This window comes from Pagrus pagrus, assembly GCF_965226575.1.
Source record: "Pagrus pagrus genome assembly, chromosome: 7".
NCBI lineage: Eukaryota > Metazoa > Chordata > Actinopteri > Spariformes > Sparidae > Pagrus > Pagrus pagrus.
Window position 1 is genome coordinate 17,002,858 of NC_140191.1, and position 541,890 is coordinate 17,544,747.

Consider the following 541,890-nt stretch of genomic DNA (forward strand, 5'->3'; position numbering starts at 1 on the left):
CCAACTGGAATATATATAATTTACCGCAGTATACTGCACAGTTTAATAACGACAAAAATCAGTACAATAAACTTAAATAAGTAAATGTTCCTCAACATATGCGATTTTAGGCAATGTAATGAGATCAGCGCAGATATTTATGGGGGAAAAAGATGCAGAATGGCACATCAAAATTCATTTTTAATTAATTTGTGCAAGCTATTTTTAGCACATTTTTGACAAATTATGCTTTTAAAAAAGCGATTGAGACAAAATTTGTCATTTCAAAATGTGGCGGTAAACGACAATAATGATTATGCCCCAAAGAACATTTTCTGTATGTGGTAAGGTTACAGATCTATCATGAGTGTCTTACGTATTATTTCTACAGGAAAGTAGAAACACGTTTTCACATGATTCATAAGATTTAATTACACAGATTTATTTAACAAATGTGTTGCTTTTTTAAATTTGAAGGGCAAATCTGTGGAAACTAACTGATGGCAATGAATACATTTCCTGGTTGCTGGGTTAAATATATAATTATACTGATGGGAAGTACCTCTCTTAGGTAACAGTCATGCATAATATCTTCTTGGCTCTTCCAACTTGACAAATGAGGCGCCACTGACATGACAGTCAGTCAGCACACACAATATTTTTTGTTTAAGTACTGTATTATCTCATTTCTAATTTTCCCACTTAAAATCTACCCTAACCTAAAATCTAGTCGGGACTCATTTTAGATTGTACAAATGTTGACTTTAAACAAGTACGCTCACCCGAGAAACTATTTGCAAAACAATAATGCCTCGCCATTCTATTTCTACAGACACTTATGTAATATTATGCACATTTTTCAGCTCAAGTTTTGACAGAATACTCAGTGCAAGTCGGTACATGACATTTTAACGACAGCACTTCTCGTTGAAAATGTCGGTCTCTCCCCTTTTATAAATGTCTACAAATATGATCCCCTCTATGTCGCCATCGTTCCAGTAAAAGTCCATACTGACTTTCTCTATAGGCTAACTGCTGTCTTTGGCTAGGAACGATTTTGTACTCTTAAGCTGCATACAAGTCAGATCCTGTCAGTGGGTTAGTTTTGTTCAAAGGACCAATTAGTGGGTCCTACCTTAGCCTGCAGCTAAAAGGCCTAATGGTGGGGGCATCCACCTGAGAGGTGCAGAGCTCTCCCCACTGGGCTTTAATTTGAGAGAGGGGTGGGTGGCAGCTTCTGAGGCTTTTACCATTACACAGGACTTCATTGTGGCTGCTGACCGTTTGATCTTAAAATAATTTACTTAATGATCTCACCACGGGAGCAATTGGTGCTGCTCGATTAGTCTGCAAGGTCTAATGGACATGGGAAAGAAAGAGGAGCGGGAGGAGGAGGACGGGGAAGGAGGGAGAGGGGGAGGGGAGGGTGGCACAGTAAGGGCTAAATGAATCTGCTATGTAACCTTGGGGAGGTACATTTTTTAGCATAAAGTCAGTCGAGGCAGTGCCACAGAAATTCAGAGGCTGCAACAGTCTGAGGCAGTTTAATAAGCTCACATAACTGAGAAACAAATGCCAGTCATTTGTATAGTAACATTTTGGCATAGAAAAAAGACATTGTGACATACTAAGTCACAGCTTCCTTTTATGTTAACTTACATATATCTTATTTGGACCTTTGCATTGATCTGTCTGTCTATGTAAAATGAGCTGAAGTAATATTGTGAGTAACTCTTTCACCTACAAAATATTTATGCTATGAACAAGATTAACATTTTCATTTTATGTTTTTATCATATTCAGAGCATGCCCAGTTTGAATATAATTTAGATATATTAATTTATTTTTTTTTAAAAAGGAAAATTAAAGGTGAGATTTACCCTTAGATTACAGAGACAAATGCTAACTGGATTGTCACATTAACACTGATGTTTACTTCTGAAAAAGAGCTAAAAATGCTCACATTTAAATGCAATAACTCTCAATATAATTCAAGTCTGTAGCACTAATTTGAATATAGATTAAGCCTTTATATGTACAATCCATTCATGTTTCAATCATAGCATTATCCAACATACTGTATGAAGACCAACATGAGTGAAAGACCAAACCACAACAGCTTCAGGGATTCTCAGTAAACAGAGTTGAAAAGGTCACTCCACTTCCAGCACACACTCTGCTACACGACTGAAAGGCCTTGCTGAGCTCTGCGCCTAGATAACAAGTCAAAGAAAGGGTGGGGGTGGATGGAGTCTAATGCAGCCATTAGGAGAAGAGATAGTTGCAGTCAGGTAAGTTGGTGCAGTTTACAGCAATCCCTCTGGCAAAGTATGAAAAGCGGAAAAGGGAGGGTGGGTGATTAACACAGATCACTATTATTAAATCAAGCTGGAGGGTTGTTAGTGCACATGAAGTTGTCTGTGACATGTCATGACAAACTCTGGCTCGCTGGCAGGAAGAACCCAAATAAATCTCTGAATGGAAAAATTTTTTGATGGGAAGATACGGCGTAATTAGTGTCATTGCGTTTAATAACGAACTACATCTGTTTCCCTTGTCAGTGTTATAAACCTTACTCAGTCAGAAAAATGCTCGATTATAGTCGCCTGAGCCTATGGAGATTGGCACTGATTGTAAGTTTATTTTCATAACACACGCCAATAAAACTCAAAAGGCACACATGAATGAAATGTAGCATATCTGGTCCACTGCTGCGCAAATTGTCACACATTCATTCACACAATCATTAGTGTGATGGCAAATCTGTGGGGAGTGAGCCACTTTTTTCCTCTTTGTTTCTAAAACCTTACAACTAAAAGTTAAAAACCTTGTTTGCTGAGTCATTTTGCAAGATTAAAGGACGAAGCTTTGATTGAAAAATCAAGGACATGCTCAATCATGTGAGGACAAGCACTTGAGCGTCGAATGTTTGCACTCTTGATTTTATGCTGAGACCTTTACTGTGAGAGGAGCAAAGGTCGACCTCTTCACTTTAAAGTGGGTATTAACTACACAGTCAACATTGCAGTAATTAGCCAGTATAACCAGAGCCATTGCTTTTGCTGGTGTGGGCTCAATAAATTATTTCTTCTTCTCTATTTTATATTATCATTACTATAAGGGTGAATTTTATAGCGCCATTTTTAAATTTAATTCATCCAAATTGACATTGTTGCAATAAACCAGACGGCACTGCTTATAGTGCGATACTGTACCTCTGCAGGAAAAACATACATGCATGTTTGTATAATCGCCATCACACTGTAAGGCCTCAGATGAATTTTAAACATTTATTGACCCATCCCCCCCAACTGAATGGCAGTCATCCTTGTGCCGGGCCCTGCCAGAGACCACGAGGTGTGCATATTAAAAGTTTTTACTGAGGCTCCACCACACCTGTGATCCTCTCGGCACTGAGCCTTGCGCCACGAGAACATAAATCACGGCTTGTGAGCGGAATATCTCATGGAGAGAGCCAGCATTCCACAGCTCGTGCTGGGATTAGGAAATCAAAAGGGCACACGCTCTGCAAATGCTACACACAAGGCCCCAAGGAAGCCTGCGTGTTGAGAAACAGCCAAGGAGGCTCACTCAGCTCTGTCATTTATAATGGTGCCGGACTGACAGAAGCCCCTGGGACATTACCGCTACAACCCCAAACCACTGACTGTATGCGCCATCCAAACAAGTACAAATTATGGCCTAAACGAAGCGGAAGAGCTACTGCAAATTGCAGGAAGCATTTGCCTGTGTCTTCATTATCTTGTTAGCTTTTTAGATAAATGTATTTTCAACAGCATCTGGCTATGATGAGTAGCTTTAGGAGAGCTATTTTCCCTTTAAGGATGAGCAGAATTTGCCATTTTACATCTTTTTAGAGAATCTAAATATATCAATATTATGTCTTTATCGTGATATAAGTGTATATATTGTCTGATTCATTGTGACATGTCATAAGTTTTTTTTCACCCTAGTTTTAAAGGCTGCATTACAGTAAAGTAATGTAATTTTCTGAACTTACATTTCTAATACCTGCCTCGATCCACTCAATCATTACTGGCGAATATTTATTCGAAGTGTCATTGTGTTGATACCAATAATCATCCCTACAGTAATGTTGCAATATCGATATCAAGGTTTTTGGTAAAAAAACATTTGGATATTTGTTTTTTTTCCTTAACATTTATGAAGTGCTTCTAAGGTATATATCGTGCATCAGCAGTGATGGGATGTAACTGAGTACATTTACTCAGCTACTTAAGAACAATTCTGAGGTACTTGGACGTTACTCAAGTATTTACATTTCCACACATTTCAGAGGCAAATGTTGTACTTTTACTCCACTATATGTATTTCATACCTTTAGTTACTAGTTACTTTGCAGATACCATGTTGCATCAGAGAAAATGTGTTTATTGTATCAGTGATAAGATTAAACAAAAAAACAAAACAAAACAAAATTAAACCTGATTCGGATAATCGGAAAAAGCTGAATATCAGATCCGATTATCAGTCGATCCATAGTATACAGTGTATAAATACATGTAAATATACGTATAATTTACTTTTACTTTTGATACTTAAGTACATTTAATACCAGGTACTTCTGGAAGACTTCTACTCAAGTACTTTTTTTATGGGTGACTTTCACTTATACCAAAGTAATATTTCAACACCATATCTTTACTTTTACTCAAGTATGACTTTTGGGTACTTTTTATAACACTGTGTATCAGGATATATCCTTAAAATATCTTGATGTTATTGTAAAGCCACAACGCCTAGCACTACTGGATGTGTCTGCTTGTCATATAATAACAAGAGCTATATTCTCCTCCCAGCAGGTGTATGTGTGATTAACATTGCACGGGGGACATCCATGATTCGCCCTTCTGTATAGTCCATTATGCAGTCTCCAGGAAGGCTGACTGTACTGTGAGAAATCCACGTATTTGATATGCAAAAACACTCCCTATGTATCCTTGCCCTGTGTTAGTCAAAACATTGATGAGATCATTTGCATTTATGGAGTGAATGATTACACAAGTACACTATATGAGGAATAAAGGGCCCAGCTCAGGTTAAGGCTGATTGACAGCAGCATTGTCTGCTGAGGCTTCACTTCATTTTGAGGAGCCCACAGTGACCCCAGGCATTATGGCCATGGGGGCAGTGCCAGTCTCTCAGGGTGCTGATTAAGTGGGATAAACCAGCCCCTTTAGACACAAGTGGCCTGACCATCCTCAGGGGAGTCCTACCTATAACTGGCCTGGATCTGGCTTCCTCCACAACACTACACAACACACCCACATCCACACACAGGCATACACACATCAATGCTATTGTGTTTAATTTAATTCACTTTTAGATCAAAACTGCAACTGGTATTCCTTGACTTTATGCGCACAGCAGAAGCCTGTAGTTTGGATTCATTTTGGATTTTTATATTCTCACTTTCTTTCCTCCATGTAAGCCACTTAAACCAGTAGGCTTAAACCTAAGCCTAATGCATGGCATATGCTCTAATACGTATGTGTGTGAACGGACTAAACAATGGGGATTGTACAACAATTGTAAGGTAATGGGTGCCCTTAAAGCTTTTGTTTTCCAGCAGAGGAGCACTTAAAACACGCCTTTCAAGATAAGCGGCCCGGCTGTTGCGCTGCGGCTCCCCCGGTCCCCCAGGACAACATATCCATCACCAGATGCCCTCGGGTGTGGGGCTAACAAATTTGTTCATTCTTGTGGCTTACATAACACCCCAAGAGCTTTAGCACTATTTGGTCGGATCTTGAGTGATCAGCCAACAGAGATGCCACTGACAGGTTGTGCGCACTGCAGTCCTGTTTTTTCTTTCTGTTTTCTTAATTCACCATGGCGCAAAAATCTCCCCATGTAGACTATTATTTGGCACCAACACGGAGATGATCGTGTATGCATTTAGGGAGACAGGTGGAGCAATGGCTTATGACGGAATGACTGACGACATATTATTATTTAGTCACTGTGATCAATTATCGTATGAACGGGAGGTCACCAAACAACAGGCGCACGCAGCGTGCTCCCGTCCTGACGTGTCTGTGTTTTTTAAATATGGCTTGCACATTTATTTATGAACCTTTTTTCATCCAACTGCAAGCCATTTGTTCTCTAGGCCTATAATAATACGAAAAAGAACAAAAATCTATCTATCTATCTATCTATCTATCTATCTATCTGTCTGTCTGTCTAGTGTCCATGTAAGTAGATCTCTATCTGGAATAAACAGGTTTAACTTGACAAACTGTCTCAAAGCTGTCTCACCTCCCCCGCTGGACCTCCAAGTCCTCCATGAAGATCTGTGAAAAGAGAAAAGCCAGTGCCCTCTACAGGACGCCATTGATGGTGATGGTGATGGTGCGCACACTTTCCAAGCCCAGAATCTAAGAAATCTTCACAGAACTTCTCCAAATACATTGTCTGTATCTGTATCAGCCAAGAAATAAAGATTAAAACAATAATTCTGAAACAAATAACTTTGTCTTCCATAACAGCTCAAAGAGTATACTTATCTAAGGGTCTGAGGAGCTATATAAATAAAAACGGACTTGACTGTTAATACATTTTCTTCTCAGTGCTATTGCTTATTTATATTGAGGGAAGAGCCTCTAACTCGACCTAGTCCTGCAGAGGGCGACCTTGTGGTGTGTACCCTCTGACACCCTGGGGTCAGACTGTTATATGCACACAGCAGGTGGTTGTTGCTGTTGAGTATAATCCACAGAACGTCACTTTGCTTTATGTGTGCTGCAACAGGACTCACTCATATCTCAGTATAACCATGCACTGACAAAAAAACAACTACATTTGCTGAGATGAAAATATCGCTACTGTGGATAAATTTAGGTCAAAAATAGCTTGATGGAAATTGTTGTAGGAGACTGACTGGATTATTCTTTCTATAGCCTACCACATAGATCCTATCTGTTAACTGGTGTGACCAACATAGACATATCCAGGTATATGACCTATTAAAAAAGGGATTACAGAGGTAATAGTTTTGAGACTCTTGGTGAAAATTTTACTGTAATACAAATTACATTTTTGTCTGTATCCTTTTGTTATTGTCATTGCTTTACTTTTTAATGTTAAATACCTGATATTGTGGTTATTTTGCAGCTGTTTTGCAGCTGTAGGGTAATAAACAGTGAAAATATGTTACACCAACAGTAAATTTGTAATTCTTTATTGTCACTGTGCAGGACACACTTCCTTGTAGAGGGAGCGCTTGGGTTATCTCTGACACGATGTCCCTGCTCTGTCACCATATATCTACTGACTTCCACATTGATTCCCAAAACAAGTTAGTAAAATCAGTTAAAATGCTTGTCTTGCTCTTAGATGCTTAGATGGGTGAAACTTAATTGTTTGCCTGCTGATAAAATTAGACAAGACTTGCTATAATTTAACAAAAACCTTATCTTATCTCTCTTGTAATTAGGAACAACAAGGTCGACTAGGCGGGAAAAATCACTCAACATGCAACGCACTGATATTTATCTCCAGTGCACCTCTGTGGTTTGAGTGTACAGAGACGGCTCGGTTCAGAATTAGAAACTGTACACCATTAAATGAACATAACTGATTTTAGACTCTAGAGAAAAACACATTTGCTTGCTCGCCGCTGCTTGTTGGATTGACTGGGTCGTCATGATGGAGTGCTGACTTGTGATTCAGTTTGGGAATCAATACAGCATCATCAACAAAACTCTGTTGACACTGCCAGTCATTGATGGGCTGCTTCGTATTACAAATGTACCTATTTTGAAGGCCAAAAGACGAAGTGAAACACGAACAATAATAGTACAGACCATACGTACACTATTTCAACTTGTTCTAAACTCTGCTCTTAACAGATTAAGCCACATAAACAGATGCATAAAAAAAACTTAAAACATACTGATGACATGGACTGCAAGTTATAAATTAACTAAAATATTCCTACTCTGATTGCTGTGGCAGACTGCACAACAAGCAGTAGATGGAGATATTAGGAAGGCTAGCTCAGCAGTGCAACAAGCTTTGGCAGGAAAATGGTTGAGGTGGCAGGTATAGTGCCAGGTTTGCACAGCATTGTTTCCCAGGAAATAGTTTTGGGTTGCTTGGGAAGGCACGATTGATGCGTGCTTTTGTGATGTTACAGCTCCTGGATCAGAGGCAGCTGGCAGCAAGTGATACAAGAAAAAAATAATTCTTTATTTATTTGTTTCTTTGTTGAGAAGGCGGCCAAACTGTGACGAACAAATCGAAAGCTACATAACTATAATTGTGCATGAAGTGGATTGTGAGCCAGTTGACCTTTCTCCCACTTTCCATACTGTGATGATAGTCGTAATGATTCCATCCCATGATGAGAGGAGGCAAAGGTTTTCTGGTCTTTAGCAAAGTAAATGGCTCATGTTCTCAACCATGTTAACATCTGTGCAGATTTCCAGAGTAAAATGAGCGTGTGGATTACATCAGGAGCCATCTTCATCTTGACTGCTTGAATGCATCTCCTCCAACTTGTTATTAGCACCATAGCAACATGCAGCAATCTCTTCCCCGTCGGTGGTCTTGTCGTCAGTGAAGAGGTCCAAAATGGTAGTGCCACCTGCAAACGTGAGGAGATTGTCTCACCCTCCTCTTCTTTTTTCCTGAGGATCACTTTCATAATGTGGAAAAAGTGAAAAAAAAAAAGCAGAAAAAAGTGTAAAGAGTGCATTTCCACAAATGGTTATAGATCTAACAACAGCAAATCTTGCATATCTCCACTGTGCTTATATACTAAAGAAAAATACTTGAATAAGCGTTCACAAATAGATCGGGATACTGCTCAACTGTTCAAATCTTGAAGCTACTCCAAAGAATCATTTTGTTACTCATTTAAAACAAGCAGACCCCCAGCTTGCTCTGAAATGGGGTGTAGTAAAGTGCCTTGTAAATGGCAGTTGCTGGGTTCACTGACCACTGCTAAGACAACAGTCAAACTACCCACACACACGCGTATCATATACATTTTACTACAGTCTGTGGAACTCCAATACATTGGCTCCTCCACATTCAGTCCTGTCACAGAGGGGGGTTATGTGTCATAAAAGAGGCCACAATTTTGCACCTTTTCGGACCAGGAATGTCTGAATTACTATATATCCTTACAGACAGTATTTCCCTGGTCAACAGTCCAATGAACTGACAAAAGGTCACGGCATGCATATGTCAAAGAGTAGAACCTTGACTTAGACAGTCTCTCAAACTAAAGTGTGAACATTATGCCCAAGCTATGCATCATTTTGAGCTGAACAACTGAACTTTAATTAAAGAGCTGAACCTTTATCTAAGCCATATATATGAAACTTGTACACCCAAGTTAAAAAAGCCCTTTATCATACCCAAGTATTCAACATTCAATTGCAAAGCAAAATCATGTAATAGGCCTATGTGACAGATTAAAACACAAAGAACGGGACAGGACACAACTGACTGTTTTAACAGTGTTGTATTTGTCATTAATTTTGTACTTTAAATTTGTTTTTTTATATTTGTTTGTCAGTATTAGTTTGATTTTATTCTCTATTATGATGTTGGAGGTATTTCTAAGAGGGGAACATTTAATAAGTTCAGAGTAGGTACAAATTGTGAAGGCAATTGACTCAGTCTTGTTGACATCCCAGTTTTTATTTAATTTAGTTTTAGTTAATTACTGTAACTTTGTCAGAGATTACACTGTAAAACGTCTCATGGCTTGAGAAATACAAATAAGAGCATCCTCTGCAACTGTAGGCCTACTTTTTAATGTTTTTTTGATCTCTTAGGCTACTCTAGGCAACCTGCTTGATATCCTGGTCATCTACAATAATGTGAAATTGTACCAACAGTTGTATAGAAAGAAATGCAATTAAAATCTTCATGACTTACATTGTGAAAACTGTTCAGAGAATAAAGTTTCTGCTAGCTTACTCCACATGTAGCTGCTGCTGGTACCTGGCAGTGATTGAGGATAGGGGCCGTTGCTAAGTAACGGAATGCTGACCCGCCCCCAGGACTGTACAGCTCGCGCCAGTCTGCAGTCACACAGGCATACTGTTTATTAAAGTAACCTAAAACTACTCTTACACGAAGCTAGGAGCTGATTTAGGCTTCAGGAGGTCTCACAAATCAGTTTTCTCTTTTCCGTTTTGTTGGAGGAAGCGCTACTACAGCACGTCATGGTCGCAGGGCAACAATCATGTCCGACGACGAAAGTGTGCCTTCTTTTCTGGAGGACGTCAGAGTGAAGTTTGTCGAGGAAAAAGTTTGTGGGCTGCTGCGACTTCACCGCCAAACATGGGAGAGGAGTGCTGTCAACGAAGAGTTTCAAACACTTCTCAGAGACTTCTTCGAGAAGGAGTCTGTATTATTTTTCTCGTCTTTAAAAAAAGGTTGTCTGGTTGCTTCTAATGAGGTATGGTTATTGCAGAGTCTACAGTAACATTAAGCTGGTAGCTAGCTACATTCGTGTATAACTAGCTTAGCCTATGTGCACTTGATTTGCAGGATAGCTTGTTAGCCAAGCTTTGGACATTTACAGGATGTTAAAATTGATGGATTTAGCATGACAGATTTATTGAATTGCTTGGAAGTGTCAAATCTGTTTATTTAAAATTCAATTCAATTTTTCATATGTAGGTCACACCTGTTGCTCAGAACAAGCAAGTCTATATGCTTAAGAAGGCAGTTGTTTCCATCAATGTTGAAAACTACAGGGAGCTTCTGCTCTTTGGCCTGCTGTCTCCATCACCACTACTGCAGCTGTCAAACACCGTGGAGCAGGTGATTGTTATGTAATAGCTACCCTCCATCACACACCTGTCTCACCAAAAGAAACCCCATCCTATTGTATTTGCTGTTCTTTTGTTATCCAGATTTCTACCTCACTTTTATATGGTACAACCTGGGTGATTCATTATTCGTCTCTTTACAAGGTATGCGCTCCATTGCTGTCAAACAGCAAAAACCATCTAATGTGGCCAAATCTGATGTCTGAGGACGTCATTCGACATGTTGAGAGCATGTGCAGTAAGACGTCTGTTGTACAGGGACAGGTATTAGGGAAAACTGTCCTCCCCATTCCAGCTACAACAGAGTGGATAGAAAATTCATACAACGCCTTCAAAATGTGAGCAAACACACACATTTTGCTTTTGTTTTTAAGAGACTGGGATCTTTGTGTGTACAGGGTTATTATATTTATACATTCATACAGGTATTTACACTCAAAATATATTTTCATCCTCAGGTATAATAACTATGACAGGGCACTGGCCCATGCCATAGAGAGCCAGGTCATCAACTGGACCAATCTGATCCAGAAAATTTTAAAGGAGGATTCATCAGACCTACTTCTGCCAGGCTGTAATCCAGGGCCCAATGCAGAGCTGAAGTTTTGGGCTTCAAGGCAGAGCAATATCCTGAGCATTTATCATCAGGTATGCTCCCCCTTTCCTCCTCATCTTTAGTAAAATAATTATTTGACTTGTTTCCATCCACTCTCTGTTAAAGTGTGTGGTACTGTTCCTTGTAGCTCCAGAGCCCCATTGTTCAGAAGATGGCAAATGTGTTAGAGATGCTGGACAGCAGCTACTATCCAACAATCAAGACTCTAATTGAAAATGTGTTTGATGGTAAGATTAGCCAAATAACTGTACTGTGCTGTAGTTTGCACCAATCAATCAAATGTCAGATGCACAGCTTAATGTGATGACCAAAACATATTATAAATTATTATGTATATGTATATATGATTATTATGTTATGTTTAAGTTTGAAACTGATTTTTCAAAAGCACTTCAAGAAGCCAGGGACATTGACCTCCATCTACAGCCTCTACATGCACAACTGTCTCAATTGGAAAAGGGAGGATTTCCTCACTTTGAGACATTCATTCCTGCACTCTTTCACACTCTCTTCCTTACCTGGACCAACTGCCAATCTTATCAAAGACCAGCACGCATTGTGGTGTTGCTGCAGGAACTTTGCAATCTGCTCATTGAACAGGTAAGAATCCTGATGAAACACCTGTAATAGTGGTCTACATCAAGTGACACATACTTGTGAAATTGTTGCCAATATTATTAGTGACAGTACATGGAATTTTGTCAATTACACTTTGATGGTATGTTAGTCAGTCTGTATTAATCTGACTTCAGTTATTGGCTAACTGTGTGCACAAATTCACAGATTTAAAATCTTTCACCATTTAGGCTTCTACATACCTCTCTGGAGACCTGCTCCTCAGAGAGGATCCAGAGGAAAGTCTACAAATGGTAAATAAGGTGATAAAAGTCTTTAGATGTTTCAGAGACAGTTACCAGACACAGAGGGAGAGGTTGGCCAACCATGTGAAACACGCACCCTGGGATTTCCCATCTGCCATGATTTTTGCACGTTTCAACCATTTCCTTAATCGTATGGTACAGTTGGAGGTGAGATGAGATTTTTGTTTTTGTATTCAGGTGTCAACGGTGAGGTTGTGTTTCCTATTATAAAATGCTATTTTTGCAGGACTTGTTTGAGATTATGCTGGACTTTCAGAGGATGGAAAAACTGGAATTCGGTGGACTTAAAGGCAAACTCTACAGTGAGCATGCTGCTCAGATGTACAGAGAGTTCAGTAAACGCTGCCAAGCGTTGAAACAAAGTGAAAACAGCCCACTTGACCTAAACTCTCAGGTGAAATTATTTTTCATTGGCATTTTTATTACTAATTAATATTTCTGTAAATAGCTACTGCACTGATTCATAATGCACTATTTCACACTGGTGTCCATTATTAAATAATGTTGAATTGTTTACTTTGTCATAAGGATTTTGAAAATGAGTACAAGGATTTCAAAGTGTGGAATGTGGACTTTGAATGCCGCCTTGCCAGCCTTCTGTGCTTGGCCTTGAAGGATTGCTCAGGACTGGAATCAGCATTTAAAGTAAGCAAGACTGGATAATATGATGATGGTAATAAAAGTATTTATAAATAGTCAGTGACAGAGCTGTCAAGTTGTACACCAACATCTTTTTTTCCTTTAGCTGCTAATTATTGTTGGTCCCTTCTTGGAGAGAAAGCAAATTCGACAGATATTCAGTCCCAACTTCCACCTACTGCAGCAGCATTTCAGAGAAGAGCTGGAGAAATGTAAATGTCTGTTTAAAGCCCAGCTCAATCAGGTACTGTAGCAACATGGAATATTATCAAAATGCAGCCAAGGCAAAGTAGAATTTGTCCATGCAACAACTTTTTGTCCATTCTTTCTTTACAGATAGAGAGTGGGCTGAATAAGAACATGGCTCAAACTTCTGGAGCTTTGAAGTGTGCAAAAATGCTCAGAGAACGCATTCAAACACCATGGGAAAAAATCAGATTACTGGTTGACATGTCAGTAAAAACACTAGATGATTTCCAGTGAATACATGAACTACTTACAGACGGATTTAAAATGACAATAGTCTCACAGTTATTCTATATTTCCAGGCCTGCGGGAGGTGAAGAGATGGAGAAGGAGTCCTGCATGTACATGGAGATGATGTGTCTCCTGGACCAGTATGAGGAGGACATTTACTCTGACTGGCGTAATGGTTTGGAACAGGCCTGCCTGATCAACCTGAACCAGCCCCTACTCTCCAGAAATACCTCATCTGGCCTGATCTCAGTCAACTTCAACCCAAAGGTGATTGATGTATTCTTCCCGAAAAACTAGAAAGCACGCATTTTGCAAAGATCCTCCAATAAATATTAATCCAACTTACTGTGCTGTTAGACTGATGTAATAATGTATGACTCTTACTCATGATCTGGGTTTTATTTTCTTATGATAACAATATTTCCAATGGTGCATAACCCAGATGCAAGCCACCCCTTAAGTAGGGTAAATATTTCTTGGCTCATGCAGTGTCTCTCCTTTAAATTACAAGCAAATCTGTTCATATGTTTTTAACATACTGCTGACAGAGTTGGTAATATGTACAAAAACCTAATCATTCTGGCAGAGGGAAACACATTTAATTTGAGTTATTATATTCTCAAAGGATCTCTGTTAGTTGAGACAAAACATTTACCACCACCCCACTGTGAATATGTATATGAGTTAATCACCGTTTCCTTTCACTCCTCAGCTGACTGAAGTCTTGAAAGATGTGAAGTATATTCAGACTCTCAGTCAGATCGAGATCCCTGCAGCTGCAGTGACTGTTTTTGAGAAGCGTTTCATGTTCACAAAGGTAAGAAACAAGCATATTACACTTGAGTTAACCAATATGCAATATGTCTTTCTTATTATCCTTTACATAATGCGCTCTTAAAAATATTTATCCACACTTGTATTTTGTAGTATCTGAGCAGCCTGCAGCTGTTAGCACAATGGTACAACAGGCTAAAGCAGACAGTGCTAGAGGTCGAACTTCCTCTCACCAGAGCTGAGCTGGAGTCTATAGATGTGCAGTTGACAAGAGCAGAGTCTGACCTGACATGGCAGGATCAGGACTGCTGGAGCTTCATCAGCAACACCAAAGACCTGGTCCACGACCTTGTATGTCGAGTCAGCAGAGCGAAGGAAAACTGTGAAGCCATCCAATCAATGATGAAGGGATGGAGCAAACAGGCCATGTTTTGCAGAAAGGACAACAAGAAAGGCTCGCTCATACAGCTGGAAGACAGGGAGGACCGTGTCAACAAGAAGTACAGCTTGATGAAGAAGGATGGAGACTCTATCCACAAGTTGATACAGGTATGTATGGCTGGTTTTATAATACTGTTCCCTATTATTCATAATATATTTTCCATGAATACTGTGTTACTGTACTGTAAGTAAGTAAACACCCACAATTAAAACAAAAAATATTGGCATGGTTTGAAAACCTTTTATCTTATTGTAGAGATATTAATCTTCATAGCTTATAACAATCTTAAGGGACACTTTGATTGTTTAATTACATTTAAATTAATTTCATAATTTGCACTTGTGTTTAACTTTGGATTCAGTATCATAACAAGATAAACCTTTTGGATATAGTCAGTCCAGATTTTGTCTGGTTTCTAACCTACTTTTTTTCTGACATAAATATGATTTTACTTGATACACTGTGTATTGAAAAACGTGATATCTCGATATCTTCAAAACTCAGCAACTCACACCAAAACAATCTAGATGGATAAATAGCACTGCCGGAAAAATATGTATTTTGATCTTGGGGTTAAATGTCTCTTTATAATGTCCCAATACTTGGGGAACCATGTAAATATATATGCCCTAGTTATTCTGATATAGAAAAAACTCTTATCAATCAAACATCAGCATCATAGAAATCAAAAATGATACAAGTACAAGTAAAACATTGACAGTCTTCGTGCTTACCATCTCTCCAAAATCCTACCATTTTCTCAGGAGAATATTGTCCTTTTCCATGCTGACCCTGCCTCAGAAGCATGGCAGTCCTACTTGGAGTATGTGGATGAGATGGTTGTGGAGGGGCTCTTCAGTTACATCAGCCACTCTCTTCAGTTCTTTGTGGACAACATGGAATCATGGCCAAACCAGAAGCCTCTGTTTGAAGCTCAGTTGATGCTGAGTAGCTCCGGAATGGTCTTCCTCCCCTCGCTGGAGCAAGATGCAGGGGACGGCCTCTATGAGCTGATAGAGGGACTGGTCAGAGACGTATTCAAGACTACTGTGAATATCAACAGAGTGGCTGCTCATCTTGGCATGGATAGCTACCAGGTACTGCTGTAGATTTGTATGTTAAAACTGACTGTTGTTTCTCTGTAAATAGGGATGTTTTTCGAGCCTAAGACTTTACCCTACCACTGCAAAGACGTTGGCATCCTGGTGTAATAGATGCAAAATAGATGAATGTATATTGATGGAAGCCACGTGAAATGTTGTCTAAGAGGGGACAGATGAGATAAGAGTAGACTGGGTTGGGATGTTGTGGGGTGTTTTAACTAATTCATCTTATAAAATGCACAAGTATAATTACCTCCAACGAATAGTATTATGTACATTTTCTGTTCTCAGTTCTTAGGTTCAAAATAGCATATTTTTACGACAAAGTTTTGAAGTGTGCTCTCCTATGCTCATAATATCTCTAAAGTCACTACAGTACATTCCTCTACAAATCGTAGATCCTTCTCATGTTATATGTCATGTAATATAACTCTTACAGGATGTAATGGATGACATGCTAGATTTGTTGGACCTGAGACAGGAAATAATGGAGCGAGTGGAAAACGTCCTCAAGAAAGCAATAAATTACCAGAGAAAGTTTGACTGCTACACCCATCTCTGGCAAGATGACAGGGCAGAGTTTCTCAGCCAGTTTCTCCTTTATGGACGTGTACTCACAGCTGAAGAAATGGAGGCTTATGGAACAGACGTACTCCCTGAGAGCCCGCCTACAATCGATAACTTCAAAGAACAGGTAAAAGACTTTTTTAAAATAATGAGCCACATTTTCCCCCTTTATGGCAGGTGTCTCAATTGTGATGCCTGCTGTGGTCTTTATTTTACAGATAGATTATTATGAGGATCTGTATGCTGAAATATCCAAGGTTGAGGACTTCGGAGTCTTCAATGGATGGTTTCGGGTGGATATCAAGTTCTTTAAAGTGAGCCTCCTTAACACTTTAAAGAAGTGGAGCTGGCTTTTTAAAGAACACCTTTTGACACATGTCACTAACAGGTAAAGCTAATTTCTGCATGGCCGTTAGACTAAACTGTTACATCAGTTGTTCTCACTGCATTTTTTCCCTCCCAGTCTCGATGAGCTGCAGAGGTTTGTCCGAACAACAGTTGAAGGGCTTGGACAGCCTGTGTCGAAAGGAAACCACAGTGGCTTGGTGGAGGTGATGAGTCACCTGTTGGCTGTCAGAGACCGACAAGCAGCCACAGACAAGATGTTTGACCCACTTCGAGACACAGTAATCCTCCTGGAACAATATGGAGTGACCATACCCGACCAGGTCTTTTCTCAGCTGGTGGTAAGAAAACGAAAGGGTTAATTATTTTATTATTTTCCTTCCACTTTTAACTTCGAGCTAATAAATAATGTTAAAATGATAATTAATTCACATTCAACCTTTGAGAAGTCAAAATTCTCTCTGTATAGGAACTTCCTGAGAAATGGAGTGCAGCCAGAAAACTGGCCTTAAAAGTGAGACATGAGGTGGCACCCATGCAGAATGCAGAAGTGATGGTTTTACGAAGACGGTGCATGGCATTTGAGGTGACAAGTCACTTTCAGCTTTTATTTCCAGATAAATTATACACAGTGTTGACCAGCATTTAAGTGGTACTTTTAAATTTTCAGGTGAAACAAAGCCAATTCAGGGAGATGTTCAGGGCAACGGCACCCTTCAGTTACAATGCAGCGCATCCCTACATCAGTCTGGAGAAGGTAGGAGTCAAACCATTGCTTTATTATAGGATTAAAATAAAACTGTATCATATTGAACACTTTGGATAACACTTGCCATGCGTCGTTTTCTAGTCTGAAAAAGCAATCCGAGACATGGAGAAAGAGGTAGCGGAGCTGCAGGAGTCCACAAATCTGTTTGACGTTACTATTCCTGACTACAGAGACATCAAGCTCTGCAGACGAGAGATCATGGTCCTCAAAGAACTGTGGGACATTGTGGTATTTGTGCAGGTCAGTACCTTAAAGTATTTTGTATATTTGAATGTCACAATTCTTTAGGAAATAGAAATACAGCTGAAGGCCTCATCCTGCCAATACAATACCCCAATAACTCAATATCTTGACCAGCACTGTCCTCTTGGAGGCTGTCATTGATTCTTTGAATACCCTGTAGCCTCCAAATGTCCCCATTAAGCACCGTCAGCCCATTGACCCCTCTGCATTCGTCTTTATCTATACAGAGCAGTGTGGAAAACTGGACAATGACCAAATGGAGGCAGATAAACGTGGACCAGATGGATGCAGAATTGAGGAGGTTTGCCAAGGTGAGGTCACCAACAGTGCTACATCACACCAGCACATCTCTCCTGCTGTCTTGCTGTCATGCACCATTGCTGTTTGTAACAGATGCCCCTAATAACTAATTATGTTTACCTACCTTCTGTTTGTGTAGGACATACGGAAGCTTGACAAGGAGGCTCGCGTGTGGGATGTGTATTCTGGGTTAGACCTTTATGTAAAGAACCTGTTGACGTCACTGCGGGCCGTGAGTCAGCTACAGAACCTGGCAATACGAGAGCGCCACTGGGTGCAGCTAATTAGAACAACGCAGGTGCGTAAACGAACAAAGCAGGATCCTTCTTTAGAGCAAAGCCTTTTCTCTGGCATGATAGAAATCTTAGACTTTGTATCATGACAGTAATTCTTTTAAATTAAAATAGATGACCTTCACTGTGACTGACAACACCACCTTGGACGACCTCTTGGCTCTGCGGCTCCATTTGCTGGAGGATGAAGTTCGCAACATAGTGGATAAGGCGGTCAAGGAAATGGCCATAGAGAAGGTTCGTCTAAAGTTGTTAATAGATTATGTTCAAGCACATCGACATCAAGAGTATTTTGGTCATAATGACCAATAATATGATAAAATATGTTTTTAGCAAACTTATTATTAACATTCTTCTACCTATACTGTTGCATGTTTCGGCTAAAGATGAATAATGTGCACAATTAACAAACAGGACTACATCTAGAACATTTTACCTTAGGATGTATAGGGAAAAAGTAATGACCAGGAACCAGACAAATGTACATGGTCCATTATGTTGTTAAAACCATATATCTCCAAAGAATCAACTTTGCATGACTTGATTAAACACAGGTTTTATTTGCAAGTTTTTTAACCATGTATTTCTCAGATAATCCAATGGGTTTGAAATTGTTTATTCAGCCTAAGAGGAATGAGAATTGTCTCAGTCAATAATAAATAAAGCTAAAATCACCTCATTTGGTTTTCATTTGCCAGCTGCAGTTAATATATTTGGTTTAGGTGTTACTAAATACTGTTGGAAATACTGTTTGTAGAGACTGATTATCCAATATTATTTTTAATCTCAGGTTGTGACACAAATAAGTCAAACGTGGTCATCAATGGAGCTTTCATATGAAGATCATTACCAAACCTCTGTGCCACTGCTTAAGTGCGAAGAGGAACTTATTGAAACTCTTGAGGATCATCAGGTAAATATTTAAGCTGCTGTTATTGATGCTGGGACTTTATGTGTGACCCTATTGTGTTGAAAAATGCATAAAGGCCGTAAAGCACAAAAAAAAGTTCTCAAGATCAGTTGTCTGTGAGAAGCACTGATAGTAAAGTGCTGAATAGAGATGAGAGTGCAGAAAGGGGCCTCCCCGTCTGACTGTCTAACAGCACAACTGAGAGAAGAGAGGTCCCTATTGAGTCCTTAGATTTATAGCTACTCGAGGACATGGGGCATTGTTGCACTCTGGCGGTCTTTGTACATGTACACCAGATGCATTGGGGGGTTATAGCCAGCAATTAGAAGTCTTGCCACTTTAGTGCCCCCATCTTTGTGTAAACAGACCGTCTCTCTCCCCCACTTTTTTATGGCATGGCATGCTGATGAGGTTGAATATGCATTGAAATTAAACTGACATATGTTATGAAGATAAGGTCACGAAGATGTCTTTCTCTTGCCACAGATTGTGTGGTAGTTTGGTATGTTTAAGTTTTTCATTAGACCAAATCATTTAGGTAGGATGTACTCATGTCTCCTTGTCCTTATCCTCAAGGTTCAGCTCCAGGGCGTCTTTCAGAGCAAGCATGTAGATCACTTCCTGTTCCAGGTAGTGGAACTACAGAAACAGCTGACGGTGGCTGACTCTGTGCTGATGGTCTGGATGGAGGTCCAAAGGACATGGGCCTATCTGGAAAGCATCTTCAAAGGCTGTGATGATATCTGCCAGCAGCTGCCGGCAGATGCACACAGATTCCAAGCGATAGATGCAGAATTTCAGGTCTGCACTAATATGCCAGTCATGTAGTGAAGCAAATTCTGTTGCTGTCATCATTTTAAACATGGATATTTTGATCCTTTTAGGAGTTAATGTTGGACAGCGCCAAGACTAAAAATGTCATCGAGGCAACCAACAAACCTCTTCTGTTTGAGAAGTTAGAGGATCTACAAAAAAGGTTAATTTTTATCTCACTACATACTATTCATTATACTCTCCACAGTTTGATGTTTTGTACTCACTTTTCACATACTTTCTTTTAACAGGCTGGCATTGTGTGAAAAAGCTCTTGCTGAGTACCTGGAGACAAAGAGACTTGCCTTTCCGCGATTCTACTTTATTTCATCTGCAGACTTGTTGGACATTCTCTCTAAAGGGAGTCGTCCCAGAGAGGTACATACGTACAGTATATGTAGATTTTCCTTCATTTTTCTTTATGGTATTTATCCAGTGTCACTATTTCACGTGTCTGTCAAGACAAATTGAATGACTCAGTGTCTTTTGCAGGTAACTGTCCATCTCTCAAAACTATTTGCCAACATGTCAGACCTTGAGTTTACCAAAAGTGAACAGCTGGAAAATCCTAAACTTGCAGTGGGGATGTACAGTAAAGAGAGGGAATATGTCCCATTCCAGACTGAATGCCACTGTTATGGGCCGGTAAGATAAGATTCAGGATCAAAGAATCTGAATTTGCTGTCACATTTCATAAAATAACTGACCTAATAACAGCAATACTTGACAATAGGTGGAGGCGTGGCTTACCTGTCTGGAGGAGTCTATGAAGGAATGTGTCAGGGGTCACCTGTCTGAGGCTGTTTCTGTGTACGAGGACAGGCCCAGAGAACAGTGGATTCTTGACTTCCCCGCCCAAGTGGCTCTTACTGGATCTCAAATCTGGTGGAGTAATGATATGGAGCTTGTGTTTAAAAGACTGGAGGAAGGGTTTGAGTCTGCACTAAAGGACTACAACAAGAAACAGGTAGATTTTAGAGCAAGAGGTTTTTGTAAATATTTAACTAATGGAGACCTTTGTCAATGGACAGTATGTTTCTGAGATCTCTTCTAGTCCTAAATGTTGGGCCAAATATATTTTACAAATTTAGGTGATGAATAATTTGTACATATCTTGTTTATTGGAAGAGGTTTATTGATACAAGACTTATTTGTTGCTACCAAAATTTGTGGTGTGTTGAATTTGACTATTATTTTGCAAGGCATCTGCAATATTTTGAAATTAAAAATAGCCCCTTACGAAACTAGACTCCCATACAACACTACCACAAACTGTCACCACAACATCTCTCTGGATTACTATGAATTGTGTTACAACATCAAGTAAATTATGAATTGACAGATGTAAAGGTGCATTATTGGAATGAAATGTAATTTTAGGAAAAAGTTGCTGCCTTGATTTAATTTCATTTATACATGTATTATATGTACAGGTACACTGTATACATTTAAATGTAAAGATAGTATTACATTATACTGATTTGTGTATATTCTGTGACTGAAGTGGCAACTGATAAAGACGATGGACACGTTTTCCATAACGCCATCATAATGACATGAGAGTCATAACCTGAGCTGGATTTGTTGAGCCTTGTTGTGAGCTATGCTCACAGCTGTATTATCACTCTTGTCAGTTTCATCAGCACTATTTAAGGTTAGCATGTCCTTGGTTGCTGTTTGAATAATCTCTCACTCCCTTGACTGTGCTGCACTGATTGGATCTGCTGTCATACACGACCAGTGACAAATGCAAGACATTCAGTGATGTTTAGTCAAAACAAGACAAGACTTCTTTTGATTGTCTTTAAAGTCCAAGTCCTTGATTAGTGTTTGCTCAAATTCTCCACATTGTCCACATTCATACCGACTGTGTTGATCTGCATGGATTGAAGTTTTGACTTTGAATCATTAACAATACAACTGAGACAGGAAATTTGAACCAAACAATGTTAAATCAGATTGTGTAACCCCTCCTCCAGATTTCTCAACTCAACTTGTTGATTGCCATGCTACTGGGAGAGCTGAGCTCAGGCGACAGGCAGAAGATCATGACTATATGCACTATTGATGTCCATGCCAGAGACATTGTTGCCAGCCTCATCGCCCAAAAGGTAATGATAATTGAATCATCCCATAGTCAGCATTTCCTTTTTGTGCAGTTGAGCTAATTCATTATAACAGATTTTACTCAACATAAATGTATGTAAAGCACATGAAGAATTTATCAGCGTGATTGTTGTGTTGCTTCTCTCAGGTTAAAATGTAATTTATTGAAAAATCACAGTTTCAGTTCAATTCTCAACTTGCAACACATGCAGCAAGTAAAACATTGAAAACATCTCCTTTAGCATAGTTTAAAAGCAGCCACCTTTGTTCACAGGTCACCACCTCACAGTCCTTCCAGTGGCTTTCCCAGCTCCGACATTGCTGGTATGAGAAGCAGCATCACTGCTTCGTTAACATCTGCGATGCTCAGTTCCTTTACTCGTATGAGTACCTTGGAAATATGCCACGTCTAGTCATCACTCCCCTCACAGACCGGTAATTTAGCTGCTTATCAGTTTTCAGTCTATGTGCATAAAGTTTTGCTATACTTGCTACATTCAGCATTGCTAAACAGCAAATTTGTGTTTCTCTGTGTGCTATTGCCATGAGCGTATATAGGTGCTACATCACCTTAACTCAGTCACTCCACCTGACCATGAGTGGGGCCCCAGCAGGCCCCGCTGGAACAGGGAAGACTGAGACCACTAAGGATCTTGGCAGAGCCATGGGCGTCATGGTATACATCTTCAACTGTTCTGAACAGATGGACTACAAGGTGTGAAATTAAGCAGAAAATTCATTGTTATTCGCTTTAGTCAGTCTTTGTCTTCATTAAATGTTTAAATGCTAAATTATTTTTTGATTATGTTTAGTCAATTGGAAATATCTACAAGGGTCTAGCCCAGACTGGAGCATGGGGCTGCTTTGATGAGTTCAATCGTATCGCTGTGGACGTTCTGTCCATTGTAGCAGTGCAGGTCAAAACTATACAGGACGCCCTTCGCGCTAAGAAGAAAAGGTAAGCAATTGAAGTCGTGTACATGAATCCTTGAGAGTGAGAAATTAGTTAACTCCCTATACATTCCCACAGGTTCCTGTTCTTGGATAAAGACATTGTCTTAAAGCCCTCTGTGGGGATTTTCATCACTATGAACCCTGGCTATGCAGGCAGGACAGAGCTACCTGAGAACCTCAAGGCTCTTTTCAGGTGGGATACAGATTTGGCTTATAGTGTGCTTTTGCTCAGCATGAAGTTCATTATGCACTGTTGTGTCTTGCTGCAGACCCTGTGCCATGGTGGTGCCTGACACTGAGCTTATTTGCGAGATAATGTTGGTTGCAGAGGGCTTCCGTGGTGCTAAGCTTTTAGCCAAGAAGTTTATCACTCTGTACACTCTCTGCAAAGAACTGCTCTCCCACCAGGTAGGAGAAAAGCACTTAAACGCACTATTCTTATTGTTGGATTATATCAGAGAGCATTAATATTAAATCAGGAGAGATGTAACCATTTAATAAATCTTAGCACTTTTGTATGATACGATTTGTCTCTCATTTGCCTATTAGGACCACTATGATTGGGGTTTACGTGCTGTCAAGTCTGTTCTGGTTGTAGCTGGGGCACTGAAAAGAAGAGACAAGAGTAGACCAGAGGATCAGGTGACTTACATGTGCATGTCATCCCACAGCCACAAGTGGAAGATGCACTTTCTTTTTTTAATACCTTATTTTTATTGATTTTCTATTACAGAGAAATCACACACTCACAAAAAAAGAAAAAAACATGCATGAAAAGATCTGGATTGCCCTTTTTCCATAAAACCACAGGCCACAAGATCTATTCCTGTGGCAAATTCTGCTGTTCATTCTCTTGTCTTGACTGTGATTTATTATCATTATTATCTATTTCTCCCATTTCTCTTGACATAGTTCCTCTTGAATATTTATCCAATGAGTTAACAGTAGCATATCATATATTTTGTTCACAATTTTCAGCCATTCATCTTTCGTTAGTGGTTCTGCTGTGTACCATTTATTGAGTATCATATTCTGAAATCTTCTATTCATTATTTGTTGATATAATATAGATAGTATTATAGAAGTATACTTTCTCTCCAGGTGCTGATGCGTGCACTGAGGGACTTCAACATGCCTAAAATTGTGACAGAGGACGTGACTATCTTCTTGGGACTGCTAGGAGATCTGTTCCCATGCCTGGAGGTGGAGAGAGAACGAGACTGTGAATTTGAAAAGGCCGTCCGAAAGACCACGGTGCAGCTCCGACTCCAGCCTGAGGAGACATTCATCCTTAAGGTTTGAGATGAAATGGTGTATACCTGCTTGAAATAAGAATGAAAGAATCTCTTTCTAAACATTTATTTTGTCAGGTGGTACAGTTGGAGGAACTCATGGCTGTGCGTCATTCTGTCTTTGTTCTTGGAAATGCAGGGACTGGGAAAAGCCAGGTTGGATTTTAAAGCCTTAAAAATTGTGAAAATGAAAGCAAATATTTTTTGTAAGATACACCAAATGTCAGATATTTATTTTTCAATAGATTTTGAGAGTTCTCCATAAAACATATGTAAACTTGAAGAGGAAGCCTGTGTGGAATGACCTCAATCCCAAAGCAGTGGACAGAGATGAATTGTTCGGCTTTATCCATCCCGTGACTCGAGAGTGGAAAGATGGTAAACAGAGCTGGTTTTGAATGACAATAACAAAATTAGAGCACATGTACAAGTGCTAACACATAACAAGTGCAAACAGTGGTTATATCTGGTAATCTCAGTTGTTTGTGTTCTTCAATCTCTGCGCAAGGTTTGTTTTCATCACTGATGCGGGAGCAAGCAAACATCTCCCACACAGGACCTAAGTGGATTGTGTTGGATGGAGACATTGATCCGATGTGGATTGAATCACTCAACACAGTGATGGATGACAACAAGGTACCTCCCTCCTGTTCACTCATACACTATTGTACAACACATAGCAACCAAGGTGGTATAGATAGAAAAAGATGTTCCTTTTCCCCTCCTTCAGCAATCACTTCCTGGAGTGTGTGTACTTGGAGGTCTTTTTCCAGAGTGATGAATCATGTCACAGTGATCTTGAGCCTTTGAAATATTCTAAAGCAACTCTGTCAAACCTGATGAGATATGAAGGTGTTTTCCTTATCGTTTGGGTAGAGTCTTGTCCATCATGTTGACCATTCAAATGTTGTGATATTTGGTACCTTTAATCCTTAATAACATCTCTCAGGTCCTGACTCTGGCCAGTAATGAACGTGTGCCGCTCACCTCCTCCATGAGACTGGTGTTTGAAATCAGTCACCTAAGGACGGCTACTCCTGCTACTGTGTCCAGAGCAGGAATTCTCTATGTGAACCACCAGGACTTGGGCTGGAACCCGTGAGTCACACAGTTGATATTAAAGCGTTTTTAGGTTTTCAATGCAATGGTGTTTTTGTATTATCTTCTGTGTCATGTGTTGTGCCTCAGAGCTGCAACAATTAACTGATTAATCTAGTGTTTATCAAAGTTTTTACACTGTGTACCACATTAGCAGGTGCTGTGGGTGCTTCAGCAGGTGGTTAAGTAGCACCTAGCGTACCCAGTTCACTGTTTGGTTCAACATCAGTTTCAAGAGGGCAGCTCAAAGTATTCTCCCCATACTTTGCACTTCTCTATTATTATTTTAGTTTTAAATTCTGCAGTATTTGCTAGTATTATTTGTTTTTAAATTTACTTATTTCATTTTCAAAAAAAAATTGTTGGATTCCTACACATACCACGGTTTGAGAAAAGTGGGATTTATTGATTAGTTAAGAACTATTAAATTAATTGCATTTGCCCGGTTAGAATAATCATAAAAAATTTAAATTCAAATGTGATTATTTTTACTTCCTCTGACAGAAGTATACAGAATTTATTTGGATGGTGTATAAAATAAGACCTTTGAGGACATCAGCGTGGGTGTTGGTGAACACTGATATTTTTCTCAATTTTCTGACAGTTTATAGACCAAACAACTGACTGACATCCCCGTAATCCAAAACAGATAAAAAATATTTTTGCAACAATTCTTTTTCTCTGAAACACTGGTTCAGATCCTGATCAGGTGAGCACAGATTTAAACGATTCCCTGTGTTGTTGCTCAGGTACGTTGCCAGCTGGATTGACCAACGCGAACGGCAGACAGAAAGGGCCCACCTCACCATACTGTTTGAAAAATATGTTCCACGTTGTCTAGAGCAGATGAGGAAAACCTTCAAGCCCATCACTTCTGTCCCAGAAAACTCTATGGTGCAGGTACTCAACACAGAAGCATGCACAGTGGATTAAGTTCTCCTTTGGTATGCATGTAAAGTCAGCAATTATTTTCTTATTGTTCAGACGCTCTGCACTTTGCTCGCCTGCCTTCTGACACCAGAAAATATCCCATCTGACTCTCCGCGGGAGCTCTATGAGACTTACTTCACCTTCGCCTGCATCTGGGCTTTTGGTGGGGCCCTGTATCAAGACCAGGTATTACTTTGATTACTTGATTTAATTCAAGCAGATGAAATTGAATTCATGGTTGTAAATGATGTAGTATTGTATGTATGAAATATAATGTAGCTACTATAAGGACAGTTTGAGGTTAGGGTTAGGGTTAGGGTTGTGTCCTAATTAGGCTCGTAAATTCAGGCCTTGTTCCTTGACATAACAACTGTCCCTTGACAGAAATTTAGAAAGTATTTTCTATAGAAAATTGTGTAACTGGGCATTAATGTTACAGGCAACGTCAAGGACTGTTGCACATTGTTATCAATACTCCTGGTGATAGTCCACTTAGTTATCACTCCACTCACTCCAGGCTTTGTCTTTGTTCTTCTGTCATAAAGATATAAATATAGGCTAAGGCATGACATGGGGCCTTTTGTTGAGATGACCTGTCAAGAGTGTCAAGTGACCAAGAATAAGATGAGCTCAACTGTCAATCATTAGAACTAATTGTGGAGTTGTCTATTGAAATGATGTGAATTAATATATGATATTATATCTTCTGTGATTTTCCCAGCTCTATGATTACCGGGAAGAGTTCAGCCAGTGGTGGACCAAAGAAATGAAGACAGTGAAGCTACCAGCACAGGGGACTGTGTTTGACTACTACCTTGACCCTCAAACCAGACGGTTCCTGCCCTGGGCTGATACTGTGCCTCCGTTTGAAATGGAAACTTGTACGCCATTACAGGCAAGAACATAGAAGCTACTATAAATACAGAAAAGTAGGACCCTTCATGTAACTCTAGAGACACAGACTTTTCAAAGCACTTTGACAAATAATCACATACAGATATAATCACAAGAAGCAACCTTCTTAAAGAAAAATAACCAAAAATGAACAATACAGTCATATGAAAAATATATATCAGCCTCAGTGAACATAATAAGAGAGGGTGAAGTCACATCATGAGGTTATGGCAGGGGTGCTAGAATGGATGATAGGCTTTCCACTGTGTCTGATTACCATCTACTACACCCCATACCAGACTGTGTGGGGGTGAAGGCATGAGCAACAAGGCTTGAGCTATCACCCACGCTCTATTGTCTTTCTTTATGCTACTGCGTACAGCTGTGAATGCTCCAAAGGCTCTTGCTGAGCCGTAATTAGTAGGGTTTTGTTCTGAGCAAATGATGCTATTATGACAGAATAGTTGTGGTGCACTGGGGAAATACAAGAAATTATAAATCACATACAATTCACTGAACACATGTCTGTCAATAAATCACACTCAAAGAAAGCCGTAATAACTATGTATGTTTCTGTTCTCTGTCTTCCTGCTGTTTCTATGATTGCAGGCTGTTGTGGTACACACAGCAGAGACTGTGCGTCTTCGGTACTTCATGGACTTGTTGCTGGAGAGGAGACAGCCAGTGATGCTTGTGGGGAATGCTGGAGTGGGAAAGACTGCACTTGTCAGGAACAAGTTAGAGTGTCTGCCAGAGAGTTACATGACTACAAAAGTACCCTTCAACTACTACACTACCTCCCTCATGCTGCAGGGTGAGTGGGGTTTTTGATTGTTTTGTAGTAGAGACTAGCACAACAAGTAAACTGTAGCACCATCTGCTGGTAATTTTCAGATTCAGAAGGGATGGAAGGGGAGAAAACTTCACCCTTAGGTGTCTTTTGCAGGCATTGCCTTGGCCATATGACATCCTCACATTTCCAAGGCTTCTTTGATGAGAGAAATATTATTCTAGCTCTTTAAAAGGCTGTTGTTTGTCTTTTACATGTTAGGTAACGGTAGTTTGGTTGATGTTTTTTTCTTTCTCTTGTAGTGATTCTGGAGCGACCATTAGAGAAAAGAGCAGGCAGGAGCTATGCCCCTGTAAGCAGCAGAAGGATGATCTACTTTATAGATGACATGAACATGCCTGCTGTTGACAGTTATGGAACAGTGCAACCTCACACACTTATTCGGCAACATCTGGATTATGGGCATTGGTGAGTCTTACATTACTCATAAACATTTGGCCAAACTATATTTCTCTTTATTAAACCAGGTCTTGTTTTCTCTTTGTGTAGGTATGACAGACAGAAAATGACCCTAAAAGAAATACACAATACCCAGTATGTTGCCTGTATGAATCCAACTTCTGGGAGCTTCAGTATCAACCCCAGACTACAGGTATGTTTTCCCAGTTAAATTGCACTTAATCTTATTTTCTGATGCGGGATTAGAAGAAGCATTTTGTAACAGCACAATTTATTTTTCAATGCAAATTGCATCGCCTGTCTTGAGTTTTATAAACCTCAGTCTAGTTTTAAGTATATAAAGGCACTTTTAATCCATCCAAATTTTCATCTGCAGTAACTTTTCAAACTGCAGAAAAAAACTTGTTTGTGAAGTTTGGCAGCATGGTGAGGATATGTTATCAATGATGTAGCAACTATTTTAGAAAAACTAGTGTGTAGCATTCAGTTTAAACACATATCTCCAGAATTAGTTTTCATTTAAATGCCTACCAGTGTTACCAAAGGTCTGGGGTTAGACTGAAGTAATTGCTAATCATACAATATTATCTATTTTCTGAAATTTTGTCATACCTTTGCTTTCTACAGAGACATTTCTCAGTGTTTGCAGTGAACTTTCCTTCATCTGAGGCTCAGACGTCCATCTATAGTCAGATCCTGTGTGACCACCTTAAGCAGCAGCTCTTCAGTCCGCTGGTTCAGAGGAGCGCTGCAGCTGTGGTCCAAGCTGCCATAACTCTTCATCACAAGATGATTCACAGCTTTCTGCCCACAGCCATCAAATTTCACTACACATTTAATCTACGAGACTTGTCTAACGTCTTCCAGGTAGTGCTGATAGCAAACAATTTGTGCAATTTGTCTTTTGAATGAAAAGTGCAATATTCATATGATTTTCGGTTTTATTCAGGGCATCCTGTTTGCCGGACCTGAGAGTGTGAAAGACAGCACTGACCTGGCACTGTTGTGGCTCCACGAGTCCTGCAGAGTGTACTCAGACAGACTGGTAGATGTCATGGACCTGCAGCTCTTCCGGAAGCTCCAGATGGAGACTGTGCATGAATGCTTCGAGGTGCATTACAGATTCTGATAAACAGTTTACATTTCTGCTCTTCACCTCCATTTAACAACAGTGAATGAAAGATTCAAATGATTTATTATGCTTGTCCTCTTCCAGGGACTGGAAGACAAAAAGGTGACAAAGCAGCCCCTCCTCTATTGCCATTTTGCCCAAATAGGCGATGAAGCCTCCTATAGTCCTGTTACAGACTGGTCTGTGCTCAGGTCCATCCTCACAGATGCCCTGGAGAGCTACAATGAGCTCAATGCAGCCATGAATCTGGTGCTGTTTGAAGATGCAATGCAACATGTGTAAGTATAGCTGGACATCATATTATTGTAATAATTAGAATGGTCATAGTAAACTTATAAAAAAATTTCCTTTTATAATGTTGATGAAGTGTTTTGCATCCATGACACTAAACAAAGCAATAAAGAAAGAGTTCATAAACATAACATAACGAAAATAAGCAAATGTATTAAATGTAAAGTGGCAGTTTGATGTAGAAATGATGCGATATTAAAATCCTAGTCTCTTGGGAGACTACTCACTAAGACCTTTAAAGCTAGTCTGTCTAGATTTATAACATTTGGTTAGACAGAGATGTTTTGTGGCATAACAAAGATTGTGTTGTTACCAGCTGTCGCATCAGTCGTATCCTGGAGTCTCCAAGGGGTCACGGCTTACTGGTTGGGGTCGGGGGCAGTGGGAAGCAGAGCCTGACTCGTCTGGCTGCCTACATATCCTCTGTGGAAGTCTTCCAAATCACTCTGAGTAAGGGTTATAGCATCCAGGACCTCAAGGTAATGTTGTTAATAGGTTACAGCCAAACAGAACATCAAGCAGAGTATAACCTCATAAAATATGCTCTCACGAAAATGTATAACCTTTAAGTGAGTTACAATCCTTCACACGTCACAATTAATTTAAATCAAGGTTTGTTTGCATGCAGGATATTTATGCTATTCGTTTTTGTACCCCACTGACGCAGGAAGTACTTGTCAGATACTATTTAAAGCCACTTGGAAATGTTTCAATATCTTATTGATGAAGCAAGTTTGTCAATTTAATCCTTTAATAGCCTCTTAAAAAATCAAAGTGTCATCATGGGACTTGTGCTGACCCATTGATTGTTGTTGGACAATTTAAAATTCTTTAATGGACTCCATATCAGTGTGACCGTTTTACTGTAGAGTCTGCTTCCATTCATGTCATGTGTGATTTTGTTCAGATGGATCTGGCAGGCTTGTTCCTCAAGACTGGAGTGAAGAACCAGCGTGTGGCTCTGCTCCTGACCGATGCACAGATACCCGATGAGCGTTTTCTGGTCATTATTAATGACTTACTGGCATCAGGTCAGTACAAAAGTCCATAATAACCATACTGTTTTTCAGAGAACATGCCTGTTGTAATGGTAGCTGTAGAATTGTTTTTATTAATGTACATTATCAGCTATCAAACTTTGTCTTTGAAATCATTCTGACTGTGATCGCTAGAGCCTGTCAGTCAGTGATTATGACTGTGCCTCTCCCTACAGGAGAAATTCCTGAGCTTTTCAGCGAGGAGGAGATCGAAGGTATCGTGTCGGGTGTGAGAGCTGAGGTCCGAGCTCTTGGACTGCTGGACAGCAGGGAGAACGGCTGGAGATTCTTTACCGACAGAGTTCGGCGACAGCTCACGGTCTAGTCTTCCAAAATTTCCTTCTAAAAACATCATTATTCACCAGCACTTCTATCCTTATCAGGCTGAAAATGAAAAATGAATAAATGACTGATATGTAATTGCACTTTCACCTAAGCTGATTTTGTCTGGGTAATGTGTTCAATTCAATTCTGTGATGATGTCTAGGTGAGCTGCTTTCCACCAACATCTTATTTATTTTTAAGATTTTCTCACTTTTAGGATATAACCTTGTAACTGCAAAATACCTGAGTTTAAGTGACTAAAAATAATAGTTCTACTCAGTTCGACCATTATAATAATGAGTCTGTGCGCTTTGAAGGGTTTCCAAGGGTGGTAGAATTTTTTAAATATGCTTAATTTTTGTTAATCGCATACTTTAGCCTGTAGAAACCCCATTTTTACTGTGAAAAAAATGATGGACATAACATAATTCAAGACTTGGATGTGAAGATTATATATGTATTTTTTTAGCAACATCTTGCTGTCATCTATATACTTATGATGTGTTGGCTATAGTCCCTCTATAATTCAGATTCTGTTCACTATTGAAGTGAAAGACACTTAACATTTCCGACAAACTGAAAGCCGGGATTAATGCGGTACTCCATGAGCTTTGATAACACTTGAATGTGACTTCACAGCCAACATTCAGAGCAATTAATTAATTAATTAGTTAAACAAGACATTTGTAGAAATTAAAATCTTACACATATTCTAGTGTGTTCAAAATTAAAAGCACAGCTGCTGTGTAATGTTAGTAAATATGTTTGACAAGCTGAGTTCACAGAGCCAGACGAACTGGGGGGTTAAAAGGAAGGAAATTCTTGTCTCAGTATACATGTATGCCATCCAGCTAGTGTTTGCGCCAGGGCCTCTGGTAGTGTCACCGTCTGCTCCAACCAACTGGGAATGTGGCTGTCTGACCACATGCCAAGTAGATGAAAGTGGGGGCTCAGATGGCTGCCAGTTCTGGTTTCCCTTTTGGATGCATCTGTGATATCTATGACCTGTGTTGATTTTCCTATGTGCACTTGGCTACATATCTTGTATGGGGATATTTTCCAGACTTGTTTGTGTACAATATGTGTGCCTTTGTGACACTCACTGTCTCCCTGCTTCCTTCTTTGTAGGTGGTACTGTGTTTGTCTCCCGTGGGCAGTGCCCTTCGTGTTAGGGCCCGTCGATTCCCTGCTCTCATCCAGTGCACCACCATTGACTGGTTCCATCCTTGGACCTCAGAGGCTCTGCAGTCGGTCAGCTACAGGTTCATCCAAGAGATTGAAGGCATTGAGGTCAGACCTTTGAAACCAAGTACTTTATCTCACCATCTCTCATTCTAATCAATTTCTCAATAAGTTTGTCTCCTTGCTTTCCACCACGTGTGAATTGTTTTATATAATTGCAAATAACAGTATTGTCTGTCAGAGAAGCATCTATGGGTGTGTCATACAGTACAGTATCTCCCCTAGGTTTGCCATGTACCCCCTTATTCCAGACTGAGTTAGACTTTAATGAACACCTTCTAATTACTACAGTGCAGCTGGATTAACGTCTCCATAGATCCCTCATCATTAGTTCTCTGCTGAGGTGCTGACAAATTGCTGAACACATGCCTGGAGACTCACAGTGAGTGCAGGCATATCATTGTTTTCCATCATAGCAGTGGAACGATCACAACCCAGAATCATTTATGTTAATGAGAGAAGAGTGATTAAGCACATAACGACCCTCTAAGGAGGCACAGCTGTCACAACCAGGAAGTGTCATCACATATGTGAACATGTGCCAGACTATTACTTTTCACTGTTTGTGTGTGTGTGTGTGTGTGTGTGTGTGTGTACACAGATTTGTCCATGTGTGGATGTTCATTTCCTGCAAAAAAATGTGTCCTGATTGTAGCCGTAGTACTGAAGAAGCTGTGGTATTATTAGAGCATTACTGCTTAAGAAAAAGTAGTAGTGGCAACTTTTACTAATATTAAAGGATGGAGGTAGGTATTGATTAAAAAACTATTTTGATAATTGAGACTTTTTTTAGTCAATTTTTTTGCCAAAACATGCCAAACAGGTTCCAGTGTCAGATGTGAGTATGCAACATTTTCACATTTACACATTTTAAAACAGGCATTATTCACAATTTGTTGACATTTATTGATAAATTGATTAAGTAGGAAAATAATTTGGCAGATTAATCAATAATGAAAATAATTGTTAGTTTCAGTCCTAGTAGCTGTAAAGTTATATTAATAGAAATACACTTAGGGGAGGGAGATCATGAGGGAGAACTCGTGGAATAAATGTTTGTGTGGATGCAGACAGGACTATGTTTGTTTAAGTTAATGTTCATTAATAACAAAATATTCTAAAAAGTTGGAAAAAAAAACTAAATATGAGCCATTACTGTATTTATAAAGTCATTAATGATTGTTTATCTTTTTAAAGAGGCTGGGAAACAAGAAATGAAATGATCATTTATTTAAAGTTAGAAATGCACAACCCACTAATAGTTGCTACACAGGGCCAATCAATGAGAACTTCTCTCGCATCTCAACTGAACATCGCATGCTTTGTCAAAAAGCATTATGTCAGATCTTAATTAATAATGATTTTTTTCCTACCAGCTCCGTGATCATTAACAATGGCTTTTTGTGAGTTATGGTTAGGTTTGATCCTTGTATTCTCTGCTCATTTGTTTTTGCTTTAATTGATTGCTAACTGTTTGATTAATAGAGGCCCTGTGTCATTGAGCTCCATATGATGAATACCTAGTTGGACTGTGGTACAACAGACGCTGTAGACGGTATTTAGAAAGTTGGAGGACATCAGAGATAATGTAAACAGTGTGCATGTTTTACAAGCTGCACGTCACTGGTCTAAACACATTATTTTCACAGAGGTTTCAAAGCCTAATCATTCCTGCTAGCTGCACCTAAATTTCAGATTGAGTAAGTCAGGGCCAGCCAAGTAAGATGGCAAAACTTGTAGATGAATTCAAAATTTATGAAGATAATATTTCAGTCCCCATCAGGTCGGCGATGTTAAACTCTACTCAATCCAGCTCGCCCTATTCGCCCCTCTCCCCCCTTGTCTGCTTATTTTTACAGCCTGCCGTCCAGGAATCCATCAGTCTTTTCATGGCCTACGTTCACACCAGTGTCAACCAGGCAAGTGAAAAATACCAGCGCAATGAGAAGAGGTACAATTACACCACCCCCAAGAGCTTTCTCCAGCAAATCACCCTGTACAGGAACCTTCTGGAGAAGAGCCGGGCTCAGCTCCAACACAAGATGAACAGGCTTGACAGCGGCCTTCAAAAGCTCCAAACCACTGCCTCTCAGGTGCACATCTTTATTATACACTGTAGGGGGCTAATATAAGGGTTTAAAGTGCAAGCTTGAGGTAGGAAAATTAGGAATAGTTAATAATGTGCGATTTAAACTATGGGTTTTTCCCTGGCATTAAGTATATTACAAATTGAAGTATGTGTAATAATTTTCTCTCTGTTTCAGGTTGAGGATCTTCAAGCTAAATTGGCATCCCAAGAAGCTGAACTGACCTTTAAAAAACAGAATATTGAGGCTCTAATTACAAAGATTGGACTGCAGACTGAGAGGGTGAGCAGCAAGAGAGAGGCTGCCGATGTTGAGGCACAAAAGGTGAGATATCCTATCATACCACATCATATCACACCATTCGCTCCATGCACTTTTTGTGATTTAGTCCATTGTGCTGGATTTTTGCAGGTTGCTGTTATCCAGGCAGAAGTCTCGGCCAAACAGAAAGACTGTGAAAATGACCTAGCCAAGGCAGAGCCGTCACTGACAGCTGCCACAGCAGCACTGCACACCCTCAACAAGGTGCTGCATTTTATCAGCGTGGATGTGATTCTACTGAATCTTAAGTCGTTCTTGAGATTTTATTAGATTTTTTGTGACCGTTTTTTAGGTGAATCTTACGGAGCTGAAGGCCTTTCCAAACCCTCCAAATGCAGTGATCAATGTAGCAGCAGCTGTGATGGTTCTGCTAGCTCCCCGCGGTCGAGTGCCTAAGGATCGGAGCTGGAAGGCGGCGCGGGCCTTCATGGGCAAGGTTAAGCTGTCATCATGTCAATCACATCTGCCTGATTAATGCCAATCTAATTTGTGTGTGGGCCTTGACCCTGGCCCTGCCCAGCATCTATCCAATGCTCACATTACAGCCGGATGTCTCTATGAATATGCTCAGTCAGTCAGCGAGCAAGTGTGTCAATCTGACTCTGTGTGGCCATAAAGGAATGTATTTGTTTTTTTAAAAGCAAGAGAATTTAGCATAAAACAGGGATCATTTCTTTCTGTCCCAAAAGCATATTTTTTAGCATTTTAAACATAGTGATTTTTTAAATATATTGATTGGTTTATCAGATTTTATTCTGATGCATGCTTCTTATATACATGATTTTAGGAAAAAAACATCAAATCTACAACATAAGGCTAAAAAGCTCATTTTCACTTAGGAGTGTGTGGCTGTAGGTGGGCAACAGGTGTAAAAAGGAAAGGTTTGTGGCATTCAATGGGGAAAATTGCAATTATTTTAAAGATGCATATCTAAGGGCACACAGGGGGTCAGTGTTAGATTTGTTTCAGTCTCACAGTAGAGTCTGTGAGAGATCTTTCAGTATCATTAAACTTTAATTATTTGTCCATACCAATTCTTTGCATAAATGTAACAGAACAACAGAGGTAATATCACTTGTGTGGAGTTTACAGGGTTTGCGTGGGTGCTGGAAATCCTTGAAAATATTTGAATTTTAATGTAATGTTTTGGATTTAGGATAGTACAGACACTCCTTGAAAATGCAACTGCATTACTTTCATAATGAATTGTTTTACAGTATATTAGCTCAGATAGGTTATGTAGTATGCAGGGTGGTGAGACTGGTGACATGTTTGGAAACATGAAACCTTATTGTGTTTTCCTTTAATTTGTCACTCTCATGTAGAATGCTCTCACAAAATGTGATGAAGTGAAATAATCATTTTGAGTATTTAATTGTATATAAACACATTCTAATTTATTACAAATATAAGTCGCTGTAGCTTGAAAATACACCTTGAAAACGCTTGAAAAAAGTGCTTAAATTAGCCCAAAGAAAAGGTGTAGTATTAGTAGTGCAGGTATTAATATCTCACTGTTTTTGTGCTTATGTCTCTCAGGTGGATGATTTCCTGCAGGCCTTGGTATCATATGACAAGGAGCACATCCCTGAGTCCTGTTTGACTGTGGTGAAACAAGATTATTTGAGAAACCAAGAGTTCCACCCTGATCTAGTCCGGACCAAATCTACCGCTGCAGCCGGTCTCTGTGCTTGGACTATTAACATTGTCAGATACTATGAGGTCAGGCAATGCTTTCAGAACGGTTGTAATTAATTACAATAATACGTTTTCTTTTACTCTGCAAGAATGTTGGTTCTTCAATGTGAGGCCTTTTTTCACAAAGTACACCCCCTTTTTGTCTGCAGATTTATTGTGAAGTGACTCCAAAGAGGCATGCATTATCACAAGCTAATGCAGAACTAGAAGCAGCAACAGCCAGACTGTTAGCAGTTCAAAAGAAATTGGCAGTGAGTGGAAAGTTATTATTATACTTACGACACTAGTCTAAAAGCTAGATTTTCTTGATTGTTTTCTAACATCCGTGGCTTTCTTTGGTTTGTTTCTTCAGGATCTCGATGCCAGCCTCCAGAGCCTAACAGCTCATTTTGAAAAGGCTATAGCTGAGAAAATCAGTTGTCAGGAGGAGGTGACGCATACCAACCAGACCATAGAGCTGGCCAACCGACTAGTAAAAGGCTTAGAGGTAAACAAGGGGAGATAGAGGAGTTTGGTGGTGTCATTGGGGCCGACCTGGCATAAAGTAAACTGTCAATTTGCCGGACGCATGCATGGAGAGGTGCTGGTGATCGAATTGCATCAGTAATCTGGACTAGAAGTTGTTATGTCCTGGCAGGATAGCCTGACAGTTGTGTGAGTGGATCAGGCAGAGGGAGATTTTACAGCCTGGCCCAGCAGCATACTGGGGACTTGTGAGACAGGTAGAGAGGGCTGGACCACAGAGAACGCATGGCTGAACCGGGCAACTGGCTGCCTGAACAGTTTCCAAATGGAGAAAGGAAGAGAGATGACAGGAACGCTACACTATCACTGCTCTCAGTCAGTGCAGGAGACAGGTTGTGTGCGTACAGAATGTATGTGTATTTACTATATATACTATAGACACAGCATGTGTGTGTGTGTGTGTGTGTGTGTGTGTGTTTGTGTGCACATTTCTGTGCTATAATAATGAAATAATTAATCACTCAGGATTTTTTCAACAAATTGGAAAAGTATCAAGGGGAAGTATTGAATATAAATGTATAGAATATATAATGTTGAATGCTGCATAATTAATATGTTGATATTATATTCAACTCTTTCTCCTTCCTGTGCATTCCCTTTTCAAGCTACAGTATCTATTATCTTTATGGATGCTAATATGAAATAAAAGATGGCCATTTCAGTGGCCAAGTTCGACTTTCTTCTTCCAGAAAATAAATGTGGTTTGCATGGAACAGCTTGGCTTTTAAGCATATCAAGATAAATGTTTTGTCTTTATGGCATTGACCTGGAAGCAATAGTGTTCAGACTAATAAATCAGGCCGTCTATATTTAATCATTAACTTACCTCAAAGCCTCAACAGCTGTTGGAAATTAACAATGTCTCACCCCAGACTGAGTGATATTACAGGCAATCCATAATACATTAGAGTAAAATTATAGTGATTTTTAACTGTCTGAGAATTTATTATGTGACATATTCTACATCCACAGCCCCTTGTAAGAAAATGCCACGCATGATTTATCGCTGTAGTGCTGTCACAGTCATAGTATTGAAGGTTTAAATTAATGCTGAATTGATGCTGAGTGAACCTACAGCCAAACTTCCAAAGCTGTTTTAAGGGAATTGCATTTGTATGCTTTATTGCTCACATCTTCTCTGCGTGTACATTAAATGGAGTGGGAAGTGTGTACATTTCCCTGCAGTGTGGAGCTGTTTTTGTATTACCTATTAATTTTTAAAAAAGTATATTGAACCCTGGTCTTTGTGTCTTTTAGTCAGAGAAGGAGCGCTGGAGCCAGGCAATTGTTCAGTATCAAAAGCAACAGAAAACTCTGTGTGGTGACATCCTCATCACTTCAGCATTCGTTTCCTACGTGGGTTACTTTACCAGGCAGTATCGTGTGGAGCTCCTTAACAACGCCTGGATCCCTTTCCTTAAGTCTCAGAAGGTAAGATCACAATCATTTGTGTTGTTTACACTGCAGACGTTTAGAGAGTAAACAGTTAAGTCTGTGGACTGGAGCTCACCGTGCCGCCAGAAACGCTCCAACTAGAGTGACATCATTCCTCTGTTTCTGTTCCAGGTCTCTGTACCCCTGACAGACGGCCTGGATCCAATCCTCATGCTTACAGATGATGCCACTGTGGCTGCCTGGCATAACCAGGGCCTGCCAAATGATAGGATGTCCACAGAGAACGCTGCCATCCTGACCACCAGTGAGCGTTGGCCACTCATCATTGACCCACAGCAGCAGGGCATCAAGTGGATCCGAAACCGGCTAGGTCCTGAGCTGAGGGTGGTGCAGCTGGGACAGAGAGGGTGAGAGGAGCTGTCCATCGTCTGTTGGCAATCACAGTGTACTGCTTTAATATGTCAGGGAGTGCTAATATACCATAAAAATGTGTTTTATTATTATTATTATTCTGCAGGTATCTAGATGTGATTGAACAAGCCCTTGCCTGTGGTGAAACTGTGCTGATAGAAAATCTGCCAGAAAAGGTTGACCCAGTCCTGGAGTATCTTCTGGGCAGAAACACAATCAAAAGAGGAAGGTCGGTACCGAAACTACAACATCACATTTACATAATGGCTGCACAATTAATCCAAATCGCAGAAGCTTCGATTTTTTTTTGATGAAGGTCAAATGTGACAAAACAGCATTATACTGAAGTTCTGTAGTGCTGCAGAGATGTCCTGGAGTACAAATCTTGTTCTCCAGATGTAAGAAAACATGTTTCTTTGGTTCAGACCCAACAAATGTCACACCATCATGATTTAAATAGTTGATGTGAAAATGCAAGAATAATCATTCCCACTAATCCTGAATCATATGCCCTAATGTACATTGCTGTATAAGAATTAATATATGAAGAATCAAACCAGCTCAGTAGTAGTTATTTTTTTGTTTTGTAGAAGCGATTTAGCATTGGGGCTGTTGGACACCAACAGACCAACACCAACATGTTAAATCAATGTATGGTTTTTGTATCCCTGTTGCTCCACAACTCAATATGCCCACAACTCGTCCCAGTGCATCTGTGGTGTTAGACAATAGCAGCAGATTTACCAGATGGTTGAATCTCACTGAGCATCGAAACACCGGTAAGACATGACTGAATGCATTATTATTGCCCACTCTTTAGATTATAAATGAATTTGCAGCGCGTGTTCCGAATCCCTGAGGCCAGCGTATTGATCGGCCTCTCAAGATGGGTGATAGATGTATATTTGTGTGTTCATATTCTTTAGATGTAATGAATATTGAACAGCTGAGCCTCAGTGTAAAAGCTGAATCGAGGCCAGTCATGGTTATGTATAAGGACTCCTGTCACGGACAAAAAGATGGCAAGTTACACACTAAATTCAGTGGTCGTCCATCATTCAATTCAACTTCACTCATTTCATAACGCTGATGGGTGATTTTCTGCAATTTACCTGCTTTCATTTTTTCGTAAATAACATGATAAATCAGCTTTACACTCAATACGATGACTCGCTGCATCTGGATTATCTTAAATCATAACGTGATGTTAATTGTCAAGAAATTAGTTCACATTGGGGTATTTGTGTTGTTTAAAGGCACAGTATGTCATTTCTGCCAGGAGGAGTCTCTGAACAATAACAGCAAAAGATGTAGCTAGATGATGCTGTGAAGTAGCCTTGGATTATAGTGTTAAGTGTTATGAGTTTTTGTTATCATTGTTAAACAACCACCAATGCCAACGAAAGTCTATCTGATGCGACTCAGACAGAAATGTTAACAGAAAATTTAATTTATTAAAGTTGTATTCACTACATTTAGTCACATGTGCAGACTACAGTACCTTTCTCACTCTTTGACGTATCATCTGCTGTTTCCCTGGAAGTTACAGCAACAGGCAGTCAAATGCAACGCACCGTTACATTAAATAAAAATGATTTCTTAAGGTTTGAACATTGTTAGAAACATTTGGTCTAGACATTTCTCCAAACTGGCACTTGTTTGGCACACCCTGCATTTGGTAAATCTGTCTGACTTTAAAACATGACTTCTGCTGCCCACTTCACTCCACTTCAGAAATATAACAGCGGCACCAAAATAGCTGCTCTGTAATTACCTTCGTTCACTTACCAATTACACTCAACAGGCAAATTCCAGCAAATTTCCTAAACAGGACAACCAACAGCAGAATAAATAGAAAATACCACATATTGACATTATGCTTTGACTTCCCTCCTCAAAAATGTTTACATCTTCCTCGCTCTGATCTATACATGGCCATGAATATTGAATATCTTGGCGCATGTTCATTGAACGTCTTCTGGAGTCCTGTCTGTCCAGACGTAACAATTCATCATAGTAAATCTGATTATAAGTTTATCCCTTGTAGATGACCCACACACTTGTTTCTGTCGATGATTAATACAACGTGCTGGGGGCAGCCATGATGGATCTGGTAGGGATCCACAGCTGAAGTTCATTAATAATTGGAATGTTGTAGAGTGTGAAGTAATGAATACTAATTATTCCTTTCATGGCTGACGGAAGACTACAAGCCAATCCATCAGCACGGACTTTAATTTGGTGGAGTAATGGTTCTATCAATAGTACATTAATTCTGGCTTGTGAAGATATAGAGTTGAACCAGACCCAGGCCATGAGGAACCTGTGCCGTAAAATTGGGGCCTTGCCTGACATCCAAGGGGTAATTAGAGAAAAATGAAAAGCCACCAGGTTCGTCAAGCCAGTGCTAATTTAATTGAAACGCAGGAACAGATAAATATTGGCTGCTGCGGTGATAATCTTTCATATTTTTTCAGGATTATTTGTCTGCAGAGTAAGTGACATTTGGAGCTGCAGTGAAGTTCTTTCCTCTGCTAAAGTTGCATTGTGTGAAAGTGAGAGGTTTGATAGGTCATAAAAGCTTTGAAGATGCAGAGGGTTTTACACTGCTACATCTTCATTATTGTTAGTCTTTTTCTTCTTTTTTTATTGTCTGAATAATTTTGACATCAGCTTGTGATGCTTTTATTAGTCGTCACCTAATAATCATTACTATTTCACTTTCTCACTTTCAAAGTTAATGTATATATTAATGTAACTTGACAGTAAGACAAAACCAACTACAGTGGGTTTAACTCGCCGCCATTTTTGCGATTATATTCTGTGTTCTTGCCAAGCAGATAAAAGATAATTACAGTTATGTTTTCAGCAAAGTGGTGATTTGTAAATAATAAATCTAAATTAAAAAGCTCACTCTTGACCTTGGAAAAACAATTAATTCCAGATTCACATTCCACCAACTTGATTTTTCTAACGCTTTCAACCAAGTAGTTTGCCCAGTTTTCATGAAGAGGGATCTGTAAACGTACAAGCTCAGTTACTGTTCAGCTTTCAACTGTGGTACTTTTAGGATTTTCTCAAGTCCATGCTTGCCTAACACTTATGCGTGAAGTTTCAAGCTTATTTTTTTATCAAGATTAAAGCCATGTGATATGGTTTAAAGCATAGAAAAAAGCTAGTAAGTGGACCTTCGCGTTGTAACTGATTTGTCATATAGATCTACAGTAAAGTTTGAGTCAAATACTGTCTACGGCAGCTGCAAAACTGAGTTTTTGAAATGTACATGAAGTTAAATTTTAATTTGTTAAAATGTAACTCTCCTGTTATCCAGGTACATTCAAATTGGGGGCAAGGAGTGTGAATACAACAGCGACTTTCAACTTATTTTGCACACCAAGTTGGCCAATCCCCATTTCCCTCCTGAGCTCCAGGCCCAGACCACCCTCATCAACTTCACTGTGACTCCTGTGGGCCTTGAGGAACAGCTGCTGGGACAGGTAGTGTCCCGTGAAAGGCCCGACCTGGAGACGCTAAAGGTGAATTCTTATGCTTTTATAAAAGATATAGACTTACACCTACAGTAAAGTGATTCTTTCACAATTTAACATGCAAGACATCAGTCCATAATGCCGTGTAGAAAAGCCTGAACTGTTGTGTGCATGTTTCTGAAGATGGAGCTGACCACGCAGCAGAACCACTTCAAGATTGAGCTCAAGAGGCTGGAGGATGACCTGTTGAATCGCCTCTCTGCAGCCCATGGTAATTTTCTGGGTGATATTTCTCTGGTGGAGCAACTCGAAAACACCAAGAACACAGCCGCTCACATTCATTGCAAGGTGAGGTTATTACACCAACAGGGTCCTCGCAGTTGTCCCACTGTACTCAAGTGCATGTGATTTTCAGTCACTCAAGTATTTTTGAATGTCACACTGGAAGCGCCTCATTTTATTGAATTAGCTGCAAATGATTTGTAGTTAGGAATATGTGTAATGAGAGGGTTTTGGAGCATGACTGAGAGCCTAATAGCTCATTTTTGTGCAATTGGAACACACAGGTGGTGGAGGCCAGAGAGAATGAGACAAAGATCAACGAGGCTCGAGAACTATACCGCCCAGCAGCTGAGAGAGCGTCACTCCTCTTCTTCATCATCAATGACCTCAGCAAGATTAACCTCATGTACCAGTTTTCTCTCAAGGTGAAACCTTTAGCCCTGTAGTACTCTCAGGGGACGCACATTGTTTTTTGTAGGATTTTAGCAAAGCTCAGAGTCCACTTTCAGAAGTATTCAGCTGGATTTTTTTGAGTTTGTAATTTTAGTTTGTCTTGGTGACTAAATTATTTAAGCAAAGCCCTGGCTGTACAAATCAGCTCAAAGGGATCGTTCACCTGAAAATCAACAACATATATTTTGTCCTCTTTTCCTGTAATGCTATTCATTCATGTAGATTGTTTTAATGTGAGTTACTGAGTTTTCAGCTGTAGAGATGTCTGCCTTCTCTCAAACATAATGGAATTAGATGGCACTCGGCTTGTTGCGCTCACAGCACTAGAAATATACAAGTTAGAACTCAACAGAAAAGTCTCTTTCTAGAAAGAAATCTTACTCAAGACAAGTTTCATGGTGGAACATGCATCCACTCATGGACGAGAGGCAAGCTAACCATAGATTTATGCACAGGAACTATACAGTGAATGCAAAGATGGGGTCTATTCAGTTCAATGTGAATTGCTCACCTGACGCATACAGCAAAAAAGCTTTAAATCTTTCCGTGCTTACTTCTTGGTTATGTGGCCTACTGAATAGATTTTCTGTGATGACATTACAGACTTTTCTCGCTAAAGGATAGTGAAAGTTTTACAAATATATAAAACCTCCATGGATCAACAATTGACCTTTGCTTCGAGGTTTCCTGTTAACTGTTTTACAAGCTTTTCTTTTAGATGGCAGTCTATGGGGAAAATGCTTTTTGGGTTGCTGGGGACTTTTTAGCTGCAATACCAAGATTGGCCACTGGGAAAAATTCAAGCTCATTGGAAAGAAAATACTCCCTACATGAAATTGATCACAACAGTTGTGGATTATCTTGCGTAACTGAATCACAATTTCTTTAAAAAAGGGACATTGTTGTTGAGGTTTTTTTTTTAAATGTGTGTTTTTGGGAGCACCACAAGCCGAATGAATCTAATACCATTAAATTCAAGAGTAGCCAGACATCTCTCTTGCTGATATCACCCAAACTGGCCAACTCAAACCAAAACAATCTTGATCAATAAATAGCAGTACATTTAAGAAGAAAAATATGTATTTTAAATTTTGGAGTGAACTAGCCCTTTAAAAATGTGCTTCCATACCGAAACAAATGGTTGCTGTGTTCCTGGCTGCATGTATGTATTCTTTATCAAGAGCACTGTCCTCCTTTTGGTTGTCTTCCAGACCTTTAACTCAGTGTTTAACAAAGCAATGGAGCGTGCAGAATGGGACGAGGACGTGAAGACCCGAGTGCTCACCCTCACTGAGGCCATCACCTATTCTGTATTCCTGTACACCAGCCAGGGCCTGTTTGAGAGAGACAAGTTAACCTTCTTGTCACACACTGCCTTCCAGGTGAGGGACTCAGGGCCGCCTCAAAGGTGGGGCCTCCTGTCATCCTCATCAATCAAAGTACTTTTCTGCCCCCACATTAACTTCAATTAAAAGCAGTCAGCAGGACCATACGCTGCTATTGATTACCTCTCACACCTTCCCCCGTGGCTGCTGTTCAGACAGTTGGTTCTGACAAGGGGGTTGGTTCTGATGGCATAATGCAATTATCTGTCATTGCGCCAACTGTTTTCATCTTAGAAATTGTGCTGCTCTGAAGGCTGTCCTTCATGTGGCAGTTTCACATTCAGGGGCACTGATTCGGCCTTTGTGAGTTTGTGAGGTTTCTTGCAGTTTTCAGTTATTGTGGAAATGACTGGAAAGAGATCAATACGGCATAGATCATTACAAACTGCTCTTGGTTCTTCCCCTCAGATTTTGCTCAAGCAGGGCCTGATTGATGCTCAGGAGTTTGACTTCCTGCTGCGTTTCCCTGTGGAAGCTAGCAGAGTTAGTCCTGTGTCCTTCCTCTCTCCACATGCCTGGGGAGCCATCAAGGTACAGTCTAACATGTGTGAGGGTCACATTTTCATTCTTGTTAGCCCACAGGTTGTCACTACATGCCATTTTCCACTGCATAGAAAGGTCTAAAAATATCTGTTATTCGGATATAGACAATTTCTACAATGGAGGACTTCAGTGGACTCGACAGAGACGTGGAGAGCTCACCAAAGCGTTGGAGGAAGATCATAGAGTCCAGGTGTCCGGAAAAGGAGAGACTCCCCCAGGACTGGAAGAATAAAAGTTCCCTCCAGAAACTCATCATCCTTCGAGCACTTCGCCCTGACAGGATGACCTATACACTAAGGTGTGTAAAAAGGCCGATGCACATTCATATCTGTAAGTGCTGTAAATCACTAAGCTTCTCAACAATGTTTCCTGGCAGGAACTTTGTGGAGGAAAGCATGGGGGCAAAATATGTGGAGGCTGCCAGGCTGGAATTTGACAAGCTGTATGAGGATAGTGGCTCATCAACCCCTGTGTTCTTCATCCTGTCACCTGGAGTGGATCCACTTAAAGATGTAGAGAAACTAGGTATTTTGCCTATTGTTTGTTAATTGCACAGCCTGTATCACTTGGTCGGGATAAAAATTCTAAATGTCCCCTCTTTGCAGGACTGAAGCTTGGATTTTCCATAGAGCAGGGCACTTTGCACAATGTATCCCTGGGACAGGGGCAGGAGAAAGTTGCTGAGAGGGTTCTGAAGAATGCATCTAAACTGGGACACTGGGTCATTCTGCAGGTAGGAAGCATTTCTATTCAGTGACTAGGCTACTGTAGTGGCTTCAAGCTGCTCTTCCAGCCAGCCTGTAATGCACCTAATGATATCATCTCACCCCACGCGCAAGAGAAATAAACTCAATTTGGTTCAATAAAAACCATAATTGGCTAGATAAGCTCCATAAATGCCTCCTTTAAAGAGGAGAAGCCTGCAGGGAAGTGAGCCGCTCAAGGTTCTCTTACTAATTCAGAGCATAGAAAGACATTTGAATCTTTCACAAATGAACACAAATATACAACACATAAAAAACAAATTTATTTCATCAAGCATTAATATAATCTGCCTGTATTTGTTCAGAATGTACACCTGGTGGCTCGCTGGTTGCCTTCTCTGGACGCTCTTCTGGAGACGGCAGTGGTGGACAGTCACCCAGACTACAGGGTGTTCATCACCGGAGAACCAGCACCAACCCCAGAGCAGCACGTCATCCCCAGAGGCATACTGGAGAATGCCATCAAAATCACCAATGAACCCCCAACTGGCATGAGCGCGAGCCTGCATGCAGCCCTCAACAACTTCAGTCAAGTGTGTTGAAAACTTAAAATTATTTATTAAACTGCATTCATCTGCATTTACTTTCAAGTAATCACTCTCTCTCTCTCTTTTCCTTTTCAGGACACTCTGGATATGTGTTCCAGAGAGCAGGAGTTCAACTCCATGTTCTTCTCCCTCTGCTTCTTTCACGCCTGTGTCACGGAGCGCCGTAAATTTGGTCCCCAGGGGTGGAACCATAAGTACCCCTTCAGCACTGGAGACCTCACCATCTCAGCCAGCGTCTTGTACAACTACTTGGAGGCCAACACCAAAGTATTTTTTTTGCCACTTACAACATTTCTTTCTTTATATTTTATTAATATTCTTGTTGATATTCATAAAACTTTTAATTTGTTTTTTTACCACTACCCTCTTAAGCTTTGTAGATTTATAATGATAATGGTGTTTGCAGTGAAATTATTGTCAGACAGGGATGTTGAATTACAGTAGTGTATCCAATTACTTATTGAAATCTTTTGTTCCACTGTTATTTGTGAAAAATGCTCATTCTCGTCTCTTTTTTCCTCCACATTTCTTCTCTTATAACTATGAACACGCAACCTATAATTTAGCTTTATTTCATGAAGACAAAAAATCCATTCTTGGGGTGCTGCACCCCTCACAACTCCTAATGCATTTCTCTTAGAACTCCTATTACTCTGGTCACAACCAATTATGTCTCCTAGGTATTCTGCCCTCCAAAAACGAATGTCCTTCATTATGTTAACCAAACAGTAACCTGTATGTGCGTATACAGAGAATTCATTAGGAGGGCAATGAAGCGTAATCCTAAATGTAATTACATGCAGCCAATGTGACAGTTCACAACGCTACATAAGTGATCACTGCAATTAGAGCTGATGAAGGAAGCAATTTGCAAAACAATACAGGTACAAATGATTGTGAACCTCCAGCTTTTGTAATTTGTTATGAATCACAGGTTCTTTTCTTCCTCCTTCACCCTCACGGATCATAATCTCCCGCTGAGGAAAAGACTCTTCTGTCATACATTAGATCAGTGTGTGTAAAGAAACATAATTCTGTTACATTTCCCTACCTTTATCATTATTACGGAGCTCATTTGGAAAGAGATCATGCAGTTACTGCTTGAAGTTCCAAAGGGGGGTTTTAATAATGTAAAGCTGAAAACTATCTGTGAGCTGATCCTGAAGTACTTTTGATATCCTCAAAATTATTTTAACAAACTTTATCTTTAGTCTTTGCAGCTTAAGATACTCCTATTATTGAAATACAAATTGTTTTCTTATGTTTTAAATATCAGCCCACAGACTAAGTGTACTTATAATAGTCCATGCAGGTGCCCTGGGAGGACTTGTGTTATCTTTTCGGAGAGATCATGTATGGAGGACACATCACCGATGACTGGGACAGAAGACTGTGTAAGACCTATCTGCAAGAGTTCATGCACCCAAAAATGGTAAGTCAGTGTTGATGTTGCCATGTAAGGAGAATCTGTTCATCCTTTTTTGTTTTTTGTTTCAACAAAACAGTCACACCAAAAGTTAATTTAATTGCATGATCTTTTTTATTTAAAAAGTCACTATTTGTTAAGTTGGATACATTCAATCTGAATGTGCCAAACAGTCAAAGCTGTTTTTGAATTTCTTTGTGTTATTGTTAAGGTAAAGGGTGCCCTCTTGGGATGTAAACCTAAACTGCACTATTGCACTTTTTCCACCCTCACTTTGGTCGTGTTACCTCTCTGTATGTTGCCCAAAATGTGTCTGCCAGCTCCACTGCAAGCATTACTAGGTGATTATTTGGTAATTTACTCTTTAGCGTTGGTTTAGTTGCTTCAACTGGAATCCATCTGTTTCATCTCTGCCAGTTCACCTTCACCACCAAGCTAACAGCCACTGATTTGCAAGGGTAGTTTAAAGGTTGAATGCTCTTCAGCATCTTGCTGTATGTTAAATAGTGACCTGAACTAGATGTTTTCCTCTTTTCAAATTTCCAATCTATAGTTTGAAGGCGAGCTCTTTCTGTGCCCTGGATTTCTGGCCCCTCCATTCATGGATTACAGTGGTTACCACAGTTATATCGACGAACACCTCCCATCCGAGAACCCCACTCTGTATGGTCTACATCCAAATGCTGAGCTGGAGTGCCTCACCGTCACCTCAGACAACCTCTTAAGGACTCTGCTGGAACTGCAGCCCCAGGAGTCCTCCAGAGGAGAGGGTGCAGCTCAGAGCTCAGAGGAGAAGGTGTGGAGACAGAAGAGCCATTATTGAGAAAAAGCAGCAGATAATACAATAATCTAACCATGTATATATGTATTTGTCAGGTCAAGTCCGTCATTGAAGATATCCTTGAGAAGCTCCCTGAGGAGTATAACATGGCAGAGATAATCTCAAAAACAACAAAGCGAAGCCCCTACATTTTAGTCTGTTTCCAGGAGTGTGAGCGCATGAATCTTCTGCTTGCAGAAATAAGGAGGTCCCTTAATGAGCTGGATCTTGGCCTGAAGGTAGTCTACTGTGACATACATTATATAATAAGAAACACTGTTATCAGCAGTAAGATCCTGTAGTATTAATGAGGATTTCTATGTCCACAGGGAGAACTCACTATGTCCTACAATATGGAGACTCTGCAGTCAGCTCTGTTCATTGACTCTGTCCCAGATTCCTGGGCCAGACTGGCTTATCCCTCCACTAAATCACTGGCACAGTGGTAACCACTCCTTCCAAATAATACTTAATTTTTTACTAAAAATGCAATATCCTTGATTATTTGCTTTTTATTGTGCCCTTGACAGTATTGTGTTTCCTAGAGATGCACTGAATTGTTAATTGTAGTCAAAAATTCTGTCCATAAACGTGGAAGAAATGTCTTTAAACATGAAGGCAGTATCAGTTGCACATTGTGAAGGCTTCAAGCAACAATATGTCTTGTTAATTAATAGATTTTCTTTTATAGGTTTAGTGATCTAATGAGTAGCTGTCGAGAGCTGGACAGCTGGACTCAGGACTTGGTTCTTCCTGCAGTTGTTTGGCTCTCAGGACTCTTCAACCCACAGTCTTTCCTCACGGGTGAGATCACAATCTCAAAACCAACAAGTCACATGATTAAGATGACGCGCACCAGAAATATTAACATGCAGTGTGTTTTTTCTTTGGTCCAGCTGTGCTGCAGAGCATTGCTCGCAAGAATCAGTGGCCCCTGGACAAGATGACTCTGACTGTGGACATAACAAAGAAGACGAAAGACGACTTTGGGCATCCGCCTAGGGAGGGGGCCTACATCCATGGACTCTTCATGGAAGGTCAGAATTAATCTAACATTTATCCAAAGCACCATCTTGTACCTAATTAAATTACAGATTTGTTTATAATTCATGTTTTTTTGTTTGTTTGTTTTCCAATTTATGAACAGCATAATGCAATGTAAGCCAATCGCAATAAATAATTGAAGAACAATGGACAAAGAGAAAAAAAAAGACTGGGGCCTGTTCAGTCTAAAGAAATGGATAAAAAGGGTTACAGTCTAAACACAGTCTACAGTCTACAAGTCTAAATAAGCTAAAATACCAGTGTAACATATTAAGTAGCACATTTTCCCCAAAACATGAACAATATTTTCATTTATTTATGTTTCCTTTCTTAATGTACATTAAAAAAGTTAGACCAAACTTCAAAAAACTTTCCTTGGTAATTATTGGTCTTTGCAATTAACAGTTCAAAAGCAGCAATGTCTGTCATCAACTTTAACCCCTCACAAAAACAGGCTTTGTTGGACTCCTTTAATGGCAGAGAACAATCATTGAAGCACCAATAAAGCCTGCTAGTGCAAATATAAACTGTTGTTAAGATAAACCAGGTGGAAGAAGAGCCCAGTCTCCCGATAGTATAGACAGTATATGTCTCTGTGAGTATGACCAGTCAAACCTAGATTTCTGCATGACTTGTGTCCTCTCAGGAGCGCGCTGGGACACTCAGTCTGGACTCATCTCCGAGGCGGTTCTGAGGGATCTGACCCCCGCCATGCCGGTGCTGTACGTTAGAGCCGTTCCTGCAGAGGAGCAGGAGCTCAAGAGCACCTACGAGTGTCCGGTATACCGCACGAAGCAGCGCGGGCCCACGTATGTGTGGACCCTCCACCTCCGGACCAAACAGCCTCCTGCCAAGTGGATTGTAGCTGGAGTGGTGCTGCTGCTGTCTGTGTGAGACACATTTTATAGTGTCCACTGTTAGTATTATGCAATCAGTCTTAAAAATATATATTTTTAGAGCGGTATACTTCCTTTGAGACAGTATTGAATCATTAATTGCGATAATTTTGCTTTTTTTTTATCATGTTTACTTACTTTTAATCTTGCTGTCATTGTATCCGTTTTTGTTAATACGTGACAATGCTGACATTGTAGTGTATGAGCGTTTGTGTGTAGATTTAAAGATAATGGAAATAAAGAGGTGGAGAAACATGTTTAGCTTGAACCTGTTGTGTCTGTGTCCGACCCTGTTGAACACTGTCTCCCTTGAGATGGCTCAGTCTGGCCATGATTTGTTGGGAGCTTATGTCTCCATTTTAGACCATGTAATTCTGGATAGGGAGCATATTTTATTGGAAGGTCAAGATTAAAAAAGCTCTCCGGCTGCCCTCTACTAACTGAATGATACACAATGCCGTCTGGAGGGTTCCCGGACAGAATTCCCAGGAGATGATGTGCACGGTCGCTATTGACTTTTAAATGAGGTGCGTTTGACATTGACCTTTTGTATGGCGGCGGCAGAATACTAACAGACTAGTGTAATTCATTCACCCGGGGCCTGTTGGAGAAACCTATTCAAAGACGCTGATAGCTTTCTATGAGAAAGCAACACATTAGATTACCCATCCTTTATCTGTCTGCACTCTCTGTTAGCATCTGATTAACTTGATACCAACCAAATAAAACCTCTGAAGGAGTCTAAAGGAACACAGTCATCTTATCTAAAATGTTATCTTTTCAAAATGATTTAATTGAGGTTAATTGAAAACTGAGAAGATGCTCAGATTAAAGTGTGATTATGCTCCAAGAAAAGCGCGGTTTGAAGTCTCCTGTGTGTCAGAGATGCATTGAAATATTGGAGGAGCTCCAGAGTCAAGGTTGAGATCATACAGCACAGTGATATAGCGAGAAAAAATATTTTACACAAATTAAAGAGGGAAGTTTGTGCAGCCATGACAAGCGGTAGCTTCCAAACGAATAACAGGCTGCATTTATTATTCAAAACAAGCTCATTTGTCCGTCAGAGTAGGAGCCTTATGATATTAATATGTTCAGGAAGGAACATGACAGGTGCAATATTATCTGCTTAGATAAACAAGTGACATTAAGATGTACAAATTACAGCCACTGATTTTTTTCTTTTGGTTAGAAATCAGCACTCTTATCTTCTCAAATGAGATTTTCCCCATCTCTAATAACTGCTGTGCTGCTCTTAATTTCTCCCTGCAGCCACAGACAAGTGGAGGACGGAGGATTGATTCTGTGTATTGTATTGCGAGGGGGGGAAATGAAGAACCAGTCTTCCTGTACTTTCTCTTCATCTGCCCTCTCTTCCTCTCATTAGCACGCCACAGCAGCTAGCCAGTCATTTGGTGACAGGGAAATGATACAGTGCCTGGCAGTGTTTGGGAGGAAATGGCAGGGTACGGGGCCCCGGCGCAGCAGGGGTCGTGCCACAGATAGTCATGTTAAAAGGCCAAGCAGGACACCTGGTTAAAGTCAGCAAGGGCATCTGGGTCACACCTCCGCCTCATTAGAGAAACGCAATGTGTTCTCATGGTTTTGATGTGCAAAAATTTAACAAGGATCCCACATTTTTTATATTTTTAAATCATGTGAAGAAGCTGGTTGTCATCAAGTGAAATGTAAGACCTAGCCTAGTTCTTCTTAAAATGTGGTAGAAATTGATCAAACTACTGTATGACTTAAATCAGTGTTTTTAATTTAAATTCAATTTAAAAGAAACTGTTTTTACTTAATAACAATTTGAAATTGTTAGGACCTGATTAACCCACTAGAGGGCCCTATAGCATAAAAGAGGTATAGGCCTGTGATGACCATGCATCCCATCTCTATTCACTGTATATGTATCAGTAATTTGTTTATGGTAGCTTGAATAAGCACAACATTATTTAATATACCAAAAAAAATAAAGGCACGAAAACGACATTGCAGTGGTGCAAAGTATTAACAAATACACCTACAGCTAACTCAAGAACCACAAACTAATTGCCCTGCAGTGACCTGGAGCATTTGGGCCCCTCAAAGGTCTCAGCCGTGGGACAACTGTACAGTATATTCCTGCAGCCACACAGATATATAGATACATATATATCTTTTAAAATAATGAGTCATGATGATCAAAAATATTTTATTGCATGCACAGTTGCCAGAGGTGGTCAATCCATGGTTTGCCATATCATGCAGACCTACCAAAAACGGTGCGTACAAAAAAAAATCCAAACGTGAGCTCAAACTGGATATCTATTGATCAAATAAATAATTCTGAAATAAATAAATATCCTCATCCAGAATCTCAACACGTATATACAGTATAAACAAAGTCAACTGTACATTGTTGATGATACAAATGAAATTCAAAATAAGATATACTGCTGAAGCGTGTTCTCTCCGCGCTCACTGCGGTCTTTAAAATCTAAAATATACAAAAAAAATTCTCAAGAATAGAATGCAAACGTCCATCTACAACAGATCACGCCTACTTAAAGTAGCCTAACGTCAGGACAGAAGTTTTCAGTCGACCAGTTTAGAGAATAAATACTTCTATGACTACAGACTATACAGCTGTATACAGTAGTGTTACTACACACTGTACATAAGCAAATGGCTTCTATTTTTCTTCCTCTTTCTCAATTTGTTTTTGTCCAGAAGGTTCTGTGGTACTTGGTTTTGCTATTGCTCTTAACTTCCAGGGACCGTCATTGTTCTACATTATGTATTCATACATTAACTGTGGATCAAAGAGCTCAGCTGAGGCTCGGTATTGGAGCCGAGTAGCATTTGATTTAAAAATAAAGCAGTCCTCAGTGAAACGGTTCAGAAGAAAGGTTATTATTAGTCTTCATGTAGCTGTTTTATGTAATCACGTGTTTCTTAAATCCTTATTTCTGATACTCTGAGTACCATGAAGCTAATGGCAAAATCTCCAAGCCTCAACAAATCAAACTGAAACAATGGATGGCTGATCCTCTCACTAACACAGATGTATCAGTATGGGTCTGCTGCTGCTCCATTTTACTGATTGTCCACAGCTCAGCTGGATGGAGATCCTCACAGCAATGCGTTTTTAAAAAAAATTAGCAATTAGCATTCCTTTAAATGGGACATACAACATACATCATTATAGTTCATACACGTCAAAAAATACTGCGTATTCTTTTATTTCCTGCTCTCGTGCCATCTGAATTGTTTAAAGCCTCATCTTAATGGTTAAATAACAGAAAACTGAATTTTGTAAAAAAATAGATAATGAAAATAATATATGAAAATGTCGAAAACTTAATAATCATCTTCTCTATTTCAGTCATCTTGATTCAGCTTGTTGTGCATACACTGTACTGATCTTTCAGCGACTGCATGTCCCACATCTGACAAAGAAAACATCTGTATCATGGCGAGAAAACTGCAGTGTGTGTGCAGTTTGGGACTGAAATAGTCTTTGGTTAAATCTGATGAAAGAACCCTCTGCTGCCAGATCTATAAACACTGTCTGTAAAACACAAAAACATGTCTATCATGAGTTAATCTGCATCTTATAATCTCAATCACTTTATGTGATTCAAGGTCGAGAATGAACAACATATTCTAAACTTTTTTGTTCCCAATTTTGTTTTTCCTGTAGCTTTTTGTTAAGATGGGAAGCAATTCATCTGCAACACTCTTGTTCTCCACTGAGGGGGGCTGTTGGGTCATTTTCAGAACAGCTCTACACCCTTCAACATCTGCCATCTGTTGGGAAGTAATGTAATAGCAGCAGCAGCAGCAGCAGCAGGTTTAGACCTGCAGATCTACTCATACTGATGGATGTCTTCAGTTCGAACCTGCTGCTGGTTTTGATATCTCTTGCCAGCAGCCAGCCTAAGTTGAAGCGAATCTGTTGGCACTCAAGCTCAGATGTTGAATGATGTTGTTCTGCTTTCAGGTGTCGTGGATCTCTACATATATTTATGCATTTACCTAAATGTTTCTTTTGCTGCTTATTCCTGTCTCTTGTGAGAGTTTTCCTGATTGAACTGCTCCCTCCTGTGGTCGGCCAGGATCACGCAGCGTCCTCTGATTGCCGACCGAGTCCTGAGAGATAGATTGTTTCTTGGCAATCCGACTGTTTGGCTGACACGGTGGGGATCGTGCGGTACGAGCCGTCCTCTAAGCACGAGGCTCCAGTCTGTGTGACAGTTCAAACAGAGTCTGCTGATTGTCGATGATATGAAGGTAATCAATGTAGGCTCGTACTTCTGAGCTGCTCTTCTGGGCGATGCCATTTCCTGGAGGAAAAGAAAATGTTTTTACTTCCAAGGACAACGTCTCCGTCTGTACTAGGGTTGCAACGTAATGAGATTTTAATGGTATGATAACTGTCTCAGAAAATATCATGGCTATTATTCTTACTATAACCAGGTCCCCTTGAAACTGTTTGGATATTCTGCTATATAGAGTTTTTGTATTTCAAAGTCAACTGATTTAGTCCACAGATTAGGTTAAAGCTTTTAAAATGCCATTTCATCACTGATTTGATGAAATGTATAAAACTCTGCGCCATAAAATCTAATTCTCAATCAAATCTCAATACTGACCCATGTGATCTTTCTGACACTGCCGGATGAGCCGCACTGCGTCTGCTATCATTTGCTGTGAATAAAAATGGAAAGAGGCTCCATTGAACACGACATTTTTAAACTCATCACTGCTGTATGTTTTTACGGAAAAGGCTCATAAACTCACCAGCTTTTCAAAATTGACCAGGTTGTCATGAAACGTCTTGTTTCCTTCGTGAATGAACGTAACATCTAGAACAGATAGAGACTTTGTTAGCATTCACCAACAGGTATCTGACATCTGCTTGTTTCTACAGCTCAAAGCTGCCTGACAGAATATTTCACAGCGCTCTCCTCTTAGACTGTTCGTGGGGTACTGTAGTGACAGAATAATGAGCGTACCTTTCAGTAGCAGAGGAAGAAAGGGGATCTTTGGCGCCTTCATCTTCTTGAAGGAGTCCCTGTAGGCCTTATGGTTCAGCGACGGATCCTGTGAAGACGTTTTCAAAACGAATGAGTCTAATCCTCTTGGGGGTGACTGTGTGTGCCTGTGCATGCATTCTTTGTTAGAGCTGAGTTGTGGCGACATTAGGGACTGATGATAATCTAACACCTGATGTTCACCTGGTGTTTGGAAATTAAAAACATCTGTTTGCTTCACTTCAAGCACACAGAAGTACAGGTTTGTGTTGCCTGTTAGAGGTTATTAAATGCATTGTTTTCATTTCAAAACACACACACACACACACACACACACACACACACACACATATATATTTATACAGTGTTTTATGTACACTGAGCACCATTAACTATACTTACTGTAACTGTCTCCAGCTCCGAAAACAGCTTTTTGAATTTCCCAGGAATTTTCTGCAGGGATAATAACTGAGTTTATTTTTTTCAGACACCACGTACTTCAGCTATAACGGTAAGAAAAATAGGACATCCTTACCTCCCATGTCTGACTGAGGCGGCTAACAGCTGCAGTGTTCAGGCCCATGATAATGGCAAAGAAACAGTTGAGGTTCCTCTGAGCTTTACAGCTATAAAAGATCAATGGAGCACACACAGTTACTTCCAGGGGCACAGCTTGACGGTACAAAAGCAGACGCAGTTTATCAATGTGCCACTGGAGGGGGCAGCTCCCCATGCAAATCTAAACACTTCCACCCTAAACATCCAGAGCTGAGATGATGTAGTGTTGGCCAACAGTGTGTATATCTTTACAATCAATACATCTCTTATGTGGAGCTACTAACTGGGCAGCGATCTTGATGAACTTCTTGATTAGCTGGACCCTTTTGCAGAGCGTCGGGCACAGCAGCACCTCAGTCATCACCCACAGCTGGACTTCATTGCAGCGCTGCAGCAGCAGCTCCAACGCCACGGTGTGGCCGGCGCTACTGTGGCGGCTGAAGGTGAAATAGACGAGTTCTTGCTGTAAAAAGAACAACATGTACTCATGAGTTCAGACGAGCACGTTGGGGTGCATTGATGATAAGTGTAACATTTAAATATGAAATATTGATATTGTGTTAAGACTATACATATGATAATATTGTGTATATAATCACCTCTGGAATCATTTCCATTTCTTTCCGTTCTCGCTTTTTGTAAGTGTAACTGTTGCTTTTTATATGCTTTTGTATAGTTATGGTTACATAGACTCTTACTCCAACTCCCTACACTTGTTTTTGAGTGTAACTTAGCTTTTTTTTTTTAAGATTTCTGTAGAAATTTGTGATAGTATTGTTATCATCGGTTCTTTAGGCCATGATACCGTAACAGCCCTAGTCTGATGTCTTTTAAAGCTGTTAATACTTCAGGCTTTCATTTTTGAGGCAACAATTATGCACAAGCATCCAAGTTGTGGGACAAACCTCATGTATTGAGTCAAAGATGTTCCAGTCGAAGTTGGTGAGAGCCACAGCCACATCCCATGTGTTTAAACTGAGCATGCGAGCCGTCCTCTGTTGCAGCTCAGAATTGTCTGTGAACGGGTTCTGAAGAGGAGAAATAAACATAAAACATAGACTAGATCAGGGCTGATTGTTTTTCCAGTTTTTCTCTAGACATCCTACCACATGAAGATTGATACAAACACAACACAAAGATATTTCTTGCTAGCTAGTTTGGATAAATCTTACTGACAGAGCTTTGAAGCGTCTAACACAACCTCAAACATGCTGCATACTGTATGCATACTGAATTATAATTTAATTTCTCTCGAGCTGATGTGTGAATATACACTATTTTGACACTGCAGTATATGTCAAGGTTATTTAGGCTACAGTGACATTCTTACCAGGACTTCTCCCAGGTCCTTCCTGCAGACGTGCAGCCTCCCCACCGGCCGTAAGGAATCTGAGAAGACTCTGTCCTGAGGCTGCAGGAGAAGCCGACCTGCAGGGGGGAGAAAACATATGACAAACAGCAGAATACCATTAAAAATCTGTCACCTGTCAGCAGCGAGAGATAAGACTCGCTGTGTGAGGTTGCAAGTCACTTCAGATAACAGATACTGACTTTATATTACTGGACGAAAATGCTTCTCCCTTTTATCTGCTGGAACTGGGGAGATTTTTAGGTCAGTGCTGTTGGTTGAAATCTTACACATTCACATCTGGTATTAATATAAGAAGAAAACTTCAAAAAGGCAATATTGTGACAAATTTAAATGCTGTGTGACAAGTTTTCATGGTAAATATTTACTTTCAGTAGTTAACCCCAATGGGATAGCACTTCAGAATTCCCCCTTCTGATCTGTTATGTACTGAATCCCACACTGATGTTTAATTATAGTGCTGAACAATTATTTGTTTTTTGTTCATAATCTCTAAACGCCAGGAAATACACACTTTTACATCGTCAAAAGTGCATTAGACTTTGTTTTTATCATATAGAGCTTTAATGGCTGTAGCGGGGATGATATGCTCTGTATGACATGGTTTTGTTTTTTTGGCCTTTTTTGATTGCCCTATTAGTTTCAGCTGTCCCTTATTAGCATTCTGTCCTTTGTGTATTTTACTGTCTTTTTCCCCTCTCTCTCTTTGTCCGTTTTTCTGTCCTCGTGTTTTTTGCAATCCTGCTTGTGTTCCCAGAGCCTGGTCAATCCTGGTCTGTGCTTCATTTAGTTTTGTACTTCTCTTTAGTTTTTTGGATTTGCCCCTGCCTGCTTTTGCTGGTTTTGTTGCCTGCCTTGAATTTTTTTGGACTGTGGCTTACATTATTAAAGCTCGCTTTTGTTTTTTCAACCATCTGTCTTGGTATCTTGCATTTAGGTCCTTTTTGTAAAAAACCAACAATATGAACTGACGAAGAGAGAGGGAAAAAAGACAGACTTATATACACAAGGGAGGAAAGACCATTAAGGGACAGGTGAAATTGACAGGGCGATCAAAAAGATTGAGCAAAAAAAAAAAATTTGATTATGTAAATATTCTGTTTATATGTGCTGTGTATAATAGATTATCAGCTGATTTATAGGCAACTGAATTATTTACTCCCTAATATCGGTATTGGCATCCACCCCAAAAATTCATCATGGGTTGGGCTCAAGTTAAAAATAGTATTTACCTCCAGGGTATGTGACAGCCACGAGCACCAGTTCCCCCTGAGGAACGTCCATCCTGTCTGCCACTGCCTGCAGCAGCTCCTGGGCTACTATCCCAGCATGTGCCCTCATGCTCAGGTACGAGTCCATGGTTATATACATGTGACACAACACTGTAACAGAGACAATATTGTTTCAGTGAGAGCACACAGCGGACTACACATAGCTTTGTTGTATAACCAGAGACAAACCAGAAGTCAGGTGCTGGAGGGATACTGAATGGAATCAAGTTTTCTAAATGATAAAGCTTTTTCAAAAGGCCACAAGACTAGATAATAATGCAAGAATCATTAACATATGAAATTTTCAATAATCAAATTACTAAAAATTCCCTGGGGCTTTTAGGGCTTTTGGGTAGTTGCCTGCTTTCCTGTGAGAGCTGATTTAAATTGTTCTGGGTGTGTTTTAGAGGAGGGATAATCAACCGCTGTGTGCACTGGAGGGCAGAGATTAAGCAGGTTTTCTTTCCAGGTGCAGACAACGGCAGGTTAACCATCTATCTAACACACATTCAAACAGAAAGAAACCAATTAATTGAGTCGCCTGCTGCTGTCTGTGAAACAGCTGAAAGTAAAGGATATAACAGGGCTGCCCCATTATTGATAAGTGACCTTGAGCAAAGCAACTGACCCTAAACTGCTCCAGTGTAACCACTCAGTGATCCACTGCAGAGGACCAAGTAGTGTGGCATTACTGGGATAGACCAAGCATACTCAATAGATTTCTCCTGATGGAGGAAAAGGGTCAGTCGGGACAACTTCTTTGAAAGTAGTTCAAACGAAAGCTATTTAAAGTGACTGACTGACTGGATTATGCAGAAGCAGAAATCTCAAAACCTCTGCAGATAAAATCAAGACTATGTCAGCCGAATCCGGCCGGTCACCTCATCATGTTTAAAAGTCTAGCTGATAGATTTCAGTATATGCTAGATAGTGTCTCAATGTCATATAGCTGTTTCAAGCAGAGGCCCTCTAGCCAAGTTAATCCCAGCAGCCTGGCAAAATGTCTAAGAAATGAAAAGTTGACTAAATGACAGATGGGAACACAAATACATATATGTGCTTAACAGAGACAAGCCAGTATGTCTGTCAAAGGGAAATAATTTATAGTGATACTTTGACACCTAACACAGAGCCAAGTATGCTAACTTTGGTCATCAGCCTGTTTTCTCAACAGAATAAGTTCCCAAAAGTAACTGCAAAAAATTCCGCAGTAGTGAAAAAGTAGTGTGTGTGCCCTGGTCAGAAACAGGCTTTCAACAATGTCAGCCTGCCAAGAAACACTGTCGCAGAGCTTATTAATTATGTATTATGATAACAACTAGATAGATTTTTATAGTCTTACATTACAACTGGCCCTTTGAGGGCAAACATACTGCTGAAGTGGCCCTGGATGAAATCACACCCCTGATCTAGACTATCAAGAGACCTAGATGGAGCTGAAGGTAATCATGAACCTGCTGTTTAAAAGAAGCAGAAACTGATCCTCATAAGACAAAAGGAATTCTTAAGTCATAACTCAGGAATGTGCATTCCCAAACATTCTCAATCATTCCCTGGAAAGATTCCCATTGTTCTATTCTTCAGACTAAAGGTCTCCTTTCGACTGCTTTGGGAAGAACGTATGATGGGAGGAATGTGTGAAGAACGTCATGTTTTACGACTTACCTTCCTTGGTCTCCCTCTGTGTGCCTCTGGATTGGAGCCCGTTCTCTTTCAGGCTCAATTGGTGGAAAAGTGCTTTGCTCTAAAAGAAGGGAAACGCGTGGAGTTTGACACATTCATAATGCCTGAGAACAGCGGGCATTTTGGTAGAAATACAGAACAATGTCTTCAGCAGGAAATGTGCGGACAATAGCTCAAAAGTAGTACGTCGAAATGGGCAGCAAGCTCTGTATTACAAAATTCTTCCTCTCTTATGTGTCGTAAAGATCTTTTCACTCACCTTTCTTTGAGGGGAATATTCATCAGTCGTACTGGAAAAAGAAGAAGTAAATCAGTGTGTGTACCACCATGTGTACCATCATGTGCCTTCACATGCAAAAATCTAAAAAAGACCTGATCTGGTGATTTTCCCGAGGCTGCAACTAGGTCAAGTAGAGAAACAACTTCACAGTATCAACACAGTCTATAATCAAGGTAAAGTGAATGTACATATATACTCCTGTGCTGCATCCAGTCCATTATTTAAGATCAGTGTCAAGCTGAGATTGGAGTGCTTTGTAGATTTTTAGACCTTCCAATGTGATCCCTTCGTTTAATCACCCAATTCTCATCAGTTAGGCCCGGATAGCATGATGGATAGCCCAGTGTCCATTATCATCCCTCAGCTTTTACTGGGCTCTGCATCACAATAGGCATGTTGGCACAAAGCCTGCCCATAGGGATCTCCTCTCGCCGGCCAGCAGCAGTCCCTGTGCTAATGAAAAACCTGATTCCTGCTGTCACGTCAAAGCAGGGCCTGTGATCTAATTTACTCTCTTCCTCCTCAAAAAACACAGAGTCACCGTGGATGTCAACGAGATTGGTGAATTGTAATGACGAAAGAGTGCAAGAGAAAAAGTGGTGTTCACTTCCTGAGCTTTCTTTTCTACAAAAAGCCAGATGGAAGTTGATGGGAGCAAAGGACAAAATGAGTCTTCTTTCTCCAAAAAATGACACCTTTCAGCTTTTCACTCGGTAGTAGATTGCCACAAAGCAGTCAACCTTGTCCTCCCCCGGGGTGAGCCTGATTGTCAAACGCTCATAAATAGTAGAGCATGTCAGTTAGTTACACCCACGCAAAGTCCGCTGCTATAAAGGAGTGGGTGTTGTGGATATAAACAAGAATAAAGCAGGCCCAGACAGTGGCAGCAGATCAGGTTGAATTATCTGCAGTGGTTGCTAATGGGCGGCAGGTTGGGGCGTCCCCAGGGAGGGGATCTGATTGGAGGCTGTGGTTGAGGGAGGGGAAGGGGGACACGGGTGTGGCAACGTGTCTGACTGGGGGGTTGTTTACACTGTAATGTCATAGAGCAATGCAATGCTTATTTTTATTAAACCAGGAAATTGTAACCAAGCAACAGACCAATATACAAGTTTGATGGAACGTTTAATGTATATTAATTATGGACACATACAGGAATAAATGTAATGGAATCACTTGTCTATGAGATCAGGTAATTCCTTTCCTCTGTAGACTTAGAAAAGGTCATCCGTGCTTTTATCTCTACCAGACTCCAGACTCGACTATGACTACTAATGCACTTCATTCTGGAATTAGCAGGCGTAACATACATACAAAGTGTAGTGTAGTGTAAGAGAAATGACCACATTACACCGATCCTTGCTGCCCTTCACTGGTTACCTGTGAGTTTGAGAAGTGATTTTAAGATTTTACTGCTTGTTGTTAAAGCCTTGAATGGTCTGGCTTCTGCCTATGTCTGTGTTTTGCTAACTCCTCATTAGCTCGATCGATGCTTGAGATCCTCTGGCAGGGCCCTACTAATGGTTCCAAAATCTCAACTTGTGACCGGAGGGCTTTCACTGTCCAGGTGTCTGAGTTTTATTGCATTTACTATATGTTAAAGCAATTTGTAGCTTTGTATTAAAATAGTATTATGTCTGGATATACTGTATATATTCATGCTGTTCATATGTTGGGGTCGCATCAATCCAATTTTTTCTTCCCCTGATACAATTCCGCAACTCAGTATATCTTCTGATGCAGAACACCAATCACATGCAGATGGTTTCTTTTTCCCACTGGGGCCAGAGACTGAGACATCGTGACAGAACACATGTAACTGATGACGTTAATGTGGATGTCACATTATGGCTGATACACATTCTGTAGATCAATCTCAAGAGCAATCCTACTGTGTTTCTTTTCTATTTCCATATATAGTATGGTCTTACTTACATAACAACTTTATTTCTCAACAAGTCAGATGATTCGTTATCACCATTTTATTTAAATGAATGTGAAATTGTGAGTTTGACACTATTAATAGCCAGCAGGCTTGAAACTGTGCCCAGTAAACAAGTGCTGGAGCATTCCTTTCTCTCTAATGGCAAGTGACAAAAATTTCTGACAGCTTGTCATTAATTCTCAAAATTCCTGTATTTCCTCAATTTCGGTTCAAGATTAGAGCTCTGTGACCTTCAACTTTCATTGCATAACACCCCAAAACACTGCAATTACTTTTTAATCTCTGAATGGATTCATTGAGGAGAAGCAAGCACAGAAGAAGCTCTTTCTTTGTACAGAGAAACCAGCCTGTGTCTCTGCTTCTTTTCAGACCTCCAAAGGTCACAGTCATACTTGCTGCTATAAAGACCCAGGCTTGATATTAATAAATGCATACATTTTCCCATTTCATCGATCGATTTTGTATGTATGTACTGAATTAAGCTGTGTCTAATAAGTTATCATATGGTCACTCACTGTCTGCGATGCAGCTGGTACAGTCTCTGCAGCTCCCTCACATCCTTCTCCAGGGCGGGGTGCTCATAAAGATCATCCAACACGTAACGACACAAAGTCTGAAAGGAAAGGTCAATGTTCATATCTCCCATATTAAGTTCAGCTCATTTTCATTTTTCACAGAACATTACATTTCCTACCTTCATGAACAGTTTGACATGCTCGTCTTCCCTCAGGAACTCTCTGCAGAGAGCCACCCACTGTGACACTAGGTGCAGGACTTTTCGTTTCCTCTCCAGCGCCTCCTTCCTGTCCTCTTTGCCTCGGTATCGCTTGGTGCAATAGGTGGGACTCGGTTAAGGCTTCAGCACAGATGAAGAGGGAGATCTATTTGCTGTTATCAAATGCAGTATGAAATGAAACACAAATACAGCAAGTGTGTGTGTGATGTTGATTCAAGCATTGGCGGCAAGAGGAAGTGGAGCAGCTTTGAGTCAACAATGCAGTCGTGTTTTTGTATAAAACAGCTATGTCTGTCCTCCAAAAACATTGGGACTAATGCCAATCCTTTTTTGACAATTGAAAAGAGTACAAAGACAAAATATTGAATGTTTTACTTCATCAACTTCAAAGATTTTTGCACATACATGCTTATTCAGAACTTGATTTTTATTTATGCTTTACATAGCTTCCCAACCTTTTGGGAAGTGGGGTTGCACATGTGAAATAATGCTCATGTGTTCAAGGATATTGTCCCAACAGAGCCTGGCATAGATCACTGGTGGACATGAACACTGGGTAGGTCAACAGAAAGTCGTCCAGAAGTGTGTCTGCAAAGAAAAACACAGTATTGACAATGGAGAAAAGTTGACATTCTAGTATTCAATCTTTTGAACTTCTCCCACTAGCATGGATTTATAAAATATTCAAGATATCTGACTGACAGAGAGAAACAAGTTTAAATTCTGTGCAGGCCAACATATAAATCCTCATTAGGTTTACAGGATGCTGTAGAGCAGTAATGTTGACAACTGTGTGATTAATGTTTGCTGAGCTGCACATATAGTGGCAGTACTTGTATAACAGCTCGGAGGCTTGGCTTCCTCTTCCATCTTAATAATACCAGAAGGAGAGCTCATTCTTTGCTGTCATATATTGGTTAACAAGCACTAAGCGGAGACATTTCAAAAGCGAGCATAATGTGAGAGGCCTTCCAGTGGCACCTTATCCCTCATGGTCAGTCTCAGATAATCACTCCTGAGGATTCTCCAGTTGCATTTTGCTCCCACAAGTTCAAACAAGCCTTTACTGGCGTTATCTTCAATCTCACACATTGGCCACTGCAGGCTGTATCAGTAAAGATAAGCCAATAATGTGTCAGTTGACTCTCTCTGACCTCTGATGAAGTCTATGTTTTCACTGTGACTGTCCTGCAAACAGAAAAGCAATCTGATATTGCTTCGCTATCATCCTAATGTGTTTACAAGCAGCATTTTGTGCCACTGTACACTCTTATGATTTCTTCCCAAGGTTACACATGGGTAAATGGATTCAATCAAAGCTGATCAAATAATTCTCGTAACATGAAATGGTCTTACAGTCCACATCATCACAACACTTATTTTCTTATCTTGATAAACAAAGACAAACATTTGCTGGTTCCAGCTTCCAAAATGTGATTATTTTCTGTCTTTCTTTGTGAGTTATGATTGTAAAGAAGAGTCTTTGGATTTTAGACTGCTGGTCGGACCAAAGAAGCAATCTGAAAACATCCCTTCGCATGATTTATTGATTAATGGTGAAAACGAATAATTGATAATGAAACTAATTATTTTTATCTCTACTACAAAGTATAATTATCCCAGAATCTTTAATTAACTGTAAGATATTATTTGTGGGACACCATCTCAAGCTGTACAGTAAAAGTGCACTTCAGAAATTGACATTAAAACCATTCAAAATACTATTCGAAGGCATAAAAAGGAAGAGAAGGACAGTATCTCCCTGACATGATGCCCGGCCACAGGCGAAAAGCTTTACAAATCCTATTAGGGCCAACCTCGACTCAACCCCTCTGTAAGTGTGCCTCACACCCAGAATTGTAAATTCTCCCTTTTAATTTCACACTGGCTTCCCTGGGCCTTTGTGTGCGTTCTGGTCCACGGGACTCCCTGACATCATTATGTTAATCCGTGCAGAGCAGCTGTGGATGCATCGCCGCTGCTTATGAGAGGTTACACACTCGTACACATGTAGCTCCCATAAAAAAAATACAGCAGCACAAAGCCAAAAAACAACACACAGAATCTCAGCCACCCTCCCACATACTGTACCATACCTCCTCTCCTCCACACGCACACACAGTCACCCTGCATTGCTCACTCATACTGCTGCTGTGTGTTTTCTCCAAGCTATCTTAACTGAAACACTTTCTCATGAGTAACAGCTAACATACTACTCCCCAGGCTGTACACTGAAAGTTTTCTGAAGTTGGAAAACAGGATAAATATTTAATCTTACAACCTGAAGCCATATTCCCAAGTTTTTCTTGGTAACGCAGCAGAAAAAGCAGGGAATATCCTGCAGAGTTGATTTAATCCAAACAGTTTAGCTGGAGATATGTTGGTTTCACTGACCCAGAGACATTAATGCAGGGTTTGTGCTGTATAGACAAAGTTTACAGTCTTTTGGGCCGATTTACAACTCATTGACATCACACCAGTTTCATTTAAACGTCCAGTGTGTCGGATTTAGCGGCATCTTGCAGTGTTGTTTGGAGATTCTAACAACCCTCATCATACCCTCCCCCACAATAGCCCCAAGAAAAACATGAAAAACACAAAAGCCCAGTGTCTGGTTTGGTCATTCTGGGCTACTGTAGAAACATGGCAGATGCCATGGAAGAGGACCGGCTCCCTCTCTAGATATTAAAGGCTGATTCTAAAGTGACGAAACAGGATTCTTAGTTTCAGGTGAATTTACCCCTATGGATAACTTCTGTGTTCAACTTCTGCCCATAAATCCCATACACTGGACCTTTGAGTTTCAGCTTTCATCAGTCGTTGGCCTGGATCACAGACATGAATGTAGGACAGGGGTGTCTAAACTCTCTCTCTTTGAGGACTTGAAGGGAAACTGAAACTCAATGGTGGGTCACAGGCCAAAATCTAACACCCATTGTATTGTATTGTATTTTTATGATGCAAAATGGTAGGATCCCCGATTCCCAGGTCATTCTGCCTGCTGTGCTCAGATCTTGACAAAAATGTTAATAATCAGGGATCCTACATATTTTAAAAATGGAGTCATTTTACCTCATAACAATAAAACTGCATAAACAACAAATATATGATCATTTCATTTCCACTAAAAACATCTGGTCGGCCAAATCAAACCTTTTTCGACTCTGGGCTTTGGGAATCCCTGATGTAGGATGTAAAAACATTTTATGCAACACTCCTGCTTAGTACTCAAACCAAAACAAATTTAGGAGGACAGGCAGAATGGATACATTGATTGAGCTTGTCAGTTCTCTGGGAAATCAATCACCCTGTCAATTAACCTGCCAATCCCGTTTGCATTTCCATAAGTACTCGTAAAAAATAATCAATGCAGCCTTTGAAATAAAGATGTTAATGTGTCACTTATTGGCTCAGTAACCACCACAAGATGTCATTCTTGGTGTAAAGCCTTAAATTATCATGATAGTCTGCACTGAGAAATTTAAAATTCAGTATCCGCTCTCTTAATGTGATGTTTTTTTCATTATAAATAAGCATCCACATCTCCCCACATGGTGCGTCAGTTAAAGAGCTGGAACATCCTCTCAGCAAGAGAACACAAAATGTTCCATTACATGTTTTTCAGAGCTGGCAGTGTGTGTTGTGAATCTGTGCAGAGCTGGAATCAATAGCTGCACTCAGAGATTGGGCACAGGAAAGGAGGCAAAACTGAACACTTGTGAATGCTACCCACAATGCAAGCCCGCAGAAGGAAACACTAGCACATCACAGATCTCCACAGCACCGCCTGCTGCAGTGGTTCACGTTTGCTCCTCCTCAAACATGCCTGTGGTGCTTTCAGAAAAGTGCCATCTCTTGCAGAAAGCTCCTCTGAATTCTTTATGGTGGAGACTGGATGGAGGCAAGTGCAACCATGATGAGATAAAATTGGCTTTTCTAATGTGCTGTACTGCATCTAAGTCATAAACACAACATCAATAACCTGCTGCAGTCATCAGTCATGTTGCTGCAGAAGCTCTCCGAGACATGCTTGAGAGACAGACTGAACACGGCAGCTTGGTGGATGTTCAAATAAATCTCTTTTTGATGAAATCAAGAAGCTCACGCTGCCATGCTTCTGGGGAGCTCAGCTTCCAGAGGCACACTTAAACTGTAGCACTAGAGCATATAGAGCCTCAGTATTCACACAGAGAGAACCAAGGCCAACAGGAGACACACTATGAAACATGACTGAGTGCAGATCAATTGCTGTTCAGGACTCAGTTTATTCCTTCTCCTCTGCAGGTCTCTGGCTCTATGACCCTGAGATATCACTCAGCAGCTTCATGCTCTGGTCAACAGCTCCCTATGGAGGCTTCACCTCAATACACTTATTCTAAGGTGAGCTAGACTATATTCTTGTGCTTAAAATGCTCTGTTTTAAACATGTACATATCATCATACACTGTTACTGTCATTATAATTCATGCACGCTGCACACAATGCATATGTATAAAGTTTACATGAATGTAATGTACATAATCAATTTAAACATCCAGTATGTTTTTCTTTGCACTACTGCACTAGGACAGTTTACAACATATAGAACAGTAGACTTGTATAGACTTTTATCCGTTTTTGTTGTCTTTGTTCCTATCTGTATGAGCAATGTAAAACTGGTTTCAAATCCATTGTACAGCTTATTCTGATTCATCAACAACACAGCACACTGCATATTATCTAAAGGTAAAGAACAGATGGGTTTATTGTGAATACACAAAACTGATGGATTGGAGGGATGTCTTACCTGCCTGTCTGTCTTACCTTCAGGTTTAACTTTACTTATCAAGCAATAAAATATGCGATTCAACATGAATCATCTCTCTGCATGTAAAATGTACCATCCAGCAACTACAAGCAGGTCTCCTGAGAGGACATTTAGATCAATTGCCTTCACTTCCTCATCAGAATGAGTAATGATCTGGTAAGGGGTTAGCCTGCTTCTATTCTGATGAGAGATCATCTGTGATCACCCCCATCTCCAAGGACATAATCTGCATCTCCTTTTCTTCCCGTTTTCTCCCCATATAAAATGTTTCTCCTTTCTCTCTGGTATTCTTCTGGTATTGCGTGACTGTGCCACTGCTCTCAACTATCATCTCCTATCGAACCGTCTTTCCAGCGCAATCAACAGCGTCTCCTCTGCCTTGGCAACAGTGTCACATTATCATGTACCTGCTGGGATGAGAGGAAATGTGTTGATTTGTCGTCACTGTGATGCCGGACTGCATGTCACACAGCGTGTTACAGCATCGCTCAGAAGATATGAGCAACGTTTATCGCTTTCAGAGGCTTTTAAATGAACAGCCTCAAACTCTGTGCCATTCTGAGAATGATAGCACATGATTAGTGCAGTAATAATGCCCAGAGGGGGCTTCTGTCCCAGCTCCTCTGCGAGAGAGAGAGTGAGGGTGGGGAGGGAGTAAAATGGAAAGTAAAGGCAATTATTTCTCCCTTCTTTCTTCCCAAACATACAAATATCAGTGGACCTACAGTAGGTCATCACAATACTTTAACAAAGCTACAGTCATAAAGTTGTCTAGTTGTCCACCCACCAACTAACTAGTCTCCTATTTTTTTTTATTTTGCTATCTAAAATACAAAAAAATGCCTATTCTCACACTGACAAAACACAGTAAGGTCAAATGGGATGAGAAAGGAGTTTCAGGACATTAAAGTGTGAATGCTAACCTGAGTCCTTGCCCTGTGTTGTCCCCTGCTCATCTTCCAGCGTCAGGTCATTCAGCAAGTGCTCCAGGATTTTCTCCGGGGTCCCCGATACCACCACGTACCTGTCAGACACAACAGAGTCAGTGGACGAGTCCTCGTCTATAGAGGACAGAGAGCGGCTGCTGCTCCATTCCTCCTCTCCCTCCGTCCCCTCCTCGTCTATGTAGCGAAAGTAGGGGACGTCAAAGGTGGGCATTGTCACAGGCTCTGCCCGGCTGGTGCTGTCGCTGCTACTCTCCTCAGAGCCCTCCTCGTCATCCTCGTCCTCCTCCTGCTCCACCAGGGCAGCGTGCAGCAGCCTGCCCTCCTCCTGCCGCAGGTTCGGGGGCTGTGGCCGAGATCCCATCCTTGCAGAGTCCCTGTGCCCTCACACCGGCAATGTTGCCGTGGTTACTGCTGCATGCCCCCTTTACCCATCCATCCATCCATCCACCTGCAGCTGCTACAGCCCGGAGTCCACTGCTGTCTATCCCTCAAGCAAACTGAGGTATCCTGATATGTCACGGCTGAGAAAGCTCTTGAATGACTTGAATGGGAAGCCTGCCAGCTGCAGAGCTCTGCCTCACAGTCCCATGCTGCTCACTTCTATGTATTTAATGTAGTCATTTATGTGTAGGGAGTTGTGATGTAAGCATGCCTGAGTGAGAGTGTTATCCAGAGAGACAGAGAAGGGAGAATGATGAGAGGGAGAGTGTTGAGAGAAAGAAACAGATAGTGAGAGAGGGAGGGAGGGAGGGGAATCTAGGATGGAGGGGAGGGCAGAGGCTTACCTCCTGTTCCTCGCCTCCTCTCTCCCCCCTCCCCTCGCCGATGCAGAGGGGGCCGGCTGCTCTGACGACATTCTCTGGAGGACCAGCACATCGTGGCCCCTCTCCCTCAGGCACACGCGGACTGCCTCGTCACTCTGGGGCGGGAGAGAGAAAGCGAGAAGGAGGGAGGGAGGTATGTTATCACCAAGGAGATTCCCCTGAATTTTCTCCCACTCACACAAATCACTGCTGATTTCCATCATAATACTCTGTCAAAGCCTGCACTGTAAATGAAAAAGAATTTCCATATATCATTATTCAGTCCTTATCGGTGGAGCCCATTCAGGGATTAACATAAAAGACTTGCACAAATTTTAATTACCGATTCGTACTGAGAGCCTATTAAATTATGGGCAGTGTGTGTTCAAGCTGGCGTATGGTTAAACTCTGCACAGCAACAATGGTTCAATGGTTCGGAGTTAAGCTTAAACTCACATGGAAGGTTCTAGTCTTGTGACTACCATGAGGTTTATGAATGATAAATTCATCCTTGTGTTGCGTATTTTCTCCCAGTCTCTGTTTCACTCAGTCACTCTCTTAGTCAGGCAGTCACACAATGTTACTAGAGCTGCAATATGATTAGTTGAATAATCCATTAGTAAATAAAAAAAAGTGATAATTGACAACATTATTACAACATTATTAAGTGCCCCAGAGCGCAAGCTGACATCTTCTAATTGCTCGTTTTGTCCGACCAGCATTCAAAAAAGTTGGAAAAATGGAAAGAAGCCATAAAAGGCAAATGTTTGGCATTTTTACTTGATTAAAAAGTCAGTCGTTAATTGTGTCATTACTTACAGACCAACATGCATTCCAGTCTTAATGATTGATTATCAAAATTGTTGTCAAATCACTTTTCAACTAATTGGTTTATTGACTGGTTTTCTTGTCAGATATTAAAAAAACAAAAAGAGCAACTCAGCAAAGAGATAGCCTATGTAGATATGATTGGTGATGTTTGTTCCAGCATTGTAAAAAGACAATGTCAAGCAAATAAAATCAGGAATGAGAAGCTTGTACATTTGCTTTAAATGCCACAGGCAGCTGAAATCTAAAGTACCTTCATTCAGTTTTCAATCTTAATGCATACAATAGTTTGATGGATATGATGCTGTGCATCACTGCTCTGCCTGGAAATTCAATGATATTTTCAATAAAAATGATCTAAATTGAACTCTTTTAACGCTACATTTCAAAGAAAAATGGCTTGTTGCAGCATCTCTGAAGTATAAAGATGGCTGGTAGCCGCTTGACAATGGAGGGTCTGGATCAGAGATATTGGTCTTAATGAGGTATCCACTGTATAGTGCACGCATCCTGCATCAGTTAACCCCCCCTTCACCACCACCCCTTCTCCTCAGCCATCAGTCAATGCAACACAAGCCTCTGTGCATGCAATTAGCCGGGCAGACAGGCTGGAAGTGGTTGCAGTTTTCTGCCCTAATTGCCTTTTTACCGAGAAGCATCCAGAGCCCTTCAGTTAAGCATGACTTCCTGGCACATTAACACTCATGTGAGATCTGTGGCCATACATACATAAACAAACATTCTGTAAATATACAGTACAGCACATGAATGCATTAACACAACATGCAAACACAAACACATGAGCTACCTAATACAAAGACGCACAACTGTGTTCATCACTGGGTGGACCAGTCACATCTATAAACAGCAGAGATGTTTTCAAATCCTCAGAAAGGACCATTAATGGCAATCTAAGCTGGAAGTTCCTTCAGTGCTGTGATTCATGACTCAAAGTGTAGTTTAGACGTCTGTTAACTTGTGAATTTATTCCTTCTTTATCTTATACAAACACATACACACACATAAAGTACATGTATAAAAAATGGTTTAATGTATTTCAGGGTGAGTCCTGTTCAATAGCATTTTTTTATCCTGTCATGGGACCCGCAGTTTGACGGGGGTGTGACGAAAAGCATAGAAAATTTCCAGATAAGTAAGGCTGCGCTGATTAGCTTCCTGTTTCTTGTGAAAAAGACATTTATGGTTCAAACTTTATGTGACGTACACTGTGTTCTCTTAGCTTTGTCAAAGTATGCTGTTTTTTTGTCCCACTAAGCGTGACAGCAAAGCAGGTTGAATCCTTGACTATAATTAACAGAGTGTCTCAGTGTACTGCGAACAGGTCAAACAGCAAAACAAACCTTTCCTCACAATGAATTATTGATCCTGCTTTTGCCGCTTCAGGCAAGCAACTGGGCTTTGTGGTTACCAGTGTCCCAGTACAAAAACACAATCATCCCTCTAAGAGTGGATGCTTGTAATGAGACTGCACAGTTTCTACCCTTGCCTGGAGGTGACCTCAACTCACAGCAAGCCCTGAAGTCCTCCCAACATGGACACTGTCAGCAGAAGAGTAAACACTACTTATCAGGCCTCTGCACAAAGTCATGTCCCGCCAAATGGTTTACTGTGTCTTCAGGGTTACAGAAGCACTCCGCTGGCTGGAGGGACACTTTCTGTCCGCATGTCTTTGGACTGCTGCGGCAGGTCTGGCATGCACGGTATGGAACACTTAAAGGGAGCTGGAAGGTGTCAAGTCCTGACAAGAGCGCAGGTTTGGACTATATTGCTCTCAGAGAATAGTGTGGATATAAGAATAAGACCAAAGATTCATACATCAGTGTTGCTTTCAAATAACCCTTTGATGCAGATGCACTTCATTATCTCCAGCAGTAATTACCTCAAATTCCTGCTCTGATAAAAATATACCGTAAACAACAGTATGTGCATATGTTATGTAAAATATTTGTATATACAGTAAGCTTTCTTATGCTTGATGTCTGGCAGAGAACGGCAGCTCTATGTTCTGATCAGATGCCCAGACGATCATGCACAATTCTCTTGTACCCTCTGAATAACTGAAAACAGCGGTGAAGTAAAAAGACGAAAGAACAAGTGACTTTCAAAGTCAAAACTGAAAACTACAACATTTCAATCTGACTGTTTTTTACAGCTTAATTAATTATGAATGAACTAAACTACCAAAGGAAAAGACCTAGAAACATGCTTGGCTTCGTATATAAGGAGATTGCATAACATTCATGATCTTCCTGCGCCAGAATCTCAAAACACATTTTCACAGACATGAAACTACTGTATATTAAGCATCCCTGTTTCCACCAGATGGGATTTCTAAGCTCTTTGATGTCTAGGCTTAGACATTTATATGAGTCACATGTAATACAGTATGTGCATTGTAGCATCATTGGATTACTTTAAACCATCCTATAATCTAGAAACACTGCTAGGTAATCTCACATAATCTTAATATTTCTAGATAATGTCAAGTATTAAAGGTCAGCATATCCGCCCATTACTGTTGGGATTACATAACTGTCAGATATACAAACACGTGCCATTGGTATCCTCACATTATTTTAAATTCACAGTATGAGATATTTGGCACACTGCATGTTACTAAAACGACAAAGGTAAATCAGATTGCTGTACTGTGCGGTGCTAACATATGATCGTACATGGCCTACTGCAGTCGAAAAGGTCATTTTATTGAATAACACTGATAAGGAGATCTAGCCTTGTGTTCCAGAAAAGGTCAGAGACCTGACGCACTGGAATCCACCCGAAACCCATACAATGTCTTGGCATGGTGGTCCGGCCACTTGCGTCAACTTTTCCTGCCATTGTTCTTCAGTTCGGCGCACAGATACAGCTGGCAGGAAGCGAGACGCTGAGCCCACCACGAGGTCAGCCAATCAGGCGTCTCCCATGCAGCCAACTGGCAGGTGATGTAATGTTTTTTAAAAAAGTGTGCTGGTTGAGCTGAACATACAGTACGTGCAGTTAAGTTTTTAATAATGACAGATGGCAGTGCCTGAGGATGCTGCAATACTGACAAAGACCAATTATATTATTTAACTATAATACATGTATGTTTAGGTTCTGTAATGAACATTCATAAGAACAAAATGCAGTCTACACTATACTGTTGCAAAATCATCTAAACATTGATCTACACATATTCTAAAGAATGCTAGAGACTCTTTTGGCACATTTGACTAAAGAAAGCTTTCTGTTGTCTCAACAAAATCTAAATGACAACATCCATCTTCAGAGAAAGCCAACACGTTATCAAATGTATGGAGGCCAATAAAAACAGACAGCAAATTAACATCAGTTTGATGGATGAAACACCACAGGGAGTGTGAGAAATGATGCTTTGGTACAATGCTTGAAAAACAGCAGCATAAAACAGCACATTATAGCCCAGGGTAAAATGGACCATCTAACATTACTCTGTTCTATAATTGCATATAAAATATTGTGTTATAAAAATGCAGTAGTGACTGCAGCAGTGTTGTAGCTCACCTCGCTCGTCCTCTCCGGGCCCTTGCTGTGGTTCTGCAGGAAGCGGCAGCCATCCTTGGCCAGTTTCTGGACCATCTCCAGTCGGGACAGGTCCTCCTTGTCATGCAGGATGCACATGCTCCCCTGCTGCAGCGCAGGGGACACAGAGAACATGTACTTCAGGCCACAGTCCCACGACATCGCCGGCTCACAAACTACTGGCTGCAGCAGGAACAAAACAGCAGGATGCCTGCCTGTGAGCTCACACTACTCTCGATAAAAGTATAAGAGGAGGTGGGGAGCTCAAAAATGAGAGTTTGTAAAGTGTGTTTCTGTGCTGATCAGATGAGTTATAGAGTCTTCTGTCACTGCAGCAGAAGTAAATCCCAGATGCTGAAGCCTTGATCAGCTCTGTAGCAGAGAGGCACACGCAGACTAGATTTCATCAGTTGGACTCCAGGTATCTCTCTATGCTTGGCTTCACTGAGACTGAACGACAGATTCCCCCTCTCCGTCCTTCCCTTCGCCTTTCACCACTGGGGAGGGGAGTGAGTTAGGAACATGGTGGGTTCAGGAAACATCTGGTGAGCCAGACAGACCCAAAAAGGAAGTTTCAAAATCTCCCGAAAGCAGGAGCACATCTAGATTTAGGAGTGGGCAGGGAACCTAACACTGGAAGGTCAAACACTTGTTAGGGTGGAGACGTATTACGTATGCGTGTGTGAGAGAAGGTTTAAGGTCATTCAGGCACAAGCACTAAAATGAAACTTAACTGTTTTGTTTTCAGCCTAAATGAATGCAGTACAGTAAATGAATGTCACCTACATGTAAAAGCAGATCCTAGAAAGAAAGGATAGAAATGTCACAGAACAGTTACAAGTTAATTAACCACAAATTCATCACACAATGACCAGATGAACCAGTAAATGCGGATACATGTGCAAAAGTGCTACAGTATGTGGATCATTATGTGAAAGTCAATCTACAACCATTTTGGTAACCAACTACTGATGTAAATTGAATATCTATGACTTTTGGACTGTTGGTCGAAGATAAGATAATAAATCTGAAGACATCAGCTTATGGTGGGAAATTATGATGGGCATTTTAATTTTTTTCTTCTGACATTTTATAAACAATTTGAAGAATCAGGTCTATTAATTATTTTGTTATAAAAATTGAGGCAATGTCCATTCGATGTCCAAGGAAGTGACATCACACTGCTGTTTTTCCCACGACCAACTCTACAAAATGACTATCTCACACAAGATACAGAAAAGGAGTAAAATGTCACATTGGAAAAGCTGGGACAAAAGAGTTTCCGTTTTTATGTTTTAGCTTGAAACATGATTAATCAGTTGCTGATTTCTTTTTAGCCGACCAACTGTCTGATTAATGGACAAGTTGTATTGGGTCTGCATGAATTAATTGTAAAATTAATTGAATGAAAAATAACTGTAGGGCAATGGTTCTCAAAACGTTCAAGTACCCTCTACCCCATATTTTTTTAATCAATCATTAACAAGGACGGTGGTTGAATGGTGGTTGCATGATAGAATCAGCAAACTCTTGTTTATTTTCCCTTTGTAAATCATATTTATTTCACATATTTATTTGTTTCACTTCATATTTTTCCCATGGCCATCCGCACCACGCTGGAGTGGCTTTATGCCTCCCCCAAGTTTGAAAACCATTGCTGTAGTGGTCACATACTGTTGTATCTAAGTGTCTGTTTTTATTGAAGATCACCGACTTGTCAGACACTTTTTGATTAAATGGGACTTCTTGTCAGTTGCTTAGCACATTTACAGAGGGACCAGCGTGATCCTGGATGTATTGACCAAGGTAAAGCAAGGACATTAATTCTTCCTATGAACACTTAATCTATTAACGTTATATCTTTTTCCCTTCTGTCAGCAGTGTGATGCTTGACTGGGTCCTTGCATAGCCATTCAATTGCGCTGCTGTTGAAAACTGCTGATACAGCAAACTGCACAATAAGAAGAGGTTCCCATCTCTTGGTGTTTTATGTTTCATATGAGGTTGAGACTCGTCATTCCATAATCCTCTTTTGTTCTCTTGAAGTAACTCATTGGGAAGATGCCCACTGCCCCATATACATATCTTTAAAAGTGGTAATCAGCTCGTTTCAGCATAAGCTCAGTTAAATAATTTTATCCCTATCTAATTATTGGCACTTGTTTATTATAGCTGTGGTCTCAGAATGCACTGATAAAGCATTCCTCATTTACAACTTCAAGGACTTGTATAAGCAATTACTCAATTGACCACCTCCTTGATGTTTACATTTTTAGATAGTAAACCTAGCCACTGTGCTATATGTTATCGTCTTTTAGCTGTATGTTATTCTATCCCATTTCACTACAGGAAGGAAACTAAGGACATTATGGTTGAACTATCTAAAAACAGCCCTGTCTTCCTTCCTGCTCCTTCAGTGAACATTCCTGTGCGACAAAGCCAGGAGGACAACTCAAGCTTTAATGTGCCACTGACCTAGTTTCTCAAGTAAATGAGTTGCAAAGTGAGAATGCCTAAAGTCAGACTTGTTAGCGAGCTTGCTCCAACACTTCTGTCTTTAACCAGGGACTACCATGACAACCATGGGATGTACACTGTTACCAGAGGCCTGCGGCGCGGCAAAGGACTGAAGAAGTGATGAAACTCTACTGAGCTTGTTACAGTGCCCCCTTTACAAAACAACATCCAGTCAAGTACATAAATCCCAACAGCTGCACAACCTCATAAAAATTAGAGAAGCTACTGAGCAACAGAATCAATGACATCACCACATAGTGTATGAACAAAGGATGAATGTAGGCCTAACCTATATTTCCATTAATACCTTTCTTTAATTTTCAAGTACAAATGTACAGAAGCCCTAAAGGGTCATGCACTCATACATTTTATTTCCTCCGTTTTCCTGTGATAACGAGTTAATTTCATTTGTTTTTTCGAGATTTCGAGTTATTATCTTGAAATAACAACTGCCGTTTTCCCGAGATAACAAGATCATTTTCTCGAAATCTCGAGATAACGAAACTTTGTTTTCCCGAGATAACAATATAATTAATTTGAGATATTGAGAAAACAAAACGATAGTGTAGTATATTAAATCATTGCAGGAAACATCATTCAGTTTAGCAATGTCAGAGGAGCAGGAGCATATCGATCACTGCGTCACATATCTTTTCAATCAAGGCCTGACACAAGCTGAAATAGCATTATGCCTTGCTGTTACAGATAATATACACATTAGTGTGCGTAATCTAAAAAGGCTTCAGCTATATTGGCAGTGCAATCTAAGTGGGCCAATCCATGTCGTCGTTAACTACATAGCTGACCAGCTACGAGGTCCCGGGCATCTCCATAATCTCAGGCCTATCATATCACAGTCATTATACCGAGATCTCGAATTAATGATATTGTTATCTCGGGAAAACAAAGTTTCGTTATCTCGAGAAAATTATCCCATTATCTCGGGAAAATGGCAGTTGTTATTTCGAGATAATAACTTGAGATCTCAAGAAAACAAATGAAATTAACTCGTTATCACGGGAAAACGGAGGAAATAAAATGTATGAATGCATGGCCCTTTAGGGCTTCCGTACAAATGCATACAAGGGAATGAGTAGGAACCACACATCATTTCAAAGGAGCATTTAAGGACCACAGTCCTGAACCTCTGTGTAATAGAAAGATATGTTTTTCAGAGTAATGACTTTTCTCATACCACATACCTGTGCTTATGACAATTAGTGTGCTAACATGTTTACCTAACAACTTACTGGAGCTGTTAAAATGTGTGGTGCTTCTAATTTTGTCCTCTCCATTACAATGCTAGAAAAACATGAAACATAATTGAATGATATGGCAGGTTGTAGTAGAGAATAAATTAAAGATAAGAGTGTGTGTTCATATTAATGTAAAAGTTAAGTTAATGCACCTACATGTAAGTTTAGTTAACCACCATTAAAACACAAAGAACAGCTGTCACTTCCGGCTACCATCTTTGTCTCACTGAACGAGAGGATTGCGTTTTTGTTTTTTTAATACGTTAAATATCTTCTGTTCAAGTCACACACGGATAATATTTGAGAAACCGGCAAATGTATTCAAAAGATTGGTAAGTCATGTCAGACAACTTTTTTTTCAAAGTTTGGCTCTTGAGGACATTACTAGCTAGGTGACCTGAATGTATTTAGCTAGCTAGTTAGCTGTCAACGTTTATCAACGTTCGTGTCTCATAACGATGTTTAGCTAGCGTTACGTGAGAAGCTACTGTTAGCTGGATAACTACGCAGCAAAAAAACAACAATGATAAATGTCGCAGGTACACCACAGCTACAAACAGAAAACATGTCCAATTAATGTGAAGAAGCTGACTTACTTTTTGCTCGCTTTCAGTCCTTGAACTTGGATTTGTATTTATGTCGTGTTTTCCTGCTTCTACCATTGTCGCTTTTGGGTTGTTGTCTGACATGTGAGGCATTATGCTTTGCTGTGCAGAAGCATTGGGTTTTTGGCTGCCTCCTCACCACAGCTTGTCACCTGAGCTTCACACTGTTGGCACATTGCCTCATTAATTTCACGCTTAATATAATGTGTGAACTTTATTCATTAAAATGCTGTAGAGCTTCAACAGGTTAGGTTTATTTTCTGATGTATTCTGACGCCAGAGATAGCTTTTCAATACATTTTTTTATTCCTGCAATGCCAGGTACATTATTCAGTGGAATTTTCTTTCATTTTCACTGTGGCTTTGCACAAATTTCCTTTCTGTGACCTCCATAATTCATTAAAAAGGCAGACAAAGTCGCCACCAGCAGTACTTAATGTAACGTTCTGCAAGCTTTATATTCATTTTCAGCTCAATGTGGTTCTTAAGGGCTGTACGACACAAAACTTGCACTCATTTTAAGTGGCCCAGGGCAAAAAAAAGAGTTGACAGTTAGCCTGCAAATTCATTCATTTTCGAGCTCGATTTTTATCAGGTCCACAGCGTTGCTGTAAGTACAGCTTCCAGTAAAACAACCTCCCACTCCAACAACAGCTCTTCCTGGCTGGTTGCCTTTACCAGCCTGCTCAAGGCATTACCAAGGTAACTACACACCCTCTGCCCGTGATTGTGATGGAAACATTACAACCTTAATTTAGTTTATCGAGTTAGGGCTGCCTGCGTTGGGAAAAGGATTTCTATTGGTGGCAGACACTGATGGTCAGAATCATCATTGAATAGAAGCAACGTATACAAATCTGAGAGGCTTCCAATAGCTATTCACCCCATAGTGCAGTGTGGCTGCCACTGGTTTGTACTGGTGGCCCAAAGCAGTATATAAGAACTCCTTTTTGACTTTCAAAGTGGCCGCATTGCAGGCACCAGTCATTTATTGGCTTCCTGTACATGCTTGTGTTGTGTTACTACTGGTGTGTCTGGATACTGATAATATGATTTAAAATGAGCTTATATACCATGGTGATATCAGACGTCGCAGATGAGAATATCAGACTGGATTTCCACGTCCTTCATTTCTGAATGCTTTTTCCATTATTCTGTCACCCTCATATGTCCTCATATGTCTTCCTCTGGATGATAGTAGAGTATCATAATCACTCTTGGATGGTTCTGACAATTTATAGAAAGAGGATTAGGATGCAGTGTAAGGATGCTGTGTGTGTATTGCGTCTCATTTCTATGGTAATAATTCACAAAGGCCTGAAGCTTCTCTATACTGGCTTTGGTATGGCCATTTAGTATGACATTGACCTCTGCTGGCCACAGAAAGCTATTACATTTGCATGTGGCGACTGTATGTTCCCTGCCTTTGACATGTTTATGTCCTCAACACTGACAAAATGTGTAAATGTTTTATATCCTCTCCTGGCAGTTTTCCTCTTCTTGCAGGCGCCCCTTTACACTATGCGTATTTCTGCTTACAGCTTGATTCTGATGGCTAATGAATTAACGCCATCTCTGGTACAGTATCTCAGGTTGTACACACAATCTGGTAGCTAGACTGCACATTCAGGGGTTATTAAAGGAAGTTGTCAGCAAAATTTCTAATGGCACCTTGGGAGGTGAGCTTTCTGTAAATGTATAAACAGACTCTACAAGGGACAGACAGTATCAAACCACATGGCTGAACATTTTATTGGAATGATTCCAGTACTAACATTAAATTGTGAAGGTTGAATTGGTGACTTTATTTTGGTATCAGCCTTTTGGATGAGGCTAAAGGATTTACAATGTCATGACTGGTATTTCACAATGTACTTAGATGACATAGCCTAGCAGAAATTAATCTTGTTTGACATGTGTAGCACTTTATTTTACATTATTTATTTATTTATTATTCTGCTCAGAACACTTGAGGCCAGAGATCATCTTCAGTCATCTTTATTATCATAATTATCAGTCTGAAAAATAAGGACAACATGCAATACGGAAATTTCACAGGAAAATTATACAAATATATTGAGTGTTGCTGGTTGTATGACAGAAGGTTAAACTTTGATGTTTTTTCAACTGTACATGAAAGGAGATATGAAAACATACAGTAGCTGAGAGTAATTCCCAAGTCATATTCCCAACAGTGTTCATGTTCTTAGCTGAGGTAAGGTAATGTTTAGTTCATCAGAACCACAAGAGAATGAAGCAAAGTGTAATACAACACTGCCAATGGCAGTGATCGACATTTGCTATCAACATATAGCTATCACTGATTTCAAACATGTCACAAAATGAAGATTGCTTTCCTTTTGGATTTCTATAAAACTATTAATATCACTCTTTATATTGGAAGGAAAGAAAGTTTGGAAACTATTTTAATTTATCTAAGTACACAAGCAGTTAGAATAAAATAGTTTGTATAAAGTTTGACTAAAGTACATGGCGTGATGTGATAACGTTTTTGTTGTAATCCATAACCCAGTTTTACATGCATAAAAGAAAGGCAAATGTTTGCTTGATTCATCCACAGAGAAACAAACCAGGGGAAGGAAATACTTTCACTTCTGTCCATTAAAAGGGGGGCTGCCTTTCTGATTTTTTTTACTCAAACAATCTCACATCAAGTTCCCTTTATGTTCCTTTTTGGACATCCTGGAGTATTTCCAAGTGGACGGATCAGTAACATCGATGCCACTTGTAGAAGTACTGTCACGTCTTGTTTGTGTTTTCGTGTATCACTGTTAAGTTTTTCTCTCAACACCAGTTCTTTACTGAGTGAAGGTTAGAAAAATCTCCTCATCCATCCACCCTCCCATCCAAAAAAGCTATGTAAGTTAACAGGCTTGTTTGATGAAAGTCTTGCAGTAATCCTACAGGGTTTGCAAAGGCATGTGCTGGTGCCTTGTGTCCTGTTGTATGGTAGATTAGGACAATCCCCCTGGAGGTGCCATTGCTGCATTTATTGTAGCCACCTCAACTTATGTACACGACGGGAGAGCGTGTCTCCCACTCTATTTCACCTGAGTTCTTGTTTGCTGCTATGGCACATGGCCCTGCAGGAAGAAAGCAACCTAGGTGGGACAGGCACTCGCTGTGTTGTGCTGAAATGAATGGCTAAGTAGGGAGTGGAGTGTTGCAATACGATTGCTGGAGGAACAGGAGGGAGACATTCATTTCACAGGTGCAGAGTGGAATCAGTGCTGGTTAGCATCTCATGCCTGGATATGTGGGCAATGTCTGCTCCTTATGTGTCGAGGCTGCGTTTTCTCTTGGCTTTGTGTGCATACAGGAAGTACATGGTGTGCCCAGTGGTGATGAATAATACAGAAATGATAACTAGGATGCCAAAGTGCTGTGGCTGTGGAGCGGAGATCACCATGATGAAGTGAAGCAGATCCATCAGGTAATTCATAGAGCTCTGCACCCCGTTCACCACGCCCCGCTCTGACTCGCAGATGTTCTCCTGCAGGAGTTGGGTCACTGTCAGGTCGAAGGACCACAGACCTAAAACACAGATGTTACTGGGGTTTAAAAGTTGACCTGGCAATTAAATTAGCTTTTTTTCACAACAGCTTGATATTTATTGAGCTCTTCTCACAATAATTGTTTTAAAAGGATACTTAACTAGAGACTACCCTATACTTTTTAGGCTGATACTGACATCGACATTTTTCTAAGGACCGCCGATGTATAACTATTAAATACAGGCAATGTGTGGGGAAATTGTGGCTGATTGGTTATGCTGCATACTATAAATGCACATTGCAATTCTACTGTCGACTATCAAAAGGTAACAGTGCAAAAGTTAAAATAGTAATACTGCAGTGGTCAGCAATATATGCACTGAGTGAGACATTTGACTGTTTTTTGTGTACAGTGCTCTCTGTGCAATGGTGACATTTTCTTAATTACATTACATTTTTGTACTGCTATTTCCTATGACTCATTGCCCAACATAGGTAGCAATAAATTAATGATTATCTAATATTGGCTGATATATGTGCCATGACAATGTATAGGTCAGGCTCTACAGTTGACAATACTGTCACACATTGTATATGATTATAGTTTTTATCATTTAAGTTTTGGTGTCTTTTGAAACAAGTCCGCTTTGGATGTCCTTCTACTCACCAATACGTGCTGTGATAACACCCAAGAACAGCAGGATAATGGAGATGTAAGATTCTGGTGCTGTACCAGAGGGCACATTCTCAAAAAGCACAGTATTGTTGGTCCAGTGGATGGAGGAGCGATCGGGTAGCAGTGGCTGATTGCTGCCTCCCCTCAGAGGATAAGTGTGTTTTTGCCTTTGGCTTGCCATCCCTCCAAGCTCAGTGGAGGAGTTGGAGGTAACGTCAGGCATCAGCAAGCTAAGATCCATGGGGCTGCCAGGAGCGAAGACAGAACACACACACAGCAGCAAGCAGCCCAGGTGGAGGCAGCTTGAGATAATGCCTGTGTTAACCAGGCCATAGGTCTTCCTGAGTCTGGTGAACATCACAGTTCCCATCAGCCCTGTGATAGCTGATACACCCATCAGTAGACTAAGGAGAGATCCGCTTATGCCCTGAGTATAGGCATAGCCTGTTGTGATGCAGTCGAAGCCCAGGACTGTGGTATAGAGGAAAGCCAGACCCATTCCTGCCAGGAAGACAGGCTGGCGATAGTAGGCTCTCCAGCCATCCTTACAGGTGCTCACCAGCCAGCGAAACCTCCGGAAACACAGCGGCAGGTTGGTGATTTCTTTGAGGTTCAGGCTTGTGTTGCAGTTGCCTTCTGTCAGAGGCAGAGGCTGTGCAACGATACCTTCAGCTGATGAGAAAGAGGAATGTCATCCATCAATTTTTTACATCAGTTTTAAAGGCCCAGTCCTCACTTAGTGTTCTGCACCCTTTCTGCTCCATGTTTTTTTAAAATCTGTCAAATACAGACCCTCTACACTAATCTACATGGGCTGCATGTGGAATGCAGGCTGTTGCAGTTGGCTGCTCTGCACAAAGTGAGGATTGCGTCTTCAAGTAATGTACGCTTCAATTAATTTTTGTGCCCCATTGTATAATATAGAATTAAAGAACTCACAGCACTCATGAAGCCCACCTTAGAAGAACGCACAACGCTTATTTTCAACCAATCCAGTAAACATATGTACTATATAACCATTAGTAAAAAGGTAATGAGACCATTACTCGAATCGAGGGTCGAAGGACAGAGGGTGTCGTCTCTGTACAGATTGTAAAGCCCTCTGAGGCAAACTGTGATTTGTGAATTTGGGCTATACAAATAACATTTTTATTTGATTTGATTTGATTACTGTATAAGTCCTTATAAGATGAATATAAGCATTAATAAGACTACATAATGGTTAATACTAGCGTATAAACATGTTTATTGTTAGATTATAAACCAGTTATAAGCACTTATAAGAAACTTGTTAACAGTTTATATATTGCTTAAGACTGTTTATAAAAGCCATGTTCTCACTTTAAATCGGGTAGCTGCTGAAAGCATAGTTTACTGTTAAGAAATGCAAAGTTAACTGCTAATAATTCATAAAAAAAACTATGTGATATATGAGTTAGTTAAACCCAATAAATGATTGTAATGCCATTATAAACAGTTATAAGAAACTTATAAGAAAGGTTTTTATTAATGTTATTAAGCAGTCTGTTAACACATTTCTGCTTGTAAATGTCTTATAATCTAACATTAAACATGTTATTTAGTCTTAATTATATTGATAAGCATCGTATAAGGAATTAGGGCCTTACTACCTATTTACCAACATTTATTACAAATACCTTGATATAAAGTGTTACTGTCTCTACATTGTGAACTAAATGCTTAATGTACTAGAACTTATTGTAGAGCGTCCTTTTCATTTTTATATCTACATGTTCACTTGGTATGTGTAGAACTGCTGACCAGCTTTTATGCACATTTTTAGTAATTCTCAAAGCCTATGAATGTTAAAATCTAGGAATACAGCAGAGCTCAGAAATCTTTAAAACACTAATCAGTCCTTACCTTGTAACCTTCTCATCTCCAGATACTCTTCATCCTCTTCCTCCACTGGTGGTTTAATTGAAAGAGCAGGGACGATGCGATACACCCGTGACAGGAAGAAGAACTCCACAATGAGAGAGACAAGGTTCCAGCCCAGGATGAAGCCACAGCCAACTACATTGGAGGCCAGGGTCATGACCTGTCCCACTGCTAGTGGGGCCAGGATGTTAGTCACCTGATCTATCCGCCTCATGGTCGCATTCATTCCTTTTGTTAGGATCAAAGACACGGAGGTTAATGCGCTTCCACTAGAGGACTTTCAGCAAGAGCAGAAACGGCCAATACCTGATAGTGCCTGTAATTCAAATATCTATCATGCACACCCACATATACAATCCCATGATAGACATGTAATACCATCCAATTTGTGCATTAACAAAGAATGAATCCCCTCACCAGCTAGGTGACCTCGGTTGTAGCCTGTGATAACCACAATCCAGTCCCTCTGAATGGCAATGGTCAGTGCGGTGCTTGCAAGGTTTGCCACATCTGCCAGGATGATCACCACCGTATAACAAACCACCTTGTGTAAGTTTTGCGATGCAACATGTTACTATGACAGCACAGAGTAGCCACAAACTCAGAAGCAGAGACAACAGGGACACAAGACAGAGGGAACAACAGCAGCAATAACTCCTCTATGCAATAACAATGGTGAGTAATATCTTTGTATATCAACATCATAGCAAGTTATGAAATGTAATTATTAGTCAAATATGTAGTGTTTACTCACAGTAAGCCATCCATCCCAGATCTGTTCAATCCTTTGCTTATATAAGAACACCAACATGAGCACAATGCTACATACTGTCACTGAGATGTTCTGAATGAAAAGAGATGCATGTGCAACTAAAAACAGAGGGACAAAAAACAGTTTTAGACTCTCAGAACATAGATGATATATTCTGAAAAAAAAAAAAACATAAAAAACATAATGCTAGCCTTTACAGATATGAGTCAGTGGCTGCCAACCTTGTGCCTTGAGTCCTGCTGGCCCTGCTAGCTATCAAGTCAGTGAATGATTTGCAGTTTAGACACGAGGGAAATGCAATTTACCATCTGGTGGCACAGGAAACCAGCTGACGTCTGGGCCCAAGATTGAGATCCACTGATCTATATCACTGTTCTGTGGCATACTGCAGGCTAAAATTTTCAAATGGTTTTGAAATTGTTCTGCATACCTTTATTCCTGGGATTGCGATCTACCCAATCTCCAATCAAAGCCCCAAGTAGGAGCACTGACCCAGCCACTACCAATCCAAACACCGCAGTCAACAGCAGGTTACGGCCGTACAGCTCAATCAGGAACACAGAGATTGCAAAGTGCCACATGCGGTCACCCTGTTTAACACAACATAAGAGGACATCGTTATGTGTTGTTTTGCATGGTGCTGTCTGTATACTGTCACACAGTTTACAGTAAGTAGACTACCTTGCAGTTATTTAAGTTTCGATGTCTTATATATTTCTCCAGGAATCTGTTTCTTCAGGAAATGATTCTTACCCACATTGACAATGCTCCACTGACATAGATGAGAAACTTGGGACCCTTGAGGTAGATAAGAGCTGAACCTTACGAGGAAATGCATAAAAATAGGATAAGCTTACATTATATATGCTACAAACATATTCCACAAATTGTAGTTGGATTTAAAGTTGAGTTCACCTGGTATACTCCTAGCTTTTTTAGCTCTCGCATCCCTGACATCGTCAGACTCAAACTCGACCACAACCCCGCCACACTGGGAGGCATCTGCTCGCTGGGACATTGCCTAGAGTAGGACCACATAGGTCAAAAAACTGTTGAACTTGTCGCACCCTTGTCCCATTGTTTATAGTACAGTGTTTTATTACTGTAGGTCACAGCATCACTTAGACGTTTGGAAAGAAACTAAGGTTACTTTCTTGTTGATGATTACAAGAATGTTTAGACCACTTAGGCCTATAAGATTATTGGTTATTTACTTACTAATATAGAAGGAAGCAATTCTATATACAGTACCAATAATCAACATGTGGCAATATTGTAGTGATTAATTAAAAACACAAATTATTTTTCCGAGCCAGCCTCTTTATGCAACAAAACTTGGCCATGTCCTTTTGAACTCAGCAAACTGCCATACCTGCTTGTGCATGCAACACTGTATTATTATAAGTAGCCAACTTCACATCTAAGTAACAAAGTTTCAGTCAAAATCAATTTTGTGTTTTTCAAAGATACAAGAGGCTCAAACAATGACTATCTGATTGTGAAGCAGAAAAAAATGTCAAACAATAAGATTTCATAAATTATTCAGACACTGCGATACTGAAAATAGCATTAGCTTGACAGCTAGCATAGCTCTATAAATGCAGTCTTAAACTGACGATAATTAAAACACTCTTATTAAAGTCAATGTAAGGTCAATCACCTTTGTTCTGATGTTACACTCAATCCTCTCTGTTGTTCCTCGATGATGTATCTTGTGCCATGTATCCTACATTGGGATGCTAGTCTTTCCTAAGAGCTGGAATTCAAGCTGTAGTAGTTTGAAAGGCTTAATAACATCACAGTGTTCAAGTGCACCATTGTATGAAAGTGCCAGAAAAGCAGAACAGGCAGAGAGGCAACAAAGGCAGCCAGCATATTCCAAAGCACGTGACTCTGGGGGGACAATATCACTGTCCACCCACACCACAAAAAGGACAACCGTGTAACTCGTATGACTCAAAATACACACACATGCACACACGCATATGCGCATGGTCAGTGAGCACATGCATGCACCACCGAGTCCTGCTACTCGCATACACCCACATGCACTGTTGACATGCAAAAAAAGTTACATAAAGGGCTCATCATGCAACACTACATCACTCCTCACACTTGCAGGTAAAAGAGGGTAGCAATAATAATAATAATAATAATAATAATAATAATGATAATAGCTTGGATTAATAAAGCGTCTTTCACAAGACCCAGGGTAGAGAGCAGATCGTTTTATCACAGAAATGTGATTTTCAAGAAGATGCATTATTTTAACAAGTGATGGCAACAATAATGAGGCAACATATAAACATTGCTACAAATATCATTGTGTCATTGGCATTGCTTGTACACGGTTGTATTGTAAACCACTGTATTTTTTTTTAGAGTTAATAATGTGCTTATCACAAACCATTCAGAAAAGTTATTCATCATTCTGTTTGTCCCCATTCAAAACACCAACACAGGAAATTAACAGTTGTCTTCCTTTAATCAAATATTAACACAAAACTGATATTCAATTCTAGCCTCTAGGATTCTCCTGTTAATGTTCATCTCAGGGATATTGTCCTGAATTTATTTGATCTGGCTGATAGTTGAATTTCCTTAAACAACATGAATACATTAGTGTAAATTAGGACGAAATTAATGTGTTTTAATTTTAGCGAATATACAGAAATTACAGCTGCTACTGCCAATATGCTAAACAAGTGATAATGTCATTGGAGCTTTAGCGTAGCATACAGTACAAAAGATAGAAAACAAAATGACAATAATAATCAGTAAAAAAATTGGTTTGCCTTTTTTGTTAACACTGGTAGTCCTGACCACCAAGCAGATAAGATGTTGAAAGATTTCCATTTACAGGTCATCTGCATATGGGTTTTGGTTGTGCCTGTTCATGATGTACTTCTTCAGGAAGCCCGTGAATTTGTAGAGAGCCACAAGAGGAATGGAGACAACAGGAAGGACAGATAAAAGCACACATATGGCAAAAACCCAACCAGGATAGTTTTGAACATCAGCAAGGGGGAAATTCACCTGTAGGGGTAATGGAGTGGAAAGTCAGTGTTTTTTTTTAAATTTTGTGCCACATTTAACAGATACAACACTGTAATGTTGTAGAGCAACTGTAAAAAGTTTCTTACGTAATCTGGGTTCCAAGCGTTATATGTTGGTTGTGTTTCGGCCTCAACTATGACATATGCCACAAAAACCACCAGAAGCATTAAAGGACTGATGAAGCGCCATGTGACCTGCCAGTAGATGTTTGGGCGCCGACCTGTCATCCATTCAATGTCATCATTAAACCTGCGGGCAAATGGAAACACTTAAGATATGTTGTAATATTACAAGAATAATAATGACATGAATTACAGTGTTACCTGTTTATTCCATAGATGTATACCACACTGATGATCTCAAAGAATGCTATGATGAGCAGAGGCATGGATCCCACATAGCTGTTGAAAATCTCCAGCCAGTAGTTTCCAGAACCCAAAGTAAAGATGAGGGCAACACTGAAGGAGGTGAGGCAAATTAAACCTATGAGCAAAAAAGGAAAATGTAGGAAATAGAACATTTTTGATTGTTTGCACATGACTTTAGTGTAAGAGTTTCATAATAACTGCCAAGTACATAAAGTATTTTGCACTATATGTTGTCAGTTTTATAGTAATATTAAAATAGAAACTTGGTTTACCTGTGAAAATTTCTTTAGGCATCCAGGATGGAACCATGTGCAGGTCCAGCAGTGGAGTTAAGACCCCCTCTAGATTTCCAAACATGGACGACAGGCCCAGGCTGAAGAGCATGACAAAGAAGAGCACCGCCCACACCTGAGAGCCTGGCATGTTTATCACCGCCTCAGTAAACAAAATGAAGGCCAGTCCGGTTCCAGTGGCACTCTACGGGTAGAATGTAATGATTGAGGTCACACACAACCTCCTCACAAAACTTTGATAACCACTACTTTCAATAGTAACAGATGATACTACCTGGTCCAGGAAGGTCTGTAGATCACAGGTCTTAAGATCGAGGCTTTGGACCTCCGAGGGATCAGTTGTGTTGAGATAGTTTAGCCAGTCATTGTAGTTTTCAAGAGTTATGTTTTCATCCCCAATGTTAAATGCATTGGTCAATCTTAGTATATTCCTAAAATCAACAAGAAATCAAGCAGTTAACACTACTACTACAAGCTTTACTGATTATAATGATAACCATGGCTAAAATCTATTCAGTAATTGGGCTATAGAAAAGAATGTTCTGGCTTATGAATAAATCATGAATCTATTCAGGTAAAAACATGTGGTTTAAAATGTTTTTGCCTAATACTGAAGTGGCATATACAGTATAGTCACAGCAGTCGCATTGCTCAGAGGTCTGACAACTTGTAATTACATAATTGTTAGTTACACATCTAATAATAATACTGTATAATTATCAAACTGGATATACTGTAATATGGCACACCGTAATTACCTCAATGGTACATACCAATTTCTGCAGGCATCATAGTTTTCATTTGCTTTAAATCCAAGAATGGCAAAAATAGGAATCGATGCATATATTGACGTGAAACTGTTCACACATCCAACAATTAGGGCATCTCTCTCACAATTATTCCTGCAAAGATAAGGTACTGTCTCAGTTTTATTTTATTTTTTTTATACTTTCATACAAATGTGCACTCTTTCATTAATAGAAATAAGTTCAATAAGTTCTTACTTCTGAGCATTATAACTGGAAAAAGCGATGAGTCCCCCAAAGGCCAAAGACAAAGAGAAAAAAATCTGAGTAGCAGCATCCAACCAGACTGTAGGATTTTTGAGGGTTTCCCACTGTGAGGTGAACACATTAATTGTTGTTTTGAGATATCAGATTTCAGACAGAAGTAAATCTTGTCTTGAAATTATTTTGATAAGAAACAGATGACAAACTCACATTTGGCGTGAAGAGATATATTAAGCCATCAGTAGCCCCAGACAGAGTCAAGGATCTGACCAAGAAGATGGTCAGAACAAGATACGGAAAGGTGACTGTCACATAAATGGCCTGTTGAAAAAGTTTGGATGTTGATAAAATACTGCCTATTGACATCAAACATTTTAGAAATTTCTTTCTAATCTTTTGCATGCACTCCCATTTAATTTCATAACACCCAATATCTGAACTCATCAGCTATCATCTTACAATGGTTTAGCCTCTTGGGGCAATGGCCAATGTTTTCGGGCTTCCACTGTAACCAGTAAGAGACAATGGATAAATGAGCCAAGACTTCCTCTCCCATGCTCTGGTCATTGATAACAGTTGAATGAGCAACTTGAGACGTGAGAACAGAGTTGGAGGAAATATTTCAGTTAATCTGTATAAACAGATGTCTCCATGTGAATACAAATAAATTGGAAAAACAAAGCACATAAAAAGTTAAATTGTTATTTAATGATAACTAATGGGTACCAGTATTGCACGCCACTTTTGCTGACCACACAGACTATTTAGCTGCAGGCATCCAAAGCCCATGTGAATAAGATTGGTCAATACTGCACTGACTTTAAACTGAAACCAGAAAGTTTCCGACACCAAAATTTTGTCCCTTGCCTACAGATTCTGCATTTATTTGCAGATCTGTTTGTACAGTAGAAATTACATAACATCAATGAGATTGCCTTATCAATGTGCAGGTCATTTTGAGTGTGTGTTCAAGCCTCAAGGGTAGAGAGCCTTTTTACAACTCTACTAACTCTACAACTCTTGAATTACTTTCAGTTGTTTGGATAATAAACAACAATCTTCCATCCATCAACTTTATTATCTCTATTCAGCCTCTAACGGGGATGTGAAAAAACATGTCTCAAAACATTATAGACTAGTTGTGATTTTGCTGAACGTCAGTTTTACTAGCTGTTAAAGTTAGCTTTACAACATGTGCATGGTGAATTTCATATTCATGTGTCTTTTAGCTCATGTGAATCTGATAGGAAAGCAAGTGTCTCTCACACAGTTACTCTCATGGCACCAACATTTTACCATTAATTTCTGGTATCTGGGCTGTAAAATATAAGAGATAGATATACCAATAAAAAATATTTGTTGAATTACATCAAAAAGGTGATAAATTACCTTTCCAATAGTCTCAATTCCACGTATGAAGCAAATGTACACGATGCACCAAGCGGATGCAAGACACAGCACGAGCCACCACTGCAAGGATCCACTGGTCTCGATGTTCGGTGTTATGTTCAGTGTGTCGCGATACCAAAAATAGTTCACCGGTGTGCCTTTTTCACATTCACTTACATAGCCTGTATCAAAGACATTATTTATATCATGATTAATTAATGGGACTTTCTGTCTTTTACTATTCTAATTATTATTTAGCATGTATTGCTGATGTACAATTTTATGATGTAACAATTACCAGTATGATTCAAGTTCAGTGGGCAGTCACTCCAGGGAAGCGGACTTTGAAAGGAGTGGAAGAAGTACCAGAGGATCCAGGCCAAGATCATGTTGTAGAACAGACTAACTAGGAAGGACACGGCCATGGAAGCCACACCTGTGTATACACATTTTCATTAATTCACCAAGAAATGTATGTATGTTATGGATGGCAGTGACCTCAAGGTAATCATACAGAAGTTTTACACAGCTTTGTGTTGTACAGCACATTTCTTTTTTTTGGCATCTTGCTTTCTTGAGTGATATCCAAAATTGGTTCACTAGTGCCAAACATTCTCACCTAAACCTCCCATATATGGGGAGATCGAAATCCACACGCCAACACTTCCCATGCGGAGCCGTTGTCCGATGGCCAGTTCCATGTGCAGCAGAGGAAGTCCCTCAAACACCAAGGCAATGACATAAGGAATCAGGAACGCCCCTTGAAATAAAGCAAATTTATAAGTGACAATATTGACCAATTTTAATGGTAGAACAAAAAAATATGACTTCATGATTTCCTGTAAGAAACTGACTTCATCTTAGAAAAAATAAAGTAGCACTGCCTTAATGGTTGAAGGTCATTCAGTTTCCGTTTACTGGACACTTTATTATCAACAATCAGAGCTTTATCGCACTGACTCATACCGAGCAGTAGATCTGAACACCTGACATAGTGTACTTTGTCTAATCTACTGTATGTTTTGCACACCGCTGTATTGAGTAAATTCATTTTGTCCTATTTTTTTAATTAATAAAGTATCCATTGTGTAACAGTTAACTAACCAATCAGTCACAGCTATGAAGGAAATGTAAGGAATGACATTTTACAAAAAACATGCTTCAGATGCATTATTACTGCAGTATTATATGCCCCTGAATCATTGGTGAAATCCAAGTAACATATTAAAATCCCTCTGGTCAGACATGTGTCTAGATTGACCCTCACTGGAAACACACAGACTTAAATTATTCAAGTTGTTCTTTATTTTTGTTTTTGTTTTTTAAGATCAAAAAGCAAATATAGTTTGAGAGTCAATTTTATATTAAATTTTTAGTCAATTTTTTATTTTTCCAATTTCAAACTCTTTAAGTATTAATCAAGAAAATTGGCATGTTTATCTTGAATAGTTGTTGAATCAAAGTTGGAATTGTCAATTGTGTATATTTGAAAAATAAGATAATTATAGCATGAAACATCAAGTAATATTTGGATCTATGTCTCAGCCATAACACACGTGGTAAGATATACATAGTAAGAATAAAGGCTTAAGAGAAAAGAACTGGAAAACAAACAACACGGTATGACTATTGTTACGTTGAAGTAGAACTGTTGCCTGGGTGTGTGCATGTTGATGTGAGCATCTGTTTGTTGGCGTAGTACGAACATATTAGTAGTTAATAATGCAAATTATCTTTGAAATATGTATCTTGGTATTTTCATACCTTAAGGCAATATAAATAATTAAAAGAATCAATTATACATTTTTGAATAACAGCCACTAAGTGCAAGTTTATAGCCTTTTAGAGGGAGACTTTTGATAATTTATTGTAAAAACTTTTTTGTCAGGGAAAACAAAATGAAAATCCAGATTCTTGCTGGACTGTCCAACTTAACTTTTTGTATTAATAGTACACAGCACAATGTCAATGAACGGCTCTTACCTCCACCATAGACTTGACACAAATATGGAAATCTCCACACATTACCAAGTCCCACAGCAAAACCGATGCAGGTTAGCAAATATTGCACTTTATTGTCCCATTCTGGTCTTTCAGTGATCTCTTTAAGTCCATTATCCTGAGTATGCTCAGCACTTTCAGTTTCTCTATCCATCACTTTGTTTCTGTATATTTTATGAGGCCAGCACAAGTCTTGTTTTGTCCTACTTCTCTTTTACTTTGTCTGAAAAGAAGGGTCAGCCCTGGTGACTTTTACCTGTTTGTATCAGAGAACAAAGGGGGCGACATCAGTCACTTTATCAGCCATGATTTTCTTGTTAGCTCTTGAGGCTGTGGGAACACTGGTGTTTGTTTAATAAAAGCCCTTTTGTATAAAGCAGCATGATATGATGTTGAAAACAGAGGTGATAACAGTTGATTGTAATGCAACGCAATATAAATAAGAAACCTAAGAAGTAAAACTGTGATAGTACACACATGCCTTTTTATTTTGTCACATGAAACCGTTTACATTACTGTTATTTGCCCACAGTCTGAGATAGCAGTAATTACCAAACAGCACTTACACTGGAAAAAGCATGTACTTTTAATAGAATACCTAATCAGATTTAGTCACTGAAACATTATTTAAAATTCCTTCCTACCATTGAATGTGTACAGAATAATATAATTTCTTCTTAACTGGAAATCCGATAAAACAGAATGGAGTTGTGAAACACACATAGTTAATTTTACAAATTACAGACTAATGTAGAAATTTAGGAATTAAACATAACGATATGCAGCTGATTTAATTTATATTCAATTCACCTTTCATACACTCCAAGCTGTTAACACGTCACAATAGTGACCCCAGCTGGACAGATAGGTGTACCTTCATTACATGGCCCAAGTCAGCTTCCTTCTGGAGCAGCAACTCCTCCAAGTCTCAAAACATTAATTGTTTAATCAAATGTAAACTACATAGCAGTGCACAACAGGGCAATGGGACAGAAATCTACTATGGGCTTACACTAACATCATATGTTCGCTAGATTTCAACTTGTCGATTTATTTTTAGTAATTGGACACCAAATGCAAATTTGTTTGAAAATATACACTGCTGGCAAAGTCCCACCCAAAAGTGTGCCTCAGATTTAAGACCAGATACAGAACCATTAGAGCTTCAGGAATAATGCAGAGGACACTGCAAGGGCTTCACCCTCCATGATATTGTTTGATGCCATGGTAAATTATGTTTTTAGCCATACTAGCAGCAATCCCCCAAGCTCTTTTTATGACAGGTGTTGTTAAAGTGATCCCTTGCATTGTTATGCAACTGTTTTGCTGCTTTTCATATTGTCACAGTCTAATTTATCATCAATTCATTTGAATGTTTTGAAAACTGAAAAGAGAAAATTGGGAATTTCAGTAGAATACTAAGCTGAGGATTTTACGGTCTCAATGTTCATTTGAATTTCATCAGACTTAATATGAATGTCTGCCTTATTCTTCTTTGCCTTTAAACATTTCCAGACAGCAGCAAAAGGTACAGCAATACAGGGTATCCCTGCCAATACAAAAATGACCGCATAGATCCAGACTGGATATGTCTTCTCCACCAGTGTAGGGAATTTCTCCTGAAAGTACAAGAAAATAAATGCTATAGTTTGAATTTTGACGGTTATCCATCTAAAAATTCTAGTCTCAAAATATATTCATAGTTACCGATTCAGGATCCCAGGCTTTGTAAAGGAGCTTTTCAGAAACTTTAGTAATGAAGTAAAAGACCAAGATGAAAAGCATAATGAGTGGGCTGATGACTCTCCATGCTGCCTGCCAGAAGAAGTTCGGTTTGTGTCCAATCATGAACTTTATATCATCATTGAACCTAGGAGTGACACATACTGCAATGTCAAGAGTGTGTAGACAAAAAAAACTAAAAACTAAAAAACAACAGAAAAGCATACAAGCTCCACTAATTATTTGTTATTATTTTGATAGCATCAACAGACAAATTATTTTAAAAGACATTAACATAGTGATATTTAAATGATTTGTATTTTGATATCACCTGTCTATCCCATATATGTACACCACTGATACCATCTCACAGAATGCAACAACGAGCAGAGGGATGGATCCTCCATAGGTGTCAAAGAGTGAAAGCCAATAATTCCCAGAGCCTTGGAGAAATATCAGACCCACTATACAGCAGATCAAGCACGTTACACCTGAAAGAGAGTCAAGAATTGATTGAAATATTCTAGAGATCCTTAGACATGTAAAATGAGAGAATAGATGTGGAAATTACCAGTGGTCGCCTCCTTTGGCCATGTTTTTGGGAAAACTTTGAGGTCTTGCAGTGGCACTATAACTCCCTCAATGTTACCAAACATAGAAGACAGGCCGAGACAGAAGAGCATTATGAAGAAAAGGACGGACCACAACGGTGAGATGGGCATCTTGGTGATCGCCTCAGTGAACACAATGAAGGCTAAACCAGTCCCTTCAACTCCCTAGGCCCAAACACAACACAGTGTTATAACAAAGCACAGTAAGAATGGTTATATAATAAACATTTCTCATCAGGCACAAACTTGCTGAAATCTTACCTCACTGAGAAATGTATCTAAGTTACAAGTCTTTAGATCCAACCCTTGAATAACGTCAGGGTATGTTTGGTTAAGATGTTGAACAACGTGATCGTAGTTGCTGTCAGTGATGTCGCTCTCAGCAAGCTCAAATGCATTTAGTAACGCTACGATGTTTCTAAAACACAAGATTTGTTATGATAAAAATACTTTCACAATTGATGTTTTGCTGAATAAGAAAAATAATTTGACAAAAAAAGACACAATGTACCCAGAAAGACAGTTGTCAAATCTCTGTGTTGCTCTGAAGCCAATAATGGTGTAAATGACAGTTGCAGCATAGACAGAGGTGAAGCCATTGATGATTGAGATGATCACTGCATCTTGTTCACAGTTGTTACTAAAGGAAAAAGGCAATATTATGTCATTAAGTGCAATTGCCTGTAACATTAAATGACTTAGGTAAAACAAAAATAACCAAACTTACTGTACTGAGTTGTAGCTGGAGAATGAAATAAGACCACCAAAAGCCAGAGAAAAGGAATAGAAAACTTGAGCACCCGCATCGAGCCATGTTGTTGGCTTTGCCAGCTCTGATAACTGGAAGAATTAGTAGAAATGTATTGATCAGGTGATTATTAGTGAGCTCTGCACTGGCTATATAGTACCTCCAATGTTGTAAAAAATAAATATTTAATCCTCTGTAAAACAATAATTGTTTTCTCATGTGAAAATTCTGATCCTCATGTAAAACTAATTGTGCATGAACATGTGCAATTCACTGCGACATTTTCGTGAGGGTCAGTATAAAACGTTATCCCTACACTTGCCAGTTCACATTGAAACATATTTTAATAACTGGGTGTTCCCTACATTCAGATTTGTCGATAAGACAAGTGTGATTCGTGAAAGGAATTTAAAAAGTGCAACTTACATCTGGTGTGAAGAGAAACTTTACTCCATTAAAAGAGCCCTTTAGGGTCAGTCCTCTGATCAGAAATATTGTCAGCACCACGTAGGGAAGGGTTGAAGTCACATACACAGCCTCAGGAAAAAAAACAAAAAAAGTATTCACATATGTTTAGCAGAATTTAAAAATCCTTGTAATACGCAATGTGCTCTACCTTTCCAGTGGTCTCAATGCCGCGGATGATGCAGATATAGACCACAGACCACGCACAAACATGGCATAATAAAATCCACCACTGCAGACCACCATCCTCTTCAATTGTTGGAGTTGTGTTCAGGGTCTCCCTATACCAGAAATAATCCACAGGGGAGCTCCTCTCACACTCTGAGTTGATGCCTGACAAAATTTAACAACAGCATCTGTCACTGAATATAAATCAAGAGTTTATAACATTCCCACTCTGTAGAACTACAGCACCAGTAGAGCACTACCTGTTAAATTGGCGTTCATGGGACACTGACTCCAAGGCAGAGGCTCTTGAAAGGAGTTGAAGAAGTACCACATAATCCAGGCAATGATGGTGTTGTAGTAGAGACTGATTGTCAGCGATACACACATGGATGCAATACCTGCCAATGAATGTTTAAAAGGCTTTTTTAAAGGCACATTTCCTCTAGTTTTGGCAAACATCATGCAAAACGTTTCTTACCAATGCCTGTCAAATAAGGATGGATTGTAGCCCACGCTCCCAAACCGCCTCTTCTTAAACGCTGACCAATGGCAAACTCAAGATGCAGAAGTGGGATTCCTTCAAGAACCAGCAGGATCAGAAATGGTATCATAAATGCACCTGGAAGAAAACAAAGGAACTGTTAATGGTGACAATAAATCTGCCAATTTATTATATCATCGAATACGTCTGTTCTCGAAATCAAAGAAAAATCCAGGAGCGTTGCACAATTTTTTTTGAGGATGAGACAAAAATATATTCTATAGGAAGTATAAAAAAATTCCAACATCCTGAGGTTAATCATTCAGGATACATGTGAGCACATGTAGAGATAAAGTCAGTTAGGTTTATAATGCAACGTGCAATCCGTTCAAGCCTTTGCAGTTAGCATTTTACAAGGGTTTTCCATTGGAACATATAAAATTTCTTATCTCAACAGGTCAGTTACAGGCCATGTTTTTGAGTACACACTGCTGAAGTACACGCTGCTTCCTGTATAATGAATCACTTTAAAGGATATAGGCATTACTAGATCAGCAGTCTTGTGATTTTGGTCGCTAACTCATCGTCATACCCAGCGATCCAGAACTGCAATGCAATTCAATTGAGTTCAATTCAGAAAATCGAGGCAAGGAAACATAAAATCAAAGCAAACAGTTCATTCACACATATGCAGACAATGTAAAAATACAAAATATGGTTTAAAAAAACAAAACGAAATGGAAGCACAGAAAAAAAATATCATGCCTGACCAACAGTAAAATGGCTATCACTTTAACATTGGCACGTCTTCAGTGTCGTCACAACACTGTAATTTCTAACTTTAATACAATACCTTGAAAAATATTGATTTTCAGTACCATATTCGATACCATAGGGAAAAATTGGCACAACAATTGGCACAACAATTTCAGATTTCTATGAAAAGATAAATATAACAAGGCTTGTGCACTGTGTGTTAAGCACAACAGCATCTAAGTTAATGTACTTCTGGAAGAGGTACAACTAAGCAGGCACTGCAGCGGTGCATGTGTCAATTTACTGTCCGAGAGGAGAGCAAAAAAACACAGGTAGTACTGGAGCATCGACACTGCAGAGTACTTAAACCATTTCAAATACCCAGTATGGATATACTTCGATGTATTGATACTTTTGACAACACTACACGTCCTGTATTTGTTTTAACAAACATTCGGTATAAAATGCATCTCTGATGGTAGTGACAGGCGGACAAATGCTTTAAAGGGCTTATACATTTTTGATCCCTGTAAATGAAGACGTATGGGAGTATACCCAATACCCCTGTTCTCTTCCACTATCACTGATTAGGGTATAATAAAATCTGAATTATTTTTCTTTTGCTCAAAAAATACTTTTAAATAGTTAAATAGAAAATTAGGTTAGTAAACCAAGAAAGCATCACTTGCCTCCTCCGTGACTCTGACACAGATAGGGGAACCTCCAGACATTTCCAAGTCCCACACAGAATCCCACACAAGTCAGCATGTACTGGGCCTTGTTGTCCCATTTTGGTCTGTCTGCAGCCTCTTCTTCTTCCAGCTTGTCCAGCTGCTGATGGGACAATATCCTGTCCTCCAGGCCTGGATTGGGGAGTTTTAACTTCATTATCTGTCAAACACTATAGTACTGCAGTGATACAGTAATGCACTGTACAGTGTTGGAATCTATATTGTGGCTCACACCGTTGGTTCCTAGATTATGTAATGGCCCTCTGTAATAGATTGACTAGGTTGGGGCTGAGGTGTGCAGTGTTTGAAGCCCAAGCTTACCCTGAATACCCATGATGGTTAACTAGTGTCTTATCTGATGGGGAAGGGTCAATGCATTAGTTTTTCTGAGGTTTATTGGAGAAAAAGAACCGTTTTTATAGGATTTATTGAAGGATAACAACTTAACGAGCCTATGTGTCACTTAAGGGGAAGTGTTACAGTGTGTAGGTTAGGGCTGGGTGTCAAGTATAATTTTGGTATAATAGCTTTGAAGAGTGTGCAGCAATACTAGCCTTTATCTAGTCATGCAGATAGTTTGGTAATTGTTATTTGGGGATTCATTTGACTCAATAAATGATTGACATCAGTTTTTCCCTTCATGTGTAATAACTTATGTAATAACATATGCTTTCAATGTACACATTTTTTATGCATCAGTGTTTATGGGCTCAGTTTGAGCCGAGGCTGTTTTAGAAATATGGACTTTTAAGACTGTTGTTATGTTATGGCTGATATTGTGGTCACTATTATATATTATGTTTTATGTAAAGGGCTATCTAGGGAGTCAATAAAGAGACATGAAGCACCTGACACATACATTTGGTTTACAATCTTAATTACAATCATTTATATCAGTCATCAATCATTTTTCAGACAAAAGATGTTGAAAGAAATTGAAGTTAACAAGAGAGTTAGCAAACACATCAACAAATCCTTACAGTGGTTTACATAATAATTTTCAACTGTTCATTCACAGGTAGATTTACAAGAATAAATATAATGAAGACCTGCTTAAGGCTGACCTTAGAAATAGTCGTTTGACAAGAACATTTCTTAACTCACTGGGCTCATCTCATGGCCTTCATCAGCAGTGCGTATTTGTCATGCATCAGAAATACTTCACATTTCGGACTGTGTTTTATTGTTAATCATTCATTAGCTGGTTTATGCTGCTAAAAGGGGGTGCTATGCTTGAGTTTTAAACAACACTGACTGGTATTGCGCATTGAATGGCTGAGTCACTGCCGGCCTCGGTGCAGAGCTTTTTTGCGCACTTCTCATGTTCGCCACTGGAGGCCGCCATTGCGCCTGTAATATGAGCTGTGTCGGCCGGCTGAGGTCTGGCTGCTGCGTCCCCCTGGCAGAGTTTGCGCTTGAGGAGGGAGCCGCTTCCCATCGCTCACACAGACCAGGCGCCAAGTGTAGCAGTCCCGTCCGCAGTCTGCCTCAGCACCTCAAACGCCCGCGATGCCCTTGGATACCGCCGCCCCGCTCTGACGAACCCCATCTCTCAGCGAGGCACCCTGGATCTTTACTTCTGGACTGTTGTGCGCACTGTCCCGAGTCCTCTGCGCTGCGTGAAGCGAATGGAGAAGGTCCAAGGATAACAGAGGGTGCAGGATTGTGCTACTGCAGGAGACCTGCCGGTAGTTCGCTGCCCGGGGGGCTGCCTGTCTGTCAGAGGCTGTGCTGTCGCATCCACTATTTCCATTCTCTAAAATCGCCTTGCATGGATACATCATGGCTACGTTTGTATGCAGGGTACAGTTCTTAGATGATACTGATCCATTTAACAGCACCAATTTCCCCGAGCCCACCAGACCACCTCTGTACACTTTCAGGGAAGATATTCCTCTCATCAATCAGATTGCTGGAGTCCACAGGCTGCTGAAAGCCCCACAGAAGGTATGCAGTGGATTTTTTTTAATCTGGTGATTAGCTTTTTGTTTATTTATTTATTTATTTATTTATTTTACCACCAAACAAACCTAATGGTTCGTTGATTGTGCCAGTGACCTGAAGCAGTTTGCTGATCTGTGATGCTGATGAGGCATCAACATGCATCCAAGCAGTTGTAGCATGCACACTGTGTCAGTAAGATAGGCTTATAACATGACTTTATGGAGTTTTTGGTGGCTCTAGGTGATATTGGAGTGGATTAGACAACCATTATTTGGGTGAGGGGAGGCGGGCATCTGTTAATGTTTACCCCACAACAGTAATCCCCTTCAGTTTAACCTGCTTTTCTTACTAGTCATTATCTGGACTGGGGGGGATATTTCAGTTTTGGCCCAGTTATTTTGTGTGACAGAGAAAAGACACAAAGGTCAATGCAATGGTGGTCTACTCAAGATATTAATAATGATTGTTTGTCTGTGTTGAGCAATTTAATCTTCTCTCAACCTTCAGTGAGGGCTTGACTGTGAAGTAGCTGATGAAAATGTAAGGCTTTCATGGAAAAGGAGTCTACTTTGCATTTGTGGTATCATCCATTGGCAGGCTTGAAGTCCATGTAGGAAACCACTTTTGCTATTATCACTCCAAACCCTCAATTAGATTAGGTGGGGTCAAATGGCCAGTTGGTCAGTTGTTGAGGGATGGGAGAGGGTAATTCCCCACCCGGATTGTCCTAGATCTGGGGATTTGAATTTGCAACCATCTGATCTCAGCCCAACTTCTGGAGCCATTTGTATCTAGACATAACATATTTTTTCATCGTTTTGTAAATTGACATTTTACTCTTTTTTTTTTTTTCCCCTCTCTGCATATTCTGCATTTTATTGTACCTCTACATTGCTGTGTTTGGTCAGCTGCATCATGTTGGTTTTCATGTATTCCTAACTGTTTGAGGAGGTGAAACAGTACTCATTGTTTTGGTTGCCAAAGTTTGCCTTCCCAAAATCAACAACTTCACAGCTAGTTTTAAGCAGCACAAATCACTGAATGTTCAACTCTGGTATGGTGTAATTATCGCGTTTAAGTTTCCTTAAGAATTAAAGTGACAAGTAATGTAAACCTGAAGGCCATTTTTTTTCTTTTAGAGGGCTCTGAGAGCTACATCTCTTGATAAACGCCTGTTTTCTGCCTTCTGATTAGATTATGGCATCAAAACACATTTTCAAAAAGCCTCATCTACTGACCTTTAAATTTAAAGAATAGCATCTGAGGTTGAGTCTTTTATTGAGCGTTCATCTCAGTATGGTTGGGAAGCCGTGTAAATAGAAAGTTAATTAGGGTCTTTTTTCATTCTGTCAGATCAGTGGTGCTCCATCTTGTTTGCGTAGAGCTGGTAAGATAAGTCACGGAAGCCTCAGGATGCTGTGGATCACCACAAGCCTGGCTCTCATTTGGCAGCCCACTCAGTCTGACCAGCAGGATGGGATGGGAACGCTTTCCATCGTTTGAGAGTGGAGAGGGAAGCGGGCGGAATTAAAAACACAAACAAAGAGCTGATGTACTTTGCACAGTCGACTGGTCTCAGTTTAGCAGCAGGCCGGCTGGACCGCAAACTAGACAGAGAAGGGAGTACCAGCGGTAGGCTCTGCAGCGCCTGGTTTGTGAGATTTGGTCACATTGGCGGTTAGCAGTAACTTGTAGGAGTAGCCCTTGTGCTTTTCATAAAAAAAGAATAACAATCAGGTGGATGCCACCACATTTGAGCAGTGAGTTCTCAGATTCACACACTCAAATGTGAAGATGCGACTTTGGTGTGACCCTGTAAGTACCTTTGACAACAAACCTGTTGTCTTTGAGCTGTCCCTACGGTACATTGCAATCTGGTATAAATAGAACGCTGCTAACACATGGTGCCGAGGGAGTCAAAACAGCTTGCATATGCTGTCTCTGGGCTGTTCCTGTCAGTTTCAGTCCACAGTCTCAAGTGGGGAGATCTGTACATGTGTTTGTGTGGTTGTTGTTTGTTGGACTGGGTTGCACATGGGATGGCACCTTGGGCACGCTGCTGTACAGAGTCAAACCTCAATTAGGAGTAACTGTTTAGTGAGGTTCAAACATCAAAAGCCAATATGACCAGGATTTATGTCTTATAGCAACGAGGATTCAAACCACAAGTGCTTGTGTGGCAACAACAGCTTCATCAGGACAGCAGACACACTTAGAAGCTGGAAGCACTGAATATTCTGAAGGCTGAACTCTTATGTTTAAGACACCAATATTCATCCATACCATGTGTATAGCTGTAGCATCTCATCTGTAAACAAGCTTTTTTATGGATGTTAAAGCAACATTATGTAGAAATTGGTATTTTATGCGATTTGGCTCCCCTAACAGTGCAACACCACTGTCGTGAATGCCATTCCCAGGTCTGTAACAATTTGTCAGATGTAATGTAGGTGCTAACTACAAACAGAACTCATTACGTCATAACAATGTTATGTGTTGAAAACTTGTATCTTGCAGTAAACACGTACTGTAAGTAACGCTGTGATCCTACCCTCTCACTGAAGTTGAGAAACAAGTGATCAAGACAGACACACCATTCACCTGATTACAAGACACTGTACCATCAAAATGATTTTGAAGCTGTTATTTTAAGGGAAAAAAGTTACATTATGTTGCTTTTAGTACGACTGGTACATAGCCTGACTCAAGCTTTTGATTTTCATGAATAATAAATTGTCCTTGTCAGATGACAAAGCAAAACCTACTGGTAACGCAAATCAATAGATCAGTAGTCCTTCACATGCCTTCTTCTCTGTCAGTGTTTTGTAGTTTGTGGCCTGGTGGCCTCGAGGCCTGGCATCTGATTGCAAAGCAGAATTCAAGGGAGGGAAAATGTGGCTGAGTCTTGGAGAATGGACTCTCACTTTACCAAATTCATTTTTTGGGCCGGTTGTTTTCCTGCATTTTATTCCCCCAAAGAAATTACAGAGTCCCATAATGAGAAGTTATGTTAAATGCTGTAAAATACAGGTTCCTCCTCCATGCCTGTCAAAGCTCCTTTGAATTCTTTTACACATTGTTATGCAGAGTTGAGGTTTTGCCGCTCTCCGCATTTTGAAAAGTTGTCTTAGCTCCTTTCAGAAGAATGCAGCATCCGTGGACAGACTCATCCCCTGAATGTTTGACAGAAACTTGAGATTACTATTGTGGTTTCTCCTTCATCCATCAAGTGTGTTCTAATGCGTTTTAAATCACTTGCCTTTGGAGAGAGACCACAAATACCATCCTCACCTTTATCAAACAAACCTTAATTCTTTAAAGTGGCTTACTGTAAGTCCTCTTGTTTGATTTAGAGTACATGGAGTTTACAGACAGAAATGTGTCAGACATGCTAACACAAGGTTAGCCTTTGCACAAAACTATGTAAAAGACAACATTGTTTTTGTTAAGCTGTTGATTTTCAAATGTGCCCAGTATATGCTGTCTCATTCCAGATGTCTTTCCCCTGTGGAATACAAAGACATTTGGAGTGAGATAGCAGTTTTTAATTGGAAATTGCATGGTGTTTATTTTTAGTCCTTTCTGCCTGCCTTAACTGCCTGCCTGGTCAGTGGACCACAGAATGGTGGTTGAAGGGAGAGGCCAGACCTCAGTGTGTGAGCAGAGCACTTGTGGTTGCTTCTCTGGACTTGGCCATCGCAGGGCCACCGTGGGTTCAAGTCCTGGGCGGGGGACGGCTAAGGAAGCCTCTGCTGCTGATAATCTGAGAGCACTGTTCCTGGATTAAGGGCCATTTAAAGTGCATCAACCTAGCATGGTTATACACGGCAAGGCCTCTAAACAGTAATCCGGGTTGATTATATAATGAGAACCTAAAGTGACACTGGTTATGTGTGAACATATGGGTGAAGAGATGGATACAAATGAGGACTGATTAATAGGACTGCAGACTTGAGCAGTTCACTTTGACTTTTCTGCTTTTTCGCTTTTGGTCTGCGAGTCAAAACCTTGTGTGGGGAAATGCATTTCTCAGTCCCACAGTTGGCTAATTACTGGTTTCTGCTGCAAATTCAGCCCAATGTTTTGTCTATTTCAGGTTGTGATACAGAGCGTAAAGCTGAAAGAGAACAAACAGTTTTTCTTCTCTTTTATCCCATCCACAAACTTCAACAAGACTTAAAGTATAATTTAGGAACTGCAAAATCTAAAAAGAGCAAAACATACCAAAATAACACACTGACCTGTAAAAATAAATCTGATTTTCATTCATAAATTGACAGCATTTTCACCCAGTTCATGATGGGCTTTTACGTTTGCAAAATATCTTGAGGTATATTTACATTTTCTGCTCGTAGAAGCAGCAACAGTATTCAGAAAATTCAACAGTTCTTTGAATGAAGATGCTTCTAGATTATTTAATTGACAATTATCATTGGCAGGTGCAGTACATTACCACTATTACCGATGAACACCAAAGATACATGTATGAGCACATGAAAACAGATCAAAATCCATTATTTAGGATAACCACAAGTGCCACAGTGAATATTTTGTTGATTTTTGATTATGAAGGGCCCAGCCACTGGTCATCTTATATGATTTAGTGTCTTCTTCTTCATGCTGCGTTTCATATTATTGTCACACCCATTATTTTTAAAGGCACGTCAGTCCATAGGCATAAAAATAGCGGGCCTAACTTTGGCCCTTATTCCTGGATTTCCTGTCGGTCCAGAATCTGTCCTGTAATCTAGGGAAGCGCTTTCTTCCCTCCTCTGCATGTGTACAGTAACGCTTTGTTTGTCTTATCTTCTCTGTCTACCTGGCTCCCCCTCTCTCTATCTTTTTCTACCTCTCAGTCTACCTCCCTGTACATCAACAGCAAGCTCACCAAGACTTGTCACTGTCTCAAAACAATAGGATATTCTGATCGACTAAAGCCCTCGTTGTATGTTTTCGTCCTTGCGCTTTGCCTCATTTCTTTTGTCAAAGTGAAGATGTGCAGCCCTGTAATTTTTTACAACTATTATATTACCAATAATCTTTTGGTTTACCATGCATGGAAAGCAAACAAGGCAGCTCAGAGTCACAGAGAGAGAGCGAGAGAGATGGAGAAAGAGTGCCAGCTCCCCTAACCAACCACATTTTTTGTTTCAGTTCTCAAATATGACACAGTCCTTGAGTGCTGTAGTGCAGTAATACAAACAGAGTGGCCTGACAGATCAAAGCCATCAGACCCGTAATGTCTTTCCCAGCCTTTTTCCTTCACGTTCAATTAAGTTACTGTCATATGTCAGAGGAAATTGAACTGCATCGGACCTGGCAATAACCGGTCTTATATAAAAAACACATGGTTTTACATGTTATATACATGTTTACATGTGTTTCTCTTCTTTTAAGAGAAAAAAGTCTTGCTGGCTGCTTGCTTAGGATGTGTCAATAGTAAGGTATGCAAGTGTATCATAGCATTTTGTACTTTACAAAGTCCTCAATGTAGGCAAACAAGAGAAGAGAAATGTACTGAGCCCACTATATTTGTGGAGTGTGCAGTATGTTGTTGTTTTAGACACCCTGACTGTTGATGGAGCAGAGCAGTACCACTCTCTCCACTTAAGTCACATGTTTGCCCTCCTGTAATGGTATTTGTTTTCCTGTTGTCTTCTTCACTGTCGGAGCTGCTGCCCTGGGGAGCTGACAGGCTCTCAATATAAATAGGTTAATATCTCCAATTTGGAGGTCAACCAGCCAAGAGAACAGACACTCTCATTCTTCATCTCCGCGACCGCAGTCATCTGATGACAGCCATTCAAGACCAGACAAATCATACCTCCCCTGCAAAATTATCTTGAGATGATGATAGTTTATCAGACAGGGGCCTGCAGAGAGATAAGAGGCACCAGACTGCCAAACTGCTCCAAATCTGCAAAACTTCTCTCCAACCTTGCCATGTTTGTCATTGTAGAGCGCTGACAAAAGCTGATAAAATAACTTTCTGAGGTCCACTGTATAGGACCATAACTGATTTTTTTTCTCACACAGCAAACGTGAGCAATATTGTTGTTGCAAGTTGTAATTTAAATAATAAAAGTCATAGTAAATAATACACAGTCATACTTCTTTTTCACAGATGCAGCAAACCAACCTCTCAGGAACATTAAACTACCAGATGGTTTTCCCTGTTTGCGAAGGTTGACTTTGCTTAAATTTTATGTCATGCTTGCTGATACAGTAACTCTTCACAACACAACATAAAAGACAGCCCGAAACTTGATGAATAAGAAAAATAATTACATTTGCATGGGCCATGCATAACCACTTTGCATTACCAAACATATGACCTATCAGATGGAGCCATGGATCCATGTGCTATGCATTTACAGATGAAGCCCCAGCTAGCTGTCAGCTAGCCTCAGATTAATTGGTGTCAATTTGGTGGCGATTATGAGGTTAGCTAGCTAGGATTCATTTTTTTATTCAATGGGCATAGGCTGTTCAATATTTGGCGTCTATGTTAGCAGTGTATCTAAGACACACAAACTGTATATACACACTTCCATATTTGTTTATTTATTGCAAGTCATATTGTCATCACAATATTTCCCTCATATCCTGCAGATCTGTGTCGAAATCTCCAAATCAACCTGGTCTATACCTTTTTCAGACGATTTGTGTGTTCTGATCAGATCAGATTGGAGCCATATTTGGTACAGAAGGCCTTTGGTTCCCAGTCTCATTCTTTACACATGTAAAGTGTTAATGGCATGACCTTGAAATGATTGATGACGAATCAGTGCTTTACTGTGTCTTCTTCCTGTCTAGCCTGATGACTGTGCCCTTCAGCTGTCCCACAATGGAAGCTACCTGGACCTGGAGTCAACCCTGGCAGAACAGAAAGATGAACTGGAGGGATTTCAGGAGGAAGGAGGGTGAGATAACAAACACCTTTGTGCCCATCTTTTCTCTTAGCTTTTCCTTCACTATCACCAGACTTCAAAAGCAAACACTGGCACACACAGAACATGCTGAAATGAAAAACACTCTGTGTTACTGCACTTAAAAATGGAAATACATTTAGGTACCTCCATAAAACATTGGTCATATATTCTTTGCACTTCAAAAGGTGCAGCTGGGATTTGTGCCAGAGCAGATTGAAAACACAAGAGTGACTGGCACTGCCTAGCAGGTTGATAATGTATGTTACTTGCCAGGCTTTGATTGTCCAGGAATAGATTGTTGTGGTCAAATTAGCTGTTACGAACCAGAAATAAAAATGTCTCATTCAAGAGTAACTGACATTTTGATTACAACAATCTGTCTTTTAAAAGCCCTCAACATATTTCAGTCGGACATAATCAGTACAATGTGATTAGTGTGTTTCGAGAGAGAGACACATAAAAATTCAGCCAAGATAAGAGGGAAAAGATGCAGTTTTTAAATCCTTGGTCATGGTGAAACTTATTAATATCCTGCTTGCCTAATTTGATTCTATTATAGTGATTTGAATCATAATGATACCCATTTCGTTCCAGGATGAATTAGGGAAATAATCCCTTTTCCGGACCTCAGCTGATGGAGCTCTCCTGCTCAAAAGCTGCAGGAGGGGGTTGGGTCTGTCGAAGAGCTGAGGGGACGGGGCTTTACCCCACCGGAGGGACTCTCAGTTTCAGATGTCTTTAAGCACTTTGGGATTCTAGAGGAAAAATAAGTTTAAATTGAATATCAGCACTAATTCCTCCGTGAATAAGTTGCTAAATATCTCAACAATCTCATTGGTTCAGGATATGTAATTTTGTTCGCAGATAATTTTTGGTATAGTATGAAAGTTATATGTTTTATCAGTTCTGTGGTGGTATTACTGCCCTTCTGGGTGACAGACTAAATGCCTCAGAGTTTCCATGGCATACATCCATTCATGTCCCTTAAAATACCTGGCCTCCCTGGCCGAGTGGCGGCAGTGATGTCATCTAAACCACTTATGAGGTGTAGTAATGTGTAATCACCCTCATCTCTATTGAATGTTACCTCAGTGCTCTCATTAGAGGTGGCAAAACTACAATTGTACACCCACCATCGTACAACCCTCAGCTTCTAATTTAGTAGCTGAACTGTTAGTGAGGTTTGGTCTTGACACAACTCTGAGACCTGGATGAAGAAGGGGTTTAAAATTGTGTTAGTTTCATTTCTGTTTCAAACAAGTTCTTTGGCCAGTTACTTTATTGACTCCATATGGTTTTTCATGTACTGTGGAGTATGTTGATATACCATCAAATGCCGCCCACTTTAGATGATCACAAACCAAAGGTTGGCATGAGAGTTCCTGGTCGGCTGGACCACAAACATGTATGGATTTATTTGTCTAACTTGGAATTCATAAGCTGCTCTCTAGCTCTGTGTTTCTATTGGACGTCGAGCGGGCTGTCCTTTCCCAGTTTCATCTGAAATCGTTAGGAGCTTATGGGAGGCTATTGAGAGCTGTGAGGTTAAAGTGGTCCACTTCTTCTCTCGTCGAAGGCCGAGTCTGCCAGGGCCCGCGTAATGCCAGCTGGCAGGGGCTGGTATGGATGTGTGTCATTAAACCCACACAGTGTTGTCTGAGGAGGCTGGGGGTTGAAGGTGGTTAGCCAATTATTTCGTAAAAATAGGGCAGTTCTGCTTGCTGGCTCTTTATGGTGCTGATGTGCCCATGATTGCACCCCCCACTGCTCAGTGTTGTTGATTTGATGATTATTGAGCTTATAAAAGGTCTGATGAGGCATTTCACCTTTACCTGTTCCATTTTATTTTTGTTCACCCTTCTTTTTAATGCATAAGATCTGTTGACAGCAATCTCCAACTCAAAGAATCTGGGTATTTCCCAGGTTTTTTTTTTACTTTTACAAGTCGATGTCAAAGTAACACCACTAACTCCAGCTAACAAGCAAAATTGTGCTTTCATTATTTTTGCTTGAAGCCCAGCCACCTATCTTTGGAATGAGAAACTATATTCATACACTGCCTGAGTTCCTGAACTCCCCTGATCATCGGCCATTGGATCCATCTGTAATTGATATTAATGACAGGTTACATTCCTGAGGCGCCTGTGTCATACCTAGTGTCTTTACAAACAGATTAAAGTATGATCCTCTGACAGAGCGCTCCAGAGCCAGGAGATATCCATGTCATGGGAGCTTAAGGGCCATAATCACTTCCACACCGTGTTTGAAGCTCAGCTATAGGAGATTGTGACTCATAAATCCCCTGTCCCATCTCTAATACAGTCTCACTTCAAGTTATAAAGTGACCATATAGCCCAGACATGTGCTGAGACATATCTGCACAGTTTTAGGTAGTCATTTAGGTTTGTAGCTGTGATAGATTGATTGACCCCATACACACAATTTCCTGCATTTGTAGCTCCTGAGCTGAGGTGAGGATGGGGGACATAGTTCAGATCAGATGGCCTGACATGTGCTTACAGGCATTTATAGCCTTTGGATATTTTTGTGGATTACGTGGATTGAAGAGAGTGGGCTTGCTGTAGCATTTTAGTAGAAAACAATGTTTTGAATTCATGTGTGGACTTATGTATGGGGCTTGAATTTCTTTTTTTGCACAAATATTTAGGGTTGCTCCCGACTAAAGATTTTCCTGGTCGACTAGTAGTAGTTAGGTCAAGTTATTAGTTGACTAGTTGTCGTACTTTTTGATTCTGAATGTGTTGGCAACAGCCAGCAAAGGAGACTGGAGATTTTTCTTATGTATTTCAACACAGTATTGCATCATACAAGTCTAGTGTTCAAAATACGGGAATAACAACTTCCATCTTCACAAAAGCAAATACTCGCAGACTTTTGGAATTTGTATACTGCAAATTAACTTGCTACTAACTCGCTCCTCTGCCACTTCAGGCCTTTCCGCCTTAACCTGTCTCCTTCGTCCCCATTGTCAAAGTCCTTGTTGGAGCTGCTGCTACATTAAATCACCTTGGTAACAATTAATACTATATTCCCTGTCATAAAACTTCTGTTGAGCCCATTTCCGTTGGCTGCTTGCCTGGCTACGGTTCTAGAGCTCATTCCTCAAAACATCCTCTTCCTGGCTGTGCAAAGTGTAAACACCAAAACTCCCTCCAGTTAGCTGCACGGCAACCTGAGCTGACTAGCAGCTAAAGCTAGCAGTAGTTTGCGAAGTCCATGTTATAAGAGGTCCCCTTGATACTTTCGTCCAGGCCCTAACGACAAGGTGCAGCACCCTAATAGACTCTCAGGGTTTTTTTTTCTGGGACTAATGAAAACTTGGTCAAAGGTTTAGTCGACTTAGCGAGCAGTCCTACAAATATGTGACATTGATTGGCAGATGATGAGTTAAATTGAAGGTCTTCAAGGACATGTTCCCTGGCTTGTCTTTAGAAGATAACACGAAGTGCTGTTATTGACTGCATAACTGATTCAGCATGTGAACTGTGTAGCTGAGATACAGCACAGAAACTTCTTAGCATTTTACCGCCCTGTTGCATATAAAGCACATCTGAAAGCCAACAAGTTTGTGCTGAATGTGCCTTTCTTGGCTTTATTGAGTGATCTTGATGTGTTGGACATCCAGTTAGAAATCAGGCAACAAAATCCAACTGTTCTTGTTCTCCAGGCCTCAGCTTTTCAGAGTTTCTCATCATATCCTTTCATCTCTCTTAGGACAGCTCTGCTTTCATTATTTTCATTTTTTTCTCACCCACTTGGACATTGTTTCGCAGACGCTCACAAGCACACAGAAGATTTTCATTTGAGGAGAAAAAGCATATTTGAGAAGAACCAGAGGAATTGTCAAACACAGTGCGGCTTAAACTTCAAGGGGGGAAATAGAACACCGGTTGTCCCTTCTGTGTTTGCAGAGAAGTTTATTGGTATTATTAACAGAATAGAACAGCTTGGTGATTGTTCAGTGTGTGCATGTGGTTATGTGTGTGTATGAGACCTGGTCGATGCTCAGTGAAGCAGCCCCTCCGACAGAAATGAGCCTTGTAGATGGTCTCTTAGCTCGTTTCTTCAGCCTCCTCACCCCCCCGGTTCACTCAGGCACTGCGAGTCCCTCAGGAAATGCAGGGGGTGTTCACCAAGAAGTGCTGAGTCAGTAGAGCTCTGTGGGGCCTTCTTGTCTGGTATTAATTGGTCTTCGAGGAGAAGCGCTGGCTTTACTGTATCCCAAGTATGTGTGTTCACTTTCTGCGGGTACACATTTTGTGCTGTTTCATAAACAGTGCCAGTAATGCTCCCCTAGATAAAGCCAGAGAGCGTGGAGCTGGCAGGCATCCACTGGTCCAGTTGCTGCTGCTCTGGGTATTAGGATTAAGACCGCGCTTTATGAGGGTGCTCTACAACAGAGCGGTGATGAGAGAATGGGGCTGCAACTAAAGATTAATCTGCCTATTATTTTCATGATTAATCATTTAGTCTATAAAATGTCAAAAAGTTGTGAAAAATGCTTATCCCAATTTCCCAGAGCCCAAATTGACGTCTTTAAATTACATCTCTTGTCCAACCAACAGTCCAAAACCCCAAAGCTCCTCCTGTACTGCCAAAAATGACAAAGAAAAGCAGAAAATCCTACATTTGAGGAGCTGGAACCAGCAAATGTTGTCATTTTTGCTTAAAAATTGATCAATGGACTAATTGTAGCCGCTTTATAGGAGAATGAAGGAAAAGTGAGAAGAAAATAGTGTGGGGTATCAACTTGGAAGATTAAGTTGTCACGTTTCCGCAGCTGCATTCTGTTTTATAACATTTGATATTCAAAGTGATGATGATGAATATCAGATTTGTGCTATTAAGTGAAAGATTTACCGCGCGCTGCTTCTTTTCTTGTACAAAAAGAATGAAATAGACATATGTTTCCAGTTAATCTTTTTTAAAGTCATCTTGTTTTGACCAATGCCTTGGGTAATGGTCAGGAAGTAAAATGTTAGTAAAAATTTGTTTTGGGTAGTGGTCAAGTTTTTTCATTTCATGAGATTATTAGAAATAGTCATGGTTATTCAAATGGAAGCAACAAAGGTTTTTCGGAAGCATGATGTTGCACATGATGAATCAGATTTAATAGGAGCTTGGCTTCAGTTGATTATACAGTACCACCACTGGAAGAAACCAGAACATCCTGGCACAGTAAAACATTTGACCAAAGAGGACCAGGGAATTCAGAAGGTATTATATCCCAACTTGTAGCCAATTTGTTTTTTGGCTCACTGTCTTTATAGTTATGATTATTTCTGTAACTTTGGGCTCCACCCTTTACAGGCCTGCAGCACTGTCTGTGGGAGTGTCCACAATTTCCATGTTTAATTGGTGAGGGGGGGGGTCTGAAAACCTCACTTATATTCCATGCACGTTTGTTTAATTTGATAATGAGCACGTTGGCCTGTGTAGCCTCAGGTCTTGGTTAAGCACAGGGATACTGTTGCAGCCAGGCAGAGAGAAAGCAGACGTTCGTGACAAAACGGCTCTGGTTACCCGTTTTCCTCAACAGCATCGCAGAAGATTAAGTTCCTGTTTGCCGTCTCATCTCACCAGTTAAGGTCCATGTTGACAGATGTTGCTCCTGTGTCGCCTCTGCTTGTTGCTGGATATTATATTTGATAACAGTGAGCATATGTAGACGTCTGTTGCCATGTAATCTGGCTGTGTGCATGTCAGTGTCTGTCTGGATGTGTGGAACAGTATGATCTGTGTTGATGGACTTTTTCTCTCTCTGTCAGACCCACTGCTGCCTGATCGTCACAAACAGCAACAGTCTGCTGTTGGCGCTGCGCCAGTCCGAACAATCACACAGCCTTTGTGCAGGCGGCATAAAAGCCCATTTGTCAGAGAGCCGACTGAGGAGGGGGGGTTGTTGAGCAACTCTACCTGCTGTGCTCTTGTCTACAGTTGTGTCTAATGGGTTTGTTTGTATGCTTCTTCAGCCAGTCGGGAGGTTATCTGTGATCCAAAAAGGGTGGCCCCCACCACCACCAAAATTCAACACAGGAGATGTGCTGTCTCTGTCAACTACATCTGAGGCATTTTTTTTCTAATGTCGTTATAGGAAGATGTCTCCTACTTCACTGTAAAGTCCATTCTAAATATATGTGCACTGGAGCCTCACGTTTCCACATCCTACCTGTGCATGTTAAGTATTGGACAAGGATTGGCTTTCAGACTATTTATGATGTCATAAATCATGCCCGTAGGCCCGCCTCTAAAAATCAGATTTTTAATGAGCACAGAGATTTTTTTTTTTGTTTTTACACTTTTAGCAATTAATGTGAAAACAGCCTTCTAATGTCAAACTCTGTGCATAATGTACATCATTTCACACAGTGAACCTCAAACATTCAACTGTAGGAACACAAAGAAAAACATATTTTTGACTGGAGGGGGACTTGATGAAAAATTCTGTTGATAATATATTTTAAAAACACATCAAGTAGCCGCGAGTTGTTTCTTTATTGGCATGAACAAGAGAAATCAATCAATCAATAAATCAATCAATCTTTATTTGTATAGCGCCAACAAAAGTCAGCACGTGACACTTTCCAATTTGAGCAGGTCAAGACCATACCCTTTAATTAAATGAAAGGTAATTTACTTTGAGTCAATCCTGCATACCGGCATAAATACCCACTTATGAAGCAAGTTTGTATTATAATCCACAGCTGAAGTTCAGTGTCGGAGTAACATCGGTTAACCTACAGTCGACCGTTTACAGTTTGCAGGAAATTAGTTGATCCTTTAAGGGTTTAAAGTTGGGCAATACTGAATAGATAGATAGACTAACACTTTGTTAGTTTGGGTCTTTTCATGGGATGTGTTGAAGGAAGAAGGAAAACAGTGAATAACGCCAGCCTTATAGCTTTAAAAGGCACATTTTTGATCAAACTCTGTACAGAAGTTAGAGAGTGGGCCTCTAAGTAGTTAAATCATCCTTTGTGTGACAACAAACTACACCGCTCTCACATTCACTTTCACCATTGAATAGAAATGGGCGGCATTGTTGTCGCCTTTGTTTTGGATTGTCATTCAGACATTGTAATCAGTTGACAGGATAGTGATAGGGTCTTGGCATATCTCCATTAACACAGGGGGCGGAGTTGACCTCTGAGCTACTCCTATCCTTCATTTTTACCTTTGGAGACCATTCCCCTCTCCTGTTCTGCGACCTGTTCCCTGTTGTGTTCACACTGTAAATAATGAAAGATTTGGATAAGTCTGAACAGTATCATTTGTTGAGAAAGTATTTAGCTTGAAGATTTTGCACAGTGGCGCTTCAGCTATATTTTCTTGTCAGCACTTGCCTGCCCCTGGCATATTGATGGCTGCCGTAGATTCAGACAGACGTTCTGTTTCTTTATCTTGATACAGTTGTGTGTGTACTACCCCATATACACACACAGACAAAAGCACACACACACACACACACAGACACACATAATCATGCACGGCTTACTGTCCTACTAACATTTCTTTTTCTCTCTATTTGTCTTTTCGATTCACAGGAGAGGCAAGAAACACAGCATCATTCTTCGGACGCAGCTGTCCGTCAGAGTCCATGCCTGCATCGGTGAGTAATAAACAGTGCTGTAATCTAAATATCTACATTTGTCACCTCTCACTTTGTGTTGGTCAGTTTGTCTTCCTCGGTCTATATCACCAGTGAGGTATGAACTTTAATTACCTCCATTAGCGGTGGATTATTTTACCGAGGTCCTTGTTGAACTTGCACAGTGGCAGTTTTGGGAAACAGCCTAGAATCTTAATTTGTGCGAGAACTAATAGCATTTCAACGACACTGTGAAAAACAGAACACTGGCACGGAGCGAAGACTGAGAACATTTTATGTTTCTGGAGTTACTGTGTTCTGTCACTTTGTTTTATTGGGCCTCCTGGTGTCTTTGAGTAATGTGAGGGAAACTAGCACAAAGAGCTGAGTGAAAACATATGCAAACATGCATGCACGTGGCACGCGTGCAAACACACACTCGTACAGTGTGCTTATCAGAGGTTGGCTTTTGATTAAACTGAGGATGCTAACTACAATGTAGAGTTTGGCTGAAATTCCCATTTGAGGCTTACTTTTCCTGCATCTCTCTGACTGTTTTAATAGGTGTTAATTGTTTTGCTACCTCGTTTAATTCATGTATAATGCAAGAAATGAATACAAGAGCCAGCAGTTAAGTAATTTGCCAGTGACTTTGTGAGCAAAGATCACTGCGGTTGTCAGTAGCAGAATGTGGAGGAGCACACACACTCACAAAAAGACACACGGTGCCTCTTCTACAGGCTTCAAGTGTAAAAATAACCCAATGCCTGGAAAAGCTATTAGGCTGTAAATTGTCAGAATTTGGTCGTTCTGTTCTCTAATGCAGTAGAAGTAAACCACAGACCCAAAAATCTTTCATTTTAGTGAAGTCACTATGCTCTGAGAACTATCTCTGATAGTTGTTTCTGGTTATTTATTCTACCTGCTGATGCATGATGTGTTATGCTAAGGTAAGCTGTCATGACAGCTCACTAAACCATTGGGCGAAGACAGCATTTGCTTGTTACTAATGAGGTCTAGTTCGCACATGTTGATTACAAAGAGGATTTCTCTGTGATGCACTTGACTGTAACTCTACAGTAATCCTATTGTATCTTATATAAACTGGCTTTTCAAACACTGCTAAATTATTATCGTTGATAATATTATTAGGAGATGCTGCCAGACATCCTCCATCTTTCAGCCTGATGTCAGAGGTCACATGCTGAACATGGCTTTAGCTGTGAACATTTGGCCGAACCATGTCCACACACTACGCTGAACTGGCTTTACCTTATTCTCTCCTCCTCCTGCTGGTGCTTGGCTTAGCTTAGTGGAGCCTGGGGAGTGGCAGACAGACTTGCCGCTCCTCTCTAAGTGGATGATGACCCTCTTTCTCTCTAAGTTGACAGCCACCTGTTGCCCTTCTCTGGTCTCCCTTAGTGGCTGCCCGTGTGGCGAGCTGATTTATTTCCTCCAGGCGAGGTGGTCACTGTTACTGTAACTTGTCCAGACATTTGAGCCTAATTTTATCTGACTAGAGGGCTTACCTCGTAGCCCCACAAGTGCCGAATTACTGGGTGATTTTCCTGCTCCACACAGGAGATAATTCTTTAGTCTTCCAGAGACAAATGGCATGGTATTCTTTAGACTGTGCACTTGCTCTGTATTAAGGGATTGAGCATTTCCCTGCTGTCATTTCATAGAATGTCCCCAAAGAGGAGCCCCCTTATTGTATTGTCTTTCTGTAAAGAGGGATGTTATGCGATGAAAATAGAAAAGCTGCACTCCGTTACAATAAATTACCTTTGGAGAATAGCCAGCACAAAATGTACAGAGGCATCAGAGTGGCTTTAACACGGTGATTTTCTGAATCTCTGGAAATCCTTTAGAAATGCTCCTTTTGTGCAAGCCTGAACTAATGTCACCACTCTTGTGTTGGCTTTATATCAAAGGATACTGTACTTGCATCAAACGTTACCATTGCTGTTTAGATATGTGTAGTGTTAAATCAATTATTTTGAACGTATCCTCACTTAAGATTGGGTGCTAAATTAGCCCACATAGTTGAGACATTTTGTTTATCCCAGAGGCCCCCTCCATCAGCATGAGTGATGAGCTGGTTACAGTCACGTATGTACTCTGTGCCGTTAAGCACTATTTAGTGGAAAACCCATTGCATGTATTTTAAGTAAGTAGTAAATAACTGTCTTTATGTTTTCTGTTTTCTTGGTTTCTCCAAACTTACACATCACAGGGCTAGCTTTCAGTTTGTGTGTATGTGTGTTTATGTGTCATGAACCACAGCGAGACTTAATCCAGGCTTCTCTAATCACAGTCATTAGCTCACACATACACATATGGTTCTGCATGGACCAGGCGGAAATCCATGCATCCAAGTTAGTGCTCACCCCAAGAGGTAATGGTTTATTAAACAGCTTCTTACCGCTCCAACTCTGGCACAATGATTTGTTGTAGTCATGCAGTGAGGCGGTCCAGGCTCTTTGTTTACTAAAAGTGCCTATCAGGCAACACACAAAGTTTTATCTCTGGGAGTTTTGGGTGTAGCCTCTTTAGCTTGACCTGTTTTTTAACCACTTACCTTTATTTCAAATGAATGAAGCCCTAGCCACTCAGATTAGCATATAAAGTATTCAGGTGACACTTTTGTCAACAGTGGTTTCTATTGTAAGCCCTCCTGGAGCTTAAAGGCCAAATACATGCTGTTAGATGATAAATAGGATTGATAGCGATGTAATAGGTATTGCACTGTAATAGCCAATATAAGCTTGTTGGATATTTGTCTGTATGGTTGGTATACAGTAAGGGCCTGCAACTATCTATTATTTTCATTATCAATTAATTGGCCAATTATTTTCACAATTAATCGATTAATTGCTTAGTCTATTACAGCTTTTGCAATCCTGGTCCTGGTGGCCCCCTGCCCAGCATGGCTCAGACGCTTCCCTGCTCCAGCACACCTGATTCGAACGATGAGCTCAGACAACGACCCATTCCTTTGAATCAGGTGTGTCCCACAGGACAAAAAAAGAAAAATGCTCATCATAATCTCACCAAAGCCCAAAGTGACATCTTCAAATTGCTCCCTTTGTCCAACCAACAGTCTAAAACCCAAAATTCTTCATTGACTATAATTGATTACAAAGAATTGACTTAAACAATTAATCGATTATCCAAAGAGTTGGCAACTAATTTTCTTTTATCCAACTAATCATTGCAGCTGTGATACAGTATTACCCCTAATTCTGTCTTTGACAGAAAAGAAAAGGAGTTTTTGTCATTAGATAACCAGTAGTGGCGATGGTTTGATCTTTGTCCGTATTTGTTTGACCAGCACAGCAGCCTGGGATTTAGAAAATAAACTCAGCTTGTCCCTCTCTGCGTGTTAGCATTTGGCCACAAACTGTTTGAATTGTTGAGCTGTTATTGTTGTCGGTGGACTAGATGTGGTGGTGAGGGCCTGATTAAAGTAGTTGTGTGCTTATTTTAGTGTTGTCTACAAAGGCCTCTTCTTATGTGTCATTTAGTTTCTGAAACTCGTTGTCATGATGTGATGGTATGGAGAATTTGAAGACAGGGATAGAGACAGAGAGAGACTTGAGTGTGGGCAGCAGAATTTTTAAATGGGGATACAAAGTTAATAATTAACAAATGTCACATGTGTTTTGTGATCATCAGCAGCTCTTGCAAAGTAAAGGCCTCAAACAAGCTTTTCTTGAGTTCATACAGATGTAGAGTCAGAAGCTGCTCCTCTGGCAATTAATTACATTTATGCGATGCTGGGCTAAGATTTGATGTGGTAAATCTATCCAACTGCAATCCAGAAAATTCTCCTTGATCCCCAGAAAATCATCTTGAACTCCGTCACAGTCATGCTCTTGCAAATGATTTTATATGGAGCCAGCTGTACATCAATCATACTGTACACCACAGATGTGTGGGTGGTACAAACATTTTGTTTATAGCAACTAGTTATTATTCTCAAATGTAAAAATCATACATTTGAAGGCTGCAGTGTGTTGGTATTCCCCTTTAAGAGCAGGTTCATCTGTCAACACATTGATCTCAGCTGAGGAGTGACAGCTGTAATCAGAGGTGACACATTCTTAGTGGATTATCTGCCTTGTGTTTTACAACCTCTTATAATCCAGGCTCAGTGCATGATTCATCGTGACCGCTGTTGACTTGCGTTTCTTTTTTCACGCTGTAATTTTGTCAAATTGGTAGTTTTGATCATCAGGTTGACAACTGGAAACTCTGTGGTTTTTGAGATGGAAGATGAGCAGTAAATTCACTACGATTATGCCTCTGCGAACCATGTTGGAAGATGAGTTCCTGGCAGCTGACAATACAGTTGCATGGAAAATATACACTGTTATGTGTGGGCCTCTCTGTGTTTGTTTTTCTAATTAATGTATTGTCATGTGTGGATGTGTGTGTGTGTCAACTCCATGTGTGTGTGGGATGTCAACACATTGACTTAAGACGATAAGATCACCTGCGGGTTATGGAGGTGCTCCCAACCACAGTGCCTGTCTTTTCCACACGCTCTGCCAAATCTGCACTAAGCCATCTGCAGTTTTGTGAACACACATAAAAAACAATTCCAGTAGTTAACCTGCCAATTCAAAAGAAGAGCAACTACAAATGTCTGTTATCATTCTTGACAGAGCCAAGAGTTAATTATAACCAATGTTATGTCTTATATCCAGTTCTCTGCATCAGGTCAAATTCATTCTGGGAAAATCTGAACATCTCTTAATACATTTATCTGACATCTTATCTAGTTGCTCTGTCAAGATGATCCTTTTGAATGGGATTGCATGTAGTAATTTCTCACTGGATAAAAAATCCACTCACACCCACTAACATCTGGCTTTTGTCTTGGGAAAAGGGTACAATCAGTATTCAATCACAGCTCAAAGGACTCAACAGTAGTCACAGGTATTTATCGACTCCAGCTCCGATCGGCAGTGATGGAAACACGACACTCAGATGGACATGCTAATGTTCACACCTTTTCCAGAGCAAAGTTCCAGGTTGGCGCATAAATACTTTTAATAAAAATTATTGTAACACATCGGACTTATATAGTGCTTTTCTGAATACTCAAAGATGCTTAACAAAGAAAAACAACAACAAAAACAACAACAACAAAACAAAGAAAACAATCGTGTTTTCCATTCTCTACATTCAAGCAGTGCTTGAGCATCGTTCAGTCAGTGTTGAGTTTGAAAGAAAGACTGAAGTAAAAGATATAAAAACTAACCACCGTAACTTTGTCACAAGCCTCCATGCTGCTTTCCACTCGTCTCTGCTTTCCTGACAGCGTGCGTGACATCGAACGTGACACACCAGAAAATCTTGTGATGGGATCACACCAGCCTCGACACCCCTCGACATGTTCACGCTCTGACCCATAATACGTCAGTTGTCATCACTATATTATTACATGAGTACTCAGTGCTCATGGGTAGAACCACCCCTCCTCAAACTCTGCCCTCATTTTGACCACTACAGTCCTGTAAAGCTTCGTGACTGCATCTTGCACAATTGTGACGGCATCATGCTGATAAAATCTGTCCATAGACAGACAGACATATAAACACCTGGAAAAGTACTCAAAACTGCTTCTACGGTAGTTCCTTGCTACAATAGGTGTCTCCAGGACCACATTTTACCTTGATAACACACACACACACACACACACACACACACACACACACACACAGACTGGCTGTCACGGCTAATAAAAACCAAAAACAGCAAACTCTTCTACTGGCAATGGGAGAGGAGTTAGTTGCCAATTTTTTTGCGGGTTTACAGCCTCTTAAAAAACCTGTATGTACACACTAATTTGATGTAAAATGGTAATATTAAGGATCCTCAGTACAGCACAGCACTTCAGAGTCACTTTAAGCAATCAAGCCAATGTGACCGACTAGTGCCAAGCGAGCGAGGAATAATTAAAAACGTGCGTATCACGTGGCACCCATGAGAGACAGAGGAGGATCAAATGGCTTGGTCTCTCATCCCTTTGACTTCCTGCAAACAGACCCCAAAATGGGATCACGGACTTAAAGTCACCCCAGGAGGCCAACCAAAACAACACTATGCCAAAAGGAGAAATCTGAGGCTGCAAACATCTCAGGAAGAGAGGCGAGTGGAGTGGGTCTTTCTTTTCAAATCGCAGCTGATAACAAAACTCGATTGATGGAAGGTTTGATGGTATCACTCACCTCACGCTTTCTCTCACTCGGTTTTTATGTACTCTCTGTTTGGCCATGATCCCAAAAGCCCCAAACAGAGAGATAACAACATAGCTTAGGTTAATGCTTCATTTATGGCCAACTGTGCAGGACAATGTTTCCTCTCATTTTGTCCCGCACAACTAAAATACAACATTTTCCATTTTTTGGGAGGATTAGGGCTAATTGTTGGCTCTTTGGTAGATTCACTTTAAATACTGCACAAGGTTATAGACCACTATAAGCACACTCATATGCTCACGTTCACATGCACGCACTTAGCAAAGGCATGCACACATTGAGAAGCCATCTGGTTCCAGTTGTAAGGCCCCTCAGCGCTGCTTCTCACCCATCCAAAAAATAGGAGAGCTGTCTACGTTTTCATCCAAGAGGGGAGTATTTTTTTCCTCACTGTGTTTACAGGACGGTGGGAGAAGGGTGAGCGTGCAGCCTGACCAGGGGACAAAACTGTAGTCGTAAGGATAGCTACAGTCTTATTATTGACTTTCAATGTAGGACATGATGATATTCTCTCCCTTTTATTCTCCAACCCTCACTTCTGACAACCAGCCAAACTCCTGTCAGAAAATCAGATGTTTGCCTAAAAATTGTTATAACTTACATTTTAAAATTTTTCAAAGTGGCACATCACAACATATGAGTCGGACCACTAAGAATGAGTGCCATGTGAACCCGACCACTCTGGGGTTTACCACCGCTGTGAGACTGGAGCTGTCCTTGTTGAAGTGGACAGGTGTCTAACCTCAGTGGCCACAGACTTTAAACAGCTCACTGCTCGCAGGAAGGAGAATTTGGAAGGAATCTGAGTTTGTTTTTGCTCAAACCAACAGTTATTTGATGTCTGCAGAGAATTGTTTATTGTATATTTACACAAGGGTCTATGATGGTTTAGAACTGAGGTTTGAGGTGCCTCGGCACAGCCAGTGTTTGCCCTCTCTCTTTATCCAGAACAGAGAGAGGATGCGCAGACTGAGTAAACGCATACTTGACATTGTTTAAATGCCATCGTATTTAATTGAATCAGTTCAGGGCTGCAATGAACAAGTATTGTCATTTTTAATTCATCTGATAATTGTTTTGTTTATTAACCAATAAATTGTTTGCGCTTTAAAATGTCAGTAGATGGTGAAAAATTAGGGTTGGACTGGGGTCAGTGGTCGGCCCCAACAAGGATATCATCGTACATCACAATGTTTTACCATCTTATGTGCTGTATGCCAGTTCAGTAGACATCCTAACCCTAATACCATCACAGTTTCCAGAGCCCATGTCCATGTCTTCAAAAGCGTGTTTAATCTTCGGTTAGTATCACATAAAACAAAGAAGAGGAGCAAATTCTTATATTTTAGAAATAACTTAGAAATGACGTTAATGGTTGATGATTTCAAAATTGAATTTTGAGCAAACATTGTTTTCCTCTTGTTTTTACCCTAATTATGTTTAGGTTGGCAGACAATCACTCAAACAGTTCAACTGCTACTCTAGTAATTGTTTTCTTTTTTTTTTTTTTTTTTTGCCATGTTACTCTACTAAACGTCCCTGTGTACAATATGTCTAAATGTGCCACCTCCTCGGCTATCTCTAAACTTTTAGCAGAGTTTCAGACGTTGCTAAATTTATAATCTTTGTCATATTTGAGATTTGAGTTTGTAGTTGTGGTTATAGTATATGGGCAGAAAGAGTTTGAGTGCCAGCATTGACTATAAAAAACCTGACCTATAACTCAGTATCCCTCTGGCCTTCAGCCAAATCCCAGTGTGCCATGGAATTGATCTCACATCCTCCCTCACATGTCATGCTGGCTCCTTTTCTCTCCCTCAGCTTTGATGTCAATGTCTTTGTAAGGAAACGTCTCTTTCCCTCTCTGCATCTATCAGGAGAATATGAGAAATGCTTCAGAGAACCAAAACACTTCATATTTTCTCTGTTTGTCGTTACAGTAACTGTCACTCACCCAGCGTTCTGTGGAACAGCGATGTTATTTCTTCTCTCACCTTGGATCAAGTAGTGTTGCCACAGCTGGATAGCCTTGAATCATTTACCATTGCTGTTTTACTTTGAAGGAGGATTTATTGGATTTTTGTCACATTCATGTGCAGAGATTGATTTAGTCTTTAAGCTGACATCAGCTGGAAAAATAAAGATTGACATGACCTGTTTAGGCCTGATTTTAGAGGGACGTGACAGTCATTTTTGTTCCATTTTTGCACACTGTCCAAATTGGACACTGGACTCACGTACTCAAAAATGTCATGAAAGAAAAGACCTGTGTGGAAAGACTGGCACAATTGTGTTAACGTATCTAAAACCTGTTAAAATCTGAAATGTTCAAGTCTCGATGGCATTTTGTGTCTGTGATTGTGGATCATGATTGCCATTAAATAGATTTTGATATTATATTTTGGCCCCTTAATGAAAGACAGTAGTCTTCCACCTCATTCTGCCTTTGTCTCTTCCTCCTTCTGATTTTCCATCCTCTCAAGCCCTTTGCACATACAATGAGGAACCTTGCAGATTTAATTTCTATTTTATCTGGTAGACAGTAGCTGATTCTATTTATGGAGTTCGACATATTAACAATGTCCTCTTTTTATCTCTCTGTGACTCCACTCTGTGCTGTAGCACTGGAACACCTGTGGCTTCCCATGTTTCACATTGTGTTGTGGTTACTGGCTGGAGGCCAACAGACACGTCAGGCATGTTCATCGTGAGCCATTTGGCAAAGGTAGAAAGTATGTGGCGTTTTGTGGTGATGTGTTAATGATTTCAGAGCTGTCCACTCGTATTCAGGTTCACAAGAGTGTAACCTTTTAGAGTGGGAGGCATGATACACAGCTGTGGGATCATAATGGATATTGTGATCCACTGTAAATATTAGCCAGGCCATCTAGGGTATCTGTTTGTCTTTATCAGCTTCAAGTATGTCCAAGGCCAAGAAACAACACTACATTTGTTATTTTTAGAGCTGATGTAAGCTGAAGTCCACGGCAGAAGTGGGATAAGTAATATTTATATTGCAGGGCCGTTAATGAAACATAATATCCTTTTCACTGTTAACCTCACAAGTCATTTTCTAGTCGCTTTATCCTGAATATTGAGGCGAGGGAGGGATTCAGAAATAACAAGAGCATGTGATGATATTCACAACACAACTTGATACTGTTTAAACCGGAACAAGAAGTTAAGAAATACATATTTTACACATTATTATCTGTTATTTCTTCTTCTTATCATTATTATTATTATTATTATTATTATCTAAAGAGTCATAAATGAGCATGCTGTCTATAGTGTGGCAGTTAAATCACGTTCATCAAACTTAAAGTAACTTCAAGCAATCAGAATGACCAAAGTACCCATATTGTTCTCAATTGCCTTTTGATTGAGGCCCCAACTGAAGCTGAAATTACTCAATCCTCTCACCTCCATTCCAGACACTGTCGGGCGATTGTAGAGCCCAGTTGACATAAAAAGCTCAAGCACTAGGAGAATCTCCTCTTGCAGCCCACCCATGGCTTTGAAGGGGACCACTCAGAGTGGCCTTAGCAGGAGAAGATTGGGCAACCTTTGTTGCTTTCTTCAAAGCAGAGGAAAAGAGCCATACAGTAGATGGAGAAAAAAACAAAACAGAAGAGGCCCCTATGCCTTGTGTGAATGTCGGCCAAGAGCCTACTTAATCGGTTGAGGCATGTTGGGCAGTTTGGATGGCTCTATCTGGTTACAAGAGGATTCACTGTGTCCGCACAGTATGTCGCACATGGTACTGAAATGTCTTACAACTGCAGAACACACATGCAAATCATATGAGCTTGTGAATCAAAGGATCTTTCATCACTTATAGCACTGATGCAGCTGAGGAAGTGGGAATGTTCTTAAATTCAACAATAAATTGTCAGATACTGTGGGAAAAAATAATAAATTCAGCACTAATTACATTTGAGCAAACAGCTTACCCAATCTTATTCCCTGGTGAGAGTAAAAGAAACATTGTCTGTTTTTGCTTAGTCTGAGTTGTAAAGAGGAGTGAAAATCTCTATTGGTATAAACCATAAGTGATGTTTCCCAAAGTTGAGAGAAAAGCGAGCCATGTTTGCATCATTGTTGTGGTTAAAGCTGTGTAAAGTTAAGTCTCATCTTTCAGTGAATATGTCAGACTCTGTTGTGATCCATTCTGATCTATTCATATGTGTTGCATGGTGGTTTTCTCAGTGGTCACTTAAGGATCATTGAGCACACAAAGCGCTAAAATGTTTTGCTAAGGCCTCTTGTTTATAAGATAAAAGCCTGAATATAAAGCCTTTAATCTCTGTGTTTAGAAATGTGAAAAATGTTTGAATCTCTCCCAGTGTCTGTCTGGACCTCAAAATTCAATGACATCAGTGGCTGTTCTCTCTGCTTGTTCTCTGATGAATGCCTTTTGTATTAGTGAGGTTCAACACAAAGCTAAGAGAGGCTGTATAGGGTTTCATTCAGAATTTTTCTGTTCACACACACACACACACACACACACACACACACACACACACAGATACTAAATGCAGGGGGTGGACACAATATCCAAACATCTGTTCAATCAGATGGATTGCATTATCCTCTTTTGCATTATGTTAGCTCACTTTTTTGTTTTTATTTTCAGTGGTGGGTGTTGGGGTGTGAACGGGACTACCTTAAAATCTAATGCAATCCAATGCACCACCACAACACACTAAAGCCTCAATCAACAACTTCCTGATACTGTCAACAAAAAATACACCAAGGCTTTACAAAAGTAGCATCATATTGCACCAGTGAAATTTCTGTCATTCCCTGTACTTTTATGAAAACATGAACAGGACATTGCACATGAAAAATATATTTAACTTCAAAGTAAGTAACTGTCAATTAGCAGTTGGTAAACTTTTTTGTTCAACATACAGTATTTATTGCTTTGTTTATGTAATTAAACAGCTTGGACAGGACAGGACAAAATGAGAAGGTAAGAATAAGAAAATAATAGACTTTCAAAACATAAGAAGAATGGGCATTATATGCAACAATAAATACATACTTAACCAATTAGCAAGGTTACAGGAAAATTTGTTTTGTAGTAGAAAAAGTACAAAGACAGGCTAGGCCAGTGTAGGAAACTCATGTAGAATGGAAAAAGACATCATAGGTCCGATAATTTCTATGTAAGGGTCCAAAACTTGATATAGGGTGTCCACTGAGAAGTAAAAAATGTGCCACAAGTTGTTATTTGGAATAATGTCCTTCATCCAAAAGAGCAAAATATTCTTCCTTGCGGCAAATGTCAATAGGGTCTGCAATCTTTAAAAGATACTCTGATACAGATACTGTGCCTCTGACTCAATGCCAGGTTGCAAAAAAAAAATACTGCAAAATAATTGAAAAAGACACATTTTAGTTCCTGGTCTCAATGTTTACCCAACTGCATGAGTAAAGAGGAACAGTGGTCACAAGCTCAGTGATGATGATAGATGGGCAAGTAACAAGATTTAATGCCAATTCACAAAGTCAAACAAGCTAATCTAAAACATAAAAACTGGACCAGTGAAATAAAAGGAACGTAGGTATTCCAAGTATGGAGTTGGACAAAATACAGAGGACATTATAAAATCCAGAGTGTCTGCTGGCAACAATCAATCTTGATACTGGATCCATAATGATAAAGGCATCCGAGAAGAGTAATCACTTTTTTATTGATTTGAGGGCATACTAGCAGGCCCTGGCAGAGGTTTAACCACTGCACTACAGATCTTTTCCAATAAATTGAAACACAATCAATACTTACCAAAAAAAAATAATTAAAAAAGCAATACACCCTCTCATACTTAGAGGGTTTATAATATAGGCTGTAAGTCAGTTTTATCTGGAGAGGCAGGAAGTGCAGAATCCATTAATCGACTCACTCCAGTAGACTACTGATGGCCTTATGTGGCGCAATCATTTTTAGTACACTTCACGAACACAATCATTATAATTTAGTTTGGCTACTTCTTGCAAAGAATGCAATCTTATGTGTCATCATGAACCACATATTAGCCCCAGACGCCCTCCTAACTTTCCGCTCCTGCAGCTGAGCACAGCTTATTGTGGCAGGCAAGAGGAGCAGCTGTGTTGGAAGTGACTCATGGAGGAAGAAGAGTATGGTTTCTTCTGTTCGTCTGTGATTTCTGCTCTAGAAACATCGGACTGCTAGGTTCAGAGTTTACTCAAGAACTGAATTTGGGATCACGTCAGAGTGGATGATCAGAGTGAGGCGCTTATCTGTTGCAAGACATTGTTAGACAGCTAAACAGCTTTGGATTTACACATTTATGGCTCTTGTTACCATGGTCCCACACAGAAGGTTAACCTAAGTTATTCATCTTTACTGTCAATTATTATTTAGTCACAACACATTAAAACTGATTGATCATTAAAACATCATTATCACTTTTAGCTAGCTTACAGTGGATGATGTCCTGTCTCTAGCGGATAATTTGTTAAAACAATTTTTCAGCATTGCCAAAAGTCTACACATGCAAGTCTGTGCACACACCTGCTTCCTGACAACTGCTGTCTGCAACACTTTGTCCCTGTGAGACCAGGTCACAGGAGGGAGGTCAGACTGCTCTCACAAACACATTCATCAAATTTTGATCTGCTCGATTCCAGCCATATGAGTGATTAATGAAAATACTGATGATGCTGGGCAGATTTTAACTCCCAATCCCACAGTTTCTCCCAGTGGCCGAAATCCTGAGCGCTGACATTAAGTAAAGAAGACAAACTCTCATACAGCACTGACTATATGTGAACTATATATGCACTAAACCTTGTGCCACAAGTGATACTGCAGGATTGTAAACACTTACAGTACATCCATGTATCCGTTATAGTAATTGTTTTGTCAGGACAAGACTTCATGCTTCATGAGGTTGTATTTGTTGAGCTAATGTTATAGCTCAGGGCCCATTGAGGGAGAATATACAATATACTACAGGGGAGAAAAAAAGCTACAAGACAGTAACCGTGTTTTGGCCACAGTTGCACGATACCTGGTCCTCCCCGGAACAAATGTAACCTTGCAGCATCTTCGGACAACATCCACACTCCTCATTGTCAGAGACGTCTTTAGTCCTCACCTGTATGTCTGAGCACAACATAGTTTCAAGAAGTAAAATTAGCCTGTGACCCCACAGTCAGCTGTTGCAGGCTGCAGGAACTTCTAGACTACCTAATATGTTAATATGAGACCCCCATCCTGCCATGTGTGCTGCCATCCGAGACCTTTGTGTCTCAGCAGTTAGAGGAAGCGTTCAAGCTTAACCTGCCAGCCAGACATGTGATTCTGTCGTGGCTTGCCTCGAGACAGACGCTCACATTTCACTTTATTGGAACAAATGCAACTGGTATCTTCTTCAAACTTGACTGGAAAAAAATGGTTATGACATTAAATACTTGGAGAGTATGAACAAAAGGCTGTTGTTTAAACACGGTTTTGATCAAACAGTTCTTGATGCGTGGCCATTAGTTTTCATCAAAAGGAGTCCATGATTTTATGTTTTCCTGATGCTCGTTTGCAAAAGGATAAAACACATAAAAGGGACTTATCCCATTTCAGCTCTTTGGACTGTCTACATGAGGGACATGCCACATTGTTCTTGTTTCCTTGAGAAGCTAAGGGTAGATCTCCTACTCCTGACAGCAGAGAGCCAGGGTCAACTGGGGTTAACCCTGTCTAACCCTCTGGGCCACCTGGAGACCCCCACTGCACAGCTCACCAGGATTATCCCACACCCTCCTGTAGATGATGCACACATATTGAGGGCCGTAGAGGTCATTTCTGTTTCTCTCACACACATCCAGACTCTCTCACCCCGTCTCTCTGTCTTTGATGCCTGTGTTCAAGATGCTGATCCTGTAAATGCTATAGGATGAAAGAGCTGCCTTGGCACAGGCCTGTGTGACCTCTATAGCTGCGGCTGTGGGAGCTGGCTGCACCCCTTTTTGTTTGGGTTGACGCTCGAGGGAAGCTGTCACCCCTGAGGTCAGCCGGCGGGGGCGGGCTGAGTGACTAGAGGACCACCTCCTGTCACCATTAAATGATTTATGGAGAAGAGACACAATCCGAGCTCCTGTAAGCTGCATTGAATGCTGAAGCCATAACATCATTTCATCATTTCCTATGCGGCCTTTAAGAGGGTATAGTTGGAAATAAAATATTTTAAAGGGCCCGTTTGGCACGAGTTGTATGGACATTACCTTTCAGACATACTGTAGATACCTGCTCCCCTCAGAGAGATTCTGTTAGGTAATGGTAATGTTTGGCAACGGTGAAACTTTCAACCATTTTTTCTCTTTTTTTTTTTTTTTCATTGGCACACAGAAGAAAGAGGTTAAGTGGAATCCAGTCTCATGTATTTCTTCCTGTGGAAAGTTCCTGAATAGGGAGAAATGATATTTCATTCCCAGTCTGGGACATTTCACATATGTCAGGTTTTTTATGGCTTAATTTTGCATTAATCTGCTGCCCCATATTTTTTGCGCTAAACCGCTTTCTGTGCCCCCCGTTTCTAAATGGAGAAAGATGGTTTTAGAGGGAGAGAAAAAGACACGCAGGAATGTTCCCCTGCTAAGACGTCATGTGGTGTATGACTGTGCGCACCGCCAGGCCGGGCTTTCCAGGCCCTCTCAGAGGGACAAGCCTTTTCCTGGAAATCTCAATTTACCTCTGAATAATAGAAAAGGGACAATATATCACAGACATGTACGTCTACATGAAACGGGGAGCTCTTGGGGCAACAGGAGCTATTAGTGAAAAGTTATAGCAGGACGAGGAAATGACTTGATTTGTTTGCCTTGTTTGTATTTGATGACATCCTTATTATTTCTCACCTTTGTTATCATGTTATCAAGCTGGCTGAGCATCCCGTGTCTGCTTCTTTATCTTCTTCTCACATGGTTGGTCCCTGTTTCTCTCATCTATAGTAACTCACTATAGACCCTGAAGGCATATCACACAGCACAGTGCTATGGATCTCAGTAGATGTCTTGAGCCAGCTCTTTTTCGTCTGTTCCCCATCAGGCAGGCTGCCTCAGCAGGGCCTCAGCCTGCCCGTGAGTGGAAATCTTTGGCCCGTGTTATCTTTGGAAAGTGTCGAGTCCACAGAAACCCAGCAGCATGGAGTCCAGTGTCAGCTAGACATCCCAGGCTCACTATTACTAAGGAAAGATGCAGACATTGTGCTGCACCCGCATGCAGATGAGTTGTAGAAAGCAGTAGCAAATAGCACAACAGTAGTTGGTAAGTATCAAAGGACTATCTATGCTGTTGTAGCAGAGAGGAAACGTTTCCGGCCTTCCTGGTTATTTAACTGAGCCTGAAGAAAACTGATCAGCACTGCAGTTTATTGAACATTTTGTGGAACAACAAAGACCACAGAAGGGAAATGACCAGCACTCTTGACACTGAGAGCTCCACATGAGATGATCCAAGATTGGACATTTTAGCCAACACAGATCAGGCTTTTTTGTCATGAAAAAAATCGAGGGAATGTGGGACAGAGAGCTCCATATGTGTAGTAGGCTGTAATGTAACCCAAGTCCTGTAGTGAGCAGGGCCTCATCCACTTAATGCAGGAATCCATCTCATTCTGCCTGTCTATATTGCTGTGATTTTTCCCTTCATAATGACCCCCAAAAGGCAGCAGGAGATTGGATGGCCTCCTATACATTGTGCATGTTGTGGCCGGGCATGACAAATTAGCACCCTGCAGAAATGCTGAATTTCTATGGATGTTTGTCTCATCAAAACAGCATGGCCATTTCCTGAGTTGGCAAGCAGAAGGCTCTGGAATAATGGAACATTCACAAGGCTTTCAGGCAGGGACAGTTTCTCATCAGATCTACTGTTTTGTTTTACGATGCAAGAGTTTATTTGATTATTATTATACAATTTCATACTTTTTGAATATAGCTGGCATCCCATTTGGAACCACATGAAGGTCAACTGTAATCACATAAACCCAAGTACACTGTGTAATATGCTGTTTTCTATGTTTAACTCTCAAGTGTCTGGTATCAGTTTCAACCCCAGGCACTACATACCCGAATATTTTAATGTGGTCTTAACTTAATCTTATTATTTAACAGTACTATTATATATTGCCTTACGGTAAATTTAGGATGTTGCATAACTTCTCATGTGATAGGCACAGATCTGTATAGAAATCCATCTTTTACTGGCAACAAGATGTCAAAGAAGACATATTTGGCCACCAAGTATATCCCTTTGGCTCTCTGTTAACAAACGGCGAATAGATACGAATGTTTTTAAACTGATTTTGAAGAGTTTACAATTTTTCACATAGTCAATAAAAAATTAGGACAAATGCCAATTACAAATTAGCTGAGCCAAAATAGTGGGAAGAAAAAAAAGTCCTAGGCACACAAAATAGGATGTTATTTTTAAATAAACAACCTGCACATGGTGGTGGTTGTTCATATGAATGCTAGACGTAAGCAATTAAATGTGACTGTTTTTCTTGCCATCACCAGACCAAGCACTCTCTGTCACTTGATCCACTTGCGTGACTAAAATATCACATCAGCAGTGCTCATGATACACTAGATATTCTCTTTAAGATAAAGAGTGGTAATGAAAGAGTGACCTGAATATCAACAGAGGGGCTTTGTCACTTGTTTTTGCCTTTTTAGAGAAGCATCAGCAGGGGAGATTGTTGTTAAGAGACTTCACCACATGCCATGTGCCTCATATGTCTAATGAAATATTTTTATCTTGGGTTTTACATGTGCCTGTGTGTATATTTAAAATGACCCACCCTCTGTTTTCACTTCTCAGCTGGTGACTCATCAAGAGTGTTTGCAACGGTGCTAATTTATTTTTTGATCTAACCCACATATGTTATGGGTGTAGACAGGTCTCACTTTCCTCTCACATACATACAGCATACCCCAGCTGTATCAGCTACTCTCCAGCTGATTAATTTAGTAGCATGCTCTATGTTTAGTGAGTAATTCAACCAATAATAGTCTGGAGAGGTAAGCATCCCAATGTATTTAGGTAACACTTTATACTAAAGCTCTTGTAATATGCCTAGTGAATAGGTAATAAAGCCATTACTAGTCCTTTTAAATTACTTGTAAACATTAATAATATCAATATCATATTAGTGTTAATAATAGCAAAATAAACATGTTTATTGCCAGGTTGTAAGCTATTTATAAATACTTACAATCTTATAAAGGGCTTAAGAACGTAAATAAAACCCTAAAGTTTCGTATGATTGTTTATAATAACATTACAAGGTACAAGGTAATTTAATACTCATGATACGCAGGATTGCATAACAAAATGGAAGCTCATAAACTCCTTCATGCTACATAAATTACTGAACATATATACAGCTATTCATATACATAAATATATAGTGCATCTTTTTAAATTTTGTTGGGGTATTTGTAAACAGCAGCAAAATGATGACAATGATTATATGGTCGGCATCTTCACATAAAAAATTCAACATCAGGGAAACATTGTCAGTGAAACAAAATCCCACTTCTCTGTCATTTTCAGTATTATATAACATAGCATCTGCCCTCCACTGTCACAGTTGCCAAGGTGTACCAAAATGTTTGGTTACACTGCTGTTCATGGCTTGAGTGAGGTAGAGTTTTTTCAGTGCCTCGGTGTGCTAAGGTATTCCACCACTCATTAAATTGTGACATGAGGGGAAATCAGGTTGATGTCTTTACAGGATGTCCAAGGAATTTTGATAATTCTCAGTAAAGCTCAGCGAAAGATGAGAGCGGAGAAAAGCTGTTGAGACCTGTCTTTAATTTTGCATAATGTCTACACATGGCAGCTGTGTGCAAGTAATGTGTACATCTTTGATTGCTTGTCTTCCCAAAGAGTCTGTCCAGATGGCATTTGTGTGCTATACAATAAGACAGTGGAGGCAAACATGTTTCTTTCAACACTGGAATGTTTTAATTGTTCTCTACATTGGTACTATAGAGAGAGAACAAAAAACCCTGTACTGATATTGATTACCCACATGTGGGGCCATTTTCAGCCTTTCTCACATCTTCAATTCCCAAAGGAATGCTGTAATACAAGTACTGAGCCATGTGTTTGAGCAGATTTGACCGTAAAGGTGTTGGAACTCAACCTGGTGTTGGTAAAACCACTCTTGAATTTGTTTGGATGCGTGTATGGGGGCTTTGCCATCTCTTAGCATACTGAGGGAACAATGCATCAAAAGGTGCACCTGGTCCTGTAAAAATCGCTTCATATTTCTTGGCAGTTACACTACTAACTTAAGACCTAATGCCTGGCATGTGATGGCTACAGATCTACTACATGTAGGAAAAGGGTGAAAACGACTTATCACACCATATTACTTTTTCCAGTTGTGTGGGGTGCCAGAGTATATGTCATTGCATGTTAACCTTGGACTTTGGCCTATAGTGAGTGATTTCCAAATGGCAGAGCAGCTGTAAATGTCATCTTTGCAAAGTTTTTTGTTTGGAAACGCCAAATGTTAGACCATAGTTTGAGCAATTATCCTGTTAAATTTTCATCTATACTTCTCAGACTAAGGCTTAACATGTGCTTGTGAAAACTCGCGTTAAAGAGGAGATTGTCTCTTTGCTAACACACACCTGTAATTGCCATTCAACATGTGAATACCCTGTAGCTCCTTTTATAACTGTAATGTTGTTACTTCAAAGGTAACATCCTTTCTATGTCGTGATTTCATTCTTGTAAACCCCCATTATCAGTTTGTTACCTTGACTATGACAAAAACACAAAAGGTGAAAGTGAACATGTTGTCACCTAGGGCTGAGTTTGGCCACCTCCATTTGACCTTAATTCACCTTGTATTGTAGCAATACAGTGATGAGAAATCCACCCTTCAGAATGCAGTCTGTGGTGGAGGTTTTGCTTTTGATGGACAGATGTGGATGTGAACAAATGAACAGGCAGAGGGTAATTCCCCCACCCCTGCATTTCACTTTGGGGACAAAACAATGCAACAACACAAAAATATGGGTCAGCAGGATCAGATGATAATGTCCCATGGTTCACAGTATTATAAGAGACCTTTATCTTGCTTTAGTCATATGAACTTGAACAGCTGTTTGGAAAAGTAAATGGTGTCCAGGAGGGAGAACGATGGGAGACAAAGTCGGGCTCCACGCCCAGTGTTGCAGATTTCAAAAATATCTAACCCCTTAAATGCTAAAAATGTCTTGAATTGGAACAAAACAAGTGAATGATTATCTCCTCTCAGGAAATAGAAATCTGAAAAGCAAGCGAATAACTGCAAGCAAGTAAATGAGAGTGACAACTCCGCAGCTCTGCAGCAAAGCATTGTTTGGTACAAAGGCCGGTTTTGGCAACCAGCACCACTTTAACAATTGTATTCACACAAAGTGAATTCACATGTCTGTTTGCTCAGCTCCCTGGGACTTTATTGCTGTTGTTTGAGGTTTCGAGCATGTCAGTAAGATGTAATGAATATGATGTTAGTGTTTTTTTTAACCCATTTTAATGTTTGTTTGTTATTCTGTTGTGGTTATAAATTGCTGGGGTGGACATATTTGGTATTTTGCCATGCACTGAAGACTACAAGAGGCTGTCATCTTCTCTTGATCTTGGTTGGATATTCTTGTAAACTGTATAATCTTGTCAAACAAATATATATATTTGCCCTTTAATGATTATATTCATATTTTGCCTGTCATACCGTAATTTTCTGGTGTTTTGCCGTACTGGGCATTCACATCAATGTGACAGGACGGACAAATTGACTGGACTCTTCATATCCCTCCCATTTTAGTTTGTGTAATGGTGGCAGGATGTCTATTTGTTATTTTTGACTTTTTGGTGGGGCTGGCGCAGTGGACCAGTAGTTTAGCCACATTCAATGCATGTCACATGGATTTGTATGGTTGAAAAGATTCAAGTGGTTATGATATAAAAGTGTTCAAACAACCCAAGATGGTGACTTCCATCTGTATTATGTACAGCCAGACTGTTAAAGTTTGCAGTACTTAGCTTGTATATATAAGGAGAGGGGGTCATGTGAGGTTGGCAAAAAAAAATTGCAAAACAGGATTTGAGGTTTAGATCCATTAACAATGGTCTTTGACTGATGTTAGGTATTAATGTTCATGTTTGTCAGACCTGCCTTCCTTTGTTCCAATCCCATATACAGTATCAGAGCTTTCAAGATAACACAAAATTCCCAGGAGTTATCAACACTTGGATGTTGACATCGATAGTATTTATCAAATGTTGTTCTCCCTGCATTAGTGTGGGCTTCAGATGAATGGGAAGCTCAAACTACTCAGTGTAAATGTGGATCAAACTGTGTCTGTCACTGTATTGTTGTTTGTCATCATTAGTGATGGACTTCACTACCTGTCCAGTAGAAATGGGTATCCCAAAGTTACGATACCAGCAATAATCCCAGTACCCTCAAAGTGATCCCAGTACCAGTAGAGTGCTTCATTAGTTACCTTTTTTTCCCTACTTGAAGAGGTAGAACTACAGTAACGCTGATAAAGTTAGCTGGGAATCCATTATAGATTGTGAAACCTAGCATGCAAAACCTGCCTGCTATAACCTGCAACCTGCAATAAGTAACCACTTATCTTACCTGAGGTAATCAATAGTTTCTGCGTGTCCTCTTGATAAGAAGATGACACTGGTGTTGAAGAAGCCACTAACCTTGTGAATATGGTGTAGCTGTCCACCCTGAAGTTTTCTCCATGCTTGATGTGGTGCTTTTTCATTTTAATCACATTTCCTGAAATAATCCATTTATTTTTATCCATACAGCCATATTTGAACATATTTGGTGGCATCTCGGCATGCTGAACTGCCAAAATTGTTAAATATGCTCTCTGGGACATCACCACACCACAGACTATGGGTTGTAGCTGCTGCGCTCATGGGCCAATCACATGTCATATTAAATTGATGAATGTTTGTGGGGATAAATGCAAGCACAACAGTACAAATAGTCACATTTCTAGATCAGGGTATGGAAAGGATCAAAAGCAGATATCTTTTGACTTGGGAAGTTTCCATACTACTCCGTTCTGACTAGGTTACTTTGGTCAATATCTTAAAGGTATCTCGTGCCAATAGCCAGCCCAACTGTCCTGGGTATTTCACTGCTTCTCACCTAGTGCATTCTGGGATAGGCTTCAGCCCAATTCAACCCTGAACAAGATGAGGAGGTATAAAAAGAACTGGATGGATGACTTTAAAAACACATAACACACATAGAGAGTCAGTTATACATTGAATTGAAAGGCTTGCGGATTTACCCCCTAGTTTCAGTAAACAGAGCAGAAGGAAGCAGGCAGATGAAGAGTTAAGGGTCTGGAGATCAGACATCCACCTGTACCAGCTCTCTGCTCAGTAGTTAGGAAAACCAATGGAGAACTCAGTCTGAGCTCTCTGTCAAACACACCGACATGGATCACATCAAACTCCAGTGAGCATTTACAGTCTATTCTGTCACCACTAGACCAACTATACCTCATGTCCAATTCTCTCATTTTCTTCAGATTTTATAATTCAACAGTACCATACGTTTGCGTTTGTCCATATTTATGTTAGCTGAAAACATAGACAAGTCTAAGGAGCAAACACAGACCAGTTAAAGCAAAAATCTCACCATGGATCTACTAATTACAGTTGAGGGTTTGTTGGCTGGTGTGACGGAGCGGGCCGCAGCGGCCCTGTGAACCAGGCCTGCAGCTGTCACACACATCACACACATGCAGACTTCACTTTTCTCCTCCTCGCTCCCCACTGATGTGGCCCAGTCAGCCCAGAGACAAATGGCCCCAGACATGGAAGACATTAAGACTAGCTAAAAACAACATGCTAAGTACAGACTTGCTCTCCCGCAATGCAAACACAAAGTGTTCACTCTGCTGCAATTATACACGTTTTGACATGGACAGCAGGGGAGACAGTTTTCTTTATATTTATGTAAAAGCTTGTTTCAGGGAAAGTCTAAGAAGTAGAGACATTTTGTGGCTTCAAGTAACTGTGTTAACATCGGGATGAAAGGGTAAAATAACTAATTATCCAGGTCAAGGGTTAACCATGGCGATATGGTCGGGTTTTTAATGCACGATATGTTGGAAGTAAAGTTTTAATACAGTGCACGGTCTACAATCTTCTTGTTGGTTGCATTCGAACTAAGAGGGGACACATACGAGCAAGCCATCCAGAACGAGTCTCTCAGATTCAAACCCAGCAGTGTGAGGTATGCTCCAGACCCCTCTTCAGTTTCAGATCCGATTTTAAGTCTGTGACCTTTGTAAATACAGCTATTCTTAACACGTGAATTGTTTCTAAATCAGAGGTTGAAATGATCTTGCACTTTAGGCGGAAGCAGAACAGTTTGTGCCAGTATGAGATTAGATCATCTCACTAAAAGTAAAACTACAGAACTGCAATTCTGACAGACTCTGGATTAAACATTCGGTGAGATTTCTCCTGGGGAATTGCCTTGGCTCTCTCAATCAAAGCTATTTCAATCAATCCTTTAAAGTGTTGAGGATAAGATGTGGGGGGCCTAGAGCTCGCTGACATGATTGGTAACAAATGACTTACTGCTGCGGTGGGTTGGGGGTGAGGGGGGGGTTCCCCCTGTGGATCCTCAAACATAGTGTATTTTCTTAAAGGAGACAGTTAGCGCTTGATGAGGCAGCCTGGCTGTAGGAGCTGTTGATACGAGGCAGTCAAAGGTCACTTTTTGAAGCGGAAAAGCCAGTGGCATGGACCTGCTGCTCCAGTGGGAAAACATTACCAGCTCTTATCTATGTGCTGAGCTTATTTGAATCACTACCAGATGCCTATTATAATTACTCATGTTAATTGTTAATATATTGGTGTCACATTCAGTTCACAGTTAAAAGCGAGTAGATAATTCTGACTTGTTCATTCATAAATCATATTTTTTGAAATTGACAATGTTCGACACAGTATGTGTAAAACAGTAATGCAGTAAATGGTACTTAGCAGTTAAGTATATTGACTTTTGATGATGAAGATTTGACGATAATAAGTTGTTAATCAGTGGATGTTATTTATTCATAGTTTATTTTACCCTTCATCTCTTAAAAGTAAGTCCATAAGATTTTCAAAGTGTTCTTCTTTAGCCATGCTAGCAATGTGGCTGTAGGCATGGCAATGGATGACTTTGGCCGAGATCAAAATATCTGAACAGCTATTAACTAGATTCCCATGACATTTGGCACATCCCCATCAGGATGAATATACTCAGGTGATCTCGTAACCTTTCATCTAGCGTCTAATCTGATAGGTCGGATGGTTTGTCACACAGAACTATCCAGAAAGTCTCAATTAGAAACTATTTGGAAAAGGGCAGGCGCTTCAAAAGTACTTGGCCATCTGTCTATTACCGTCTATCACAGGCTTACTTCAACCAATCAGATCATGAACCATATGACTTAGCAGGAAAGTGCTACCAGCAGAGCCAGTTGGTAAATCAAATTCCTACAGGAGAAGAGTAAAAACACCTTTTCCATTGTGAAAAGCCTTCAGTGCCATTCTTTGCTCTTGATTCAACGAATCACAACATCTATGCACACCTCTTTAGGAGCCACCAGTCTCTCGCAGGGCATGAATGCATAGCTGGAAGTCTGGAATGATTAATTTGCAAAATCACATGATCAAGTTATATCGGAAGGTAATCTAGCGTCATCACCAGGCTAAGTTTTCATAAAGCTATTTGACCATCGGACAAGCACTTCTAATTGGGTATACTGATTCCTTTTGTCGTGACCAATTTCTTTAATATTCTCTATTTTTCAGTTGCATGTTTTACTGCAGCAGTCATTCCAGCATGAAACCTCACTCTGCGCTAAATTCTGTGCCCTACTCATGTTATATGACTGGTTTCAACCATTGTCTGATGAAGTTTACTAGTCGAAGCCAAAACACTTTGTGTTAGATAAAATGAAGAAAACACTGAGTAGATAACATGACCAACGAAGGACCAGGACCTTGCTGCAGAAATCACAACTGAGATGCTGCAACCCTGCATGGTTACACTGCATGATTACAAAATGATTTCTGGGAGGTGCAGCACAAGAAGTTTGTAAAATATTTGATGCTTTAATTTTTAAAATCAGCTTGTTTCCAACTTGTGTAAGCTGGTAGTAATGTGGTGTATTATAGTACAGTCATCAGACCGTCTTTCCATCCAATCACGGAAAATGTAGAAAATCTCTCCACCCCATGATCAAACATATCAACAACAAGTCCACTTGAAGGAGACCAAATGAAATAGCACAGCCATTACCCTGACTTCATAAACAAACACGTCTGTTTCCCCCTCTGGATGCCATTAGGAACATTTCAATATTTGTTTTTGTCATTGAGCAAAATGTGTTCTTTCTTCCTCTTCATACTTGAGTAGTATGCAAATCATAGCATTCATTTACAAGCCGCCATTGTTCTCAGTCCAAACACAGCTTGTGTTTGTAAGTCTGTAATTGTGTGGTATATTCTGCTCTGCTTATCTAACCTCCCCTCTTTCTAATCATGTAATATTTAGAATATATAGAGGTTACGGTTACGTTGTCCGCTGGTTAAATCCGATGGCTTTTACAGAGAGTGCAAAGGCCGCTTTGAAGCCTTTATGGAATCCAGCTGGCTTGGTCCCGCATTTCCAAAGTTCCACATTTATCTGAACCAGATCAGAGCCAAGCGCAGTCCATTCACACAGCCTTTAGAGCAGCAAGGAGTTTTAGAGAACATGAACACATTTGTACAGATTAAACACTGGGATCATAAAGTTGTTTTCATTCCAGTATCTATTGTACTGTACCTCCCGATACTAGTCTTACATGGTGAGGGAGGTTCCTGGATTTTGCAATGAAACTCTTTTTAAATCTCCTCAATGGTGAAATTTGATCAATATCTGTGAAATTACACCATCCATTAGGCCTTTGATGCAACAGCTGGTAAATGTGAAACTGCATCCCCAATGCTGCACACACACATACACACAATCCCATTTTGACTCCACCTAAAGTATTTAAGCCCTCAGCAGGTGTGGCAAAATTTCCCTTTCTCTATAATGACCCACTCCTGTTCATCGTTGGCACAAAATACTACCATCTGAATGTGGGTCAAACCTATTTTCAGGACTATTATTTCTAACAGACGTCCTGTGAAATAAAAAAGAATAGATCTGCATTCCTGCAGTACATGACACTCTCAGGCTTGGACACATCCAGGCTTATTAAACTTTACTGCAGTTTTTTTTTTGTTTTTTTCTGAACTGCACATGAACACACAAAGTAACCTCATAAAAAGAAAGCATATAATGTCTAGTGCATTCACTTCCACACATCTAGCTCCAGAATGAAATGCAATGAAATGCGTAGATGTGTCAATGAGAGCACCTTTGTTGTCAAGTTCTTCCCGTCTTCTGCGGCAGCGCTCAGGAGCTTTGTGCTGTGATTGAGCCTAACCACAACCAGGTGCACTTGAAAAGGTTTTGGTGAGACTGGCACAGGGTCAAGACAGGGTGGAAGTAGGAGGGGTGTGAAGAGGGGTGAAAACATCAAACGACATGAACCTGGTACCAGAGTGTTAGGCTAAGGTGTCTGAACTTGTTACAGTGTGATCATGCAGGGCTGTTGCCTGTTGAAATCTTGTCTCACGCAGACTCAGAAACCCCAAAACTCAGCATTATTGCCTTTTTGTTCTTTGCCTTTCAGGAGGGTGGAGGAACAGGCGTATATGTGGGTTGTGTGAAGTCATAAATATTATTTTCAAGATTTTGCTCTTAAAATCTGGCTGATTTTACGGGTAGGCCATGGTCAATCAAGATGAAAGACAAATGAGGTGAGATGTAAGATTTACAATCCATCATGGTTTCTGTACAACAAGCCCAGTGGGGCGAAGGAAAAAAAAGTCCTTTTTCGCAACTATGAAATCGTCTGTTTTGAAAGGCATCAGGGCTACACCCTGCAGTACACCCACAGCCTCATGCAAACCATACTGCAAAGTTATGTGTGGCCAGGTGGCTTTTGTTGGTTGTCTGAGCCAAGTTATTCTTTATTCAACAACCATTGCTCAGTGAATTTGTTTTGGGAATAATTGTCATTATAGTTACAACAGCACAACACAGCCAGTTTGGGAAAATTGGAGGTTATTACAATATCTCAAACAATGTCAAAATCCATCTCTTGCTGTTGGTTGTCCATGAGTTGTGACAATAAACTTTATTGTCAAATTAAACTTAACAGTAAGTTTCCAAAAAGTAAACATTACTGGAAATTATCATAATTTAAAGCTGTAAGATTCTGTATTAGGAAAAATAAGGCTCTATAAAACATTCATCATTTTTTATTTGCATACCTGCCAACATATTTGTGCAGATACTGATATGCTGCATCTTATTAGCCAATATAAGCCACTTAATAATTTGGGCTCTACGTTTTTTGGGGGGAAGGGGGTGAAATACCAACACCACAATGTCACCACTTTGACCAAAGTTATGCAAGTGCTTTTTTTCACATTTGTGTCTCCATTGATGTAGATGCAGTCATGCGTAAATCTCACCCCCTGCTGCGCACAGAGCAAGGACCCTTTCTCTTCTTTTTTTTTCTGCAGCTTTATTACACCGGCCTCCCGTCTTGTTGGGATAGTTAAACCTGTTAACTCTACTTCTCATGCAAACACAGCAAAGCATGGAATAGAATACCAGACAGAGACCTCTAGGGGTTAGGATGGTAAAGACATCCACTTAGCAAAGATCAGCCATGAACTATAACCAAGGTATAACAAAGTTGCTGATATTTTTAAAGATGGATTTAATTTACATTTCTGTTGAGGTTTTAATGAATATTTATCCTTGTGAAGACAGTCAGGAAGTTCTTACCTCTATCATCCCGGGAGACACATAAACTCCCAGCCCTTACATGAAAAGTACTCTCTCAGACATACACACACATTGAAATCCTGCAGAGAGACAAAAACACAGTAATACGATAATAAATAGTGTATATAGTGTGAATAGTGTATCAGAGCATGTCAGTAGTGTGAGCAAAGCTTTTTTTAGCCATTACTGTTGGAATCTAATCTAATGTACCATTAGTTGCCAAGCAAAACCACTCATCCTGTGTCTTGTCATGTTTGACAATGTCAGATTCATGCACTTAGTAGCAGATTACATTAATCTGGAATTAGTCTTTGAATAACTCTCCCACTCATTGGAATAACAAGAGGTGCCATATATCCACCCCAATCTCTCCCCTACAAAAAAATGTTGTTGTGGTTCCTCCCTAACTAATGTGAGTGTTGTGCTGGGCAAACCTCTTGTCATTCTCATACCACAAATATCTTCTCATTACTTTAAGGTATGTATTATTGACGTGGTTTTATATAGCTTTGGATCATAATCTTGGCTCTATCTCTTCCTTTTTTCCATTGCACACTCTGTGATATGACGGCTGGCTTTGGCTAAATAAGGTAAGAGAACACTTAACATTCTTTCTTGCCAAAAGACAGCTGATCCTCTGTAGTGCTAGAGCCAAAACGCCCTTTTATCCTATCAGAAATTGAGGGTGCCTTAGGTGTGCCAGCCAATCCCTCTCCACCTCGACACTGTCATGCTAAAGGGATGCATGACTGGCTCCTAATGGTGGTTTTCAAAAATCTCTTCGTTTGATTTATATTGCTAGGGCATGTTTGCTGAAAGTCAGGTATGTCTCTTCAAAGTGGGCAGCAGTTTCTGGTAAAGCAGACCGTCTCCCATCTCACTTTTCATTGAGGCAGTAATTTTCTCTGTTGTTTTGTATTGAAGATATGGGGCTTGTTTAATTTTCCAAGCATGCGTATTTTTGAAAATAGTCATTCCTGGAAGACATTAGTTAGGTTGTCAAAATAAGAAACTAATAAAGCACCATTACCCTGTCTCTTGTTTCAAATTGAAGCTGTCATCCGCAATAACAGATGGTTTTGCTGTTGTTTTTCAGTTCAGGTTTTCCTTTTATGACCAAAAGAAAGAGATTTGCTAGTTGTAGAAAATATGTCCAAATATAATATGACTCAAACATAAGTTAATTGAAGAAACTAGACATTTGCTCTAAACAGTTTTTATCAAAATAAGCCAAAAATGCAGGCAATGGTTAAATTTAGGGCTGCCACAAACAATTATTTTTACCACTGATTAGTATGGTGATTATTTTCTTGATTAATAGATTAGTTGTTTGGTCTATAAAATGTCAGAAAATGGCGGAAAATGTTGATAATTGTTTCAAAGCTTAAGCTGACGTCAGATGTCTTGTTTTGTTCACAACCTTCATATATTCAGTGTACTGTTATAGAGGGATAGGGTTACCTGACAATATTCACATTTACGAAACTGGAATCAGAGAAATGTGACTGAATCTGAAAATCTGACTTTTTAAAAAAGTTCATAAAACTATCCATCCATAATTGTTGAAAAATTAATCGATTAATTGTTGTAACTCAAGTTAAATTGGCCCATTTAGGAATATGCATGGAAGAAAGGCCTTGATTTCCTTCACTCACTAGGACAGCACTTTTTGGATTATGCAGTAGAATCATGTGACAGATGAATGATGAGGAAGAGGCCAAGCTTATTGCTGATAAATGTAGACAAGGAGCCAAGTTTAATATACTGGCCCATCTCTTGTTGATTTTTCCTGGTAACATAAGAACGCCTAGGGCACTCATATCTATCAAAGGGGCATTATGGCATTCTATCTCCAATTTGTGGGGTCGCACTGTATCTCCTTACCTCATGATATGGATTAATGTCTGCTGTGTGAGAGTGTGTTAGAGTTTGATGGATTTGAGCTGCAGTTGCCTTTCCTCTCCGAGACAGGCCCAGTGTGGTACAGTGATCCCGGGGTAATGTTTTACCGTATTTATTCAGACCTGTCCAAATATGTCAGGAGTGCTATGAGGTTACATGCCTCTGGAGAAAAATGGCAGTTCACCCTCCCCAACAAGGTTACAGGGAGAATGACATCCTTCATTGGCACCAACTTGGGTTAATCATTAGGGGGCACAAAACATTAGTAATGTTAGATGACGTCATGTCAGAGGAGAGTTTCTGCATGGCATGCTTCAACTAAGTTTGGGCACAGCAAAACAAAATCCGCAAAGAAAACAAAGCATTCCACGGTCAATCATCTGATCCACTTTGTGAATACATAAAAGTTGTTGCTGTTGCACAATGTGTTTATTACTTTAGCCACAGTGCCTGATTCTGTGTCTGCATGTTACCTTTCTAGCTCCACGGCTCTGAACCACAATCTCTGGTTTTAGGCTATTTTAATGTAGGCCTACTTTTGCCTCACTTGTAGCTGGTAACTAGCTTTTCACAGTCTGGACCAACTTTTTTGGGTGGCTGTGGCTCAGTAGGTTGGGCAGTCATCCCACAATCTGAAGGTTGGTGGTTTGATTCCCTGGCCTCTACAGTCTACGTGTCCCTGGGCAAGATACTAAATCCCAAATTGTTCCTGGTGGCTCTTCCATTGACGTATGAATATTTATTGATGAGCAGATGGTACCTTGCATGGTAGCTTCTGCCATCAGTGTATGAATGTGTGTGAATGGGTGAATGCTAACGTTTCAGGAACACACAGACTTTTTATTTCTCTTCCGTGGCAGTGAACACAATACACTACCTTTCAGTAACTATTATGCTGCATCCTTCGTTTATTCACACACTTTATGGCTGACTAAAGTAATTTAATTGCCTGTAACAGCACTTTTCTATGGCTGCGACAAAGTGCTGGTACCTTTCTCACACACTCAGTCTCTCACTTCCCACAACAAAGACACTAGACATCACCACACAGGTGACCCCAGCGGGAAGTTCAGCCAGTAACAGATAGGATCAGAGCAACAAAATCACTCAACATGCTTCATCATGTAATTCAAATCTAACTTTAAGAATAACATAGGCCATAGTAAGCCAAGTTTAGCCCTGGCCACTGCAGAAAAGCCATTTTTAACTTTGGGGGGGCATAAAACCCTGTGCCACCCCCATAGATGGTGCCTATGCATGCTTGAATATTTGAGATATTGCTAGATTCTTCCAAGCACTGTAAAATAAATAGAAACCAGCCTTGTGTTCTCTTTGATTTGGCAGCCTTTAGGTGCCTCCGATGGCATTAGTGCTTTGTATTAAGGTGTCAAAATGTAGCTATAAACTTCTGTATAAATCACTTCTTAATCCCAGGATTTGAATTGTATGTTGAGCAACAGTTCTCATCTAATATGCACCATAAGTCTGTACAAGGGTTCAGTTGAGGCCCACAAGAAAAAAAATGGAAAAAACATTTCATTATGCCAAAAGGCGGTCGTTGACTTTACTCAATTGACTTGCCAAGCAAATATTAAATCCTTATCAGCTAGCGCTAACATGAGTGAGAAACTTCTGTTACGATCCATCAGGAATAAAACAGCAAACACATCAGTCATTTGGCATTGTTGAGTAGGATTTTGAAGAGAAAAGCAGTCAGTCATGTTGATTGTGAATTTGTTCCAGTTGGGCAAATAGGTCGGCCCCAGAGGACAAAACAGGTCTTTCAGTCCTGTGCCAAGCATGGATTATATTCATTTCAATGACACCTCAGAATAAAGCAGTGTCTGTCCAAACAAAACACCTCCTCAACAACAGAGTTAATTAACAATTCAGGACGAAACTTTCTCCTCTGATCCATGAGAAATATTCTGTTGTTTATATTCTTGGATTAGATTGTAATTACATGATTAACTATAAGCACAAATATCATGAATCTCTTATCACAGCATGCTTTTCATATAAGTATTTTATCTTGCCTCTTTGGATGTCAATAATAGTGCTGACTTGACCCTTTCCCAGGCTCTGCCACCTGTCAACAGTCAGTTCAAACTTCACACCCAGCTTGGCATAACAAAGCCAGTGCCAAGGTGCAACAATTTCACATGACAGGGCAATCATGCAAGAGCAGGCAAGTCATGGTAACTGATGTTTATCTTCACATATCACTACAGAGAAAAATCATAGTCATAAAACTGGACAGCCTTTCGATAAGGTTTATTCCTCCTTGGTCATCCTCTGTCGATTCGTTAGCAATAATTTCACTACGGAGACTTTGAAGATTACACGTACTATAAACACAAAGTCATGCGCCTGCTTGTTTGGCAAATATGTTACCTACAGTACAATCTTCAGTCTGATTGTGGATCTGGCTCAAAGATAATGTCATAAACTTCCCATAGCCTTGTTGTTTTTCTATGTCCACACTTGTATGGGTTTTCTTCATACAAACTCAGAGCCTTGTTCTTACAGATTTTCAGTCCAGGCTTCAATTTGTCCAGAGACCAGTTAAGTATGCTTTCATGTGCTTTCAAATATAGCAAACACTGCACGTTCCCTTTGTAAGATTTTGGCTAAATGACTAGTGCAGCACATTTTATCTCCTGTCAGGCATTAACACATTGTACTGTAGGGTTGGGACCAATCCAATCCAATATCAGCTTGTCAGATACTGACTATACTCATCGGATATTGACATTTTGTACATCAATGTGGTAATAATAATGGTCAAAAGTTATTTAAGATAGAAAACAAATATTGAAAAACATTTTTTTTATTTTGGGTGGAAGGACCCCCAAAACCCGCTGCCAATAACTTCTACCTAAGTTTTCCAGAAACCTAGGGATAAACACTAATCTCTACTTTGTTTTTTGTCGCTGCTCTGTTGAAACCATGTGTCTCCAAAAGGTCAAATTTTCATGGGCTCTGAAAATCAGCCCTGCTTTTAGCTTTGTGGCAAAGTCCAATGGCTTTTTAGATGGTGAATTTAACTCATAAGAGGTAGAAGATGTTTATCAAATGGTAAAGGAACACATCAAATCTCCAAATTTAGATATAAATGGTTTTCATTGGACAGTGACCTATTGTTAATCCTAAAGATCGGATTTTTTACTCTTCCCTCTCAAATGTGTTTTTGAGTATCCATCTGTCTGTGACTGGTGGAAGTAATTACCTAGGGTCATTATGGGTTGTGAGCAACACTGATGACAGGGAGCTGCTCCTATTAGATGGGATGTCAGGTTAACTAGATTGTGTCCTTACCTAAGCCACTGACAGACAGGTGTCAAAGGTCTTCATCTTCCCCACTGCGAAGACAGGAGGAAACACATTTTCCCCTGGCAGAAATAGGAAGAAATTGGAGGGAGACCGCAATGGGTCCCACTTATGCACAAACCAGGTGTTTTGACAGAAAGACTGTGTGAGATGGGAGAATATTTTTCCATTTTGTTTCCATTAAGAGCACAGTCTCAGTGTGGCCAGTATGGAAATGAGACGGTGTGCTCGCTGTCACAGATGTGTGTGCTTCCACATCGGTCAGCTTCCTATTCCTAGAGCAGAGTCTGAAATAGATGTGGTCTCAGCACAACTGTGTTTATTGGACAGAGTTTGCACTGGTGCACTTCCCCACGTGTCAGGTTGTCAAAAGTAAGAGCAAGAGTAAGGAGAGTAATGCAGAGGCAGCGAGACAGCCAAGAGAAGTGAGAGAGGACGAGGGGAATGAAGTGGGTTAGGGGAGAGAGTCACTGAGGTCATTGTTGAGAATATTTTCCATCCCTACTTTCGGAAGAAAAAGAACACTTTTTAACATTCTCATTTAATTGCAAGTACATGAAATGAAACGTTTTTGATTTTAAGGATCATAAAGTCTAAATTGAGAAAAGCACTTGGCTCTGTGAACTGGTCTTTTATGGGGAAAAAGATAAAAATCCTAAAATATGAAAAAAGTACTACCCATATGTGGGCACATGATGTGATAGTAGGGGAATATACTGTATGAACTGAGATTTTAGATTCTACCCTTTAAGCATCTGGTCCGGCATCTTTATGCACATGGCTGGTTTTTACTGCAGTAAGAAAAGCTGCTTGGCCGAAGCAGCTGCCAAGCAACACATGGGGAAAAAGGCCTTGACCCAACCTCTTTCCAACTTTATATACAGAGATTATTAGAGGAGCATTCACCAACAGAGTCACAGAAATACTTCTAATGACCAGCTTCACCCCTGTCAACAGTCCCCATAACTTCATGGTGACTTGCTTTAACTGTGTTACAGCACGAACCCCCAAGCAGACCCACTTCAATTGTTGATCCCCCAGTTTATATCTGTGTCAGGCTTTTGTCTGGGCTGCTGAATGAGTTACATGCCTTTACTCTGCGCTCCGCTCCACTACCTATCTGTGTCAGTGGTGGCGAGTATAGGGAAACCCCGCGGAGGAGGTGAAAGGGGGCAGTGGGCTACAAGAAAGCAGAGAGAGAAGAAAAGGGGGGTATTAACTGGGAGGGGGGTGGTGTGTAGCGAGGGTCACCCCACCTGGTAGCTAAGGAATGACTCATTAGACAGACGGGCTCTAATGAAAGATTTGTCTGTCCTCACATTGGCCTTGCTGTCATGTCTGTCTCCTCGTCTGGAATTCTGCAGATTCCACCCTCGCTTTCCTCGACTGTTTCTCTTTGACAGTGTCAGATAGCATCTTGACGGCTGGTTAACGTACAGTTTATTGAAGGGACCAGAATATAATTAGCCTGCGATGCCCTTTAAGTGCTCTGCAGAACATGTTCGACCTCTCAAGAATAATGAAAAGATGTACAAGTCGACACAGTAGGATTTACTTGAAGCAACATTATGCAACGATATTACCTTAAAATAACTTAGAGCACCAAAATGGTTTGATGGTACACTGACTTATAATAGGGAGAATGGTGCCTCTTTCATTCCCACTCGGTGCCCTGAACAGCTGTTCTTGCACTGTATAACTTTGGTTCAGAGGGGCAGGATCTTCTGCGAGGAAGTGCATAACGCTTTTAGGGTCTTCAGCTTGCTATAGGAAGAAGCTAGCTGTGTGTACCCCATACACCATTTGCAAAACATGAATTATACTTTCTTTTTATACATAGGCTAAGAACATTAGCAGCATTTCATCAAAAACGTTCATTCTTTTCTTATTCTTTTTGAAATGTTAGTGTCCATCTCCGATGTCATAATATATAAAACTATGCATAGTATGTTAGCATTACACTACCCTGTCAGTTAAAATGGTTCTTTGGCTTCTGATGTCATCTTTGCCAGAACCAAAATGAACTTGTCAACAGATGGACGTGTACAGCTGTCCATGAGGGTTGGGTCAAGGTGCGAGTTGTATTTATTTATGATGTTGCTTTAACTGCTCCAGCCTACAAGACAAATGCCACTGCTGCCTTCCAGAAGAATTATTGCGACTGATGAAAGCATAAACTTTTACTGAAAGTCTATTGTAAACACATCAATAAATACAAAAATCCAATTTCCCCATCTCCATCCAGGGACAATGAGTGCCGTTGAGCTCTGTGGGCCGGGTTTTGTGTTTATTGGAACTAATCTGTGGTATGCCTTGGTATCAAATGTCTCTGCCAGGATAGAGTGTCACAGCCCAGAAACCTGATCTCCTCTCTGCTCCCGTGAGATTTTAGACACCGTGCTTTCCCGTACGATGTGAGGAGGAAGTCCAGGTACAACATCCGTGAAGGAAATCAAATCAAAATGAATTAGTGTGGTTTATTTGCATACTCCTAACACTGAAGGAACATGTGTCCAGACATATTTATTGTGAATCTTGCAAGATCTTTCTGTGGAAGCTCCTCATATAGGAACTTTTATATGAATGACAGAAAAAAACAGACAAAGGCAGCACACATTTGACTTATTACAGTCTTGCACTGTATGTTAACTCTTTTCCCATCACTAGATTAAGCCCAGATTTATTAGTTATTTGGTGATTTTGATCTCCCATGCCTCAGTTGTGTGTCTGGCCAGAGACTTTGTCGCCCCGTGGGTCCATCCAGGCCTCCCTGTGAGGCCCACTCCCAATGACAGAGGCTTCTTTAGTCTGTGTGGCCCGACTCAGTTTTCCCTAATCTAAACCATCATCTCCATATGTCTTCCATCACAACTTCCAAAGCATTTGAATAAACTCCAGGCAACAGGAACAAATTAATTAATATCATTATTCCTCTGTGCACTTTGTAAACCGCCTGTGTGAGTGTGTACATATTCTTGCATGTGTGCAGTGCATGTTCATGTTCATGTGCACTCGCACACACATACACTCACAGATTGCCCATATAATTGTCTTGATCCACTCTTCGGTTGCTCTCCAAACCCAAACACGGTGAAAGTGATCTCATTCTTACCTGCATTCCCGCTTAATGTTTTCCACCTGAGTGCTATAATCTTCTTTTATCGACCCATTATTCACCTTGTGTTTTTGTTCAGAGAAAAGGGGATAAAAAGAGCAGAAGAAACCCCAGTCCACAAAGTAGCATGTTACAAGCCCATGCACATGTTGGGAGGTCCTCTACCTTAATTACTTGTGTTTTCTCTTCATAAATGTTGGACCAGGAGGTTTCCCTCACAGAGTGGGAAGGAAGAAAAGGAAAAAATGAGAAGGAAGTAATGTTGATGTTGTTGTGCTGCTGTGTTTCGTGACTGCAGAGGGCCATTACACATACTGTAAACTCAAGGGTTTCTCATGAAAATACCAGGGGACAAAAATGAAAGATGGGTCGCTTTATCCTTACACATGGCAGGCAGTGATGTGGCGATGCTGGCTCATACAAGACTGTGGTCTCCCAGATGGCTACAGTTTTCCTGAGCACAGTCTGACCGCCGTCACCTCTCACAGAGTCTGTGGCCTTTACTGACCAGTGGAGACTGACTCCGGACCCTGTGAGACAGGGCTAAATGCAGACATGGGCAGGGCACTGGCTTGAGACTGAAGTCCACTCTGATGGTCCAGCTTTGACCAGCAAAAACTGACTGTTATTCCTGCAAGGCTGCACATAAATACAGAACGTTTCCTGGCGTTAGCTTAATGTAAAGGCGAACAACTAATAAGTTACAATCTACTAGAATTCACCCATGAGAACTGATTCTTTTCAGTTTTATCCAAATAAAATAAGTGATCTGCTTGACCGCTAATCACTAATCAAAGCAGTATGGAGCAATGCCTGCAAGGCAGTTCAGGCAACAACTTGAGCAGCCTGGTCTCAGCAAATGGCTTATGAACAACACACCAAATGTCTTTAGACATCTCAATTTTTGTTTTTTCACATGTCATATAGCACCTTCCCCCTTAAAGCATTTCGCTTGTCATTTTAGGCACAAATGTCGGGGGAAAATGTCAGGTGACATTGTACAAAGCAAGAAAGTCTGCATATGGAGGAGGCCAGTGTGGATGGATACATCAAACAAACACAGGACTTTCACCGAGGAGACTGGTGTTTGTGTACTGTTTGAAACCAAAAGTCAACGTGAACTTATTTTAACTCACGTCCATAAGTTAGCCTATGAAACATATTTAACATACGTAAGTTATTTTAATTCAAACTATGATTGTTTCCTGAACCTAAGTAGTTTTGTTATCTAAACCTAAACAAACAGCGACTGTCACAACATTAACCACATTAATTATTGTTACCATGATAACCGAAGGTCACCTGACTATTACGAATAAAGTAACCTGACTCTGAAAGTGGTGTGCTATTTATACGCCATCCAATGAGATAATGTCGACTTGAGTTGCACTGCTACACCGACACACGGCCGAGTACCCTTGGCCATAGGGCAGTCGATTTAAGCTGACAATGCTCACCCCACTAGTCCAATCCTTCTTTCTCCGTCACTCCCCATTCTACTCTGAGCTGTGCCTTCTCCTACTTGGGGTGTGACAAGGTGAGAGAAAAGGATGTTGGGATATTATACCAAAGGTTAGCTTTTCTCACCCTTACCTCAACCAAAAATACCTCTCAAATCTCTGTTTTCTTTTGTTTTTTTTACTCATGTTAGGGTGCTAGTTGTAACTATAATAGCAACACAGCACATACAGGGTTGGCTAAATGGGTGATGATAGACTTAATACAGTTGAAGACGCAACAATGAGTCAACTTTTCTTTTTTTTGTTGAATTCATTTCCTCTCAGCCAAGTAGCACATGTTCAGTGGTCTTACATGGTAATGTATTCTTTCTCCACATGCCACATGAAAGCTGTTGATTTGATTGCTAAGACATTTTTATATACAATCATGGATACAATGCTAAGGATCCCCTCCTAGGCTTCTTGTCTGACAGCTCAACTCCTGAAAGTGAGCACAGTTTAGTTTATGCAGGGTTGTCCTGCCCGGTGGGGTCCTTGTGGCTTTCCTGGCTGTGCTTTGGATGTGGTTTATGTGTTCCGCCTGTTTGGAAAAGCATGAGCAGTGGTGGTCACCCTGTTCATTTTATGTCAGTTTTTCTGGAAATAAAGGTGTGTTTATGTTTGCAGGTGGAAAATGAGCAAGGTTAATGGCTTTATTGGCAAACAAATTTTGATCATTTGTGAGCTGTCCAGTAGGGAGGAGGTGGGGACTGATCTTGGGTTGACATTGGCACGCGGAGATAAATAAAAAGTGACCCATGACTCACACATAATAGCATCGCTGGAATGTGCTGGCACTGACACAGAGAATCAGAAGGTGTCAAGAGCCGCACAAGACAGATTTGCTTCTGAAAGCTGCCCCCTCAGCAGTAGCACAACCATCCATGCAGTCCTGGCCTGTCTGAAGGTATCAGGCCCCACAGTTGGGCACATTCCTGATGATTATAGAAATTCCGCTACTACTTTTATGATTGTTATAATTACCAGACCATTACATCCCTGTAGCCATTCCAGCTGAGAAAACGGGACTGCGGATTGCATTTAAGAGGAGAAAACAGCTGCTTCCTTTGGTGCATCAATATGAGGCATCAAAAAACCCACTTTCACTCTGTTGAGTCATTCCATTGTCAGGTTTTGTCAGTAAAAGCCTGAGGGGAATGTAAAGATGACAGGAAAAAAGATGGGCTGCTTGTCCTCAGTTGCACTCCTGCATTGTTTTAATTTTAAGGGTTTCTTGTTTTGTGGTATGAAGAGTAATTGGCAACATGGTTAGATGGTTCTTTAACCATGGAAGTATATTATATCAGACTTGAGGATGTGGAGAAGTACTTGGCTGCTGCAATTTGTTTGTTCTTATTGTAGCTGTATTTTGGCTGAGCTTTAGTCAGAACTCAAAGATGCATCTGTCTTGAGGTGCCCAAACAGTGTGTTATTACCAATCATATCTTCCTTTGTTCTTGTAGCCCTAGGCACGCCTTAGCCCAATAACAAATCTGTGAAAAATGTAGAGAGCTATTGAGATAGAATTTTCAGGGTTTCAGGTGAGTGAGACTGTGAGAGTTGGGGTTCAAAAGCATTTCCTCTGAATACATGAGTGCCTGGGTTCTTTTCTAAATACGGGCATGCTGAAGGCCCAAACTTTTGGGTGCATATCTGTGCCAAATGGTATGGAACTAATCTCCACTGAGCTATTTCTCATTAGAGATGGGCCTCTTGAGGTGCATCGGTGTATGTGGACTGCAGACAGGGACAGGGAAGGAACTGTCTGCTTCTGCAGATGGGCTTCATTAGTGTCAGACTGGAGTAACTGGTCCAAACTTCAGGAGGTTAAGTAGAGTAGGGCTGCAACTAGCTATTATTTTCATTGTCAGTTAATCTGTCAACTAGTTTCTCAATTAATAGATTAGTTGTTTACTCTATGAAACATCAGAAATGGTGAAGTTGACAGCAGATTGATTAATCATTGCAGCTCCACAGTAAAGGAGCACAAACATTTGTGTGAATGGCAGTGACACTCTTCATATACAGCTCCGTCATTTTATATTTTATTGTCAGTTTCTCGGTTTTGTACTCTTGACTTGCAGGGCATGCTTTTCATTTTTCTTCAGATTTTCTTATACTTGTTTATTGTTCTGCACCAAAACACCAAGACAAATGCCCCATATGGGAACACACACACAAACACACACACACACACACACAAACATGCTCCTGGGATTTATTCTAACCCAGTGACGGCCCAGGTGCTGATGCATCACAGTCGTTGTGCTGTGCTGTGATCCGGGCAGAATCATCATCGGTTGCTCAGCAGCACTGGTGTAATTTATCTGTCGACTGATTAACACACAATCTGTGTGGCGGTGCAGTTAAGGCTTTGAGAAGAAAAAGAGCACGCCGGTTCAAGACTCGGGTTTAAGTAGGGCCACAAATCACGTTTGCTTTGTATGGTGAAGGTGTGATGAGTAACCCAGAGCATCTCCCTCTGTGTTTCCGCTCCAGTGATCAGAGAGCTTCTCTGTTTAGAGATCGCTAATCTTAACTCTGAGTCATCTTCCTGAGGTACAGGGCAATGGATGTGGCCCTACCTTGACCTGCAGTGGAGGGGGGTGCAGATGATAAAAAGCCTTAACCACAGACCTGAAACCTTAGGCTTCAGTTCATACCATCTAAAAAAAATTTATTTTAGATACATTGAAAATGATAGAACAGAGCAATCCCACTTGTGCATAAAAGCACCAGAAGCTTAGAATTATATAGTGTTGTTTAAGTAATATATACAATAAAAATACCAATAATTAATTATTATTATTCATGTATGTATCACTTTCGTCATTAGAGTTACAAATTACTTTACCACAATGGTAACGATGATGAAAATAGAACCAGAGGTTTATAAAAGTAATAAATAAAAGAAAAGAAGGCTTAAAGTACACAAAAACAGTGTCAGTTTTGAGAGGAGATTTAAAAGATGATGCCGACTTGGCAACCCTGATACGCTCTGGCTGGGAGTTCCACAGCTCGGGGGGCCTAAACCTAAAATGCCTTGTCACAACTCCTTCCTGTTGTTTATAAAGACACAAATCACCAACATCGCACAGCTTCCCGTCTTAATACCTCTGGACCAGCAGAGATTTATTCTTTGTGGATGTTGTTGCCAGTGTCTCTACCGTAAAAGACCAACACTCATCTGCTCATCATGCATCTGAGCCATGTACGGCACTGAATGTGCAAAACATCTAAAACACTGCTCCACTCATACCAAATACCACTGGAGTCATAAATTAGAAACAAGGCATCTTCTTAAGATAAGGAGCTCTGCTGGAACTGGATTGTGAGGTGTTTGATTTCAGCGTGCAGCCTCATCAAATGGGAGTATTTTAACCACATATGGCCCAATCCCAGGCTGTCTGCATTACACATGCATCTCCAGTGTCATGTCTGTCTGAACTAGCGTGGATTACACAAATAATATGAAGTGTGTGGTCAACCTTACCTTGCAATGGCATGCCCTGGAACAGAATGTTTTACAGGAATCCAAACCAAAGTTTGACTCATATATATAGACTGAAGGTAATTGTTATTTATTAAGGTTTAAATTAACTTGCTTGTTGACATGTTCTCCCTGAAATTGTTTTGTGCTTTTCGCAGATGTGTTGGATTTTCTGATGTTGCATGATAGCTGTCTCTGTAGGCCTCTGTATACTAGCTGTCACAGTGTGTGCGTGAAGTTTTTGAGGCACATGTACTTGAGTATATTGAATTTGTGCAACTTTATACTTCCCCGCTACTACATCTCAAATGTAAGTGTTGTACTTTGTAGTCCAGTACGTTAGTCTGGGTGTCGTAACTAGTTAACATAAACATCAATGCACCAGTAATGTAAATTCATAAACACCATATAAAACAGCTAGACATGTACTCGTAGTGGAGTATTCTCACAGTGTGGTTTTAGTACTTCTACTTAAGTAAACAATCTGAATACTTCTTCCACCACTGGGCAACACACACCCTTTCTCTCTCTCTGTCTCAATCCATCTGCTGAAGAGACAACAATGAACAGAGGCCTGTCACTCTGAAGCCTAAGCGTATGCACTCATCAGTGTGTGTTTCTCACACTTTTGAATAGGATTAGTGGCGATTGTTTGCAAAGATGAGGAGCTCATGGGCACAACTCATTTTTGTGTCTGTGTGTCCGTGTGTGTGTATGAGAAGGCTACACATGTTGTGCCTGCTTATTTGCTTCTCTCAATTGCATGTTTGGGTACTCAGGTTTTAACTAAAACACACTGGTGCACCAGCAGTGATAAATCATCCTCCTGCAACTGCACCAGCTGCAGTGGTGCAACAAACAGACAAGAGGCACAGTGCAAGTTGCTTTTTGTAGGGTGTGGATGTGTGTGTGTGTGTGGGTGTGTGTGAGAGAGAGAGTGAAACAACCTGCCTCACTGTGTTCATGCTTGTTTGTGTACATGCCAGTCTCTTGTCAGATCTTGCCGACTAAGACACATCATCAAGATTTAAAAGAAGAAAGTATCTTTCAAAGGCAGACAAAGGAGCTGTTTTTGTAAAACAATAAAGCAGCAAGGGGTGAACAGAAAAGAAAATGGTGGGAGAGAATCAGAACCAGTACTTGACTGTACTGCACCACACTGGACGGTGCTGTATATCTGCAGCAGTAAGAGGCAGGTTTTGCTGAGTCAGAGAGAGTTCACTCAGCACTGATGAGTGAGCTACAGGGACTGTGCTCAGTGCTGCCACTCCCTGGCAGACTTCATGCAGGATGAAGGATTGTCAGAGTAGTTGCAGGATATGTTCGCCTCCATCACAAGCATCTGTCATCCGTCATATCTCTCTTTTGGTACTGTGGTGTTCCCATAACTCATTAATGGCTGTATTGTTTCCTAGCTATTGTGGTGGCTATTGGCTCAAGTTTCTGCCTTGACTTTGTATTATGGTGAGCTACAGATATGGCTTTGTCAGCAGGAAACATCCACTGTTCACTAACTCTCCACAGATGTGCTCTGAGTTGCTCCTACTGTTCTTTTTCTCTCACTGTTCCTCTTGCAGGATATTTTTCACATTTTGCTGCTTGAGCTAATGGCTGCCAATGACATAGACACAAGGAAGTGATTTTGAATGTGTGCATTTCATCGTGGAGATGATAATGTGACGCCCAAAAAGCTTGTTGAAAGGCACTTTAGTTTTAAAGAGACGTCACAACGACTCTGACCCTCTCGTCTGTTTGTTTTATTAACTTTTTGTATGACAACATCATAGAAAGATGCCACATGTGTGAGTGTCAGCTGATGTTTTTCCATTCTCTCCTTTTCTCTCTCCACACAGAAAAACTCTACAACTCAACTGGACGGGAGCTACGGAGAGCCCTCTTTTCCCTCAAGCAGATTTTTCAGGTATTTATTTATCTTTTTTTTTACTTTTGCCGAGCAGAAACTCCAGCTCAAATGATATCAGGCATCTTCCAGAAATACAGCATTCTGTCAGCATGTGAAGTACCTTCTGTCCGTCTTTAAATGTTCCCGTGCATGTCCACACATTAACATGCAAGAACTGTATGCAGTGTGCACACATGCATCGGTGCCCACATGCACACTCTGACTCACTTGGACACAGCATTGTTTTGTTGAGGCAGAGTTGTGCTGCTAAGAGTCTGCCTTCGTGGCAGCTGTGTAGTGTTCAGGTCTGGTCATACTTCACACACTGGGGCTGGGCTGGGCTGGCCTGGTGGGCAGTCGGCCATAGAGGGGGAGGGTTAACCCAGAGTTAGACGGAAAAGAGAGCAACAGACGTTGATGCAGTCCCAGAATAGATCAGAATAGCTCACTTTTAACACTATGAGTGGCTTTGTGGGGTTTCAGTTGTATTGTTGTTATATTTTTGATTCTTGTTGTGTAATAAAATGCCCACTACAATGTGGAGTACAATGTACTACCGTTCTACACTGGATGAGTGTAGAGTGCATCTATGAGTCTTGAATTACAGAGTTATCGACAGGTGTGAGAGATGCAGGTGGTTTTGTCACCGAGGACAAAATGTGGAAAGTGTGGAGGCCAAAGCAACAAGAATCCATTTGAACAAGCTGCAAGCAGATTGTATTGCTTATTGCACTCACAGTAGCTATAAGTGAATGTAAAACAATAGATAATAGATACATTTATACAGATGAGGAGGCTAAATTCAGAGATGTGCTCATGCTTTCTGGCAAATGCATCACATAAATACTGTAGTACTGTCTGAGTACTGGTTTCTCCACGGCTAATTGTTGTTTTTGACTCCTTAAGAATACACTGAAAGGTGTTGTTTAGCAGTGTTTGTTAAAGCAATAGGAAGGTTTGTTGTGTTGCATCAAATTTGATTCATTAAGCATTACTAAGTCATTACTAAGTTCAAATTGTGAAGTCATTTGTCCACTCTGTGCATAAGATTCAAGTATAATTTGTGAACATTAAAGGTCTGAATAATTCATCCCAACAGTTCCTGCCAGATGTTTGTGGTTGACTTATTTCTATGTTACATTAAAACACTTTAAAGTGATTGGAAAGAGTCGTGTGAGCTATTAAACAACAGGTTCCAGATCATTATTTGTCTGCATGCTCTGTCATTCTTAGTTTACGATTGTTGATTAATGTTTGCTGTTAATGCAGTTGACTATATAAAATATGGACGGTGCTTCCGGGTCTGAAAAGAGAAGCAAATGCCGAAGTGCTTTCAACCTATATTCTTTCTAATGGCCACCAGGGGATGACTCCACATCCTCCAAGTCCTATTGTATGTAAGCCTATGAGAAAATGACCCTACTTCTTCCTTAATTTACCACCTCAGTAAACAGTTTCCTACTGAGTTTATGGTCTCAATCGCAGGTTTCAGGTCTTCTTCAGTACAGCATGATGTTCAGTTAGTAAATTATGGTCCACATTAAGAGTAAAATAGACCATAAAGATCTCAGTAAGATCCAATTAGGTTATCGTCCCCAGCTTTTTTTTTTAAATAACTTATTATAAATCAAATAGTCTATGATGACTCTTTCCCCTTGACCTCTTTCCAGGATGACAAGGACCTAGTGCACGAGTTTGTGGTGGAAGAAGGACTCACCTGTTTGATAAAAGTTGGAGCTGAAGCCGACCAGAACTACCAGAATTACATCCTCAGGGGTACGTCTACTCCAGAACTTTTCACCTCTAAGCTCACAGCATACTTTTCCTCTTCTCTGCTTTCTCACACCTCAATTTACAACATGGGCTAATCGAGGATGTTATTCATCAATCCTGTCACACTTTTTCTTTCCATAAACCTATCCAGGACCACATGTGTTTACATACGGCATGTAAATTAATGATTCTGCCTGCTGACCTTCTCACACTCACACACTTACGGCTTATAAACAAAGTCCAATGTGTGCCACAGATAATGTGGAAATCAGGCCAAGTTGAGCAGCTGGTTAATTTATCTGCCCCATGATGGTGAGGTGAAAGATCATCTGCGTTCAGGTCGGGGAGGGGCAGGGGGCAGCATGTTGGGGGATACTAGAAGGACCAAGGGGTTCATAACGTTCGCTACAAGGTCACTACCATTTAACAGCCTGCTGTGAGGGGGCAGGTCACACATGCTTAAGTGGCCAATAAAAGTCCTGGCAGGATATTGCAGATCATAAAACTAATTTCCCCTCCTCCTTTTTTTCTTTCTCTCATTTTTCTTTTTCCTCGTGTGTTTGCGAAAATGTGTTGCACTTGTGTTAATTATCCCGAGACAGTACGTCAGGGCTTTATTAGTTAGTTGTTTTATATGTACAGAACAAAAAGACGCATCAGCTTTTCCAACTTTTGTTGTAAAAAGTTTCACGTAAGACTGCAGTTGCATAGTCCAGACACCCCTTTTGTTATTTCTTCATTATCCTTGCTAAAAGGAGTCACAGTGTACTTGACCCTCTTAATTTGTCTGCACATTTCAATCAGATGTTCACCCCCTCATGTTTATTCAATTAGAGGTTGCGTGTTCCTAAAGGCTTGCTAGCTAATTTCCCAGCCTACTCATTGTTGACCTTTTCTGTTATTGAAAAAAATCAAAGAGCAAAGGGGCGGATGTCTGTGACAAAGTATTGATGTTAGCCCCCCTGGGTATGTTATAAACATGAACACGACCCCTGCCTGGACTAACTCTGTAGGCTCTGATCTTTAACGTTTAATTCTTCATGTGAACTTGGCCTGGTCTCTGACTCAGATGGATAAATCACAAGGCCAAAACAAGGCAGAGGATGAGAAGGACAGGCTTTTGGAAACTTCAGAGTTGACCACATGTAAGAGTTGTTAGTGTCATTGTGCTGTGAATGATGAGACCACTTCTCATATCTTTTCACTCCTACTTATTGTGCTGTCTGTATTTTTTTCCTTTCACCTCCCAGCGAATTCTGATAAAACATCTGTGTCAGTGCCTTTCTGCGGCACTATTTATTCTTTCATGTGCTAATTTATTGCTTCATCTCTGCGGACCCAGACCACTTTCCCCTCATGTATCCTGACATCACCAAACTAAACTACCACTCTCCCAAAAGCCCCTTTAACCTGTTTCAACTCCTGACCTAATTTCTCCTGACCAGCTGAGGAAATGTGGGTTGTAGCGGGATCGCCCTCCCTCGTGAGCCATGTGTTGGGGAACACAAGTTGAGCATGTGCTGGAGCGCAGATGCACAGGTCAGAAATGTATACATATCTGGCTGCTTTACTGTTGATCACTTCCAAGAGGAGCGATGTCATAAGGTTTCCCAGGAGAGGAGTAAATTAGCTGCTTGAAATTTTCACACATGCACAGAGGGAGAGAGGGAGAAAGAAAGAGAGAGAGAACCAGCAACAGTAATAGCTTTGGTATCAAACACTGATCACGTCTAATGTGGGTGTTTTTTTGCTGTAATGTCTTTAAAGTTGAGGCCAGTAAAAGAAAAAAAAAAGAAGAAGTAGGAATGCAGCCTTGAACCCATCTGTCTGGTGTGCATTAAAAACCTCCCTACAAAACAATCTTGCTCTCTTTCATGAATAAAAATCAATCTTATGGGTCTTTTGGAGATGAAAACGGCACACGTGCACACCAGTCTGCGTGCAGTTTACAAGAACAGGTTCCCAGCCTCAGCTATCTGGAACATTGCCGTCATTGTAAATGGTAGTTCCTGCAGCTCTCTCAGCAGTCTACACCATCTCACTTTTTTCCTTTTTCCTCACTTTTTCATTCCTTCTTCCCAAAGCCCTGGAGGTGTCTGTGGCCAGTTAGTGCTCCCTCAGTGATGTGGGGATTTTCTTGGTCTGCCTGGCTGGGGTCAGGCCCCACTCTGGGCCCCTCACACCTGGCTCAGAGGGCTTCCAGACCTGGACTTTGCTCCTTGGAGGCTTGCGTTTTTTGGCCCAGGGGAAAGCTTGTATGCCTTTATCAATCCATCAATGGGAAAGGGTGTGAGGTCATTTTTTTCAGAGGTGCTTATGCCATCTGGTACTCTTGTAAGCCTTACAGTCTGCCCTGGTGAAGGGCTGCAAACACACGGGAGCCAAAAAGTTCATGAAGGCCTCTTTAGGGATATTCATTCTTCACTGTTTGCTTCAGAAATTGGATGAAAACAGTTTATGATTCAGTCAACGCACAACATGATGCTCATATATTATCTTTCTAAAATAGTTCTTGGAAGCATAAGTCTTTGGTTGATGACGTGAAAAGCTGAGTAAAGGTTTCTTACTGTATGTTTTTGTAGTTAAGAATGTTGTTTGTCAAACTGCAGGGGTCCCCTGGGGTTGTGAAATGTTATTTCTCTGTCATCATCTATTTATTGCTATTTATTTCTACATTTTAATCTTCTCTCAGTCTTTCACCCTCAGTGTACAGCTCAGGTGTGGAAAACAGATGTAACCTTTTCTTTGAGTCAAAATATTTAATCAAAAATAAGGGAAAAATTGTCTTTGTAGCTTTGCTAGCAGCTTTAGAGATTAATCCCCCGGTAGGTCATTAACTTCTGCTATTCTTGGATGATATATCTCAACAACTATTACATGAATCGCCATGCAATTCTGCACCGACATTTATGGTCCCAAGAGGATTATTCCTACTGACTTAAACGATCCCCTGACTTTCCCTCTAGCACCTGCAGCAGGTTCACATTTGTGGTTCAGAGTTAAAAATCTCATCAACCATTGGATGGGTTTCCATGGAATTTGTTACTGATATTCAGAGTCCCTTGAGATCAAATTATAATGCCTTTAGTGATCCACTGAGATTTCCTCTTGTGCTACCAGCAGTCAAAGATTTCACTTATTCAGTGAAATATCTTAACATCTGCTTGATGAAGAGGCAAATTTTCTCCAGACATTCATGTTTCCCAGATGATGTTTTCTAATAACTTTTTTGTTCCACTGGCTTTTCCTCGAGTGCCACCTTGAGGTTCACATTTTTATTGAACTATCTCAATTGTATGGTTTGCCATGATATTGGCAAAGACATTCATGGCTCCCAAATTATGATTTTATGAAAACTTTGATCTTATGATCTTTTTATCTTAAACCGTCATCAGATCTGATTTCTTTATATCCAATACTTTTGTGTATGACCTCTATAAAGTAGGGACATTCCCATCATCCTCAGGTGTAATTTGTGTTTAGTGCTAGTAAGCAAATGTCAGCATGGTAACATGCTAAAATACTGAAGATTTGTAACATGTCAATATACCTGCTAAATATTGTCAATCTAGCATTTCAGTTTTGAGAATTTTGGCATGCTGATATTAGCATTTAGTTCAAAGCACTGCTGCTGCAACCTCACAGAGCTGCTAGCATGGCTGCAAACTCACAGACAGGTAATAGACAAAATGATGTAACTTGAGAACTATCTAGTTAATAAATCTGTAATAAACACCACATTCAATGTTTTGAGACCATGTCAGAAGGGTTTTCTGATGATATTGTTCATCACCATCGCTAATGCAGATTCACTGTGTTTAGAGCTATATCATCCTGGTTTTGAAGACTATTTACTAACACATCCCTGTTGACAGCACCGCCAGTTGGTCCAGCTTCCCCAAAATGAGAGCAGCTCGTGCAAAAGGTCAAAAAAGTTTCTGTACTAAGCTCAAACTTTCTCACTGTGGTAAGAAAAAGATCCCTACGGTACTTATTATCGTGAGCAAGAAAGGAGGTGGAGGAACAAATAACAAGGTTTTTCCAGGATCATCGTTCCACTTGTGGTATTTACAGAAAGAGCGCTAACAAAAGTAACAACTGTGTTTAATTGGTAACTGTGAACTGGGAGCGGCAGATTGAGGGCAGATTAAAGACGAACCAATTACTGCCAACTTGAAGCAATTATTCCCTGCTTTGAAATGTTCACTGTTGACATTCCTCACCATAAGCTATGTTTTTAGCAACACTTTCTCTGTTTGCACTTCTTAGAGGTCTGTGCCATTTCTGTCTGCACACTGTTGTTTACCAAACACTTGGAATCAAATTGGAAGTGAGGCTTACGTTTTTGATCTATAGGAATTTAAAGAAACACCTTTCAAAGCAGTCTTGGGTACATTTTTGGAAAACACATTCCTAAAACATTACATAAATTACCTTAATACCTGGAAAGTCATGTATCACTTCATGCTGTATTATATTGTATATACAGGGTAACACGCTATAACTTATATTTGTGAATTTGTAGCTACCACAGAAATGGGAGTGGTGCTGTGAATGATCTAAAAGTGTTACTGTCTCAAATAAATCATGGCCATATTTCATTTTGTGCTTTTATCTCATCCTGTCTTCCTCTCCCCTGCTATCAGAGAGATAGCAAGAGAGATCTGCTACCTTTTTCAAATCTTCTGTTTTTAATGACACGGCAGTTATGATGCCATAAGTTAAAGCACCTTGACTTCCTGGTTTCCAGAGGGAGCTGCGCAGAGGGCCTCGGTGGGAAAGGGAGATGTGCTCTAGTCAAGTGTTTCATTGCCTCTTAAACTGTCTGGGACCTGGAACACTGCTCCCAATACAGCGCTCAGTGCAGCCTTTAGTGTCACACACAGCAGTAACTTTAGTGGGCAGCAGTCTTTTTCACAAGGCTACAAGTGCACCTGAAACACAAGACCCTTTTGTTGAAGTTGTTGCTGGTCTCTATAGTGTTTCTGAGTGTGGTGGCATTACATGTTATATGCGGCAGGTCAGCAGGGCAGAACATACAGTGACACATCTGTGCCAGGAGTCTTTTCATTGTCAACAAACAACAGCTGCTAATTTAACTTATTCACTCTTCCTTTGTAGCACAAGGAGTTCAATCAGTGGTTGGATGGTAAACCTGCAAACCTTTAGACCTTCATTGCACACGGCAACACTATAGGGATAATTAAAGGGACGATTCATTCCAAAAACAAAAATATGTATTTTAGCCGACTGCCATCTAGTTCCATTATAGTCTGACTTATCGGACGTAGACTTTTGGTTAAGATTATGTCCTTTGGCGCGTGTTCACCGATTCCTTCTGCTATCTGCATGTACTGTTTTCAAAACCCTGCATGAAACAACAACGACAGCCTCAAAGCTGGCAACCTACACCCCGAAACTGGCAAGTTACTCTAACGCTACCCTGTTCGCTAACGGCACAAACATAAACAAGCCTTTTTTACCTTTTTTGTGGGGATTTAGCCATTTTAAAGCCAAGGCTCACCTCCCCACGTGCAAACCAAGTTTTCCGACACTATAAGATGATTGTGATTGGTCAAAGACATGCAAACAAGCCAGAGTGTTTTCTTCTCCCCGATACCAGAAGGATAATTGGTGCAGCCAGACCTTTCTCTGGTGCTGACACAGTGCTGTGGAGATAGGTCTGGCTATTCAAAAAACAAGAGAGAAGGCAGACATCTATAATGCCTATATCTCCGGCACTCAGCAACTCACACAAAAAACAATCTAAAATGGATAAACAGCACTAGGGGTAAGAGGAAAAATATGTATTCTTGATTCTTTAGAACCAGCGTTTATGTGAAAAAAATCGACAGATAATTTGTTAAATCAAAAACGTTTTTTCAGTACATCGCTATGTACTAGAGTGACATTTTATTTATCTGAATTTGGAATTGGTATTATTGTTTTTGTGTAATACTCCGACCTAAGCCCTTTAAATATTTAACAGAGCGTAACTGAATTCTCCCTTTGCTGGCTGGACCACTGTGCTGAGCACTAAGTGAAAACCCAGGCACAGTTGGGTTAACAGTGATGTTGGAAGCTCTCGTTGGAAACAGTGTGTATTGTGTTGTCTGGCTGTGTTATAGGTCGTCTGTTCTAGAGGGGGGAGACCTTTACTATAGCCCATCGTCTGGATAAACACTTCCATTCTGTCTGGTCTCAGTTGAGATGCTTTGTGTGAATGTATCGATGCAGGTCGGTACCATCACGTCCTTGTTGGTGTGATCAGGCAAGAATGATGCACAGGAGAGGCTGGGCAACTGCCCTGTTAAATCCTCCAGGATCAAGGAAATTTGAGAGGGAAAACACAGGAACCGCTGACACACATTGGTGGACAAGCGTTGTGTTTGGAGCGAGAAGGAGATCTCCAGGAATGCCCTTGTCGTACCAACAGAAACTTGAACTCCTGGTTTGTAATGAGATCTCATGGGAACGAAACGTGCATGTTTTCCACACAATCTCCCGCAGCTTTCAGAGCCAGCTACTGCTCGTGCTGCCCCATCGTGCAAACCTTTTCAATCTAAAATAACACTCACTAATTGTGCTTTAAAGGTTTATTCACCACACCTCTGTTTTAGTGAGCAGGTTATGACAAAAAGTCACTGGACGATAATTAATTGTAAAGGTACTAGTTAACCCCCGTACAAAACACCAACATCCCACCAAAATATCCCCCAAATTTATTTTTCATTGCTAATGTTTTCATACATAATTTAGTGTCTTTGCTTGTCTGAGAAGAAGGAAGTCAAAGTAGATTTAGGAAATGAGCATTACACATGGTTACAGCCTACAACCTCTCAACTCTCTGTGCTCCACTGGCAACATTTTCTTCTTTGCCTCCAGCGTGGCCTCTCGCTATTAAATTAAATCACCAGCTTTCAGTTTTGCCCGAAAACATACTGTACTGTAAACTCTAAAAAAAATAATAAAGGCACCTGTCATGTTAACACTGTTTACCTACAGGTTAACAATTAAAAGTTTAAAGCAAAAAAAATGACCAGAAAAACCTTAAACTTAATAGAAAAACATCACCCGTTGTCATGTTTTTGGTTAAACTTGCTCCTACCGGATACGTCCCACCCTGTCCTCCCCCTGTGTCAGACCCAGCAGACCCCCACAGACCCCTTCAGATCCCCCTCACATGAGCAGACCGCTTACATCTGAACCCAATTCAACCCCACCTGCCTGACCTATATTCTGCCTCCCCTTTTTTTTCTCCCCTCATCTGTAGAAGTTTTCAGCCTTAGCGAACCCGCTGGCAGTGGGATTACAACCCGGCACTGCAGCCTGTTTTACTGTAACAGAATTCAGTACACAAGCCAATTATATTATCCGAATGTTTGATTTGGTTCATTTCTCCAGCTCTTATTTTATCATCTCTGACCTTGCTGTCTAAGATACATAAACTATAATTTGGAAAATAAAATAAATCATTTGCAGTAATGTAGCACTCAGGCAGATAGACTGAAATCCTCGGCATTCGAGTTGGGTTTTACGGCTGATTCCTGCGAGCTGACTGTTTTTTGGGACTGAATTCAGCATATGGCTGGCCAGGACCAGAGCGAATCACACTACTACTCTCTCAAGAGCAGTAAGAATTTACCGCAGCTCATCTTTCAGTTCGCTTTACAAGTGTGTGGATGTCATGCAGTAGCTTTTCTCCCAAAGTCTTCCCCACTTGAATGGAGTGGGAAAAGCTCATCTGCTGGGCTTTCCCCAGTCGTTCATTGTCCTAAAATGATTTTCAAATTTTTTTTTAGCCTTTTTATGTTCTTTACAGTATTGTAGTCACTGTGCCCTGCTGCTCAGCACTGCAGCAGTTCATCAGGTCCGCAGTGCCTGTAGAGCTTGCTCAGCCAAATGCTGGAGAGGCTCCCCTGCCTTACTTCATGTTATTGTTCCATTAGGTTTGTTTGTTTGTCCTTTGGGAATTTGTTTTGGCTTAGGCTGAAGGTAAATTGTGTCAGATACTGGCAGACGTGTATTCACGACTGAAAATGGAAGCACCCCCCTGTTGTTTTACTGTATGGGGCTCAATGTACGTTTGGCAGTCAGTGCAGGGACTGAAATTGGTCTGGCAAAGGCACTTTGTCTGGCTCTAATGGTCTGGGTGATTAGCTGAATAACAAATAGAATGTAACCCGTGAACATGTCTCATCCAGTTCATATACAGTAAGAGCTGTATTACGGGCCTGTGTAATACACTTGAGATTTTATACTAGACTGCTAAATGTCAGTACCAAAGGGAAATCTTTCCACTTTTTATGGTTTCTCAATTCTGCAGAAAATGATCAGAACAGATAGAATCTTATGAAGCTGTGCTAATTAATATTTTGCTATTAGAAATGAATTACTTGAGTTATGTTGAAGCATTCCCCCTCATCTCTGCAGAGCTTTAAAGAGTCTTTTAGCTCTTTGTTTTGGTTGTATGCTCTGGTTTGGTTCAGTCTCATAGCTCTCAACAACCTTGTTTAAGTTCAGACAAATGCACTGTACACTAACTGCCCAGCACTAAACAGGGACATGCCTGATATTCACTCAGAAGTTGGTGGAGACTCAGAGCTACAAAGGACATTAAGTATTAATATTCATTTAGGTCAATCAGATGGTTGGAAACAACTCAGAGTGAATGCTAATGTTGCTCTGTGTCTGTCGGATGCATAAGTAGGCACTTGTTTGCTAACACGTCATCCTTAACATCTTGCACCAATTCTGTCTTTACGGCTTGTTCAGCTGCCCCCATGTGGCCAAAAAAGCTATTTATACTTAAAAGTCAGATAAGTGAGATTGACATGTCTTTTCTGATTATGAAGCAGGTCTTTGTGCTATGTAAATACTGAGAAGGTATCAAAATGCTCTAAACAGCCTTTATGCACAAACTGTGACTTTAAACACCATCAATAACACCAGCAGAACTGATGCGGATGCACTGTGGTTGGTGCCTGCTCAGGCCTGTGAGAGCTGACCAATCAAAAGAAATTTTGATTTTCGGTTTGCTGTCTGTGTCTCTGCTCATACGATCCCAGTATCCAGTTTGGACACTCCACTCCTAAAGTTCAAGTAATTTACGATAATTATTGTGACCTACTAGAACAAGAATCTACATAAAAAATACATTTCCGGGCATTGCAGTAAAGCACGTCCTGCTTATGTGGGTACAGGGAGGCACACTTCAGACCTGAGTGCAGCTCCCAGCTAATGCAGAGCATAACAAGATAAGAGGCTCTAAGTTGCTCGGTACGGGATGGAGATTTGGCCCCTCTCCCAAAGTCCTGGTAAAATAAATGCTGCACACTGACAGACAGTTTGGCTGACCCAGTTTTGATAAATTCCAAATTGTAAATGAAACCGAAGGGGGCAGAGTGGTGAGGAGAAGGGGAGTGAAATGTTTTGTTGAGGGGAAGCTATTGAGATGAGTTCTTGCATCTTCATAGATATGTTTTTTTTTTTTGTTTTACCTCTACTTATAAATCAGCTGGCTCGTGTTGGTGCTGCCACCCGGACCTCAGCGTGCTTCTCACCTCGGCAGTGGTCAGGGAGCAGCCCTTCCTGCACATTCCTGGGGCTGTGGAAGATAATTGCTGTGGTTTATGAGAGGGAGAGGCCCAGAAGAAACACTTCCAGCAAACCTCAGATGCTGAAGTTTTCTCTTCTCTCAGAGTTCTCTGTTCAGACACAGGAATAGGGCCCGTATCATCCGCATGGTGGGTCTGTGGTTCCCCTCTGCCGCTCAATACTATTCAAATGTTCTCTTTACTCTGAAGGCAAACGTATGTTAAGTATTGAAAGAAATGGAGTGTGAGAGTGCTGCACAGACGCCAGACTGCTCATTGAACACTTCCAAGTTTCTAAATCTTTCCTCCATGGCTATCCTCTACCATAATGGCTTACATTTATATTCTAATCACTGTGTTTTGGAGGAAGCTCATTGTCCGCCAGCATCTCATTACGTGACATACATGCAAAGAGACTTTGCAGTGTTATTGTTGTACTTTGTGTGAGGTACTGGAGAGCTGCTCATGATTACTCAAATAGAGGCCCACATTTTTGGCCCTGGATCAGTGCTTGAAGTGGAGGGTGTCTCGTACAGACTCAGCACTCACATGCTCTTTTTATTAACCCACTTCCAAAGTTATCGATGACTGCCTGTTGTGGAGTTTAAAAGCAAATCCCAGGTTGTGGACCCACAGTCTCAGCTACCCACAAAGGTGCAAGACTGGGAAAGGCCGCCGCAGTATAATGATTTGATCACACTTTTAAAGCCTGAACTGTAACTGCACAGGTTACTTTTCATTTTCCGGAGCAGTTTCATGACTAGTTTAATCAGAAGTGTGTGGAAATCAGTTCCATTTAAAGTTCACAAAGGTGATTGCTCTGAGAATAATTAGATGTTTCCTCTAAACAGTTTCTGACCAGACTCTGAAGGTTGCAGTTTACCATAATGAAAGGTAATTTTTTTTTTTTTTTTTTTGAAAAACAGTTACAGTATCGTTTTACCTAACTGCTCACAGGGTAACTGCAGTCCATGTGGTTTCTGGTACTCAAAGTTGAATTGTGCAAAAATGGCAGTTGGCATTGAATAATTCCATGAAGCAGCAGTTTTAATGAATGTGAGAGAAAAGGTAATGACTGTGTGGTTTCTGCTGTGTTTGAGTATTATATCATTTCTGTGTCTTAACTGCTCGCTGAATTAAATTCACATACGATATAGACATTCATTCTGATTTTATTTTAGTTGGCTACACGCTCAAATATAAAAAAAAAAAACAGATTTCCTCTGTGAATAATGATTATGATAACATGCCAAATTGATCTAAAAGTCATTCGTTTTCTCAGTTGACTTTTGGGAACAATCAGTAACATCTCATCTGTCAGCAGCTGGACCTTCACGTTGTGTAATGACACTTTTAAAAGCCTCATTAAGGCCACTTATCTTTTCTCACCCCCTGCTTTCAATGGACATTCCTTAAAGCCTTAACAGATACTTTGCACAGGTGCACGCAAGAGATAAAAGTCTGTGCAGTGATGATACTGCAGCTCAGACATTGGCTTCCAATTTGTGTATGCAGCCCAAACGTGTGCAGTCCATTACTTATCTCGCAAAAGTTATAGCTGTTTGTGTCTGTGTATAAAACAACATTCTGTAACTTTTTAACCTTAAAATAACAGCCTCAAACTCATTTTGATGGTACAGTGTCTTGTAATAGGGTGAATGGTGTCTCTGTCTCAGCCACTTCGCCCCCCCATCGCTTGTAACTTCAGTGAGAGGGTAGGATCACAGCGTTACATACATGTTTACATCAAGATTTTTCAACACATAACATTGTTATGACGTAATGAGTTTTGTTTGGAGTTAGCAGCTACATTACATCTGACAAATTGTTATAGACCTGGGACTTGTATTTACCACAGTGGTGAAATAGAATAATTGTATTTATTTTATGAACAAACTGCAGACAGTGCTGCTACAGTCTTTGGTTGAAAATGTGATGAAGCTTCAGTACTTTCAATGACAAATGACTAATTAATAGAGATTATATCAAAAAAGTAAAGTATTAATACTTTTGAGGACCTTGCCGCGTACGCAGAACTGCTGTGAAAACTAATTACAGCCACTTTTTACATGCTAGTGAGATATTTTTTTTTAAATGGTGTAGGAATCCATGCTGGACTCAGTCGACCAGCTGTACGTCATGTCATTACTGCTGTCACTCATCTGTCAGCAGTGATCTCCCATACAAAGTGGGGAGGGGGCTACAGGAGAGGGTGACACTCTGGCCTGCGCTGACTGAGAGGGTTAATCATGTTTTCATAAACACACTCTGATGTGGTCTGCTTTGATTCGCCATATTGTCCGCACCGCCGCCGACTGCTGTGACACGCTGCTCTGAGCTCGCAGCGGGAGAGGACTGTCAGGAATTCTCTGGCCTGACATGTTGTGAGTAATTAACCCTCATTGATAAAAGATGAACTGCCGCTGCTGCTGCTCCTGCAGACACACACACACACACGTGCACTCATGCACTCATGCGTCCGCCCACACACTCTCACGCACCATGCACACACAGCAGCTGCACCTGGGAATTTTGGCTTATCTACAGCGTATTCACAATTTTCATGCCCCTCTAGAGAAGAGGGGCGGAAAATATATGACAGAAGCTGCAGCCTCTCATCAAAACATGTTAGAGGAAGATGTTTTATGGAGCCCTCAATAAGTCTGTTTAAGGATTGTATCTAGTTGTTGGTCAGAGATTGAACTCTTGCCTCTTTTTATGTTATTTCTTACTAGATTTTTAACAGTTTAAACCAGCTGGTATATCAACTTTTGCAGCCCATGAAGGTTTCTCCAGCTGGTCATTCATCTCTGAACTCGATCAGTACAAGTGCACCTTTTGTCATGTTTAAAAAAAAGACAGGAATTTCATGACTTTTTCCCAAAAGTCTTGCAAGGTATTAACCCCCCCCCCCAACAACCGCAGCCTCTGCCAAGAAAAAGTCAAACAAGCCTTCCAAAAATGTTCCACTTTCGATGTGTTCACATGTTTATGCTTCATCTTTTTTTTCCTGTGTCAGCTAATGTATCACCTAAAGTTGCTGTGGGTTCAAGCTGAGCTCATCCTGTTGCTGCGGTCTTCTGTGTGAATGCATTGGATGATCACTGAGAAGTACATATTTAAAGGGTGCTTTTGTCTGTTCCACTGCTGTCCAGCGGCATTTGTCTCCCTCCCCCGTCTCCTTCTTTAACAGAAGCCCTACACTTTTACTGCCCCCCCCCCATTGAGATCCCTTGGCTCTTATTATGCTCTTATTTATGTATCCTGTTACAGATGGAAGTCATGTCAGCATCCACTGAGACACTCTGCTCAAGTATTTTCCCTCCAGTTGCGTCCACTGACTCGAGGAATGAGTGGACGAGTGCTGTTTTTCTTTTAAGGTCTTCACTTAATTGCTGTAATGTTTGAAACAGTTATCTCCACAGCAGCCCCAGTTTCTGTGTAGATTTAATCATGATGGGCGGCAGAATGTCATTAACACTGTTCACTAACAATAGAAATGATTCTGTGTGAATCTTTTTACACGCGTATGTAATTACCACAGGAGAAATTCTTTGAAAAATCTTGTAGATAAAGGGGCATTTTTAGGCCTTCAAAAGACAACTAGGTAAGACATTGTAAGTTTCACCTGCTTTGCAAAGAGGGTTTCAATGAGATTCATGATCAGTGTTCAAAACAGACATTTAGAGCCAAGACAAGGAGACGAAAACACAACTGAAATGGCCGATGATTAATCAAACCACATCTCTTCCTTTGTCTCTTTCTCTCTCTCTGTCTCTCCAGCCCTCGGTCAGATAATGCTGTATGTGGACGGGATGAACGGCCTCATATCTCACAATGAAACAGTCCAGTGGCTTTACACCCTGGTCGGATCCAAGGTAAAGATTATGGACGTTAATTTTCACCACAGCCTGCACTGTAGATGTACTGTAAAATCAACTCAGTAACCCCATCTGTGCTCTGTCAGAGGTGAAATAATCAGATGCTTGAAAACACCCCGTCACTGTGGTCACCTCGGCCCTCTAGTGGCCAGATTGTGTCATGTAAAAAAAATGATGCGGCAGATGGGGGAACTTTATTAAGATTAAGATTGTCTTAATTTATCCCACAACGGGGAAATTCACATGTTACAACAGCTCGAGGTGCAACAGTACAAGTAGAATAGAAAATGAATAGAAAAACACAAGATATTTACAAAATACAATAAGATATTTGCAAAAGCAAACAAGTGGGTGGAAAGTGACTGTTCATGTAGTGCTTGAGTTAAACAGTCTGATGGCTGTGGGGATAAATGATCTGCGGTAGCGCTCCTTCTTACACAGTGGGTGTAAGAGTCTGCTGCTGAAAGAGCTGCTCAAGGCTTCCACTGTCCGGTGCAGGGGTGAGAGGTGTTGTCATGATTGACGCCAGCGTTGCTAACATCCTCCTCTCACCCACCACCTCTATAGAGTCCAGTGGACAGTCCAGGACAGAGCTGGCCCTCCTGACCTTTGTTCAGCCTCTTTCTGTCCCTGCCCATGCTGCTACCTCCCCAGCAGACCACTGCATATATCATATATACATACACTCTCCTTTCTCTCCCCACTGTTTTCTCTTTTCACTAAATACTTGTCTGCCTTTGTGTGTAAATACTGAAATAACATTTGGCATTCATCTCATTTCTCTCACATTTTCATATTTTTGTGGGGTATAAATATGGACTCTTAGTCAGCTGCTTCAGTAGTTTAAGTCTCTGTTCACTGTTTGTTATAACCTAGTTTTATTTTATTCTGATTGTTGTCACACTGTTTGAGTTCAGAGCAGTATGTCCCCATGAGCTGTTTAGTTTCTATTTATTGCCACGACAACACGCAAGGTTCTTATCAAACCACTCAAGACGGCTCAGACAGGAAAAGCTTTTATACAACAACATGATGCCATTTGATAGTTGGAAGTTCAAGGGGCTGGCACATATAGTACTCTGTGTCATGTTGATCCATGTGTCTGAACAAAGACATGAAGTTTAAAGTTGAGATTAATGGATTGTGTATTATGTGCTTGGATTGAGGGGCTCATGCCACATTGCTTTGTCTGAGTCAACTGTGTTTTTCTTTTTGTTTAGTTCCGTCTGGTGGTGAAGACAGCCCTGAAGCTGCTGCTGGTGTTTGTGGAGTACACAGAGTCTAATGCCGCCCTGCTCATAAAGGCTGTGAATGTGGTGGATGCTAAAAGAGGTAAGAGCCCAAGCTAACCAGACAGCAGTTTAGATAGCTGGTTGAACAAATTGGTATGCACTGTCAAAACACTGACTGTTTTCAGTTGGTTGTCACCAAAAATTACTAAGAAGATATATTTTAGTCGATAAAATGTAAAAAGAAAAAAGTGTTAGAAATCCTCATCACCAAAGTTCACTGTCTTCAAATTGCTTCTTTTGTCCAACCAATAGTCCAAAACTCAAAGACACTTGGGAAGTAACTTTTTTTTTCAAGCTACTAATCAATAAATTGACCATTCATTGCAGCTTATATAGCATTTATGTTGCTATTGCAGTGTTTTTTGGATGTTCAAGTCAATATTTAAATTCCCATTTGGGGCAATTTTTCCTTCAGTTCCACTAATCAAGCCATCCACGGTGGCTGTAGTGCCGCTCAGCTGACCGCGGATCACAGCCTCCTGTTACACAGTAGTCGGATCAGTTGTCCCGAGCAGCTCCCTGGCCATGCATGCAACGAGGCTTATAGAGAAAGACTGTAACTCCTGTCTGCAGCGGGGTTCAGTTACCTGCTGCTCTAAAAGGCTCCACAGTGTACTGCAGCGTACAACAGCGTCAGCGTGCAGGGCTCAGGTATCCCTCTGTCTCAGTTATGTCTCATCCCATCACTCTTGCTGTTGCGTAAGAAGACTAAACCTGATCCTCAGTCTCCTGATGAGAAGGAGATGGACTTCACCCTTGTGGCTCAGACACAGGGCTGCTTCTGTCTCATATGTGATCAAGTCGTCCCTGCTCTGTTTTTCCACTGCTACGTTTCTAGAGGAAGACTGCTATGACTGCATTTCTCCTGCGGGAGCCATGAGATGACAAAGCAATTTGTTTTTGTATTCCTGCACCCTGGTGGAGCTGCAAGGTTGCATCAGCTTTTTTATGCCTTAAAATGAGCAGATGGAATAGTTAAGATTTAATTATTATTTGTACCTGTGTAAAAAATAGAGGTAGCTGTGTTTTGCTGTGTGTTTGCAGTTGTCTTATGATATGCAATGTATTGCATGTCTTTCGCTGCTGCAGGCACAAAGCTATGGTCGAACGTCATGGAGATCCTGGACGAGAAGGATGGCGTGGATACAGAACTGCTGGTGTATGCAATGACACTCATCAATAAGGTCAATATTATTAACCTCTTATATGGTCTGCCGCTTTACAGTATTTTCTTCTGTCTGTCTTTCAAACCTCTTTTAAACATTGTGTTAAAATGTAATCTACACCTATGTCTCTTATCTGGATAAGGAAAAAAGTGTGTTATGTGAGGACTGTCGAGCTCCCTAAAGGACTCCAATACAATCTGAGTCACTGTAGTAGTTTACAGCAGCTGCAACAAAAGAAAAAATACCTTGGTATGGACTGTACAGTATCATTTATATAATGAACTTGTCCTGTGTTTCACTGTGCACATGGAACATTTCATCTAATTACACTGCAGTCAAAATACAGACAAGGGCATTAAATAGTACAGATTTAAGTTTATTTAGATAGCATACAGATTACAGTTCAATACAAGGTTTAAACAAAACAACTTCAAAAGTAATTTTACTCCTTTTCTCTCTCTCTTTATTGGACTCATTTATTGTTTTTCGTCTCACAGTTAATCTAAAGTATTGCAGTGACGAGGATGAACTCTTATTGTGTTTTTTATTGAATGTGCTTGTGTTTCAGACTCTGGCAGGCCTCCCAGACCAGGACTCGTACTACGACATGGTAGACTGTCTGGAGGAGCAGAGCATTGAAGCCATGGCCCAGAGACACCTGAGCAGAAAGGGCACGGACCTCGACCTCGTAGAGCAGTTCAACATGTATGAGGTCAGGAAGCCGACCCCATGTTAATGGGTCGTTGCAGCCAAAAATGAACACATACAGGTTATTTACTCAGTTTTCTATGTGGTGCCTTCGATCTAGATGACTCTCCGCCACGAGGACGGAGATGATGAAACGCAGTTGCCTCCAAGTGCCCGCAAGGACCGCCGAAGGGCCAGTGTCGGCGGCACCAACGAGAGGCGTGGCTTGGAGAGAAGACGCAGCCGGAGACATTCGCTCCAGAACAGCAGAGGCCACGCTTCTGCCCCAGCATCACCCAGCAGCCCTCACACAAACAGCTTCCTGCCCTTCGGTGGCCAACGCATTGAAGACATCAGCGAAAGGTGAGGCGGAGGGGAGAGTAACGGAAAAGTGGAAGATAATCGAAAGAAGAAACTTTTTGCTCCGATTTTAGCTTTAACTTGGTCTGATCCTGGTTTTAAAAGGTTCAGTTAAGATGGTTTGTTTTGATCTCGTATATATTTTAAACCCTGAGAGATAGCTCCAACTGAAAAGCAATCACAAATTATTCTTGAGTCCATGGAGTGTTAGTCTGTTTCACGGGAAACAGCTTGACTGCAAGCGTTGTATTATATTTCAGTCTTGGAGAGATTTGTCCGTTCTGTCTCGAGCCAAAGCAGAGAATTTAATTATATAGTAATTTAAAGAAAGGCAAAGAGGAGACCGTTGCTGGAAAGTGACATTTAAATTAATTTTCCCACTGTCAAAGACATTCTCCTGCTGCTGATGGAAATAGGAAGCTTCTGTAAACACATGATAGGAGCTATCTGCGCTCTGTCTCATGCTTCTTTTACTGCTGAACTCCACAATGCCGTCTGTTTTATATACGACAGACCTTTGTGACAAACTCAAGAAGAGAAACTCAAGAGAAACTAAAACTGGTGATTCCAGCAAGAAGCAAATCTTTGCAATCTTTTTTAATTGCACAGTAGCCTGGACTGTTCCCTATAAAAGCACCAGAAAAACTCAGTCTGACAGTTATTCCATTTTTTATTATAGGTCATACGTCAGAAGACAAAAACTGGGCTCGATTTGATGCCTTAGTTTTTGTCTTTTAAATCACTACTGTTCACTGTCTCTCCTGGTTCCACATAATTCAATCTCCTCTCATTAATAACAAGCTTATTCTAAGTAGCACATGCACCCATACTCCTGGTAGCACTCCGGTCTTTAGGTGTACCTAAATTCAGTCCAGCAGGTCATTTGATACCAGACTAGCTTCTTCCAGTTCAGCACAGGAAATCCAAGCCGCCTTTGAAGTTCACCGTTTTCCATATTGTTTAATGAAATCCAGACAACCAGGAGGGATCCAAATAGCCCACTGCCACAGACTCATGTGGGACGATGTATTCCAGACCATCAGTTCAACATCTCCTAACTCTAACACTTGTTATTGAGGTTAATCTTTTTCTCATCAATTAAAATCACTGGGAGATGTTTTTTTTTTATTAATTATGTATTAATGTATTAATGCTACCATGGAATTATAGCTGTAACTGTTGCCTGTGCTTATCCATTTCTAACATTTTGTTGTCAAAACCTACTAACTCTTGTCTCTACACTAATTCTTCTTCTACCAGCTTGTTTTTAAGTGTTTGTCATTTCTCTATGTTGTCTCTCCAATGGCTTCATGTGCGCTGTCTTTTCATACCGTCTTTGTCCAATGTGTCTTCCCTCTCGCCTGCCTACATCCTCCCTTTCCTCCCTCAAACCCCTCGACCCCTCCTCTCGCCGCAGAGAAGAGGAAGAGGAAGAAGAGGAGGAGGAGGAGGGAGAGGAGGAGGAGCAGGAGGATGAGGATGAGGATGAGGAGGAGGATGAGGACGAGGACGAGGAAGAGGCAGATGATGAAAGTCATCCAGTCACTGAGTCCTCTAGTCAGGGCGCTCAAAGGTATTTTAAGGGCCTTTGGTGGCTTCCCGAGCAGTTTCCCCATTTTTCCTCATGTAGATTGATAATTTTCCTCATTCCCTTTGGACTCTCTTGTATTTTGTCATCCTAGTGTGGCTCCAGCTGTAGCAGACACTCCTAGCATGTGTCTGAACTTAAAGTGTATGGCCAACATCCTCCCTAAAGTCGGTGACCCTGAAGGGCAGAGAAAATATGTCGGCGTCAAGGCCAGGTCGTCTTCTCCTGTGTCCGTCGCACCTAAAAAGAGGACCCTTAGTCCTTGGTGCGTTCCTCCCTGGCCACCTAACTGTGTCTTCCCCCATTGTTCTGAGTCGAGTGCCAGGCATTGCACGCCCTCAGTGTCAGTCTACCCCAACCTCAACCCCCTTCCCTCCCCTCTGTCCCCATTTGAACCAGAGCCAGGTGGAGTAGAGTGAGAAGGGCCAGGGGAGAAAAAGGCCCCAAAGGTAGAAGGGCAGGAGCTTCAGTTCACCAACTCATGTTACGCCTCACATTGTGTAAACACAACGTCCTCCCCATCACTGGTGTCTGTGTCTTTGTGGCTCACTGTACACTCAGCAAAGACACCTACAAGCATCATAAGAGTGAAAGCAGATATAGTTTTTCTAAAATTACAAATATTTTCCATCTTTTCTTCAAAATGTTCTTCTTAATTGTGTCCCATGAGCTTATTTATAGTTTAGTTCCACTCTGCCTCCTTCATCTGTAAAAATATTTTCCTGATCATAGCTGCCTCTATTTCCCCATCAGTGATTTATGTTGCATCTGTCATCTCTAAAGATGCACCAGTGAAAGGAAAGTCATAATTACTTCCTTTTCTCGGTGGCTAGAAAACGTCATTTTGCAGAACATTGACTAGTCATCTGTCTTCCATTGTGGCTCTCCACCACAGTTAATCCAAGACAAGTCAGTAAATTAATTCAAAACTTTCAGGAATTCAAAGTATTAGCATGAGTCACAGTCACTGTCTCTTAGTTGTGAGATCTGTAGCAATGGAAACAAAGCTGGACTAGCACAGCAGTTCTCTTGATGCCATCTAAGCTTAATGATTCCCTGTTCTCAATGCAGTGGACAATAAAAAGAGAGAGCTTTTTAAAACAGTTTTATTTTGTAGAATTTACAGTGGTTTTATAGCTGAATCAGTAAGATATTGTCTCGTCCCTGTCGGCTCTGTTTTTGTGTGCTTGCAGCCCTCCTACCTCCGACTGCTGCCTCACTTTCTTGTTTGTGTGACTAACATTTCATGATTTAATCTTTGGAGTGACTGACCTGTCTCTTAATCTCTTTTTTTCTCACTTCCATCTTCAGTCTTCCGACAGACATAAACAGCTCTCCTACATCTTACTCAGCTAGAAAGCCCTGCTGGGCTGACAGGTAAGGCCAGGTCAAGTGTAACAAGAGTATGCAGGGACGAAATGTACAAACCCTATTCTGAAAAAGTTTGGACACTGTGTAAAACATTCATACAACAGAATGTGGTAATTCCCTTTTTTATACTCAGTTGAAAACAGTACAAAAACAATATATTTAATGTTTTACCTCATCAACTTTATTGATTTTTTGTAAAATATACAGTTATTTTGAATTCGATATAAGCATCACATTTGGACAGGTAAACAGGTTATTTGGGGGAACACTTGATAAAACCATTGTCGATCAACACAGTTCATTTGCAGCAGAGGTGGCGAAAGTACACTCAGTCTTTACTCAAGTAGAAGTTCAGATACTTGTGTAAAAAGGACTTCTACTGGTTAAAGTAGAAGTAATTATTCAACTTCTTTACTCAAGTAAAAGTAAGAAAGTGCTGGCTCTTAAATAAACTCAGTGTATAAAACTAAAAAGTATCCCTCTGAAGGACATTTCTACCGGCCATTTATGTGCAAAGCTAACTGAAAGCCATGTCATATTATTGTAATATTGACTATTGAAGTTGAAGGTAGAATCTGCAGGATTTGTCCAAGCTGTTTTGTAAACGCAACAGAAAAAGATAGTCGATTGTTGAGTCTCATTCCCAGGACTTCAAATACCAACATTTTGGGTTGGTAAATAATCGATATTTCCCTTCAAGTACAGATACCTGAAGAGGTACAGAAGGAGAAATCCTGTATTTCCCACCTCTGAATTGTAAATGAGTCCCAACTCTTTTGGAATCAGGGTTGTATAATCACTCAAAGGGTTTTTTTGCTACACATTAATAGTTTCAGGCAGGGAGAGTTTTGTAGTTGAACGCTAGCACAGCACTCATAGCTGAACACTACCATGTTCCCAGTGACTGATTACATCATCTTTGTTAACTAGTTTTATTTGCACATGATGTGTTGTGCAACTGTACTAGGACAAACTGTGCATGATTTGCTGTCAGATTTAACACAGCAGTTGCAAAGCCTCTAAGAAAAGAGCAGGCCTGGTGAAGAGATCAGTTTATGAAAGATTGTATCCGTGTTCAGACATGAGCAATGCACCTGCAGGCACCCTTCGGAGTTTGATGGCATGCCATGTTCAGATGCCTAATAAGAAGTGCTTAAGTGTACTGTTCTTTTACTCAGCACAGTCATATCTCAGTATCAACTGTCCAACAGTATGACATTGGAATTCACCTCGCATCACTTCACAGATTCTTGAAGTGATGTTCGGCCTTCTTTTCTGTCTTTCAGTGGAAAAATGTCTCCGGAGAGAACAAAGCAGTTATTTTCTCTTCTTTTCACAGAATCAGTGCCAATGGCACTCCGTACCCTGGCAGGCACCAGGCCCCTACATCACCCGTCCATCGCTTCACTAGTTCAGCAACCTCCGCACCAGACTCCAAACTGGTTGACAGGTCGGCATCGCAACATTTTCCACAGCTCATGCAGAACATTGTGTGGATATGGTTGATGAAATATAACTCATCCCCTCTGCAAAGCTCCTGTTTGAACAAATGTACAAATTCCTCCGTTCAATAAATTCTGATAATGTTATCACATTTGCTCTTCCTCTTTGGCTTGTAGACCTGCATTAGGAGGCCTGCTGACTTCATCCTACAGACAGCATCAGGAGTCTCTGGCTGCAGAGAGAGAGAGGAGGCGCCTGGAAAGAGAAGAGCGTCTGCAGAGAATCGAAAGAGAAGAGAGGAACCGCTTCAAGTGAGTCTCACCTTACCAATCAGACAAAACACTGCAAGACTTCATGTCAAAGAGAATATATTATTTCTTTGCTTTGTACAGTAGGCAGCTGTACAGCCAATTAAGAAATGTTTGCATGTGTCATTTTTAGAGGTTGCTCACAGGCTGCTCCAGTCATGAATCTCCCATGAGTCTGATAAAAGCTGAGCTGACTTCCTTTATGAGGATCATTAGATCTGCGAAAGTATATGATCAGTGCAAGTGTCTGGTTTTAGCTTTTAATGATGCTCTGTCTGCCTTCTTTGCACTTTTCATTTCATTTTCTGTGAAGCAACCATCAGATGAATCCATACATACTATGAATACAGGTCCTTCATCACTCTCACTCTGTTTCTGTCTTCTTATCTCAGTCGAGATTCTGTAGACAAGAGAGAAGAAGCACGACACGCCAGAGAGGAGAGGTGAGTTTACCTTTATTTGAGTTCACATGGATTCACAATAATGCTGCAGTTGTGAAGAAAGATCAAACAACTAACAAAAACCTGTGTTAAAATTGATAGCAGATGTAAAGTCAGATGCACACAGCCTCAGGCTGAATTATAGGTGTCAGAGCCCCTTTAGGCCTGCTCGCCATTAAGACGTCCCAAAGTTAACAGGACAAGTGTGTAATTGTGTTTCGGCACGGATGTGGTCTGGTTATCTCCCTCTGACCGTGTCTGTGTGAAAGTGTGTGTGCAACATAATTTATAGCTCTCTCTCTCTTATGCCCTCACTTTTTTCACCCATGTGAACTGGAACATGCATCTCATTGAATTTTAAAGAATATGTGAACTGAGATCAGTAACCACAGAAATGTTAAACCACACTTTATCAAAAGAAGGATGTCATTTGTCGTCATTTGAATTTCCCATAATCACCTAGGAATTAGACGAGCATGTTCACAGCATAAATATTGACAATATGGCTGTTAACTATAAATCAGTGATTTTTAAATGAATTTATTTTATTGGCAATCATATAAAAAATACAACACTAATTGAGATAACAAGAAAAATGCTAAATATTTGAGCTGATATTTGGCCATGCCCTAATATACAGTATATACTTTATATACATGTGATGTATATGTATAATTTATTTTTACTTGTACTTTTGATACCCAAGTACATTTAATATTATAACTGTAATATTTTGACATGTATGATTTTGGGGTAATCAATTTCTTCGAAGGCTTTTTTTCAAAAGAGGATGTTATAAATGTCTCTACCCCTAAAATTTGAGTAATTTTTACAACTGTCATTAAAGTGTAACTAAACCCAAACCACTTTTTTCTGCTGAAAACAAATGTATTTGGGTATGAAGTAGTGTTGTTGATGTATTCTGGTCCAACACTTGACATTTTAGTCAAAGTATTTCAATTTGGTGTATTTTGTTGTAAAAATGTTAGAGTGACTGCCCTCTATGGGTTGAAACCTGGCTATTACAATCAAATTTTGCTATTGGCTGAGATGGAGGCCGATGACGTTTTGGAGGCAGCTTACATCACGAGCCACCACTGTTCGCCCCGCCCCTCTGTGTGTGTTTTTGTGACTGGACGTGTCTTAACTGCTCCTGGATCCCCGCCCACAATCAAGGCATTTTTTTAATTTCCAGCCCAGATGCACCTCAGCCAAAACCTAGGGGTTTAGTTACACTTTAAGTGATTCACTTTGGAAAAAAAAAGCCTAAACAATGCCAGTTTGTTTCTTTGATTATACCACTACTTCAAATACCTGGAGCAAAAAGTTACGTACGTAGTACAGATCAGGATGCACCCGAACCACAGTACGCAGACGTCTAAAAGCTGCATTTTGTTTCTGCAGGTACAAGGCTGTGGAGAGGCTAGCTGCTGAGGAGTTTGAGCGAGAGCGTCCCAGAGTGCCAGCAAGAGGACGAACAGAGATCACTTTGTGTTTGAGTTCCAACCCTGCCAGCCGTACAGCATCCCGCTGCACCACACCTTCATCCATTATCTCACAGGAAGACACCGCCGCCACTGCACAGCAGACGTCGGGTAAACTGTGTTTGCCAACCATTTATTCATCATTAGTTTGAGAGTGATATAAGCATGAATGGAGTGTAATGTTGGCTTAGAGAGCTGGCAGAGACAATACCGGCTGACAGTCCACCTGTCACACACACTGGGCTTGCCGTTAACATTTCACGGGTGATTATTGGACGGAAATTAGATTTGGCTGTTATTTGGAGTTATTGAAAGTAACTGCTCCACTCATCAAGGAATAAATGTCAAAATCATTAAGTGAAACAGGGATATAAGTAGACATTTTGAGTGTGTCCAAAGAGGCGTACGCATAATCATCTAATTTTCCTACTTTTGAAATGGCTTGAATGAGATTCTGATTAATCTTATCTTATCTTATCATCTAAAATGTAACTCTCAGCCACTCACATTGTTTTTTACAGTTATGTTGTCTGGTCAGGGCCATGGTTACAGAATATTATCATTACTTTGTGAGTTACCTCTACAGTCTGGAAATGTACATTGAGTTTAGACAATCTCTCAGTGCAATTAGGGCATGTCAGGAAGCAATTTAAAGCTGTTTTAATTATAAACAAAGAATGTTTCTGAAGTCTATCAGATAATATATAGACACATAACTGAAGTACTTAAAGTAACATTTTTTTCTCCACAATGTTTTGATTTCATCTTCCAATGTTCCAGGAACAGTTAACATCCCTAACATCCCAGAGCCAAACCTTGACCCACAGACCAGGACCAAAAGTCCAGCGCCAGAATTAACAGTATCAGAACCTTCCCCCACGCCTCCCTCCGAGCCAGACGAGCAGCAGACTCAAACAGAGCCGCCTGCAGAGACAGAGGACGTTGTTGAGACTCAGTCTGACGAGAATGTGGCGGCAGAGCCGGCGTCAGACGAACAGTCGGATATGGAGAAAGAAGAGAAGAGAGAGCTTGAGGAGCAGAGACAGTGCACAGATGAGGCGGTGGCAGAAGAGCAAGTAGAAGAAGCAAAGGTAGGAGATGTGGCAGAGGTGGGAGAGCCAGATGCGGAGGTGAATGTCGAGTTAGAGGAGGAGCAGCCGATGGAAAGGGATGTAGAAGACAGTGTACTGCTGAGTGAGAAGGAGAGACAAAACGAGGAAGTGAATGAAAAGGACAACTGCTCCGCGTCCAGCATCTCCTCCACGAGTAGCACTCTGGAGAGGGAGGAGCGGGAGGAGAAAGTCACCAATGACATTGAAGCAGGTATGATTGATGCTAATTTTATACACTTATTTCGCTAATCACCTTACGTTCCTTATAATATCTAAATTGTTTGCATATCAACAGGCCAGTGGACCCAGTGCATTAAAGACACAGATGTGAATGACCAGTGCAACAAAATACTCAACAGCAAGCGCTTCATGCTGGACATGCTTTACTCTCAGAAGCCAACCAGCAGCGATGAAGGGAATGTAGCAGAAACGGAGAAAGAAACATGTAAATGTGAGAAGGACACAGAGGTCGCTGACTCCTCTGTGGCGAGCTTGGCCAGTAGGATCTCCACGTTGGAGGCCCACAGACAGGCCAGGGAAGAAAATGTGAAAAAAATGGAGGTGGGACATCTTGACAACCAGGGCAGTGTAAGAGCCGTGGCGGAGAAGTTTGGAGATTTGGTCAAAGGCCTGACGTCTCCAGCTGAGGTCGAGGCCTTAAAAGAGCAGCAGCAGCAGCAGCAGAGTGACAAATCATCAACCACTGCCACATCGTCGTTACCACCTAAGAAAGAGTCAGACCATATCTGGGATCAGCTGATGGCCGCACCCAGGGAGCTGCGGATTAAAGAGATGGACTTCACAGACCTGAAGGACGAGGATGACATGGACATTTTAGATATGGACAGTACGATGGGGTCAAGTGACCTGATTCCACCACCTCCTCCTCCGCTATGCAGCACTGCCCTGCCGCCACCTCCGCCCCTGTTCGGGTGCCCCCCTCCTCCGCCCCTGCTTGGCAAAATGATGCCCCCGCCTCCTCCGTTCATGCCCCCCATCCCTCCACCATCTCCTCAGCTGAGTCGTGGGGAGGCGCCTCTCTTCCAGAAGAAGAAGAAGACCATCCGTCTGTTCTGGAATGAGGTGCGTCCCATGGACTGGCAGTGTAAGAGCCATAAATTCTGTAAGGAGTCCCTCTGGTCCAAACTGGAGCCGATTAAACTGGACACGTCCAAGATGGAGCAGCTGTTTGAGTCCAAATCCAAGGAGCTGCCTGTCACAAAGGTAACTTGGTGTTTTATTGCTGTTACAGTAGAACCATGCAGTAATACTATTTACTTTTGGAGTTTGTTTTGCAGTCCTGATTTGCTTCAGTTTCTCTCCCATGGCTGAGGATTTCCTGCTATCTGGCACCATCTTAGAAAGGATCATTTTGTGTGTTTAGTATTAAATCTGATCCAACTACTGTCACTCTGAGTGTCTCACCTAAATGAATATACACAGGGTGGAGTACGCGTTTAAAAACCTGTTTCTTATTAGTGAGAGGGAAGAGACCGCCATTCCACACAGGCCCACTTTAAAGGAAAGAGCCATTCACCATTATCTCTGTCCATTCATTAATTTGCAGTTTTATTCATGCGCCCAGTTTTATTTGAATGACCCCTCCTGTTGCACCACCCTGAGGGGAGATTTTCTCAGATGATATCTCAGTGTTGCATGTTGATAATTGCAGCATTTTCCTCACAGAGTCAAGACAATATAATAGAAAATCCCACGAGTGTCTTACTGTGTAACAGCCTTTCAGGCCAGACAGTCTCTTTAAACTATTTCATACCAATAAGAAAATAAAGATTCATATACGGAATAATCTGGCTTTCCCTCAGAGACCCCTATTTATACCTTTTGCCCTGCTGGTAAGCAGATCTAACTGCACATTTGTCTCTTCGTCCATCTATTTCAGTTCTACATCAGTTTAATCACTGCCTATCGAGGGATCATTCATGCTCGTGATTATACCAACAACAAGACGTAAACCACAGGCCAAACTTATGGCAACCTGCTCAGGCTTGTGAGAGCTGACTAATCGCAGTGGACTTTTGTGTTCAGGAGATGGTCTTAAAGTGTCAGGAAACTAAAACAGAGCGTCCAGACAGAGGGTGAATAGAAGTCGCAGCAATGGACAGAATGAGAAAAATAGGGTTAGGGTTATTTTTTTGAACATCACAGCATGTCAACACATTTTGGTCAACATCTAAAGTTAAAGTATGAACCAGAAAATGAGTATGATATGGGACCTCCAGGTACTGCTTTCACTACTGAAGATGTAGGATCTAATATCAACGCTCAAACATCGATTTCTTGGTATCTCTCACAGAAAGCAGCTGTCGATGGCAAACGACAAGAAATCATAGTCCTGGATTCAAAACGCAGCAACGCTATAAACATCGGCTTGACTGTCTTACCTCCTCCCCGCACCATCAAGACCGCCATCCTCAACTTTGATGAGTACGCACTGAACAAGGAAGGCATTGAGGTAAGCACTTTTTGAGAGATTCTGTTCTTAAGACACATACTGAATCTGAACTTGTACTGTATATTATGAGTACTGTCCAGTCCATCAAATAAAACCCATTCAAACTCACTGCGTCCAAAATAAAGATGGTTTTCTTGAGTGATATTTACTCAGCACCCCAAAATACACCGATGGATTTCCACAAAAAAAGAGATTCAACTCGTCTAGATGGGATGACCCACAATGTTGACGTATCATGTGTTTTTCTGGCTGCTCGGCTGGCGTTTTAGCCGCTCTCATGTAATTAATCACGGCGATGATTAAAGGTTAGCTCCACGTGCATATTTTCAGCTCATTTTAAAAACCATACCTTGGACTTTTGAAGGACTTCACATCAGCAGATAATGATTAATGTTGCATCCCTTTGGTATTATATAACCTGCAGTTTTCAGAGCTTCTCCTCAACTTCACTCGCAGCAGCGAGGAGTATTCCTCTCCACCTTTTTGTCTCTGGAGATATTTTCAGCCAGACAACAAAAGCGAGGTTGAAAGTTCAGGTGTCCCACATGTCTGTGGGAAATTTTGGAAACATCTCCGATAAACAGAGCTAGAAACGTCAGAATCACTTTGTTTCCTCCCCTCACTTATGATTTACTCCCTGACATATTATGTAAAAAATTTCACTCAGGCACGACTCAGACAGACTTGATGGATGATCCAATAAGCCTCTTCCTTTCCCTTCCCTGCTCTTGTTTCCTCCTCCCTCTCCTAGAAAATCCTGACTATGATCCCCACAGAGGAGGAGAAGCAGAGGATCCAGGAGGCTCAGCTGGTCAACCCTGATATTCCCCTGGGCAGCGCTGAACAGTTCCTTCTCACCCTCTCGTCCATCACAGAGCTGTCTGCTCGCCTGCAGCTGTGGGCATTCAAGATGGACTATGAGCTTGTAGAGAAGGTCAGACACGTTTCCTGTTTTGTCCAATTTAATCACATGCAGATAGATCTTTACAGGTCTTTTTTTCAGTTTTGCAATACACATGCTTTTGTGAATTTAAGGAATAGTAATGCCACTATTATGTCTGTGTGAATGATTATTGAACTTACAGCCACTTAGCTTAGACTGGAATCAGAGGGAACAGCTAGCCTGGTAACAACAAGGTAACAAAATCCACTAACGGACACATCAAAATCTCACTAAAATGGGGGGTTGTGGGCTATTTACTGGCCAGCCGCCGTAACTGTAGATATTGGCAGACTAGCTGTCTCTCCGTTTCCTGTCTTTATGCTAAGCTACAATAACCGACTGCTGGCTTTAGCCTTATACTTACCAAAGATACATGAGAGTAGTATCCATCTTCTCATTTAACACTTGGCAAATAAACAATTTTCCCCCAAATTTGAACTATATTTGAACTATAAGCCGAAACAACTGTACTACAGATTCAACAGAACTGGTGATATCTCTTTTTTTATCTCACACATTCTTCTTCCTTGTCGAAACCTGGCGCTTACTTAACCACATTGCAACTCAAGCGACAGCAGTTTAGTCAGAGATTTCGGCACGTTATGCCAAAGACAGTTCAGAAACAAGACAGCACACTGAGGAACAATTTCCTGTGTCTGGGTCTTGTGGTGACAGGTCCTAAGTCTTTTCCTTCCAATGGGAGAAGTGAACATGAGCTGATATTGTGACCGATTATTTTGCCTCATAGTCACCAAAGTAAATATTTGACCGATTTGACACTAAAATGGCATTTTTCAGACAGACAGACAAATGTCTCTGTCTCAGCATCACACTCTTACAAGATCTGGAGCAAGTATTTTAAGCTAGCAGGTAAAAATGAATGGCAAAAATAAGGTGCAAACATTACATTTGCACTGTATTTCATGTTGTATTGTTTTGGAATGGAGAAGCATCAGCCCTCAGTAATGTGTTGTGACAAAAATGTCAAGGGGAAGAGATGACCACACTCGCATATGAGACAAGAAGTGTAAACTATTTCAAACCATGCCTGCAGCTCGTGATGCATCATCTTCTTTTATAGAGCATCTTTAGTTATGCTAGTAGCAGCTAATGTAGCTTCAAGCTGCTAGCTTCGAGGAGAGATGAAGAGCAGCTGGTAATCACACTTCTTTCTTTCTCCACATACCGTGATTCTTTTATTTTGCAAATTTGGAGTCTTCAGCCCCAACCGGTGCTGACTCGACTGACATCGCTTTAGGACATTTACCAAGCTTCACACAGCTCCCTCTGGAGCTACAAAAGGCTTTATACCACTTCTTCTTCCAAGACCCGTAAAAAGACTTTAATGTGTAGAATCTGTCAAGTTCTCCTTTAAAAATGTTTTGCATATCATTATCAAGGGATTGGAAGAGCAGAATGAATTGGATGAGAACGATGCTTCATTTTCATCGTCTTTTAGGAAGTGGCAGAGCCTCTGCAGGACCTAAAGGAAGGGATGGACCAGTTAGAGAAAAACAAGACACTCCGCTGCATCTTGACCACGTTGCTTGCAATAGGCAACTTTCTCAACAGCACTAATGTGAGTAAACTTCAAGACATATATGGCTTAGAGGCTCCTGCTTTTTCACTTTCTCTCCCCCTCTGTCTTTAACTCACTTCCTCCGTTTCCTCCCACGCTCCTCCTCCGACTCCCCCTGCCAACATATTTATTTGGCAAGGATAACAGTGGACTCTATGTGTAGAAGAATGTGCTGCCTGACTCTCTGCACCAGACACTGTCCTTCTACAGTAAAAAACGCTCGTCGAGGCCTCCGCTGAACCTGGCTCTGTCTGTCTGTCTGAGAGGAAGAAGGGAGGGCGTGTGTGCGATTGTGTGTTTTCTCGAAAAGTTTGACTTTGTCTGGCTGCTTGTAAGTGAACTTGCATCTGTGTCTCGGTTTGTGACTTTCTGTGGCCTTGCATCTGTGTGTATGTGTACCTCTGGGATATGAGGGCCAAAAATGCAGAAGGAAAACATAAGTCATCAACATCAAAACAAGTAGTTCCCGTAAATAATGGCTGCCTTTATTTTTTTGCAGTAAGCCATTTAAAACTGGCAGAAGAACAAGGTAGATCCTGTTGGGATTATGTCTTTCATGATACATTCTGGCTTTTTTTAGCTCTGCTGTGGTGAGCAGAACAATCGGTCGGGTCTGAAGTAGATTGTGGTTTCTGATAATCACCAGCGTAATGAATCTACATATCTACTCTGAGCACTCCATTGAGCTCCTTTTTCCGACTGTGCCAAAAAGGAAATTCAGTGCAATTTGGACCTCGAGCTCAGGCTTTTGATTTTTAATTTCAGACAGTTGTTTCCGTCCCACATTCTGACTCTGTGTGTGCATCCATCTCCAGGCTAAAGGCTTTGAGCTGAGCTACTTAGAGAAAGTCCCAGAGGTGAAGGACACGGTTCACAAGCAGTCGCTGCTGCACCACGTCTGCTCCATCGTGGTCGAGAAGTTTCCAGACAGCACTGACCTCTACTCTGAGATAGGAGCCGTCACCCGTCTGACCAAGGTTTACTTCTTTTAAAAACTCATGTTACACTTGATCAACAGTAAGACTTTGTTACTAGGATGGCTGCATCTGCCTATTAGTTTTTACAATTTATTAATTAATCATTTAGTCTATAGAATTGTTGAAAAAAACTTTCAAACTGCTTCTTTTGTTCAACCAACAGTACAAAACCCAAAGATTATTCATTTACTATCATAAATGACACAGAAAAGCAGCAAATCCTCTCATTTAAGAGGCAGGAACCAGCAATTGTTTGACATTTTTGCTTGAAAAATTACTGGAATGGTTTATCAATTATCAAATGTGTTGTTGATTGACTTTCTTTTGTTCAACTTATCAATTAATTGTTGCCATAAATAACATTTTTATATCTATTGAAAAGAGTCGTAAGCAGTCTGTGATGAGTTCTTTCTGTGATACTGTTGTCAGGTGGACTTTGATCAGCTTCAAGACAATCTGGCCCAGATGGAGCGACGGTGCAAAGCATCATGGGATCACCTGAAGGTCATTGCGAAACATGAGATGAAACCAGCGTTGAAACAAAAAATGTCCGACTTCCTCAAAGACTGTGCGGAGAGGATCATTATTCTGAAGATTGTACATCGAAGAATAATCAACAGGTATGTTTGGATCAAACGAGGTGATTAAATGAAACATCTCTACCTGTGTCAGTGGCATTATAAGTGTTTGTAACGTTTTGTTTTTGCACGTTTAAACCTTGTTTCTGCCAAAGGATTACTGTACAGTTATGTGCCGTTTCTTTACACATCTGCAGGTTTCATGCTTTTCTTCTGTTCCTTGGCCATCCGGTATACGCGGTACGTGAGGTCAGCATTCATCGCTTTAGCAAGATCCTGAGTGAATTTGCCCTGGAGTATCGCACAACGAGAGAGCGCGTGCTGCAACAGAAACAGAAGAGGGCCAACCACCGAGAGAGGAACAAGACCAGGGGAAAAATGATAACAGATGTAAGTGCTCTTCACCACGAGCAACGAGTCACACGGAACACTTTCTCCATTTCCTGATCCTCATCTTTGTTTGGTTTGTACTTATGAACAATATGAGCGATCCCCCGACTCTGGTTATATCTTTAATCTGGTTAAAGAGCCAAACGTGGACGTTTCTGACAGACACGGCATACATTTGTGATGACATCAGCACAGTTCCTCGGTATTCACATGTATAGGTTACTGTAACAACAATCAGTGAGTTGTTTTCAGTGTATCTCATTCTGTAGCTGCAGCAGGCTAAGAAAGGCCAGAGCAAACACCTCCCTGCATGATTAAAATCCCTTAAACCCTGAGGAGTCGACCGCTCAGAGCGGACTCCACAGCGAGCCTTGGCAGGGGCCCCTCTCTCTTCAAAGGGACCCTAATTCAATCACTGTGTGAAAATTCAAACCTTTGGATGTCCCTGAAGGAGAAATAACGAGGCCCACACCTTAACCACACTCTTACAAAGATGTTCAGTGCAGCATGCTCTTCTGCTCCATAGCTTGTACATATCTGCGATGTTTTTATGTTATAGAGGAGCAATTTTGATGTTTAAAGGAATAGTTTTACATTTGTGAAATACCCTTATTCACTTTCTTGTTGAGAGTTAGATGAGAAAATGCATAAAACTCTCATCTAGCAAACAGCTAGCCTTGCTCTGGTGTACAGTCAAACAAGATTTAACTTGCTTATTAGTGAGATTTAGGCCAGAGATATATTTGCTTTTTAACTAACGTTTGCATTAAAAACAAGCTGCATTGTGAACGTTATTGTTCACATACTTGCCTATGTAGTACGTGTGTTATTGGAGGTTTACAACACAAATCAAGGATCATGTATTCCTTTATCATTTTAGAAAACGCTACAACCTTTGTAAAACCAATTCGATAACTCAGTGGTGTGTTTTCCTGAAAAATGGTCACTTTGTAGACACCAGCAGTACACTGTATTTACAACACACGTTCTTTTCCCCTTCCACTTCCTTTATCTCTGTAGAGTGAGGATGACGATGAAAGTGAGGTAACTGTGTGTGAAAACAATCGCACGTGACCTTTACGTTGTGACTAACATTCAACCAGACTGTGTTGTTTTAAGTCTGAACAATAACTGGTGTGTTAACGATGATTAACAAAGGACAAGTCATTAGTAAGACTGACAGGTTCTGTGTGTGACCTCACACGAATGAGGAAGCTTGACAGTGATGACAAGGGGGAAAAAAAGAGGCGCTCGCATGATGTCAGCTGGAGTGTTGAGTGAATCTCACTAGGGGGAGTTGCTGCAGCTACTTCCTGGTAGAAATGAATGGACCTCAGAGGGACTCAGAGCTGAACCCCTGACACTGGCATGTCTGCATTGCTGCAAGAAACAGTCATGAGGACTTTTCTTTGTGTCACAGAATAAACAGCACTTTAAATGTGGAACTTCCAAGTTTCTGAAATGACTAATCGTTCTTACTTAGACTGGAAAGTGCTGTGTCACTGGTGAAGATTAACCTGTATGACAAGTTTGACATTTAAAGATTTTCCTTGTGGTTCTTCCCTTATTCTAAAAATACCAGAGCATGGAGCTGAGTTTCACTGTCTCCTGCTAATAAAATGTCAGATATCGTAATCCTGTGTCCTCCCCCTCCTCCAGAGCGGTAAATTTGGCGGTGCCCCGTCAGAAGCACAGGAGAGCCAGCCTCAGGGTATCCAGTATGCTGAAGATGCAGCTGAACATGAGAACATGAAGGCCGTACTGAAGAGCAGCCTGCAGGGCGGAGAGAGTGGGTCGTCCACGGTGCCCGGCCTCCGCACACGCACCAGAGCCAGCAGCACCCGAGGTCAGTCCCATAAACACGTTATACTGTTACAGCCCCTACATAGCTTTTATATTAATATCATCAGCCATCCGTCCACTACACCGAGATTTGTATTCCTCCTATGGCCGTAAATGCTCCAGGAGCACAGCAAGAACAATTTATTTTACCTGAAGCTTTTAAACTAAACTTTGACTGCCGGATAAGACTGACTGCTGTGAAATTTTGTACAGACATTTATGATTGCCAGATGATGAATCCTGCAAACTCTGGTGATCCCCTGACATTACCTCTAGTGGCACGAGAGGTTCACATTTGTGTTTTGTGAGGGAAATTTCTTGACAACTATTGGATGGACTGCCATGAAATTTTGTACACAGTCATGAATCGTTAGAACTGTGGGGATCCCAAACCTTTTCTTCTCACGCCATCACCAGATCAACACTTGAACACTTTACCCTGTACAGTACCAAGTTATTTTGTTTTTAGCGCTAGTTAGCAAATCTTAAATATGACATCATACCAGCTTAGACTGGTTATAGACAAGTTTTCTGCTCTCAATATACAATTTTGTCTGCCACCGGGCATGTGCTCACCAGCGAAAAGGAAGTTTAATTGGTGATCCATCTCTATTATAGACTAAAGGACATTTTGTCCTGTGTTGTCGTCATGTGTGAAAACATGCAAATGCATACTACAGACAATTGTAGTATGTACTGTAAGTAAAAAGAGAAATTATGTGATCAGCTTTAGTCTTGATCTCTTAAACCTGCCCTCCAACATCTCTGTTGTTTTCTTATCCATTCTGACCTTGTTGTTTTAGGGCGTGTTCCCCCGTGGTGTTCTGCCAATGATGACCCAGTGAACTGCACAGATGACACAGCTGATGAGATCATGGAGAGGATCGTTAGGTCAGCCACTCAGGGGCCCAGCCAGCGGACGCAACCACGGGAGAGGAGACGATCCCGAGCCAACCGAAAATCATGTGAGTCATGTCAACCGTCTCAAATTTATTATCATGCACAACGGAATGCTATCAGCAAACACTGTAATAGAATACTTATCAAAGCTCTCATCACAGTTTTTACTTCTCCACTCCACTTTTTTCTTTTCCTGTCTGCACAGTGAGGAGGACACTGAAGAACGGTTTGACAACAGAGGAGGCGAACGCTCTCGGCTTGTCCAGCGGCTCAGAGATGCAGGTGTGAGCTGGACACGAGGATGTCTGGAAGCCCTTTCACTGCCCCTCCAACCTGGCAACCCACTCCACTCTAGCTTGGCTCTAAAATCCCCCCCCCCCCCTCCAGCTTTGATGAGTTGACCTCATCTTCATGCTTGATCCGAGTGCTTCCCGAAGAGAGTGGACGAAAGGAAGAGGATTTTAATCTTGAACTTGAGCGCTGCGTTCAAACCACTAAGCTTTGCTGTTGCTGGATAACGTCGATGATCTGCACTCACAAGGCTTAATCACAATCATCCTTCGAACGTGACATTGCATAGAAACACCCGCGTAAAAGTGTGTTTTGTAAGGCCGAGGGTATGAGAAGAGTTGGCCGTGCGTATTCTCCAGCCTCCGTGGCCTTGACTGAATCCAAAGGGCTAGAAGTGTGGTACAGACACTAAACTCTCCGCGGGTTTAGTGTCAGCCCTGAAGCTTTAGTGATTAATTGAGTTGAAAGAAAATTTTATCTATTGAATAGATGGCTTTGTGCAGAAGGTTATTCTGTTATATACTACTGTGGTAGTTTTGTGTTTCTTTTCATTTTGCTCAAGAAGGTGCTCAAATAAGGAACAATTGCACTGGATGTAAAAGTTGGGTATCAATGGAATGTGAAATCCTTGACACTGATGAACCACTCATCTGAATCTGAATCTGAAAATATACTCGACAGATTAACCAGCAAATCAACAGTAGCACAGTTTTTAATGTCTAATCAAAGTGGACAGATTCAAGGCAGATGTGCATCTCAAGCTTCGTTAGTTGACTGGAATTTACGAGAAACATTTTTGTAGCAAAGATCGCAATCTAAAGTTCACGTACTGTGGGTAAGACCGATGACACCACTAGTTTCAGACACCATGCAGACATTTTCAGCTTCAACACACACGTAGGCAAGTTGCATCACGCGACCTACTCTCACAGTCGGTTAGAGGAAGGCAGGCGCGGCGTTGCAGGTGAGCAACCTTCGTAGAGTTACGTGGTTTTATTTTCTAGAAACTATGAGCTGCACATTTCAGAGTGCCTTTCAGAGACAGTTATTTATTAAGACGTTTTCAGGGACATATAATCAAGAAAATGTTACTACAGATGTGCAGCCTGTGAGGGGAGAGAGAGGATAATATTGCAATGTGCATCATTCACGAGCTGTGATTTATGTTTAACCAGTGTTTTTAAACTTGTCCTGGCAAAATTTCTGTTCTGTTTTTTGTTTTGTTTTTTCTTTTCCGTGCTACGTCTTGTTATGAAAATAGCTTTAAAGTATTTATGACAACTTAGGGATTGGTTATGCACATTAGCTGGATCCTGTTGCCTTACTGTAGAACACGGACACACATTGTTCCACTCAAGTCCAGATTTAGATATAAGGAGTTAAAAATAGATCAGGCCATATTAAATGTATAGGTCAGCTGGCATCACTGGAGATCTTGCTTTGTATTCCTTCACTCTCTAACTATGAATGTGAACATCAGGGGTTTCATGATAATTAGTAATAGGGACGCACATAAAATCTCCGTTATTTATCTATTTTAGAACATGTGAAAAGAAGGAGCACCGTGTTAAACTTTCATTATCTGTTTTTGAACTAACGATGAGCTCATTGTGCTATTAAATAATTTGGAAAGGCCTCGGCTAAATTCATGACACGCATAACTTCAGTTCATATCACGGAGAGGTAAAACTTGCAAATGTTCACTGTGATGGAAACATAGCCATTGAGAGAAACAAGAATCTAGTGCAACATCATGATAAAGCTACATAAAACCACACCAGCAGTACATGTTTTTTTGTTTGTTTAGACTTTACTGAAACCTATTCAGCACCTTAGACTCAATGTGTAGCATGCAACTTAGTAGTTATGGCGGGAGGAGGAGCTCATTGTGTTTCCCAGATTGTACTGATTTGTGTCAAAAACCAGACAGAGTAGTTGTGTAAAGTAGTAGAGGGGGAATGCTGTAAAATGATGTACATGTCATGACAATGTCTTTGTGTTCTTGTTTTGTTTTTTTTGGCTCCATGTGTAGAATAGTGTATTATAGACTAAAAGCAGTATTATTCTAAATATAATTTAAGCAAACCAAGCCATGCATGGTTTAAAAAGTTGTCACTTCTGCTTGAAACAAAGGGAGGTTCACTTTGGTTCTCAGAGCTGTAGGGTCTGTGTGCGTGTTATTAACCCTTTTTACTTCACAGCAAACAAATGTGGTGAAACACGCAGTGATGAAATTCACCAGCTAGTCCTGTGGAATCCCTTAGAAGCCTCTGATTTCATTGCACTCAACGTTTTTTTGTTTTTCTTCTTTTAATTTAACATTAGCCCACCACACACATTTGCTGCCTGTGCCATAACATCACTGTGGAACTTGGACACAAGTGCTATACAAACAAGGCTTCTATTGCGTCTTTGCCCACAGCAAAAAGTATGTAACAACTACAATAAAATGGCTCATTAAAACATCTTTTGACAGTTTTCTTTTTTAATCATCTTTCAATTGTGTTGTTGAGTTTCCCCCAGGGGGAAAAATACGTGTCACATGTAACACTTAGGCGAAGAAAAAGCAAACGAGAAAACTTAAGCCTCTTTATTTTCAGTCCACACAACCCATGCTTCAAGTCACTTTATGTTCAAGAGCATATAGAGGTCGATGACAAGCTTGCCAATACAGCTCATCCGGTGTTTTACGCATGGCCATCACTCAGACCTCATTTGGTCTTGTTCAAAATTCCTATGTGTCCACAGGTGTTATGGATCTAAATGTGATTATGGTTTGCTTTTAATAAATTGCAGACATTACGATGAACAACACAGCTACCTAAAAAAGAGAGGGGGAAAGGTAGGAAAATACAACTGAGCATCAAAGAAAGAAAAAAAAAAAAGCACAAGAAATAAAAGTCAGCTAAAACAGTCTCAGCAAATCCAGTGCAACCCAAGACATGTTCTGCTTTATACTAGCTGAAAACTAAAAACAAGGGCACATATTAAGAATTATATAATTTGTATCTCCTGATCATAATTCAAATTTATCAATGTACACTTTCCCTGAACAATTACTTTTGCACAGTACCTCAGAATTGTATAGATAAATTACAAAATGGAGTATTCCCTTTCCACCAGACATGATTTACTTTGTAAAACCCCTGAATGACTGACAGGCAGAAAGCTCTTATGCAGTTTACTTTTTTTTTAATATATTGCTACATTTTTAACAAAGATTAACAAAGGGATTTTCAGTTTTGCATATTCTTAGGTGTGTCGTTTGGTGTGCGTCTGCACCGATAATGTCAAATTATCTGAAATAGCACCAAAAGACAAACGTCTGACTGTTTACAGGCCAGGCGTTTATTGAAAGTTTGTTTTTTTAGAAATAGTACATAGCAAGTGTGCAGTGCAGTTTAATCGTTAACCACAAAGTGATTAGATTTATAAAATGGCAAAGAAGTAAACAACACTAGCTGTATATTACCAGACACATAAAGCTGATCCTCAATCAACACGGACAAGTCGGACTTGACTCGTCTCCTATCTCGGGGTTAAGATTTAATCTTCTGCGATGGATACAAGTAAACTCAGAGCTGTTTTTGGACACAGTTCCTGGTGGTGGTTTGGTACGATAATAAACTTTTAGATCTGGCTTGAATTTGAAATTATAAAAAGAAGTCCTTAATGAATACTCATGATTCAGGTTGACCTTCTTTTACAAACAGGATTTAGGGATAAGTTCAGTTGAAGAAACAACCGAAGCTTGATGTTTGAGGTGTCTAAAAAGCTTATATAAAAATGTATACCCAAATTATAGCTCCTGTGAGGGAAATATGTATATGTTTACATTTTTAAAAATACCTTTTTTTTTTTTTTAAAACCATAGTTACTCATGAAGTTAATTGAACATATAGCACCAGCTTTTAGATCATGCCAAGCCTTGGGTTTGGTCTAAAGAGCAAATCTGTGCTGCACTAAAATAGTGTAACGCAGACAGCAGTGAGACAAATTGACAAATCTTCAAAGAACTTAAAGTGCCACTCCAGTCCCACTCCAGCTTCCCAGACTTCAGCTATCTAAACCTAACCACAGTACGCATTTTCCTATCTAAGACAACTGATGGGGAGCTTCAAGCATTTCCATGAGGAAAGTGTCAATAGGTGTGTCACCAATCAACTTGAAGAAGAAGAGATGCTCCAAGCACTTCAAGCCGATGGATCGCAGTGCTGGCAGTCGGAGGAGAAGCTTAGCAAACCTGATGGAGAAAAGAAGATAAACAATGATGATTAACTTTGATATCTGAAGTCAACGCAGTTAAAAACAAAAGCGGAGTGGAGCTCGTTATAGCTGAGGTCCTTTACCTTCCCTGCTGCTCTGGGTATCTCTGTTTGCAGTAGGCTTCCAATGATGCATAGACCTTTTCTCTAAGCAGCTCCACCTCACTGGTGTTGGAGAGCCCTTTAGCATCTGCAAGAAAACATATTTTCATTAGGATTAAGACCCTTAAAGATACGTCGTACCTTGTAAAAAATAAATGAATGAATCTTTCTTATGTAGATATCAGCATTGTGCAGGCACCTGGGTTGAAGAGGACGATGGCTCGGAGGCAGCCCAGCTCTGTTTTGTCCATTTGCATATCTCTCATTTTATTGACGAGCTCAGTGAGGACCCTAAATGACGACAGATTTTTGAGTTTAAAATACAAAGAGTAGAACAAGAAGATTGCACAAATTTTATATATCAAAACAGTAAAATTACCTGTCAAATATGGCACCGACCTCTGCACTCTGCACACTTTCCCTGCGTTAAACAAAACCAGTTAATATGCAGACACTACAGATATTTAAAAACATTCTTCCAGGGCATTATGGGTGTCGGCTACTTTTTGTCTCCATACCTGTCAAAAATAGCTCCGACTCCGGCGCTGTGTGCACTGTCGCGCTGCAGCTCAGAGGCCAGGAGGACTCCATCCTTCAAAGCAATGGAGCGATGGGAGAATGAGGCAATGAGGAGCTCATTCCAGCCTGACAAATGACATACAATTAAACAAACGTTAGTAAAGATATCAGAGGAAAAACATTTTAGCAGTTCTGACAAGTGAAATGTGAAATTACAGACACAGTTAAGAGCGGTTTTAAAGAGGAATGAATCTCAATTGTGTCCAAAACCGCCTCCTGAGGTTGAAACCCTTTGAGACACCAAACACATAATAACAACAGGCACCAAACAACAGACAACACGTCTTCAACACCAGGTGACTCTGCTCACATGCCGTCCAAACTGAGTGAATCCACTGTATGAAGCTACTGTTATCTCAGTACCTTACACCCTTCTGCCCCCCTCCTATTATAGATGCATACATTTATGTTTCAAAATACAACTGAGAAAAAACATATTATAGACTTTCTGACTGCCATATTGAAGTATATTTTATGGTGCATTAATCTACAATAGTCTTCATCTTGCATTGACTCTTTCCATGAAAAAACACCAACATTCAGGTAATCTACTACATTAACATTGTTTGGAGTTTTCACAGATGTTATCATTCACGTTGTCTCGTCGGTATTTTCTATCCTGGTTTTGGTAGCGAAGGTAAAATTGCAACCTTTTTTGGGCTCTGCTGGCAAATATGTTGTAACTTAACATTTCCTTGTGTTTCAACTGTTAACTCTTCTAACTCTTGTTAATTTTGGAGTTCATCTATTCACATGTGCAAACAAAATCAGAAAGATAGCTGTGTCACTGTTTAAGACCAGTTTACACTGAAATATGAAAACAGAATAAGTAACTGACCTTGGCCTTGTTACTTTTTCAGAAATGTACACAACACTGCAACATATCATAACCTGCCTCTGATAAATCTGCAAAGACATAGTGTGGATCTGATCTTTGATTTTGAAGGTGCTTGATCATACCTGCACGAAGAAGGATGACCTGGTCATCAAGGGGCAGTTCAGAGAAATGAGGGATTCTCTTCGCCCACTCCACCAGTGCAAACAGCTGTTTGTCTGCAGTCTGACAGATGTTGGTGACGGCATCATGGGGCTGAAACCAAACAATACGTTTACTTAGTCATCCATCCAAAACAAATTATTCCAGCTACAATAAGCCTGGGGTAAAAAATTAAATAAGTTGTGGTAAATCCATCATGCTCCTGTGAAAACACAAAATCTATTGACATGTTGTAATGACTCACAGAGTTGCCGGCAGAACCGCCATCAGAGTGAAGCTCAGTCTTCTGCTCCACAGCAGTCTCTGCCTCTAAAATCTTCTCCACAGGCATCTCCTCGTTCACTCCGACACTGAACTCCAGCTCTCCTTCACGCTCTCGGTTCCTCTGGCGCTCCTCCTGGACCGCTGCGTCAGACAAAACACGAGGAGACAGTGGTGGGGGGAGAAAAGGAATGAGGTGATGGTAAATATTGAAGAATGAAAAGACTTTGGGGAAAAGAAAAAAAGACAACTGATGAATTTACGGGTTAGAGTGCTATTATGCAAAATGCTCTGCGTCTCTTCAGGGTTTATGTTGCATTGAGAAAGTCCTGTTTTAATTTGAGGCCATCTTAAAATAGGTAATCATGTCAGTGATGGCAAAAAGCGTAGCATTCAGTGGATTGCCTACACTGAAATGTTGGGCTGGCAATCTACAGAGCACGTTCCTCAAGATATGGTTTGATTCACGTTGCTTACAACTGATCATCACTGCTGATTATGTTTCTCAATGCATCTTCATACACAATGATTTTTGATTTCCATACTTTTCCTACTGTATAATATGATAATTCATATCCATCATGACACAAATCTGATGAATTTACTTCCATTATCAACAGAAGTACAGTAACTGTCAGGTTGAATTAACATGCATGAGCTTGTTATTAACATGCCCTCGAGTTAGCTCACATGCATTAGTTGAATGTTTAACAATTAAATACTAAATAGTTAAAAGACAAAATCACAATGCATCTTAGGCCCAGTTCACACGTACATGGGTATTTTTGGAAAAATGTTTTTTAGAAAATAACAGACTCTTCCTTGACAATGTTTCTTGGCCAGCAAAACATTGTAAGCACTCGTTTTTGCCTCTCTTGTCCATTCCTGTATATCAATGTCCGCTCGTGTCTTTGTAAAAATAAAGTTAAACGTTAATATAACATCCAATTCATCAATGTACAAACTCAAATACTCCAATATCATAACATATAGTCTGGGTTCACATTTGCCAATGATGCTACAAACACCAATAAAATGTGTTTGTCTGCGTCATCATTTCCAAAAATCTGTTTTCTGCCTATCCAGACGTTAACACTTAAAACGGAGCTTAGAAATACCCATATACGTGTGGACAGGGCCTTAAAATCTATTGTTTTTCCCGCCCCTACTGAAATGGCAGCCTGACTCCAGAGTGGTGCCGTCCTAAGTGGCACAAAGAACCCTAAGACAACTGAGGAGCCTGGAGACTAGCACGTGAAGGTTGTTAAAAGTTAACGGCAGTTATAAAGTGAGTTAATGTTGTCTACAACAACCTAAAAAGGAGACTGTGATCTCAGTCAGGTGAAAGAAAAGAAGCTGTTGTCTGGTCCAAAAAAATATCCCCATCTGACCACCTGAATCTGACTTCCTTCAATCAAATCAGGAAAATGACTGAGCTGTTTAAATCTCTTTGGAAATACACAGATAATCTACCCGTCTCACTGACACTAGTAAAGAGGCAACACCTCTCAGGATACATACTGTACGCTGGATGTATTTAGGATCCTTATAACTGACAGTGTGGCCGATGAACGCCACGACTTATTGTGCTCCGTTATACTCTGTGCTGCCTCAACACAAATCCACTCCATTAGGTCTAAAATAAAAGGTACACACATTCGACAAACTTACAGCTGCCAAACTGCTTACTTTATGAAGTCTATCATCACGATCCTCATCTCTGGGTACTTTTTCACACATAAATCCCGCAGTCAACAGTTTTGCACATCTAACACAACAAGCTAATTCTCTAGGTAACATCAAAATACAGTATCTTTAAGATTTCATTGACATACTCATCCATCCCTCATCCTTTCCATCTTCTTTATTCCACTTTACATGTTTGACCACTATTGAAAGATGGAGAAAGGGCAGAATAGGAGAAAATGAAGAGGAGAGATGGAGAGGGGTTAGTTATATAAACCAGCCCCAATACACCCATCTCTACCCTTTAGCTTATCTAATCTAGCAGCTGTCCTCGCCTACCCCCTAAATACTGAGCTAATCCAATATTACTTAATCATTTTAATTGGGGTTTCTTTGGTACAATGACTTATTTTAAGAAATCTAACTGACTGCCAATGTTTACATCATTCTACAATTAGACATGTAATGCTACCTTGCAAGAAAACTCCAATGTATGAGACATTTGTATAGTTGCATGTAAGACAACTCGCAACAAAAAAACGTGTTCGTAAACCTTCATTATCCAAAAAGGCTCTTAAAATGAACCTCTCATACAACCCCCGTTCCCTGCATACCTTCCCTCTTCATGCCCATGGCCAGGCACTTCTGGTAGCGGCAGTACTGGCAGCGATTGCGCTGGCGTTTGTCTACCAGGCATTCTTTGTTATCCCTGCAGGTGTAGCTCAGGTCTTTGCGCACAGTTCGTTTGAAGAAACCTTTACAACCCTCACAGCTGTACACTCCATAGTGCTTGCCTGTATATTATACAAGTTGGAAAAAAGACAAATTAGAGGAAAGTTAACAGATCAAAAAACAAACAGCAACGTGAAGACACACATTTTTATTTCAGCTAGCTACAATGATTGAGATTCATTTCCAGGCAGAAACGTCTGACAGACACTGATATTAACATGAAATTAAACAGTATCTGGCTGTTGTTTCACTCCTGCTAATCCTGCTCTTAGCGCACCCACTCACCAGAAGAGCGGTCTCCACAGATGACACACATGCGTTTCTGAGACAACATTAGTCCAGGGCTGTGAGCTTGCATGGGCCTCAGGCCAAACGGAGGCTTGACGTCTTCTGAGCTGCTGATTGAGTGCATCCCTGATATGGGTGCTGAAGAAGAGATCTGGATGCAGTACAGCCAAAACACAAAAAACAATGTGATTAATAATGTATAGAGTTAGATAACAACACCTCCTCACCCAATTCCTGATGACAATGACTAGTGTGCACACAAAAGCTTCTGGCAACAAGCATTAAACAAATGGGCTTTCTCCACTTCTGACCGTTCGCTGTACACATCAGGGCTGCACGATGTGGTAAAAAAATTCATATTGTGCTTATCCTTATACATACTGCAATTCCAATATGATTCGGGAGTAGTGGGAATGATCATTTTTGCATCACAACTTTCCTTTTCAATAAAAAAATGAAATCAAATCATGATGATGTAACATTAGTTGGGGTCTGTACTAAGTAAACACGTTCTCTTACAGCTGGAAATGTGTGAATGTAAGGACTGGGACGTCTCTGCAGCACTACAGTACCTCGTTATAATGCTGTTTTTTCACACATTTTACCCAAAAACTGCAGCATCTGGTGATCTGGATATTGCAAACTCAATAATATTGCAATTAAGTGTACAGCCCTTGTACACAAGTGCATTGCAGTGTACCAAAAACTAGCCTTTTTCAGCATCTCCCCCACGTAAACACCAGTAACCTACAACTACGGCGGACTAATCTCCTGCATACACAAACGAAGAGCACCAAAATCAGTTCATCAACTCTAAAGGTGGGTCAGTTACCTGACTGTTGCTGATGGGTCCAAATCCCAGAGAAGGTGAGACCACGGGGGAGTTAAGTGATGGACTGATAACAGAGAAAGGAGAACCCAAGATGTTGGTGGGGCTGTTAGAGGCTGAACTGTTGGGCTGCTGTGAGGACATGGCTAGGTAGCGACCCAGTGGAGAAGAAGACGTCCCGTCTGAAGGATATCAATCTGAGGGCAACACAAATGGATATTATTAGCTTAACAAAGCAATAACAGCTGAAGACCATGAATGACAGGCTGATCATCAGGGTTTTCATTATAGACTATTTTAATAAAAATCAGTCCTTAAAGTAGTTTTTGGTCTGGTTATAGGCACTTGGGCACCATGGTTTGCTGCTTTTCTCTATTTTCTGTAATTAAAATTAGGAATATCTTTGAGCTTGGGGTTGTTGGTCAGACGACACAGGACATTTGATAAACATGGACTCGTTTTACAGAAACATCGAGAACATAATGTAGCTTTAGTTGCAGGACACGTTAAAAAAAAAAAAGTTGCAGGACACATTGACGTTGCCTGTCTAATTTTCCAACAGCTAACCAGGTCAGCTACTAAACCAAACAGTACAAATGAACCTGACACGTATTAACTGTAAAACAGAGTGATCTGATGGACGGATGTGATTGAAACCACAGTGTTTGTAAGCTAAACTGGAGCTTAAGGTCCAAATTGTTGTACATGCACCGCCCTTATAAAACTGATCATATTAAAGGAAAAACACATTAAGACCAACAACGTTTTGTGTGTTTTGCGTGCTAATCTTTGTTCAAACTGATTAAACCTCTATGTACATGAACATTTGCTTACATTAGTCAGTGTTTGTTAACGATAGTTGGCCCCTGTTGGCATCGCAAAAACGTTACACGTTTGCTAAATGTTGCTAACGATACGCATTGACATTACCGTGGAGAACAGCATTAAATAAATGTAAAACACGGACCGTAAACAAAAGCGCTTGTGTCCATTAGTGTTTCATGAATAAATATTAACGCTAATAAAATGCACTTCTGAATGTGACATATAAATAATGCCCTCCGTCTGTTTTTACCGTTAGCTAGTTAGCTAGCTGTAAATCCATAAACGCTCGAAAGAGCTAAAGCTAACGTTAGCCTTCGTTGCCACACGTCTGGCTAATATTTCACTCTATTGCATTTCGTAAAACCACGATACAAACATACCCTGTTAGTCATGAAGAAAAGTAGGAGCTTAGCGACTCGACGATCATCGAACCACTTCAATAAATCCGCACGGCTAGCGCAATGTTGTCTAGCTAGCTATGATTAGCCTCTTAGCTGCAAATACGGCTAAGATAGCTAATACAGCTAGCATTAGCCTACTGCACGGCGCAGGGTGATAGTCTGGAGAAGCGGTTGTTGACAAAATAGCTCATGGTCGTTTGAAGGTTGGATTTACTCACCAGACACACCTTCGACGCATTGTTGAATACCACTTCACTATAGTAGGTGCAATGAGACAGGCGCTAGACAGCAGGCCGACTCTCAGATCCAGTTTACTTCAACTTGACGCTGTTGTTGTTTACAGGCCATGGTGGCTCAGTGCCAGTATCCCTTGAGCCAAAATGTCTCATGGGACCACCCATAACAGTACTGTCATATGACACTCCTGCAGCACGATTTATAATTTAATCAGGGTGAATCTGGTTTATTGTTCACTATTTTTCATTGCATTTGAACGAATGCATGAAAAAGATGACAAACTAAATGCTTTGTTTTAACCTTGCCTCTGTATATTATGCTGAAAATGAGTAAATGACCTTCCAAAAAAAAAATAAAAAATGTTCTCACACACCATCTGTTCACTGCACCAGACAATATTATAATAAGGTGCATCACTGGTGCATTCACTACCTGGATACATGGGAAAGGGAAGTGCTCACTGTTGTTATGATGAGGTATTGGTAATAAAAGCATAAGACGGTGAGCTGCAGTCCTCTCAGACAGAAGTGCTGTGTGGTTTCTGGGCAGACTAAATGTGGCACGAGAGACTAAAATCTGAGCAAACTGTTGGTCAGCCACACCTACAAGAAGTGGTGGAATGCTTCTGCCTTTGACAGGAGGGCCGGTGATTGCACAACGTCTTAATGCTCCAGTGATGTTGCACAGTATCATCTTTCACTATCTAAAATATAGAACACTGTGTTCTGGTTCTGTGATCCGCTGAGCTCATTTAAAAAAAAACTCCCTCGTTCTCAAGGGCGAGGAGTGAGTTGCACTTCTGGAGCAGAGTTGTTAATTAATTGCAGCAGTTTTTGTTTTTTTTTTAACTCGAGGATTCAGAAGTGAGCTGCAATTTCTATTGAGTCGCATTTTTTCTTCCCCTTAGACTGTTTGAATTATTCACTGTGTCACAAAAGTTAAAGCCAATTTCATTTAGATTCAGGGGACATGTTCAAGTACATAGGATCCAACAGATCCCAATATCACAACACTTTTCTTCAACATTTAAGTAGATTCATCTGTGTAAATCATACATGGGTGTGCTCATCATGGACACTCAGGAGGAGCCATTGATGAATACATGCTGTATCAGAGCCAAAGTACTGATTTTATTTGATTCATTTTAGCAATCAGATAAAAAGAAAAACACTGATCTGATTGAAATAATCAGAAAAAATGCTGAATATCGGAGCAGATAATTAGCCTGCTCCCAGTTTATACATACTGTACATGTAAATATACGTTTGATTTTACTTTTACTTGTATTTTTGATACTTAAGTGTGTTTAATATCAAATACTTTCAGACTTTTGCTCAAGTACTATTTGTATGCATGACTTTCACTTGTACCAAAGTAATACTTTTAAACAATTTCTTTACTTTTACTCAAATATGACATTTGAGCACTTTTAACGACACTGGTGAGATGCTCTCTCTCCTTGTCAGCATTCGTCTTCAATGTTGGACAGGAGGAAGCAGACGTGGGAGAGTGGTTTACATTTTTCACTGTTTACGCAATAACTTGCTCACCTTCATTCTCTTCTCTTTTGAATGAGTTTTTTGCGTTAAATGCCTAAAATAAGTGCTGTAGTGAACACAAGCTTAAGAGATTTTCACATTTTGTTCAATGACATAAATTATGTCAGTAAATACCCCATGTTTGAATGATTGATTGATTAATTTATAGTAAAGTGTGAATAGTGTAGTGAGATGCTCAGTGAAGTCAGGCGACTGCGGTGTAGTTCGTTTTTGCAGTTTTGAAGCCTAAAGTAAACTGCCAGAAGTAAAAGGTTAACGCTCGGCTATAAACAGTGTCCATCTGTGAAGATTATCTTCTGAGCAAAACGTGGAAGTATCATAACTCTGTTATCAGCCCATATTGGCCTATCACAGATGTATATCTGATGAGATTATATTGCAGAAAGAGATGCTTGGGTTAATTTATAATCACTTAATTCCCAGTGAAGTTTACTGTTTCAGCGCACTGATGTCATCGCCCTTCGATATCTTTGTCACAAGTGTTTGATAACCACATTAACAGGAATCATTGCAAAAAAAGCCTGTACATCAGCCAATCTATTGTTATCAGAATGTTTTACTTCCTCGTATTCATATCGACATCGACTTAAAAAATCGAGTATCAGTCGTGCTGTAGTTGACATGACATTTCGTCCCACGGACCACAAAGCCAGCCAGACACAAGAAACCTGAAAAACTGCTTTGACTGTTTCCTCCTGAAGAGCTTTCCGTTGACAGGCCGAGTGGCATTCTCGTTTCAGACACCGTGCTGTGCACAGCTGCTATCACCTCCTGTTAGGACCAGCAATTCATTTGTTGACTTGAATACAATATTTTTGCTTTTTGGGAACTAAAAACAGATTCATCAGGATGAAAAGGACTCAGACGTCGTTGCTGCTTCTCATCTCAGGTTTGGACCTTCCAAGCTTTTTGCTGCTGTTTTTCTCACATTAATCTTATAAATGTATAACATGAATGTGTAAATGTTTTTGGCTATTAGTGAAGACACAGAGGTGTTTATTCGTGAAGTAAGACAACATTCTGAAATATAAAATAATGGCATGAAAAAGTTGTAAGAAGTTTTTTGGCTCATTATTGGTCTTCTAACTGCTGCAACACCTTTCACTTCACAGGATTGTGCTCCTTCGCTCTGGGGTCTTCAGATTTTCACCTTAGTAAGACTACAAAGACCTACGAGGACGCAAAGACCTTCTGCAGAGAGATGTACACTGATTTGGCCACAGTTCACAACACAACAGACATGAATAATTTGATCACTTTAGTTGGAAATGCCACCCCCAGAGCCTGGATAGGACTGGAGACTGGAACTGTCCGGATGTGGCACTGGACACGGCCCGATCGAGGACTGGATTTTTTAAACTGGCAGGCAGGACAACCATCAAACAAGAATGAAGATGCGTGTGCAGCAATGGATGAAAACGGCAAGTGGTTTGAAAGCAGATGTGCAACGAAGAGAAGTTTTGTTTGTCAGGGTAAGTGAAATGGCAATATGGCAGTCAGTTTTTTTGGATTGCACAAATTATGTTTAAAGGTGCAACGTGTAAGAAAGTTGAAAGCATAAACAATCAAGTACCTTTCTCCAGAATCGCCCATGGCACCTTTGAATGCAGATCCTCACTATGTTCCTTGTGTTTGATTTATGAAACCTTTGAACTTGCAGGCGATGGTGAAACCGGTCGTCACATTTTTGTTGCTGGGACCAGATCATGGAGGGACGCTCAGAATCACTGCCGGGGCTTATCGACTGATCTCGTCAGCATACTCTCATCGGAGCAGAATGAGGCGGTACATAACCTGTCTGGGTCACAAGAGGTGTGGATTGGCCTCTTCAAAGATCCCTGGAAGTGGTCTGACGGGAGCAACTCGTCATTTCGTTTTTGGAAACCCAATCAGCCAAACTACCTGGAGGGACAGAATTGTACTACTGCCATATTCAGAGATGAGGGGAAGTGGAACGACCTGAGGTGTACCGGCAAGCGCAAGTTTGTTTGTCGTGGGGGTGAGTCGTTGATCTTTTAGAATTTCTTATATTATATCTTATAATTCTTATATTTCCTTACAAACTACAGTCAGCGCTGATTCATTCATCACTTACTCTCACAGCAATGAAATCAATCCCAACAACCACCAGTCAGTCAAGCACACAGCCTACGACGGATCAACTGACGACAAATATGACGACGCCTCCGAGCACTTCATCTCCTTTCAATTCTACTAACGTCACCACCATCGGGGCAACAACTGGCAGTGAGCTGACAACACTCAACACCACAGTTTCCAGCTCCTCAAGCACCGAGCTCAACAATGCAACTACAGAAATGTCAACTGTGACAACAACGACACAGCTAACTCCAACAACTACTGTACAAGTAACTACAGATGGTGCCTCTGCATTAACGACCCTGAACACCACACAGAACACAACCCTGCAGCCGACAGACAGCAGTCCCAGTTTGACTCCAGGTATGTTTAAAATGTGTTCAGTTTGCATAAATCTGCATTATGAAATCAAGTAATATATCTCTGTTTTTGTCCTTAAAGGAAACCTGATACTAATCAAGAAAAACATGACCTGGACTGAAGCTATGAGTTACTGCAGGAAGCACCACGTTGACCTCGTCCACATTACCAGCAGAGACGATCAGGAGAAGGTGGCTGAAAAGGCAAAGAACGCCACCTCTCCCCATGTTTGGCTCGGTCTACGCCACACTTGTAGCTTTAACTTTTGGTTCTGGATCAGTTCAGGTACTAACTGTTACCTGAACTGGGCACCAGGACAAGGACCTGATGGGAAATATGACTGTGGTGTTACAGGTGCCATTGAGGCCACTGGGAGGCAGCAGTGGGTCGGCTTGCCCGAGACAGAAAAACTGAATTTCATCTGTTCTTCGTGTGCTGGATGAGAGCTGAGGGCCTGAGACACTTCAGATGACAGAGAGTTTTGAAATGTGTGCTGGTTGTACAAGCTTTTACTGTTGCATGATGATATTTTTGCAGAAATTGATCACTTTTGATCATCGTAACGTTGAGCTTCAACAGAGATATCACGGCTGAATTTAACGCTCACTTATGACGTCATACTTCTACCTTTGTTGAAATACAGCTGCCTTCTCTATTGTTGAGCGTGAATTTCATTATATGAAAACCTCATGTGGTGCGTGTAGGCGTGCACATTCACAGTCATGGGCAGCAAGAGTAATGTGAGAACATTGATCCGCTCTATGCCTTTCACTCAGGGGTTACTATTTGCATGTTGACCCCATGGGTTGGGCCCCAAGATTGTCTTTTTTAGACCACCAGAGTACGGCCCCCGATCCAGACTGCCTGCTGCCCTCACTGACCTGACCTTCACTAGCAGTGACATGGAAGTCAGAGCACACAGACGCTCACCTTCCTGTCTGCACCCTTGAGGTACACGGTATCTTTAACCATGGGAACTGGAAATGATACATATTCACTGAAAACTGTCATAAATGCAACTGTGGCTGTTTCACTGTTATCGGACAGATATATCTCTGGACAAACACCACGTGTTGCCTGTGTGTTTTTACTTTTAATTGTTCATTTTTCACGACACAGTAAAAACTTGCTTCTTTTTTTGAAACCAGTGACTGCAGACTGAAATATGATCAGAATAACAATAGCTGCATGTGTTTTTGTGTTTCAAAATACAAATCAAACAAAAAAACAAACTGGAAAATGACATTTTATTGAAATGGCATTATGGTCAAGTGCAATATCCAAATTGCATGAGCTGCAAATTTTTGATAGAGGTAGAATTTGTAACAAAACAGCATTATAATGAAGCAGTGACAGTGTTGTAAATGAGTAAAAGCCTTAAAGTGTCTGATATTAAATGTACTTAAGCATCAAAAGTACAGATAAAAGTAATTTGTACTTATATGTACATGTATGTATATACAGTAGTGTATACTATGGGTTAACTGCTTATACTTATACTATATGGTTCGGCTTCTCAGTGGATCAAATATTCAGCATTTGTATGATTATCAGTATTTTTTTTTTTTAATCTGATATGTGATCAAATCAAATAATTTAACAATACGTCACTTCGGCTCTGATGCCGCATTCAGTCTAAATCTAAAGTAACTAAAATGATCAAATAAATGTAGTGGAGTGGAAGTATGAAGTTGCAGGAAATGGAAATACTCATGTAAAGCACCTCAACATGGTACTTAAGTATAGTACTTGAGTAAATGTACTTAGTTATATTCCATCACTGAGGACTGTAGAGCTGCAGAGATCAGCTGGCTGACACATCTTGTTCTCCAGATGAAGGAAAACATGTTGTTTTTGTACATACTCCAACAAATATCACCGTGAGGATTTTAATGTTTTATTTTAGTAAAATGAAAAAAACGATTCCCACTAATCATGAGTGGATCATATCACAATAGTCATATCTGAAGGAATAATGGGAATCTGATTGTTTAGACATATAGCAGCCCGGCTCCAGATATGTCTGAACAGGCTTCATTTGTCAGGTGGTTGATTTTAAAGTCTTTAATGTTACTTGAGGAAGAAAAAAGAAGTTGTGTGGAGAATGGGGAAAATAATCTGCATTTAATACTGTAAGTCATTTTAACTGCTGTTAGTGATATTGTGATATTGTGTACATACAGAAGTGAGTCCTTGCACCACAAACTGATAATAAAATTATATTTATGTATGCCCTGATATATTCCTATGGTTCTCTTTTTGGAAAGAAATTACCTTAATATGTTTTTAGTATCCAGTTTCAATGATACTACTACTACTACTACTAATAATAATAATAATAATAATAACAATTTCATCTATATACATGTATGTTTGAATCATTGAGTTAAATAAACCCATATAACAACTGAATACCAGCACGTATATCTTGTAATCCACCGCTGCATTCTGATAACCGCTTTTGCATCCACAATGAGGGTCTTGTCACTTGTCAATTACCACGGACCATTACACATGAGTGTGTCATAGCTTAGTTTCTCTCTGAATAGGCATTGGTCAGTGAGCCTTCCATCAGTTCAATGTTAATGTCCCATTGGGCCCAGTCAGTCAGTCTCTGGACGGGCCCCCCCACCTCCTTTTCTCACCCTCATCTCCTCTTGTGTGCTGTCCAGCTGGCTCTGACCTCTGACCCTTTCACCCTCACTCCTGACCCCCGAGGACATTCCCACGCCACACCCTTTTGTGTACATCTCTCTATGGAAACCCAGTGGTCACTCCCTCTGCATTTTTAGAGATTATGGTGATGGGCATAATTCACTTTCACTGGGATCAGTGTAATGCAACCTAATTTGGCCTAATCCCAATTCAAGTATGAGGTGCTACAAAAACTGAAATGTGTTTATATTAAGAGTGGATGTCAAAAATCTTCCTACCATAGGACATAAAATATATCAATTATTTCACATGTTAGTTTGTCATATAACTTAGTAGCCTCAGTAAATATAATACAGAATATATTTACTAAATGGAAAAGTTAAATGCAGCAAGCACCTGCTGCTTACTGAGGCTCCAGACAATCAACCAAATATTGTTTCTATAAATGTGAATACTTTTAATGATTAATTATTCATTAATATTAATTATTATTCTGAAATTCCTGATGTTGAACTTTAAAAATGAGTGCAAATATTAGTTTTTAACTTCACATCTCTCCACCTGTCATGCGCACTTGTGTCCTTGCCTCTCTCCCTTTCTTCTCAGAGTCTGCACCCCTCTCCAGATCCCTCCCTCCTTTTCCTTCTGTCACTTTCACAGTTAATTGTAGAAAAAGAGATTTTCTCCATTGAGGCCGTGTCTCTTAGGTAACCCCACTCCTGCATGAAATGAGATGGATAGAGGGGAAGAGATAGAGAGGGGGACACGGACAGGCAAACCGATCAAGCAGCGGTCGAGGACGGACGCAGAGGAGAGTGAACTTTACAATATTTGAAGAAAAGTAAGAAGGAAAGGGTTTTAATATTTCATAGGCTTAGGGACACATGATTAATAGCTGATTTTCTGGGACTATTATCACTTTATTATTGATGGTGCATGATGTAAGTATGGAAATAGTTTACTTTTTCACTTTTCAGTACAAGTTGACTCGCTCACAAGTAGTTTGTAGATTTACAGAGTTGTTAGATGAACAATATTCACTTAAAAAAAAAAAAAAAAAGCATTTAGTGGTAGAAACCTTTTGAATATGGATTAAATGTAATATTTTACTTTTAGATGACATTTTTGTCACTTTGTCACTTTCTCCTGACAGTTCTTTAATTGTTCAGTCTTCTGACAAACAGTAACTGCTTGTACAAATAGATTTGTAAAAATGTCAGTACATTTCATGAGTCTGCACTTGTTTTAATTCACCTGCTCTGATATTTTTTTTCAAATCATCCATCTTCTGCAGGATTTGCTCCCTGGGCTGTTCATCCCAAGTTTGACAGGGAGTCTGGTGCTGATTGTCCAAACGCAATTCTTGTGTTTCTTCTCCATTTCCAGGAGTTGTGGATGGACATCATGCCCCCGACTTTCTTTTACTTCCTCGTACGTCTTACTGTGATAATACAGAGATCAGCATGGGAATTAATCAAATATCACATTGCTGTGTGCAGCAAGGGAATTTTACTTTTTGCAACAACAAAAAACAAATACTTTGCAGGACCCATACTGGATTTAAAACTTTTTGTTGAAGTTGATTAAAAATGATGTCTGACTTTTTTTTTTAAATGGGGCTCTAACTAAAATTTAGGTTTCTCAATTCATTCATTATCAGTCTTTCTAATTCACATTAAGCTTCCAGACTCTGGACTTTGACTTTTAACTCAGTTCTCTCTTGTAGGCTTCCTACTGTCTCTAAGGCTGCAGGCAGCAGTGGACTGACAATATTTTTAAACTTCTGTATAGTTCTGAAGAGCTGAAATTGTTTAATTTGTTTTAGGTGTGTGTGAATATAATATTATCTTGAAAGAAACGAGTGGATCAGTTGTTTGTCTAGTTTGCCGGATAGATGTTCAAATACAATTAGTATCTCTCACTATGTGGGGAGAATCAGATTATTAATGGATGAGGAGTTGATATGGCACAGGGCCACACGGCTTGTGGTTGGCAAAGTGAAATAGAGGCTGACAAGAGATGTTTCTTCTATGAGCCACATGTGTATTTGGTTTATACTGTAAGGGGCTAGGACGTACCAATTGTTATTATGTGTGTAAGTTATGTGTCTATGTTAGCTTGATTGTAACTTTAAGGAGGCAACATTTTCAGTTCTTTGACGCTTTGATGTTGCAGCAATGTTGCAGTGATGAAACTTTGATATACTTCAAAAATGCTATTCAAAACTGTTTTTTTTTTAATAAGTTGAAAAAGATTGGTACTATTGATTGTGTATTGACAAAAAATAAGCTTAATTTCCTGATACAAACATACTGGACTCCACTATTAGACAAGTTCACAGTAAGCTTGAAATTTAGACAAAATTTCTTTTGGGATCAGTTCCCTTCAGTCTAGAGCACTTTGCTTTACAAAAAAAAAAAATTCATCCATCTGCCTAAATTGACCCAAGAGCTATGAGTATAAAATTAGATAAGTTGTAATTCTGTCTAATTGGTGTATTTAATGTTGAAATGAAATCCTACACTGGAAAGAAAGTTGTGTTTTTGTAGCTCTGTTTATTGCAACACCAAGCTGTTCATGCAGAAACTAATAAAGTTCATGACCTTGTCTCTGTATGTCTTTGTTATCTGCTTTCTAGCTCTGTTTTTTATTTTACAACTGTTCCATTCTTCCAGATCATAGCACAATGTGGCAGCTTATAAAATGTCATTCTGCATAAAATCAGTTCAGCTGTAAATATGGTAAGGACTGTAAAGTTACAAGTTAACTGCACAGAACATTTATCATGTGTTAATGAAGAAGCTTTAATAACTATTAATAAGATATATTAAAAATCTATTTCACTAAACTGAAGGGATTGTTGTGATTAGGAAGTTTGCAGATCTCTATTGTGTAAATCAATCCTGGACTATGTGTTGTAGAGTCAACAGCACTTACTCTAAAGCCCAAACCTGATTTCTTGTAAATCACATGATTTGGGGGAAATCTGGCTGACTGCACCGACCAATGAGGGACTGGTTACACATTGTGAAACTGAACAAACACGTCCCATGCTGCAAGCCAAGAAGTGATATAAAATAGACTTTTATTAAAAGTCAAACATGTTGCAGTCTGAAATGTATGTCAGATCCCTGTGATCTGATCTGTATTCATGTGATTAGATTTTAAAACAAATCTGTTGAGATCTCAGTCTTTTATTTTTTTGTAGAAATGTACACACTAATTAACCAAACAGTATGCCACACATCTGTACACATCAGTACATACATGTTATATCTGACAGTATGATGATTTTCTCAGTTTATGCATGCACCACTCTGATACTTCTTTTAAAGTTGTCTTAGAAGAAGAAAAACAGAGGGAGGGCACTGAGATCCAAGGATTGAGAAATACGGGGGTGGATGACTTATAAAACCTCACATAATCAAAAGCCTGTGTCAGTGCAGGCGAAGACATTCGAGCTGCACAATGAGGTGCCACATCTTTTCCACACTGTTCCTGATCTTGACCGTGGAGTTTTCATCAGGCAGTGAAGGGTAAATACAAAAAAAGCTGCATGAATCTAAATTATGAAATAATGCAATGTAATGCCGACGTTTATTGTGTTTCATGCAAGAGGGTTAAAATATTCTCTCTGTCTTCTCAGAATTGTTATCATTACATATGAAATCATTTACGTATGTTCTCAGCAGAATGTATATTTAATTATTATTGTGTCATTTTGTCATGATGTAACACATAGGACAGAATATGCAGCATTGCAGGTGTTTATCTTTTGGTATATACTAGTTAATAAATGCAAAATATAGCAATGAAGCGTATAGTCAGAGCCATTTTTCACCTATGTGTGCAGATTCTTCATCTCAGCACCCGGAGTGTTTCATGTGGGTGTTAATGAGAAAGTGCTTGTCCAAATGGGAAACTCCTGTCCTGTGACTCTCCACCTGGAGCATGAGATTTCGGGTGTTCTTCTGTCTGCAAAGAAAACTGTGGAGTGTACAGTAGCAGGGGGGATCCAAACAGTTGGGCTGATGGTATGAGAACCGTCCTCACTCATACAAAAGCAAACAGTTTAGACAAGCCTGAGATGTCATTAACCCAAACTGCTCATTTGCATTTTTACAGATAGATAGGGACTTGATGTCAAGATTGCCTCCACGCTCATATGAACGTATTTCCTACCTTAACCTGGTGGCAGAGAGCCCCCGCTTCAGTCCCAGAAAGATAACAAGGGTTCTGGTATCAAAACGCAGGGGCAATATCTTCATTCAGACTCATCAGCCAATCTACAACCCAGCACAGCTAGGTAAGAAGACCATTAATAAATGTGAAGACATGTAAAACAATGTGCCGTAATTCTCCACTCTACAGATATTAACATTGTTTGTTTTCAAAGCCATTTTTATGTTGACTATCTCGCTTCCAGTAATGTACAGGATATTCACCCTCGACCACACATACCGGCCTCAAGAGGGAGTGTTCCAGATATCAGTGTGGGTAAGAGGATCCATTTTTTCTTCAGGAATAAAATGTGACTTTAAAAGATATGCATAATTATTTTTCATGTTTTTTTTATTTTTACGATTCATGCTTTTATCATTTTATGATAGAATGCTGCTGGAAACAGGATAATGAAGTCGCTGAAGACTGCAAAGGGAGGAATACTCCAAGATTCATTCCCCATACCCGATGTCTCTAAGTATGTTAAAACAGATGTGCAATAGACATAGCAGCACAAGCAACTTTGACACAATAACACCTGTGTGTTTTGTTTACAAAGAATGGGCACATGGAAGATTACAGCTCACTATCAAGGTGATGAAGCATATGCTGCTTCCCGAGAGTTCAAAGTCCAAAAGTTTGGTAAGCAAAGTATTTTACTCCTTTTCAAAAAAAATATCAGATTATATTTCTTCCCTCTGAAAACCGTCTTTTTTTTTATCATTACACACTCTAGTTTTACCCAGTTTTGAGGTGAACATCGAAACGAGGCAGAACTTTATTTTGCTAAGCGATGGACAGCTTGACTTCACCATCTCAGCCAAGTAAGTGTTGACTAATTTCCATTTAAACTTACTTTACTGCCAAGTTTTTCAGTTAAAGCGGCATAAATTTGACTTTGGCCATGTGCCAGGAGGACTCAACAACAAGTTGAAATACACAAGGACAAATCATTACCTTGTGAAGCTGCCAATGTTGCCGCCAAGGTTGAGGCTAAAGAGTTAGCTTAGTGTTAGCTTGGAGCCCTTTCGGCTGCGTAACGGTGAACGTTAGCCTACATAGCTTTCAAATCCAAAATTAACTAATTTTTCCGGATGCCTGATGAATGCACGCCCATTTTTCACGGATCTTTTAGCACTGGTGTAAGCTAACAGTTATAGTTTGTCCACCAGCTCCTAAAAAGTATGTGTTTAACTGATGCTTTAACTGTAAGCTGATGCTAATGTTTACTTTGTTTAGGCTAACAGCTAGCTAGATGCTAACATTAAACAACAGGCTTGTCATAAAAACCAAAAATAAGATAAAAATGGATTAAAAGCTTTGTGGAGCTGCAGATTCGGGCAATTGTGTGTCATTAGTGACCCATTTCAAAGTATCCTTATAATTTGATATAATAATATCAAATATGTTGATTAATGCAGTTCTGATGAGAAGGAAAGCTTACCAGTGCACATATTTTGAAATATAGGCTGATGTGTCTTCCTGTCTTGATTTTTCTTTTTCCAGATATTCACATGGTGAGAATGTTAAAGGGGCTTACCACTGCCGATTTGGTGTGCTTGACAAAGGAGCCACTGGCCAAGAAACGAAGCCTGTTTATATCAGGGGACTGGAGTTGACTGGTTCAGTGAGGAAACAGACATTTATCCAAAATTTATAATGCAGCTCATTTCAACTTTGAAATCAGATAATCTGGCAGCATACAAGTGTTAAAGTAGGCAACTTGAAAGTCAACAAGTTATACCATTTCTTGCAGGTCCAGGATGGAACTGCAGCAGCTTCTCTCCAGACAGCTGACCTAAATCTGCAACTCCAAGCCCAGAGGAACCAAACCCTCTCCGACTTCGAGCAAAGTGGATCACAAATCTACCTGGGTGTATTTGTCACCAACATACGAAGTAAAGCACATTCTGTCACACTACATACCACTGTTCACCAACTTCCCAAAAGAGCTAACAATTAAAACACTATTATAGTGTAATGGGAGAATGTACTGCATGCCATCTGTAAAAGATCTGGTGTTTTGTATCCTGCATGTGTTGTGTGCAGTAAATAACATGTTCGGCCAGACAGCTAGTCTCTGTTTACGCAGCAGGGCACTGCAATGACTCTGGATGTTGTGAAATAGAAAATGGTGTGTAATGAGAGATGTGTTGAAACACAGCACTTTGGTGAAGAAGAATTATCAATTTAAATTGAATTACCAGTGATATTTTACATATTTTGCGCAAAAACAATTACTGCCAAACTATTGAATGTAACCCTGATGAAATAGGAATATGCTAGTAACACTGTAACGCTTTGATATGGGGGAATAATATTATGATTTTTTCTCCTTCATTTTTAGGTGGTGAAATGCAAGAGGCAGAAGTTTACCTTCCTATCTTCTCCCACAAACACACCATAGATCTCTCTCGAACTCGCTCCCATTTCCTTCCTGGTTATCCACTAGATGTGGTGGTAAGCATGAAACGGACAAACGGATGCACAGCTATGCACATGAAGGAGATGATTTTGTTTTTTAAACATTTATTTTTTGTTATTGTAGGCGCTTGTGCGTCACCCAGATGGCTCCCCAGCAGCTGGTGTGCTGGTAAAGATAAGTGTATTATCTGCAGGGGGATCTTGGCAAGGCACCACTGACCAGGAGGGGGCAGTGTCCACCGTGTTTAACGTTCCCACTGCGGCTCAGATTACTGTTGAGGTTTGTATTCAAGTTGATAAACCACTGCATTTACCTTTTAGTTGAGTTTAACTGTTAACACTCTGACTTCATTAGGTGTCGGCAGGTGACCTTGTACACAGGAAAGTACTTCAACGTGCATCATCTCCAAGTGGCAGCTACCTTTACCTGAGTTTTACCAACAAGATCTACTCTGTGGGCGACATACTAACTGTAGATTACAACACCGTCAGTAACCAGAAAACTGGGTATATATACTACATGGTGAGGCATTACTAAATGATTGCAACTTGGTTTGATTTGATAAAGAAACACTGTTTTTTTTTTATACTGTATCTAACGGTTTTAAATTGTTGTAGGTCTTAAGCCGTGGGGTCCTAATAACTACAGGTTCTCACAGCCTTGGTACCTCAGTCAGAGACAACCTGCGGATAACATCTGATATGGTGCCATCCTTCCGTCTGATTGGCTACTACTATGACCAGGGCGGTAACATCATTGCTGACTCGGTGTGGGTCGATGTCAGGGATGAATGTGAGATAAACGTCAAGGTGAGTAAACAGAAGTGATAAGAGGGCAGCCTTAGCAGAGGGAGGCAGATAACAAACAGAGCTCTGTTTCTGTGTTTGAATAAGTTAATTCTGTACAAGCAGGACAATTCTTGTGTTATTTTGCAAAATAATGTTTAGACTTGAAGTAACTCAGTCACAGTGGTGGTCAATGTAATTAGGTTGCATGCCAATTATTATTTTCAGCACAAATTATATCAGGTCAGTTTCCACTACTGTGTTGACGTGGATATTTAGATGTTTTGTTTTGTTTTAATGTACTGATTGACTTAAACTTGACCATGAGATTTAAAATGATCTGTAATATCTTTAACTTTAATTTAGGTACAACAAAAAGGATCGTCGGCACCTAGAAAAAAGTCTGTGCTACATTTTGATTTACATGGTCAGAAAGCCAGAGTGGCTCTGCTGGCTGTGGATAAGGCCATCTACGCTCTCCATGCTGATAATAAACTTACCGCCAAACAGGTAACATACTGACACATACTGTCTCTTACAACTCACGGATGTTATTTAATACAACACATGTATTAAAACAGTAAATCCAATTTATTGTTCCCACTTTTCAGGTGTTTTCCTCTATGCAGTCATATGACCTTGGTTGCTCATACAGTGGAGGATCCGACCCCGCATCTGTATTAACAAATGCCGGCCTGTCTTTTGTAACTCAGTCCAAGTCCGACTGGAAAAAGAGTATGACAAAAACACATTTTTTCTCTAATTAAATTCTTGATCATTCATCTAGTTTAGATTGTTATACTGGCAGGCTGGAAAAAGTGCCATCAACATTTAAAATGACCAGTATTTTGTTTTGTTCTTATTTTTATTTTGTCGGTTCAAACAGTGAATGAATGATGTGTCAATGTATGTAATTAGATAGCGATATTGTAGCGATGTTGACAAAACATATAATGCCAACATTTCTGGTGACTGGGCTGGAGAACAGATTACATTTGAAGATAGTGTTAGGTCAGTCCAGGAGAATATGGCAGAGATGAGAATTTAGCTGCAATGACGAGCTAATGCAGAAATAACCTTTTTAGCAAATGGTTATCATAATACCAGCAACAATCTAAGCTATCCACATGCTCAACCCATGCTAAATACAGTATGACTACTTTTCCAGGTCTTGGCTGTGACTCACAATCTACACGACAGAGACGCTCTGTAGACCTTCAACAGGAGATGATGACTTTAAGTAAGACAACATTCAGGCATTACAACTCTGGCTGGAGATAATGTAAATCACTTGTGTTTAATATGCTTTTTCTGTTTCTTTATAATGCTACTTTCAGAATCGAACTTCTCCGACGAAAAGTTGCAAGAATGTTGTGCACACGGGTTTTCTCTCATCCCCATGACACGAACTTGTGAGGAGAGAGTGCGCAGAGTCTCTCAGGTGGAACCAAATCCTCTCTGTGCAGATGTCTTTTTAAAATGCTGCCTCGAAGGAGAGCGCCTGAGACAGGAAAAGATGCAAGAAGATGCCCAGAAAGGACTTGCAAGGAGTGAGATGAAAGTGTCCTGTGGACATAAAATCCTTCACACATTCACTTAAATATCATTAAGTAATTTTTGCCTTATCACAAAGTTTAATTACAAAACTTTCGTTTTATCTTTTTTAGCTGCAAGCGCAGCTGACATTGAACAGTTCTTCATGGATACAGCTGCTCAGTACATTCGACGGTTTTTCCCCCCAAGCTTTGCCTTCACAGAATTTGAAGTAAATGGTGAAAAAAAGTAAGAGATGGACAAAAACTTCATAGACTGCTTTTATTTTATTTTCCAGTGAAAAATAGTGGCTAGTCACTGCCTTTAAAATCTTTGATACCCCATAGTGTTGTTTGTATCTTTTGCATTTGTTACTGATACTGTCACTGTGAGAATTTCTGCTATTTCTACTGTTGAGTGTAAGTGTATAAATAAATTATTTCACGTCTACAGTATAAGCTATAAGTAGACAAAGCATTTGTCAGATGTATTTTGCAATGATTTATTCTTTTAAACTTCCTAGTTTTGATTTGACTCTACCTGATTCCATCACCACGTGGGAGATTCAGGTCGTCACTTTATCTCCAGCCACTGGTAATAACAACTTCCCGCTTCACAAATGCATCTCATGAGTTTGACAGAAGAGATTCTCATCAATGAATATTCACTTAATCTATGTTTCATTCAGGTTTCTGTGTAGTAGAGCCGTCTGAGATCAGAGCATTTCAGAATGTATTTGTGTCCCTGACGCTGCCGTACTCAGTGAGGAAATACGAGCAACTATCCATTTCACCTGTTATATACAACTACGGCGATGAAGAACTGAAGGTACGATATGACCTAATGTTGACATAAAACAACAACCACCTACTGTACAAGTTTAAATTCAATACTTAATGTTATCTTTCTGTGTGGAATCCTGTATTTTTATAGGTGGCGGTTCATATGGAACAAACTGATGGACTTTGCTCCCCTGGCTCAGCCACGATTACATCTTTTGTTAACATTACAGTTGGACCACAGTCTTCCCAGTTTGTCTCCTTCTCTGCTGTCCCCATGAAGATCGGCTCAATACCCATCAAAATACGTCTTTATGATATGGAGAGCGAATTCGGATTAGATGCAGTTGAGAAGCCTTTGAACGTGTTGGTGAGTGAAAAGGATATTATCTCTGTAAGAAAACTTAATAATAGAGGCTTTCTGATGAAATAAATATGGCAACATACAATATATGACACGTACAAATATGGATCTTAGAGATGACTCGCCTTCGTTGATCCTCCATATGTGACATACAGGCACTTCCTCTTAACTCCTGACACTTTAATTTCAATATTTTTACTCAGAGACAAGCTGGTGACAGCTATTTGTGTTTGCAGTTAGTTGAGTACGCATTCAAAAAGTAACTTATGTCCTTACTTGTGTACTACTAATGTTTACTTAAATCAACATGCTTCTTCCACTTGCATATTTCCACGTGTAAGGCAAAGGACACACAATAAATTGGCACTATTTTCTCATGTTGTAGACAGAAGGACTTGAAAAGACAACAGAGGAAACCCAGGTGATTAAATTAGATGGTGAGTTGTTTCAGTATTTCCTAATGGTTCTTGCCTGACAATTACTATTCTTATTCGTCAGTACATTTTAAATCCACTTTGCTTTAATAAGTTTACTTACCTCTATCTTGATAGGGAGGAGCAGTAAGTCTTTCACTATTGATGGATCTTTACCAGATGACACAGTCCCAGGCTCCGGCTCCAATATTTTCGTTTCAGCAGAAGGTATGTGCTGTTAGACGCAGACATACGTTTCACAGACAATGGTAAATGACACTGTCTTACCCTTTTAGTGTTCTCACCTGACAGGGGACGGATTTAGCCCTTCACGTGCAAAGAACCTTCTTTCTCCTGAGAAGATCGTGCGCCTGATCAGTTTGCCTACAGGATGTGTAGAACAGACAATGACATCACTGGCCCCTACAGCTTCAGCCGTCCGTTACCTTGACCTGAGTGAGCAGTGGTTCGACCTGCCTGCTGGTGCCAGAGATGCGGCTCTTCATAATGTTGAGCATGGTAGGAACACATCGAGCAGTCAATTGCATGTCTAATGAACCCTTTTCTTGCGTGACTAAGCACACAAATTTAGAATAAAAAAGAGCCGCACTTAAATCCCGAGAAAATTTCTGATCTTAGAAACACTAAATTCTAATAAGCTGCAAATGAGAAATTTTAAAACAGCTGTAAAAAGGAATAAATACAGATAAAGCTCCAACAAGGACATTTGAAGAATAGATCAAAGATGCCTGTCAATATTTGTTTGCTGACCAATCGCACAAAATGGTGGATGAGTTAATCTGCTGTGCTAGACAAGATCAAATGAAATGAAACCAAAGAATGGATGATTTGTTCTAGCAAAGCTTTGCAATGTTTCCTAACAGGAAGTAACAGTTGAGAAACATTGCAATGAATAACTTACCACATGTTTTAAATGGGGGAAAATTCAACTGGGAATCAAAAGTGTGTTGTGTGGTGTCACGAATGTTGCACCCTCTACAGGTCACAAACAAGTCTATAGACATTTTGTTTTAAACAAAGTAAATACTTTCTTTTCCAGGTGCTATGAGGATTTTAACATTCAAGATAAAACGCAATGGATCTTATCCACCATATGCTTCAGTGACACCCAGTAATTGGTGAGTTTTTGTTTTGTGTTGCCTTACTGATTTTTCATGTGAGGTAGGTACTTCCAATATATCGCAAACTAAATCATCTTTCCTTATTTCCAGCACCTCAAATTGTAAATAATTTTTTTCCACCCACTCTCTAATTCGTCTTTGTCTTATCTTTAGGTTGACTGCCCTCGTAGTGAAAGTGCTGTCAATGGTAGCGGAGCGTCAGGCAGTGGCTTTTGGACAGCAGGGCAGGAAGGCTATGGTTGTGCCTGAAGAAGAGATCAGGCACTCTGTCGATTACTTGCTTTCAGTGCAGGAGCATGATGGGACATACAGAGAAACACAACGAATGTTACACAGAGGAGTTCTGGTAACCTTTACTGCCATCATGTCAAAACATCCCTATATTTACTGTATATAAGAACACTATCAGTTGTGGTAGAGAACTCAAAAGCAGTGATTTGAATGTAATAATGTCTCTGTGTCTTTATTATAGAAAGACATAGACCAAACAGCATCCATGGCAGCTTTCGTAGCTCTTGCACTTCACCGCTCCCGTCAATTCTTGCAAACCCAAGAGAGAAGCAAAGTGGTGAGATAATATAAAACATTTTGAGTGGATTGTCATGAAACATTTTACAAACCTACATGTTGCCCAGGGGATGGGTTTTATAAGATCAATCAATGCATACAGTAATTTGCAAAGAAGATGAAGCACTAAAAGGGAAATAACTGCCATCGTACTACTTTTTTTTTTCACCAGGAAGAAAGCATTGCATTAACAACAACATACCTCCTGTCGAACCTTGAGCAACTTCAGCATCCTTATGCTGTGGCCCTTACAGCCTATTGCCTGTCAGTTTGCCTGCCAAAGGGAACAGATCATTCATCAACCTGGAGGCGGCTTCAAGCACTGGCTGCTGAAGGTATGTCCAATCAAAGCAAATAAGTGTGGGCAATATTAGTAAAATAAGTGATTTCATTTTTTTGTATCCATTTATATAACGAAAGTGTCAGTTGAGCATGACAAACTGAGTATCTGATCATGGATAAAATTATGCGACAGAAACGGGTCTTTAGCAAATCCTGTGAAATAACACAGCAAGGGGGTGAATTACAGTGTAGCAAAAATCATATAAAAATCAAATATTGACATGAGGCAGTCCTTCTAGCTTTTTACATATATATTAAAGTTATATCACGATGTGAGTGTGTGGGAGAATGTTTGGTTGTAATTTAGAGTTCAATAAAAGCTTGTATCACAGTATGCTATTGTCTGAAATTGAACTATTTCTTTTACTTTTTGTCTATTTCTTAATTATCAGGGAAGAACGGCTGTTATCTGTGGACAACTAATCCTAACCCACAGAATATAAAGGTCTCTGATGCCATCACTCTTGAGACCACATCCTATGCCCTCCTCGCTGCAGTGGAACTGGGGCATACCGACTGGGCTGACAAAACAGCCTGCTGGATAACCACCCAGGAAAACTATTTTGGAGGCTACCGATCATCCCATGTGAGTGAGATGCTGATTTGAGAATGGTTTGAACTTGACGAATCCCTGTTTTTAGCCATAGCAGTGCACCAATGTTAAACATGTTGTTAATGTTATATTACCATGCCCAGGATACCATTTTGGCATTGGAAGCCCTTGCAGAGTATGAGATTAAGAGGTCCACCAGCTCAGAAGCAAATCTAATAGCAGAGTTTACAGTCCCGGGAAAGAGAGACCTTGTAAAGCTCGCCCTGGAAACAAAGAAGGAAAGAGTGGAAACAGACCTTAAGGTACAATTTGAGTATTATCAGCATTGCACTTAAATGCACACATAAATATTTAACCTCAGTCTTAGATTACTTATTTTTCCTTTCTTATTTTGTCCCAGAGACTTGCAGGGAACAACATTCTTGTGCATTTGACTGGAAAAGGAGATATCAAGCTAAAAGTAAGTTTGATCAATGTCTGTATATGCTGAGAGAAAGTCACAATTTACTGTAAATCATCATCTGTTTGGCAGGTTTTAAAATCTTACCAACTACTGGAACCCAAGGACGCTTGTAACCAAGTGTCTATCAGCGTTACATTGGAGGGGAAGGTGAAGTACACTGGTGAGCTTTTGTCACTGATAACACATCACAACCACATGTATCGCTCGTAAAAGCTACACAGTTACAATAACCTCTGTCTCCCTAGCTAAGGTCGTTGAAAATTATGAGTACTATGATGACTATAGTACCAACCAGGAACCTGAGGCACGAGTGCCACGATCAACGATTGAATGGTTGGATGCTCGCACCCGTAACAGGAGGGATGTTGATTACAACTTAGATTCAGAAGAGGCTGTTACCTACAACGTCTGTGTCAGGTTAGTTTATAAGATATGACATATGCTCATGAGACATTGAAACAGTGTCTTTCTCTGTCTCTATTTTTAATTCTTTCCTTGTGTGTAGTCATAGCCTAAACAGAAATCTCACGGGAATGGCAATTGCTGACATCACACTTCTGAGTGGATTTAATGCTGTAACTCAACACCTGGACATAGTAAGATGCTCTCTCTTCCTCATCTTTCTCATTGTCATCCTCTGCACAAAGTGGGAGGGTGCATCGTGTCATGTCTCAAGAATTAGAGAGTCCAAAGTACAAGCCTTTGTACATGAAAACATGAGGTGAAAAGTTTACTAGGACTTGTTACCTGTAGACAACAGACTCCAGGAAGTTACTGGTCCTGACCAAGAAATTGTCCAACACATAACCCCCTGGAAAATGGCAGTCTGTTGTGTTTACAATTAATTTTTTGTTCAGATTAAACAAGACATTATTATTACTAATATTATTATACAAGACATGTGTTAAGTAATGGCACATTATCTTTAATCCTCACCTTTGAAGGTGATAAAAGGCGTATAGCAGATTTAGTTACCTATTGACGGAGCCAGGCTAGCTGATTCTTCCTGTTTCCAGTGTTTATTCTAAGATAAGTTAGCCTTCTTATTCAGACTATAGACATGAGAGTGATATCAATCTTCTCATCCAACTCTTGGCAAGAAAGGAAATAGACGTCCCATAGCATCTAAATTTTCCTCTAAAGATGAGTTTTGAGAAATGGCCACATGTGTTTATCCCAACTGCAACAATGAAATATTCTAAATCCACTATTGTTCTGATTTCTTGTTCTCTATAGCAACAATGACAGAAGCTCCTGGGTGTTGTAATATTTGGAGTCATCACCATACAAGGATCGTAAAATAGATCTAGATCATAACATTATCCCTCGAGAATCACATGTTTCTATTTTAACTAGCATTGAGGAAACCATGAAAAGATATAATTTGACATGAAAATACAGAATGGACAAAAACATACCCAGACCCAGTGCCCCCTCCCACATTTCATCTCTGCTCCATTATACCAAAACTCTGACAAAGCAATGAATTTGAGGAATGGTCTTAAGAACTGTCTTTTCTTCTGCTATAGTATCAAAAATCTCAATTCTTGTCTCCTTGTAGCTAAAAGCAGAGCCTGAACGATACATTTCCCATTATGAGGCGTCCTATGGAAGAGTGGTGTTGTACTTCAATGAGGTCAGGTGGAAATGAACTTACATACACCAAAATTTCAAAATTTCAAGTGTCCATGTCAATACTAAAAGATTTATTCTCTCCCTCTAGCTCATTGACACAGAGGAATGCGTTACTTTTGATGCCATACAGAGCGTACCAATAGGCCTCCTACAGCCTGCTACAGCTGTGTTCTATGATTATTATGAACCAAGTAAACTTTTTATTAGATATTTTTTGCATTTTTTTCCCAGATGGAGTGTACATTTGTTTCATTAACCAGGAATTTATCAATTATTTGTGCTTTCTCGGTAGGCGTTAAGTGCACTGTGTTCTACTCTGCCCCCCAAAGAAGCAAGATGATCTCCAAACTGTGTTCAGAGGATGTGTGCCAATGTGCAGAAAGTAGGCCATTACTCTTAAGACCTATACTGATAACCAACCGAAATAAGGCTGAATCCAAATGTCCAAACTTCATGCTCCTGCAGACATCTTTGTGTGTGTTTTTCCAGGAAGTCTGTGTGTGCTGATTGCTGTCGCAACCCACAATTCATCCAGTTCTAGGGTCTTTAAGCAGACTTTCTGCAGACTTCCAGAAAGTCCACTTGCAGTTGCAGACTTCACTGGACTTCATTGATTTACTTACTCACAATCCATTGCAATATGTATGTGACACTTGTTTTTCCAATTGATGCCAAAAAAACAAAAAGATCTTATGAGTCAATCAGTCTTCAGTCCAGAGGGTGGACATGTGGATTCGGCCTAATTATGCTTTAGCCTTCAGGTTTGTGTTTTATAAATAAAATTGCATTATTTTAATGTTTTCTTTAGGACCCTGTCATAAAATACAAAATACTTTCGAATTATCTCAAAGAGATCACCGCCTACAACATGCTTGCTTCTCTCCTACAGTAGATTACGGTCAGTATTGCACATAAGACATTAAGGTGTAAAGTTTCTAATATTCACCTAAATACAAAGAATCCATTTGTTCATATTCTCATGCTATACCAAATTGAATTGTTGATAAATGGCTCTTGTTTTATTTCAGCATACATTGTTGAAGTCGCTGATGTCTCTACCAAGAGTAACTTTGAGCTGTACAAAATGAATGTAAAAGAGGTCCTCAAATCCGGTAAGTTAACTGTTACCACAAGCAGGTGCTGTAACAACAACCTTTAAATTGTTGTGTACCATTATGTTTGCGCTTTGAAGGCTTTTCTTATATACTATTGACAATCCTCTTGTCTACCAGGTGGAGACATCAGTGTGAGCGAGAATTCTGTTCGAGTGTTTGCCAAGAGGCTTCACTGTAAAGGACAGTTGAACTTGGGAGTACAGTACCTTGTCATGGGCAAAGATGGCTCCACAACCGATTCAAATGGAATGTAAGTATAGTTATAATACTAATGGAAGCAAGTAACAGAGGAGGCTATAGAGCAAAAACTTTCCATTAACTTCAGGACTGTTTTGTCAGTATTTAGCTTGAGAGAAGAATGGAGTAAGTTAAGTAGAACAGACAGTTTTGAAACATTATTATGCTTAAACATAATGTATAATAGAATATCATCTGCCTAACTAGGAGATACCTTTTGAAATTGGTTATTATTTGCCCAAGCAAGTGCAAAGCGATCACATAGAGTATAAAAATGACACTGAGGGAATCTCATTCTGTTCACTCTCCCTCTTTAGGATGCAGTATCTGTTGGAATCAAACACTTGGGTTGAAAGAAAGCCTTTGGAAGAACAATGTAAAAGATCTACACGTAGAGCTGCCTGCAGAAGTTTTACGAAGTTTACAGATGAGTACAAGGTTGATGGCTGCAAACAGTGAAACAGACTGCTGGACAAATCTATTTCATCAAACCTTTCCATCTTTAATTTTAAGTGTAGCTCATTTATTGTCATCTTACAGTGTAAAAACCTCTTTTTGTTTTTGCTGTTTATAAGCAGAGTCATGAAAGCGTAGCATAAGAGACATTATTATTTGTTGGTCAGAAGGTGGGTGACTGACTCCACCATGGTATCATTTGAAATGTTACTACTTACAATGTACCCATTAATCATTTTTATGTCTGATACAGCTATCAGTGTATAACTAAAAAACACCTTAGCTATCAGTGTATGAATAAAAAACAACTTAAATTTTGTTGGTATGTGTATATATTTGTTTAGTGCACTGACCACATGCATACATTTTGAGATAATTACTGTATTACCTCTGCCAAGAAGGTTATGTTTCCACCTGTGTGGATTGTTGGTTGGTTGGTTGGTTGGTTGGTTGGTTGGATGGTTGGTTGGTTGGTTGGTAGGTTAGTTGGTTAGTTAGTTGGTTGGTTGGTTGACAATTGGTTTGTTGGTTGATAATTGGTTGGTTGGTGGATAATTGGTTGATGGTTGAATATTTGATAATTGGTTGGTTAGTTGGTTGACGGTTGGTTGGTTGGTTAGTTGGTTGATAATTGGTTGGTTGGTTGATAGTTGGTTGATAATTGGTTGGTTGACTGATGGTTGAGTACAAGTCGATGCGAATCCTAATGAAAATCTTGATCTAACAGATTTAAATATATTTTATTTGATATTGAATTAGACTTGATTGAATTTAAGGGGACTGTTGGGCCTTGCCCGAGGTATGCGCTCTACTGAGTGCCATTCTAGTTTAAGATGAAACTCATCATAGCAACAGAGCAAGTGTGAGTGCATCCACAAACAAACATTTGCTCTTTCATGTTTGTCCAAATAGTGTGATTCACTTTGGTGTACTGGTTTGATTTAGCTTTCCTGTTGAATATATTTATTTTTTGTCTGTTTTTTTTCTTTTACTGGCAGTAAAGGATTTGAGAGGGGTCTCTGTACTCAACCCCCCTCAAAGTTACCCCCTCCTTACTTAACATCTGCAAGGTGAGGGTTCGCACAGTGCGTACACATAAAGTCTGTGCATGAGACTGGCTCACTTGCCCCTGGTGGAGTTACACAGTGACAGGATTCGGATCAATCATCACCTCAAAAAGATGCTAGCTCTTTATTAGCGTGAGAGAGCTAATAGTCCTCTTCTCAAATGTGCTCCACTTAGATCCATGCTGCAGAAGATACTCAGTGTAATTATATAATTCAAGAATGTGTTGAGTTGTAAGTGATGCAGAGAGAGTTAATGGGAGAAAACGAGGGGCAGTGGGAGGGAGCAGTGCAGCAGGAGTAGGAGGCGGGGGGGGGCATGGGTGGAGAGGCGAGGAACAAGCAAGGGCTTATGTGCTTATATTATTCTAATCTCTGAGGCCAGGTCCAATATAAGCAACATGGGAGTACTGACCATCACTTCAATCACAGCAGGATCAATGCCTTCTCTGTTTCAGCCTTTGCCATTAGACATTTCATTAAATCTGAATCAATAAAAGGTAAATAAATACGCAGACTTCAGCATCACACATTTTCATCTTGGGATTACTTGAGTGCACCGTCAGCAGCCAACAGCAACAGCACATTTGAAAAAGTGGTCTTCTTTTTACTGAAGCCATCTCGATGTAATCAATGGCTTGTCATGACCAAGCAGTGTCGACTTACAGTATGATTTCAATCAATCAGGAGTCACAGAATGAGAATTAGTTATTGCTCAGGCTGTGCAACACAATAAAATGCAAATATTCTCTTTACAAAGACAGATTGACAGTGGCGAGTGAATGATAGATCTATATTTTCTTACAGATCTGCGGATTGCCACAAGAGATTTACTGTAAATATTCCACAAGTACACGCTCACCTCCTCAGCATCAACTGTGAAAGCGGCTGGGGAATTGTGAAATGTGCTTGTACGACCAGGTGTATTTTGTTAGGTGTGCAGTAGCCCTAGTTGCTGAAGGTGTGTCTCTCAAGCCATTTTTCCAAAGGCCAACACAAGGTCAGCGGTTTGAGGGTGGTCTAAGGTGCAGAAAGGAGTGTAATGAAGGCGGAGCTGTTCTTGGAGGCCGCCAGCAGATGGAGGCACTGATGGACTGGGACCACCCACCCAGGAGTCCACGCTACAGTGACAATTACTCTTTGTTTTTCATGTCAATATCAAGGCCTGTTTTAAGGTTAGGCCACTCTTACAAAAGACATTTTGACATGTCACAGTAGGAAAATAACAGATGTAAATAATGTGATTGATTGCTTCATGGAGTTAGGTTTCTGAAAGCATTGAGCACTCAGAGAACAAAGTGACACAAAACAGAGTTTAGTTCAGCAATGGTCCCAAGTGTAATCATGCACATAAATGGGTACAATAAGGAACAAAAACTTACACAAAGCTTGATAAGGAGGAAGCACATGGAAACAAGGAGGTAGTTATAAAATGTTGGTTACAAAACAAATGGGATGAGCAGACAATGGAAACAGCCTCAAAATGAGTCAAGGTCAGATAAAACTGCTATGTTCAGGGTACAGGGTGATACCAGAATGGAACTAGAGGAGAAAAACATTTCACAACAATAAATTGATTTCAAGGTCCTATTATGTTTGCTGGCTCATTGTCAGACCATCATAGCTTCCAGGAACACTCGAAATGAAGAACGAGGGCATCGTTCGCCATCGCCGGGGTTGAGACCAAGTAGAGACCAAGACCAAGGTAGGACAAAGCTGAGTCAAGATCAATGACGTGCGAGTCCCTCACTGCGGGACACACTTTCAATAAAATGGGGAACATACAAACCATTGGCACTCCTAAAATGTATATGAAGGATCCACATTCATTTGAAAACACCCACAGAAGACAAATGAAGATTCCTCTTCATTCACCTGTTTTATTGTTATATACGTATGTATGTGTAACATGAGTAATGTCTGGGTAAAATAATCAGGATTGCAGAGGTGAGACGAAGACCTTCGAAAAGTGGTCTTAAGACTGGTCTTGAGGCCGAGGTCTTGGTGTTGACAGATGTACATCACTTTATGCTTCCAGTATGTCTCTCTCTGCCATCTTTGTCCTCCAGTTGTGTCCACAAACTGATTAATCCACCTCTGACCCAGCTTTGACATAAATCCAGGTATAAATCAGACATAATGAGAGAGAATGTACACAACCCCTCTCACCGTTCACCTGTAAAGCAAGCAGCTTCTTTGCTGTTCAGTCTCAGACTGGCTCAGTGCAGCATTAGCTGTTCATCTAACATTTCTACAGACCGAAAAAAGAAAAGAAAAACAGAAAAACTACAATATTTACCTATTTATTGTGTAATACATTGCAACACAGCTGGTATGTACTGTATACTGGCTGTTTTTCAGTATCAGAACATGTTGTACTTGCCAAGAAAAACATGTTAGCTAAATGCATTTGCAACTAAAATATCTTCAGGTATATGTATGTTTTTACTGTGTGGGCTCTTACATACACATACAGTAACATAAATAGAATGAATGTATGTAACTGTAATAGAATATGAGGGAGCTGTTTCTTCAGCATTGGTCAGTTTTTCACAACTGTCATGCAAAATGGTTTTACGTGCTTTAGTAACTACATTAATTAGCTATTTATTGGATGTTACATTTAAACAGTTTCTCCTCATCTGTTGTTGTGGTGTGCGTTGAGAATTTCTTAGAACCGCATTCAAGATTAACATAAATATATATTAACTACGGCTTTTAGGCCTATTGGGTGAATAAACTGAAATCTAGGTCTGCAACTAATGATATTTTCATCACAAATTATCTGCCAAATATTTTCAGGATTACTAACTTAATCCTGTAATGTAAATATGAAAAAAACCCACTGTGAAATATACTTATACAATTTCCCAGAGACCAAAGTGACATCTGCAAATTGCTTCTTTTGTCCAACCAACAGTCCAAAACCCAAAGACTCTTCATTTACCATCATAAATGTCAAAGAAAAGCAGCAAATCCTGGCATTTCATAAACTGGAACCAGCAAATGTTTGACATTTTTGCTTGAAAAATGACTGAAACTGACTGAAAGATTATTAAAATGGTTGGTGATTAATTTTCCTTTGAACAACTGATCGAATAATTGACTGATTGTTGCAGCTGTACTGAAATCACAGCTTGTTGCAGTTCACAGGAACAGCTCATACTCACTCATACAATTTCTAAATCAACAAAAAAGTTTTCATAAAATAACCCACTCTTAACTAATGTCAGTGTTTCTTACATTATCTTTACATAAACAAAGCTCCAATGATTTGAAATTTTGCTTTTGCTCTCATGTAAAATTAGGAAAATGTCACTTACGCCCTGTTTGCTCTCGACTCTTGATATACTTGTCTTCATGTGGTTTACAAAAGGTGGGATGGTGGGTGGTCATTTGGTCAGAGATTCAGAGCCTTCACAGAGCATTCCTTAAATCTGGTGGATATTTGGTCACTTACATAACTCCCACGTAGTTACATCTCATTACTTCCAACAAACAGCCAATTCATATAGCGAGAGGTTCCTGTCCCCCAGAGTCAGCACTGAATACCTGCAGTGTTATGCTATGTATTCCAGCTGAATCATGATTCTCAGACCGGGGCTTTATTCAATCAGAGCTGTGTCTAGGTGTTTGCAAAGTCTGGTATAAGTCCAGTTACATACAGCAGACGCTGAAATTACTGCCGTCAGTCATGCAAAGCTGAATCATGCAGCCTATATTTGTGTTACTGTACATGAAGAACACAAAAAAATGCCAAATGCATGTACTGTTTTATACAGTTTCAAAGCAAAACTGCTATTTCACTGTCATATTAGATTGCACACAAAAAGTCAATATATCTTTCATGTGTTAACCAAAAATTACTGACTTAATGAATTGACCATGGATATGTTGAGTTGTTAAACCAACCAGCAAAATGTATAGAAAGATATTTTTTTTTAGAAACATTACAAAACATGAATAAAACAGAAAAGAAACGAAGATCATATATGATACACACATCTGTGTAAAAATGCCACTCTTTTTGTAAGTCCAATACAAATATTTTCCATAGTGGTTGAGAGAGTGGGACCACTAGGCGGGGAGAAAAAGTGGGGGGGTCCTTAAGTAGGAGCGGACTTTATCACTCTCCTCCTTTCTAGTGGTGGTCCTTTCTCTCACCTCTTTCCTCCCAGATAACATCCAGCAAGTCCGTGTGAGCTTTTCAGATGGAGGGAGCGACACAAAGACAGAGATAAAGCCAAGAACTCAATCATTATTCAGGTAAGTTAATTTTTCATATGTAACTATCCAAGTGGTAACTGCAGTCATCTGAATGAATACACTCCACTTAGATGTCTGTTCATTTTCCTTCATATCATAATGCCGTCATGGTGCATAGCTGAACATATTCTCAGAGTTTGAATAAGTACATTTATGAGAAAAAGGTCATATTGTTGTATAATATATATATTTTTATTGCTAATAAGATCTTAGAGAGTGACACTGCTCTATGCAATGAGAGCAGAACATTATATGTATTTTATTTGGTTTGTACACATATTGTAGCCTGGTTATACCTACCATAACAATCCTTGTCTAAGCTTTAATTATGTTTCCTGCTATCCCAGCATGACAATTCATATTTTCACAAACTTTATTTTACCTCAAAAGAAGTCAAAAGTGGTGATTAAATCAGTTAATTCTGCAGCCAATTAGTCAATTAATCTATGCACCCCAGCGCAACATTGGAAAATTGGCTTACTGTGTAGCAAAGCAGCTTAATGTGTTTACATGCTGCACAGTTTATTTGATTTTCTACAGATTTAAAGCCAAGGCTGGACGTATTTCTTTTAGTGGTTTTATGAGCTGTGGGTGCAGGAGGATTATGTAACCTTCTGTATAGTGAAAGACGTACAGTGTCCCTCAGTTCTATACAGTGACGCTCTGTTACCTCTGGTCTCTCCAGCAGACTCTCTTCCCGCTCAGGTCACTTTCTTCCTTCCTGTTTAAAATCAACTAATTTAGATTAGACTTGGTTTGGCAAGCCATTGAATAAACTATTATGGCTGATTGGAACACTGCTGCAATTCTTCAACGCATGATTGTTTTTATACCAGTATGCCCATTAAAATAAAGGTTTATAATATCATTTTCCATGAACATTTTGTTCAGTTCTCAGGTGAAGGATATTATTTTTTACACATGATGCTTAATCTGTTTCCAATGTTTTTTCCCTGGCACAAAATTGGTCAAAGAAAGTTCACAAAACATTGCCACATAAAAGATACAGGCATCTGTTGTAAGATGCAAAATCTAAAGAGTATCTTAGAAATGTTTTGACATGCTCTCATGCTTCCATCCACTGGGAAAGATTCACTCACTGAATCTTCTCCAATATCAGATCACAGCATAAACTGTTTAGAGAACCTGTAGCTTTAGAAATTGACCAGCGCTACGACTGAATGGTCACCCAAATTAAGAAAAAAGTAAGTAATGTGGTCCCTTGCTGTAGCTGTTTATCACAGGAAACTTTTGAGCAAGGCACGAAACCTGAAATTGCTTCAAGAAAAGCTTCTTTTTAGCCAGTATGTTTTACAAGGGAGCATCAAAGAGTGAATGGGAACTCTGTGAATATGAAGCTGGCTGAAAAAGAGCATGTATGCCCAGCAAAGAGATTAAAAAAAGGTTCTAAAATGACTTGGCATAAGATTTCATGCAATAAACTCAGTCATAACTCAGCTCTTTCATTTTTTTCACTTCTAGGAGAGAGCTGGCACAATCCTCTTTGCAAGTGGTCAGAGAAATATAGAGGAAGGAGTTCATAATTTTTACAGTAACATACATAAAGATCCACCAAAGGCAATCCCATCACCGGCTACTGCTCCTGGCTCAAAATGCTGTTTACTCTAGGACTTCTCCTCCTTCTCACCCCATTTCCCTCCTTTCAATCCCCGACCAATGAGAGGAGAGACTCATCAGGAAGCGACGTGACCAAACCCAATGCCGTTTTCACCCTGTCAAAACCAAAAACCACTGTTGCTCTCGCCAAACAGACCGCTCGCCCAACCCTAAAGCCAAACACAGTCAATCAGACAGTTTTATCCACTACAGCAACCGCCAAAAAAAAGCCTGGCCCAGCAGTAATTCAAACCAACCCGCCAGCAGCCAGTGGCACCATCACCAACAAAGACAAGCACACAGCCTCATCCAATCAAACTGTTTTGGTTAGACCCCCTTCTACCAAAGACAAGCCTGCCCCCACAGGAACTCCAAATGTTCAGTCAGCATCCACAAAGTCTGCTTCAGCAAGTGGTGCTAAAACCACCAAAGACAAACTCCAACCTGCAGCCAATCAGACAGTCTCAATTAAATCTCCTTCAACCAGCAACAAAGACAAGCCTGCAGTTAAAAATGTTCAGTCAACATCCAAGTCTGCTCCTGCCAGTGGCACTAAAACCACCAAAAACAAGCCCACAGCCTCTGTCAATCAGACTGTTGTAGCTAAATCTCCCTCCACCACTGATGTGAAGAACTCCAAAGGCAATCAGACCGCCACCAGCAAAGAAAAGCTCGCCCCAACACAACCCATCAAGGTGGTCATCAGCGAAGGCTGCGACTCCAGCAACACTAAGGAGCAGGAGCTGAAGCTGAAGCCTGGCACTCCTCTGGTGATGACGCACAAGATCAGCTTGTTGCCTGGTAGCTGCACGGGGGGATGTGAGTCTGAGATGACGGCGCTGAAAGAACGTGTGGCCCGGCTGGAGAGAGAGATGACCTCCCTGAAGGACAAATGTATGATTCTGTTGTGTTCACCAGATCATTACATTTGACACAAGTCATTAGAGATGTGGATTTAATCATGTTGGTTATTTATGTTGCTGCCCAGGTCCATGTTCTCCAAGCTGTCCAAATGAATGTAGTGGCAATGGGGAATGTCAGAAGGGGAAATGTGTCTGCCAACAGGGATTCATGGGTCCAGACTGCAGTAAGTGCGCACAAGGAGCTGACTGTCATAAAAGTGAGTCTACACTGTTATGTTGTAGCATTAGAGCAGTGGCGGACTCGGGATGTTTGAGGGGCAGGGGTGATAAAAATAAAAGGGCACCAAATGTATGCGGGGTGGGCACCAGCGTAGGGGCGATCAAACCCCCTGAGTCCACCAGTGCATTACAGACACATTTTAAAGCGAGAGAAAGTCAGTTTTTACTCAGACTATGACTAGTTGTAACCTTTGCTCTGCCATTTCAGAAGCTGCCAAAGGAAAGGTCAAGGTAACAGTTGAAACAGTGACCCTGCAGGTGAACAAAGACAAGGAAAACATGCAGGAGAAAACCATCAAAGCTGAGCACACACTCTTCCAGAAGAAGGAGCAAAAAAAGGGGTCTGAAGTCAAAGAGGCCGACACTAAATCCAAAGTGGCCACTAATGCTAAAGCAGGTCCTGTTAAAACTCAATCAAAACAAGAAACTTCTGTTAAAAAAACAACTATTAAAGAGTCTTCAATTGTCACAAAGACCAGTCGCCCAACAGTTGCTCAGGTTCTGTTGAAACACGATGGAAGAAAGCCGGAAGAGGCAGGCAAAGGAAAAACAATGGTCCTGACCTCTAAAAAAGTCGTCCAAAAAACCGACCTCAAACTGGTGAAGGAAGGAACTGCCAGTAAAACATATCCTAAATCTGATCATCTTAAAGACCAACCTCACACCAATGTAACCCAGAGTAACGTTAAGAATGGCACGGCTAAAATTGTGACCGTTCTGACCAAAATCGTGGGAACGAACAAAACCAGAGCAGGGAAGGAGAGCTTGGAGCAGTCCACCCTGGCTGAGAAGAATAGTACTCAATCATCTGGACACAAACGAGGCAAGAAGGTCAAAGCAGAGACTACGACCCTGCAATCTGTTGACAACAGAATCGCTGAAGCTGGCAACACTGGAAGAGAGAAAGTTACACAGAAGAGTCAGTATTTAGTGAACGCAACCTTTGCAGGAACTTCAGGCGAGGCTCGAGTTCTGCAGGACAAAACAACTACCCATGGCTCTGTGAGTGCGAAGAAGATGGGAGGATCAGGATTAGGTTCGGTAAAGGTTGTGAACATCTCCTCCTACAGCTTCACTGTCACATGGTCAGTGCCACAAGGGATGTTCAAGAACTTCACTGTGATCAGAAGAGAGCCAAAGACAGAGGGTGACGATGACGACCACGAGGAGTTTGAAGAGGAAGCTCTAGAAGGAGACAAGACCTCCACAGCTAAGAACGTGACTGAAGTCCAGGTACAGAGTGAGAGCACCAACACAACTTCTGCCGCCGGTAAAGCTGGATCTAGAAGCAAAGCTGAAACCAAGAGGATCTCCATGGTGGTCCCTGGCAGTGTACGTTCTGTCGAGTTCAGTAACCTTCGGGCAAACACTGGCTATGTCCTGCATGTATATGGTACTGCAGCTGACAGAAGATCGAAGATTCACAGAGTAACAGCAGTTACAGGTAATCAAAGCTGTAATAGATTTGTAATTTTTGCAAAATTTCTCTACTTCTACCATGGAAATGATCAGAACAATTTGTGTTTCTGAATAAAAACTTCCTTGTTTTGTCTCACCAGGTCCCGAGCCAGCCACAGAGATGGTTTTCAGCAATGTAACAGAATCTTCTCTCACCGTTTCCTGGTCCAAACCTAAGACAACATTCTCCGGCTTCAGGGTCATGTACACCAACATTGTCACAGGTCAGGGCAGGTCACAGTTTCCTTGCTTGACGGTCCCATATTATAAAAGTGAGATGTCTTTGCCTGTATTCAGAAACTGTGCCTTTAAACAAACAGCTAGACTTCTGTAAGGTTGTGATGTCACAGCTTAACATTAAATTACATGGGACCTTTAATATCAGTCATGGTGGATCTTGTATTCAGAATTGCTCATTGTTGTTTGTTATTTGTGATGTGTCATCCTTCTAGGGGAGAACCGCTTTGTGACTGTGGACTGGCAGCAATCTTATGTGGTCCTGTCCAAGTTGTCTGCTGGAGCCTCCTACATCATCAGCGTGACTGCTACACAAGGCAGAGCCCAGAGCGACGCCCTCACATCTCTTATCACCACAGGTACACAGTCAGAGAAGCTTCATTTTTGTGTACAGCAACTTTATTTGTCTTTACATGCGAAAACAGCAACAAACACATGATGTATTGTCTCTTGACTGCAGTGCCCGCCCCTCCAACACACCTGCAAGTTGTCAATGTGACAGATACCAGAGCTGTGCTGCAATGGACTCCCAGTCTGGGGAAAGTTGACCGCTTCATCATCAGCTATGAGTCCTCAAAGAGTGAGTGTGGCGACAACGGCTAATGACAAAGTGCTAATGACTGAGCTAAGGGTTGTTAACTCTCCTCCACAGCTCCTAATGTGACAGTGACAGTGATGCTGTCTGGAAACTCAGTGGAGCACCAGCTGAGAGGCCTGCAGAGAGGCACCTTGTACACAGTCAAAGTGCTGAGTCAGAAGGACAGTCTCCAGAGTATGGCCATCTCAACTACATTTACTACCGCTAATGGTGAGTAGCGAGGCGGATAAAGGAAACAAGATCAGGTTTGTTTGCGTGACTCGAGTCTACAGGGTGGTGTGAACTAAATGCTCATGAATTTTTGTGTCCCTTAGTTGTTAAAGCCGGTGAGGTGGGTGCTCGCTCTGCAGTGATAGCATGGAGATCTTCAACTGTTGTTTATCACAGCTACAGACTGATCTACCAGGTGGCAGGAGAGGAGACAAAGGTGATAATATTCTCTCATTAGTAGCACATACAGTATCAAGAAAGAGAGCTTCTGCATCAGAGATTAACTTTCTGTGCATTCCTGTGTTCACATTAGGAGGTGATCCTGGATGGATCCATCTCAGAGTATAAGCTGACAGACCTGTTCCCAATGTCACGTTACATTGTTCTGGTACAAGGCGAGAGAGATGGACACTACACATCTGTTATCACCACAGAATTCATCACAGGTATTGAATAAATAATGCAATCCCTGCTGATTTATCTCCTCTATCAATACTTTATCATAATTAAGTAATTAATTTTTTTTCATCCCTCAGGCAAACTGCGTTTCCCCTTCCCTACTGAGTGCTCTCAGGAGCTGCTGAATGGAGCTCTGCAGTCAGGAGAGGTGGACATCTACCCGCAAGGAAAAGAGGGACGAGCAGCCAGAGTCTACTGTGACATGGAGACCGATGGCGGTGGCTGGACGGTGAGATAAAAAACTGCTGTTATTTCAACCAAACTTTGGACTGAAGAAATGGTATTTAGATTATAAATAACAATCTAATGTGTGTTTTTAGGTGTTCCAGAGGAGGATGAATGGAAAGACAGATTTCCACAGAACCTGGAGTGAATACAGCGCTGGCTTTGGAAACCTCAGCGAGGAGTTCTGGCTCGGTACAGTTGAAGCAACTTCTTCTTATCACATGTGCAACAAAATGTTTTGTAATGAATCAGCCTAAACCACTCACTCTTCCTTTCTGCCACTATTAGGAAATGAGCTTCTTCACAACCTGACCAGCGTTGGCCCTGTGAGTCTGAGAGTGGATATGCAAGCTGGAAATGAAACTGCTTATTCCCACTATGCCAACTTCTCCATTGCCTCAGCGGAGAGTCACTACACTCTCACAGTGTCTGGTTACACTGGAACTGCAGGTAAAACTGTATAAAGGTTGAATTTTCCTGAATGTGTGCATTACATACGTTGAGTGGGATTACTGGGATGACATCCCCTTTGTTAGCAAAGTGACGAAAATGCATCCCCCTAGCTAACATACCATCCCCTAATACAGAGTCCAGGGGCAAAGGCGTCTTTTAGTGGAATATGTAACCCTAGTCTTAGATTTTGAACTTTCTATGGCTCCTACTTTACTTTCTGTGCAGCCGTGAGCTGTCACTCTGCCAGCCGTACTCTTATAATGAAAATTAATTAATAATTACATAACCTTATTTAAAGAGCATGTTTGCCTCACAAAAAAAACAGCATTAACAGCCAGTTATATTATAATAATTTGCAAAAAAGGTATCTTTTTTCATTTTACTTGAAATATCTGGGGGGTCAAATTTGGGTCATGGGCCCCACGTTGGGCACCCCTGCTCTAAATTATAAACTAAAGATACTAAATTCTGTACTGTTGTAGCCTATATACTCTATAGAGGAGTGTCACCTTCATAATCAAAGTGACGAGTGTTACAGCTTGCAAAAAGAAGCAGATGCAGACACAACAATAGTCAGGTTAGGAAACATAAAAGCAAGCTGTAATAATCTGAGCTGTAGTCCAAAAGTAAAAATACAGGCAAGAAAAAGGGCAGGTAACAACAGTGACAAAACAGACTGGGGAAAATTCAAAAGACTAAACAAAGAAAAACTTAATAAAGTAAAAACCAGGATGAAACTCAGGTGTACACAGAAGAAGGGCTGGAAAGGAAAGAGACAAAGACAGGAAGTGGAAAGTCACAACAAGATACATGAGGATATAACTACAAAATAAAAAAGGGAATAACTCAACGAAAAAACCCAAACCATGACAACGTGTTAGTAGTAGCATGTAACAAGTAGCATCATGTAGTCGAGGAGGAGCGAGAGGATCATAGAGACACGCTGTTGTCTGACCGCTTGAGCCTAACACTAACCATCCCACTTATATCAACACATCACACACTGACTGTATTATACAGTAAAAACATGAAAATTCATACCTCAGTGTCACTGTATTTCTCTGTCAGGTGACTCTATGAGGTACCACAATGGGCGTCCATTCTCGGCCAAGGACAAGGACCCTGACCCTCTGGGGATCCACTGTGCCAGGGCCTACATGGGAGGCTGGTGGTACAAGAACTGCTACAAGACCAACCTCAATGGTCTTTACGGCATCAACAGTAATAATCAGGTACAATTCACACTAATGAACTTTAAACACCTTTCATCTTCTACGATGCAACGCACTGACCAAATATCATCCCCTTTCTGTTTCTGTTGTGATACAGGGAATAGTCTGGATAGACTGGAAAGGAAAAGACGCCTCCGTCCCCTTCACTGAGATGAAGTTCAGACCGTCCAGGTTCTCTCCTGCAACTCATGGTTAAATATACATCAGTCTTCATGGGTTCTCCAACCTGAAAACCTTACATCTGACAGAGAATCACAGCAGATATCCACAAGACACTGGATCTCACAGTTGCTGCATGTCACTATACAGTGGTTTTGATAGCTGTAATCACCGCTATCAGTGCATTTGATTCAATGTGCAAGAGTTTATACATGTTTTGTTTTCTGGAAATATACCAAAGGAGTGGAGAAATGTTTTATTGCATCTTTTTTTGTATACTGTTCTACTGTTCTGCCTGACCCGTCCATTTCAACACAGTTTTTGTTTTGACTCTAATACCTTCCTGTGCACCACCATGGTATGCCATCCCACTACTACTGTAATTAAATATGCACTGTCTCACTCCATTGGAATAAATGTGGCTGATGTGGGTCTGAAGTGTCATTTTTGTGTTTGTTTGTTTTGTACACATGAATTAAAACACCCAAATCCATCGATGGGAAAACAGTTTCTTCATTTCCTGCTCTACAAGGTAAACAAGTGCCAGTGTGACCGACTGTAATGTCAACTGTGGCGTGTTGGTTTGCCCTTCAGCAGGTCCTGACAATGTTTATCAGGCAGTCTCTTGTTAGTGTTGCATTCATCTTAGTATCAGATGCACTGAGCAAAATTGACACTTAGACGTCCTTGATTTTAGTCAAAACACCAACAGGCTTAGAGACTGCTAAGCGGACTAGCGGTATAAATGTGGCCAGCAGTGCGCTGACCAGCTTTCTGAAGTGGGACGCCAGTGAGAGGAGACAGGATGGCAATAGAGATATCATTGATCAGTGTTGGAGCTCTGTTCCTGGTTTTGCTGCTGTTGATTATACTGATTTGCAGTTCTGGTCAGAGAGGAACATCTGTAAATGGAGTCCACAAGGGAAGTGAGTCTACAGGTGGTTATCATCTATTTTGTTGTCTTTATGTTTGTTCCTGATCACACTGATTGTACAGTAATTATTTTGATGATTTCTCATGATTTGTAATCGTCCCTGTTTCACTTTTGTCTTTCTTTACTCCTTCACCCCAGTAGCTGATTCTGGACTGCTGCAGGATCTCTATCAGTTCCTTCCCGGCTCTTCCTCTCCGTCCCTCCCAGGTCCTCCCAGCTTCACCCCCATAGGCAATATGATGGAGCTGACACACGATCACCTGCCAATTCACCTGACCAGTCTGGCACAGCGGTACGGACACATCTACCGCCTTAAATGTGGAAACATAAGTAATCATGCATGATTTTATTATTTCATATTCTGCAATAAAAACAAGCTTTTTAAAGAACATTTTTGGTTGATAGTTGTCTTCAGATGGCCACCGCACCAACATCCCTGTGTTTTTTCAGCCATGGTTGTACTTAACAGTAGTGACGTCATCAGAGAAGCACTGGTGAAAAAATGGTCAGACTTTGCCGGGAGACCAGTTTCATATACAGGTAAACAACTCAAACTTCTTTTTTCTATGATAGTATTCATGACTATTGTATTATTGTTTGTCCTTATGATATCTCATGGCTTGTATCAGCTGATATTGTATCTGGAGGAGGGCACACCATCTCTCTGGGAGACTACAATGAGGAGTGGAGGGCTCATCGTCGCCTCGTCCACGGCGCTCTGCAGCGTTGCTGCCAGCAGTCACTGCATGATGTGATCGAGAGACAAGCCCTGCATCTGAGGAAGGTACGGAAGACACGAGAGGAACAAATTGTGCACCAGTGGACAACATGGTGACTCATCTAAAAAACAAAATACCAAAGCAAAATGTTGGGGTGTTTCCAAAAAGCAATGTTTGTTGGGTGTTTAGGTTTTGATGGAGTATGAAGGCAGTGCCGTAGATCTCTCGGAGGATTTCACAGTGGCAGCCAGTAATGTCATCACCACTTTGGCTTTCGGAAAAGAAGTGAGTGTCTGTCCTCTCATCGCTCAGTTTGTCCCTCTTACAAAATCTGTTTCTCATCAATGAATAGTTGTGTATGTGGCAGGCCTGTGTTTGGTTGCCTGTTTGTTTTGCGCTCTGCATTAGAGAAATCTATTCATAATGTTACTAAACAGTGTATTTCATTGGAAGGTTGTGTTCAAATGTAAATCTCTGTGTTTTCTAGTATGATAAGAGTTCCTTGGAGCTGCAGCAGCTGCACAGCTGTCTGAATGAGATTGTCGCTCTGTGGGGCTCCTCCTGGATTTCTGCCCTGGACTCCTTCCCCGTGCTCAGAGTCAGTAAATATTCATTATCCTGGCTGTAGATCACAGGAAAGACTTGCAAATCTTCTGAATGGGATGTCACACATTATGTAATTTGTTCTCTCAAAGAAATTACCCAATCCTGTGTTTTCCCGTCTCCTGAAAGAGGTGGCCAGGAGAGATGAAATTATAAGAAAACATCTCAACGATTACAAGGTTGGTAAGAAAAATTGATGAAAAGGGCAAAAATGAGAAAACATTTCAACTATTTTGAAAAACAAACATCAGAGAGGTTTTATTAGGCTAAATAACACAGATGAGGGATTGCTTGGTGTGGCAAGTCTGTGGAAATCTGAGTTGGTGATCTCCTTTAAGTCTCCTCTTAAGACATACCTTTGTCAGAGAGCCTTTCCTGATTTTGCTTGAATTTTATTTACCTTAAAACTATCTTTATTTCCTTTAAAAATGTTTTCCTTTTCCCATTTTTTTCTTTTAAAAACTGATGTTTTTATGACTTGTCTGTTTTATGTTGCTGACTTTGTTACCCAGATTTTGAAAAGTGTTCTACAAATTCAGATTATAATTGTTATCATAGCAGTCAGGATAATAACTGAGACACGTTATCCTCTAAAGTCTGTGTCCATTTTTATCAGCTGTTGTTTTGTTTTCTGTGTAGTCACAAGACAAAAAAAATGAGGATGCCATAACAGGATCCCTCCTTCAGGGCCTTGAAAAACAACCCAACACAGAGCAGGGAGTGGTGAGTGCATCGAACAGTGAATTTTGAGGAGGATTATAGGAAGCATCCACCTCTTTATTTTAACAGATGTTTTCCTAAAACTTCACGAAATAATCTGAGAAATCTACTTTTATTTCAGATTAGAGAAGGAATTTGGAATGTAGTATACTGTAAATAATACTTGTAGTAAATGACATCTGTCTTCATGTCTCCAGCTCCTCACAGATGTTCATGTTCACATGGCCACCGTGGACCTCCTCATCGGGGGAACAGAGACCACAGCAGCCTGGCTCAGCTGGACTGTGGCCTTCCTCCTGCACAGACCAGAGGCAGGGCAGAGGCACCTTTTTACATATAACACCATCTTTACACACCCTGAAGTCTATCTCAGTGTCTCCCCTCTCTACTTTAATCTACAGGTGCAGACCATGGTGTATGAGGAGATGTGTACAGTGCTGGAGGGACGATACCCCAAGTACAGTGACAGACACAGACTTCCTGTCTTGTGCGCTCTCGTCCATGAGGTGCTCAGACTGAGGCCGGTCGCCCCGCTGGCAGTGCCGCACAGAGCCATCAGAGACAGCAGGTCTAGCAACATTAGAGACAACTCAACAGAGATGAGATCTATAAGATCAGATATTGTTAAGCCGCCACAGACTCATGTTTCTACAAAGTTTCAGTCATGATATTCAGTCCTTAACCTAATGACAAGGCTGGAAGCACGATGAGTTGTGAACTTTTTCCACACTGTATTACCTGCTGTATACACTCTTTTAACTTGACATTGTCACATGTTTAGTATTGCAGGTTATTTCATCCCGAAGAACACGGTCATCATTCCTAATCTGTTTGGAGCTCACCATGATCCTGCAGTGTGGCCCGACTCGTACAGCTTCAAACCAGGTACTGCTCTCTAACTGTGACGTGGAGAGCATTCCTTTCACTCGGCTCAGCACTTTCTCAAAAAAAATAACTTCTCTCTCTCTCTCTCTGCCTTTCAGAGCGCTTTCTGGAGGGAGGAGGAGGCTCCACACGTGCCCTGATGCCTTTCGGAGGGGGGGCTCGTCTCTGCCTGGGGGAGTCTGTTGCCAGAATGGAGCTCTTTCTGTTCACAGGCTACTTGCTGAGAGATTTCCAGTTCATCCCTCCTGAGGGGGAGGCCTCTCTGCCCGACTTGAGAGGAGTTGCTAGTGTTGTGCTCAAGGTCAAGTCCTACTCAGTTATAGCACGACCAAGAGCGGTGACTAATCCCTGAACTAGAGGATGTGCTGCCTGTTAAAACATTGGGCAATTGTGTAAAAAGATAAATGTTTTTTGTTTTTTTTACCTGCTGAAGTAAATCCAGATCCTTCACATGTATGTTACTCATCAATGCTTCTGTCTAATTGTCTCTAATGTTGGATATACTGATTAAAATGTATTTGATCATGAGTAAATAACACGTCAGACAGAGACAGAGGCCAGGCAGACCAGTTGAAGAATGATCAATCAGATTTCTCGAGAATGGAAAAGGAAACTGAGGAGCCGTCAGATAGAAAGCTTGAAGGAATGGATACTGTTCAGGTGGAGCTGCATACAATTCAAAACCTGGGGAATGTGCTGCTTACTGTAAAACTGAAGCTGATTATATACCAGTAGCTGTACAAGGGCAAGCATGTCTGTGATAGTCTGGTAGCACCACCCAGAGGACAAATGCTGCCGAAAGTTTAAATACCTTCCCTCCTGTGGAAAATGTTCAGCAGGCCTCCTCCTCATCACTGGGTCAGAGGCACATCTTGTAGAAGAGTTTGTACTTACAACATTTATAGGCACCTGACTGATAAATAACAGTGATAACAGGTATTACAATATGGTTTTATTATTCACACATGTGACAGACAGACAAAATGTTACATGAACAACACAGAAAGATGATGGATATGACCCCCTCTCATGGGCTGGTCTTAAACAAAACAATGAGTCCACTTCCTGAAAATGTGTTTTGAAATAAGCTTCTGCTATCAGAGGATTTAGTAATAAGCAAGAAAAACTGAGAGGAGGATGGATTCATTTCCCCTGTTAAGACTTTTTCTTCTTTCTTTGACTCACGCAGCAGCTGGACTTCAGTCATTTGGTAATTATGGAAAAAAAGAAAATGTTTTAATGTTAATCTGTTGTATAGTTGATCCAGGATATGATTTAATAACTGTTAACTTCTCTGTGTTGATGTGTTACATAGGGTCTTGTAAAATTGACATTTTCACAATTAAAATGGAGCTGCAACCAATGATTAATCTCTTATTCTTATTACTATTCTTATTATCATTCTATTATTCTCATTATTAACCGCTTAGTCGTTTACTCTATAAAATGTCAAATAACTTTGAAAAATGCTTGTTACAATTTCCAAAACCCAAAGACTTGTTTACTATCATAAAACAGCAGATCATCACATTTAAGAAACTGGCACCAGCAAATGTTAGTTGTTGTTAGATAGTACAAATAATACTTTTAAAAAACATATTCATCAAACTCCTGAGCTTTCACTTGAATAATACATGCACATCAGCTGTGGTTACAAATAGATTCAGTCCATGATGGAGGGTTGAGACCTTCCCACACCTTTAGTTTTCAGTTCTATCAGTGGACATTGTTGTGACACAGGTACATTTGAAAATTTAATTCTTCTTTGTCTCCTCCAACAGATCATTTAATGTTTTCTACACTAGGAGATCGTGTTACTTTGCCATGTGGCATACCCTCTCTTGAATCCTGCTCCTCTATTAACTGGAACATGTATGGAGACTTTAAATCAAATCCTCAGGTGGTGAAGGCCGGAAAGGTGACGGCTCCGAACGACCTCCGGCTTCGTCTCCTAAAGGACTGCTCTCTGGAGATCAATCAGCTGGTGCTCAATGACGCACGACATTACTCTTGTGACAATGGAGCACTCAACTCTAGTGTTTGGCTTCAGATTCTTAACGGTGAGTTGTCTTGGTACTTCAGTTTATATCTTAAATAAGTTGATGACAGTATGAGATGATTTGATTTTTCTTCTTATTCACCAGTTACTGAGATCCAGAATCAAAAAGACATTGAGCTTCAGTGTTACCCCAATACATATGTAGGACAGGGACGTTGTAGTACAGGAGTACATTTCAAGTGGACTACTGAAGATGATACACCATTAAATGGAAGTAGATTCGACCCAAAAAATCGCAGTCCTTGCCTCTCTCAACTGAACATCGCTAAAAAACCGACAGACCATCACAGAAAATGGAAATGTCAGCTGTTTCAGAATGACACGCTCAAAGCCACCGCCAGCTACACAACAACGGTCAAAGGTACCAAACTCAACTTCACTCCAGATGAAAGATGTGGTTTAAGATGTGCAAAGTGTAACCCGTTGTTCCCTTTCCCCTAGATGGCATAGAGGAAGTGTTCACTGCAGTGGGTGAGTCAGTGTCACTCTCTTGTAGCAACGCTTCCTCTCTCGGGGTGAGTGGCAGCGTGGCTTGGGCTATGGGTGGAAGGCCGCTGACAGATGACATCTCACCTTGTAAAGGCCAGTGTCATGTGAATACAGACTCATCACTGGTCATCAGCAAAGTGAGTGCTCTGCATGCCGGGGACTACGATTGTTCAGAGTCCGCGGATCAGCATAAAGTGTTAAACAGAATCAGGCTGCATACCCTCGACGGTGAGTGTGAAAGAGTGTGCCGAAAACAGACCATAAACTCTGACCCACTTTTTGCACCATTACTAGTAAAACATCTCTTCTCATGTTTGTCCTTACAGTCGCTTCAGAGCGTGGTCCAGGAGGAGATAACCTCACTCTGACTTGTGTGCTCACCTGCTCTGTGAAATGTGAAAAAGACTTCAATTTAACTTGGTCTGAAGGTGGCCAAAATAGCTGGCAGAGTGAGTTAATGCATGAGAATAACACTCTCATAAAAAGGATATTTGTCCCAGTTAGGTCAATGACATCAGATGAATTAACCTGCATGGCGCGCAGAGAGGGCGCCGTGGTGGCATTAAAGAAGTGGCACACCGTCAACTGTAAGTACGCATCATGCTATTGTTGCCTTTTCTCCTAAAGACAACCCAAACATAAACTTATTTCTGATTTAAAATGACAATCGTTCATGTCTACAGCTCTGCAAACACTTGCGTGGTTAGCCCTTCCACTGGGGCTCCTGATATGCATAGCTGCTGGAGGACTCTACATGTACATGAAGAGAAAACACAACAAGGATGCAGGTACTGACTCTGGCAACCCAGTGGACCAGAGTAAATGTTGGCAATGTATGTTTCTGCAAACCACGGATATGTTGACACTTTACGTTTTATATGTTCAACTTTATGTTTCTTTTTGTGCAGTTGTCCATTTTATGTTGTGACAGTGCTGTTGCTTGTGGTCCGGTTAGGTTGAGGCACAAAATCACTGGGTTAGGGGTAGGAGAAGATCTTGTTTTGGCTTACCTGCTTCTGTCGCCACAAACAGAGCGGTTGTTAAAAATACCCGGATTTCGACTGCAAATTGTCCCACCATCTTGTGAAAAATCTCCTGTTTTGTGGCCACAAACATGGACGGAAAATGACCAGACGTCTCATCAAAATATCCAGTGGTCTCACGTTTACAAATGTTGAAATGCCCCCTGAAGAGTCAATATTGATCAATGATAGACAATGAAATGTCACGCCACCACTACCCCTCCTCCTCCTGACATGAAAGTCAGCTCATATTAATGTAAAATGACATGTAATGTGGAAATGTTGATATGATGTGAAAGAAAAGTACAAATCTAACGTATGTGTGGTTTGCAGAAGCTTACAAGTCAACTTTTTATTCTTCTCGTATAAGAACGTTTTTGAGAATTGTAATGAAGATGTCATAATACCTGACTGATTAATGCTGTCCTAACTTTCTGTTGCAGGAAATGAACAGTCAAGTATTGGAATGGTAAGAGGAGATGCTAAAGAAACAATAACTGTGCAAGAAATAGCTGTTAAAATCTTTGCTTTTGGTTTTGTTGTCAAGCTGACATGTCCTAATACAAAACCTCCCCTTCACAGACTCACGTTTATGACGTGATTGAGGATGAAAATAATGAGGAACCGCACCAGCAAGGAGGAGTCAAACGAGAAGCTTTCACCACCACTGACAGTTTCTATGATTTATTACAGGCTGTTTACTAGAACTAAATAAAGGAGTTTTTTTTCCCCCCTCTCCGTTTAAATCTTGTTCATCCCTCTACAGATATGTACATTCAAATCGGATGAAATGAAATGATTTCATGTCACTATGTCCTTGATAAAATGAAATAATACAGATGATTACATGTATTAACACAAACAGGGCAATAAGGGAAAGTCTTTTCAACAGTCTTAGACAAAGCAGTGGGTATAATTTCCACGTTACACTTTTTCCACAATGCTCAATATAGGTCACAGTTGCTTATCCTTGCTTCAAAAACCCAAGCACTTCACAGTTTAATAGATGTTACTTGTCTTTTAAATACTGCATAAATGTGAGCCGGCGATCCAGGAAGGAAAATCTTCTTCCTCTTCTAGACTGTAAATGACTAATAATTGACTGCAATGAAGAAGAGAGAATTGTTATTTGGCTGTTTTAATATGATGAGAACTTTGTAACAGTAGTGATGATTTCAGAATTGTAAAACTGCTTACAAGTACACAGGTTTTCATCCTCGAATTCATCGCTCAGACTGTCGGCTTGTTGGCTTGCAGTATCTGTCAGATAGAAGTATAAAGTTGTGGATTTTGAGAAGTGATAAAGAGAGTCACAGAGGCTGGAGTAAAGGAGGTAGTGAAAGAAAAACACGGTGCTCACCTTCAAAATCTACAGTCTCATAACAATCAAAAGACTCCATGCGAGTACCTGATGAACAACAGGAGAATATGAAGCCATGCTAACACTTCATTGCTATCAAAATAATAATAAAATGAAAGCTTTTAGTCAAATCGAACCTGCTGAATGCCTCAGGGTTGGCTGTGCGCCTGTCTGGGTGTTGCGTCTGCGGTAAATGAGTAGTCCTGTCAGTGCTGCAGTTATGGCGACCACAACAATGACTGAAGGCACAACTGCAGAAAAAAATGTACTTCTCCCCTCCATCCTGACTTTAAACATAGTCTCGTTGGCTGTCATCGCTGAGGGAGACAGGAAGGAAATCTGAGCAATCACAACACAATATTTAACAGAAGATCACTGACGCAACTGAAGTTTTTGTGGCAGTACCTGGAACTGTTGTGGCCACAACTGCATTTTCCACCTCTTAAAGGGAATAGAAACATTTCACAGGAGTCAGGTATGAAGTCATTTGTTGTCGGTGATGATATGTTAAAATCTGCTATAAATCTTACCTTTGACCGGTAGATTAATGTCAAAGCAGCGCTGAGTTTGTCCAGACATATATGTACATCTGTACCAACCACCGTCACTGTAATCCACAGACTGGAAAGCTAATGATGTCCCATTAATTTCAGCCCTTTCAGACTTGATGGATTCTGTGCTGGCTCCTTTCAGCATCGCCCAGGAGACATTTTGGGGTCCTTGTTGTCCTGATGTCATGTCCACTGGGCAGTTTAGGTTGACGGGTGTCCCAGGTGCTGCTTTCACTGCTGGAAGGGCTTTGCATTCTGAATGAAGGGAGATTCATGTGATGATAATAGAAAAAATAAGGCAAATAATAAGGAGAGTAAAATGTGTAATCTTACTTTTAACTTTCAAAGATATGTTTTGGACAAGGACACGGTCCCAGGCGAGCCAGATCTCACAGCTGTACAGTCCGTCATCAGATCTTTGAACTTTTGTCAGCAAAAGAGACATCTGTCCGTTTCCATCAGCTTCCCATCTTACACGTTCAGCATCTGGGGTCTTGCGTGTTTTAGGCCTGGAAAGGATAACCTTCATCTGACTGTTGTGTGTGGCATACTTTATCCATCTGACTCTGTAGCAGCTCTTTGGATCCATTGCAGTAGAATTAAAACAAGGTAGAGCTACGTCTTCTTCTTGAGAAGCAACCACTGGGAAGGCATCTTTAAAATGATGAGAAACAAAGTTTAAGAATAAAAAGCAGAGTACATATTGTGTATAGGATTTTTTAGATCATGCACACTAAAGTACTCGCTGCCAGAGCTGCAAGGCAGATCATTTTAACAATAAATCGCAGACTTTTGAAAAATATCATTAAATAGGAAGTGTATGTACGCCATCTTTTAAGGTCAGACGCAGTCACATTTCTTTTGTCTGGCTACAAAAAAAGAAAATGCATCGTGAAGAAATGATTGAGTGACCTACTCACCTCTGCACTCTGATATGACCATTAACTGAACTAATAACAGGAGACCCTGTGGATAGAAAGCTGCCATCTTCAGTGTAATGCAACCAAGTGGTGAGACAGAAGTTTAATGACTACATGACTTTTTCTCTGTCTCCTCCTATTCTCAGTTCTCTTTAAGTCACACACAATGCTCAACATGAAACTACCTGTGGGACAGTCAAACATTAGTTAGTCCTTTCTGCTTTTTATTTGCCACTTCATTATGTGTCCAACAGAGCCACCGTGTGGCAGAAACATGACATTACATCAAACAGACAAATGGCCATAAGAGCACAAAGTTATTTATCACAGGGGTTTTCCAAGTCTGACCCTGTGGGCCTCCCCTCACACAAAGCTTGGAAAAACTCTTCCTCTACCCCCTTATTTACTTACATTCCCCATGCCTTTGGGTCATGATCATGTTTTTTTATTCTATAGACACTCAACAATTGAGCCAAAATAGCCTGATGTTGTGTGACGTAACTTTAGACGACACCAAATACATAAAAAATCTGTCCTAAGGTATCTTTTAGTTTCTGACTCTAGGAAAGTGGGAGAAATGGTAAAACTCCCCAAACCTGCTCGCTTGACTCCTTTAAACAAATCACACACAATAAGGCTGTATGTAATCTCCTTTTGAAAACTAATGTAATAACTAATGCAGGAAATGTTCCCTTTCATTCACTGAACTTCCCCTGAAACTGTCCCACCTCCCACTTCAAGCACAAGCAACATTATGTAACTTCTTTTTACCTTAAAGTAACAGCTTCAGAGTCATTTTGATGGTACAGTGTCTTGTAATAGGGTGAATGGTGGCTCTGTCTCAGCCACTCTGCTGTGTCCCCCCCTTGTTTCTGCACTATGTAACTTCAGTGAGAGGGTAGGATCACAAAGCATTTTACACTTATACATCACACGTAGCAGTAACTGGCACAAAACTATTATCTGGCTTTCCCCCTGATGTCCTCGGCCTGCTCTGCCTCAACCTTGTGATTTTTAGGGAGTTTCCTGAAAGCAACCTGTAACTGCAGCATAGTGTAGCTGTGAGTTAGCTGTTCGCTGACTCTGTTAATGTTTTGAGGTTTTCAAGTCCAGCAGCCTCTACGGACTCCATGACTGAGGTGAAAAGAGAGGACGTTGACGGAGGAAGCTAAGAGGAGAAACACATTGTCACAGAAATGTGGGACTCAGAAACAATAGGGGACACCAAATTGCACAAAATACAAATCGTTACATAATGTTGCTTTAAATGTGAGTGGGGGAGAGCAGCACTTGCTCCTCCCTCATTACCACCAGTGACGTGCCCTTGAGCCAGGCATTTAACCACCAGCTGCTTTGCACTGTGGCTGGCAGCCCTCGCTGTGGCTGTGCTCGGCAGCTTCTCAGTGTTATTGTCTGTAACTGTGCTAGTTTGAGGATTTCCTGACTAAAGAGGACACATCACTCTCAGTGAAAGTTTGCTGAATAATAAGTTTCCAAAAATATATGGGACTTTCTTCCAAACACGCCTTATAAGCAGATTGTTTCTGCAGAGTAATGTGCCTTGCCTTCTAAAGTCACACTTCTTCATTGCTGCACCGCTCTTCCTTCCTTAAATAAAATGTCAAATTATTTTTAAACTCATGGATTTACTTCACTCTTTTAATCGACTGTATTAAAACCAACACATTTAAATAAGCTCATCGCGGCCACTACGTGTGTGAAGTTCTATTATTAAGTAATACAACATGCTTTTTTCCCACTGTGGTGTAAGTCAGACTGTGTGCAATGTTATGATGTGCATCCCCCACTTGACCTCTCTTTGCAGCTGCCTTAAATACGACAGGAACCTCACTAATGTTAACCGAAGCTTCACTTCCTCTTGTGGTTCGATTAAGAGAAACGCCATCGTTGCTGTTCACACTCACAGTGTTGGTTTCGCAGGCAGCTCTCAGCACTGTGCTCAGAAATGGACAGCACAGCTCAAGGTTAGTTTGCTTTATTTTCTGCTTTGTTAATAAAAGATTGTATTTGTATTTATGATTTGTACAACCTCTGTGTGTTGGCTGTTTGTCACAGGAGGTAAAGCATTTGGTCTTCTCAAGTCTCACCAGGAAGAAAAATTGAATTCTATCAATGAGGTGAGTTCATATCAGGTTACAATCGATGTAAATGTTTTGATTAATCATTTCTTCTCCACACACACGGGCTGGACACAACAGCCCGACACCTGTTTGATACCAGTAATCATTCTTTATTCTTTAATTATTTCTGAATCATCACCTCCCTGCAGGCTTTTCTCTCAGATCCCCAATATGCAGAAGAGGAAGACCTCAGCTCAAAGCTTGAATCATTTAAAAGTGAGTGTTTTTTGGCTTTAGGATGTTGTTTTATCATTTAGTGTACAGTCATAAGATTTGAAATGAAATTATATTTGCTTGTATTACAGAGAAATACATGGAGTTTGATCTTAACGACAAAGGAGAAATAGGTAAAATTGCACTGCCCCTAAAATATCTTCAGCTACAAATTATTCACAGCAGTGCTTTTTTCACAAAGTATGGAGAACCACTGCTTACTTATTTACTTTCTTTGTACTTTCACTTCTCTAGATATTATGGGTTTGAAACGGATGCTGGAAAAACTTGGATTGGCCAAGACTCACTTGGAGCTGAAAAAGATGATGTCAGAGGTCTGTGGAGGAACATCGAAAGAAACTTTCGGCTACCACGACTTCCTGAATATGATGCTGGGAAAAAGAAATGCAATTCTAAAACTGTGAGTGAATACTGGGTAATTCAGGGAAATGGCTGGAGAGTTGTTCTGTGGCCCAAAGACCACAGGAGAATTGGGGTTCAAGGAAAATTAAATAACTAAGTGCCTATATTATCGATGAATACATGTGTGCTGGATGCATACATTTGTATGAAGCAACTAGTGATGTTGATGTACTTCTCTTAAATCTAACTGATAACACTACTAGTTTAATACCAAAAATCAACTTGTGTCTCAATTTTAATTAATAAATCATAACCGAAAAACAAAAAATGTAAATGGTGTCAGGTACCTGGTGACAAAAGAAAAGTGAAAAATGTAAGTTTAAGTAGTCTCTACTGTCTAAATGTTTACAAGTTTATGGTACTGTCGTGTACAGCAGCTTACATGTAATTTTCATCATTTAAGGATCTTGATGTTTGAAGGCATGGGAAAGGAGCAGGAGTCCAAAGATGCGGCACCACCTCCTCGCAAAACCTTTTCAGACCTGCCCTGAGGAAGACGCACTCCATCCCAGCAGGAAATGACTGTCATGGACACATGCTTTGCTAAAAAAGATTCATGTCAATACGAAACTACAATTTTTAGGAAGTAATGTTATCTACATGAAATGTTGATGCATTCTGTCCTGTGTGATTGTGACTACAGTACAAATTTCACACATGATAGGCAACTCGATACTTTGTAAGTCAGCCTACTTCCTCTGTATGATGATGATGCATTAGTTCAACAACAAAACAACCTAGTGATGTTTGAATCTACATAGGAGTGGTCATTAGACAAAACTGTTGCAATATCACTTGGTTTTTATGTAAGATTACCAACATTTTCATTCATTAAAAAGTAAATAGAAAAACATTTAATTTTGTTCCCGTTCTGTCTAAAAGGGTTAAATAAAACACACTTTATACTCATTTGTTAACTTTCACTGTGGCAGCCTCTGAGAACATGCGTCATGAGGAACTTTATTTTGAAAACTGTGAGTGACCGGAAGAGGGATTCGTCATCCATCCCGGAAGCGACGACAAACTAGCTAAGCTTGCAAATTGATGTGTCCACTAATATAGAAAAAGGTGAGAAAAAATGACTTTCTGTAAACAGTCGTGTGCTTTCAGGAGACAGCTGGATTGCCTCTAAATACATATTGCAGTTACAATGTTTAATTTCCACGCTATCTGCATTATACGTGCTAATGCTAACGAATGATAGCAAGCGAGCTAACGTGTACTCAAGAGCTAACGTGGCTAGGTAGCACGTCAGAGACGCAAACTCGTGCAAATCGAACATTATTTGCAATAAAATCACATTTTTGTTCAAGGCCCCCGAGGTAGTAGCTCCAGTTTGTTGCACCTATGTTACAATAAAATGTTAAATCTATGTTTGTAAAGTTTACATCGCCAGAATTTGCCGGCTTTTACCTGTTAGCCAACCAGCGAGGATGTAAAATGAAGCCACTGCAGCTGTGTTTTGGTTTGACAGGAGGATGAGCAGCTCAGAGGAGGTGTCCTGGATATCCTGGTTTTGTGGACTGAGAGGGAATGAGTTCTTCTGTGAGGTTAGTATCCAGTATTATTCTTAAACTTGGATTGTAGATTAGGACCCAGATTTAAATGTGCAGCTCACAAAATAAAAAGGTAATCAGAATTCACAGGTATCCAAAGGAAAATCCACTAAAATGTATTTCTTTATTTTTATTTTTTTTAGATGGGCAATGCTTGCATTTAATCGAGGCGTGTGGCTTTCACTGACTTTTTACATCATACCAAAGCATAAACATCACATCAGATTGTTAGACTGCTGAACACGTTACAGACACCTCAGTCAACTCAAACCTAATCATACATTTAAAGCTTTCACTGTATGAAAAAGGGCTGCATGACATAGTATAGTAGCAGAAAATATATTGCAATTATTTTTGACAGATTGCACTATGATTCACTTTTATTGAGAATTATAATTTTTGTATCACAATTTTCATTTTCACTGGCAAAAAATGAATAAAACCATGATGATGTAACATTTGTTGTATGAAATTAACATGTTTTCTTACATCTGGCGAGAAGATGTGTAGACCAGGGCGTCTCTGCAGCTCTACAGTGCCTCACTATAAAGCTGCTTTGTCGCACATTAAACCTCTATCGACAAAATGCAGCTCCTGTGATTTGGATATTGCACATGGCCATATTGCTTTTTCAATATTTTGATTGTTTGTGCGGCCCTAATATATGCATGTTTATCATTGCACACTGCCATATGTGCTTCATTTGAATTCAAATTCGGATATTGCAAGACTTGGAGGGATCTATCGGCAGATATTAAATATCATATTCATAATCATGTTTTCACTGGTGTGTAATCACCTAAAACTAAGAACCTGTTGATTAGTTTAACACAAGTGATCTTCTTTCCAGTTTGTAATGATGTGTGCCATTTGGTGGTCTCACATGAAGACTTAAGTTTTTAGTAAAGAGCTGCCTGTTTTCTTCCCTCTGCTTTTTTGCTGCTAATCTTTTCCACTGGAGCACATGAGGCCTTCTCACTCTTAAAGCACCTTCGTGAGACATGTGAAAAGAAAAAACACTTCAAATTAAAAAATGGTTTGTCTGACAGGTTAGCACCCACGCAATCCAATTCTAATTTTAACTCCTTGCTTTCTCCATTGGCAGCGTCTGAGTAATCCCGTTAAGCTCTTGCGTAATGCTTCCACATTGGTGCGCTGAAGCAATCTGCTGTAACTGTAATTAATGCCATTAAAAGCTATTCATCGTCTTCAACCGTGTGTAACAGGTTGATGAAGACTACATTCAGGACAAGTTCAACCTGACGGGTTTGAATGAGCAGGTGCCTCACTATCGCCAGGCTTTGGACATGATTCTTGACCTGGAGCCAGGTGAGAATATCAGTAGCAGTTCCCATGTGAAATGAAATAAAGCAGAGTCAATACTTGGCCTAAATCCCTTTATTTTGGCAGATGAGGAACTTGAAGATAACCCCAATCAGAGTGACCTGATAGAGCAGGCAGCAGAGATGCTCTACGGGCTCATACATGCACGTTACATCCTCACAAACAGAGGCATTGCACAGATGGTAAGATGTGACTTAATAACTGCTTCATAAATTCTGACACACTCTGTGACACTGATTTCAAAATGTGTTGCTCTCCGTAGTTGGAAAAGTATCAACAGGGGGATTTTGGTTATTGCCCCAGAGTCTATTGTGAGAATCAGCCAATGCTTCCTATTGGTAAGTCTGACTTTTCTTTACCTACACAAGACCTGCGCTGCACCTTTGACCTCTGTTAGTGGCCATGAAGACACACTCAACAATCACCGATCTCTTGTCTGATGTAGGTCTGTCAGACATCCCTGGAGAAGCAATGGTGAAGCTTTATTGCCCAAAGTGCATGGATGTTTACACCCCCAAGTCCTCCAGACACCACCACACAGATGGAGCCTATTTTGGGACGGGGTTCCCCCACATGCTGTTCATGGTGCACCCAGAGTATCGTCCGAAGCGACCAGCCAACCAGTTTGTGCCAAGGTGTGTTTCAACTGAACTGTCTGAACTTTTTTTGGTGTGTTTTAAACAATTGCCAACCAAAAAGAAAATTTTGCCTTAGACCTCAGTAAGGCTGGATATTGAAGTCTGTCTAGTTCAAATTAACATTGAGTACCTGGTCAGATTTGTCATCTTGACATCCGAATTAAAATGTATTTTTCATTTTTGACTGTTCGTTTTGGTATCAGTCCTGAAACTCAGGTATGATATTGGCACTAGTATGAAATCATTTTCTATACAAAAGCAGCAGCGGCACTTGAACTTAGAGGACTAAAAAGGCAATTCTTTTTGTTCAGGAAGTGATTGTATTTCTTTCTTTTTTTCTTCAGGCTATATGGTTTCAAAATTCACCCAATGGCTTATCAACTCCAACTTCAGGCTGCATCAAGTTTCAAGAGCCCGGTCAAGACAATTCGCTAGAACTCCGCTTTGATGAACCCAGTGGACTCAAAGACTTTTGTTTACTACTTGTTTGAAGAAATGGATTATATAATCCCAGTGAATGCCTGTACAGTTCCCCAACCTCACCTGTGTTGATAGATTCAGACAATTCATGTCTTTAGTGAAACAGTTACAGATGACCAGGTTAGTTTTACCATATCAAACATGTCATTATTCCAGAGGGTCAGACTCCTGATACTTAATAACTGATGTAAATTCATCTTTCACATTTCTGAGACTGAAAAGTGGCTTTAACTCTGATAATGAAGGCTACAGTGTGCTTTGTGGCTCAGTTGCAGAGGATTGAATGTAACAGGAAATCTTGCCACCAGCCCACGACAGGTTTGCCTTATCTGCGATACAGTCAGTCATTTAATTGCATCAAATATGAATTTTTTCAGATTTTGGAAATCTGCATAAGATTTAATTCTGTTAACATGAAGGATTTTATTTGAAAATAGCAATACGTGTAAATGAGGTCAGGTGCTATTTCCAAGAACCAATGAATACCAAATTAAAGGTAGAAAGTAAGATCTTGTGCTAAAAATGGACCTATGTTTGATTTCATTTTCTTTTTTTTCTGTGACAGTATTTTCCTGATAATCCTGTATTTGTAGTTTCATCATGTTTACATTATTACAATCCGGACAGACGTGACATTGTTGATTGAACAAGCAGCAACATCTACTGTGGAACAAGTGAATGACATTAAATATTTATTTCTTACCAGGATCTCATCCTTTTAAAGTTGTATGCTTCACACATAAACAGCCCAACAAAGTGCGAAATAATGCATGTTTTATTTTTTCATAAAAAGACAGGGATAATACACAAAGCAACATTATTTTCCATTGTCTCTAAAAACTATTTTCTTCATGTGAAAGTCTACATTTTTCTTCCAGGAGAGGTTTCTGTTGTTTTTCCATGTAGCTACAATACCAATGGCTTCTTTCTGGGTTAAAAAAGTTTGCTAACAAACATGCTATCTAAAAGGGATTTGTATATTTTAAGCATTTTCTCCTCTATGGAAAAGTACAGAGAGCAATCTACGTAGACTATGTGGTAAAAAGGCTTTACAAACTTGGTTGATAACGATTGCAATATTTAACATTGTGACATCTCTAGTGGAAGCCTGGAAACCAGCTTGTGTTGAAACATCACAGTACATCAACTCACACGAGACGGTTCCTACTTTACAAATAAATTACTGTATAGTAGTAGAACATGTATAAAAAGACAACTTGTGCTCCTATGAGAGAAAAGCCACATATACTGGGACAGCTGCCTTCACACATGTGGTTACTGTGACAGACAAACTTTGTATTTATTGACCTCACTTGGCTGAACATAAATGTACATTTAAAGTAGGGATGGATATACATATATGGACATTCCTCATACAATCATGGAGGTCTGTAGTCTTACAAAGAATATCAAAACCTGAGATAAACAGACCAAAGCTTGTAAAACTTTTCTTATCAACCAAATATATTCAAAGCAATCATGACTACTATGCTACTGAACAAAAACTGAGGGAAGCACTCTATTGTCACGTGTAAATGTGAAAGGTTTGATAAACTTGGTGGCCTACAAGAGGAAACGAATAAGAATGATTCAGGGTGTCAGGCAAGACAGGTAAGCAGGTCTAAAATAGAGACCTCCAAATTCAGTAAACAGCACAATGGCAACCTACAATTTGATGAGCAGATGGATGTGAATAACTTAAAAACCTCAAATTTGTACAAATACTATAAAAGCATTAATTCTATAAAATAGAGAAATATTTCAAAATAGATCAATTTTTAATTCAAACTTTACAATAATGTGTAGGCTACTGGTTCTTGGCTGGTTAGGGAAGAAAAGATTTGACGTGTTTTTGTTTTTTTGTACCTGAGCAGTGAACAAAGCCAAACAACTGTCCAAATTTGAGCACAGAATATCTTTGTTCACATATCAATGCGAGGTATGTCATTTCATTAAAAAAACAAAACATGTAGCTCCTGAATTAAATAGACAAGTAAACAACAACAACAAAAAAAGAGTTCCCTTGAATGTAGTCTTAACGTTCCCCTAGCAGCACCAAAGGAATAAATGCTGATCATGGTGTCTAAACTAGGATGGAAACAGTGCATTTGTATAAAATCAACAATGTAAAAACCACTAGGAAAATAAAAGCATTTAAAAGCAAACATAACTGAGACCACTCAACTGAAACTGCTGTTTTTTAACCAACAAAAGTGTATTACTAAGCTTTTTTAACACCTGGATGACAAGCAATGAACAGCTCAACTGAAAAAAGAAAGAAAACAAAGAGGATCTACTAAAATTCATCTACTCAGTAATGCTTCATTTATGAGATATTTCTTTTCGGATGTGTGTGTGCGCATATACAGCTGGTCACTGCGTGCTGAGTGCTGCACTCGGACGAAGGGATGAAAGGTGGAGAGTCAAACGATTAAAAGCAGGTGGTGATTCAGTTACAATGCCGATGCTCCGCCATCTTTCCCCTGAAATACAGACATTATGTGCACTTGTGTTAGTTTTCATATGAATTGACCTAACCAAAGATGGTATTTAATGGAATAGTTAGACATTATGGGAAACACCACATTTGGGATCGATACCACTCTCATGTCTGTCCTTTAACTATGAAACCTTTAAATGAAAACAAAAAGATGTAGTTTGATGTTGTGGTGAAATAGCATGGGATTGTGGGAGTTGTTGCCTTCATTATCAATCTACTTCTGCCGATGAAAATCTATGTGACATAACTGGTGTACAGTAAATGTTCATGGACGTGCTAATGGTTTAAATTTGTATTTTTCCCTGAAAGTCCCTGGAAGTGGATACAATTACAGATGTCTCTGGGTTGGAACATTGCTGGAAACATTTGGGATAATGTACAACTCAATAAAATACAGGAAGTCACTGCTCCCGGCAAAGAAACAGTATGGCATACAACCTCCCGCAAAACAACAACTTGTCATTTTTACAAATCGTTTTTTGATTAAAAAAACAAAAGAGTTATTGACTTGCTGGTAGGTAAATCTCTTTTAAAACTTTGGATACAACCAGGCAGCTGTTCCTCCCTGTTTCCAGTCTTTATGCTGAGCTACGCTAAGCTAACCTGTCCTAGCTGTAGCATCATATCTACAGGACATGTATGAGAGTGTTATCGATCTTCTCATCTTACTGTCAGCAAGACGGCAAACAAGGCCATTTCCCAAAATGTCAAACAATAACAATGTCCATTATTGTTTTGTGTCATGGGCAGAGGATTTGTACCTTATCTTGGTCAACATCAGAGTCTGCAGTTATGACGATTCTCTTCTCCACACGAGTCTCCGAAGATCCGCTTTTCACTACCTGGCAGAGGGAAGAAGAAATAAAACTGAGAAGCAAATAAAATAAAATAAAATGGCATATACAGAGAGCAGGATAGTACTGCTGACCTTTGAGATGTGAGTAGTAGTGGTGGTGACTGTGGTGCCACTGCTCGTCTCCGAGGTAACAGTCTGGGACACAGCTGTCATATCTTTGTCATCTGGCACATCGTCTGTCACCTGAGAAAAAGACCAAAAAAAAAAGGTAGAGTGAATAATTATATTTTTTAAATATCAGGATTCTGAGCTCAGTGCTGCCTCATGCTGATTGTGGAGCCCCTGGCCTGGTCACCCCAGACCTGCTTCCTCTATAGAGCTGATATCTCCCTGCATGCAAACTGACTGCCTATAGCTGAGACAGATCTGGGCTGAGCAGGTCCTGGAGCTCCATACCTTTGAAGACTCATAGATGAAGGTCTTGGTTGGGACGACAGGGACCTCTGTGGTGGAGATGCCACTGGATAAGGAGTTGGAGACAGCTGTGATGGTGACTGTCTGGGTCTGCACCAGAGGGGGCTGTGGATGGGAGTATAGCCCCATGAGCGGCTGTTTAACCAGACACCTTGCACCTCAAGCAACCAGTTTGTTCCACACCATGCATTCCCTTTAAGCCGCAGCCTGTGTGGTCTGATTTTCACTGCAACAGCCCTTTCTTCTCACCAAATTTGCTTCAATTAGGATTTTTGCAAAGAATACAATCACCTTGTTACTTCCATTCCCACCACCAGCGGCTACAAAACAAACAGAAACTGAAAATATCAAGCCATAAGTGGGTTTGAAAGAATGAAAGTCAATGTGTAAAACACAACGGTTTGTGGCAGAGAAGAATGTGCTAGTGTCACAACTACCCATCACCATAGTTGAGAACTCAGCACACCAATCTGCAACACCTCTGCAGCAACTGCAGTTACAATTAAATATGAGCAAAAATTACACTGCGCTTGATAGGCTACCTTTGCAGATTCACACGTTTTGATTTGCAATTGTGCTGCAAAGGAGTGAGCAAGTGTGGCAGCCTTGAAATCACAAAGAGGCCAAGCAGAGACAGAATGAGCGTCACCCTGAGGGGGTCAGGAGGCTACCTGGAAGCAGCGTATGACCTGTGGACCATCGCTCCTGAAATAGGAAGCTGGGGAAGATCCAACGATCATCCCAGAGCGCTCGGACACTTCAGGACACGACTCTTCTTCCTCCGGGATCTCATCTAAAGTTCGACAGCAGGGGTCCAGGGAGGGAGGCAGCTGCGCCATCTCCACCTCTACGATGGGCACCAGGGAGGTCTCAAAAACTACAACCTCGTCCTGATCACATGACTCTTCCTCAACTGGAGCACCGTGGGCTTCGACACTATCAGGCTCACACTTGTGGCTCACAGTGGGACTCGGTACGCCTGAAAAGCCCAAACTGCTGCTGGTTTCCTGAAGTGCAGTCTTTGTCTCTGAACCATTGCAAAGGGGACTAATGCACACACGCTAAAAAAGACACAACATATACACTACATGATCATGGGTAGATGAAGTATTTCCTGAGATTGTAATGAATGCATGTTAATATATTGAGTACAGTATCCATTTTATGAGGTACTACAGCTCTGTAGGAAGACGACGACAAACCTTTGGCTTATTTTAGACTTCATGTGACATCACAGATTAACAAAACAATTTACCCTCCTGACACATGCTACAGCAGGTTACCAAATAAGATGGATACTGAATACAGGTGTTGCTCCATATTGTTTATTTCATCGAGAAATAAAGTGTTTTTTTGTGTGCCACTCACACTACTTTTGTTAGTCATCAACTCAAAAAATAATGAATAAACTGAAACTTAAATGATAAAATTCTTGAAAGGAACAAACAGTCGTATGAACTGTATATGGAATGCCTTTTATTCTTTGGTCAAAATTGATTGTCAAAAAGTCATGCAACAAGGAATCTATTGCAGTTGCTACATACCGCCTTGCAAAATACTGGTGAGGGACAAAGAGTTTAAGAAGAATTACATTTAAGCTGCCTCGAGGTCTCTCATCACAGGAAATACTATTGTGGCAAAGATTATTGATGTTTCCCGGTAACAAGACTGTCATTTTCTAGTGCTTACTCATGTGGCTTCAGGAAAAAAGGTTTCTATCTTTGAAAATCGCATCACAGTGATCAAGCTTATCCGAAGACAATATCCTTAGACAACCGACGATATAAATGTACCTCAAATTGTGTATAAAATCAGGCTCAAAGTGACAAGGTCAGACATTAAAAACCTCCAGACAAAAGTCAGTTGCTTGTTAATAATTGTTGATTGGTTGATTTAAAGTCCAAAAGACACCAGATAAAATGCAAAAGAGCAGTGGGTTGATTGTCATTTCCAGTCCTAATCAGTCTTTGGAGAACAGGTCTGTTTCTGGCTTGAGAAACCAGGTCAAATGTGCTGCAGTGGAAAACAGAAGGAACGAAAGTCTTGTTTCCACAGAGGCCAGAAAAAAAGGGCAGCTTCTCAAGTGGAGCAGAGGATGATGAGAGATGAAGAATGCTACAGTGATGTTGAAGAGGAGGCGAAGGAAGGAGAGGAGGAGAAGAGAAAAGCTAGAGGTTGATGGCTACAGTAGATGGACTAGGTGCGGTCTCCACGGGGTCACACTCACACCTGTGTGGGGTTTCCGCAGGGTCGAGACGGCCCCTCAGCTGCGTTTGGAGTAGAAGTTCAGCAGGGGGCCGCGTGGGAGGCGGATGACAAACTGAGGGTGGGGGAAGGAGGAGGAGGGGAAGAGAGATGAGAGGGAGGAATTTTGAAATGTTTGCAATGGCCGAAAATGAACTGAACTTGTTATAACTTATTGAAAATACACACCAATCAGCCATAACATTGAAACAATGACCACTGACAGGAGAAGTAAATACCATTATTCATCTCATCACAATGCAATGTCCTGCTGCAAATCCTTCAGTCCTGCATCATGTGGATGCCACTTGACAGGCACCACCCACCTTGGAGACCAAGTACAAGTACACCCCCTTGCGTTTCTCAGCAAAACATTGCATTGTAACGAGATGATCAATGCTCTTCACTTCACTGTTCATTCACCTTTTAATGCTGTGGCTTATCGGTGTAAAGAAATGTGATTCTGGTAGCATTTCCTGTTGTCCAGAGCATGGAAATGTTACTGGCACATGCATTTTAACATGCATTTTTCCATGTACAACAATCCACGTTTTTTGAAAAACAGAAAGTCATCCACACTTGTAACATCTTATTTAAAAAAAGAGATTAATTTTCTGAATTTCTGAGGCAGAACTATCTCAGTAAGCTAAGAATGATCTTGGGCCTTTAGCTTGATGCTCTGTTTACTACCCACTACAGTGATGTGTTTGAGTGGTAAATGGAATTTGATATAGCTGGAGGCTGCTGGACAAACAAAGCCATAAACTCAAAACTAATCTGAAGTAACAGTTAGATGTGATAGTAGGTCATAATATCAGTAGATCAGAGCCAATATTTGGTATTCCGACAACCAACTGCTGCTCATTTTTAATTAGTTGCGCCATTTTAGTATCAAGGAAAAATTATACTTTTCTCACAGGAGAGGCTTGAATCCTCTGTCACTACATAACTGAAGGTTAAAGGTCCAGTGTGTAGGATTTAGTGGCATCTAAATCCAAACCTAAATTGCAACGTTTTAGTTTCAGGTGATTATACACTAATGAAAATATATTTATAAATATTATATTCCACTTCTGACAACAGACTCACAGAAGTCCCCCTTAAGTCCTACGCACTGGACCTTAAGGGTTGAATGACAAGCTGGCTTGTAAAACTGGGCCTAAACAGTATCTTCTCACGGCTAGGCAGACAACATTTGACCGGTGTTGTATTGTTGACATCAGGCATTTTTTTTTTTTTTACGTATGCGATCTGATTCATCTCCTCACTACAGACTTGGAGCTGTCACTTTTGCTTCGCTTTGATTTCAGAGCAACTCTAATGCATCCTGACAACATGATGTACCGGCCGCATATATCTCTCTTATGCTGCACTTGAGTTAATGACTCATCAAAAGGCATCAGAACGAACCTCCGTTGTTTACACTATTTATGTGACAGCAGCTCAGATAGAGTGGGGGCATGTTTCTATGGCTATGAATAGCTTTCAAGTAATGTTTTTATATTAATACCAATGAGATACAAGTATTCTAGTTTCATACTGTAACCAAGTGATTGGCACATTATCATCTACTACAGTGAGAACTGGGCTGCTCATACAACTGTGAATGAAGTGTCTTCATGAAAACAAGCAACCAAAAAGGTAAAAGCAGTGTGAAAAAGAGTGTATTAAAAGAAGAAAGAAAGCTCATTAATGAGGGGTGGGGAAGAGGAGAGAGCGAAAAGGTAAATTCAGCTCAGTGTCATGACGTGCAAAAATTCATAAAAGGGTCATCTCTCAGTCATGCAGTAAACTTTCAACGTCAGGTCCGTCAGTCATGCAACACGAACATGTCAGGGTTCAGAGGCATCCAATGCAGATCAGATAAACCATAGTGAGTTCTCAGAGAGTGGACGACCTGTCTCAAAGATGCCTCGCCTCACATCAGAGAGCAAATGTACTGACCCTGTTCAACAAGTCCAGCTGCATTCTTCATACGCATGCATGTGTTGCACAGCACATGCCATTGCCTTGAATAGACCAGTACATGCACACACAATCCATTAAACTGTAAGAGAACCAGCGAAGAGCCTGATCCCCGCTTCGGTCAGCTTCTGTCATTTTAACGTACTCATCATGTAAAAATAGTATACAATCAAATGCAAAGATTCAATGTTCAAAGTTACACAAAGTTACACAAGATGTTAGCAAGAATTTCAGGTTCTTCTGTTCCATTACAAATCCATGCACACTGCCCACACGAGTGCAGTCATTTTTTTCAATCAAGTACAGTAATCTCAGAGCAGAGCCATGGAAAACAAATATGATGATATACATATACCTATGTATAAATAAAACTTTAATAAAGTTAATTCAGGAATTAAGTCTTCATGACAGATTTTCTAATTCAGTTTTAATGAGAAATATTGATTTGTTGCTCCAATTCCTGAACTGACGGACTTAAAATCGACTAAAAAAGGATTTGGATGAAGGGTATGTTCAGTGGGAGACTTACCCCATCTGCACTGGGAAGAGGCTGACCATTGATCCCCAGGGTGCGGAACGGAGAGTGCGTGGACAGGCGCTTGTCCCACTCACTGGGCCTCTGCTCCGGGAGGGCTTCCATGAAGTTCCTCTTCAGCTCGCTGATGCTGGCATGATGCTTGAGCACATCCTCGTTAGGCTTGTCGAAATCCTACAAGTCGAGTCGAGTGGGAAAAAGATGGATTGGAGAGGAGGAAGGGTGCAGGGAAGGGAGGGCCCAGGAAATTTGACAGAAGCAAGTGGATCAGGAAAACAATCCGGGGAGGAAAAATAAGAAGTGGGGATGGTGAAAGTTGGATGGGGAGGGAAAGGGAAGGTGAAGGATATGTTCATAGTTGGGAGAGATTAACAAATGGGAGAGAATAAAGAAAACAATGTCAGATTATGTTTTTTTAAGCAATTTGTTTTGATCAATTGCAGATTAAACAAGCAGAAGCATGGTTAATTGTTGATTCTACAGGAATATAAATTAGAGGGGGGCATTGATCTAAATGATCATACTATGTGGATTTTGATAGATTATCAGCGACTCCTTTTCAGAATCAACAGCTGATTCATGAGACCAGACTTTGGTTCATCAGGGAAAAGATTCAGGAGATTCAGAGGAGTCGGTGCCATGATTTATCAAAAGTTGATTATCATTTGGACAGGTGAACAGGTAGGAGCTATAAGCTAAACAGCACAGCATTAAGGGTCTATTTCATAGCTTTAGGCTTGCAGTGACACACGTCGTGAACACAGGCTGCAAATCAAAGAGCAGGAGAGGTGATGACAGCAGATATGACATCAAGTTGTCAGATGAAGCCTCTGCATAAATGGAAACCTGTTCATTTAATACAAATGAACATAAGCAACAGTAGCAGCAGAGATTTGGGAACATTTAGCACCAAGTTGATCTTTTTTGAGAGCTGACACCCGTTTCACCAAACATACTGAAGATGATGATCAAAGAACAGAGGTGTTTTTTTAAATGATGTGGTGCTAAAGAGCAACTTAATGGTAAGTGTTTCTCCAAACGCCATTCCTTTCACAAACAACACAAATTATTTCTGATTTTCATTTAAAAGGTCAAAAGCTTTAATTCACATAACTTCTGAGGAAGTGCAATGCATTACTGGCATGTTAGAAAATGAGATGGCAGTAGAAAGAGCAGAAGCATGAACAGGAGAATACTGATGATCTGGAAAAAATATATTTCTGATAAAAATGGAGCTGCTTGTGAATCCTGGCTTGAAGAATATCTCTTTCTGTCCCTGCTTAGCTCAAACGCTAGGTCATCAGCCACAGGGATGATTGACAGGGACCAGTATTCTGACCATAACCCAATACCTATTTGTTGTAAGTTCAACAGCACTCTCCTGAAAAAACTGCATTAGAGTTACATTGCCACACAAACACATACTTATCATGTAATCTAAAGCCAATCACTGGTGCTGATTAAAAAAAGAAGTGTGAATCATGCCACATGCAAGCGTGATATTAAAGAGCAGCTTCTTTGTGCCAAAGAGCAAGAAAATACACACAGAGACTGACATCTCCGGAAGGGATACAAACCTCCAACATTAAAAGGCTATGTCTGATATAAATTGAGTCACCCTCAATTTTCTTAGCTCTTTTCTGTGAAAAATGAAAAGAACAAAAAAAGAGTGTGGGTTTGTTTCAGTTTCCCTGTGAGCTGGCATTTAAACTGCCACACTTTGGACATGCATACTACAAAATTCACTTCAGTGTTAATACAACAGACGAGGAAAACTGTGAGGAGTCGGCATGCAATATAGAACTAATAAAAAACTGCAATGTACTAAAAAAGCAAAGAATGTCAGGCTCGAGAGAACTGACTTAATTTTTCTATTTTCATAATGAGAAAATAAAGAATGCTGGAGTGACAGAAATGTGATAAACAGCAGTTATCATGCCACTTTTTAGTAAACTTTAATCTATACATCTATATCATGCATGAGTGCATTCCAGGGTTTACAACAACAGCAAGCAATGAGAAGAAATTAATGCCTTGTTAACTTTTATGTACTCTGAGGCAAGCATAGTCTCTTCCATATGTTGTTCTTTAATCTGCTGACATATTCCATCTATTCTTACATTTCTCTACCTCTTACAATACGCTGTATGTGCATCGAACCTGATGTGGATTTCATCTAAGACCTAGCCGTATGGAAGCACAACATGAGAAGAGGGTGAGATTAGTCTTTTGGATGAGAGAGCTCGATATCAGCAGAATGGAGGTGGAGAAATGGCTACGGTGACGTGGCTAAGAATCTGACCTTTCGCATTCGCACCACCTCCACGCTCATCGCCTCAGACACGTGCTACCCCGGGGAGGAGAGAGGAACACATGTTAGCATCCTCTGCCTGACGGCTGTAACACTCACATCTCAGGCATAAAGTCTTCTGAGGGGCCGACATGCAAGAGGCCCGTGCCTGACACTAACCTGAATGTCCCCATTGATGGTGGTTATCAGTGAAGAGTGTACTTCTCTCTGGTCCCTCCACACTGCTGGCTACAGCAGCAAGGGAGACACAGTTCACACTCAGACACAGAGAACAATCTCTGCTCGCTACTTTAGCATCTTTTATCATTACTAATTGACTAAAAAGCAATTATATATATATATATAAAAAAAAAAAAAAGAGTTCTTTATATTTTCTAGTTAACGTTATCTACAATCACCCAGGCAATAACTTTGCGGACACATTATAAATATTTTGTTGATCTTTAACTGGCATCGGCTATCCTGTAAGGGACAAGCACGTATGTAAAACAGAGAATAGAGACATTTAATACCTTGGTCTCGGTCACAGCCTCGATTTTTGAGGGCTCCACAGCTTCTACAGTCACCTCCAGCCTTCTTTCCTCCTTGCGGCTGGTCTTGATTGGAGTAGAGGTCTGGGGCTGATCCAGAGGAGCCATGGGGATCCCTGCCTCTGCCAGAGCAGCCTGGGAGAAGACTGGAGCACTGACAGGACGGGTGCCTCTCGCACCCTGTGTGATCACCACTAGACAAAACAGAGACAAAATGGATGTGTCAATAAAAAAGAAATATATTTTATGCAAGGATAAGATCGTATATGTACATGCTGAAACAGACACAAACAAGAATACAGTAATACACTTAGGTGCGTCTATGCAAGCGGTTACATCGTACTTACATTCTCAAGCCTTGTTGTGACCACATAAGCACACACTCTGCAGGGGTATACTGTACCTGATCCGTTCAGGCTCTCTAAAAAGGACATGAATCTGATGCGGGCAAGAAGCGAATATCCACAAAGTGGAATGAGAGCAAAAGCATGGATTAGCTGTCGTTAAAATCCGATGTTAGATGCAAAGGCAGATGACGTGAGGCTGCAAGGAGCTGGTTGAACTGGTGAGAAGCTGAGATGAAGAAAGCGTTATTTCTTCGATCTGTGTAACGTAGCACGGTCAAAGCTCGTTGAATGATGGTGAATGTGCATTGGCATCTGTGGACACGTTCCCTTGCGAAGAGAAGTCGCTGTATCCTGTAAATGTTAATAAGCGTTTCATGGAGCGAAGGAAGCGACCAGGTTTGAGCTGTTCATCGGCAAAACAATAAAACCAAATGGGCAAAAAAAAATACCTGACTCTTTTGCGCCAACATCTAGTAGAACAAACCAATCATCATTGACATGTGTGTGTGTGAGCGGACGTCTTTCCTCCAGGATCCGTTTCTCAAACTGTGCTCTCGTCTCGGAAATTGTGATCCTTGTTTTGGCCACAGCAGTTGGAGCTCTCCTCTCTGCTGGGAACTGGATACGCTCAGGCGCGGCGACTAATACAAATAAACAACCAGGTGTTATTGTGGAAATTAAGTACAAAATATTAGGACACTTGCATTTGCAGTGAAATAGCACAGTATGTCAAAGAGTAACTGTGCTCTATAAATCAAATAGAATTGTACTGTATAGCTGGACTAAATCATTTTGGTTATACCTGATTTCTTAGTGGCCAAATCCAGAAGAATAAACCAATCATCCTCCACCTCTCTCACTGCTGGATGTGGTTTCTGCTGTACCACCTCCTCCTGCCGCCACCTCTCCTCTACTATAGTAATGCTCTGCGGTGCTCTCTGCTCTACGGCTGCAATCTCTTTAGCTGGTCTTACTTCAGGGCGCACGCGGACACGTTCGTCCACAGCAACTAATGCAAGAAATACACAAACCCTTCTCAGTCAGAATTCCACCTAAGCATATACTGAACAAAGTGAAATATGTAACTGACACCATGTTATTAAAACAGCTGAATACCTGGTGCTTTTGTTGCAACATCTAGCAGCACAAACCAGTCATCATCCACCTGTCTTTGTTGTAGTGGTTGTGGTGGATTAATCTCCACCAACCTCACAGGTGGCCTCGGGTCTTCCATGATGAATGCTGGTTTTGGTACAGGTAAGGTTTTGGCTGCCACCACATCCACAACACGCTCAAGCACAGCAACTAACATACAAAATAAATGTAAATAAAAATGATACAAACTCATTTAATATTTTATATTTGCTAGAGCTTTTTGAGGTTTGACGCAAATGAAAACGCATCAGGTGCAGCCCAGTTAATTGTCTGATTTTTATAGCATAGCATATGCAGACCCTTTGGTAATGAAAGGTACCTGGTGGCACGACAACGGGCTTTTCACGGATGATGTCAAACAGGATGAACCAATCATCTCCTCCTTCTCTCCCTGACGGAGGTGCAATTTGGCTTGGTCTAATTTCAGACAGACGTGTCTCATCTTGCCTGCTGTCCACAATAATTATGGTCTTCTTCAATGTTGTCGTCTCTGTGGTTTTCACCTCAATCTCAAACGACTTCCTCATTTCCGGAATAATCTTAACAGGAGTAACTGGCACAAACAGACAGAGTCAAAGAAGCTGAGTGACACTAATATATCCAAACAAATGTTTCATCCTTAACGCCAATTTAAAAGATGCTGAAATGAAGCAGGAAAATAAAGTAAATATTTCAGATTGAATTCTGACAGGGTGCAGATATATATCTGGCAGTGGCTGGGAAGGCTGCAGTCTAATCTGGTCAAGATCAACCTGCTGCAACCTCTGCTCTATGCTTATCACCAGAATCTTAGGTTGAACACTTGGATAAATGTGTCTTTGCACTGCTGGAGAAGCAGAAAACAAACAGAACTTGTACTCAAGCTTCAGCCAGAAGTGAAGAATCTGACTTTAACGGAAATAATCTTTGTATAATTTCCTTGACACCTAGACTTTTTTGGTGTGATAAAACGCTTAAAAATAAAGACGTTTGAAGGCTGTGGTTACCTGGAGGGACGTAGGCAGCTTCTCTGGAAACAACATCCAGCAGGATAAACCAGTCATCATCTATTTGTCTGACTGGCTGGGATATTGTCTGTTGAATAATTTGCTTGGGAAGCTTCGTGTCCTCCATCTGCACCACAATCTTTTCAACTACAACCTCTTTCCTGGACTCTACTGTTGTTGTTTTCACCACAGTAGAAATTCTTTCTTCAGGATAGACCTGTGCAACCATGGCTGCTAATGACAAACAAAATAAACAAGCATTGTAAGAAAGCCATTTCAGCCAAAAAAAAAAAAAAAGGTTTGTAAGACTGGAGGGAATGCCGACAATACCTGGTGGCACATATGATGGCTCTCTAGTGGCAACATCCAACAGCACAAACCAGTCATCTTCTCTTTCTCTGATTGGCTGGGATATTTTCTGCTCTGGAACAATTTGCTTGGGAAACTTCTGCTCCACAGTCTCTTCAGCTACAACCTCCTTCCTGGACTCAACAGTTATAGTTTCCACGACAGTAGAAATTCTTTCTTCAGGATAAACCTGAGTGTACTGGGCCACGGTAACTAATAACAAACAGAGTGAATAAGTATTGTAAGAAAGACACTTCAACCAAAAAGTACAAAACAAGCTTGTAAGGAGCGCAATTGGCAGTTGTCAATACCTGGTGGCACAAATGATGGTTTTCTAGTGACAACATCCAGCAGCACAAACCAGTCATCATCTCTTTCTCTGACTAGCAGACTCTGCTCTGAAATAATAAGTGTGGGAATCTTCTTGTCCACCTTCCGCACCACAATCTCCTCTATTACAACCTCCTTCCTGGACTCTACTGTTGTTGCTTCCGTTGCAGTAGAAATTCTTTCTTCAGGATAAACCTGAGTGTACTCGGCCACGGTAACTAATGACAAACAGAATAAAGTATTGTGAGACATCAAAAATCGCAAAATAAGCTTTCTAAGGACTGTAGGGAAAGTCGACAATACCTGGTGGTACAAATGATGGTTCTCTAGTGGCAACGTCCAGCAGCACAAACCAGTCATCTTCTATCTCTCTCACAGCCTGTGGCAGAACAACTTCTTGCTTTTCACTCAAAAAATTTTTTATTTCAGTGGTTTCTACCACAACTTCCACTCTTTTATCTATCCTCTCAATGGTTGTCGTTTCAACCAAGGAGACACGTTCTTCTGGAGACACTTCAACACGCTGTGCAACAGCAACTAAGACAAAAGGGATGAAAAATAATCCTCAGACACTATAGACAGTACGGAGGATTTAAGGATAAGAGCATCTGCAAAGCTCAGGATAATTGCTTGCTTTGATAAAGCTGTGAAGCAGTGGAGGGATTTTAGGAATACCTGGTGGTACATATGATGTTTCTCTAGGAACAACATCCAGCAACACAAACCAATCATCGTCCCTGTCCATCACCGGCTGCTGTGGGATTTCTTGTAGACGTCTTGGTGCCTCCTCTATGATCTTTCTTTCTTCAGTTACCACTTCTCTAATCTCCTCATCAGGTGCGGTTTGAACCATAGAGACAAAACTTTTTGTATCCACTGTGTCTCTTTCCTCCAGTGTAACTGATGTGAGCAAAGTCAGGAGAAAGTCTTTTAACACAAGCAGTAACATACACTTACTACATATAGCGGGAAAGCACAGAGTAAAGCACGAGAGCGCCAAAGTTGTTCTGAAAAATAGTACGGGGGGTTTAAGGAGTACCTGGTGGTACATAAGGCGTTTGTCTGGGAATACCATCCAGCAGCACAAACCAGTCATCATCTCTTCTTGTGACGGTCTGTGGTGGTGAGATCTCTGGTGTACGCCATACCTCCTCCTCTGTTATTTTTCTCTCTTCCACTATCACCTCTGTTTCCTCCTCAACTGTTGTAATCTCAGTCGCTGAGGTGAAATACTCGCCTTCAATCACCTGAGCACTTTCCATGGGGGTAACTAATGATGACAGTAAATGGGTTATTCTCACTTGCAAGAGACAGATTCCAAGACTGCAAATCCACAATCAAGCATTCCACACATCATTGTAGCCGCTGACAAGTACAATTTCAGGGAAAGCACAGAAACATATTGGTTAATATGTTAATATTAATGTTTTGTACCCACAAGCACAGTATTTTGAGAGGAATGTACTGTGTAGGTCGGTCTGTTTGAAGCTTATTCAACTCTATGGATGACATTTCTATATATGATTACAAAAGGTCCTCTTTTATGCTCATTCTCAGGTCCATACTATTATTTTTAATTTTTATTTTAATTTAACATAATAATCATTGCTTCAAATGCTCCATTTTAGCTCCTGTCTCTTTAAGACCCCCCTCTCGAAAAGCCCAGTCTGCTCTGATTGGTCGGGTCTCATCCGCCTGAGCGGGCACCGCCCACCATGTTTCATCATCAGGCCTGCCGGTGTTTTTTCAACCACGGCCATGCTAAGAGCATTACTGAGTGCATGTCTTTATGGATTGAGCGTTTTGATACTTTCATACTATTCATTTTGCACACAAACCTACTTTTTAATGGAAATCTTACTTTCTACAATATGGGATCTTTAATTTTCATTCTGGTTACTGATATACCACCCTTTAAATTTACCCAATTCTCCTGGATTCTCTCGCCAGAAAATGAAGGCTGAGGTTGTTTCTAATCTTGTGATATTCATTTTCTTACCCCTTTTGCACCATTAGGACATCTACATTGAACGCATTCTTTATATATGCGATACGGTCCTTACTTTCACTACAGTGCGTCCACATGAATATAACCTAGAACTATCTAGCACAGACAGCCATTCCATAAATGTCAAATTATATTTCTAAGAGAAAGGAAAAAGCCATCAAAACGAGTTAGGAGCCAGCCTGTTAACATCTTTTTTATCTTTCTACTGAATTTAAAGAGGGTTTTGCTTTGACACTTTAAGTGTCACTGTTAATTTAATGTAAACTGTGCAAAAAAAAGAGAGGGCAATTGTAGTGATATGACAATATTAGAGGTATTAGTAGAGGACTTAAACTGAAATACTGTACCTGGTGGTATGAAAACAGCTTTGTATGGAAGTCGATCAAAGACTATGAACCAGACGTCCTTATCTGCCACCTGAGTTGCAACCTCAGGCTGAAGCCTCTCTGAGACTTTTCTCTCAGTTATCTCCTCCAGTATTTCTGTCTTACGCCATTTCTCTTCTTTTTCTAAGCTTTCCTCTGATATGACACCAGCCTGTACCCGCACTTCTTCAGTTTCCTCCCACCTTGGCCCCCTCTCATCTACAATAGTCACCCTCTTCTTAGTCCTACGCTCCACCTTCTGGTATGCCACTACAGACGTGGTAGTGGTGCCATCTGAAGAGCCAGACTTCTCTACCACCTGGCTTTGCCACTCTTTATCAATCTGTCGTAGCTTCTCCGTCAAACTATCATCAAACAGGCTCTCATCTTTCACCTCTTCTTCACTCTCCTGCTTCACCTCGGCCTCTTCCTCTTCAGGTATCAAGCCTTTTAAAAACACTCGCTTTATCTCATCTTCTAGTTCATCCACTTCATCCTCCTCTATTCTTTTCACTGATTTCTTCACCACTGTTTCAGCTACACGTCTAGCTTGTATTTGTTCTTCCAGCTCCAAACCTCCCTCTTCGTCTCTCAACTTATCTACCTCCTTCTTACCCAATTCCTCTTCTATTACTTCCTCAAGTATCTCTGCCATCTCATCCATTTCTTGGAGCCTTTCCTCTAAATCCCTCACTTCTTTCAACCTCCTTTCCAAAATATGCATCTCTGTCAATTGATCTACCAAGTTCACATTTTCCTGCAGCCTCTCAATGATCTGCTCAGTGGTCAGTTCCTGCTCTGCCACATACATGTCCTGCTCATCCTCATGCTGGAGCTGGAACTGAGCTACAGAAGAGACTGGGAGGAGTAAAAGGGAAAGTAAAACAATAAACCATTAAATTGGCTTTTTGTACAACAGTATTCAAACCGCAGGTCATATTTTGACACGGAGAAACTCACATGGTTTGTCAGTACGCTCAAGCGAGGATGGGCTGAAGATTCGGTCAAAGTAAAGGTACCAATCATCTTGCTGTGTCAATGCTGGTTGCAATAGTCTGTCCATAGAGCTCATTTTTGCCAACCTGAGCTTAGCTGATAACATCAGAGAAACAAAAGTGAACAATTTCATACCAGATGAGCAATCACACAAGAGCCTCAAACCGCACATGCTTGAAAACATGCGGCAGAATAGCACCACATGCTTGGTTTCTATAGAAGCCTTTGAGGATAATGCAGTGTATATGTACTGATATAATTAATAAAGTGTAAGTATGCTGGAATGAATTAAAATTTAGATGCATTTTCTTCAAAATCCAAGTCAAAGTAGAAGATTTACACATTCTGGGTTCAGATTTCAACCAAAAAAATACCTGTCTGTTTCACAAAATCAGATGGTGGGACAAACGGAAAAGGAGGATAACGAAGGAACATTGCAGACCACTCGTCTTCCTTTGTCCTCTGCTGCTGCTGCTGCTGCTCATCAGAGGCCAGCTCCTGCCACGGCTGACTGGCTGTCTGGGTGATGGTTTGAGAGCTAGTCTGCACAGTCTCGGTGTCCTGCCAGGTCACTGTTACTGTGTGAACAGACTGCCCTGCCTCCCAGGACTGAACGGAAGTCTGCTCAGACTCTACCCTGGCTGTAAAGAGATGACGAGGCGATGGTGGTTATGCAATGGTTGTGCTGGAGAGATGACAGCCACTGTGAATGCTTCACAGTGCTTCAAGCGTGTTTTTGAACAAAGCCAGATGCCAGGCATTTGTAGCAGACTATTGGGAGTCCAGTAAGCCGAGGTTAGTACAAAGCTGAATGAAACATGGCTCTCATCCTTCACACAAACATGAATGGATAAAAAGAAACTGGCTATTATTTTTGTGATGCTCAAGTACCAGCTTTATCCTGGTTTAATGACAGCCACTGGAGCAGCAATAAGTAACTCAGTCTGATACAATTTTGGACATAAAGGTGCAAGCGAGAAGCAAATGAAAGCCAATGTGCAGCATACATCAAGCATCAACTTCTGAAAATGCCAAGAAATGAGGAACAGCAGCCTCAAGACTGGAAATGCCTGTGTGTGGTTAACTTTGTGAGGAAACTCCTTACTTTCAGTGACCAACGATACCCTGGGATCATTCCAGGGAAAGCGGAAGGTGGGTGACATTACCCACATGTCAAAGTAGGTCAGTGTTCTGACAAGTTAACCATCTGTGCCACAGCTGACAAGCAACCTTTTTAAAGGTTTACCGCCATTAAAGCAAATGTGCCACAATGAATGAGCATGTTAAATAATGTGAAAAGGCTGATTGCGAGCGAGAATAAAACAAATGCTGCAAATATGCCAAAAAGTGCCGGTGCAGCTCCACACAGCTCCTGGTACCTGGGAATTCAGGAGATGCTTGGGGTTTGTCCGATGTCAGCATCAATGACCAATCATCAACCTCAGACCTGGTTGATGTGGAGAGTCGTTGTAGGAACTGGAGAGTTTCATCTCCAGCTACAAGAGCGAAACAAGTCAGAGAGTATCTTATCGAACCTGTGTTTCTAAAGCGAGATTCATGCGCGATTCCAACACGTATCACACACTTGAACATACCTCCGTCTAGGTTACGGGACAGCCTCTTGCTTGCAGAGCGTGTGAAACGAGGGGCTGGGCGATCAATCATGGAGCTGGCCTGGCGGGTCTGGGCCTGAGTGCGCCCGCTGTACCGGAACTTGGAGCCCAAGACGAGGAAGCGACGTGATGCGGGGGGCTCTACTGTTGGAACCCTGAGGGAGAAAAAAACATTTTCTTAATTTTCATCTTCCCAAAATGTAATTTATCAAAGTGGCAGAGCCCGTAGTAGGAGTTCAAACATGTTCGATACGTGTTGTATCACATCGAAGGATTTTGCATTCCTTCAGAGTGTCACTGTTATGCAACAAGGTTAGCAACAACTTTGACCTTCATCTTATTAAGTAGACAAAATCTTTGAGGTTTAATTTAAGGTCAGGACCATGGGTGGCAAGGGTAGCTTTTCCTCTGTGGTTTAACTGCCAGCGAGCCAATATAGGGATTAAGCTGCAGAGAACAGTTAGCCAATTATCCAGGGGATAGACAGAACCTAAGGATGACCTCTGTTGCCAGGCAGGGAAGTGTTGCACAGAATAAGGCAAGAATGACCTGGTCTTACCTGAAGAAGGTATGGTGTTCAACGCAAACTTTCCACAGCTTCTTCGAGGCTTTGTAGTGGGGCAGTTTAAAGCCAATTGTGCTTTCATACTGCTCTTGCTGTAAGTGAAGAAAGAAAGTCAGAAGTCAAAAAATGTCAAAGTTGAACATAACTTTATGTTGATGACTTTAATCTGCCATGCTGCACAAAACATCACATACATCCCTGAGCTGGGTTGAATGAACAAACTCTGAACCCTGTCACTTCTAAAAATAATATCTTAATTTAAATATTAAAAATGTATTTATGAAGTGTATTTGAATGCCACATATAAAGATGAAAGTTACAGAATTGTCTCGAACCAAAACCTGAATTGCGGTCAGTATTTTGTTTAAATAGTACATATGTATAGAAAAAAGTAATATGAAGTGTCTCCAGGGGGTTTGGACATCCACAACAGCAACAATCACACCAGTTATAAATAACATGAAATACAACAATGGGATTATGATAATCCCACAGTGATATTATAAGTATCATAATGCTGTGTTAAATTCAGTACAAGAACATAAAACAAATTCAAGGAATGGCTCTAGTGATATGAGTCCATGTGTAAATGTAGCAATCATCTATAGGTAATATATAGAAGTTCATACGATTTAAAAACGTAACAGATAAGTGAGGTATGATTTGAAGTCCAAATTAAAAAACAACAACAAAAAACATGATGTAAAAATGTAAATTCCGATTTACCTCTGATGCCCTGATTTTGATGAAGAAGCTGCTGCGTTTGTAGGAGATCTTGAGCACTTTGGGCCAAGGGAAACGGTTGATCCTCAGCTTGTCCTTGTAAACCATCAGACCACTGGAGCAAACCCCCAGTGTGATGTCGACACCATCGAGATCCTGCACGCACAAGAACAGGGTGAACAACAGTTATGATATTGTGTCATTGCAGTTACAATAAACAGTCACTGGGAGGCAGACTTTCTCACACTATGAGGACTTCGGTTTTGAGGTCATGGAGTTTGAAATGTTATTAATCTCTCCTTTTTTTCTGGGGGGGGGGGGGGCTGACATCAATTTTGTAATTAAAATCTGGATGCTACTGATGTAATACACGCAGGCCATTGCAAAACAATGACAGGCATTTTAAAAATTAAAGGAAGTCAGTGCATACTTAAACTATTGACTTTGGGATTTTAGAATTTTCATTAAAAACCTGCACTACCAGTTAAGCCACACAACACTCATCTAAACAGGCAACATAATTAAAACAAATCCCTACCTTGGCTTGGTGCAGGTCAACTCCATACATGGCAAGTTTCTTGGCGTTTTCCAGAAACAACATGTCTGCTTGGGCTGGACTCATTGACCTGGAAAACACAGAAAAGAAGGGTCTTTTTGAAGATGCATTTTATTCTCAGGATTATTTGAAGGACTCTTAAAATCATCTACTTAAATAGTTATAAAAATACTAAAGATTCGTGTCTGCTGACTTGTGATTACACAAATTTCTGTTACATGTTACACCATTGTTGACTAACTAAAGAAAACCTTCACTATGTTGCCCAGTCAATGCCCATCCCCTTTGATTACCTGTATGTGCGATGCAGCTCCATCACTTTTTCTTCCAGCTCTTTGCTCTGTCCGGGGGCCAGGGTCAGATCCTTAACATATTCGGTTCCATGGACCTCTGGGTCATACTCTCCAAGCTCTGACTGGGCTACGTAGGAGCCCAGCAGGGACAGTGTGACAAAGGAACAGGGAAGAACACCACGCATAATGTCCTTCCTCAGCTGGAGACACAGGTAGTACCTGAAGAAGATGCGAGAGGGAAAAATAAGCTCACTTAAGGAGACAAAAACTTGATTCTGTTTTTTAAGAGATTTTACTGTAGCGGCATTTTTGGAAATACATGCTGTCCTGCGAGTTAGATGAGAACATTGAGATCCTACTGCTTAGCTCAGCAGGAAGACTGGAAGTTGGGGGAATTTGCCTACCAGCACCTCTAAAGCTCACTAAATAACATGCTATATCTCTGGGAATCAGCTGATTCAAAACATCAAAACTATTTCTTTACAACTAGAGATTGTCACCTGGTGAGGTCTTCAGTGAGCTGTGCTGGATCAGGTGGGTAGAACTTCACACTGAATGCAAACTCGTACACAGCACCTGGAACCTGTTTCCGGATCTCTTTGGTGGCTTCCAACCATATCTGCGGAAAATAAGGGAAAGAAATGACCAACTGCTTACAACCAATTTCTGGCCAGTGTCATGTAAAATATTTATAATGCTTTTGCAGAGAGTCTGAAATAAAAGGAGTAGAAAAAACAACCTACCTTGTTGGTCGGTGTTTCCCAGTGAGCAAGGCCAAAGTAATCTTTCTCCATCAGGTTGACATGGTCACACACCTTTGTTATAAGTTCTTGGCCTTTAGCATGTTTCTACATGAGAAAGAGGAAAAGAGGAATATTCATTTATCTGTCTTTAACAGGGATGGTAGTCATTACTATAATTTGGGTGGTCTCTTACATCGAGTTCACACTCAAACTGAGTGTCGTCCAGTAAGGTGACTTTGCATTGCATGGTTTTCTGACGTTTGGAGCCTTTAGCCTCCTCTGCCTTCTTCTCTGTCTTCTTCTCTGTCTTCTTCTCTTTTGCAGGCTTCTCCTTCTTTGCCTCCTCCTTTCCTTTCTCCTCTCCTTTGCCTTCTTTCTCCGGTTTTGCTGGTTCTTCCTCTTTTTTCTCTGTGTCCTCCTCCTTTGCTTCTTCCTCTACTTCAGGCTCCTTTTTTATCTCAGCTTCTTCCTTGTGTTCTTCTTGAGGTGGCTGGCAGAGTCAAGACATTTGGAAAGGATGTCAGATACAGATAAAAGAAGAATGGGGAAGACACAATGTACTTTGTTTTGACGACAGCGCTACATGATGACAGCTCTATTATTAATGCAACCCAGTAAACAGCAAATATACTGCTGTTGATGCTAGCTGTAGTAAATACCAGCACGGATCATTTCTGTTTCAGACCAAGCTTTCAGCTCCAAGCAGCATAGTTACTTTCGCTGAGCAAGCTGTCCACATCATAAAATATTCATTAGAAGAAAAAAAACATGTGTTCCTCTACTACAGTCAAATCTGCAGCATGAATTTCTATACAGAAGGGCTCTGTTTTTGACCTTTCTCTGCAGATTTTTGTCAAGACTTTTGTCCTGCTTTGAACCCTTATGATTAAAAGAAAAGCCTGACTTTTTGTGAAATGCACTTATTATTTTTCTTGCCTAGAGTTAGATGAGAAGATAGAAGAGAAGACATCACTCTCAGTCCATTGAATATGAAGCCGGTTAGCTTAGCTTAGCATAAAAACTGAAAGCAGGTGGAAAGAGCTAGTGTGGCTCTGTCCAAAGATAAACTAAGTGAGATTTCAGTTATGTACAGATTTAACAAAGGAGATACAACTTGTTTGTCAGGGAGCTTTCAAGATGCTAGTGGGTGGATGTTCCTCCCATTGCCAAGCTGTTTTCCAGTCTTTATGCTAAGCTAAGCTAACTGACTGCTGTCAGTGTCACACTCACCTGCGTCTCTGCGCTGCTTATTGAGTGCTGATCAGGAGCCTGTTCAACGTCTGGTTCAGTTTTAAGCTCCGGCTCTGGAGCAGCAATAGGCGCTTTCACCTGCTCCTCACTTGAGCCTTTCACCTCCTTCTTTCCTTTGTTCTTTCCCTTCTCTTTTTTCTTCCCCTTTTCCTCTTCCTTTTTTTGCTTGTCCTCTATCTTTTCCTCCTCCTTTTCCTTCTCTTTCTTCTTTACCTCTTCCTTTGCCTTCTCCTCTTCCTTCGGTTTTGACTCCTTTGGTTTCTCCTCTTCTTTCTTTTTTGACTCCTTTGATTTATCCTCTTCCTTCTTTTTTGTCTTATCCTCTTTTGCTTTGTCCTCCTCCTTCCTTTTGGCCTTTTCCTCTTCTTTCTTCTTTGCTTTTTCGGCCTCTCTCGCCTTTTCTTCCTCTCTCTTTTTTGCTTTCTCTTCCTCCCTCTTCTTTACTCTTTCTTCTTCCTCAGCTTTCCTCTTTGCTTTTTCTTCTTCCTTCTTCTTTACCTTTTCCTCCTTTTCTTTTTTCTTTGCAACCCTCTTGTCAATGTTTTCCTCGTCTTTACTCTCTTTCTTTCCGGCTTCTGCCCCCTTCTCTTTGACTTCGGCAGTCTCCTTCTTTTCTTCTTCTTTTGTCTCCAATTTTTCCTCTGCCTTTTCTACAGTCTGCCCTGCTTTCTCTTCCTCCTTTTGCTCCTCTTTCTTTTTCAAGTTTTCCTCTTCCTTTTTCTCCTCGTCCTGTTTCACCTTCTCCTCATCCTTTTTCTCTCCTTTCTTCTTGGCTTCTTTCTTTTTCTTTTTACTTCCCCTCTTCTCAACCTTTTCTTCCTCTTTCTTTTTCTCCTCTTTCTGTTCTTCTTTTTCCTCTTTCTTTTTAACCTCTTTTGCCTCAGATGTTGCCTCCTCTACTTTAGCCTCCTTCTCTTCACTTTTCACCTCTTCCACCTTTTCCTCTTCTGACTTGTCAGCTTTTTCCTCTTTGTCTGCCTTTTCCTCCTTGTCTGCCTTTTCCTCCCTGGCTTTCTCTACCTCAAACCCCTCTCCCTCAGAGCACTGTGAGCGCCGTTTAAGGAAAGAGGAGAAGAGGCGAGACAGGCCTTTGCCAGCAGAGGTCCGGGTGCGAGGCTTCAGCTGATCCTCCTCAGGGGAGGTAGCTACGTCAGCAGGCCCAGGCTCAGAGGCCTGCTCCTGGGCCTTCTTGCTCGACTGCTCCCCCTCTGGCTCGGACGCAGCCGCCTCTGGCTTCTGCTTGTTCTCTGGCTCGGGTTCGGGCTTGGCGCCACTGGCCTTCTGCTTGCCCTCAGTGTCCGCCTCACTCACTGCACTTGCCTCTGTTGTCATGGTAGCCACTGGGAAGGAGAACAGAAGGGAGTCAGAGATGGAGAAAGGTCACGGTGCTGTACAGAGTGTGACATTGCACTGCACGGCTATACTTGGAACACAACAAACAAGATTAGGAGCAGTGGACTATTAGCCTGTGTGTAGGAAACAATGGCAAGCAAATGTAACACATGGACTGTACTATGCTGATCCAATAAGTAACTTGTACTATGGTTTTCAGATTCTAGATTCCTGAATTTGCATATTTTTGTTTTATGTGCAAGTGAATATCTCTAAGCTTTTAACAGATGACCAGAGAAAACCAGCATTTTCAGGACCCTGGCCTCTGAGAAATTGTGATGTTTGTGTCTTTTACAATTTTCTGACATTTGAAAGTTCAAACAATTAATCCATTCATGGTAAAAAAAAAAATTGGCAAATTAATCAATATTAAGAATTATTAGATGCATCGCTACAAACAACAACAAAAAAGGATTTTGTTGTGTTAAATCTTCAATAACAATAGGCCCACTTGTTTAGATTTTTCTCAATGATGATGAGAATAATAGACATTATTATCTTTTATCATGCAAATAGGTTAATCTGTATGCATTCTTCATTATTCTCACTCGATAATGAATCGTTTAAGCTGATGATCTAAGCAAGATCAATTTACCACAGGCGTTTTCTACAATAAGTCATTTAAATTGCTGCTTTACGTTTTTGTAAGTTGCCCACTCTGAGTGGCATCAATGAAACGTATTCCATAAAACACGAAGCCAACTGCCACCCACACATTATACTCCAACTCAAACACACATACTTACACACACATACACAAACATCACTTCATCACACAATAGGCTTCCTTGTTGAAGAGTGTGTCTGTGTCTACATGGAGTTTCTGATGTTGAGCTCGCAACGCGGCCTATCGCAGACTCATTAAATCCCACTGACACAAAGGAGGCATTCTGCACTGAAGCTTCATATTAGCACCGCCTGGATCATCGCCAAACATGCGCGGCTCTTCCTCACATAGACCCATTCTGCACAGGTCATGTAAGGTACCAGCTTTAGGTAACATGATGACAAATACCATGAAATGACATAAAATGGTCAATAAATTGATGGTATTGATTAGTGGATTAGGTCACTGTGGGCGGTACTGCAAACCAATGAGAAAGACTGCTTCATGGAAAATATAGGAATTTTTAGGATTTTTGCATTGATGTAATTCAGAATCTTAATTTGTCATATTCAAATTGCTTAATTGGCAAAAAAATCCACATTTATGTCTGGTTATTTTTTGTTAAAAACAGTTTCTAAAAGCAAATTACATATTAGGAAAGGCCAATATATCAGCTGATATTAACTTAACACAGATATGACGTGCAGACATTACATAGCAAGAATTTGGAGAGCAGTTTTTTTGAATGTGGTCACAATGTTTTAAAAACCAAATTTTAGAGATTCTTAATGAAAAATCAATATCAGCAAAATACTGTTATTGAATCTTAAACCTTTTACGTGATGATGAGTATGATGATTGGGCTTTAGTACATATACAGTGAAGTTTTTATCCGTATGGTCTATTTCAAAATATATTGCTGCTGTCAATATCCAACAGGGTAAACATCCTTGCTTAACTTACTTATTGTACAATGATGTGTTTCAAAGTCACAACAAGGGCCTTGCAATTTAACCCACACAACTTTGATTCACTGGTGTGGCAGCACGAGGACAGATCTGGTATATTTAGAAACCTCTAACCAGCTGATCGAATCACACAACTGACTGAAATACACCGCAGGTATTATGCAATCACCCTACACCTCTCCTAAGTGAGATTTATCAGACTAACATCACAATCAATTTTTGTCTTTGATGAGACTGGCTCGCATCCTGTCTGGAGTATGCGCTGTCTAATTGGTGACTTAATGTGGCTGTGTTTGTCTCCATATGTAGTTCAAGTCCCACCCTGCCTTGTATGGCGTGGGGGAGGGGAGATGCTAGACAAGCAGACAGGCCAATCTTCCAGATGTACAGGGCCGCCCCAAAGGGTGCAGCCTGGCTCTCTATACCATGCACTTCCCACTGGCACTACAGGACAGCAGGAGAAGGAGGAGGAGGGGGTACGCACACAGACCAAATCCTCTTTAGCCCTCCCATTGTTTGTGTCCAGTGACCAATAACTGCACTGCACACTATAACTAATCCTGCCTACCCTTCCCCCCGCAGGACCCCCCATAGGCCTATTCCCTAGGTCACCACACACACACACATACACACACACACCGGTATGCATCAATGCTCACGGGCTCCTCTGGGTCTTTTAATGCTCCGTCATCTCAATTGTGATTGTCAGGAAACAGACATGCTCCTAATGGACCAGCTGAGCTTGTGTCTGCTGCCTCCTCCATTTTGTGCTGCCTATCTAACATCTCTGCTATCAGCCAGCTGAGCAGGACTAACCTGCATCATGACTGATTGAGATAGCGACAGCCACACCATAGGATCTCTCAATACAGCATCAATCTCACATAATACGTTTTTTGGGGATGGAGGTAATTAGATGAAATATTGCTGTACTGTTAAAAGAAACCCTGCCCTAAATCCTACATAATTAGTGTCTCTAATGAGCTAAATTATAGATGAAGTAGGCCACCCTCTAGCAAGACTGAGCTCAAACAGAGCTGCTGGATCAGGTGCAAACGCCAAGGCTGGAGTTGAATAATCATTTGATTTAGATTTTCAGTGACTCTTAATTGCATTTGCTGCTCCTGCAGGAAGACCATTTGAAATTTGATTTGAATCAGCGTATTTCACGTAAAAGAAATGTCACATTTTACCTGACTTTAGGAGTTCAAATATTATGGAGGCTTCTGTGCCCTAATAGGGCGATGAAGACCACTCAATTACATTGGTGTTATTGGGAGAGACAGAGAACATGAAATTGAGAACCCCAAAAGTCAATGAGGGACAAAGATTTCTTGGCATGGCATGGTGAATCACATATTGGTTACTGCCACAAGATGATGATGATGAGTTCAAATGACTTGTGTTTTGTGGAAATCTATGAATGCAAGAATTGATATTTTTTTAAGCTTGGCCTCCCTCCATTGTCTTACTGAGGTGACTGAAACTGCTGGTACCTGTAGCTCCCGTTAGCTTGTTAGCTCAGTTTGCCATGCAGTTAGTGGTTCTATTAGCCGATTCTCTCCCGTGGGTCATCCCAACCTGGAACTGAGGACTTTCTCCTCCCTGCGTTCCGAAGGTCCTGTGCTAGCAGTGTAAACACAGGTTCCAGGCTGGGCAGAGTCAGCTAAAAGGACATAGCTGCTGAGCTAACTAGTAAGCAGCAGCTACAGTTAGTAGCAGTAAAGCTATCTGTCCATCAGAGAACTTTATTAATCACGAGATATTTTCTCCATAAAATATACAGTTTCACTAAAATCAGTGACTAAAGTTATGAAAGTGTGTTTTTGTGCTGTAATCAGTGAGGCCTGGCCCCCAGAAACACTCCGCTCCTGTGTCAATCATTTTCCCTGCCAAAATTCTGGTTGCATTTGTGGTCTGATAAACAGTAAGATCATTAATTTCAGTGCCGCTTTAATGTCGCTTTAAATATAAGGATCACCAACAGTGTGAGCTCCAGTTTATTAACCGTTCTCATTTTGAATTGATGCTGACACGATGACTTAACTGCTGTTTCAATAAATTCAGGAATTTGTCCAGATACCAAAGCTTTCATATTATTTGCGAGTGATGGTGTAGCGCTGCTGCTTTGCGTGTGTTCGTGGGCGCATATCTGTGTGACAAGATGAGACAAGAGAAGTGAATGGGGAAGAGCTTGCAGAGAAGAAGGAGGAGGAGGTATAGTATATAAATAGCTACATGTACTCAGGATGCAGGGACTCATTAGTTAGCCTTTACAGACAAGCTCATATCTATTTCTGTTCACAGCGTACTGCACACAACACCCAAATGCACATGAGCATACATGTGTGCACATCCGCAAATGCTCAGACTAGTTTATAAGACATCAGAGAGAGATTTAATTTGCTTTGAGTGAATACACTAACCCTTCCTTATCATCACTGGTCACTGACTGACAAGTAACATGAATTCCACAATAATGTTACCCTGCAGGAACGAACGGTAGGACAAAAAGAAAGCATGTTTCCTGGGTACTGAGAGTAGGCTTAAGGAATTAGAAGGAGTTTAGAGTTAATCAGCCCCCAAGTGACCAAGTGAGATTATCTCCATCTATCTACCTGCCTACAGTATCTATCTCACTGTCTCCCTCCACTCTGATTCTTTGTCCCTCTCTTGGTCTGCCTCTCTGCGTGTGTGTGCATCTGTGTGTGTCTCGGCGTGTGGGAGAGAGAGAAAAGCTGGCTGAAGTTGCAATCAGCTGTGCTGATTCATGGTTTTATGTTGAGCCCCGCCTACCTGGCAGACAATCAACAGAAATGAACTGAAAGCCAAGATATCAGTCCTATAGCCACATGGTGGCTCCTATTAAACTCTCTACGTAAACACAGATACACACATGCCAACATACACGCTAACACGTGCCTAGCTAAACTCTTTGTATGATCAGTTAATGGACACAAGCCTGCCCAGCAACATCGTGCATACACACAAAATGGGCCAGCACTGAATATCTTAAGTCTTTATAGTGTACACATGATCTTTTTTATTAAACGATCATATGGTGCAACATAATACTGAATGCATGCAAGATTATGGAGCAACGTGTAGACCCTTGCAACAAATAAAAAAAGGGATCAAACTATAAATAAAGCTCTGCAATCATGGACACTGTGACAACATGTATCCTTTGAGTACTGGGTGATGCTCAACAAAAAGGTGTTGGTCTACAAAGGGTTACTTTAGTCTAGTCCTCTGTGTAAACCTACCCCAAACCCAGTTCTAAACTAATCAATACACACAGATGGTCTGCGAGCCAGATGCTGTAACATGAACCGACATGGGAAAAGAATGAAGTAGCGTGATTGATTTACTGTGGTTGCCCTGAAAGCAATTCTGAATCCATCTCCAACATCACCTTAGCCAAAGCCCGTTGCCAGAAGAGTACATATGTACATTAGTGCACATTATGAAAGAAGTGTTCTTTTTTTTTATGTGAGACACACAAAATCCATAATTTCTTAAAGGTTTTAAAATGAGTACTGTATTGTGAACTCTATTTACTATATTTAAATAATGTAATTCTACTGTTTCATATTTTGTGTGAAGATTGTGTAACGTTTGATGATTTTAATAGGTTTTTAAACTAGTCTCACCCGCAGACTGCCTCATTCATGAAGACAAGCTTGAACGACTCTATAGCATGTGGAGTCGCTTCCCTCTTTAGTAATGCTCACACAACAGAGTAGTAGTCTAACTGCACGAATGCATCATAACTCCCAAAAGAGGATTAACACCAGCAAGCTCTTTTGGGACCTCGGTGACCTCACTCTCATTCAGCGGAGCCAAAAACATCCTTCAGCATCACTTCAGCAGCTCGGTGTTCACAACACTGCTGATTCAGCATTACAGGAGACCCCAGGCACCCGGGTCTTATCTCTGTCATTTTTTAACCTCTGTGTTTACATATGTTTGCCATGCAAGCCACACCAGTACTACTCCACTAATGCTGCCTCTCCCTCATCCTCCCTACGTCATATCTGCAGCGCTTCATAAAAGATTATCTGACTATATATATCCAGTGGTATCATCAATGGAGATGAGGCTTATTGGATGAGTTTCTTCTCTTAAGTGCGTTATGGGTAGTGCAGGCGTGTGCACACACACACACAGGAACAGACACATATGCACATATGCCGCCCTCCAGCGAAGATGGATATTTTTAACCCATTTACTCATATTGGGGGTAAAAGCAAGTCATCTCAAGCAGAAAATTTAATCCGAGAGCAATGCCATCTCTGAAGCGGCATGAAAAAACAACAACATCTGACAGATTCTTGGAAATAGCTGTAACACACACCTCACAGAGAAGTATTCAAGAACAAGAACACCCATTCCTGACATGAAGACACAGAAGTGCATTATCTGGAATGATAACTGTTTATAAATGTGAATTATTTAGGGGACAAAATAGGGCGACCGTGTCGCCTTTCAGTCAGTTCTTAATCTTAATTTAGGATTACTGTATCCACTGACACTGATCATCAGACCTCTATAGTCTACTTAATGTGAAGATGAGCCGTTGTTAAATAGAAAGAATTAACAGAAAATGTATTCAGTGTTTTCCCCCATATAGTCATCATTCATCCTTATATACCAGATATTAATCAACCATTACATAACTTTATAATATGCCTAATTATGAAAACAAACATTTTTCAAAACTGTACGTTTCTTAAAATGTTCAAACAGTGCGCCCTCTGTAAGCACAGTGATCACTTGCATGCCCATTCATTTTTACCAAAACAACACACGGATGTGTGAAAACGCATCGCTGCCTCCGCTGATACGGAGCGCTCCTGATTTATGGGGATGTTGTAAGACTGCTACTAGGCTATTTAAATCGGGCAACATTTATGCAGTACAACTTTAATTTGCTTTCAGAAATAATCGCCGAAAATTCGCATGATAATATAGCCCAAACGGGTTAAATTTGCAACTTTTTTCCCCGCTAAAGAGCACAAAAGTCAGAGGCTGTATCGGGCCAGCGTGCCGGGGTATTTAAACAAATCTGTGTATGAAAATGGCGCCGAATGTACAACAAAACAAATAAACACCAACTCATCCCCACCGCCCGGCCAACACGCATATCAAACTTGGCTTACCTACTCTGGGATTAGCATCAATGGGAGAGCAAACGGAGCAAAATCCGACAAAATCCTATATTCCGCACGTTCAGAGGAGAAACAATGCTGCGGAGCGACACATGCTTTGTTGTGCTGCTGAAGGTGTCCGATGCTCGTAAAGGGGTGGAGTCTCACTGCGAGGCTGGGACTGGAGATGACCAACTGAGCACCGAGCCGCACGCCTCGAGGCGCAACCGCATGCAAAGGTGGAGGAGATGGATGCAACTTTCATCAAATGCTGAATTAATTTGCTCCATACCTCTAAATATGAGGATATTTAAACACAGGTGGATATTTCGCTATGCTATAAATATGAGCTGCAGCAATCAAACCCAAGAAAACACTATTATAAGTAATCTTATGTGCTGATAAACCACAGATTTGTGCATATGTATGCTTGTACAAGATGGTATGTGCATTGTTTTAATTCACAACTCATCCCTATGTTGGTACAATATTACATTAAGCCTCCTTAGAACAATCCCCAACAGGCATGGAGTAAGGCGGGCCAAAGAGTGCAATCATTAACACAGTGCAATGTCCAGGAACAGGAGGGAGGCACAGAGGCCACAGCAATGCTCCACAGAGGCTTGCCCAGTCTATTCAAGCACTGCATGGTGCATTCATCTGCACCGCATGACAACCTTGAGCCAATTGGTCAGATATTAAGAAAGGCAGGGTTTCAAATTCAGAAGAGGAAAAAAGTATCGACTGGGAATGTGATGTTCAGCACCAGACCCACCCTCAAATATTTTATCTAAACATTCACAAACAAACCAGAACACACATGTGCGTCCGATCAAGCTGTCTTAATGGACCCCGGCATGGTCCCCACCCATCTGCCTGACCCCATTAGGGCCATACGGCTCATAGGCAGAAAGAAGGGAGGGAGGGGGGGTAAAGGGGTTCATTATTCTGACAGCCACATGGGGTAAAGAGACCCTCACCTTTGTCTCACACTGACAAGTTCATGCAGCATGTACAGCAGTGACACATGTCATTTCTGGGCAATTAATTCTGCTATGCATGGAATAAAAATTCTTACCAGTACGAAGGCGAGCTGTAAATCTCGTCATTAAGTCCATAATAGTTATCGAGAAGCAACACCAAATATCAGAAGCTAAAAAAGAAGATTCTCTCAGTAACAGTCGATAATCGTGCTTTCTTATTTAGACTTTGATCACTGAGCAAAGTGATGACGCATAAGCAGCACAACAGCACGCCCACTGGTGGTGTTTAACAATTACTGTAACATTAAGCATTAACAAGAAAAATCTGATGAATCCCAGCCGGGTACATGCAGAAAGTACTTTTGGATATAGTTCATTTCTGTTTGGGACGAAAAGCCGGGGAGATAACTAGAGAAAGGTTGAGGGAGGGAAACAAAGAGGAACATGAACTCATCGTGTTGCCTTCAGTTGCTTAGGAACCCCTGCACTGCTGTGTGCCTACTGCATGGAGCAGGTGTTGAGCTGGACCCAGGAGAGGGAGGAGAGACAGAAAAGAGAGGGGAGGAGAAGAGGAGCAGCACTCACAGACCCACAGTCCCTTGAGACAGTGACAGACTGGAACCACAGACTCTTGACTGAGACGAGCCACTCGCACAGAAGACACACCCAAAACACTGACGCACACTTTCTGTTTTCCTCCATCACTCTTCCTCGCTTGTTCAAAAGCATGGACAAAAACACGCACATGCGATGGCGCAGTGCATTACTCCAGCTGAGTGCATGGGGGTTATGTTTGTTTGGAACATCTTTATCCCTCTCTGGCTCCATCACTCAGTGATTACATAACGTCCCATACCACTTCCACCCAATTCATCTCTCTCTGACTTTCAATACCGCATCTGGGTACACATCACACGCCACGGCGCATTCCCTCTTATGTAAAACAACTTGTGCAGCTTTGAAAATGCTTTAAATATGAATTTTGTGTGCATGTGATGGAGGCATGGTTTGCAGGGGTTTTATTTGTGCTCAGGATCTGAGCTCTCAAGAGCACTAACGGGATAGATGGTAACAGCGCATCAATATTCATAGCACACCATTAAGTTATGAAGAATTAATGAACCAGGAATGTTCCATGTTTCTGCCCCCTTTTCTGCCAGCAGACATGTTGCCCATCCTTCCTGTTTTAGGCCAAGTTTGAATCCTTACTTTCATACACACCTCAGAGAATTTAAATCACACTGTGTGATGTCTCTTAGAGAGGAAGATTCAGGATATTACGTTGTACATTAAGTGCCTTAATCTAAAAGGGGACAATAGGAAAGGACAAGTTTCCAAACAAAACGGTTGTGGATTTCCTGCAGCTAGAAAAAACTGCCACAAACATTTGCATCCAGAGACAATGCAAAGCGATGAGTCACACTGAAAATGAAATGCCATATTAATATGCATGCGCTTGGATGTCAGCTGAGATCTCCTTAAAAAAACTGTACCAGGCCCCGGAGCTCACAGTACTTTGAAGAGATTGTGGTGGACATTCTAGGCCACCTAAGTACATGCTACTTTGGTTTGATCATCTAATGCTACTGTACATGGCCATGTTTTCTTAAATTACACTGCCACCTGGTGGATACATGGCAAATGAATCAACTCTGCACATGCATCTTGTTGACATGACTGAACAATCAGTGTTATAGGTCCGCAGTAAGAACAGACCAATTGTTATTTTCACTTAAATTCTCAACATATACTAAAATAGCGTTATCAGATTTTCACTACATGATAATCAAGGCCTAAAAAATTCCCAATAACGATATTATCTTTGTATCTATAGAAAATTTGCATAAAAAAAACCAACAAAAAAAACCCAACACAATCATCTTTAACTTTGTTTACCGTGTCTTTTTTCTCTTCTTTGGTAAATAGATTTAACTCAAAATACAAGTGTAGGGCAGAGGAGAGAGTGTCTGTAACCATAACTGCACAAAGGTGTAGAAAAAGAACAATTTGGCTTTGACCGAATGTATATTTCTCAGCTTTATGGTAGGAGGCAACCAATGTTAAGGTGTATAACCGCCACCTACTATGACAAAGCAAGAGAAATGAAACAGACATGATTTAAGAGGCAATGTATTATTTACACAGTATTATTATATGTGTTTTGTTAAAACAATATCAATATTTTGTTTTTATGTATCACGGTTATCATCAATATCGTTATGTACGCCCATATATTAAACAATGCAATAACCTCTTTTACACTCACATTTCCCCAAGACACAGGGCAATCTGGGTAAAAATAAGTGCACTTTACGCGTTATATTAAAAAACACTCCATGGTGAAAGATCAAATCACTGGTTTAACATTAATTATGTGTTGTGAGAGAGAGGGAATCCCTACCAACACTAATCCACCTTAACATAGAGCTGTAAGGCATGCTGGGAGCATGTGTTCATTAGAGATAAAGATGTGTTTGCGTCCAGATGCGTCAGGGTGACACGGTCAGACTACCCCTCCCAAAACTAGACCGATGTGGACACCAGCAGGACAACATAAAGCTGTAATTCCAGCTACTAAAGCTCTCACTGGGATTACTTCTAAACGTTTATCTCAATTCTTACATCTGTTTGATGCTCAATGTTAGAAAGGATGTCATACATTTTTTTTTTTTTTTTTTATAACTTAATCATAAAATAAAGTACAACAACCTTTTTGTCCTGTGACATAAGGAAATGGTCACTTTTAACACAAATGCGGAAAGGATCGTGATAGAAAAGCAGTCTAACCAGCGAATACATGCAAGCAGAGGATACAAACAATGTCTACAATCCCAGTGAGAATGGCATGTCAAACAGAAGTAATAGAGAATTAATATTTAATAGTCTCTGTAAAGACTGATGAGTGATGACTTAATAGAATGGTTGCATAAATATAAATGAAATCCTTCTCTGCAGAGCTTAATCACACCCTGAATAACCTTGAAGTCATATTGTGCTGCATTAAAGGGGCCATATTTCTACATGTATATTTGTTAAGGTGGGATATTCTCTCTGTATGTGCTGCATGAAAACATCAATGCAATATACAAATATGCAATGCATCAATCAGATCATAATGCATTTTTCATACACTTTTTTTTATATAACTCAAATGGTAATTGATACTCACATCACATCCATGGAGAAGATTAAATGGATAATCCCAGACAGGGTGACCAGGTCAGAGACAGGGAGAGAGAGAGGGGGGGGACAGAGTGTCAGGTCAGTAAAATACTTATTTTATCTAAGTGACAAGACACATAATAGAGAGTTTATATTCATTTAATTAAAAAGATGACATCACACATAGTCAAGTAAGAAGATAAACTCTGCTTTACATCATAAATGACTGCTGACTATTACTCCACAGCACATAAATAACTACTAATCTGTTACACGACTGTTGTGCCTGAATTATGTCATGAACAGCTCTGTGGAGGAACGACTTAGCATTTAGTTAGCATCTTCTGAGAAGAGAAAAAAGAGAGGGAAACAATATCACAAGGCTATATTTGACCCAAATAAGTTGTTTAGGGGGAAAACAATAACACGTTTTACATTTGCATCATAATAAACAGACCCAGCAATAAAATGTACATACTTCAAGTGGTATTAGCTCATCTGACTTGTTCTTGTTTGTCATATTTAAGCTAGGTATCTGTGGTATACAAAGTATTTGGGGCCTTGACTCTCCAGGCAGGTGAAAGCAGCCCCGCTGCAAACCTCTGGCAGACATTTCTTACCACCTTCACCGTGTACTCCAGACGCCACAGTGGGTTTTTCATGAGTCCTGCTTCTTGTTTTCTATGCCGGCTAACAGCACAAACATGCCTGACCTCGTCGTATTTGCCGTAATCCATCTAAATACGGTGCAGTGAACTCCAGACGAACTGCCGCCGCCGAGAGGAGACGGGAAATGAAGGAGGAGAAGAGGAGGAAGAAGGAGAAAAAGGTGTGCGATGTCAACACGATGACAGTGTCAGTGGGCGAGACCTACCTGAGCAGACGGATGTGTCCTCTGCGCGTTTTCCTCCACCTTTATTTTGATGCCATGATTCCGGTGTTTCCCTTCAGAGCAAGTTGGAGACTTTCCCGGTCAGGTCTCCGCGGAGAGGCGGTGTCGCAGCAATGACGAAGCACTAAGTAGTGATGGGTGGAGATCAGAGGTGGGAGCGTTAACCTCGCAGATGACTCCTAACTTGTTATTAGTAAAAGTTAGTCTCCGAGGAAGCGAGATGCGAGCATTACATATCTGTACACATAGCGAGCCACTTCTGTTTAGTCACACAGGTGAGTCAGGTGCAGTCTATTTCCTGCAGCACAGTGCTTGTCAGTGGGTGAGGTAATTCAAACTGCCTCAGCACACTTAAAGGGGCACTATGTTGTTTTGGAGAAGAAAATTAAACTCAGAATTTTAATGTTTACAATATTGATGAGATAATGATATTTATTTTTTCCATAACTGAATAAACAAGCTGTTCTCAGAGGACAATAAGGTCCCCAGGACACTGTTTGAAGCTAGAAAGGTGGCAGGGTCCGCCACATATAAACAAAGTAAAACAGTATGTCATGCACCTCATGAACATTTAAATAGAAAAGAAGCCGTGAAAGTTGAACACACTCTTCACTAGAGCATACGTACAAGTTACTGCTAACAGTGATGACGTATGTAGCTGCTACTACAGCGGCCCGCAGGCACTCATATAACGACAAGGCATAAAAAATCAGTCAATGAAGATCTTTCTTTACTGATTAATATTTTATCCAACAAACTACATTGTGCACCTTTAAAGGATAAGTTCAACCCTAACCCCAAATGAAAATTCAGTAATTATCTACTCACCCTCATGGGTCGATGGAAAGTTTCCTAGTCACTAAAAAAGTTTCTGGAGTTTAACGGCAAAACAGCGTCGCAGCATTCCTCTCAACTACTGAAGTAGATGGGGATTTGTTTTGAAGCCAAAAAACAAATTAAAAAAACATAAATGGCTCCGTACAGCTTGTCCGGCGTAATCCAAGTCTCCTGGAGCCCCAGGAATCCCAAGTGAAAAGACATTTACACCTGCGAGGTGCGGTTGAGCTTGTGCACCCACTTCTAATGGGTGCACACTAGCGTTTTTAGCTTAACAGCTACAGTGAAGATTTCGGCTTGAAAAAGGGTCTAAATAACAATTTGGGAGCTTGCGCTTCAGTAGACTTGGATGACACAGGACGAGCCTATGGAGCCATTTAATGTTTTTTTTAATTGTTTTTTAAACAAGTCCCTATCTACTTCAGTTTTTTAAGAAAATGCTGCAGCTCTGTTTTGCTGTAAAGCTCCAGAAATGTTTTGCAGAAACTTTCCATCTGCATGGGGGTGGGTAGATAATGACTGATTTTTCATTTTGGGGCAAATTTATCCTTTAAGACAATTATTTCCTTTGAAGACAAAAGTGTTTATGTCGGCACTAAGGGGTTACGAAAATGTCAGCTCAGTGCAAAGCAGGTGCAGCTCCCCTGCTATGTGGTCATGTGTTTGCTTCAGTGGTTTCACTTGCAGGGCCTTGATATCAGAGAGGAATGTGTGGTAAAAGATTAAGCTTTTGTCCAACTACTGCCGACTACTGCTTCTGTGCAAGTCTTACTGTGACTGGTCACAAGCAGTCTGATATCAGCGTAGTTACAGAGCCTCCTCTGTTATGTGAAGCAATTACTGCATATACACATGACTGGTTCCTCCACACGAGGGCGCTGTTGTGTGTGTGCATGTGTGGAGATAGGAAACAGTTTGCAACACATAATATTTCTACAACAAAACAGGAGCAGGAGATACTGTGTAACTGATTGATGATCACCTTCACCATGTTCCTGGTTAATGTCATGTAAGTAAGGAGTGAGTTACTAATCATTTCTTATTAAATACTTAAGTGACTGTTTTTGTGGGTCCCTGAAATAAAGGGGTGTATCCTTAAAGTCCCCCTGCACTCAGAAATGTGTTTTACTTTTTGTTACTTCACTTTTTGACTTTCACTGTGCAAAACAGTTATGTATGTGTAGTTTGACATTAGAGGTCTGCTGTCACATTCATCTAGTAAAACAGGGCCTCACCATAAATGTGAGTTTGAGATGCGAATGTACCAAGTGTAAACCTTTTAGACATCACCCACTGGTTTTGAAGGCTCGACTTTGGTATTACAGACGTTGCCATCTTAGTTTTTTGGACACAGAAGCGTGAACCTGAAGATATGCTGTGTTCAAACTAGCGATTGAGACCATAAACTTATAAAGAAACTGTTCAACTGAGTTCATAAATAAAGGAACTTCTGCATTGGCTTCAGTTTCAGACCTGAAAGCTTCATCTATATTTAATACAATCAATGGTACGATAATGTTCTGAAACTACTGACTATAAACGCATCACAACTTTCTGTGCACTGGTGCCCCACCATATACTACTGGTGCCCCCTTTATTTTTTTGCCCCTGCCCCTCAAACATACTTAGTCTGCCACTGCCAACGCATAAATCCTAGCTATGGCTCCATCTGAGGACCTCCGATATCTCCTTAAAAAGCGTGTTCCCAGGAGATGCAGTACACTTCAGTCTAGCAGCTGCTACAGCTGGAACATCTGTCTCGGTGTTACCTAAAACCCAGGGGTAAATTTGGTGGAGTCCCCCTCTTAACCCAGGAAATACTGATGCGTTTATTCATTTACTTTTTTAAATTTTAAATTATTTTTCCATAGATAGATAGATAGATAGATAGACTGCAGTACCAGTATACTTCCATTCACATTTCTCGTGCAGTATATTGTCACACCTCTCACCCATTATCATGCTGAGCAGCCAGGATCCACCCAGTTTACACACTTAGCTGCAGCCTTCTGGATGCTCGCACTTGGAGATAAGAGCAACTGTCACCACCAGCGCACACACGCGCGCGCGCGCGCACACACACACACACACACACCATTTTATTCACATGCATGCTTCACAACAGTGTGTGAAACCATATTCGCCCTATGTTGCCCCCTGTTGAATGTTTTTCTTATTGCATCTTGCAGTGTTCTGCAGTCAGGAGAGAAAGGATAGATGGATTTACATAAAAGTGGAAGTTTTTCATTTTAATAAGTCAAGAATGTGTCAATTTGGCACAAATTAAGACAATTAAATGTATTTTTTGAGAGCAAAAAAGTGAAACCATAACAGTAATTTACTATAGTTTTATGAAATACGGGTGTTTCTGTTATTTTCCATTTGTTAATATCAATAAGATAATAAGAGGATTATTTATGCATGCTGTTAATAAATTTTACAGCACCTGAGGAGTGTAGAGTGTGTGCCATTCACTTGGAGCAGCGTAACACAACCCATTATGTTTGACCAGGAAGAAAGCAGAGCGGGTAGGATGACGACAGACCTGTGGAGGAATAATGAGAGCCTGCTCGGTGCCGCAACACTGAAGTTATGACTTTAGTATGGCTGACAAGGGTCCGTTTTTAACTTCGTGTATTATTTTCTACCTGTCCATCGGGGCCGCCATATTCCAGATCCTCGAGGAGCCCAACTGGAAATCAGCCACAGAGAAATACAAGCGTGATAAGGAGTACATTTTGAAGACGTATCCCTGCTTGAACAAGACAAGTCTGGATGAGATCCTGAAGGTATGGATCCGGCAGTTTTTTAATAGTTTGAAAGGTTTAATTTGTCCATTTATCCTGACCAGATACCTGAAGAGCTCTCATCAGCTCTCATAAAGTTATTAGATCAAAGTAATAAAGTCAGACAGTTCACAGATGTTGGCCTGCTGGGTGATGTTAGATCGTATTTCTCTGGTAAATGTAAGCCCACACATAAAAGAGAAGTTGGCTGTGTTTGCGTGTCAGGACACTTCAGTCAGTCAGAACCAGTTTTTCCTGCTCAGGAGCAGACTAAAGAAAACACCAACCTGCAGCGAAACGTGAAAATAAACACGACTGAAAGTTTTGTTTCTGGTTATATTTCCATGCTGCAGATGAAAATGATAAGCAGTCACGATTTACGCAACGCGCTGCGCTGGACCTGAAGGTGCGCGTCCCCCGAAGCCACAAATATTTGAATGTTTGCCCAAGGTGTGTCCCGCTTTAGTCAGATGAGGCTCCGCTCGTTTTAAGACATCATAAAGAAATAAAGGACAATCAGTGTAGTTAATGAGTAGGCCTAGTAGTTGCAGCGGTAGTAGGAGTTTGTGAATGGGATTTTGTTGAGACAGATTCCCTGTTGTTACTCACGCAGATAGTGTCAGAGGCTGCGGGCCAAGGTGTGACCATCACCGGGGAGAAACCCCGAGAGTCCTGGGACTGGCCCAACTCCGTCATCTTTGCCTCCACCATCGTCACCACTATAGGTTTGTATGAAGTCTACAGTCACTGACTCACATGCTTATTTCTTTTTTATTACTTAGATCACAAAATAAGTAATTGAATCTTGTGGAAGGCCCACATTATTTATTTACTTACTTTTTTATGTGTGAGAGTAAATGTTTCATAAATGCATTTTGCAAAGACATAAAGACAGAAAAAAGCTCAATACTACTTTGTAGAAGATTAATAAATGCTTTATACATTAGTCATAAAGAACAAAAACAACAGTTTCAGCGCTTATAATAACCTTAAAGACTCATTTTAACCCACAACCCTGATTAAATATACATTTAATACATTCAAAACGTTTAAAACTGCAGAGAATTGAATATTTTACCACTACAAGGCACCAAGTGTGCAGTTAATTCTTCAATAGACGTGAAGGCCTTCAAATGACTGAACACTGGAGAGGTCTTCCTGTAAAATGAATAACTAGCAAGTTAATAAAGACAAAGCATTTAAAACACCAGAGGATGATACCCAGTGGCAGGGCCAGATTAAATGGACAGATTACTCTGGGCAGACTGCAGGGCCCCCTATGTACACATTTTGATATTTAGTTTAAGTTCCTTAAATGCAACATGATTATTAGTACACTCGCTAATTTAGTTAGGTATATATTTTAGCTTATCTATTTATATTTTGGTATTCATACGCAATTGGTTTGTCGTGTACTTGTACTAAGAAAAGTATAACTAACGTGTGTGTTTAAAAATGAATAATTAAATATATAAACATTTAAATAACGTTTTAGACTGAAGATTCTTTTAGGTGTTTCTATTTTTAAAAATATTTTTTTTAAATGTATGTTAAACACTTACTCTCCTCCGTCTGAACAGTAAGGTCCTTGATCTCTGCCTAGATCCTGCCCAGCCCAGCTGTTTGTTCAACCTGGCAACCCAAATTTTATCCTTCCTGCTTCATAAAGAATTCATAAATGACTTATTAACCATGAAGCCAATGGTTACTTTATATAAACCTATTCAAAAATGTGTTATATCTCTCACTTTTTTTGTGTTAATGTTTTCTACTTCTGATTCACAGGTTTTGGTAATGTTGCTCCTAAGACTAAAGGTGGTCGTGTGTTCTGCATCCTGTACGGTCTGTTTGGGATCCCCCTGTGTCTGGTATGGCTAAGCACGCTGGGTTCATTCTTTGGAGACCGGGCCAAACGTCTGTCCCAGGTTCTGATCCGCAAAGGTGTTTCAGTGGTAAGAATCTGAATGAAAGCTGAAGTTAGTCTGTTGTTGTGTGAATACTGTGTTAAAAAGCAGCTCCATCGCGTAATTATGATAAATATGTTTTTCTTTTCTCCGTTCTTGTCAGAAAAAGGTCCAGTTAATCTGTACAGCCTGTTTCCTGCTATGGGGGCTGTTTGTGCACCTGTTGATCCCTCCAATTGTTTTCATGTCCCTGGAGGACTGGAGCTACCTGGAAGGCCTCTACTACTCTTTCATCACACTCACAACAGTTGGTTTTGGAGATTATGTGGCAGGTAAGTCTAATTCATTGCTGAATGTAAGTCATTTAATGATTCATTGAGGTTATTTGTGGGTCTAAACTTTTTGTTTCGCTCAGTCCTTTGTTATAAAAGTCACGTCTTTGCATCGACTCTCGTTTCAGGGGTGAATCCAGAGATTGTCTACCCAACACTGTACAAAGTGTTTGCTGAGTTATGGATCTACATGGGCCTGGCCTGGCTGTCTCTCTTCTTCAGCTGGAACGTACACATGGTGGTAGAAGCTCACAAGGTGCTAAAGAAAAGACGACACAAGCACAGGCACCATGATGATGAGGAGCTGCAGCCTGAAGAGGACAAGCACAACCAAGATGCAAAGCCGACCGTTATCGACATCTTCGACTTCCCGGAGGACGAAGACTACAGCACCGTCATCAAGGCGATAGGATCCACGGCGCGTAAAATAAAGCCTGAAGAGAACATAAATCGCTCGAAAAGCTGCAGCGACATCTTGGCCACCAACATCCTGACCCTACAACAGTCGCCCAAGCACAGACGCTTATTCAGTATCAGTGAAGTGTTCGCGAATGATAAGTCTGTCGTGGGCAAAGGTGAACAAAAAGAGGGACATTCTCTAATACAAGATAGCAACAAAGACCCTGAGCTTAAAGATGGATTGGGGACGGATAATGAGGAGAATAAGGACAGCTGTACACCTGCTTCAGAAATTGGTGGTATAGTCTTCACTGTACCTGCCAAAGATCCTACAGAGGAGGAAAGTGTACAGCATCCTAAAGGTGGGGGGACTAGGTTTACAATATCCAAGGTAGTAGAAGATAAAGGTGAAAAAGGCTAAAAGATCTTCTCTAAAAATCGGTGGAAAAGTATCAAGAAAACAAACAGAATTTTATGAAAATGTCACTAAATTACTCTATACAAACTAAGGCTGCACTGTCAGACAGTTTCCTGCTTTACAATGACATTATTTCAGTCAGATTTCATTTATAATCTGCACACAATGAGCCAGTGTACAGCATGCAGCAGGTAAAATATCACCACATATCATCATCACTTTGCAAACGGTGGATCAAAATTTTATTTTTTCATCCCACATCCATCCAAATATATTAGTACATCATTTCCATTCTTAATCAGTAGTGATCACAGGCACATAAAACGCAGATTATCTCAAATCACAGCGCAGGGCTCTGTGGAAAACAGTGCCAATGAGCAACTTTCCTTCGTAGGGAGCTGCTACACTGGAACCCATGATTTCGTGGCCATTATCGGTGTACTCCTGGCTCACCACCGGCTGCTCTGAGTGAATGTTCTTGATCAGGATGACCTGGAGGAAACATGAATAAAAATATCAGGCAAATTCAAGTAACAGCGTTGATGTATCATTTCATTAAAAACACTGACCTCGGAGCCAGGTGGATCTTCAGGGTTATACTTGAACAACTTCATAGCATTTGGATGACAACCCAGCCATACGTCCCCTGTCCTCTGGTCCACCTCGATGTTGTCACAGAGTGACCCAACAGCTACCGACTGGTTGGAAACATTACATACAGTAAATGAGAGTCGAGCATGTTTAAATGTCAAATTACCTTCAGTTCTTTTTGCTGAGTGTAGAAAATGAGAAAACACTGCATTACCTTAACATACACTAATCGTTCCCCTTCTCGTCTCTCAAAAACATCTATCTCATGGTCGAGGATGTCTGCAACATAGATATACCTGCAAAAAAGAGCATTCATGTGCGATTATTTTAGCATTATATGGGAGAGATCGCTGTGGAATTACATTCAATAAAAAAAGGATGCACATGAAGCGAAATGAACTGAGAATAACCGTTTGTCAGGCGATATGTTGATGCCATTTGAGGACACAAAGCCATCGGCTGCCACCCTCACTTCAGCTGGACTGTAGTACACCACCTCACACCAGGCGTAGCCCAGGATGATGGCCAGGGAGTTAAGTACGTCAATGGGAGTGGAGCGATCATTTGTGGCGTAGAAGCTCTCTACCCCGACTGCGACAATGTCATTTACACTGAAAGACATGATGGATAAGATATGAAGCACGCAGAGATCATCAGATATCAAATGTGTGAAACTATGAGAGGTGTATTATACAGTACGTACCTGTGGAGTAGGGGGTGGGTAATAGTTTTAAGGTGCACAAGTGTGTCGTCCTGAACAAAATGAAAGATCTCTACTTGGCTTTTGTAGTCCGGGTGATTGACAACAAACAGGTACACAGAGTCATCTGCAAACAAACAGCAGTGTGTTGTGTGTTGTGTGTCTGCTCTTTCACCTCTAGAATATAAATTTTTTCATGTTTTCATTCATACTTTGACCCATGTTCAGCTCATACCATTGCAATCGTGTGTTTTACTTTACTGTAATCCTTAAAATCTTAATCCTGGCTGATTTGGTGACACTCCTGGTTACTGTGATAAGTGTGGTATAAGGGCCCTGACACAACAGGCAGACAGTCAGCCATTGGCCGATGTTGGAGGTGTCGATGAATTGCCGGCTGAGCAAGTAGAGTCAGCAGCCGAGACCATCGGTGAGAGAAATCACTCTGATGCTAAGCGCATCTGTTTTTTTCGCCTCTTCACCAGTGCCATATTATCAGACATATTCTCAATTAGAAGTGGCTATATTAGCGAGAGTGGTGTGACAATGGTAGGCATATGCTGCTTTATCATAACAAAGGTTTATACATCAGCAGTACCGAGTCTTTGATTACAGACTACTGCCATTGGGTGGTATTATTGAGAATTCTGGCCTAACTAAGATGACCATCACACTTGATAAGAACACACACACATAGCCGCATGGAGATAAACACACACACACATGCACGAGCATACACGCACTCCCTCACACAAGACTCAGGAGTTATTGGAAAGTACATGAAATACTAGGAACAATGAGACAAGGGTCATCGTGACAATTTGATAATGGTCTAAGTCATCACTACGCAAGTGTGATTGCGCATGCAGATTTCGAAGTGCATAAATGTCTCGTCAGTCCAGAAATAAACAGAACCCACTTTCTACAAACCTTGCCTCTGTGTCGTCTTTCTGAGAGTTTCGGCTTCAACAGATATTATTGTTGTACTTTCTCCACAACATAATTGCCGTCACGAAATCAGGTCTTGGCAGAAAAGGACAGCTCTACAAACCTGCATCTTGGGCTGGGCGACATTGCAAAGTGCGCACAGAAAAGGTGAGCTATTTCTCGTATATTTTCAAAAATTGCAATCTCACCCACGTCTAAGAGCAGTGAGTAAGCTTCCACAAATTTCTCCAAAAACGGAGCTGTATATTGTTATTAAAGTATAAATCAGAGAGGGTTTGTTGAGTTGGGCTCACTCACACAAACGGCTCTCTCCCCCTCACGGGGAGACGCGAGCTCCTGAACAAAAGAAAACAAACAGAGAACAAAAACAGAGAAAAACAATAAAAAATAAAAAACTCTTACTAAGGAATCTCCTATAGCTCCAAGAGGGAGCAGACTCCAAGAAGGAGTAGAGAAGTGAGTATCTTGTGAAAACTTTGAGCCGACGGGCCATAAATTAGTAACAAGAGAAGAAAAAAGACTTAAATTCCAAGAGGGAATAGGTCCTTAAGTCTTAAAGACTCTAAGAGAGAGCAGTTTGGAAAATAATTAAAGTAAATTTAAAACTCTAAGACAGGGAGATGCAGATTAGAGTAGGAATTTGAGTCCATTGGCTTCCAAAATAGAGGAGGGTTTTTACAGAGGTAAAGACAATCCAGATAAAGGATAAGTACAAATCAGGTTAAAAGAAAGAGGGTATTTTAAAAGACAAGGAGATGCAGATGGATGCAGATTAAAATACAGCTTTCAGTCCATGGATGACAAAGGTTGAGTCCATAGACTTCAAAATATAGTCAAGTCAGGTAAAAGAAAGAGGGTATTTTAAAAGACAAGGAGATGCAGATGGATGCAACAATAAGAGTTAGTTGTTAACAAAATAAAATACCAGCCAAAACAAATGTCAGCAAAAAAACAATAATAAACGTTTGAACATTTTTATGGGGGCTTAATAAAGTAAAGAAATAGTGCAAGTGCTTGTGTCATGACTGTGTGTTGAAAAAGCTGCTGGAAAGATGTGTGTGTTCTCAAACAAATTGTGCTATTGGCAATGTTGTGTGGTTTTGTGCTGATATGCGAACAGCCTGGACACACACGCAAAGACTGCCCATCAAACCCATGGTCAAATAACAATGGGGGGGACAAAGGGTTACTAAGGGTACCAAATTTGTCAAAACAATAGGATTCTCGGGACAAATGCAAATAATTCCAATCACGGTTCTAGTTCAACTATCAACCAAAAGTAGTACAACCACACTGCCAGTGTTGGTGTCTGATCAAATCCCGATAAATTTGCTCGGGAGGGACGCGCGGTGTAAATTAAAATTGAAAATTTGGTGCTCTCCACAAGGGGTGTTCATTGACGATTCGGGAATAAATTTTCACTTACAATTAACTTACAAACAGAGACAGCAAAATGTGTATTGGTTAGGGGATATTTCAGAACCAGTGCTCCAAGATATTAGAAGACTGGCCAGCAGAGGTGCCAAACCCACACACATTGCTTACCAACATACCAGCTAAATGCAAAATTTTTCACAGTAATTGATTTGTGCTCAGCATTTTTCAGCATTCCGCTAGCTGAGGAATCCAGGCATCTATTTGCATTCATGTAAAGGGGACAACAATACTCCTACACAAGAGTTCCCCAGGGACTCAAACATAGATGTAATCAATCAGATATTGAGACAAGACCTGGACGGCATAACTCAATGAACAGTACACTGCTACAATATGTTGATGCCTTGTTGATCTGCGCACCAACATTAGACGACTGCCATCGAGACTCAGTGAAACTACTTCAAAAGTTAGCTGAGGGGGGACACAAAGCTTCACAAGCTAAATTGCAGTATTGTCAACCCCAGGTTAATTACTTGGGAAAAGAAATCTTTGACGGAGCTATATATGTAGCACCAGCACAACTAGAGGGGGTGGGGAAAGCACCAAAACCACAGACAGTAGGATGACATTTTTAGGGATGACTGGGTTCAGTTCAGACTGGATAGAAGACTGCAGTAAAAACAGCAGCACTGAGAGAATTCATAAAAGAGACAGGGACAAGGACTTTAAATGCTCAATTGCGATGGACAAATGAAGCAGTAGTAGCATTTGAAACTATCAAACAGGAAATGCAAACAGCGCCCGCATTAGCAGTACCTGATTATGACAAACCATTTTTTCTGTATGTATCCAATCGACATAACATGTTTGCATCTGCAGTTTTGATGCAGAACACAATGCAGCAGACGAGGCAGCAAAACTTGTCACAAAGAGCCAAGTGGCCATTCTAACACCTGTTGTGTCACTAGAGCCAGTTGCCACCACAGAGGACATTATTATGATACAGCAGTAAGCAGGATCTAGCGAACACACTATTTGGCAGCGGAGAGGGGCATCTCAGGTTGAGAAGGGACTAAGGCGGTCTCATGAAGGTTTGTTGGTTGTTGGTTGCACCGGTGTCATTGTTGATTTTGTTGATATCTGACTCATTTTCTTTATCACTTCCCCCCTCGCACAGTGATCCACACTGTGCGAGGGGGGAAGTGATAAAGAAAATGAAGCAACAAGGTTATTGGTCGCCATACCTGCAGTCAATGGTTGATGAGGTATTGGGACAGTGTGAAATTTGTGCTCAAAGCAATGTAAAAAAAGGAATAACTACACCAGTAGGTCATATTCCAGTAGGACCAGAAGGACCCTTTAAACATCTTGTGATGGATTATGTTGACATGATTAAAACTGTGCAAGGGAAAAGATACATATTGGTAATAATCGACCGATAAAAGAACGTTGAAAGCAAAGCTTAACAAAAACTGTGGGAGCACAAAACTAAACTGGGTAGATGCTGTACCACATGTACTAATGAGCTATCGCACGCAAACTAACAGAATCACGCATCTAACACCGTATGAAATGCTCACGGGTCGACCCATGCCAGTGCCTTATTTGAGGGGGCCCCACAAGGGACCCCCACTTGAACAACTGCAAATAGAGTTAAAAGAGTATATGAAACAACTAACTACCATACATGAAGCTATCTACCTACAGGAAAAAAACAGAGTTCCCGAGTCCAGTCTGGTGACAGAGGGCACAGTGGTGCCGGGGGACAAGGTCTACGTCAAGGTCTTCCAACGAAAGTGGCATCAACCAAGGCGAGAGGGTCCCTACACAGTGGTACGGGCAACGCCAACAGCCGTGCAGGTGGAGGGAAGCACAACGTGGCACCACCTGAACCATTGCACTAAGGCACAACCCGTGACAAAGAAGGAATCCGACCAAAATGCGAGTGTACCAGAGACTACTGGTGCACCTGCTGATGGCAACAAGCTGCCTGGCATGGGCGATACAAATATAAAAACAACATTAACACCCAATGACACAATTACTTCTATTTGTATTGAATACAAATATAAAAACAACATTAACACCCAATGACACAATTACTTCTGCATTGAAACCCAAGAATATGACAGTTCCTCAAGTTTTTGATATCATGCTAATGCCAAGAATGCCAAACACCAAAGTAGATAAGAGAGTCGAGAAGGTGAGAAAATACATACCTGCCCAAAACATATGGTGCTATTCGTAATGTCAAACCAACGCGTGGGACACTGGAGGGAACATTACTTACATGGAGTTTTTACAACTTGGGGTACTGATATTTGTGAGGTAAAAGTGTATGTAAGGGAGCAGGAGATTGAATCTTTGAGGTAAACCACACAGTTATAGACCCAAGTAAGGAATATACACTGGAGTTTATTCACACAAGCAAAACATGGGGAAGCAGAACAACTGCAATGAATTGGAATTCTTTAGACAATGTGACTGATATTGACTTTGAACTTGCATTAAATACAACTCATTATCTAATTGGCAACATGGAACAGACTACAACGATTGAACCACTTGTAACCACTGAAACAACTGTAACAACGACACCAATTATAATTACGACAACAGTGACGACCCCAAAACCGACTCTAACCAGAAAGTCAACTTTGACAACTAAATTGACACTAACAACTAGACCAATACAGGTGAGAAGACCAATCCCTGAGGTAAATCAGAGGGGCTTCAGACCACTAGCAAACAGAAAATGGGAACAAGCAGTGCATAACGGGTGGTATAAGTGGGCTTGGTATACAGTGAAAGATATGACTCCAAATGAATGTTTGGTTTGTGCCGAAGCTCTGACAACATTTCCAACAGTTATCCCTGAAAAATATACTTTCGAAGGATGTGCCAGAATGCAACAGAAAGCATGTAGAGAGGGAAGGTTTGTACCACCACAAGGGACTGTCCGCCCTCTCTCCTTACCAATGTGTGGCATACAATGTAGGTTAATTTATGGTTCAGGGAAAATACATAATTTGCTCAGTGTATTACCTGCCAGAGCCAGTAATTTGTGCAGTGAATTTAAACTTACAACGAATCAAAAAGAACCTCCCACCAATTATAAAATTGATCGAACTGCAGTATGCAGTATAAGTGTGAATGTTTTGTGAGTGGAGGATTTACAGAGACCAGTAGAAATCAGCATGGAGTTGACGTAGGTAATACCACTGTTAAGTGCAATGTAACTTGGGTATTGTCCTGGTTTCCACATGCTAAAATAAAAACAATTTTCCCTATAAAACCTATATGGTTTGAAAATCCTGGTCCAATAGATCAAACTTGCAACTCTATAACCATGACCGTGCCAAGCAATCAATTTGTAGGTGTACAATCAACTGCCGTGGGAGACAGTTACTGGATGTGTGGTAATGACACACTGTTAAACACTCTCCCAGATCGCTGGATTGGTCTCTGTACATTGGTAAGAATGAAAATACAAGTTGTGTTTAAAGGTGTGAGAGAGTTACTTAACATCATTGATGATGACGAGCTAAGTAGGGTTAAAAGAGATTATTCAACAGATCCACACATTTATTTAGATGCAATCGGTCAACCCAGAGGAATCCCAAAAGAATTTAAGGCAAGAAATGAAATACAAACAGGCTTAGAATCTATATTCCTTTGGGTCACACCAAACAAAAACGCTGACTGGATTAACTATGTCTATTACAATCAACAGCAGTACATAAACTACACGAATGAGGCTGTCAAGGATCTTGGAGAGCAGTTGCATGAAACCAGTAGGGTTGCTTGGCAGAACCGACAGGCTTTAGACTGGATATTGGCTGAAAAAGGTGGAGTCTGTCACATGTTTGGAGAACAATGCTGCATGTACATACCTGAAAACACAGCTGCAGGTGGAACATTCACTACAGTAATGTCGAAACTTAAGAAATTAAGACAGGAGGTAACAGAAAATGCAGGAGGGAGTGGAGAATCAGAGGATTGATTAGCTTCAAGGTTTGGGCAGTGGGGTGCAGTGTTTGCTAAAATAGGAACAACGGCTCTAATAGTCTTGGTTATAATCAGTTTATTGGTTTGTTGCATCATACCCATTCTGAGAAATGTACTAACAAAAGCTTTGGCCCGACAGATGTCCATGATGGCAACTACGAAGGTGGCAGAGGCTCAGCTGGCACAAATGGTGATCGAACATCCAGAATTGTTCCCAATACCTGATTACTGCATTGACTTGGACAATGAATCAAAGGTATAATAGTTCTATGAATGTGAACAAAGACTGAACTTTGAAACAAAGACTTAAAGGATTTGTGCCTGTACTGTGACCTCTGGACACCGGTGACAAAGACATTGTAGTAGTTGCCATCGAATGGACTGAGCGAATTTTTGAAGTCTATATCAAATCAAGAAGTGTTTAATTAATCAGTCCTATAATATGTGAATGGAAGGAATGAGAAGGTCAAAAGCTCTGAATTTGGGAGATTGAAATGTTACTTTCGAACAAATGTTGTTGTTTTCATGCTATAGCTGTCATTTAAGTTTTAATATTACGCTCTGAATTATTCCATTTTCAGTTACACATAACTGCACACCGCAGGCAGACGCTAAGGATAATGTTTGGTCATGCTTACATAACATTTATAACGAAGAAAATGTGTATATGCAATATGTTTAACCAGTGTATGATCAACTCATGTAAACAATGTGAGCCGGAAGGTGGTCGTCCAGATCATTTAAAGTAAAAACAAATCTGGGGGCCATGGGGGAATTTTTAAAATCCTTATAAGAATATAGGTTTTTTTCGCCCTCACGCACATTGTTCAGTTTTGTGTGGGATCTGTAAAGACACAGAGGGGGGATCATATTGAGAATTCTGGCCTAACTAAGATGACCATCACACTTGATAAGAACACACACACATAGCCGCATGGAGATAAACACACACACACATGCACCAGCATACACGCACTCCCTCACACAAGACTCAGGAGTTATTGGAAAGTACATGAAATACTAGGAACAATGAGACAAGGGTCATCGTGACAATTTGATAATGGTCTAAGTCATCACTACGCAAGTGTGATTGTGCATGCAGATTTCGAAGTGCATAAATGTCTGGTCAGTCCAGGAATAAACAGAACCCACTTTCTAAAAACCTTGCCTCTGTGTCGTCTTTCTGAGAGTTTCGGCTTCAACAGATATTATTGTTGTACTTTCTCCACAACACCACACATTATTATTGCTACATACAACTATACAACAAGTAGGCCTAAAGAATGAGTTTTTTAATTTACTGTATCAGTGCTTGACATGCAGCCATTTCCAAATACAGAGGCAAATTCTATATTAAAAAAAACTTCTCATTTTTTGACCCGTCTGGTGTGTGTTGCTGCTTTTATGTAATTTTACAAACTTTCAATTAAACTGTTGATGAATCATTTATGAGTGATATAGTTCTTTGTCAATCTGGCATTAAACAAATATGTACGGAGTCATTAGATAAGAAGTTCTACAGAGGCGAGGCTGTTTCGCACGGCGTTTGTACACAGGTGTGCCTTGAGATTTTGTCGTTCCCTCTGGTGTGCCGTGGGCACAGAAAGTTTGAAAACTGATCTAATTCATAAAGTGGTAAACATTTTATGCACAGGACATTTCTCTCTTTTCGTCTTCTATAGTGGTGAGGTTCCACTTGATTAGTACTTCACCTGCTTCATCAGTGTATACACTAATGCCATGAGGGTTGAAGGTACTGAGGTCCAGGTCTCCCTTGATTTGCAGCTCCACAGGAGTTGGCCTCGGGTGCAGGAGGTCCAAAATGTAGATCTTCCCTGGTGCATCACAGAATGAATGTAGTCCGGGATACTTCAACCCCTGAGTGAAAAACACTGCATGTTACAGATCAGATCACACAAACACTTCCTCGCTGTTAATACAGCATAGTGCAATGATGCAGTAGCTATGATTAATGCAACTATCCTAAGATTTTAATAACATACTGTGCTTATAAAGGCCAGTCCATCTCTTAGTATTGTGATATCCTCTGCCCCACAATCTGTAAAAAAACAAAATGCAATTTGTTGTACTTTTCAGTTCTTAATCCTTGACCACCCTAACATTATCACACCACAGACACTTGACCTACTGCTGGTAAACTGGACTTCAGACTCTTCATGTACGATAACATTTTACAAAGTCCAGAAACATGTTTAGATTACAGAACATTTTGACAATGTAAACAACAAACTTAACACACTGACATGAAAATAAAGCCAAGAACGTCTTACCAACTTACCAATATTCTTTAAATATTGACAGTTGAGGTGTTTCACAGGCACTTCTCTGGAAGCAAGGCTTAATTCCCTGCAGAAGAAATTAAATATAAAAAAGTCTTTCATAGGAAAACAAATGCACAGCCAGTCTACTGTGCCATATTTTTGAACCATGCCATTAGCAGAGCTTGGATCATGATAAGCTGGTCCCTCCTTGTATTTCCAGTGCTAGATCTTTTACTAACTGTGGTAACAAACAGCTGTCAACACTGAGAAGCAGTTTCTGAATTTCTACAACACCACCGTATGTTGTTCCTAATTCACTTCTACAAATTATAAACACTTACTTCAGTTTAAGAAATCTGTGTCCAATGAAAGCTGCGAGAGCAGCAACAGCAGCAGCAACCAGTAGTTTCTTCATGGCAGCCAAGTCAAAGGTTAAGAGTGTTTTTACAAAACTGCACCAGAGATGGAGCTAGTGTGTGGACAAGAAACCCTACTGGTAAAACTTTTAAGGGAGGGAACAAGTCATATACTTAACTAATGATTAACTCATTTTAATTCAATGCCCTAAATGCATGAAGTAACTGTGAGTAAACATTCCTTAACTGATGATCTATTAAATGTGAACTAATGACATAAAGTCATAGTGACCTTGTTAATGGTGAACAACAGGATCTCTACATACATCCAACGTCAGCATGACTCATGCATTTGTAAAGGATTATCTAAGTATTTGTACCCTGAAGTGTTACCCTGGGATGGAATGTAACTAAGTACATTAACTGAAGTACTGTACTTGAGTACCATTTTGAGGTACTTGTTCTTTAGTTGAGTGTATTTACATTTTCTGCTACTTTATATTTCCACTTCATTACATCTAAGAGGCAAATATTGTACTCACTCCACGACATTTATTTGATAGTTTTAATTACTAGTTACTTTGCAGATTGCAGGCTGCATCAGAGCCAAAGTATTGCATTTTTAAATTCATTTATTTTATCAGCAATCAGATAAAATAAATCAGATCATCACAAACATGCTGAATATCAGATCTAATAAATAATATGCAGTGTATTCTACTTTTACTTGTACTTTTGATACTTAAGTACATTTAATATCAGTTACTCTAAGACTTTTACTCAAGTACTAGTCGTATGTGTGACATTCACATATACCAATGTACATAATATTTGAACACAATATCTTTACTCAAGTATGACTTTAGGGTACTTTAAACAACACCACCTGTATCTACTTCATGATTACATCTTGAAAAACTTGATGGTGTAATCCAAATTGGAATCAGTTATTCCAAAGAAAAACTTGTCGACCAGATATGGACCATCTACCTTTTTTCTTTTTCTTTTTTTTTTATACAGTTTGATAAATCAGTATTTAATCACGGATCTGAATCACACTCAAAGTGTGTCGGCACATCTTAGATTAAAATATTCAGGACTTTAGAAAACATGAAAAGCAACTGACAAATATATCAAAACAACAAAAAGTCATATGTGCAATATTAATACTGTCTGTATACAGTGGTGAAGCTACTGTATAAAGTAAGAGGGAGGAGGCTGGACAGACCCGAGTTTCTTGTGGAATGGGAAAACAAGATATGACTTTTGTAACTTAAGATACGCAACACAGTTGCATCAACAGTTGATGAAACGCTGTTTTTAAAGCATCCTTTTAACTGCCTACATTCACATATTTTGTGCCGTCATCCGTCTGTGGAAACACTGCCAACTTCTTTTGTGCACTTCTGTTGAACCACAAGACAAACCACAGCTGCAGCACGACTCTCTTAAATTGTTTTATTTACAATTCAATACATAAAACAAGATGTGAGAACTTTAAATCAACAATTAAACACGTGAAAACATCCAGGAACATACACCACATATGTAAAGGTTTCGCATTTTTAGGTAACCAGATAAAAATATTCTTTTCACCACACACACACACACACACACACACAGTAGAGCAATTATATGACCTTTTTTTTTTTTTTACATGTTTAATGTAAAATGTTGTTTCACAACTACTTCTTTCATAGTAGTTCAAGTATCTTTAGTTCAATAACTTCCACGTTTGACAACATTTTCAAACATCCTCCACCTATCTTCCTCCAGCTCCTCCTGGGGGATCTTCAGGCACTCTCACACCAGCTGGGTCTATTATCAGATCCTGTCTACTACAACAAGGTAAAGCATTTTTCTTAATAGCCGTCATATCCATGCTATCACCAACCAATTCATCATTGCACTGTCTGGTTTAAAGCCTTGCAAAGAGGTGAGTCTTGATTTCCTTCGCTTTAACTGAAGTTTTGATTTATTTGTTTTCAAGTCTTCTCCTTTAAACCATATGCCAAATAGGCACTGCCTACTTCAAATCACAGCACAAGGCTTTGTGGTATATAGTGCCAATGAGCAACTTTCCTTCGTATGTTGTTGCTACAGAGGAGCCGACGATCACTTGGCCGTCATCAGCGTACACTTGAGTCACCACTGGCTGATCAGAATGAATGTTCTGGATGCGGATGACCTGAAGGAAACACAATCATGACAGTGCATAATCTGTACAGTGAACGCAGCAAAAAAGACTTTATGTTCAGTGTTTTTTGTAATGTTGTCGGACAAAAGCAAAAGGACAAACCTCCGAACCAGGTGGGTCGTTGGGGTCTAACATGAAAACTTTCCATGCATTAGGGTGACAGCCCAACCACAGGTCGCCAGTTTCAGGGTCAACTTCAATGTTGTCACAGAGCGAACCCACAGCCACAGACTGGGGAGGTTCCATACACAAGGTTAGAATTCATCAACATTCATCACGTCTTAATTGCCTTACACAATCGTTTTGGCAATTCTGCTTTATTGACAGTGACAGCTGGCCAGACAGGAAAGGCAGGGCCTCTGGTGTTAGTCATTTTAAATGACAATTCTAGCACGATCAGATTTGTATCAGCGTATTCTGCTTTTGCAGCGCTTTAATCACATAACATGAAGAATATTTGCCATCAGTGCCTGATCTTATTTGTCTTTATAAGTAAACATTTTGAAATAAAATCCATGCAACTTGTGAGTTTATAGGAATAACCTTCAGGTAACTTTTTTTTAATTAAAATTCAGCGTTTAGCAATGTAAACTAGACCCACTGAGCAAAAATGTATCCAAAAGACGTCAATGGTGAGCCAGGATGAACGTTTTTGTGACGTCATTTCAACGTTCACCATTTAAGTTATTTTAGACATCTTTTCAACTTCAGAACTTCTTATGGTTCAAAATGAAATATTTTATGATGAGCCAATTTTTACTCCATGCAGCAAAAGTTACAGGATGGTCATAAAAACTTTAATTATGAGACACAAGAAGTTCTTTAGATGTCTGTAACTGAGCTTGAAAACATGTCTAAAATTACATTGTAAAAATCTTCATTCTGGCTCTCCATTGGACGTCAGTCAACGCCATTAAACACGCTGAATTTACGTCTTTTGGATGTTGTTGCTCAGTGGGGAGCTGGGTAATTATTTCAGGTTATGATCATGTAGTGTTATTGTTTAACAGGATTGTGATGTCTGAGTTAATTGCTCCCATGCGTTTGTAATTGAAAACTAACACACAAGTTATTGGTGTTTTTGTATAAGTAAAGAATTTTGTCAAATAAAGTCGAACAAAGTTAACTGTGACTGAAACAAATTTATCTGATATTTTATTTTGTATACATCGGCCATGCTGTCGTGTCAATATCTGATCAATTGACTTCAGCCATACTGGCCCAATGAGTGTCAAAAGATTAGGACGTTTATAAATAACTTTAATACTCCACATACAGTTTAATATCAGTATAATAAAAGTATAAAATGTTTAATTATTAAAGCTGATAAAACAAATTAATTCATTAGATTAAAAAACGATTCTGATAATGTGCTGTAAGAAATGACTGCACGCTCATATAGCCGAACATTTTTAATTATTTACCTTCACAGAGACCAATCCATTGTCTTCTTTCCGCTCCAGCACGTGCACATTGTGGTCAAGCAGATCTGCCATGTATACATGCCTGCAAATGAGACAGAACATCAAAATGAAGACAGTCAGACAGAATCTGAAGCATACTGATCATATGCATAACCCTGCATGTCATTCTGTCTTACTTTTTGTCTGGTGAGAGGTTGATGCCATTTGGGAAGTAATATCCCTCAGAGACCACTTTCACTTCCTCAGGACTGTAGTACACAACGTTAGACCACGGCTGCGCCAGAAACATCTCCACAAAAGCTTTAACGAGGGGATGGGTAAAGTAGTGGTCGTTGGTTGCGTAGAAGGCTTCTGCTCCCACTGCAACAATATCGTTCACACTGGAGAGATTAATCAGATTGAAAAAAGACTCTTATCATTAATCACAATATAGATTTGTTTTAGTATGAACATGTCATAGCATGGTACTATCGTTCATGGTAGGTACGGTTTAAATGCGTCTCCACACTGTACCTATGGAGGAGTTCATGTTTGATGGTTTTCAGATGCACCAGGGAGAAGTCCTCCTCAGCAAATTTGAACAGCTCCACTTGGCTTTTGTGTTCAGGGTGATTGACAACAAAGAGGTATATCGCATCGTCTGGTGAAGAAACATCAAAAGCATTGTCAAAAAATACTGTCAGACACATTCAAAAGGGTGTGTGTGACAGACACGCATGACTACAAATAAAAATAAAAAAGGATTATCAAAGCTTTTATAGTAACAGCGTCTACAATGAGAGAACAAGGGCCGACACTTGTTGGAGGTCTGAAGTGCCAGTCCCCACACACAGTTACTGATTGTGTGTGTTATTTTATCAACATATAATATGAAATATACTGTCACACCCAAGATACCGTCACAAGCTTTGCTGCTCCCCTGGAGCTCACATTGTACCCACTGAGATTATCAGAGCAGGTGATGACAACAGGTTTGTCCACATTCTCGACACGCACACACAAGCCCAGATTAACAAAGACATAAATAGTAACGGTCTTTGGTGACAGTCAGCTGAACTGAAAATTGCAATATTATGCAATTGTGCTATTCACGTACAATGCAAAATTGCTGATGCATAAAAAAAGCAGTAGAAAGCCGCAGGCAGAAAGGATTTTAGCCCTTTACGCTCCATCTTGTCAAGACTTGTGTGTGACATGTGTGCAACCACAAGAAAGTGAGTTAAAGTTCTTGTTACCACTTGGGTCAGTGAACAAGCTGATGCCATGAGGGTTAAAGGACTCCAGATCAAAGTTTCTTGGCATGCGCAGCTCCACCGGTTTCATCCGTGAATCTTTCAGATCAATGATGAAGAGCTTTGCCGTCACATCTTGGGATGGGAGTCCAGGATACTTCAGACCCTTTAGATATTAAAAATATATTATTACATTACTGAAGGAAATGATCAGGCATTAGCTCACATTCAGTCGCAACAATGATGAGAGTTTTGTTTTTCTTCAGTTGAGGAGATGTTGGCCAAGTACGTGCAGTTTTAACAGGGGTCATGAAGGAATTTTTTGATATTTGGAGATCAGCAGAAGGGTTGAACCAACACTGACTCGATGCCATGTTGAGTACATTAATAACAGAGGTGCAAGGTCAGTCGATTATTGATCAACAGGAAAAAATGTACCATTTAGATAATCGATTAATCATTCTTCTGTAAAAAATATACCACAAATGATCTTTTTAGCCTCTCACATACGACAATTTCCGGCTCTGCTCTGTCTTAACTCATTGTAAAGTTAGTATCTTTGAGGACATTTAAAGATGTGACCGGAATGATTGATTATAACTGTCAGAACAATCAGTTGTGAAAAATAATCATTAGTTGCAGCCCTGTTAAAGAAAATAATAAGTTTTCCTTTTTGCAACTAGTTTAGTTGAGGCCTTGACTTTTCACACATTAAACAGTTGGAAGAGAGCCTGGTCCCAAGTTTACCTTCAGCCACATTTGGCTGCACTTCAGTACTTACAGCGCTGATAAAGGCGAGCCCGTTTCCAAGGATCGTTATATCCTCTGAACCATAATCTGAAAGCAGTTGTACGGTTCATGTTAGTGCTCGTGTCATGTTTTTCTGCAGCAGTTTTCTCTGACGTTAATTTTGCTTTACCCAGATTTTTGAGCTCGACACAGTTGGGGAGGTGATTCTGGACCAGCTCTCTTGTAGCGAGGGTCCTTTTCCTGCAATGTTTGGATCACAGAAGTCATATGAGGGCAGGCGACCACAACAACCAACTTAGTTTCCCTGCAGAAAAAAACACCCAACAACGCAGCGAGACAACAGCCCTGCTGTCTGAACGTGGACGGATGTGTGCTTTACCTCAAGTTGACGAGCCTCTCCCCGAACAGCGCCGCCAAGGCAGCGATTACAATCGAGACGCAGACCAACTTTCCCATTTTTTGGAGTCAGGATGAGCAAAGTTTGCAGACAGCTTTTATAGTGTCAGAGTCCTCCTGCAGCTGCGCGAGGCGTGCCTCTGCAGGCGCGAGTAATGCTGCATTCCAGACGCTCGGAAATATGAAAACGAGTCCGCACTTAAAGGGGAAGTTCATCCAAAACACAGCAAAGCAGCGCTGCAGCGTTCTCCTAAACAACTGAAGCAGATGGGGACTTGTTTTAAAACGTAAAAAAAAAAAAAAAAAAAACACAACGAAAAGAAAATTAAACTCAGCTCACCCAGTGTAATCCAAATCTCAGGAAATTTAAGATCCAAAATTGATTTGAAAAGACAATTTACACCCTTTTTGCCGTTGACATCTTCATTGAGTGTGAGGGTGTATATAACACCTTTTCAAATTAATCTCAAAGGTATGTTTTACAAGTTCCCATCCACTTCAGTTAGCCTGTTTGTTTGTTTTGAAGCTACAGAAACGTTTTGTGGACTAACCTGAGATACCTTGATACTGACTGAATTTAAATGTTTGGGTTAATCTGAGGACCTCAGGCAGGCAAAAGGAGGTATGCTCCTTTAAATATCTTCTTAAAACTTTATGGCTTTTCCTTAATCTGATGCTATTATATTTATCTATTTTTTTTTCTATCATTCAATTCTAGGTTTTATTTTGTTTACTTTATGTTTTTGTGACTTTATTTTTGAAAAGTGTGATATAAATAAAGTTTATAATTATTATGAACTTATCTTTTTAATTTTTTTCATCTCTTGCATTTTGTGCATTGCAACGTTTACATCTTAAATTACTTACATCTTACATTACTTTACAATCCTACCATGTCTTGAATCATAAGATAAAATACAGGACATTTATGTTTGTTGTCAACAGCAGGCTCACCAAACTCACTTTAGCTCGATACGTTTGTTTAATTGTGTGTAATTTCCCACATAAGAGAAGCACCTGAATGCAGCATGATTTGAAAACACGTCTAAAACCCGCTTTAATGATGCAGTTTGCATAAAAGCTGTGCAGCCAGTTCAGTGTGTTGGATCAGTTTAGGTGTGAATAAGTGTGGTGAGGGTTAATTACAGCCTCAATCCTTGTGGGACAGTAGTAGCAATACTTGTTCTCGTCAGTCAGATGCTGTGAATGTAAAATGGGCTTCAACTGCAGAGTTGAACTATAAGTGACCTGTTGACCATAGGTCTGAGTCATATGTAATGGCAGGAGTCATCCAAGTGTGTAAGTGTAATGGGAAGAGCCGGTTTGGTTTTGTCACTGCCTGGTCTGCAGCAGCCTTCATTGTTCTCTCAGCAGGGAACATGCATGAGTCACGCAGACATATCTTCCACTTTATTGTTAACTAGTTGGAGTCTAACGTGGTCTGAGGTGTTCATGTACTCCCCCTTTTTTGGCGAGGACAGACAGCTGTGCTCTAAATGTGGTTCACTGCTTTGCACTTTCAGATTTTATCATTTGCCTCTGCAAATTAAAATACTTTGTAGAGAGAGAGATTAAAGATATAAGCACTGCACACTCACTTTGTTCAAAGCAGAATAAGAGATGTGAATTTATGAACACAGCGCTAAAAAAAACCTGGGGATTCCACTTTGTTACATAACTTATTTGGTGCTAAAATTAATTATCAAAGGATGACTGTCTTGTGGGATACACGGACTATGCTGCTCTGCTTTGAATTCACTCACGTAGTGCCAATGCAACCAGTCAACGGACGGTATACTCAAGAACATGTAGTCCCTGCAAAACCCTGTTTAAATTGTTTATTTTTGAAGTTGTTTTTGTAGGTGATGACTCCTCCCAACATAAAACAAAAAAGTTACAAAATTGTCTATGTAATCAAAATCATGTGTAAGAGACTTCATAAAAAACAAACATGAACACATACATACACATATAGAAGTGAAAGTAACATAAGATTGGCAAACTATTGACCCTGTGATACTCAGCATTGGGTGCATGCAACCTGACAGTAACTGTAGAATATCTACAAAAAGTCCAATTAAAGAATTATAGCATCTAACAACTTCAAAACACCAACAACTCCTGCACATTACATGTCGTGTGCAACCAGCGAGCACTGTTAGGTGGGGCACACCGGGTTCCTGACTCTGTTTTGTGAAGTCGTGTAAAGGTTCACAGTGTAATACAGCAGGATCCCCATCAAACAGTTTCAAGCAAGACTGTATATTTGGAACATACAAAATAAATTTTATTATCCATTCTCTTCATGTCTACATCTTATTAGAATTTCTAGACAATGGCATTGTCAAATAACACACCCAAATTAATTCTAATAAGCCTGACAGGTGCAACAATACATTTCTGTCAAGTCCAGGTGTCAAGATATAACTGAATGTGAAAAGCAATTTTTTAAATCTTCTTTGTTATTTTCCAACATAAAAAGGGGAGCCATGGCCCTGGCTAGGAGAGCTAGGCAGGACATGGCCATGAGCACACATAAACACAGGTGAGGAAGTGGCTTCAGGGTTGAGCCCCGGTGGCTGCAGGGACTTGTGTGGCCAGAGTGTTGGGAGCAGAGATGACGGGTGATCCAGCAATGTTAGCCAGTGGCTGCGAGGAGGACATTGAGGTGATGCCTAGGAGACAGAAGGAGGCTCATTAATCATATTCATACGTCATCACAATCTCAAACTGGAGTTTTAACTTCAATGGCAACCAAAGAAACAGTCGTATTGTGAGATAAGTTTCTTTGAAGTCATTTTCAGATGATTCTTATTGTAAAAGGATCATCTGAAAATGGCTGCAAAGAAAGTTTTATGTCTCATTTGAGGCCCCGCAAAAATAGTAAGATTATGCAGCTTTATTCAATGAAACTAACCAAAACTTTTACTCCCAGGAACTACTGTTTGAGCAACAATAAAGTTGCTTCAGCCGGTTGTCACCATGGTCTAAAGACCCGTGAAGATTAGGCAAATTAGTTCACTGATGTATGAAAAGCCAATGGCTGTTTTTAAACTCATTTTTACATGCGACTAGACAACGATGAACGTCAGCCATCTGTCATGAGCTTTTTTCGGTAACTCCATGTTGATGCGTCGGAGTATGATGAATAATAATTTTTTTAAAAACGTTTGCGACTGCAGATTGTTACAAATGATGGCTGAAGTAACTTGCTGCGAGTACTCAACCAATCACAAATGTTCAGTGCTGCAGGCTCCACCCCCCAAATTTGGGAAAGTACTACCCCCCAGAGTAGAGACTATTTGGAGGGTAAAATAATGACCCTGGACCTAATTTAGACTCTGGTCCCTTTCTTGGAAATGCAGCTTTATAGATGTAACTTCCTATGCAGCCTTTCACAATCTGACTTTTACTTAGGCTGCAAATTAGAGATCTAACTTTCTTAAATAGATTATGACATTTAACATAAACCGTTTCTTTAATTGGGGCTGTCCATTCTGAGCAGGATTACTTACCGGCCATCATACTTGAGGAGCTGACTGGCGTGGAGCTGGCAGCCATCCCTCCAGGAGTGGCCCCTCTTCCCTGATCTTTAACGATGGGATCTGAGAACAAAAGTGGGTTTGAGCAATAAACCAAAATACATGTTTTAACACAATCAAGCTACTGCACATAGTACACAAAACAATTGATTTGAAGCCATTAGAGATGCCAGCAGGGAAATAAACAGAATGTGCAAAAAAAGAAACTTACAGAAGTAGGGATGATCCATGGCCTCTCTGGCCGTGAGGCGAGCTTGATGGTCGTAGCGCAACAGTTTGTCCAGGAAGTCTAGCGCCTCTGTGCTGACCAGGTGCTGGTTCTCGCTGTGCACAAACCTCTCCCACCTTTTGCGGGAGTGTCTGGAGAACAAATGGTGAATCGGGTGTTAATGTGAGGTATTCATCAGCCAAAATCTAGGTCCAAACATTCAAACGGCTACAATGCTTTACCTTCCGAGAATGTCATTGAACCGTGGATCCAACTCAATGTTGTACTTGTCAATGTAGTCGTACAGGTCCTCGGTGCCCAGTACTTTTGCAATTCGCACAAGCTGCAAGACAGAAGAAACATAATTATACACTTGAAAGAGTAAAGCTGTAACTTAAATTCATTAAATCATGTGAAAGATATTGAGGGGCCTGGATTCTATTGCAGCCTACAGTGTTTTTGTTAGATAGGTAGTGCATTTGTATGGAGGGTACACACCGTCAATAAAATAGGTAATTGTGGGAACCTAATAATATGTGAATTAGTGCCATTAAATTAACAATGTGCATGTTTCATGAAAATATCTGTACAGTTTTATAAGATTTTTAATCATCAAACCTGACTGAACCATTGGACATCCCTCTGATTGTTACATTGCCTACAGTCATCTGCAGCGTTAACATTATGATTAATTTATGACATTTTAATGACCGCAAACTTCCGTTCTTTTAACAGGCAAGACTTAGTGTCATGTTGAGGGTAAAACTAATTAATCTTTAAGAAATTACACATGGTTTGTCTGGTGACTAGAAAAATATTTGGCGCTCAATCTCTGTGCTACAGCGCACCAACAGAACTGAAACACCATTTTAAACAAAGTGTCACAGGCATAAAGAAAAACTAAGCCAGGAGTGCCATGGAATAAAGTGGAAATGCTGCGTTTAATGCTTAAGCATAGGTAGGGAAAACCTACAACACAAATAACACCATCCAAGGAGGTAAAATGTGCTATGACCAGTATTTGCAGGTACACACCTACATTTGTTTTTTACCCCCTTTTGTTTTACATTCAGAATACAAAATAGGGAAAAGTTACTAATTCATATGTCCACCCTCACTCATAACTGCTGAGATAACTTTGAGAAAGACTTAAAATCCTGGTGCTCAAGCAGAGCTGTGATGTAGCCAACTATTCAGTGTAAGAAGAGAGTGGTTTGACTGCGTAAATATGCATTACGCAAGGTTGAACAAAAATACAATACCGCACACTGCTCTCTTTAGGCCACAGTTTTATGACCACAGACATCAAAAAATGCATTAAAGAGGCCTGATTTTTCCTACCTGATCGTAGTTGTCATGACCGTGAAAGAACGGTTCCTTTCTGAAGATCATGCTGGCGAGCATGCAACCCAAACTCCACATGTCCAAGCTGTAGTCATACATCTGCAAATCAGAGAGGGATGAAAAGGCTTGAACAATACAAACTAATTCTCTCTTCCTTTAATAATAGAAATCCAAAGCACCATTTTGACGAAGTTGTGTACAGGAGCTTTACCTGGTAGTCTACCAGCAGTTCAGGTCCTTTGAAGTACCTGGATGCCACTCTCACGTTGTATTCCTGGTTTGGGTGGTAGAATTCTGCCAAACCCCAATCGATTAGGCGGAGCTGGAAGTAGAAAAAAAGTGAGTCTATTTTCAAAAACAATAATGAGCTAGTGTTACATGAGCAAAAATGTCAGCATGTGAGACAATACCTTTCTGTGTTCATGATCGATCATTACGTTGTGTGGCTTGACATCTCTGTGCATAATGCCCATACTGTGGCAATAATCCAGAGCCTATCATGTTTAAAAGGAAAAAAAGATGTTAATAGATTTTTAAGCTTTGTATGTTTCTGGCAACTAATAAACAACTAATGCAGACCATAAAATGGAGGGTAACAAATCGAGCGAGCCAAGAGCTGTTTCTTACCTTTAAGATTTCGTACATGTAGAACCGTATGTCAAAGTCAGATAGGGTTTGATACAATTGCTGGAAGAAAATAAATATGAATGTATGAGCCATGTGTAAGAAATTATTCAGTATTAGCAAATGTAATACAACTTGCATTACAAGTCAAAAAGCAGCAATATTTACCTTGAAGTCTGTGTTGTTCACATGTTCGAAGACCAGAGCAGGGGTTCGTGACTAATAATAAAAGAACAGGAACAAATGTGTGATTATGATTGAAACCTTGCACATACTTAAGTGCTACATTTTTACAATGCAAAAGAAGAGGATTATAATTACCACAGGATCCTTGACGATATCTAACAGTGAGATGATATTTGGGCCACCCCTCAGATTTTCCAGGATCTTTATTTCTCTCTTGATTTTCTTTTTCTTGACAGGCTGGGAACAGAAGCGGTCTTGTGAAGTACATTTGCAAATCAAATCAAATAATCAGGACAATCAACTGATTATCCACATACCTTCAGTATTTTGACGACCACTTTTTCATTGTTTGTGATGTTTATGGCTTCAAACACTTCACTATATTTGCCTCTGCCTAGTTTTCTGACTAGCTGATAGTCATCCTGGTTCCTGAAAAAATGAGAAAAACACATTGAACAATGCTGAGATAGTATCAACAAAAGAAAAATAAGACAAATACAACTGATGCAATCACTTACCCCCATTCAACAACATGGGACTCATAGTCCCAATATTCCCGAGGTCTCTGTGTGTTTACATCGGGGTAAACTCGAGAGCGGCTTGGGACAGGGCCAGACATATTCTACACAGGATCTTCTCTAAATCTCCTACAACAAAACAAACATTTGAAAAAACTGAGTTACCTAAAATGACAGCAAAGATAACAACTGAGACAACAGTCAATTCACAAGAACTGCGTACTAATGTACAACGGTCTGCACTCAAGGATAACAGAAAACTTAAACTGAGGTGATATAACGTAATCTAATTACCATACAGCACATTACCTGGGAGGTTCCCTCCAGGATGATGTGATCGATGAATCGGAACAGGAGCAGTTGAGATGCCTTTATGGTAAGAAAGCTACATGGGCATAAAGATATAAAACACACAGGTGGCTTACTACAGTCTACACATGGGACGATATGATCATTTAATGTCACGATGACCCCGTCCAACATAAATGTGATTCATATTATCCCGATAATCATCAAAATATTTTTAAAACTACTGCAATCACTTAAACCTAACATTTTTTGTTTGGAAACAAATGTTTTAATTGCGTCACTGATAGGATGCGGATCTTTTTTTTGAAAAACAATTTTAAAAAAATCTTAAGCAACCATAAATCATAAGGTCCCCCTTCACAAATTAAAGACAAATTAATAGCGGTACCCTCATCTCCCTGTCATTTACAAACATTGGATTTAACTTGTTTTTTGGGGGGGTGGGGGATGCAATGTACAAGGCATGCCCTCAGCCGGGGTGACACGCGTAGGCAATTCAAAATAAATCAGGAAATCAATACAGGACTGTACACCAGTGAGCCAGACAGTCTTTTCAAGTCAGTCATGTGAGGACATTCATGATTATCTCAATAATGAAAATTCACCGCAACCAATCCATGTTTTTATCACCATCTGCAATTAAATCTTTTATCATCCCATCCCTACTACAGTCCAAACAGTAGTAGGGATTCAACAACATATGTAGGACTGAGAAACGTTCAAAGATTAAGATTTTCACCTAAACTTTTTGTTCCCACTGTTTCACAGGATGTTGATCTAAATAAGAGAAACTCATTTGAAAGTACACGTTTTTAACGTACTACAGGAAGGTAAAAAAAAAAACTCTTACAAACTAAAATGGTAGCATGTTATTTAACAGAGAGATAACACAAATCAAAATTAAATTATCGCCGTTTAATGTGTCTAAATGTAGTGGCATGTAAAATATACAAACCTGAGTGTTAAATGGGGGCATCCAACCAGTCTAATCAGGAGGTACAGGGTTCAATACAGTCATCACTGGGGGCTACACCAAGGCAGTATCTCCTGTTGGAAAAAAAAAAAGGACAGAAAGTAGGTTGATTAAAATCAATGCTGTCAATTAAGCAAACACGAGCAAACTATGTGAGCTAGCGTATGCAAGCCAGTACAGCTACGAGGCAACGATAAATTAATGGGTTTATGAGAAGCATCCAATCGACAAAAGGTCTCTGCGGTACAGACCACTCGTTTAGTTACAGCCGGTTTGCCCGCTTAGTACTTTAATGAAAAGGTGAGTGTACGCACAAACCCTCTGTGGCCCAAGGCCTGCACAAGTGCAGTCAAGCTAACAGCTAGCTACCAAGCGAACCGGGCAGCTGGCTAGTTAGCATTAGCTCGTCAACAGCAGAGGGAAAAGCCGGTTGGAAAGTCACAACTAGCTCTCGGCTACATTATGAGATTTTCACGGCGAGAAATAAACAGCCCGCGTCAAAACAGCCAGAAAAACACTCTGGCGGTCGTTTTTAGTGGAAAGGCGAACAACTAGCATCGAAAAAGATATTTCCTAAAGCTAAAAAGTGCTAAGCTAGCAGGCTAGGGGAGTGAATAGCCTGCTGGCTAGGCTGGCGAGGCATACTGACTGACAACGCCTTGAAAAAACACCCTACAAACACTGTGATCGAACAGTAGGACGGCACCGCGGCTGTGTGACTTGTTCCCAGCTTCCCCCCACATATAAAACACTGAACAGTGGCTCCAAACCTGCGACGATTTGCGGTTAAATAACACGATTACCTCTCAGCGTTGTTGGGACGTCAATATGGCGTTGCTTGGGATCAAGAGCTTAGTGCGAATAGCCTCTCCCACAGAGGGCGCTCTCCTTTTTTCTTTTTCATGGGGGGACTGTAGCTCCCTCTGCCACCAACAGGTCTGATACAAGCACAAACTTTTATCTGCAGTCAGTCTGCGTGTGTATTCAGTCATTTTGTGATAGTTACTTCAAATATTTGTTAGTCACAGTCGGTGTAAATTCACCAGAATACTGTTAGCAACATGTTTGACCACCACAGGCCCTGATTTAACACTGTTAAGGCCATATTTTCTTCTATTGTTTCATTTTTTAAAAATATATAATGTTGAAAGTACATGCGATTGCAAATCAAACAGTTTCATAACTATATCTATATATCATCTCTTAATTCCCACAACCTCCTGCTCTCCACTTTTCAGGATGTCTCTACAGAGACTTTTCCAGACTGTGCTCAGTAGGGCCTGTTTTTAAAAGGTCTTTGTTTGGACAAAATACAGGTGACAGGGTAAATGGACAATGGTGAAACAGTGACAGATAACAATACAAGGTCTGTGGCATCATTTCAAAGGGTAGAACAAGCCAGGGGGCATTTTCCTGAAGTGGCCGACCACCTGTAATCAATACATACCAGAGAGAAAGGCTAATCCTTTATGTGAGTTTGAGTGGTGAGATCTTCTGTTTTCATCTTGAATTGATATAATGAATGGGCCCTTGTAAATGTTTCCCGTAGCCTGATTGTTGCCAGTCTTGCACTGTTAAACACACAGGAATAGTCATTGACTGCAACTCAATCTGATACATCTGGTCAGAATCTATAATTAACTGGAGCTATTAAAGGTGGAAAATCAGGATAAAGCAGCAGTACATAAAAAGCCTGACAGCACTGATGAACAGTGGACACAGCTGGGGACCAAAGTCAGCAATGAAGCTGTAAGTCTTTCTATTTTGTCACTGCCATAAAATTCTGTATAAGCAATTTGACATTTGAATTAACTGTTTTATTTGTTTCAGCTTCGCGTGTTGTCTACTTCTTTTGATTGCAACTGTGGTGGTAACGACCCCCATCAGAGGTACATTGATCTGAAGAGCTTAAGAAAAAATAATCACATTTTATTTTGACTGTTTGTAATGCATGTTTAAGATGTATTTAATATGGCAGGAGGGATGATGCTTTTTTCTTCCTTTCTATCTTCTCAAGCCCGAAGAGAAAATGTGTTAAGCTTTCTAAATGGTGAGATTACCAAGGTCATTTTTAAAAGTCACTTTATGTTTTATTAATGCAAAATAGCCATCTGAAACTTTTTAAATCACTATGAATTTTGTCATGTAACCTTTTCACTATGTTGTTATAGATGCACTGAGCACAACGACTGCAAAGAACATACCTGCACCTGTGACGGGTCTGTAACACAAATATACTGTAACCATGTGTTCGGTTTTAAAACAGGAAGGCAGCTCACCTGGCCAGATCCTCAAAGTAGTTTTTGTTCCCCATGAAGATAAAATGAGATTCAGACAGAGACTACAACAGACCAGATGTACATTTTGTTTCTTTATCATTTAGTTTGCACGTCAGGGTGTACCAAGCAAATATATATGACCACGCCAGTGATTATCACCATATATTTACTCATATCTGCAGCATACAAAAAGCCTCTGAGTAAACCTGTGAAAGAGCCAGAGTCTGAAGGTACATTTTTGTGATTTTTTTTTTTCCCATTAAAAGACTTTGATTTCCAAATAGTCATATTACACATGCCACACATCAAAATACAAACAGCTTTGCATTTATAGTTCTTGTCATCAGTAGTATTTTGTCTCATTTACAGATGTGTCAGAGGCAAAATCTACAGAGAGCTTTGACACCAACGGATTTAAAGGTATGTGGGCTTTATTTCATGTAAAATGTGGAAACAAATATCTAATTTCATACATATAAAAGTAAATATTTCAAGGCCTGATATAACTGATAAAAGCAGAAGTTAATAACATCCCAATGTCTGTAAAAATGCAGATAATATATTGATGAAGATGTTGTAAAATACTACAATAACTTTTATTTAAAGACCCCGACAGCCATGAGATCATGATTCCTCAAGCTGTGGAGAAAGTAAAGGTACCATCACGGAGGAAAACAGGAGGAGACAAAGGAAACGTGGGGCCAATGGACATGAGCAGCAGGGTGGTTCAGGACCGGGGGAGCAGAGAGCACGATGGGCCACCCGGGGAACACCGAGCGAGCAGAGAGCTGACTGATCTGAACAGCGGAGAGGGAGTGACGGTGGACGGTCAACTCGTCCGTTTAAGCAGAGATCAAGTGACTGACAATGCCAATCTGAGCTCCTATCTCAAGAGAAAGGCAACACCAGGAGGAGCTAATGGATTAAAGGGCATGTTGGCTCCAGGCCGAAACAGAGAACTGGCGGATCAGGATAGTGTGGAGGACAACAACCAAAGACCTACTCCAGTGGACAACAGAGGAGACGCAGACTATGATGGTAAGATTACATAAAACAAAATTCTTCTCAGGATTATGTTGTGAGCAATCAAAGGCTGAAAAATTGATTTTAATATTCCCACAGAAACCAGAGAATTTATCAGCTCTGAAACTGATCCAGTCGGTAAGAACTGCTTCTCCCAAGATAACTGAATATTGTGACGACATTGCTCACTTGTAATTACTCTTTCTGCCATCAGCACCTGCAGAGCACAGGCCCAGTAGCTTGTCTGTTCCAGGCAGGAACAGAGCCTCCTGATGATCATACAGAGGTCTGTTTCCTCTGCATTTGAATCAGACACGTGTTTTCTGCTTATATCCCCGTCCACCAACAACTCATGACATGTTGTTATGTTTACCACATAATGTAAATTTAATTTAGTTACGGTCCATCTTCATCTAATTAGAGGATGAGACGTTTCCCTGATCCGTCTTTATTAATCACCCGGTATGAATGTAATGTTGAATAAGGATTGTTTTTCCGATCTTTTTTCAGATTCTATTCCTTCCTCATAATGAATCAGAGGCCGCCATCTGTTGAGTCATATGATGCACGCAGGCTGCTTCCAAATACAGTCGCTCCTGGGACTTTTTCATCCAAATTTAGACTTTTATATGGATTTATTTTTGTTTTGTTGTGTGACCATGTGAAAACATTTAAGAAATAAAGAGGCCTGGACGATATTGGGTCAGATAGTTGTGGTAGTAGTTTCAGCTGGTTGATGTGTGAGAGTGGCGAGTTCAATACATTCAACAAGCCCTTTTAGCCTTTTTAGTCTAACAAGAAACAAAATAGCCTCACAAAAATGTCAACAAGGAATCATTCTTAGCCCATCTTTCCTTGTTATACACTGCACAGTGTCTGAAATCAAGTTTTTTCCTCTTTAACTTTAATTAAGACGAGCCTACTTGACTTGTTTAATCATCGAAAAACACATTTTATTCATATTCAACAGAAACAAGAGCAGTTACATACTTACATATTGCACCTTTAAACAGAGTACAGTTTAATATTTGGTAAGGAGATTGTGGCGTCACAAATCTCAGAAAAACAATAAAAAAAAATGTATTTGCATTTGTTTATTATTATATATATTATTGTATTATTATTATGATTTTGAGCAGAATTTATTTGAGGTCTATCTGAAGGCTGAAATGTGTCACGTTTTATCTCAGCATCTGAAGGCTTTGTATACTGAACGCTGAAAAATGGAAAGTTTGTATAATGTGTGTGTATAATGTCTAAATTCTCTCCTGAAATATAAACACAAAAACGGAGAGACTGTAAAGAATGCATCCTTTCATTTCCTTGGTTTTAATTTACAATTAGTTCAATATAAATACATATTTTAAGACAGCTTAAGATTCGTGAAAAACAATGTAACACAGCGAACATCACGTTCAGCACAACACAAAATACAAATCAGTTACATGCAAAATACACAGCACATATACTGTACGTAATTACCTAAAACGCTAACTAGATGTGTGTAGAAGAGTTTGTGCAGCTTGAGAAAATAATTACAGACATTGTTGTGATTTTTACATCGTTTCATTTCCTATAGTGCCGAAGCTCACTGTACACATCTGACTGGACTCCGTGTAACTCCTACAAAAAAAGTCAAAGCAATTCAAGCAAAAACAGATGATCCATAAATACAACCTGGCAAATTTCCATATTTTTTTTGTCATTAAGGGCTTAAATGATGCTTACCTGATAGGGGGATTCTGTGACCTCTGTTGCCATTTTCTTTGATACTGATGGTGGTAGATTTCTACTAGGCCTACCTGTAAAAAAAAAAAGAAAAAGTGTCAGTGCCAACCTGATACACGAGCAAGAACATCCTCACACATAAGCTGTACACATAAAGTTAGTGCTCACCATCATGGGAGTCCCTCCGTCTCTTGTGGTGAGTTGCAAAGCAGAACACAGAAATAGCGATGAAGATGGTCAAGGCAATATCAGAAGCGATAATGCCTATTACTGATCCAATGTTTATTACGTAACAGGAACCACAATCTGTGAAACAGAGACGAGGTTGTAACACAAAACCAAAACTCACATCATCATATTCCAGCATCCCAGAGCAGCCACATGTTAAGGAGAGTTAATTACCTTGCTGTCCTTCTGCAGATCCTGAAAGACAAAGAGTTTGGAAAACATCAGATGAAAACATCACAGCTACAGTCGTTCACTGTCAAAACACACACAAGAGACACCACTCACCAAACAACGAACCCACAATACAAAGAGCGTCAGACATCTTCTTCTTGATGTTGTTTTTTTTTCGGTACAGGAGGAAATCAGAAGGAGAGGTCGAGGGCCACCTGTCCTTCTGTTCTCTTTCAAATGGCTGTGTTGTCGCACCCATAAACAAAGTGCTGGATGTCTGCGATGGGAGGGTTCACAGAGGAAGTAGTGTCCGAGGCAGCTGTGTGGCGGCTGTCAGCATGTGACTGTGTTAAGAGGAAGAGGAGGGAGTCCGCTGAAAGAAGAGGAAGCTGGTCTTTCTGTCTCTTCTCCGTAACATCACATTCATGTGAGCGTTGCTAGTCATAAACAAAAATCCTGTCACATGTGACCATAAGGATTCAGGCCTTCTGGCTTGTATATTGATTTTCAACATTAGAAACTGTAATAAGGTCAGTTCCTTTACACCTGCAGTTTCTGCTGAAATACATGCGATTGTATCTTCAAATAGAGCGCTTCCTTATGACCTGTGGTTTAGTGTAGGTGGCAGGCCACAGTCCCTGCTATAGCCTGAGAGCCTCCGTTAAACCACAGGTTTATCTGTAATGAAGCTGTACTGTCAGCGAAACGAAAGCACGCCTTCATTATTTTTTTCAAGGAAACCTCATTGTTTCATATCTAAATACAAATGACACAATATTTCCAATGGTGAATATATAAAAATACAACATCCATGTGAAAAGTACTCATACACAGGCAACAACAACAAAAAGTATAAAAATGTTTATTAATAAAGGAGCACATGTATAAAGTCCCATAATATTAAGAACACTTCTCAAACAAGTTGCTTCAGAAGCTAATGTAGACACCTCAATTGAAAAAGCATCATCATGTACTAATACTGTGTATGTCAGGTGTAAACAATTAATGAGAACAACCTTTTGTTTGCTAGGTTTTGAAAAATCCCTCCCCTGGCAGGACATTTTATCCAAGGAGGTCATGTTTTTAATTGTGTCCGTTTGTTGGTTGGTTGGTTTGTCAGCAGCATCACACAAAAACTACTGAACGGATTTCCACCAAACTTGGATGGAGGATGTGTCTCAGCCCAGAATAGACCCCATTAACTTTTGGTGCAGATCCAGGAATTTCTTCTCACTTTCTTTAACATTGTGAGATAGGGTGTTTTTCAACATTTTAATGAATTTCTTAGGGAACAATGCATTGAAAAATCAAATGTATAAATGGGACTGGTGGGCCTTGGCAGAGGTATGTGCTCTACCGAGTGCCAGTCTAGTTTCATTTTAAGCTTGTTGGTTCATCAGGACTTTTCCTCTGGTAATTTGCTTGACCTCTGACCTTTTAGAAAATCCACTTATTTACCAACTTATTAATGCTTATAATTAAAAACATGATGTAATATTGTACAAAATCTTTATTAATGACTTAAAGGTATAAGGAATTTCTGGAGAAAGATAACTGATTGTTGAATCTCATTCCCAGGTCATCAATTACTGACGCTTTGGGTCAGAATTTCTGTCCGGACACCAGCCCAAAGTGTAGGTGTTTGACGACCTGGGAATGAGACTCAACAATCAATTATCTTTCTCCAGAATTGCCTTCACTACCTTAAACTATTCGGTGAGAAACTCATGACCTGTTATAAATGACTTGACAATCAACTCAACATCCTGATTTTTCAAACATCATTCTAATTGATATCTGATGAAAATGTGTTTACTATCATTTAAAAAACAAAAACAGGTGAGATGCAATTGCGGGTTTTCACAGGAAGATAAAATTAAAGGTTTTGGTGTCATCCACAAAACAGTGAAAGAAACTGATAAACAATGTAGGCATTCCCAGAACTCAACCTTGAGACACTCAACAGATTATATTGGCTTATGACAGGACAAAAAGAAAATATATCATTTTAGCAAATGGAGACTCAAGGGGAAATTCCTCATACACAACTCCTAGCAACGAGTAACAAGAGACAGTTTTGTTATAAACCTTTTAATCTAATCTCCTTGCTGGCCTCTCACAAAAATCAGTCAGTGTCTCTTCAAGAGTGTTGTCACTGCATAGACAGCCTACCTTCAGTTAGTGATAAAATAACTCTGCACGTATAGAGTAGGTAGATCAGACAGATATCACCGAGATGTTGAGCCGGCTTGGTCAACATGTTGTGCGTTTGACTAAAATGGCAGACAGCCTTTTTAACCACAGTCACCTCAACACAGGGTGAGACATAACCTGCCCCGAGTCTAATCAGGTCTGCTTTGTTCGTCACAGTTCTCAGATGTCTCTGTCTACAGGATGATAACATGGATGAGAAGAACATCTGAAGCTAACCAACAAGCATGTGAAGCGACCAACCGACCACGCACCAAAACACAAAAAACACTGAAAAACTGATTTCATTAATGTGCTGAAAATTAAATTTGATCAACATTTCTCTTTGTAATTGCAAAGTAAGTGGTTTGTCAGACAGACGCTGAAACAAATATACAAAATCACTGAGTCAGTCTCTAATTTATTTATTTATTTATTTTGAAAAAAGGACACTTACATAAAATCTTCAGGGCTTGTGAAAAAATACAGTATTTCCACCGGAAGTCAACTGCAGGGGGCGCTGTGTGGTGTTGTCACAGTGAAACTGGTGAATTTGATTTACACAGTTTTTGAACAGTCTGACACACCTCTTATGTATTGAAAAGCACAAGCACACTTTGTGACTAATTGTAAAAGGCTTTTCCATAAATTGTCCTTCTGCTTTTAAACAGTTGTAGATCCAATGCTTTGTATACAATCAGTAATAGTCAATGGTCATATTCTATGAATAAAGAGTTATGACTGTGTTTATTGTAGGGGAGATGAGGGATGGTTGTAACAACAGAATGGTTATAACATCGCCACTTTCACAAAGAAGGGATGGCCTGTGAGTATGCCATTGATTTCATATATAACCACATCCTTCCTGGCCTTGATTGTGAAATTCAATAGCTGTGTGATTAAATATGCAGATTTTACCGCCAAAACACAGATTTCCAGTGAGAAAGTACGTTTTTGGACCAACTCCTTAATTGGAATACAAGTGAAACTCTTTAAATTAGAATTGTGTCACTTGTAATAGATTAGAGAATGATCCCTTGTATAAAATATCAGGCATTTCTATGTTGATTTCAACCACCATGCTGCATATGCTGCTACAGCTAGCTAAACATGGGTGGGGGTGGTGTAACACATTTTAAAAAAGTGTTCCAACTAACAGCGTAAAGACAACTAAACCTATTTTCTCTATCATATTCCTTTTTTCAGCACACCTAGCCAGAGGCTGGAAAACATTGATGGGAGCGTGCATGTATGGGTACTACAATCTACATCAGATGAGGTAAGGCAAGAAAAGACGGTGGTCTGTCACTAAATAATACTCCATGTGACATTGAGCATACATGGCAAGAGCTTACAAATCATTTGACAGATACCTTAGCCGCAGTTAGTTACTATTTTTTTTTATGTGTATGTATGTCAAAGTACTGTCTTTACATTTTTAAATCAGAAAATCAACTTATAATTGAGTTCAACATCAAAAAACCCCAGTCGTGAGGTGAGAACAACATGGCAGGTGTGATCTCAATTTTACTCACATTGCTACAACTTGTCCAAGTAGTGAGGCAGGTTGTAACGGTGAAACTCCTTGTATTTGATTGCATTGATTAATGAGTTCTGTGATATAGTTGGAGAAATTTGGAAAATTGCTATTTGTAGTAGACAAATAAGGGTACTTTGTGTCAAAAGTTTAGAGCTCTAACACAAAAAAATCAGCCAGTATCCCCAGTAAGCAGAAATGTAATATATGCCAGACTCTACTTGTACACTTGAGTTAACATTTTGGGATATACATTTAAAAAGACAGGAGCTGAATTTAATATAATTTCATCATGTACCACACCATCTTTAGATTAGGTCTTGCAGTTGGCCCGGACATTCATATACACTTTGTTAGCTGTGAAGAGATGAGAAGAGAGGAAAATAGAAAAGTTACCAAATGCACAAAAAAAAAAACAGATAAAGCAGGGAGAATATTGTGATAGTAGGTATGATAGTTTTATGAGTTTAAACAAAAATGTCCTATCAACAAGAAAGATAAGTAAACAATAATATGAAAAGCCATGAGCTGTTCTGAAAGACCTATAGGGAAACCCCTGATACATTCTTCAACCACGATACATTTATTGTAACTCACATTACAGACATAAACAGCACAGAAATATGACTTCATTTCAGCTTCATTGCCTCACCATTGTCTATCTTCTGACGTCGAACCCTGGCACATCGGTAGGTGACAATGACAATGATGAGGGTCAGCAGCACATCTGCACAGACGATGCCTGCCATCGTCCCCGGCTCAATCCTGTAGCAAGACACAGTGCTGTCTGGAGGACACAAGCAGACAAACGGAAAAGACGAGTGGGATGGAGGATGTCAGTTTAGACCGACTGGAAAAAAACAATCATCGGTGGTTGTTGTCTAGCTCAGCATAATGATGTTCTAAAACATATATATTCAGTTTATATGAATTATTATTGTATTTAATGTTTAATTCCAATGTTGTGTGTGTCTTGATTTTGTTGAACATACCTGTGAGCGCTGTAGCCCGGTCTTAGAGGAAGAAAAGAAAGGAAACATCAGCTTTTTTGCACTTCTTGCCATGCAGCGGCAACACATTTGTCAGTTAAGTTTCCGTCGAGCAAAATGTTTGTGGTTTCATGTTCCTGTGTAAGACCACCTTCATGTACGAGTTTGTGTGCAGGAAGGAGAGTAAAGCTGTAAAAATGAACTTACTGCAAAGAAACAACAGGGCGATGATAAAAACATTGTTGTGTGCCATTGCCAAGTTTGGTACTTCAGTTATGTTCTTTCTGAAAGACAAAAATGGGCGGACTTTGAAAATAAAATGTATAGATGCATTCAATAAACATTCACACACTGTGTTATAATTCAATATCCTTCAAATCTTCATTGTAATTGATTCCAATATCAAAGTAAATTACCTAAACTGTTTGGAGGTTTGACCTTTTTTATCTGCACGACTGAACACATTTTATCACATTGTATCACACATGTTGTAAATGCCGTGACATTTGATGAAAAGACAAAGATGATCATGAGCAACTTGACAAAGAATCTCTCTAGAATCATTAAATTAGGTCAAGATCAAACTCTGTCAACTGATTTTACGTGACAAACTGTGATCACAGTTACTTCCTTTCACGCTCATGCTGCTTGTTTATCTTCAATCTCAAACTGCATATAAAACCATTTAGATGTGACTCGACAGATGATAAATAAATGGTTAAAAACTGGGATGAGGAAGAGAAAGTCAGTGTGAGTCAAGATCCTCATACCTGCTGTACCCGGGCTGATCTGCCGTTCAGAATCCAAAAGATGATGTGACCCTAGTTTCCCATCAGTTTTCACTTTTGAGAGCCGACGTCACCTTTGAGAGGGACGTCTTCCTTCCCCCGCTGGGCCGAAACTCTGCCTGCAAACTCAATGCAGACTGGCAATTTAATAACAGCAGATGTTATTGGCCTAATAACTGATGGTTTAACCTAACAGAAGATACAGATTATTAGAGCAGAATACACTTGAAGAAGTTTGTCTTCGACAGTTAAAAAAAAAAAAGCTATACAAGGACAGCTGCATCTTTTATAGTTTAGAATACCAACAAATGTATGTACACTATCTACATCAGGTAACTGAATCACTCCAGCCAGAAGATTTTAAAGTTGGAACGCACAGTGGAGAACATGAGCTGGATCATCCTCAGGGCCTGTTTACTGAGACACTGACTGCTCAGAGATCATCTGCCTAGAGATCATGTCGACAGCAAGGAGTGAAGTGTGTGGGTTGTTTCAATGCCACCCCAGTGTTCATACTTTCACAGTTTACTCTTCTGACTCTACTCAGTGCACAATGAACGTTAACCTCTCGATTCGCCAGCTTGAACATCATCAAGGGTGTTCACTTTGAGACAACACAACTGACTTCTGTCAGTGTGGTTAGTCGCCAGTTTCACTTTTGCCTTTGAATTAGATTGATTTTGACTTTTTCTAACAGCAGATGGAGCTGTGAGGCTGCTATTGACGGCCTGCATCACAAAAGATTGATGCCTTGGAAACTGACAATGTAACCTACAGGTTTCACACACTTCTGTTCATTATTATATCCCTGTCTTTTTATTTATTCATGTTTTTTTTGTTTTGTTTTCTTTTTGCTACCGCTCTTTTGTTTGGACTAAAATTGCCTAAAGCGGCACTATTTTTTGATTTGATTTGACTATGTAATTTTGGAAAAGAAATTCAAACTTAGAATTTTAATATTTTCAGTGTTGATTCGGTAATAATACAAACTATTTTTTCATAACTGAATAAACAAGCTGTTCCCAGAGGAAAAAAAGGCCCTCAGAACAGTGTTTGAAGCTAGAAAGGTGGCAGGGTCCGCCAAATATAAACAAAGTATAACAGTCTGAAACTGTGTTGTCCGTTAAGGTCAGTTTGTTTATTCACTTTATTCTGTCATGAAAACAAAGTGAGTTTGTTTATTTAGGTTGTTTAGGCATAAAAATAAATAAATCAGGCAATGAAGAAATGTCTTCCCCAAAACTACATAGTGCACCTTTAACAAAAAGGCATTATCATCGAGAATTGTCTAAAGTAATGCTGACCAAATTGCCGATGTACATTACAAGCCACGTAATACAAACAAGTACTTTAGATTAATGAATAGTTCACACAGTATTAAACATTGTCCAAAACTTCATATACAGCACAGAGTAGAGACACAAACATCCATAGTACATACTGTACATAAATATATGAACAATACAGCAATTTTGTCCTATTTACCTGGCCTGATCACCACACTGTGGCGCCTTTTATTATCTTATATCCTTATGTGTCTTTGTTGCTTCTTGTGTTTTTCTGTTTTTAAAAACAAATGTACAAAATTTCAAATAATTAGATGATCACAAAGGGAAAGGAGACCAGCTTAACTAGAGCTAGAAAGGCTCCAGCTTGTTGACCAGTTGGCTAAGGAGCCAACCAGTCCCCTGCCTACCGAAGTCGTCCTTAGATCATCTTTTTTTCCCATAATTTTTACTTTTTGAATGACAGTTTTGTTCAAATGCTTTTTTTTGTAATTGGAGCCAAACAGTCTCTCCAGTTGATGACACTGAATCATTTTTAGTATTCCTGGTTGTCATCATCCAGTTCTAGCATGGCACCTACAGTACAGATTTCAGCTGTGTTGTCTGATGGGGAGAAAAGGAACATTAGTTAATCAGAGAGCTCCATAAGACCTTTCTACCCAAAGATTCATGCATTACAAACATCTGGTGAAAAGTGGGGAGGCTATTTCAAATAGCAAAAAATTCAAACTAGATTCACTCTAAAAGCAATTCATTGGACATACTTTACTGATCTGGTTACTTCTTAAATTGGTTGAATGACTTCATTTGTAGACAACTATTTGAGCTGCATATTTTCCCCTGAGAGAATTTAATTTTTCACCAAGCAAAATCTACAAATCCATGTTTTGAAAAAATACAATTGAATAAAAAACAAAAACAAACAAAACAAAAACCTCAAACATTGTGAAAGTTACAGACTGCAGCCTCTGTCCCTAATTTGAGATAATCCCTTTTAGATGACTGAACCTCACATGACCCCCAAAGTTTCACTGGAACCCATGTGTTTACTTCCATCAAGTAGCCTAAAAATATAATACAATGTATGTCTTTGAAAACCTGTACTTGTAAAACTGTGCGTACATTTAGCCCATAATACGAGTTACACCTGATTCAAATGATCAGCTCGTCGAGCTCTGCTGGAGCCTGATAGTGACCCATTCATTTGAATCAGGTGTGTTGGGGCAGGGACAGAGCACGGGTCCCTGAGGAAAGAAAACGGCTAACTCTTAACTCTTCTGACTTTTTACTCGATACACAGATACACTCACAAACCACATTCATGGACTCATGCTTTTGTGAAACACATTCTAATACAAGCATTTTGAGTCAGCTTGAAAAATCCTCAAGGATTCGACTGAGCTACAGTATGTGGCTAGTCGTCGGTTTCATTTTACGCCAGCACTCTGGGTTCTTCCTCTGCCTCTGAATTAAATCAGCAGATGGAGCTGTGAGGCTTCTCCTGACAACATACATCACTACTGATGCCTAGCAAATTGAAAATGTAACTTACATGTTTCACACACTTTTGTTATTCATTAATTCCCTGTTTTTTCCCCATGACCACTTCTTTCTTTTGACTAAAACTGCCTTCCAGTCAACAAAAAGGTCCAGTCTCATCAAATATAATGCAATCCAAAGCTTGTAACAGTCTCTAATAGAGTCAACATTATATACATTATCCATACCTTAAAGCAGATTTGTCCTGTATATATTAACATGTCACCATTCTATTGCACCATTTTCTCTTTTATTATTCCTTTGTTTTGTTCCTACTTCTTGTTTTTTATTGTTCCCACAGTGGAAATTCTAAGCCACGTGTAAAAAAAGAGCCAATCACATGTGTGAAAGTGTAACTTTCACATTTGGAAATGCTTTATTCATATGTGAAAACAGCAAATCAGGAGAGAGGCAACTTTCACATGTGACATTTCCATCTTATCTTTTTAAACTACAATGATAACGTGAATAATAATTAAGAATAAGATGACTGGAAGAAGAGGTAGGATTTTAAGATTTAGTTGTTGATTTAGACGTTACAAACATAACCCATGAATCATATGTCAGACATGCTTTAAAGGTCTGTTTCCTTTAGAGCCCTCTGGTCCCAGGGCCATTTGTCTCTTCTTAGGAAATCAGCTTTAACTGCCTTTGCTTTCACCTTTGAAAGAGAATCTGACAAGATTTTCATGATCAAAAAGACCCTACCCTGACCCTTAGACCACACAATTTCACCTTTCATGTACTATTTTATCTAATTTCTTATTTGATTATCCAATTTTCTTCATTTACCTTTTCAATCCTTTAGTCTGCCTTTTATTTCAAATTTGTCTCACTTGTTATGTCACTCAGATCATTTATCGCTATGTTTTATACCGTTATATTTGTTCACATTTTACATCTCTTTATTCTGTTATGTTGCTTGGCCTTAGTTTGTATTTGTGGAGCAACTAAAAGCAGAAAAATGTTTAGTCATTTGGTAAAGAGAGAGTCATCACTTTGTTCCAATATGATGTTTTGGTGTTGGTGATTTTCAGGTGACACAGACGTTCCTGTAAGGTCGTGTCTAGACAAGGTTACTATAAAAGAAAAGACTGGTACAAATGATCAACACAAACACAATCTGTGAGCCAAATAAACACAACAGTAAGACAAATATGAAAATTTGAAGCACAAGAGCGGAACCTGCTTTCCATCGTGGGAGACAGATACATTGATGCGTGGACTAACAGAAATATTTGGTTGAAATATGTTAACATTTTAACATTGGTGTAACTATATGTTTTTAACTCATGATCAGTTTGTTGGCATAAAATTGAGCTTTTAAACAGATTAAGATTAAGAAGATTAAGTTTTACTGTATCATTTTCATTTATTTAGGCATTGTTGAGTATTCTGTTATTTAATTATGTTGTTTGAGATTGAGACACAGAACAATATTGAGGAAAGAGATTCGTCTGTTTTTTGTCATTGAGATGGCAACGTTGCACTAAAGGGAAATCATTTTTGGTTGAGTGGTAACTTATTACTTTACTAACAAGATTGAAGAACATTTATTCAAGTACAATTTTGAGGTACTCTACCTGATCACTTCTATTATGTAACTTACGTCATCAGGTTTTAGAGGTAAATAGTGTACTTTTGATATCACGACATTGATATTACAACTGGTCTTTTTTTACTTACAGATTAATATTCTTCACATAAACACGATCAAAACATGATTGATTATTGTAGATAATCACCAAAACAATTGATTCGTTAAAATCAGTTGGAATGACTTCATCTGTACCAGCTACGACATTAAATATTAAACAACAACATTGAAATGTCACCTACAAGTTAATACATTAGTGAAATATCCAATTTTATAGGAATAACTGAGGTAAAAGTAACAGTATCACGGTGTAAAAGTAGTCTGTTACAAGTAACAGACCTATATTTGTATCATAAGCGTTGCCAGGAAAATGTACTTAAAGTATCAAAAGTAAAAGTACCCTTACTCACTACAAAGTGACTCCTCTCAGAGTGTTAATGTCCTGAAATATATCTGTTTTTAGAATCTTATAATGATCTAGATAATAATCTGTAAACACAAGTTATTGTTTGCAGCAAGATATAAGATATTTTTATCTGGAATTTACAGGCTCTCTGTTAGTTTAAGTACCTCAAAATTGTACTTAAGTACAGTGCTTTGCCTAGTTCTACTTCAAAGTCTACTTCAAGTACTTTTACATTTAATACTTTTTGCTGATAATACTGTGCTTTTACTTAATCAACACTTTGAATTGGATTTTTCACAACATAGTATTTCTACTTTTATTATATGATTAAATACTTCATCAACCATTGGCCTTCATTATAGTGTGTCCTTGTGTTCATTTGCGTTCTGGTAATAGTTGTTGTTCACATACCTAATAACTGTTTGTCCCACTTTCTCACATTCTTTTCAAGTCCAATGACTTATGAGTATCTGACATAACGGTGAACGTCTGGCTTCCCCTGCTGCTGCTGGAGGGCGGGGACACAGCTGGGGGCGGTGTTGGGGAACAACGTGCTCTGTGTGTACAAGCAGCAGCGATAAGACAACAAGCCAGTCACACTTGAGGCAACAGCACGTCACAGATCTGCTCTCACAGCTCTTTAAATCACTTTATCACGTTTTAGGTCAGAGCGGAGACCAAGAGGACGACCTGTTGAAGATTTCAAGGCAACACCGCTTCTGACATGCACTTTGATAGATGTGAGTATTTGTGCTTTTCATTTGTTTGTGAGGGCAGATTACATGGGTCACTGCCTGTGTGTTATATTTATAGCCTCGCAGCCTAATGTGGAGTGGTTTTGACAGTGATGATGACAACTTAAACTTAACATTTTGAAGTAAAACTTAACTTTAGTTACTGACAACATACAGTACTTGCTTTAAACATTCATTCATGAGTTAAAAATGGCAGTTTTGACAACTCATTACATACCAATCCCTCCATCTTAAACACATTTGAAAGATTTTGTTGTGACTTTATTTGGGACTTTAGAAGATAAATCAGACTGAAATGAGCCTCTGTAAACTCCAAGTGTGTTTTCTAGTTATACTGTGTTTTCTAGCCCATAGTTCATTAGGTATTTTAGATGAAATACCTATCAACTACAGTTAAGTGAGGCTTTCTTTCACTTTTCGCTGAATTAGATCAGAATTCAGGCGAATCCAAGAGTCAAGACGCTTGGGGAAACCCTAATGCACCTCCACCCCTGTTAGGTTGTTTTCATTTCCCCTTTTCACGGGTGCCAGACAAGCAAACTGTGTGACGTGACAGCCCAACTCTCTGTTGTTCATGCCTTATTTTTACGCTGGGCTGAATGATTACACATTTTGTCATGTCGTGTTGTTTGAACCACAAAATGAGGAAATTGGCTCTGCACTGCTTCTCTCTTTCTCTCAACCAAAAGAGAAAGGTCGTCGGAATCCCCAACTTCCCACGCACATGACTCAATGTCCAGGGGTTTCCACAACTCCTATTTGAATGTAGCACAGTAGCCCAAAGAGATGGGGGCGATTGGTGTAAATCTCAAATGTGTGTGTGTGTGTGTGTGTGTGTGTGTCCAAAGATGTCCTCTCACTCTTGACAAGCTCACTTCTAGTTTCTCTTAGCTGATGTTGCAGAGGAGAGTGTTGCGCAAATCCTCTCATCTGGTAATTTCGACTGCTTAATGTCCATTGTGAAGTTACATGTTGTGGCATTACATCATAGCAACGAGGCCAAAGGTGGCCTTTTGTTGTAAAGATCAAATGAGTCAGGATTGAGTAACCTGTAGTAACACCTTCTGAACTTGAAAATGAAACTTGGTGTCATCAAAATGTACTGACAGACTGATGTCATTTGTTCTGATAAAAGTGACCTTTACCATGTGGTGGGGGCATGTCACACACAGCAGCACAGGAGCTCATTGTTTAGGACAGGTTTTCACCTGGAAGTGAGATTGTTGAGAGAAGCTACGACTAACCAACAAAAGTCTCAACTGGCAGGTCCATGAACTCACATTTCTCTCTCACAGCCCGATTTGCATATATAGCCCTATTTTTTTTTTTTTTTGCAACCCGTATTTACTCTGTTGAACAGAGCTGTCTCGTCCCTGTGCAGCTCAGTCACCACAGCAGTCAACGTTCACAGGCTCAAAAGACCAAAATGACAAGAGAAACATGTCACTTCTTCTTCTGTGCCTCCCAGACATGTAGGTACAACAGAAAGCACAAGGCAGCTACACGTGTTGTGGTGACGTGCCTCTGACACACCAAAGGCAGGAAGATGCGGTTTGCGTTTCTGTTCAGCGTAATGGAGCGAGACAGGAAGATGTCATAGAAAATGAGCAGTGGTAATCCCATGCTTAGATTTTCTGATGAATCTGTCTGCTTTTTGCACGGCCACACAATCTGTGTTCCTAATGGAGGAGGTTTATCTTTGCACCCCGGTTCCACAGACACGGTGGAAATATCACTTTATCTTTCGCGTACGGGCTGAAGTTTTTGAGGAAACAACCTGTGTGGTCACATCATTTTAGCTGGAAACATCAGAATTCTGTTTTGTAATGTTTTTTCCTATTTTTTTATTGCCTTACCTGTTTAATGGAAATGATAGTGGTTGGGGGGAAACACACTCATTAGATAATGGATTTGATATTGATGTCTAAAGGTGAGCAGAAAGTTGTCACCATGGAGAAACTGAGCAGGCAGTACCATCCAAGTCATAACTTTCTAATGTTATTATTCAGACCTGAATTACTTCAAATCAATAATCTAAGCTTGCAACATGATTTCTATCTTATTTCTATGGTCTCACATTTGTCAACCTACATTTGTAGTATTTGGTTTATTGACAATTTACAGCTTTAATAAAGTCTGTCTTAATGAGAGTAAGTAAATATTAAGATATGCTCACCAGTGAGAGTAAACAAGACACAAAGGAGCTATCCATACTCGAGAAAGCTCACTTGACAGTTAAAACCATCTACATGTAATTACCAGAAATGAATCTGAAAGAACAAGAAACGAATAATTCTGATGAATCCTTTTGGTAATTTTTCAATCAAAAACACCAAACACTGTTTTGGTGCAGCTTCTCCAATGTGACAACTTTTTTTGAGGGGGTTTCGACTATTGCTCAAAAACAACACATTCGAGGACATCACTTTGGGCTCTGGGAAATTGTGATTTCTTTTTTTCTCTGAGATTGTATATAGACCAAAGAATTAATAAGTACTTAAAAAAAGATGAAATGAAAAAAAGTTTTTTCTGTTTCACATCCAAACTTGAACATCCATCAATTGTGAACACAATTTATGACCAAGTGGTCACTCCTCTTGACATTCCTTTTGTTTTCCAGCGCCGAAAGAGAAGCCGTGTTGCACTCTGCCCACAGTGAAGAAACTCTTGGAGGAGAAGAGAAGGCGTGAGACGTCCTCTGCAACCCCCTCCTGCACTACGGCCAGCACAAGTCCTGTTCCTACAACTACTGTGACAGTAAGGCAGCACACAGAGGGACTCAGCGCCTCACTAAATATTATATCTATATTTTCATAAAGACATGGTTGTTTATGATTTCTCCTTTTTTCCCCTTTCTCCCAGCAGTTGTCTGCATCGGAACCATTTACCTGTACAGGTAAGAGTAGGACAACTTCCACACAGCACTTAAAGGTGCAATGTGCAAGATATGGCCATCACTTTAGTATAAAGCATTCAAAAAAAGGAACTAACATTATAAACTGAATTAGAAGAAATAACATTGTTGACACTATGTCAAAGACTTCTATGTATTATGTTGCAAAGATATCTACTGAAGTTAGCATGCTAACGAGCTAAAATGTCAAAAAAGGAACTATTTTACACCTATTTTTCTCATTAAACAAAAAAATACAACAAATGATAATACAAAAATACAATAGGACCACTACCTGCAAGGCTTACTAAGCTTACTAGCTAACAACAGCGAGTAGCAACAGCCAAAGATATCTTTAGCAAAGAGCATAGTAAGCAGTTGGTGATATGCTACCGCTTATAATTTCTGGAGGTGGCCAAATCTTTATACATTGCACCTTTAAAAGGATAAGTCCAGTGATATACTTTGTTTTACTTACTGTAAACAAATCAAATAAAAAGATCAAAGCTAACAATGAGGTGATGCTAACGAGTATTGTGTATGCAGCTAAAGAGTGATTTACTGACATAGCTCTGGGCTACAAGTTTCTTCATGATGATGAACATGGGCACTGTATTATATTTTTGATCCTCCTTCCTGCTAATGTAAATACTCACTAGAGCACAAAATCCATGGCAGGAGATGGTCCCCAACAGATACACGTTTTCTCTGTTGAAGTAAAGTAACTAAAAGCTCTAGTGCCCAACTGATTTAGGAAAGTATAGTCAGAAGGTACTGAGAAACAGATTGACACATTGCTGGTTTTGGTCTTTTCATGAGATATATTGAAGCTAACTATGAGCAGCCTTTTTCTTGTAATCATCCGATCTTGAGCATAATGTCAAAAAAATATTATCGACTGAGTCATCGATGATGAATAACAGTTCACCCTCTCCATTCTAGGTGCATCAAGCAGCTACTCAGACATGGCAGTGAGCTATGAACAGTGGCCTCCAGCACCAGAGACTACACTCAGTTACTACAACAGCCATCCAGGATCCAGCTACATGCCGGCCTACAGCCTCCCGATGACATCTGAATACGGCACACAGCAGCAGCAGGTCTTTGGAGATACAATGCCTCAGACTTATGTAAGAGAAATCCAGTGTATTAACATGTTGTGTCTGTAAGTGCGCAATCAGTCAAGTCTTAAATTACACCCTGCATTCCTTTTAGCAGGAGTGCCCTATGCCAGTCGCAGATCCCAGTATGGCTTCTTCTTGGTCACTTCTGGGTCCCAGTCAGACCACACAGCTGAGTTTTGGTTCATCGATGGATGCCACCAAGCTGGAAGAGGCCAGGATGCTGCTGAGCGGGATGGACTACAGCAGAGCCACCAGGCAGGATGAAGACGGAGACACGTGAGTGGTTCAAACAATTGCACATTTTCTTTCCTGATTCACCTAAAACCTCTGCTGCTGACTACAGTATACTGTGTTGTTTAAATGTGCATATATGAGTGCACAATTATAATCCTCTATAGGAGTTTTGTTTTCGGCTGCAAGCTAAAAGCGAGAGCCTCATGTGCAGTTTGACAATCTTAGAAAGATGTAGTGCACCAAAATATGTCAGTGAGTCAGCCACTAATGCTCAATGATTAGAAACTCAGATAAAATGGAAAGACAAATGCAACTGTGAAAAGGAATAGTGAGAAGTTGGTTGTGGCGATTACAACGATTTTCCAGCCTCGCTTGAAACTAATTTATCATGTGCTGTTGTTCTGTTAGCATCCTGCACATCTACGTTGCCAAGGGGCTCAGGGAGTGTGCCTTTGTTGCTGCAGAGAGGCTGCGGGATGTAGGCAGGCTTGATGCCAAAGAACACAAGGGAAAGGTATGACAAAGTGTGCAAAGTTCTGTTTCTTTATATCACAAACATTACACAGGATCATCATTTCTAACTTTAAATCGTGTGTGCTCGTGCAGACTGCTTTACTGGTGGCGGTGACGGCAAACCAGCCAGAGATTGTGCAAGATCTGCTGTCACTGGGAGCAGACATCAACGCCTGTGATGTTAAAGGGCAAACTGCTCTGCATCTGGCTGCTCACTATGGCTTACCTGTCGTTCTGCAGGTAAATAATCACTCAAATACTATAGCATGACTATCACAGCAGGGCAGAAAAGTTATACAGAGCAGACCCTAACAGGGATTTTTTTTTTTTGCAGGCAATACTGTCTAGCAGGCCGGCTGTCAACCTGGAGGCACGCAATTTTGAAGGTAATTTCATGTTTTACCAGTTGTTAGTACAATGTAAATGATGCACTAAATGCTTGGGGTGGTAATCACAGAGTAACTCAGAATTCACCGTGATAACGATAATCTCAAGATACAGAACTTAGGCAATAATCGATACATTGCAAGACAATCATCTGTTGATACATCACAATATCTGTCAACTGAAGAATGCAAAATACCACTGAAAAGGCCAAGTGCAGGAATTATGTATTTATTCACTGCAGTTTCAAAGAAGAAAGATGAAACAATGTGTCTTAGTGCCTCTTTATCACACACACCGACTGCATCATTCCAGTGTGCCGCCTGTTTTAATTAAAATATCGATATCTGATATATTATCGATATCCATATCTCAGGAGGAAGTATTACGATATATTGCTGTATCAATATTTTGTACCTCTGCTAAATAGCTGAAATCGTGATAGTACAACGACAGGCTCAAGGGGCTCTGGTTTCTCTTCTCATGCATTGATTTGCTCAGGACGGACTCTGCCGCAGATGCTCTGTCAGTCACAGATGCTCACTGACACTGCCTGATGTGTCAGTTCCCTTTAAGATATAATATACACATATATATAGAGAAAAACATAATTTTACACAAGATAATAGTACGTTTAATTTGGTCGCCTGTCGCAATGTTAGTTGTTCAACAATGAAGACTCCCATGATCATGTGGTACTCATGCCTTTTGTTTTCTTTTGACTGCGACACCCCAAGCGGCAGAAATTACCTACTGTGCCTTGAATTCGAATTCTACATGTGTCTCCTTTTTCACTTCAGGTATGACTCCCCTCCACTGTGCGGCCATTTCTCACAGTCTCACCATGAAGGCTTTCTCCAGCAGTGGGCTGGTTGATGTTAATCTTCAGAACAAGGCTGCAGAGAAGCTCAACTGTGTGCAGACGCTTCTCAATTACGGGGCGTCCCTGCTCAGCCAGGTACAGGATAGTTTTCCCCATTTTCTGAATGTCATATGAGCCATTAAAACACAAATGAATGGACAGATTAGTAACCGGTGGGTCAGCAATTAGCTACAGCAACATCAAAGTCTAGCATTCTAAACGCTGACCTTTCAGTCATAATTATAGTTCATAGGGGAAGTGCCCAGGGTTTATCTAACAATGATGATGTCATAGATCGACTTAGTTTCCCCCTCCCTACTCTCTCTTTTGTGTTTGACGCTTAACGTCTCAGTCTGACTTGTGGTTTTGTCTTGTGGTTACATTCTGTTCTTTCCATCACATCCAATTCTCCAATTCCAGGAAATCAAAAGTAACAAGACCGTGCTGCACTTGGCTGTAAAGGAGGGGAATGTTGATCTGGTGCGATATCTGTTCAGGATTCCCCTCCAAAACATGAAAGACTTTGTCAACTTGAAAGTGAGTCCCACACTGACGTGACACTCAGAACTGGATTTTAAATTATGCTTGTGTTTGCGGGTTTATGTGAATGTACAAACATCTGCGGTACTGTACAAACACCTGACTGTAAACCCTCTGAGTCATGCTGCATTTTCTCTATAGGCTCACGGCCACACAGCTTTACACATGGCAGCTGGTCTCCATGGCAACCCCCACCAGGCGGAAATCCTGCGGCTGCTGCTGAGCCGGGGAGCTGATCCCAGCATCCGCAACCTGGAGAACGACCAGCCAGCTCACCTGCTGCAGAGCGGCCTCCAGGGAGAGCAGGTGAGCTGCCCCATCATTTTAACAGCCAGCCAGAGACATACAGTCTCATCTCAGTTGTTATCGAGGGTAATTCATTTATCATCCTAATTTATCTTTTCATTTCCAGCTCAAGCTCATGCTGAAGAAACGGAGCGCTTCCTCTCGTCGACGTAACGTGTCCTTACAGGACCAGGAATGATTTGAACCACTTGTAATCCCCATTTAGAGGGAATGAGTCTTTAACATGTTGCCTCTGTTGACAAGGGGATTTATTGTTATGTTGTTTTGGGAGTCTCTGGCCTATATTTTGTTAACAAACTTGTTTATCATATTAATCTCTAGATACAGTTTGCATTGGATTATGGATCATGAATCTTAAATTACCTCTGATTTAGTGTCTGTAAAAATGTAGTGCTTTATTTATTTTTCCATGCACAGGGTGAAACATTTTACTCCTCCATCGAGCCGTTTTAACAAACTGCTCCTGCTGTTGTTTTATTTAAATTCTGACTGTTGGAGACACAATTTATGTATTTATTCTGGCCAAAAAATTGATATTTAACATTTTGAAATGAAAACCTTTAAATGAACAGAAATGAAAAACATTCCTCTACGCACAGAGTGAAGTATTATCTTCAAGAAGTAGATGCAACACTCAAAAAGCAATTTGCCTACAACAGTGACTTTAAATACTTTAATTACGTACAAATTTCTCATCTTGTTTTATTGCATAAGTTTAATATCAATCGTTTCTATAATGTTGAGCCAATGTGAAAAAAATAATATTAATTAATTACTAATTAATATAAATGAATGCTGTCTTATACATAAACTTTGGGTGTTTATTCAAGTTAAGGGGAACTTCTAAATAAACTAAATGTGTTTATTATTCAAGTATTATACAGAAAAGTCTTAGTTTCTGTCTCCTGTAATAATCTCAAATCTCGTAGTCAGATAATCCAGTTATTTAAATGTATTCACATTGACTCAACATGATAGAAACAACTTGAACTTGTGTAATAGAATTTAAAGGAACATTTATACTTAAAGGTGCATTATTTAAGAATTGGAGGACTGTCGAATTCCTACTCAAAACCAACGGGGGGCAACATATTACCAGAATAACCGCTAACTGCTGCTAAGTGTAGCTACCGTAAGCTAGTCAGCTCAGTTAGCTGTGCAGCTAGCGGTCCAAACTGGGAGCTCAGAGCACCGGGGAAGCACAGGAGCTTTGGACCAGGACAAGCTGGGGTCTATTACATAGACACCATTATGTCAAAACTGCTATTTCTTCACATCCTCTCGATGATTCTTACATAATGCACCTTTAAATTCACTGAAAGTCAATGTTTTAGGCTAATTGTTTTTGGCTAGTTATTTGTTTTGAGTGTATAGACTGTGCTGTGGAAGGTGGAGTAATATTCATTTTCCTCAGAGGCTACACTCCCAGGTTAATGTTGATTTCTATGAAATCGTTTAGTATCACCTCCAGGACAATGTCCCTGAAACCCCTCTGACCCTCTCGTCGAAAGCCCCCATCATGATAAGTTATCATATTGATACACTGAGTGATGGTTATGATTTCAGTCAGCATGTGTGCTTATGTTAAGAATGTGTGTGTTCAAAGTGAGAATAATCAATCCTGTAATTTAACTTTCTTTCTGTATGCATCATACTTTTGTGTGTAACATCAGGTATTTTCTATTGAGGAAAGAGAAACTTTACTGTGTAAAACTGTTATGTATTTGAAACCGATCGCGACAAAGAATGTTCTTATCACAGAGACATTACATGAGTAAGTGCGGTGACAAATTGTCTGACTAACTGTACATTTTAGTCATGAGTCATGAATAAAAGTACAACAACACTGTGTTTAAAAAGTTCCATCAGATTTTTTGAAGAGTCCCACTTAGATCTGGCTTCAGATATTACCCGGATGGAAAATACAACATCCCACTAGAAAGCTGTGTCAGTCACTTTTAACTTTTTATTTTTCAACCCCGACTTTCACCGACATTTACTGCCGTGACAGTGACCCTTAGTCACAGGTGAAATGAGGTCTGGGTTTGACTATACATTGGGTGATAAGTAAGCCTTTCACACGTGTCATCTTTTACATTAGACATTGTAAATTCCTGTCACAGGCACAAAGGAAAGATCAATGTTTTCATAAACAGCACGATGGTAATATGTTCTCATTTTTACATGTACGTCACTTTAGATCATTTAAAGTCACGTCATTATTAAACCAGACTTTTATAAGATTACTAAAGACACTGATAAAACCATGTTGTGTACAAGACCTTTATTTGAAACAGTGGTCTCATTGTTTTACAGACAACTATTTCATCTTTTTTTAAAGCTTTGCCGTCAGTAAAACAGAAGAAAAGACTGCTAATAATCCCCCCACAGCAACGCTTTAATACACATTACATCCATTTTATATTGCTAAAAGAATTTTCAAAATAAAATACTTAACTGGACATTGTGTGTCAATTTTCATTGAGATATTTTGTTTTGTTATATGTATCTGTTCTTATTGGTGTCTTCATTTTGCTGTCATGCTATTTCTTTCTTTAACGTCCCAGTGAGCTAAATATGAACAGAAATCAAGAGAAATAAAGGTAAATTGTTACAACTGATCAATGCATGCTGTTCTTTGTTTCAACTGGAGAGTTTGTTGTTCTATAAATATTATTCATGCCCTTAATTTAGAGTAAAATGTATGGAAGAGAGACAACAGTTGTTGCAGTTTATTTGATTGAACAACCTTATCATGTCTCATGGTTGGGAGTATTTTTCTTCTTTTGTTGTCTTAGACGAGCTTTTAGTCCCAACACTCTACTATACTGAGCAATCTAGAGATAGATATGTTGCTCACTAAAGACTTTTTACAGAAATCAATAGGAGACTCATTGAAACCAGGTTAGTTTCTTGATCATCCAGCTGGCAGAGGTATATCAGCCATAAGAGGAATGGCCATGGTGTGTGTTCGCTGGCGTGGCTCCTGTGACGACCTCCTCTTTGTCGAGTATATTCGCTGTTTCCTATACAGTTTGAGGAGGCACTGCAGAAGAAAAGGTGAAGAAATCAGAGAGAATTGCAGAGAAAAAAATGATCATTATCGATCGACTGATTGATTGACTTACCCTCTGTCTTTGGAATTTGGGTAACAGAGGAGCTGGAACTGCAAACAGAAATGAGGCAGGAAATGATTGTCATTATTTGTTTTAATTCATCGCATTTACTCATTATGAAATAAAGCTTGAAAACTGTGGCCACAACTTCAACTTGGAGTTGGATTTGATCAAGTGTATCCATTATCAGGGTCCAAAAGCAGTTGAAGCCACAGAGTTCTGAGGTTTAACTTTAGACCAAAATGCAGCTTTTTGTCCCGTTCAAACAGCAGCTCTCGTCTTTCTTCTTGTCTTGCCATACAAGCGGCATGCGATCAACTGAGAGTACACACTGCCCACTCACTACCAACACATGAGGAGTGTGACACATTTGTCAGAGCAAGCATTGAGATAAGGAGAACATGAAAGCACCGCCCACATGTGATTTGTCACACAAGGTTCGGCGTAAACTCTTTAATGTGTTGGAAGTGTGTTTTTTGGGGTTTGTGTATGCAGAACAGGGAGGGGGGGTATTTTAGAGAAGAGGCATCCAAGGCAGGGAGAGGAAAAAGATGTGGGAAACTCAGTTTTAGTCAAGAACAATACTGGAAAACATATTTTTTTTTCCACACTGGTCGGGTATCCCCTTCAAGTCAAAGTCATACAGCATGCACAGGCGGATCATCCACTGCTAAGCCTTGCACAGCAACTCTTACTTGGATGAGGATTTTACACATTTTGTGAATTTTTTACCTGTTTGAGGAATGATAGATTAGTTACATGGTAAAGGTGTTTATGTAAATGTGACAAAGCCGCTGTATTGAAGTGTTGTGTAAAAGAAACTTACTCAAGGCTATTAAAATGCCAGAGACAAACATTATAACAGCGAGGATAACCCCTGTGGTGCGCAGTGTCTCATAATCTACAAAGAACAAAACCGTACGGGACAAGCCCACTTGAGTGATGATGATCAACTTATACTGTAGTGAAAAAGTTGATATGTTAAACATATTGGTTTTTGTAATGAGTAGCTGGTGTAAATCTTACCATAATCAAAGTCACTTCGGTCTGGAAACATGTTTTCTGCAAAGAGAGAGGCTGGTCAGTTAGAAAGCTGAATGAATATGTACTTTAAACTGTGTGCAGCAAAGCGAGGTTTGCGGCTCTTCAGCTCTGCAGGCTTGGCTCCACAACTCCTCAGGAGGTTTTTTTTTTTTTTTTTTTTTACCACTGAGAGGAGCTCAATGCAGCATCTTTACTCAGCAAAATAAGATGCACCAGTGAAAAAGTGGGTTACAAGCCAGCAGCGGGATACAGGGGTGTCATCGAAACAGAGCTCGAGTAATAAAAAGTGTTTGAAAGATGATTTAGAGATCAAAAGACAGCATTTTTTAATGCAACACTGTTCATTAAGATTCCTGCAGTGATTTATTTGGAAAATAAGTGTGTTTCAGGCTACAGCCTTTGCCAGGTCGTTAGGATAACGGAGAGTCAATAATGCGGCTTGCATGCTGCTGAACCCTCACTCCCAAGTGGCTGAGCTGGCAGCTTGTATTTCTTGATGTTTTCTCTCTGCCATACAAGCCGGTCAAATTGAGAAAATGGAAAAACATCCTTAATGTTGTTTATTTGTTAACCCCAGTGGAGAGTTTGCTAAAGAACTTCCTTTGTTATGCATCAGGAGTAAATTGGCACTGTAGCAACAATGCAGCAGGCAAATTACCGACATAAAGATAGGGTATGAAGATAAATAACTCAAGCCATTGGTCAAAATTAATCACACATATAGGAACCAAACAAAAGAATAACTCAGACAATCACTAGGTAATTGTTACAAATGTATGTTACACCTTTAATTATCCTATGAAAGAAGAAAGAACAATCAAACCTGTGGTGGCCATGGCTGCACTGCAGAGATGTAGAAGCGCTCCGTCTCCCAGTTACTTAGCAGGTTGCTGGGTTGCAGTTTAAGGTTGGATCCAGCTGAACAGGACAGAAGGCAGAACTGCTTCAGAAGCCTCTCTGTGAACTCAGTAGGGACCCTCTGCTGGCAACAGTGAAACACTGCAATCACAGCAGTGGGGTGCTCCCTGTACAACGACAAAGCAACTGCCAGGGTGTGGACTACAGGAGCATAGTGGGTCACCAACAGTAGTGTAAGCAGCTAAACAAAGCAATCTACTGAGTGTCATACAGGCTTTTGTGTGCAAGTGAGGGTTGGAGGGTTTATTAGGAAAATTAAGATTTTTTTTATATATATATCTATAACGATTGTGTCTTTTGCTCCCAGATTTCTTAATGTGTCTTAATTATTATGCTGAACACGTTCTATCTATAAAAATATAAAAGTGAGCCTGCGAGCTCAAAATGCACCATTTTCTGTCTCCTCTCTTTTGTGCAGTGCAGTCAGCCCGCTCCTGCAACTCCAGGGAGAAAATACAGCCTACATATGCAGCTTTTCCATTAGCAGAGGCTGCCAGATTACTATGGTAGAGAATCAGCTAATGAACAGCACTGAACAGAGATAGGTTAAATTAACTATATTTCTTTAAAGACAGCCTTCTCCATGAGCTGCACGATGCAGCACATAAATCATTTACACGCTCGCTGCTGGTAGTTACTACTGCATGTGTAACTGAACTGACTGCAGCGTCAGCACAAGCGGGAGTGCAGCATAATAGAGGGGGGGTTCATTGGTCTGCTTCCAATGGTAGAGAACATTAAAAGAAAGATGCATGGAAACCAAGAGAGACATTTGGTTCAAACATTTGTTTTATTATTTTGCATCAATCTGAGAGTCACAAAAATACAAACGCTAATCACCACCATATAAAGTCGGCACATTATCTAGTAACAGATGATAAAAACATTTAAAAAACAAGAAAGAAAAAAGGAGCACAGTAACATTATGAAATCGAAGAAAGCTTCATGTGTTCATGGAAAGATAGCCCTCAGCTGTGATCAAAAGTATTTGCTGCCACCTAATGGCAAAAGTCAGGAACACTGTGAAGAAAAGGGAGAAGGTGAGTTTCATCTCATTCAGCTTCGTTTTACAGAAGAAAGAATCACAAGTTTGTGGGACACTTACCAGATCTCCACTGCACTTTGCCTCTGTCTCTATCAAGCTGTGGAAAGAGTTTTAGATTACTGTTACATGGAAGAAACAATAAAATGGCAGTGCATCAACTTGTGGGGCATTTAACAATCCTAGTTATTATTACAGAAGTCAGAAAAATACTTACCCCGTGGAACAGATTCCACATCAGGACCCCTGGTCCTAAAAGGAAAATTAACAGTTATTTAATGAAAGAACTGGTTTGTGCAACAAAATGTGAAGGCTTTAATCATTTTCCAGAAAACTTGAAGGTGTAGTGTGTAGGATTTAGGGGGGGGTCTATTGGCAGAAATCGAATATGATAATCTTGATAATGTAATTTACATAATCATGCTCTCATTAGTGTATAATCACCATAAACTAATGATTGTTGTGTTTTTGATACCTTAGAACGAGCTTTTTATATCTACAGTTTTCCATAGAGTCCGCCATATTGTACCGTCATGCTTCTACAGTAGCCCAGAATGGACAAACCCAATACTGGCTCACGTTTTTTGTGTGTTTGTAACTGTAAAGATGGAGGGGTATTCAGCTGGTTGAAATCGCCAACCTTACTGCTAGATGCTACTTAATCCTACTCATGGACCTTTACTTCTTTACTTTTTTTCAAAACAGATAATGGTCTGGTTTGTTTAATCTGATTTTTTCCTTAACTTACCTTGACTGCTCACTCTTCGAACAGGAACATTTCCGGGCTGTTTTGGGAGAAAAACACATGAAGAAAAAATTACACACGTCTAAAAATGTGACAAAAAGGGGCATGCAAAATTATATATATATATATATATATATTTATTTATTTATTTTTAAAAAAGTATGAAACTTTAACAGTCAGCTGTAAACCCCTAAGCACCCTCCCCCACCCAATGCATGAGAAGAGGAGGAGGTTCCTCCAGGCCTTGATAGGTGCACGAATACTCTTGAGCTTGTGCCAATGAGCCCATCTGGGCTACACGCCTTGGGAGGCCTTATAAGCTTGCAGCTTACTGGCCTGAGCTCAAGACTACATCAATGAACCTAAATCACAGCAAAAATCCTGTTGCCAAACTATACAGGAGCCAGCATGGTGAAGAACTTCCAACTAGTAGCATTAATATTATGTGCAAGTCTAAGATAGAGTTATGTGATTAAGATCCACTTCAGTTTGCCTCTCGACATTATAGACAGATGATGCAGTGTTTACATGATTAATGGTTTAGTTGTTGTCTTTACAAATACTCGTGGTTTGCATTCGCCTTTCACTAAAGGATGTAACTTATAGTAAAGCAGCCAGTTTGGCCCGCAGACAAGCTCTTTACATGACATGTGTGAGCAGTTATAGTATACTCGCTAAACTATTTGGTGTGCTCAACAAAATAGTTGGGCCAATGACCTACATACCCTCCAGACTAAGAATAAAGCTGTGAGCATCTTGAAAGCTAACACTCATCCATTATTTGCTCACTTTGACACTAGGAGGCGCCAAAGGGTGTCTGTTGTGATCAATAATGTTCTGTTTTGTTTTCAAAATCCAAACGCCTAAAAATAACATTTCCGAAGTTTCTGTTCTGTTTCATGCTCTGCCTGTAAGGCTTGCCGCTGGCCCCTGGGAGCATCTGACTTTTCACAAGTGGTTATCAAAACAAGCTCTTTCCTTGGTCAAACAGATGTTCCACTTTATGTACCATTTAAGGTCATATTACGTTGAAGTCTAATCACACATGTAACTTCGGAGTAATTTGTGAGTTCAAAATAGAAAATGTTAATTGAAATTTTGAGAATTGATTTTTTGTTAAATGCTTATGAATATACAAGTGTGTAAACAGACATTTAACAGCAAGAAAACATGAATAACTCTTATTTTATACTGTTAAATCTTTGTATTTAAAGTGGACATATTACACTTATTTTCAGTTTTATAATCTTATTTTGGGTTACTACTGGAATGTAGTCTGAGACGCTCTGTTTACACACAGTCTGCTCTCATTGGTCAGCTCAGACATGCCTGAGCCAGCACCGCTCAGCATGTCTCTGGTCGGCTCTGTCATTTTTTTCAGCTTCCACTTAGCTTAATTTCTCTCATGAGTATGGGGAAAATTATGCAAATGTGTGACGTGGCGACATAGTGTGATGTCATGAAGTCACGGAATTATAGACGAAACTGCTGACGAGGCGTTTCAGGAGCAGTGTTTTCTGTGGGAGAGAGGAGTTCCCAATGGCATAGACTTTGAGCTTTTTAACTTTGAAGACCATTTACATGTACAAGAACGTATACAACACACTGAAGGAAAGGACAGAACTGAAAACGCAAAGTAGATCTCCTTTAATGACCTGTCAATCAATCTAGTGGCGACAGCAGCTCGATTCTTTTCAGCTTTGTCAGTGTGGCGATCTGCTTACATTCGGATATCAGATTGTGCCTTTCAGAGACAATTTAAAAATTCAATACATTTATCAGCTGGTTTTTAGTTTAATGTCACCATTCGTATAGCGTGTTTCCTTCGAAAACGAAGCCTTACACTCATTTCTTCATCGAGAGCAGTTAGGAATCTTGACGAACAGAAGCTGAGAGACAGTGTGGAAGAGTGTGTGGGTCCAAATGAATAATTTATTGCTTGGTTTTGGTTTCAGGGCTTCCACCAGCAGTAACAGCATGTGCTGGCAGGTAGGAGGAGGAACCTTGGAAGGACACTGAGCGAGGAAAGGGGTGAAGTATAAAGGGCAAATAGCTGTGATACGTTGATACTGAGAGAGCTGAGTGCTGAGATTGTGCAAGAAGCGTCTGTGTGCCTCCCTTCCAGACGTCTGAGAGAGGGACAGTAGCCTACTTGTTTTACAGCAAAGTATGAGGTTAACTCACTCACAGTGTGGCGACACTGACCAGGCAGTAGTTGAAGGCAGTCAAACACTTACTGACAATGAGGGCGATACCCATGAGGAACAGTACCACTGCGAAGACCAGGCCACCGATTCTCAGAGATTCATAATCTGAAATGAAGAAAAAAAAAAAAAAAAACCTTTTTAGTTCTTGCAGAGATGAACAGTCACATGTGAACGTTTTGAGTTACAAAACACCACAAATTCAAAGGCCTTTTGTGAGGCGTTTTACCACATTTTAATTGAGGAGCAACATTGCAGAAAAGCCTTGCAGACTCTTAATGGTCATGTTGGGACACCACAGATTCCTGTGAGCTGCAATCACCAAAACTATGGTGAACTTAAACTCTGATGTTGTCTGTTCCAATGAGACTGGATACAACTCTGCAGGAGGAACCTTGTAATGTTGCATAACAGGCTCTGGGTCAGTCAGGGTCGGTATGTTTTCACCTGTGTCTGTTTGTTGGTTGGGGTAATTTCTATGTATCAAATTCCCAGCGACGTTTACCGTTTCAGTGCACTGATGTCATTTTAGAGATTGAAGTTCATTGTTAAACTGTAAAGTATCCTGCCTCTGTTACATATCTGTATACAGGGTCGGCATCGGCCCCAAAAATCCAGTATCAGTCGGACTCTAGTTTAAAATTTAAAGTGATACAGGGCTATTGAGTTTATACTGGATTAGGCTTGTTGAAGCTTATTAGCTAACAAGATGGCAAATGACTGTAGGTATACCAAATCAACAGTAGGAAAATCATAATCATATTAAAACAATGTTTTTTTAAGTGAAAAACATGCAAAAATGGTATACCGTCTCAAAGTTGCTTCATCAAAGAGGGCTTCATCAATTCTTTAGTGCAGTGTTATTCAACCTTTTTGACTTGTGGCACTTTAAAATAAAGTACTTTGACTAATGAGTAATTTTCCCCTCTCAGGTTGTTTGAGGATTTTAGAGGCTCGAGGAGATGAAAGTACCCAGAACTTAACACGAACGAAACCAAAAAAGATAAAAGTCAAAGAAAAACGAACATGAAATTTACATTTTGTCTTACTTAACCCTGTTAATATCTTGGGAACCCCTGAGGAATCCTGACCCACGTGTTGGGAGCCACTGCTTTAGCAATCTTCCCATAGACTGGGAAGGAACATGACCAAAAATGATCTACTGCCCAAATAAAGTGAAAAACAAAAAGTACTGAATTGATGGTAGGTATTCATAAAATATCAGCTTTTGAGCAGTTCTTTGCACTTTTATTTTAAAATATCAGCTTTTGAGTGTTTCTTTGCACGTTGTTGGATAAACTTAAAATCTGCTCTACAACACAGGGGACAGGATTAGAAATATCTGGGACTAATCCAGAAGCTTGGCCTTTGAGGTGAAACTTTTCCATCACTTCTGGAAAAGCAAGTGGAAAATGCCAACTCGTCTCGACCTCCCAGATGTTTCCTGTGTCAGTGTCATTTAAAAGACCACGTTCATCTGCTCAACACTCACCATACTGAAAAGCGCTGTCATAGTCCGCTGGAAGAGAACAGAGAGAGGAAATAAATGAGAAGCAGATTTACCCACTGACACACTTCAGAGAGTACTCATGATGTGACAGCTATTCAGCAGTTTTAAGGCTTCAGTCATTCATCTAGTCATTAGCCAGTTTGAGGCCAGTGCCAATTTACATGCCAGCTGAAAGCGAGTGTGCAGCTTATCTTAATTTGACTTTTCTAAGCTTCTGTTCAAATAATACCCACCTTTGTCGTTATCTGCCGCTGAAGCTGTGAAAAAGGAAGCAAAATCATTAGTCTTCATGAGGCATTTACATGGTGGTGCAAGTGCTTGTCAGCAAATGGAAAATATGGTGGTACTGGCAAATTCACTCTCGAGATAGACCAACAAGGCAAGTATCAAACTATCAAACCCAAACTTGTTTTTATTATTGATAAATCTGCCAATTATGTTCACGATTATTTAGTCCATAAATTGAAAAAAAGGCCAAAGTGACATTTTCAAATTACTCATTTTGTCCAACCAACAGTCCAAAACCCAAAGACTCTACGTTTACTCTCATAAATGACAAAGAAAAGCAGTCAAATCTTATGTTTCAGAAGCTGTTTGACATTAACTGATGACTGATGTTGACTGAAAAACTCTTTTTTTCGATAGACTAATTGATTAATTGACAAATTGATCCTTATATGTAAACCCATGAGTTTATGCGTTATATTATCCTTTAAGAAAGTAATAGTTAATAATATATTCTGCAAAAAGATCCCAACTTTCATGATAAAAGAATCACTTGCTATTTTTTAAAGCAGACCTGTTCCTAAAGTGTTTTATAACGGTTCTTATTCATGTAAAAAATCTTGGAAGTTAAAAGGTCAAAGTCAGCACCAACAGAAGCTCCACTCTCCCACAGAAAACACTGCGTCACACTTGTGTCATCATATTACATCTCCGTATCACACATTTGCATAATTTTTGCCTAGCAGCTAGTTTGGCACAAAGAGAATTGATTGAGTATTTGATTGGTGATTGGTATTTGGAAAGGGAGCCCGAAAGGGACAGGATCTAAAACACAGCCTTTCAGAAAGAAGGGGGATACCATGCTGAAGCTCTTGACAGTATGAGGATACTGACGTGTCCTTTGAGCATTAAAGCATCTAAACCTATTCTAGTGCTAACCCAAAATAAAATTATGAACCTGAAAATGAGCATAATGTCTCCTTTTAGACCAAATCTTCCAGAATAGTCACATTCTCCACAAAAGAGAAATGATGCTTCTCTCCATACCTTTGCTTAATTTCTGTGTATTCATTGTTTTGCTCTATGTTATCTTGTGCGTGTTTGGGATGTGGGAAAGTGCAGCCCCCTCTGCTCTATCACATCTCTTCTCCCATGTGGAAAAACAAATTGGCCGGGTTCATGCTCCAGTCTTTTAAATCTTGCTAGAAAGCATACTGTACTCAAGCTGAATCGCAATTTCTGCCTTGTGTTCAGTGATATCAAGAAATGATTAAGAAATAATGAGAATAATTAGAGAGACAACTTCACTTGGTCTGATGATGAAAACACATTGTTTATATGAGAAGCCATGTTAGGACTGAGCGACCTTGGAGTGGCACACTGGAGGTTTCACAAATACTTTTCTACTCGTGCCAGACAACATTCCACATCATTAATGTGTTATTTCTTACAGCTCTCATTAAAATATTCAACAGACTGTGAAGAGCGTTTTAAATGTCAGACAGTCCTGGTTGTTGTGTTATTATGTATACACTTTTACGACTGATGTTGAATACAGATATATGATAAATCTGTTCAATCAAGTAAAAAAAAGTGTAAGTTTGACTACTCCAACAGCTCATCAAAACAAGCTTGATGCTAAATTTGACAGATTTTTCTGGCAAACAGTGAAAGAATCATGCCGCTGATGTATGTGATTCAATACAATCTGACATTAACTGTTACAAATGAGTACGATGCAGCTGAAACCCTGAGCCGAATTGTTTTTTTTTTCCACTCCAAATCCCATTTACTGCGGAGCACGAGTTAACTTTGACCTCATTATCAAGCATTAAATACCAATGTTAGTCTCGAAAACACATTTTTCCAGATTGGTGTTGACAAGTCTTTGAAAATAAGGTCTGACTCCGACAGACCGAAGCGTCAGAGGAGATAACAAACCCCCCCGTGTAGGCAAATCAGCTTCACATCAAGCTCAGCTGATGACATGCAGGGCACACAGAGGAACGAACCGAAGGCCAGACCCTGCATTAACACCGGAAAACTTGGCAGTGGTCTGAATAAATGATTACTCAAACTGCAGTATAAAGAAACATTTACACTACTCCGACATGGCCTTTTGTCACAGCAAAACACTGCCATGAAATGATTTAAAATGGAAAATACATAAAGTAAATCACACTGAAAACAGTATCACTTTTAATGCTAACAATAAGACAAGGCACTTTAAACACATTTGACCAGCACATGGCAAGCAGCCATACCACATGAGTAAGCAACGGAAGCCAGAAATCAGATGGCCATGCACTGTCAGCGACCATGCAGGAAAACTTACCAAACACTTCCCTGCCAAACGCTGATCCTGTTATACAGACAGGAGGAACTTAAAACATAACCAAAGCTACAGAAAAAGGGGAAGCAACTGAAGCACGCACAGGTCGGTTTCAAAGAGGATATGATGTGAAGCCGCTTAGTGAAAAGGGATGCTCACCGAGTGCAGGAGCCAGCCACGAGCTGAATGCCACCAACACCACAAGATCCATTGTACCTGTTGATGAGAAACAGCGATGAAGATTTATGAAGAGGTACATAACAATTAAGAGCAGTAATAAATGTCTTAATGCGATGTAGAGGCTCGGTTCTGTCCTCACATTTTGGGGTCCTTGCTGTTTTATGAGGGTAATGACCTACAGTGACAGGAAGTTGAGGCTCTTCTCACGTGATTTATAAACTCACTGACTCCCTTCAGACTGAAATAACCAAACTAGAATATAGAGATGTTCTGATACCATGTTTCCTTCCCAACGATCTGATTACAGTGCTTTCAAATATACTGTATACACATAGTTTTATTATTACTTAACAGCTCTATACTAACCTTATATGGATGTGAAATGAATGCAATCATTGTTGAATGGCCTAGCTCAGGTTGCATGCATCAACATACAACTTTCTTTCATTATTATCTAGTTTGACAGTTAAATGTTAGTTTGCAGACTTGTGTTTGAACTTTCACAGGTCACTTGCCGTTTATAGATATTGGCTACTTGTGAAGTAAAAAATCTATTCTGGGGCTAGTAAATCACATGATGTTGGATCAGTGCAGTGATTTGCATAATCACAGATACCCAGTCCAGCACTTAAGGCAGCATCAGACACATTTCTGGTATTCTAACCTCCCTACTAGGATAACGAGTGAAACTGCCTTGCGAACAGAGAAAAGCCTGTGTTCAAAAATCCTCAGCAGCCCACCTCTAATACCTCTCAGAGCCTACCAAACAGCCAGTTCAGGTTACTTAGGGCGAGTTGTTGTTTCCCAGAGCAGTCGTGGATCAGAAATGGGAGAACATGCTTTACTCAATATGATATTATTAAACGGGCAAAAGGAGTAGTCCAAAGCGAAGCAGCAGAGGCTGAGATACCCTGGTTTTTAGCCCTGTGTGCAGGCCAAGCTCCAAAAAACACTAAACCCCATAATGCAACAGAATAAAGTGTTTCATTACTTTTCAGTCGTCAGTAAGCCCCCTCAGGAGCCACAGAGGATAAAATACTGTTCTCACAACACGCTAGTAACGAGCACACTGAACTTCAGCGGAGTGTCCCTTTAATGAGACCACACCACACAAAGCTCCTTCTTGACTAGACACTTCGTAAATGGATCATTCACGCTATCTGAATACGTGTCTTAATACTATGGCCTCCTGACTCTTGGTAAGTGAAGAGGGTCTATTTCAGGCTCAGCAAATGGCGCTTGGCAGTCGAGGGGTGCAAGGCAAGGCTGGTGTTAAGTTGCATGTGATATTTGGTCAGTGGGTTTGGATTTGTTTTGCTGGGTTGTCTAATCTGGAGCACGAACCTCCTTGGGGCTGTTTTTCAGTCCAAATGTAATCTGGGACATTCTCTGAGGTTCTCTTACACGCACATGTTTACAGGCTGAGGTTCCACTACCAGACTCGTGACTGGGCTCAAGAGCTGCAGGAGGACCAAGGGGCACGGTGCATGGTTGCAGTGTTGTTCACTTCACAGCCGCGTGATAGAAATGAAAATCCAAAGACGTGACAAAAGAAATGTAATGCAGGTAGGCACAGCTCCACACTGAAAATCTAAGCCATGGAATAAAAAATGTTTTGCATTGCAAAGATCAAAGCCTACGTTAGCTGGTTCCCCTCCTTGGCCCTGAGCACTGCTGGGGATTCATGCATGACTAAAGTGGGGGGTGTGAACATGGAGCTGGAGTGGAGAGAAATGAACAGTTCAACCCCCAAGCAGGATTAACAACAAAGGCCTGCCAATCAGCTTTAATCAAACAAATACATGGGGAGTTATTCCAACAAGAACCAATCCAATAATCTTGTTTGTTAGCCTTCTGAGTGATGCAGGGGAACATAATGGGGAGGCAGGAAAGACACCCATATAACAACACACAACAACAACAAAAACATTAATTGCCGTGGATTATAATAAAGTGGGAGGAACAGGAACAGTTTGTGATCTAAAATAAAATGAGGATCGCTTACATGAACCCTTACAGGTAAGCCCATGTGACAGTGCATTCACACATCAGCACTCAGGTGCAAAAAGCTCCTTCAAATTAAGGGTTTTGTTCCTCCAAAACAAAAGATGAGACACACACAGGCCTGTGATCAGTCATACTTGGGCGCATGTGACTCATTTTAACGAGGGTGATAAGTGCGGGAGAGAGTCGTGTTTGCGAGCTTTTAAATACATTTTATAAACAGACAAACAAACAAAACAAACAAAGTGTCAGGCAGGGCCCAGCGCGCCACGGAAAAATGAAAATGGAAAACGTAAACAACAGACAAAATACGCAACAAAAATGCAAAACCAAAACCAAGGCTGTGTGGGCAGAAAAGCGTTGGATTCTTGTAGGTAATTAGGCTGAATGACCACATGTTCACTCAGACACTGTTGGAAGTTGGGGGTTGGAGGAAGTCTTGTGAATGCGCTGGTTTATGAACAAGAAACGGAGAAAACCTGCAGACACAAACTGTGTTCTGCAGCTCTGACCTGCACATTTCAGCTGTGCGAGTCTAACGTGTCCAGCCGCAGCGTTGTGGCAAATGTATTTAAGCAAATGCATTCACTTCATCAACAAAATGTGGACGTTTAAATGAACTTACCGTGCATCAGCCTCCTGTTAACTCTAATCTAAGCTGGGATCTGTCTCTGCCCTGTGAGCCGAACTTTGCCTCAACTTGAAGAAAGTTTCCTACTTGTTACTGCAGCCAAGGCGAGAAAATATGTAACGCTAAACTTTCTGTTTTATAAGAAGCCAAAAAAGTCAAAACACACGTTGCATTCACAGGAGACCCTTCAGCACTCAGCTGTAGCGAGTAAAGATCTGTTCTTCCTTGGTCTCTGCTCAGGAATGAGAGACGCACAGAGAGGGGGGCGGGGTGCAAGTCCCAAAATGATCCTGTGCTGCCCTGCTCAGAGGTAAACAACAGAGAGGCAGCCACAGAACAGGACGCCTGTTCCCCTCTGGTTTGGTGCCTGCATTGATAATAAAACATGATTTCCTAATGACCTGTAACTCAGGCTCATTTCCCCACCACAGCCAAATATAAGAGTCACAGGCAGACAAACAGAGGGCTTGTTGTGCTGTGATGTGATTTACAGGCTTCTGGAGAGTGAGTGCAGTGAAGTGAAAGTATAAACACTGGTGCACTTTCACGGCCAGTGCAGTCTGTCAGTGAGACAAGTTTTCTCTCAGCTACATGAAAACTGTCTTCCCGAGGTCTCCTCCTCACCAGACTGCCAGATCTCCCTCTTCGCTTAAAGCAGATACAGAGCTGAGCGTGCTAGGCTTCGATGGCACCAGGTTTCGTCTCAATACAGTTGTGTCACACTGATATCCAGGGTGTTATCTGTCTACTGTTGTGGTTAGTTAGCAGTAGATATTCATGGCATTTTGTTATTGCACTACTCCTGCACCAAGGACCTGTGGCACCTGTGTGTAAACTTAATACATTAAGTTTACACAGGATTTCTTCTTCATTCACCAGCTGTGTTGCATGCAGAAGACTTAAGAGTCAGCTACAAGAAACTTTCATTTAGTGTTGATTCCTTTTGAAGTAAATATTGATTGCAAGTGTAATGGTGGTAGAAAAATGACATCAGTGTGTAGATTGGTTCCCTGTAAGCCTTGCTTTCACTATATTATACAGCCTGTCACTGGGCTCGATTTTTCCTGCAAAATTAATGTGGCATTATGGCACAAAGGAAGTGACTGTGCCACTGCGCTACTGAAACAGGAAGAGGCATTGTTTTCCCTGTTCGCTATCCCTAAATAACAATGCAACAACTGGAATAACTGGAAAGCGAAGAGGGAGAGTTATAGAAACCGAGGTAAAACAAGAGTTAATGCACAGCGGTGTTGTGTCAAAGTCTGTTCCTTCACTAATATGTGTTTCCTCTTACCACTGGGACTTAAGATGTTTCAAAACCGGCATTCTTTCCACTAGATCATTAAGAAACAAAACCTGCCCACAATTTGATCCTGTTCACATGGTGGCCATTTTCCTCTAAAGTTGTAAGAAGCAATAAATCTGGGCTACTTTTTGGGAAAACATCACATTTGAAAACCCATTAGCTAATGTTAGCATTCAACGGTTAGTGTTTCACTTCCAGGCTGAAAGAAATGTGTCCAAGGTATGTGTTGATATTTTTGAACTAATTTATGCCTTTCCTAACTTGTTACACTATCAAACAGTCAAGTTAACTAGTGGTTGAATGCTAATGTTAGCTGTTGTCTGACAGAAGCTAATGAGTCATCAAATATGTGGGTTTACCTTGCAAAATGGCCCAATGCCCCTCCAGATTTTCACTTTCCATTGTATTTTCAGTCAATGACATGTCAGATTCTCTGTTTATGCAGCTTAATCCAGAACACAGCAGTACCAGTTGAACTTTCTACCCTGAGCGTGATGTTAGAGGAAAATGGCCGCTGTGTGACTATGGTCAATTTATTTTTTACTTTGGACAGTAGCCAGGCTGCTAGTGGTAGTTAACACTGTGTTTATGACAGAGGTGCCAACAGGTATTTCACAGGGAAACGTTAGGAGGGGGGGCGGAGTTCAAAAGTTGTCTTTTACTGGCTTAACAAAGGTGTTATCTGTTTGTATCTATTAGTGTATCCATTTGCAGCTATGTATTAACTGTAATATGAAGATGGTGAAACAAAAGTTAACTTTGTTTTAGTGTCATACCACCAGACTACGGAGCAGCTTCTTTTTTCAGGCTGTGAGACCCTTCAATTCATCTTCAGCTGCAAAAATAGTTATTTAATAGTAATTTTATGACTTATCGAGCCCAGATAAGTCGGAATCTGACCCGGTGATAGGAATTAAGAATAAATATAATAGAGCCAATATATAATAGCCAATATTCTCACTGATTGTCTTGTTTGCCAATAAAGGTCATATAGAGGTATCAGTGTTCAATTGAGACTGTTTCATAACCAGTTAAAAACTCCGTGTAGTATGTTTAGTTTAGACTGGCCGACAGCAAGTACTCTAGAGATTCTTGTGGAAGTACAAATGACAATCACTTGGTATGATGAACACGTATTTATTAGTCAGAACAGCAAAGACAAGTTTTGTAAAACACACATTTTTAAAACAAGGCAAGTATAATAGGACAGATACAGTGTAAAAGACAAGTTGCTTGAGGCTGTTCTGAGGAAAAAAGATGCTATAGTTTACTCCTCCACTAGGTGGAGATGTTGGTCAAGAAAGGGCTACATTTTTTCTACCACTCCAAGGCAAACAATAGAGGACCAGACTGTCTGTAAACAACCACAACCACAACCATTTCACGAATCAAGAGAAAGTACTGAAGTGTGATGAGCAAGACTGGCTGTAAACAAGAATAACTTCACATTCATCTTCATCCTGTTTAATGGGGTTAAAAAACACAGATGTAAGTGCATTGTACAGCTGTTTAATTCATGAGGAAATGTCAGTTCATAGTTTTTTTAGTTTTTTTTTTAGAGGAAACAACTTCAGTTTTTACCTTTGCACCAGATGCTTTCTATTGCCGCAGGACCAACATCTCTACAGGCCACTGAAATGGAAAGGAAAATTGCAGTCAAAGGGCACTGGAGCAAAGTAAAGTCATGTTCGCTCAGGCACAACAGAGATTACAAGCAACACTTCTGAAAATTGTATTTTTAAAGGCATATGCAAACACTCAGCGGGGGCAGGTCTGATTCTTGGGGGTATTTTCTTGTTTTTTTTTAGAGTGATGAGAAAATGCCTGTGAAAAGACAACGACGTTGAATGAAGAGAGGAAGGGGGATTCACAAACTCAATTCTCAAAGGGACTGACTTAAGGCTGAACACAGAACTAAAGATGAGGGCTCAAATTAATATTGCACCCAGATGAGTCTTAAGTGTCCTTGGATGACAAGCAGTGATTGGATTGCAAGCTTGGTAGCTTTTGATGGCCATGCCTGTCAGCCTCACCTGCTTTTTAATCAGTAATTACCATAGGGGATTCTCTGGCATTTCTTAATTAAATTGGACCAAATGCAATTAAAAACCACACTCTCATTCCTTTAAAAGGGCTCTGTGGAGTCCTTGTTTAGTTCTTGCTGTTAAGAGAATAAGCGGTTGAATGGTTGTAACACCGTCCCATCTCTCGCTGATCTGTACTTGATTATTTCAGTGGTCAAATTAAGTTTGCTGTTTGCATAATAAAGGGCGAGGGAGAGTTCAAGCTTAAAACTTCCACTCTGGTTGGAATTGAAGGTTAAAAGCTTGGATGAGGAGTCAAAGTTGTTATGTTATTAAAACAATTAAAGTTAACATCGGGAGTTGGGGAACAATGTGATGAGAGCATGTGGTGAGGAAGATTATCATTACCGTAGACCTAAATATATATCTGCGTCTGTTGTATTTACACAGAGGGAATGTTGCGCTGTGCCTTTCAAACACTCACCAACTAGAAAAGTCCCCAGCGCTCCAGGAGCCGACAATCACAGACACATCAGTGGTGATTTTCCCATCGGCAGTCTTCATGTCATCTTTGGAGTTGTTATTGTAGTTGCCACAGGCACCACACATTTTACCAGACAGGCTACTGTCAATAATGACGGTGACCTCCTGTGAAATTGAGTAGGTGACCCGCACAGCAGACGCCCTCTCGATGATCACAGACCTCTCAGAGATTTGGACTGATACATCACTCGTCACTTTGCTGGGAAGAGACACTTTCCTGCCATTCACCTGGAGGACGTGAAGACAGGGAAAGAAGAGAAAAAAAAAATCAATTGAGTTAAAAAAAGAAATTCATCAAAATGATTACTTTCATGGTGAGAGATTGCTTCCAGCTTGTCTCACCCAGGTTGCGTGTTGGCTGTTCACCGCGATGCTGGTTTCCTTGAAGTACACATACACAGTGGCAACAGCAGGAGATGCACCTTTATTGCAGATCCTGACATCCACAACCACACGGAACCACAGCTTAGCCGTCTCGTCGCACAGAGACGCCACTTCAAATGCCCCTTTAGCCCCTATCGCTCCAGACATGCCATCAAAGGAGGTGAGATGGCCGACGTGACTGACACTGCATTGGCCCTGTTTGACGTGGCAGCCTCTGACCCCGTCTCTTACACCACAAACCTCTCCACTGGCACAGGACAGCTTTTCACACTTCACCAGCCCAGAAGCCTGGCACTCACACTTGGACTTGCAGTCTTTGTCCACCATTATTTGGCCCACCTGGAAACATTACATTTTGTAAATTGTTAAAGCGACCCCCAAAATCAAAAATACACATTTTTCTTTTATACTGTTGGGCTAAAGATCGTTTTGGTGTGAGTTGTAGAGTTTTGGAAATATTGGCAGGTGAGATGTCTGCCCTCTCTCCATTATAATGAAACTAGATGGCACTCAAAGCGACAGAAACTAAACAAAACAAATACATTTTAAATAAACTCAACAGCAATGTCTCTTTCCTAGGAATCATGTTGCAGTTACTTAAGATAACCCACAGACCTTTTTGGGAGCAGTTTCATAAAGGGACTATTTTCTTTCCGTATCACCGCGCAGAAGGAAGTGTGCATCCGCTCATGGACGAGCGGCTAGCTAACTAAGCTAGCTCACGTTACATCTCAGCTAAGCAGTACCCCATTAACGTTTACATCCTGTGCTGTCACCAGAAAGAAGGAGAAGAAACTGCTCACAACAAGGTCTGTGGATTATTTTGAGTAAATGGGTCATGATTTCTGGAAAGAGACACTTCAAATGTAGTTTTTTAGTGCGTTGAACACAACAAGCTGAGTGCTTATAATTTCTTTATTCAGGTTAGTAAATATAATCTTTAACATCTGTATTCACCTGAACATTCTATAACAAGAACAGCAAATAACATTTTTCACATGCTAACTATTTTCTCATGACTCCCTTTCAGTTGTAGCGCAGCTACTATGAATGAGAACAAAGTAAACAATCTGAGAACAGTTTTACCGTTAGATATCTGCCAGCGTGCACACACCCACAGTTTTCCAAGGGAACACATTGGATGCCGTCAGAAACAAAGCCGGCGTCACATTGGCATCCTTCAAAACAGCTTTCGGAACATGTAATCGGGGAAATGAAGCTTGCGCATGTCCCATCACAAGTTTGGGCACACACCTCATAGTGGCTGTTTTGAGGGCAGGAAGCAGCTACAAGAGAGAGAGACATTTGCTAGACTTTTTATCTGCACCTGAAATGTAAAAAAAATAAATACAAATAAATGAAAAGTTCTTAGCTAAAATACTGTTGTGTGGAACTTACGGCAGAAGGAGTTGCTCCTCCATGGCTGCAGCTGCACTCCTGCGTTCTGGCAAGCCAAAGCGTAGGCCTGGACACTGTCGCACAGAGTGTCTTTCTGGCCGCCCACCGCACAAACATCAAACACACAATCAGACACATATGCTGCTGGGTCAATTTTTTTATGGCAGGCTTTGAATGGCCCGTTTGGTGCACTCATGATGCCACAGGAGTCAGGTTTTCCGTACAAGGTAGCCTTGGCTTTGTCGCATACCGGACACTGGCCTCCACAGCCCCCACACACATGCCCTGGCAAGTCCACCACCCATGCCTTACCGAAGTCATCGACATTATTTGTTATTCTGCCATTGGGAAGTCTGAAGTCATCCCTGCTCTTCTTGTCATAGTCGCCGCAAAGACCACACATTTTACCCTGGTATGTTGAAGGCACGATCACCTCGACATAATAGACAGTGTCATATAGGACTATCAGTCCAAAGTCTGTCCGGACCATTATGTTGCGACCTTCCTGGGTGACTCTCAGGCGGCCATTGTCCATGGAGAGAGGAAGGTTTAGAAGTTCATCATCCACCTACAAAGAGGAGGAAGGAGAACAGAATCATTGTGAGGAAATACATAAACATGCACAAATGAAACCACACATGTGCTTTGAATGTTGTTAAACTCACAATAACTTTCCATGGCACTCTCTGCTGGATGTAAATGACATATCCATAGACTTCCACTGCAACCGACTTGGTAACAGCCACTTTTCCGTTTCCATACTTCTCATTCCCCTGAGTTACAGTGAATGGAGTCAGATAGCCTTTGTCATCATCGCAAACCTTGGCCAATACATAGACACAGGTACCCTGGAAATCAAACCTCCGTCCATCAAAGGAAGTGTAATGAGGGTCACCCGAAGCCACACACTTGGCCTGCCCCTCAGGGTGGCAGCCTTTCACTCCATTTACAAGCTTACAGGTCTCTCCTTTACGGCACTTGGCCTTTTGGCAAGACACCGCACCATTCTCTCCGCAGATGCATTCCTCCTGACACTCGGTTTCAGGGTAGAAGACTTCTCCTCTCCTGTAGTAGTGACCATCGTAGGAGCAGCCACAGTCTCTCACAGGCACGCAGGTATCCCCGCTCAGCAGGAAGCCCTCGTCACACTCGCAGCCTTCTGTACACACCCTGTGGCAGGTGGCAAGGGAGGTTAAGCTGGCACAGGTGTCTGGGCAACCCGTAGCACACAGGGTATAATGACTGTTAGCTGGACACTCCATTGCTGTAGGAAATGATGAGAAGAGGGAGAGAAAAAAAAGGTGAAAGCTGAGAGAGATGTTTTGAAATAAGATTTGAAGAGAACAAAAATTAGTCAGAACACAATCCCCAACTCACGACAGAAGTCAGCTCTTCTCCAGGAGTAGATGGCGACTCCTGCGCTCTGACAGGCAGAGGCGTAGACTCCCACAGCATCACAGACTGATCCGTGGTGGCCATGGTAATGACAGGCATCAAACACACAGTTCTCCAGGTAGGGAGCAGGGTCCACATGCTTGAAACAATCTCTGAAAGGCCCTGCCTTGTCAGCGATAATACCACAGTGCTTCTGGGCTTCGTACTCTTTCCTCTGGGAGTCTGAACAGGCCTGGCACCATGCCCCCTGGCAGACTGATGAACAGCCTGGTACGAGAGCCACCTGCCAGCTCTCGCCGAGCTTGGCTCCATTATTGGTGGTCTGGCCGTTCCGCATGGTCAGGTCATCCTGCGCTTTTCCATTGTAGTTGCCACACAGGCCGCAGACCGCTTCCTGGTAGTTGCTGGGCAGAGTAACACTCACTGTGCTCCGCCAGTCAAAGGTCACGGTGATACCAGCAACTGTCTCCACTACAGCCGTCCAGCCACTGAGAGACACTACCAGCTCATTATTGTAATCCAGCGGTAACGAAGCAAGCTGCCCATTGAGCTGAAGAGTAGAAAATGAGGGAGGGAGGAATATTTTTAGGAGATTATAGATTTAATAATTCTGCCGTCCTTGCTAATCCGTTCTAATGTGCAGTTAAATCTTAGTTTAATTAAGTCTGCATGGATCAAAATTTGAATATGCAATTAAATATATATGCAGAAGAGCATGAGGGATGTCAGAATTAGCACAATGACAGAAGGCATTATGATCTACTCATTTGAACGAGGCCCAGAGTATTTGTCTTGTTTTTATTTTTAATACTGTAACTACATGCTGTGTCCCATTTCTAGTATATCCAAAAATACACATGAAAAGTGCCAGATTACTTATTGAATCTTTCATCAAATCACCCCATATGATTCACATTATCCATACCTCCGCATCCATACTTACCAGGACCCTGTAGGGGTATTCTCTGCTGATGGTGAGGGTGATGTCATATATGGAGAACTTGACAGTCCTTGTGTAGGACACGGCCTTGCTTCCCCGGTGGTCGTTCTGCACAGTCACCTTGAAAGGCACAAGCCCAGGCTGCTTAGAGCACAATCCCACCAGCTGATATACACACGTGCCCTGGAAGTCAAACCTGCGGCCATCAAAAGTCCGGTAGTGCGGGTCACCTGAGGCTGAGCACGTAGCGTGACTAATGGGTCGACAGGCACGCTCTCCATCCACTACGGTGCACCTCTCCTTGGCAGAGCAGGATGCCTCGCGGCAGGTCACCATGCCCAGGGTCGTATCACACACACATAGGCGACCACAAGCCTCATCAGCCCAAAAGTGCTGGCCTGGCTTGTAGTAGCGGCCCTCATAGGAGCAGCCGCATGTTTTAGCAGGAACGCAGACACCAGCGCTGAGGACGTAACCCTTGTCACACACACAGGTCTCCACACAGGCACCCTTACAGGTCTGCTTCTCTTCAGGGAATGGGCAGGATGTCTGGCATGGGCTGGCACAGTCTTCATAGTGGCTGTGACGCTGACAATTCATCGCTGGATAGAAATTGGATTTAAAGGAATTAACCAAAAAAGAACATCAATATTTGATTGAAAACTTTGATTAAAATGAGCAAATGAGCTTTTCGTAAATACTCACGGCAGCCAAACTTCTTCCTCCAGCCCAAGATTATTACTCCCTTATCACGACATTGCTCACTGTAGGAGGCCAAAGCCTGGCACAGCATCTTTTTGTCTCCCTTATTCATACACACATCAAACACACAGCTGTTCATGAAGGCCTCGGGATCCAATTTTGCATGACATTTCCGGAACACACTATTGGTCTTGGCTGTGAGGGCACCGCAGAAAGCCTCAGTCTTATAGAGCTTCATCTGGCTATCGTCACAGTTTGGACAGTTTTTCTTACACGTGTCCCAGCATGGATGGTTCTTATCCTGCTCAGGTGTTTGCCAGCTCTTGCCCCATTCGATCACTGAGGAGACAGCTTTGCCGTCTGGATTCTGGAGCTCATCGCGGTGGTTACCGTTGAAGTTGCCACACAGACCGCAGACGCTGCCGTAGTAACTACTAGGCAGCCTGATGTCCAGCCTCCAGTTCCAATCGTAGGAGACGACCAGGCCAAAGTTTGTCTCCACCACTGCAGAGTGACCACGCTGAATCACTGACACCTCACCCTCACCCAGGTACACAGGAAGATTCAACTGCTCCCCGTCCACCTTAAGGGAATAGATCAGAACAATGTATATAATGCACTCACTGAAGCACTACAAGTCAAACACATCAGAAAAGAAACTCTTACCGTGACCCGACCGACTTGGTTCTTGCGGACGATGATGTTGTACCCGTACACAGACACATCTACCTCCCTGACGTAAGAAACCGCTGTGTTTCCACGGTTATCGTTCCTCTCAGTGACTGAGAACGGCACTAGACCATCCATATTCCCGCAGGTCTTGGAGATAACATACTTGCAGGTGCCCTGGAAGTCGTAGTTGAAACCATCAAACGTGTGGTAGTGGGGGTCACCCCAGGCCCAGCAGACACCTGTGTACTCAGGGATGCACACAGCTTCACCCTTCTCGACACGGCACTTCTCCTTGACCCGACAGTTGGCATCTTTGCAGGGATCTACACAAGATAAACAAAGTAGGGAAATCAATAGGAAGAATGTTACATAAATAAGAATAAGAATTGTTAATATTTGTTTAGACAATTATGCAGTATTTGTGACTTGCCTGTGTTGTAGCATGCCCTGATTCCTTTCTTGACCATGCATTTGGTGCTTTGAGGGCAGGAATACGTTTCACACACAAGGCCTTTTTCTGGATTACAGGTGCACTTTGTGTCACAGTCTTTCTCATATGTTACTTCACCAGGCTGGGGAGTGCAGGCAGGTTCATTATACAGGGGCAAATAATACACAGAGGACATGCAAGTTAAAGAGGAGTCAACACTATTTAATTCTTATTCCATCTTATCAAAATAAATAAATAATGTAGACAATCTGCCAAGTCTCAGGAGAAATCTTCAGTGCACAGAGCTAAGATTAGACTGGCTAATGTCCACCACTGTGGAAAAAGTTCAACTTTATTGCCCTGTCAGTTTGAATGTTGCTATGGGTATTTGCTAAAGTTGCTGTGATACTAACAAGCTATCATTTGTACATTACTGTGCATGGAATGGCTTTGTACCGACAGAAGTGTTGAATAGTACCTTGTAAGTTCTTCCATTGTCGTAGCAGCCACACTGAGCCTCTGGAACGCATGTCTGACCATTGAAGAAGAAGCCAGCATTACACTCACAGCCCTCTGTGCAGCTCTCGGAGCACTGGACGATCTCTGTGAGGCCCTCGCAGGATGCAGAGCAGGCGTCTGCACACACCTCATAGTGACTGTTGGCTGGGCATTTCATGGCTGAAATAAATTAGGCAAAACAGGGAAAACATGTATCAAACCTGGTTCTTATTTTTAATAAATAAGATATTAACAGTCCCATATTGTACAAAGTAAGATTTCTATGTGTTTTTGTGATTATAAAGCAGGTCTAGGTGCTATATAAGTCCTGGATGTATTCAAATCCAAGGAGAAATGCACACAGCCTGTATTCAGAAACTATTCTTTGAAAAGAGTCGTCAGGACTTCTGTAAGGTTGTGATGTCACAACTATACAGTCACCGTCCTCAGCGGCACCCTGGCTGGCAGAGCTGATACAGAAACACTGGGTGGTGCCTGCTCAGGCCTAGGAAATTTGACCAATCAGAGCAGAATACATTTAGGGAGGGGGACCTAACAAAAACAGTTCACCCAAAAGTGAAAATTCATTATCTGGTCACTCCCCTGCCAATGGGGGTCAGGTGAAATTTCGTAGTCCACAAAACATTTTTAGAGCTTCACAGCAAACAGTGTTGCAGCATTCTCTGAAATTACTTAATCAATTTGCTGGGATATGTTTTAAAACATAAAACAACAACCGCAAAGCCATGAAACTATTTGGGATCTTAGGGCTTTCGAAGAGTTGGATTATGCTGGATGAGCTGTATGGAGCTGTTTTATGTTTTTTTATCATGTATTTCCTTTAAAAGTCATCTCCTTTTCTTGCCATCTACTTAAATTGTTTAAGGGAATGTTACAGTGCTGTTGTGCCGGATGAACTGTTCCTTTAAAGAGACAAAAATGGAGCGTTAAGTCAGAGGGTGAATAGAGGTGCTGCAGCAATGGACCGTATGAGAAAAATAATGTGTTTTTCGAACATCAAAGCATGTGAACATTTTCTAGTGCACACCCAAAATAAAGTATGAACTTGAAACTGAGCATGATATGGGACCTTCAATACAGTATGACAGACGAGAATAAGAGGTTGATTTGAAGGAAAAAACAATTGGTGAATTTCTCTCTGTCACTTACGACAGAATGAAGGCGTCCTCCAGTTTTTGATGTCCACTCCTGCCATGTGACAGTTGAAGGCATAGGCCGCTACGCTGCTACACAGCACCTTTCCATCACCGTTGGAAGCACATACATCAAACACGCAGTCATCAAAGTATGGTTGTGGGTTCAGTTTACTGTGGCAGGCTGCAAAAGGTCCTTTGGGTGCTGTAAGAATACCACAGTAACTGGAGCTTGAAAAGATAGCCTTGCGAACTGGGTCACAGTTAGGACAGTTTTTCCCATTGCAGCCATTTCCACACACCACATTGGGGATGGTGACCTTCCATGATGTTCCAAATGCATTGACGTTTTTGGTGAGCCGACGGTTGGGCAATTGGAAGTCATCTTTTTGGTCTCCGTTGAAGTTGCCACACAGGCCACAGACCTTATCGCGGTAATTACCAGGTACTGTGACTGTCACATGATAGACCAGGTCATACGTGACAATCAGGCCAAAATCTGTTGCAATAACATAACGCCTGCCTTCTTGATAGACCTGCACTGCTCCATCATTGAGATTCAGAGGAAGGTAGTTAAACACTCCATTTACCTAAAAGGAACAGAGTTACTGATTAGAATGTTAAAAAATATATCTGTCAAGCTAGTCTTTACATCTGTCAGCCATTTCCACCATCGACCACCATGATGCACACAATAGATTTCACTGTATTGTTTCAAATTAGGACCAAATGTCATTGCTCACCAGGACTCCTTGCATATTGTTCCTCATGATGAGGGTGAAGCCGTAGACGTCCACAGCAACCAGCTTGGTAACAGACACCACTTTGTTCCTCATCCGTTTCCACTGCACATTCTCCACCTGAACAGCAAAGGCCACCAAGTGGGTGCCTTCTAGCCCGCAGCTCTTGGAGAGTGTGTAGGTGCAGGTGCCCTGGAAATCAAATCTTCGGCCATCAAAAGAGCTGTAATGGGGGTCACCTGAGGCATGGCACACACCCTTACCAACAGGGTGGCATTTTTGGACGCCGTTTTCTATTTTACACTTCTCATTCGGGCCGCATGTGAACTTCTTGCACTCGACCTGAGAGAGACAGTTGAAGAACAAGACAAGTATTATAAAAATACAAAAGAAAATTCCATCAGTATAAAATTATTATTCATTTAAATGGTCTCCTTTAGCATCCATTACCTCTCCATCATTTGTGCACTTGCATTCCTCCTGACACTGTCCATTGGGATAAAACACTTGGCCGATGCGGTAGTAGCGGTCTTTGTAGACGCAGCCGCATTGTGAGAAGGGAACACAGCTATCTCCACTGAGGATGTACCCCTCGTCGCAAGCACAGGACTCCTCGCATAAAGTATTGCAATTGGTAGGAGAGGATAGACTCTTGCATGTGGCAGGACACCCAGTTTCACATATCTCATAGTGACTATGCACTCCGCATTTCTTCGCTGTACACAAGGGACGTCAAAGACAATGTGAATGTTTTGTTTTTTTCACATACTACAGCAAATAAAGATTAATTTAGCTTTTTATGTAAATTATTCTGTGAAAATAATAACATTTCTCACCACAGAACTGACTGGTCCTCCAGTTGTACACTTTGGCCCCAGCTTCCTGGCAGGCAGATGTGTATGATGTAATAGCCTCACAAAGCACATCCTTTCTGCCCTTATATAGACATACATCATACACACAGTCATCAAAGTAGCTAGCTGGGTCCACCTTAGCGTGGCAGTCACGGAACGGCCCTTTGGGGTCTTTCATCATACCGCAGAAATCTCCTTTTTCATATTGAACCTTCTCTGTGATGTCACAATCAGGACACACCCCTTTACATCCTTCCACACAGCCTGGGATTTCAGCCACTCGCCAGCTGGTACCAAAATGTGCTGGTGAGACTGGATTGCCTCCGTTCTTTGGAATCAGGTCATCCTGGGGATTGCCGTTGTAGTTGCCACAAAGGCCGCAAACGGCTCCCTTGTAGTTGCTTGGCAGTGTTACAAACACAGCATACTTCCAGTTAAAGGAGACTCTGAGGCCGAAGGTTGTGGTGACCACCGCGAACCAGCCATTTTTAAACACAGATACCTCTCCTGCCTTCCCTCCATTCAGGGTGGCAGGCAGGTTGACCAGCTCATTGTTCACCTGGAGAGGAGCACACAATTATATTTATATGCAGAGACTGAATATTAAAGTGACTCACAGGGAGAATTAAACCTTTCAGATACTAAACATGATGTACATAGTCCTTACCATAATCATGCCCTTGTGGGTCCTTGTAATAACAATGCTGAGAGAGTCGATCTTGATCTCCACTAACTTGGTGTATGACACCACCCTGCTGCCCCTGCGATCATTCTGCACCAGCACTTCAAATGGAACCAATTCCGGGTTTTTGGAGCAGAGTGCAGCCAGTTGGTACACACATGTGCCCTGGAAGTCAAACTTCTTCTTGTCAAAGGTCATGTAATGTGGGTCACCTGTGGCCTGGCAGGTGCTGCGTGAGTATGCTTCACATTTTGTTTTGCCGTCAACCACCTTGCACGCCTGCCCTGCCCCGCAGCTTTTATCCTTGCACCGCACTTGTCTGCTCCCACCAACACATTCACACCGTCGTCGACAGTTCTGGTCGGCCCAGAATGACTCCCAAGCAGGGATGTATCGACCCTCATAGGTACAACCACACCGAGCTTCGGGCACACACTCACTTCCGCTCAAAACAAAGCCTGCGTTACAGGTGCAGGTCTCCACACAGGGGCGTTTGCATTTGGAGGGAGCTTTGGGGTCAGAACAAGTGGCAGGACAGGCATTTCCACAGAGCTCATAATGGCTGTTGGCTGGACATTTAGCAGCTTTAGGGAGATGAAAGAGAATAGAGTGAGAATGTATATTCATTACAATTTTAAATATGCATTGTGCTATATACGTATCATACATCTATAAATCCTGCACACTGTATATAGAAATGCAGACATGCATATACTGTACTTTACCTCCCACTTCATGTATGTATTTAATTCTTTGACAGTGGTGGAAACAATATTTAGATATTTCACTTTAAGCAGCTACAAGAAACTTTTGTCCTTTGTCGATTCTGGCAGCCCCTTGGACAAAACATGACGATGATGAAACAAAGCAAACTTATGTTCCAGTGCCACATTGCACAAAATGCCAATTTCCAAATAATGTTGCTTTTATATTAATAATCTGATTCTGCAAAGTAACTCATACATAAAGTATCAAATAAATGTCATGCAGTAAAAATACAATATAAAAGTACAATATAATATAATAAAATGAAAGTACCTCAAAATTGTATTAAAGTACAGCACTTGAGTATATGTACTTAGTTATATTCCACCACTGTGTTGTTGGTCATTGTTGGTTTATATATATATATATATATATATATATATATATACATACACAGTATACACCTATATCTTATTTTTACAATAGCATATAGTTTTTTACAATATTCGTTCAGTTAAGCTGTATGTCTATTTCTGTCTTCCTATTAATTGTTCTGTGTGTAAGTACATTGAAAGCAGTGAAAAACCAAGTCAAATCTGTTGTATTTGTACACGTACTTGATGAGTATGATTCTGATTTAGTTAACATTACTTACAGCAGTGTGCCATCTTCCTCCAATCTTGGACCTGGATCCCAGCTTCCTGGCAGGCTTCAGTGTAAGTCTCCAGTGCCCTGCAGAGGAATTGTCGAAGGCCGCCTCCCATGCACACATCATATTTACAGTTCTCCAGGTATGGTTGTGGGTCAATGATGGCATGACATTTGCTGAATGGCCCATTTTCTATGAGTGTGATGAGCCCACAAAACGCAACACCCTCCCACTTTTTCATTAAGTTGTTTTCACAGCGATCACACCCACCCACACAGTCATCTCTGCACCGGGCATCTTTCACCAGCCCCGGCACCTTCCAGCTGCTCCCAAAGGCCAATGCTCCACCTGCCTGGGTGCCGGAGGGTGTGATGAAATCATCAGCGGGGTTGCCATTGAAGTTGCCACAGAGACCACAAGTCTTACCAGCGTAACTGTCAGACAGTTTGACCACAAGTTTGTGTTCCCAGTCATACTGGACAGTCAGACCAAAATCAGTCTCAATGACCACAGAGCGACCGCTCTGGAACATAACCAGTTTGTCGTTCTTCAAGGTTATTGGCAAACTCCACAGAATATTGTCAACCTGGACAAAAGAAAATAGACAATATATATTTTATTGATTTAAATTAGGGAAGCACATAATGGATTTTTCTTCAGCCATTGCAATAATCGAAAATTACCTGTCTTTCAAGGCAAATACCAATAAGTTAGCTTCACCTTTTTGTTTTTTTAAAAACCTGCAGTTTATGATAATTAATCATCCCCATATATATACACACACACACATATATATATATATATATATCTTGAATCCCTAATTTGAATATATACATTTTAATGTATCACACCAAGAAAAAAATAAAACTTGAAGTCAGGATTAAATTTAAAATATGGATATTTGATATTTTACCAGTGTTGTTAAAGTAACTCAAAAGTCATACTTAAGTAAAAGTAAAGATATTGTGTTAAAATATTACTTAGGCTAAAGTAAAAGTGAGTAAAAGTATCTGATAATAGATGTACTTAAGTTTCAATAGGAATTTCTAGAAATCAGTAAACTTAAGTTTCAGAAGATTAGGTAAAAGTTAATTATACATGTATTTGCATGTCAGCAATCAGTTTAAAAAAAATTAAAAATCCCACTGACAATAAAACAAATTAATTCAAGAATGTGTTTCTTCGGCTCTGATGCATGCAATCTGCAAAGTAACTAGTAACTACAGTTAACCAAAAAAATGTAGTGGAGTAGAAAGTACAATATTTGCCTCCAAAATGTAGCAGAGTGCAAGTAGCAGAAAATGGAAATACTTAAGTACTTTTTATTAATAGATATATGAAGGCTTACCCTCACACGACCTGTCTCAGACCGAACTACAACGATGGTGACGCCATACACCTTCACTGTGACCAGTGCGACATAGGACACCCTGAGGCTTCCCCTGTTCTCATTCTGAGCGAGGACCTCGAAGGCTGGGAGACGATCATCCTTCCCACAGTTTTTAGCAATGACGTATGTGCAGGTACCCATGAAGTCATAGCGTTTCCCGTCGAAGGTGCGGTAGTGGGGATCTCCCATGGCCCAGCATGTACCAGGTTTACTTGTCACCGGCTTGGGGACACAGGAGGGATACCCACCCTTCATCTCACACACCTCGGTGGCACTGCAGGTGATACTGCTGCAGGACAATGATCCACCTCCTGGAAAACCATAAAGGGAATACATTAATGCCCCCATCATCATAGTTAATTTATGGGTAATGTAAAATATTCTCTCTCTAGTCTTAAAGAGCTATAATATGTGCACCTCACCTGGCTGTATACATTGTCCTGGGGAACCATAACCATTCATCAGGCTGACTCCTACAGCATAGAGAGCAAAGGGGGAACCAGAGCTGGACAGTGTGTGTCTATTTTTTCCAGGGGTTCTCTTGTAGGACATCTGCGCGTAAGAGAAATCTGTGTCTTGGACCTTTTTCCACTGGACGTCCCTGGGCAGGTTTGCACCATCGAAACGCAGCTCTGCCTTCGCACTGGTTTGTGCTACAATCAGGGCTTGGTTATTAAAGCCATCCAGAGCCTCTAGTGAGTAGGAGGAGCAGAAACGCTGTGTGGGCAGGATGGTGGTTAAGAAAGGGTCCTGGTAGTTATGCCAGCTTAGTGTGACACCATTGAAAAGCATGAGGACCTGGATTCCATGGTTAGCCTGAATGGTTAATGTTTGAGTTTTGTAGTATTGGCACTCCAGCACCTTTCCTCTCTTCAAACTCAAGACATCTTTACGGTTTCCATTACTGAGAGTGACTTGGGTGGGCTGTGAGGCCAGGAGGTAGACACTGTCAAATTTGGTCTGGAAGCTAATGGGAGGCACGATGAAGTTGGATCCCCAACTCTTCACGGGCAGTAGCTGCTCATAAACATGATTACATTTGGAGAAGCGCCAGGTGCAAGTGTGACCGGTGACAACAGCAACAGGGTGCTGGGAGGCAACTCTGGTGCCAGAAAGTTCATAACTGCTCTGGAGCTGGACACTCTCATATGGCTTGAGATCTATTACCATTCGGCTGCCGCGACTATAGCTACGGCGCTGGAACCAGATTTTGCCTTCAGGGAAAATCTCCACCTTGTTGCTCTCTTTTCCATTTGTCACAGAGAACTCTTTATAGGTACGATATGGGGTTCCATGCGGTGTAAAGATGAAATATTCTGTGCCCCATTCAGTGGTGGGATACACCACAGAGGTGTCTGCTGTGTACCGTTTGCTGTTGAAGGAGGTTACAGTCACATCTGCTGAGGCTTCAATGCGCACCGTGTTGGGAGACTTCTGGCAGCCATTCATCTCGACACTCATGGGGAGACTGATGGTGACCGTTTCTCCGGCATTTAGAGTTTTCTCTTGCTTGAACTTCAAGGGAGGCACTTGCACTGTCACTTTAGCATTGGCCTGAACAGCAGTGATGTATAGCTGAAACTTAGGACTGCCGTAGTTTTTAACATAGTTCTGCATGAATGACAGGGCGAACTCCCTCCCTGCCCATAAAGCACTAGATGGACCTGACAGAGGGGGGAAGGAGGCAAGTAAACGACAGGAAAAACACATGTCAAAAGAAGACTGCTAAAATGAAGTAGTCAGGTACAAAACTGCACTTCACAAATCTCGTGTAGGAAGAAAACATGTCAAGAAAAGCATTGGGAAATGAATTAGGCTGTTTGTGCCAAGGCAATCAAAGGATTCACAGACTGGTAACACAGAATTTGGCTTGAGACGTCTTGGATCGCATACACGCTACAAAGAAACAATATGACACCAAAGAGAGAGTGACTGAAAAATACCTTCATTTCAAAGTTAAAAAGCAGGGATAAATACGGGTCTATAATGGATGGATTGCTTTTTTCCTTGATAACCATTGTGAGAGATTTAGACTGAGGAATAGTCACTTGACTGCTTCTCGGCAGCACTCAATAAGTCACTTGCGCAGACAATATAATTGCATAATGGAAATATTATCAATATCTGTGCCTTTGCTGTGAAAAGAACATTTTCTGGGCTCAGTCAGGGCCTGGGGGATTTAGATTACACTCCTGTTTCACCCATTCAGTATAATAGCTCCAACTCAATAGCAGCTGAAGGTAAATGCTATTCCCAACAAAAGCAAATTTCAATTTAGATGGCTATCCTTTATGTGCTGCACTCTCAAATTCTTCACCTGTTTAACAGTCTGCTTCATTCAAACCAGCACCTGGGCTACGGCCGCACAACAATGCTCTCTACTGATGGGGTTGACAACCTGGATAAATTGCTTGAAATTGAGCGATCGCTTGGCTTCATGTCCTGCTGCGGAATTCTGAGCCAAGGTTTGAGGAATGCTGCTGTGATTGATTAATTGAGCACATCTACATTAAGTCAGGTTTAATGTTTGTAAATTGTAGGCAGGAGATTTAAAGAAAAGGATTTCTCAATGTATTTGTCTAGTTTAACACAGCTTAAAATTGTGACAAACTGTAAAAAACAAAAACACAGATGTATCACATTGACATGAAAATGGCTAATATTCAAGTGGGTCCTACCACAGCTGAAAAAAGAGAAGAAAAAAATACACTTACAGCTCAATAAGGCCCCCAAAGCACAAAGAAGTAACAGAGTCCCCATGACTGAAAGACAAAAATCCTTGTTTTAGTACCGAGCATTTGAAATTAATATAAATGCATTAATTTGACCAAACAGCTAATATAAGTAATCCCAGAATGAAAAGTGCTTACCTTCTCAGAGGCTGAAGTGTGATGAATGTTTTACAGTCCCATCTTTTTATATTCTCTGCCGGACAGAAATACAACCAATCAAAAATCATACAGCCTAGCAGGCACCACTTTAAAAAAACAATACCCTTCCTCTAAAACAAATTAAGGCAGAACTTGGCAATGACTTGTAGGTCCTGCTGTATGTTGACATAGGTGTGAGGTCCAATACCAACTACATGTGTTTGATGAATCATTCATCTTTTTCTTGGGAGACACCACACCCAGTGACATCCACATCCTGGACTCTGATGAGAATCCCTGCATGAATGTCAAAACAACTTGTACTGATGCAGAGGATAAAAATTCAGTGTTGTTACTTAATCTTTAGAGGGAAAATGTAAATTAATGAACCCGAACAACTATTCTTCAGGAACTCCTTTTTTGTGTGGAAAATCTCACAAATACTGAAAAGGGCATTTAGATGTATAATTAATACATTAATCATGCTATTATTAGAGTTTTATTTCATGTCTATTCAACATGACCCAGTTTTGTACTTTTATCTGCAGAAATTCCAATGCCACTTGATGTGTAACACTAGACAGATATAGGTCAATTTGATTATTGTACAGCACTATATTGTATATTCTGGTGTAACCAAATAAAATAATCTGTAGACTGGGCAAGGCAAGAATGTGATAAGACCACTATCAAAATTTATCTTCAAAGTTACCCAAGAGTCTTTAAGTAGAGTCTAGTTAGATAATCAAGCTGGGTTTTGAGAAATAAAAAAAAAGAAAACGAGACAGAATATTTATCATATTCATATCTCACAGCACAGACCATACGTTATTAATGAATGTGTTTGTTTTAAGCATGAATATTTAATCAAATCAAACAAAAAACAATCAAAATAAAGCAAGACAAAAAAAATCACCATCATCACACCCTGAACTACTCTTTTTATCTGACCTCGACTCATTTTGACAGCAGCTGGGCAGCCAAATATTGTTTTTTCTACCGTTTGCTTTCTGTAATTGTAATTAAATTTTCTTTTTGTTTCAACACAACAAATAAATAGTTAATTTAGTCAACTAAAATGCAGCAAGGAAAACATTCAATGGAAAAGAAGAGAATGAGAAAATATACAAATTGTTTTCCAATGCATAACCAGCTGACTGGTTGCCCAACCTATTTTTTTCTCTCTTCAGAAATCGACCTTACCTACGCTACAACAGTAATAAATCTTTATTTACCTTGATGTGCTGTGACATTGACACCAGCTTATTTACATTACTGCTGAGTGACAGGTTGTTTAAACATGATGATAGTAAGCAAACATCGCCAGACAGATAAAATATATTCAAGCTTACTGTAGTATTTTCTCCTAATGTGCAGGATTCAGGTGAATAATCCTCAAAAAGAAAGTCCAGAGTTGGCTTCGCGACTTCATGTTCAGTGTGTCTCCTCCTGAAATAGAGTATGGTTCTGTGTTTTCCGGGCCTGATTCAAACATCAAACCCAGAATGCAACACTATTCACAGTATAATGCAATATTTTATGCGAAATGACAAGCTGCCCCCAAATATTGCCCAGAATGCATTGTTTCTAACAGTATGTTAATGTTTTAAAAGGAAACAGTATGTTACTGTGAGAATTTGGCCGATTTTGTAAAGTTGTTCCATCAAGTACTGTAACACCTTTGACTGCAACACAATAACATTAGTCCTCTGTAGGTTACACATTGAATAATAAAGGAACAGTATACGGCGTGTAAGGTTGACTTTATGTGGTATTGCATTTGACTTTGACATTTTAGTGTTAATGTAATTTATGTGGCTTCCATCATAATTTATTATCCATTACTATGGCAATACATTTCAAACATACTTTGAATTTAAGCGTCGTTTATGATTCATTTCTTGTTGGAACGACTGGAATATTCTAAATTCTGTTTCTTAAATTCTGTTAATTCATCAGAATGATTGTCAATTCTTTCTCCACCGTGTCCAAAAGTTTGTCCAAATTCTTAACATTACAAAATTAACAATTACCATTACAAATAATATAGTTATTAGTATTTTGGAAACCTCACTTGTTATTTATGTAAAAAAGAAACAATGGTCCCAACACAGAGGCCTGGGAGCCCACTAGTGTAAACCCACTGACGTCACAAACTGGTTTGTGGACTACAGTTTTGAACCCTCTAGTTTGGCATTGTGGCCATCGCCATCTGAAGTGACCATATTTGGTCAAGAAGGTGGAGCTTGGGTGGAGACTAACTGGATCTGACAGAGACTATGCTTTGAATGTACTGTATAGGGCAGGATGTAGCCAATCAGAGGTAAAGTCACTTTGCAGACCTGTTACATAACAAAAATGCTACCTAACACAATAAAGGAAAGGCAAAAACCCAAAAAGCATAATATGACCTCTTTATTCTTATTCGATCAAGACATATTTCAATAATAAGTCATGATCTACGGCGCAAAATGCTTTTTAAGCTTAAGTTTAGAAGCTGCCAAAATAAAAATGTTAGACATTTTTAAAAAATGTGACCATGTACCATGAATTCTTCTGATTTACTTTCAAAATGCTTTTCTGCCACTTGTATTTTTAAAAAAAATGAATAAATGAAAAAAAAGTCACACCACCCATTGTGCATCAGTGTTAGCAAGTAAGCCCTACTCAATGCACACATAATACTGCCAAAATGAACACAGGTCATTCTGTAAACAAAATGTGTCAGATGTACAAACTTGTCACGCTTCCAAAATGGCTGGATAATCCCATGGAACAGACCAATAAAATGTTATTACACCAACATTTCTGTAGAAGTAGTTGTTGGGTTAAATGGGTGGTTTCTGTTGGTTTTGGGTGTCAACCAAGAATAACCACATGCAGTGTGACAGAAAGTAAATACAACTTGGCCCTCAAGTTTGCATTAGAATCTTCCTAAACTAATGAACAAAAACTCAATATTTATTTGGAGATCATTGGGTCATAAGCTCTTGGGCAGGGCAACAGTACGCCTTATTTAGTTTCTGTACACACATTGTGGATTTAGATTGAGGTGTGCCCTCATTATTTTTTTTGTTGAAACCTTATCAACACTAACCAGAGATGACCTTATTTAAAAAAGGTGTATGGACTCAACTGATAAGAGCACCTCCAGCGTTATGTAAAATCTAAGACAAGGTCATGCCATCCATCAGAGTTTAAATGACACACTATGCACAAAGTTGTTTAAATTGTTTTTATATTTAAAACAACACTCTACCAGGACATTAAAACCATCAGTCATCATCCAGTGAAGCCACTGTGAAAAGAGAATATATTCATTATTTAATTCATTTTTAAACATACGCTCATTAGCCAAAGCACAGACTATTACTTACCAGCCAGGAAAGTCAGGGAGAACCCATGACCTGAGTGAACTGTGAGAGTGGAGGTCATTCAGGTCTCCACAAAGGCCACACAATTTCCCCGAGTACCAGGAAGTGACCTTGACTGTTAACATGGTAACACCAATCTCTATCTCCAGCTCTGACTCCATCCCAGCGTCTCTCCTCAGGATCACTGTGACCTCTGACTTGTCCTGGTTCACTCCAGATGTCAGGGACACCCCTGATGGTAAAGTGTGAGGGAGGGACACAAATTTTCCATTTACCTGTGGGGGGGAAACAGTGAGTTAGTTGTGACAATCTTTGGAAAATTTCTGTGTGCGTTTTCGGTCATCAAAATCCTTAGTGGAGTTATACCTTCACTGTGCCATCCCTTATGGCAAATGATGATCCATGCAGGAGGATATGAAACACAGTAACAAGCCTGGAAGAGCTGCCCTCACAAGGTCCATGGTAAGAGATCACGCTGAACCAATGCACACTTGCCTCATCACAGAGCAACATCAGACTGTAGGATAACTGAGGTTCCAAGACCAGCTGCTGGCCACTGAGTGAGGAAACTTGGAGGCTGGCCCTGAGCTCACAAGCTTCGGCTTCGTCATGACAGCCCCAGAAACCATTTCTCAGAGCACACTGCTGCCCGGGACTGCAGCCTGCCTCCTCACATATCACCCCACTCAGAGGGTGGCACCAGCACCTCTGGGTGCAGTCATCAATGTACAGTTGCTCATCCATCTGAGGAGAGAAAACACATTCTGCAGCCGTTTTGAGATACTCTATGTGAGCTTAATCACAGATAGTTTGGGGGGCTCCAAATCGCACAAAATGCCAATTTCTACATAATTGCTTTAAAATTCAAGTTCAGTTTGAGGTATTGCACTTGGCTTTTGCTTTCATTCCACTTTCTACTCCACTATATTTTAAAAAGGGAAATACTTTACTTTCTGCTTCACTACAATAATTTGACAGCTTTGTTACACTTAAACTGAACATTTTGTACACAGATGGAGATGATGTGTCATTAATTAAACTATCCAGCAGTATATACACACACGCACACAAGCTGACATGATTAGTGAATAAACCAGTTAGTCGACTGACAAAAATAAAACAATAATTTAACAAAAAAACACTTGACGATTCTTTCCAAAGTGTGAGGATTTGCCGCTTTTCCTTTAAGTATTTTTTAAGGTAAGTAAGGTTTGGACTATTGGTTGGTTAAGACAAATGTTTTTTTTTGTTGGTTTTTTTTCCAATGCAGGACTTACAGTAACAGTAACAGTATCTTTACAGGGTGGAATCATTTTCTCTGCAAGGATCTGGTTACGTCCTCCACCATGACAGATCAAATATTCCCCAGACAATGTAAATAGCATTTGCGGATTGTATTTTGCTTGTATATTTACCTTGATATATGTACCTTGAAGAACACACCCACACTGACTGTAAGATACACACTCGCCCCCATCAAACACATTTTCATAGTGGCACTTGCAGCCTTCTGAACAGCCGGTTTCTGAGAAACCAGGCTGGAGCAGAGCAGGGCATGAGTTGGAGCTGGAGTCAACACAATCCTCCAGGCTGCTGCGGTCAGGACACTGGAAAGCTGGTGGCAGTAAATACAAACCATTTAGAGTGGATAATATAGTCTTTATTTAAAAAGATCATAATTATTCACTTACCACAAGGAGTGTTCTCTCTCCATAGTCCGACTGGTATTCCTTTAGCCTGGCAGGCTGCAGAATATGCTTCTAGTGCGAGACATGCTGCCACGTCCCCTGCCCCAGAACAAACTGCCCTGATGCACATACGGTGGTAAATATCGCGATCCACATCACTATTCCAGCAATGGTTGAATTCAATACTACTCATTAGCAGGATATCACAGACCATGCTGTCGTGTGCCGACAGGTTGCACTCATCACACTCTCTCCCACAAGTGTCAGTGCAGAGCTGTCCGGGAGCTTCTGCCCAGCTGTGCAGGAGCTCTGCAAAGCTTTTGGTAAGATGACCAGTTCTCAGCTTCAAGTCATCATACCTGTCCCCATTGAAGTTCCCACAGAGGCCTGAAGCTGTGCCGTCATACACCTGCGGTACAGTTAGCCTGAGGTATTGGGTCGAGGACAAGTCAATTCCCACCCCAGATAGTGTGACGATAACCAGACGGTTTCCAACTTGGTATGCTTTCAGTTCTCCATTGTCGAAAGGTACGCTGTGTTCTTCTCTATTTACCTGAAAACACAGAGACAAGTTAAGGCTGCAAAGACTTTATGAAACTCATCTTTAACAAGTTAATACACAACTTACTTGTATTTTCCACAGAGTTTCGGGGTTAATGGACACTTCAAGTGAGTGCAAACGAAACACCAATCTGCTGATTCTGAAAATGCCTTTTCTCTCCTTTGTGAAGCTAAGTAGCAGAGTGTAGTCATGTATAGCTTTAGAGGAGAGGGCTGACACTACATAAGTGCAAGCTCCATGGTGAGGCAGAACAGTACCATCAAAAGTGATGTAGCCAAAGCCAGCAAACACTTGGCACACCCCATACTTCAAGGAAAGGCCGTCTTTGAGAGAACAGTTTTCTACATGGCTGCAGGTCACTTCTCCTCCTTCACAGCTACAGTTTTGGCAGCTTTTCTCAGAGTAGAAGTGGCCAGCAGGGCGATAGTGTCCCTCATGCATGCAGCCACAGTCAGAAACCAGCACACACTGGCCATCGCTCAGGATGTAGCCAGGGTCACACTGGCAGCCCTCCTCACAGCCGCCGCTACAGTTTTCTGGAGAGGACAGTCCAAGGCACACAACAGGACATCGAGGGCCACACAGCTCGTAGTGGCTATTCTTAGGGCATGACATACCTGGGGAAGGGAGGGGGGGTAAATAAGTCTTCCTTCAACTTAACAGAATAACAAGACAATTGTGAATGAGATGTAAATCAAGTTAAGCCTCGCAATATACTTTCATCCTTCAGAATTTTCTTCTATCATATTTCCACAAAAAAGCCCATCCAAATGTCCCCCCCATGGGCTTCACAGTGTAAATGTCTGAGTGTGTAAAAAACACTACAAAAGGCTTAAAATGTTATATGTGGTTGAACAAAACCTTGTGAGAACCGAGTCATTTCTGAGGCTGTTTAAAGAGGTAATTATATTTTTTACCTTCCATTTATAGACAAAGTAGTATTGCTGTCAAACCAGATCTAACAATATAACATGAAAAACTTTATTCACTTTTGGCTTGTATGTGATTCATATTCTTATTGTTAAAGTCTTATGGATTGGTGACAATTGTGGGCCTTGAATAAAATGGTCACAAAAGCCTGAATGTAAACAAGTGAGCCCTCAGTTATTTGCCAATTTCACAGTGGGACAGCCCTGAACCTAGACAGACAGTATCGCAAATTGGCTTCGAGTCTGAAGCTGAACACCATAATCAGCCATGTCGTTTTATAATAAGGCAGTTCTAGGTACATAGGCAAGTAAAATTTAACGGAAAGAATCAGACACAGATACTCACCACAGAAAGTGTCACTCCTCCACTGCCTGACGCGCAGCCCAGCAGCTTGGCAGGCAGCTGCATAAGATGCAACGGAGCTGCAGAGGGCTGAGTAGTGTCCGTTATAAGTGCAGGAATCTGCTACACAGCTGTGGAAGTGATGCTTGGGACTCAACACTGAAGCGCAGTCTGCAAAGGGTCCTAGTTCATTCAGCAACACCCCGCAAAAATCACTGCCTTCAAAAAGCTTCTGTACCACAGCGGGACAATGCTTCAGTCTGGAAGAACAGTTAGACCTACAGGCCTCTGCTCTCTGAGACCTCCAGCTGTGGGCAAACTCTAGTCTATTTTGGGCGAGCTCTCCATCGGGCATCATTTGGTCATCAGCAGGGTCAGAGTTTGCATTCCCACAAAGACCAGAGACAGAAGAGCCGTAACTGCTGGGGAGGACGACCATTAGAGTGCCGATGTTGTAGATGATCAGCTGTAATCCCACATCAGTGTGAATGATGAGCGATGAAGGTGTACGGTAGGCATTTACATGGCCTGTCTGGTGCGAGTAAGGCAAGGGCTTATACAGTCCATCAAACTGAGAATGAAAAGAAGCAGAACTCATTAGAAATGCATACAGTGGATCATTTAAAAAGACCGTCTCTGTAAAATACTCACCAAGACCTTTCCTGGGTCGTCTTTTCTCACCGTCACCTCCAAACCATAGATTGAGAGTGTCAAGTTGAGGCTATGAAATAGCCTTTTGTGGCAACTTGCATCAGAGATAGTGACACTGAATGGTGTTAGCCCAGTGAGGGTGGACTTTGTTTGAACCAATGAATATGCACAACTGTCTCTAAAGTCAAAATGATGACCATCAAAGGTTGTAAAATGCAGCCCAGTAACAATGGTACAGTTCAGGGGGTTTTCTAGCTGGCACACCCTCCTGTGAAGTAGCTGCTTGCAGACCATTCCTCTGGGGCACTGTGCTGGGCGGCAGTCGACCTCTCCAGTAGCTGGTCCACACACACAGAGCTGACCACAGTCTTCTGGCTCCCAGAAAGTGGCGTTGAGGCTGTGATATTTGCCTCTGGAGTCTCTGCAGCCACACTGATGTGGACGCACACAGCCAGTGGGACTCCTAACGAATCCAGGGTTACAGAAGCAGCCCCGCACACAGATCTTATTACAGAAGGTGACATTAAATTCACAGGATGGAGGACAGGCTGAGCCACAGGTCTTGTAGTGGCTGTTTGGTGGACAGTGTGCATCTGAAATGGTTTATTGGAGAGTTATTTAACATAATCTATCACAATAGTTGCCAGAAAATTCAACTTCAACATACTTACCAAATATCACTTCACCATGGTAACCATCAGATTCTTCACAAACTACAGAATATGAATGTATGGCTTCGTGAAGAGCAACTTTGGACCTTCCATCATGCATGTGGTTGACTACGCAATTTTTATAGAAGGAATCGGGGTCGACTCGACTGTGACAGTGGGCCACCGGACCTTTCTGATCACTGAGCACTGCACACTGCTTCCAGTGACCGGAGGCAACCCCAGAAACCTGATCGGCAGATAAGGTCTCTTCTTCCAGTTTCTCCTCAGTGAAACAGTTATCAGCATCGAAGAGCTGGTAAGCCTGAGCGAACGCCGCACTTGTGTTAATGGGAGGAAAACCAGGCGTAGCTTCAGGATACTCATCTTTAAATTCACCGTTGAAATTGCCACACAGCCCATAGACTTTGGCCTTGTACTGTGGGTCCAGTTTAACAAGAACAGTGGAGTTCCCATCAAAGACTACATGTAAACCAAACTCAGTTTTCAGTAGAGTTTTGCCTTCCTTGTGAGAGACCTGGATTTTACCCCTCAAAAGATTAACGGGAATATAAGCCACTTGACCATTAACCTGAAAACAAAAAAGGGACACTCATTAGTTTCTGAATGACAAATCTGCTCAGGTTTTACTTTTCCTACTAACATTTACTCACATGTATGCTGCCCTTTTCACTCCCGAGCCTGATGATGAACCCATAAGCTTGCACAGTGAACGCCTTTGTGCAGGATGTAGCACTGCTGTCGTTGCAGCCATTCTTCATGGAGAGACTAAAGGGTGTCAGACCACATGCTGCCCCTTTGCTGGCTGCCATTAGATAGGTACAGTTACCCTCAAAGTTAAAGTTGAGCCCATCGAATGTGTGGTAATGCTGGCCTCCCCAGGCCCAACACAGACCCTGACGGCTTTCGCAGACAGGCACACCATTTTTCAGGTAACATTCCTCCGTTTCATCACACTTTCCTTCACAGGGATCTGGGTTTTGGCAAATAAGGAAAATACATTATTTTCAAATACAGTTATTTTAGTTAGACAATATCAAAAGTAATGCATGCACCAGCAAGGAAATCAACATTTCATTTTTTTTGCTCACCATCCTTGTGGCAACCCATGATTCCATCTGAAACTTTACAACTGTGCAGTGCAGGACATGAGTGCTGCTCACAGACAAGAGGCGGCCCACAGGTGCAGTTAACAGTACAGTTTTGCAGCAATTTGCTCTCAGAGGCCTGCAAATAGAAACATGAAAGAAACCAATACAAACAAAACTGAAATGTGTTTACTGAGGAGGTAAAATATAAGTACATGTCTTAATTTACCTGCACTTTAACTTGAATTACACCATTTCTGTTTGCAATATTTTAATAAACACTTTTCTAATTAGGCTGCACACAAAAAAACTGTTTAATTCTGACCTTAAACCTCCTCCCGTCCTGTTCGCAGCCACACTGCTCTGCTGCTACACAGGCATGGCCATCATAAAGGTGTCCAGCATTACACTGGCAACCGTCCTCACAGTCCCTGGGGCACTGCACTGTCTGGCTTATCTCAGGACACAGTGAAGAGCAAGCATTGGCACACTGGCTGTAGTGGCTGAATTGAGGACACTGATAAGCTGTAAAATAAATACAATAGTCTGTCATCAAAAGGATAATAATTTACAGCATTTAATCATTTTAAATGTTACTGAAATTTAACTCAAATAATATACTAAGCTGTTAGACTTACCACAGCCTGTGATGTTACTCCAGGGGTCAACTATCCCTACTGCCTCCTTACATGCTGCCTCATAGGCCCACAATGCATCACACAGGGCCCAGTGCTTTCCATCTGCAATACAAAGGTCTTTCATGCAGAGGGAGTGGTATTTCTGTGGGGACACTAAAAGGTGACAAGAGGAAAAGGGTCCCCTGGGATGGGTGAGAAGGCCACAGTACAGCTCAGCGGTGTACTGTGGCAGAGGGGACTGGCAGAGGTCACAGGGGCTGCCACATGTGTCATTACAGGACGATTCAGTAGCAGACAACTTCCATGATGGCCCAAAGATGTCAGGATCAGAGATGACCGTCCCACTGGGCAGCTGCAGGTCATCTGAAGGATTGTCATTGTAGTTCCCACAAAGGCCACAAGTTGTCTGGCGGTAGAGGTCAGGGATGTTGACCCGAATATGGTTTTGTAGGTCTGATATAAGTTCAACTGACTGTGGGGTCTTGATAGTGATCCATCCATTTTTCTGACGAACAGTGACGTTGTTCTGTGAGAATGGCAGGTTCTCATAAACTCCATTTACCTGGGTGGAATAATTCACTTTAAGGATAATATACAATACAGTTTGTGTATGCTGTGAAAACTACTCCACAGCTAAAGTAATTGCTAAGAGATGAACAATAAATCATGTTGAAGGGATGTGAAATCATTACATGAAGTACCTGAATTTTTTCAGGAAAAGCTGCTGATGTTTTTAAATGCATTTTATTGACTTGCATGTAGATCTGCCGGCCCTCAGCACGGTTGCCCTGTGCAGCTACGAAAACAGGCTCCAGTTTCTTTAGAGAGCACATCTGCACCAAGGTGTAGTTACATGAACCGTGAAATTCAAATGCCTGTCCATCAAACGTGGTGTAGTGGGATCCATCAACAGAGCAGTGTGCAACTTTGGATTTGGGGTGGCAACCTTGAACACCTCTAATAAGCTTACACTCCTCACCCTCTCTGCAGGAGACATTACGGCAAGTCATGTGCCCCCCAGCATTGCATAAACAGCTTTTTTTGCATGTAGACACCTCCTGTCCTGCCCCGAGGTATTCTCCATGGTGAAAGCAGCCACAGTTTTCTGGAGAGACACAGAGGCTGCCACTGTGAACTAAACCTGCTTCACAGAGGCAGTTCTCTCCGGTGTTTTGAGGTACCTCTAGGGTGTTATTCTGCCAGCCGAGGCAGAGGTGAACAGGAGCAGAACTCATGTTGTAACTGGTACTGGAGGGACATGACAGGGCTGTAGAGATACAGAGAGACATCAGTCACTTAGGGAGGGAAGACAGGAAATGTTGTAAAGGTTAGGGTTGACCAGTGATGCATTAGTACCATCTAGTGGTCCGATGGCACCTAAAAGGTTGTGGCCTCAATACCAATGAGTCACAGCACACTATCCAATCTACACTAAATTTTCTAACTTGCAATGAATGCACAATTCACTTTACAAATCAGATATATGCCTGTAGGTACTTAAAGAATGTATTCTCCATTCTCGTTTCCTTATGTTATGTGATCAATAACAATAAACAATCTAAACATGAAATGGCATCTGCAAACTCGCCATATTTCATTTGGTGTGCAATGATGCTGAACTCCAAACAGCACAGTAACAATTGTAAAAGGATATTAATTCAATTCACTGAGCGCACATTAACACTCACAGCAGAATCCAGGGCTCCTCCAGGCATAAACTAGAGCCTTGTGGGAAAGGCAGACGGCCGTATACACTGCCAGGGAGTGACACAGTGCAGGCTGGAGCCCTCCGTGAAGACACAGGTCACTGACGCAGCCCTTGTAAAAGCTGGAGGGGTCCACTTTGCCATGACAGTGTCTGAATGGTCCATTAACTTCCAGAATCTTCCCGCAAGCCTCCGGGTCAGAGAATCGGGCCAGACGCTCAGATGAACATTTTGGACAACTTCCTCCTAGACAGCCCTCCACACACCAGGGATCCTGCCCACTTCTCCAAGCGTTTCCAAACTGCTCAGGGCTCAGACACTCCTGTGTGCCGTTTGCTGTGAGGTCATCAGCAGGATCAGAGTTGAAGTTGCCACACAAGCCACAAGTAGCATTAGCATATTTACTGGAGAGATTAATGCCAACGATGCCCTCTCTATTGAGACTAAATCCAAAGCCCCAGTCTGTGTAGATGTAGGTGTGCAGCCCCAGAGAGAAAGCCAGTGCAGCAGGGCTGAAGTGATAGGGCATGCTCCTCTTGACACCATCAACCTGTAGGGGGTGCCAAAATTGCATTTTAAAATTCAGCAAAGGGCAACATGTTTTCAAAAAGGTAATCTTAATGAAGTCCAGTTAAATCATTTAATAACTTATTTAAAAAAATAAAAGATAAGAAATCACAGCAACAATAGGATACTCACCTCTATATTCTCAGTGTTCTTGCCGTTTAACTTTACAAGCACACCACTCACATTGACCAGGGCATGAAGTGCTGACTCCAGGTGTCCATCTGTTTGTATATAAACCTCGATGCCATCAAGGCCTTGCTTCTGTCCACACATGCCCACTAACTGGTACTGACAGGTGCCATGCAAATCATAGTCATGGTGGTCAAAGGTGACTATGTGATGACCCGTGTACATGCATGTCTGCCAGCGGTGCAGTACACAGCTTCTGACACCATCCTGAAGACCACAGTGTTCATCTGGGCCACAAGAATCTGAATGGCACAGCGTCTGGTGGGTGTTGGGGTCACAAATGCACCATTCGGTGCATCCCTCATCAGCCCAGAAGGTCTGGTTGCTGTGGTAACGGTAACCATTGTGAGTGCAGCCACACTGGGACGAGGGGACACAGGTGTCACCATCCAGGATGAACCCTGGGTCACACTGGCAGGTCTCCACACAAGCCAGCGTGCAGGGCCTTGAACCGAATGGGTCCTGACAGGTGGCGGGGCAGGCTGTGCCACAGAACTTATAATGGCTATTCAGTGGGCAGGACATGGCTTATAGGAGAGAGGGAGAGAAGGAGAATGATCAACAATATGGAGGAAGACTGCACACATCCTGACACTGTTTGTGTTTAATAGAAGCAGCTGTTGGGCTCTTTAAAGGGTAAATCCACCAATTTTACACATCAAAGTGTGTTTACAGGTCTTGAGTACTACTGCATATTTGAAAAAAGTAGTATAAAAAGCCTTTTGTTGTTTCAGAGGAGGCTGCATGTAATCTGATAAACTGCCCCCAGTGAAGTCACTCAGAGGTCAAGTTGCATTGTGGGTAATAAAAGGCACAAGGTTTTGGGAGGTAGGAGAATTTGTGAGATAAAGTTGATATCTCTGGTTCTGCTGTATCAGATCATTTGTTTTAAAACCGTTGCGAGTCTAACAGTGTTACAGGAGTTCAATGTAAGATCAGTTGACTGCTTTCCACAATGCAGTAGTACTCCAAGACCTGTAAACACTTTTATGTGTGAAATTGGTGAAGTTACCCTTTAAGAGTAAGTGGAAATGGGGCTTATTAAAAAAAAAAAAGGTACATTTAGGATCTTTTTATGAATGTTTTAGTGTAGTTATGTGTAAAAGCACCAAAAAATGTAAAGCAAGACAAATTTACACTAATAATAAATGTTAATTATAATAATACAAGTAATTTTCATTTGTAAGAGATGTGTTAATTCATAAGTATTCAATTGATACCCAAATTAGCTTACGGCAGAAGGTGATGTTCCTCCACTCTCCTATTAGAATCTGAGCATTTTCGCAGGCGGCAGCGTAGGCCTCCAAGATCAGGCAGATGGCCTTCTGAGTGTCATTACTGGAGCACAGGTCAAATATGCTCACTGCTGTGGAGATTTTAGTGTAGCTAACAACCTCACGGCACAAGTAGAATGGATTTTGTGGCGACCAAATGTACTCATGCAGGGAGATCCACTGACTGGCCACATTTTTCTCCTGTAGCTGTTCAGTGGAGCAGCGTGGGCATGCATCCCCACAATCTGCTGTGCACAGAGCATCTGAACCAGGAACTCTCCAGCTCCAGCCAAAGGTGGTAGCATCGACAGCCTCGCCCTGTGGGGTCCTGAGGTCATCTTCTTCAATGCCATTATTATTCCCACACAAACCATGGACTTCTGTTGTATTAGAGAGACTGATCATGGCAATATGAGAGTGGTCATACTTGATTTGGATGCCTAGACTTGTATCCACAACGACAAACATGCCAGCCTGATGAATCTTCACAAGTCCAAACTGTAGAGTCACTGGTAGTGACCTTTTCTCGCCATTTACCTGTCGAGAGAGCACAAAGTCATTTCGTATGTGTGTTTATAAATCAATTAAGGTTGCTTGGCATTGTGTAATAGAAAAAAATACATCACAGACTGACAGTAAAGCTATAATGGTGATGTGACTATTGACATCCCCAAATTTAAGCTTACCTGAACGTAGCCTTTCCCCCCTCTGTAGATAGTAATACTGTCGTAAGCCACTCTGACATGAATAGCTTGGAGAGAGGAAGCCTCGTTGGCGGTCCTGTCTCTCTGTGCCCCGACCCAAAATGTCACATTCTTACTGCTCTCATTCAATATTTGGATCAGAGTGTAGGTACAGTTTCCCTGGAATTCAAACACCTTTCCATCAAATGTGTAGAAGTGGGCTCCTCCCAGTATCAAACACTGGGTTTGCTGAGGTTGGCTCTGGAGACCACAAGTCTCTCCATTTTCACAGATTTTAGAATCATTAGAAGCTGAAATATAAAAAGGAAAAGTATCAGATTAATGGCAGTTTAGAGAAAGATAGAGATCAGTCCTCAAAATAAAAACAACTGCTGTGAGTAATTAATGGATAAAGTTAATGAACAAATCGGCTCCTTTTGAGTTTTAAGTGCAAGTGCTCAGTAATCAAATAAAAAAAACTGCACCGTTTTGATGGCATCAAACATTAATACACATTGAATTATTTGTGTATTATTTGTGTGCCTCCACGAGGACAAGAAAAATCATAAGTGGTGCATTATTACTGATGATTGACAAGCAGTGCAATCACGCTCAAACCCACAGGCAAACAGGAGACCTAATGGACTATTCAAAAGGGAGAGGCTTTCACCTAATTTTGGGTCAAATAGGACTGAGAAAAACAGCTTTGTTTTTCTGTCTGGGCTGTTTTGCAACCTCATACATACCACAAAGTAACAACATTTGACCAGTAAGTGTTGCATGGTGTTGCTGAGTGAATGACAGTTAGCCTGTTTGGAAATGTCACCCAACCCAGCAGAACCAGCTGGGCTTACCTTTCCTTGCACAGCCCCAGGTATCGTTAAGGGTGCAGCTCTCTCCCTCGGGGCAAGAGGCTGGCTCACAGCACATGGTGGCAGTGGCAGAGCAGTTACAGCGCTCAGAGCATCCCTCAGCCCACGATATCTCCCCGATCTACAGAGAGAACAGTGAGTCACTGTTTGTGTGCGTTACCTAACTGTTCAGACCAAGCAAACAAACAGCAAAACACAAAAGGCCTAGGATTTTGTGATTACTCATGCAACATGTACAGGTGAGGCATATGCACGTTTGGTAAAGACATTTATGAGTCATGAAATTAACAGCGCTTGGAACAACTAGGGTACGTCACTTGTTGAGCGAGACTGTGGCAACATGTTTATAACTGAACCTTCAGCGGGATCACATGTTAATTTGTCATAGCAGCACACGCCCTTATTGAACCAAACAGGTCAATCAGAAGTCAGACTAGAGTGCTTTTTCAGAGCAGATCCAATGCTAAATATACAGTGTCAGTGGATTAAGAAAAATCTTACATTAAATGGCGTGATAAAGGGAAAACGTTAATGCTAGTTGGTATTGATGCACAACAAGAGGCCTTAAAATAAAATATTGGCACCAGATGGAACGTTTAAGCCGTTATGAAAAGGCCGATAAGATGACAAACTGCCAAAACTGCAAAAGAAGTTGTTTTCTTATTTTGCCCCGTAAATGTGTATATTTTGAAAAGCAGTGAATGTCTATCAGCAAGTTGGCCATCACATGGTCTTTGCAATTAGGTGGTAAAAAAAAGGTGCATATATCAGACTAAATTAGCTGGAAAATGTTGGATATTGGCAAAAATCTAATATCTTGCTAGTTGGTATAAGCTAAATAATGTGTAGCTACTCACCTCATGGTAGTGCCCATTGTAGAAGCAGCCACATTTCTCAGCTTTGACACAGCCATTTCCACTCTGCATGTAACCAGAGTCACATTGACATCCTTCATAACAGGCCCATGGGCAGGGGATATCGGATAAAACACCACAGGACTCGGGGCACGCACTGACGCATATATTGTAGTGAGAGTTTTCAGGGCATGAGAGCGCTGTGGGAGGGAGAAAAAGAAAGGGTTCATGTGCTGTACAGAGTCCAAGTAGCCTTACATCAATCTGGCGAGTTCACTGTAGAGAGCTTGCCAGAGTATTACGAGTACAACAGGGGCACGTGTGCAGACCTGTATGAATTACATGCACTGGCATACCACAAAAGACTAATGAAGCAACACATGTATATGTAAGAATCAAGATTTATGATACTCACAGCACTTCTCACCCCTCCATGGTCTGACTTGAGCTCCTGCCTCCTGACATGCAAAAGTGTACTCCATTAAACTACTGCACAACAAGTCTTCGTTCCCATTAGACGTGCACAAGTCATTCACGCAGTTCTGAAAGAAGGGCTCTGGGTCCACAGTGGAGTGGCATCCACTAAAGGATCCTGCAGGAGCAGGCAGTTTGCCACAGAGGTTATCTGATGCAAATTCAGCTGCCATGGTAGAGTTACATGCTGAACAGCGATTGCATTCTTCAGAGCAGTTTGTTCCAGGTGGTGAAAGTGACCAGGAAGATGCAGAGATGGAAATATTATTTGGGAGACTGCCATTTGTGTGGTCATCTGTATGAACAGTGCTGATGTTTGCACACAAGCCACACATTTTTCTATGTGAGGCAGGAATCGCTATTTGGATCAGGTGAGGCCCTCCGTACGTGACAACAACCTCAGTGTCAACAACCACACGAGTCAGCGAGCCTGAATGAAGTATTGCTATGTGATCCAGCTGGACAGGAAGACTCCACAAAACACCATCAATCTAGGAAAATAAAAATGTTAAGGTAAAATCAAGTCACACTAAATAGTTTGTGTTTGTAAATGTGCAAGTGCTTACCTTTACTTTCCCCAAATGCTCCATCTCCAGTGACATGTTCACTCCATGGACCCTGAAGTGCAGCTGTCCTTGCTGGATAACAACAGTGAGGTCAGTCTCTTCCTCGTCACAACTCTGAGATAGAACATAACGGCAGTTTCCCATATTAAAGTCAAAGCTGTGTCCGTCATAGCTCCTGAAGTGTCTGCCACCCATGACTGTGCATCTAGCAGGTTGTGGTGCATGACATGCCCTCTGGCCATCCTGGATGGCACATTTTGTTCCAGTTGGACACGTGTGGTTTGTACACTGTACTCTGTTGTGGCCTACACAAGCACAGTGCAGCTGACAGTGCTCGTCAGGGTAAAAGTTCTCATGGATTTTGTGGTAAACGCCATTGTAAATGCAGCCACACTCAGAGTTTGGTACACACTCCCCATCACTGTGAAAAAACCCAGGTTTGCAGAAACAGCCTTCTATGCATTTCACTGCCAGAGGACTTGTTTTTTCTACACAGTCAGACATGTGACTGGAGCACAGGTGGTATTCGCTGTTCGGTGGACAGGAGAGCTCTACAGAGAGAAAAATAAAAAATCAATTAAATATTCCTATTCTGTACACATTTAACATAAAACAACAATGACATTTCTCTGTGATTACTTACCACAAAAGTCAGAAGCTCTCCATGCATCCACTATAACTCCCATTTCTTGACATACAGCAACATAGCTGGACAGAATCAGACACAGGGTTGTCTGGTTACTGTAACAGAGGTCATGAACACAGTCATCATAGAAATCTTGTGGATCAACCGTTTTGTGGCAGCTCTGGAGCACTCCCTCTGTATCCAGTAGCCTTCCACAGAAATCCTTCCCCTGATAAAGAGCAATATCTTGAGAATAGCAACCTGAGGTGTTCAAAGGCACATCCACACATTCATGTTCACTGCCGATTTGCCAGTGTCTAACGGCCTTGGAGAGATCAGATTCGTCGTCGGTTGTCAAATCATCTTCTGGATCAGCATTGAAGTTCCCGCACAGGCCACAGAGATTACCAGAGAAGATCCTTGGCATTTGAACAGTCAGAAGATCAGAGCGTTGCGTCACAACAACGCCAAAGTCGGTCTCTACACACTTTGAGAGTCCAGTCATGTAGAGCTTTACTTTGCCTCTGCTCAACACAGATGGAAGATGCATTAGTAGGCCATTTACCTGAAACAAGAGGAGAGATGTCAACACTGCAAGTGAAGCACACATTAGCATCTCTAGATGGACTTCTGGAAATAAATTAACCTACCATAATCTTGTTACTCCAATCATTTGAGATCTCAATGTAATAACCAGAAACCACAATTTTAACATGCCGAAAGGAAACATTTGTAGCATCTCTAATCTGGTTCTGAACCTCCACACTGAAGTCTTCTAGGTCCCCCCAGCTGGGACAGTGAGAAGTGAGTAGGTAGGTACAGTTGCCATAGACATCAAAGTTACGCCCATCAAAGGTGGTATAATGAGGATCTCCTTTGGCTATGCACAGCCCAGGCCCATCCAAGTGGCAGCCGAGGACTCCATTCAGCAGCTTGCACACTTTACCATCCTGGCAATGAGACGGCGCACACATGACCGTCTTGGAGTTAGGCTGGCAGACACATTTTCTCTGGCACTGTTCGTCGACCCAGAAATTCTCCTTGGGGAGATAGTAGGAACCTTGGTGGAGGCAACCACATTTGCTATGTGGGACACACTTGCCACCACTCAGCAGATACCCTCTGTTGCATTGGCATGATTCCACACAGGGCTTGGAGCAATTATGATGGGCCTCCGGGTTACTGCAGGTGGCAGGGCAGGCAGAACCACAGATCTCATAGCGGCTGTTCGTTGGACATGCCATAGCTGTGAAAGGAGCAACAAAAATCTTCATCACAGTACAGGTGAACATTTTTTCATGCATTGGCCAATGAGATTTTGGGCTATTTCTCTTCAATAAACACGTCTTCTTTCAGACTAGTGGAAATCAAATGTCAAAAATACACATTTAGGTTGTTTATTTTAGTTCAGTTTTCTGTCCTAAAAGTGTATGCACATATTTAATTAGATGACATCATTTGCATTTTAAAAAACAAACAAATCTTGTGTGTGTGACGTTCCTCATCACCAATGCACCACAAAAAACGGGAACAGTAGATCATATACCTCAGACTACATTCAGAAGTCTAAACATCCTAAATTAGACAGTTTTATTAAAAGCAGCTGATGATGGAATTAGCTAAAGACGAGAGACAGTTTTTTTCCCCTCATCTCAAAGCCATGTGTTAGTGTTGGTTTCCCCAGAGTGAAAGTTGTATTTAAAGGAGACATTATGCTCATTTTCAGGTTCATACTTTTATTTTGGGTTGCTACTAGAATAGGTCTAAAACAAATAAAAAAATAAACACATCAGTTTCCTCACACTGTCAAGTGCTGTTGCACTGTATTCCCCCATCTGTATGAAATGCTCTTTGGGAAAGAGGGGCCCCTGGTCAGCTCACACATGCCTGACCCAGCACCGCTAACAACAACAGAGAAGCGGTGCCAAATCAAATCTTTATGTGCCAAACTAGCTGCTAGGCATAACTTATGCAAATGTCTGGCGTGGTGATGTAATGTGATGTCACAAAGTCACAGAATTAAAGGAAAAAATGACTAGGAGTTTCAGGAGCAGTGTGGGAGAGTGAAGCTTCTGTTGGTGCAGACTGTGACCTTTGAAGATCTTTCACATGCACAAGAACGTTTATTAAAATACAGAAGGAAAAAAAAAAAAAAAAAAAAAAAAAAAGCATTATAGGCCTCCTTTAAAGGCCATTTTTTCAAAATGAGTTTTCCCCCCTCTTCACTTCTCCACTTCACTAACCTTACATACAAACTTTGCAGTTATGTTCCTGTCTATTTTCCTTTGACTTTAATATGTCAACATAATGAAATAAAATGAATACCCGATTCACCTGTAGTGTCTCCCCTTAAAAAAAATAGATAAATAAATGTTAAACTCACAGCACTTGGCGATGGTTCTCCAGTTTTGCACTCTAGCCCCGACCCTCTGGCACATGTTGGCATAGGCCGTCATTATCTTGCACACAGAAGATGCAGCATCGTTAACACATAGGTTGTTTTCACAACTACGAACAAATGGCTCAGGATCAATGTATGTGTGACAATCTGCAAACGGTCCAGTACTCCTCTGCAGTAGAGTGCACCCATTCATGAAAGAGCTGCCTTTAATGCCAGGAAAAGATTTGATTTGGCTTTGAGTGCACACTGGGCACGAGACACCATCACCGCCGCAATCCTCAATACAGGAGCTTGCGTCAGTGTTCACTACCCATGGGAGGGTAAAATCCACAGTCTGGGTCTCATCAGTGCCATTAGAGGTAATTACACCATTTGAAGAGCTGTGATTAGCATTTCCACACAAACCGCACAGGACTCCAAGCAGCTCTGGGCCCGCATCAACCTGGAGATGGTGCTTCCAGTCGTACTTCAGAGCAAGGCCGATGTCTGTGTCTAAGACGACGCTGGAGCCACTTGGATAGAAGTTCAGGGACCCATTTCCCAGGGTGAGGGGCAGGTTCCTCTTCTGTCCATTAATCTATGAGTTTAAATGCAAGAACAGACATGAGTGCTTAACGGCAACAAAAAGTGTCTATTTACTGCAAGTAAGTTCAGTACACTCACCCTAACATGATTTTTGTCTCCTTTAACTATGGAGATATTGAAGCCCTGGATGCTTATCTGCACCATGTGGATGGTGGAGACGCTGGGACTGTTCAAATATGCTCTTGCTATATTAATCTGCAGTGGAACAGAAGCATTTAAGCCTGGACAGGTAGTTTGAACTAAAGTGTAGTTACAGTTTCCCTGTAGGACAAAATCTCTTCCATCAAATGTGCGGTAATAAGAGTCGCCCCATGCAGAGCACATTTTAGTTTTCAAAGAACAGAGTGGTTTCCCATCTTTGATGGAGCACTTCCGTTTGTGACCACACTGCAAGTCTTCACAAGAAGCTGAAACCGAAAGGGAAGTTAATTATTCATCCGAATGTAAATGTTACACAAATTAACAGTCAAAATGTCATTCAGGAAGCCACAGTACACACTTTTCTCACACAGTGCTGGATATATTTGTCTGTTCATGGTGCTCAGATAGTATCCCACATCTGTGTCTGTGTGAGGAGAACTGGGCTCTGCATTATCAGGCAGCTGAGTAAAGTTCTGGGAGAATTCAACACCAGACACTGTCTGAGTGCTGTCATCCTGCTGCTCACTCATATCACCTGAATCAAACATAGGTACAGTCTGACAGATGTCATCAACAGATAGCAGTACTGTTAGTGCTGAAGGACGCGTTGCATTGTCATGTCCAAAATAAACAAGCTGAAGAGGACTGTCACTGGTAATGTGGATTTTATCTGAGGTCTCAAGTGGGATGACCTTCATTATGCCACCAAGAAGAGATGCATTCTTGCTCCCGGTGCTGGTTGTGATGTCCACTTCAGATTTAATAGCAGTCGTTGCCAACAGGAAACTGGAACTCATACTTGTGTTTACCAAGGGAGGGATAATGTAATCAAAACTCCAGTGAGAGGCTGGTTTCAGCTGAGCAAATCCATACAAGCAGTGCCCAGGTGTGTGTTTGGAGCAGGTAAAACCCACCACGACACAAACAGCTTCTTGTGAGGTTAACTCCAAGTCAGAGAGGCTGGAGTTGCTTTGGAGGTAAACACTCTGCAGCACCCCTATATGCAACTTCAGGACACTACCTCTGAGGTACATATTGCCTTTAAAGAGCACGTCACCTGAGAGGAAGATATCCACTGATGTGTTGTGGTCTGAGCTCGTGATCACCATCTGGCTGACAACAGTTTGGTTAGGGAAGTGAGGAGTAACAGGGTAGTAGTGGGTCCCCCAGGAGGACACATCATGAAGGAGGCTGTGGTCACAACCTGTATGGGTACAGAATGAGGCGAGGGCCGTAACGGGCCGTAGAGACGTCACACTGAGGAGGAAGGAGGAGTTACCGCTGGTCATTCTCACAGACATAGGCAGGTGAATCGTCTTTAACTGGTTAGCAGCGAGGAAAAAGTGTTGCATAAAGCTGCTTTCCAGAACCTGCACAGTGACTGAGGTCCAAACATCAGTAGCTGTGACGGTTACTTGATGGCTAACATTCGCTGTTGGGTCATTATGAGGGGGAAACATCATCAGAAACTTCCTACCAGGCCTGGCCCCAGACAGGCCTGCAGAGGAGAGAGAATACAAAATTGAGTTACACTTATTATTCAATAGAAAACATTTCAATACTCTCCCACAGGAAATGTGCATCCAGAGCGAACAATAACACGATTTACAAACAAAGATGGACTACTCTGACAGCAGTTGATGATTTTATGACAGCAAACACCACCCTGGCACGGAGGCGATTACATCTATTCACTGAGCATTGAGCAAGTTTCCCAGTGTGCACAGCAGGCCTGCTTGTGTAACATATGAGTGGCGGTGTCAGATTTCAAGCAAGCTCAGCAGCCAATGAAGCACATAGTTCCTGGTTCTTGTGTGAGTACACCTGAGTTAGCGTGCACCCTCGCTCCATGATAACAAGGATCTTGACGTTGGAGCAACAACATACCAGCAGTGTGGTGAGGCAACTCTGAACGACACCTTTTTTAAAACGTGAGTTCACCTTTCAGACAATATCTTAAACTTTAAATTAGTATGTGGTTACTTAGAACTACTGCATTATTTCCTTCATGTTTGCTAACTTTTAGCACAAGCTTATATTGTGTGTGGAGTGTCATTGCAAATAGTAGAAGTAAATAGAAAACAAAAGCAAAGGGGTTGATATTCTTTAAAGTATAGCAAAAGAGCTGGGACATAAAAAAAATCTAAAATGAAAGTTGGTGTGGTGTGATTTATTGACTTCTATTCACCTCCCAAAGCGGAGAAAAGACAGCTAAAGATTTCTCAACAAAGCAATTACCTGACCGTAATTCCCTCCAACTGTGCAGAGATTAGTATCTTTTGTTGTTACGCGGGCTGGGACATAACCACACCCCATTCATCACTCAAAACTAGACAAATACAACTTCTCAGGGTACACAGCAGAACTGTTGAGACTTGAGTGTTGCAGGTGAAAGAGGAATAACCCAATGCCAATGCAAGACTGCAGCAAATATTGAGTGTAAGGGTGATACTGGTAAAAATGGATGTAGCTGAGTGAAGGAACTGGAAAACTAGTTGGCTTACACTGATGTTGTGCACATGACCTTTGGAACTTGTTAAATTGCAGCACACCACCTACAAACAGAAATCTGTCACATATTAGTGATGGAATGAAATCAAGTTCGATTTGGAGGCACTTGTACTTACGGACCATTTCCATTTGCTGCTACTTTACACTTCCACTTCACTACATCTGAGGAAAACACAGTACTTTTTACTCCCTACATTAATTTTATAACTTAAGTTACTTTGCAGATGCTGCATTTTTTTATTTATTTATTTACCTTTACTGACAATCGGATAAAAATACTTACTATGAGTAGACCAATTAGTCGACTCATGATATACTCTGTATACATAGATGTTAATATAGCCTACTGTATGTATCATTTACTGTTACCTGTACTTTTCATACAATATGCATCAGATAGGCCTACTTTAAGACTTTTATTCAAGGTGCCACTATTTGTAAGATTGACTTCACTTTTACCAGAGTAACATATGAATAAGATTGGGGATCACGGCCGACATTCAGCATTTGCTGATTATCGTGTGTGATTTTTTGTGTCACATTACTGATAAAATAAACTCATTTAAAAATGTGCTACTTTGGCTCTGACGCAACATCCTCTCACACGGTATCCCACCAGACTATGAACAGGGAATAATCTGAATCTGCAAAGTAACTAGTAACTAAATGTAGTGGAGAGGAAGTATAAAGTAGCAGAAAATAGAAATAGTCAAAAGCACCTGCAGATTGTATTTGAGCACAGTTCTTAAGTCAATTTTACTTTGGTTTAATCCATCACTGGTTGTTTGAAATTTCAGCACAAAGGTTTTCATATATACTGCAAATAAGTATCGGTCCCAAATATCAAATGTCATCGGTATCGACCCTGAAAAAAGCAATATCGGTCAACCCTCAAGTATGACTTTTGGGTACTTGGGACAATGCAGCCACTTACCAACTCCCAAGAGAAACAACTGGAGCAGCAGGACAAACTGCATTTCGGCGCAGAGACAAGAAAACTGACATGAATGGAACAATTATAGCAAAAACTGACTGTTTTTAAGCTTTAACTTGCACTAAACTTAGTGACGTGCTGGCAACACGCTGCCAGAGAAACGTGTTGAGATGGTCTGTTGGCACACCTGTTCTTGATGACATGTCAATCAGCACCTGTGGACGTCATCACTCGTCGACTAATTACTCTGCACCTGCCAGCTGTTCTACATTATCAGATTTGAGCGCTCACTTTTATTTTTATGGCAACTTATGGTCCATCTCATCTGAAATAAATACATAAATATATAAATAAAACGAAAGAAAGAAAAGAAAACAAACACCATCATCACCCAGTTTTACCGGAAATCGAGGCGAGTTACCTAATTTTCCACCCCACTGCTTGACATTCTTGTTTTTATTGATGAGCTAAGCTTGACTGCGACTGCAGCATCTTCCCCTCGCAGCTCTCAGGAAACTGTTTGTGACAGCAGTCGTGAGTAGACCCGGCCGGGTGTTTCCCGAAGTAGCAAAAACCTGACCGAGAGGAGGAGGCGAGGGGCAGTGCAGCTTCAAAAATGAGGTGGCTGTGAATCCCCCTTTTGTACGCGAGAATAAAGTTTTGCCCAGAAGTTGGCAGGCGGCAGCTCTTCCTGTCAACACGTCGGCTCCAGTGCTGAGTGTGTGTACGTGTGTGTGAGACCGGCACTGTAACGTTAGAGCTGCGGTGAGTACGTCAACTTTCAGTCCAGAGACGAAGGCAGAGGCACGAGGATATGATTTTAAAACTTTAATTCACACAAACGGAATACACACTTTTGCTACAGAGCTGTCTTTCTGCTGTGTTGGTAGGTTATGTGTCGTTTTAAATGCTGTCAGTGCTTGTAATGTGATGATACACAGGTGCAATGCCTTCTAATGGACGTTGTTTTAATGAAAGCATGTAGCCTTCACTGTGCTGTCTTCATACTTTGTCCTTCATATTTTATTTTCTCTGCTCTTCAGAGCTCTCCTAAGTTCATTCTTGTGAGTTGTCTGTCAGGCTATCTATGGAGAGAGGTTCCAGCTCAAAACATTCAGTACATGTGACAATAATTTGATTTCAACCACTTAAAAGTGAAGTCCTCTCCTTGAGGAAGCAGGTACTGTAACAAAAAGGTGAGGGGGGGGTTCATTTTAAAAAAAAAGTGTATCTTGCAGCAGCCCTTATCTCACTTCCTGTCTGTGTGATTCCATTCAGTCTGCTCGTAAGCGCCTTTCTGACCCGAGTATCAGCCTGCAGACGAATAACAAGGTGTCTGTCTGTTGTTAATCGCAAGAGCGTGCTCAGGGAGTGTCAGGGGTGAAGTGTGGGGCACCAGATCTTTGCTGAACCCTTTTACATCACCTCGTCTTTGCTTGTTCCTCAGAGGGAGCGTTTCAGTGTGACTCGGATGGGTCTTGTGATAGTGTTGTTAACAAAACAAAGAACAACAGCTTTGTCTCCATCTGATTAAAAAACCTGAGGTGTATGTGCCAAGAGTCCTGTATGTCCTGAAATCTGTTTGTTGTTGTTTAAGTCATGGTAGAGGTTGAATCAGCCAACATGTGCTCAAGACTAATATCTGGTTGTATCCGTGTGTGCGTGCGTGTGTGTGTGTGTGTGTCGCTTGCAGGTTTTATAGTTTATAGTAGAGAGAAGGGCAAGCAAATACAGGATGTGTGTCTCCAAGATGGCTGTCATAAAAACACACGCTCATATCCTCAAAGTCATTTAACTGTTGGCCTGATGCTCAACGTGCCATCGATAAAACCACTTGTATTGGGAACGGCTGCTCAGTGTGCATCAATAGGATCAATGGATCGCTCACTGGTTTGCATGGCACCAAATACTGTGAGTTTTGGATTATTTTATTTTTATTTTCAATCAATAGTTTTCCTTGTTTCTCTGTTTGCGGTCCACTGGCAAAGCACGGTATGTTATGTTAAGGCGGGAAAAAAAAGGAATTTGCATCGACCTGACTTAGATAAACAGCTCCCGTAGAGATGGCAGAGCTGAGCAAACATTTCAATAAGAATATTTTCTCTCCTCACTGAAGCAGAGTAAGAGCCCACTTTTTACAAAATTGAATGGCAATGAATAACACATGATCTGGGTGCTTCTTTCCCTTTTTTGCTCGCTCTTCTTCCTCGTTGTAGGGCTCATTCTTTTTCAGAGCAAGGCTGTTTTAGCTTTGACACATCTTCACAATAATCAAGAAGTTTTTCTTCGCTATCTCCTCTCAATTTTTCTTTTCATTTGTTCCCCTGTGAACTGTCTCGGCCACAGTAACTCATATCTTTGCACGTTAGTGATCGTTATCGCCGGTGTCAAAGTCGTGTCAGCGATGCACAGTGGTTAAGCAGAGGGCTGTTATCAGTGCCAGCAGATAAGAAAGAGATGGGCTGAGTCTCTGCATGTAGTTCTGTTTATGTACATGAAGTAAACCTTCTGCTTGTGTATGTTTCTTGTTGATATAGATTGTACTGGGTGGGTTGGGAGGAGTTGAAAGTGTTCATCATTCAAAATTAAAACCTGGTAAACAAGATTTAGGTGTACTATGGGCCGGCCTGGCCAGACAGGTCTGAGATTCAGGGTTGATCCTGTCAGTGGAAAACTACATTGGGGAAAATGGAACACAAACAAGACATATTCACCCTCCAGCAACAGCACAGTGTATGCTTTTCTTGCAGAACTACACTGCTTTTTTTATGATTTTTAGATTTCTACATTTACCTTCTATGATCTTTGCATCTCTAGCCAGAAGGCAGCTCTGGCATGTCTACTTTATGAGCAAGCCACTGGTTATTATATGTTGCAAATTGGGTCTGGTATTAAAGAGCAAATTCAATCGGCATTCAAATGTACAAGAATATATTACCCAATTTGAAAAATAATACAGGCGTCAGGAGCCATTTTGATACAGAGGCAGTGGACTGGGTTGATAAATATTTCCAAATTGGATCAGCTTATTATTTCACCCAAAGCGACTCTGAAAAGCAAATTGGATACAGAAGGGGATTTTATTTGCAGCTTCTTAGGTTGTTTGCGTTTGGAGATTTACTGCAGCTATTCAAGAGGCCAGAACAGCCCACACTACACTCTCTCTGCAATCAGCCTCAGTTGTGTGATTAACATCTTTTTCCAATATAGTCAACCAAAATAGTTCTTAATGCTGTTCTGCTAATTTGGCATAACGATAATCTTGTTGTGGACTGGGCTGCGCTCGTTCCTTTGCAGCCCTACAGGGTGGACATTTGTCTCACATGAAGGTTTCAAGACATCAACAACTACCATGGCAACATTTATAGATGAGATTAGAGATTTTAGCCAGATTCTTAATGTCCGGGTCTTTCATAAAGGTGTCGGAAACATTGAAAGAATTAACTCATGTTTACTGGGCTTCCATCTCCAGTCTGCCTCCTTTCTCTTTTACTTCCATTCACCACATGTGGTCATTTAAATCCACACACATTACAGTGAGTATAAATCACTTCCTTAAATTGTATTAATGAGAGGGTTACAGTTAGTCGGTAACTGCTGTGTGGGTGTAAGGTGGGTGTGTAGAGGTCTGAGTCTTGTTTGTTTATCATCACCTTTAAGGGTAACATCCTTATTTTTCCCCATGTTTTTGCATCTTGGTGAATAATGGGGGCAACAGTATTTGAAGTTAGGTCAGTATTGAGCGAGACTGTAGTGATGTCTGGGTTTTGGTAAATTAATATAGAACAGAATAATAGGATATTCCTATCACATAATAGTTAAATACAATCAAGACATGTCTTTCTCTGGTAATAACATTAAGAGTCAAGCATGGAGAGACTTTTGGACCTTGGAGCAGGTACACACTTCAATCAAACTAGACAGACACAAAAAATAATTTAGGTTCAACTTTCTACTGTTCCAACAATCACCAACTCTGGTTTGATTGAAATAAACCTTTAATTCATAGGGATAGAATCAGCAGAAAAAACAAGAATATTTTTACATGACCGGGGTGAGTTAAAGTTTTATTTCAGCCTAACCAGAGGTAGTAATTGTGGGAAGACAAACCTAGATAGTTTGGGTGAGGTTCGAATGAAATGTGATTTACAATGATAAAATTGTTTGGGTTTTGTTAACGGAGTCTGGTGACTTTGGTGAAAGCGATAGCTGCTGTTTCTGGTTGAACAAAAAGCATCTTAATCTTTGACTAAAAGGGTATCTCTCTGCAGGGATCCTTTCTATAATTTTGTGAGACAACAATCTGAGTTTTCATTAAGACCGGTTATCAGCCCTGTCCAGTTATTTGGCCAATATTCAGTTTTTTATCTGTGAATTTTCTGTCAGATTGCCGATAAAATAAACAAATTCTAAGATGTGCTACTTTAGCTCTGTACCACAGAGGCCACTGCATCAATGTCCCACCCCCTACAATATCTGATTGGTAACATGCCGCAATTAATAGCCTCTAAACAATAAAATAACCAGAGTCTGCACAGGAACTAGTAACAAAATGTATAAAATTAATTTTGTCGAGAGGAAGTATAAAGTAGCAAAATGGAAATACTCAAAGTACCTCAAAGCTGTACTAAAGAAGAGTACTTGAGTAAATTGTACAAAGAGAGTTTAATTTTTACTACTAATGAAGTCTCCTTGATTTCTAATAATCTGTGTCAGTATCGGTCGACCCCATATCTACAGTAATGGTATTTAATCACAGTGTTCTATCATTCATGTTTGTTCATAATCAAATTCTTGTCACCACAAACACATGGGAAAATGGGGTCCAGGTTGAAAAATACTGAAGTTACCCTTTAACAATGCAGGTCACCTCAGTTCTTTCCACATCGTCATTAACTATGGAGGAAACAGGGACACAATGGGCATGGCTAACAATGAAAGGGAGCTACAGTGTAACACTGGCACAAAGGTCAGTGGGAGAGTTCCTTCTGTGTACAGTATCAAAAATTGCATGAGTGACTATTAGTTCCTGATCCAAAGCCAGCATCAATGGCTAAATGTGGCCAATGAGGCTTCATCCGGGACGTTGACCGGAAGAGAGTTCACTCAATGTTTTCCCACTTAAAAATATCCCCATTCATATTGTGTTGGATACAGCTGGGGCTTTGTTTGGCGGGCTAAGGCCATCTGCGTTTCACATCTACGTGGTGGTGATGGGGAACAGAGGTAGGGTTTGTTTTTAAGGCCCTGTGCCATGAGGAAGTTGAGATTTCTCCTTAAGATCAACACACAACAATAAATCCAAGCCATTGTAAATGTGTCACTGATGAGGTAAAGTTTAGTTAAAGTGAAATCGAGCTCTTACTTTTCTCTTAACATGAAATGAATATTGCCCAGCAGGATACAATAAACACGGAAACATTTATTTGATTCCTTTTGTTTTGCCAGTTGAAGTCATTGGGCACTTTTTTTTGTGTTGCTCAACACCTGGCACAGCACCTGGCCTTTGTATAGGGATGGGAAAATGTTGAATAGACACTTGTTGCCAGCTCTCAGAACAGTTTTCCGCTGAACACTATGGGAAATAACGTTGTCTCTCACTGACCCTTTCACTCCCTCCCACCTCAGATTACAATCTCGATATGCATGCATACTTTTAAACCAGTTAAAACAGCACAAGGACTTGTTGGCCTGGAATTTGGAGTTTTCCACTGACTAGCAGTTTGTGATCCTGAAACTGAAAGTGCCAGCCAAGCCCCAATAATAGACAGCACCGCAGCTTTCCATCACACCCTATCTCTAAACCAAAACACCAAGATTTCACACACATCAATGACTGAATATTAATAGCAGATATTTTTAACTTTTCTTTTTTCCCCCCGCAGCATTTGAAGATGATGCGATTGCTGTTCCTGTGTCTGCTGCTGCTGCTGCCAGCCGCTACTGGTATGTTCTCATCTCTGTGACGCTTTCAGGTGATAAACATCTAATCAGAGTCTGTGCATCCCAGCACCGGCATGTTTTGCTCACCTACCTATGTATGTGCACCGTCTATGGAGATTAATGTATGCACACGCTTTTGAATTATACAACCACCTCAAAAAGAAGATGCTAGTATGAAGCTCATGGTGTTTGTATATAGAAGAATAACACTGAAGAAAAAGGCAGTTAAATTAGCAGCAATGATGTTCTTTTGCAGTATAAAAGATGCCAGAATATAACAGACTTCACCACCTTTTATATGATACAGGTATAACGTTAAGCTTACTGTAGCAAATACTTTTGTGCTGTGCAGTCCATGTATCTGAATGTAACAGCACCCTGGAGCAGACTAACCTGTAAAAACTGTATCACGGGTGCTGTGAATGTATTCTAATGCTGTGCCTGCTTTTTTTTTTTCTTTGCAGCTGTTTCAGAAGAAAGTGAAGGATCAGCTGATGGAGGTAAATACAGAAATACTTCATGAAACTTTATAATCAGCGGGGCACAGTTGTAACTGTAGTATACTGTAACTGGTTCTCATATGGAGTCAATTAAGGGACACAAATACATATGATTTAGATGATGAAGTATTTAAATCAAAGATCACAACAATAGGAAACAACAAAGAACGTTTTTTGTTAATATGTTTTTAGAGGAATAATCACACTTATTTCACTCTCTGGTCTTTTTCTTGTTCCCACATGTGTCTTGTCCTGTTGTCAGTCACGATATTTCATCCTTGTTTTGACTTTAGGTGAGGGTAGTGGGTCATTTAGGCCATACATAAAGTAATTACATGGACGTCAAGGATCAAACAGACATGTTTGTTGACTTGAACTAAAGAATTTCATGTCAAATAGAGCCCAACAGTTTATTGTCTGCTAGACAAGAAAAAACATACATTTCCTACGTGGTCTTGACTCCTGAAGGTAAAGGAAAGAGTTGCAATTTATTATTGAATGATATATGTATGTTATTTCTAATTATTTCATTATTTCATTATTTCTCAACATGTCCATGGGCTTTACACAGGTGCACAGCAGAGCTAAATACTTTGGTGTGATGGCTCTCACATGAAACTCTCATTTCTTACTAAATGATTTAACTTCCTGATTTTTGAGTTTTGTTATCTACTCACAGTTTTGGTCACATGTTTACGGTTCTGGTTTCTTGTTTGGAGTTACGTAATTCCCTTCAATTTTAGATTGTTTTATTTTTCTGTGTACAATATTGACTCTTGTTCATAGTTCATTTTTTTGCTCTCAGACATTTGGTCCTAAACTGACTCTATAAAACCATCAATCAATCGCGTTGCTGAAAGATTAGAGGCGTTGAAGATACTTTGACTATTGTACAGTAGAAGTACACTGTTATTATTTGAAAGTGCTCACACATGTCTTCACAAGCATCTGATTTCTTCTTATTTCACAGATCTGGACGATGAAGATTTAAATGAAGCATCATGTGAGTTATTGATCAGTTGTTATTATCATTATTAAAATTAGATCAGTTTCGAAGTGTGGATTGGAGAGCAGTAGGATTTTCTAGTTTCTCCATGCATCACACCCACAAACACTGTAATGGCAGCTGTCCAGAGGAGAGTATGTGAAGGTTATGGCCTCTGTAATTATTGCCAGTAAGTCAGCATAGTGTGTATGGTGCTCCAGGCCAGTGAGATGTGTGAAGGGCTCTGGCCCCTCTTGGCTTTCCCTCCTCCCGACCATTAAGCCCTGAATGGAATCAATTAGCTCCCTGGAGGGGCCCTGCAGATTCTGCCGAAAGGCCAATGAACACGTCGTCTTCTCCACCATCCTGCCGGCCAGCTAATCAACATTGGCATTCTCATTCTCTCTCTACACTTCTCTCCGTCACTCCTCATCTTCCCTTTGATGGACATTTGATAGAATTACAGATCTGTTTAGAGAAGGGCTGCAGCCAGTCCACTCTTGGTGAAGCAGTGTTTCTGCAAAGAGATACGATTGCTGTGAGGCCTCAACACTCTCTCCTCTGTAGACACAAACACACAATACTTAATTTCACATGTTTCTTTTTTTTCATTCTTCTCAAGTAAAGTGTAAACAACACGCAAGTCAAAATGATTAGCTGCGTGACCTAAATAAGTAGTCCAACACTAAATATTCTTGTTAACTTTCTTGCTGTGAAGATTGATACTACACTCATACTTGTGTGGTTAAATATTGCTTCATTCAGATGGAACACGTGAGCTTGTGGTTATAACGAGAGTTGTGTACATGATGTGCTTGGTATTCAAGTGGTTAAGTTGCTAGGACACCACTGCTAATGGTGCATAGAAGCCACCAAGGCTAACAATTTAGCAAGCTAGAGAACGGGTAAGATAAAGGCAGTAAATGCAAAGGCATTAAATAGATGAGGCCGTTGGGAGCACATCAACATATTTCCCGGATATATCATAAAATCCCAAAGAAAACTTGCAAATGACCAACCTTATTTGAAATTCAAAAATCTTCTTCAAACTTTTTAATCACAACTCTGATCAACACACAAGACTAAGATTTTCACAAACAAAACAATTCTATGTGAGCGTGAGCCTAAGGCAATAATGCAGTGCAATTTTAATTATTAATATAAATAACCAATGTACACATATCAGTTTGTAAACTTGCATATTTTTTATCACATGCAAACACATGCAGTTACATGATACGTTCCGATGTTGTTGTGTTGAAGTCTGTTCCCCAGTCAAATCATGTTACCCTGTTAGGATTGTGTTTCCTTAATTTCAGCAGATGGCACACACATCAATGGGACACAGACTTTAACACAACCCCAGATAAAAATGGATCAGACAAATAATGAATAACATGTAATTTAACTCAATTGTGTTATCAGTTCTGATTTACTTTTTTAAATGAAAATACGAAATCATGAATATTTTATAGTCATTTCAAACATAACCACCTTCGGTACCATTACCTAACTTCGCCCACACTTTGGGAATCAAACGACTAAATTACAATAAATGAACTTGCCATCCATTGAACTAGGTGCTTTCAGACTATTTCCACCAACAAAGTTGTGAATCCTACAAGAGATTGGCGTTCATAAGGACTGTTATCGTGAACACTGTAAACCCAACTTCATTTACAGGCAGCATATAAAGCTACAGCCAGTAGCCAGTCTGCTTAGTTTAGCATCTTTGTTCAGTGAGAAAGCACAAGCTGTGGATTGTGTGCTGGACTGGTCTTGGCCAGGCTAACTTCCTTTTTTGTACAGATTAAACAAACAGGCCTGTGTTGATTAATGAGCTGAGGTGTTGGTTGGTGACATTTGTTACCTTTTGACAGAACCAGTGTGTAGCTGTCACCCTCTGTTCCCAGTCTTTATGCTAAGCTAAGCTGGGCTGCTGGTTGTAGCTTCTAATTTACCGTTCAGACATGAGAGTAGTATCAATCTTTTCATCTAAATCTAGGAAAGACGGCAGATGACCATATTTCACAGCTTGTAGCATTATTTTTCCGATCCTCTATTGAAACCATCAAAGATTTGTTTCGGCATCAGTAGCGATGCTATTTCAATAACTTGATGAGACTTTTTTTGTATGCAGTAGAAGTACTGTAGTACAGAAGTTATAAGGGGGGCTTGAATAGAGAATACAGTGCACCTGAAAACAGAATAATAGTCGTCTTTTTCTCTTTGCCTTTTAAAGTGATTCCAAACCTTCGTAGCGGACCAGCAACTGTCTCAGATACAGATACAGCTAAAGCTACAAGTGATGGTGAAGGCTCAGGTGAGAGAAGTGAAAAACAAATCTCAAAAATGATAAAGGATTCATAACCTCGTACACTGCTTGCTTCACTGCTTCTTTAATACACTTACAGCTAAACTTTTTATGTTTTCTCCTCTAGATCAATTCACCATGATTGTCATCATTGTAGCCGTGACCGCGGTGACTCTTTCTGTTGCAGCAATAGTCAGTAAGTACTGTATTTTGTTGAGACATAATGTAGTGAATTTTGATATAGTGCCCATTTCATTCCCACAATTGACAAATGTTCGGCTGTAAAGCCTCTCAGTGCTTACAGGCCAGAATCACTGTAGTCCCTGTGTGCCTTGTAAAGCTGTTAATACCTAAGAAAATATGAACTTTTCTCTTGTATAGTTATGACCTTTTCCATTTTTTCCCCCTGCAGCCATAATGTTAGTAAGACGCCACATGCACAAGCAACAGCAAGGGTAAGGTCAAATTCCTCCACTGTTCAAGTTGATATTTGATTGTAAACATTTTTAATCAATATATTTATATCCTTTTGTTCTAGACAGATTTGAAGTCTTCTTTTTTGTGTCCTTTATTATCACACACAACAATTCTTCCATTCTTCCATATGGCCTCTCTACATAGTTTATCAGCGTGTTACTGAGAGATACATGTTCCACTTTACGCTAAGTCAGCCTACAGGTGACAGAACCAGTCTGGCGAGTAACAGCCTTTCTGCTGCCTTGCCAATTTCCCTGAATTCATCCAACTCGTCAGCATCACAAAACCAGAGAAAAACATGCAGGTGGCAAAAAGCACCCGCATCCACCCATCTGAGCCCGTCTGGACTTGTACAGCAATTAGTATCACGGCCTGAGGCCACCACTGAACACTCCCTACCTCTAACCCTTTCCATCATAGTCATCAAACAATAGCCTTAAGACAGTGCCACCGGGTCTGTATGACTGAACGGGACAGGACCTAACCTGTTCAGAAGATTACCACATGAGCTGAGGTCTGAGTCGACTACTCAGAAATAAAACAATACTGTAAACATGATCCTGGCGTCATGACAACAATCTGCCAACAGCAATCTGACAGCAGAACAGCCTAAACCAGTTATACAGAGTGAGGTTCTCGTTTCACTTTATGCCTCCCCTCCACACTTTGCTTATTTTACTGCAGTTAGCTGCGGGACAGCTTTCTGCAGAGTAATCAGGTTTCTTTTGTTCTGGGGTGCAGCAATAAATGACCTGCAGTTTGGGTCAGAAGGGTTACGGAGTTCAAATTAGTCTCCAGAGATCTCCAAGCAGCAGGAGAACTCCCATTGTGGAGCAAACACCCAAGACTGTCTGCAAGGGTTAAATTCCTGCGCAGGATTACTGGCTGCCTCTTGGGGCTGCAGTCAGCTCTGGCAGTGTTTGGTGCTGACTGATCGCTCTGCTGAAAAGAGGCTTAATCACACAGCAACCTCTGGCTTGTTGGATCAACAGTGCCTTGCCAGGTTTATAAGTCCCACCTGGGGATGAGCTGTGTTTTGAGGTGATGCAGTCACCGTGCACCTGTCAGAGCCCTGCAGCATGAGGCAGACGTGCAGTTTCCTGAATTCCGACACGCAGCGATGTTCCTTCTGTCTTTCTGTTAACCTAAAAATATCTAAAAGATGACATACTTTTGCTTTTGCCCTGTCTCACCCTTCGCCCCCCCTGTATTCACTTCCTGTGGCATGTCCTCTCTCTCTCGTCAGGATCTACTCGGTGCCCACAGAGCAGGACCAGAAAGGGGTGTAGTTCCTGGCGGAGTAGCAGTCCTCAAACACACAGACGAGAGGAGCAATGCACCGGGCTATGTCATCTCCTACTCTTTGACTCAGGACAGTTCTTTGCACAACAGCTTGCTTCTCACTATTCAGTTCATTGCTTGCTCTTACGCAAACTCTTATCAATACATATGCAATAAGTGTTTTCACTGTTTTATACTTTTGTCTTTGTCCCAGTCGTTTCTAATCCACATACACACAGTTTAGCCCGGGACACTTGGAACATATTCAAACCTTCTAATTGGATTCTATTTGAGGAATCCAAATCAAAGCCAGTGAATATGGCTTAAAGCTTCTTTTGTTAAAAGGGATAATTTAGTCACAGCCAGCGCTCCCCCCTTTTTTTACTACCTGAAAAATGATTCCCACCAGCTATGCAGTGAAATCTGTATTTGTGTTTGATTTGGTGCACGTGGAACAGACCTTGCTGTGTGAAAAGGTCGATGAGTGAGACAAACCGCGCCAATCCACACTAAGCCAGCCCAGTGCTCACTTCATTCTCCTATTCACTTGTCTGACATCTTCTGTTCCTGGCCCATTAGCAATGACAGGAGGCAGTGCAATAAGAAGATAAAAACCTGTCCCCCCCCCCCCTCCTCAACCTTGGTTTAAAAAAAAAAAAAAAGAGAAAAGAAACGTGTCGAAATAGCCAGTCTGAACATCTTCTTGCAAGGCATCAAATTAATCGACCGCCATGAGTGATGATGTTTTCTTTTCCCCCTCTCTTTTTCGTTTTGAAAGGCTTTCACTTCAGTCTTGCAGATTGTAAATAGCTCTCTGAATGCTGTAGAGAGTTAGATTAATGCCTCACACGCTGGCAAAGAGGAGCTGGGTGCGAGGGAGGGATAAAATCTCTCGAATCAAATAAAGTGTTGGGAATGATTGGGAAAATACCAACAATGCTTTTGTTTCATTCATACGGGGCATGATGGCTTCTCTGTTTTCATTTAAATGGAAATCAATCATGCTCTGTGAAAGAAAGCTTTCTATCAAAGAACCCAGGGCACTGGCTGCCTTATTTGTTCTAATATGGAGAAGGGAACTTTCTGTGGCAAAGGTTGAAGGGGAAAGGGACACGCTCCTGTTAGACATGACAGTATTTCATCTGCGGCCTCATGAGAAGCATTTGTAACGCAGTCGGCAACACTGGGAAGGACTAGATGGGGTTAAACACTGGATCTCACTTTGCTCTTCCACTAAATCTTGCAGCTATTCTTGCCACTGTGGGCAGGCCTTGGCTCCAATCCAGTCAGATTTGAGAGCAAAAACAATTGTGCAGTCACGTCTTCATCAGGGTGTGCAGCGGTTGTACAGGCCTTTGCTGTAGCGGTGATGCATCCTTATTTACTTAACACAAACAAATTGGCAGACGTGATTATTTGTCTGTGCCTTTGTTTTACTTGAGCACTGTGTGTAAAGTGTGTTACTTCTCAGCGTAGCGTGGCGTAGCATTGCCCAATAAGCCTTCAATATGTGTCAGCATTTCAATGGGAGGACAATTGGACAAAAATTGCAGCACAAAACATTTCAGTTTTTTACGTCTTTGTAGTTATATTTTCATATTTACTGATATTCACTATTTCTGTTATACAAACAAAACCACAACACCGTAAGATCAGCAGCAGAGTGTTCTCTTTGAATGCTTTTTCCAAAATGTAGAAAGCAAATAGACATTTATAGATGGTATTTTGGTCCAGCCTGCTCCACGTATATGAACAAACTCTGCTGTTATTCCCTCTCTGTGGTGACACTACTGATGTAAATGTAAGAAATTGTCGCTTCTTTGTTTCCTCCTCAAAGCGATGTATGTATGAAAAGGTTATGCTTTTTTTTTTTAAACTGGCAGTTTTTCTGTCCATTCCATCTATTTGTTTTTCAAATAGAGCGAACACAAGGGATTGTAGAAACAGATGAGTTTTCTGTTTTCTATACTCTGTTGTATTTTCTTACTTTGCAGCACTTCCTTTTCCTAAAATGCTGCACATGTGCTGTTAAATTGAAAATGTTTTACTCACCTTGCTTGTGGTTTATCTATTCTATGTGTTTTCTTAAAGGGTAAGGTAAAGGTCCACATTATTTGCACATTTAAGTGTGTTAACACGTCTTACGGCGTGCCACTTCATATGTAAAAAGAGTACTTGTGGCTCCAGAGAAGCTGCACGTAATCTGATTATTTTACTACAGCGAAGTCACTCAGTGTCTGAGCTGCATTGTGGGTAATCTCGGTGTCTGGTTTTGAAAAGCAGTCCACTAGTGTAGTGTCGCATTCCTGTAGCACTGTTACAGGAACACAGTAGAACCAGTGATATGCCTTTGTTTATTCCACACTTCTTTTCAAAACCTGCTGCCCACATTACCCACAATGCAACTTGGCCACTGAGTGACACCACTGGAGACAGTTTATCAGATTACATGCTGCTTCCTCTGGAGACACTAAAGGTTTTATGCAGCGTTTTTCACACAGTACTCAACAAAACCTGGAAACTCACTTTATGTGTAAAATTGGTGGAGTTACCCTTTAAGGTGCAGTGCATTGAGCAATTGTCTGACCCTTATGCAATTTTTTTAGTTTTTAATATATAATATATTGAAAATATTTACAAATATATTGAGCTATGCATCTGCGTTGTCTCTTGATTGAAAAAAAATATTGTACTTGGCTAAATGGTCTTTTTATATACTTGTTGAGTTTGAAGGGTGATGTCTTCTCTCCACTGTTTATTTTATAAAGTGTGTGTAAAAACAAACAAAAATGTGGTGGGTGGGATCACTTAATTGCCAAAAACTCATCTATACATATATAGATATATATATATATTTGTATTTTAGTGTCATTTTGCAGAAAATAACTTGCGTTCATATGCACTTGTGTATCCAGGTATCCCATACTGTATGTATTTTTTGTGCCAAGGACATTTACAGTTGTTTTTCATCATAAAATAATTAAGTACAATACAGGACCTTCATATCGCACAAGAAAACAATTGCAGTAGGTGACTGTATATCACTAACTGAATCCCCTGCACAGCTGCTGTCGCCTTCATTTTGTTCTGATACCAATTAGAACAGTGAATACTCCTGTATATTATGTAGGTATGCTGATCTCTGGATTTTATTGATTTGAACATTAAATCTGTTTTCAAATTTGCTTGCTTTCTACAAGTTTGTTGTCTGTATCATTTTGTCGCCATATGGATGCAAAGATAAAGCACCAGTGGATCTTGTTTAATCTAGGGCTTTACTCATTTACACGCATAGAGCCACTAAGAGGCTTAGACACCCCTTACTAAACATCACGTTTTTGTTGAGATTGAAAGAGTGAAGAGCGTGCAGCCAGCATCGTATCAGGAAGAGGAAGTGACCCAGCTTCATTTTTAGATTGTGGCAGACACAGATGTTGTGTGATGTTGTCAAATAAGAGCTATTATGAGGTTATTCTTCATAACCTTTAATAATAATCCTGGCTTTGAGACACTGGCTGTGTCATCAGTTATAAGATATAAAGGTGATTAGAAAAAAAACCCGCTCGGTGGCTGAAGGTGTGATTAAAACATGAGTCATCTCTTTATTATTTGCCAAGATAAATAATCACTTTACTTTTTTTAGTGCAGTTTTGCCAAGTATAGACACAACGTTTGACAAAGATTAAGCCGGTGATGGCTCCATTTTTTTTCACTTGGCAGCATGATTCGTGTTTTGACACTGTTACTAAGCAGCATACATTCAGTCAGTCCACATGTGTACACACACTGCTAGGTGACTGAGTGTTTCTCTGTCGATCGACTCCTGGTTGGTTTCTTGCAGCTCTGTAGTTTTATCAGTGTACACCCTCTGCGCTCTCTCCATATGCCGAGACTACGTGATACGACCTGGAAAATCAACACGCAGAACATTTAAAGAATCAAACACTATCAATTATATTTATTAAACACAAACAAACCAGATAAGAAACATTTAAAAAAATGCAGTTTACAGTTGGTCTGTTATGGTTTCGCCCAACAAATAGCTTAATCATAATCTTTTTGATCTATTAGTCATCACAGAGGTTTTAGTCAGCAGTCTGTTGAGCTATTATACGTCTGAAGTGAGTGATTGTTTACCATCTATCATCCAGTAGCCTGTGATGTAAATTACTTGACTCATTCAGCTGCAGTTTCCCAACAGCATGATGTAAGCGCGGCTACCCTTCATGCACATGGACCCTAATTTACACCACTTTTGTCTGTCAGCTTTCATTGCCTTAAATTAATCAGCAGTTGTGCTAATCATGCACCTCTCGAACATAATAAAAAATATGAACATTCGCTGGCATTATTGAAATAAAAGGCTGTAAATACTTACTTAGATGACTTCTTGTGACACTTGGGCAGCCGGCAGACCCTGCCACCTACGGACAGAGATGGGCAAAGGAGTGAGAAGGGCAGTTGGACGTAAAGGGGCAGTATGTAACAATTGGCTACCTGTCTAATTCATGCTCAAAACAACAAACAACATTGGGGGCTGTATATCATGGACAAGCAGTATGAATATTAGCAGGGAGAGTGATGTCATTAAACAGAAGTACTTTTTGTGTATTGAGTATCTGCAGAGTTTATTCATGGTCAGACAACGTCACTGCTGCACTTTTCCTCTGCTCTGATGGCTAACACCGGTCTGCTCTGAGCACTGTTGCTGCACCATCGACCACTCACATACTACGCACGGACATATTTCTTGAAGGAGCCACGTCTACCTCCAAGCTTGGATGATGTCGTATGACTCGTACTATAGTCATACGACATTATTCCATATTAGCAACAGCTTAAATTTTGTGACTTTGGGCACAAAAATTGGTTATTTATCAAAAATATTTGGAAAACAGTGTGGCTCATCAACATTGCCAGGAAAGAAAATGTCAAAATACACTGGAAGGGTACTGCCATTGGGCGGTTAGCTCAGTCTGGACTAGGAGCTCAGAGCGCCAGGGGAGTGTTGGTGTTTATACTGCTGACTGGTTAACATGCTAACTTCAGCAGATATATCTGCAACACCATACATACACACTGTTGTTTCTCCACATTTGTTGATCATTTTTGTGAACTGAATTCTTACAAGTTGCACATTTAATCAGAGGTTACACAGGACAAAAGTAGCTTTCAGAGTCATACTTACATCCGATCACCATGATGCCCAGGACGAAAAGTAACGCTGCAATGGCAAGTCCCGCCTGGCGCAGGGATTTATAATCTGAACATACAAAACACAAATCAAACGCTCCACCATAGACACGACAGGTTGATAACACAACAAACACAAGTAAAGTGTAGCTTCTTACCATAGGTGAAAGCGTCGTCTCCCTGCGAATCTATGAGGAGTAAAAGTAGAAAGAAAAGTATTGAATTAAGTTTGACTGCTGAACACAGGAAGCCTCTACAGGAAGAAAAAAGAACGAGCATCACTGGGGAACAACAGTCAGAGATAGCAGAACAGATCTACTGGCCCTGCTGACATGCTGTTGATGGTGTATCAAAACCATATCTGTGGTAAGCCAGCACAGCATGAGGACACAAATATCTTATCTCTTCTTGCATAAGGTACAATCAAGCACTAATCTGTTGGCAATAGAGGAAGTGAAGCGCTCTATTCTGCCTCTCCACCATGGGTTTTGTTTGGAATACAGGGAATTGTGATACTGTCAGTCTGCCATGAGATAACAATAAAACCGCATCGCCTGTGGCATTTAAGGTAAGTACGGAGTAGTAAAATTTTTTGTTACCCCAGGCAAAACTGGTCCTGGCATCGATGATTTTCCTAGTTGTGGATGGGGAGGATGTCACAGTGGATGCTGAAGAAATAGACAAGTAAAAACATTAGTTTCCATGACTTTTAAAAAAAAAATATTTTCCTGATCCCTTTTCCCTCTGTATTTAATATTCATGAAGTCTAATATGTATGAGACACAGGTTTTTAATGCAAAAGCATAATTCAATATAGGGGAGCATATTTTTTCTGGGACATACTGACTTCCTTATCTTTGCCATACGAGTCCATACATAATTATGTCTCATAAAATTCCAGGTGCATTTCTATGTTTAACTCCATTTTTAATTGAATTTCTGAATATTTCAGTGGAACGACTCTCAGAGGAAATTCAGGCTGACACTTTTTAAAGCTCTCCCTGTCGCTCTCACTCATTCCAGTTCTCCCTCTTTCCCCGCTGCTGTAAAATGCAGCAGGAATACTCCTCTGTATATCTCAACAAGGACAGGGAGTTTAACATTTTCTAATTACCTCATTATTAGTTTTAAAGCTTGCTGCATTCTTGATGAGAATGTCTACTGTAAGCCTTTGCTACTGGTGTGATTGGATGTTATAGTGTAGTGGAGTGCTTATGGTTTGTCTACCATCCAAACTCAATGGCTCCACCAACTGGGTGTTCAAACACATGAGGGAGGGGGTGAAGAGTGTTACCTGGTCGAGATGTCATCTTTGTCTCCAGTTTTGTTGTTTCCTCTTTGGGAGCTACAGGGACATGAACATAAAAAAATACATCAGGTTAAACTGAAATTAGATCTGTTGGAGTTAACGCTTTGAGGGACACACCAGGCTACCTTTTGTAGTCATTTCTGATGTGGTGTTGACAGTGCCTGGTTTGACGGTGTTATTCTGCTTGACTGTGGTTGGTTCGTCACGGGAAGTTTCAGGGGAGGAGTCAGCATCTCTGGTGACTCTGACTCCCACTCTTCTTCCTGTTGCATCAAGAAACAAACCAAATGAAGTGAAATGAAAGAAGTCTGACCTTTTGTCATAAGATTAGATAGATAGATAGATAGATAGATAGATAGATAGATCAATCTAACATTTATCATTATGCATAGTAACAGTAAAAACTTAAATAGCCTGGAGATCGAAAATGCTGCAAAGTGGCATTTCTCAGAATAGCCACGAGTATCGTACCAGTGGGACTTGCAGCAGTGGGCATTGTTGTTGGGCTTGCCATATTGCTGCCCTCAGACGTTTCATCTGCAAGTGTGGAATTCTGAGCCCTTGACACTGCGGGGGAATAAAGCCACATTTAATCACCAAAAACACAAGTCAGATGAGGCCCTTATAGCGAGGCCTCCATTCAGTACAGTGTACAGGAGGAACAAAGGACAGTGTTGTTTATTCCAGTGACTCTCTCAAACAATGCTGTGATGTATTCCTGGCAGAGGCCAGACTTTGAGAATGTGTCTGGCCTTGCAGGGGAGAGAGGCCTGCAGATGCATGGAGAGTATGTCACAGTAATAGTCCTGTGAGTGGGCCAGTGCGGCACAGTTACAAAGAAGTGGCTCTCGCAAAACCTCTGGCTGCAACAGAGCTGGATTGTTGTGTGTGACTGCAGGACAGTGAGGCCGTTGTCTGTTTACTCACTCAGCACCTTCCAATTAGTATTGAAGCTCTACAAAACCTCTACTTTCTCGGGCTGATGCTCTGATTCCCGCTACTATAATGAACCCGTAAGATGGGACTTAACTAATCATGTCATGATTTATTGCTGCCACTAAGTTCTGATATGTCAGGTATATTAAGTGTAGATGAAAACCTTCGTTCTGATTGTATTAAAATATGTGGCTGCTAAGTGAGAGGTGTTAGAAAATGTCCTTTGGTGTCATCACAGTGGCGTACAAAAGATTATTATAGTGTCATATTTGTGACAAGCCTTCATGTAAATTCTTCAGTATTTAAAGGGGAATTCCACCTGTTCTACACATAAGGATCAGTTTACTCATAACAAATGTGAAAACAGTAAATGTCTTCTGTTGTTCTTGATGCCATGCATATGGGCATTTACCAGCCAGGTAGGGTCTACAGACCATACTCAAGACTAAAAATTAAATATCTTGGCCCTTTCAATCTGCCAATTTCAAGTGCCACAATTTAAAGGTGCAATATGTAAAAAATATAGTTTTAAAAAAGTCAGAAATTAACTAAATAATCAACAGAAGGTGAAGAAACAAGTACTGAAATTATGTCATAAAGGTCTATGCATTGTGTTGCTGAGACATCTACTGAAGTACTGAAGTTAGCATGCCAGCTAGCCCTGTTCTGACAGTCCAGGAACCCCATAGACTGAAAAATATTCAAAAACACCCTGATTAGTTTGTGTCACTGCTTGAGTAGAGTTAGTAGAGTCAGCGCCAATCAGAGACAGAGTGTCTGGGTCTGTATGGAATACAGGTGGGTGAAAAAACACAGTAAAATCAAAATAATGGGCCGTCTGGACAATGGCACGGCACCATGGGAGACGGGGGTCTGGCATCAGTCAACACCCGCTTCTGGAAGCCTGATTAAGGGTTACAGAGGGGTGACCCCTCCAGATACCAGGAGCCAAACCCGGCAAGAAAAACATCTGCTGTTAGGTACGAAATGGCATTACACCACAGAACAGGCCAGGGCTAGCTGGTTAGCATACTAACTTTAGCAGATATCTCTGCAACACAGTACATACTGTAGATGTCTGATGTTTATTCACATTTTGATACTATTTTTTTTTCGTTTTCAACTGAAGTTCTTACATATTGCACCTTTAATGGAGGTGAGTTACACTAAATCAGTGGTGTTCCCCTTTAACTTGGTAGTTTCCAAGATGAAGCTTAAAGTGACACAATACTTTTGAAATAAGAAATGACACATTCTTTCTCTTACAAACAATATGTTGAAACTCATTAGCAATAAATGAGGATGCTGTTCACAGTACAGATTATAAAGCCCACTGAGGCAACGTGCTTATGATTTTGGGCTATATAAATAAAACTGACCTGACTTAAAACACACCATTGCTCAGTTTAACACACTGAGGGGTCTTAGAATACTTTATCTAGCATAAACAGTAGCTTATGTTGGCTAATATGTTAGCACATTTTAGATACATACTGCTGTGTAACCGACATTAGTGAGTCAGTTTACTGACTTTTCGCTCCCTGTGCCACTACAGTATGAAGCTACATTTTGGCACTTTGCATACCATTATCCAGTTATTGTGAGCTGTAAAGGCAATTCAGTTCTGAGTGATCTGATTCACGACCACCTACAATGTTTTGCACTCACCTTGTAACATGACAAACAGGACAAAGGTCATGGAAACCAAATATATCTGAAAGAAAACACATTTAATGGGAGAAGAGGTGAAATAATGATGTGTAACCCGATCTGCATCCAAACTAGTGTCTTAACAAATTTAACTCAAACACAACATAGGATTGAAACGACCCAGAAGATCTAATCCAGAGCCTGTCAGATATTACAGCTGACTCAATAAATTAAGACAGATCATACAAATGCAAACACTCTGGTGCATTGGTTAGAGAGGATCGGAGCAGATACATGATATATCCAGACAAAATGTCTGCTTGTTAATTTACACAGTGTCTCTTTAGCCATGGTTATGGTGCTACAATTGTTCAACTGAGGAGAACAAGCTGAGAATCTGCTTAGATTATCGCAGCAATCGCTCAGGAACATTTTGTACAACTCTGCCAGACGGGAAGTTGAGGTTTAATACCACATGGCCATTTCTCCTTCCTGCTAAAGCAAACAGGCAACATCACCCACACTCCGTACGCAGCATGACACAAAACAGACTCTTACTTTGAATGTCAAACTTTATAAGATACACACATCAGAACCGCTCTTTTTTTCCCGTTTGTCAAAAATGAGTGATCGAGGCCGCACATTGTGTACGCAATCCTCCCACACGTGTCTGCGTTCAACTTTATGGCACTGTTGATCAAACTTCATATTTTTCCAGTTTGCTGCTGTCACCAATTAAAAAAAAATGGCATTGGATGATGTGTCAAAACAAGTCTTTTTAACATAATGGAAATCCTGTACTGGTGAGAAACATTCTCCGAATCAGTGGGAAAACATGCTCTTTCCTCCCCCTCACAACATATTGCCCCTAGCTTGAAACAAAACACTATAGAAAAACAGAAGTAGGCAAAAAACCTGTGCAATATTGTGTGATTTTATAGCAATACAAAGAACAACTGCCAGGCAGGTGCAGAGACAGGTAGAGTGACAGATGGAAGTCTAGGCCAGTGGCTCGGTTTGGATCCACCCCAAGCAGAAAATGAATCTCGATCTTTGACCTATCCTGGTGGCAGCTTGTCCTCCGGGCTTGGAACAGTGTGACAGGTGAGCGTCTGTGGCCGTCATGAGCTGTGACAGCTCAGATTAGCAGGTCATGCCAATCTTCATTTCACTCCAGAGCATATGTCAAGATGAGGCCTGTTTCCCCTGGGCTGTACAGGCGTCTTTCCCTTCCCCTAGCCTGACCTGCCCGCCCGTTTGTCACATCCAGCACTCTCACTCACTCTCTGTCTGTCTGTTCATCCGTTTGTCTGTCATCCTCCATCAATCTCCTAACAGTCCGCTTCACCAAAAACACCCCTAAGCTCTCTGATATTTAGTCATCCATCCGGGCTATTATGCTTACCTTAGTATCCATCCTGTGAGGTGCCCGAGTCCACAGATTCAGCCTCATCATCCACGATGCTTTTCCTCTGTATGTCACTTGTGGCTGATGGGCTAACTGCTAACCAACCACACCCATGTGCTCACCAGCACTACTTCCTCATCCAATTGCCTGAACTGTTACAGTCTCTCGCTCACCCACTTGCTCTCATGACATGGCCTCCTCCTTCTTGTTCTGTGGTTTCCAGTTTTTCACTCTCACTCACTCTGCCTGCAGTTCAGCCGTCTCTCAGCATGGTGGCTTGTCTTCCTACTTTATTTCTGTAGTCCCTACGGTAAACAGTCTCTCACTGTGTTTACCTGTCTGTCATCCTCTGTAGCTTGCTGTTTCTCTACATGTTTATACAGTCTTCCCCTTCAACAGGTCGATCTGTCATTTGTGTCCATGTCTTTACCTAGAAATGAATGGCGCCATTGTTCAGAGAAATTGTCTCTATATTTACCGTCATTCAAAAATACAGAACATAGTTCAGGCATTTATAATTATATGGCTTTCTTTTATTAATGAAGAGCCTTTTGAAATATCCTCCCTTGAGCACACTGACATTGAAAACATCGACAAAGAACTTAAATACCAATTATCTCAATAGGCATCTGACAAAGCAGTACATTTTTAAAAATTCCCTGTTTTGCTACCAAGCAGCCATACTTACCTCCATGACATATGACCATGGTGTTGTTTATCACATTGAATTCCAGCTATGCAGTGACATACCCAACATTTTAAAATCCTTGGGGGTTTTTTTTCCAGGTTTTTCAACAATTGCTTCAAGGCTGCAGGATTGAAGCATGTGTTTTCTGACCTAACTGCATTACCCAACTGAGAAGCACAAACCTAGACTGTTACAGCAGACAAAGACTGCAATTCATCCGCGCTAGCAGAGGACAGGCTTTGTCCTGAGTGCTATTGGATCGACTTGTCCTCCATCACATTTTTATGGTTTCTCTGAAATATTGTTAACACTTTTTAATAGGTGTTCTTCATTCAGTTTGTATTGTGACCTTCCTCGGAAGAATGTTCTCTTCTTCTCAAGTTTTCAGATACTAAATAACAACAATTATGTCGAAAATATTTCATATTACAAGTTACAGGTGTCCAACCACAATCTGCTTGTAAACACCATGAAGAGCATAGGTCTGTTCAAACATTTCCCCTTTCAAACATCCAGGGATTACCATTTAAGAGGCTCTTTGGCAGGTATTATATTCATCGTTTTTCAAAATAATAAATAAATAATGGAGAAAAAAAACAAAACGCTGAGTTCTACAGTATGTGCCCAACACTGCCCTAATGTTAACTAGCTAGCGTTAGCAACATTAACGTCAGCAAGCGTAAGCAGCAGCGTTGACTTTGCTAGCTAACGTTAGCAAAAGTCAACACATAGGCTGTAATGATGTGTGAGACATACAGGAACATACACTTTATATGTAGTTTACATAATTTGTCATACATTATATTTATGTATTTATGTCACATTTTTGATGGCCGCTGTAGAGGAGGGGTGAAGTGACAGGTATTTAGCTGGTTGCAATCTACACACTGGACCTTTACCAACATTTATGCCTCTGTGCTGAAGATAGCCGTGGCTGGAGGCATTATGTTATTGGATTGTCCATCCATCTGTCCCATTCTTCGTGAATGTGACATCTCAAGACGGATTGAAGAATTTTTGTTTTTTAAAGGATGAATTGATTAGATTTCTAGATTTCTGGCATTACTCAACAATTCATATGAAAATATGATCTGGCCATTATTCAACACAGGAACAGCAACTTGGCCGGGGTACAGAGGCTTACAATCGTGAGTCAGTAGTTCCGGTTTCCATTGTTTTAATCATTCTCGTTGGGCATTTTGATTACTTAGATGATCACAACGTTTGGCTCAGCATTTTATTTTTCAACATCAGACAATATTTATTTTGTGTTTGGATGTAGTTTTACATACATGTGTAGATAAACATTAGACAATACATTCAGATACATACATCAGACACAGGTATATATGATGAGGTTTTTCCAAATACAGTAATTTATGAATGTGAAAATGTAATGACTGAGTAAATAGTAACCGTTTGCTATTCTCTTTTTTGTTCATCTTTTCATCCTGGTGTCTGAGTGGAAGTAGGTGTGCATTTAAATTGGTTAGATGTAGACAGAGACATGTGAATTTAAACGTGCTTACATATGAAAAACAAAAAAGACACCCAGGTTTTAATGGGACTTGAAGAAAAGATATGTTTTTCTTTTAACAATATGTTGTTTATCTTTGTGGAAAAATGCCAGAGAGAAATGCTTGTCTGGATTTGAATTTGGTTTAATAAATCCTGCCATATCTGCGATAGAGACAAATGTGGACTGTAAGTGTGGAGTGTTTTAATAAAGCACTCTCTCTGAGACACTCGTCTATTATATACCAATCTTTTGTGCTGTACTCTCATTTTGACTCTTTCCATGTGGTCTGGCGCTGCACACACACTATGGCCTGTCATCAAAATCATCTTTTATTGAAGAGGATCACACGCTCTGCTAATTTCAATATGCTTTCAGATCAGCCCTCGTCAAAATGAACAATTAATCGTGTTTTTACTTTGTAGTCATCTTTCATGGACTGCCGTTGTGTTTATTAAGTTGTAGTCTTTCATCCACATTGGACAGCAAACAACAAACTCATTACTGACAACAGGAGACGCAGCCACAAAGTGAGTCATAATAACTGCCAGTAAAATCATGTTCTAATTTGTAAAACCTGCGGTTGCGTTTGATTTGATTTCTATGTAGTTCAAATTGAAAAATCTGAATAAATGAGAGCAATGACAGGGTTTACAGATATTTGAGTTAAATTTGAATTAGCTCCCCACTGGTAGCACAACCTGTTAAAATGATAACGGAGCATTATTCAATCTCTTATTTGTTTTTCCAAAATATAAAACATTCAGGAGAGAGAAAAAACCAAAAAAAACAACAACATGTGAAAACGCTCTCTGAGCTGAGGTAATTAAAGTCTCTTATTTGTTTCTCTTTTGACTTAATTGTGCACTCATGCAGCCTGCATGTTTGGAGCTCCCTTGAGATTCTTCTGAACACAACACATCAAAATGTTCACGAGGCAAGTGAGGAAAAATAGCAGTTGACATACAGTATTGAGCTGTCAAACTTTCAGTTTAGCAGATTACTGCTTCTGCCTGAGCCGAAATGATGCATCAAGAACAGGCTTTGGTATGAACTCTGCAGTCAGCTTGACAGGAACTTAAACAATTGTTCAGTAATGAGACAAACATACCTTGACAGCTCATGATGGAGAATAGCGAGCCTAATTGAGGGAACGCAGCTCTGTGAAACATTGAGATTTATCTGCAGGCAGTCAGGGCCCCATTGAGGAAACGGGATTGTGTAGTTTGGACAAATGTGTGGGCAATAACAGCCTCACCACTATTTAAATACCACCCCTCACAAAGCCTAAGTAAGTCAATATTTTCAGGGCAAATAATGCTTTGAAAATTAGTCGCATATTTTTCAGTAACAACATAATAAAGAGGACTTTGGTTCAGCTGGAGAACTCATTAAGCAGCTACCACAACATCTTCATCAAAAGGGAGACATTTCTATTGAGGCGAATGAAGATTAGACTGTTATTTTTCTTTCCATGTGTGTCTCATTGCACTGTATGTGTCGCCTGTGCTGAGCTGTCCGCGTTAAGTGCGTGCATGTGTGTACTCATGAGACTGATGTGACGAATCGTCCTTGAGGGAAAAGCAGAAGCTGGGAGCAGGAACAGAGTGCACACGCACAACGGCTCTGCACAGATATAATAAGAGCACAGTCACAGTTACTGTTTGTGCATACTACGAGGCAGCAGGAACCTAAAAGAGCCATGGAAACTTTGAGGAAGTTTCTGATCTCTGCACAGCCGACATTAAAAGATGAAGTTACAGAAATACAAAGAGCTCACAAACCCTGTTACTATAATACAGGAAGACAGCATCTATTTTTGCTGGTGTTCTGCACGTTTTTAATGACAAGCAACAAAATGCAACTTCCTGGAGAACGATCCCCTGATCGTCAAACGCTGACACTTTTGGTTGGCAGCTCGGGTCCGACACCAACCCGAAGCATCTTTTGTTGCTTTAAAAATGTACATGGCAACAGCTACTGGTCAGACAGTCAAGGCCTTGAGGCTGTGGAATGACCTGCCAGAGGAAATTAGGATGAGTCAGTACGATCTTTTGAGAGCTCTCCTAAAAATATACTTTTATCAGAAATCTAGTTCTAATTTTACAGCTTTAACGAGAGCCCCTTCCACACATGCAGTCTATCCCTGATTGAACGCGGTAAAATTGCAGGGTTAAGCCCTTGAATAGTTACGTTCGTCTGACGAACGATGCTTTCATGTGGAGAAAGCAAACCAATCACAAAGATTTCTTTTTATCGTAGTTATAAAAAAAGAAACCATTTTAGTATATATATTTTTTAGATTTTATATTTGTATAATTTTTGTTTCTGTAAATAAAGATTTTAATTGTTGCATGGGTTTTAGAGCATAGGTATACAGCTACACAGTCATCTGCGTTTTCTTGAACTACAAATTAAACAATAATGAAAACCAAAGGAAGAGAGAGGGGCTTTTTCTAACAGTGTCCCCACTAGCAGCTTAGCCTAACCCTCTCTTCCTGTCCCTATCTCTCTTTGACTGTCCACCCTCAGTGAGACAAATTCCCTGCATGCTTTTTCTCTCTCACTGATGCTGTGAGCTCAACTTCAATCCGAGAGAAAACAGGATTAGAGTCTGGCCCTAGATATGGCTTTACCTCCTGAAGACATAACCATGCTAAATACCACTCAGTACTATCCCATTGTAGAGATTCCCGAGGACTAACTGTGAGGCCTGTAACTCGCTGTATCAGACGAGGAGGGAGCAGGCCACTGTTGTCAGGTTCCTATCTGGATACATGTTGGAATATGTGGACGGTGGATGGGTCAGAAAGGATGTTGTCTGCTTGGAAGGCACTGTGCTGCTTCTGCCCCAGTGCCAAGCACAGCGTTGTCAGACTATTTTTGTGTCTCACTGATTCATTTCTACCTGCGGGCCAAAGTTGGCCGGAGGGGGGGGGACTCTGGGTAGTGACCGTGACTTGGCTCCAAGAAAGGGGTGAAAGGTGAAAGAACAATGCGTTGTCAAGAGAGGGGGGAAATCGAGTGAGATCGCAGAGGGAGAAGAATATGAACGAGTAACTGCTTGTGGCGCATTCTGCAGATTAGAAACTGTCCGTGTTGGGCACGTACAGTACAGCGGCATCATTTCGTCATCATCACAAGTCTTTTTTGCAAGTCCAAGTCAAGTCTCTTCAAGGCATGTACTCTATAATCATTCCTTTATTTAGCATAGTGTCAGCATTAATTAGCTGCTGGGTATATGATATCTTTAAACAGGCTATTTGAATGCAGTGTACAGTGTAGACTGACTATTGAGGTCCTCAGGGGAACAGGAAATTATTGCTAACATTATTAGCCATGCGTTAATAACTGTAACCTATTTTTAAATAACTAAGTACAGCCATATTGTCTAATTACACTGGGCCTCCAACTAATGACAGTTTGTAATCTATGGCAAATTAACAAATCGCTCTAGCCTCGCAAACCCAGTCTAACTTAGCCTAAAAAGCCTGTAACGTTGCCTAGCAACCTAATGTTAGATAGGTCATGCTGAGCTAAACGAGTCTGCTAACGGTCCGTAGATGCTAACGTGACTTTCAAATTTCCAAGTGACTCACCTATCAGGCAGGGTGTGTTTTCAGGTGCCTGATAAAATTAGATGTAGTCTATCCAGCATCACATATTTTGATACCACAGACTTTACACTCAGTGATTGTCTTGTTTGTCCTTTTGTGAAGTTACTACAGCCGAAGTCGGTACGAAGAATGGCACAGCAGCACATACTAGATGCGAAATGATAATAAGGGAAGGAATGCATTCAGCTTGTCAGACATTCCTAACCAGCATAAAATAGATTGAAATAAAAATGAAAGCACTCAAGTGGAGTCTCAAGTCTGTTTTTTTAAAGTCATTTCTTGGTTTTTCTCAGCTTTAGTATACAGTGCCTTAGTGTAATTCAACTCGGACCTTAGAGAAAATGGTTCAGCGATAACAATAGACACAGCAAAATTTCAAAACACTTGAAAATGAAATATTGTATTGTTTGACATATGAAAGCATCCTCCATTTTGCTGCCAAGTTCATTCAAAGTGACCTGCTAGATATCATCCAAAGAGAAAAAAGCACACTGCCATACAACACTGTACTGAATCCCGAGCCCTGTCATAGTGTATTTGTTTGCTCTGAACTGATCTTTCTAGACTAATTCGCCTCGTAGTTCAAAGGGAAGATCAGAATCTCTCTGCGGTTGTCGAACATCCATGAACTGCTTCACTCTCTCAGTGCCCTGCTGAGAAACAGAGTGCATGTGAAGTGTGAATAATGTATCAAATAGGAGCTCTCATCATGGGTTTGGGTTTTGTTTACGGACCTGAGGGTGAGTCGTTGATCTCCGCTCGTTCCATTGATGAGGCAATCTATGGTCAAACAAGGGCATAGGGGAAGTAAGAGAGGAAGCCAGGATGTCCTGGTACAGGCCGCTGTGTCGTACGTCTTCATACAGATGGCTCTGAGAGTCTGCACAGAGGTGGGTGACATCTTTCAGAGCACATGGAAACACGTACGCAAAACATAAATATGGACAAATACATTTGGAATCTTATTAATTAAATGCACTTGGAAAACTGCCAATTAGGAGATTAATCAGGAAATACTCAAGTTTCTGGCCTCAGGTTGAGACAAGGACAGATTTAGCAGTTCCTGATTGGCACAGACTGCATCATTTTGGATGTGGTGTATTTACTGTTGTCTTGTTTACTCTTTTGTCTCACCCAGCCTGCGCATTTCCTCAGGGTGTGGACTGAGAGGCGGCATGTAGTCACCAGTTGGGTAATAATAATGATGGGAACTTTCCTGGAATGAGTGAAACAGATGAGATAGCATCAGATCACCTTTGATCGTACATGTAAATGACTTTTCCACATTGTGTTACACACTTGCAGATGGGGTTGCAGCAAATTTCGGTCAAATTATTCCCCCAGTGACCTTTCGAACAATTCAACCATGCAGATGTGTGTTTTTTTTTCTTTCTTGAGGATTTCTGCCTCCTTGCCAATACAAGTGGAGAGGATAATAGATTTGCTTTGACCTGTTTTATTTTGAACTACCAAAGAAGGCAGAAGATGAAGTTTTTATGAAAATAGTTCACAGTGAAGTCTGTGGAAAATAGAGTAATAGGGACATTGTTTAGTGGATGAGATGTTGCTATTGCTGTATACAGTGAGGACCATCTCCATTGTGTTGGGGTGTAGGCAGAAATCTCAAAACCAGGAATAATAATGCTGCATTCACACAGATTCAGGCAGACAGTATATAGAAAATTCGATATCATTCGAGTGGACAAGAGCAGGATGGTAAAAAATCCTTTAACATTTTCCTCCTCGATGGAACTGACAGCCAGATGACACATTAAAGAAATGGGTGATCTGGACAACAAGCAGCTAATAATTTTTGTTTTCAGTTCTTCTGTCATTATTGGACATGAAGGACTGACCTAATGATTCAGTGGGAATCAACATTCATTTTATTATTGCCTCTATCGAGCCGTAGCCAGAGGTGTTTGAGATGTTTTCAGGGTTGCCCATCTGTCAGTCCAATCCTTGTGAACGTGATATCTCAAGAACGCCTTGAGGGAATTGTTTCCACTTTGGTGCAGTATGCCCACTTGGACTCAAGGATGAACTGATAAGATTTTCATGGCCAAAGGTCAGAGGTCAAGGCCACATTTTTGGCCATAACTCAAAAATTTATACATTTATTCAATTCAGACATACAAATGTATAATAGGATAAAATGATGACGTTATAATATTAGATATCCAGAAGGTCAGAGGTTAAATGCACTGTGGCATCTTAATATTCTGCATGTTCTGCAAAGCTGTAACTCTAGTTTGATATATTTTATTCCACAGAGCCTGTTGGTAAATCAAACTCTTACTTCAGTGCTGTTTTTTGCTCTTCTTTCCACTAAATATCTTCTCCAGTTCTGATACACTGATGCTATAGCAGCATCTACGTGAACATCAGAGGAACAGTTGCTTCTCTCACTGGTCATCACACCTCAACTAGTTCCTCATAGGGCACTGATTGGTTGAACCACTGTGGTTTGACCACAAGAGCATCGCTTGAAGGCTGTCGATATAGATCGACGAGATCACGTGATTACGTGATTCGTTTTGCCCTCCTGCCTTTACTGTTGGACTGTTTGTTTTCCTCTTCCATTCGCCTTGTGTTGCCTGTCTACCTAAATCCATGTGAATGCAGCATAAAACTGTGACTATCAGCACTCGCGGCTTGATACAACGACAGGTAAATGAGAAAATAGATTATTTTTGGTAATTTGGCTGAACCAACCCTTACAGGTATGTGCTGTTTTAAATTAGGGGAGAGATAAAGCCTGCCTCTGTGGGGATGTGAGCCTTCATTATACCCCCTCCTGACAGTACGCCGCTATCTGTTTTCTTCTACCTCACTCAACAGTTTTCTTTAAGGTTCAGATCCTCGTTGGCCCCTTTAAAGTACAAAATGATAATTCCTCGGCGATCGATGCGTATTTTGAATGCTAATTGTGAGGTATTGATCTATGTTCCATCTCTATGCACAGCTAAAGGTTTCATTAGTTTATCTATCCATTTTCCTTGTTATGGCTGAATTCTCCACTTCCTCTCCTTCACCCCCCTGCCTAACCTCTTTCCTCCCCTCATCTGTTTACTCAGCCATCTCTGTCTCCGCATATTTTCTCAATTGCCCTTTTCTCTCTCTTTCTCATCCCGCTCTTCCCTTTCTTCCTCCGCTCTCCCGCTCCTCTCTTACCGCCCCGTAGCTCTCGTAGACATTGCTGTCTGTTTCAGATCCAGAGTCGATGAGGAGGGTGCGCTGGGCTGCCGTGTTGATCTTTTCTCGGCTCTCATACTTATTGGAGTTGCTTACAGTTGACTGACTGGACCTACATGGAAGAAAATCACTTTGACTTTTGCGATTCATTTCCCAGGTACTGTTAATCCCCAATATGCTAACACAGATGAAAACACTCAGCACACATGGCAACTTTTTCTTCATCATGTATCACCCGGGAAAAAAAAAACAGTACCGTTTTATTGCAGGATGGTGGTGCAAGTTTGATGCTGCTAATATAAATGGATATTGACAGAGGATTTTTTTTAGTCTTTCTGGCTGTTATGGTAGCTGGGTCAGCCAATGGATCAGGTCTTAGACGTCTTAGAGTGGATTGGATGTGTGTCTCTTTATTACTTCTACTGCAGGGCCTTAACTCACCCCTCCTCCTCATTCTTCTTTCCGTCCAACACACTGCCTCCTCTACCCCCTGCAGGGGGAACAGGAACAGGAGGAAAGAGGCTTAGTGTTAGGAAATTAGAACTTGAAGAGGGGAGCATCATCTCATAAGCGCTGAAATTGATCGGGGCAATAACAGGGCCGCAGAGTGAGAGTGAATGAAAGACACGAAAACTGTGAAAATCTATGTAAAAAAAACCAGAGGGCAGAGCGAGGTGAGGAATGAAAAATAAAAGAGAGAGAGGGGCGAACCTGACAGTTGGACTGAAGAACAAATGGAAAGAGACAGAAGGAGAGTTAGGAGAAGGGCATAAAGCTAGCAAATGAGATAAAAGATATGGACGAAATGCAGAAGTGACAGCTGGATGGATGAATGTGGCAAGAGGTAGAGGCTTGGAGGATGAGCAGAAGAGGAGGAGACAGGATGGACGGATAGAAAAAGAGGAGATGGAGAGATGAGAGGAGAGTGAGAGGCTGAGCTGACAGTTGCATCATGGTTCGCAGTCGTCTCTTTTGAGTTTTATTGAGGAATCGGGACGTTATAATGACAGCAAGTGATGGAGGAAAGACTTTCACGTACACGGATGAAAAGATCATCACGGTTACCTGTCTGGCCTCGCCTCTTTTTCCACCTCACTCCAAAGAAGCAGCCTAGCGAATTCAACACCAGCACGACTCCAAACACCACTGTGAACACGACTGTCAAATAGGCTGGCAGCCCACTGGTAACTAGTTCACAAAACATTAGAAACATTAGCTCAATGCATAACAATGAAAGTTAAAGAGGAAGTAAAATGGAAATTCGGAAAGATAAAAACTGACTGAGACAGACCCAGCCACTCTCTCAATTGTCTTTATTGATTAAAGACTAGCAGAGGGGAAAAAGTATGGTTGGGTGCCATGACAACCGCTACTCTCGTAGAGCAAACATTAACAGCCTTGGAGGTGCATACATTAACATGATTTAGCCAAATGAAGCTAGCTGCTGTGCAAACAGCAATTTCCAACTGCCCTTAAGAGCTTTTGCAGGGAGTTGTGATAAAAGACTTACTCTGTGAATCTGAGTCATCATCTGCTGGGACTTCTAGTGCCGGTCTCTCTGTAGAGGGAGAAAGACGATTATAAAAACGTACATGTCTTGCACAAAGCATACACGCAATTGTAAACAAAATAAAATGTCACATCTATAGATCAACAGATGGTTGTACAGTGGAGTTCCTTCAGTGTCAAGCAGGGGTTACTCCAGACTGACCCTTGGTGGTGATGGTCAGTACTGCATTGTTGTCAGCATAGCCACTCTCTCCCATTGCATTGAGGGCATTGACAGAGAAGTTGTAGGTGGTGGCAGGCTGCAGGCCGGTGACAGTGAAGGTTGTTGCTCTGGGAGGAAAGACATCCATGTAGAGGAAACTGGCTGACTGATCCCAACGGTATCTGTTGACCAACAGTTACTGTCAAGTACAGTTAATTGATTATGAAAGCGGGTCATTCTTAAAGGCACTCAGTAGAGCTCATAGCTCCACCAAGGACCAAGAGTCCCCTTTAATCCATTCAAGACTAATCCAGTGTCAAACTTGATTGCCCTGTATCACTTTAACAATAACAATAACAGAAAAATGCAGATGGAATCATAATCTCCATTGTGTTGTGGAAGAATAATGTGTTGAAATAAAGAGAAAGAAAGTTACACTACAAACACTATCTCAGCTTGACACCAGGGGTAGTTGCAGGTTTCTATCTCTTCGATTTGTTACCATATACTGAACAAACACTAACCTCTATCACAACAGATTGAAATCTGCTAGATCTGGATTTTTTATCAGGATCCGAACAAAAATGATTTTTTTTTATAAAATGGTCTACCTCGCAAAAGTAAAGTAAGTGACAAAACATTTCTGGATCCATCCCCTTAAGTTAAAGGTGCAATATGTCAGTATTGGACATGTTGGTGTTTATACTGCTAGCAAGGGAGCTTTGGGCCGGGACTGGCTGATGCTAGCTTGTTAGCATGCCAACTTCAGTAAATATATCTCTGCTACACAATACATACGTCAAAACTATCACTTCTTTACACTCTGTTGATGATTACAATTTTGAATGTTTTCTACCAAAATTCTTACATATTGCACCTTTAATGGGGTCAGGGCTAAGACCGATCCTCCATCCAAGGTATGTGGAAATCTCTTCAGTTGTTTTCGTAGAGAGTGGTTAACAAGTCAGCAGTGTCTTTTCCCACGAGCAACTAACAGCACACAGGTTGTAAGGGCAGGACTCTAAAGGCAGCAACCAGGTGCCAGATCGTATGAAGCACAACCGAGAGGAGCCATTGTACTAGGGATAAGGGGCTTATCCCTAGTACAAATTCTACCCATTCTGCCTTTAAACCAACATCTTACCTGATACGAAATCTCTGCCGCAAACCGCCATTGAAGCCAGGGATCCACTCCAGAGTAACCGAGTCGTGGGTAGCGCCGACTTGCCGAAACGATGTAGGAGGATCTGGGTGATCTGAGGCCAAAAGAAAAGAAGGAATGTGGAAAAAAAGCAACCGCGCTCTTGATTTTGAGAGAGTACTGACAAAGAGCAGAACACCTTCACTCGACAGGTGGATATTTGAAAAGGCTTTAGGCGCTGAGAGATGGAGATAGTCAAGTGATTATATCTGCAGAAATAACACACAAGGCAATGCTGGCCTATAGGATCGTGCCTCCCCTCCGGCCTCCCTCTCTGCTTCGGAGCGGTTATAAATAGACGAAATGAGTTTACTAAAAGTGAGGGCAGAGCGGATGCTCTTCTGTATAGAAATAGAATGATTTCAGGTATCCTCACATTTCCCATTAGTCATACAATTGTGTGTTTGTAAACACAATTATTCTCATCAGACGTGCACACCAGAAGGACCAGAAATAACTGTTTACATCAGAGACAAATGTTTGATTTGTTGTTGTTATTAACTGTCTCACTCATCACATATTTTTAAATACAACAACATTTAATGTTAGGGAGATTTAATGATGAAAATTGATCACTTCGGTCAAACTTTTCAGTGATCTTCCAGAGCCTCTTTGTTTTTTAACAGTTGATCTGGTCTTAATCATAGTTTATTCCACCGACTCCACAGAACATCTTTTTGACAACAACAGCTTTTTGCATTTTATTTAAAAGTGCATCACCCCTTATCCGCTTTCTCAAGGTTGCGCTTTGTTGTATGAATGACCAGGAAACAAGTGGAGTGCTCCGGCTGATCCCTCTCAAAACAAAGTGGCTGATTTGTCCAATTTAAGTCATGCAATGAAGGATGAAGCCTCTTGATTATTATCAATATTGTGGACGGAGATCAAAGGAGGCTAACCAGGGCCTTCAGTCTGACACGAGGCACTGCTTCAGTCAGGGTAGCGAAGGGGAAAGTGGATTATTTTGCATTTGGAGCATGCATGGAAAAAAGAAGGGTGGTTTTGGGGGCAGAGGGAGAGATAGTCAAGGAGAGGAGGAGGAGAGATAGTTGAGCAGCAACATAAGAAGGGGATGCTCTGCTCGTCTCTACCTCCGGGCTGCAGCCCAGTTTGCAGAGTAAATAATTCCCACTATCAGCTCCACTCATAAGATTCCAGGGCAAAGGGGTCAGCCTTATTTGGATCTCGTCTCCTTCAGATCCAAAAAGCACCATGCTAAGAAGAAGAAAAAACCCTCTCTTCCTCTTGGGCTCTAAAATGATAAGGAAGCATATAAAATTTATTATCACTGCGTCAGATTAATTATGAATATTCACAGCGCTAAAAAACGACTGGGGAAAAACAGGGCCAATATTGGATTGTATTTTATGGTTTTTATAGTAAACATTAAATGTGTCCAATGATGGCTGTGGGCCTTCGCTGAGAGCACGACTGGGCTGATAATGGCAGTTGGTGCAAGGATACAGCGGTAGCTTCAAGGCAGAGAGGTCTAAGCACGCCGGGAGAGCAAAGCATATCGTTGCAGCATTATCTGAGGGAGAAGTGAAGTAGTGCTACGGGCTAAACGATAAGGTAGAGATAGAGCAACGGAATGAGTTCCTTAAAGGGCTGACACTCAGGAGCAACAACTCTCTCCAGTTTACAGAATTCTGCATGTTCAATGGCCCTCCCACACTATTGTAATGTTGCTGGAAAAGGCTGATAAAGCTTGGACAAAGCAGCACAGACACAATTATTTTGAGATGCTGCCAAATTAGAACCAAAGGAAAAATGTGCATGCTGGTGCCAAGTACGTGATATGCATAATCCCTACATGTTGTGTGCCCTAACCACTGACTTTGATCATTTGCCATTTAAAGCCGCATTGGGTGATTTTAGACCACTAGGGGGCAGAAATCCTCTAAAAGAACTGATAACAACCCAGGCTTGACATATAACTACTACAGGTTTATCGGGTTGCTTTAGCAAATAATTACCAATGCCAGTGAATATCCCATATACACTCGTCTTGTAGCTCTGGTTTAGTCCGCTAAATCTGGGTCTTTTTATCACTCGATGCTTGACTTTCTACATAATCCACTGCTTTAGCTAGGCTCGCTCACATTTCATGGTGGGCAGGTAGCGTACACGATGCTTGTTTAGTGGAAATAGCTGCCGGCGGTTTGCAGATTTGGGAGAGTTTTTTGGTGAGACCGACAAGACTTAACTATATAGTCCACAGGCGGCCAGATAACCCCCTAAAAAAGTGCAAAAAGTGGCCAAAAGCAGCTAAAGCTTTGTGGAACTGCAGAGTTGGACATTAATTCTTAGTGGCTCAGCATTAATATTTTATTATTTCAATGTTACTCCCTCACTAGTGGACACCAGAAATACTGTCTGTTGAAAGTATTGTTAATATTTCATTAATCTACACAAAAATCAGTTGCATATTTACATAATTGAAACTGAAATGTCTTCTCAGTCAAACTTCATATTCATAAATTCATATTTACTTTGTAAAAAACCAGGCAATTGTTATCAATGGTCACACCAGTTTACTGTTGCGTCTAAGATGCAACAGACAATGTTTAAAGGTGCACTGTGTAGTTATTGGGACACATTCTTAACTAGATTATCATGCCTAAACAAACTAAATAAGCAATTTTATGAGTGAATAAACTGAATGAACAAACTGACCTTAAAGACAACACAACACATCATTTACATTTCAAGCTTCAAACAGTGTTCTGGGTCCTTTTTTTTTTACCTTTCTGAGTTTCTGAATTTATTCTACAAAACTGCATAGTGCACCTCATGTTTGATTGTATTCTTGGTTTTAGACTAGTCAATTAGTCTTTTTAATCTTAACATCAGGGAAATAAGTCATTAAAAACATCGCTATTTGTGAACCTTTCACACAAAACAGTCATTTGATGCGATTTGAAAAGAATCTTGATACGTTTTTATCGTATTGTTGCAGCCCAAGGACAAGCCGCATATATCTGAATTTGGTGAATATGAAACTCAACTGAAGGATCAAGTGGTCCTTTATGAAATAAGAAAACTCTCTTACATCTGAGGTCAACTAAACCATTGAAAGACCCATTGGGTTATCTGAAAAATGCATCACTACAACCCTAAGATAGCGCTCATGAAAAGTTGACCTTTTGGACACATGGTTTTTCGACCAAGGCTGTTGTGGAGAGAACCTCAGCCACCCAGACACAGAAACCCATACACGCACAGAAATCCCCATATATACAGTACTTGTGCTGACGAGCTGGATGTCTAGCTTGTCTTCCCCGAGTGAGTTGCGAGCGGTGCAGCTGAACACAGCATAGTCCAGAGCCGCGCTCACATTAACTACCCGAACTGTGCTGGTGTGGAAGGAGCCCTCCCTCACGGTCAGCTCCTCATACCTGCAGCATGCACGTACACGCACACAAACACACAGAGAAAGAGAGATAAATCCTGAGCAGGCAGACAGCAGGGATTGTGATGTCCTGCAGATTGCACTAAGTCACCCAATTTCACACATCAAAGAAGCATTAAACAGGTATTTGCATAGTGAAAGGCAGAGTATGAAATGCACTAAATCTGGATTTAGTGGTGAAATGGCAAGAAATAGCAAAGGAATATATTATATTGGGGTAAAATGAATCTAATTATAAGGATTCATCAATATGTAACCAAATGCTGACAGAAGCACTGAAGTTAATAATGGAAAGAATGACAAAAAAAGAATAATGCCTCCTCTCTGACCTGGGGTTTTCAAAGTCCATGCGAACACCGTTTTTCTCCCAAGAGAAGTCGACACGGGGAATACCTTCTGCCTGGCACACCACCTCAGCTGTGGTGGTGCCGTCCCCTCTACTTGCTACCTTCTTCCATTGGGCTCCTTTCCGAAGCTCCGGTTTGACTGCACAAGACAAGATGAGCATGGAGGCTAATCACGCAGAAATCAGACACAATTGACAGGTACATGTTCCAACTAATAAATCTTTATGTATGTCTTGTTGAATAAATGCTACAAACTCACATTGCACCACCAGCTGCACGTCCACAGCGGCAGCAGGTGCTATGCCATTATCGGCCGTGCACTGGTAAAGACCAGCATGAGCCCGAGTCACATCATGGATGGTCAGAAGGCCAGATTCGTCTTCCTGAGTCACCTCTCCCATCTCCACCTCCCCTTCTCCCTGTGGAAGACAGAGTGAGCGGGAATCAGCGGCAGACAGCAGCGATCCCTCAATACGCACTCCCCTCCTCCTGGGTGAGGGAGGGAGAGCAAGACAGGTATGGAGAGTGGAGCAGGAAACCATCAGGGCTCGAGGTGGGGATGAGAAGGGCGTCGGGGGAACGAGCTCCGAGGACAGAGAAAGATAATGCCAAGGGTTGGAGAGCCACAGGGAAAGAGAAAAAGGAGGGGCTGTGCAGGTTGAAAGCAGGACACGCAGAACTGCCAGGGGGTGGGTTAGACCGGAGAAGGCATCAGTAGATACAGAGACCACGCCACATTGACGAATGTGCCCTTTAGTCACGCAGCAGTAATGAAAGCTATTTTTCTGGATTTGGGCTGAGTGTGGAGTAGGAAGAGGTGGGGTGGAAGGATAGTTAGAGCCAGTGAAATATGGTGCATCTGTGCATTTAGAAAGGCCGGTGATAAACGGTACAAAAGGATAAAATAATAGAAAGGAAGCCAGATAGAGCTAATATAATTCAGAGATGGCCGTGTTTCTCTCTGCGGGTGAAGCTCTTACCAGAAATTTCCAAGCGAACATGTCGTATGTAACAGGGTTGGCATCTGCCACACATATCAGGTCTGCGGTTTCCCCCAGCTTCACAACCACAGGGTCTTTCTCTGCCTTGACACTGGGAGCATCTGGGAGGAAGAACGCGGGACAAGGCCAAGGCGGGAGCAAAGGTTAACAGGCCAACCTGGGACAAATCACTTGCCGAACCATTTAACAGGAATGCTGCATTGCTATAATTACTCTTACACTCGTCTGCCTTTGAACTTGTTCATAACCCTGTCTTAATTGGCCTCTGTGTTTCAGTTGCTGTGCCATTAACCTCTCTATATGTTGGAGGATCACAGATGCTTCTGCACCCAAACTGAGAATCAGCCATTTGACCCACAAGGCCCTCCGCTGAGAGCACATCGCTCCACGACATATGGACTATGACAGACTGACCACTTCGCCCTCCCTTGATTCCTCTCCGCTGCTAGCGCTCTTCTTCTTCTCCTCCTTCTACTTCACAAGCTTTTTATACTTCCCATGAGTGCCATGTACTCGCAACAATAAGACCATTAGTGCCTACTTGTCTAAACCTATGTTCGCACTTGAAGAACAGTAGAGGGAAACACTAGAGAGACAGAGACCTCTGGGTTGGTGGGATCCACCCGTGTTGGCCTGCTAACCAAGACCGACGTTGTTAAGTGGGCTACACCGCCACCCATAAAAGCTACTACAATCCTCCATACATAATGAATATCTACAACTGTCAGGCCCAGTCAGATCAGGATGGCGGAATCCATTAGGCATGTACCATGGGCTTTGGTGAAACGGGCAGACCTACATTTTCAACACTTCCATTATTAAATCATCAGTATCGGGGCAGAGGGCCTAGAGCTCGAGGCTGGGCCCGGGGCAGCAGTGGAGGTGCACGGCCTTGCATGGAGGCCTAATTAATGAGGCATGTTTGCTGGACAGGAGCTGAAAGTCAATGTTGTTGTCCGGGTGTGTCAGGGTGTGTGGATTCACAGACGGTTCTGATGCTTTACAGCTTCAAAAATGCTCTTTGTGGCATACAAATTCAAATCCAGTGCATAGTGTGAAGGAAAATTCTGCTCATTCTCGATATCTTAACAAAAAGAACGGCTACAAAAGAGATAAATGGTGTGGTTGATTTGTGACCCTGACCGCCCTCAGGTATACCTGCAAATATGACATGATAGAACCTGAAAAAGATTGATTAATTATGAATGGATTGCAGGAAGGTAAAAAAATAAAATAGTTTCAATATTATCTCTCCCTTTGCTTTCCTTTTCAGGATGTGAGGCTGCAGAAATCACTTCTCATATTTCTTTAAAAAGCTTTTTATCAATGCTAGCACAGTGGTTTATCAATGTCCGATCTGTTTTAATAATATTGTAGTTAGTGTTTTTATGTTATTGTTGGGTGATTTACTCAATTTCATTTACACTTATTATCTACCTCATTGCAGTCCTTAAATGTTTTAAATCCTGGTTCAACAATTTAAGGCACTTTGTAACGTTGTTATAAAAACAGCTGTATGAATAAAAATCATTATCATTATTATTACTTTCATTTCTTTTTCTGTTTTCCCTCTGGTAGCTGCTCTGTGGTACTTCAATTAAGCCCTTTAAACAATTGTAAATATGCAACAGAGATACATTTTTTATATATGTAGATCAAGTATATTGACATTCTGGGTGTTTCCTTCATTATCCGTGTCAATTTAACAACGGTACTACAATATTTTTACCCTTTAACGATATGTTACACTGATATTAAGAATATTGAAACAGGTTTATGTTTGAAAGTAGTCTCATCCTCATATATATTTAAATTTATATTTAATGATGTTCTTGCTATTTATTATTGAATATATCAAATTATATATTCTCTATACAGTATATTGTATATACAGTATATTGTTTTCATGTTAAGTGGAATCCTGTCTTCAACATAAAACATAAAAGCTCTTGATCAGAGCACACCTGACAAATGTGTGTGTCTGCTCATCCACTCTCCGTGTGTGTGTTCTTACACTGAACGTCCAGCGTGATTGAGGTCTGGTCGACACCCTCCTCATTTGTGCACTTGACTGTGTAAACGCCGGCATCTTTCCTTGTCACATTCTTGATCTCCAGTGAATTGTCGTCCGGCCAGTGGTACCTCAGATCCCCCTCTTCACAAAAGCATGAAACACACACACACACACACACGCACGCACACATGCAAACCAATGGTAAATTAAGTATTCATTACACGCTCATCAACCGCATGTCCTCTGGCCACCGGTCTCTAAGTGACATCTAATCCTGCATTATTGATTGGCCTGGCTGGATTCCCACATCAAGCCAACAATGGGCTGCGTGAGAGACACCTTCTGTACCACAGCAATCAAAACGTAGTAATAGCTGGGTTTCTACATTCAGGATACAGTCATTTCATGGCGGGGGCTGTGTATGATGGAGCTAAGAGAGTTAACAGAGAAAGGGAGTGGGTGCAGCAGGGCCCCGATGACACCGGCCTCGAGGAGAAGCCAGGTTTAGAAACGTTGTGTTGTATTCAGTGAGACAGCAATCCTCATTTAGGCTGCATACATTAGAGCCATAATGAGAATCACATTTGGCAGGGTCCCATGCTGGCTAACCTGCCATGTTTTATTCAGGCCCTGAATGGCAGAGCTGAGTGCTTACTTGCTGGCTCAGCTCAACTAGGACCTGGTTTATAGAGCCATCACACAGCCCCGGATCACCTTTGACCAGCTTCTCCCTGCGGTGCAGCCAAATGCAGGAGACCTCCTCTGGGTTAGCTGAGACCAGCAGTGGGATGGTTGCCATGTCGTCCTCCATCACCTGGACCTGCGATGGCTGCTCTGGACTGAACTCTGGCGGGTCTGACGCACACATATACAGAAAGAAGAAGCTGGAGTCAGACCAAAAATACACAAGCAGAAAATCCATGCTCACAAAATGACAACAAGAAAGAGCACAAAGACCCACAAAAAAAACGTGTTGAGCATGAAAGCGTTAAGAGACACTAATGAGAGTCAAACCGGTAGAAAGCCGACATCCCGCCAATAATTCCAGATCTAACCAACTTCACATACTTGACGACGGGGGAGTAAGGCAACGAGGGAGGGAGAGGGACAGGCATTAAAACGACGAGTGACAGGACTGTTGTCCAACTGCAGCTCTGCACAAACACACAGTGACATTCCTTCATGCTCATACACAGCACCAAGCTTTGAAGCAGTGGCTGGCTGCTGCCTGTGAAATGGCATCAAAGACAAACATGGCCATGCAGCAAAGCAAATGCACAATTAGGACACGCTGCCGCAGAGCTCAACAGACCCACAAATCACAACAAAGGTTTCCAGCAAACAAAAAAAACGCACACATACACATAGTGTACGCTGACATTTCTGTGCGAAAAGTAGCCCAGCAAAGCAGCTTACACCCGCGCCATCATGGATCATCATTATGCATCGTTTAGGTTTTATGCAAACCACATCTCTTGGTCACTCGCCAGGAAGCAAGAAGGAAACAAACCAAGAAACATTTCGCCCTCTACTTACAAAACACATTTAGTTTGAAGAATGTGTTGGCGCCCTCTGCTAGCACTGGACTGAAGGCCTGGCAAATGACCCTCTGGTTGTGATGCTGTGAAGTCAGGTTCAGGGACAGAGAGCTCTGCACTGACACACCACCAAACTGAGCCGCCTTGGGTGGCTGCTCCACTCCCTGGAACCTGGGACACACCCCATCCAGGAAATCCAGTCAACAGGGGAGTTGAAGTTCACAAGGCAATCATGCATAGTGCCAAGTGTAACAGGATGAACATCTCTCATTCGGATACTGAATTAGTCACATATTTTTTTTTCTATCAACACCTGTCATTATCTGAGACTGTCCAACCACTGACCTGAGTGCGCCCAAACTCCAGGAGATGCTAGCCTTAGGGTTACTGCTTCCAGACACACACTCCAGAGTTAATGTCTGGCCCCGACGTAGCTCTGTCTGTTTGGTTGTGATCTTGACACTTACTGCTGGAACTGGAGAATTATGGAGAGAGCAAAAAAGAAAAAAAAGATGTTGAAGGTGCACTACGTAGTTTTGGAAAATAAATTCAAACCCAAAATGTAATATTTGCAATATCATTAAGGTAATAATACAAACTCAGAAATATATATTTTTTTCCATAATTGAATCAACAAGCTGTTCTCTGTCAGACCTGAACCATTAACCCAAAGCGTTGGTATTTGTCGATCTTGAAACGAGACTCAACAATGATAATTTGTTGTCTCAGCTGACTGGAGTATCGCGCTGTGTTTATATGTTAGAGCTCCAGTCTAACTCACAGTGAACCGGGAGCTTAGTGTAGGCAGAGATGGTCTTCTTCGCCACATTTTTGGCATCACAGCGGTAGGTGGCCTTGTTGTCGCTCGCTGTCAGGACCAGGACCAGTTCTCGAGCCACGCCCCGATCGAAGGACGTCTGCTTCAATGCATCAGGCACGGCCCTTCCATTCTAAAACAGGAAGGAAGGATATTACATGGAGAAGCACTCTAGACAGCTACAACACACACACATTTAAACAGCACACACACTCACCTTGAACCAGGTCAGAGTCCCTGTGGGATTCCCCCCAGTGGAGAAGCAGATGAGACGGACCGTGGTCCCTGAGCGAAGGGGGACATCTTGAGGAGGAGCATCGAGCCATACCTTTTGAGGGGGGTCTGTTGTAAAAGGATGAACAAGAGTTTGAAATTTGGGAGATAATCTTTACAGGATTTTACCTGATTTTGCTGACCGTTCACATTTGGCAAACCATTTTTAAAGCTGTATTTAGAGACTTTGAAAAGCAGCTGAAGTCAGTACCAGAGACAAGAAATACTTTCAAATAGAAAATCTGCACAGAAAGAAAGTCCTCCAACTGGGAGAATAGTCACTTATTCTGTGTCAATGATTCGATGTCATGAGCTATCGCTGCCTTTTTTTTTGCATTTCTTGACATTCAGAGTCTAATTACCAATGACCTCTCATGAACTAAGATGAATATGTGTTTGGTAAAAAAAAAAAATTGTGCCAAATCTAATTTTATTCTCATAGTTCACTCACAGTAGACGCTGATTTTTTCGACCTGGGTCTTCGAGAAGTGTGTGCCCTTGTTGAAAGCCTCACAGGTGAGTTCTAGCCCGTCCTCCTCCCGGGAGACTCTGTGGGTCATGTTGGACATGGTTGTCATCCCACCATTGTCTCCCTGCAGACAGAAAGCACACATGGCATTTCAGTGGGGAGGGGGGGGACAGACAGCCTTGGTCTCTGGCACTCTCACTCTTCGTTTAGAAAAAAAAAATCAGAGAGAAAAACAACCCACAATGGTTTGTGCTGGCGAATACAGATGGCAAATTAGCCGCTGTAATAACTGATGTTGTGCATGGTCTGTGATAAATAAGCATATTCATCTGACTCTTTCTGCTTTGCACGCTGTTATAAATTGAGCAAAGCGTCATTTTGCACCTGCCTGATAGCGGCCATGCCTATGCAGCACATCTGGTTATTAAAGCTATTATTGTGGTGATTACTGTAAAAGCCACAGTCAGAAGGACTAACAAAGACACTGGACAGGAGCGTCAGTCTTCATTAACCTCACACTGTTTCAGATGCATTAAAGCTCACACACGGCACACTGAGTGCCTTGTGTAAGATCAAATGAAAATGCTGCTGCCAGATGAATAAAGAGCTTGTTTAATAACGCTCATCTTCTGTGTCAGCTTTTATTCACTTTGATCTTATTAACATACACAAAAGAGGAGAGGAGCTGCAGAATACTCCTTTTGGAATCGGCTGCTGATTCATTTGCGAGGCTGCAGCGGGGCCTATTCAGACTCTGCTCATGGTCATACTGTTTTTCTTTCATCTGAGCAAGTTCACATGAGGTCACATTTCATACTGGGGATTCTTTTAATTCAATGGGAGGCATTTTAAAAGTTTTTTGTTGGTGCAGTAAAGGCAAGCTTGAGTGAAGGGCAAAGCTTTTGCACTTTATCTGTTATGCTTTTTGCCTTGTGTTTACAGAAAAAGAAACAAAAACATGCCCTTTTCCAGTATCCACTTTACCGGCCAGCATGATCCCCAATTATAACTCATTGTGTGCACTGTCTCTTGCTGGCATCACTTCTCTTTGCCTTCTCCTCAGATACTGTAGATACATTTCAACTTCGTCTCACCTCTTCCATGGTTACAGCAGACGTGTTGAGCTCCTTGTAGCCCAGCCACCAGCGGATCTGGACAGGGGGATTACTGGAAGTGGCGTAGCAGCTCAGAATCAAGTCCTGCCCCTCGATGGCTGTGAGCTCACCCACCAGCTTCACCTCTGCGGGCTCGACTAATGTGCGCGCACGCACGCAAAGACATGTCAGTGAAAATATTGTTCCGTGAGTAGCACATTCAACAGCTACCTATTCTGATCACAGTGGCAGCGCAGCTATTTTCGGATGTGAAACATTGAGCTGTATCAAGGGGGAGAGGGAAAATCACTTTGAGTGGCAACTTGTTTTCTCAGGAGGTTTTCAGTGTGGTTTCTAAAGTCTGCTTCGTTTTAACCACAGGGGGAGACGGGGTACAATAGCTGCAGGCAAAGTGATGCAGCTGCATAAAGCCTTCAGGGGAATACAAAGGCTGGGGACTGAGCAGGCAGACACAAGGAAGGATGGGGTCACGTATGTAAATCTTATCCCACATGAGGCACAGGATGGGATGCATTTGAGCATGCCACACACAAAGACTGTTGAAATTACGCAGGTGCCGCGAGGTAAAAGAGGCATATTCATATTACACCGGTGAGACGTATTCTGTGCCCTCAAGCCTCTGCCAGTGCCTGGAGCGTAGTCAGGCAGTCAGCGGCTCATTTTCAAAATCCCTGAATGGATGACTGGGAGGCATGGCACCAGGGCCTTGGTGAGGAAAGCACTGGAGTACCTTCAGCCACCTTTACATAGCATGAGCAAGAGATTTCTGTTAATTCAGAGCATATTTACATAAAATAGGAGCATCAATCGCGCAGCATTTAAAGCTCTGACTTACATTGTCTGGCTCTGTAGTGGAAATCAGGCTATTGTTAGGCTCAACGCACCAGGGCTGCTGAATATTAATTCTGTATTTGTTTTATTGTTGCTGAAACAAACATTTTATATTCAGAGAGAAAAGTATAATCTATTAACCATGGGCGTTACTGTCGCACAAAGTGTAGGCTTTACTGCCTCAGGACTGAGCATTGAAGCAATTCAGCTGAATTAGTGTAGCAGCAATGAAAGAGCACGCTCTGATACTAATCTGGAGGCAGTGGGAAATATGGGCTGCAGCCATAATAACCATTAGTTTCATTAATGATATTAGCATTAGAATTTATGCTGGGACAGCAAAAGAATTGGTTTTTGGAGGTAAGACTCTTATTATATTCCTCTGCCTCATGTCCATATCCTTAATAATCCATCGCTTCGAGTCCTGCCAGGGCTTTGTGTGTGTAAGTGTGTGTGTGTGTGTGTGTGTGTGTTTCAGTGCAGTGCACGATATTATGCATTATTTTCACTCACAGAGCACAGTGATTTTGCGGCTCACAGACAGAGGGGATCGGGACACCAGATTGACGCTCTCGCAGCACAGCACCGCCTGGTTGTCCTCCGGGGTGATCTTCAGGCGGAGGGCGTTGCTGGACTTCTGCGCCTCGATGTCCTCCTCCCAAATTGTGGACAGAATTTCACCATTCTGACATGAAGATGTACACGTGAAAAAGGCAACATCAAGAACATGTTTGAATATTTGCAAGGCCCCCATATGGTGAAGTACAGAAGCGACTAACAATGGGATGCTTCCACTGCAAGTTCTTCAACTAAAATAGCTCATTTTGTCGGTGTGACAGCCTGCTACAAAGCCTCCTTAACAGATGGCGCAGAAGATTTACCTTGGTCCAGTGGAGAGTGGCTAGGGGGTTTCCACCATGAGACACGCACTCCAACACAAGCACTCTCCCCGCTTTGACTTCCTCTCTCTCCAGACCCACAATAACTGGAGGCTGAGGTGGGACTGCCAGGAAGCGAGAGACAAAAATAAAAAATGGACTTGACAAATGGGAATAGCAAAGGGGACGATAGAAAACTAAAGAGAAAAAGGTGAGATGGGAAGAGAAGGGATGTAGTCACTCAGGGGAACAGCAGGATGGAGTGACCATCAATGGGACGACATAAAAAAGAAACTGCGCTGCGATGAGAACGCTCTCTGCAATTGAGTGGGGAGCATGCCTATTTGTAGCGACAAGGCCAATAAATTGGGCACATTGAACATGACTGTGGGATAAGAGGTCCAGATCTGATGAAAGCATTAAGTATTAAGCGAGCAGTGAGCTGGATCAAGTCCATAAAGCAAAATAACAGATGTTCAAACAGTAATAAGGCAACGTGAAATATGAATAAATTACAGCCTCCTTGAATAAAATATATACGCAGTAAATAGGGGAGGACGGGCCTTTGTTATTGCAGCAATCAGTTTCAGAGAGCCGTCTGCAGACCCTGGGCCAGTGTGACAAATTGCCACCTTGCTAACAATCTGCCTGGCTGAAAATGGCCACCGCGCTGGCTTTGATGGGCTGGCATGCTGAGTAAGACTGCAGCGGTGGTCCCAAGTTCTGCAACATTAGCACTTAGCACAGAGCCCGCGTTGTTTAATACCAGGCAAAGGGATGGAGAGGAAAGGAGGAGTGCTCACGGTTATTGGTGATTGTTAAAACAGCAGCGGCAGCCTCTAATGTGGAGGAGTATAGATAGAGACAACATTAAGGTGTCTAGTCAGCCCGTGGATAATACGGCAGCCGAGCTGGAGGCAGCAGAAGGTGTCAGCAGCCACGCTCCACTTTAATCAACAACATGATTTAGGCCCCGGAGAAGCAGGTGGGTGGACTCTCAGGCCTAAACAATCAATTACTTCAACTGATCAACAGAGTAGAAAATACTAAACCTACTGTAGTAAACAGGAGCTGCGGTGTCAAACTGTTTGTGGATTTAGCGGCGATGGCTTTCATTGTTACCTCGCCAAATAAGAGGAAAAGCGAAACAAAGAGGCACAGAAAGCAAGTGTGTCAGCTCACCTTTGTGTGCCGCTGTAACCGTTTTATTATATAATGTCAAGCAGTTTGTGATAATAACATGAAAGAAAAGGCAACAGCAAGTGCCTCCCCTCCTGCCTCAGTGGAGTCTAAATTTAATTTGAGCTGATGAGCACAAAAGTTGCCGGGTTAGTTTTGCAGGATTCATCATTATTAACGGCGGTAGCCTTAGCTTCGCACATTAGTTATTATAATACTGTTAAAAAATTCAGAACTTGAAGCCTCGCTGATGTAATCCATCTCAGTTGGTAAAATAATTGGGTTATGTGTTTTGGTTAACATTGGGGAAATGAGACTGAGGGTGTAAAAAAGGTTACGATTACTGAATAAAATAAATCTGAGCTAAACTAATTCAGAATTAATTGCAGTGTCGGTGCATGAATTTACACTGCGGACACTTTTACAGTAGGAAAACAGCCTGGACCTCCTGTTTTGGTCATATCAATCTCAGTCCACCAGGGGAAAGCTTTGAGAACTGGAGGCAGTCACACTCATGTTGTCTTAAAGTAGGTGTGAGTTTGCCTTCAGGTTCAATGTTTCTCCTCGGACCACTAACGCAGACTGAGTGCACAAGTCCGGATACCCTTGGGCCTCCCCGAGGTTGGGTTCCTGTGCGGTTGAGTGTGTTTGTATGCCAGTGTGTTTTTGTTAAACAGAGAGGGTGTTGACTGTCACTTTACAGACAGGTTGAGACACTCACAGTACACGCTCATGGTCACTGTGGTCTCCACAGGCCGGAAAAGGGCGGGGTTGTTGGCGTGACATGCCAGCTGCCTCCCGTTGTCAGAGCTCAGAGCAGTGACCCTTCGAGAGGAAACAGAAAGAAAGAAGAAGAGAGAGGTATAAAAGGCAGTTCAGACAGAGTCATACAAAGTGCTAAAGCTCAAAATATCACAAAATGATAATGTCCGGCCACCAGTGGAACAGTTTTTGTGCAATATGTAAGAATTTAAGTTCAAAACATTCAAAAATGTACTAAAACGATCAACAGAATGTGACAATTAAAATTACAGTTTTGACATTATGTCAAAGAAGTTTATGGATTGTGTTGAAGAGATATCTACTGAAGTTAGCATGCTAACCAGCTAGCTGGGTGCCTGAAACCTCTTTCTCCCAGCGATCCAAAGCTCCTGTGCAAGCGCCGTAAACACCAACACTCCACTGGTAGTCCAGCTAGCTGCACTGCAAACTGGCTCTAATACAATAACAGTAGCTTCAGTCACAGATGTGAAAAAAATTAAACTGTGATTAAAACTACTTGTTCTGCAGTAAAATGTCCCCTGTTACTGTTCATTATTATATATGACGTCATTGGATCATTGTTACTGTTGTAGCTGGTGGAGGTGGAGCTAGTTTTAACTACTTTACGCAAAAAGTGTCTTAAACTTGCATTCCTTCTAATGGCCAGCAGGGTGCAACTTCACTGGTTTCAAAAATAAGTCTGATTGAATGTAAGCTTATGAGAAAATGACCCTACTTCTTACTTGATTTATTACCTCAGTAAACTGTTTCTTAATGAGTTTATAGTCTCAATTGCTTGTTTCAAAGCTTCTTCAATACAGCATGATCATTTTATTCCATTTAGAATAAAATAAACAATAAAGCAGGGTATGCTCTAGGGCGTGGCAACCTTTGGATTGACAAATTGCTACCATGGCGTGTCCTCAGGTTCGTGGTGTTATACAATCTATATCCTCCCCAGCTTCACCCTCTGTACAAAAAGACGACGACGGCTGTAATGCCAGACTCAAGACTTCAAAAATGGAAGCCCACAAATGTAATGTAATATCTAATAACTCACAGACATCTGAAGTATGACGAGGAGCCGCAACTAGACTCATATTTCCCAAAAAGTTGTGAACCCCGGCTTTAATCTTACACCATGTGTGGCATGTCAATATCTTATCGCGCAATTTTTTCCCCTTAATATTCTCAATTTATACTTAAAAGAATTTTTATAAATCTAGTGGAGTAAAAAGTGCAATATTTTTCTGTGAAATGTAGCGGAGTCAAAGTATAATTTAGCAAAAGATGAAATGACTACAAGGCCAGAAGTAAAGTACAAGGCCCTTAAATTTGTCCTTAAGTAGTGTACTGAAGGAAATTCGTGATGTACACTGAATGAGCCACTTGTCCCTGCAATGCAGTGCATTTATTCTAAGCCTAGTTTGCTCCTTCAGTGTACGTCTTCTATATCAAATTACAGTACAATATCAAGCGTAACAATCACACATGGCCCACTGCTGTGTACGCTCAGTGTGAATATGAGGAAGAAGCATCAATATTGCTTAAGGCCTTGGCTGTTCTGCAATAGAGCTGAACAACGTTGCAGCTCCTCAGTACCAATGTTATCTCGGGATATGACAAGAGGTTATTATCTCTGACACAGAGGAGACAAGCAGGATTAAAGCAATCTATGGCCCTGTTTAATGTATAGGCACCTGGCGAACCGGCGAGGATCGGATCTGTCTCGCTGCTGGAATGTAATTTTGTGCATTTGACAGAAGCTAATTCAATCGCACAGTGCCAAGTAACAGTTCGCTGTGTGCAGAAATTCATTGTACTCGCTAAGACAGAAGGAGAAAATAAGAGCCGGGTGAAAACAAGGGAAACAAGAAACAAAGACAGGCTCGGAGAGATTGAGCAGGTTGGTGAGGAGAATGAGTCTGGCAGGCAGGCGAACACATACGTTACTTCAGCATGCGTGTTCAGGAGCTTATCCTTTGAGCCAGACATGGTGAAAGACTCTGCACCTGTCAGCTCGACTCCATCTGAAAGACACAATGGGGGGAAGGCACACAAAAAGAAGGAGAAGGCTGTGTGTAAACTTGTTCACGTGAGACGGAAACATCGGTGTTATGGAAACGGTAAATACTGGGATATTATGTTAGAGGTGGAGTATCTGTACGTCTAAACCTGTCTTTGAAATTAAATCAAATCAGTGTTATGTTACAATATTGAAACAACAAAATGACATTGTGCTGAACACAATAAAGATGTACATTTCAACAAGAAAAAACAGCGCATGTATCTCAGACCTACTGCACAATGCTGTAGATAAATTCACACCAAGACAAACAAATAGAACATCTCTCCCTCTCTGTTTGAGCAATATACAGTATAATAGGTGTGACAGGGGAGCAACAAGCAAAAAGAGAAAATGAGAAAATTGCAGTTGTTTCTGTAAACAACTGGGAACTTGTCCTACACTCACTGTACATGTAATTGTAAAGTCAGTGGAAATTGGAAATTCAAATGTTCAGGCTATTTCCTCCCACACAGAGTCTGCTCCTTTCAACTCTGCTGTTCGGAGAAGTCTTTACTGAGCTTGAATGTTATCATCTGCAGTCTTCTTATGTTTATGCATTCAGCTTGCGACCTGTGGAGATCCAAGAATATAAAACAACGGAAAGGCTGCTGCCCTCAGATCTCACCCGTCTGGCTGACCATCGCTGTCACACTCAGTGCAGTTGAACAGGTGACTCACCTTTAAAAAGTGTGATTTCCGCCACAGGCTTTGCATCAGGGGCGACGCAGGTGACCGTGTATTTCTTCCCCGCCACCCAAGGTGTTGCCATGTCCACCTCGAAGAATGGCTTTGAAGGAGGAACTGAACGAAAGGAACAACAGCTCAAGTTGCATATTTATGGTGAAATGGTAAATGGATTGTATTTATATAGTGCTTTTCTAGACTTAGCATCCCCTCACAGCGCTTTAGTCGGCATTTGCCCATTCTCTCATACACTGGTGGCAGAGGCTACCATGCAAGGCACCATCTGCTTATCGGATAACCAATTCATATGCATGCACACAATGATCGAAGAGCTACTGGGAGCTAACGGGGGGTCCAGTATTTTGCCTAAAGACAATTCAACGTGTAGACTTCAGGGGCCGGGGATCAAACCACCGACCTTACGGCTGGAAGATGAACGCTCTAGCTCCTGAGTCCACAGTCAGATTGTTTTGAAAGGAATACAAATTACATAGCTTATTGTAATTAGTGACATAATCAGGCTTGGAGAGCAACGGAATACACATGACAGGCGTCTCACACAACATCACTCTGGTCTTGAATTAAACCAAATACACATGTATGTATGTATCCTTACAGAATATATACTTGTTAAAAATCAAATAAAAGTCATCTTATTGATATTCCTTATCTCTATTCTTCATTTGCATATGTTTGGTTAATGGGTTAATCCAAAAGTAATGGAAAGTAATCAAGTCACATGACTTTATATTGTGATACTTGGATTACTGACTACGTTTTTTTACCAGGTAATTAGTAACTGTATCGGAAGACATTTTTAAAGTAACCCTCCCAACCCTGAGCACAATCCATTCAATTACAAAAAAATGCAATCTAGTCAGAATACTTTTGGATTACCTCCAAATTGACCATTGAAAATATTGCACCAGATACTAAAACAGGGCACAGCCACATGTTTTTTTAAAAAAATCTAAAAACATTTTCAATGTAATTCAAATGTATTTTGCATATTCAGCATTCACAGTAAAAACAGGAAACAAACAACAGATTATATATATATATATATATAGCTAGAAGTAAGTACATATATATATGTATATATATATGTACTTACTTCTAGCTACATGGCTAACTGAGCTAACTAGCTACCAGCAGCTATAGTTAGCTGCAGTTACTGGTTAGAGTACACAAAAACAGTACTGGCATAATCTACAGGTGTACTGTGTGTATTCTTCAACATGTGAGATGCTACTTTACTATATTTAACTATATTAACTACAATCTAATTAGGCATTTTTTCAAATGTAATCTGGTCTGATTACAGTTACTTTTTATAATCTGCTTACATAACCCTGATTACATATAATACATTACAACCCAACTCTGTTTATCTCATAACTCTAATATCCATCACACTAATTTTGGGTTATTGGAAGCAGGCGCTATCGCAGATGGATATTAGCTTATGCAACGATATGATAATAAGGGCTGGTAACATTTGGGAGTGACTGGGATGTCATGCTGTCAGCTTTTGAGTGATTTACTACAGCGAGGTTTGATGTTCTGTTGAGTTAGAATACAAATTGTCTACACGAGGAGAATCAAGAGATGAAATAGTGATGAAACCGATCCAGCGCTAATCTATCATAGCAAACACCAAACACTTCTCTTCTCAGATCACCCCCAAGCTAAATATGTGCTTTCTGGACTGATCAAAGCAGGCTTCACTTCTCCACTGTTCTACTCTACAATCCTTTTATCTGACCATAAATAGGAAATTCCAGGAAAGAAAAAAAAACAAAAAACACAGCTTTTAACACAAGGGACCGAAAATTGTTTGGCAGGAAATTGAGAAATCTGTCACCAACTAATCATCAAAGAGATTTCTGCAGATCTGTGAGCCATTCTTAAGCTAGACTATCAGTTTAATCATGCACGTGCCACAGAAACCTGAGCGCTCATTGTGCCAGCTTTAAGAGAGTAGATGAGCCCATAGAATTAGAATCCATGTTTAAGGTTGTTTTTCTTTCATCAAAGATCAAGTGCAAAGGCTGTCTGAGTTCAGAAACAGAACGGGGTGTCTGCAAGTACAGGATTGATACATGCGTGTGAGAGAGACATGAAAGACTCCGGAGGAGACGTAAAGAGACACGGCAAGAATGAAAAGTGGGTGTAAGACGGGCTGCAGGGGCAGGTAGATGGCTGCTGTTGGATATCTGAGATAAACCCACAGCTAATGTGTGGGTAAAAAAAACAAAAAAAACAGCTGGACCAGAAGCAGCCACGCCAGCCAGCCATTCAGTTCCTCTCCATCTCCTTTGGCACATTACAATCAACGCCTGGCCACTAGGAGGAGCTGTTGCTGTGTGCAGAGTCGCCCACTGGCTCCAGTCTGCTATTGAGACAGATGAGATGTGGCTGCAGCTTCAAACTGATTTAAAAGAAGCAATTGAATCTGTGTGGACTGTGATGGGTTACCCAGAGCACTGCAGAGGCGCGCGTTGCAATAATGAGATGCATTTGTTTGTTTTTCCCCCCTCTTCCCCGAGAAGATGACTGGGCCATGCATCTATTGACAGCCCCTGCACTCTCAATCTACTCAGGCCCGCACGATTCACATAGGCGCGCCACTTGTTGTGCTCGAGGAGAGTCTGGCAGCCTAACAAATCCTAAAATAAGAATAATGATATGTTCGCAAATGAGGCAGGCAGGTATCTAATTTTTCCCTCGCTCGCACATGCTGGCCCGTTCCTCTTATCTCTCATTCACTCCATCATCCCTCTCTCCAGCAGCCCGGGCCCCTCCACCCCTCCACCCCGCCCATCTCCCACCCCCCTTTCTCCCCACACTATCCTTCTTGACCACTGCAGTTAAACTGCAGAAGCGCGGGGGTGTGGGGGGTGTTGGGGGGGAGGTGTGTTCCAGCTTGGACTGGGAATTACAGCATGCCATCCATCACATCTGCAAACCATGTGACCCAATCAGCCCAGTCAGGATGAACTTACACGAGCACACACATTTGTACAAATGTGATAGCACATGTGGACGACAACAAAACACACATCCTATTCAATTTACCAGACATGCACTCAGAGCAAGGCACAGACAGCAAACAAGCTGTTCTCTTAATTAACTCCTTGTGCCCCTTCTTTGTCTACTTGGCTGTCTGCTTTTTTATTTCCTCTCTCTCTCTCTTTCTCTGTGTTCCTCTCTGCTTTCTAGCCCTATCTCTCTTATTAAGGTACATACCTGTATATGAACACAAAAATAGATAGGCATGCAAAGACTTGCTCCTGACGCTCAGACGAGGAACAGTGAGCCGCAAAATTCGATTCATTAGACAAATACAGACGGATGGATGGATAAGGCAGATAAGAAGCAGATTAGCAGACACACATCAATATGCATAAGCAGCTCTTTCCACCTATCTTTCTCTCTCATTCACATACAGATGCACACACACTCCCTTCTCTCGCTCGCACACAAACACCCAAAGATGAACTCGAGTCTACAGTGCATGCAGATTTGCACGCACAAACACACCGACACGGGCGAGCGAGCGTGCAGGCAGAGCTACATTCATCTCACTTCACTCTCAAAAACAGGCGCCAGCGTGTGCGCACAGTAACATGTGATACTGATTCTCTGGAAAACATTGGAGAAGGCCCAGAGGATAAAACAGTCTCTTAAAAGCTTATTATGCTGAATTAAGGAAATAATGGAGAGTGGAAGATCAGACTTCTCAACACCAGGCAGACACAACTCATCGGTTTTATCTCTGGAAGACAATGATTGGCTAAATCTACATCCACGCACATACACGAGGATGTATTTTTATACTCGCATGTGCATGAAAACACATTCGCACACGCGTTGTAGGTCTCAGGTGTGTGATCTCTGGCAATGAAAGCCTCTAAAACAGCACTCTCTTTCAGCTCTGTCTCCCTCTTCACGTCTGCGTCTCTATTAACAGAAATTATTCCACACACATGCAAGGCCTGAACTGACTCGAAGGTAAATCTACCTTATAGCAGAGAAACAGAACATTGTTTGTCCCTTTAGTGTCTCATTTGCCATTTAGGAGAGCCTCATGTGGTAATTGTACAGACCCTGACACTGTAACATCAGTCTGGCGCTGTGATATGCACACCAGCGTACAGTATAACACACCGTCCTCTGATGGGGGTTATATCTTGGGCAACTGTCAGAACTTTCCGTGAACGAAGATGAATAAAGTCACCATGTTCTACGTTGCTTGTGCCCCCATTTATAAGTTGTTCCATTATTCATAACAGGGAATCATAAAATGAAGGCTCATTATATACTCTTCAAGTGCTAAACTCATTAGCTACCGCAAAAAACCTCACCATAGCCCTGGTTCCTAAAATGTCCTCTAACCTCCAACCAACACTGATAATAAGCTTACACACATGGGCACACTCACTCACACACACATATCTCTCTAAGACCCGGCTATGGCAACTGAATGAGTAACACAGTCTAAAACCAGAACACATCAAATGACTGTTTTGAACGTTTGCAGGAGGCATCTGTACGGGCGTGCAACGCGGTGAGGGAGAGAGTTGTTCATTAATAGGATTAAATGCTAAGGCTAATGGTATAAACCGAGACACAGGATGTGTCAGGTATGTGACGGGCACAGTGCGGGGTAAGTTTTAGCAGAGGAGGGGGTTTCAGGGGAGGGGGTAGAGGTTGTTATTGTCATGGATTACTCACTGCCACTTGATCTGCCTATTGCAGTAATCCCCTATCTAAGCTCCGCAGGAAGGCAAAAACACACAGGAGTTATGTTGCACCAATGGAAATGTCTTGAAAACATCTCTTTGTAAGCCCATGGATGGGGCTTATTGACATTTTTCCCTCCATCTCCGCTACTCACTGCCTGTGGTGATCCATCTTGAATTAGCCAGTCATGATAGCACTCCCTCTGACCCAAGAATCCAATTATTTGACCAGCAATCTCTGTTTTGTTTTCACATCCCTCCCATCTTTCCCCCCTCCCACTGTATCTCCCTCGTAAAGAGTTTATAGTGTTTTGATTTGATGCAGGGCTTGATGGGATATGGCCACGGCTGACTGGCCAGGGGTGTGGGGCCTTGGGAGCTGTAGTTCAGTGATGGAGAAGTCCGTGGGGAACTCATCAGAGACAGTGCTCTTCAAAAGGATGCACAGTTTCCAGTCCCAGTTCAGCACTAACAGGAGATTGAATTCATCAGCTCATTATAAAGCCCCAGATTAGTCACGTATTTTGAATCAGTTGAGTTGGTGGTGTGGAACAAATGACCCTTTAGGACCAAGGCTGCGGAGTGCTTTTTAAGTCAGTCGCTTCACTCTTTGCCCTTTGCAACCGTACAGCTGCAAATGTCCATCTCAATCGGTCAACAGCTGGATAGTGTTCCCCGGACGCTGAACAAAAACACCAGCTGAGGCGTGTGGAAAGGATTCAGATGTGAGGATCACAGGGCAGCAGTAGGTTTCAGTCATGGTAAATACGACTACCAGCAACCGCCTGATGCAACACGAACATAATTCCCACACATTTTGACCTTTCTCGACAAAGCCGAAAGCAATTTGTGTTGACTTTGTGCATGTGGGCGCACATGCAATAGCCTTCTCAGATGTGATAAATGTGGGAGTCAAGCCTGCTGCGGCTGCAGGTGTAGGCCTGCTGTAGGACATGAGACTGCTGCAGTGTAGAGCAGAACGTAGCCATTCAAAGGAGACGTCTGCGCTCTATGCCTCTTCCTACCCCACACCACCCGCCATCCCTCCCACCGACCCATTGATGTCAGAAAAACCTGCCTTCTTCCCAGAAGAGAGTGAGGCGGCTAGAATTGCCCCGGCAACACTCCCTCCCCTCTGAAAAAAACCCTCTCCATGGTCACCAAAGAGAAAGCCTGAAAGCGAGGGAGAGAGGGTGAAAATGTGCACCGGCGAGAATGGGGAGGGGGATGTAAGTAAATGAAGTGCGCCTGGAGAAGAAAGGTTCTTTTAGAGTCCTTTCCTTGCCACATATGGGCTTGCTCCCACAAGCAAGAAGGGAAAGGGAGAGTGAGATACCGGTTGTTATAGAGCAACAACAGGTGGTCCAATGTAGTCGCACAATTACATCTTTTCCAGCACATGTCTGAGTAGGAACTTTTCAATCACTCCTGTTATAATTTATTCCTGTGCGAGGCAGAGACATGGATCACCCCGAGGCTGCCAGGGAATCCAGGCTCTACTGATACTTTATATTGTGCAGCTGCTGGTTAGAGCCACAGACCTACTGGAACATGTGGGGATGACACAGTGCTTGTTAAAGGAATAAATACTGTCCGAAAAGTTGGAAAAATTGCGACTTTCTTCATGGTTCATGCATGCTTCAAATGTGATTTGCGCTTGAAGGAAACCGCTGAGCTCTACTGTGCCAAGGACACTTTCAATTTAGTCCCTATACTCAAGTGTGCGACTGCCTTATGTTAAGCAAATTGAAGCTCTTTATCAATAGAAATGAATATTTAACAGCTCTTTATATGCTGATTACTGGTCAAGAGGTTGTGTATGTTACTGGAGTACTGAGGATGCTCACTGTGCCACATTGTTTTGTTACTGTCTGACCAAAAATACATGTTTATGAGACCCCAGCTCACTTAGCACGTTGACCCAGGCTGTACTGGAAATGATTGCTCCACTGTCCTCAGAACGACCGGCTTGACATTCGTAGAAGGCGTCATCTTCCAGTTGTGCTTTTTCAATCTGAAGATGATACTGTCCTGGAATAGACAAGGAGAGATTAATTACGTTTGTGACACATTATGTTGTGATAAGGATGTGCTCACTAAATACATGTATATAATTACAAAGAGGAGGGTTTCATTTAGCTTTCTTGTTCACACCCCACTGAATACAACGCTCGCTGTTCAGAGTTGTGGCATGTATATCGATAAGTACCTCCTGCAGGCCCTGTTTCTTCTGTGTTGATTTCAGAGTGTCTGAATTATAGGCAATTTCCAACTTGGGAAATGGGAAAATTAACAATAAAAGCAATTTGTACAATGACATTGGCATTTCAATTCAGTGCAGTAATATTCTCTACTACTGACGTATGGCTGTTTGATTTGATTATAAATAGACTATTTTCGTATTTCTGTAAAATGGAAACATCTGACTCGCTGAGAACCTCCTGCTGCAGGCATTTCCATTGACATGCAAGTGGTTGTCTATACTCATAGCAGAGGCATTTTGTTTCAGAATGAATTTCCAGTATGGTAAATGAAATCCAATCTCGGATTCACAACGCTGACTGAATAAACTGTCTATTAATTGATGCCAGGCAGAATCCTCCTCTCTCTGTCTCTCTTCTGATAGTCTGGTACGCCAACAGGGCTTGATTTGTTTGATGCATTGCCATAACCTGTGGGGATTAGATGATGTTCAGTGTTGGTTTTCCAGCTCCTGATTCTCTGGCTCAGAGCCTACTAACATGTGCAAAATAGTATCTTGGTCTGACAACCGCCCAGGCCTAAAAATGCATGTGTCAAGTAAGCTGGCAAGATAATTAACACCAACCAGAAGCAATTTTCACATCTAAGTTATCATTGAGTGCAGGGAGAGAGAGACATTGAAGTTATTAATCATATTCCTCTTTCCTGAAATTACTCACAAATAGTGCAATCAAGTTGCAAAAAGAGTGTATTTATGGTAGGGGCGATGTCGGATGGATGCAACGAGATTTGCTTATTTGTCCATTACCCTGTATTTAATTCAGCTAGGGCCTTCAAAATTTTGGGATACAGTATATCTGCATAACCATTATGCCTGCAGCGCATATTATATATAGTGTATTCTCTCCTCTGCATATCTGCATTTGTATACAGGCCCTAAAGCTGGAAACACATATTGTTACGTAATTGGAAAAGGCTAGTCCCATAGCAAAGGGGTAGGGAAGGAGAACAGCCCAATCGCCAGGATAAAATTTTAGCAATTAACGTTTCTGCAAACCACAGATACTACCAAGATTTCTAATTTGTAGTAAACGTGCCATATTATGTTCATATTAAATGCTTATTAGCTGACTTTAACATCAGGAGGGCACAGTGACAGCCTTAAGTACAGCCAGCAAGGCTACCAAACGATAGAGTGCAGTTTGACTCACAAAATTGGATATTTTAAAGGACGACTGTGGATATTTCCATTCATTTTAGTCGAATCAAAAGCAAGTGTTTTTTAAGGCGACCTGAGGGTCATTTTCAGAGGTTTTTGTGATGACCAAAACCGGCTATTTTTCACGGGAGGTCAGACTATCTCAATCCATGATTGTGCTGACAAAAACAGGTATTTAAAGCCAAACCCTGACGTTTTCCTAACCCTGACCGTGTGCTCTTTGTGCCTTAACCATAGCAGAGCATAAGCACAGCACTGTGACAAGGCAGAAATACAAAATTCAACGTAAACAAACTTAAAGTTGCAACATAAAGACCTCTGTGGTTTTTTTTTTATCATTTATATTTGCGATTGGGATGAGTAGAAATCTAACTAGTGTCAAGGCTGTTGATCTTGATTCAGACAACCTTCATTCAGTCAGCAGAGTATAAGCTCGGTTTCTCATAAGCAGGCAGTATGTAACGGTAAATATTCCACCATTTAAGACCAGACCCTTTCCAGTTTTTATATCATCCAGTTTGCTGGTGCTAATCTTTTAACTGTTTCTCAATCAAGAGTGAAAGCATCTACACAATGTGACAGGCACCAACCAGCTGAAGGGTCTTTATCGCATCTTTTTCTTGCTCTGTTCGGTTTTACATACTTAAGGGTCAATGATATTTGGGCCTGGGCCTACAACGTTCATTTAGCTTGATGACAACTTCATTTGCAAAGACGTTCTTGTGTCGCCAACATGCCACAAACAAGAAATATCAGCAAGTGGTCAAGTTGAAATTCATGTGTGACTTTTGCTCACAAATGTATAAATGTTTGATGTTGATAATAGTTAGCTGTTATTAATTTAAGAAAAAATATGCAAAACTTGCTGTGTATGTGATGTCATGTGAACATGAGTGTTCATTCATAATTGAATTTTGCCTGATTGACTGGCTGCATGCCATGTATTACAATTAAATTGCACCTTGTGGACCAATCACTGAAAATAAATTCTCATTTAATGCTTTGGTGCCTTGAACAAGCTGTTTTATCTGTTCTGCTGTGTGTTTGTCTTTACAATGCACATTGTTACGCACAAATGCATGAAATCCCAGATCTGGGCTCACGTCCATACACATTTACATTATCGCTTTGGTTTGGGGGTAAACTGAGGGTGCTACATCCACTGTAAGTGCGTGTTGAAATCAATGCTGGTTTTCTCCTGTGGGTGTGTGATTTCCGACTTTTTTGAAGCATCGATAAACATCACTGATGGTGACAATCAGTGAAAACTGTTGGAGTATCAAGTGCAGTCAAGTGTCATCATAAATGATTTTGCTCTTTCCGTACAGAGTAAAGTGATTGCATACATCAGTCTGTAGTTGCTTTTCCTGATAAAGTGTACCTGCGCTGATGGCTATTTTATTCATGAGTGTATGTTGGAGTGTTTGACAGCTTGTGTGTGTTTGTTTTACTTACGTTTGCGAGTACATATTCTTATTTAGCAGTAGCTGGTGTAAAAATAGGCCCTACCTTGTGTTATACTCCTCATAATTTGCTCACTGACAACCAATCAGCTGACAAACAACTTTTAAGTGTTTTGTACGTTTGTTATTCATGTAAACTCTCTGTATTATCAGCATGGACAATGTGTGCATGGGCATCTATGCATGTCTCAGTGTTTATGTGTCGCTGGCGGTAACCCACACTGTGAAACAGTGAAGTGCGGCTTGTCGAGTTGCGGGCTGATCAGGAACAGATGCTCTTCTCTTACAAGGGATTGTCTTCTAATTGGCTATTACTTTTTATAGACTGTGGTGCAGATTCTGCAACACACTTTATTCCCTGCCACATTCCACTGATTTGCTGACACTCTGTTGCTTTAATTTAATTTTTTTTCTGCCTTTACATGTGAGTGACAGTGAGGGGGACGAGTGAGAGGCTGTTAACAATCACATCACCTCCTCGGTCCCAGATGCTCCCTATATAGAGAGCTACTGTGCCATAAGGTTCTTGTAATGTCTGTGTTGCTTTATTACGACACTTTTGATGCTATAGCAACAACATAATCTCATTGACTTTTAGAGTCGTCAACACCAGGTTTCCATAATTAAAACAATATGACCTGCATTTCACAAGAAAATACTTCATTTATCCTTTCCTCCATCACCGTTGCTCATCTTGAAGGCAGTTTTTTTTCTTTTTCTACTCAACTGCATCTCCTGTCGAGTTGAGTTCATCATGTCCATCAGATTCTTTATTTTTCTTTCTGTCAAACTGAAAGCCTCATTCAACCATAGGCAATTCATGATAATAAATTATGTTGTCTTTTTACTGATGCTTTATCAAACAAGTTTTATTTATGTAGCTCGAATAGGTCCATCAAAGCCCAATAGGCTGGAGACCTTATTCCCTGAGTATCCCTGTTTACCTCTCTTGGGGTTTCCAATCATGCTGTAGCGTTGAAAGCCTGGCAGGCTCCTCTCAGGTCCCAGGAGGAGGCCATCTTTCACCCACTGCACAGTCCCTGAGGCCCGCAGCACCTCACACCTCAACACAGCTGTGGCTCCCATCCGCACAGTCAGGTTCCTGGGCTCAGTCCTGAAGGCCTGCTGGGCATGCGTGCCTGGAGACATAAAAGGAGAAGGAGGAGAGGAGTCGGATTGGAATGGTGGAGCGGGGAGGGGATGTGATGGGATTTAATGTAAAGAGGAGGAGAAGAACAAGGGTTGAGTATGTCTGAGGAGTGCGATGGAGGTAATAAAAGGAGCACAGGGAGCATGACATAAACATACACCACAGGGATGCAGTCTTGTGGTCTTTTGTCTGAGAAGGCGCCCCACAGTGTCTGGCCACATTATTCATCCTGGCATATGTTTTATTGATGGGAAACTGCAGTGATACGGCCCTGAAAATGAGTCAATAAAGTAATTACTGCGAATTAAATCCCCCCTCGGCCATGCAGATAGGGTATTGGGAGGAGGAAGAAAGCATGGGGTATCAGAGACCTCGTTCACCTGCGGTTTTTCTTCAATGTCGATGTCCCACCAGCTAATTCCTCCTGGGAAGAGTAATGATTATCACTTTAATCCCCCTTGTTTGTCATAGGTGGGGTTGGCCATCCTTCAACCCGGCTCTTGGGTGACACTCTGTGGCGCAGTGCACTTGAGTCAGGAAGGTAACCTTAATTCAGACCACCCACGGGCTACTAACACTCGGGCTAGGATTATATGATTATTAAACATGGAGGTTTATGAATAAATTCAGTTCAAGTTCAAGTCAAATGCAACCGCATACTCCAATTAATGCTTAATATCAAGGTGTGAATCTCGTTTAAACAATGCCCCACAGAGAAGCCAGCCTGATTCCGCTATGGCTGTTTGAATCTTGACCTTCATTGAAGCAATGACCAAGTTGTTTGTGAAGTGCATGCTCTGTTGCGTCTGACAACATGAGTGAGAGGCAGAGCTCTCAGATCAAGGCTGAACCAGTCACCTCACGTCAAATATGAAGGGCAAGATTGGCCATTACACAGGATGCATACAAACAACCAAACACAGAGGCACATTAGCATACAGTTTACATAAATGAATACTCAACAGTGATCTACAGTGGCTGCAGATATAGTATCACTGTATTATTCAGAGATATAGAAATACTAAATACCATACCAAAATGTAGAGATAAGACTCGGTTTTCATGTGCTGAAGTGAGTGTGTAACTTTTGAATGAGGAAATAACACAATCTTCCAAGATTAGTTAGCTTAGCAGTAGATAGTGCTGGCTGGCAAGCGGCTACCGACCATATTATGTCGTCACTACAGACAACTCATTCACGTTAAATCAATCTGTGTCATATTTTGGTACCTAAGAGCAACTTAAAGATAAAAAGGCAGCTGGTAGAGGGGGTTAGACCTGCTTTTTGACAGCAGAACAGCAGCTAACTTGACACAGATTTTAAGATAACGGCTTGTGCAACACAAAGCTAAACCGTTTAATAATTTAATAATTTGCTATAGCCAAGCTAGCGCGCTGTGCTTGTGTAAACCAAGACTATCGCAGTGAGTCAGGGCAACGACTAAACTTTTCAAAACTTGACGCAGATAACACTTGTTATCTCGTTTTTTTACAACTGAAATGCAATTTTTTGTTATTGCAGATAGACCAAAGCAACAAAGACAGGTACTGCAGTGTGGTTACACTTCTTAAAACTCGATGCAAACAACACTGGTTGCAATATTTGTTCAGCGAAATGGCAAGGGTAACATGTCTAACTTGAGGAAACACCTGGTCACAAAATATACAGTAAGCTATCCAAAAGCTGAGTGTAGGCCTACTGTGTTGATAGCCTGAAAGCCAAGTTGCTCCCTAGCTGCAGCCGCAGCTAACATTAGCTCATCCGCAGCCTGCAGTGAAGAAGTTGAATCCTCCAAGGACGATGGAAACCTCATCGACATCTTTGGGTAATGAATTAGCTAGTTGTATAAGTTGTTGTTGGAGATAACGGGGCTTTTGTCAAGTTGAAGTTAGCTTTACATTTTTACTTGTGTGAGCCAAAACTAAAGACGCTGGCATCTGTTTGGACTCAACGTTAGCTTTTACAAATGAAATTACGTTTTAGTTTTTACAGAGATAGCGAAGTACGTTTGGTACCGCTACGCCACCAGTATCATTTCAAATGTGTACGGTAGCTATAGCTGAGCCAGTTAACTAAATGATTTCTCCTCTGTTTGTGCTACGGATACTTTTAGCTTACATTTTAGCATGTCACAGATAAACATTTCAGTGGTTGTCTCACAAACATAAAACAAGAAGTTAATACCTCATTAGGAGACGTGTTTGTTGCTGCCAGTAATGACATCTTTGAACCGACTGAGTCACTTGAAATAAAGGGTTATGTTATATGAGGTTTTAGTGTTCTTTTGTTTTATCATCAAAAATGTATTATCATGAATAGTCATTTTTGGGGCAAGTAAAGCCAAGGCAGGTGATAATTCTTTGTGACTTTGTTGCTGCAAGTGTCCCCTGGCAAAGTGGTTGACCCATACAGTGTTAAGGGGAGGAGGAAGCAGGTGTATTTTAATGATAAACAGTTTGACCTGATGTTTCACACGTGTAAACAAGTAATAACATGAATGACTGCTCAATTCCAGTTCAGTGCCTCGGTAAGCCATTCCAGGACGCAAGCATGCACATTCCCTGCATGTGCTGGAAGTGCAACACCTAAACAGAATGCATCCATCATTAATTAATGTTATTAATTATACCTGTGCTTTCCTGCTGTAACCTGTCAGAATGTCTGCCATGAAATATTGATCTCCATTCGTTATTCAAGAGTGGATGTCTGCAATTATACATGCATGCTTCCCTGCCCTTATTTCTACATTCATTTTGCCTTCTCTAGGTACAGAAGGCACCTCATATTCAAATATTATCAAATGGTATTTATTTGTCTGTTGTTTGTTTAAAGCTAAATCTTCCTCTCCTGTTATTAGGTAGCAGTATATGTGGTCAACATCATGTTGTCCACTATAATGTCAACTGACTTAGGGTTATGTTTAGTGAACTCCTTGAACTGGAAGTCATTGTGGTAATCACCATGGAGACTAGTAGGGCTGTGCACATTATACCAATCGGAGAAGTGAAATTATGCCTGTGTTATTTATTTCTGTATAGACTATTCAATGTCAGAGGTGAAAATGGAAAGAACATACCCAGTGTATTAAATCTGTCAAGGTAAACATGCACAGCACCACGCGGCTCATATTGGATAGCTTTACCTTGAGCTAAGCCAGGCAATACAACAACCGCTGGTAGAAAAGTCAACATGGTCACATAGAAACACCCTATCTGCCACGCTACAATTTGAGCAGTAGTCGACTGAGGTCTCTGTTTCTATGAATAAATTGGTTAATAAAATGTTCCTTAATATTGTATGAGGTCCTGTTAATAGGGAGGATGGTAAGTGAAAGCTGCTGAGATCCTATTTGACAAGGAAATAACAGAGGCAGGTAACAATAATCATGTTAGTAGTTGATCCAAACCACTTAAAGTATTTTGAATAGAAAAGTCCATAACTCCAGAGATCATCTGCTTTATAATAGCTGAACTGGGAAACAAAAAACTAAAGGTGCGGTATGTAAGAATTTTGATTTAAAACACAACAACAGAATGTGAAGAAAAAACTATTTAGATTTTATGTCAAAGATGTCTGTGTATTGTGTTGCAGAGATATCTACTGACGTTAGCATGCTATCCAGCAACCCCCCGTGCCCCCTTTCTTTTTCCCAGCGGTCAAAGGCTCCTGTGCTAGCGGTGTAAACACCAACACTCCCCTGGTAGTCTGGCTAGCTTGCACAGCTAACAAGCTAACCGTAACTACAGTCATGGATGTTTAAACAGAATACAGTTAGTACAGCAGCAGTTAGCAGTTACTCTGGTGATACAATGTCCCGTATATTTTGGGAGTATGAATATAACAGGTAGTCAGATCTTATGCATTGCACCTTTTAAACCTGTTATGGTTGGAAAAAGAAGTTGGTGTCGTGACACCGTGTAAATTCCTGGCAGAAGTATGACCTGTGGGGAAAAGTGTTCTAAACTTTTTGGGGGCAAAAACGCAGAAAGTTGTTCTTTTAAATGATTTGTGTGGCTTTTGTGCCTTTATTTCATAGGACAGCTCGAGATTGTGACAGGAAAGGGGTCAGAGGGAGGAGGGACGACACGCAGTGAAGGACCACGGTACGGGCTGTACGTGGAACGTCTGCTCTACTAAGTGAGCGAGCTACTGGGTCCCAAAGTCACCAAACTTTTTAAGCAGTATTTATCAGATTTGAAGATTTTGACCATTGAAAGTGAAGTAATGGCTCTCTCCGAGTGACTGCTAGCTGTTCTGCGACTTGCTCAGATGCTGGAAAAGAAATATGTGAAAGGAGAAAGGTAAATAGATGCCACAGTAAGCCCAATACTGCAGGAATGCTAGTATTTTAAACAGGATTTTCATAGTATGAGATTAGGAAGGTTAACTGTTCAACATTTACAGCACATGCATCACTCTAAACCTGTGTGGCGTTATTCAGTTAAAGCTTTAGTAAAGTCAAGGTCCCCGCTACTGAAAGGCCTGAACACATATGGGACTTGAAAAGGCCACAGTTACTGTAATGATAGCACCGTGGTGACATTTGATTCTCTTACCCCAGATGAGACAGAGAAAGGGTAAAGCTGAAGGAGACACAATCCATGCTGACAACAAGTCCATTTCACCACTGACACCTGACCTTCGACAATCCTGGAACGACCATGGAAAAAAAAAAACAGCGTATGAAATAAACACAAACATAAACCCTGTGACAACCACAAGGTGAAGATAGTATAGCAGTAGATAGATTTAAAAGTTTTTTCACATTTACATTTTCGTGTTTATTTTCAAGGTTCGACTTCCTGCATTGTAGTATAGCTTGTGTTTGTGGTACTATTTACTATTCACTTCAGCTAAAGTCACAAGCTTTTGCATACACATGAGTACAACACAACAAAGTTTTAAATGAATCAATCTATTGATGCGAGGCACGTTAACAGTATTTATAACCATCAAATCAAAATCAGAGTAGTACTTGGAGTGGAAATCAGTTTGACATGCATAATCTGTGTTTTAGATGGGCAGTACATGTAGCAGAAGTCTGTGTTTGAGTGGTTTGGTTAGTTTTAGTCTCCTGATGAGTCACAAGGGCTGCACAATGCCCTCAGGACTGTGCATTTGAATTTGTGGTAAGTTGTTGTGAAGACATCTACTGTATGTGGCCTCGTTTCAGCTTCTCTTCCCACAATAATTCAGGATCAGCTGAGGGAGTGACGAACAGAGCAGGTATGATCTCCCGAGAGTCCCGAAGAAGGTCAAAAAGACAAAATTCTCAAGTCGATTTGTAAACCTGCAGTGCAGAACTTTTGTCTCCCCCTTCTGGCAGCGAGAGCAATTACACAAATGCTGTTGCTGTGCTTATGACACCGTGCGTACAGTATTTGCTGTTGCCCATCTCTCTCTGGGATCGCTGCCCTGCAGCTCTTTGCTAGTTGACATAAAACACATCCCTACCAGTACGCCAATGCGGAAAGTCGCCTCAAACTTCAAAATTAAAGGTGCATTAACTATTACGTTTTTTAGCAATCTGATGTAGTCCCTCAACTAATTACATCGGTACTAATATTGATCTGTACAGCTGCTGACTTTAAGCCCTGATAATTAATACTTTCCCATAAAATCCACGTCTTACTAACATTCATATCGTACACGTGCCTTTACTTTGAGGACCACTCGCTGTGCAGCTAACCGAGCTAACTAGCTAATGGCTGCTACGTTTACCAGCAATTGGCTGTTAGTATGTGAGAATTTAAGCTGACAACACTCAAAATTAAACTACAATGCTGAACAGAATGTAAAGAAATACTAGTCATGATGTTATGCCTTCTTCATATTGTTGGAAAGCTATCGACTAAAGATAACACTAACCAGCTAGACCCGGTCCGTCACAGTCAACAACTCCTGCGCCCCCCTAGCTGCTCGGAGCTCCCAGTGCGAACCATTAGCTGCACGGCTAACTAAGCCAACTAGCAGATGACAGCTACAGTTAGCAACATTACCCTGGTGAGATGCTGCCCCCTTTTAGTTTGGAGTATGAATTCAACGGGTGGCCAATTCTTACAAATTGCACCTTTAATATCTTGCACTGCAGCTTTAAATGAATGGAAACCAATTGCTGCTTGAAAAAAGCAGGATATGGAATATATATCGTGGAGTGAATAGAGAACAACCTATACATACAATTAGTGTTAAGGCAGAAGCTCTTGTGATACATTGTACAATAGGTGTTGTGGATGTCTTGTAACCATGACCACTTCTATAACATGCGTCAAGCGTTTTAGTTTGCTGGTCTTACCATTCACTAAAAGTATTGTATTTTAGATGTTTGCTAGTTTCCTGATGTAAAATGACCCCTTCACATTATGGAAGGTCGATCAGAAAAGTCATGCAGATATTACGGTATTAGTATTTTGCAGGTCATTTTTCATGTGTACATGTACTGTATGTATAAAAGTGTGATCCACAGAGGGTCTTGCCGTGCTCTTGTTGTGAAGGATCCAGTTTAGAGTTTAATCAGCAGGCCGTGCTGTGGGTCTGTACCCGCTGCATCCGATACTCTTTTTGACCTGGAAGAGCCCTCTGTGGATTTTAAGTCAGTTTGTAATCACTTCAATTTATCTGCTGCAGGAGTGGAACAAATAATAGTGATTTACTTAATTGAAAACTAAATATTTTCTCATCTGAATAGACAAAATGAATTGAAGGCAACAGCTCTTTGACGCATCTCCCCTCAGTCGATTAGTTGCACTCCAACAGGCTTTGATAAGAATTAACTCACACTCAATTATTTTTTTTCGCTCGCAAAACATTTGTGTATTTCAGAGCCCCCAGTATACTCTTTGAACACACAAGGGCAATTACTTCCCTCTTCAATGAATAGAAAATCTTTTCTGAGGTTAAAAGTGCCCGTCTTCTCTTTGTCTCTATTAATGCTTCATGTTGGTAAACACAATCACAACCATTATAGTCTGCATAATGTTGACACTTTATCTCAAAGGCTTTGGAATTTAAAGTCATCCATCCACTGAAAAGAAGAGCTGGCTTTCCTTCATTTGTCTAGTACAATGAAAAAAGACCAATTTTAATCTGTACCTTTGGGATTTAGAGCTTAAACAGCAGGTATTCCCTGCAAAAAAAGGGGTTTGGCCGGCACAGAAAGGCTCATGAGTCACAGTTTTCATTCTCTTACTGAAGGCATACACAACATGCCTGACCTCCCCACATTCCCATTAGTTAGCCAAACAGCTACCTTGAATACTTTAAAAATACAGTCAGTCGCAAGAATGTTGCTGAAACATGTTTATTTTCCTTGAATGGAAACTCTGGTACGTTGTAGCATTTGTGGAATAACTGTGATGTGCCATTTAACAGCTGCTCAAAATGTAAAATTAGATAAATACCAGACTGAACGACAATTTAATTTGTCTTCAAATATAAGAAAACCCCATATTTCACAGCGGCACTCATTGCCACAGGTTTCTCTCTTTTTTCCCTGCCCTTGTTCTTTACCAGCTTCTTACAAATGCAAATTAGGAAGTTTGATTTGAAATTTGATTCGCTTTCAGAGACAAGGCTGCCACTCTCCCCGCAAGGGCATTAGAGGTAGCTGAACCATTCAGCGTGACCCCGACAGGTAGATTTTTAATGCCGTCTTTCATAACATCATCAAACGACTCAATACACTCAATCCTGGACCAATTTAACGTGAAACCCCATGAAATCAGTCAATGTGCAGAAAATGAAGTTTCAACCTCCACGCAGCCATCCAATTCAGACGTGGTCCTACATCTTAATACCGACCTAACTTCTCACCAATCTAACCAGTTGCCTGTGGGTCTAATTACTGTAGCTTAGAGAAGCTGCGTTGTGAGCCATTACTGCTTTAACACTGAAGTGCTGATAAAGAGGGTTTTCTAAAAGATGCAGATTAGATTATCAGCGAGAATCTAATCACATCCGAATCCATTGATTGTGCATTATAACACGGCATTCTTTAAGCAGTCTGATTAAGACCCGGATGGGAGTGCTAACATCGACAGCCCAGACCTCAGGTTCAAGGATAGACAGGCTAAATCATTTACTATCAACCTGCTCTAGCGGTTCAGCAGCTCGACAATGTCCAGTGCAGATTCAAGGCACTCAAAGAAACCCAAGGTAGGTGTTTGTGTGCTCGGCTCCCTTCAGCTCACAGTGTTCGAGTTTACTGGATTACTCTGACTTCGCTACACACACTCAAACACCTGCTCTCCTCAGGAAAAAGTTGAGAGACAGAGAGGCAAAACCTTCTTTCAACCTCCACCAACTCAAGCGCATCTGCCTGCCTAGGGTGCACAGAGAGAAAGAGAGTGAAGCAGGCAGACAGAGAGGGGGGGTACCTCCTTGTAAAAAAAAAAAAAAGAAGAAGCCAAAAATCTTTGAATAGGTGTGTGGATTTGCATGAGAGAAGTGGAGCTGTGCTTACCTGTTGAGTGACGCCAAGGCTCAGGAGCGTCTTCCTGATCTACAGATGGCTCTCTGAACACAAGTGAGCAGCGGAGATGTTAAAGAATGCCAATGGGACTCCCCCTTCTCTCACTCCTTAGTCTAAGACAGAGGCAAACAGATGAAGAGAGGTGGAGAGGAAGCGGCGGAGACTGAAGAGCGAAGAAAGGTGTGCATATGAAAAGTGTCGGCGACGGTGGTTACAAGGGGGTCACCTGAACGGGAAATAAATGTCAGAAAACAATAACAATGCCATGGCAATTCAAAGGATTCAGAGAATTTTTAATAGTTTGACAGCCACACTGCAGCAAAGTGTTGGACCTCTTGTCTCAGTTGCAGCAGAATTGATTTAATTAACTCAAGCAGCTTAATAAAGTTGCAGCGAGCGGAGGAACGCGGCTGCAGTTTCTTTCTTCCCTGCCTTCCTGGGAAGTATTCATAGATCCCATTATTTAGCATTTCACTGTGCCGGGTTGGAAGGAGCAGCGCAGCCACCAAAGATACAGATGCGACATGGACGTCTTCACAGCTGCTAGTTTGTAACATTTACTCTCATACATAATGAATGGAATCGGGAGTATCCACACAACTGTATTTCCCACACTGAATACTCCAGGGGTGATGTGCTCGGCTGCAGAGATGGAGACAGAGACAGGCCAAAGAATTCACTTTCAACGGAGGAATATTTGATTTTCCTTTTTTTTTTTTTTCATAATATTGCCTCACCCCCCCACCCCCCCCTCCACATCTCCCTTTAGTCAATTATATACTTCCAACTGAATGGTGGCTGGAGAATACCACCATTTGCTCAGTGGAACATACTGAAAGCTCTTCTAGCAAGACAACTTAAAGGTCATGTTTATTTTCCACGTGCATGTATTTTTCATTTGATCTGCTGATAGTCCACACTTGTGCTCTGGCTCCATGTTGACTGTATGGACAAGCTGTTTGCTCAATACAAAAGCAGTTATGCTGCTGCATCTGTTGTTCCACCATGGGTCAGCCATGCAGTAATGAAAGAGAAGCCAATGTCTGTAAAAGAAACTCCCACATTCGTTTCGCAGGCAATAAAGGACGAATGATAATGACGCACACTCCTATAGTGGCACAGGACTATAACCTGATGTTGTGCATGCTGCAGTGGCTAGTGTCCATTGTGTGTGTGTGTGTGTGTGTGTGTGTGTGTGTGTGTGTGTGTGTGTGTGTGTATGTCTTTGTGTATGTGTATAGGCAGTGTGAGTGGGTGTGTGTGGCCCAGATGTTAGCAGCTGGGTTGTGTAGTCGGAGCCGGCCCCACAGACAGTCATTAAGCCCAGCAGCCCGGGGCTGGAAGGTTAATTCCCCTGCCTGGAGGGGTATGTAGGTGGGAGGCAGGAGGAGGAAGGGAGGGAGAGAGGGAGGGAGGGTGGAGGATGAGGAGGAGAGGCTGTTGCAGAGGGGAGAGGGAGGGGGGGCAATGAGAGGCGAGGGGGCTGTGAAGCTCAGCACTCAGTTCACACAAATAGCACTGTCAGCAAGAGTGGAGCCGCTCCACTGCCAGACGAAGGAAGAGGAGGGAGAGAGCTGGGGCCTGACAGAGAGGTGGTGAGGGAGGGAGGGAGGGAGGGAGATGGACAGAGGACCTGAAGATGAATGGCGAGTGGGAGAAATGCAGGGAAGAGGAGGGGAAATACAGTAAGAGGGTAAAAAGAATTCATGTCAGGAGGTTGGACAGGCAGAGGGTGAGATGAAGGGGACACGGACGGGTAAGGTAATGGAGCGAGAGAAACGGATGGAGGAAGGAGACAGAGAGGTACTGTAAAATGGGCTGCGGAGTGATGAATAGAAGACGAGGGAGGATCAGGGGAAAGGGGGGAGATGGGAGGAAGGAAGGCTGACATGAAGAGTTGTTTTGAAAACCAACAGGAAGTCTACTGACTCAGACCAGTGTGGCAGGGAGAGCGAGGAGGAAGATTAATCAAAGAAAGCAATAAGCACTACGGTGGAAAGCAACACAATATGTGGAAGAGGGAAAGATAGGGTCATGTCCAGGAGATTGATTCAGATATGTGGAGTAGGAGTGAGACTGCCTAGGATATTTTTTTGTGTGTTTGAGTTCCTGTGCATGCCTGTGGGTGTGTACAGTATTTGTGCCGAAAGTGCACGGCTTATTTCAAGACACAGTATGTAACATTTCTGCATTAAAAGTGCAATATGTACACATTTTAGTTGACAACATAAAAATTCATTGAAAAAATATTAAAATTATCAACAGAATGTGTAGAAATAACAGTTTTTTGACATTGTGGAGTCTATGTATTGTGTTGCAGAGATATTATCTGAAGTTAGCAAATGCGGACTGCTAGCTGTAAAGCTAACTGAGCTACTGTAACTAGCTAATGGCAGCTACAGTTAGCAGTTACTCTGCCCCATAGTTGTTTTCAGTATGAATTCGACAGGTGGCCAGTTCTTACATATTGTACCTTTAAAATGTCTGGACTTTTGTTGTACATTTGGTTGAGTCGTGTACTTATTATCCCAAATGTTTTTTAACAATCTTCTTTCCAGATAAATCCATAAAAAAAGATAATGGTGTTGCATTCGGTCGCACTAACGTACGGGGAACATCAGATGATACATGACAGAGTGAGGAAGGAAGTCAGAATCCAAAAGTGACTCGACGTTACACAAATACAAAAATCAGTATTTCTGTCTGAGTCATGTAGATACATTTTCATCAGCAAGAAGACATATTATGCTCATTTTCAGGTTCATAATTTTATTTTGGGCAATTATGAGAATAGGTTTACAAGCTTTTTTTTAATGCTCAAAAAATACTGTTTGATCTGTCTGGTCAGCTCACACCTTCCTGAGCCAGCACCTCTCACCATGTCTCCGGTCGGCTCCATCGTGTTTTCAGCTAGTCAACTACACTTCTACCTTGAATTTGGTGTAAAATATGCAAATGTATGACATGGTGATGAAGTGTGATGTCAAGATGTCACAGAATTACTGACGAGGTGTTTCTTCAGGAGCAGTGTTTTCTGTGGGAGAGAAGCACAGACTTTGAGCGTTTTTTTTTTTACTTTGACATGCACAAGAACCTATAGAACACAATGAAGGAAAGAAAAAAAAACATAAAAGCATAATAGGTCTCCTTTAACAATAAAGACTACAACTCCCATGATCCCACACCACTTATGCCTTATGTTTTGTTGGGACTGAGGGACCCCTTGCAGCAGAAATTACATACTGTGCGTTTAATAATTTGGATCGCCATTAACAATTTGGCAGCTCGGATTCTGTCACTTGTCAAAATAAAGAAAAAAATGCTTAATTATAGAATGAGAATATGACAGCTCGGAGTCAGTAGCTTACAGTCTAGACAAGCAGAGATGTTCAACGCCTGACATGCGATCCACACCAAGAGAAGGACTTAACTTCAGCACCCACAGTTCTTAGGAAGTGGTTAATTTAATGAAAAAAAGCGGCCTTAGTAACCCTTCAAGACTTCTGAGGGCTCTGACAAAGGCCTGCAAAAATTGTCTTTGTGCATCGAGCTGGAGCGTATTACATCCACACTCTGAGCCTCGGCATTAACTACAGCCATCTGACCTGATGATCTGATTGGAGCCCTGGCTTCTGTTGCCTGCCACAGTACAGCTGCCATATCAGTGATGCTTCTGTGTTCTAAATCTGTAGACAAGGTCAACATGTTTTTTTTTTGTTTTTTTTACCCCAGCCAATCTGGCTCCCAGTTGAACACGGAGAGAAGGAGATTTACCAGGCAGCCGCAGACTGGGAGCATGCATCACCGGAAACCAGAAATGACAATTACAGGCATCACTAAAATAACGGTCGCAAACAGAGATAAGAAGACTTTCAAAAAGTCTGACAGCATAGATAGTTGCTTAATCCCCTGCAGCGGCACTTTCTTCAAAAGTCTGTTATTGTGATGAAGTCTGAATAGGGACATGAACTTTGTCCCGCTTCTGCTGGCAAGTTTGCAAGAAGAGATTCTCAAGTCGCTGTGCTCTGGGTGACCTGTAGACCAAGCGGTGCCGGAGCATGTGGAAGGACATGTATCGGGGTTAAGACGGATTTTGGAAAACCCAATTAAACACACCGACACACTCTTTTGCCGTTCCTCCTCAATCCCCATCCCTGTGTCCCTTTGCATTTTGGCAGCGACGTGGAGTTCAGAACTGGGCGTGTATGCGTGTGTGTGTGTTCAAATGTGTGTATGTGTCAGGATGGATGGAGAGGCTTGAGACAACCAGCTGTGGTGCCCAGATTGGGGAAGGATTATTTCCCAAATCTCCCCCATTTACCTCAGCTGCCTAACAAGCTCCTACATAACCATGTTAATTCACTGATATTGCAACTCTGATTTCGCTGTTAATAACAAACAAACACTGTCGGCCAATCAAATGAGATTTTGTTGATGAGGTTCTGTACAGATCTTTGTCTAGGTGGGAGTACAACATGAGGAGGCTTACTGAGCGTGTGTGAGAGGGGCTATATTTGATAAAAATCTTAATCAGACAAATAAACAGCATTAGATACAGGGATATAACTGATGGCTGCATGATGCTAATTCAATTGCAGTAACATTTAGATAGACTGTAAAAATAAAACCAGCCCGCCCTCAACAGAAAAATGCACATTTTCATCATCTGTGCATTGCAGCTTAGTACAACGTTTCTTGTTTGGCAGCGACCTCTAGTGGTAATAATGTTGGTCGCTAAGGAGGAAGTCAGGTGATGTAGTACACAGAGCAACAAAGTCTGCTTATATGGGAAGGTATAAGGAAGGTGGGATGGATGGATTTTTAGGCTTTGTGAGGCACGATCGCGTGATCTCGCAAATGCATCTTGCCAGGTTTCATTAAAGTGGTTCGACCAATCAGCTCCCTATGAGGAACTCTTGGCAGCTACAGGCTTGGTATAGATAATAGACGCCCAGCGAGAGAAGGCACTGTGTGGAAAAAGGAATGGCGGCTCCTCAAGACGTTAGCATGGATGCAGCTATGGCATCAGTTCTATCAGAACTGGAGAGTATATTTCACTGAGAGAAGAGAAAGGAATGTCACTGAAAGCTTTTTGTGATGGCAAAAGATGTTATTGCTCTTCTTCTTCGCTGGTAGCGCTGTCCTATTGTTGATCCGACTGGTCGAGGTTAGCCCATGACAGATGGTTCAATCACCTGCCAAGTATTTTTTGAAAGCGCCTGCCGTTTTCAAAACAGTTTTGGCGCATCAGGTGTCCCGTGTGAAATCAAAAGTCGAGGCTGAATAATTTTAGATTATGTAGTGTACTTAAAGGGGCTCTGTGTAACAACTTGGAGCAATTTACATGTATTAATCACTTTTTTATTGGCCACATGTGAGCGGATGTGCCCTTCCCGTCTCCCTTGACTGCCTATACAAGCCTATAGACGTTTCATTTGTGTTGCTTAATGCTGCTTGACTGTGGATTTCTTTGTGAAGGACTGATCTTCTATCAGAGAGCAACAGTAGCTAACGTTAGTTTAAGAAAATGAGTGACTAATGTCAGGTACGTAACATAACTGAAGTAAGCGTACTCATTATAACCCAAACTATGATCTTTTACCACACCTTTCACAATGTTGATCAGGTGACAATGAGGGCCCAGTTCGTCTAATCAACCTATTCATTCATTCGTTTAGGTATGAGGACTTGTTAAATAAATCCACTAAGTTGCCATTGATCAAACCAGGGCCAAGGAAGTAGCAAAAGCAACAACCCCCCCCCCCCCCCCCCCCCCCCCCCCCCCCCCCCCCCCCCCCCCCCCCCAAAAAAAAAAAAAAAACAAGTAATCTCTGGCAAAGGGGAACTCTTCATCTAACAGATTCTGTGTGAACTCACGAGGTCAGAGGGCCGGACTGGATCGCTGAAACAATATTATTAGGTCAGTGAGGGGAGAGGAGCAGGGTCAGATAATAAGACTCAATCCGATGGAGTGAAAATGCATGGGAGGGAAAGTGCTGACGCCTCCCTCGCTCTCGCTCATCCAATTCCCAGCGCTTACTCTGTGCCACTGATATTCATGCCGAGCTGTCCGTCCACGGCCCACAAACTTTAACGTTCGCAGTCTCCACCACCCCATCTATCATCCCGCTGTGGTGATGGACGAATGGAGAGCAAAGCGGGGAACACAGTAACGGGCTGGGAAGGGAGCGAGCGAGGAGGCATAAGGGGACAATATTGAAATTTGAGGTCAGAAAAGACAATTGTTCTATCCACTCTGGTGTGTCCCATTCACTTATTCAGAGGCACCTCATCCATGCGCAATAAATACGCACACAAACATATGTGCATGGAGGCACACGCGGACAAACCCACACACACACACACACACACACACAACACCAGAGCTTCCTATCACAAGCAATTCAATATAAAGATACACAGAGCTCAGGCAATAACCTGATCCTGGCGAGAGATGTTATAGGCTTTGACAGGCGGGCTGAGCCACACAGCCCAGGCTGTTCTCCCAGTGTCACTAACAAAACAGAAGGATTAGAGGATGAAACTGAGCTAAATCTGGGCGAGCTAAAAATGAGGGCAAAAACAAGGCACGGAAAGAAACAATATTGAACGGATCCAAAGCAAGCCTTTAACAAAAGCTATTAAACAATAAAAGGCCACTTTAATAACAAAACCCTTGTGTTCTATTATTTATGTTCTGCTGTCCACCCACATACACTGCACACACACAAACAAATGTGTATGCGCCTCTGCACACATATTTCTACTTTTATATCTCCTGTGAAAGAACCTCCGTAGACTGGATTCATTCCTCGACCATCCGTTAACCATAACTCTCACGACTGTGGCTTTAACTATAGTGAGCCGAGGTCAGCAGTAATGCTCCTTCCCACCTCTCCCTCACAGCACTAGCATTACCACAGAGGTGAGGATTTGGCAATTTCTACCTCAGGAGAATAGGATCCCCCCCCCCCCTTTATGACTGAAGGTCAGGAAGTGCAGTTTTTCAAAGGAGTGATTCGATGATTCAAATTCAGTTTACATTTTTTGTGATTACCGAGTGAGAACGCCTGCTGGAGGAGCTTTGTCACGTCGACCTGACACCCAAGGCAAAGCTCCTGTTAAGACGGGTTCTCAGTTCAGCAAGCATTATGTATTGAACGGACGATATGTCTTGAAACGAGAGCAACAAGTCAGCGGTGTCGTCTGGAGGTTAGACATAGTCTAGCAGATGGCCAGGTGATTTTGGTTGCTGAGTTGAAACTAAATCTGCTGTTTTTTATCGCAAAGAGTGCCCGTGTTTGTTTTTTGCAAAGAAATGATTCTGCTTTTTGCAATATGATGCGTAGGCAGCAGGCTGCAGGAAAAAGCAAGAACTTTAAATTAATTAAACATGATTTATTTCTTTAAAAGGTGGAATATGTAAGAATCCTCCTTTTGTTGAAATTATACTCCAAACAAACAGCGGGCAGCATATCGCATATACAGTAGACCGTATTCACATAGTGGCTATTTTCCTCTGACATCACGCTGAAGGTGGGAAGCTCAAATGTCAATCTGCTGTGTTCTAGGTTGCAAGATACGTAAAAGTAAGGAGATGGAAACAATAGGAAGTGGGTTAATGCTAACATTAGCTTACTGGTATCAAATATGTTGTTTTACCTTGAACTATCTGATGTCCCTACAGATTTTCATTATCCATCATTCTTTTAGTTGCTGTTCAATCAGTAACTGGTAAAATGATAAAAAAAATTGTCATTTTTGCCCCAAGTTTATGACTTGCAACCTGAAACACAGTAGCTTAACATAATCCCAGCTTTTGATCTTCCCAACCCGAGCGTGACAGCAGGAAAAATGGCTGCCATTGAAAATATATAGCCTATGGGGTCAGCTTTGGGGTGCAAGGAGCCAAACGTGGCAACAAAACCACCCCGGTGTTGCTGGACCTAGGGCAGACTGGATGCTGCCATGACTCACAATCGCTTTTCAAGAGTGGCATTACAAGAAAGAGTGGGCCGGGGTTAGCTGGTCAGCATGCTCACTTCAGTAGATATCTCAGCAACACACTAAACATGTGCGAAACGATGTCAAAACTGCTGTTTCTTTCTCTTGATGATTTAAGTTCATTTTCAAATGTTTTTTGTTCAAATGTTGCTCCTTTAATAGCTGAATTTACCAAAAGACAAGTGATAACAAATAGGAGTGGTGGAGAGTGTTTGAGTCAGCTCCACTGTTGTCACAAGTTTTTTTGTACATGGTGTTCTGGCTCCTACTCCTCATTACAAGGACGTTGACTGTGAATTCACATCAGTAAGATTTAATACAGCCAGTAAATAACGCTAGTAAACCATCTATTGGCAAATATGTAGGAAATGCTCCTTCCATATCCCTGTAGCTGCAAGAGAAAGAGCTTGCCACCTGCAAGTGGGCCTCATATTTTATCGACTTTGTCGTCAAAAAAAAAAAAAAAAACTGACCAACTTTTATTTTAGCTGTGCTGGCTCACAGCGACAAGGCAAAAAAGTCAATAGGCCAGTGCAGATTGACCTTCACACATACCGAGCCAATTCATAACATAAGATGACCAAAGCACAATGCTGTTATGGTCAAATATAACATCAGACACGTTATATGTTTTACAGAACACATTTATTTCTGTCCTTCTTTTTGTTGTATGTCTTAAACCACCAAGCTATCATGACAATTTCCAACAGAGGATCCTTATCCTTTTTGGATCCTTATACCCTTTCAAACTGGTCTCTTGCAAAAACCAATCACAGGCCAAAATGACCTCACCTCACAAACACGTCCTCATTCTGAAGGCTCAAACTGGTTCTCACAGGGATAGAAGCACAACAGCACACAGACATAAAAAAAACAAAAAACACACCACACAATCAGGCCTAAATACACCTCTGCCAACAGATGGGCTTATGGCTTTGTTGAGGTGGAGTTGCCATGCTGCCCGTCCCATTTTCACAAAATCCACTTTAATTAACATATCAGAGCTCCAAACGAGGCTAAACCTCTTCTCTGCAAACTGTAATCTGCCCAGTTTGAACTGGCCAACCGTAGAGCCTACATGATAAGGCTTGCCAACCGAAACACAAGGATAATCCAGTTATACCTGCTTATACGGCGGACAGCAAAAAGCACTGATCTGACAGGCTCTCTCTGAAGTGGTGGAGCTTGCATTTTTGATCTAACCAAAGTGTTTTGATTTGCTTATATCACGCGGCTCGATCTGATGGGATTCTCTAAGTCGTTTTCGCCGCATTATCTGGCCTATGCCTCACTTGCACAATAAGATTAAATATATGGACTGCTACTGGTTTGCAGAGCATATGCTTTTCTTTTATTCTCCCCTTGTGCCGCCATCCACTTCCTCCCATTCTGTCATTCTGGCCTAATCATCCAAACTTTATCCAGCCTTACATCTGTGTTACTTCATCCCTCATACAATTTTCCTTCTTTCAAGTTTACTCCCCGAAACATTATCGCACTCCACTTCCTGCCCTCCTTCTGTGGATCTATTTTGATCTGGAGGTGTCACAGGAGCAATGGCAGGGTGACTGTGATTTCCTCCACCTGCAGACTCACAACCCCCAGAGGACCGCCAGGGAAAGTTGAACGGGCCAACAGATGGAGACTATTGTGGAGGCAGGGTGAGGGGTAGAGTGTGTCAGCAGCGCCGCAAGACGTGGGGAGTCGTGAGAGTGTGCGTGTGCACGTGTTTATGAAGGCTACACTTGTTTTGTGTGCAAGCATGTTTTGTGTATGTGCGCGTTTGCGCCTTTGTGTTTGTGTCTGAGGGGAGGGTGTTGGCGGTGGGGAGGCGGGGGAGGTGGGGCATGGCGGTTTAACACAAGATGTTTGAAATCTGTTGGCCTGACGGCGTGTCACAGGACCGCTTGGTTAATAGAGTCTCCTGGAATGTCCTCTCCTGCAGTTTTAATGAACCCCGAGCCAAAAGGCCTAATGAAGCGTGCTCCGTTTGCCAAAACAGTCCCTCGGCTTGACCTCCCCTGACCCGCACCACTCCCACGCCACTTGAGTGTGGGTCTCCATGGTGACCGACCTAAAGAGTCCACTGGGCCGAGGTTGTCAAAGGGGACAAAAGGAGGAAGTTAAGTTAGAGAAAAGCAAGCAGTTAAGACAAAAGACATCAGCACATGTGCCTGCATATGTTTCAGCAGTTTAAGATTTTAAATGTCGCATATTTCCGCCTCTCTTTGTTATCCTGACAAAAAAGGCCAGTTAGCAAAAAGCTGCTCTTTCCTGGCCAAGAAAACATTTTTCTTAACAAGCTCTTCCCCCTTGTCAGCATCCAAAAAGATACACACAAACACAAGTGCGTGCACACACACAAGTTGGACCTCATTGCAGTTTAACTATTCTTTGTTGGAGCCGAGCAAGAGCCTCATTATTCAATAAGTTAAGACTATAACGCAGGCAGTGTTGTGTGTATTCGAGAGGGATGCTGGTGTGTGTGTGTGTTAGTGTGCGCGTATGTGTGTATGCATGTGTGTTAAGTATGAGTTAAGGACTAATAAAGTGCAAGGCACCTAATTAAACAGTCTTTGTTTATGCTCTATAGCAGTGGTATAAACTCAGCAGGCACTGTACAGGGTGGTATGCCAGGTCGCCATGCTCTCTCATTTGAATAACTACAGACAAAAGCAATGAGAGAGAAGGGGGCAATCGACTTCAAAAGAAATTCTTGCTTAATTGCAAAATTGTGAGAAAACCAGCAAAGACAAAGGAGAATGAGCTGATTAAAGCTGCATCAACAGTGTTTGCAAACAACATTTGAGTCTGATCTTTTAAAGGTACAGTGAATATCCGTAGGGGGTGCAAGAGATAAATAACATATAATTCCATTAAAAGTCTTTATATTCCACTTGTGACTGCATCATGACAGGTCTGAAACAGAGGAGTGCGAATTCCGTCGAGGCTGAAAATGGACCAAAGATAAACAGTTTCCAGACTGAATAACTTTTGATTAATGTTTTTGTTGTTTTGCTTTTTGCTTCGCTGCTGTGAACTGTTGAAGCTCGGCGCTATGAAGTTAGAATAACAAGCATGGACATGCAATGGTTCCCTTCCAGCGCCGAGCAGATAAAGAAACAAACTGCACATGGATGGTTGGACTTTTTTAATTATAATGTGAATCAGTCCTGAGACCCGTCCACCACTCCCCCAGTGCACCCCCCCCCCCCCCCCCCCCCCTTTAAGAAAACAGGCTGGAAAACCTGAATGGCCAATCAGTGCTGTTCCGCCTGTGCACATTCCTGAATCCAGCACTCTAATAGTGCCATTCATTATAAGCCTTATTAAAATAAACATACACTTTATGCTACAATAACAAATAAGCAAGGCTGCACATGCTGTCATAATCGACAGAATTTATAAGTGCCAAGGAACAGTAACCTGTCTCTTTCTCTGTCTCTTCTCTCCCACACACAAACACATGCCCCCAGTTATACACACACACACACACACACACACACACACCCACATACGCACACATATTGAAATAAAGTAATCAAGGTTATTTAAATGAGTGTGCTGGCTGCATAAACACTGCAAACGGTAAAGAACATTACTGGTTCTGCATTCCTGATCTCCCAAGGTGGCGAGAAGGGGGGTGCTGGGTGGGTGGGCGGTCAGGGTCCATTTACAGACAGTTGTAACCTGAAGAGAAGGTATATGCATGTTTAAAGACAAAAAATTGTGAGGATTCGTACACACTGTCTCAATAAACAATATTGACGACATGCATTACTCTGCTTAATCTGTGCAATATCCTTATTTTCACCAGTTTCTGTCACCGATATAAATATTTCTCATAGATTATCCAGGAAGCAGGGTGTCTGAGGATTGGAGATTTAGTGTGATCTGCCTGTGTGTGTGTGACAGAGGGGAACTGAAGGGGTTCATGACTGCTACCAGCTGACATTCCCGTGCAATCCAAAGACTAATTGATTAAAGGGTTATGAACATGTGTGTGTGGAGGTGCTATTGGGTGTGCATGTGTGCATGGCAAATATATGCCATATGGAGGAGGGATTGCACCTCAATTACTGTGAATGGGGTAAGTGTGCTATGTATCTGCGCCGTCTGTTTGGCTCACATGCTATTTGCTTGAATCTTCACAGCCGGGCTTAGGTTATTGTACGACTCCCAGACAGACATGCCAGATATTTCAACATACGTACAGTAATAATGGAGCCCAGAGTATTGATGTGAAAATACAAGTCCATTCATTGCTCTTAAGCAGCGTGTGCTATTACAGCTAGATAGATGGACACAAAGACGAACACACACAGCCAGCTTGGCTCTGTCCAAAGGTGACAAAATCCACCTTCCAGCACAAGCTTAGTAATTAACACGTTACATCTTGGTGGTTTCATTTGTACAAAAACTCAGGTGTAAGAACAAATCTTGTTATCACTGCAATGTTGCAAGGCAACTGGAACCCACCCCGGAAGAAATAATCTCGGACCTTTAAAACCACAGAATGTCATTCTTCGGGTGTTGAGCAATAATGTGTTAATTAGTGAGTTTTGGAAAAGACAGATTTTTGTTACATTTGTCCAGGCTACACATCCTCCCCATTTCCTGTTAATATCCTGTGCTATATTCCTGTGCTTCATATTTAACAGACGGACATGAAAGTGGTATTGATCTTCTAATCTACCTCTTGGCAGGAGGGCAAATAAGTTTCCAAAATATCAAACTGTTCCTTTAAAAGCATATATTGACGATTTGAAAAGCAGTTGTCCCTCTGAATTGAAAAATCCCAACTCCCATAGCCATTGACTATACAGTAGGTGTGATCTCATTGATTTGTTCACAGTAAATTAATCAGTCATCATTTTGGTAATAAAGAGCTAGAAATTGGGCCTCCCACTTTAGGTTGTTTTGCACTCTGCAGATGAAATATATCAGAGAACTCTAACTTTAATTAGTAGCAACTAAAAATGTCTTCAAACAAAAATTCATGGCTGCATTCTGAGCGCATATTTAGGCTGACACTGTGGAATCACTCAATGCTTGCAGAACTTCAGTGCCAGAGTGAGGATTAGGCCTATTTCATAGGGCTGTGTTTTATTGTAGTGAAAATGTGCATTGGGGGCTGCTGCTGGATGAATCGACGCTACCAAATTGAACTAATTGCACTGTTGCCTGCCCAATGGACCCCGTCTGGGACTCAGGAGAGCAAAGAGCTGAAAGCAGGCGAGTACATTACTGAATCCGACTAATTGCTCACACCTGTGCCTGCCCAGTTGACTCTGCTGGGGATTCCAGGGAACGATAAAGAGCAGAGCCAGAAAACATATGGGTGTATCCACCAGCCCGTCCTCAACAGAAAAATGGCTGTGTAGGTCGTCTCTGCAAGCAACTCAACACAACCCGTGTCCACGTTTACTGTTAGGCAGCGACCTCTAGTAGTCACAGTAATTACGACAGGAGGAAAGGAGGAAGTAAGGTCATGTAGTTTAAGTGCGACAATGCAAAACAAACACAGGACTTCACCAAGGACATCACGGCTTGTGTCACAGGAGAAACCAAAAGTCAACAGTGACTTATTTTAACTTACGTAACAAACAACGCAATTTGATATTGCTGTGTTGGTGTGACCAATCACGTTTTTGTAATGTAAAAGGCCGGAGAATGCGCACACAGGTTGTTATCCGTTCAAACATGTGTTTAACATTGTTAAAGGTCAACATTTTTATGTAGACAAATCATTTTGAAAAAATAATACATCTACAGAGCTTGCAGAAAGGTGCAGGGTAAGTCTCTTTTCCTGAAAAAGGTTACATTGTGAATTCATAATTTTACAATGTTTGTCAGGTCCAAAACTTTTCTTTATCTCTGTGTAAGAATTCTGATGAAGCTCTAACAAGGTTTGTCAGCCAATAGTATAACGGCGTTGGTATCACGTGATATCAGCATCAAGAGTCTTGGTGGTCATCAGTTTGTGGAAAAGAAATGCATAAAAATGGCTGATTTCAACAGGATGTGATGCATACTGTACTGCCCTAATGCTAGCTAGCTAGCGTTAGCGACATTGAAATAAGCTAGTGTTAGCGGCAATGGCGTTAGTGGCATTGGCATTAGAATTAGCAGCGTTAGCGTTAGCATTAGCTACTGTACAACAAACTGGCAAACTGGGTCCTACATGCTGTACATAACCCACTCCAACACACCATCTTGCTCTAGATGTGTTTGTCACTGTTTCATAGGTTGAAATGATGGTCCTGGAAGAACACCAACACAAGTCTCAAAGCTATGATACTGTATCAGCAGCGTGATTGATCAATTTCAGTGATGGTCCTGGAACAACATTAATCAATGATCAAAGGTCTGCTCCGCCTGTTGCTAGTACTCTCCAACATTCGTATATGTCATTTTAGGAGTCACCGGCGTTCGACCTATTCAGTCGTTCAGGTATGAGAACATGTTAGCCGACACAGTGTCAGGTTCCACTCAGTACGAGGAGGGTGGCTTCAGAAGCGTATGTGCTGCTCCCTTTGGTTCTGAAAACTAGCAAATCCACGTGACATCTGTGGTCACCAGCTCATATACCCAACCTCAACCACCTCTCTCTTGTCACAAAGACAATAAAAAGACCCCAAAGAGACATGAAGTGACTGCTTAGGTGCAGACAGAAAGAAAGCATTGACGTTGGACAACTAAGTTATGAATTAGACTGTTTCCAATTTCAGCGCCGTCTGCTTTCAGTTACCTGAAAAGTGGAGTACCACTGGGAGGACATTATATGGAGGTTACAGCACATAAATAAAGAAGCAGCTGAGACGTAAATCCTATTGGAATGGAGTTTTATAACTCAAGGCAGACAACAGTTACTTTTACATCTGGAAACTTTTGTGGAAATTGTATCGTTTTTATTATCATGTTAGATTGTGCTTTATAAATACTACATAATTAAGGTGCTTTTATCATGTAGATTATTATCTTTACATTTAAAGTGAAAACAATAGGGGAGAGTTGTGCGAAGAGAGGATAGGAGAAAGAAGAGTGCAGAAAAAAAAAAACGAGGAGTGTGCTGAGATAGCTGTTGTCTGACCAGAGGCTTCCTGGGCAGAGCAGAGATGATCTCTGAGTCTCTCAGCGTGAGTTCCACACACCCTTCACCACACAAACAGCGTGAATCCTGTGCAAGTGCCTTGTGGCTCCCACACACCATGCCTTGGAGAGGCGCACACACAGTGAAACACAAAGCATCACTCCTAGCAAGACCTCAAACTCTGGCCGATATGTAATCCACAGTGTTCTCATTATAATCACCAAAGAATTTGTCTTCATCCGGAGGCAAAAACAAACTATACGCAAAAGCCCTCTTCATCTTTACAACTTTTTCCATTCAGAGCGATCATTGCGAGGATGATGCTGTTCCTTATGGTCTACACAGAAAACATCAAATCAGAAACATAAAACAGCTGCCCAGCTGTATGTACTGTAACAGTGCTGCAGCTTGATGTCGGAAAAACCCAAGCAAACAACATCTACCTCCATGCATTCATCAGCTTTTCAGACTTTTACCGGCAGGAAGTGACAGCTATTGCATTCTGCTTCACCTTCCCCTGGCTATAATACCAAAAAATGTGTGTAAATATGTGCTTACACAACTCTCACTGTGTGTAACCACCTCTTCAACTTTACTGTGGGAGCTAACATTTTATCCTCAGCTCGGAATTTATACATCAGCAGGCGCCGCACACATCCAGACATCATGTTCTCTTTTTAAACAACTGTGTAATTGTGCGCCTTGTGGGCCTTTTGTTGTTTGTGACCCCACCTTCATTGTTGCTACACCTTCTGATTGTACCTTGGTAAGGTTAACCCATCTCTCAAGGGGAGTACTGTACCTTATGCACAAGATATAACAAAGAGAACACCATCTGTACAGGTTTGGAAGAGAGGAATGTTTGTGTATGTGTGTGAGTGTGTGTGCACATATATCTGAGCACGAGGGCACAAAGCCATCCCCTTATGGCCCATTGTTTTGGAAGGGTATGACTCTTGCACCCCTCCCTTGGATGATGGGGGAATAGAGCACAGTCTGGCTAATATTTAACTAATGACTGTGCCTTCCAGACTCGACCGCCCTCCTCTCACCAACTGCCAGACCTGAGCCATCTCTGCAGTGAACGTCACTGAAGTGTGGCTGTGTGAAATAGAATGTGGAGGGATGGGGCTCTGCACAGTATCAGGGGAGAGGGGGTACGGGAGAAAATAACTGTTGGAGAGCCCATAAAGGAGCTGTGAGTGAGAGAGAGATGGATGCACACTGTTGTGTGGGAGGCCAACGAGTCCAGCAGTCTGAGAGAATGCCATATGCTACCTTGAGGCAGGCAAAGTCTAGCAAAAGGCGAAGGAGAAGCAGAGTTAGACAAGAGTGGCTGGCTTCCATCAGCACTGATATTATATGTGTCTGGCCTTCACATTTCTCATCAAGGAGTACATTTATAGATAGAGGCAATGTTGCTGAGGGGAAACAAGACAAGGGGACTGAGGAAGGCAGAGGAAGGGAGGGACGGAGATATGGAGAATGAGTGAAAAGGCATAATTAGATGGAGCTTGTGTTCATCAAGTGGGGAACACAGAGGAGAAAAACAGAAATCTGTAAGGGCAAAATAACAAACAGAGTGGAAATTAAGGGGAAGTCGGGAAGACAGGGAGAAGTGAAGAGGGGCAGATAGATATAAAAGATTCAGCAGGGCTGATTATTGTTATGGTGCCACCAATGTGGACTGAAGCCCCCGGTGCTGCCAGGCAAATGTAGTATTAGTCACTTCAATAATTAATCACCCTGGGAGCATGTCGTTGCAGCCATGCACTGACCCATTTCTCTAACGTTTTTCTCAACAGTAACATGCCCACAGAGCCCCTCTTCTTCCGTACCTTCACTGAGTAAGGTGGGGGTGCAGGCCCAAATCCTCTGGGTCAAGCCTGGTCATTTATTAGCCACATTTCTCAGGAGAAATAAAAGCAATCTTGCTGCTCTTCTCAAAGGCTGGAAACCATGCAGGGAGACAGAATAGCGGCCTCGGCTGTGGCCCAATGGGCCTTTGCTGACTGTCTGTCCTGGTGAAATATGAAGCCCATATGTAGGACGGCCATCTGAAAGAGAGACCCAACAGGGCTCCTTCAGGCTTTGATGCTCATCACCACAAAAGCAGATGGCTCTGTCCTGGTCTTAAAACTTTTTCTGTTACAACCCCCCCATTTCTTTTATCCAATCCTATCCGGCCTATTAGCCCCCTGCCTGTCATGGTCTAGCAGCCTATGCTTAGCCCCCAGGGGGCTTCCCGAGCTATGGAATGAAGTCAAGCTTCCCCATTGACACAGGTCTCACTGGATAGCTTTGAATAGAAGTCAACCGAGTGAAAAGGCATGTTTTAGAGGACAAATGGAATAAGGTGTTGGGTTGGATCAATACTGCAAGGTTGTTTGGACTGGAAATGCTTTGCTCTCTGTGTGCACAGACAAAGAAGCGCTGACTGCAGGTGGCAAAGAATTTTTCCGGACATTGGGTAAAAAGTAACAAAGGGTGTTTAATGGAAGAGAAACCTGCATGCATCTGTCTGAAAGATTGTGATCAAAGCAGAGTGATAACCCGCTGTGTGTGTCTATATGTACTCCTGGCCTCTTCACTAAAACAGGCAGAATTTGTCACCAAGGTCCAATCCAAACCTGCGTGCTGCTCGCACCCAAGCAATTTCTGAACCAGAAAGGCAATCAAGGACTTAAAGGCAGACACAATGCAAATAGGTCTGAAAGCCCATCTGTAGTAATCCAACAGTCCCTCCTGCACCAGCCTGCTCTCCGTCTCAGCCTCTCTGTGGCACAAGCCAATTAACTGTTTGATTCAGAGCCGGGGATGAACACCCTAATTGATTACATGGCGATAGTCGATTCAATTATCAATTTGGGCACAAAAAAGCTGAGCAGAGATGCACAGCCCGGAAGTTTGCAGAACGAGTTCTTCAGTAACTTGGCAGCACAATCGCTGCGTATGTTTGTTTAAGCGCAGGAGTGAAAAGTAAAGAAGGTAGGCACAGAAGCAGTGGAAGAGAGGCAGGAAGACTGACACTTGCTGTAGCTACTGCAGGTTGTTTACTTGCAGTCTCTGACTTACCTCTCCTCTGCTTCTTCTTCTCTCTCCTCAACACAGACATTCCTCGCTGCCTGAAGCGCGCAACCAAAACACACACACAGACGGAGAGAAAGCGAGGCGCACACATACAAACACACACAAACATTTGCATTGACACAAACGCCCAAACGCAGAGATATATTGTGTGGTAGGCCCATATATCCACGTGGACACACTGTATACAGGTGCGTCGGGACATTTCCACATACAGTTGAATGCCTCTCTAAACACACACACACTCACTGAATAAACATATACATGCATAATTAAAACAAAGAGAAACACACTTAGACATTTACCCCCACACACACTCATATGTGCAAATACATGGACACACTAAACCACACGGGAATGGAGGGATTTGCAGCAATTGAATCACATGAAAAAGCCTTCTTTTCCTCATCATGCCTGTGATTCTGCTTTGTTTACTCTGTCATGGAGAGTTGCTCCGTTCGATCAGGCTGGAGAGGCACTAGGTTGGCTGGTTGTGCTAACGAAGTCTCAATGTGCCGTCTGTCGACAGGGTAATTTCCCAGGATAGCTCTGTGTTCTCACTTCTCGTGGCTCTGCTGGTGAAGATAGGAGGAGATCAGCACCTGGAGGAGAAACCGAACGGGGTCAGATTTCTACCGCTGTCCACTGTCTAACACACCTGTTACACTAGCCTGTACACTGCTGTCCAGACCTTTAAAGTGCACATGCTGCTTTCTGACACTGCAGCTGGCGCTGTCGACAGATTTACAACAGGCACATGGGAAAATCTTAATCAATGCTAAAGTAAACCCATTAATTTTTTTGTCTGCGTGTTCAACAATGACCAATAATTAAACTAAAGATGATTCTGTTGGACATGTTGGTGCATTTTTTAAAGAATCTAGGAAATTCTCTTTAAACTGCACACTCGAAATTTTAACTAGCATTATTCTTTTCTATTCGCCATCATACCAAATGCAGTGTATACCACACAGATGTTTCAATACCTTCTTTTCCTTCTCGATAATGATTCCAGTCCCTGAACATGCGTATTGGCCAATTCCAAATACCAGTTCAATTCCAGTGTGTTAAAAAGTATATACTGTCATTACTCCTACATGACAGTTAAAACTACTAAACCTGTATGGATGTGATTTTCATCAAAAAAGGGCTGGAACACAGAGACAGAGGCGGGCAGGTTGAACAACAGTGATAATAATAAATAATAATACTCCAAAATGCAAACAACAAAAGGCAGGCAAGGGAAAAACACAGACTTAAAAATTCAAGGGCTGATGAACAAATGGAGCACAGGTGTACACAGAAAAACAAACAAAGACAGAAAGTAAAACATGACACACAAGGATATAATCTAGAAAATAAAACAGGAAACAACAAAGCAAAAAACTAAACCATGACAGAGATACAACTGCTGTCATCGTTGTCTGGCCTGAGATTTGCTCGGTAAAAAAATGGATTGGATCAACCCTACAGTACACTACACTACAGTACAATACAGCATATGAGAAAGAGCTTATCAATGTCAAGTTTCTTATGCAGCTGCTTGATAACTGGAAAATGTGGATTTAATAATTGTGTTTTAAACGAATGCGGGTGGTTTTGAGCAATACTGTGGAGACGCAAGAGCTGTGTCCTTGTTGAAAGAGGGAACTGTCTCTTTAGGATTGCGAATATACAATTCCCTCTTGATAGTGTGCTGCTGTTTAAATAATCAAGCTTGAGTGCACTGGAGAGTTTTCATCTTGAAATTTAAATATCTGCACAGTTTAGGTCAAACCGCTGCAAAAACAAAATCATGTCAGGGTGTGTGAGGGAGAACAAAAACATGTGTGTGGAGGTGTTGGTTGCAATGTTTATGTGCATTCACAGATCAACCGGTAAGATGCATACAGTCGCCCTCACTTCCTGCTGTCCACTGTAATGTGCTGGCTGACAGAAACCATCTTTCTGTCATTATGGTCCCCTGTCAGGCGCTGATGACTGTTCACACAATGACAAATAAGTTACATTCCTTTTCCATCAACAGGGTGCAGGAACAATGTGCTGCTCTCGCTGTGCAGGATGGAGACATGGAGGTGGGGGAGAAATAATGCACAGCCTGTTGGGAGTGATAGGGAGGGTCTGTGTTGAATCATTTTTTAAAAAGTTGCTAGAGACAAAAAGTGTGCCACGGGGACCTCTCCATCAATCTGTCAGGGTCCTCCCCTGCCCAGCATGGACTTCTAAGGATGCTGTGTATGTGTGAATGTGGGTGTGCGCAGCAGGGGGTTGCATGGATATAAGGCACTGCAAGTGGTCCTCCCAGATGGTTGTGTCCCACTGCTTGTAGGAGGTCTACAGCCTTTATCTATGACAGGCAGTAGGTCTTAACATCCTCCACACACACTGCCCCGCTCCAAGCCTGAGGCCCACGGGGCTAAAGTTATGAGAGGGGCCGGGCGTCCCAGCGCAGGAACAATTCCCTGCTTCCCCTCAGTCTTTTTTTTTTTTTTTTTTTTTTTACGAGAGAAAGAAAAGACCTCAATGACAGCCACTGCTCAGAAACGCAGGGGACTGAGGATGCTCACTCTGTTCTTTGGCAAGGACTATCTTCGCAAACTGCCACACACACATCGGCGATGAATGCCTGTACACACATTGACACACACAAATGCCCCAGCATGGCTTCTTCCTCCGCTGAGGGTTCAAGCCGGTCCAGAGCATCACCATTGTTGGAGAGGCTTAGAGAGGGAGAGAAGGAAAGTCTACAAGAGGAAGAGCAAGACAAGCTGTGAGAGAGGAATGGGGAGACAGACAGAGAGATGCCAGGAGACACTCAGCCACAACGCATTTCTAATCGACTTGCTGCCGACTTGCAAACCAAGCATTCTCATCTTGTCTGGGCAAGGTCAACTGTGAGACGTACTGAAACAAACCGAGGGAGACAGAGGAAGGGAGATGGGTAACTGGTGCACTGAGTAACTGTTGTTAATAGAGAGAGGTGACACCATCTAGATGTAGGACAGTGTGTCTGCTGCTACATAAGGTGAATTTTAAAAGTTGTCGGCTTCAGCGTCCTCCACAGTGCCACCTTGTTACCACTCAAATCTCCAGGAAGTCATTTTTCAAAAAGAGACCGGTGTGTGTCAGTGTGTGTGTGTGTGTGTGTGTCATAGCGGATAGGGGTTATTCTTTTATCCTTTGACCCAGATTTGAGGGAGAACTGAACAGGGGACATGAAAGACACGGACCTCCCAGCAGAGCCAGGGTCATGTGCAACCTGAACACAGGCGCACACCGACACAGCCAGCCGAGCAGAAAACACGATTATGCGCACACGCAGTCCATGCAGACACACATGGCGCACACGCTCGCAAAAAAGCATGCATGCACACTCACCTTCAAAAAAAATTCATATGATCAAGATCCCCCAGAACAGTCGGTCAGTCAGACACACCTGCTACAGCTCCCATGACAAGCTTGTTCCTTCTCCTGATCCATGAGCATGCACACTACATAATTCCCAATGAGGGAATATGTAAGCACATATGTGTAATCACAGATAACAAAACAGTGCAAAACAATCCTCCAATCACCAGAGTAAATGTTTCTGCAAACCACTGATATGTTAAAGGTGCAATATGTAAGAATTGGCCACATGTAAAAATCATATTCAAACCAAATAGGAAGCAGCATATCACTTGAGTAGCCGCTAACTGCTGCTGTTAGCTAGTTAGCTCAGTTAGCGTGCGCTAGCGGTTTGGACTGGGTGTTCGAGGACCAGGGCAAGGTTAGTGTTTACACCTCTAGCAAAGGACCTTTGGACCGGGACGAGCGCTAGCTAGTTAGCATGCTAACTTGAGTAGATATCGCTACAACACAGTACATAGAAATCATCATGTCTATGTAAGTACTATTTTTTTAAACATTCTGTTAACAATTTTAGTTCATTTTTGATTTTCAACAAAAAGTCTACACAATGCCCCTTTTGATACTTTACCTTCCTTTATGTTGCAACTTCATGTTTGTGCTTGTGCTCACAAAACCCACCTGTTTAAGGTTAGGAAAAGATCATGTTTTTGCTCACCTGGTTCTGTGGCCATGAGCACGGCTAGAAATTATCCCAACATCTCATTAAAATATCCCGTTTTGTTGCCAATAACACAGCTGGGAAATGTCCCGACATCTCCTTTTAAAACATCCAGTGGTTTCACGCTCACATGAAAGGCAGCTAATACACATATGATTTAATCGTGATATGACAAATTGTAGAAATCCTGATAATTTATGTATACAATGTACAAATTTAACATATCTGTGGTTTGCAGAAACATACAACACCAACATTTTATTCTGCCGGCTTGGGGTGCCCTTCTCTGCACAAAATCACACACATGATTCACAATTACATGCATATACTGCATTCATCCATGCCTGTGCTTTTTTGTGTGCACGGTGACGGTTGTAGCTCTGCATCCGTGAGCACACACACTGACAAAATGTGAATGATCCTAGCTGTAGCTGATGGCAGAGGTGAAGGAGAACAATTCCTCATACAGCCTGTAATAGCCTTCAATGAAGTTGGCGTGGGTGAAATGAAATGGGTCTCACAACAGGACAGAGGTGAGCATGTCTTTCCAGCTGCTTCCAATGCTAGTAAACGAGAGAGAGAGGAACTGATAAGACGGTGGCACACAGAGAAATAAATCTACATTATTAGAGCAGACAAGATGCAGCAGACAAACAAGTTAAAGGAAACGGTGTGTGTTTGTGTGTGTCGGGGGGTGTGCTTGGCTATCGATACCTCAAGGAATAAAAAAAAATGAATAAATAGGTGAAAACAGAGTTAGAGAAAAAATGGAGAGGCAAAATGGACAGATTTACAGTGGGAAATGGGCACATTTACAGGCAGAAACCTGGATACACCGGAGACACAACATTGGGCTTCTGCCAGTGTTAAATATGGTCGCTCACCTACAACCAGATGGTTCCTCACTTCTGACCGCCACCACTGTACTTCCGTCCCTCTCCCTCTCTCAGTTTTTGTCTCTCCAACAGTCTCCTACCTCTCCCCCCCGGGAAGGTAATAACTAAATGCTGTCATTTCACCAACTCAACTTAGTGCCACGACCAATTGTGCTGTCAGAAAAAAATAGTCTTTACCCTGGGTATGAGTGACAGTCTTTGGCCGGGCTCCTACGACTACTCCTTACGACCGCTGAAATCCCTGAAGGTTCACTTCTTGTTAGAGGTGACAAGTCAGCTCGGAGAAGAAAGCCATTACCAGAGAAGAAAGGTATCAGGCAGCCTCCTGCTGGTATAAATTGAAACCAAATACAATGGCTCTGAGCCAAGGAAGTATTATGGGAAATCTAATATTGCCATTTCCTTGCCTTGCTGGTAATTCTAGTGAAGTTTTCCTTAGCTCTTATAAGAAAACGTATTTGGCAGGACTTCTCCTTTCAGAATTGAAGAGCATGTTTTTGTGTCTTTTATTCAATGAATTCATGGCGTATCTATTAAAGAGCAACGTCCCTGAGAGTTTCCGCTCGTGTTTCTACCGCGTCTTATTTTCATTTTTCTTACTGACTTTTAGAAATCCCTCGTCACCTCCTTAGTAATTTCAGCCCTCCTCTCTTCCTCCTCTCTAGTCACAGTAAAGCCTGGGAGCTTGGCCACATGGTTCAGGGCCGGGCTACAATGCACAAGGACGAGGGGGGATGAGGAAACTGGTGGGGGTTCAGAGGCATAAAAGTTCCTTTCTTCTCCGCCCTTGCCTCTTTCTTTGAGCCAGAACAGAGGGTTGCCACGGCGATGAGGTTGGTCTGTCTCCCACGGCGTGGTCTGGGAAGAGCAGCAGCTTGCTCTGACATTTACTCAGGCTGGAGGAAACAGAGACGATAGAGGAGAGAAACAGACGTACACACACACAGAGCGAGAGGAGAAACAGGGGGACGCGTTAGCAACTGGCGGCTGCAGAAAGCGGATGGATTAAACGATAACACCTGTAACATCAGAGGGTCGACACACACATGGAGAATTGGCCGTCCCCGCCTTTATAGAAAACCTTTTATCTTCTTCTCAGTGTCCATTCATCCCCAACTTCTATTCCTGGCCTCCTTTTTCATTTGCTCTCATTTAGATCTTGCCAGCATGTCAGTAAGCCAACACATATTTCCATCCTAATCTTGTCCACTGCCAAACTTATGCACACAACCAATGCAATGACACGGGCGCATTCAAACGGACAGTAAAGACACGAACACACACACATACAAAACTGTGATCCTCCTACTGAGAGGCCAACAACCAGCAATGCCAACAAGTCCTGCAGTCGGAACTGAGAGTCAGGTGACCACAGCTCAACAGCTTTTGTTTCACATTTTAGGACCCAGGATAAAAGCTATCGAGCAGATTCCTTTATAACATATATTTTCCTATGAATGTGTGCATGCTTGAGTGCTTGTACAGCCGTGTCATTATGTGCTCGTGTGGCTATCCGAGGTGTGTAGGTTTTGGATCTTGCCGACATCAACAGGTCAAGAGCTCCGTGCTGAAAAAGCCTGCGGTGCTTGAAAAGCCACAGCAAGTCAGAATCACTTTTTTGTTTTATCAACGGCTGTTCAAACACAGTCTGTTTCTGATTTAGGGAGACAACAGGCAGCCGTATCGGCTACTGGAAGCAAGGAAATAGAGGTAAGAAGGAAATGACTGATGTGATGTGGGTATAAAAGATAAGCTTGAGTGCAACACACTGCCACGGTTACAGTAAACATGCAGCGTTCCCTTTTTCCTAATGGATCAGTTAGCATACAACCCACACGAGGCAGAGACAGAAGAAGAAATGCTCACAATGCATGTCATGCAACATTCGCCGCGCTACTGATGGTAGTGGCAGCATTTTTACATCCATATGTGCCACCTCAGGGAACTTCAGCGAGAATATGCTAATGCTCACTTTTCTCTCTGACACTGAAATACACAAGGCCCCTCTGTCAGTGGTGAATGAGCTTTGTATTCCCTGAGACTGGAGCTCCAGTGGAAATGTTCACTTTTAGCCTCCTTCTGATTCTCTGGAATCTAAATAAAGGCAACTTCAATGGGGATACTCTTTGTTAGCATTACCCACACGAACACAGAGGCACAGAGACTCAGTTCGACCAACATCAGAACAAAACTTTTCCTCTTCTCAGAGTACTATCCACCGGTATTTCCTGTAGATCACCCCAGTACAGTGCGCTCAGTGGCGTTTGGTCTGTGGTGCTCAGAGCATGAAGGAAATTTGAAAAGCTCAACGGCAGCATTTCTTAAAAATAAAAATGCCACAGCCATGATAATGCAGGAGCCCTTATTGTGAACAGTTTGAGAAGTACTTTCTACCAACTGTTCATCTCCATGCAGTCGGACAAAACTGTCAATAACAAGGTCTGTGGGTTATCAAGAGCAACTGTGTTGGTGTTTTTGCAAAGACACTTTGGCTTGTTGCAAAGTGATAACAGTCACATTAAAAAAAACACACAAAATGCCAGACATTTTGAGGTGGAGGTCCCCTTTATCCATTCTTGGCGATCAAAAATCGCTTTTAGTGATTTTTTAACAGCTAGAAGAATGAAGGATAACTGGAAAACACACTTGGCCATGATACTCGATATCCAAGGTACCCATTGAATGCGACACATGAATGAAAATTGACTTGGTATTTTACTTTGGTTTGGTCTACAATCTCATGAGAAATACATTTTGGCAGTTGGCCTTCCATCTGCCTGAGTAAACTTTTTGTGGATTTACAGTTACGAGAAAACCAAAACAGTGGGCTGAAAAGTTGAGAGCTTCTGTTTGGATGTTGATCCCCTGTGGGTTCGGTAGTACTGGCAACATGGTGAATTTAAACGTACATACAGTATGTAACACTTGCCGCTCGGGGCTCTGTATCGAAACATAACAAAAGGTGTTACGTGCCGTTGCTTTCTCCTTTAACTTGATAGTGAACAGTAAAGTAAACTGGCTGTTTGCTGCACGAGTAACACAAGTAAGCACAAATGGTTCTTCCGTCAAACTCACCTCACTGTTAATGGATACACCATTAAACAACAAAAAGGTCAAACAACCATCTGATGTGAATCAGGAACAAATGTCACATAATAGTCAATTAAAAAGTTTCATTCACCCTAGATTTGGTCTTGCTCGTCGACTGGAAGTAGCAGCGGCGACCTAATGAAATGCATCGTTAGCTTGAGTAAACGTACGGATTTCTCTGGATTTGAACATTTAGTTGGAAACATTTGGGATAATGTAAGTACACAACTCAACAAAATAAAACAAAGGTCTAGTCGCATAATTCTTATATATTATGCTTTTAAATGAATATCAAAAATATTGATCAATGTCAATACATTACCTAAGCTGCCACACTCTATGGTGGCAAGAGGAAAAATTATGCTCGTACTCCAATAAAAATGGCAAAGCATCAAATGTTTGTTGTCTTGTTCACCACAGTTTAGCATATGTAGTTACAATTAATGCTAGTGCAATTAACCTTTTCCCATTCAGACATATTACACATATTAACCTTACATTTAAAAGAGCTATATTTAGAGTACAGCACAATACATATAAGCACATTACTGGACGGGAACTTCTGTTACGTGATCTGCCATTAGGTGACTTACAGATAGGATGCTAGTTCAGTAACCAGTTCACCAATTCACTGAACAGCTAGAAGTAGTAATTATTAACATAATTAATACATCTCCTTTCCAATCAATTTGCAGCATCATCTTTTTATTTCTTGTCACCAACATTAGTTCTGGCCAGTGGCAGTGGGAACCGAAGGGAACAGGCAGTTGATTAAAAACGCTTGAACCTCTGAAATTCACTCTAAAGCCAGTCACACTTTAGCTTAGCCCTAACGAGCATTAATTTAAATGGAACAACTAACTTGTTTTCGAGAAATGCTAATGTTATCAGCTAATGTGCTGCTGTAGTTAGCTAGCAGCTGTGGCTAGATGAAGAAACGACCCAAAACAAAGATGAGCACCTGAGCAGCGAATGCAGTCGGTCAGGCATGGAGGCTTCATCCCTGTGAAAGAAAGGATAATGGATTCAGACGTTAAATAACGTGAGTCAAATCTCTGCCTTGACTGTCTGTGTCTGTTTATGTCTTGGCTGCTTTCTCCTCTGCTGGTTAAATGTGTCTACACTGCTGTCTGTGTGTATGTAACCCCTTGCTGTCTTGTTGAGGTTATGGAGGTTATATTGCATACTGTGGCTTGTTTGCCCGAGCTCTGAGGCTGTTAGAGCTGCTGTCCACACTATAGTATACAGTATACAGTCAGACAGTCATACAGTGTACACACTGCTTTGAATAATTTGGAGTTTCCTCAGTTTTTGCATTTATTGGTCGTTCACTGACTGGTTGGCTGTGTGTGATTTGTGAATGAGTCAGTTGGTTGCCTGTGAGAAGAGAATCACTTCATCCTTGTTAAATGTGTTCATATCAGCCGGTTAATGGAATTTCTTACTTCCTAATATCAGTATTAGCGTCAGCTGATTGAAAACAATTTTCACTACTTACCATTAAAAATGACATATATTCTCAATTTCAAAGGTACGTTAAACAAATTGCATAGCCTAGCTCATCTCAAATCACTATCTAGGATATCACTTTTATATAAAGATTTCTAAAATACACCCAGTGTTGACTTAAATAATATGCTTGTCTGCTTATAGTCTGACTCCAACCTGTTCTAGTTGTTAATACAATACAGTTTGCGTTGCATGTTATATTCCCATGCAATGTCATTAGATGGTCAATCACGATTCTCACTCATGCGGTAAAAGAGAAAACACATTTTCTGGTATCCCTGCCCACTTTATCCAATCAGAACCGAGAACTACATAAAGAGGCGGTCCTTTCCGCTCGTGACCGTGCAGAGAGCAGGATCCTCCTGTTTGCTGCTATGTCTTGTGATCATCTCTCCGCATTCATGGGGGTACTGTATGTAGAGAGACGAGGGAGGTTAGCTAAAACGAGAACAACACTTATGAGCTTTAGTAAAGGAAGCTCATTTTATGTAGAGCAACATTTGACTAGGAAGACATGACATTTCAGTGCAAATTATGCCAGAATGTACTTTAAATGTGTACATGTTGATGAAGGTTCTCAGTCATCCAGGTCATGGTAAATCTAGGTGCTGTATCGTAGGCGACTGGACAACTGAAACCTACGATACAGCACCTAGATTTAAATATGTACATTAAAATAACGATAATAACCTTAAACAACCAGTATTTCTAGTGCTGACTAGTGAACGTAGCAACGTTTAATTGACTAGTCATCCACATCCCTGATTGGCATGCTTTCTTTATATGTCAGAGAAACCATTTTTGCTTTACAAATACACAAACATAACATTGTATTTCCCCGCAATATAACTTTTGTCCTCAGAATGGGTTGCTTTCAGACGTGTCATTTAAGGTTGCAGAGATAAAGCAGTTACAATGTACTGTATACTGTGGTGTGAAAACGGCTGATTATCACACTGTGTACATTTGCATAATCAAGGTATAGAGTTGTACTTGCATGCAGTTCTGCAGTAGTGTTATTTTTATGAAGTTTATATTAAGTTTCAAGTCTACCAGGACATATTTTGATACCGCGACACTTGGATATTTTCTACGATGGGTATCGAACTGTGAAAACCTCACACGGTTGCAACCCTACCGTCATTTCTCAATGCGCCTCAACCTTTTATTACCTGTAAAAAACTTTATACAAGCTTGTATTTTCCTGACATGGAAGACAAAGCAACGGACATCAAAACAATTCATATTAACCCCCCGCTGTTAAAATGCACAGTTATGCCACAAGTAAGATCTGTCAGAAGTCGCAAAAATCATAAACTGATAGGCCTTTGATTTAGATATTAAGCATTTCCTCCTCTTTTATCTGGATGCTACTCTTCACTACTACACTTCGGCTCCCTGTGATGATCGCACGCTGACTTGGTCATAGCTTCATTTGTGCGCTCTCTGTCTTCAGTACATGTGGTCACTCCCACAGTGATGCGGGGATAAAGACGGTCCAAACGATGCTTTGTAGCACATTTATCTTTCTTTGTGTATGATCTTATCACTTGCCGAAGGCGCTTTGCTACAAACCAATGGGGGTCTCGAACTTGTTCCTCTCCACCACGTGTCCTATCTACCCCTCAGTCTCAGGGGGTCAGTCATTCTGCCGAGGCTGAACTCAGGGGGATACAAGCAGCAGGAGTGAGATGAGCCTGGAGGGGATCTTCTCACCCTGAGACGAGTGATTACTTCGCTGGGACTAAGTTATGCTAATGCATTCATCTCCAAAAGCACCGTGATTATTTAGAGTTCCTCACCAACTGTTTTAGATTTTGCTCGCTTGCTATTTTATGCAAAGATGCTTCTTTTTTTTTTTTTACACAGTGCTCCGTTGGCACAGCGCTTGCCGAGCTGAGGGAGATAAGAGGGGAGAAAATTCAGAAGATTGTTGAATTCTTTGCCCTTATTTTAATGTGCCCTTGATGTGTGAACGAATGCAAATCAAAATGTGTCTACTTTTTTTTTTCTCCTGAAAGTATCGCATGTTGCAATTTTGCAAAATGACAGTGGAGTGGAAAAGAGCAGATGATATTGCATACAGTATATCATTTCCATTATTTCTCTGGCCCTCTAAATTGCCCTATGTTTTATTTAAAAGGTTCCAACACTTTCGCTTTAATCCATACAAACTTGGTGCATTCCTTTCCTCTGCATCAGAACTCAACCCCCTGTTGTCCCATTTGGCCCGTTTTTGATTCCACCTGGTGCTCTGCATGTCGTTTGCGGTGAGGCAGCGTCCTGGCCCGGCTGCGGTGTTCCTGTGAAGCAGTGTCAGGGGATATCAGCATAATACCAGACTGAATATGTTAGAGCATATTCCCTCTAATCCTGAGCACACTGTAATCAGAGGAGACTGGGCTTCCTACCACTGTGACCGCACAAACACATGCCATTGGTCTGCAGTACTATGCAAAGGTGTGTGGGTGTGGGAGGGGTGAGAAGCAGGGAGGGGGAGGAAATGGAGGTTAGAGGGGAAGAATTTAAGGCAGCAAAAAAATGTGAAGAAAGCCAAAAGAGAGGGGAGAAGAGGTAATAATGCTGTATCAGATGCAGCAGTTCCAAGAAGTGAGGAGGAGGTGATGGTCAAGAAACAAGGGGAAACTGAAGAAGAAGTTACAGGGAGATTTAAAAGGGATTCTGAAGGCCTGTGGGGGATTTGCAGAGAATTTGGAGGAGATTTCTGTAAATGAGAGCACTGCCCAGATGCGCTGCAGAAAGCAGCATCTGCAGCATTAATTACAATAGCCCCCACCCCCTCCCTCCCTCACCCCCGCCGTACTCTGCCACCTGTTTCCTTTCAATGGCCCCACTATACGTGAGTGAAATCCAGGAATCCACATTCAGCACTAAGGCTGATGCAATCGCATACAACCTGCATCCCCCTCCCACCCCTCCATCTCCACCCATTCACCCACTCTCACACACACACACACACACACACACGCACAGACACACACACCACCACAAACAATCCCCTGCGGGTATCTTGATGTCTTATCTATTAGGAAGTGAAAGTGAGAAAGAGAGCAAATAAAGGCTCTCTGTCACCTAAGATGTCTTGTCCATGCGGTTCGTTTCTTCCTCGCTGCTGAATTGATTTGGTGAGTCAACCGCTTCACTGATGGAGAGATTGTCGGCCCCAAGAGGACACAAGCGCACTCTGTTTGCGGGTGTGACGTGTGCATTGCCATGTCGGGGCTGTGTTCTGCCAGCGTTGTGGTCGCTACATATTGCTGCTATCTGAATCCCGAGATTACATCTGCTCAGCCGGGATTGTTTTCATGCTGCTCTCATGGAAGGATGGGGAAATTGTATCAGAGATTAAGCTCAACCTATTTCACAACACTCTGGCCAGCGACGGACTAAGATGTGGGTCGATCTTTACCTTCTAAGGTCTTGGGGTGAGGGCAGGACAGTGTCCATAAAGTAACACAGACTTTAATATGGTTTGTCTTTAAAAGAAAGACCTGGAAAGAGGATTTGTGGTAAAAAAAAAAAAAAAAAGCATGCGATCAACTCTCAGTGTCTGCAGATTTCTGTCATAAGACCGAGTAGTAAAGGCCTGGGCTTATCTGAATAGAGGTGAAGGCTTGATGGGAGGGATGCAAACGCAGTGCAAGCCTCTTATAATTGAAGATCTCTTGCAGAGAGAGAGAGCATGCTCATATGACAGAGTACACCTCGCTGTTGAACCTGCAGGCTGTCGGCTCTGCTGGCCCCTCTGGCCCGAGTACTGCTGGGCTTTTCCAACTGATCAATTAAGTAATTTAGTGCCAATTTGGCGGTTAGATATCGGATCAGTGGTATAGATTCCAGAAGTAAGAGTTGCATCTGATAGGTGGCTGTCGAACCAGCACCTTTTTAAAAACAGCAGCAACATCCAGTGTACACTACTTCTGTCTCTCTCTCGTATATGTGCACATCCGCGCACGCAGGAGGGAGAGCTCAACCGAGAGAAAGATATATATATATATATATAAAGGGAGTTCAACAACAGAGGAGGGAATGTAAGAGTAAGCTGCTGTGCAAATAATATCAGCTGTTACAGCACTAATGAACACCAGTACAGAGGCAGAATAGAGATAGAAAACTACATTTCCCTTTTTTTCCCGCTTGACCTCCTGCTGAGATTCAGCGGCTTTAATTCTCCCGGTGATGTCGGGATCCAAACAGCTACAGTGAATAAACAAGATTACCCATTTGGACATGCCAGTAAATCTTATCATATTGGAGCAGGGAGAGGGGCTGGGAAACAGGACCAAAGCAATAAGGTTGACGGAGGCCAAGACGCGGGCAGCCGTGGTTGCTGCTGAACACAATTCCTTTCTCAAACAAATCCCCTTATTTCCTTTTGTGACTTACTGTAGATCTTGTTCTCCGGCCGTGGGGAGACAGTGATGTTTCATATGTTGTGGCAGCGAAAATTATCACTCCTCATAGGCGTGAAGCATGTAGCACTGTATCAAATGTTATTCTCCGTCAGATATTAATCATTGCTGGATTTGCAGGAAGGCTTCATTATCCAGCCAGTCATTTTTCTTTCTCTCCCTTCTCTGATTTCATTTCAAGACTCGAAACTTAAAATCTTTGCCGAATGGAACTCTCAGAAGGTTGCTGCGAGGGAAAAATGTCTTTTCAGAAAGCTGAACGACCATTGTAATTGAAGATGCTCTCATCAGTTTGAATCGGATTTGGTGAAGATAAAAAGGGCCCAGTCTTACTGGATCTCTATATGCTCGGATTCTAGGCTAATTGTCTTGCTTGACGTAAAGCGATACAGCGCGGAAGCCTCTTGTTGTTAAGCGGCCTTGTGCCAGATTTAGTTCTTAGCATGAGGCAAACAGAAGCTGTGCTGTAGGGCTGGGCGCGATGAAGGTCGGGGGAAGCCGGAGACAGCACAATGCACCCCGGCTCCACCAGACGCAGAGGCAGCCGGTGGAGCTTTGCCACAGACGAGTTAGTCAGGGAGCGATTCCTGATTCCATCATGAACGTCACGCCTCATCATGATGAATTCTTGTGACTGAGATCATCAGAGGCAGTTTTTATGGGACCATAACCTGTAAATAAGATGATTACAGCAGCAAACATAATGTGGGCTGGGGGGCTGGGCAAGAAACATCAGCGCGCTAAGCATACATGACAACAACAGTGATAAAGGATTTGGGGCTTATGAGAGCAAGAAGATGTGGGACTTGTTACCACAATAAATTTGACATGAACATGCAAAAAAAAGATTATGAGAAAGTAAAAAAAAAAAAAAAAAAAAAAATTCCAGCCCTCCACACACACACAACCACACTGGATGCAGGGATGACAAAAAGAGGGGAAAAGATAGATTTTTTTCTTTCTCTGTCTCAGAGCAGACGCTGATCTTCTCAAATCCCTGTGTATCTCATGTTAAATCCGTGTAATGTGGATTAAGACCTGTTGAAACATATATATATATATATACTGTATATAGTTATATCACAGGAACAGATTGGGGCAGACAAATCCTTACTTGTTTGCCCTGGAAAAAATGACATTACTGATACGGATGGGCAATGTGACCATTAGGGTTGAGCTATCAGGCCAAAAAATATGACATCAAAATCTTTTTAATTGCAATTATGATCCACAATCTGAATTGCCATCTTTTTCTCAATTTTGAAATGCCCTGTAGGCTATAGCTAGACTTGTGAATTTCTTCATTTGCACCTTTAAAACACAATACTGCATTAAAATGTTGCTTATCTGGCACAAGCTCCACATTTGATTCTCGCTAACTCACGTTGCATTATTTACATTATGTCACCCAAGGAAGAGCCACGTGATAAATCCGTCCAACCGGCAGAGACATCTAGTTGGCCACATCACTCTATTGATTTGTTCATAAAGCACAGATCTGCTAGTCAGTGAGGTTATATGAGGTTTGGAAACAGAAGTAAGAGGACATTAAATCTCAATGATTTGTTTGAAAATTAGATTGTGGACCCCTTCAAGATCAATCACAATCAAAGAAGGAGGTGAGATCACCCTCCCCTAATGACCATAAAGTATACTGTAAGATGGTATTAGTTTGCCATTTTAACATCAGTGGGTGTTTGGGCTATTAACGTTCAGAATTGTTCTTGGTAATTATATATATTTATTTTTTTCATTGCTGTCATTAGTAATTGGACAATAAAATAAATTATTGCAATATATTCTCATGTGAATGACTTGAAAAACCTGTCTAGCCGCTAACGTACAGTCCTATGTCGATTTCCAGATTATTTTGGAACTGCCACAAGGGTGGAGCCTGCATCTTTTCAGTCATTCGTGAATCCTAAAACTGTCACCATGGCTGCCGGCACAGCTTGTACATGGTATCCCCCAGAAAAAAAGTTAACTCACATGTGTGGAAATGTATTCAACACCTCTAGTATGCACTCTTTTCTCCATTAGTAATGTCAGGTGAAGTGATTTAAGTAGGTTTTGGTGACATTTTAAGATTTAAGATTCGATAATCTGGATTATATCATAAATTGCAATTATTCTGTCTAGGATAATCGTGACATGAAATTCCCCATGCCTCACTGCCATAAGGTACTTTGATTTGTCACTGACTTTGCTTGAGTAGCACAGAACAGACATTCCTGCTTGGTTATTTTTATCCACTAACTATTTCTCAATTGATTTTCCATAAAATGTATTATATACCAATTACATGCACCGTGACATTGGAATTCATCCATCCTTACACCCCTAATTTACTGCAATTAAAGGAAGGGCTGCAACTAATGATTATTTTCATTATGGACAAATCTTCCGACTATTTTCATGATTAATTGATGAGTCATTAAAATGTCAAAAAATTATGAAAAATTATGAAAAGTGACATCTTCAAATTGCTTCTTTTGTCCAACTAACGGTCTAAAACACAGACTCATTTACCATCAGAAATGACTAGGACGAGCAGAAATCCCTTACATTTGAGACGTTTTGCTTGAAAAACAACTCAAATAACGAATTGATATTCAAAATAATGAATGAATTATTTTTCGTTTCAACTAATCAAGCAATCAAGAAACTTTTGCAGCCCTATTTGAAGGTAAGAACAGAGCTCGGCTATGCAACATAGTCTGGAAATTGTATTCACGTGTGAATATGGAAGATGTGCATCCTCCCCCAACACACACACATACACAAACATTTATGATGCCACTTAATCCCCGCTGCCCGTTTCACCCAGTGTCCATTAGAGCAGGCTTTTTTTTCCAACATGCCACCAAATCCTCTTCTTTTTAGCTCAGCACTAAAAAAAAGATGCAGCTACTCCATGATTCCCCGCTGAGTCTCACTGTCAGACGGCCATTTCTTATCTTTCCCTAACCTCAGTCGTTCTTTCTCCGAGGTGTTTTCAATCGTTTAATTAAGCCCTCCAAGTCAAGTTTCAGGCAGCTTTTTTTTCCCCTTATCAAGCATATTTTCCGAAACATGTGTTCTGGCTGCTCCATTCACGTTATGGCCTCCTGCCCTTAAAATAGTAATAAAAAAAAACCACACTGAATGATGACTGGAGAGACATAAACATCATCATACTCCTGCCGCAAACACAGCAGCAAAGACTTGTAAATATTTTCCTAGCTGGAGAAATGAATAAATAACCAACTAGCCCTTCCTTTCCACGTGTGTCGAACTCCTGCTTGATGCTGTGATGTTTTCATCCCACAGATAAATAGCAGCCAGGTGAAAATGGTGTTTTCTCCTGACTCCGCCAGGAGACCCAGCTCAACCCTCCAAAAGAGCTAGCAGCTGTCGGCTGCAGGTGAGCAGAAGGCTGGAAAGCCGGCGAAGTAATGAATGCACCAGATCTGAGTGACTTTCTAAGACCTGCTTGGAATATTTGTCTAGAAATTGCAATTGTGCTGGTAATTCTTAGTCAGCCCCCTCCCCGCACAGGCACACACACACACCCCTCACCCAGCTCGCTTTGTGTCTGATACCTTTTGATCCCAGTAGGAGTATAAAGATGAGTGTTAGAGACGGGGTGAAGCAGGCAAGAAGATAGAAATAGATGGAAAGACTGTGTGTGAGAGAGAAAGTATGTTTGTGTGGGCATTATGTATTCATTGTACACGTTTGATTGCATGAGACAAAGCGCTGTATACCCAAGATGTGACTCCTCCATGTCCATCTCCAGTGTCACACAACCTCATTACGTGTCAGTGCATGTACAGCGAGATCCTATCAGCGTGCGTGCGTGGATATTTGTGTGTGCGAGGGGTGTGAATGAATTGAGCTGTTTTGATACAAGCACTGATCCCGTCTTGGCAGGGAGAATGACCACGCTTATTGAATGGCTGCCTGAGTACTCTAATGAGGTAATATTACCACACCAAATGATGAAAAATTCATGTTACAAGTTGGTGTAGGTGCAGACGGCTCTCAGGAATTTCATTTGCTGTTTGATATTCTTACTTGCCAGCTCAGCAGGCACTATTGTATGATTGGAACAGAAAAAAAAAAAAAACACACTTAGGGCTGAAAGCCCAAGCTATTACCGTGAATAGCCTGTAGACACACCGCAACACAAGTGGAAAGTGTGTTTGTGTGTGCGCCTCTGTGATATTGCGCATGTACTGTAGGTGTATGCGTGTGCTCGTTTGTGTATCTGTGGGCAGCACAGGTGAAGGCGTGCATCCTGAATGCTAAGTGATCATCCTGCCCATCTCATTGGCATTGGAGAGCTTGTACAGCTCTGATAAGTGCATTTATGGAAAAGTCAGCACAGCTTTATCTCGTCATTGCAGGTTAGATCACAGATAAAAGGATTGGACTCCAAAAAGTAAATAAAAAAAATCAAGCTTGAGATAAGACACCAGCTTCTGAGCTACAGCAGCTTGCCTCAGACTCGCACTGCATCGAGACTGCTCATCAGTATGGCCCCTATCACTAACCCAGGGCTCCGTATGGGGCCTCGCTAAGACCTCCAAGGACGGTTCAGATAACATTTTCCAGGAGAAGCTATTGATGTCAGATTGTGCTGCTTAGAGTTGTCTTAGGCTGATTTTTGAAGTCTTGTGCAAAAGAGTTTTTCCCTCAAGGATACAGTAGAGCAATCATCCTGGGTAACATTTAGCTGGTATGTAAATTCAGAAAGCTATACCTTCAAAGCATTTAATCCCATTCCACCTTTTTTTTTTTTATTATTCTTACTATTTCCATACACACAGGTCTCTCATTTTCCCTTCCTCACCATTCTCTCTATCTACATGCCTTCCTCTCATCCACCTGAACACAGTCTTCTGAAAACCTTCTTTCTCCCTTTCTAATACTCCCATCCCTGACTATGCCCCCAAACCTCCCCGTCCCTGCTCTCCTCTATGTGTCGGAATAAGGCTCCAGCAGTGGACCCTGAGGGTGATGGTGATGGAATGCATTTGGGGGGCCAGCAGCTTTCTCTCTCCAACCTGCATGCAAAATCATCCCAATGGGGAATCACTGGCTCCTGTTTACAACGGCGAGAGGGGGTGCGAGCGCCATGGTAACACCATTGCTCTCCCTAAAACCCTTGGCAGATAGGTCTGCACAATCACCCCCAGTTAAAACGTTTTACTGTTGGATAAAGGAAAAAAGCTGAGGAGGGAAAAAAAATAAAAAATTGGCTGAAAGTACGCTGGCGCACATCCAGCCACAGTAGAAGTCTGCTTTTTTAATTCCTGTTTCATGTTTCTTGACTTAGAAATTAAATTTATGAGCATGACAGAATGAAAGATGCCTTTATAGTTGCAGAAACACATGCTGTACACATAAATCCTTCTGGAATCAACTCGTGCACTGGACACACAAACACCCCAAAAAGTACAGTCAACAGTGGACACAAGAAAGGGTTCACAGCAAAAGATCAAGACAGCACATATGCAGCCATGCACACATGCACACATGCATAAAAACTCTCTCAGTGCTGTCAGGAATAGCAGCTTTTTCTCCCTGGCAGAGTGCTCAAGAGATTAAGCTCAGGGTAATTCATAGTATTTTGGTGAGACTAAATGCTTTGCCCAGGTTTCCATTTAAAAAACCAATTTATTGATTTCCACTGTGGATTTTTTTTGCCGAGTGACCCCGGCAGTTAAATATTCATAAGCCATTAAAAATAAAAGATGCACATTTTGTACGTTTGACCTGTTGTTATGTACAGCACAGTCTATAATCTGCTCAATCCTGTATACTGTCCCACTCAGAGGTGAAGCGGGCGCTGTTTTGCTAACAGAAAAACACCATTAGTTTCCCACATGTTCAGCGTTGATTAGAACTGGATGAAAGAGACTGAAATCTCCTCATTTGGCAGATAGAGAGGCCCACAAATATCTTCATAACATTATGCCGTTGCTGTTGTTGTTCCAAAAATGCAGTTTTTTTTTCTCTCCTCAGATTCAGAAAATTGCCTTCCATTATAGCATTTAGATAAGATAACGGAAGAGGAATACAAAAGGAAACTTAGGAAAGCCGTAAAACCTTTAATTAAGATGTGGATAAGTTTGAGAAGAGAGAATTGCGGATCGTATTCTCGAGCATCCCTTTATGGAGAAGGAGGGAGATGAAGGAGAAGACTGTAGGATGTTGAAAACAGGTGAAATGGGAGACGGAGGTAGAAGGGTGAGCTTTAATCCCTTGGGGAAAAAAAGGAAATATCCAGCTCCTTTTTATCAAATAATGAGCATTAACTTGGAATTTTACTAAACTGGCCACTTCATCTGACTGTGTCAAAAAGGTGCAATCTTGTTTTTTTTCTCTCAGCTGCTCAGTACTGTCTTATTTAGTTCTTCAATAAGCTTTTCACATGTCTGCCGTTGCAGGATTGGGACTCACTGGCTCAGTGTGAGTCCCCCCATCTTGAGAAATTATGCATTGGCTGCGATGCTCCCTGCTGAATCCCTGCTGGGGCTGAGCGGTGTTCTGGGATGCAACCCAAGTCTAATCATCCGATACAAGTTTAAAAGTAGCCATGGGTAGTTTTTCGGCGGTGGGGAGGGGGGGGGGACCACCATGAGGGGGCCCTGCAGAGATGCTCTGCAGAGGCAGCGAGCAGCTCCATCCAACTGCCCTCGCATGAAGCAGGGCAGGTAATGAGAGGCAGAAACATAGTTGAGTGATCTGCCTGCAGGACTCACTGGTCTTGATTAGTGCTTGTGTGCTTTTCTGTGGCTTCTGACTGTGAGTGTGCAATTTGTTTCTGCTGTCATTAAATCGCTCACTCAACATTACATTCGTAGCATTTTTCTCCAGCAAAGTTCCATTTGGTCAATTTGGTTCGGGAACATTTAGTCCATCCCGAGCGTTTTATACACCAGTCGGACCACTTATGCATCCTGTGTCACCATGCAAATGTGGACACATGTTTGCATAATCAGGAGACTGATTTGGATCTTCTTTGAATTTAACACCACACCACCATTGACTTATTAGTAGAAGTTGAGTCCATTTATCCGTTCCCTTACACATCCAATGGAATGCTTTTATTATGCTGCCTGTGCTTGTTATTGTAGCTGTTTGACATGAGCATTAGTGTAGGGGCGTGAGAATAAATAAGCACACATTGTATACATCATAATGTTGTCCTTCCAATACTGCTTTGGTATCAGCCTAGTGGACTTGAGAATGCAAACTGTATGAAAAGGTTGACACCAGGGTCAAACGCTAGTTACTGAAGATGTTTAGTCAACCAATGTCACTGCAATAGAGGGGAGCTAAAACACAGAAGAAGAAATACAAGAAAGGAAAAAATGTGTTAACGGTAATGTATTTATCTGTCCATGCAGCAAAATAATGTAGCTTGACAAGAAATCTTGAAATAAGTTGGTTCAGGTAAAAGATCAGTAAACTCTCAAAGGTTTTCATGGATTTGAATAAATAGAAAATGATGGTTTTTGATAAAACTACTTGAGATCAGACGTGCTGAAACACAGTAATACGTATAAGAATGGAATGTAAACCTTGCGTTTGGCCACATATTAGCCCTATCCCAATATGAACAAACAAAATCTTTGTTTTATGCTGTGGAAAGGGCATATGAGCTGCATTTATGGGCCAGACACACTCAAACAAACTCACTTGAGTTGCTCGCTCACCAAACCATGGCTTTACAGTGGATACAATTGACTAGTCCAGCTTATTTGTTAATTAAAAATAAAGCAGTCGCTATACCTCCTGATCACGAGTCTCTCAAATCACCTGCTCCTCCTCTGAGTCAACACAAGACTGCCCCGGCTGAAGAGCCTCTCCATGTGCGCTGCCTGTGTTGATGGATATCAGCAGAGCGCAGGCAATTGTTGTGCAAGCATGCGTGAAAAGGCATGTTGATGATTTTGTTCTATCCGCCCATTGTGCTGATAATGGAAGAACTTAACGCAAGTAACGATATAATTATTTGATCCGTAACTGTAATGTGAATGAATTTAGGGATATAAATGAATAACATTACTGCATTACAGACAAATGTAATGTGATTACAACAGTGAGGAAATGTAACAAATTACATTTACTCAAACACTGTACTTAAGTACAATTATGAGGTACTTTTACTTTACTTGAGTATTTCCATTATCTGCCACTTTACACGTCCCACTGCATTGTGGAGGCAAATTTCGTACTTTTACTCTCCCACGTCTAATCTATAGCTTTAGTGACTAATTACTTTGCAGATTGCAGGCTGCATCAGAGCCACAGTAGAACAGTTTTAATTGACTTTATTCTGAAGGCAATCACATAGAAAACCACAGATTCTGATATTAAAAAAAATGTTGGATATCGGATCTGATATCAGGCTGATTATCAGTCAACCCAAACATACATCTTAATATGTGTATCATTTACTGTTACTGGTACATTTAAGTAAAGTAATATTTTGTCATAATATCGTTACTTTAACTCGAGTTTTACATACATTATTTTACAACACGTTACCCCTAACTAGGGCTGGGCGATATGGCTGAAAATGATATTGCAATAGTTTTAGGCTATATCTCGATTTACAATATATATCTCGATATTTTTTATTTTATTTTTTTATTCTGTTGCGACAGCATTGGTGACAATTGGTTCTTTCACGAAATATTAACACAATGACATTTTTGATAAATATACCAGGAAAAAACACGATTTATGTATTATCACGATTTAACGATATCCAAAATCTAAGACGATATATTGTCTCATATCACAATAACGATATAACATCTTTATATTGCCCAGCCCTACCCCTAACACAGATCTTATGTAACTTGATTTACCAGTGAACTACTCAGTTTCAGGATTTCCTGACTGATTTGGGAATACAGTTTAATGATCAGATCAAGAATACACTAGGAATGTGATATTTTAAGTCTTGGCAAGCACACAACTTTTTGCCGTTTAGTTGTCACACTTCAGGGAGTGGCTCTGATCTGCCTCTGGGTCCAGTTGTATGTTTGTAAGGATTTGCCTCTTTGTGTAGACGGGCCCAGATCAAGATGCTGCAGTACTGCTCTCTAATAGATGTGAGCATGTGATACAATAATTGAAAGGCAGCATTTACAGACATATAGAAAGCACACAGCGATAAAAGGAAGAAAGAACTCAAACCAACACCCTCAAGATCTTTTGTAGCTCATTGCCATCTCAGTAATCACTAGCCTCCGCCCACTGACTGCAGTAAAGTAAGACAAGAAACAGAATGCCCTTCCCCAGTGCTCTCCTATCTCCTATCCCTTTATCCTCTTGTCATTTACTCCTGATCCCTGATTTCTTTTGTAAGCCGACTTCAGTTGGATAACCCTGTAAATGCTTTGAGATTCAATGAGGTTATCACTCCTGAATATGCTTAATTACAAGAGAGGCTACGGATAACATGGACGTGTTTACATTAAATCGGGCAAAAACACAAGGACAGATGAACAATGAAGATATAGGGCAGATGACAGATGACTCAAGACGGGCATAATATGTTTTCAGCCCATCACTCAAAAACACTGATGAGCTGCGGACGCCTAATGCATATTTTTCTACCCAATAGCGAATGAATCACTCGCGTGTCTTTCACTTGTGATGTTGTGTTTGTTGGCAAACACAGTTTGATAGTTACTGCGATTGGAAACTGGAGATTACTGCTGACTCCTGGAGGACTTCCACATGGGAATTTTAATAAAGCAATGCAACCCATTTCCACTTCCTTCTACCATTCACTCACTTCTAAGCTTAAGACTGAATGTTTCTGCTCCGAGGTGTTGAGCTACCTACGTGATGTGGCGTGCACCTCCTCAGAAATGCAATTACAGTACACATCAGGTCTACAGGGATGTGTGCAGACAGAAAGAATTGTGATTGACCCTCACAAGGTGATGCTTTGTGTTCCCCCCCACACACACGTTTTCCGGTGCTAGACAACATGCAGCAGGTTAAAGAAAGGCTAAGTAATTTCCTCTTTTGCGGTAATGCTAGACAAATTCCTATTTTGTTATCTAGCAAAGCCACTTCCAGCTTCTCCTCGCTGCATTTGTCGTTCTCTGTCGATAAGTGAGTGACGGGCTGTAGACGCGGTTACTTCAGTCGACAGAGGAGCACAACACTGCCTGATAGACACATCATCTGGTGTTGTGGTGGCTCTGTCAATAGTTAAAATTATATTCTGCACTCTAAATGGATCTGTATAGCTGTTCTACTGTGACGACGAATCCAGCCTTTAGTTAGTTCCTGCTAGGGATGCAGCTTCTCAGTCGGAGTGGGCATTTCACCCCTACAAGTTATTTTACTCTTTAAGTGACATTTTTTTGTACAGCAGCAGCTCTGACATATGGAGCTGTGCAAGCGAGAACTAACAGAAAGTTAATCTGCCCCTGATTCCCATGGCTTGGCCAAACTCCCCCCCTTTTAATAAACTAGGTCACAACTAAGCAGAGCCAATCTAGGAGAAGAAAAAACCCCACCAACTAAAAATAAAAAGTGTGGTACAGAAAACACAAACAACAACATTAAGGAATCAAAATTGGATCTCTTTGTTCTGAATTTGGATCATTCACAACGTAATTCTCGCGCTGCGGTGCGAAGGGGTGGAAATTGCTCGCAGGCCAAGAACACCATTGTCTTTGGACTAGACAATAAAAGAAGAAAGCCCTGCACAGCCTACAAACAGAGTCAAGCCTTACACATGAGCACCAAGCTGGTGTAATCGACTATAGACATAAGCTGCAGGATGTAATTGAAACAGTGCTGACAGCAGTGCAAAAGATGAAACACAGACTCAATTCAAGGAGGGTGAAAATGGCAGCAGATGGTACTTTTCTTGTGGTTTGTGATGCAGTGAGAAGCTTGTGTTTAGCTTTTCCTGGGTCATCTGTTCTGTTGAAAATATGACGGACACATTTCCTCTGTCTTCTCTGATAACACAATAGTTAGGCTTGTGTCTCAGACTGCTGGCCACCTCTCCTCTGCACTTCTATCCCTTTCCTCTCCTCTCCCGGGTCTTTCCTGCACTTTGTCGCGGCAACCCTGCAGGCATGCTGTCTCTCCTCCTGAGCTCAAAGATTCTGCAGCACCTTGGATGTGCCTCTCGTGGGAAGCAGACGAAAAGAGAGCCTAAGAGCAAGAGAAAAAAGTGGTGTAGGAGAGGCGAGAGATGGGATAGATGGAGGGGAAAAATGAGTTGTGTTTTCATGTTCACAGCCTGTCCTTTTGATGTACACACCAAAACAACCTGAGGCCCACAGCAGCCAATCCCAGTGGCTAACATGACAGTCGGCTTGGCAGCCACTCTGCACGCTTGAGACTCCGCTCCGCCTCTACACCCGCCCTGTCCTGCCGTGCGCGCTACCAACCCCTCCCTATCCTCTACCTTCATGGCGTCCCCAACTTCCCACTACCCAGCCCTCCATCTCACATGCCAAAGCACATTTGGCACCCCAGGACCAAGCCTTCCATTTCTGCCAACCAGTCTCACTATGATGCCAATGGTTTTGGAAACAACTGCGCTCCATGAAACTGGCACAGCACTCGCATCAGAAAATACTGCCCACTTACACTCAACTTTCTAAATAAAAACGATAGGCGGGGAGAATCCTCTTTGTGCGAGAGATCTCCATCGGACTGATCCAAAAAATGAGAAATGAAAGAGGGAGGAACAATGTGCTGTAGGGTGCAGACCCACATTCAGGAGTATTAGCGCACACAAACACACAGGTACACACCAAACTATTATTAATTTTCATTACAGAATTCATAACAACGATAAGGCCAGCGCCAAATAAAAATAATTACAACAAAGGAAGAATACTAATTAAGATATGGATAATCATTATATGCATACATGGGCAGCAGTGTTGTGATCATCACTGTTATTGTTTTTTATTGTCTTTCATCTCTGTTAAGAGGCGATGAAAATCAATGGCAGGCTCTCCCTGCGGCTTGGCAACCGACTGCAACCCGCTGAAGAGGATGGAGATGGCTCTCTGTTATAGTTCTCTGCTTCTGCACACATGCACACACGCACACACGCACACATTCACATGTGTACTCAAATACTGTACACACGCACACACACACACAAACTTCTCCCAGCGTTGGCTGCTGTGGAGGGAGATTGCTATCGGGGTGAGGCAGGGTTTTAATTGATCTTGGTCACAGTTTAATGTGAGGCAAGGATTAGCTGTTATCGGTGGAAGGGAAGAGGGAGAGGGGAAGGGTTCAGGGAGGAGATATCACAGTCCCTGACGTTAAAACCCGCCGCCCTTCATGACAGGAATTCTGTGATGTGACCCACAAAGATGTGAGAGTTGCTGCTGGGAAAAGTGCAAGTGGAAATCTGGGCAGCGGAGAGACGGGCGACATCAAGCTGAACTTAATCCCAATTTCCCTGTGACGTTTTGGACCAGATCTTGGCTATTTCTAGCTCTATGTAGAGCGACGGATAGAGCTGGTGCCAGGGTTTGGCCTGTGCTATTTAAATCCACGACTTGTTATTAAGCTTTATTGGAGCATACGAGACATGAAAGTGAGGCACGTTTTGATTATTGGCAGGTGAATCATCAGAGAGCTAAAGGGCATAAAAGAACGGCCGGGGAAGAGGCGTGGGACTCCCTTTGCATCATACTCATGCACCACTGGCTGAGTTTCTGCAGTCGTTGCGATTCCCTATGGTTCAATAAAACTGGAGATAAATAAGGAATAGGGCAGACAGGGTCAACATTAATCACCAAATTACACAGGTTCAAAATATAGTGGTGTATCCTGTGGCCGCCACACATCATTGAGGACGGATATAACTTTTTTTTTTTTGAGCCACAGATTTCAAAGAGTGCTTTCGCTGTAGCTTAAATGCCAGGGCAACATGAAAAAAGCAGTAGACTGCGCCAGTTGGTGAAGCTTCAAACTGAATGAGGGAGAAAAACATCACAGCTGAATAGGGATGGCTGCATCGTTGTTTCTCTCTACACAGTTCTTTTTTTTTGTGTTTTTTTTTTACCAAAGAGAACATTGTTAAATTCCTAATCAGACAAAAAGAAACAGGGAACTTGGAATCAGAGACTGTAAACAACACAGAGAGCCGAAAAGCTACATGACTAGTGGTAAAGCAGCTTTAACTCTCCCGTCCCATGACTTTGTACATGGCATGGAGCTATGCGCGGTTTTGCTCAAGTGTATTTCATTGATGGCAGAGGCTGGCAGCCTCGAGGGGGTGTAGACAAGCAAAACAAATCATCCTAGCCATGAATCTGTTGCTTCTTCTGCTTCTCTTTTCTCCTCTTGGACAGTTTTCTCATTCAGCACTCTCCACTGACAGTAGACTATAGTTCAAGAGCCTCTTAACAGTCTCCCTCACCCCACTCCACCCCCAGCCGCCTGGTTTCTCCGAGTTCCCAAGACAACGCTTAACCCAAAGGATGGATGAAAAATCAGAGGCAGCAGAATGCTCAATTTCTCCACAGAGGATCCAGTAAATGAGACAGAATTTGATTTGAGAGTGTTGTGTTGGATTGGATGCATTTGTAACTTTGTTGTGCAAATGGTCAATACGGTATATAGCTACACCAATCCACTGCAAGACAGACTGAGAAACAAGATAGTGTCAGCAATCAAGCCCGTCTCTTACACCCAACTCCTGATTATTGACGTGTAACATGCTAAACTATGATTGACTCACTATTGATTTTCATATAGTATAAGCTAATTGAATTACAATGTTTTATAACCTGAGGTATGAAGCATTATACTGTACACTCTAACACACGCACGCACCTTTATGAGCACCAAACATCTCTGTGCCCCAACTCATTCAGGGCCATAAAAACATATTTATGAGAGCATCAGGCCATTGAGCCACAGCAATGTTTGCCATTTTCTCTGCGCTCTATGATTCCATCCAAGCGTCAAGATTGATTCTGAGAGCTCCTACTGTGTCACCCTCCATAAGGAATATGTATAATTCAGCAGCCTGTTTTTTTTTTTTCCCTTTCTGTTTTTTTTTCCTATAAACATACACTCATACTATTACCAGCCCTCAGCGACGAAGCCATCCAAGGAAAAAAGAGGATTGTCTGCTTGGGGGACAGAGCGTAGGGTTGGAGGGGGAGTTGCTGGTGCTGGTGGATTGGTGCAGCTTTTTATTCCCCTCGATGCCCAGAGTGCCGCGAACACAACTCCCATGTTGTTCCTCGCGCAGAGACACTAACAGACTGTCACATGGTAGCGCGCTGCCAGCTGAACAATCACCAACACCAATCCGGCCTGGCAATTGTCAACCTGTCATTTCTAATGGCCACGGTGGGCCAGATGCTCGCAGAATAGGCAGGGCAGTCGAACACACACCGCAGCCCGGGCTTTGTACATGGTGCCTAGTCGGGAAGCCACTGCTGTGCTGTTGTGTCTATGTGTGTAGGCACTGCTGTGTACTGTAGCCTTTAGGGGGAACAACTGACTGGGTACAGTATAAGTGGTGTGTCTTTGTGCAATTGTGTGTGTGTGCATGGATGAATGAATGTGTACATGCACATGCATGGTGTGTGTGTGTGTGTGTGTTTGTGGGCTCAGTAAGTGTGCTTTTCTGTCAGGCGCCTTCCCCACAACGGAGGGCTCACTGGGCTAGGCAGGACTACAGTCATTACATCCACGCTCTCGCACAAGCAGATGGCAAAACAGATGATCCTCGCTCATCTCACTCATGACCATCCATATTTATTTCATGGTTGCTGGCCCACAGACTCCCCATGCCTATCACTTCTCCATGAGTGCCTTGGCAGAGAGAGGGCTGCCGACGCACACAAGTGTTTGGAAAACAAAACGGGCATGAAAAAGGAAGCAAGTGAGAAAGAAAACAAGTGAGGGCGAGCACAAGAAAAAGCTGTGAAAACCGGAAAAGGAAAACAATGGTTACGCGCCGATGGTCGCCCATCAAAGCTGTTAAATAAGTTCGCATTTATCAAAGACAGCAGCAAATCCATGCGTTGTTGTGAGCTACTGTTCATGACTAAGGCTCTGGTCGATGCTGGTTGACGTGATTTATCCCGCTTCTTAGAGTGCCAATAAATGAGAGGTCTGATTGGCCCAGCGTAGGACTGGACAGAATGGCTCTTCACTCACTGCCTTTGATCTCCTGCTACTTACTGGGGAAATGAGCAACCTAGCCTAAGACAAACTCACAGAAAGCCCCATACATTACCATCCTATCCCCTGGAGCTAGGCCAGAGCTAAAAAGCCCAAATTGGTCGGCACCAATGCTGTTTAATGGAACTCGGTATGACAAGAGAGGCCATTTTTAAATCCACTTGACCAGCTCAATGCAGACTGTGCAACATCAATGCGGTATAGCTTTTGCTGAGGCAGGAAAGCTGGACCTTTTACCAGGTATCCTAATTATCTTCATCCTCACTTCTCTGTTTTATGTATAGATGTGCGCATTAATGGGTGGATTTATTCTGCCACCATCATCAAATCTTACCTCGGCCCTGTGCTCACCCCTTTCCTTTCCTCCCCTTGCTCTTTTACTGTGGATGTCTCAACACATACTTCTTGGCCTCGCCAGATCTGGCAGCAGTCGTGGACGATGGATGAAATTTAGGTTAATCATAGGAAGTGACACAGAGGTGTCCCCCAGGGCCAGTGGCTGAGTGAGCAACTCAATTAAGAGCAAACCGTCTCAGACAGGGCCACCCATGCAGGCTTGGTCTCTGCGAGCTGGAGGGGAGAGGGAGGGGAGATCTCTGCAAAGTCTTGCCTGCCCTCTCTTCACTCTCCCTGGGCAGGCGATGGATTCAGCACTGGCACTGGCAAGGCAGAGCCAGCGGGCAGAGTGACCGTGTGCTCCAGTTACTCTGTCGCAGATGATTCACCATAACTGAGGGGGGCTTCGAGCAGGACATGTGACACACACACAGATGAGTGGACAGCAGCTTTGTTCCATTATCAGTCAGCCATGGGATTCAGGGAGCAGGAGGGTGGGAGCAGGAAAGGGCAGCAAGAGCGGGAATCATAAACATGATCCAAAACACCATTTCCCTCCCCCCTTTTCCCTTGAGCCAGACTCAGAGAGGGGACCATGGTGGGGTTAGTGATAAGGGCAGATTGTGGCCATACTGTTAGCAGGGGTATAGAAAGAGCCAAGAGGCTCAGACTAGATAGCTAGCTCTATCAAGGCTAAGAAAGGGCCCTTGAGTCTAAGTGCCATCATTTCCAATAGCAACAAGCAGATAAAAACAGCTGGTGCCTGTGGCAGAACTCTGCTACTGATTTGTTTAACCCAAGGACAGGAGACAGGTGAAATATAAAAAAGCTGTGTTGCCAGAGTAACGGAAAAATACGGTGCTCATTTTTTATCTTTGAAGATGTTTTTCACTGTTTTGTTGGATGTGGTGAGATTCATGGATGGGTAACTCTAGCAAGTTAAGCTGTTCAAGCCCATATAATGCAGCGTCAATGTTAATTGTATGTTAGAAAAGAAAAAAAGAAAAACATAGCAAATTTGCTGCCTAGTGGTGTTCATGGGAGCTGTGTATTAGCATATCAGTAAAAGCATGAGGACCAGAAGGCCATTCGAGAGCTTTGTGCTATTGGGCGCACTGAACATGAGTAATTGGCAAAGTTGGCAACATTCAGCTGTCAGTTCACTAAGGAGACGGTGGACGTGAGATGAGCAGCGAGCATGCGAGCGCGGCCGCTTCCTCATTATGACACGTGGCATGTGAGGTTCACGTGGAGCGGAGGAGCGGGATGATTGTGAGGGCTGGACTCAGAATGTGCTTTGGCAGGTAGATTATAAAGACTGTGCAGCCTGTCCATTACATTATTTCTTTTCATCATCTGTATGGCCATAATATTAAGTTCTTCGGCGTGTGGGTGAGACTCTTGGGAGCATTAGCGGACCTCTCACACCCATTACAGTCATAAACATGCTCACAAAGTAGAGCTCCATAGAGGCAAAAACCCTGAAGTAGCTAGGAGTCTGGGTTTGGGTCCTTTATGTGCCTCTTGTAAGCTACTCTGCTCAGGCTCTTTGATTCATACCCAGTGCATGGGCTGTCTGATTGGAAGGATCATGTAAATAGGGAGAATTTCTAACACCACTTCTTGTGGGGGTGTTAAGAAATCTCTGTATTGGCATACCAGTTAACATATAAGGACCAAAGAGCTATCCTGGCTTTTTATTTTCTTTCACATTGATTTAACTTTCACTTTGTTGTTGTTCCACAGGATTTGAAGTAAATAACACATCCAGGGTACAATCAACAGGAAAAATGTCTACTGTCGACCAAACAAACAATGATAGCTGTTTCCTTTGTGCGCTCCTTCAGACAATACAAAATATGTCCTGAACCAGTTGTTTTATCAGCTCAGGTGTGCCTCTGTCAGGTTGAGGCCCGCCCACATAATCACTACTTATACATTTTCACACCAGAATTAGCGCCTATATGCAGGGTTTTTTTTTACTCGGGTAAATGAAAAATAGACAATTGGCTCCTTTCACTTTGCCAGTAGACGAGTTTGTCTTTCTGTTTTTTTCTGCCGTGTCAGGTTTGATGTCACAAATGCACCAGAAAACAATGAACAGCAACATGGAAGCCAGTGACAATGTTTCTTTACAGTATGTCAGTCTTTCTTTCAAACTCAACACCACCTGAACAATGTGAGAGTGCTGCTCGAAAGAGATGGTTGGAAAACTATTTCCACACAATGTATGTAAGGTCAGTGTGTGTCATAGCGTTGCACAGTAAAAGGAGAGAAAATAAATGTGTCCAACTAGGTGTCATGTTTCATATATCATGGTTTCAAAGTGTTTTGATATACTGTATTACAACAATTGTTAGTATTATCAGTTACATTGACCCTTAAAGGAATGAAAACAGAAGGGTTTTTGGGTTGAACAAACACTTTATTATAAATTTGCAAAATCTTATGTCCTGACAGACTTGAAACTTGATATAAACTTGAAATATATTTACTTTAAACACTAATACATTGCAATTCAATATTGTAGATTAGCAAATGTGCACAGTACAATAACTGTCATGTTTTTTTTTTTTACATGGTAAACTGGTGTATCGCTACAACCTTAATCAGAGCTGGAGCCGATAAATAACTGTCACTATTGCAGTGTACCTTTTGCAACTGAAGACAAAAGCTAGGGCTGGGCAATAAAATAACATCATGGTATAATAGGCCATATCGCGATACACAATAAATACCTTGATATTTTGAAATCTCCTCAAAAGCACTTTATTATCGCTAGGACTGCGCGACAAAATCAAACATCACAATATTTTTGACCAAATAGGCCCTTCTTCCATATCAGTGTTGCAACAGTATTGTCGGGATGACTTGATAGCTTTACAAAAAACTAATATAATTAGATTTTTGATAAATAATCATCAGTAAAGTGGATATAACGATTAAGTGGGTAAAGACAAGTATTATAACAAGTAGAACAGGTAAGCTCAGAAAAGGACGCCACACACACACACACATCACCTTACAGTGATACAGCCTTTAAAACCAGGAAAAGACAACACGCATGTGTTAAATCCAAAATGCGGATACAGTATTATATCTTAGTCTCATATGACGATAACGATATATATCATATATATTACCCAGCCCTAACAAAAGCCAGATGTCAGTGGGGTGTTAGTGTAGTCTGTCCAGTGTAAAATGGGTATTAATGTAGGCAGATGGAAGAGGTATAAATATTAATTACAATTTGATCGGCTGGTAAAAGTTGAACAGATTGTCATTTATCAACCCAAACTTTCAGTGAATTAAATTCCTTACCCTTGTCCATGTAGCTGTGGGACATAGTCAGGACCTGCAAGGACATAACTTTAAGAACAACAGAAGCAGTGATGCGGATGTCCCTAAACAGACTGCATTACCACCATCAATCACCCAAGTTCATAGTGACTGGCGGCTGTCCCCTCTTCTCATCACCCCCTCTTCATCCCCTCTTCCTTGTTGGCTGACTAGCAAATAAAATAACAGCAAAACACCATAATGTGCTGTCAGTCGTCACCTCTGAGTTCTGCGGGTCTTGTTGCTGTGGCGATTGCAGAGGGCAGGTTGCGGTGCCCTGACCTGTAGTCTCTTCAAAAGGATAATGAGCCTCATGGCTCCCCAAATGAATGGCGTGGGTGGCCAAGGTTCAGGCTGTTTCCCCATAATGAACTTCAATCCTTTCAACAAAAAGCCACAAGGCTGTTTTATTTTTTTTTGCCTTTTTAGTTTTTTCCCAATCCCAACTTGTTCTTATCAGAGATAACTATGGACAGAAATCAGAGTTCAGATACGCAAAGAGCCTTTAGCATGATCATGCACACCAGTGCGTGGAATAGTGAGAGTAAACAATAAGAAATGCAACACCAGCTGACATTTTGAGGTCAGCGTCATTCTGCTCTTCATCTCGGGCTCCTCAGCTCTCCTGATTAGCTGTAGTGGTTTGATGGGGCACATTCTTACTGTCCATGGAGCTAATTAAGAGCGACACACAAAGCAACAAACAAAACAACATATCAGCTACATTAAATCTCTTCTGAAGGAGCTGAGCAGTACAAACATGCCACTCACTCACCTCCCTCCCTCCCCCCACCACCGCCACCCTCGGGCCGTGGTGTGCCTGCCGCTGAGGAGGCAGAGAAGGTAGACAGTGCAGTGATTTTGGCCATCAAACACATGTCATCCTCCCTGAGTGGGCAGGGAACAGAGGTGGCCGAGGGAGACAGTTGTTGCTGCGCACTATTGTGTGATGGGTGAAGAAATGTAGGTTGTGTGTGTACGCGCGTGCCCGTGTGTGCGTATGTGTGTGTGGCAGGGGCTGAGGGGAGCAGATAAGGGGTAGACAGGAGAGAGAGGACAGTCGCTCACAGCGTGGGGACTTTTTCAAGTGCGAGCCTGTCAAGCATGGACTCCTGTGACAGCCACACAACTCCTGGTGAGCTCCTATTTCCCCTACTATGGTCAAGATTACAATGATTGTCCTCACTGCACAGGCCACCCATAAAGGCGCAGACACAGATGTTTAGACAGACTGGCCAGGCATGGCTATATTTCCTGTGTGTGTGGCTGTACAGTGTGGACAGGAACTCTCTGAAATCAGCATGAGAAGCTGTGTGACACCCGACTCTCCTGTGGTGAATTATGCAAGCTCGTATTTATGAATTAACATTTCAAGCCCTTTCAGCCAGGATTTGGGGAGCGCGAATAGCAGTGGTCCACCTGAAATCACCCACTTCGATATAAAAAGCAAAGTTTGACTAACACCTTTATGGTGAAGGTATATTTTACTTGTCTTTTTGTGCAGGAAATCACTACAATGTCCTGCTGGGGAGAGGAAGCGTGCTAATGCTAGTTTCATTAGAGAGATAAAGACACCTGTGGAGCAGCAATTTAAATAACCTCTTTGATACCATCGTGAATTCAAAACCTCTCCCTTCCTCACCTTACTGTTCGCTTATTAGCGGCAGAAAGCGGCGTGAACCCGGCCCAGTCGAGTGAGTGCTGGGCGGCGGTTGCTGCTGAAGAGGCACCGGTCTCCATAGAGCAGCGTAGGGCCGAGGGAGATCTGGAAGCTGGCCCCGCAGACTCTCAAACAGCCCTATAATGACAGCTCTCAGCAAGGCTCTGATTTCATTGAGGCTTTGATGTGACCGTTAATGGCTGCTGACAGACAGGCTCACACCCCGCTCATCACACTGCTTCTTATTGTATTTTCCCAGCCTCGCTAGGACCAAGCTCTGGCTTTACCAAGAATTGATTTAATCTGACCTTTGCCAGAGTTGTGTTAAATCCACATTAACCCGTCCAGGATTAATGAAGAGAGGAGAAAAGAACCTATTTGTTATAGTGATCCCACAAAGATGACTCAAGCTGGTGGCTCTGAATGTGATATATCCCGCGTGCTATTACATTCCCCTGGTTCACGTCCCTCAGTAATCCACAGGACGTAGCCGTGTCCGTCTCTGGTCCGATTCGCACGATGCCACGTTTGTTTGAAACGTGCAAACAGACGTGAAAGAACACTCATCCTCTGTCATGTTTTATTATGTTCCAAGTCAACCAAGGAAAAATTACAGCCCAACATTTCACGCATGCATCCGTAATACAAACACATATATGCATACTCTGCCAAACATGGACATGTGGTGTCACACACACCCTGAATCCCCTAGTAGACTGTTTGTTTATACCATCCTACTTGAGCTGTGGCCTGGCCAGCCAACCATAATATTTGCCATGTGGCAGTCACAACAGGTTTGACTCTTCATTCGGCCCAGTCCGTGCACATTGAGTTAACAGATTTCAACTGCAGTGGGGGCATGTCAACCCAAGAATGCACTAATCAATCATATTTCACTTGGAGCACGCTCCGGCCAAACCACAACCTACCATCATCCTCCCTCCCTCCCTCCTACAGTGCCTGCTTTCTTTGCTTTCTGTGTGTCTCCTGAGCACATAGTGCGGGAAACACTTAATGAATCAGACAAGCTGTTCACATGGACAATAATGAGCAGGTTTTGGTTGAGGGGAACCACAATTTCTAGTTTCCGCTAAGGTACTTGAGCTAGTGTTACAACAATAATGAATAGTACCACAGGGATCCCTGTTAACTATACTCTTATTAAAAGGTCAGTGCCGCACCAGACTTACACAGGGAGAAGTGTTGCATACGTATACAACATTTTATGTGAGCGACTTGACGTTAACGGTCTCAGGAATGTAAAGCTAATGCTCTGTTTAGGAATTCCTCTCAGCGAACTAAATTAGGTTATACAATGTAAACAATGAAAAAGCATATCTGTAGCATTAAGCCACTTTAGAAGGCTTTGATGTATTCTTGGGTAAATTGCCATATCCCCCACCCCTCCGCAGCGCCCTCAGGACAACATCTTAACTGATATAAATCAGCTTTACTGCAACTGGTCAAAATTTACTTATTCACATCACAGAGCTTTCAAGTGATCATCTATCAGCAAAACTAATCTATTTTCCTCTCAAAAGGGGCCCCTTTTTAATTTCAATCCATGGGTCCACTTAATTTGAGCACAACCTGTTTTAATACAACACGTATTATGTGGAACGGCTGTACCCTTGAGCAATGTACTTTACCTGCGTTTCTCTGGTGCAAAGCTCAGCTTTGCAAATGGGTTCCAGAATTTGTGAGTCACTTGGGATGAAAGTCTGTGCCAAGCCCATGAAATAATAACACTAATATTTACATAAAGTCTCAATCCCTCCAACCGCGTTCATTTTCTAACAGGTATAACGGTTTGGGAACACAGATCGACGACTCGTGTAAACCATGTGTTCTTGGCTGTGCTTTTGACAGACACCGGGGCACAACCTTGGCTTACAATGTCCGGTGTGAAATATAATTAAGTCACAGAGGTAATTGGGGCGTGTCTCGACGGACGTACGGCGCTTGTTGCTTTGGCGTGGCAAGGGCATGATGAACTTCCTCTCAGATCCTATTTTCTAAAAACAGTTCTGATCATAGCGAGGACGTGGCCTTTTACAGGAACTGCCAGGGAAAGTACACAGCACACGAGAAGCGGGGACGCGGTTGAGACGGGGATGAAAAATGCAATCAGGAAACACTGGAAGGAAGGCAACTGCAGAGAGCGAGTGGCCGGCTAATAATAGAGCTGATAAGAGAGCAGTGTAACCCAAACAATATGCAGACTAACTGCTTTAAATCTGGTCTCGCAGGAAAATGAGTTCATCATTTGCAGCGTCCATGAGCAGATGCAAATGAAATATGAGCAACATTATTACATTTTGCAATTTTTTTCTCCAAATTTTGAGCAGCCTACTACAAGATTAGTATATACACATAACAACTAATTCAGTTTTACATGATAGAAATAATCAGAATGTTTTCAGTGTTGCAAAAACAATATTTGTCATTTCCGCCAGACAAAAACAAACTGGTGTTTTAGAGTTTTCCACTCTCTTCACTGAAAATCATAATTTGTTATCTCCTCCACTAGGTGAGGTCAGGAGACTAACAGGAAGCCTGTGTGGGAAATCACACCTCCTTTTTGAATTCAAACAACCTTTTCCTCATCCTCAAACACAATCTGTTAGGCTGCCCAGATCTTCCAAGATGTCCCCGGTAACAGATGCTTATCCTGAGCCTATCGAGAAGAGATGAGGGAATGGGGGCGAAAGGAACCAGCTTTTCCAGATGTGTTGAAACAAAACAAGGGCCGATGTTTTGAATGGCGAGGATCTGGTTCTCCCCTCACCCTGTCTGTTTCTTATTCAAGACAACAAAATATGAGCTGGTATGTGTTGTTGAACACTTGAGGTTACGATAGACGTTTTCAAAGAGACGAAACTGGAATCGACTTTTTTTGACACGGTGTTGTCTTTCATAACATTGATTTAGCAATTCTGACCTGTCTATGGCCGAACAGCGGGGGCTGTAGGCTCATTTAGTGGGATGGAAAGGATCTATTGACCCTTAAGACAGCTGAGGTACACTAGTAGATCTTTAGCTCCCTTTCTTGGCCAGTCTTTAGCCCTGAACACAAGGGACCTTTGTGTCTCTCTCTCCTTTGGCTGGCAGCTGTGGGCTAAGCACTCATCCATAGATCTACACATTTGCAATTTTGAAGAGGTAGGAGCAACACCAGTCTATCATTTTTCCCCCTCTCCTTCTTTCTAATCTTGGAAATCTTGGAAATGAGGCACGCTAAGCATCGCCAGGGGAGGTTGATTATTCTAGCTGTGTATTTGCATGGTTTTTTCCTTCAGACATGCTGCTTTTCCTTTCCAAAGAGCACCAAAATAACAAGAAGACAGGGAGTCGTGGGATGATGGACAGTGAGAGTCAGTAAAATAATCTCCAGAAATCTAATGGATTCACTTTACATTATAGTATGTCTAAATATTCATGCGTATGGAGGAGCACCATGAGATGATTAAAGCGAATGTGAGTGGTTATGATAATCGCAGGAAAAGTAAGATACATATTTATGCTTACACTGAAAGGAATGTGGTATTGATTTAGAGCATATGGGTATTAACTTACAGGCTTTTTAGACTTAAGTAGGGGATATAAGTCTGCTGTGGTATATTTTGTTTATATATTTGCTATATTCATGTAGGACCGTGAAGGTATGTTGAATAAGTATACCAAAGCCATTCCAGATGTTCCATTTTAAATCATGTCATCTCCACTTAGTGTAACAGTGCAGGAACTCCATTTGGAGTAAATGCCCCTTAAACAAGGTAGTTTTGCGAGGCATTTTGGTGGGATCAGCAGTCTTTGATCCACTCTCTTCCTCGCCTCCGGTTGGCTCCCCCTGACCTTTTGCAAACCCAATGTGACATCTGCCTTTTGAGCTAAGACAATTTGACAAATAAGTGATGACCGTTCACATTTTTAATTTAGGAGTATGATGAAAAATTAACCGTGGCCAACTCAGGACCTTGATTTTTAAACAAGTCTGCGGCAGCCCGCCTATCTTTCCCACCCTCCTTTTCCTCTCTTCACCATCTATCTCGTTTGCCTGCTCTCTGCACCCCACCTCTGCTGATCTTTCCCTCCATTCCCCCCCTCTTCCCTTCCTGCCCCATAACTAATCCTTATTATGCCTCTCACATAAACCGTGGGCCTGGCACCGGACTGCCCAGCCACACAGGCTAACACGGGTAGGGTGAGAGAGAAGATCGGAGGAGGATTCTTAAGTTGCAACGGGCCAAGTGGCACAAAAGATGCTCCACAGACCCTGTTTCCTCCCCTCATTTGGGACTTCATCCATTATATTCCTCTGTCATCCCCTACTCAGCATAATAACTCCTGAAAGGTAGATAACTATTAATAGAGTTCGCACAGCACTGCAGTCATATGGATTGCCCCGCAGCGCTGTGACTAAGTAGAACTGATGTCTCCTGTGACAAGCGCTCGTGTTGCTGTCATCCAGGACGCGCAGACACTCTGCATACATTACTGACTGCTGGCTTCCCCCTCTCCGTCCCCCCTTTTGGATGGCACCACAGCTGTCCCAAAGTGAATCCCAAATGAGAGTATCTGTCAGGGTTTGTTTGCTGCGGGCCTTGATTTGATGCTATTACTCTGCAGATGGAGAGACTGGCTCAGTCTGCGGGAGCCGAGAGCTGCTGGTGGACAACACTCGCCTCGGGCCTGGCCTGGTGGCACCGAGGCACATTTTGAACAGAGAGCTGAAACCGATAAGGGGTGAAAACAGTTCCTACTCTCTTAGTGTCTGCGCCTGAAACAACATCCTCCTCTGATTCCTCAACACACCCATGTGTTTGTGTAACAGAGGCCGGTCATATCTCTCTCTCGTATCCCGTCTCCAGCCAGATGTTCCTCATTCATTTTTCTTCAACACAGCTGCATATGTAAATAATCCATGATTTCTCCTGCTGGATGGGTGGATCGGGGCATATTGTGTGTCTGTTTAAGTAAGCGGTCTTGTCTCTTGCGCCGGGGGTGTAGACCTGTTTTCAACTTTAAAGCAACGCTGTTAGTTTTTCATTGGGTCCGAGGGCGACAGCAAGTCTGTGTCAAGATGATGAGGTCAATCCCTAACCACTTCCCCGGCAGCGCTCTAGCACAGGTTATCTAACGCAAGCAGACGGATGACATCTTAGCTGAAAGTGCTTAGCTACCTGTTCCAGGTCAAGGCAGATTTCCTGCTGTTGCCATTCCAGCAGCGACTCGCTGTATCAACCATCTTGTTTCAAGCCCCCAAAGCGTCTCTTTCTTCTCTGTGGCAACCATCAACTGCACTAACCCAGAGAAAGACTGACAGCCAACCCACTGAAGAGGTGTGTAGGCAAGTCGACCAGAACAATAACAAAACTGGAGTCAGAGGCAGAAAGGGGAAGAGGACAGACCCTAATAATGGCCAGGCCGTGGCTTGACATGCTATGAAAAGTGACAGTGGACGAGTCATCCATTATTTATAGCAGTGCAGAGCTGGGTTATTTATTTTTTTCAGCGGCATGAGCAGCAAGGGATCATGGCACAAAACAAGCAGCCAGTCGTGGCCTATTCATGTGATTGTCAGCAGACAGCGAGGCGAGCCCAGTGTTGAAGGAAGCTGTGACTGTAGTTGTGGACTGGTATGGACACTGTATCCAAACAGCATTCACCTTGACTATTTGCTGACTCTGTCTCTGTCTCTCTCATTGTCTCTTTTTCATGTCATAGACACGAGAGGTCAGTGTCAACCGTGGACGGGTCAAAACAATATGGCTGCTTACCTTTAACTTACTTTTTTAATGGTTTGAGGAGACTCTGACTGCTGCATTAATTAGAGTACAATGTTGGAATATAGGCTAATTATATTCATCAAATTGTTATTGAGCTGACTGCATTAATGCGTTGGCAGTTAAGTGGGTTGGCACATAGTATTTTGTATCACAACACATTAGAGTTTGCTGCACTGAGGAGTTATTCAGTGTTATACTCACAAAATAATCATGATAGAGCCAACAATCAGATGACGCATTCATCAATGAGTGGCAGTATTGCTGATCTCAGTGTGAGACTGCACTGGCTAATCTATGTGTATGGATTAGCACAAGTGTTCAATAGTTCTGTCCAGGCGACTGGATTGCAACGGTTGTCTCAGATATTTATCGTAGCTGAGCGGAAGCGCTGTGTGTCTGGACATGGCTTAGTACAGCAGAGATGCCACGGACGCCATCAGGGCATTTCTGGCACACAGGAACGCGCATGACATCAGGAACAGATGTTGCACATGGTGAGGCCCATCAAGGGACAACAACTCTGCATCAGTGCATGAATATTTTAGACAGCTTACTGCTGTACTTATCAGCAAAGACACGGCTAGGCTGGCCAAGGACCCAGTCAATCTGAGCTTAAATTTTTGGGGGATGTTGTAATCACGTTATTGAAGAGGCGGGTGAAACGCACCACCAGGTTGATGAAGTGCTGGCTTGCAAAAATAGGAGTTGCTTTTTTAGCTCTGGTGCATTTATTAGATGATGAAAAACTATCTTCATCGGGGCTCAAACCCTGTCAGTTTAAAATTTGATTATACTACTAAAGATGCATCAGAGCTACACAACAGGAATGCATGATAAGGATTTTTTTCAGCTGATACCGATAACAGATAATTACCTTCCTCTCATGGCCAATACTGAAAAGATAACCAATAATTTGACATTTTTGTAATTTCAAAGGAAATTGGATGGAAGGGTAATTTAATATTTTTAACTCTAATAAGAACTATTTCAAAGAAAGAAAAAAAAAAAACGTCCACACTGGCAGTGACATGTTTGGCTCTCTAGTCTACACTAGTGGCTCTACACATGCGCAGCCAACCCGATCGGCAGAATAAATGTCGGCTAAGTATGTTTCTGCAAAACCACAGATAATTTTAAACTTGACGTTTCTTCATGTTGCTAATTTATGTTGTTAATTATGCTGTCCTTATGGTCTCTCTAGGTTTAGGTTAACCACTTGGTTAGGGTTAGAGAAACATGATGGTTTGGCTTAAAATAGCCTTCCTGTTTTGGTTTTGTCACCACTGAAATGGCTGGAAATGATCCGACTTCCTGTGAAAAAATAGCCAGCTTTGGTTGCCACGAATGACAAAATGGCAAGTCAAACTGTGGTCATCCGCTTTGCAGGCTTTAAAGGTGCTTACTACCACTTACTGTATCTGAGTGTGTAGATGCAGCACTTGCTAAGTCATTAAAAATAAATGGATTTCATAATAACTGCCCTATTAATCGGCTTTAATTTAATTGCAGCTGATAATCTTAGAACCCAACCTCTATATTGGTTGGCCGATATTATTGGCTGTTATTGGCCTATTAAAGATATATCCGTAATGTTGATCAATATGTGCCAATTTTTATTATTTTTTTATTTTTTTATTTTTTTATATAACATAATGCAGAAAAGGAATCTTGAGGTAATTTACATAATTATTAAACTCCCAGTGGAGTTTATTGTTTCAGTGCACTGATGTCATTTTTGACAATTAAGTTTATTGTTAAACTAACTACGTACCTTTCCTCCATCTTTAATATCGGAATGTTTTTACTCAGTATCCAAGGATCAAAAGTCCAGTATCAGTCGGGCTCTATATAATTTATCAGCCCCTATATAACTACATATCATCCCTACGACAAAGTGTGCGGCTTCACCTCCTTTTTGTCGCGATGACTTTATCTCCATGTGACTCTATACCTTCAAGTCCCCACAGTCACGACCACTGTAATGTCAGACTCCAGATCCTGCCTGTATATATCTGTAGAAACTGGGTTCAACAGTCACATTCCTGTAATCCACACTCTTTTCCGAGCGCAGCTTGAACGAGAAGCCTCAACCTCTCCTTGACCCTTGAGGAAAAGAATCTCTCAACCACATCCCCAGAGAGACTTTCATTACAGACAAAAACAAAATCCATGGGTGGCCAGAGTCATATTCTGATATTAGGGCAGAGGACATGGATTTGATACGAGGCTGGAAATAGTCCTATAGACTGCAGAGTGAGCCCCGGGTCCATGTTGAGCTTTAATGGCCCTCCTCCTGCTCGTCAATCACACATAAAGAAAATGCTTAATTGCAAAATTTCAAACCGGTGCAGTGGACTGACGTCATATTATTGGAATGGGGGAGAGGAGACAGTTTTGAATTGCTCGCGAGGCGGGCAGATGG

At 41.2% G+C, this 541,890-nt stretch overlaps 31 protein-coding genes and 2 long non-coding RNA genes across 60 annotated transcripts; 15 read left to right on the plus strand and 18 right to left on the minus strand.

Annotated features, from left to right (window-relative positions):
* Nucleotides 1-9,965: 9,965 nt before the first annotated feature.
* LOC311259477 (dynein axonemal heavy chain 11) lies at nucleotides 9,966-50,881 on the plus strand. The gene is made up of 82 exons (XM_084356665.1): nucleotides 9,966-10,441; nucleotides 10,666-10,809; nucleotides 10,962-11,155; nucleotides 11,276-11,465; nucleotides 11,561-11,660; nucleotides 11,822-12,033; nucleotides 12,240-12,461; nucleotides 12,541-12,708; nucleotides 12,843-12,959; nucleotides 13,060-13,197; nucleotides 13,290-13,405; nucleotides 13,502-13,697; nucleotides 14,143-14,247; nucleotides 14,358-14,753; nucleotides 15,411-15,743; nucleotides 16,189-16,443; nucleotides 16,535-16,704; nucleotides 16,780-17,002; nucleotides 17,131-17,247; nucleotides 17,332-17,418; nucleotides 17,512-17,670; nucleotides 17,901-17,984; nucleotides 18,113-18,271; nucleotides 18,381-18,503; nucleotides 19,057-19,179; nucleotides 19,753-19,977; nucleotides 20,061-20,152; nucleotides 20,241-20,367; nucleotides 20,482-20,634; nucleotides 20,723-20,956; nucleotides 21,969-22,100; nucleotides 22,370-22,530; nucleotides 22,654-22,810; nucleotides 22,908-23,053; nucleotides 23,126-23,242; nucleotides 23,319-23,457; nucleotides 23,599-23,691; nucleotides 24,151-24,345; nucleotides 24,420-24,497; nucleotides 24,587-24,719; nucleotides 24,850-24,977; nucleotides 25,291-25,439; nucleotides 26,189-26,339; nucleotides 26,424-26,555; nucleotides 27,091-27,264; nucleotides 27,873-28,077; nucleotides 28,356-28,521; nucleotides 28,603-28,705; nucleotides 29,140-29,379; nucleotides 29,462-29,623; nucleotides 29,729-29,922; nucleotides 30,252-30,414; nucleotides 30,843-30,966; nucleotides 31,149-31,291; nucleotides 32,425-32,586; nucleotides 34,398-34,631; nucleotides 34,803-34,949; nucleotides 35,037-35,150; nucleotides 35,239-35,382; nucleotides 36,486-36,668; nucleotides 36,794-36,895; nucleotides 36,997-37,131; nucleotides 38,427-38,600; nucleotides 38,736-38,971; nucleotides 39,082-39,204; nucleotides 42,307-42,511; nucleotides 42,647-42,811; nucleotides 43,030-43,170; nucleotides 44,410-44,580; nucleotides 44,992-45,114; nucleotides 45,231-45,424; nucleotides 45,503-45,651; nucleotides 45,732-45,859; nucleotides 46,196-46,423; nucleotides 46,514-46,705; nucleotides 47,742-47,870; nucleotides 48,418-48,660; nucleotides 48,741-48,923; nucleotides 49,014-49,129; nucleotides 49,376-49,488; nucleotides 49,581-49,721; nucleotides 50,375-50,881. Exons 1-82 carry the CDS (start codon nucleotides 10,226-10,228, stop codon nucleotides 50,620-50,622), a joined length of 13,386 nt encoding a protein of 4,461 aa, XP_084212791.1. The 5' UTR covers nucleotides 9,966-10,225; the 3' UTR covers nucleotides 50,623-50,881.
* A 1,947-nt stretch (nucleotides 50,882-52,828) lies between these two features.
* LOC311260252 (rap guanine nucleotide exchange factor 5-like) lies at nucleotides 52,829-74,872 on the minus strand. Its single transcript, XM_084357857.1, has 18 exons — nucleotides 74,416-74,872; nucleotides 70,024-70,157; nucleotides 69,215-69,315; nucleotides 63,994-64,072; nucleotides 63,443-63,593; nucleotides 63,264-63,361; nucleotides 60,783-60,813; nucleotides 60,506-60,584; nucleotides 58,802-58,951; nucleotides 57,531-57,628; nucleotides 57,106-57,228; nucleotides 56,485-56,663; nucleotides 56,178-56,268; nucleotides 56,045-56,095; nucleotides 55,625-55,712; nucleotides 55,410-55,474; nucleotides 55,262-55,316; nucleotides 52,829-54,952 (listed from the first exon to the last, which is right to left on the minus strand). The coding sequence occupies exons 1-18, from the start codon at nucleotides 74,593-74,595 to the stop codon at nucleotides 54,834-54,836; spliced, it is 1,872 nt and encodes a 623-aa protein (XP_084213983.1). The 5' UTR covers nucleotides 74,596-74,872; the 3' UTR covers nucleotides 52,829-54,833.
* A 5,921-nt stretch (nucleotides 74,873-80,793) lies between these two features.
* On the minus strand, nucleotides 80,794-86,697 carry LOC311260253 (ferroportin). Its single transcript, XM_084357858.1, has 8 exons — nucleotides 86,592-86,697; nucleotides 86,430-86,497; nucleotides 86,107-86,266; nucleotides 85,659-85,774; nucleotides 85,322-85,448; nucleotides 84,887-85,132; nucleotides 82,994-83,674; nucleotides 80,794-82,366 (listed from the first exon to the last, which is right to left on the minus strand). Exons 1-8 carry the CDS (start codon nucleotides 86,692-86,694, stop codon nucleotides 82,107-82,109), a joined length of 1,761 nt encoding a protein of 586 aa, XP_084213984.1. The 5' UTR covers nucleotides 86,695-86,697; the 3' UTR covers nucleotides 80,794-82,106.
* LOC311260255 lies at nucleotides 85,409-89,480 on the plus strand. The gene is made up of 3 exons (XR_014622979.1): nucleotides 85,409-85,579; nucleotides 89,072-89,200; nucleotides 89,392-89,480. It is a non-coding gene; the product is annotated as an uncharacterized lncRNA (long non-coding RNA).
* On the minus strand, nucleotides 88,532-94,212 carry LOC311260254 (sodium-dependent neutral amino acid transporter B(0)AT3-like). The gene is made up of 12 exons (XM_084357859.1): nucleotides 93,777-94,212; nucleotides 92,413-92,553; nucleotides 92,092-92,229; nucleotides 91,794-91,975; nucleotides 90,615-90,725; nucleotides 90,399-90,511; nucleotides 90,168-90,296; nucleotides 89,669-89,825; nucleotides 89,374-89,578; nucleotides 89,057-89,216; nucleotides 88,820-88,982; nucleotides 88,532-88,712 (listed from the first exon to the last, which is right to left on the minus strand). Exons 1-12 carry the CDS (start codon nucleotides 93,946-93,948, stop codon nucleotides 88,533-88,535), a joined length of 1,851 nt encoding a protein of 616 aa, XP_084213985.1. The 5' UTR covers nucleotides 93,949-94,212; the 3' UTR covers nucleotide 88,532.
* A 1,000-nt stretch (nucleotides 94,213-95,212) lies between these two features.
* Nucleotides 95,213-99,633, minus strand: slc6a19b (solute carrier family 6 member 19b; the record flags this gene model as incomplete). The annotated part of the gene is made up of 12 exons (XM_084357644.1): nucleotides 95,213-95,413; nucleotides 95,502-95,664; nucleotides 95,848-96,007; nucleotides 96,088-96,292; nucleotides 96,389-96,545; nucleotides 96,639-96,767; nucleotides 96,855-96,967; nucleotides 97,302-97,412; nucleotides 97,492-97,673; nucleotides 97,769-97,906; nucleotides 97,987-98,127; nucleotides 99,435-99,633. 12 exons carry the CDS (start codon nucleotides 99,631-99,633, stop codon nucleotides 95,213-95,215), a joined length of 1,899 nt encoding a protein of 632 aa, XP_084213770.1.
* Nucleotides 99,634-100,879: 1,246 nt separating this feature from the next.
* fhod3b (formin homology 2 domain containing 3b) lies at nucleotides 100,880-197,378 on the plus strand. Of its 3 annotated transcripts, XM_084356439.1 has the most exons (27): nucleotides 100,880-101,423; nucleotides 108,237-108,343; nucleotides 115,918-115,982; nucleotides 158,377-158,444; nucleotides 160,097-160,202; nucleotides 173,579-173,673; nucleotides 174,897-175,008; nucleotides 176,058-176,152; nucleotides 176,703-176,846; nucleotides 176,943-177,184; nucleotides 180,081-180,146; nucleotides 181,480-181,590; nucleotides 181,760-181,894; nucleotides 182,284-182,334; nucleotides 183,736-183,926; nucleotides 184,596-185,138; nucleotides 185,223-186,151; nucleotides 187,242-187,400; nucleotides 188,152-188,334; nucleotides 189,803-189,922; nucleotides 190,738-190,899; nucleotides 191,329-191,519; nucleotides 191,675-191,867; nucleotides 192,888-192,911; nucleotides 193,527-193,713; nucleotides 194,513-194,674; nucleotides 194,815-197,378. In XM_084356439.1, exons 1-27 carry the CDS (start codon nucleotides 101,259-101,261, stop codon nucleotides 194,895-194,897), a joined length of 4,689 nt encoding a protein of 1,562 aa, XP_084212565.1. In that variant the 5' UTR covers nucleotides 100,880-101,258; the 3' UTR covers nucleotides 194,898-197,378. The 3 variants fall into 3 exon arrangements, with proteins under 3 accessions (XP_084212565.1, XP_084212566.1, XP_084212567.1); XM_084356440.1 differs by lacking the exon at nucleotides 192,888-192,911; XM_084356441.1 differs by lacking the exon at nucleotides 180,081-180,146.
* Nucleotides 197,379-197,475: 97 nt separating this feature from the next.
* Nucleotides 197,476-206,240, minus strand: LOC311259346 (retinoic acid receptor RXR-beta-A-like). Of its 2 annotated transcripts, XM_084356442.1 has the most exons (12): nucleotides 206,084-206,240; nucleotides 204,643-204,836; nucleotides 203,808-203,961; nucleotides 203,405-203,584; nucleotides 202,940-202,993; nucleotides 201,088-201,248; nucleotides 200,807-200,936; nucleotides 199,786-199,912; nucleotides 199,647-199,688; nucleotides 199,467-199,558; nucleotides 199,250-199,355; nucleotides 197,476-199,143 (listed from the first exon to the last, which is right to left on the minus strand). In XM_084356442.1, exons 2-12 carry the CDS (start codon nucleotides 204,781-204,783, stop codon nucleotides 198,996-198,998), a joined length of 1,335 nt encoding a protein of 444 aa, XP_084212568.1. In that variant the 5' UTR covers nucleotides 204,784-204,836; nucleotides 206,084-206,240; the 3' UTR covers nucleotides 197,476-198,995. The 2 variants fall into 2 exon arrangements, with proteins under 2 accessions (XP_084212568.1, XP_084212569.1); XM_084356443.1 differs by lacking the exon at nucleotides 202,940-202,993.
* Nucleotides 206,241-208,839: 2,599 nt separating this feature from the next.
* On the plus strand, nucleotides 208,840-211,589 carry LOC311259728 (uncharacterized protein). The gene is made up of 4 exons (XM_084357018.1): nucleotides 208,840-209,133; nucleotides 209,322-209,660; nucleotides 209,765-210,124; nucleotides 210,203-211,589. Exons 1-4 carry the CDS (start codon nucleotides 208,863-208,865, stop codon nucleotides 210,562-210,564), a joined length of 1,332 nt encoding a protein of 443 aa, XP_084213144.1. The 5' UTR covers nucleotides 208,840-208,862; the 3' UTR covers nucleotides 210,565-211,589.
* A 4,638-nt stretch (nucleotides 211,590-216,227) lies between these two features.
* On the plus strand, nucleotides 216,228-230,124 carry c4b (complement C4B (Chido/Rodgers blood group)). Its single transcript, XM_084358554.1, has 41 exons — nucleotides 216,228-216,312; nucleotides 216,630-216,810; nucleotides 216,902-217,082; nucleotides 217,203-217,273; nucleotides 217,387-217,475; nucleotides 217,557-217,639; nucleotides 217,734-217,821; nucleotides 218,504-218,624; nucleotides 218,754-218,895; nucleotides 219,345-219,457; nucleotides 219,546-219,701; nucleotides 219,777-219,944; nucleotides 220,040-220,231; nucleotides 220,574-220,717; nucleotides 220,819-220,942; nucleotides 221,376-221,447; nucleotides 221,545-221,757; nucleotides 221,875-221,989; nucleotides 222,264-222,334; nucleotides 222,429-222,568; nucleotides 222,674-222,889; nucleotides 223,269-223,320; nucleotides 223,435-223,524; nucleotides 223,609-223,815; nucleotides 224,357-224,435; nucleotides 224,592-224,784; nucleotides 224,911-225,006; nucleotides 225,178-225,340; nucleotides 225,740-225,933; nucleotides 226,044-226,202; nucleotides 226,301-226,360; nucleotides 226,433-226,523; nucleotides 226,609-226,780; nucleotides 226,869-226,959; nucleotides 227,925-227,999; nucleotides 228,087-228,189; nucleotides 228,291-228,380; nucleotides 228,807-228,896; nucleotides 229,027-229,110; nucleotides 229,231-229,363; nucleotides 229,668-230,124. Exons 1-41 carry the CDS (start codon nucleotides 216,245-216,247, stop codon nucleotides 229,807-229,809), a joined length of 5,112 nt encoding a protein of 1,703 aa, XP_084214680.1. The 5' UTR covers nucleotides 216,228-216,244; the 3' UTR covers nucleotides 229,810-230,124.
* Nucleotides 230,125-236,749: 6,625 nt separating this feature from the next.
* Nucleotides 236,750-243,304, plus strand: tnxba (tenascin XBa; the record flags this gene model as incomplete). The annotated part of the gene is made up of 14 exons (XM_084357645.1): nucleotides 236,750-237,647; nucleotides 237,742-237,873; nucleotides 238,104-239,339; nucleotides 239,455-239,577; nucleotides 239,806-239,949; nucleotides 240,051-240,170; nucleotides 240,243-240,398; nucleotides 240,503-240,615; nucleotides 240,712-240,844; nucleotides 240,935-241,086; nucleotides 241,178-241,274; nucleotides 241,371-241,532; nucleotides 242,604-242,767; nucleotides 242,865-243,304. 14 exons carry the CDS (start codon nucleotides 236,750-236,752, stop codon nucleotides 242,961-242,963), a joined length of 3,729 nt encoding a protein of 1,242 aa, XP_084213771.1. The 3' UTR covers nucleotides 242,964-243,304.
* Nucleotides 243,305-243,717: 413 nt separating this feature from the next.
* On the plus strand, nucleotides 243,718-248,153 carry cyp21a2 (cytochrome P450, family 21, subfamily A, polypeptide 2). 4 transcript variants are annotated; one of them, XM_084356718.1, is made up of 12 exons: nucleotides 243,718-243,864; nucleotides 243,999-244,190; nucleotides 244,311-244,400; nucleotides 244,490-244,644; nucleotides 244,769-244,864; nucleotides 245,067-245,177; nucleotides 245,275-245,361; nucleotides 245,822-245,905; nucleotides 246,100-246,213; nucleotides 246,304-246,470; nucleotides 246,684-246,787; nucleotides 246,886-248,153. In XM_084356718.1, the coding sequence occupies exons 1-12, from the start codon at nucleotides 243,732-243,734 to the stop codon at nucleotides 247,137-247,139; spliced, it is 1,587 nt and encodes a 528-aa protein (XP_084212844.1). In that variant the 5' UTR covers nucleotides 243,718-243,731; the 3' UTR covers nucleotides 247,140-248,153. The 4 variants fall into 4 exon arrangements, with proteins under 4 accessions (XP_084212844.1, XP_084212845.1, XP_084212846.1 ...); XM_084356719.1 differs by having other exon boundaries at nucleotides 244,002-244,190; XM_084356720.1 differs by having other exon boundaries at nucleotides 243,718-243,852.
* Nucleotides 247,914-251,086, plus strand: LOC311259507 (uncharacterized protein). Its single transcript, XM_084356722.1, has 8 exons — nucleotides 247,914-247,997; nucleotides 248,569-248,847; nucleotides 248,932-249,207; nucleotides 249,288-249,563; nucleotides 249,662-249,922; nucleotides 250,019-250,123; nucleotides 250,801-250,826; nucleotides 250,940-251,086. Exons 1-8 carry the CDS (start codon nucleotides 247,925-247,927, stop codon nucleotides 251,060-251,062), a joined length of 1,419 nt encoding a protein of 472 aa, XP_084212848.1. The 5' UTR covers nucleotides 247,914-247,924; the 3' UTR covers nucleotides 251,063-251,086.
* A 101-nt stretch (nucleotides 251,087-251,187) lies between these two features.
* Nucleotides 251,188-253,265, minus strand: LOC311259508 (uncharacterized protein). Its single transcript, XM_084356723.1, has 8 exons — nucleotides 253,189-253,265; nucleotides 252,602-252,922; nucleotides 252,248-252,523; nucleotides 252,123-252,158; nucleotides 251,855-252,034; nucleotides 251,718-251,765; nucleotides 251,555-251,617; nucleotides 251,188-251,459 (listed from the first exon to the last, which is right to left on the minus strand). Exons 1-8 carry the CDS (start codon nucleotides 253,253-253,255, stop codon nucleotides 251,449-251,451), a joined length of 1,002 nt encoding a protein of 333 aa, XP_084212849.1. The 5' UTR covers nucleotides 253,256-253,265; the 3' UTR covers nucleotides 251,188-251,448.
* A 1,823-nt stretch (nucleotides 253,266-255,088) lies between these two features.
* Nucleotides 255,089-256,874, plus strand: LOC311259618 (allograft inflammatory factor 1-like). Its single transcript, XM_084356855.1, has 6 exons — nucleotides 255,089-255,173; nucleotides 255,265-255,326; nucleotides 255,479-255,545; nucleotides 255,635-255,676; nucleotides 255,798-255,963; nucleotides 256,369-256,874. The coding sequence occupies exons 1-6, from the start codon at nucleotides 255,155-255,157 to the stop codon at nucleotides 256,454-256,456; spliced, it is 444 nt and encodes a 147-aa protein (XP_084212981.1). The 5' UTR covers nucleotides 255,089-255,154; the 3' UTR covers nucleotides 256,457-256,874.
* Nucleotides 256,875-256,931: 57 nt separating this feature from the next.
* LOC311259629 (casein kinase II subunit beta) lies at nucleotides 256,932-260,685 on the plus strand. The gene is made up of 7 exons (XM_084356878.1): nucleotides 256,932-257,033; nucleotides 257,440-257,515; nucleotides 258,748-258,850; nucleotides 258,932-259,047; nucleotides 259,128-259,203; nucleotides 259,311-259,500; nucleotides 259,848-260,685. Exons 2-7 carry the CDS (start codon nucleotides 257,444-257,446, stop codon nucleotides 259,936-259,938), a joined length of 648 nt encoding a protein of 215 aa, XP_084213004.1. The 5' UTR covers nucleotides 256,932-257,033; nucleotides 257,440-257,443; the 3' UTR covers nucleotides 259,939-260,685.
* Nucleotides 260,686-260,740: 55 nt separating this feature from the next.
* Nucleotides 260,741-297,051, minus strand: LOC311259627 (uncharacterized protein). Of its 12 annotated transcripts, none has more exons than XM_084356870.1 (34): nucleotides 296,754-297,051; nucleotides 283,597-284,957; nucleotides 282,560-282,856; nucleotides 282,367-282,471; nucleotides 282,124-282,242; nucleotides 281,624-281,842; nucleotides 281,313-281,400; nucleotides 280,778-280,930; nucleotides 280,046-280,143; nucleotides 279,469-279,641; nucleotides 279,253-279,369; nucleotides 278,248-278,514; nucleotides 277,838-277,969; nucleotides 276,860-277,735; nucleotides 275,544-275,774; nucleotides 275,180-275,404; nucleotides 274,808-275,041; nucleotides 274,486-274,722; nucleotides 274,157-274,387; nucleotides 273,827-274,060; nucleotides 273,160-273,393; nucleotides 272,802-272,990; nucleotides 272,488-272,694; nucleotides 272,135-272,326; nucleotides 271,321-271,532; nucleotides 270,968-271,036; nucleotides 270,800-270,844; nucleotides 270,075-270,137; nucleotides 268,492-268,671; nucleotides 264,425-264,814; nucleotides 263,736-263,858; nucleotides 263,412-263,522; nucleotides 263,245-263,325; nucleotides 260,741-262,466 (listed from the first exon to the last, which is right to left on the minus strand). In XM_084356870.1, exons 2-34 carry the CDS (start codon nucleotides 284,947-284,949, stop codon nucleotides 262,437-262,439), a joined length of 7,515 nt encoding a protein of 2,504 aa, XP_084212996.1. In that variant the 5' UTR covers nucleotides 284,950-284,957; nucleotides 296,754-297,051; the 3' UTR covers nucleotides 260,741-262,436. The 12 variants fall into 12 exon arrangements, with proteins under 12 accessions (XP_084212996.1, XP_084212994.1, XP_084212990.1 ...); XM_084356868.1 differs by lacking the exon at nucleotides 296,754-297,051 and adding an exon at nucleotides 291,751-291,894 and having other exon boundaries at nucleotides 273,827-274,057; XM_084356864.1 differs by lacking the exon at nucleotides 296,754-297,051 and adding an exon at nucleotides 291,751-291,894.
* Nucleotides 297,052-300,164: 3,113 nt separating this feature from the next.
* Nucleotides 300,165-303,455, plus strand: LOC311260643 (potassium channel subfamily K member 5-like). The gene is made up of 5 exons (XM_084358723.1): nucleotides 300,165-300,397; nucleotides 301,008-301,119; nucleotides 302,180-302,346; nucleotides 302,462-302,630; nucleotides 302,759-303,455. Exons 1-5 carry the CDS (start codon nucleotides 300,212-300,214, stop codon nucleotides 303,448-303,450), a joined length of 1,326 nt encoding a protein of 441 aa, XP_084214849.1. The 5' UTR covers nucleotides 300,165-300,211; the 3' UTR covers nucleotides 303,451-303,455.
* A 49-nt stretch (nucleotides 303,456-303,504) lies between these two features.
* Nucleotides 303,505-314,037, minus strand: LOC311260131 (serum paraoxonase/arylesterase 2-like; the record flags this gene model as incomplete). Its single annotated transcript, XM_084357646.1, has 10 exons — nucleotides 303,505-303,939; nucleotides 304,017-304,145; nucleotides 304,253-304,334; nucleotides 304,449-304,649; nucleotides 304,742-304,865; nucleotides 312,784-312,949; nucleotides 313,075-313,130; nucleotides 313,371-313,438; nucleotides 313,695-313,822; nucleotides 314,002-314,037. 10 exons carry the CDS (start codon nucleotides 314,035-314,037, stop codon nucleotides 303,778-303,780), a joined length of 1,152 nt encoding a protein of 383 aa, XP_084213772.1. The 3' UTR covers nucleotides 303,505-303,777.
* Nucleotides 314,038-315,153: 1,116 nt separating this feature from the next.
* Nucleotides 315,154-319,845, minus strand: LOC311259677 (serum paraoxonase/arylesterase 2-like). The gene is made up of 9 exons (XM_084356960.1): nucleotides 319,692-319,845; nucleotides 319,482-319,552; nucleotides 319,344-319,399; nucleotides 318,566-318,728; nucleotides 317,844-317,970; nucleotides 317,507-317,710; nucleotides 317,331-317,412; nucleotides 316,009-316,137; nucleotides 315,154-315,897 (listed from the first exon to the last, which is right to left on the minus strand). Exons 1-9 carry the CDS (start codon nucleotides 319,766-319,768, stop codon nucleotides 315,736-315,738), a joined length of 1,071 nt encoding a protein of 356 aa, XP_084213086.1. The 5' UTR covers nucleotides 319,769-319,845; the 3' UTR covers nucleotides 315,154-315,735.
* A 1,686-nt stretch (nucleotides 319,846-321,531) lies between these two features.
* On the minus strand, nucleotides 321,532-328,306 carry LOC311259241 (casein kinase II subunit alpha-like). Of its 4 annotated transcripts, none has more exons than XM_084356252.1 (15): nucleotides 328,216-328,306; nucleotides 327,395-327,486; nucleotides 326,440-326,499; nucleotides 326,131-326,259; nucleotides 325,930-326,041; nucleotides 325,748-325,849; nucleotides 325,595-325,645; nucleotides 325,430-325,489; nucleotides 325,213-325,296; nucleotides 325,014-325,124; nucleotides 324,800-324,901; nucleotides 323,701-323,801; nucleotides 323,462-323,610; nucleotides 323,224-323,313; nucleotides 321,532-322,383 (listed from the first exon to the last, which is right to left on the minus strand). In XM_084356252.1, exons 4-15 carry the CDS (start codon nucleotides 326,229-326,231, stop codon nucleotides 322,268-322,270), a joined length of 1,179 nt encoding a protein of 392 aa, XP_084212378.1. In that variant the 5' UTR covers nucleotides 326,232-326,259; nucleotides 326,440-326,499; nucleotides 327,395-327,486; nucleotides 328,216-328,306; the 3' UTR covers nucleotides 321,532-322,267. The 4 variants fall into 4 exon arrangements, with proteins under 4 accessions (XP_084212378.1, XP_084212375.1, XP_084212376.1 ...); XM_084356249.1 differs by having other exon boundaries at nucleotides 326,440-326,515; XM_084356250.1 differs by lacking the exon at nucleotides 328,216-328,306 and adding an exon at nucleotides 328,183-328,201 and having other exon boundaries at nucleotides 326,440-326,515.
* An 89-nt stretch (nucleotides 328,307-328,395) lies between these two features.
* LOC311259243 lies at nucleotides 328,396-329,465 on the plus strand. Its single transcript, XR_014622845.1, has 3 exons — nucleotides 328,396-329,161; nucleotides 329,243-329,301; nucleotides 329,430-329,465. It is a non-coding gene; the product is annotated as an uncharacterized lncRNA (long non-coding RNA).
* A 123-nt stretch (nucleotides 329,466-329,588) lies between these two features.
* Nucleotides 329,589-332,006, plus strand: LOC311259435 (uncharacterized protein). Its single transcript, XM_084356581.1, has 7 exons — nucleotides 329,589-329,631; nucleotides 329,874-329,921; nucleotides 330,061-330,111; nucleotides 330,298-330,729; nucleotides 330,814-330,852; nucleotides 330,929-331,000; nucleotides 331,225-332,006. The coding sequence occupies exons 4-6, from the start codon at nucleotides 330,318-330,320 to the stop codon at nucleotides 330,985-330,987; spliced, it is 510 nt and encodes a 169-aa protein (XP_084212707.1). The 5' UTR covers nucleotides 329,589-329,631; nucleotides 329,874-329,921; nucleotides 330,061-330,111; nucleotides 330,298-330,317; the 3' UTR covers nucleotides 330,988-331,000; nucleotides 331,225-332,006.
* tyrobp (transmembrane immune signaling adaptor TYROBP) lies at nucleotides 331,643-333,115 on the minus strand. The gene is made up of 5 exons (XM_084356582.1): nucleotides 332,956-333,115; nucleotides 332,845-332,865; nucleotides 332,611-332,748; nucleotides 332,443-332,516; nucleotides 331,643-332,337 (listed from the first exon to the last, which is right to left on the minus strand). The coding sequence occupies exons 1-5, from the start codon at nucleotides 333,098-333,100 to the stop codon at nucleotides 332,281-332,283; spliced, it is 435 nt and encodes a 144-aa protein (XP_084212708.1). The 5' UTR covers nucleotides 333,101-333,115; the 3' UTR covers nucleotides 331,643-332,280.
* A 2,331-nt stretch (nucleotides 333,116-335,446) lies between these two features.
* Nucleotides 335,447-338,367, minus strand: hcst (hematopoietic cell signal transducer). Its single transcript, XM_084356999.1, has 5 exons — nucleotides 338,328-338,367; nucleotides 337,765-337,841; nucleotides 337,561-337,581; nucleotides 337,221-337,355; nucleotides 335,447-336,925 (listed from the first exon to the last, which is right to left on the minus strand). Exons 2-5 carry the CDS (start codon nucleotides 337,808-337,810, stop codon nucleotides 336,882-336,884), a joined length of 246 nt encoding a protein of 81 aa, XP_084213125.1. The 5' UTR covers nucleotides 337,811-337,841; nucleotides 338,328-338,367; the 3' UTR covers nucleotides 335,447-336,881.
* Nucleotides 338,368-343,832: 5,465 nt separating this feature from the next.
* nfkbid (nuclear factor of kappa light polypeptide gene enhancer in B-cells inhibitor, delta) lies at nucleotides 343,833-350,962 on the plus strand (the record flags this gene model as incomplete). Its single annotated transcript, XM_084356583.1, has 12 exons — nucleotides 343,833-343,913; nucleotides 346,549-346,685; nucleotides 346,791-346,824; nucleotides 347,764-347,951; nucleotides 348,040-348,221; nucleotides 348,588-348,693; nucleotides 348,786-348,932; nucleotides 349,027-349,078; nucleotides 349,877-350,034; nucleotides 350,359-350,475; nucleotides 350,620-350,784; nucleotides 350,891-350,962. The coding sequence occupies exons 1-12, from the start codon at nucleotides 343,898-343,900 to the stop codon at nucleotides 350,960-350,962; spliced, it is 1,374 nt and encodes a 457-aa protein (XP_084212709.1). The 5' UTR covers nucleotides 343,833-343,897.
* Nucleotides 350,963-352,784: 1,822 nt separating this feature from the next.
* Nucleotides 352,785-355,925, minus strand: LOC311260054 (uncharacterized protein). Its single transcript, XM_084357568.1, has 5 exons — nucleotides 355,768-355,925; nucleotides 354,927-354,962; nucleotides 354,727-354,801; nucleotides 353,913-353,950; nucleotides 352,785-353,830 (listed from the first exon to the last, which is right to left on the minus strand). The coding sequence occupies exons 1-5, from the start codon at nucleotides 355,778-355,780 to the stop codon at nucleotides 353,702-353,704; spliced, it is 291 nt and encodes a 96-aa protein (XP_084213694.1). The 5' UTR covers nucleotides 355,781-355,925; the 3' UTR covers nucleotides 352,785-353,701.
* Nucleotides 355,926-356,629: 704 nt separating this feature from the next.
* Nucleotides 356,630-366,989, minus strand: LOC311260573 (FXYD domain-containing ion transport regulator 6-like). 2 transcript variants are annotated; one of them, XM_084358566.1, is made up of 10 exons: nucleotides 366,730-366,989; nucleotides 364,080-364,136; nucleotides 363,924-363,950; nucleotides 361,597-361,620; nucleotides 361,346-361,372; nucleotides 359,887-359,961; nucleotides 357,653-357,689; nucleotides 357,122-357,156; nucleotides 356,968-357,004; nucleotides 356,630-356,882 (listed from the first exon to the last, which is right to left on the minus strand). In XM_084358566.1, the coding sequence occupies exons 1-9, from the start codon at nucleotides 366,734-366,736 to the stop codon at nucleotides 357,000-357,002; spliced, it is 294 nt and encodes a 97-aa protein (XP_084214692.1). In that variant the 5' UTR covers nucleotides 366,737-366,989; the 3' UTR covers nucleotides 356,630-356,882; nucleotides 356,968-356,999. The 2 variants fall into 2 exon arrangements, with proteins under 2 accessions (XP_084214692.1, XP_084214693.1); XM_084358567.1 differs by lacking the exon at nucleotides 363,924-363,950.
* Nucleotides 366,990-369,229: 2,240 nt separating this feature from the next.
* Nucleotides 369,230-380,655, minus strand: fcgbp (Fc gamma binding protein; the record flags this gene model as incomplete). The annotated part of the gene is made up of 18 exons (XM_084357647.1): nucleotides 369,230-369,501; nucleotides 369,623-369,673; nucleotides 370,550-370,836; nucleotides 370,951-371,331; nucleotides 372,079-372,278; nucleotides 372,391-372,958; nucleotides 373,056-373,654; nucleotides 373,768-374,335; nucleotides 374,729-375,188; nucleotides 375,745-376,010; nucleotides 376,094-376,422; nucleotides 376,530-376,671; nucleotides 377,008-377,207; nucleotides 378,198-378,771; nucleotides 378,925-379,263; nucleotides 379,372-379,530; nucleotides 379,873-380,334; nucleotides 380,443-380,655. The coding sequence occupies 17 exons, from the start codon at nucleotides 380,653-380,655 to the stop codon at nucleotides 369,664-369,666; spliced, it is 5,757 nt and encodes a 1,918-aa protein (XP_084213773.1). The 3' UTR covers nucleotides 369,230-369,501; nucleotides 369,623-369,663.
* An 8,637-nt stretch (nucleotides 380,656-389,292) lies between these two features.
* On the minus strand, nucleotides 389,293-410,544 carry LOC311260600 (IgGFc-binding protein-like). Of its 2 annotated transcripts, none has more exons than XM_084358637.1 (28): nucleotides 410,395-410,544; nucleotides 408,007-408,447; nucleotides 406,887-407,215; nucleotides 406,206-406,800; nucleotides 404,473-405,068; nucleotides 403,841-404,387; nucleotides 403,198-403,748; nucleotides 402,573-403,122; nucleotides 402,161-402,357; nucleotides 401,286-401,424; nucleotides 400,435-400,742; nucleotides 399,709-400,285; nucleotides 398,418-399,001; nucleotides 397,701-398,268; nucleotides 396,714-397,279; nucleotides 396,013-396,574; nucleotides 395,700-395,899; nucleotides 395,378-395,513; nucleotides 394,940-395,259; nucleotides 394,290-394,857; nucleotides 393,619-394,211; nucleotides 392,971-393,538; nucleotides 391,762-392,312; nucleotides 391,137-391,686; nucleotides 390,861-391,060; nucleotides 389,812-390,189; nucleotides 389,449-389,720; nucleotides 389,293-389,369 (listed from the first exon to the last, which is right to left on the minus strand). In XM_084358637.1, the coding sequence occupies exons 1-28, from the start codon at nucleotides 410,435-410,437 to the stop codon at nucleotides 389,354-389,356; spliced, it is 11,505 nt and encodes a 3,834-aa protein (XP_084214763.1). In that variant the 5' UTR covers nucleotides 410,438-410,544; the 3' UTR covers nucleotides 389,293-389,353. The 2 variants fall into 2 exon arrangements, with proteins under 2 accessions (XP_084214763.1, XP_084214762.1); XM_084358636.1 differs by having other exon boundaries at nucleotides 407,308-408,447.
* LOC311260601 (uncharacterized protein) lies at nucleotides 408,809-425,079 on the plus strand. Of its 6 annotated transcripts, none has more exons than XM_084358641.1 (8): nucleotides 408,809-408,880; nucleotides 416,280-416,340; nucleotides 416,802-416,837; nucleotides 417,808-417,840; nucleotides 420,065-420,145; nucleotides 420,264-420,332; nucleotides 420,549-420,591; nucleotides 421,860-425,079. In XM_084358641.1, the coding sequence occupies exons 2-8, from the start codon at nucleotides 416,289-416,291 to the stop codon at nucleotides 421,900-421,902; spliced, it is 357 nt and encodes a 118-aa protein (XP_084214767.1). In that variant the 5' UTR covers nucleotides 408,809-408,880; nucleotides 416,280-416,288; the 3' UTR covers nucleotides 421,903-425,079. The 6 variants fall into 6 exon arrangements, with proteins under 6 accessions (XP_084214767.1, XP_084214768.1, XP_084214766.1 ...); XM_084358642.1 differs by lacking the exon at nucleotides 408,809-408,880 and adding an exon at nucleotides 410,712-410,806; XM_084358640.1 differs by lacking the exon at nucleotides 408,809-408,880 and adding an exon at nucleotides 410,925-411,159.
* A 392-nt stretch (nucleotides 425,080-425,471) lies between these two features.
* On the minus strand, nucleotides 425,472-432,777 carry fxyd5 (FXYD domain containing ion transport regulator 5). Its single transcript, XM_084357121.1, has 10 exons — nucleotides 432,388-432,777; nucleotides 431,001-431,046; nucleotides 428,868-428,963; nucleotides 428,522-428,659; nucleotides 428,382-428,432; nucleotides 427,687-427,755; nucleotides 427,246-427,275; nucleotides 427,083-427,157; nucleotides 426,273-426,318; nucleotides 425,472-425,800 (listed from the first exon to the last, which is right to left on the minus strand). The coding sequence occupies exons 1-10, from the start codon at nucleotides 432,436-432,438 to the stop codon at nucleotides 425,749-425,751; spliced, it is 654 nt and encodes a 217-aa protein (XP_084213247.1). The 5' UTR covers nucleotides 432,439-432,777; the 3' UTR covers nucleotides 425,472-425,748.
* A 5,815-nt stretch (nucleotides 432,778-438,592) lies between these two features.
* Nucleotides 438,593-477,126, minus strand: nphs1 (NPHS1 adhesion molecule, nephrin). Its single transcript, XM_084357560.1, has 29 exons — nucleotides 477,043-477,126; nucleotides 472,280-472,474; nucleotides 468,360-468,482; nucleotides 461,701-461,823; nucleotides 460,903-460,984; nucleotides 458,914-459,017; nucleotides 457,017-457,138; nucleotides 456,649-456,820; nucleotides 455,284-455,441; nucleotides 454,172-454,313; nucleotides 453,665-453,789; nucleotides 453,412-453,580; nucleotides 452,976-453,105; nucleotides 452,629-452,801; nucleotides 451,807-451,947; nucleotides 451,093-451,233; nucleotides 449,058-449,179; nucleotides 448,337-448,496; nucleotides 448,060-448,216; nucleotides 447,565-447,716; nucleotides 444,262-444,373; nucleotides 443,118-443,299; nucleotides 442,917-442,964; nucleotides 442,472-442,594; nucleotides 441,848-441,896; nucleotides 441,386-441,518; nucleotides 439,346-439,427; nucleotides 438,946-439,091; nucleotides 438,593-438,864 (listed from the first exon to the last, which is right to left on the minus strand). The coding sequence occupies exons 1-29, from the start codon at nucleotides 477,104-477,106 to the stop codon at nucleotides 438,772-438,774; spliced, it is 3,723 nt and encodes a 1,240-aa protein (XP_084213686.1). The 5' UTR covers nucleotides 477,107-477,126; the 3' UTR covers nucleotides 438,593-438,771.
* Nucleotides 477,127-541,890: the final 64,764 nt, after the last annotated feature.

Excerpts from the sequence above, each read along its gene's own strand:
- LOC311259477 (XM_084356665.1), top strand. The coding sequence starts at position 10,226 with ATGTCCGACGACGAAAGTGTGCCTTCTTTTCTGGAGGACGTCAGAGTG. Across the intron at positions 13,198-13,289 it reads TTAAAGCCCAGCTCAATCAG|ATAGAGAGTGGGCTGAATAA; the intron begins GTACTGTAGCAA and ends CTTTCTTTACAG. Across the intron at positions 47,871-48,417 it reads AGTTCATGCACCCAAAAATG|TTTGAAGGCGAGCTCTTTCT; the intron begins GTAAGTCAGTGT and ends TCCAATCTATAG.
- LOC311260252 (XM_084357857.1), bottom strand. The coding sequence starts at position 74,595 with ATGTCGTGGGACTGTGGCCTGAAGTACATGTTCTCTGTGTCCCCTGCG. Across the intron at positions 69,316-70,023 it reads GAGGAGGCGAGGAACAGGAG|GTACGTGGTGGTATCGGGGA; the intron begins GTAAGCCTCTGC and ends TGTGTCTGACAG. Across the intron at positions 64,073-69,214 it reads AACACAGGGCAAGGACTCAG|ACACACTTCTGGACGACTTT; the intron begins GTTAGCATTCAC and ends TTTTCTTTGCAG.
- LOC311260253 (XM_084357858.1), bottom strand. The coding sequence starts at position 86,694 with ATGTCCCAGCGAGCAGATGCCTCCCAGTGTGGCGGGGTTGTGGTCGAG. Across the intron at positions 86,267-86,429 it reads GTGGAGCATTGTCAATGTGG|GGTGACCGCATGTGGCACTT; the intron begins GTAAGAATCATT and ends TGTGTTAAACAG. Across the intron at positions 83,675-84,886 it reads GGAGATGAGAAGGTTACAAG|CTGAAGGTATCGTTGCACAG; the intron begins GTAAGGACTGAT and ends CTTTCTCATCAG.
- LOC311260254 (XM_084357859.1), bottom strand. The coding sequence starts at position 93,948 with ATGGATAGAGAAACTGAAAGTGCTGAGCATACTCAGGATAATGGACTT. Across the intron at positions 89,579-89,668 it reads TACAGACCTTCCTGGACCAG|AGTGCCACTGGAACCGGACT; the intron begins GTAGTATCATCT and ends TTCTACCCGTAG. Across the intron at positions 88,983-89,056 it reads TACATCTATGGAATAAACAG|GTTTAATGATGACATTGAAT; the intron begins GTAACACTGTAA and ends ATTTGCCCGCAG.
- fhod3b (XM_084356439.1), top strand. The coding sequence starts at position 101,259 with ATGGCTACGTTTGTATGCAGGGTACAGTTCTTAGATGATACTGATCCA. Across the intron at positions 158,445-160,096 it reads CCCTCAAGCAGATTTTTCAG|GATGACAAGGACCTAGTGCA; the intron begins GTATTTATTTAT and ends ACCTCTTTCCAG. Across the intron at positions 188,335-189,802 it reads ACTATGAGCTTGTAGAGAAG|GAAGTGGCAGAGCCTCTGCA; the intron begins GTCAGACACGTT and ends ATCGTCTTTTAG.
- LOC311259346 (XM_084356442.1), bottom strand. The coding sequence starts at position 204,783 with ATGTCCTCACAGCAGCCCAACAGTTCAGCCTCTAACAGCCCCACCAAC. Across the intron at positions 201,249-202,939 it reads AAAGGATGAGGGATGGATGA|CGGTCCAGGAGGAGCGCCAG; the intron begins GTATGTCAATGA and ends TGTCTGACGCAG. Across the intron at positions 199,913-200,806 it reads GGTCATCCTTCTTCGTGCAG|GCTGGAATGAGCTCCTCATT; the intron begins GTATGATCAAGC and ends GTCATTTGTCAG.
- LOC311259728 (XM_084357018.1), top strand. The coding sequence starts at position 208,863 with ATGTACACTGATTTGGCCACAGTTCACAACACAACAGACATGAATAAT. Across the intron at positions 209,134-209,321 it reads GAGAAGTTTTGTTTGTCAGG|GCGATGGTGAAACCGGTCGT; the intron begins GTAAGTGAAATG and ends TTGAACTTGCAG. Across the intron at positions 209,661-209,764 it reads CAAGTTTGTTTGTCGTGGGG|CAATGAAATCAATCCCAACA; the intron begins GTGAGTCGTTGA and ends TTACTCTCACAG.
- c4b (XM_084358554.1), top strand. The coding sequence starts at position 216,245 with ATGAGGTGCCACATCTTTTCCACACTGTTCCTGATCTTGACCGTGGAG. Across the intron at positions 226,524-226,608 it reads GGGGAAGGTGAAGTACACTG|CTAAGGTCGTTGAAAATTAT; the intron begins GTGAGCTTTTGT and ends CTGTCTCCCTAG. Across the intron at positions 226,781-226,868 it reads ACCTACAACGTCTGTGTCAG|TCATAGCCTAAACAGAAATC; the intron begins GTTAGTTTATAA and ends CCTTGTGTGTAG.
- cyp21a2 (XM_084356718.1), top strand. The coding sequence starts at position 243,732 with ATGGCAATAGAGATATCATTGATCAGTGTTGGAGCTCTGTTCCTGGTT. Across the intron at positions 244,191-244,310 it reads CCTTAAATGTGGAAACATAA|CCATGGTTGTACTTAACAGT; the intron begins GTAATCATGCAT and ends GTGTTTTTTCAG. Across the intron at positions 244,645-244,768 it reads AAGCCCTGCATCTGAGGAAG|GTTTTGATGGAGTATGAAGG; the intron begins GTACGGAAGACA and ends TTGGGTGTTTAG.
- LOC311259507 (XM_084356722.1), top strand. The coding sequence starts at position 247,925 with ATGGATTCATTTCCCCTGTTAAGACTTTTTCTTCTTTCTTTGACTCAC. Across the intron at positions 250,124-250,800 it reads AAAACACAACAAGGATGCAG|GAAATGAACAGTCAAGTATT; the intron begins GTACTGACTCTG and ends TTTCTGTTGCAG. Across the intron at positions 250,827-250,939 it reads AACAGTCAAGTATTGGAATG|ACTCACGTTTATGACGTGAT; the intron begins GTAAGAGGAGAT and ends TCCCCTTCACAG.
- LOC311259508 (XM_084356723.1), bottom strand. The coding sequence starts at position 253,255 with ATGGCAGCTTTCTATCCACAGGGTCTCCTGTTATTAGTTCAGTTAATG. Across the intron at positions 252,159-252,247 it reads CATTAATCTACCGGTCAAAG|AGGTGGAAAATGCAGTTGTG; the intron begins GTAAGATTTATA and ends ATTCCCTTTAAG. Across the intron at positions 251,766-251,854 it reads AACCCTGAGGCATTCAGCAG|GTACTCGCATGGAGTCTTTT; the intron begins GTTCGATTTGAC and ends GTTGTTCATCAG.
- LOC311259618 (XM_084356855.1), top strand. Across the intron at positions 255,677-255,797 it reads TAACGACAAAGGAGAAATAG|ATATTATGGGTTTGAAACGG; the intron begins GTAAAATTGCAC and ends TCACTTCTCTAG. Across the intron at positions 255,964-256,368 it reads AGAAATGCAATTCTAAAACT|GATCTTGATGTTTGAAGGCA; the intron begins GTGAGTGAATAC and ends TCATCATTTAAG.
- LOC311259629 (XM_084356878.1), top strand. The coding sequence starts at position 257,444 with ATGAGCAGCTCAGAGGAGGTGTCCTGGATATCCTGGTTTTGTGGACTG. Across the intron at positions 258,851-258,931 it reads GATTCTTGACCTGGAGCCAG|ATGAGGAACTTGAAGATAAC; the intron begins GTGAGAATATCA and ends TTATTTTGGCAG. Across the intron at positions 259,048-259,127 it reads ACAGAGGCATTGCACAGATG|TTGGAAAAGTATCAACAGGG; the intron begins GTAAGATGTGAC and ends TGCTCTCCGTAG.
- LOC311259627 (XM_084356864.1), bottom strand. Across the intron at positions 281,401-281,623 it reads GAGCTGCATCGCACATACAG|GTCAATGAGTCCAGCCCAAG; the intron begins GTAATCAAAGGG and ends TGTGTTTTCCAG. Across the intron at positions 279,370-279,468 it reads GTCCCGTAACCTAGACGGAG|CTGGAGATGAAACTCTCCAG; the intron begins GTATGTTCAAGT and ends TCGCTCTTGTAG.
- LOC311260643 (XM_084358723.1), top strand. The coding sequence starts at position 300,212 with ATGGCTGACAAGGGTCCGTTTTTAACTTCGTGTATTATTTTCTACCTG. Across the intron at positions 300,398-301,007 it reads GTCTGGATGAGATCCTGAAG|ATAGTGTCAGAGGCTGCGGG; the intron begins GTATGGATCCGG and ends TTACTCACGCAG. Across the intron at positions 301,120-302,179 it reads CACCATCGTCACCACTATAG|GTTTTGGTAATGTTGCTCCT; the intron begins GTTTGTATGAAG and ends TCTGATTCACAG.
- LOC311259677 (XM_084356960.1), bottom strand. The coding sequence starts at position 319,768 with ATGGGAAAGTTGGTCTGCGTCTCGATTGTAATCGCTGCCTTGGCGGCG. Across the intron at positions 316,138-317,330 it reads ATGGATTGGTCTCTGTGAAG|TCTGTGGCTGTGGGTTCGCT; the intron begins GTAAATAATTAA and ends GAACCTCCCCAG. Across the intron at positions 315,898-316,008 it reads ACGACCCACCTGGTTCGGAG|GTCATCCGCATCCAGAACAT; the intron begins GTTTGTCCTTTT and ends TGTTTCCTTCAG.
- LOC311259241 (XM_084356252.1), bottom strand. The coding sequence starts at position 326,231 with ATGTCTGGCCCTGTCCCAAGCCGCTCTCGAGTTTACCCCGATGTAAAC. Across the intron at positions 325,850-325,929 it reads TGGTCGTCAAAATACTGAAG|CCTGTCAAGAAAAAGAAAAT; the intron begins GTATGTGGATAA and ends TTCTGTTCCCAG. Across the intron at positions 323,611-323,700 it reads TTCAATGACATTCTCGGAAG|ACACTCCCGCAAAAGGTGGG; the intron begins GTAAAGCATTGT and ends TTTGTTCTCCAG.
- LOC311259435 (XM_084356581.1), top strand. The coding sequence starts at position 330,318 with ATGATTCCTCAAGCTGTGGAGAAAGTAAAGGTACCATCACGGAGGAAA. Across the intron at positions 330,730-330,813 it reads AGGAGACGCAGACTATGATG|AAACCAGAGAATTTATCAGC; the intron begins GTAAGATTACAT and ends ATATTCCCACAG. Across the intron at positions 330,853-330,928 it reads CTCTGAAACTGATCCAGTCG|CACCTGCAGAGCACAGGCCC; the intron begins GTAAGAACTGCT and ends TTCTGCCATCAG.
- tyrobp (XM_084356582.1), bottom strand. The coding sequence starts at position 333,100 with ATGGGTGCGACAACACAGCCATTTGAAAGAGAACAGAAGGACAGGTGG. Across the intron at positions 332,866-332,955 it reads TATTGTGGGTTCGTTGTTTG|GATCTGCAGAAGGACAGCAA; the intron begins GTGAGTGGTGTC and ends TTTGTCTTTCAG. Across the intron at positions 332,338-332,442 it reads TCACAGAATCCCCCTATCAG|GAGTTACACGGAGTCCAGTC; the intron begins GTAAGCATCATT and ends CTTTTTTTGTAG.
- hcst (XM_084356999.1), bottom strand. The coding sequence starts at position 337,810 with ATGGCACACAACAATGTTTTTATCATCGCCCTGTTGTTTCTTTGCA. Across the intron at positions 337,356-337,560 it reads CCGGGCTACAGCGCTCACAG|ACAGCACTGTGTCTTGCTAC; the intron begins GTATGTTCAACA and ends TGTGTCCTCCAG. Across the intron at positions 336,926-337,220 it reads ACGTCAGAAGATAGACAATG|CTAACAAAGTGTATATGAAT; the intron begins GTGAGGCAATGA and ends ATCTCTTCACAG.
- LOC311260054 (XM_084357568.1), bottom strand. Across the intron at positions 354,802-354,926 it reads CCGAAGTGACTTTGATTATG|ATTATGAGACACTGCGCACC; the intron begins GTAAGATTTACA and ends TGTTCTTTGTAG. Across the intron at positions 353,951-354,726 it reads TGGCATTTTAATAGCCTTGA|TTCCAGCTCCTCTGTTACCC; the intron begins GTAAGTTTCTTT and ends TTCTGTTTGCAG.
- LOC311260573 (XM_084358566.1), bottom strand. Across the intron at positions 361,373-361,596 it reads AGCGGCAGATAACGACAAAG|CGGACTATGACAGCGCTTTT; the intron begins GTGGGTATTATT and ends GTTCTCTTCCAG. Across the intron at positions 359,962-361,345 it reads TGACAGCGCTTTTCAGTATG|ATTATGAATCTCTGAGAATC; the intron begins GTGAGTGTTGAG and ends TCTTCATTTCAG.
- LOC311260600 (XM_084358636.1), bottom strand. The coding sequence starts at position 410,437 with ATGCAGTTTGTCCTGCTGCTCCAGTTGTTTCTCTTGGGAGTTG. Across the intron at positions 407,216-407,307 it reads TCCAGCACTGTGTGAGAAAA|CTTCTTGTGAAGACTTGCAG; the intron begins GTGTGTACTGTG and ends TTTCGGTTTCAG. Across the intron at positions 390,190-390,860 it reads TTCAAGGTACATATATCAAG|ATGGATGAGCAACTGTACAT; the intron begins GTAAATATACAA and ends TTCTCTCCTCAG.
- LOC311260601 (XM_084358638.1), top strand. The coding sequence starts at position 412,270 with ATGGATCGCTCACTGGTTTGCATGGCACCAAATACT. Across the intron at positions 416,838-417,807 it reads TGAAGGATCAGCTGATGGAG|ATCTGGACGATGAAGATTTA; the intron begins GTAAATACAGAA and ends CTTATTTCACAG. Across the intron at positions 420,146-420,263 it reads AAGTGATGGTGAAGGCTCAG|ATCAATTCACCATGATTGTC; the intron begins GTGAGAGAAGTG and ends TTTCTCCTCTAG.
- fxyd5 (XM_084357121.1), bottom strand. The coding sequence starts at position 432,438 with ATGATGAGGCTGAATCTGTGGACTCGGGCACCTCACAGGATGGATACT. Across the intron at positions 427,276-427,686 it reads CAGGACCAGTTTTGCCTGGG|ATTCGCAGGGAGACGACGCT; the intron begins GTAACAAAAAAT and ends TACTCCTCATAG. Across the intron at positions 425,801-426,272 it reads TGTCACAAGAAGTCATCTAA|GTCGTATCACGTAGTCTCGG; the intron begins GTAAGTATTTAC and ends TTGATTTTCCAG.
- nphs1 (XM_084357560.1), bottom strand. The coding sequence starts at position 477,106 with ATGGACTTGTTGTCAGCATGGATTGTGTCTCCTTCAGCTTTACCCTTT. Across the intron at positions 453,790-454,171 it reads CGAAAAAATCAGCGTCTACT|ACCCCCCTCAAAAGGTATGG; the intron begins GTGAGTGAACTA and ends CTTTTACAACAG. Across the intron at positions 441,519-441,847 it reads AAGAAGAATGAGGAGGAGGG|GTCCAGTCAGTCAACTGTAA; the intron begins GTGAGTTAAGGC and ends TCTTCCATGTAG.